The sequence below is a fragment of the Bos indicus genome, chromosome 7, assembly GCF_029378745.1.
Source record: "Bos indicus isolate NIAB-ARS_2022 breed Sahiwal x Tharparkar chromosome 7, NIAB-ARS_B.indTharparkar_mat_pri_1.0, whole genome shotgun sequence".
NCBI lineage: Eukaryota > Metazoa > Chordata > Mammalia > Artiodactyla > Bovidae > Bos > Bos indicus.
Genome location: NC_091766.1, coordinates 70,024,623 through 70,601,338, shown reverse-complemented (window position 1 = coordinate 70,601,338; position 576,716 = coordinate 70,024,623). Strand labels below are relative to the sequence as shown.

Here is a 576,716-nt window from a genome sequence, read left to right as displayed (position 1 = left end):
TAGGGAGAGGTGCACACGTTCAGCTTTTACGAGCCTGAGCATGGTGCTGCAGGTTAGCTCCAGCTTGCTGCTGGCTGGAAGACTGATTTTGCTTGAGCACCATTTAAATCAAGCTGCTCTCAGATTTAGGAATCTACCTGAGCCTCTGCTGCTTACCATGGAAACAGCAAGCATGATCTGTCCGCAAATATTATGCTAGGATACTTGATTGAAGACTGGATTAGCCATTTAAATGATGTCCCTGCTTCCACTCTGGCTATAATTCTTCTCCATGCAGCACCCAGAGTCTTCTTTTAAAAATCTACTTTGGGGACTTCCCGGATGGTCCAGTGGCTAGGGCTTCTCATTCTCAATGCAAGGGGCCCCGGTTCGATCCCTGATCAGGGAACTAGATCCTGCATGACCTGCCACAGCCAAATAAGTAAATATTTTTTTTAAATCTTTAATTTGATTGTGTCATCTGCAGGGAGGCAATGTTATGCCACACTAGGAACTTTGTCAGCAGTGTCTCATGGAGCAATGCAGTGCCCATACTCAGGACCTACGATCTCTCTTTAAAATCCTCAGTGGTTTTCTGTAACACTTAAGAACTTGTGTCATATTTGTATTTGTATAATAGATGACATAATATGACCTCTGGGGGGTTGTATGATCAGACCCAAGCTTCCTCTCCATCCAACCCTATCTGTGCTACTCTCCCTTTGATTCCTTTTGTTCCAGGTATACACTGGACTCCTTCAGTTCCTCTACCATACGGGCTCTTTTCTGGGATCCTACCTGGAACTCTTCTCTTCCTTCCCTTGTTCTTCCCTTGGTAATGCCTTTTTCTGAACTCTTTGCTCACCAGACACTGTCTTAGAAAAGGTTCCTTAAACCCCTAATCGAAATTAAGTCCCTTCAATTAGTCTCTTTCATGGCATTGTATTCGTTGCCTTCAAGGTACTATAGTGGGTACTGTCAATATGAGTTTTTGGTGGCAGTTTTTATGTCTGGGAAAGTTTAGCAATGATTGGTTTTAAAATTTAATACTCTGCCAAATGTTATAATGTCAAGAATCTATTCATTCTTAAGTCTGTTGACTTAAGAAAAATACACAACCTAAAAGTTGAGAGTTACGTTTTATTTGGGGACCTTCCTGAGAACTACAGCCTGGGTTGACAGCCTCTCAGGTAATTCTGAGGAACTATTCGGAAGACATAAGGGAGGAGCCAGGGTATATAGGAGTTTTGACTGGAAAAAAAAGAAATAGTTGTCAAACATCAAAAAATTGCTGCTAATCTTAAAAAACCTCCAGACATTTAAAAAGTTAGTGTTGTATGGGAAGATGCAAGAGTCTGAGCTCAGTGAAATCATTCCTTAGATACTTAGATATGCATCTTAACTGTCTTGGGCTGGTATCCTGTTTATCTCCATTCTGAATTCCCCTCAGGGCATATCAGAGGCAACTACAGTGACTGATGGCTTGACGGTGACAGCATTTGTAGTTTACTGAAATGGCAGACAATATTTTTTATCCACAAGCCTCTGAATCCAAAATAAAAATTACATTGTTCTCTTTATAAGTAGATAACACATTTCACTTTTAAGGAGAACTTCATTAATGCATGAGGCTATTTACAAACTCAATTTTAGTTTCTTAAACATTTAAAATTGCACTTATAAATCTAATGTAATTGTCTTTAAGTTGTCTTAAAAAATTGTCTAACAAAAATAATTTAAGTAACTGTAATATATTAAACACATAAATATGGTGAATATTAGATTCTCTTAAATATGTCAATACTATCTTTAACTTCAGTAAAATAATCTTATTAATTGGACTTAAAATGCAAATCAAGTGATTGTTCAATTTATAGTATAAATTGAAATCACAAGGCAATTCTGTTTGATTCTCCAAAACAAGCACTCCAAACGACAAACATACCTCTATTATTCCTCTACTTAAAGATCCCCTGGAGAAGGAAATGGCAACCCACTCCAATATTCGTGCCTGGAAAATCCCATGGACAGGTGAGCCTGGCAGGCTACTAGTCCATGGGGTTGCAAGAGTAGGACACGACTTAGCGACTAACCCACCACCACAAATATATCAATATTATAAGTTTGAATTAGTTATCATTATTTACTCCATTATCTGTAATCTCAATTGTAAATCTTCTCGGAGTTAAAATGGACAGATGAAGCAGACAGTAATATTAAACCAAACAACTTGGGGTTATCTTTCAAGGCAGATGGCAATGAGGATACACACTGACACGTGATTTGGCTGAAGCTTAGTATTTTGTGTTCTCTCAACACACTAAGGCCTGTTTGTTCATAATAACAGGAATTCCATAGCCAGAAAGGGTCCCATATTTACTGCCCTGCGGCTGCTGCTGCTAAGTCACTTCAGTCGTGTCTTACTCTGTGCGACCGCATAGATGGCAGCCCAATAATTCTAGTCAAATTCACATCTATAATCCTTCACCTAGGTTGTTTAACTTTATAACTGGATTTATTTAATCTCTTAAATTATCTTCTAAGTTAAATTATTTCTAAATTAGCTTATTCTTCCAAGCTGCTCCAGCTCATCTCATATTGATATTTAAATAGCATACAGTTGAATTTTCATGTATCTCTTATAGTTTCTATAGCCCTGTTTAATGACAGAGATGGATCTGAAGCTACAAACTCAGTTCTGCAAAAACTGTTACTTTTTAAAATTATAACTCACCTTAATTAATAATTTGCACCTCCATTCAACCAGAAATTAAAAACAATATTAGAATTGGTACTCACTCTCATTTTCTTCCTGGGGTCCCAGATACTTAGTGCCACGACATTAGGGGAGAGGGAGTATGGTTCTTGATTGTCATTCATTCAAGCTGATGTCTGCTGTGAAGTCCCTTGTCCCCTCAGTTTCCCAGGGACAGCCTACACTGGCCTCTTCTGTCACCTTCTGACTCTCATCTGTAGGACCCTCCAGGTACAGGTCTGCCTTGCTGCTTCCATTTATCTCTTAGGCCGGGGGCAATCCATACTGCTGCTCTTGCACCATGCTGAGCTTTGGACAACCCTATGTGTTTTATAATACAAAACATATATATTTGGTTTTTGTTCTTGATTCCTGGCAGGAATTGTTCCTGGTTCCTATCTACGATAGGAATGTCTTTTAAAAAATCCCCAAACATTATTTCTTTGTACTGTATTTGGCAGCCCTTGGTCTTGGTTGCTGCTCTCAGGCTTTCTCTAATTGCGTCTGAGGGAAGGAGGGGCGCTATTCTTTACTGCAGTGTGAGAACTTCTCATTGTGGTGGCTTCTCTTGTTGTGGAGCATGAACTGTAGAGCATGGGCTTCAGTAATGTGGAGCACCAGCTTCTTGTCTCACAGCATAGGGGATCCTCCCAGGTTTGAACTGTGTCCCCTGCTTTGGCAGGCAGACTCCCAATCACTGGACCACCTGGGGAGTCTAATAATGTCTTTTGTTATTCATAACAAGCCCTTTTCATTCAAACCTGAATTTATGCTAATGAGGTGATTCTTCAGTTCTCAGACAGCTTCAGGAAGGGGGCTGGTCACTAGAGGTACCAACCAGAATTGCTTAGTGGTTCAGTCGTGTCCGACTCTTGTGACCCCGTAGACTGGAGCCTGCCAGGCTCCTCTGTCTATGGGATTCTCTAGGCAAGAATATAGGAGTGGGTTGCCATTTCCTTTTCCAGAGGATCTTCCCGACCCAGGGATCTAACTCAGGTCTCCCGCATTGCAGTCAGACTCTTTACCCACTGAGCTGTGAGGGAAGCCCAACAACAAGATTAGAAGTTTGGAACTTCTAGCCACACCTCCACCTTGGGGAGGGGAGAGGGGCTGTAGATTGAGTTCAGTCACCAATGGCCAGTGATTTTACCAATCACTGTGTAATAAAGCTATGTAATAAAGCTTTAATAAAATCTTCAGAACAGTGAAGTTTGGGGCTCTTCCAGGTTGGTTAACAAATACATCAATCTGTTAGGAGGCTGGTGCACCCACGGATGATATGGAAACTATCTACGCTCCCTACCCAATTGCCTTGTGTATCTCTTTAACTTGGCTATTTCAGAGTTGTAGCTTCATACTAAAACTGTAATGCTAGATATAGCACTTTCCTGAGTTCCATGAGTTGTTATAGTGAATTATTGAACCTAAGGGAGGAGGAATTGTGGGAATTCCCAAATGTGTAGTCAGCTAGGCAGATGCGAGCAGCTTGGGGATCCTGCTTGTGACTGACATGCAAAGTATAGGCATTTTTGTGGGTCTGAGCCACAGACTCTCTTAACTTGTGTGTTGGCACTACTTCCATGTAATAGGATCAAAATTGGTTGAATTGTTGAACACCCTGTTGGTATCAGAGAATTAGAGAATTGGTTGTGGAAAATTATAGACTTGCTGCCTGCAAAACAATACCAAGCATTTTTGGAATTTTACTCCTCTGTGCCCTTGGATCACTTTACACTTTCTTTACCAAAGAGAAGCACTGGTGACTCTGTGGGGCTTCAAAGGTCAAGTGCCTAGACCTATCACAAATCCATGTTTACTCTGAGGCTGGTCGGCTTGCTGGGCTGCATGTGAGAAGCGAGCTCCATTCTCTGCTTTCATGCACCACATGCCTGTCATTCACTGGAGCATGGCCTGGCAAGTGAAAGAGGATAGAGGCTCCTTTTCCCAGAGATCCAGCAGCACCTAAGCTCTAATCACCTCCCTTCTGACGCTCCTCTTCTCCAACCTGGAAATGTGCTAGTCTCTGGGCCGGGAAGATTTGCTCTGACTCATTGGGTATTTTCCAAAAGTTCTCTTCATGCCAGAGTTACATTCTGTACCTCCTGAAGACTGGGATTTTAAAGTCAAGAGCTGGGGCAAGATTCCTATTAGTTATTTACTGGGTTCTGTTGTGTTGTACTTTTCTGATTCATTACATACAGAATACTAAGCTGAGTGAATAAGTAAGGGCCAGAGGGGGACAGCAAATACTGGAAGCAGAAACCACATTAATTCATGTTACGAGAATATTAACCCAGTACACACTTTGGTTGGAGAAGGAAATGGCAACCCACTCCAGTATTCTTGCCTGGAGAATCCCATGGACAAAGGAGCCTGGTGGAATACAGTCCATGGGGTCGCAAAGAGTTGGACACGACTGAGCGACTAACACACACACACTTTGGTAGTTTGCTTGGCAATTGCAGATTTTTATGGAATGTTATTATTTAATGTCCTTCTTCCACTAGATTGTAAACGCCAAGGGAGCAGAGATTATATCTCTCTTGCTCATATTGTATGAAAAGCACCTAGATTGTACTTGCTGCTGCTGCTGCTAAGTCACTTCAGTCGTGTCCGACTCTGTGTGACCCCATAGACGGCAGCCCACCAGGCTCCTCCATCCATGGGATCCTCCAGGCAAGAGTACTGGAGTGGGGTGCCATTGCCCTCTCCAGTGCATGGAAGTGAAAAATGAAAGTGAAGTCGCTCAGTCATGTCCGACTCTCAGCGACCCCATGGACTGCAGCCTACCAGGCTCCTCCATCCATGGGATTTTCCAGGCAAGAGTACTCGAGTGGGGTGCCATTGCCTTCTCCGAGATTGTACTTAGCACCCAGTAAAAACTTGATAAATATCTGTTGAAGGTATAAATGAATTTAAACTTCTTAAGTTGACATTCAATATTTTTAACCAAATAATGATGACTCCCTGCTCTGATAAACTAATTGTACTGTGGTATTGACCAAGTTTCCACATCACCTGAATTAGTATAGTTACTGGCCTCTGTCCCTTATTCAAGACTGGATCATCTTGTTGAATATATTCTTTGCTAATGTCTTTTCTCCTCTCTAATAATTTATCATCTCTACTTTCAGACTGTGTCTCCGAACAGCCTTCCATGATTGACTTTACTTGTGTGTTCACTCATTTTCATTCATTCATCTATTAAAAATATATACAGAACAATTGCTATGTATTGGATACTCTAGGCATTGAGGAAATAACTGTAGTTAAGATTGAAGTCTCTGCTCAAATAAACGAATACATAAATAAGGTATTTTCAAACAGTGACAAATGCTATTAAAACACAAACATAGGGCAGTGTGATAGAAAGTGGTTGGGGAACAATATTAAGTATGGGTTCAGGAAAGGAATCTGAGTTGAGACCTGCATAATAAGAAGATGTGAGGGTGGAGCATTTATGACAGCATTTCCAGGTTGAAGACAAACAGGTACAATGGACGGTACAGGCACAAGGTTAGGGTATTCCGGGAAAAGCAGAAGTGAGGTCATGTCCAGAGCTATGTGAGCAAAAAAGGAGAGTGGTAGGAGTGAAGGCAGAGAGGTGAGCAGAGCCAGATCAAGCAGGGACTTGTAGACTAAGAACAAGAGTATGCATTTTATTCTAAATGTAAGCAGGTACTTTGAAGGCTTTGAAACTGGGTGTGTCATTCTGGTTTATGTTTCAAAAAACTCATTTAGCTGCCGGGTTACAGATAAACTACAAAAGAGAAAGCAGAAAGACCAGGTGGAAGGTAATTGCAGTAACTTGAGAGATGATGATAATTCAATGTGAACTAGGAAGGTAGTGAAAATGGAGAGAAATGGTCAGATTGGGGATTTATTAATTTATTAATTGGCTCACTGATGGATTTATTGGGGATGGGAATAGAGGCAAGGATGGATGAAGGAAGAGCAGAATCAAATTTGATTTCTACACATTTTAGTTTGAGCAACTGGGTATTGGTGGTACCACATACAATACTAAGGTATGGAAACAGGGAAGGAAAGATTAAGGTGGTAGTTTAAGATTAAGGGATATTCTATTAGTTCATGTCCAGACATTTCAACATCTAGTTGCAGATATGAAATATGTAGTTGAATATGTGATCCAGGAGCCCAGTAAAAAACCAGAGTATATAGTGGTCAAGAGAGTAGGCTTTGGACCCAGTTTACCCAGTTTCAAATCCTGGCTCCTCTTCACTATGAGGGCTTGAACAATTTATTTAACTTCTTTGTGCTTCAGTTTGTTCATCTGTGAATTAGGGATAAAAACAGAGCTCAGCCTGTAAGCTTGTTGTAAGAATTAAATGAGGTAATACATATAAAGCACTCTCTATGTGGCCTGGCACATGATAAGTATTCAATGAGTGTTAGTTACCATTATCAGTGTGTGGCTAGGATATGGGTGTAGGTGAGGACTGGAGCATAAATTTTGGGAGTCATCAGTGAAATTTCAAAATCACGATACTATTAGATGGTTTTTCCCTCAGGAGATAGTGGGTTTAGGCCCAAATAGATAGGCCCAGAGAGGGCCTGAGGACCCTGAGCCAAACCTTGGGTGGTTGCAACATTTAGAGGGAAGGCAGGGAAAACAAAGGAGCTTCAAAAAGAAGAGAGAGAAGGAGCCAGCCAGGAAACAGGAAGAAAGCCAGCAGTGAGCCATCACAGAAACTGTACTGTGTTGAATAATGTATTTCCCGCTCCCTGGCCCCTACCCACTGGATTCATGTCTACCTGGAGTCTCAGAATGTGATTATATTTGGAAATAAGGTTTTTGCACATATATTCATTAAATTCAGATGACATCATTACTGGTTTATGGTGTACCCTGGGTCTAAAGACTGATATTCTGTATGGATGCCCTGTGATGATGGATGAATCATCTATAAACCAGGGGACACCAAGGATTTCTGGAAACTGCCAGAAGCTAGAAAGAAGCAGCCTGAGTCTTCCCTAGAGCCTTGAGAGGGAGCATAGCCCTCTTAGTACCTTGATTTTGGACTCTTAGCCTCCTAAACTTAGAAATAAATTTTTGTTGTTTCAGTTCAGTTCAGTCGCTCAGTCCAGTCCGACTCTTTGTGACCCCATGAATCACAGCACCCCAGGCCCCCCTGTCCATCACCAACTCCAGGAGTTCACCCAAACTCATGTCCATTGAGTCAGTGATGCCATCCAACCATCTTGTCCTCTGTTGTCCCCTTCTCCTTCTGCCCTCAGTCTTTCCCAGCATCAGGGTCTTTTCCAATGAGTCAGCTCTTCGCATCAGGTGGCCAAAGTATTGGAGTTTCAGCTTCAACGTCAGTCCTTCCAATGAACACCCAGGACTGATCTTCTTTAGGATGGACTGGTTGGATCTCCTTGCAGTCCAAGGGACTCTCAAGAGTTTTCTCCAGCACCACAGTTCAAAAGCATCAATTCTTCGGTGCTCAGCTTTCTTTATAGTCCAACTCTCACATCCATACATGACCACTGGGAAAACCATAGCCTTGACTAGACGGACCTTTGTTGGCAAAGTAATGTCTCTGCTTTTGAATATGCTGTCTAGGTTGGTCATAACTTTCCTTCCAAGGAATAAGCATCTTTTAATTTCATGGCTGCCCTCACCATCTGCAGTGATTTTGGAGCCCAAAAAATTAAAGTCTGACACTGTTTCCCCACCTATTTCCCTTGAAGTGATGGGACCAGATGCCATGATCTTCGTTTTCTGAACATTGGGCTTTAAGCCAACTTTTTCACTCTCCTTTTTCACTTTCATCAAGAGGCTTTTTAGTTCTTCTTCACTTTCAGCCATAAGGGTGGTGTCATCTGCATATCTGAGGTTATTGATGTTTCTCCTGGCAATCTTGACTCCAGCTTGTGCTTCTTCCAGTCCAGCGTTTCTCTTAATGTACTCTGCATATAAGTTAAATAAGCAGGGTGACAATATACAGCCTTGACGTACTCCTTTTCCTATTTGGAACCAGTCTGTTGTTTCATGTCCAGTTCTAACTGTTGCTTCCTGATCTGCATATAGGTTTCTCAAGAGGCAGGTCAGGTGGTCTGGTATTCCCATCTCTTTCAGAATTTTCCAGTTTATTGTGATCCACACAGTCAAAGGCTTTGGCATAGTCAATAAAGCAGAAATAGATGGTTTTCTGGAAGTCTCTTGCTTTTTCCATGATCCAGTGGATGTTGGCACTTTGATCTCTGGTTCCTCTGCCTTTTCTAAAACCAAGCTTGAACGTCTGGAAGTTCACAGTTCACATATTGCTGAAGCCTGGCTTGGAGAATTTTGAGCATTACTTTACTAGCATGTGAGATGAGTGCAATTGTGTGGTAGTTTGAGCATTCTTTGGCATTGCCTTTGGGATTGGAATGAAAACTGACCTTTTCCAGTCCTGTGGCCACAGCTGAGTTTTCCAAATTTGCTGGCATACTGAGTGCAGCACTTTCACAGCATCGTCATTAGGATTTGAAATAGCTCAACTGGAATTCCATCACCTCCACTAGCTTTGTTCATAGTGATGCTTCCTAAGGCCCACTTGACTTTACATTCCAGGTTGTTGTTTAAGCCACCCAATTTGTGGTAATTTGTTACAGCAGGTCTAGGAATTCAGTGCAGAAAACAAGAAATGGAAGTGTTTTATGAAGGAGGTTTAATGGACCCATGGTATGCTGGCTGAGAAGGAGACTAAGGTTAGGACTGACAAGACTTTGATGACCTTTCTGGGAACAGTTTTAGCTGTATATTCGGAATAGAATTCTTATTAGAGTGAATCAGGGCAGGTGGGGGGTGGGGCGGAGAATGAGGAGAAAGGAAGTTGAGGCAGTGGCTATAGACAACTTTTCAGAACATGTTCAGAGTGTAGAGGATGGTTGTGGGGTACGAAGCCAGGGGAAGATTCTTTTTTTTAACGATTACCATCCTAAGTATGTTTAAATGATAGTGGAAGTCATCCAGTAGGGAGAAAAGTTGATGGTACAAAGGAGAAAGGGAATTACTACAGATTCAGGTCTTTGAGAAAGCCAGAGAGGCTGAAATTCAGATCACCCAGTGGAGGATCTGGTCTTTGACAGAAGAAGGGAACTTTCTCCTACTGTACAGGAAGGAAGCCACAGAATATCATTCTAAATACTGTTAGATTCCTGGTGGAAGGAAGAGGAATTTGACAGACTGCTTCTGTTTTCTCAGCTACACACTTACCTAAAAGTGAGTGGAGGAGAGAGAGGATGGGTGGTATTGGAGGTTGGAGTAGAAAGTAGAGTGAACCACTCTTGGGAATGGAGAACAAACTCATCAGGACAATGCAGTGGGTTTGTGGAGCAGTGCTGAGGGCTAAGCTCTGAGATTTGTGATCAGTTGTGTGGTTTATCCAGCCATATCAGCCTTGCAGGTGCAGGGCAGATACAGGAGAAAGAAAGTTCAGGACATTTACAAGCAAGACATTTAAATGGTAGACTATAGAATCTGTGGGCTTCCCAGGTGGCTCAGTGGTAAAGAATCTGCCTGGCAAGCAGGAGACGTGGGTTTGGTCCATGGGTCAGGAAGATTCCCTAGAAAAGGAAATGGCAACCCATTCTAGTATTCTTGGCTGGGAAATCCCATGGACAGAGAAGCCTGGCAGGCTATAGTCCATGGGATTGCAAAAGAGTTGTACATGACTTAGAGACTACACAACAACAACAATAGAATCTATGGTGGGCAAAGACAGATGTAAAGACCTAAGAGGGATATGTAAAGAATTGATAGGTTCAGTGAATTGGAAGCTTGGTACTGAGAAGAACATGAGTGTGGGCACTATAAAAAACAGAATCAACATATTTGTAGGAGAGACCAGAGAGAAAGATGCTCAAAATAGAAATTTTAAAAGTTGATGTTAAAAGACATTTTGAGAGGTGACTATGGACATAGATGGGTTGGAGGAAAAGATCGTTTAAGTGAGAGGGTTGAACTAGGAGATTGAGGAGGGAAGAATGGGAGACAATTGCTTAATCGGTACAGGATTTCCTTTAGGGTGATGAAAATGTTCTGGAACTAGGGAGAGATTAGTTGTACAACATGGTGAATGTACTACATGCCACTGAATAACTTTAAAATAATTAATTTTATTGTATGTAAATTTCACCTCAGTAATAATAAAGAATAAAAAACACATGAATTTTCTATGTGGTTGCTAAAGTCACCAAGATTGAGGACACAAGCAGAGACAGAGAACTTAGTGAGCCAGGTAGAAGGTTGTTAGTGAACTGGGGAGAGTGACTAAGCATGAAGTCATACCACGCGTACTGTTGCAGCAGTGTGTCATCCTGTACATTTGTTTCTGGCTTGCTCCATGTTCACTCAACCAGATTTTAAAAGACTTAACTATATACAGTATGCTAAACAGAAGGGAATGAAGGTAAGAGGGTAAAAGAAAAATAAACATTGACTCATACCATGAAAGCATTTATAATTAAGCAAAGGAGAAAATACACACAAAGCAGCTTTAAAACAAGGCAGTATAAGTAGTCCATCCATCTAACATCAGAAGAGGTTTGAAGGCAGGAATTATCTGTTTCATTTATATCATACTTAACATCTTCAGAAACTATGTGCTCCGATTCATTTAGCATCTAACATTTATCTAGCATCTAACAAATGCTAATAATGTGCTTTATAAATATTAACTGACATTTAGTCTCTTTGTTATCCTTGAATAGTGAAGTTATAAGCATGGTAAGCCAAAGTAAAAACAGCAATAATAACAATAGGTAATGTTGCTTTTCTTGTGCCCAGAATTGTTCAAAGCAATATGTGTATTGTGTGTGTGTGTGTGTATAAAATGTAATCTATGAGTAAGGTGTTATTACATGGGAAATTAGGCACAGGAAGGTTGAAAAACTTGCTCAAACTCATACACCTAGGAAGTAGCAGGACCAGAGTGTGAACCCAGACAGAGTAACTCCTGGCTCTACTCTTTTAGCTACCATCTCCCTCTTCTATCTAAGAAAAGGAACTTTTCCACACTGTGCTCTGAAGTCTGTGTCCCAAAGCAAACTTTCTCATTTTGTGCAGTCTTGTACAGACATCAAAGAGTGCTCACAGGAAATATTTCTGAAGAATTACTCTCCTTCTTGTTTGTATACGTAGTTCAGGGAAAAATAATGACAATGTATTCATTACCAAAGGGAGACCAGTGGAGTTTGAGTTCTAGGCTCTGAGAGGTGGCTGTTTGTACAAACTCATTACCTCTCTGGAATGGTCAGTCTGACAGAGGGCAGGATACAGTAGTCAGGGATGTAACGCAACCAACCCAGATGTGTTTTCGTTTAATCTGAGCTCTGCTCTTGACTAGTTAGTTGTGTGACTTCCGGTAAGTTACTTAACCTCTCTCTACCTCAGTTTCCTCATTTTAAGGATGGAGATAATTATTCTACCTACTTCCTAGGGTTTTTTGTGAGATTAAGTGTGATGATTCATGTAAACCACCTCGTACAGAACCTAGAGCAGAGTGAAGGCCCAATACAAACTACTCTCTTGCACACACTCTTCAGTGCTGCTCCATTTCTTGTTAAAGTCTGAACTCATTAGTATGGCCTGGAAGGTCTTTCCTTAACTCCTAAACCAACTCCAGCTTACCTCATCACTATCCACTTTCCCTCTGTAAATCTGTGTGTATGTGTGTGTGTGTGAATCGCTCAGTCATGTCCAATCTTTTGCGACCCCATGGACTGTAGCTGCTCAGGCTCCTCTGGAGTGGGTTGCCATTCCCTTCTTCAGGGGACTATAAAGCTGAGATCCTATCATAATTGTATGCTTGTCATTCTTGCATGTACTTCATACTCTGGGGGTACCTAGCAATATCCCTAATGTAGTCAAAACACAATCCAATTCTGTCACCCACTAGCCCTTTGCATTTTTATTAAGAACAGGTAATTTTGCCCTGCCCTTCAATGTAAACATGGGAAGATTCCAGGACTTCTTAATTAGTGTGGAGTGCTACTCATTTTATAAGTCACAAATAACAGTCTTGATTTGTAGTAAGAATGTGTATAGTTAAGGAATTGGTTGAATGCCTTCATCTCTGTTCAAAAAGTGAGAGTTCTGTCCATGTGTGAAGGCCTGTGGTCATCTTCTGTTCTCCCCTCACTCCCTCCCTCCCTGTGCAATAGCAGCTGCATCAGACTCTACCTGGGTGGAAGCCACCTGAAGCAGGACAGGTCAGGGAGAGGCTGTTCTTACTTGTTAACATGTCTTCAGTTTCTCTGGATCTGGCAGGTGGCTAAACTTGAATCTTTCTTTTCTAGTGCCTCATGTACATCCTTTTTTTAAAATTATAATTTATTTTTTGGTTTTTAAATAGCAGCTTATTGAAAAGGATATTTGCAAGGGTCCTCAACCTCGGGGATCTAATGACTGATAATCTCAGGTGAAGCTGATGTAAAAATAATAGAAATAGAATGCACAATAAATGTAATGCATTTGAATTGTTCCAAAACCATCCCTCTACCCCAAGTCCATGGAAAAATTATCTTCCACAAATTTTTCTGTCTTCCATAACCAAAAAGGTAGGTGACCACTGGATATATAGCAGAAAGTGATGTAATTGATAGAAGAGGACCCACAATGTCTGATTACTCTAATTCCTCTGAAAACTACTCCATACAGTGACTAGAATAGGGCCCTTATTGCAGAGTGCACAAGCTCCTTCCACACTGGTTACTAGTTTTGTAGAATCTGAACAATCAGCACCCTACTTCAAGTAGTGGAAGCTAGCTGACTTTTTTGTTTTGTTTTTTAATTGACGTATAGTTGATTTACAATGTGTTAATCTCAGGTAAGTGCCTAATGAGCTATGGAATGAGGTTCGTGACATTGTACGGGAGACAGGGATCAAGACCATCACCATGGAAAAGAAATGCAAAAGAGCAAAATGGCTGTCTGGGGAGGCCTTACAAATACCTGTGAAAAGAAGAGAAGCGAAAAGCAAAGGAGAAAAGGAAAGATATAAACATCTGAATGCAGAGTTCCAAAGAATAGCAAGAAGAAATAAGAAAGCCTTCTTCAGCGATCAATGCAAAGAAATAGAGGAAAACAACAGAATGGGTAAGACTAGGGATCTCTTCAAGAAAATCAGAGATACCAAAGGAACATTTCATGCAAAGATGGGCTCAATAAAGGACAGAAATGGTATGGATGGCAAGAATACACAGAAGAACTGTACAAAAAAGATCTTCATGACCCAGATAATCACGATGATGTGATCACTGACCTAGAGCCAGACATCCTGGAATGTGAAGTCAAGTGGGCCTTAGAAAGCATCACTATGAACAAAGCTAGTGGAGGTGATGAAATTCCAGTTGAGCTATTCCAAATCCTGAAAGATGATGCTATGAAAGTGCTGCACTCAATATGCCAGCAAATTTGGAAAACTCAGCAGTGGCCACAGGACTGGAAAAGGTCAGTTTTCATTCCAATCCCAAAGAAAGGCAATGCCAAAGAATGCTCAAACTACCGCACAATTGCACTCATCTCACATGCTAGTAAAGTAATGCTCAAAATTCTCCAAGCCAGGCTTCAGCAATATGTGAACCGTGAACTTCCAGATGTTCAAGCTGGTTTTAGAAAAGGCAGAGAAACCAGAGATCAAATTGCCAACATCCGCTGGATCATGGAAAAAGCAAGCGAGTTCCAGAAAAACATCTATTTCTGCTTTATTGACGATGCCAAAGCCTTTGACTGTGTGGATCACAATAAACTGTGGAAAATTCTGAAAGAGATGGGCATACCAGACCACCTGACCTGCCTCTTGAGAAACCTATATGCAGATCAGGAAGCAACAGTTAGAACTGGACATGGAACAACAGACTGATTCCAAACAGCAAAAGGAGTACATCAAGGCTGTATATTGTCACCCTGCTTATTTAACTTCTGTGCAGAGTACATCATGAGAAACGCTGGACTGGCAGAAGCACAAGCTGGAATCAAGATTGCCGGGAGAAATATCAATAACCTCAGATATGCAGATGACACCACCCTTATGGCAGAAAGTGAAGAGGAACTCAAAAGCCTCTTGATGAAAGTGAAAGTGGAGAGTGAAAAAGTTGGCTTAAAGCTCAACATTCAGAAAATGAAGATCATGGCATCCAGTCCCATCACTTCATGGGAAATAGATGGGGAAACAGTGGAAACAGTGTCAGACTTTATTTTTCTGGGCTCCAAAATCACTACAGATGGTGACTGCAGCCATGAAATTAAAAGACGCTTACTCCTTGGAAGGAAAGTTATGACCAACCTAGATAGCATATCGAAAAGCAGAGACATTACTTTGCCAACAAAGGTCCGTCTAGTCAAGGCTATGGTTTTTCCTGTGGTCACGTATGGATGTGAGAGTTGGACTGTGAAGAAGGCTGAGCGCCGAAGAATTGATGCTTTTGAACTGTGGTGTTGGAGAAGACTCTTGAGAGTCCCTTGGACTGCAAGGAGATCCAACCAGTCCATTCTGAAAGAGATCAGCCCTGGGATTTCTTTGGAAGGAATGATGCTAAAGCTGAAACTCCAGTACTTTGGCCACCTCATGCGAAGAGTTGACTCATTGGAAAAGACTCTGATGCTGGGAGGGATTGGGGGCAAGAGGAGAAGAGGATGACAGAGGATGAGATGGCTGCATGGCATCACTGACTCGATGGACGTGAGTCTGGGTGAACTCCGGGAGTTGGTGATGGACAGGGAGGCCTGGCATGCTGAGATTCATGGGGTCGCAAAGAGTCGAACACGACTGAGCGACTGATCTGATCTGATCTCACTATTGGGTCCTTCTTTCCTTGTGTTTAGTCCTATGGTATAGGACCCTGGACAAGCAGAACCAGCCCCATTTCTCACGTGGCATACATCAGGTCCCTGGGAAATCACACACTGACAAACTCTAGCAATGCTCATGAATCCCAAAGCAGCCACTTCTCTTCTGTAGCCGTGGGTAGCTTTCACTTTCACAGGGGGGCACCAGGCACCAGCCAAATGCAGGGAATACATTTTAGCCTCTGTGAATGGTCCCTTGAAAGATCACGTCATCCCTAGACTAGAGCAGGAAGTATTATCTCCCCCTCCCCCGCCAGAAGACTACTTTCCTCAGAAATACTGACAGCAACAGCTCCCTCCAAAGAAACCTTTCCAAATTTCTATCCCCGCACACCCTTTTACACCATTTGATAACCTTATCTAGCTAAAGGAGCCCAGAAATCTTGGAACTAGTTTGCTCACATTCCTTTTATAAATTATGGCCCCTGGGGAGCTTGCCTTATACAGGTCTCTGAATCAGATTTTTTGGCGCTTCATTTGACACTGAGATTCCATCTTATCATCTGAAATGTGTGTGTGCTCTCCTCCCCTCTGTTTGCTTGCTCCTGACTCACCTAGCTGACCCTTGTCTATTTTCAACACTTGGAATGTCTCTCCCTTCCTCCCACCCTATAACCCCACAAAATGGGTTGATCTCTTCTGTTTGTATTTCCATGGTAACCTTTGCCCACCTTTATCATAACCAGTCCAGTTCATTCTGTATTAAAACCATTTCCATGTTTGTCTGTAACCTCATGGGACTGGAAGTTCTGGAAGACAAGAGATTCCTAAAATTTACTGTTACATCCTCAAAGGCTAACAAAATACAATTTAAATTCCCATTAGCAATAGCATAAAAATCCTCAAATATCTTAGGAATTTATGTAATAAAAAAGATATGCAAGACTTCTATGTCAAAAACTAAAAATCTCAGTGGAGTCTTGGAAAACTCAACAAGCCAAAATTTCAAATCTGATTCCATAATCAATAAGAAAATGCAAAGAACCAGGATCCTCTTGAAGAAAACAAAACAAAAGAGAGAAAACCAGGAGGGGAGACTTACTCTACCATATATTAAGACTTCTTATTTAGTCAGAGTAACTGAAATTGTTGTTATTGGCACAAGTAAGGACAAACACATCAGTGCTTTGGAATAGAAAGTTCAGGAACAGATCTCCTCACACACATTGATTTATGACAGTGAAGGCACCACAGAGCAGTAGGAAAAACAGGCTGAAAACAACCATTAAACAAAAAACATGAAATTTAAATTATGAAATTATGTTCATCAGAAAAACACTAGAGAATGAAGAGGGAAGCTGTAGAACAAAAGAGTTTCGCAGTATATATAATTTAAAAGGGGTTTGCATTCAGAATATATTGGATTGGTCAAAAAGGTCATTCAGGTTTTTTGGAAATAGGTGTTACAAAAAAAACTGGATGACCTTTTTTGGCCAGCCCAATACTAAGGATTACGAAACAAAAAGCAAAAGGTAAATAAGACAGGAGAAAATTGAGTAACAGACTAGAGCGATTCACAAAAGAGGAAGTACAAAAGGCCACCAAACATGAAAACGTACTTGACCTTGTCAGCAATTAGGGAAATGCCAAGTTAAAAACTCCACAAGAATGGCTAAAATTTAAAGGACTGACAATCTTAATTGCAGGCCAGAATATAGAGCAGTAAGAACTCTGATAGACTGCTAATGGGAGTGTAAATTGGTATAAACATCTTGGAAGACATTTTGGAGTTATCTGAGAAAGTTGAATACAGGCAGACCCTTAGGCCAGCAGTTCTCTTCAAGAGAAATATGTGCACATGTACACCAGGAGACAAGTGCAGAAGTGTTGATATTAGCGTTCATAGTAGCCTCAAACTGGAATTTGGTTTGAACCAAAATTGGAACCAAAACTGGAATTTGTTCATGAACCCAAAGGTTCATAAATAGAAGACTGAATAAATAATAGTGTTATTTTCATAAGATTGAAATCAAGACTGCAGTGAAAATGAACTGCAGTTTCACACAAGAATATAATTGAATCTCAAACACAATATTAAGCAGAAAAAGCTCATCACAACAGGATAGTTACCATATGATTTCATTTATATAAAATTATATAAAATTCAACAACAGGCAAAAGAAAATACAGTATTTAGGGATTCATATTTAGGTGGTCAAACAAGCAAAAAAATAAAACAAGTCACTATATTAAATCAGAAAAATGGTTACCACTGTGGTTAGTGAGACAGTTGTGAATAGGTAAGAGTATGTGGGAGACTTCTGAGAGTATTATCAAACTTTTATTTCTGGATAGTAGTTAAACCAGGGGTCCCTAACCTCTAGGATATAATGCCTAATGATCTGAGGTAGAGCTAATATAATAATAATAGAAATAAATGCAATGTGCTTGAATCATTGCAAAAGCATCTCCCCACCCAGCCTTCCCTGGTCCATGGAAAAATTATCTTCCATAAAACCCAACCCTGGTGCCAAAAAGGGTGGGGACTGCTGAGTTAAATGGTTGTGTTTTATAATAACTTGTTCAGTTGAACAGTTGTGTTTCTTTGTGCTTATCATCGTAATTTTTTTTGTAATTACTTCCTCATCTTCATAACAGCATATTTTACTGACTAGCAAATTTAAAGGATTGAAGGCCTTGGGACTCTTTTAACTGCAGATAACAGAAAATGCAACCCAAACTGGCTTAAGCAAAAAAGGTAATTTTATTGGCTAACATAATTAAAGATAGAGTATAGACATGCTAGCTTCAGATGAGGCTTAGATTGGGGCTCATACATGGTGACCGGGTCCTGGTTTCTTTTTATATCTGAGGTTCTTTTACTTCCTTTGGCAAATTTTCAAATTGGCTCTTCCCTTTTGGATCTAGGATGGCCTCCTATAGTCCATGAAATTACAGGAAATAATTAATACATATGACAATCAATAGCCATTTGTTGGGATGGCCAAAAAGTTTGAGTTTTTCTGTAGGATGGTATGGAATAGCTCAAATGAACTTTTTTTTGGCCAATCCAGTATTTAGTTGGATATCATCATGCTTGAAAAGCAACACAGTTTTATTTTACTAACCATCTCAGACTTACTTAGAATCAAGACAAAGAAAGTGACTGGGCAGGACAGAGGGACACCAGTGTAGCTTAAATCTGAAGACAACAACAAAACATTTTTTTCCTTTGCTGATGTGAGAGATTCAAAATAGTCACAGGCACTCAGACTAATTAAAAACAAATAAGACATAACAATAACATAATGAGTGAAACTTGATTGGATTTTGGTTAGGAAAAAAGTTGTCTGTAAAAGATATTTTAAGGAGAATTGGGGAAAATGGAGTATTGGCTGGACAATAAAAAGATTTAGGGAATTACACTTTGTTTTCTTCAGTGTAGTAATAGCATTTGGTAATACTGGAAAAAGCTCTTATTTTTAGAAGAGGCAGGCTAGAGCCTTTAGGGGTGCAACATGTTGATGTCTGCAACTTACTCTCAAATAGCTCAACAAGAGACACACACATAGATAAAGCAAATATTCAAAACTTTAACAAGTGTTGAATGTTGAATGAATCTAGATGGTGAGTACATGAGTGATGATTCTAATATTCTTTTAATTCTTCTATATATTTGAAGCTCTTCAAAATAAAAAGTTGGTGAAATAAAAAATGTTTGGGGGGGAAAGCTAAAAAATGCTGACCAAACAAAAAGCTGACATATTTCTATGTTTTTTCTTCCTGAAGTCTAGGCATTACTTGCACAAGAGGCAGAAAAAGATAAATTTATTTTGGTATTCAAGCACTATACAAGATCTATTGCTTTTCCAATTATCCATGAAAATATTTATTCAACACTAACTATGCATCTCATTGTTAATAGGGAGTTATAATTTTATCTCTGTCTGACTTTATTACAGATTAACTGTTGCCAACCAAATACCAAAGATGGGAGGAAGAAAACTAGAAACGGCAACCCACTCTAGTACTCTTGCCTAGAAAATCCCATGGATGGAGGAGCTTGGTGCAGGCTACTGTCCCTGGGGTCACAAAGAGTCAGGCACAACGGAGTGACTTCACTTTACTTTGAAACATAAACAGTAGCCTACATCATTTATTTATTTTTTGTTATAATCCTGTGAAGTAAATACTGTCATTATCACTGTTTACAGATGGTAGATGGACTCATTTGTATACTTGGCACAGACAGGATCCCTCATCTAACAAGTGGGGGACATCTGAACCTAAGAGTAAATCTCTCATCATACATTGCTGGTTGGAATATAAAATGGAGTGGTCACTTTGGAAAACAGTCTGGCAGTTTCTCAAAAAATTAAATATTGAGTTACCATGTGCATGCATGCTAAGTTGCTTCAGTTGTATCCCATAGATCCTATGAACTGTAGCCTTCCAGGCCCCTCTATCCATGGGATTTTCTAGACAAGAATACTGGAATGGGTTGCCACGCTCTCCTCCTGGGGATCTGCCCGACTCAGGGATCAAACCTGCATCTCCTGTGGCACCTGCACTGCAGGTGGATTCTTTACTGCTGAGCCACTAGAAAAGCCTTTTAGTTACTGTATAACCCGGCAATTTAATTCTAAGTTTATACCCAAGACAAATAAAAATATTTTCACACAAAAGCTCATAGTACATAAATGTTCATAGCAGCACTATTCATAAGAGTAAAAAAGTAGAAAAAACCCAAATATCCATCAGCTGATGAATGGATAGACAAAATGTAATATATTCTTACAATAGGATTCTATTTGGCAATTAAAAGAAATGAAGTACTAATACATGCTACAACATTTTTGAAACTTGAAAACACTATGCTCAGTGAAATAAGCCAGACATGAAAGATCGCATCTTGTATTACTTCATTTATATGAAACATCTAGAATAGGCAAATGTGTAGAGACAGAAGTTGTTGCCTAAGGCTAGAGGAAGGGAAAGTGACTGCTAATGGATACAGGGATTTTTTTCTTTAAAAGGGGGATAGTGATAAAGATGTTCTAAAATTGATGGTTGTACAATTCTGTAAATATACTAAAACCCACTGAATTTTACAATTTAAAATAGGTATAATGTATGGTATGTGAATTATATCTCAATTATATTTCAAAATAGTGACTACTAAACCATGCTGCCTAAGAAAACTATAGATTTTCTCTTAGAATTGGCTTTCAAAATCAAACCATGGAGGTAGCCAGGTTGAATGCGATTTTATATCTCTCAGTTTTCATTCCAATCCCAAAGACAGGCAATGCCAAAGAATGCTCAAACTACCACACAATTGCACTCATCTCACATGCTAGTAAAGTAATGCTCAAAATTCTCCAAGCCAGGCTTCAGCAATACGTGAACCATGAACTTCCAGATGTTCAAGCTGGTTTTAGAAAAGGCAGAGGAACCAGAGATCAAATTGCCAACATCCGCTGGATCATGGAAAAAGCAAGAGACTTCCAGAAAACCATCTATTTCTGCTTTGTTGACTATGCCAAAGCCTTTGACTGTGTGGATCACAATAAACTGTGGGAAATTCTGAAAGAGATGGACATACCAGACCACCTGACCTGCCTCTTGAGAAACCTATATGCAGGTCAGGAAGCAACAGTTAGAACTGGACATGGAACAACAGACTGATTCCAAACAGCAAAAGGAGTACGTAAAGGCTGTATATTGTCACCCTGCTTATTTCACTTCTATGCAGAGTACATCATGAGAAACGCTGGACTGGAAGAAGCACAAGCTGGAATCAAGATTGCTGGGAGAAATATCGATAACCTCAGATATGCAGATGACACCACCCTTATGGCAGAAAATGAAGAGGAACTCAAAAGCCTCTTGATGAAAGTGAAAGAGGAGAATGAAAAAGTTGGCTTAAAGCTCAACATTCAGAAAACAAAGATCATGGCATCTGGTCCCATCACTTATGGGAAATAGATGAGGAAACAGTGGAAACAGTGTCAGACTCTATTTTGGGGGGCTCCAAAATCACTGCAGATGGTGATTGCAGCCATGAAATTAAAAGACACTTACTCCTTGGAAGAAAAGTTATGACCAACCTAGATAGCATGTTGAAAAGCAGAGACATTACTTTGCCAACAAAGGTCCATCCAGTCAAGGCTATGGTCTTTCCTGTGGTCATGTATGGATGCAAGAGTTGAACTGTGAAGAAAGCTGAGCGCCAAAGAATTGATGCTTTTGAACTGTGGTGTTGGAGAAGACTCTTGAGAGTCCCTTGGACTGCAAGGAGATCCAACCAGTCCATCCTAAAGGGGATCAGCCCTGGGTGTTCTTTGGTGTTCTTTGGAAGGAATGGTGCTAAAGCTGAAACTCCAGTAGTTTGGCCACTTCATGCAAGGAGCTGACTCATTGGAAAAGACTCTGATGCTGGGAGGGATTGGAGGCAGGAGGAGAAGGGGATGACACAGGATGAGATGGCATCACTGACTCGATGGACATGAGTTTGAGTGAACTCCAGGAGATGGTTCAGTTCAGGACTGAACTGAACTGAAGATTCTTCTGTTCTAGAGAGTTAACTCTTTTTGAATTCAACAGAGAAAACCTTCGAAGTACCCAGAAAATAACTAGGAATGAATAGATAGATGACTGAATAAATGAATTCATGGAAATGCTCCTTTCCCTATATTTCCAATGTTGGCTATCCAGGTTCTTTGGATTTTGGCCCCATTATGTGAAGTCTGGTATATGAGATTTTATCTCTGGATCTAAAATGTGGTACATAACTGGCCACCAGTTATCTGCAGATTTGAAACAAAGGACTGTTTTTATGTGATCATTCAGTTCAGTTCAGGCACTCAGTCATGTCCGACTCTTTGTGACCCCATGAACTGCAGCACGCCAGGCCTCCCTGTCCATCACCGACTTCCGGAGTTTACCCAAACCCATGCCCATTGAGTTGGTGATGCCATCCAACCATCTCATCCTCTGTCATCCCCTTCTCCTCCCGCCTTTAATCTTTTCCAGCATCAGGGTCTTTTCAAATGAGTCAGCTCTTAGAGTTTCAGCTTCAGCATCAGTCCTTCCAATGAATATTCAGGACTGATCTTCCTTAGGATGGACTGGTTGGATCTCCTTGCAGTCCAAGGGACTCTCAAAAGTCTTCTCCAACACCACAGTTCAAAAGCATCAATTCTTCTGCACTCAGCTTTTTTATAGTCCAACTCTCATATCCATATATGACTACTGGAAAAACCATAGCCTCGACTAGATGGACCTTTGTTGGCAAAGTAATGTCTCTGCTTTTCAATATGCTGTCTAGGTTTGTCATAACTTTTCTTCCAAGGAGTAAGTAAGTGTCTTTTAATTTCAAGTCTGCAGGCACCATCTGCAGTGATTTTGGAGCCCCCCAAAATAGTCTGCCACTCTTTTCACTGTTTCTCCATCTATTTCCCATGAAGTGATGGGACCGGATGCCATGATCTTAGTTTTGTGAATGTTGAGCTTTAAGCCAACTTTTCCACTCTCCTCTTTCACTTTCATCAAGAGGCTTTTTAGTTCTTCACTTTCTGCCATAAGGGTGGTGTCATCTGCACATCTGAGGTTATCGATATTTCTCCCGGCAGTCTTGATTCCAGCTTGTGCTTCTTCCAGCCCAGCGTTTCTCCTGAGGTACTCTGCCTAGAAGTGAAATAAGCAGGGTGACAATATACAGCCTTTACGTACTCCTTTTCCTATTTGGAACCAGTCTGTTGTTCCATGTCCAGTTCTAACTGTTGCTTCCTGACCTGCATATAGGTTTCTCAAGAGGCAGGTCAGGTGGTCTAGTATTCCCTTCTCTTTCAGAATTTCCCACAGTTTATTGTGATCCACACAGTCAAAGGCTTTGGCATAGTCAACAAAGCAGAAATAGATGTTTTTCTGGAAGTCTCTTGCTTTCTCCATGATCCAGTGGATGTTGGCAATTTGATCTCTGGTTCCTCTGCCTTTTCTAAAACCAGCTTGAACATCTGGAAGTTCACGGTTCACGTATTGCTGAAGCCTGGCTTGGAGAATTTTGAGCATTACTTTACTAGCATGTGAGATGAGTGCAATTGTGTGGTAGTTTGAGCATTCTTTGGCATTGCCTGTCTTTGGGATTGGAATGAAAACTGACCTTTTCCAGTCCTGTGGCCACTGCTGAGTTTTCCAAATTTGCTGGCATATTGAGTGCAGCACTTTCACAGCATCATCTTTTAGGATCATTCAGTTCAGTTCAGTCCAGTTCAGTCGTTCAGTCGTGTCCGAGTCTATGTGACCCCATAGATGGCAGCCCACCAGGCTCTCCCGTCCCTGGGATTCTCCAGGCAAGAACACTGGACTGGGTTGCCATTTCCTTCTCCAGTGCATGAAAGTGAAAAGGGAAAGTGAAGTTGCTCAGTCGTGTCCAACTCCTAGCGACCCCATGGACTGCAGCCTACAAGGCTCCTCCGTCCATGGGATTTTCCAGGCAAGAGTACTGGAGTGGGGTGCCATTAGCAAGAGTTAATTCTATAAGGAACTCAGAAACTAGCCTTTTGGAATGGCTAGAACTGTAAGAAATATACACTCTTGCAAACTCTGAGCTGACTTCTTCCTCAGTGTTGAATAAGATTAGTGGACAGTAAGATAACCTGATGCCTCAGTAGATAAAGAATTCTCTTGAAATGTAGGAGTCTGCCTGCAAGGCAGGAGACCCAGATTTGATCTCTGGGTGGGGAACATCCCCTGGAGAAGGAAATGACAGCACACTTTAGGATTCTTGCTTGGGAAATCCCTTGGACAGAGGAGCCTGGTGGGTTACAATCCATGCAGTCCCAAAAGAGTCAGACAGGACTGAGTCAGTAAACTGCTACCAAGATAACCTTTAGAATCCTGAACTGCCTGCCATTCCACAAACATAAACACTCCACTTATTTCCTTCTAGCACATTACGTTAATTCCTTTTATGACCAAGATATGGCAGTTGGGTATATCCTTAAGCTTGGTTCCAGGTACTTACCATGTTTTTCTCCTGACCTTTCCCGATTTGTGTGCTTTTGAGTGTTTCTAGAAAGTACTTGCTGTCTTTTATTTGAGATTGTAAAAACAGGAAAAAAGTCACATGAGATTGCCTCATTTATTTGAGCAGTCCTCTCTAATACCCCAACCCCCACCCCACTGCTTTTCTTTTTAGTGTGATTTGGTTACCTGTTTCTGGCTCTTTAGAGCTTTTTCAAAACTGGATTAGCAGCAGTGTAATAGCAGTAACCCTTTAATTACAGGAGTAATTTTCTTTGCTTGTTTTGAACCCCAGCATTCATAGGCAGCTGCTATAAAAACCAAGTGTGACTTTTTTTTCCTGCTTTTACAAGTTCAGGGAACTTACAATAAAGGTTATAGGACTTTGAACCCAATTTTTCCCTTTAAAAAAGGAAAGGTCAGAGCTGAGGTAGACTTTGCTTCCATTTAAACAAAACACAGAAATTCAGTATCAGTACTAAAGTAATACTTTCAAGATTCTGTCATTCACCTGGGAAGAATAAATAAATCCAGTTAGAATCTGTTTATGTAGTTTTGACTTCATGGTAATCTTATTTCTGGCCTTACGTTTTCTTGACTGAGTCAGTAGTAAAATTGTGAAAACAGGAGGAAATCAAAGGAAAGGCCTTGCTGTCCTGGGCAGTTTCCTATTCCAATCATTAGTCATGTGGCCTCTGTAGTTCTGTGTGTGTGTAATTTCTCATTTACCAGGCTATATCGAAAGACTCATAAAACTGCCTCTTTGCCATGTAGCAGGCTTAATGATTATTCTAAAGTAGTCTAAGGCGCAAGGATGAAAGGTGGCCAATCCCCAGAAATTTTAAAAACTTAAATTTCTTTAGGGATATCAAACTGGTGGAAGGGAAGTTACTCTGAATTTGATTGATTGATGCCTCCAGAAATTACATTTTCTAAATGTAGAGCTTGTGTTTACAGTTTTGGCTAGATACAGAGGAAGGCTTGCCAGATGGCAGTAGTGGTAAAGAACCCACCTGCCAATGCAGGAGACATGAGAGATGAGACTTCAATCCCTGGGTCAGGAAGATCCCCTGGAGGAGGGCATGGCAACCCACTCCAGTATTTTTGCCTGGAGAATTCCATGGACAGAGGAGCCTGGTAGGCTACAGTCCACAGGGTCGCAAAAGAATCAGACAGGACTGAAGTGACTTAGCATGCAAAGGTGTCTCAGAATTGGGGATTTACCGTTAAGTGTACCAATGCCAAAGGTTTCAATTTCCAAGGAGGGCCTCCAACACAAATCTAGGTTGAAGGACCTTAATTTCTTTTGTAACAGGCAGTGTGTTTGTTCTCCCACGTGGTCCTGGCAGGTAAGTGTGTTTCTTTTGTAACAATTTCAAGATGATTCAATCTAGTGGCAACATTTTATCTACTACTGAGTGTGTGATCTTCTGTGTGTGTAGGCATTGCCAACCTCAAAGTGACTGTCTAGGAACTAACTAAAGACAAAGGAAGGAACAATGTAGGGCTTTTTTTTTTTTTTTTTTTGGAAGGGGCTGAGGGTGAGGGAATTTGTAGAGGGTCATTAAGGCAAGGAAGTAGATAAAGCCCAGAAGACCAGCAACATTCTTGATTCATTCTTGGTACAAAAAATGTGTTTCAGGTTTTTTACTGTGAGTAAATGGAGAACAGTTCCTGCCCCATAAGGTATGTTAACATAATCTTGGGAAGTGTGATGGTACATTAATCTGTTTTTAACCTTAGACTAAAAGACAGGACACACACGTACCATTTAATTACATACAACAGTAAAATTCTTTGAACAAGTTCTTTAAACCAGAGTTGGAATTCTTAAAGATACTCAATGCATAGTTCCAATTCACTTATTCATATATCCACTCACTTATTCAATAGAAGTTTTATTGGGCCCCTGTTCTGTGCTAGGCAGTGCTGAGCCATCACAGATACTGTCTCTGACGCCAAGGAGTTGACAGTCTAGACCAGTCAGTAGGGAGTTAAAAAAAAAATCTGGCCTCTTTGCTACTGCGGTTCCATCGGGTTAAGGATCAGCCTCTCCAATTCTCCCACGTGGTCCTGGCAGGTAAGTGTGGGTGTGAGCGCGTGTGGCTCCTGGTGTTTGGGGAGTGTGAGAGCGCACGTGTGTCAGAATGGTGAGTGTCACAGTGCGCGTGCAGATGTCTCCATAGCGGCGGGAGCCTGGCTGTGTAGGCTGCGAGAGGCGTGTGTCTCCCACCCGTGTACCGGAGGCGGCGCGGGAACCACCCAGCGGCGCGATTGTGAGTGAGCGCGAGGGCGCGCAGAGGCGCGCCCGTACGGGGGAGGGCCGCGCCGCGCTGGCAGCGCCGCGCGCAGGCGCAGAGCACTGAAGCCGGGCTGCTGCGGCCGCAGAGCGCCGGGGGCGGGAGGAGTGAACGAAGAAGGCCATGGCTGCCGCCGGCTGCTAAGGAGCTCGGCCCGCGAGCGCCTGCCGCCGCGGACGATGGTGACCGCACGGGTTGGGCTGCTGCCGCCTCCGCTGCCGCCGCCTCCCGAGACGCAGCATCCAAGGCCCGGCGCGGAGAAGCCGCCGCTGTGAGCCGCGCGGTCCCGGCCCCTGCTGCCGCCGCCCGAGAAGAGCGGGAGGGCAGGCGAGCGAGAGAGCCGGGGAGTTGCGGAGCCCTTCAGTCCGCCCACGGCGCCTCCCCGTGGGGAGGGAGGCCGCAGCCTGAGGTGAACGAGCCGTCCGCCCGGGTCGGCCCCTTCTTCTCCCGGCGCCCTCGCCCGCATCCTGCATCCTCTCTTCTCCCCCTCCCCCGTCCCTCTTCACTCCCTTCCTCCATCCCGTCGCCCGCTCCTTCCTCTTCTCTCCCTTCGCCCCTTTCCCCGTTCGCCTCCTTCCTCTTCTCCCATCCTCGTCTCCACTTCACCCGCAGCGCCCCCTCCTTCCCAGCCGCCAGCCCCTCCCTCGGCCCTCCTGGCCCCCGCTTCGGCTCTCTTCCGGCTCTGTCCTCCCCTCCCGGGGCCCCGCTTAGAGCCCCCTCTCCCAGCTCCTGGGCTCTGCCCGGCCCCTCTCCAACCCCACCCTCCTGGAGAGAGCCCTCGTCTCCCCAGCATTCCTAAGATGCCCTTGCTCTGAGCGCTGCCCCATCGCCTCCCGAGACCCCATTTAGGGCCTTTTCCAAGCCCCTTCTGAGCTGCCCCTTTTCCAGCTGCTCCTTTCCAGCTCCTTTCCTCCAGTTCCCACTTCCAACTTTCGGTCTTTTGCGTCTTTGTCCACTTGGCTCACGAGGTTCCCTCCCTCTCTTATTTCACCCTACGCTTCTTTGCTTTACGCAGCCCCAAACTCAGCTTCCCCCCTTTCATTCGGTTTGAGGTGGTTTTGGGGTGCAGAAAGGCCTGCCAAGTCATTCTTCAAATGGGGACCCATTTCCACTATATCATGTCTGTCAGCCTTTTTTACAGTATGAGCGGTCCTCATCCTTTCCTTTTTGTTCCCATCGCTGCTACTCTCGTTTGCCAGGCCTTCTGCATCCCTCTCCACTTTTGCTTTTCTCAACCAAGGATCCCAAGACCCTTGCCCGCCCTTTGGGAATAGATCCCCTTTCTGTTCAGGGATGAAGAACTTAGTCCGCGTCTTCTTTCAGAATCTTTTTGGTGCGTGGCGCGGCGGAGCCAACATCCTTGGCCAGAGGGGAGGGGAGCTCCCTGGCACGGGCCTCTTTCCTGGCAGAGTTTTTGTGGACGTAATCCCCTAGCCCCGCGGCGGCAGCGGCCCCGCTGCTGCTGCTGCTCTGCTTGCTTTGCAGCGAGCTGGGCTGGGGTTACTATAGTTCAAACGCGGCTGAGATCAGCAGGCGTGGGGGGCGGGGGAGGCGGTGCGGGGAGAGAGGAAGGGGGCTCTGCTGTGAGAAGGCATCAAAGATTAATGGATGGCTTTGCATCGCAGTCTGCAGTAAACAGGAAACTAGTTTGAAAGGAAAGGAGAGGGACTGTGTGTCTTTTTATTTTTTAAAATACGGACTGAGCAGTTCTGGTGAATCTTGAATCTTGCCCAAAGGATGAGCTGTCGGTGCTGCAGTCGTGACCCAGGCTGAGCGCCCAATGGCAGAGATAGCAGTTTTCTATTTCCTCTGTCTGGCTGCTTAAGTTGAAAGATGGCCCTTGTATTCTGAGTGGATTCCCAGAGTGGATGTTTGCCGATTTGGAGATGACCAGAAACCACAGAATCGCTAGTAGTTTACGTGGAAATAAGGTACATACACAAAGTTAGCTAGCAATGAGTGGGAGTGGGAAGGATCAGCTGTATTTAAAACGTGTGCCAAAGCTTATGTAAGAAGTGGGTTCTTCTCCCCGGTATCTGAATTTTTGGCTGAGTTTACTTATGATTTTAGGCTTTAGCTCTGCCCTCAACATTTTCAGGGCTTACCATCCTAACATCCGGACAGCCAGAAAATGTCTTTCTTATTAAGATTGGCTTTAGCTGATGGTAGAATTCCACCCCCACCCTCCCCCCCCCCCCCCCCCCCCCCCCCCCCCCCCGCAAATTGGATTGAACAGAGAAAGGAGACTGATGATGAATGATAGTTTTTTGTTTTTCTCCTTATGCTGAGGAGGAAAGGTGTAAAAACTTTCGGAGTTATCTAATATTGTACTGAATAATTTTAAATCGGGTTATAAGGCATTCTTATTTTTGTTTTTTCTAGGAGATGTGAATTCTCTTCCCTTTTTGGGTAAGAACATTTTCATTTCTTATTTTTTAGCATAATTCTTCAGCTGATGAGAAGAGCTCTGACGTTAAAAACTTACATTTTTCATATTGTTGATGATTTGTTTGATTTCTTCATATTCAAAACTAAAATGTAGTATTTTCTGAAAAGTGTAGAATGAGGTCCCTAGTGTATCCTAAACCACAAAAGTGAATGATGAATTGTGCAGCGTTGTGCTGGTACAGGACATTCTTGTGTTCCTAGGTAGCAATTTGCTGCTTCCAAGCCTAGGAATGTCATTTAATGAAATCCTGTGGTCTTGTTTTTGGTTAGCTTTTGTTAAGCCTTTCTTTTTCTGTTACTGGAAAGGGATGGATTTTTTTTTTTTTTATAAAGCTGTTTCACTGTGTAAAGCATCTTTGAATCACATTTAGTTTTCATTACTTTCAGAGACAATTTGTTGGAATGTTACTTTCTCAGTTCTTTCCACATTTCAAGGAGGAAGTTTAAAAATCACGCACAGAAGGTAAAATGTACATAACTGAACAAGGCAGGGAGTATCTTATATATTTGGCTTTAGAGAATGTTAAGCCTTTGAGTTTTCTTTGCCTTCAGCTCTTCTGTTTATTTTTGAGGGTTAGTTGATACTGTTTGGTTTTAGGAGAATTTTGAGCTTCCTCTGACTTAGAATATGTTCCCTAGCTCTGTTTAACAAATCTTAGAAAAAGATAAATTAGGCTTGAACCAAACATCGTCTCTTTACCCCAGGAGAGAAGGCTGCATTTTTATTTATTTCATGTTTTTAATTTAGTCTTTTAGCAGATGTGAGTGATTTGGCACATGTGAGTAATTTCAGGTTTCAGCAAATAAAATATATTTCAACATTTTGTTTAGCTGTTAGTTTAGTGTGTGGAGCTTGAGTGTAGTGTATGGTATTTATTTGTAATGGTCACACCCTATCATGTGGCATTTCTATGAAGAATGGTCCACAATGGTTCCCCCCTCCACCCCCCGCCTTTTTCTTTCCATAGCTCTTGTTGGTAGCATTTTAGATTCAGCTTTCTACGTATTAAATTTGTTTCCTCCACGTCCCTATACATGGCCAGCTTGCCAATGACTTACTGAAATGTCACTCACATACAGAAATAAATGAGACATTTAGTAAGCAATATATTTGTTGTTAAAGGGGATATTTCATTCCATCCAGGCAGTAGAGTTTAGGTGTCTGTCTTGGATGTTCTTCTGTTACCAGTAGGTTTAGGGACCCGATTTTCTTTTTATTCTTGTTCCATTTGTCTTCTGTTCTTGTCCCGTTTGTGTTCTGTTCTTGTCTGTTTGTGAAGTAGTGGTAATTTAAGGGGAAGCATGTACCATTCTGCTAATGGCCTTCTTTTGTAATAGAGATACGGTCCTTTTTAAGAATTAGGGAGTTTTTTCCCTTAGCATTTTGGATCTTGATTTCTGACGTAGGATTGGTTATTTTGTGTAATTTTTTTTTTCTTTACCCCTTTAAGAGCTACAATAAATAGTGAAACTGGGCACATTTAAAAACAAGAAAACATTTAAAACATATGAAGGCTCTAAGTCAGATGAATATGGACCACAAATATTAACTCAGTAATTGTCCCCTTTTTTGTTACTTACAAAAGCAGTATTGATTCATATTGGAATATAGAATATGGAAAGGTAGTTACTTTTCCATTACTGAATAAAGCCTGTTAGTGATATTTTTGTCTTGGTACATACCATGGTAATTTTCACACGTGACTGGTGGTTTGTGAGAAAAAAAAAAAATCTATCATTTGTGCACTTTGAAATGAACTCCCAAGAGTGCACTGAGTTACCAGGTTGACCACCACAGTAAGTAGTTACTTCCTGTGTATTTCCTTAAGTTATCTAGATAGCTTAGGCACATTATATTACACTTTTCCTAGTAATATATGGGTATACTGAAACATTTGTCAAACAGAAAAAGATAGAGGGGAATAAAAATCACCCCAGGGCCACTGTTGAAAGGATGTTAATGTGAATATTTCCTAGAATTTTTTTTTTTTTCTTAATAATATCACAAGCTTTGAGAAATGTAGGCTCCTAAATGCCTAAATGGTATAATTTGTAATAAATGTTGATTCGAGATTTTATTTTTCAGTGCCTTTTTTTACCCCCTTAGGACACAGCTATTTGGTTATGATTCTCTGACAATATTCCGTTTAAAAAAATTTTTTTCTTGAAGTAGAGTTGATTTATAATGTGTTAGTTTCAGGTGTACGGCACAGTGAATCAGTTATACATACATATATGTAAATTCATTCTTTTTTTAGATTTTTTTCCCCATATAGGCTGTTAGAGAATATTGAGAATATAGAGTTCCCTGCGCTGTGCAGTAAGTCCATATTAGTTATCTGTTTTATATGTAGCAGTGTGTCAGCCCCAGTCTCCCAGTTTATCCCTCCCCTCCATTTCTTGTGTATGGAAATTATTAAAGCAGTCTTGTTCATTTAAAGTAATCAGAATTACAGTATTTATTTATAAAAAAGTTAATTTTGTATTATTGGTAGGACATACATAACATTTGAGTAGTGGGAATGATATATAATAAATCAGTTTAGTGATGGGAAAACTTGTATTAATGATGTGCCAAACTGAGCAGCATTTCCTCCCCAACTATCTGAGCTAGGAAGCTATGAAAATTAGAGGGTGAAATGGAAATACTGACAAATATTTAACCATAGCATAGCAATCTGTCACTATAATTTTCTTTGGAAATAAATGTTTTCATTTGTCCTGTAATGTCTGAAATTACTGCCAAAGCTAGAAGTGTATTTTGCTTTCTCAGCAAAGTTCTTAAAAGGATATTGTCAGAGCCAACAATCTAGAATTATCGTTACTCCTAAAATTATCCTTTACCACTTCTGTCTTTTTTTCTGTAATTCCTTGGATTAATTTGCAGCTCTATCATATAAAGCAGTATTACACTAAGTTGTCCTTTATATAGTAGATTGGCAGATCGTTCGTTTCCTTCCTTCCTTTTTTTTTTTTTAAGCCCCCCCATTCACCACTGCTAATCAACAGTTAAGCAAAGACAGAGGCTGCAGACTCACAGTGCCTGACTTCTTCCATGTGCCAGCATGTCTGTGTGGCACAGAGAAGAATTTGATGAGCTTTTTCCTACCTTGAAAGCAGATGGTGGGAATTTCAGACTAAGAGGTTTTTTTTCCTTCAAGATTTATAGATTTATTTATTTATTTATTGGGCTCTGTTGGGTCTTGGTTGCTGTGTGCACGATTTCTCTAGTTGCAGTGCATAGGCTTCTCACTGTGGCGGCTTCTCTTGTTGCAGAGCACAGGCTCTAGAGTGCATGGGCTTAGTTGTCCCATGGCATGTGGGATCTTCCTGGACCAGGGATCGAACTGATGTCCCCTGCATTGCAAGGTGGACTCTTAACCACTAGACCACCAGGGAAGCCCTAAAAGTTTAATTTTAATGATACAAAGAAACAGGATTGCAAATCATGTTGCCTTTACCTGTATCTTGAGTTCTCTGCATTGTATCTGTATCATGTAAATTGTTTACTTCAGTTTTGATTTTAAGTAATAAGGAACAGGATAGACTGTGAGATGCTGTATACTCAATGTGCAGTTATTATATTTTTATTAACTTAGGCTTTTTCATGTAATAACTTTAAAATTGGCTCTTTATTAAAAAAGCTACATAACTCTCAAGGAATTTTATAGGAGTGAATTTTCCTTCTCAAGATAATTGGACAAAAGCTACAGTATTCTTATAGGCTGTTCTGTTAAGTGCCTAGATTTGGAATTAGAAGCTTTTTAAAAAACAAATTTTGAGGCCCAAACATTTCCTCAGAGCATTAAAGTTAAGCAGACCCGAGAGTCCATGTGAAAACATAATAGAAAGCTTATTTCCTAAATATCTGGAAGTAGTAGATGCATCTAAGGAGCTTTTTACATTACAACATAGTTTTTGTAGTATGTGATCCATTAGACTCATAAAAGGATATCTAAAAGCTATTTGAGGTGACTTACTCTTGTATATGTATCTCCTGAAGTTTAGGTCTGCTCCAAGAAAAAACATGGCTGCAAAGGAGAAACTGGAGGCGGTGTTGAATGTGGCCCTGCGGGTGCCAAGCATCATGCTGTTGGATGTCCTGTACAGATGGGATGTCAGCTCCTTCTTTCAGCAGATCCAAAGAAGTAGCCTCAATAACAACCCTCTTTTCCAGTACAAGTATTTGGCTCTCAATATGCATTATGTAGGTAAGTGTCTACATCCTGTTTCCTGAGCTTTTAGTGAGTATTCTGATCTATGTCTTTGTATACTCTTTAATTTGGGTAAAATCATGTCCTTTTACATTGAAGTGACAGTGATACAGTCGTTGATAAATGTTTATGAATCATGTTTATAGTCTTATTTGTTTCACAATTGCATATAAATTATTAGGGGTAGAGGAAAATAGACAGAGTTGGATTTATTTTGCTGTGAAATATATTTTGATGAACCCTGGAAAGCAGAAGAAAACATTTGGTTTTTTTTTTTAATTTATTTTTTGCTTCTGGTTTATTAGATGTAATTGACATGTATAAAAGAAAACATGTATTAGATTTTAATAGGTAGAGTTAAATAATGGGAAATAACCTTTCCAGACGTTTGCTGTGCTGTACTCATTCTTGTCCAACTCATTTGGTGACCCCATGGACTGTAGCCTGCCACGTTTCTCTGTCCATGGAATTTTCCAGGCAGGAATACTGGACTGGGTTGCCATTTCCTACTCCAGAGGATCTTCCCGACCCAGGGATCAAACCTGTGTCTCTTGCGTCTCCTGCATTGGCAGTGGATTCTTTACCACTGCGCCACCTGGGAAGCCCTTTCCAGACATTTGGCCTGTTAAAACTTGTCATTAATTTGGGTTTTGGTAGTAATTCAGAATGTAAGGTTTTTTTTAGATTATTTATTTATTTATTTTTGGTTACGCTGTGTCTTCATTGCTGCATTCAGACTTTCTCTAGTTGCACTGAGCAGTGGCTTCTCTGGTTGGGGGCCACAGGCTCTAGGCGCAGAGGCTTCAGTAGTTGTGGCTTGTAGGCTTTAGAGCTTGGGCTCAGTAGTCGTGGCTCATGAGCTTAATTGCTCCTCAGTATGTAGAATCTTCCCAGACTAGGGATTGAACCTGTGTCTCCTGTTTGGCAGCCAGATTCTTATCCATTGTAGTACCAGGGAAGTCCAGAAAGTAAGCAATATTCTTTATCCTTCCAAAACATTAATATCATTTGAAGGTATAGTATTCATTTCAGTTAAATGAAATGTGGAAAATTATAATATTTTTTAAAAATGCTTGAAATATATAATTGATACAATTGTTTTTGAATCAGTGGTAGAAGTAATGTGAAGAGATTTAAGAAATTAAAGTCAAGATATACAGGCAGGGGACTTCCCTGGAGGTCCAGTTGTTAAAGATACTGTATTTCCATTGCAGAGGGCATGGGTTTGATCCCTGGTCAGGGAAGATCCAGTCCATCTAGAATAAAAGTCATTATTCTTAATTTTTAGGTTAATTTTTTTTATATGTAATAATAATGATAGTATAATTTCATTTAACATCAGTAACTCAAGATGTGGCTTGAATGATGTGCTGCAGTGGTTTTATTAATATTTTTGTTGTTAGAATTGCCTATCAACAAGTATATCTTTTTTAAAATTTGAAGATTATCTTTTATAAAATTGTTAAGGGTTGTCCTGTCTCTGAGATTTATTTTTTTTTTATAAAGAACTTTCTAGCCCTGAGAACCCCTTATAGTTCTGAGAGATTTAAGCCGTTGTGGGAAGGAGTATGGTACAGTAGAAAAGACTACACTAGAGACAGAACATCTGAGTACAGTAGATTTATCTCTCTCAGTTGGCACTACCTTGGAAAGCCTCTGAAATGAGAAGGTTCTTTTATGCTACAAAATACTAATTCTCAGCCCTTTAAGGGGTTAACCTGTTAAAGGTTTGTATGTTAGTTTATGGAAAATAATTCCAGTCTGTTGTAGAAGAACAGTTGGGTACTTGGTTTAGATATTTCGCTTAATCCAGCAAAAGTAGTTTGTTCTGTGGTCTTAAAAATGTACTTATCACATATATTATTTCTGAATATATGGAAGTGTTTATTATAAAAAGAGCTACCTAATAACAGAAACATTCATCTTAGAAGTTGTATGGGTTCTCGTACAGTTGCAGTTTGCACTCTTTGGCTTTGGGAACTCAACTGAGCCTTCTTAAATGCACTCATGCTATGGTAGAGTAAGCTCAGTGATTGCACAAGTAGATATTTTCAGCTTGAACAGATTTTTGGTTACAGTAACCTCTGTGTCATAGCATTATGTAGTGTTTATGTAATGTTCCAATTTACAGAATTTCACCCTTAAATGGATTTTAGAAATTGTAATTTATGTTCAGAAACCAAAAAGCATAAAAAGTATACAGTGAAAAGTACCTTCCTCCTGTCTCTGTTCCTCATCTACTGAGTTCTCACTTTGAGTCTCAACAGGTAGCTGTTTTTATTTTCTTGTGCATAATTCTGGTGAAGAAGGCAATGGCAACCCACTCCAGTACTCTTGCCTGGAAAATCCCATGGACGGAGGAGCCTGGTAGGCTGCAGTCCATGGGGTCGCTAGGAGTCAGACACGACTGAGCGACTTCACTTTCACTTTTCACTTTCATGCATTGGAGAAGGAAATGGCAACCCACTCCAATGTTCTTGCCTGGAGAATCCCAGAGACAGGGGAGCCTGGTGGGCTGCCGTCTCCGGGGTCGCACAGAGTCGGACACGACTGAAGCGACTTAGCAGCAGCAGCAGCAGCAGCAGCAGCAGCATAATTCTGGAGATATTTTATGTATGTGTAAGTAAATATAAAGATATTTTGATATATAAATGATAAAAATGTAAATATCTTTCCTCTTTTTTAGTACAGATGATAACATAGTACATTACTCTTTTGAACCTTTTGTTTGTTTTAACTAAATGATGTATCATAGAGCCATGTTATTTTTAGATATTCACTGTTTTTTCATGCTGACACATTCTGATCTGCCAGATCTTAAGATTCTGACGAACTGTTGAGGCCTCACTTTCTTCCCCAGCCCTCCAGTTCTGTTTCGTAGGGGCATAGTACTCTTGTATGACTGTACCATGATTTAGTGCATGAATTACTTCAGTGGAGGACATTTTAGATAGCTTCTGTCTTCTACTGTTTCATTCAGTGTGGTACTAAACAGTTTTGTATAGCTATCATTTCAACAGGTGCAAAGATAGCCATGGGATGAGTTATTAGAAGTGATTCTGCTGGATTAGAGCATACATACATTGGGACTATTGACTGATACTGCTCTCTATAGACTATGTTGTACCTACATAAGCAGTTGTTGACGCTTCCTGAAATCCTACATCCTTATCAAAGCAGTATTATCCAACTTTAGTATCTGGCTGCTTAGTGTGTTTCTCTGATGGTTCAGCAGGTAAAGAGTCCGCCTGCAATGCAGGAGACATGGATTTCATTCCTGGGTTGGGAAGAGATCCCCTGGATGAGGAAAGTGGCAACCCACTCCAGTATTCTTGCCTGAAAAGTCCCATGGACAAAGGAGCCTGGCGGGCTACAGTCCAAAGGGTTGCAGAGTCGGACATGACTGAACTAGTAAACATGACATGGCATGTAGGTGAAAAGTGGTTATTTTAAAATGTAGTTTTCATTTGTGTTTCTCTTATGAATGAGATTGAACTTATTCATGTGTTTAAAAAATTGGTAGTTTCCTCCTTTGAGAGTTGTCAGTACTTGTCCCTTGCTCACTTTTCTATGGGACGTTAGCCTTTTCTTACTAGTTGGTGGGGTTTGATATATGTTAGGGAAATAACCCCTGTGTGATGAGTTGGAATTTTTTCCAATTTCAGTTCTCTTGATTTTGCTAAAGATATTTTTGACACACAAAATTTGTTTTTATTGTGATTGAATTTATCATTTTTTCTTTCATATATCTTCAGGATTTTTAATCAATTAAAAAAGCCTTCTCTGTTCTTAAGTTTATAAAGATGTATGTCATGTTTTATTGCATTCTTTTTGTTGTTTCATTTTTGCATTTAAATCTTTGCTGCATTTAGAATTTATCTGCATTTACAGGGTGTCTTATTCCATTTCTGAACTTTTTTTCTATTCATTTCTTATTATTGAGGATTTAGATTTTATTTTACTATCTGATAGAGTTAGTCTCTTTTTCTTTATTTCCGTCTCTGAGTTTATTTTGGTTGTTGTTGTTAGTTTTCTACATGAACTTCCCAGTTATTTAATCTTCCAAACACAGCCCTGTTGACCTGTTTGCTGGGATTGCTTATTATTAAAAGTTAAGTTAGCATGAAGAGAGAGCTTAAGGGTGCTAACTCTTTAGGAAAGAACACAAGAGACTTAACTATGTTCATGATTTCTTTTGCATCCTTCTGGATGGAGTGTTTTAAAGTTTTCTTTATGTAGCCCTTAGACTTTTATTTTTCACTTCATTCCTAAGTTTGTTTTTTGTTTGTTTTACTGTTGTGAGTTTTTTTCTCCTTTATATCCTCTGTTATTAAGAGCTTAAAAATCAAGGTGGGGAGTGTTAATAATTGTGTTAATGAAGTATAATTGTACCTTTGAAATTAGAAGCTTTCCAGTGTGGGTCCTGTCTGAGGACAGCAGAGAGAGTAACTCTCCAGATGTTAATTATAGAACTGTTTGCAGGGTGTAGGATATATAAAGGAGAAAAGAAATAATATTGAAAAGGAACAATAGGGCCATTTGTGAAAAGCCCTGAATGCAAATGTTAGATATTGTGCTTAAATTGATAGATAGTGGTGGGTCAGTAAGGGATTTAGAGCAGGTGAGCTGCATCTTAAGATTGATTAGGCAGTGTTGAATAGAATAGGATAGTGGATTGGGGAGGGGAGAAACTGGAGGATAGAAGGCCATTTAGGATTTTTGCAACAGGTAATGAGATCAAGAGCTAGCATGGGCTTGTAGCAGTTGCAAAGAAAAGAGTGGATATGAGAATAGTTCTTTTGTAACTATGATCACTAAAATCATTAGTGACCTAAAAGGTAAAACTCAAACTTCATTTGTATCCCTGTTTTGCACACCTTTCCGTGTTTGTGAAACTGTTAACCACGATCTCCTTCTTAAAAATCTTTCTGAATATTTCTAGATTATTAATCATTCCTTCTGAGTCTTTTGCTGTATCTTTGGACTCCTTTAGTGTTGATATTCCTAGGATTTGTGTTTGATTTTCATATTTTGTTGTTGGGGTGGTTTCACATAGTTTTGGCTACAAATCTCTATCTCCACTTTTCACTGCTTTTGACCACTTTAATCTCCATTATTGTTCCTCCTCTTTGATCGCATGGTATCCAGTTCATACCTCCACCATGGTACTTACTGTACTACATTCTAAGGGTCCATAAGCCTAGCTATCTTCCCAACTAGATAGTTAGCTCCCTTAAGGTAGGAATGGTATTGTCTATTATCTCAGTATTATCAGTACCTAACTAGTGCCTGGTGATGAATAAATGATTTCTAACTATCATTAGCTATCTCAACCTAAATATTTTACAAGCACTTCAACTTATCACTTATCTCATCACCTTTACTTAACCTCAAGCCTCTGCCCCCTTAGTAGCAAAGCCATCCTTTCAGTTACCCATGCTGGAGACATCAGAACCATCTTCACTTCCTTTTTCTCAACCATTCACCAGTAGATTACCATTAAGACCTATTTAAGTATATATCTCATAAATGACCCTGCCAACTTCATATCCAAAGCTACTATTTTATTCCATGTCCTCATTTTTTTTTTTCTCCACTACTAAAATAACCCTTTAAATAGCAGAAATTCTTGTATTTCATTAGGAAGGTTCACCAATGTTAATTTAAGCAGATCATTATTTTTAAATGCTGCTAGTCTTGCTTTTTTTAATTACAGATTACTGTTGAGTTAGCTTTATCATGGCGGTGGCAGAGGATGAGATGGTTGGATGGCATCACTGACTCAATGGACACGAGTTTGAGCAAGCTCCTAGAAATAATGAAGGGACAGGGAAGCCTAGTATGGTGCAGTTCATGGGATTGCAAAGTCAGACACGACTTAGCAACTGAACAACAACAAAGCTTCATCATTATCAATTTAGTTTGTTTTGGTTGGTTCAGTTAATCCTATAGTCTGAGTAATGATGCATATTTGCATCAGCAGTAGTTTTGTATTTTTCAACTAATTAGATGATGTATGCAGTTGACCCTTGAACTCTGTAGGTTCGGAAGGCTGACTGTAAAGTTATACTCAGGTTTTATACCATGAGGAGAGCTTGGTGTTCCTGATCCCTGCATTGTTTGAGGATCAACTGTTTATTGTAGTTCAGATGATTTAGTCATACAGCTCTTAATACATCAGCATAGGTATTCATAATCTCTCAAAAATCTTCTTGTGCAATATATTTGATCACAGTTATTTTTTCACTGGAATGTGAAAATGGGGATATAGGTGACCATAGGGTTTTTGTTACCGTTTTGTTTTTTGTTTTCTTACCTCATCTATATGTTTTTCATTTTCTTACCTCACCTATATGGTATTTAAAGGATCTGAGAACATAAGCCCAGGCTAAACTCCTTAATTCTTGTTGTTGTTCAGTAACCCAGTCATGTCCGACTCTCTGCGACCCCATGGACTGCAGCACACCAGGCCTCCCTGTCCCTCACCATCTCCTGGAGTTTGCCCAAGTTCATGTTCATTGCATCGTGATGCCATCCAGCCATCTCATCCTAAGTTAGTTAGAGTTAGTCACTCAGTCGTGTCTGACTCTTTGTGACCCCATGGAGTGTAGCCTGCCAGGTTCCTCTATCCATCGAATTCTACAGGTAGGAATACTGGAGTGGGTAGTCATGCCCTTCTCCAGGGGAATCTTCCCGACCCAGAAACCGAACCTGGGTCTCCTGCACTGTAGGTGGTTTCTTTACTGTCTGAGCCACCAGCTCTATCATCAGCAGCATCTCCCAGTACCCTCCTAATACTCTTTCTACTTACACCAGAATCTAGTGTGGTCTACAGTTTCCTGTCTCCTGAAAATTTCCTTTGTACTTCTGTGGCTGTCAGAGCTGCTGTTGCTGTTCTCTTAGAATGTTTCCCCTTTGTCTTAGCCTGGTAACGATCCATTTACCCTTTGAGGTCCAGGTCAAACAATCACCTAACCATAGCCCTTTTAATTTTTATGAAACTACCAAGGATGTATCACACTTTTGTCCTTGTTTGGTTTTCCACGAGACTGTTATTTCTTTATTTTTTCTTCTTGGATTTTCCATGGCCACGAGTGCATCTGGATCATACTTTACACATACTAATGTTGATTGATTGCATGACTGAATAATTGAAAGAATGAAATGAATATGTTCAGTCTAGAGAATTTGGCAGTTGATTTTATGAGATACACAGGAGAAGGGAAAGATAAGGATATCTGCAAAGGAAAATGATAGTTTATTAAACGTCAGAAAATCTAAGGAAACGTTTCATGCAATAAGTAGACTGATTAGAAAATCCTTCAGCCACAAACAGTGAAAATGCTTGCTAAATATAATAAACATCCTTTTAAATACTTCTTAAGTCCTATGAGAAAGAGATTAACAGAATTAATTGGAGGAAATTATTTTACAAAATGAAAAGCAAATAGAAATATGTATCTCTGGCTTCCCTTGGATGGTTCTTAAAGTTAGGATGTGTGGAAAATACGTAGTGCCTAACACAGCTCCTGTTTCTTAAACTTTAAGACACATTAGGTGCTAAGAAGGGATGTCTGTGCCCTAGTGAAGACTCATTCATGAGAGGACAATAAGCCAGGGCCAGATTTTTGCAAGATGTTTAACGTTACACTGAGAGGTTAAAGTGTTAGTCGCTCAGTTGTGTCTAACTCTTTGTGACGCTATGGACTATAGCTCGTCAGGCTCCTGTCTCCATGGAATTCTCCAGGCAAGAATACTGGAGTGGGTAGCTATTCCCTTCTCCAGCGGATCTTCCTGACCCAGGGATTGAACCTGGTCTCCTGCATCGCAGGCAGATTCTTTAAAACTTTTGAAAGTTTTAGAGCGGGAGTTGTCTAAAAGAAAGTGATGGTTTGGGGAATATTACCCTGGTAACAAAGCATAGGATGGATGAGGAGGGGAAGAGACTGAAAGATAAATAACAGTCAGCATATATTATTGTATTACAGAAAGGGCTAGGTAGGGGCATAGCGACTGCAAAGGAGGGGTAACAGATGAGAGACTCAGTGGGACTGGGTGATCACAGGTGACTCAGGTTTGAGTCAGAGTGAATGGAAGAGGACGCCTGTTGAGGGAGGAGGATGGGAGCTCAGTTTGTACTCCTATATGGGAACGTTTAAGTGGACTTTACCTCAGACATTATGAGCTATAATTGTCTACTTAGAATAGGAAGTGATTAAGGTTTTTATGCTTATGTAGTAGGTTCTCAGAACTACTGTTGTATCATCGAGAATGGTATATTTGAAGCAGGAAAATAGATTCTTTGAGTTAGATACTTACATAAAGAGTAGAATTTATTCAGAAACTAAATTTCCTATGTTCACTTGAGAAGGGTGAAAAGAAAATAGAGGGGAGAATTATTTAGAGGATAAATGGAAGTCCATGTCACAAAGCCAAAGAATGATAGATCTGCCGGTGGTTGTTGCTTCGGGTGCTGGGGCAAGGATTTAAATAGGAGTCTTAGATTTGACTTTAAATTTGAGTCTTAGGTTTGACTCCTGTTTAGTAGGTAATTGTTAACTTCCAAGTTTCTTTAGAGAAAGCAAACGGGTTTGTAGAGGATCTAAGATTGTAAAGGGTAAAGAGGGAATAATAGACAGAAATTAGAGACTTTGGTACAGATAGTTTATAACATTTGTCGTTGTAATGAAAGAAAGGTAATAGGAAAAGGAGAAATGAGTGTGGTGACAAGTTTTTCTTTACGACTGGGGAAAAGAGCCCTGCACATTCTTTGAGAAATGAGAATGGTGTCAGGGGAATGATTGAAGACATAGAAGATAGAGGGTCTTTTGGAGTTGGAGAAATAAGATCTGAGTCACACCGGAGGTGCAGGGGTAGAGGGACAGTAAGACCCCCTGTTCCTCCTCTGGGACTAGAGAATGAGGCAGTTGGTGTAGAAGAAACAAGGAGACAAGGAAAGGTAGTTGATGAGAATCCTACTGTACTTTTGTGTGATATATTCAGTTTTAAAGTAGAGAAACCTACAAAGGAAGTGAAAAATGCTTTATATTTTCCATAGAAAAATCAAGTGGTTTTACTGTGCTAAGCTTGCTTTGGTAGTGAAGTAAAAAACCTCAAAGTTGTTGAAACCTAATGAAGATCATGGCATCTGGTCCCATCACTTCATGGGAAATAGATGGGGAAACGGTGTCAGACTTTATTTTTTGGGGCTCCAAAATCACTGCAGATGGTGACTGCAGCCATGAAATTAAAAGACGCTTACTCCTTGGAAGGAAAGTTATGACCAACCTAGACAGCATATTCAAAAGCAGAGACATTACTTTGCCAACAAAGGTCCGTCTAGTCAAGGCTGTGGTTTTTCCAGTAGTCATGTATGAATGTGAGAGTTGGACTGTGAAGAAAGCTGAGCGCCGAAGAATTGAAGCTTTTGAACTGTGGTGTTGGAGAAGACTCTTGAGAGTCCTTTGGACTGCAAGGAGATCCAGCCAGTCCATTCTAAAGGAGATCAGTCCTGGGTGTTCTTTGGAAGGAATGATGCTAAAGCTGAAACTCCAGTACTTTGGCCACCTCATGCGAAGAGTTGACTCATTGGAAAAGACTCTGATGCTGGGAGGGATTGGGGGCTGGAGGAAAAGGGGACGACAGAGGATGAGATGGCTGGATGGCATCACCGACTCGATGGACGTGGGTTTGAATGAACTCCAGGTGTTGGTGATGGACAGGGAGGCCTGGCATGCTGTGATTCATGGGGTCACAGAGTTGGACAGGACTGAGGCACTGAACTGAACTGAACTGAACTGAATTGGAAAGTAATTTACTTCAAGCTCTTTTTATCAGTGTAATTAACTGGAAGACTATATTAGAATAGAATTTTATTTATATCTCTCTTCACTTCTACTACAGGTTATATCTTGAGTGTTGTGCTACTAACCTTGCCCAGGCAGCATCTGGTTCAGCTTTATCTATATTTTTTGACGGCCCTGCTCCTCTATGCTGGACATCAAATCTCCAGGTAAGAAGGTGACCCATTTTTGAAATGTATGACTGAATTTAAAGTTTTTCTTTACCAGTAAAATACTTTTCATGAACACTGTTAGGAAGCTGAGGCTTTGATAGGTATCCCAAACATTTTTTTTTTTATTTATACTTGTTTTCTAAATAAATATCATACAGGATTAGTAGCTGGGGTTGTGTCTCAAATTTTATTTCTGCTTTTACAACTGGTCTTACTGTGAAATGGACCATAAGGGTATGTTTACAAAAATACCCATGAGCTTTTCTATATAACCTGAGAAAAGAAATTTCCAAAGACAGGCTTCAGGAACTATAGCAATTATGGATTTCATTGCTTTCATTATTTTAGGAAGTTACTTTATGATGCATGAAAATCAGTGTAAGGTGCGACCTTGTATATAGTCGATGATTGATATAAATTATTTCATGAGGTTAATTGTATAGGTCAGAACGTCTGTTTGTCTTTGTCTGCTTGTCCTAAATTTGAAGACTGGTCTGCCAAAAGAATATGAGCTTCCAATCTTGAAACAATAATAATAAATTACAAGTATACCAAAAGCCCATACCATAAATGTAGTGGGGTATAATAAATTTTGTGGGTATAATATTTCTTTTGTTTTGATTGAAATGTATACCTGTAACAAAATGTACTCCCAGTTATAAGCAGAGTGGCAATTACTTTACATATATAACAGGATGTAATTTTCTAGAGGTTTGAAACACAGATTTTGGTGTAGGCTTGAAATTTAATCTTAGAAATAGCATTTTTATATTACTAGCATTGATTGGTTGACTTTTTAAAAACCTTTTTTCCCCCATGATTATAAAATTACACTCATCGCTGTAGGCAGTTTATACAGAAAATTTAAAGGCAGTAGCAATCACCTGAAATTATATCACCATGTGACAAACCTGTTAGAATTCTGTTATTTTCTTCCAGTTTTTTAATAACCTCCAGTTTTCACCACTTCAGCGGATACAAAAGAGTGAAAATAGTATACTAACAGTCACCGACTCTCAGTCCCTTTTGTTAATGCAAGACCTCCATCTTCCTTCTCTTGAAGGCCCTAGAAACTCAGTCTTCTCACCTCCTTCTCCTGTTCGCATCTGGTTGATTGCCTGCTCAAAATGGTACTTGGAGGTGGGGAGGTCTGCTGCTGTCCTTGCCCAGGGAATGTCCTTGGATGTCAGAATTTCAAAATACGGAGCTGCAAGAGTGGTGCTGCATTTCTGTAATTGTCTCAGTGTTTCAGATCCAGCTCTTCACTCTAAAGTGGAGACGCTGACTTTTCTGATTTTGTATCATGCAAATATTGTCCCTGTGTACTTAGCCTCCTTCACAGGAACAACTTAAGCCTTTTCCCTTAGCATCTTTCTCCATTGAACCTAGACTAGAAGTCCAAGAGCCAGTATTAACTCACACAAGAGGGTCAGTCCTTTCCATTATGGGAAGGACCATTCCACTAGCCCCAAACTGTGACAGAATTTATTCCTATGGTCTTACCTAGACACTTCTGAATCTCAGCTCAAGCTTAAAGTGAAGACACTTCCCTATCTTCATTTATACATTTTTAAAGAAAAATGATATGTATGCAGTATAATGCAGTAGTTAGAGTGTAGGCTCCTGAGTTACCACTGTAGTGTATAAATAAGTTCCTGGGCAGCTAAGAATGCCATTTGGAAAAGTGGATGGGAATTGGATAGATTCAAATCCTCTGTTTCTTATTTACTGCTCTGTAACCTTAGTGTCATTTATCAGAAAGATTCATCTCAGTTTCTTCACCTGTAAAATGCTAATAGTATTTTAAGGAGCTGTTATAAGGATTTATTATCATTAAGCATGTTAAACTCTTAGCACAATTTCTGACATGTTGTAAGGGCTCAGTGGATTTTAACTTACTCTATTATATCTCATTTTTACTATGCAGCAATGTTTTGTAAGTATTTTCCTGTGTTGTTAATCTTTAAAAAATGTTTTTTTCATGGCAGAGTATTCCATGCTGTAGCTGTGTTAACAATAGCTTTTTAGAGTTGATAGGATTTTGATGATCAGTCAGAGAAATCTCAAAGTTGAAGGCAGAGCTATTAAAATTAATTTTATTTGTTATTATAATTCTGGGTGAAAAAGCAATGAACCTGCTCTTTCCCTTTATGGTTTTTTGGTTTCTGTGTGGTTCAGTGATGGCCGAAACCATGTAGCTATATTTTCATCTGCGGTATCATCATCCAGGCTTTTCTAGAGAGGTCATAATTCTATCATGTAGGGATAAAGGGGACCCTGCAGTGTCAGAGATGAAGAAAAGCCTTTTTCTAACCATTCTTCTTGAGCAATTTTGACTTACTACTTTTAGTTTATGGGAATATTTTTAACCAGTATTTAAAGTTTATTTTCATGATCAGAACGTTTATATCTATTTTAAACAGTAAAAAGAATTGTAACAAAATTTTACAGTGTACAAAAACATTTCATATTTTTTAATGTTATTTTGATCCTTACTATAATCCTTTGAGATTTACAGGTGAAAGAACTGAAATGTGCAAACAGCTAGGAGGGGATGATCCCAGACTTTAACTTGAATCCAAGTTTTCTGATTTTTAGTTCAATTTTCTGGAGAGGGCATGGTTAATGGAAAGAAAATTAGTTTTAGAATTAGTAGGATATGAAATAGTTTCCCTACTTAGGAAATATGTTACCATGGCAAGTTATTTCTTTGAAACTATAAAGTAAGACAGTGCCTATCTGATGGAGTTGGTTTTAGTATTAAACTAACAAATTTCAAGTTGTGGCATATTTTAGTGTTTTTCTTCATAGTGTAATTTACACTGTATCATGCTATCTCAAAAATGTTAGCAAAGATGTGTTAATTCTTGAATCATTAATAAAATGTCAGCGTTTAATAAATATTGAGTCTTGGCCAATCTCATAGAATCTTAAGGCTGAATTTTTTAGTTTTAAAAAGCTTAACAGTTCATATTTCCTGTGGCAGCTTCATAAACAAGTATCTTTAAAGAAAATGACTTTATTAAGATATAATTCACATACCTATTTAAAGTATATAGCTCAGTGGTTTTGTATACATTCACAGAACTGTGTAAAGCATCACCACCATTGGTTTTAGAACATTTTCATAACTCCAGAAAGAAGCTCTGTACCCATCAGCAGTCACTCCCAATTTCCTACCAGCCCCTCTCTGCAGCCGTAGGCACGTCAGTCTGTTTTCTATCTTTATGGGTTGGCCCATTCTGGACATTTCATGTACATTGAATTGTACAGTATGTGGTCCTTTATGCCTAACTTCTTTCACTTAGCATGTTTTCAAGGCTCATCCATGCTGTAGTGTGTATCAGGACTTCATTTTTCTGTCCAAATCATATTTTGTGGTATGACATTTTGTTTATCGATTCATTCATTGATGGACGTTTGAATTGTTTCTGTCTTGTTGCCTGTTAGAATAACACTGTCAACATTCATGGTTTTGTGTGGACATACTTACTATAGGGAGGAGTGCTGCTTATACATTGGATTGGGATTGCTGGATCATATAGTATGTTTAAACTTTGAGGAACTACTAGACTGCTTTCTAAAGTGGCTGCATTATTATATTTCTACCAGCAGGGTATGAGGGTTCCAGTTTCTCCACACCCTTGCTGATAATTGTCGATCTCTGTCATTTTCAGTATAGCCATCATAGTAAGTGTGGAGTGGGATTTCGTTGTGGTTTTGATTTGCATTTCACTGATGGCTAATGATGTTGAGCATGTTTCATATGTCCATTAACCCTTTGTGAATTTTCCTCGGAGAGATGTTTATTCAGGTTCTTTACCCATTATTTGGTTGTCTTTTTTTTAAAAAATTGAGTTGTAGGAATTCTTTATGTATTCTAGGTAGAAGTCCCTTATCACTTACATGATTTACAGATATTTTCCATATCACTCTAGTCTAGATATATCAAAGCAGAGTATAGTATGGTCCTGAGAAGGAAAGTCAATACTTGCATATTTTAAATAACTCATTTGATACTTCAAAAATTGGCTGTAGAAAAAGACATTTGCAAATATTAATTCCTTAAACAGAAAATTTCATACTCTTGAAAAGCTGGGTCTCTCTTTTCCTTAATTCATGTACAGGCATACCTTGTTTTGTTAGGCTTCCCTTTGTTGTGATTTGCAGATACTGCGTTTTTTACAAATTGAAGGTTTGTGGCAACCTTGTATCAACCAAATCCATCCTGTCATGTTTCTAACAGGGCTTGCTCACTTCCTGTCCTGGTCAGGTTTTGGAAATTCTTGCAATATTTCAAACTTTTTTCATTATTATTGTATTTGTTATGGTGATCTACGATCAGTGATCTTTGATGTTACTATTGTCATTGTGTTTGGGGCATCACAAACTGCACCTATATAACATGGCAAACTTAACAAAGGCTGTGTGTACTGACTGCTCCACTGACTGGCTGTCCCACATCTCTCTCCTGCTCCCTGGGTCTCCCTATTCCCTGAGACACACTAATATTGAAATTAGACCAGTTAATAACCCTATGGGAAGCGTTCAAGTGAAGAGTCATGTCTCTCGTTTTAAATCAAAAGCTAGAAATGATTTAACTTGAGATTGGCTAAGTGTTAGGCCACTTGTGCCGAACACTTAGCCCAGTTGTGAATATGATGGAAAAGTTCTTGAAGGAAGTTAAAGTACTACTTCAGTGAACACAAGAATGATAAGAAAGCTGAACAGCTTTATTGCTGATGTGGAGAAACTTTTAGTGATCTGGATAGAAGATCAAACCAGCTACAACATTCCCTTAAACCAGGGCCAGAGCAAAGCCCTAATTCTTTTTAATTCCATGAAGGCTGAGAGAGGTGAGGAAGCTGCCTAAGAGAAGTTTGAAGCTAGCAGAGGTTGTTTCATGAGCTTTAAGGAAAGACGCCGTCTTCATCACATAAAAGTACAAGGTACAGCAGAACGTGCTGATGTAGAAGCTGCAGCAAGCAAGTTATCTAGATGATCTAGCTAAGATCATTAATGAAGGTGGCTACAGTAAAGAATTGATGCTTTTGAACTGTGGTGTTGGAGAAGACTCTTGAGAGTCCTTTGGAAAGCAAGAAGATCCAATCAGTCCATCCTAAAGCAACTCAGTCCTAAATATTCATTGGAAGGACTGATGCTGAAGCTGAAACTCCAATACTTTGGCCACCTGATGGGAGGAAATGACTCATTTGAAAAGACCCTGATGCTGGAAGTGATTGAAGGCGGGAGGAGAAGGGGATGACAGAGGATGAGATGGTTGGATGGCATCACCGACTCAATGGACATGAGCTTCAGTAAGCTCTGGGAGTTGGTGATGGACAGGGAAGCCTGATGCGCAGTCCATGGGGTCACAAAGAGTCGGACATGACTAGCAACTGAACTGAACACTAAAGAACAGATTTCCAGTATAGACAAAACAGTGTTCTGTTGGCAGAAAATGGACTTTGTACCTAGAGAGGAGAAGTCAGTGCCGGGCTTCAAAGCTTCAAAGGACAGGCTGACTCTGTTTGGGGCTAATGCAGCTGGTGACTTGTTGAAGCCAATGCTCTAGCCATTATGAAAATCCTAAGACCTTAAGAATTATGCTAAGATCTACTCTACCTGTGTGCTGTAAATGGAACAACAAAACCTGGATGACACCATAGCTGTTTTACAACATGGTTTGTTGAATATTTTAAGCTCACTGTTGAGACCTACTTCTCAGGAAAAATGATTTCTTTCAAAATATTACTGCTCATTGACAATGCATTTGGTTGCCCAAGAGCTCTGTCAGATGTATAACAGATTTGAATGTTTTCATGCCTGCTGATACAATATCATTTCTGCAACCCATAGATCAAGGAGTAATTTTGATTTTGATTTTCAAGTCTTATCATTTAAGAAATATATCTCATAAGGCTATAGCTGCTGTAGATAGTGAGTCCTCTGATAGATCTGGGCAAAGTAAATTGAAAACCTTTTGGAAAAGATTCACCATTCTAGATACCACTAAGAACATCTGTGATTCATGGGAAGAAGTCAAAATAGCAATACTAGCAAGAGCTTGGAGGATGTTCTAACTCTCACGGATGAGTTTGAGGGGTTCAAGTCTTCTGTGGAGGGAGTCACTACAAATGTGGTGGAAACAACAAGAGAACTAGAAGTGGAGCCTGAAGATGTGACTGAATTGCTGCCGTGTCACAATAGAAACTTTCTAGCAGATGAGAAGCTGCTTCCTATGGATGAACAAAGAAAGTGGTTTTTTGAGATAGAATCTACTGTTGGTGAAGATGCTGTGAAAAGTGTTGAAATGACAACAAAGGATTTAGAATGTTATATATTACATAAACTTAACTAATAAAGCTCTGACAGAGTTTGAAAGAACTGACTAATTTTGAAAGAAGTTCTACTATCAGTAAAATGCTTTCAAACAGCATTGCATGCTATGGAGAAATCCTTCAGGAAAGGAAGACTCACTCAGTGTGGCACACTTCTTTGTCATCTTAAGACATTGCCAGTCACCCCAGCCTTGAGCAACCACCAGTGTGATCAGTTAGCAGCTGTCAACATTGAGTCAAAACCCTTTATCAGCAAAAAGATTTCTTTTTTGGCCCTGCAGTGTGTCATGTTGAATCCTAGTTCTCCGCCAGGGATCCAACCCATGCACCCTACTGTGGGAGTGAAGAGTCTTAACTACTGGACTGCCAGGGAAGTCCCAGCAAAAAGATTATGCCTTTCTGAAGGCTCATATGATGGTAAGCATTTTTAAAATTAAGGTATGCACATATGTTTTAGACATAAGGCTATTGCACTCTGAGGCTACAGTGTAGTGTAACATAACTTTTATATGCACCAAGAAACCCCAAAATTCATGTGATTCACTTTGTTGTGGTATCCACTTTATTGTGATAGTCTGGAACTGAATGCACAGTATCTACAAGGTATGCCTTTAATTCACACAATGAAGCTGATTCTTCTTAATGTTTAGAATATGTCTATAAAATGGTTATAACCTGTATAATACTGATTATATGTGGAATCTAAAAAATTTTACAAATAAACTTATTTGCAAAGGAAAAATAGTCACAGATGTAGAAAACTAACATGATTACCAAGAGGGGAAGGTGTGTGTGGGATTGAATTGGGAGATTGGGACTCACAAATGTACACTACCTTGTATAAAATGGATAATTTATGAAAACCTACTGAATAGCACAGGGAATGCTACTCAGTGCTCTGTGGTTACCTAAATGGGAAGGGACTCTAAGAGAGTGTGTGTGAAGTCAAGTGGGCCTTAGAAAGCATCACTATGAACAAAGCTAGTGGAGGTGATAGAATTCCAGTTGAGCTATTCCAAATCCTGAAAGATGATGCTGTGAAAGTGCTGCACTCAATATGCCAGCAAATTTGGAAAATTCAGCAGTGGCCACAGGACTGGAAAAGGTCAGTTTTCATTCCAATCCCAAAGAAAGGCAATGCCAAAGAATGCTCAAACTACAGCACAATTGCACTCATCTCACACGCTAGTAAAATAATGCTCAAAATTCTCCAGGCCAGGCTTCAGCAATATGTGAACTGTGAACTTCCTGATGTTCAAGCTGGTTTTAGAAAAGGCAGAGGAACCAGAGATCAAATTGCCAACATCCGCTGAATCATGGAAAAAGCAAGAGACTTCCAGAAAAACATCTATTTCTGCTTTATTGACTATGCCAAAGCCTTTGACTGTGTGGATCACAATCAACTGTGGAAAATTCTGAAAGAGATGTGAAGACCAGACCACCTGATCTGCCTCTTGAGAAATTTGTATGCAGGTCAGGAAGCAACAGTTAGAACTGGACATGGAACAACAGACTGGTTCCAAATAGGAAAAGGAGTACGTCAAGGCTGTATATTGTCACCCTGCTTATTTAACTTCTATGCAGAGTACATCATGAGAAACGCTGGGCTGGAAGAAACACAAGCTGGAATCAAGATTGCCGAGAGAAATATCAATAACCTCAGATATGCAGATGACACCACCCTTATGGCAGAAAGTGAAGAGGAACTCAAAAGCCTCTTGATGAAAGTGAAAGAGGAGAGTGACAAAGTTGGCTTAAAGCTCAACATTCAGAAAACGAAGATCATGGCATCCAGTCCCATCACTTCATGGGAAATAGATGGGAAACAGTGGAAACATTGTCAGACTTTATTTTTATGGGCTCCAAAATCACTGCAGATGGTGACTGCAGCCATGAAATTAAAAGACTCTTACTCCTTGGAAGGAAAGTTATGACCAATCTAGATAGCATATTCAAAAGCAGAGACTTTATTTTGCCAACAAAGGTTCGTCTAGTCAAGGCTATGGTTTTTCCTGTGGTCATGTATGGATGTGAGAGTTGGATTGTGAAGAAGGCTGAGTGCCAAAGAATTGATGCTTTTGAACTGTGGTGTTGGAGAAGACTCTTGAGAGTCCCTTGGACTGCAAGAAGATCCAACCAGTCCATTCTAAAGGGGATCAGCCCAGGGATTTCTTTGGAAGGAATGATGCTAAAGCTGAAACTCCAGTACTTTGGCCACCTCATGTGAAGAGTTGACTCATTGGAAAAGACTCTGATGCTGGGAGGGATTGGGGGCAAGAGGAGAAGGGGACGACAGAGGATGAGATGGCTGAATGGCATCACTGACTTGATGGACATGAGTCTGAGTGAACTCCGGGAGTTGGTGATGGACAGGGAGGCCTGGCATGCTGCGATTCATGGGGTTGAAGAGAGTCGGACACGACTGAGCAACTGACCTGAAATATATATATATATATATGTATATGTATATATGTATGTATGTATAACTGATTGACTTTACTGTACAGCAGAAACTAACATAACACTGTAAAATAACTACATTCTAATAAAAATGAATAAAAGACAATGGATGTAACTTTCACTTCAGAAAAGTTAAACTTTAGAACATCCCATGGGCTCAGTTAGTATAAAATTTAATATTACTATTCAAATTGAACTTATGAGAATTTGATAAATGTCAGGTTCTTTAATTCTTAAAATTCTAAGCTATGCTTCTCATTTTGAGTGGTCTAAGGCAGGGGTCCCCGACTTCCGGGCTGTGGACCAGCGCCTCCTGTCAGATTAGGGGCAGTGTTAGATTAGAAATACAGTGCACAATAAATGTAATGTGCTTGAATCATCCTGAAATCATCACCCTGCCCCTGGTCCGTGGAAAAAATTGTCTTCCATAAAATCAGTCTCTGGTGTCAAAAAGGTTGGGGACCGCTTTCTAAGGAATATATTTTCCAGTACCAATCCTATTTTAAAATTGAGACTTTCCAGCACTACTGTGGAAAAAGAGAAACTTTACAAACTGATATGATGATTCCTGTGAGGATGTTTTGATGGTTTACCTCCACAGTTAAGTGTTTTTTTCCTAAAACTTTTAAAACTTGATTATTTTTAAATTCCTTGTTTTATTGTTAGGTTTATGAACCAGTGCATCAATTTTGTATGTGTATGACTTTAAGAACCTGTTGGATTCAAACAATAAAAGTTTACTCTCTTTCATCCTTGTCTTCAGTGTATAACTGATTTCAAATGTAAAACTTTCCCAGAAGTTCCTTATATGTCTCATACAGAAACTAGCCCTCCATTTTAGGAAAGCTTGTGTCATTCAAAGCTACAGAGGAGGGTTTCTTTGTATTGGACCTGTTAGCATGTTGGGCTGGGTTACTTGTTGTGAGGCAGTCGTGTGCGTTACAGGATGTTGTCAGTACTGTGTCTCTGCTCACAGATTGCAGAGCACCCCTTCCCCACAATTGTAAAACCAGAAACTATCCCTAATTGCCAAATGTTATAACCTGGGGAATAAAATTTTTCCAGCTGACAACTACTGCTGTTAGATAACAGAACTGAAAAGTGAAGTTTTTCACTATACATTTAACTTTTACTTTTGAAAGGAATACAGTTGACCCATTTCAATGTGTGATATGTTTTCTTCTTTTGGACATTATCAGATCCAGGCAGTAAATATTTAGCAGGTAGTCAGAAGGTGAAGAAAGAAGTAGGGTGGCCTTGTAGCACAGAAGATTTAAATACTAAAGCCCTGGGGAAATGAACTCTTAAATTGCTATTCAGTGCTTAGGGTGTGATAGGTACTCAGACTACAGTGTTTGAACATCTCGGGGTAATTCCTTGGCCATCAAGTGATTAAGTGAGTAGTGCCTTTTGTTTGCACACATTGCGAAAGATAACTTGGAGGGCTCACCGCTTTGTTCTGTGTACACATAGATTAGGTTTCTTTGGAATTATTATTGTTTGGAAGCTTTAAGTGGCCAGAATGTGCAGATTGTTCTCAGTTGTCCAGCGACCCAGCCAGGTTGCTTAAGAGACTTAGAAAGAAAGGTGTTTTGATCTGCTGATGAATTGATAAGCTTGTAGGTTTTGTTGTTATTGTTTTTTATAACTCTTATGCTTCTATTTATAGCAGAAGCTTTTCCACTTGTAAGCCATCCTTGGGGCTCTTGGTATACATCTTGCTGCTGCTGCTGCTAAGTCGCTTCAGTTGTGTCCGACTCTGTTACACATTCCTTATTCCCCAAAACAGTTGTAACCACAAGAAGGAAGGCTACCATGGGGAATGCAGAGAAGTGGGTTTTCAAAGTGTTCAGTTTATTGGTGCTCTGTGTTAATTGTCAGCGTTGCATAAATTGTATAAGTGAAAAAAGTGGTTTAAGAAGGGGAAGATATTATTCAGTTACAAGTAGAAAACAGTAATTCTTGCTTCTGACCAACTTAATACATTCTGTTCTTTAAATTTTTAAATTGGAAAATTCTAATTCTACTTTTGAACTTCTCCTTCGATTCAGTCTTAAAATTTTTAGGTTTAAAATTCTGTTAAAAATCTGAATTTCATGACTCTTGCCTCAGACTAGATTTTGGCCTAAAGTGACTCATGGAATTTTGGATAATTCCTTCTCTGAATCCTTCTTCTTTAGGTTTACCATTGTGTTTTTTAATGTTGTAAGTGACCCACTCTGTTGAGACTGAGTAATAACCAAGAGTTTTCATTGCTAGCATGAGATGTTCTGAAGTTGTATATAACTTAGATGTAGAGATCTTTGTTAATTTTTTTTTTATTATTATTTTTGTTTTATTTCTTCTTCCAGTTTTTTATAATAATAGTTTGGGAGACAGTGCCCAGATTCTTCTCTCAGAAGAGACAGCTCAGTAGTGGCTGCTTGGCAAGACCAGTTTAGTCCCCACCAAAGTCACAGCGCTGGTTCTGGAAAGCCAAGCTCAGCTGTCCCCAAGAGGGACTATGGGCTTTCTGGTCCTGGCTGTCTTTATTGAAGTGGGGCTTATTGATGAGTCAGCCAAACAGAGAGATTCTGAAGGCTGTCTTTGAGAGAGGGGATCTGAGCAAAGGAGAGAGGGTCTAGGGTGCCTAGGGAAGATGTTAATTTCTGGGGTAGGACGATTGCACAAGTCGGGCAGTCCTTGAGGGAGATTGAAGCATTGAGAGAGCTATTCAAGAGGGTGAAGTGGGAGAGCTAGTAGGAAGGGAACTGCTTAACATCAGGGTGGTGGTGTTGTGGCCTGAAGGTGGTGGTTATTCTGAAATGTAGACATCCCTTGTAGTGCTTCCCTGGTGGCTCAGCAGTAAAGAACTCGCCTGCCAGTGCAGGAGACACAGATTCCGTCCCTGGATTGGGAAGATCCCCTAAAGAAGGAAATGGCAACCCACTCCAGTATTGTTGCCTGGGAATCCCTTGGACAGAGAAACCTGGCGGGCTCCAGTCCATGGGGTCACAAGAGTCAGACACAGTTTAGTGACTGAGCACGAGCATGAGACATACCCTAGGGTCCCCTAATCTCAACAGATCACAGAGTAGTGAAACATAGAAAAAGAGAAAGAACCAAAAAGAAAATCATATAAAAAATTAGAAAGTTGAGAGGAGACTTAAAAAACACCAAAACAACCAAAGGAATACAGAGTAGGTTAAAAGAAAAGGAAACTGTTGCATTAAACCCGTTATAATAATCTTATGAAATAGAATGAGAGATAAAAAGCAAGCTAAATAGAAAGTATAAATCTAGAAGTGAAGATAATAAAAGATAATTTTTTAATAAACAGGGCTGTGACTATAAAAATTAAATTTTAAAAAATCATGACAACATTCAGTATTTTTTTCTTCCAGCGTTTGTCACAATTGTAATTAAATAATTGTTAGGTTAAGTGTTATGTATATCTTCTTTCCTGGCTTGTGTGCTTCATCTTCACAACAACTGTGTTTTTCTTGTCTACTGCAGCATTTTCAAGGCCTGCCAGTGTGCTAGCAACACAGGTATACAGCAGATTCCTTTTGAGTTAAAATAAAAAAGTGTAAAAAATGTTAATTTGCCTTAGAAGTTTTGTTATGTGAAATTAGAATTTTGGATAATGGACTAAGGAAAAACAAAGAGGCTTTTAAAAAGAGGATAAACTGAAGTAGGCTTGGAAATTAAAACAAAAACAATTAGCAAATGTCTCAGCAGTAAGAAATTCTTGATAATGTTGAGTTTGCTGAGTTTTATTATGAAACACCAGTAATATGATGACAAAAGCAAACATGGGAGAAAACATGATAGGGAACCCAACTCTGCCATCTCCTTCCCTCGCCCTCACCAGGAGAGAGCTCCTGGGACTGAGGTCCTCCTGGGCGATCTTCTGGCTTTTCTCCTGCTTGCAGTTCGTGCTCCCACAGGCTCTCCTTTTTTGTAGAGGTGAAATTCATGTAACACATTTAACCTTTTAAAGTGAACAGTTTAGTGGCATATAGTGTGGTCCTAATGTTGTGCAACTGTCACCATTATCTAATTTCAAAACATTTCGTCCCCCTAGAATAAAACCTGCAACTCTTGAGTACTGATTTCCATTCCCCCTCCCCACTTCCCCTCCAGCAGACACCAGTCTGCTTTCTCTTTATGGATTGTCGCTGGTTCTTTTTTTAAACTGGATCTATTTGAGAGAGATATGCTTTGGCCAAAAAGAAATTACTTGACTTTAAAGGCCTAGATCCTACTGGGACTCAAAAGTTGTGTGCTACGTGTTAAGTCACTTCAGTCATGTCCGACTCTTTGCGGCCCTATGTACTGTAGCCCACCAGGCTCCTCTGTCCATGGTATTCTCCAGGCAAGAATACTGGAGTGGGTTGCCATGCCTTCCTCCAGGGAATCTTCCTGACCGAGATGGAACCCACGTCTGTTATATCTCCTTTTACGGTAGGCATGTTCTTTACCACTAGCGCCACCATTGGGACTCAAAGTTAGATCTCTTTTAAATATAAATGTTTCTTTTAATAGCATTTTCAAAGACTTCATAAATGTAAATGGTACTTATATGTGTATTTTATTTAAAATGTCAGAACTTTTCATTCTTTAGCTTTCTATCCTAAAACTGTATTAAAAATACTAATTACATTGATCTCATGATCAGATATTTATATGTAACTTGCACGTGTAGCATTTGTGTCTCTTTACATTAAAACAGGGCTTCAACAACTGACCTTCTGGAGTGGGCAGTTCTTTGTTGTGGGGGCTGTCCTGTAGGATGTTTTGGAGGCATCTTGACTTAGGTGCCAGGAGCACTCCTCCACCCTTTGAAGCTGTGACAACTAAAAATGTTTTCAGACATTGCAGAATATCCCCTCAGGGGCAAACTCACACCTGGTTGACAACCACTGCATTAGAAGCATGCCTCTTGAGGATTTGGTTTTCTCTGTCAGTAGAAAGACTGTTAATACATTATTTGTTAGAAATAATCGTCAAAGAGTAATAGAGGAGAATAGCTAAATCACCCAAGAAGCCTAATCATTCATTGATTTTTATAATTGTTCCCAAAACTGCTTTAAAATTTTTATTTTAGTTGTTTTGATTTTTGGCAGTACTCGCTTGCTGATTATGTAAGGATCATTTCTTGGTTAGCTGTTTTATGCTAAAGGAATTCCACTTGATTGCCTAATAGGAAGTAATTTCATGGAAAAAGTAAATATGAGTTTTTCAGAAATACTTGATGTATTTAACCTGTTTTAAAGTACAGTGAATAAAGTATTCAACAATTGAAGAAAAGGAGAATTTTTTAACACAAATTTTCCTACTTTGATGTCAGAAGAATTTAAGACAACCATGTTCTATTACCACTGAACTTAACTGACAATAAATTCTTCCTTTCTGCCTCTACCCTAAAAGTTCTGTTTTCTCAGAGTGTAAAGTCTCTTTGACCAGTAATTAAATCTTGTTATTTCTCAGTGATCAATGTTAAATGAATTATGTTTTATAAGAAATAATTTAATTTGATTTAAAATTTATCTCAAAATAAATTTGTAGCCTACTTAAATATTCTAATTCTAATTATAAATTTCCTGTAAACTTGAAAATGACATCTTTTAAGGATTGTCGTGCTACAAGCCAGTTTTCTAACTAGTTTGTGTTTTTACCTATAGCTAATTAAGTATAACTGGAGAAAAAACTGGGAAAATAAGATGGGAGGGATAATGGAAGCTAATGAAAAGAGGGGAAATTAATGAAATAGTGTTAGGTGTTATCAGTTAAGTAGTAGGGTTGAGAGGTGGCATCTCAATTGGCTTTTTCCTGGGGTAAATTATATTAATGAGACCGTGGGAAGAAAGAGAATCCAACAAACTAGAGTTTTGGCTGCTTCTCTGCAAGTAAAATTCAGTTTCAGTGAATTCTGTTTTCATCACATGGGCCAAGGAGATGAACGTCATCCCTCTATAATTTTTTGTACCTAAAATTTTCCTTTGTATAGATGTTAAGTGTTATTAACATAATACATTTTTAATAATAATACTGTGCTTAGCTACTTCTCTCTCCTGTATGTACTTAGAATGTATCTAATACATTCTTATCATTTTACTTATTAGGGACTATGTTAGGAGTGAACTGGAGTCTGCCTATGAAGGACCAATGTATTTAGAACCTCTCTCTATGAATCGATTTACCACAGCCTTAATAGGTAAGTATTATAAAAGAATCAAAAGTGTAGGTAGGAATCAACCAAGTATTAATTACTCTTATAAAGTTAGTTCATACTTAGTACAAAAAAGTTGGAAAACTTGAAGTTATTCTTGATGACTCTTTGAAAACACAGTTATTGTTAATGTTACATTTTCTTATTAGTCTTTTTCTCTCTAAATAAGGTGTTTCTTATTTTACATGTTTATAATTATATATAGCCTGTAATTACTTGTGTTTTTTAAGGATAATTTAAGTATTTGGGAAGGTTGGTTTTTAAATAAAGCTAATAATTACTTTGTAAGATTAAAATGAAATATGTAATGTCTTAATATTGGTTACTGGAGAAGGCAGTGGTGCCCCACTCCAGTACTCTTGCCTGGAAAATCCCATGGACAGAGGAGCCTGGTAGGCTGCAGTCCATGGGGTCTCTAGGAGTCGGACACGACTGAGTGACTTCACTTTCACTTTTCACTTTCATGCATTGGGGAAGGAAATGGCAACCCACTCCAGTGTTCTTGCCTGGAGAATCCCAGGGATGGGGGAGCCTGGTGGGCTGCCGTCTCTGGGGTCGCACAGAGTCGGACACGACTGAAGCGACTTAGCAGCAGCAGCAGCAGCAATATTGGTTACTGTTGTTGAAAGCCATTATCCTCTAGTCTACAATAAATTACCAGAAACATTGAGAACTTGAGATGTGATTGAAACGTTCAGGTAGCAGAATGTTTATAATAGAAGGATTGCATAGGACCCCAGAACAACACAGATGCAGCCCAAAGTGAAGTACCAAATCTTACGATTCCAAAATTGCAAAAAGGAAGTGAGAGGAATCTTGTATGTGTTTCTTAAACTCACCCATGTAGAAGGTGTTTATGTTAACACCTTCTAGGTTGTAGGAGAATTTCTTTAGATAGCTGTTTTCTCTGAAATACCTTCCCAGCCCTTCTCATGTAGAGAATTCGGTGGGGGACCATTTGGAGACTCAGAGTTGTTTTGTGTGTGTGGCTTAGGAGGGATCCTGCAGACTCGTGTCTGACCTAGGTGTGCAAAATCTAAAGCTGCACCATCCAAAACAAGCCACAAGTGCCTTATAAGCCCTTGAAATGTGACTAGTCCAAATCAAACTTAGTACAAAAAGGATGCAAAATGTCTTGTTCATTTTTTGGTATAGATTGAATGTCTATATGGTAATATTTAGGATTGTTGTTATTGTTCAGTCACTAAGTCATGTCAGACTCTTTTGTAACCCCATGGACTGTAGCCAACCAGGCTCCTCTGTCCATGGAATTCTCCAGGCAAGAATACTGGAGTGGGTTGCCATTTCTTCTCCAGGGGATTTTCCCAACCCAGGGATCGAACCTGAGTCTCCTACATTGCAGGTTGATTCTTTACCACTGAGCCACCAGGGAAGCCCTAATATTTGTGATGCATTAGGTTAAATAAAATATATTGTTAATCAATTTTACTTTTTTAAACTTCATAAAATGATGCTATCAGAATATTAAACATTACATATATGGCTCATATTATAATTCTAATCTTATAAAGGCCACTAGTGGGCCAGCTGGCTGTTGAGTTTCTGACTGTGAAGTGAAAATGTCTTGTGAGGTTCTCCTGTATCATCTAATCTCTGTAGGCAAAGAATGTTAGTTTCCTGTGGACTAGATGAGGGTCCCAAGAGTCAATGGAGTTTTCTTAGATCCTTCCAAGAGGGCCCTTAAAAAGGTGAGAAGACTCCAACAGGGCCCTTAAAAAGATGAGAAGACTCCAACAGGCATTGTACTTCCAGATTCCCTGGAGCTGAGGAAAGAACCAAAAGCAGCCAGAGGAGGGTATATAACAAGCATGAAAGGTCATGCAGATAAGAGATCCATGATAATGGGAACAATCAGAAAAACACTTAAAAATGCCCAGGAGAAAGAAGATCCATCTTAAATATCTCAACTGCAGAGAGCACCAATACCATATCATTGTAAGAAAATAGTCCAGGAAGAATTTTCTACTTCTCTCCCTTTCCTTTCCTGCCTGCTTCAACTGTGGGTAAGTAAGTCAGGAAGAATGCCACTGTGCTGGCAGAGAAAGAAGCAGCAGCCTGCCGTAAGCTCTCTACTCCGTCTCACAATTGCTGGTTTTCTGTGACCCCAAAGGAGGCCTCTTGCCCACAGTAGTAGATGTAATGGTCATCTGAATTAAATTCACCCATTCCCATTCTTTTTAGTTCACCAATTCCTAAAATATTGATATTCACTCTTGACATCGCCTGTTTGACCAAGCCTAATTTACCTTGATTCATGGACCAAAAGAGTCCAGGTTCCTATCCAGTATTCTTTACAGCATCAGACTTGACTTTCACAACCAGACACATTCACAACTTAGCATCGTTTCTGCTTTGGCCCAGCCTCTTCATTCTTTCTAGAGCTATTTTTCTGCTCTTCTGCAGTAGCATATTGGACATGTACCGACCTAAGGGACTCATCTTCCAGTTATATCTTTTTGCCTTTTCATACTGTTCATGGGGTTCTTGAGGCAAGAATACTGAAGTGGTTTGCCATTCCCTTCTCCAGTAGATCATGTTTTGTCAGAGCTTTCCACCGTGACTCTTTTTCTTGGGTGGCCCTGCATGGTGGGCTCATAGCTTCATTGAGTTACATAGGTCTGGTCCCATCATTTCATGGCAAATAGAAGGGGAAAAAGTGGAAGCAGTGGTAGATTTTATTTTCTTGGGTTCCAAAAGTACTGTGGTTGGTGACTTCAGCCATGAAATTAAAAGATACTTTCTTCTTGGAAAAAAAGCTGTGACAAACCTAGATAGCCTATTAAAAAGCAGAGACATCACTTTGCTGACAAAGATCTGTCTAGTCAAAGCTATGGTTTTTCCATAGCTTTGTCATGTATGGATGTGAAAGTTGGACCATAAAGAAGGCTGAGCACCGAAGAATTGATACTTTTGAACTGTGATGCTGGACAAGACTCGAGGGTCGCTTGGACAGCAAAGAGATCAAAGCAGTCCTGAAGGAAATCAACCCTGAATATTCACTGGAAGGACTGATGCTGAAGCTGAAGCTCCAGTACTTTGGCCACATGATGTGAAGAGCTGACTCATTGGAAAAGACCCTGATGCTGGGAAGGATTGAGGACAGGAGGAGAAGGGGGCAACAGAGAATGAGATGGTTAGACGGCATCGTCAACTCAATGGACATGAGTTTGAGCAAATTCTAGGAGATAGTAAAGCTCAGGGAACCCAGGCGTGCTGCAGTCCATGGGAGAGTCGGACACACAGAGCATCTGAACAACAACAATAGGAGCCTCAGCTGGAGTCAAGGAAAACCTTTAACTTTAAATCAGAATTGTTTGAGTCGACTGAGATTAGATTAGATTGGATTGTGCAAACTATACTAGTTTAGAAGAGTTATGGGACTTGCCTTATAGGGGCAGGAGAACATTTAGCTTCAAAGAGTGGCTTTTTAAGAGAGTAGAACACAAAAATAATGTTGCTTTATGGCCATATCCCATGGCTGTATTCAATAGTGGTAACATCCAAATATTACCACATATTCAATAGTGGTAATATTTTCATCCAAGTATGAAGATATTTGCCTGATTCGAAAACTCAGTGTTTTCTTTCATTCTGTGATGGATGTGATTTAGTGTAAATCTGTATATTTCCCTAAATTTTTCCCATCAGTGCTTATGAAAGTGTGTTCACCCAGCCAAGATTTAATTAACTGGAAATCCATAAATTATTAAGTAGCATTTTTTTCTTTAGACTTTGATTTTAAAGTAGCTTTCTACTCCTTTTCTTCCATTTCACTAATAAACTTTTAATGAAAAACTAAGTAATACGAATATGCCATTCTTTCTTAGGGTTATGGACTTCTTGGAGATAGTTCTTAAGGAATCCTGAAATCCAGAGTACATTGTGATTTTGTTTTATTCAGAATTGTCAGTTGGAATAGGTATATCAAGTTGAACAACCTTCTATTCTTCTGGAGCTATCGGAAAGATTTCCACTAACAGTATGACTCCTTTCTTCTTTCACCTAAGAGAAGTGGTCTTCCCTTCAAGAGAATCATAACATATGAGTCATACTCTTCTCTGAAAGAGGATAATTGAAGCCTCTAACTTCAGAGCTGGGAACTGAATGTGCTGGCCTAGACTTATGGGAACTTTAAGAGCTTAGAGGAAGTTGGCATCATGCGGAACAAGGAACTTTAAATATCATAGCTATGAGTACAGTGAAAGTAAGACATGCCAAAATGAAAATTCCTAAATATTCCTAGTATTAAAGCACTTTCTCTTAAGTATTTTTTCAGAGTTTCAGCTAATTTTTTAATCAAAGAAATATACTTTTAAAAGTCAAGAAATAAACACAATTTTAAAAAATTATTGGGGGTGATACCACAATATTATGATGAAAATCTCTTTCTGCACCACTCCTCTCCTGTCAGGCATCATTCCCCAGAGGCTTCTCTCCTTTCAGCTCACCATAATTTCTTCCCTGCTGTTTTCTCTTTTATCCCTTTCTGGAATTCCTTTTAATTGGATAAGCTTTCTTCCACATTGAACCCCTAACTTTCTTACTGTTTTATTTTTCTTTTCCTCTGTCTCTTTGTTTTTTGTTTGACTTTCTGAGATTTCCCAACTCTTTTTTGTTATATTTTTTTTTAGTATTCTGGGGTTTGTTTTCTTTCTATTGTGACAGTCTGAAGCTTTCTTTTGTTCCTTGCATTCTTTCCATTTTCTCTGAGATTCTTTTTGTTCTGCTCCTTGCCTTACATGGGACAGCAGTAGTTCTTAAGCCTGAATTAGAATCACCTGGTTATTACTTAAATATCCTTCTGTTGTCATTTGTATTAAAGTGAAGTATTAAGTTGCCAGTTGTAATCTCTTTAAGGCATACCAACTGGTGTTTGTCACAGTTGGTGTTCAGGTGGGCCTGACCCTTATTGGGGAGACCCCCTAAGTGTGCATCTTTGTGGTCTTTTCACTGGACTTGGGTCAGTTTCCCAAAGACGAATCTATCTCCTGAAGGGGGGGACTGGTGCCGGGATAAGAGCTGAATGGCAGTAAATGTGGCAGTAGTGTTTGGAGACCTAGAGAGCTGTTATCTTTGTGGATGCAGACTTTTAATCTTCTGTTTTCATTTGGGCACCGCACCTCACCTCTGTCTTGGGTGTGCACAGTGTCCAGGAGCCTGTTTTAGCCTTTCCAAAGAGCAAACTTCAGTCTTCCCGGGGTGGGGAAAGACAGATGGCCTAATCGTTGTTTTCTATCCCCTAAAATTTTGTTGACTTATTAAGTGGCCTGTCTTCTCAGTTTTCTTCATTGTTATGAGTTTTTGTCTTTTTTCATGGCTTTATGAATGTTTTTCTTGTGATTTGAGTATCAGTTCTTTAAAGATTAAAATTAATACTCTGTGGGAGAAAATACCGCATATGTTACATACAGCATAGTAGATTGTTAAGAAATTTTCAGCTTTGTGTAAAAATGGTTGCCACTTTTGTATTCTTCTAATAATAATATGAATAGAACACAAATTAAAATATAAAAATGTTGAATTTAAATCAGCATATTCCAATAAAAAATTTAAAAATGGAATAAAGGATTAATAAGGACTTCACTGGTGGTCCAGTGGTTAAGATTCTGTGCTTCCAGTGCAGGGGGTATGGGTTCAATCCCTGCCCAGGGAAGTACCACATGCTGTGCAGTGTGGCGTTCCCCACCCCCCCACCCCCACCCCCGCCAAAAAAGCATGAATAAGATGGTAAAAAATATATATTTTGTTTTGCTTTTCATTGGCAAGAAGGAAGAGAATTTGACTAATTCTTAATTTGGAAGATAACATGTTCAAGAATTTCTGAGAAATTCTGAGAGGAGCAGTGAGAGGAGACTTGTCCAGTCAATGAAATGGAATAGTGTGTACAGTCATGAGAGAAGATCACTGAAAAAAAAAAAAAGAATAGCAAGTTCCAATGCAGACATAAATACACTGATGATTTTGCAGTATACCAAAATGGCATTTCAAATTAACGAGAAAAGAATTGGTTGATTCCAGTAGCTAGTGTTGAGACAGCTAACTACACATCTGAAAAAATAAAACTTAGAGCTTTGCTTTTTATCTTATTGTAAAACAATTTCCAAATATGTTAGTTTTTTAATTAAAGAAAAAAAGAAAATATAGGTGGTTACTTGTATAACCTTGAGTAGGGGGAGCCATGTAATTAACCATGGCACCAAAGGTAGAAACCGTTAAAAAGGTGGATAGATTTGATTCTTTATAATAAAAATTTCTATAAGAGAAAAAAGTTACTAAAATATTCCAGTGGCAGGGAAAATATAATTATATGATAAAGAAGGTTATTATCTTGTTCAAACAACAGAATTCTACATATCCTAGTAGAATAGGCAAAGAATGTGAACAAGCATTTTGTCAAAAATTGCAAGTGCTTTTATATACTTACTGGTAATGTTCAGTGCTATTGGTGATGGACAAAAGACAAATTTTTAAAAAATTAGGAAATATTTCTACCCTTTCTTTTCTTAAATTATTTTCACTGTTGGTTGATAGGTGGAAAAAAGGGCACCCTGTACACTGGATGTTTTGTTTCTGTAGAACAGTTGACAGATGTGTCAAAAGCTTTAAAAAAATGTTTCCTCTGACTCAGTCATCCTGCTTATTAGGAATTAGGCTAGAAAACATTCGGAAATGTCCTCCAAGTAGTTTATACACGGATGTCATAAATGTACAAGTTTATTCATAACAAAGCATTTTATACTTGTAAAATATTTGAAGGTAGTCGAGTGCTCATTGTCATATGTGTTCAGTTTTTTTAACTAAAAAAAAAGCCCATATATATTTATACACACACACACACATATATATTTATTAGTTAGGTATATGCATAATATGTTTTAAATGAAAAAAGCTGATTGTGTGTACATTATAATCTTTATATAAAACATTTGTGTATAATCACATCCATAGAATAAACTGAAAAGGTAATAAATAATATGGATAGCTTTTTTTGAGCACTGCCTAGGATTCAGATAAAATACTACAGCTTTGCACGCAGTGTTTTATATAATAAACCCAAGACCTTAACAGTGCTAACTTGGGTGACAGGATTGTAGGAGATGGATTGTTTTTTTCTTTTCACTTCTCTGTACTTCCTAACTTTCTATAATCATGCACAATCCTCTGTAAGAATTTGTGTTTAAACTTTTTGAGTTTTAATTTTTCATTATTGAGCCATATGGGAAGGCTTGCATGGTCTTATAAAAGCAGTTAAAGATTGAAAACCTCAGAATAAATCTTGTCACAGCATGATTTTAGACAAGTTATTGTATCTCTTGGGTTTTATACTTTCACCTCTAGACTAGAACAGTTAAATATTGAGGGCCTTTGTAAAAGAAGCTAAATACGTTTAGTAGTAACTGAATTATTGTAATATTGAATTAGAAATTTTAAAAAATTTCCATATTATATATGCCATCTGGAATGTGATAAAGACCAGTGGATATTTGTGCTGCTTTTCTCAGATCAGTCCAAGGGAATTGGTGCTCAAAATTCACAGAACATGTAAACATTTAATTATGGTCAAATGAAGTTAAAATCTGATTTAAAATATTATCTAAGAGATCCTAATTAGACTTCTTCAAAAGCTGTGTCATCATCTTTATCAACAGTGTTTTTATTTTGTGGATACCAAATCTCAAATGCCTTCTACCCTTCTCATTTTAGGTCAGCTGGTGGTGTGTACGTTATGCTCCTGTGTCATGAAAACGAAGCAGATTTGGCTCTTCTCAGCTCACATGCTTCCTCTGCTAGCACGCCTCTGCCTTGTTCCTCTGGAGACAATTGTTATCATCAACAAATTTGCTATGATTTTTACTGGTTTGGAAGTTCTCTATTTTCTTGGGTCTAACCTTCTAGTACCTTATAATCTTGCCAAGTCTGCATACAGGGAGTTGGTTCAGGTAAGACTGTAGATAAAATTCTACATAAATGTTAAGTATATTAAAGATTTAATTCACTTTTATTTCACAGTCATGGTTGTGGTAACATTATGTTTGACATTTGGAAAATAGTAACTATTTTCAACATAATTATGAGCATCTGAGATCCTTAAGTTCTGTTGAGAAGCAGTAAAGTGAAGTTCATCTGTATGCAGTCAGTCTGAGTTTTCACTCTGATGCTGCTGTTTACTAGCTGTGTAACCTAGGGTTAGTCACTTACGTTCATTTATCTGAAAGATAGAACTAATAATAACTGTTGTAGCTAACATGTAGGGTAGCCATTAGATTTGAATGAGTTCAGTACCAGGCAGATGATGTTTGGTGGTAACTACCATAACAAAGACAGGAGTGATATAGAATTGAATATGTAGAGGTCAGTTCCTGGTTTTTTCCTAATATAGTCCTACTGTGACTAATGTATTTTCCTTACGTTTATTTATTTAAACCGAGACATTAAGTAGTTCTGGGCCATGATATGACAGATTTCATTTAGATGTGGTGCTTGGACTGATTTTGCCAACATAATGTGCTTCTGTCTTTCCTACTTTTTTCAGTCTTTGTTCTCAAATGGATTATTTCTTGTCACAATCAGTTGGTTTCATACCAACTGAAAGAAATAGTTCTATTTGATTTAATCAATAAGTTTCAGTATATAGAACAGCTCTTAAAATTGACATTGGTATGAAGAGAGTATTAAAATGGGTATTCTCTTCTGCCTCTTTACTGTGTACATGACCTTAAGGTACAGGAAGCTTTCAGACTGACCATACTGATACTACTAAGTGAGTCCTTTCCTTATTGTTGTGGCCCCAAAGGCAGATTTCCCAGAAAAATTCTGTAAGCTCTTGACCTTAGCCTGATTCTCCTGATTTCTTCATCTTCCATAATGATCAACTTGAGCAACTTTTCCTGAAAGTAGATCTTCCAAAGAAGATAAAATCATTTTCACGGTCTCATTAAAGAGGTTCTTCATGGCGAAGTTTTGTTGTATTCAGAATGAAGATGGCACATTTACGTATTTCTTATTTGAATTCAGTCCTATGGTGCTAAGGAGCAGTGGAGATTCAGTGACTATTGCTTGGAGACTCACTGTTTATAATCACCCTAAGGACAAAGCCTCCGTTTTACGGTGTCATGCTTACCTTCTTGTTTGTCATAAGGTTCATGTATCACTAAGCGTCATAGTTGGAAATAAAATACAGGTTATGAAATTCATGACCTAGAAAGAATTGGATAGGCAAGAAATAGAAACTGTCAGATTTTTAGTGGTCTTTTCCTTGAATGGAAAGGAGAAAAAGTACTGTGCCTCTCAGTAATCAGTTTGCTGCTAATAAATAATTTTGCAGCAAGCTAGACAGTTTGTTTTCTTTCAGTATCTTCCAACTAAGGAAAAATAGGGGTTACTCTTGATTCAGTTTTAGAAAAAAGCATTTGATTTACAGATGAAAAAGTTTAAATTTAGAATAATCTACAAGTCAGTGTATTTTCATTTAAGGTCTTTATAGTTATTTGAAACATTCTGGAATCACATTGAGCCTTCTAGCAAGACTGTTGGCCGCTTAGGTTAGATAGAGTTTGTAATCTACCTGGCAGAACTCTGTTGTGTTACCAGGATCTGGTCCCTGTCTTGGTAACTCCAAATACTTGGTAACCATCTGTATTCTTAGGCTGAATCAGGTTATGAGAATTCCTTCTAATTAATCTCATATGAGATTGTTTTATAAACTAGACAACTAATTTATTAACTTATAGTAACTTAGTAAACTTTTTTTAGGTATACCTTTTTTCCTGGTGTTAATGCACTTGGCAAAACAGATCATTTGAGAAATGTTGCTTGATAAATACACAGTACGAGGAAGGGGAATTAATTTGTCTGGGGGAAAAGACTTTCTAAACTGTCTCTGCTGCAAAAGAGAGTAAACTTCTCCAGTGATTAGTCTGTCTTCTGTCAAACTACTTCTCATCCATGACATTCCTGAATACACTCTGGAAGATTCTTGTGTATTTCCCTTCCTCCTAGCCCCTCAAGCAGTATTGTGTTGTTCACACTGTGCTGTTTTCTGTGTTCCATCGCTCAATCGTGTCCAGTTCTTTGCGCCCCATGAACTGTAGCCCGCCAGGCTCCTCTGTTCATGGAATCTTCCAAGCAGGAATACTGGACTGGGTTGCCGTTTCCTATTCCAGGGGATCTCCCCAACCCACAGATGGAACCCAAGTCTCTGCTGTCTCCTGTATTGGCAGGCAGACTCTTTAGCACTGTGCCACCTGGGAAGCCCATTGTTCACACTAGTTCTGATCATTTTAATTCGACATAAGTTTGCCAAACCTCTTCAAACTGCCTGTGATGTAGTTTTCCTCCAAATATGACTTTATTTTGACATTATCCCTGAACCGTTAGGGCAGTTTGCTGTTGCTGTTTGATGAGTGTGTGTCAACTGCTAATAATGTAAAATTAGTAGATTAAAAAAGACATGCTATTTTCTAATTGTATGCGGACAGCTAACTTTGAAGGAATTTAGCTTAATATGCAAGAAAAGAAAAGCTATTAAGTTTTTAAGTACTGCGGGTTAAACACTTTTGTGTTTAAATGTGTTTATTGAAGTGATAACAGATGTTTTCCTGTCTTATTTTCTTACTCAGGTAGTGGAGGTGTATGGCCTTCTAGCCTTGGGAATGTCCCTGTGGAATCAGCTGGTAGTCCCTGTATTGTTCATGGTTTTCTGGCTCGTCTTATTTGCTCTTCAGATTTACTCCTACTTCAGTACTCGAGATCAGCCTGCCTCACGAGAGAGGCTTCTTTTCCTTTTCCTGACAAGGTAATTAATTAGAGCGTATGATATTATATATAGCCTTAGAAAGAGAAAACTTTGATCCAGGAATAGTAAGTTTTGCAAATTAACTTTTGTCAGTCTTTTTTATAGTGCTTCATGTGTAATTAAAATGGGATTTTCACTCAGCAGATGCCTGGGTCTCGCAGTGCAAGGAAGTGATAATAATACAATAATGGTGGTTTATTTGGCCACACTGTGGACCATAGTACAGCAAATGATTTGTGGAAAGGGACTTTGCAAATTGTAAAAATGTTTTTTCGATTTCATGTTAAACTATTGGAAAAGAAATACATTCTAAAAATAGCTATTACTTTTATTGAGTATTTAATATGTAAATAGACATAGGAATACCAGACCACATTACCTGCCTCCTGAAAAACCTGTATGGAGGACAAGAAGCAACAGTTAGAACTGGACATGGAACAACGGACTGGTTCCAAATTGGGAAAGGAGTATGTCAAGGCTGTATATTGTCACCCTGCTTATTTAACTTATATGCAGGGTACATCATATGAAATGCTGGGCTGGATAACTCAAAGACTGGAATCAAGATTGCTGGGAGGAATATCAACAACCTCAGATGTGCAGATCATACCACTTTAATGGTGGAAAGTGAAGAGGAACTAAAGAACCTCTCCATGAAGGTGAAAGAAGAGAGTGAAAGAGCTGACTTAGAACTCAACATTGAAAAAACGAAGATTATGGCATTGGGGTCCCGTCACTTTATTGCAAATGGATAGGGAAAAAGTGGAAACAGTGTCAGATTTCATTTTCTTGGGCTCCAGAATCAATGCAGATCCATGATATTAAAAGATCTTTGCTCCTTGGAAGAATAGCTATGACAAACCTACACAGTGTTTTAAAAAGCAGAAACATCGCTTTGCTGACAAAGGCCCATATGGTCAAAGCTATGGTTTTTCCAGTGTTCATGTATGGATGTGAGAGTTGGACCGTAAAGAAGGCTGAGCACCGAAGAATTGATGCTTTTGAACTGTGGTGCTGGAAAACACTCTTGAGAGTCCCTTGGACAGCAAGGAGATCCAACCAGTCAATCCTGAATATTCTTTGGAAGGACTGATGCTGAAGCTGAAACCCCAATACTTTGGCCACCTGATGCAAAGAGCTGACTCACTGGAAAAGACCCTGATGCTGAGAAAGATTGAAGGCAGGAGCAGAAGGGGACAACAGAGGATGAGATGGTTGGATGGCATCCCCAACTCGATGGACATGAATTTGAGTAAGCTCTGGGAGCTGGTGATGGACAGGGAAGCCAGGAGTGCTGCAATTCATGGGGTCGCAAAGAATCAGACATGACTTAGCGACTGAACAACAACAGTATGTGCCAGCCACACTATTAAACAGTTACTGATACTGACTTTTATAGCAACCCTTCAAGAAAGGTGCTTTTATTCTCATTACCATTTTAGAGCTGAGGAAACTGTACCAAGAATAACTTGCCCCAGGTGACAGTGCCAGAAGAAGGGGTTTTGACATTCAAACCCCATCTGAGTCCAAATCCTATGACTGTGTATACACTTTCACTATACTCCCTTTTTTTTTTTTTTTTTTTCGGCCACACCGCTCAGCTTGTGGGATCTTGGTTCCCCAACCAGGAAGTGAACCTGCACCCTAGGCAGTGGAAACACAAAATCCTAACTACTGGACCGCCAAGGAATTCCCTGCCCTGTTATTTTTGATGTTTTCCTTCATTATTGAGATAGATTCAAATAATGATAAAATGAGTATATCATAGTACTTTGCTGTTTAATTGAAAGGAATTCTAACATTTGGTTTTTAAGGTAAATTATTATTTTTTTAAATCTTAAGTCTTTAGAATCCATTTTCCACCTGTCTTTGTGAGCTTATCTAGACATTTAGACATTTCTGAATTTTCCATCTCAAGCCCTCAGAATCTGGCAGATGGGTCTACATCTTCGTTCCGTGACTCTTTAAAAGGAAACACTTTAAAAGGCAAGAAAGAAACTCCTCCTGGGAAGTAAATATAGGTGAATACAAGTTTTGAATTTAAGTTAATAGAGCCATTGTTCCCAGCCATCCAAAATGATGCGTACTATGCACTAAGTGGTATAGGGGAGGAGAAGCTTAAGACAGATTTATTCTCTTTAAGGAGCATGTTACTTATTAAGATTGAAAACATTAGGAAGTTAAATGACAATATCGATGACATGGGGTGATACCTATTTTGACAAATAAAATAACTTACTGGTACTGAGTCATATTTTGTGCTGAGACTTTTCATTAGAAAGTAGCTTCTATAAACATGGAATAAATTGATATCAAATATGTTTTAATGGCCAGCATGTTATTAAGTTGCACTGTTACTTGTTTTTAAGTATTACGGAAATTTTATTCAGAGTTTTTAAATGATCCAAAAAGTAACTGAATTTAAAGGGAAAGAGAGATACACAGTTCTGTGGTTAGGATAACCTAAATGTGGGCTGGGATTGGTCTTGTTTTAAACCAGATTATTATCCATTGCAACCTAGATAGCATATTAAAAAGCAGAGATATTACTTTGCCAACAAAGGTCCGTCTAGTCAAGGGTATGGTTTTTCCAGTGGTCATGTGTGGATGTGAGAGTTGGACTGTGAAGAAAGCTGAGTGCAGAAGAATTGATGCTTTTGAACTGTGGTGTTGGAGAAGACTCTTGAGAGTCCCTTGGACAGCAAGGAGATCCAACCAGTCCATCCTAAAGGAGATCAGTCCTGGGTGTTCATTGGAAGGACTGATGCTGAAGCTGAAACTCCAGTACTTTGGCCACCTGATATGAAGAGTTGACTCATCGTAAAAGACCCTGATGCTGGGAGGGATTGGGGGCAGGAGAAGAAGGGGATGACAGAGGATGAGATGGCTGGATGGCATCACTGACTTAATGGACATGAGTTTGGGTAAACTTCAGGAGTTGGTGATGGACAGGGAGACCTGGTGTGCTGCGATTCATGGGGTCCCAAAGAGTCAGACACGACTGAGCGACTGAACTGAACTGAACTGATTATCCATTGTGAAGCATGATCAAATGAAGCATAATACAGTGTGAGAGGCTTAACAAATCAAAAAGCTGTGAATGCTTTTGGGCTCATGGAGTAAGAAAATAATGCTGAGATTTTAGGTAAGGCTTAGACATCTTGCCAAATAATTTTCTTGTCTATTCCTTTTCCATACATGGGATAGATTGCTGCTTCTCAGTATAAGAAGGTTTTAATTTGTACTGGAGAAGTTCCTGTGTGGTTCTTTCACATGCATCTCTAAGCATTGCTCTTTGTCCTTCTCGATAGTCTTGTGTGACAGTTTGTGTATGTGTGTATGTGTTGCCTTGCCAAAGAACAAGTTAACTTACAAAAAGGATCTCAAGTTTACCACAATACCCTGACTAAAACAAGCCAACAAAACACAGCAAACAAGCTGAAAAGCAAAAAGAAGGGATTTTTTGCAGCCAGGAAATAGAAACTAAAATCAATAAAATGTCTCATTGACAAGAGAAGGGAAGAAAAATTTTATAAATTTCCCGACCTCTTTCACTTCCCCAAAGCTAGGTTGAAACCTTTTGTGTTCTTTATTATACTCTTTTGAAAAATGGCACCACACTCTTTTAAAGTAAGACTGAAAGAATGTGCTCCTCTTGAAAACGTAATTAAATCGTACTGTTTGGGTGTAAAAGATTTCTTTAAATATAGATGGACACAAGAAAAGAGAAACTGTATGACCATACAGTAAAATTTTCAGACTTTTTCAATGGGAATGAAGTAAAATTTTTAGTGTTATTTATAGCCATGATCCTCATATTTTTAAATTACTGGGCAATTTGTTGAAACATGTTATATAATGATTTTTCTGAGAAAAATGTCAAACATTGCAGAAATTAGATGTATAAGAATGCCATAAAATTTTTTATTCTTTAGCTGTGAACTATCATGATCAGCTCCTAAAAACCAAACTTTTTTTTTCCACATCATAATGCACACTGGTCTACATGAAATTAGATGTTTTCACATAAAAAGTAACTTTAAAAGCAGTTTAAAGTAGCAGAGGTAAAATAATGGTAAAATGCAAAAGTAGCAGAGGCAAGGAGCTACAGAGTGAAGGGCAGATACTGATTTGCCTGAATGAATTCCTCATCAGTGCAAATGAAATTCTTCATTTAAAACTTGAGATACTATGCTTTGAACCTTTTTTATTAGTTGCTTTGTAAATACTAAATCCAAATTAATGGTATATAATGTTACATATATTTGCAAAATACTTGTTAAATTATTTTCTAATGTGTTCAATGAAAGTATTGACTGTATTTCTATAAAACATGAAAGTATTTTCAAGATTTAGTGTAAGTCCAGTTCTCCTTATTAAAAATTGGTATTAAAATTATTTTTAAATGGTCTTGGGCCTCTTCTTGGACTTAACTTTTGAAATAACCCAGAAAAAGAATGCATTTACCTAAACATAAGTTCAAGTATAAAGCACTTAAAGCCACTGTTGGAGTGAGAGATGTTGGGAGCTGCAGTGTCAACATAGGCCCTGTAACAGTGTGATCAAAGAAGGCATTTTGATGAGTAACCACATTAGCAGTATAGCCTGATCAATTTGAACAGCCAGAACTTTATAGAAGGAAAAATGGGCAACCATATGAGTTTCCTTTGAATATTATCAGTATGTTAATTAAATATTTCTTAAGCTTTGAACAAGGTTTAGGCCCTTCAAGTTTTACTACCTTTGAAGGAGATGATAGATAAATAAAAATAAAAGACTATTTCGGATTTGGTGCTATATACTAAATATTTGCCAAAGAGAAAATGAGGTTAGGATAATAATGAGAGTGGATTTAAATTAGTGTAACAGAGTGGTTAGGTGATCTCATCTCAGATTTTGAGTGTTTTCATTGAGGGTAAGATCAAACTTCGTGGTTATTTAAAGGCCTAAGATGTTTTAACTTTAGGTTAACAATTTTTATCTGTCAATATCCCCCCCTCCTTTTTTTTTCTAGTATTGCTGAATGCTGCAGCACTCCTTACTCACTTTTGGGTTTGGTCTTCACGGTTTCTTTTGTTGCCTTGGGTGTTCTGACACTTTGCAAGTTTTACTTGCAAGGTTACCGAGCTTTCATGAATGATCCTGCCATGAATCGGTAAGTTCTTTGCTCCGAACAGCTCTAAAAATTTAAATTTTATCTAACTTAAAGAAATAATGATGAATTTCTTTGTTGATGAATTTTAGAGGAAATGGAATTTTGAGGACTTTTTCTGGGGAAATGGTTGCTATATTTGGGTTAACATGCTATTAAAAAAACCCTAAATTTCTATGTATAAAAGATTGTATTTTTATTGTATGTACATAACATGTGTATTAGATACTTTTCCTTTCTTAGATTTATTTAAGAGATTTTTGATAGCTTTTTCCCATTTTGAATTTGTGTCACTCTGCTAAAATCAGATTTCTATATTGGGTACTCCCTTAAAGATTTGTATTTTTTATATTTGAACATAATTTTTATACCAATTGAAGTTTCAAAAGACACATTAATGAGGATGCAGAATAGTTATTCCAGTTGTTACTAAATCACTGAGATCTGGTATTAGGAAGCTATCTCTAGAACTTGTCATGATTCCTGTTACCTTAATTAATATAGAGGTTTACTGATTTTATTTAAGTTTACATAACCTCTTGAAGTATTTAAATCTTTATGGGATATTTCAGAAGTAGTAGATGCCGAGTACCTTGTAAATTGAGAGGAAATTTTTATTTTGTTGTATATTAGTTTTTTGAAGACAGAAAAGAAAAAAACATATGCTCCATAATTTTCCTGCCAGTCCCAGCTAACACCTTTATAATGAAAAGAGTGGGTGGGAGCAAGAAAGAAAAATAATTCTTGTTTAAGTTCACAAAATTCATACCATTCAAAGAGCACTAAAGGGAAAATGACAACTTTCTCCTCCTACTTCCCATTTCCCCTGCACAAAGATAACAGCTACAGGTGGTGATTTAAAAAATTTCTTATAGGGAAAAGTATATGTATATATACATATATATATATTCTTTTCCACATACTATACACATTGTTCTGTACCTTAGTTTGTCATGGGTTAGATAGATTTCTTATATTTTGTTTTTATGTCAACACATCAGATACATCTCATTCTTTTTGATGAATGCATATTATTACAAAAATAATGTGTCTCTTTTTTTTTTTGCTATTTAAATAATGGTACTATCAGTATCTTTGTTCACGTCTCTTTTTTAAAACCCTTACATAGGAAAATTTTAAACCAAAAAAGTTGAGAAAATAGTAAAGTGAACCCCCATGTATGTACCCAGCACCCATCTCCAGTGATGTGGCCAGGGTGCTGTGTATCCCATCCATTCCACTTGTTTTGTCCCATAACCTGGCTGCATTTGTTTGAAGCAAATTCCAGATACAGTATTATTTTACCTCTGAATCTTTTAGGAAAAAAACGTAACTACAATAGAGCATTCATTTCTAATAGAAGAATTCCTTGACATCAGATACCCAGTTGGTGTTTGTAGTTCCTTAATTATCTGCCTGAATTGTAAAAAACATTTTGTTTGCTCAATTCAGGATCCAAATAAGGCCCATATTTCAGAGGTTGGGTATGCCTGTCAAGTTTCTTTCAATATTTAGGTCCCTGTTATCTCTATATTTTTTCCCTTTAATTTTATTTGTTGAAGACATCAGATTGTTTGTCCTACTTAATTTTTCATGGATTTTACTGATTATATCCCCATAACACATAACGTGTTCCATTATTCACTTTTTCGTATCTGTATATCCTAAAAATCTTTTTGTACTACATCCATAGGGTAAATTACCAGTAAGATTATTGAATTGAAGGGTATGTAATTTTAAATTTATTAGCAAATTCTTCTCCAGAAATGTTTTACCTATTTATATCTCAACATTAGTTGGCTCATATTTTTTTACATTCCTTGTCAGTACTTTGATCATCAAACTTTGAAATATTTGCTAATTTGTGGATTTGAAAACTGTACCTGTCCTTTGCTCATTTCTCATTTATTTGTCAGATCCTTCAGAATTCAAGTCATTGGGATAAAAAGGTCTTAGGACTTTGTATATATATTCCATAAAGAAATTGAATTTCAAAAAAAGTATTTGTATTTATGTCTCTGGTTCTTATGGACTTCTTAAAGAGACATTTGCTACCCAAAGATTATACAGACATTCACCTAATGGTTCTGTATTTTATAATCAGGAGACAGTTCTTAACACACGTGCTATGTCGCTTCAGTCGTGTGCGACTGTTTGAGATCCTGTAGACTGTAGCTGGCCAGGGTCTCTGGAGTGGGTTGTCACTTCCTCCTCCAGGCAGTCTTCCTGACTCAGGGATGGAACCTGTGTCTCCTGCGTCTTCTGCATTGGCAGGCAGCATTAGCACCACCTGAGAAGCCCAGTTCATAATATGAGTGTATATAATTCAGTGGCTAGCTAGGAATGCTAGGGGTATCTGGCTCATTAGCAAAGCCTGGTTAGAGCACTTTTACTTATCTTAGACATTGTTTTAGTTCTCCTCACTGTATGCTGAAATTATAGCTATTATGTTTTGCACATGTAGTGATACATTATGATTATATATTACTACATTGACATTAATATTCTGATCAGGTGTTTTGTCTAAGAATAGAACAGAAATATGTAACAATAGTCTAAGCCTCTGGATTATTTTCTCTCAAAATTAAATGTGATTCTGATTACTGTTTTTTTTTCCCGAAAATGTACGCTTTTCCAGGGGCATGACAGAAGGAGTTACGCTGTTAATCCTGGCGGTGCAGACTGGTCTGATAGAACTGCAGGTTGTTCACCGGGCATTCCTGCTCAGTATTATCCTTTTCATTGTTGTAGCTTCTATTCTTCAGTCTATGTTAGAGATTGCAGATCCTATTGTTTTGGCGCTGGGAGCATCTAGAGACAAGTAAGAAACTTCCTAAAAGACATTTTTGTTGTATTCTTTACATGAGTTCATTGCCTGAAGATTTAGATATTGCTTAGATACAGAAGATAATATGAATAATTGGTATTAGCTTATTAACAAATTTATTTTTTTTATATGTGTTTGACTTTTCTGTTGTTTTTCCTTCAACATTTCTATAGTTAAAAGTCGCATTAAAGGCTAAGTAATTTACACATCAGCTTTTCTTCTTCGGAGAAATGTAACACTTTTTTATATTTACCCAGTTTTGAAATAATATAAAGCATAAAATTTAGTCCAGTAAATGTAACAAATAATATACAGTTTTATTCTGTGTACTAAAGTACTAAGGAGAAGAAACATTGAGGAACTACAAACAAAGAAGAGAAAAATAAAGGTTGTCAAGCATTAATGAAATTTTTACAGTCTTATCTGATGGCTTGTTTGCAACTAACTGAGGTTATAATGGGGATTCTTGACACCTTATGGGACCAACTGGATTCAAATTCATTCATCTCATATTACAAAAATTTTCTGAATGAATAAAAGCCAATTATGATTTAGCTCTTTAAGATACCATTTTGGCTTATGGTAATTTATGTAAGGACATGCTCTAAAGAATTGCTTAAATTCAGTGCCACTATTTTTTTCCAGCATCCTTCTGTACATTCTGATTATTGAAATAACCTGATTTAATTGCTTCTTTGGTGGTACATTATGAGTAAGGGAGCAGGCAGCCTTGGTGGAGATAGAATTTTGACAGAAGAGTTTAAAAACACTCCAAATTAGGTTTACCTTTCTATCCCTGTATCCCAGATTGTCAAACATTCTGAAAACTTTCTCAAGTGGTAAAATGGCTGAAAGAGTCAATTTAAATAAACTCTTGGATATGTTTCAGATAATTTAAATCATTATAGTTATTTGAGATTTGGTTTTGAGGTTTAGAATTTCTCAATAGAAGCTTTTAAGATGTTGAATTCAATGGTGAACTCGGTTAAATAGTCATTTAAATTGTTTTGACCAAAGTTCAATTACTCTTCTGTCATCTCTGGCAGTATCCTTTAGTATTATTAACTATACTAGTTAGAAGACTAATACAATACTATAGAAAGTTTGGGAAAGAGGAAAACAGATCATAATTTCAGTGCCATAAGGATCAGTAAATCCAGTTCTGGGTCTTTCCAGGGTGCTGAACTAGCGTCGTTACTGACTTCTTCCCTCTGAGATCAAGTGCAGAGGAAGTTTAGAGGGAAAGGAGCAGGACTGAGAAGCCCTGTGTGTGGGTGTGGAGTGGCAATTTTGGATGGGTGTCACTGTTACTCTTGTTTGTATATAGCAGCATTATTAGCCTGAGGCAAGTGAAGCTCCTGGCTGTGTGAGGATGAGATGGGAATGAACAATTGGGTTCTGTTCTTTCCCATGAATTAAATGGCAATACGTTTTTGTTGTTGTTTTTTTTTTTTTAATGAAATGGAAAAGTTGTGAGAAAAATATAACGTACCAGACCTGACTCAAGAATTGAAAAGCTTGGCTAGTTCTGTAACTGTTACAGAAATGGAAACAAAAGGTAAACATCCTGACCCAGGTGGCTTTACAGGCGAGGCAAGTGCTGCCAGACATCCAAGGAGCAGATATCCATGCTTTAAACAGACTTCCAAATCATAGAAAGAACCTTCCTCCCAGCCCTTCCCCTTCTTTGAAGCCAGTATAAATCCATATTGAAATCAAAACAGACAACTTGAGAAAGATAAAGTTTATTTCACTCACAACAGGAGATACTATGACGTTTTTATAATAATTGACTCAGGTACAGACAACTTGACCAATGGAATGGAGCCCCCAAGCAAGTCCATATGTATATGGACCTTTGGTGCATGACAGAAGGGGCATGTCAGGTGATGGGGGCAGGTGGTCGTGTAATGTAGCTGGAAAAAAAATGATTTCTATTTGGAAAAGGATGGAATTGGATTCCTGTCTCATAGCCGTAAACAAAAGAATTAGCTCCAAAATTGTAGAGACTTAAATGTCGAAATAAAAAATTAAATCTGCATAGAGTAGTATATTTTAGACCTTCAAGGAGGAAAAAAATTTGTTAAACTGATGGAGCTGGTTGTGAAAAGACTAAGAATGACGATGATTATGAAAGAAAAGTGATAAATCTAATTATTAAAATTAATAACATTTTCTAAACCTAAAGGTAACTTAAATTAGACATGATGGTTACAAACTGGGAGAAGATATTTATAGTATTCACACTTGCCCAAGAATTAGTATCTAGAATATATAAACAACTCAGATCATTGAGTGAAGTGGCTAAAATCAGGCTTTTAGTGAAAGAGCAAACAATGACTATGAAGAGAGGTTCACTGTTTTTAGTGGTCAAAGAAATGTGAATCAAGACCTCTCTGAGTTACTGTTTTGAATCCATGGAAGTGTCAATGAATAAATAATAGAAAGGAAACAAGAAAGGGGGAGGGACTTGGCGGTAGTCCAGTGTTTAAGACCGTGCGCTACCAAAGCGTGAAGCCTGGGTTCAGTCCCTGGTCAGGGAACTAGATCCCATATGCTGCAACTAAGACACAGAACAGCCAAATAGATAAGTAAACTTTGTTAAAAAATTAAAAAGAAGAGAGAGAGAAGAATGTCAGCTGATATCTAAGGTAGAAGGAAACATAGGTCCTAGGATGTTAGGTTTCTGGTGGGAATGTAAATTAGTGTAATCACTTTGGAAAACTAGCATTTTCTCCTATGTACATACTCAAGACATTTTGCACATGTTCAGGAGGGACATGTAGAAGAATGTTCATAGCACAATTTCACAATACCAAAAACCTGGGAGCAAATCATACACTAATCAGACAGGAAAGGGGGTGAATCAGTGTGATAATAGACACAGTGGAATGTTAAAAGCATTAGTGACACATTAAGCATTATGAATGGTTCATAGCAGTATATAAGTAAATCAAGAAAGATGACAATATAGAATGTCATTTTTATGTTAGAATTTTAAAATACACTCTTTAGGAATACATGTGGATGAAACAGCACTATAGAAAAGGAAGTAATCAAGTGAGTGAAGAGCACAGGATTCATGAAATGGTTTCATTGGGTGAAGGGAGGCAGGTCCTGGAATAGGCCAGCTGCCTCATGCTTAGAGTAGATTATGGTCCAGGCCCTCTCTTTTTTACGGAGAGATGGGTTCAGGAGTGCTTGTTACAGTTTCAGTTCAGTTCAGTCGTTAAGTTGTGTCCAACTTTTTGCGACCCCATGGACTGCAGCATGCCAGGCTTCCCTGTCCATCACCAACTCCCAGAGCTTGCTAAAACTCATGTCCATTGAGTCGGTAATGCCATCTAACCATCTCGTCCTCTGTTGTCCCCTTCTCCTTCCACCTTCAATCTTTCCCAGCATCAGGGTCTTTTCCAGTGAGTCAGTTCTTCACATCAGGTGGCCAAAGTATTGGAGTTTCAGCTTCAGCATCAGTCCTTCAGGTGTAAATCCTTCAGGTGTAAATCCTTCAGGTGTAAATACTTAGGGTGTAAATGCCTTTTAAAGTTTAGGTATTTAAAATTGCTGATTGGATTATTATTAATAACTAATAAAAAGGGACTTGCACAGACCAATAAAGATAGTGTATTCTGAATCAAAGATTATGATTAATTCAGTTAACTGCACTGGGGATTGAAAAAGGGAAATGAAGAATGTCCTAAGTCTCCAAGTTAGAAGAACTATTAAAAGATGATACCGAAACACTACTTGTCTCTGTTACAAAGGAGGTAATTATTAGGGGGACATCCTCACGTGTCTTTGGCATTGGTTGGACTAGAGGTAATTTCCAGTGTTTAACTTAAAAAGGTGCCTCAGATAGTTTTAGCTATAGATATAATTGCTACTTTTATCTGTAAATTTGATTATGGTTGTTAGCATGGAATTTTACAACTATAGTTTATTTATTCAAATTATATAGCAGATTTTTAAATGATCAACATTTAAATGAAATGGACTGAGGTGAATTAAAAAAACTATTTTTCACTGTGTAGTACTTAACCTGTTAATGGAACGAATTTCCAGTGTCACTTTATGCTATACTTTTTACTTTTAATTTTAAATTAGATTTTTGTTTAATTTTAACTGAAATAAGGATATATATGTATATAATGTTTGTGTGTGTATAAAACAGAAATTAGACATAGGTTAAAACTGTTAGCATAGTTTTGTATTTATTTTTCTATGTACATGTATAATATGTAAATATATACCTACATTATGTAAGTGGATCATAGCTCGCTTGATTTTGAAAAATACGCTTAAAGTTTTCAGGCAAATTGCCCTATTATAGCTGTTGTTACAATAATTCCTTTCTGTCTGCTTTTTTTTTTTTTTTTTTAAATAAAAGTTTGGAATCTCAAAGCAGAGCTACAGTGGCAGTTTGTTTGTCCCTTAACATCTCATAAGAAACAAGTTTGACAGGAAAAGTTGTAAAACACTTTCCAAAGTACCTCGCTTTAACTTTAACCACAATGATAATTGATGTTCTTCTAATTAGAATTGCTGATGTGGACAGTCCTACACACTACAGTACTTGTGTGCTTTCTTTTCCTCCCCCGCCCTGTGTTATAATAAAGGTAGGGAGGATGATTTATGCTACTACTCTGTCTCCCTTGCAATACTTTGAATGGATCTGAGAACATATCATAGATGCTGATATTTAATTAAAGCAGCATAATTTTGTTGTAGCCATGAACTTTAAATTATTTTGGTTGAAATTCATGTTTTCTTATAATGTTTTTAAATAATCTGGGTTTGTTTTATAGGAAATCATTAAATGATTTAAGTCTCAGTGTTCAGTTTACATAGATTATAATTGTGTTTTGTTTTTAAGAGAGGGGACAGCTGTTTGGGGCTCACGCTGATTTCTAGATTTGTGGTCCTTATGTTACAAAATTACTCCAGCTTTGGCTTTTATTTGTCCCAGTAAGTGGAATTACCCAGAATCTTTTTAAATCCCTTGTTGGAGTAATAAGTCATTCCATCATCAAATGGCTTAATAAATTGAATATATTGGGTTGGCCAGAAAGTTTGTGTTCAGATTTTTCCCTAATGGCATGGAAAAACTGGGCTGAACTTTTTGGCCAACCCAATATAAAGTAAGCAATAAATTTGTAAGAGGTGAAAATCATACCTACCTTTTTTTTTTTTTTTTTTTTTTGCATAGAGTTTTTCAAAGTTCTGCTTAAGGAAGTTGCTGTTGGAGGGTTGTGTCATTTTTCTTTTAGAAATCGATATACAGTCTGTATTAAATTTGGAATATATTTAAGGAATTATCTATTAGAATATTACAGTGTATGAAGATGTAAACAAAAGAAAAGATTATGTTCCTTTTTTGGTGGTAACCACGGAGCTCCTGCTGTCTATTCCACTATTGATAGTAAGGAGGGTTCAAATGGAACCAAAAGCTGAAATCTAAGGAATCTCTTGATATGTTGTGTGTGTTAAAAGCATAACATTATATGTGTAACTATTCTTGTGTGTAATAATTATGGTAAGCTTTTGTCCTGCTTACATCATAGGGCTTTGCACTTGAGTGGATAGATGGGTAGGTAAGAAAAGGTAGTCATAGATGGAAAGTAGTTTGAAAAATTTCAAGCAGAAATAATTTTCAGGTTTTATTTGGCACTTACTTCAAACATGACTTTGTGCTCAGGAGCTGGAGTTATCATATTTTTCAAACAGTTTAAATTTGGACAGTAGGACTTTTTTTTGTTAATGTTCGTACATATATAAAAATATGTTTAATTAAATAATATAAAGTAAAAATATAAATAAAGGTATTTAGATGTATATGATATATAAAATACATATTATATATACATACATATTGAAAGAAACAGTGCTTCAGTTCATTGTATGATTGGTACAGGTGTTAAGAATTCTTAGAGGGTAGGTAATTCCTGGGGAAAAAATTACATTACCTGTATAAATACATTTGTTTAGCTTGAACTGATTGAAAGAGTTTAGAAAACAAGATGGGATGGAGACATTTCTGGTGGGATGTTTAAGACTGTTTGTGTTTTTCTGGGAAGACAATTAGCCATCAGATGTTGATGAGTTTGAGCCAAAAAATTGGGAGTGGAGGCCCTCAGATGCGAGGCTAGGAAGTTTAGAGAAGGTATTGACAGTATTATGCTAGTTGAGCTTTAGGATGATTAATCTATTCAGGAATAGGGGCAAGAAGGGAGGACAATCAGCTAATAGGTCTTAGATTTCCATGGTTCCTAGTTTTTCCTCATCCTCAACACACGTGAGGGGTAATATGCCTGTTCATCGAGGGCCATTCCTTTCAGTAACACTGCACTTAATGGCCACACAGATGGCCGGAGAGATTTTCATCAAGGGTGTTGCGGGTGAGGAGAGGATGTCATGACTTAAGAAAGCAAATTACTGTCAAACCTGTTAAGGTTTAATGCTGTGAAAGCCTGAAATTGCTTTGAAATTGCTAGGAATGGGAATGAGACTGAAAGCAAACTATTGAGGAAAAAAAAAAAAAAGAATTGGTAGTACTTGGCAACTGACTGAGTGCCCCAGGTTAAGGGAAAAGAAATCAGTCATGTTCTTGGAAGTACGATGCCTTGGACATGACTTGCCCTGAAATCTAGCCCTGTGACTTGGAGAAGGGTGTGTGGTAAAATGTTGTGAAATTGAAGCATGGCATAAGACCTGTGGGTTATCCTGCTGGGTGACAGACACATTAAAAGAATACTTTTCTTTCTTCAGGAGTTTATGGAAACACTTCCGTGCTGTGAGCCTTTGTTTATTTTTACTGGTATTCCCTGCTTATATGGCTTACATGATTTGCCAGTTTTTCCACATGGATTTTTGGCTTCTTATTATTATTTCTAGCAGCATTCTCACCTCTCTTCAGGTAAGTCCAGGATTAATGAACTTTGTATAATAAATAACTTACTTATTTTTCCTTTCAGAAAAGGAATTACAAACTTTTTAAAAATTAACAATTAGAAGTGGACTTTTTAGGTGATTCCTTCCCATGCTCTTTACTAGAGGTTATTGAAGTACTAGGCCAATCTAAGTCACTGCATTTTTTTAATCAAGATTATTAAACTTTGCAATATCTCTTTTTCAAAATGGTATGGCATAGAACTGTCATGAAAACCTTAAATAGATAAGTAACTATAAAATATTAAGATTTTAGTGCTTGTTTGGAACACATTTTTAAGTAAATGTCTATTTGAAAATATCCATAATTTCATAATGTATATAAATGTATGATATCTGTGTATGTATTACAGAGATATGATGTACACAGACATGATACATAGACATGTACTTTACACACACATATACACACAAACTATTACCATGGAATGGATAAGCTTATTGTAACTTGCAGGTGGAGCTTGGTTGCCTAATCAGTAACAAATAAGAATGCGGCACTGGTGATACAGATTTATTCATTGTTCCTTGTAGAAGTAAAGGTTCTTCGAAAGTTGAGGAACAGGCGTGAATAACAGAATTAGGAAAATTCAGGTAGAATTTTGAGGGCTTGGAGAGCAGGGGAAAGGATAAGTCAGAGAAGACTGATTACTAATCAGAATCATCATTAGGAAAGTTAACTCAGGGTCCTTTTCAGTATCAAAGATCCTGCATTACTGAGATCACCCACATTTTAATTACATCAGTCTCCTCTGCACATTAAATCTAGCATCCTAGAGGTATTAGTAATATGTTATTTTTTTAAGTCTGTGAAAAACTTTTTGTAGTGATTATATGCATACCTTTTTTTTTTTTCCTCCCCAGGTTCTGGGAACACTTTTTATTTATGTCTTATTTATGGTCGAGGAATTCAGAAAGGAGCCAGTAGAAAACATGGATGATGTCATCTACTATGTGAATGGCACTTACCGCCTGCTGGAGTTCCTCGTGGCCCTATGCGTGGTGGCCTATGGCGTCTCAGAGACCATCTTTGGAGAATGGACAGTGATGGGCTCAATGATCATCTTCATCCATTCCTACTATAATGTGTGGCTTCGGGCCCAGCTGGGGTGGAAGAGCTTCCTGCTCCGCAGGGACGCTGTGAATAAGATTAAATCATTACCCATTGCTACGAAGGAGCAGCTGGAGAAGCACAACGATATTTGTGCCATCTGTTATCAGGTAACTCTTGCAGTAAGAAGCCATTTGGGTGGGCCTGCGGGACTTTAACCACATTATCCAAATTCAAGTTAAATTTCCTGGGTGAAAAATAGTGGGCCTCAGAAATTATTAAAAACCTGATAAAATATTTCCAGTTTATTTCAAAAGTAAGTTTTAAATTTAGTCCCTGAAGTTCTAATTTACTGTTATTTTCAACATTATTGCTCACCCATAAATAAAGGAAAAACAGGTCAGGTGTATTTTATATTTACTCCTGAATATATATAAATATATATAGTATATACACACTCACACATATGTATGTACTATCAAATATAGACTAACAATCAGGAGTCAGCAACTTCTGAAAAGTGGTGTGCCAAGATTCTGACTCTTTCCCTTCTGGTATTTCCAGGGTGGGGAATAAATGTTCATTGATACAGTTAGTGTAGGTGGAGAGAGTAGTGCTTCTCTATAGTTGAGGGGTGTCTGAGGTGAGTGCAGGCTCTGTGTGGAAGTGGGGGCAGGAGATACAGTAGAGGCAGCCAGTCGGTGTACATTACAGGTGGCCTCCGTGACGTCTTTGGTACAAGAGCCCTCCGTAGAGGATGACTGCCTTCTATCAGGAATTGAAAGATAGTATTTAAATCAGCTTGGAGATAGAGCAATAACATACAACAGCCCTGGACTTCTCAAGTTAAACCGTACTGTAGGAAATACGGGCAGAAATCCTGGGTGACAACACAAGCTGTTCCTGTACAGTCACTCTTAAAAAAGAGTGTAGGCTGACGGAAGAAAACTATAGATAGTATCAGGGGCTTCCCTCATGGCTCAGATGGTAAATAATCCACCTGCAACGCAAGGGACCTAGGCTCGATCCCTAGGTTAGGAAGATCCCCTGGAGAAGGGAATGGCAACCCACTCTAGTATTCTTGCCTGGAGAATCCCATGGATAGAGGAGCCTGCTGGGCTACAGTAAATGGGGTCACAAAGAGTCGGACACGATTGAGTGACTAACAGTGTCAGTGAGTGTACAGGGGTTGGGACTTGCTCCAAGCTGCTTTATAGCATAGATGTTATGTGCTTGTGTGTTAAGACTGTCAGGAAGAGGAATTTTTCCCAATAGTAAAATTCAGCTGTCACTTTTTGATTGTTACTGGAGCATACTTGGGGTACTAGCAGAATATTTTCCAGGTTGGTTTTGCATTTGAGGGGATGGAGGAGCAGTGTAGATTCCCCCCAGATTAAGTGGCCGTTGTCTTCGTTCTGGCTCCTTTGTGCCCCGTAGCCTTGTAGGATGCAGGACAAAGCACGGCAGAGACAGATTTGAGGCACACTGGCTTCAGCTGCCGATGTCTAAGTATACCGTCTCTGGGACTCGAGAGTCCTCTTTTTGTGTTTCTCGTTGTCACATCACTTTTTTTGAGGTGCCTGGACTACCTGCTGACACCACACAGAAAACGAAACTCGAATCGCTTACCTTCCCAGCTGGCTGCTCTTCCTTGGATGGCTTTCTGCTTAAAAGTCCACTCCCAGGTGTTACTGGTTCTTGGCAAGGAATTTCTGTGATAGCCACAACTCCATGGTTTGGGACTTGAGACAAAATTAATGGTTGATTCACCAAATGTGTATTGTTATAATTTAAATTTCATATCCTCAGCCTTCCCTCCCCAAATATATCTCACACAGGGACTATTAGTGTAAAGTATACCACTGCTTATTCCAGTGGTTATTGAACCTAAATGTGCATGAAAGTCCCATGGGTGGCCTGCTGTACCTGTGGATTTGTGAATGCCATCTTCAGATAGCCAGATCAGAAGGTCTGGGATGGCCCCAGAATGTGCATGGTTAGCAAGCACTCCGGTGGTTCTGATGCATGCCAAGAAACACTGGCTTGTACTGTGGAAACTGGGATGTACATTGTCCCTGACGAAGTTGCCACTTCCTTGCCAATACCCTGGTGTTATGTGACTGATTTTGTCTCCTTGCCAATAATCTCATCATGGAATAATCTTTTGAGCTGTGTAGAAGCGAAAAATGGAGAAAGTCCCATCTTCATCAGACTTCCTGAAGTTCTGATTATACTCGTGGAGACCCAGTAATTGTACTGCTATAGTTTTATACCTTTGTGTTCACACTAAGACAGAACCCAGTTACATAGGTCGTTTCTGCCTCATGTTTGGTTTTTACTTCCTTTTAGAAATTGCTTAGCCAGTGGTTCTTGTTTTGTTTGTATAAAGGGGTCTCTGATGGCAAGAGGATTATTACAAACATACACAGTGAGTTTTATTGTAAGATCTGTGTTACAGATTTTCTATGGAGACTTTGTAGGAAAGGAAAGGAAAGTTGGAACTAGAACACATGCGTAGCGGCAAAGGTTTTAGACAACAGACGTTCATGAGGTATCTCTTTCCCCCCTTTGTAGGACATGAAATCTGCCGTGATCACACCTTGCAGTCACTTCTTCCATGCAGGCTGTCTCAAAAAGTGGCTGTATGTCCAGGAGACCTGCCCTCTGTGCCACTGCCACCTCAAGAACTCCTCGCAGCTGCCTGGGTTAGGCGCTGATCCGGTTCCACAGCCTCCCGCCGGAGCCGAGCAGCATGCACTCCGGGGAGGTACCGAAGCCCCAGGCCAGGAGCTTCCTCAGGGGCCTAGGGCACAAGAAGGTTCTAGGGATAAGGACGTTCCACAGCCTCCCGCTGGAGCTGAGCAGCACGCACTCCAGGGAGGTACTGAAGCCCCAGGCCAGGAGCTACCTCAGGGGCCTGGGGCACAAGAAGGTTCTAGGGATAAGAATGAAGGCATTGCCAGAAGATCAGATAGCCAGGAAGGGACTTGTGATCCCAAGGAAAATCCTCCTGGTGCAGAAGATGAAGCTCTTCCTGTTGAGGTCGGCCTAGAAGAGAAGCAGCAGGAGTAGCACTTCACTCTCCGGAGATGACGTTAACTCATGGTGGGATCTGTGCTCAGATTTGAGAAGCAGATGTATGAGGTGATTAGGCAGGAAGCTTGACATTCCAAGGATCTAATCCAGGAAGTGCTCTCAGTGGAGACCCCCTGCTTTCATCCCCTTGACACTGGGGGAGGAAGTTTTGCAGTGTATGCTAATCAAAATGTATATATCCTATGCTGGTGTTCATCGGTAGAGGTTTGCCAAGAAAATTCAACCTCAGGAACTTCAGAAACAGCCCCTGATTTGTAAGGGATAAATAAAATCAGATTGGAGCATCTGAAAGGGGCTAAAGGAAGGAGGATGGCAAGCATGAGGACGGCACAGGAGGCAGCAGGCAGAGGTGGAACTGACCCTTCACTTTCTACGGAACAGGACCGTTCTTGTTACAGAGTATGAGTGGTGACCAGACCTTTTTCTCTGCCCCCTTTCCCCTCAGTTAATTGGAACTCAGTCAGGTGATTATCTGTACAGCACTGAAATGAAATCAAAGATGTAAAAGCATTGATTGTATTCAAAGATTGAAGCACGCTCATACTTCGTATGTGCTTTGGGGGAGGGGGTGGGTGGGCACGTGGGCCTTGCGGTTGCATTCATGTAATCCGAGACTCTTGAACTTTATGATGGAGTCTTCAATATTTTGATGTATATGAAACTTTTGTTAATACACTGTATACTGTGTTGGCTGTGTGAAGTAAACTAAAACTCTAATGAACACTTTGGAGTCCACATTAGTGTAGGAGACCAAAGTGGGAAGGGCTTTAGGGCACTGAGAAAGGCCCTGAGTGTACTTTCCAATCCTGTGTAATGTTTAATTCTTGGCAACTGAATCAAAGCAGTGTTAAATTATGGCAATATTTGCACTTGGGGAATGAGTACATAACGTATGATCACACTCTGCAAATGCCACTTTTAAAGCTGTTAATAGACTTTGCACCTTTTCTTTGACAAGGATGTGTCATATTTAAATTTTTACATTCATCATGGTTACAGGTAGAACTAGGGAGGGGGGAATGTAATTTTTTATGGGAATTTTGATATGAAAAGAAACTAGTCATTTATTTATACAATAGGCTTGGCTCAAAAAGTGTTTTTCAACTTGGTATTCCTAATGTGGGATGTGACTTTATTTTATTTTTAGTAGCAGATTTGGATGTAGACTGACATAGCTGAATGTCTTAATAAATTTAAATTTGAAGATAACAGTGTTTTATTCCTGTGGTGATTTTTACTGTAAAGTGTCTTGCTGAAATTCTTTTCTTAGGAGGTTTTGCTTATCCAACTGGGCTTCTGATATCTTGATCCCTGTCAGAAAATGCCCGGCAGATGGCAAAACTTTTTGACTGAAAAGGATCAGTTCTTTGCAATCTTCAACACTGCTGGCTGAATGAGTTACAAGCAGGAATCAAGACAGATGGGAGAAACATCAGCAACCTCAGATATGTGGATGATACCACTGTCATGGCAGAAAGTGAAGAGGAACTAAAGAGCCTCTTGATGAGAGTGAAGGAGAGTGAAAGAGCTGGCTTAAGACTAAATATTAAAAAAACTAAGGTCCTGGCGTCCACCTCCATCTTGCATGGCAAATAGAAGGGGAAAAGGTGGAAGTAATGATAGATTTCCTCTTCTTGGGCACCAAAGTCACTGCGGATGGTTACTGCAGCCATGAAATCAGAAGTCGACTGCTTCTTGGCAGGAAAGCAATGACAAACCTAGACTGTTGAAAAGCAGAGACACTACTCTGCTGACAAAGGTCTGTAGAGTCAAGGCTACAGTCTTCCCAGTGGTCATGTATGGCTGTGAGAACTGGACTGTAAAGAAGGCAGAATGCCAAAGAATTGATGCCTTCAAACTGTGGTGCTGGAGAAGACTCCTGAAGTCCCTTGGACAGCAAGGAGATCAAACAAATCAGTCTTCAGTTGCTCAGTTGTGTCTGACTCTGTGACTCCATGGATTGCAGCACGCCAGGCTTCCCTGTCTATCACCAACTCCCAGAGCTTGCTCAAACTCGTGTCCGTTGAGTCGGTGATGCCATCCAACCATCTCATCCTCTGTCGCCCGCTTCTCCTTCCGCCTTCAATCTTTCCCAGCATCAGGGTCTTTTCCAATGAGTCAGTTCCTCGCATCAGGTGGCCAAAGTATTGGAGCTTCAGCATCAGTCCTTCCAATGAATATTCAGGACTGATTTAGGATTGATTGGTTTGATCTCTTTGCAGTCCAAGGCCTCTCAAGAGTCTTCTCTAATGCCACAGTTCAAAAGCGTCCATTCTTAGGCGCTCAGCTTTCTTTATAGTCCAACTCTCACATCCATACATGACTACTGGAAAAACCATAGCTTTGACTAGACAGACCTTTGTTGTCTTTGCTTTTTAAAATGCTGTCTAGGTTGGTCATAGCTTTTCTTCCAAGGAGCAAGTATCTTTTAATTTCATGGCTGCAGTCACCATCTGCAGTGATTTTGGAGCCCCCCAAAAATAAAATCTCCCAAATCAGTCTTAAGGGAGATCAACCCTGAATATTCACTGGAAGGACTGATGATGAAGCTCTAGTATTTTGGTCATCTGATTCGAACAGATGACTCATTGGAAAAGTCCCTGATGCTGGGAAAGATTGAGGGCAGGAGAAGAGGACATAGCAACCCACTCCAGTATTCTTGCCTGGGGAATCCCACAGACAGAGGAGTCTGGTGGGCTACGGTCCATAGAGTAAGACATGACTGAAGTGACTTGGCATGCATCCACAAACTCCACTTCAGGCTTACTGAGTCAACAACCTTTGGGGTACCCGAGAACATGCATTTCATAACTTCCTTCGTGATTCTATCCAACTAGCCTAACACCAGCATGGTTTTACATTTAGAAAGGAAGTGGCTAGACCAAAAGGAATTTCCAGGTGTAGCTGGAAGTTTCTCACTGTCCTGGCGATCCTGGTGAGGCAGAAAACAGAGCAGATGGCTCCCTCTGGTGGTATAGTTAGGCTGTTGAACATAGAGGTGATCTCAAATTTAAACCGATATCAGCCCTTGTGTAAAAGGTAGCTTCCTGGTGCCTTGTTTGAAGGAATAAGATTGCATATGAAACAAATTATTTATGTCACAGTGAACTCGGCCATCCTTTGGCATCAAAGGATGCTGTCATGTAGACATAAAGTTCTCAGGTGTTTTCATGAAAATGGGGACTTCTTTGTCATCAGTTTCACAATACCATACACTTTTTAACCTCCTAAGAGCACAGAGACCTCAGTTCTACTTACCAAGTCACATGAGCCACTCAGTTCAACAGCCTGGTGGACAAATAACACAAATAATAATATCAACAATAATAAATAAATATCAGTGCATATCCTTTGGTTTCAGTTGGGGGAGCAAGATTATGTTGCAGTTTAAAAAAAAAAAAAAACCCTCAAGATATCAGTGCTTCAGAACAAAGGTTTACGACAAACACCGCACAAGTCCTGCACAGGTGAGGTGCTGTGTCTGGTACAGGCGCTCAGGTATCGAGGCTGAAGGAATCATCACGGTCTTGAACCTGCCTGGTGGTGACGGCAAAGTGAAAGGTTCTGGAAGGCTGTCCATGCTCCTCCTGGCAGTGGACCCATGTCTTCTCTGCTTACCACCCCATGGCCACAGCTGTGGTCCCATCCACACAAGACTGTGGAAGTTCAGTCTTCCTCCTGGGCCTGGAAAGAGAAGGCATCAATTGTGCTGACGACTGCCACACCTTGGTTGAAGCAACACTTAATTTCTTATTTACACATTATGTAAAATTTGGGAATACATCTGTGAATGGTTCAAAATATACCCATTGAGAACTTCTCCGACTTAATTTGTTGCTTGTTCTAATATGCTGGGGTAGTGGCACTGTGTGACGCCATCCGCATTTCAAATTTCTATTTTCCACTCATTTTTTAAATGTGTCTTCAGCGCACAGCCAGACATTTGACTTAGGAAGAAGATATATAGTTTAACCACCTAGATTGTACTGCTGAGGAGAAAACCAGAAAATTAGATTCAATTTCCCTTCTATGATCCTTGATCAGATTAAGTGAGAAAACGGATCTTGTCTGCTTGATTGCCATTGTTTTTTAGACAATGCATGTGTCTTTCCACTCATCTGTTTTCTCTTAATAATGTTATTACCTTATGAACTTTGACATCAAAATTAGTACTACACAACAAACTGTCAAACTAGGTATCAACATATATTTCCACTTTGTGTTGCGTTTTGTTTTTTTGTGTGTACAACTGTTGTCCTAATGGTCTAAATCATGCTATTTGCACAGCGTGTCTCTAGAGGCCTGGTTTTCCAACGCTGAACGTGAGGGTCCCTGAAATCACTCATTAAGTCTTCTGTGTTTTCTCTTAAGAACATGCCCTGTTTTCATGAGCCTTTTACGTTGGAAACACTGCTTTCCCAGAAGGTTTTGACATATGTCAAAATGTGAATAGAAATGGTTAATGGAGAAGGAAAAAATTTTTCAGTTTCCAGGTTTAATTGGGAGAGTTTTTTATTTGCCTGTGGTAAAGGAGCAAGAACCTTACAGAGATATAAGTGTTACTACAGAGATTTAAGTATTACTAAATCATGGGCTGGGCCAGGGAGGTGGGGGGATGTTAAAGAAAAAGTTTTACATTCTAGTTGCTTCTTCTCTGGCTTTCATAAAAATAGAATTTTTCCAGTTTTAGAATCCTGGTAAGTTGAAAACAGGAATTAATTATAAGGTTTTGATTTTTTTTTTTAAATGCTGCATGATTTAAAAAACCTGTTTCCTTGTTTTTTCAACACTATTTGGAAAGTAAAGAACTTAAAAAGAACAAAAATCACCCATAATCTCACTTTTGGAATTAGTCTCTTCAAAGTTGCCTTTACATTCAGTGATAGCAAAACTAGGGTCATTGACAAACACTGCCTACCTGAGTATCTCTCACTTCTCTTTTTGAAGTCCACTGCCTGTCATTCAGGCTTCTGAAATTAAAATACATTCCAAACAATTTTGTAATTTATCAGCTAAGGCACACCTGTTTCTCCCACCTCTGAAGTAGAGAATACCCCTTTAAAAATAGGCTTGTATTTGTAGGTTAGTACTTACTTAGAAAAGAATAAAAAATACTAAGAGCAGTTTATAGAACTAGTGATTGTGGCCACTCAAAGAAGTACTTTCTTCCCTCCAGCAGACTGGGCATTTGATTGCAGTATGGTTGAGAGTGAAAGGTAGCATGTTTGCAGTCAACACAGTAAACCCTGCTGTTAACCATATTCCTGGTGTCCCGTTTCTCTCCCCTGTTCTTACTGACACTAAACTTGGTGTTTTTCTCCTAATCTATTTTTTATAGATTTAGCTCATTGACCCTTAATTTTTATTTCTAAATAGATATAATCAACTCTTTGCATTGCTACTGTGTTATATATTCTAAAGTAAGAGAGAATGGCCTCTGACTTGCAGGAAATAATCAACTCCTTGAAGGTAGATGAAATTCTGAGTCAGTTCTAGATGGAATATTCTATTATTTTCCAAATGACAACTTGCCAAACTGAAGCCGTCTCTCCAGTTGGCATTAAACCTACTAATTTCCTTTGATGATCCTTTATCAGCCCTTCTAGATTTAGGGAAGTATGCAGCAGAAGTGGGGAGAGGAGCCTAGAGTAAAGACAGACGCTCGGGGTTTAATTTTTACTCCATTTCAAGCTGTGTGATTGTTGGCCAGTCTTTGTTTTTTTTTTTTTTCCTGGTTTTCAACCTCATCTGAAAGAATCATCATTCTGCTCTTAAAATTTTGCCCATCTGTATTTTTAATCTTTACCACTGATGGAGTGATAAGCTTCATGTATTTTTTTTTTTAATGTGATGTGCCAAATATTAAACTTTAAGGTTTGGTTGACCACTGTATTCTCAGTGCCTGGCACAGCCCAAGAGCCTCGCCATACCCACTGAGTGCACAAAGGAACTTAGTATGTAGCACCTGTATAAGCCCCGTAGCTAAAAAATGGCAGAGAATTCTGTTCAAGAGGCAGAGAGCATTACGTGTCTGCTAGAAGTAATTTCTGCCAGATAATAACTTTTGATTATCTGAATTCAGATATAGAACTCAGAACTTGTAAGACAGAACTTCAGATATTCAGGTGAAATCTGGGCTGATGAATTTTGCTTTTTCTGTTGTTGTTGGGCCACAATGGTGCATTTTTAGATGATGTTTTAAGAAAGCATTTGAATTATTTGCCAATCATTTAAAAATGACAAGACTATACATACAAACTCAATTTCTAGCTTCTTTTGAAAAATCGGAAGAACTGGGGTTCTTCCACCTGGCGTTACACTTCCCACCTGGCGGCAGTTGTCAGAAGTTGAGGTGGGTTGAGTGGGCTTTCTAATCCACCCCAGATACTCTCTCCACCACTATCTGCTCTAGAAAATTATATTGTAATCATCAAACCCCCTCTGTTCACATGAGAGATGCTGTGATGACTGGGCAAGTTTGGCTTCTTCTTTAAGAAAATCACACAGTGCAAATATTCTGCACTGATCAAAGAATTGGGATAAATCTGGAGTTCATTTGTGACAGTGTAGAATCTACATTTTCATTTTCCTTTAATTACATTAGTCAATAAGAAAAGTGTTTCACTGGACTGTATTTTGAGTTTGGATCTACAACTGCATTTTGCATTCTTGATACCACCAAATTTTTATAGTGTCTCTCCATTTTTGTCAGACATTAGAAGCAGGTGGAAAGCTTATGAAAAATGTAAGTGCCCAGGGCCCACCCCATAGCTTCTGATTGGGTAGGTTTGGGATGGAGTCTGAGTAGTTACCTTTTTACAAATTTTACAGATAATTCTGATCCCATTGGAAGATGAGAAGTGTTGATATGGAGCAAATACTCCTGCTCTTTTGGTGAGTGTGTGTGTTGAGGAGGGGTGGGGGTCCCTTGTTTTTGGAACTGCTGCTTTTACAGAAGAAGATTCTTAGAGAAGAAATAGACATGAAGACGTTTGTCTCTGAGGAACACTTGCGGTTAAGGCTCGCAGCCGATATAACAGCCTACAGGGCCTCTGCAGTGAAGCAATAAAGTCTGGCGGGCAAGTCAGCACAGGTGCACGCGTGAGAGCTGACCTAGGCTACCAACCACTTTGGTTGACTAACCACCCAGAAATGTCTGGAACTATTTATATTTAAGGTAAAACATCATCAGTTTCTTTCCCACAAGCATGCAGAATTAAAGAACCATAGAATTTTTGGAGGTAAACCAGCCTTCAGAGATTTCGATCATTTGTCCTATTTTATAAGACAGAAAACTAACCAACCTGTCTAAGCCCACACAGTTGATGGCAAAGCCGGAAATAATGTTTGGATCTCTTGAATTCCAGTCTGGGTCTCTTTCTATTATACCTGCTCACCTCAAAACAAATATGGATATCCAAATATCCATATCTGTTACGTTGCATTCATAAGAGTTGTTTCATTACATTTGAAGGTATTATCTGTAAACTTTGATGAAGAGATGAAAGAGTGAGAACTTCAGGGGTATGATAAAATTTAAAACTACCAATGTGACGTCAAAATTTTGGTGAATTGCTTTAAAAGGGAAAAGAATGAATAAATAAAAGTTGGGGTGCAGGATAAATCTTTTTTTAATTAAGAACTGCTTTTTAAAGATTTTGCAAGTTTATTTATTTCTGGCTGCTTTGTGTCTTTGTGCGGGCTTTCTCTAGTTGCCGCAAGCAGGGGTTACTCTCTAGTTGCAGTGTGCGGGCTTCTCATTGCGGTGGTTTCTCTTGTAGAGTATGGGCTCTAGGGTGTGTGGGCTCAGTAGCTGTAGCTCCCGGGCTCTAGAGCACAGCTTCAATACCTACGACACATGGGCTTAGCTGCCCAGAGGCATGCGGGACCAGGAATCGACCAGAATTGAACCCATGTCCCCTGTATTGGCAGGCAGATTCTTAACTGCTGGACCACCAGGGAAGTCCCAGGATAAATCTTAATACATGGCAAGCCACAGTTCATCAAGACATGAAAGTTAGAAGCTGCTGGCTATAAAGTGTCCTTGTACCAGTTGTTTGGAAAATGCTGTCCATGTAGTTAGAACCACAAATCATGCAGACCCTGTGATCACACTGTTTATAAGAACAAATGGGAAATATTTGAGACTGGGAGTCAAGTCTGGGTTTAGATTTGAAATAAAACTGCTTCCTTCCCATGATATGTATTACATCGCTCAGAGGGACAACACATGAAGGATAGTTAGGTATAAATGTTATAAATTCCTCTCTTCTCTCTAGTTGTTTAATAAATCTTTTCCAAAGCCTTCCTTAAGTTACCCTGAAACTCCTCCCTAAATGAAGCACAGTGTTTTACCTTTGTAAAAACCAAAGCCACTTAGCTGAGTTACTTTGTATCATAAGAACATTTAAAACTTTCAATCTGTTATTTTCTACCACAGCCAGCCTTTACCCTGTAGGCTCTTAGGGGTTTAGGTTTTGTCATTTCTTTCACATTTAAGAAAAAAAAAAAAAAAGCAAGTAATAGCTCAAAGAGATGATATCTAAGAAATGCATTCGTGTCTAGGGTGGGAAGCAACAGCCAAAGGACACTTGATCATTTGGCAAGAAGATATTTGTATATAAAAAGACAGAAAGCAGTGTTATTTGGGGCTTATACAGTGGTTCACACAGATGGTAAAGTTAAGAGTCCTTTTACTGAAATATGGAACAGACACTTCCTGGGCCACAAAATTTGAAAACACAAGATAACATTTGGCTTTGTTAGATGCACACATTTTACATTATCCTCTGAAGACAGAGGTGGGGGGTGTTCAGGGGGCTCAGGTGCTGTGTGATGTCTTTAGAATCCAATGTGGAGGCACAACTGATAACACGCCATGGACATCATAGGAGGTGGACTTTGACAGTCCCCTGCTAACCATGCTCAGGATCGGGGTAAGGGGATCCATGTGTGCACAATCACTTCACTGAACCACCCAATCCTTTTAGTGGCTACTGCCTTGTAGTTATTTATTTAAATTTATTTTTAATTGGAGGATAAGGCTTTATATGTTGTGTTGGTTTCTGTTGTACAACAATGTGAATCAGCTATAAGTATACATACATCCCTCCCCTCATGAGCCTCCCTCCCACTCTCCTCCTATCCCACCCCTCTAGGTCATCACAGAGCACCGAGTTGAGCTCCCTGTGTTATACAGCAGCTTCCCACCTGCCTTGGATTTAAAGAGACTTAGATAGGTTCTGCGGAGAAGGCAGTGGCATCCCACTCCAGTACTCTTTGCCTGGCAAATCCCATGGATGGAGGAGCCTGGTAGGCTGCAGTCCGTGGGGTCGCTAAGGGTCGGACATGACTGAGCGACTTCACCTTCACTTTTCACTTTCATGCATTGGAGAAGGAAATGGAAACCCACTCCAGTGTTCTTGCCTGGAGAATCCCAGGGACGGGGGAGCCTGGTGGGCTGCCGTCTATGGGGTCGCACAGAGTCTGACACGACTGAAGCAACTTAGCAGCAGCAGCAGCAGCAGATAGGTTCTGAGAACCAGGGAACTGAATCCCCTCTCTTTCCCCTTAAGGTTTGTCACCCAAGTCCTTATGAATACCTGCTTTCTATTTAACTGACCTCATGGTCCATGTTTTCTAAATACCTGACACGTTTATCCCTAAGTAGCACTACATCCTTTTTTTCTCATATTCTCCAACAAAATAATGGCTAACTCTTGCCCTCTGTAAGATTCCCTTTTAATCCCTTTACATGAAACAAACTCCTTAACTCCTTACACCCATCTGTTGAGGTAGGTATTATCATCCCCATTTTCCAGATGATGAAACTGAGGCACAGAGGAGTCCAGTTATCTGCTCAAAGTTCAAAGTGCTAAGTATTTGAACACAGGCAGCTGGCTTCGGAATCTGCTTAAATATTACATTATGGCTCATGCCTGTACACAGACACATGCTTTTAGAATTTTTTTATTCTTATGCTTAAAATCAGTGGAGGTGATAAGGAAGACATCTCAAGGCCTACTTCCTGGACACTTCTCTGTGTTGGGTGCTTTGGAGGTTTCATTTGTTCAGAAGCTTACAGATGATCTCCATCAAACACCACCTGGGTTCTTTATTATGGACAACTGATATTTTCTCAGTTCTGAGTAAGGTCTTGTAGAAACACAGTCCCAAACATTATCCCATCTTACCACACAGCTAGTAAGTTCTAGAACTCCAGTTCTAACCCATGGCTATTTAGTTACAAAGCCCAAAAGTAATTTTTTATTTTTATTTTTATACAGTGTTCACATCAACTTCCCCCCAAACCCAGTAAGTCACTCGCTATGACTGTATCCTCACCAGTATTCATTTTCTGTTCCTTTTAAGATGGGGATATTTATATTTCAGAGCAATTTTTTTCATAGCCAACTTCTTCTATTCCAAATTAAGAGTAATGACAGCTGGTTGGTTGGATAAAATCTTGATAAACATCTTTTTTACATGATGATATTAAGTGTATGAGCTTTTATAAAATATGTGTGTTTTTGAGGGATTCTTCAGACATCTGGAGAATTTAAACTAGTAATTTATAATAGATTTCCTTGACTGGCAAGATAATTCCCTAATGGAAAAGCAGGCGTTTATCTCAAACTGGAAGCAGCAGTGGAAAGAAGACTGAGACTTTGAAATTTTCAAGCCTGTAGTGCAAATTTGCGTTTATTTTGCTCTCTTTTTTTGTTCTTTTATTAATAAACAAGACATAAACATTCCTTAAGGGCTTCCCTGGTGGCTCAGTGGTAAAGAATCCACCTGCCAATGCAGGAGACATGAGTTTGATCCCTGGTTGGGGAAGATCCCACATGCCGAGAAGCAACTAAGCCCATGCACCATAACTACGGAGCCCATGCTCTAGAGCCCAGGAACCGCAGCTACTGGAGTCTACCCATGGAAATTACTGAAGCCTGCATGCCTGCTTACAGTATCTCCACAACAAGAGAAGCCATCTCAATCAGAAGCCCGCATATTGCAACAAAGTTCCTGCTTGCCACAACTAGAGTAAAGCCTGCACAGCAATGAGGACCCAGGCATAGTCAAAAACAAATAAATAAAAAATTTTAAAAACTTCCTTAAAACCTTATTTTACCCTTCTTGTCATTACTATTTTGACAAAAATTTTAGACTTACAGTTGCTAGAATAGTACAAAGAGTCTCTGTGTACCCTTCAATGAGATAGGCCAATTGTTCACACTTCGCCACATTTGTTTATCATTTTCTATCTCTGCTGCTGCTGCTGTTGCTGCTAAGTCGCTTCATTCATGTCCGACTCTGTGCGACCCCATAGACCGCAGCCCACCAGGCCCCGCCCCCCGTCCCTGGGATTCTCCAGGCAAGAACACTGGACTGGGTTGCCATTTCCTTCTCCAATGCATGAAAGTGAAAAGTGAAAGTGAAGTCGCTCAGTCGTGTCTGACTCCCAGCGACCCCATGGACTGCAGCCTACCAGGCTCCTCCATCCATGGGATTTGCCAGGCAAGAGTACTGGAGTGGGTTGCCATTGCCTTCTCCTCTATCTCAATGCACATGTAATATTAATTAATTAATTGATTGATTTTTGAACCACTTAAAAATAAGCTGCAGATATAATGCTGACTTACCCCTAAATATTTTGAAGTATGTTTCCTAAGACAAGGATGTTTTCTCACATAATCACAGTAAAATGATCAAGACAGAATTTAACACACTTATAGTGTCATTATTTAATCCACACTAAGTGATTTACAAGATTATTCAAATTTCATCAATTATCCCAAAATGTCTTTTATAGCTGAACTGCATCTGCAATTGGACTTTACATTGAGCCTTCATAGCTCTTCAGTCTCCTTAATTTGCAGCAGTTTCTTATACTTTTTTGACTTTGGTGACGTTTGTATTTTTGAAGAGAAATAAATAACAATAGCAATAGAGTATAGATTATGTATAGTAAATACTATGATTTATAATAGATACCATGAATATATAATCTACAACATATCTAACATATATAATATGTATACCATTCATACAATGCATGGGCTTCTCAGGTGGCACTAGCGGTAAAGAACCTGCCTGCCAGTGCAGGAGAAATGAGAGACATGGGTTTGATTCCTGAGTCAGGAAGATTCCTTGGAGGAGGCCATGGCAACCCACTCCAGTATTCTTGCCTGGAGAATCCCATGGACAGAGGAACCTGGCAGGCTACAAACCATAGTTTTGCAGAGAGTCAGGCACAACTATAGCGACTTATAATGCATACATGCACATACTCATGAATTCTTTCATAATCTATAATCTATTGGGAATAGGTCTTCACATGAGAAGCAACAATAAGGGTAAAGTCCCAGAGGCAAGAGACAGCATAGTTAGTTGGGAACCTAATGACATTTTTTGCGTCTGCGCTGTCCATCATGGTAGCCACATTGGATATCTATACATATAGCCTCTTGTATAGATGATAGATGATGTAAGAACTCACGAGTCCATACTAAGAAATAAATATAAACATAAATACATAAGAAAATAGGAAAATCACTTTTCAGTAAAATAATAATTAAAACAAATGTAAGAAGGAAGAACAGAATTATGAAATTACCATTTTGCAACCCTTATGTGTAATAACGGATTCAGGCAAGAATCACTAATGAATACTAAAACTAGTGGATTAAAGTTTGAAAAGGAAAAGATATTTCTATGGCCTCAAAATATCACTTTATAACTCATTTATTAATTAGAAAGGAACAGACAGTAACTTTCCAGTGGGTAAACCAAGTTGTCAAAGTTAATATTCACCAATGTTGGAACAAACCATCTCCCTGTGCCTCTCGGTATGATGCATTAAGGAAGGCACAACTTCATGTATGTGATATTCCCGTTAAAAATTAATTCTACTTATGAGAAAGCAGACAAATCCCAAAGAAGGAATATTCTACCAAAAAATCTTTGCTTTTTTTTTTTAATTTCATTTTATTTTTAAACTTTACATAATTGTATTAGTTTTGCCAAAAATCAAAATGAATCCGCCACAGGTTTACATGTGTTCCCCATCCTGAACCCTCCTCCCTCCTCCCTCCCCATACCATCCCTCTGGGTAATGACAAGCTTGCTTAAACCGAGAATTGCATTGAAAGTTGCATTATCAATGAGCACCACTAGATGTCACTGTGGTTCTTCAAGTTGCACAAGTTTATCCGTGTTAATAAAAAATATAAATTCCTTTGTCGCCTGCTTCCGTATTCTGACATCCTTGTGGACTAGACACATTTAGCCAGTTCCAACACATATAGCTTTGGAGAGGCCTACAAATTAAATAACAATATAGTACTGGAGGAGGAGGTAGCAAGCTTAAAGATTGTCTTTGCTGTTACAGGCTGTACTGTCCATTCTCTGGCTATTCCTGCCCTGTCTTTGGGGCTTTTACAAGGAGAGGGGATTCAGATTGTCTGCTCTTAGCCTCCTCTAGCTCTGACAGTCTATGATTTTACATTGATATTTTCTTAACTAAAATCACTAGTGCCCCTACAAGGTTTTTGCCTAACCCACACCGGACCCACACTGGTTTTCTTTTCTTCACCTTGTACTCTCATCTGTCTGATGTTTGTCTTTAAGTTGACTCTGTTTTTATAAACGTAAGTAAAGAAAAAAAATTATAGGCCGATCACAAATGGAAACCAGTTCACTTGCCATAAATAGAGGGTAACCACAAAAATAAATACACTAAAAATAACATAATGTAATTAAATTTGAGCTGGATGGTGTCATCAACCAAAGGCTCAGAGTTTGTGGCCTGTTCTGTTTTTCCTCTTCAAAGGAAGGTTTGAAGGTGTTAAAGATGAAGACAGACTGCCCAGAGATGTTCCTCATGATGTAAGTGAAAAAATAGAGACTTAGAAGACCTTTCTCTCTGCACAGTTTAGTGTTATTTAATTCTGTATCCACAAAACCAACCACAAAGCTTCACATATATAAAATCAGTTCCATGCTCTCATAAGCTTTTCTAAGTCATATTATTTTCTCCATTCCTCCTTTCTTCCTTCCTTCTTCCATTTCTTTCTTAATTCTTGCTTCTTCAACATTTCTAATAGATCAGAAAGTATCATTAGAAATCATGCATTATTAATTGTTTTCTTCAGTCCATATTTAAGCTTTCATTTTATTTTGATATCCCTTTCAGTTTAGTATTGGTTTAGCTTTTCTTTTGTGTTTATTTAAATTTGCTTTTATATTCAGTCTTCTTACATTTAAAACACTCACTCCCCTTTTAACATAGGAGATGATATATACCCTTCTGCTGTCAATGTCGAAGCAATTATATGCCACCAAATGGCTTGTGATTTGGCATCTTCTCCTGATAAAGGCTTATGATAGATAGGATGTGGCAGAGGTCAGGAATTCTGCTGAGTACAACCTGAGGGTATGCTTCAAATTGCTTGAGCTTTATCCAAATCCCCTAGGACACAATCAGAAAACTGGTCCCCTTCAATTTTGGTGTAGAGCTTTTTTTTCTTCATTCTTCACAGAGATTCAGAGTGAAGATGTCTTGGGCTGAGCCACATAATTGCACCCTTTACTCCCTAACGTTAGTGTAGCCGTTCCTGCTTTGTATAATCTGTTATAATTACTGATTTTTCTGGCCACAATTAGCATAGGGGTTTTTTGTAGGAGCAGAGACAATTTCTTAGCTACCCAATGTTACTAAATAATTTAAAAGGGGGAAGACAGAACTTCTATCAGATGGGTTTTATTTTCTTAAATCTGTGTCACCATTAAGGAAAACCATGACAAGGTAAAGCAATCAGGAGATTCAAAAAGATCAGCACACCAGTTATTTCCCACAGTATAAAAGTTGTTTTTTTTTCTCATTTTCTTTTCTTGGTGAGATGGATTTAATTTGCCATTAGAAGCCCCAAATCTGAGAATTCATTTTCCATGTTCACCAAAACAGAATGCTTAGAATGCTTTTTCTCTTGCATGAAACACTGTTCCTATCTGTAAAAAAAAAAAAACAAAAACAAAACTAGATAGAGACCTTTTCAGAAGAAATTTTCATAAAAAGTTGATTTTGAATCAATAGAAACTTTTTCTGTACCAAATTCTGTAAAACTATATTCTTACCACCCACCCCAATTCAGAGTGCGAAGCCCCTGATTTTCTCTTTTTTCAGTATTCATCGCTGTAACTCTGCTGAGATTCAAACCCAGGTTAGTAGATATTAAAGATTTCACGAGATATACAAAGCATGATTTCTTCTGGTCAGAGACGTACTTGAGACTTGCTAAGGAATTATTCAGGTTTCCTCTAACCTCATTTGTTTCTGATGCTGATGAATGCTTATGATTCCATTATCCTCTTGATGTTTACAGATTCCTGCCCCCAGCTTCCTCATCCAACATTCACTCAATTATTTTGTTCTGTGTTGACATCAGTCTTAATGGATGATGGTATTCTGGCAGAATCTCCTTCCAAGGTTTTGAAGTTGAGCCCATTTCTGGAACTATATCCCCAGTGTGTCCTTAGAGCTACAAATTATACTTTGGTTCATTGTTTTAAAGTGTCTAGAGCCAGCATGTCTGTTTGAGATACTGAGCTAAGTATTGTCTTCCCAGCACATCTATAACTATTGATTCCTATGAGAGAGGCCTAATTATATTTGTGCTTATCTTAGTACCACAGCATCGAAAGAGGCTTTAAAGATCTATTTATCCCATCTGGTGCCCAGGTCCTCACCATATCAGCCTTCTGTAGCTCGAGTAGTAGAAACCAATTTTGGGTAAGTTACACCAAAAAAGGTGTTTATTGTATTAGTAAAGGGTGGCTCAGAAACCATGCTGACGCTGGGGAATCTAGGTACCAGCTGTTGTTTGGCAGTGTCTTTATGAGTTAGTGGTGACTCCTTGGTTCGAGGGAGCTTTAAACTGCTCTCCACCCCAGTTCTTAGTCAGGGCACTTGAGAGTCCTTATGTTTATTCAAAATGCTATGTAAAAGTAGATCAAAGTTGTCCCCCAAATCCTACCCTCCACCAGATTACCACCCCCATCCCTTCTACACAGAAGTGAAAAGGACGCCACGGAAACAACAGCTAAGGGGAGTCAGCTTTGTATCGTCTCCCAGACTCCAACCCTGTACCCCACAGAGAAGGAATTCCTGGGGGACAGGGTCCACTGGGCTCATCTCAGGTCATGATGTGACCACCTTTTATTCAAGGTTGGCTTTTTTTGGCCATGCCATGCAGCTTGTGGGATCTTAGTTCCTTGACCAGGGATTGAACCTGGGTTTCCTGCAATGGAAGCTCAGAGTCCTAACTACTGAACTGTTAGGGAATTCCTACATTCAGAGTTACTGTTAAGTCAAGGGTGTCACAACAGGGAAGAGATAATTCCCCTCCAGCAAAATTAGAGGCTGTTCTGTTAGAAAGGAGGAATGGCCAAAAAACCTGTGTTCACTAACCTCGTTAAGAGAGAGACAATCACTTCTGGTGACATGGGCTGTGATGGCTTTTCATGTACTTCTTGATGAGGTTCTTTGAGTTAATATATAGGGTCATCAAACCTATTCTCTCAAAAGAGTGGGGCAGGTAGTTTTTTTTTTTTATCTTGAACTATTTTAAAAATCTTAGTCAAGGTATAACTTATGTGTAATAAACTCTGCATCTTTAAGTGTAGTATCTGATAGGTTTTGACATACATACGTACTTTTATCAGAGTACTGTTGATTTACACTGTTGTGTTAGTTTTGAGTGTACAGCAAAGTATATTAGTTATACATATATATATATTTACTCTTTTTTAGAATATTTTCCCATATACATCATTACAGACTATTGAGTAGAGCTCCCTGTATGATACCCTAGGTTCTTATTAATTATCTATTTTATATATAGTAGTAGGTACGTGTCAGTCCCAATCTCCCAATTTATCCCCCTCCATTCCCCTAGTAATCATAAGTTTACTTCCTACATCAATGGCTCTCCTTCTGTAAATAAGTTCATTTGTACCTCCCCTTTTTTAGATTTCACATTTAAGTGATAACACATGATATTTGTCTTTCTGTGACTTACTTTACTCAGTATGACAATCTCTAGGTTCATCCATGTTGCTGCAAATGACATTATTTTATTCTTTTTATGGCTAAGTAATATTACACTGTGAACATGTACCACATCTTCTTTATCCATTTCTTGTTGATAGACATTTAGGTTGCTTCCATATCTTGGCTATTGTAAATAGTGTGTAATGAATATTGGGGTGCATATATATTTTGAATTATAGTTTTCTCCAGGTATGTGCCCAGGAGAGGGATTGTTGGGTCATATGGTAGTTCTATTTTTAGTTTTTAAGAAACTTCCATTCTGTTCTCCATAGTGGCTATACTAACACTTGCACTTTCATACACTATGACCAAGTGGGATTTATAACTGAAGTTTTGGGTTGATTTAACATGCACTTCTGTAGAGTATATACCTAGCAGTGGAATTTCTGGATTACAGAGTAAAAGATTTTATAGATAATGCCAGACTGCTTTCCAAGGTGGCTGTCATCATTAGCAGTATATGAAAGCTCCTATATATATTAAGCAGCACTCAGTATGGTCAGACTTTTAAACTTCTGCCAATTTGATGGGTATAGTGATATCTTATTTGGGTTTTATTTTGTATTTGCCTGAATCCTAATAAAGGTGAGTACTTTCTTGTCTATGTATTGGTCATTTGAATATCTTCTGTGTATGTGTGTGAAATGCAGTTAAAGTTTATAAATACTACTAACAGGTAACAATCTATTGAATGTTGGCTATGTGCCAGGCACTGTAAAATTGCTTGATATAGATTGGTTTTATTATCACTATAACCCTGGGAGGTAGGTGCTATTAATTATCTGTATCAAATGCTACTTTCTCTGATATATGATAAGCATATGATTTTTCTTTTTTAATCTATTAATGAGGTGAATTATATTACTTTTTATTATGCTGCATGTGTGAGTACTTAGTCACTTAGTCATGTCCAACTCTTTGTGACCCCGTGGACTGTAGCTCACCAGGCTTCTCCATCAGTGGGATTCTCCAGGCAAGAATATTGGGGTGGGTTGCCATGCCCTCCTCCAAGGGATCTTCCCAACCCCGGGATGGAACCCAGGTCTCCTGTGTTGCAGGCAGATTCTTTACATTCTGAGTCACCAGAGAAGCTCTTTATTATGCTGCATCAACCTTAAAATCTTTGTATATATTGTAAATTCAATTTATTAATTTTTTTAAAATAAAAAAGTCTGTGTTCATTAATAAGATTAGCCTGCAATGGTCCTGTTCTTATTAGGTTTTGTTGTCAATATTATTTTTAATTTTGAGTATTCATAATTATCCAGTTCACTTCTTCTACTAGTTTGGAAGCAACACCCTAGTTCTACAATGTTTGTTCTTATATTATTTATTGGGTTGAATTGTGTCCCTGCCCCAAATCCAAAGGATTTATTGAAGTCATAGCTATTGATACTTATGAATGTGATCTAATTTGGAAACACGGTATTGAAGATGTAACCAAATTAAGGTGAGGTCATCAGGGTGGACCCTACTCCAATATGATTGGTGTTATAAAAAGAGATGAGAGGAACTTCCCTGGCTGTCCAGTAGTTAACACTCTGCCCTATCAATGCAGGGGGCGCACGTTTGATTCCTGGATGGGAAACTAAGATCCCACATACCTCATGGTGAAGCCAAAAGATTAAAAACAAACAAACCAACCAACAAAAATGATGACAGGAGGAAGGAAGGATGATAGGAGGAAGATGGCTCTGTGAAACCTGGGCTATGAAAAGATGGATTCTTCCCTAGAGTCTTCAGAAAGACACTGGGCCTGCCATCAACTTAATTTTGGATTTCTACCCTTCAGCGCAATGGTACCCCACTCCAGTACTCTTGCCTGGAGGATCCACGGACAGAGGAGCCTGGTGGGCTGCAGTCCATGGGGTCGCTAAGAGTTGGGCACGACTGAGCCACTTCACTTTCACTTTTCACTTTCATACATTGGAGAAGGAAATGGCAACCCACTCCAGTGTTCTTGCCTGGAGAATCCCAGGGGCAGGGAAGTCTGGTGGGCTGCCGTCTCTGGGGTCGCACAGAGTCGGACACGACTGAAGTGAATTAGCAGCGGCAGCAGCACCCTTCAGTGCAACTTCCTAGGTGGCGCTAGCGGTGAAGAACTCACTTGCTAATGCAGGAGATGTAAGAGATGTGGGTTCAATCCCTGGGTCAGGAAGATCTCCTGGAGGAGGGCATGGCAACCCACTCCAGTATTCTTGCTGGGAAATCCTATGGACAGAGGAGCCTGGAGGGCTACAGTCCATAGGGTTACAAAGAGTCAGACACGACTGAAGAGACTTAGCACAGCATACACGCTTCAGAACTGTGAGAGAATAAATCTCTATTGTTTTAAGTCACTCAGTTTGTGGTGGTTTGTTATGTCAGTCCTATGAATCTAATACACCTTAGAAATTACAAACTGCATAATTATCCTTCCCAGGTGTAGAAGTCATCAGAAACATTACCTTTTCTTGGATAGATAATGAACATAAAAAACTACCAACAAGGACCTTTTTATCATTTCTTCATTTCCCCACCTCCAAGTCTTATGCTTTTGTTGTCTAATACTTTGCCAATCTCATTTTACCCCCAGTAGAAATTTTCATTACCATTTTGTACAGCTGGTACTTATTTTATTTAACCACATTCTCTACTTTCTTGGTTCCACAAACTTTCTTTGCATCTTGGATCAATTTTTTTTTTTTTTTAAATCACTGTCTTTCTGCCTGAAGCATATCAACAGAGCTCCTATAGTGAGGATCTGATGGTGAAAAATTCAGGTTTAAATTGTCTTTCATGGGGTGTATTAGTAGAATTTTATGGTGGCAGTTATTTCCTTTTGATATGCCAGACCATTGTCTTTTAAAAAAATAATTAAAATTTTAACTGATGTGTAGTTGATTTGTTGTTGTTGAGTTGCCAAGTCGTATCCTGCTTTTCAAGACTACATGGACTGCAGCAGGCCAGGTTTCCCTGTCCCTCACCATCTCCAAGAGTTTGCCCAAGTTCATGTCCATTGCTTTTGAACTGTGGTGTTGGAGAAGACTCTTGAGAGTCCCTTGGACTGCAAGGAGATCCAACCAGTCCATTCTGAAGGAGATCAGCCCTGGGGTTTCTTTGGAAGGAATGATGCTAAAGCTGAAACTCCAGTACTTTGGCCACCTCATGTGAAGAGTTGACTCATTGGAAAAGGCTCTGATGCTGGGAGGGATTGGGGGCAGGAGGAGAAGGGGACGACAGAGGATGAGATGGCTGGATGGCATCACTGACTCGATGGACCTGAGTCTGAGTGAACTCTGGGAGTTGGTGATGGACAGAGAGGCCTGGCGTGCTGCGATTCATGGGGTGGCAAAGAGTCGGACACGACTGAGCGACTGAACTGAACTGACATTAGTTTATATATTGCCCCCAGCTCCAGCTAGTGACCGTTCTAACCCTTAAGCCAAAACAGTTCCACCTGCTAGCTTATGAAAGGGAACTGGCCTGGTGATTGTTAATGTGAGGAGCTAAATCGAATGTAACCCAGGTGCCGGTTTCTTTGGTAACTGATGAACCAGCCTGACGTCACTTCCCGCTGCAAATGGCAGCATTATTCTCTTCTGCGTAGCGAAGCTTGTTCCTATGTTTTGCCTGCTGTCTGCCATTATGCGGTGTGGCTCCACGATCCTTTTGCTCTGGATGCGTAAGATCCCCTATCTCAGTGGCCCCCAACCTTTTTGGCACCTGGGACTGATTTCCTGGAACACAGTTTTTCCATGGACTGGGGTGGGAGAGCGGGGATGATTGAGAGGAGTCGGGGGGATGGGGAGCGGCAGATCGCTGCTTATCTCCTGCTGTTCGGCCTGGTTCCTATGAGTCCTTGGCCTGGATTTGGGGACCCCTGCGCTATTTAATAAATCATTTATGTCTCTCTCGTGGTCTCCTGGCTCTTCCATCTCAGACCTGGGCAAGTACGGGCCTTGCATGCCTGCCGGTTGTGTCCCAGCAACCGCGTAGTGACTCAGTACTTTTATAGATCATACTCCATTTAAAGTCATTACAAAATAGTGGCTGTATTTCCCTGTGCTGTGAAATATATCCTTGTTGTTTACTTTATATATAGTAACTTGTCTTAATCCTCAACCCCTATCTCTCCCCTCTCCCCTTCCCTCTTCCCACTGGTACCCACTAGTTTGCTCTCTGTATCTGTCAGCCTGCTTCTGTTTTGTTATATACATTGGTTTGTTTTATTTTTTAGGTTCCACATGTTGGCAAGGATGTGGAGCAAAAGGAACCCTAGTATGCAGTTGGTGGGACTCGAAATTGGTGAAGTTACTATGGAAAACAGTATGGAGGTTCCTCAAAAAACTCAAAATCGACCTACCATGTGACCCAGCAATTCCACTGCTGGGTATATATCCAAAGCAAATGAAAACACCAATTCAAAAAGATACATGCATCCCAATCTTCAACATTGTTTACATCAGTCAAGATATGAAAGCAAGATATGAAAGTGTCCATCAACAGATGAATGGATCACGAAGATGTGGTATGTATATATACAATGGAATATTACTTAGCTACAAAAAATGAAAATTTAGCATTTGCAGCAACACAGATGGACCTAGAGAGTATTATGCTTAGTGAAATAAGTAAAGGAAAAACAGAAAAATGCCTTCCTTCATTACTACTGAGAAAACAGTTGACTGTTGGTTAGAGGTCAGTCTAACTGCCAGTCTTTGAAGGTCTTTTTTACTCTTAGAATTTTTCTCTTCACCTTTGTTATTTTTTGTAATTTTACTGTCATGAATCTAGTTGCAAATTTTTGTTTTATTTATATTTTTGATTTTATTGAGATATATTTGACATACAGCACGATGACCTGGCATTCATGTATGATGCAAAATGATTACCATGTTTAGTCCATCACTTCAAACAGTGACAGTTTTTTTCACCTTGTGATAATTTTTAGGATCTACTTTGTTAGCAATTTATTTTTATTTATTTGCATGGGGTTTCTTGGATCTCTTTGATCCATAGATGAATGCGTTTCTTCAGTTCTGGAAAATTCTCAGCCATTTTCTTTTCAACCATTTCTTCTGCCTCATCCTCTCTTTTTATGACTTAATCAGATGCATGTTAGCTCTCTCACTATACTCTCCTTATGTCTTACTCTCTTTTAATTTTTTTTCTACTCCATGTTTCATGCTTGATAGTTTATTCTAATTTATTTTTAACATATATTTATATTTTATAATTTACATGTAAAACTAGGTAGTTTTATAACTAAAATATATCTAATTAATGAGTTCATTAATTCTCACTATATTTTATCCAAATCTAATGTTAAACTCATTCACTGATTTTTTTTTTTTTTTTTTAATCTTCTCTGCAAACTTGCCTCTCTTGCTCTGCCCTCAGCTCTAGTATTTTGAGTGCTGGCTCTAATGCAAGCTCAGGGATTGACAGAGTCTAATTGAGACTCAGTTGGTTAGAAAATAGGACCCATAAATCTAGGCTCATCTTTTCTGAAGAGAGAAATATAATTGTGCTTTATAGTGTGCAAGAGGGTTGGTGGGGGAGGACAGAGCTGGGTGAAGGGAGGAAAAGGCTGTACACTAAGTACTGGTGGCATTGACATCAAGGTGAGTGGGTGTTGTGCTGTAGCTGCCACAGAGCAGCATTTGGGCTAAGGTTAAATGGCAACCCATTCCAGTACTCTTGCCTGGAAAATCCCATGGACAGAGGAGCCTGGTAGGCTACAGTCCATGGGGTCGCAAAGAGTCGGACTGAGCGACTTCACTTCACTTGACTTAAATTAATAAAGATACTGTTTCTAGAATAGGGAGGTGCTCTACACCAATCACTCAGCTAATCTTTGTTGTGTGTCAGATGTTTTTTATAGTATTTTTGCATCTCGGAAACCTCAGTGAACTAAAAACAAGCAAACAGTGCTGGCTTCATGGAGCATATGATCTATTGGTAAGGGGCATAATGTATACTATGAGCAGAGTAAATGAAGGAAATATTTGTGTCAGAAGTTGGTAAATGCTTTAAAGAAGGTGATTCAGAGTCTAAATGTGTGGGGAAGAGGGAAGATGGCTGTTGTGATCAGTGTGGGATTCATTGAGAAGGGGACCTTTGAGAATACATTGAAGGACCTGAATCATCCACGAGGGATGTCTGGGGGATGTTCTTTCCAGACAGGAAGGATCTTCAGCCCAAATGTATTTGCACTAGAGGAATGTTCCTGTGTCCATTCCCTGCATTTTTAACACTGGTTATTTTAATATTTGTTTACAACAGCTCTATTCATTTCTGTTTCCAGTTTACTATGACAAATTCGATAGTTTCCTATAACATAATCTGTTTCCTATGGTATGCCTGTTTTCTGCAGGTATTTTCAAGTTTGTCATTTATTTCTTTAAGCTTCGTAATGAAGGTGGTGTTTTAGCCTGTTTGAGGAGAGTGCATGTCTGAGGAGAGTGGAGCTGTGTTTCTGCTTTTCTGCTTCCTTTTGTTTCTTCTAGATCTCACAGTGGAATGGTGCTTCTTTCTGTGCCTGCTAGCCTTTGAGTGCTGGCCTCCTTTGCTTTTGTAAAGTTACTGGTAGGGAGAAGCACAGCCTGGCACAGGTGCTCCTGCCCGGGGAGAAGCTTTGGGTTCACTCCCACTTGGGTGTCACCTTAAACCATTTTCACAGTTTGAGATTCCTTAGCCAGCTTACCAGGTGTCTCAGTGGTAAAGAACACGCCTGCCAATTCAGGAGACATGGGTATGATTCCTGGATTGGGAAGATCCCCTGGAGAAGGAAATGGCAATCCACTCCAGTATTCTTGCCTGGAAAATTCCATGGACAGGGGAGCCTGGAAGGCTACAGTCCACAGAGTTGTAAAGAGTCGGACATGACTGAGCAACTAAACAGCCAACTCAGGTTGTGAGTTCCTGGAGGTCAGTCTTCCTGAGGCAGAGTCTGGGTCCCAAAGGCCCCCAGTTTAGGGGAGGGAGAGAGAGGTTTCCACTAACTTTGCTCTGACGTTGAAAATACAGCTTTTTATCTTTTTTTTTTTTTTTAAAGCTTTTTGAAACCCCAACTTAAAGGGCGCACCTCCTGTGGGCTGTGTGCCCTGACGTTTGCGGCCCCTCTCCCCATGTAGTCCCTGAGCAGAAGCCTGAGTCAACAATAACCGGAAATGCTTGCAGGATAAGCGCTTCCAAAATTCTACTTATCTCTCTGCTTTCTCCAAAAATTTGCCTGGGGACTCCTGACTGCTGTTTGGGCTCCTCAGTCATTTTCAGGAGCTGTTGGCAGTTTTGAAACCAATGTGTGCAGGGTGTGTGTGTGCAGCGGGGAGTGATCTGAATGATGTAGCTGCTGTGAGTGGAAACTGGAAGCTCAGTGGTGGTGTTTTTAGTCTCTCATATCCTTAAACATGTCCAAGTTGGCATGGGGTCCCCAGAACATAGTGGAATCTGGGTGCTTAAATGCTTGGAAGTGCTATACACATGGCCGCGGACCAGCACAAGGGAACATGCACTTTGTTTAGACTTCTTACGTAATTCCAGCTGCTCAAGAATATGGTTCAAATCTTTACTAGACAACTGCTTGCATGTCTCAAGGGTCTATGACTTCCACAAGTCTTAATACAAGAAGCTGAGCATATATGGTCTATTTAAGTGTTAACATATTTACTGGAGAGAAAATAGATTCATCTGTGCAAATGATCAGACTTAAGAATAGAAGCCTTTAAAGACACACAATTGAGAAATCAATAGTTGCTCTTATTTATTAGGAATACATGCCATTTTACATTTTAAAAATATCAGTTTTCTTCTACATACTTATATGCACAGTTAATGAAATAGAATATTTTCATTAACATGTTTAAGAATATCCATGTTATTGAAATTAAGATTACTGTGAAGACTAAAAAAAAATTAACCCAAATTATAAAGCATTTGTTCTGAGGACATAAGTGTACTCATTGTCCTATGCTTATCATATTGTAAAGTTTAAAATCCTTGTGAAAATTGCCAGTGTCAACTTTCCTACTGATGTGGCCCACAGATTTCAAAATTCAGTCTTTATTCTGTTTTATAGTACATTTTGAAGGGCACAGTCCATCACAGAAAAAAATATTTTCTTTTTCTTACTTATACAACACATGTGTTCATGCCATTCAGTTGTGGCCTCTAAACAGTGAGTTGATTGGGCTTCCCAGATGGTACAGTGTTAAAGAATCTGTTTGCCAGTGCAGGAGACACAAGAGAAATGGGTTTGATCCCTGGGTTGGGAAGAGCCCTTGGAGTAGAAAATGACAACCTGCTCCAGTATTCTTTCCTGAAAAATGTCACGAACAGAGGGGCCTGGTGGGCTACAGTCCATGGGGTTGCAAAGAGTCGGATAAGACTGAGCACAGCAGCAGGGTGAGTTGATTGTTTTCCATTTTTTTAAAAGTAAGATAATAATGGCCTTATGTACATATCATAGAAAAGTTATTTCCTTTTCCTGCGGGTTCCAGCAGCGATGATGAAGTCAGAGCTGGGCCCTGAATGCAGGTTGTGGGGTCTTTCCAGGGCCCAGGGCAGTGGTGTGAAATGTCTGGGGCTTCCTTCCTTGTGCAAGAAGCCAGGTGGACTCAGCCCTTTCTGACTCCATGTCCTCTAGATGACCCACCTCAAGTTCCAGATGACCCTTGAGTTGCTGACACAGACCACGATGGGTGACTCTTCCACACTGATTTTTGCACATTTACTCAGAAATTGAGATCTAGAGGGGAACGCACAGAGTCAGTGAGGCAGAGTGAGGGAGGGGCAGTGTGGCCCAAGGGTCGGGGCCTGGGATTGAACATGGATTCACCACTTAACACAAATGCTGTCTCAGTTTTCTGCCTCAGTTTCCTCACTTATCAGGGAAGAATAAGGAATGTTTTCACCTCATGGACTTGCTCTGAGGAAAAAAATGAGATCATTAAGTGGAAGGAATTAAGTCATTGGAATATATAAAAAGTGCTCAATAAATGTTTGATATTAATATTCAGACACGAGATATGTTTTGCACAGATTTGGTTAACTCACCTGGGGAGACTAATATTCTTAAGAGAGAGTTTTGAATGTAGTTCAGAAATAATTAAATGCCTTCCTTGATTGAAATAGAAAGGCAATTAAGGCAATGAAGCATTTTTCTCTGTTATCTAGGACATATTTTTCTCATTTTCCTCTTGTAATGGGAAAATTTGAAACTCACACAGAGTGGTGACAAATTACTCATCCTAAGGTTAATTGTTCCCCAACAAATACATTTCAAGTAGGGAAGTTGGGTGAATTTCCAGAAGTTTCAGAATCCAGTTTTGGGCAGCACTAAGTCTGAGACTCGCTTATCTGGGGGTTTCTGGTGTGGCCAGCATAGGATTTTGGAAAAGTTTTTTTAAACTCTTGAGGTCTCAGGCTCCCCGACTATAGTTAGGGGTAAAAGTACCAAACTGCAGTGATGGTATAGCCATGGCTGTAGGTGATAGGCTATCAATGTGCTAGTACATCGTAGCTGAGCTACAACTGAAAGCTGACTTTGTAATATGTTCCAGGGGGTTATTTATTATAAGAGGGAGCAAACTGTTCACATAAAATGAACCAATTAAGCAAGCTCTGTTTACTTCATGCAAGCAAACTGTCTCCCAAATGTTGTCTCTGGTTACCTGGATGGGGCACAAACAACCCAGATATGTGTCTAGGAATAGGGTGATGGGATGGAGAGAGGGGACAGAGATGGGTTAGAAAATCATAGCTGTTGTACTCATTAATCCCCATGCACATGATTTTCTATTTAATGGTGTTTTATTTGTTTCATTAACATGTATTGGGATGTCTTTGTGACAGATGAATAACCCACAGTCCCTGTTTTCAAAGGAATGTAGGGCAGAAGAGGAATTTATGTGGTTGGGTATGATATCTATTGGTTTAAAACACCAGGAGCAGGACTTCCCCAATAGTCCAGTGGTTAAGACTCCACCTTCTCCTGCAGGGGGCATGAGTTCAATCCCTGGTCGGGGAACTAAGGAACTGCATGCCATGAGATGTGGCCCAAAATTTAAAAAAACAAAACCAAAACCTAAGGAGCTTCCAGGGTGAATTGGAAACTGGCCACTGTACATGGAGGGCAAGGAGAGACTGAAGAAAGAGGCAGACCACTCCAGACTGGCCGGTGGCAGGTTTGATAAGCAGAACTTAATATGAGTCTTGTCTTGGGTGGCTGCAAGATGAGCAGATCTCCGCACCTGCCTGTTGGAATCCTAAAAAGTTTGGGTGGAAACCTTAATGGGATTCAGTCACCTATCCCATCCAGGTGGTCTCAACAACACACTGCTGACTCAAGGCCATGTCCTTGAAGACAGTTTTCACTGTGGGAATGGAGGGCAAATGTTTCAAGGACCGGCGAGTGGGTGAGGAGCCTCTGATTGCCCGGGTTCAGCTCGAGGGTCAGCAGGTGGTCACATCCTTTCCATGACATCCTCTAAAAATGTCAGAGTAGGCTAACACCGACACAACCCTAAAATCCCTTATGAGTTGACGTAAGAGAAGGTTATTTCTTGCTTGTACTAAAGTGTGTTTCTTCAGACAGTTTTAGGAACCCAGATTCCTTTCATCCTAGAGCAGGGGTCAGCAAACTTGGCTTATGGGTCAAGTACTGTTTCTGTCATTTCTTTTTTTGGAAATAAAGTTTTATTGGAACTCAGTCACATCCATTCATATGTATTTGAGCTTTTTAGCTGTTCTCATGCTACAACGACAGTGAGTACCTGGGACAGAGGGAGCAGAGCCCATGAACCTAAAAATATGAACTCTCAACACTTCACAGAAGAAGTTTGTTAAGCCCTGCCTTAGAGCTTTGGAATCTTGTCTCAGATTCTCTGATTCAGCTTATAGAAGAGGGAAGAGGAGTGGAAGGTTCTGTGGGAGGTTTTTATAAGCTGTATTTGAAAATGGCGTCCATCAATTCAACCTGCATTTCATTGGCCAGAGCTCAAGTCAGAGACAATACGTAGCTGCTCGGGAAGGAGAGACGTGCAGTCTTAGCAATGGCCCAGGAGGGAACCTATAGCAGTTCTACACAGACTAGTGCTGTGTGAGACTCTTCAATTACTCTATTTTCTTTGTTCCTCAAAACAACTGTTTAATAAGTATAGTATTCCTTTGTGGATGAGGTACCTGAGGTTCAGAGAGGTTAAGCAACTTGCTTCAAGGTCACCCGGTATCAAGATAGTGGGAGTGGGGATTTGAGAGTCAGGATATCTTGCTCTGAAACTTGCGCTATTCTCTCTGAAAAAAGCTTTTTAAAACCATGGTAAAATATACATAACATTTACCTGTTCAGCTATTTTTCAGTGTACTGTTCAGTGGCATATAAGATATTTTGGAGAATGGGGAGTTTCTTAGACTTTGATAGGAATTTAAAAGCTCATGGCTTTCATTTCAGTGGTAATACTAAAAAGTCAAGCACAGTCAGACTTATCTGAGTAATTTCTATAAAACTGAGTACTGACATAAAACTTCCAGTCTCACATTTTATTTTATGTTTATTGGGTGCCAACAGTAATGCTTTATTGTCATAAGCTGGGAAGAAAGGGACAGAAGTGGATTTGATACTGAAATAACTGCTTTAAGCTTTTCCTATACCACATGAATTAAGGAATGCTTGGTGGTGGTTCTGAAAAAGAGAAAAATGGTAGAAGAATTGAGGCATTACACAAGACATAATTATACAGAACCTACTTTATTGAACTCAGAAGCATCTTGACATTTGTGTGGGAATTCAGTTCCCACAAAACAGTGTTTCCAGACTTTTTTTTATTGTTTCTTTATAAATCTTTGCTTTTGGGGTGCTTTTCTTTTTCATTATTTTTGTAATTTGGTTTCATAGTTGTTTGTGCCACGTGCATAAAGAATTTATCCCTAGTGTTATGCTTGTGCATATTTAAGTAAGATAGTAAAATTAATTTAAATAAAAACATGGGGGATCCAGGACTGTATTTTCTTTTTAAAAGGTATGTGTTCATTCATCCCTTGGTATCCAAGGGGGATTGTTTCCATGACCCACAGATAACAAAATCCAAGGATGCTCGAGTCCCTTATAAAAGGTGGGATAGTCCATTCGGCCATCCTATCCACAGGTTCCACATTCAGGGGATTCAACCAACCTTGGATCCAGAATGTGGGGATACAGAGGGCTAACTGTATGTGACTCAAGTTTACAAGAGGCTACCCCACAGAGATAGTTTTTTTGTTTTTTGTTTTTTTTTTTTTGCAAAAGACTTATATTTGAGTTAGAAAACTGAACCAGTCAGGACAGACTAAGCTAAGCTGCAATAACCAACAAACCCCAAATCCCCAGTGGCTTAAACCACATGCTCTCATTAAATCTGTTGGGCTTTGGCAAAGACCTCTGCTCACTGTGATCATGACTGCAGGATACCAACTGATGGATCTATCCTTGGTAATACCTCTGGTTGAGGGGAGCGACTACTGAGGGTCCTCTCACTTCTAAGCAAATGCTCTGGCTCAAGTAGGTCAGATGACCACACTTAACTCCAAGGAGAGGACTGTAATTTTGGGGGGTGCCCGGAGGAAAGAGAAGCCAGGAGTTAGCTGACAGCAATAATGTGTGTAACAGAAAACATCCTCCATCTTTCTGTAAAGGAATGCCCTGTGGCCTGGTTGGTTTCAACACTTTGTATTCCCTGGTACAGTTGTAGACAGTTTTTTTAATTTCATGGGCAGCTGTGGCTCTTGGGTTACAGCCAAAGTTGGTTTCTTACTAGCCTCGGGGCAAGGGCACATCTCAACCTCAGCTCCTCCCTTGTGAAATGTTGGAGAAATGTCACTTGCATGGTTTGTTGAGAGGAGTCAAGGTAATAACTCATGTGAAACCTTGTCAATTGTAAACTATGATCCAAAGGAAGTAATAGTATTGCTTCTGGCAATCAGTCATGCCACACTGAGGATGAAGAACAGATAGTAATGATTTCACCCTACAGCACTTGTTACACCATCAATATTTTCTCACAAAAATTTCATGAAAATTAACAGGAAATTTCCTTAGGTGATCTGTGCATAGTTCTCCAATAATAAAATAGTTCTGAAAGAATAGTTCTCCAATAATAAAAACCAAAATTTTCCTCCTGGCTAGAAAATTACAGAGTATTTTACATAACTCCAAATCTATATGGTCCAATTTTCTAGCAGATTCCTACAATAAAAAAATGTGAAGTTAAACAGAAGAAGCACTATCTGGCTTAAGAAGCAGTAGCTTTAAGTTAGGGATCAGTATGAGAAAAATCACAAATGTCTCACAAAACAGTGCTGAAGATAGAAACACAGGAAGATTCTTGTACTACTGTAGCATGGATTCTTGAAACTCAAATCAGTCAAGTATCTTGGAGTTCTAGTTTAATAGAACTGGATGGCATCCTAAAGATGGTCTTATTTTCCAAATGAAGGAAATAAGATCTGGAAAGTTTAATTGATTTGCCCTAGATCATGTTCCTTACACAAGTTGATAAGTCAATTATTTTTGCTGTTTCCTCAACCTGAAATTAGAGAGATGAACACAATGGAGGAAGAAATGTTTCTCTGTTCCTCATATAACTCCTATTAAAAACTCTTCTAATCAAAACCTATAAAATTCCCTTCATTGTATATCTGCAGTTAAATATTGCATTATGGAAGAAAAATCTACTGAAAATCCTTATCAAGGTACAACAATGATTTTGAGATTCCTTTTCTGCGTATCTAAAATTCAGTTGTTTTCCTAATTTCTGAGTTTCCCAAATGAATGATGTTTTGATCCACAGGAAATGTATAAATTGAATAAGAAAATAAGATTCTGATTTCTGGTTGAATGATTTCATTACCTGGTTATTCTATTAGATGTGGAAGTCTACTTTTCATCCTAGGAGAAGAATTTTAATATTGTCCACAAAAAGAAAAAGATAAGTTTACCTTCCTAGGCATACTAGTCAGGAGAGGCTCAATTATGCCGCAGTAAAAAATCCCTGGGACTTACAGTGACAAAAGATTATTTTCTATTCATGTTAGAAGTCCACTGTGGATTGGAGGGCTCTTCATTCCACATTATCTTTGCAAAGAGTGGCAGGCCGAGTGAAACTCCATCTGGGGGTGGCCAGCAGCTGTGACAAGGGAAAGGGGGTTTGGTGAATTGCACACTGGGGCTTAAAGCTTCTGCCTATAAATAACACATACTACTTCTGCTAATTCCTCATTTGTCAAAGCAAATTACAAGGTCCCATCTAAATGCAGAAGGATCAGCATATTTTAATCTTACCATGCACCTGGAAGAAGAAGAATCATAATTTTGGTGAGCATCTGTAACAGCTAACATATTAGGAATGAAAAAAAGAAGAAAATGAAACAGGTCCCCTACCCAGCCCAGCTATCAAAAAGCCAGTGTCTTACATCATCAATCGGAGTAATAAAATCTCTCTCAGCTGCACAAGAAAAACTCTTAACACATTAATTTGTGGCAGGTAAAATTTCCTGACTCCATCTTTATTACTCTTGCATAGAATGGGAAACAGGTACAAATTGAACTAAACTAAATGTGGGGCTGGGATGAAGTTTCTAGAAATGCATTGTGGGCCATCTAAGTGGGGAGACACATCCATGCCTTGTGTGGATTTTTATTAGACTCATTTCTTTAAGGAGAAATTCCTTCTTTATGATATGATTATACCAGTCAGTAGAGTCTTTCTAAAATAATACGACAGTAGGAAAGTTAGAGCCTGGTCAGACAGTAAAGTTCATATTCACTTAAATTGCTAATAAGAGTAATTGTTTAACAGGTCCCTCTAAAAGAGATTTTGAACCTTTAAAACAGCCTTTCTGGGAAATGTTGGAAGGTCTGGAATATGTTTAAAGGCTCTCATTTGTTTCTTTTATTTGGGTACAACTATTTGCTTACATATTTTTAAACTTTTAGTGTATTACTAGCAACAGAGTGTTTCAAGTGGGGGAAAAAACTAACTCAGAATGTCCCCTAAATTAAAATATAAGAGTTTTGTACTTTCCAGAAAAATAAGCACTTTTATAGTCTTTCTTTAAATCCTTCTTGGTAAAAATCTACAAATCAAAAGGAAAGGGTAAGAGTCAAAGGCTGCTGATTTACTGTTTAATTATATTTTTCCCTCCTGCCCCTTAAAATTTTATAACAGAGCACGGTTAACATTAACACCCCAACCACAATAAACCAAACATATTTTATTACATATTTTATGTTCAAGATGGAAATGAAGATATAATAGTGAGATAATTTTATACAGAGGTACCATGAATTCTCTGTGACTAGGGGCAAATCAATTTTGTGTTTTGTGCTTTAGTTTTCTAAACTATCATTACTAATTATATTAATAGCAAATTTTTATTGGGTAATGACTACAGTACAAGGGGCTGTATCAAATACTTTACATTTTTCCCTCACTTTTTCCTCACAGCAAACCCGCTTTTACAAATGAGGAAATTGAGGATGAAATGACTTGACCAAGGTCGCTAGCTAGTTAGGAGTGGGAATCCTCTTTGGGGATAAATCATTGTGGTAATATTTCAACCAAAGTGTTTGATAATTGCAATGTTTTTCTAATCCAACTCTCTGGGAGAGGAAAGAATTTAAATTGGCATTGGTTCCTTTATTCATAAATATGTGAATGCCCACTCTGTGCTTAGCCCTGTCTTAAAGCCTGTGGATATAGAACTGAATACATATGCAAGGCACAGAGGTTAAGAAAAGTGGGTTCTGGCCTTAGACCAAAGAACTTGGGTTAGGCTCTGCAATGCGAGCATGGACAGGAACTCCAGCTTCATCTGCAAACTGGGAAATTATATTGATGCTTACTTCACGGTTTTCATGGGTAAATTAAATGAGATAATGAAAGTCAAGTGTTTTAGAACAGTACACTGCATAAGATGCTCCATGTGCTCAGCATGTACTAATTTTTATTGCTATTTTTGTTATTGTTGCTATACACGACAATAGACATTATTGGGGAGCTCCCTGATTAGGAAGGAGGGGGAGATATTTAAACGATATTTCCTGTCCAGTGTGATATGAGCATTAGGCGAGCCAGGGAACGGTGTGAGTGACTGCTTATAGAATGGGTTTGGAAAGCTTTTGCGAAAGAGGTTAATCTGAGCCGGTGATTGCAAGGGGAGAGGAGCTTCTCCAGGTGGAGAGGGGTGTAGGCATTCTGCTCCTGTATAAAGATGCTGTGGCAAAGGTGTGTTTGGGAAACCTCTAGGCTCTGGCGAACTGTAAAGTTCTAGTGAGGGAAAGAGGAATGAAAAGTGAATGGAAAACCAGAAGTGGTAACTTGGGAGGTCTGGACAGAAAAGGTTCTGCCTTGGGTGGCAGTGGTGGGAAGGACGCTGAGGTGATCGCGAGGTGGCGCTGTGGCTCCACGTAAAGGGAAGATTCAGGCGCTTGCGGATCACCACGCACCCCTGGCAGCCTCGGAGAGGCGGGGCAGGGCTATCTTTGTGGAACTGGCACCATCTACATACAGCCACCAAATAATGATGCTGATGAAGATAATAAATACTTAACGCAGGTAGCCTGAAGCAGTCTCCTTTAGGACACACGGCGTCAATAATCAGAAACTGTCTGTGAGGATCAATTAAGTATGTAGAACTGTCCAGCAGGGATCACCGAGCAATCCGGATAAATCATGGGCCCCAGCTGGAACCTGCCTCACCCTCCCTGCAGGCTAACCTGTAGCTTTGGGGCAGGTCCTGCACCTTTTGGGCAGCTCCCCGCTACCTGCAGGCCAAAGGAGCAACAGTTTCCCTTGTTGTAGGACGCTGACTGCACCTTTCCTTTGATTGGACCTGAGATTTTTTGTGACTGCTTTGCTGGGTTTCACATGCCCACGTGGCACACGAATAACATATGAGCCCAGGTTCAGACACGTGTACGATGCTTTTGTGTGCACACACATTTCTTCACATGCACACAATCGAGACACGTCTACACGTGACACATGCACACACTATAGACATGCCCTTGTGTATTTACGGTTGTGTGCAACAATCCTCAAGCACATGGACACGCATGCACCCAAGTGCACGATGTCACTCACTGCCACACACGCCTATGGCACAGGCCCACAATATGCAGCCACTCTTCGTTTGTACAAACACATTTGCACACTCACAATCACGCACATCCAACACAGACCTCCAAGCGCGGAACAGTACATAAACATCTAGAGAATTGCCCCTTAAGGAAAACACCTGAAAACTTTTTGTGACTCTGAAATCTCAAGCTTGTCTGCTAAAAACTCCTCCTCCCTTCTACTTTCCTCTAAGCAAACAGGCCTACTCCTCCTTCCCTTCCGCTCCAAATCCTCGAAAGACTCAGTTTCTTTCTTTTCGGATTTGCACTGCTGAAGGAATGCTAATTTGTAAACAGCCCAGCAGGCAGCCTCTTTCTGCCACCCTGGAATCCCCTTCCAAGCGGGGAGCTAGGGCCATTCATACTCGAGAATCAACCAGCCTTATCAGACTCCAATCCCGCGGGCTGGAGGGCTGTGCGGAAGGGTCAGGGGAGGGGTACGGTCGCTCCCTGGGACAGCCTTGGACTGGGACCTTTCTGGCAGTGCCGCCAACTGTATTCTCTCTGCACAGAATAACTTGAGCTTTTAGCTGCGGTCATTCCAAGGCTATATGGCCTTCCTCCATTAAAGCACATCCGCAGATGTCCAGATTTCTGCCCTCTGAAGGGAGTCCCAGGCATCCCCACACAATCTTGTATTTAGTTTATTTCAATTAGGTGACTTCGCGTGCGCCTGGAGCTCTAAAATTTCAGCTAAAGCTGGGGAGAAGCGGCTGACTGGAGATCTCATGGCAAACGTGGCACAGTCAGGGCTGGAGCCGGCAGGACCCTAGCGCGCCCTGTCACTGGCCACCCAGAGACGCTCGGACCTCGACCGCGGGAATGTGCATACAGTCCGCATTTTAGCGGTTTTCAGAACCCTTTATCCTCCTCTCTATTCTCTACTACCTGCCCTTAGGGTACATCTTGCGCCCACGCTCCTTGGTCGTCTGGGATACGTACAGGCTTGAGAGCTAAAGGGATCTTTGAACGATGGAGGGCAAGAACCAAGGCAAACGCTGGAGATGAACGAGGACACTGGGTGAGTGGTTCGGATCCAATTTTCAGGGTACTGGCTCTGGAGAAATTTCCGCTCAGTGGCTTTATCGGCAGTGCAGCCCCGGACAAATTGTTTCATTTAAATCACAAAGCATCAGTTTTCTCACCTGTAAAATAGAGGTGATTTTACCCACCTTCTTTGTCAGTTGTGGGATTTCAGTGAGTTTGTACCCATCAAACCTTCAACAAATGAGATCTCTTCTTACTTGGGGGCGCCCCAGGGGACCCAAGAGAGTCAGCAGGCTCGCCTGGGAAGGGTTTATTGAAACCCCTTGCCTCAAGCCCCCCTCCTAGGACGACTAAGCTTCCCAAGCCAGAGTCCCAGCGGTGTTATTTGCCTGATTTCTACCTCCTAGCTCTCAGTGGGTGACTTTGTCCCTCTGTCCTCAGTTTCCCTGACTGTACTATGGGGCGAAGCATGCTCCCAGGGTCTGGAAGTGTCAGCCGGAATGGGTGAACAAACCGGGCTTTCTCTGCAGCCCTAGGGGTAGGAATCAGGGTTCACGGTCCAGGGAAATGGCCCCTTCTCTTTGCCGCTTGCCAGAGCACTGAGAGCAAGGAGGAAGGACAGACGAATTTCCAGTTAAACCACTGCCTCCTACTCCAGTGCATTCCTTGAGGGCAGCAGGTAGAGGTCTTTAGGAGGGAAGGGTCACGTTTTTGCCAAAGGCAACGGCAATCGACCCTGCAGGCTTCTGGGTGCAGCTCTGGGGCCACAGCGGAGTCGCGTGCCACTCAGGTCCTCACTTTCCCAGGTTCTCGGGCTCCTACTTACTCCCAACCCTCTCCTCTTTCGGCGGAACCTTGGCCACTCCACGCCCCTGCCAGAGACTCTAGGCTGAGGGTGGACCACCTTTGGGGCTGGCTGCATGCGGCAGGACTTGGTACCTTTGACCTTCATCGCCCCATCTTTCCCAGCATTTAAAGAGGCATCTTTCCCCGCTGGTTCACTCTGAGTGGGATCAGGCTAGCACCAAAAGGTAGGGGGTATTACCATGACAGGCAGCCCTTACGGGCGTGCACCTTTCATAAGGGGGACTGAATGAGGGAATTTTCAAAGTGACAGGTCCCAAGTCTGGCCTCCTGGGGGCGGCCGAGCAGAGAAGATTCCCTCTTTCCCAGTGATGTCCCCCAAGTCCTAGTTCGGCTGTGTTTATCTTATCTCTGCCCTTTTGGGGAGCAGGTGTGTTTCTATTCGCACTCCCCAGAAGTTACTGCGGCACTGATGCTCTTTTGGAAGTGGAATTGATCTCTCTGTGCCGGACGTGTCTGGGGTAGCCAAGAGCGAGAAGGCATCAAAGTTTGGGGTGGGGAGGGGAGCTTGCTCATTGGGTCTGAGTTGCCCCCAGCCCAGGGAGAGCCTGGGGGCTGAGCAGCCTTGTTCACTGTTAGGAGCAACTGAGAAGGGGGATGTAGACCTCTGCCACCCAACCATCCCTTGGAAGAAACTCTGAGGGACTCATCACTCCAGAGGAAATACCAAACCTTGCCAAATGCTCCATCCACATATAAAGTCGATCTGCTGTGTATCTTCCTCATGTACATTTTCTTCACCCCTCACTTTCTTTCTCCCTAATTCTGTTGGTCTGGACATGGCCTGGAAAACTGCATTTCTAACAAAATTTCTCCCTCCCCTTTTTGATTAAGCTGATAAGCTGGGTTTGGTGATTGGCCTTATAAATTACCCTAAAGTCATACCACAAATATACTATAAAGCCTGGCAATGCTATACACACAAGTTTGTCTCTTCTCTCCACTGGAGATGTGACTACAATGTAAAAAGGATGAAGACGGCCTCAGTACATATAGTTACCCTATATACACACGTTTTGCTTTTTGGAGGTGGTGCAAACCTTACGTGAGGGAAGACTGAAAAGCGTTTAAGACATTTTTCAAAGTTTAAACTTGTCAGTGGCTAGTTCGGTATTCACCAGAGGAAATCTACAAAAAGCTACCAGTCTGGTGGCCTGGGAGTCATTCCCAGTTTTCTATCACCCTTTGTCTCTTTTCCACCTTCTCTTTAGCTTCCTTCCTACTTAAACATTTATTACTGAGTGAGAAAGCACAAGCACACTCAGAAGGAAAGCTCCAGATACACTGGGCTTGATTAAAATAAAACACACTCACCATCCCAGGTGAAACCTCTGCTACCTCTGTACAAATGGACTTGGTCATATCAACTTTCCTGTCTCCTTTTATTAGTATTCTTTTTCTCCCAAGGCCTGGTAGATGTGGAGGTTGTCTTTGTCTTATGTAGTTCCTGGAGATTCTTGGCTCTCAGGCAGGAACTGGGCTGCCTGAATTTCTCTGGGCCAGTTTCTCTTTTGGATGAGGCAGCTTCAAGCCCCTTCACAAACACATCATTTGCAGAGTGTGTCTAGATTTGCTTGACCACCCCCCCCGCTCCCCGCCACTCCCCACCACAGAAATGCATCTGTTGCGTTACTCTCACTGATCCTGGTCCTCAGAGTGGCTGTGTCTCTCCTTTCTCTGTTACCTTTGGCAGTGATCTGATCCCTCATTGTGTGTTCCTCATTACTGGGGTTTGTACTTCACCAGACTCCACTTGGAGTCCTGAACACCATTTACTGGAGTGTAAAATAGAGATTCAGGAAGTTAAAGAGAGGGAGGTCTCTGTCTTTTGCCAGTGCTAACTGGGACTCTTGGATGGGAGGGTGGCCTCTGCATCCTGGTCCCCCTTCTTTGAAGGATCCCTTCAGAGAAGGCAGGGCAGGAAAGAAGGCAGAGGGGGCAGAGAGGTCCAGGAAGGGGAAGGGGTTGGCTCTGGACACCCTTTGGGCCTAAACTTGGCATTTTGAGAAGTTTTCAGCAGTCCAAGTTTCAATTATGCAGTTAAATACTGTAGAGATGGATGTCCAGCCTTCCATTTTGCCTCTTCACAGATCTATAATCCTTCCAGTGTTTCCACCAACATACCCCTCATGAACATCTACTGTATGCCTGGTAGAAGGTGTGGGGATACTGCTGGGTCAAATGGATCTCTTCAAGAGCATCTTGGAGGAAGTGGCATTAGTTATGGTACCAGGGAGAAAGCTCAGCACATTAAGTGGTCCAAATTAAGTGGTATGAGACTGGGCAGGCTTTGTGCACAAGAGATAAAGCAGTGTTGAAGACAGTGGCCATGTATCCTCAGGCCTGAAATAGTCTTTCAACTATTTGGAAGTGGCTCTCGCTTTTCTGCTCTGTGAAGAACACAAAGCATAACTTCTTCCTGTCTCCATTCCATTCAACATGGGCATATGTACTTTTCCATCACTGACCCCATGAGCTCCCTAAATCAAAGGGCCAAGAAAGGCAGGCAGAAAGGGGACCTGGATTTCTGGCAGAGAATTTCCCCGAAGGAGCCTTTAGCAGATTTGGCTGCAGTCAGGGAGTTCCTTTGAGAGCAATGAAACAGAAGTTCACCATGTGCTTATTAGAGGTTACAACCTGCTAAAAAATGATGGGGCACATTACCCAGAAACATCTAGCTATTTCCTTTGCCAGCCACAACCATATATGTTGAAAGATCTGAGGTAGGGGACCATTTCTTCTTCCCTTCCTTCTTCCTCTTTCCCTCCCTTCATTCCCTTCTTCTCCAGATCTTTCTTTCTGGACAGGTCGCAGAGGCAGAAGTTGGGGGAGGGTTTGTTCAAGCCCCCAATTTTAACAGAAAGAACAAGGAAGAGAGAAACCCTACACCAAGTAACTCATCAGAGACATTGTTTTTGCTTTGGTAGTTACACTAAGGAAAGAATCTATTTGGGGGGCGGAGAGGAGAGGGTGGGGATTGAATGCCAGCAAAATTTAAAACGCAGCCTGGCACATCTACAGTGAGAGCATTCGTCCACCGTTTACCTATCCCGCAGAATGCGCCAAAGAAGTGAGCATGTGAGGCCAGTGCCTAACGCCGGCCGTCTCCAGGCTAGCGACCCAGCGAGAAGTGTTTCAGAGACCCGACTAGGGGCAGAGCCCGGTCCACCTCTCCCTGGGGATTCACAGCGCTTCCCTTGCCCCGGCCCAAGGTCCATCCCTCCCTCCCAACGTGGAGGCAGTGCCCTCCGCGAGCTCCCAGCGCCGGCCTCGCGCACCCATTTTTCCAACCCACCACCCCCTCCTCAAAGCGAAGAGGTGGGCACCTGGGATGCGCGTCCTGCTTTCTCTGCCCGAGCTCTCCCGTCTCCTCCACTTTTGCCCCCGACGTCCCAGAACAGCGGAGCAGGACACGACCCTGGCAGGGCGCAGCCTGTGCACCTCGAGCGCGCTCAGAGCGCGGCGAGGATGCTAAGCGGACTGCAATGGCCAGGATGCAGACCCCAGCTCAAATCCCTGAGAAGAATATCCTCCTCCCCTTCCTTCTGTCTCCCTTCTGCCCGGCACTTCCCAGCTCAGCCCCGCTCCTCTCCATCTCGGACGCGGGTACTCAACGATCCTTCGCTCGGCACTTTGCAAATAACTTTGGCCGGCTCCCCTGCGCCACCCGGTGAGGGATGTTAATGAGGGAGCGTGGCCCTGCGCTGAGAGCCCGGAAGCTCCGGCGCCGCGATTGGCTACGGCGAGGCGGAAGGATGACGTTATGCAAATGAGGGGGCGGGCCCTTGTGGCGCGGGCCCCGCCTCCTCCCTTTGGGGTTAGTGTGCTTGTGTTTAGCTCTGGGGAGAGTCAAACTGGATTCCATAGGGAAAGCCTGCAAATCACTTCTATTTTAGCAAGGAGAAAACAGAATCTCTATCTAGCAGGGTGCACCTCTCTCTCTCTCTCCCTCTCCTCTCCTCTCCTTTCCTCTTTCTGTCTTTCCCTACCCCCTCCCCCTTCCCCCCACCCTACTCTCCCTTTCTGGTGTATCTGTCTACGGCAACCAGCGTCCTCCTCATCTATACACGCTGAAAGGAAAGAAACATCTTTGGTTGGGAGAGAAGGAGGAAAAAAAAAAAGAGAGAGAGAGAGGAAAAACTTGCCTGGTTGTGGAAAATGACACTTGAAGTAGCAAAGCCGGCAGCGCGAGTTGAGTCTATTGTTTCTTAAATTGCTATCAGGGTTTTTTTTTTTTTTTTTTTTTTCTTCCTGCTTCTTCAAGTGAACGGTACCTCTACAAAAGGAAACTCCAGCCCCTCCTGTCCTTCACCGGCCTGTGATCATTACAAAAAAAAAAAAAAAGCAAAAAAAAAAAAAAAAAAGCAAAAAAAAGCACCCAAACCAAAAATTAACCAACCAAACAACCCCCAACAGCCAAGCACACATCTCTATTTTTTTTATTTTGGCCTTTTTGTTGGATTTTCCCTTCCTTTTCTCTCTCTCTCTCTCTTTTTTTTTTTTTTTTCGGGTTATCGCTCAATTTTGAGAGAAGGTTTACATTTTTTAAAAATTTGCTTTCCAGCCCGCCTTGATCTAGCGCGAGTTCATCGACTCAAAAAAAAAAAAAAATCTCTGGCTGGCGTTTTCTTTGCCTTTTTTTTTTTTTTTCAAATTTTCAAGGGGGAGGAGATTTTCCACAAGAAAAGGTTGTTTTCATGTTTGGGATTCAGGAAAGCATCCAACGGAGTGGAAGCAGCATGAAGGAAGAGCCGCTGGGCAGCGGCATGAACGCGGTGCGGACGTGGATGCAGGGCGCCGGGGTGCTGGACGCCAACACGGCGGCGCAGAGGTGGGTACCGCTGGGGGACCGCGGCCGGGGAGGCAAGCCGCGAGCAGCAGAGCCGGGCGGCGGTAGCGGCAGTGGCCGCCGCGGGGTCGAGCCGCGCTCTTGCGTCTACGGCTGGGCTCTGCTAGCCACCGAGGCTCCGAGTTCCCCGGCCGCCAGGTCTTGGTTGCCTGCGGCCGAAGAGCCGGGAGCTGCCTGCGAGGAGCCCACGATTTACCGGCACTTTCCCCTGCCTGGTCTGTGACTGTTTTCATTTTGTTTTAAGCCAGAAGAGGCTCTCACCAGCGTGATGTTGGATATCTGTGTTTTTCTGTGATTGCTGTTTCTTTTCTGGCCGGCTGTCTTTTCTTTCATTTTTTCCCGCTTTTCTTTTATTTGCCTTTTTTTCATTTCTTTGCTTCTTCTTCCCTTTCTCTTCTTCCTTCTTCCTTTCCTTCCTCCCCCTTTTCTTTCTTTTTACCCTTTTCTCCCACTTGAAAACTTTCTTTCCTTCTCCTTCCTTTCCTGCCTCTCTCTCTTCCTCCCTTTCTTTTCTTTCTTCCTCCTTTCCTTTCTTCACTTCCTTTCTTTCCCCTTCTCCTTCCTTCTTTTCCTTCTTTCCTGCCTCTTCTTTCTTCACTTTCTCCCTCTTTCCTTTTTCCCTTCTCTTAACTCCTTTTCTCTTTACATTTCCCCCTAGAATCATCTTATTTCTCGTCTCTGATTCTCCTTTCCTCTCTGTAGCTTTCAGTTTTTCTTGGTCCACCCGGGGTAGAGCAACTCCTAACTTTAATTCTGACATCTTCTGAAAGTCTTCCCTACAGTCTGTAACTATGGCCCCTTCTAAGCCCCTCTGCCACTCTCAGCGCCTGGGATGCTAGGTTGTATGGCCTGGAGGCACTGCTCTAGGAGACTGACCTGGGGAACTTTCCCGGGCACCCTCTGTACCCTTTCTGGGGACTCCTGCTCCCAACTGAGAAATGGTCCCCCCTTTTTTTCAGGCCACCATTTGGGCTTGGGAGAGTGGGAGATATGGTGGCCCAAGACTCTATCCCGCCCAGAGAGAGCGGAAGGGGAAGAAGGAAGATGACTAATTACATCATCCTCATCTTCTCCGGGCTGGGGACAAGTGTCCACAACACTGTTCCCGTCCCCAGTGATAATAAGGATGGGGGTGGTTGGTAGTGAGAGTGAGTTGGGTAACCGGGCTAGAAGCGAAAGTGTGTGTGTGAATGTCTGTGTGTGGCGCGTGCGTGTGTGTGCGCAAGCCCTTGTGTCCGGGCAGGTCGAGCTGTCAGTGGCCTCACTGAGCCCCTGGCGCCCCAGGCTCCAACCCCCGGGAGGGCGCGCTCAGCCGTCAGCCCTTGTTCATAGGATTTCTGGAAAGCGTGTGAGGATTTCTGCGAAACAGTAAAACTTTGTCAGGACAGGTCTTAAAAAAAAAAATCAATTCCGTTTCCCACAGCGACCACCCCTGACAGCTCTGAGTTCCACCCGCAGGTCCTTTTCCTTCACATGCTTTCCTTGGGGAGCGGGGGGCGGGGGGGGGGGGGGGGACGGACATGCAGTTTCCCGATGCCGGGCATCCGCGGCTGTCCCGGGGGCACATAAGGTTTCCCGGAGGATGGCTGCTGCAACGAGGAGCTGAGCATGTCCCCCCCTCCATTCTCACCTGCCACGGGAGACTCGAGGGGGTGGCGGGAACCAACTCCCCATCCCACCCTCTAAGTTGTCAACGACCGTCTCTATGCCGCGATCGGGTTCACCTCAGCCACTGCTACTTTTCTTACTCCCTACACAGCGGAGTCAAGTCGGAATAAATGCGTACAGCGTTTTATCTCTTGTGCAAAACCCAAACAAAACTTTCACACCTTTTCGTCAAATTCGGGGGGCGCGCCGGTTCTCGGCGGGGAGGACAGGACAGTTGCGGGCACTCTGGTCCCATCGTCTGGTGGGCCCGAGGCGCCTGAGGGGGCGTGTAGGGAGCCCACTGGGCGTTTTGGGGGCTGACAAGGTGGTTGAGTGTTTGCGCGTGTGTAAGGGGTGACAAGGGGTCGCGGGTGGTTGTCCCGCCTAGCCGTCTAACTCTGCGTCTTTGGCCGCAGCGGGGTGGGTCTGGCCCGGGCTCACTTTGAGAAGCAGCCGCCTTCCAATCTGCGGAAATCCAACTTCTTCCACTTCGTCCTGGCCCTCTACGACAGACAGGGCCAGCCCGTGGAGATCGAGAGGACAGCCTTTGTGGGGTTCGTGGAGAAGGAAAAAGTAAGTGGGCACAGCGCCGCTGCCCCTCGCCCCCTGGCCGGGAAGCAGGCCCAGGCGCTTTGGGAGGCGCGCTCCTCCGCGAGTGCAGAGCATCCGTAACACATCCCTGCGCGGGGTCCCCAAGCCACTTCCCGTTCTGGGCGAACTTGGGCTCCCCGTTCATGAGCTTCTGCTCCACAAAAGTTCACACCGACTCCCCGGAGCTGGAGAGAGGCGAGCCCGGCTTCGCACTCCAGGGTCAAGGGCTCCGTGGTGAACCCGCCCTCGACCGCGCGACGACGCGCAGCTCCTGCCTCTGCTTGTCCGCAGGCCCTAGCCACGGGATCGCCTGTGCGCGCCCCACGAAATTTTCTGGAAAGTTAGAGGGAGCAGTAAGGGTCGGGAGGGCGGCGGAGGGATCATAGTTGGCCGCAATTTCTGCTGCTCCTGGGCCTGTCCGGCTCCCCGGCCGGGGTCCCTACTTGGGGAAAGATGCCTCGAAGTCGGTCCACTAGCTCACGCCGACCTCTCCTGCATCTCTTATGTCTTTGCGTTCTGCTGCAACCCAGGAAGCCAACAGCGAAAAGACCAATAATGGGATTCACTACCGGCTCCAGCTCCTCTACAGCAACGGTGAGGCTCCTGTCGGTTCCACGCCAGTACCCCGGGGCTGCGGGTGAGGGTAGGGGGCGTGGGGGAGCTCCAGGTGGGCGAGAACCCTGAGCAAAGCACAGTTGTTTGGCATTCTCGGGGGTAAAGTGGCCCCGCCGGTTTTGCTTGAAGAGGTCTCACCTGAGGAGGACTCTGAGTGGCCCGAGGGCGGCCGCATCAGCGTACCTGGGCACAGGTGTGGTGCCTTAACCCGCGCTGGGCGGCTTTGTTTTTCTTCCTCCGCTTTCTAAGGCCGGGCTTCTCAGCTTAGCGTAGACTTCATCCCCAAAGTCCCTCGAGTTCGGGGGCTCGAGCGGTCAGGGCCTTGATGGCTGCAGGAGAGCGCGCAGAGGGGCTCCAGCCTTTGGAAGGGAAAGTACCCAGGTGGGGGGACCATCTTATTCCCGGCTGCCAGCGCTTGGGGGCTGCCTTCCAAAAGCGCTCGGACTAGGCCAGTGGCCCTTATCTGCGCCCTGGGGAAAGGGGGTCCCGGCTGTGCTTCTCCGGGACAGTCGGAGTTCCATCAGTCTCGGAGCTCCATTGTTTGTTTTGTGCAGATCCTCTCTCACTTAATTCTTTTTCGTTCCCCTATGCCCCGCTCCCTCCCCCAGGAATAAGGACCGAGCAGGATTTCTACGTTCGCCTCATTGACTCCATGACAAAACAAGTAAGTTTCTTAATTTCGCGCCGCGGGGGTGACTCCACGGCCGCGAAATTGGGGAGAGTCAAGAAGCTGGCGACTGCTTAGCGGGATGGCTGGGAGTCGAACTCTCAATGTCTAGGCAGACTGCTCTCTCAGCGCAGCCTCCCAAATGCCCATGAGCACGTTGGCTCGCCGCGTGGGGAAGGTGGCTCGACGGCTCCTTCTTTACAAGGGAAATTCAGACCTTGTGAATTAAGACTTTGGGGGTGCTGAGTGGGGGAGAATACGGCTGAACTTCCTGTGACCCGGCCAGGGGGCCCCAGGGGGCGCAGAAGGTGCCTAGGGACCCTGGTGCAGATCGGGCTGAACTTGTGAAACTCAAACCATCAGGACCTCCCCCGGGAGGTGGAGGGCAGAGGAACGGGTGAGGGGCAAAGGCAGCCTCTCCAGGAATGGGGAGATGGACCGAGAGCGTAGATGACTCATTCTACGCATTAAAAAAAAAGAGAGATGGCGATGGTGGTAGTATTGGAAGAGGGAGCAACAATTGTTAGAGGGTATTTTGCAAAAATCCTCCTGCTCTTGCCTCCAAGTTTGGCAAGAAGCCAGGCAGCATGAGTGAGCTTGTGGTCTTAAAGGTACATAGACGGCGTTTTCTTAAGCTACCCAACACGCGGGTGCCAAGCAGTATACATTAAGGTTGAATTATGGTTTAAAAGATACAATTATGAGCCGAGTCAGAAAAGAGGTCTGACGTTTTAACGAGGGGCAGAAACTTTTTTTTTTTAATTTTAAGAAAAAGTTTAGCAATTAAATATCTGGTTAGGTAGCTGGAGGATTTAGTAACAAAAAAAGAAGACAGTTTTATTGGGTCGGGGAAAGAAATCAGAACAAAGAGAAAGTTACCCATTGTGTACTAACCACCAATTTAGTGAGAGGGTTAAAGCTCATTTGCTTGATTGTGATTTTAAAATATTCCCTTTAAAAAGGGGGACATAGTTTTCATAGATACTGGCTTGAAAAGTTTCAATTTATGGTATACATGCATATTTAAAAATTGTTTTTAGATACCCAAGGCTTAAATATGTTGTATAAAATGCACCCAGCTGTTGGAAGTTTTAAAATCTACTCAGCAAGGACCAATTAAATAACAGCTAATTTTAATTATTACCTTCATATTTCATTGTGAGCCAAGTAAAAAACATGAGATGAAATGTATTTTTTAAAACGATGCATACATATCTCTTGAAATCTGTTTCAAATTATTAGCTTAAATATTTGACTTTCTTGAAGATCTGTTTTATTTCGTAGTTGATCGTTCAGAGTAAATACACACTTATACTTTTATTAATATCATTGTTGTATTATTATACTGGCTTTGATCATTATATAGGCTAATTCCCTTTCATTTGGACACACTGTATTTTTTAAAATGTTTTTCCTGCCAAATAAAAAGCCACAAAAACTTGATTTCAGTAACTTAAAAAAAATGATATCAAAACAAGAATGTCTTAAGTGGAATTTTGTGTAAAAAATTGTGTTTGATACCTTGAATATCTTTTTCTTCCATTTCCATCAGAGGAGAGAAAAGATGGGAGGGGAAGAGGGAAAGTATGAATTCTAATGCATATTCTGAACTATGTACTTATTAGAGTTTAATTTTTTAAAGATAAAAACATCCCCACAAACCAGTATATAAGACCTGTCTGTTTGTGAAATATTGGCCACTTCAATATTAAATTATAGGCAACTCTATGAAGTGAACAGTTGTAAGGAACATAAAATTAGGACATGCTTTAAGTGATACCTTCTCTCAAAACTTTATTTTAGGCCCTGTTAAAAAATAAGAAAAAGTGCCACAAGAATTGATTTTCCCATTATGAAATGAACTGACTTTACACACTGTTCTAGGGTGGAAGAATAATCTTGATTTTTATAAAGCAGTACATCTAATATCATTTTACTAATAGGGTCATAGAGCTTAAGAAAAATTACAGTGTAAGGCATTCTTTGACTGCTTGGTTTCATAAATTCTATCAGTTGTGAGGGTGGAGGTGGGACCAGAATAAAATAAAGTGTAGTAAGAGCAAGTATAAGAAAGTTGTTTGCCATACTGTGACATCTCACTGAAAGTTAAAATTGTAAATGTAGGCAATTACATATTTTGGTGGGGAGTGATCTGAAAAAAAGTTTAGTAATTATCTGAATTTAGTCTAAAAATATCAAGAAAAAAGATTTTTCCAGGCATACATATTTGCTTTTATAATAGTTGTCTAATGCCTTCTCTGTAGCTTTTACTTTGAAAGGCAATCTCTGCCCCGTTATCCGGTTGCTTGTTCCTTGATTATGTGCTGTAAGAGTTTGGGAAGTAGGTTAGCTTCTTGTGTACACAGCTAATACAATAGTCTTCAAAAAGCAGATCAGCATGAAGAGCCTGACTCTCCTTAGCTGTGATGTAATTATTTTGTTCTAGCCTTGATAAGTAAAACTGTGGATTCTCATCTAGCTTTGAAATTATTCTATGATCATTAAAATGCCAAGTCTGATTTTTAAATTTCTTAAGTTTTTTATTTTAGTTAAATATGCAGTGACCCCTTCAATCAGAAGCTTGATATAGGTGATTGATTAAATACTCACTTTTTTCCCCCTGTGAAGTTCTTATAGATAGACTCACAATTTTGATATTTAGAGTTTTGTTGCAGAATGGAATAATTTCAGTGATGTGATGAGTTCTAATAACATCATAAATTTCAGAGGGAATATCTCAGTATAGTTCAAGTGTCTTAACTGCTAATTTATCATAACATTTTTCATATCAGATGCAGCTTTATGTATGTGATATCATATCTTTGACTCACAAGTTGGGGTTAAAACTCAAAGGGAAGCAAAATTCAAAACTAGCTGTGCACTTGATATTTTAGTAGAGTATTCCTGATCTTGGGTGGAGTTAGTAGCACTGAGATCAAACAGAAATGTACTCAATCAACCAAGATGTATTGGTATGACATAGTATTTCACACCTTTTCAAACTGTCTCATTACACTATTTTGGGTAATGACTTTTAATTTTGGACTCTACCAGGAAAGGGGAAGCTTTATTAGAAATGAACGTGTAAGGATCTGAGCCTCTCATCCCTGTACTTTTTTTATAGAACAAAAAGGATATAATGATATTTAAAATACTTGTCCGCAACTAGAAAATAAGCTTGTTTTTGGGAAGGGTTTTTCAAAACCAAGTTTAGCTGGACTAAAAATAGGTTGTTTTTGTGTCATTGCTGTTTTTGGTATTCCATTAGAGAGCATGCAAAAAGGCCTGCAGGATCCAGAAGTTTATGGCTGTTGCATCTAACAACAGTATCTACTGTGGACACTCAAATGAACTCAGTGAGAGAGGTCTGAGGTTTGATATGCTTCTGTTCAGATTTTCCTGTAGTATTTGAAATATTATGTTCTGTGATTGCTTCAGTGAGTTATTGTTATTTTTTTTTAAAAAACCTTTAATTTTTCTTCCCTCCTACCATCTTGCTTTGAAAAAAGCGACATTTTTATAGTTCAAAGAAAGAGTGCTAAATTCCATAAAGTTATCAAAAACAAACATTCCCTGCCCCCAAACCAAAGCTCTTTTTCTGGAAAGGGAAAATTAATATTCACATAATCCTGATATGTATGGATTTTTAGGTAGGCAGTATGGTGAGGGGACCCCTTAAAAGCCCCAGAGCAGTGAGAAGTCTAAGATACAATAATCAGAACTGCTGTCATAGTTCTCTTTCCAGCTAATCTTTATATATTTATTTTGATGTTCCCGGTACTTTAAGTTATTGATGCAAGTGCATTTTTTCCTATTGATTGTTTCATTATATCCTGCCACAGCTACGTAGAATTGATTAACAGTTCTTTCTGTTTGTGGTTCTTCATTGGTAGATAAACACATTTTTAGTGTATCAATAATTTCCCAAGGAATTCAACAAGGCCAGCAGAGAGATTCTTTCATTTATTTGAGGAAACAAACAAAAAAGGACAGGGCAAGTTTATAGTTAGGAGCCATATTTCAGCAGCTTTCTCTTTTGGTAACATGTCAAAAATGCAGGTGATTTAAATTTCCTTGCACATAGAGGAATGAAGAAGTTTGGAATTTTTATGCATGATCGGGACCTGTGTTTGGGAAAATGTAAACTCATCACAGTGGAAAATGTGTTGTTTGGAGTCTGGGGGTGAAAACAAAGCTGATGGTTTTGGAGAGATTGCTGGAGCCAGATGGCCTAGTACTTTCCCAGTCTGGCGGTCCAACTGCTCCCTCCTGGATAATATACAGCCATTTGTTCGGGGATATTTACGCTAGAGCTGTTTCCATGTGAATGTTTGAACAGCATTAAAAACGAACGTATTTGTAGCGATGCATTTATTGAACTTGTACGACTGCATGGATAGTCTGTTCTCATGTCTTATATTGCTGAGAGGGATGAAGAAGTGTTTGGATGTTGGTGAATTGTTTATATAGTTGTTGAGCAAGAATGATTTGGTCTTAGTTATTAAAATGTGTAAGCATTTGGAAACTAATGGAAGGAATGGTAGCACCTACCTGGAAGCTCCGTTGTGAAAATGAATTCATACATGAAAAGTGCTTAGAACAGTGACTGGCATATATTAAGTGCTTAATAAATTCTCTGCTTTTATTATTGTATTATTACTATTATTACCCCATTGAGTTAACAAAGCCAGTTGTATCTGCTAATATAGATGTAAATGTAGTTATCATATGAGTGAAATATCTTTTATTACTGCTAGAAAAAGAAATATCATACGATATTGTTATAATGATTCAGTTTTTATCTTGGTGTTTGGATAATATGAGAGATTTTATTTCTTTGAGGCACAAAAAATGCCTTCTGAAGCTAACTGCTTTTGGTACACATTCTCTTTTTATTCAGGGCTGTGATGTAGCTGAACAGCTTACTGAATATGATATCATTCCTTTGCAACTTTGCTAATTCAGTTCTGCAAACAGGCCTGCTTAGTGGCTGAACTTAAGTTACGTTTTTGTATTAATTTGTTCACCAGTAGCAAAACTGCTAATTGAAGCAAAATAATTTAAAAAATGTATTCCACTATTAATTTTGGATTGCTGTTTGACACAATTGTTTATGAAATGTCAAATTTGTAGTGTTTTCTTTGGCATAGGTTAATTTTTAACTGAGACTCCCTCACCTACTAAAAGTTTCTCGAACCACATTAGCTAATACTTTTTTTTTTTTTAATGACAAGTACTAGAACTTGGTGGTCGAATGTAATGATTAATGTTGCTGTATGTTGATAGTGTAGGTGTTTATATTATTTTTTGATTAGTTTCAGTTCTTGGCATTTTGCTGCCAAAGTCATGTTGACTGTGTTTAGAGGACACTTTACTTCTGGTTGAGAGAGATACTTTGTGCATTTGTGAATGTATTTTTAAGGTGACAAATTAGGTTTGGCTTTTTATTTTCAGTTTGAAAAAAAAATAAGTGACATATTTTTAAGGTTGCTGTTTTGATTTAAATAGAAAATTAGGAGTTTTTGTTAGTTATAGGTAACTTGTCTGGGCTTTCCTTGTAGCTCAGTCAATAAAGAATCCCCTGCAATGCAGGAATCTGCTTGCAATGCAGAAGACCCTGGTTCAATTCCTGGGTCTGGAAGATCCCCTAGAGATGAAAATGACAACCCACTCCAATATTCTTGCCTGGAAAAACCCATGGACAGAGGAGCCTGGCAGGCTACTGTCCATGGGATCGCAAGAGTTGGACATGACTTAGAGACTAAACCACAGTCTGTCTTCCTTTCTTCCTTCCTTCCAACTCTTTCTTTCCTTTCATTCTCTCTTTCTGTCTTTCTCAGTTGATGATGACAAGTCTCTGATGGTTTGTTTGTAAACCAAGAAGACTCCTAATGAAAACATTTTGTTCCTAAAACCCTTTCAGATTTTGATGAATCGAAGTCAAAAGTGTTCTCTTTGCCCATTTTGTTTTGGCATTGGACGCAAAGAGTTAAAACTATTAGAAAAGTAAGCAAAGAAAATCATGCTTAGTTCTCTGTATTTCCTTTGGCATCCCATTGATGTGTGATCCCAGTGTAAGTTCACCATGTATTTTTTGTTTTACTGCGTGGTCTTTATCTGTAGTAGGTTTCAGTTAACTTTTAAGACCCAGGGGTATTTTAGAAACGCAAAGATGAACCGTACTTCACAAGATGCCTTCTAAAACAGTAGCTACCGAAGCAGAGTTTCTCAGTTGATTTTATTTCTTTTCAAAGATGGTATAGGTTAATGGGCATTTGAAACTGCTGGCATTTCATCCTCTTACAGTAAACCTTCTGACAGTGTTGCTGTGTAAGGATATAAAAGTTTTAACAATTCTTATTTTTCCTTCATTTTTGTTAATTATAAAAAATTATTTCTGAAAAAACCTTCAATATGAAAATCAATGGAGTGTTTAAAATAATTGTGATAATTTCATTATGCTCATTACAAGAGAACATTAAGAAAAGGGAGGCTAGTATATTCAGAAGAATAAATTTCCAAAGTTGTCAAGTTTTGACAACTTTATTTTTTATCAGTTTCACTAGGTTTTTAAAGCTGAGACGAATTTTGTGCTGTTTATTCTTTGCCTTTTCTTCCTGTTGAAGCATTCCTGCCACCTTAAGGGTTATATTTGCATTGGAAGGATTAACGTAAACATCTTTTCTACCTGATATTGTATTTTTTTTTTTTTGGTTTGTTTTTTTGGTTGATTCACCATTGATTCATTTATTTGAATAATATATTTTATATGTTTTCTCTCTCCCTCTTGCCCACTTCTGTAGCAGGCCTCCCATTCTTACCCCTGATGAACACATTGATTTATTTAAACCACTGTTGTCTTTGTCGGTCTCACAGCAGACTACCTTCTTCCCAGTGAGCAGACGCATGATTTACTATGGAGGATGAAAATAAGCCTTTTCTTGGTGTTCCATTGTCTAGGTCCTAAACCAGCTGTCTATTAAAATGGTTTCACTTAAAGTGGTCAGTGCTGTTTATAAGCTTTTGTGATCTCCCAGCTGATCCAAGCCTCAAGGAGCTTTACTCACACCCTACAGAGGCACATATTTAAATTACGAAGAAAAGCAGAACTTTTCCCTAAGTTGTGCTGGAGGATCCCTTTCCTTTTAGGCCTGAAGTCTGGGTTTGCTGAACTGTGAACCAGTCTTGACGTGTGTACTAAATGTAGATGGTAGAGACTTGATGTGTGTGAAAGCCAGAGAGAACTTGTTGGCATTTTTTAGAGACTCTGTCTTGTTGACACTCTACATCAGAGACACTTATCAAAATAGATTTATCCTGTTTTCCTATGTTGGATTTCATCAGAATGTTGATTTCTCAGACCATATTTTTATAAGATGGTATGGTATGTGTGTTAATAAGTTTTCTCAGTAAAAAAAAAAAAAACAAAAAAAAAAAACAAAAAAACAGATGAGGTTGGAGGTGGAGATGCCTTTAATGGAGTTCCACTGTATAGCTAGCTAATGCTATGACACTGAGGTTCTAGATTACTCTAGTTCCAGGATTTTAGTTCTATTCTTTAAAAGGAGAGGAAAAAGACTGTGTTTCACTTGCTTTTATTTCAGAAGTCACAGAAGCAGCAAGCACTTGTTTATCTGTGTTTATATGCTGAAAAGTTTTGTTGTGTAGAGGCCCCAAGGAAAGGGACAGCAGAAGTTTCCTGCTTCCATTTGTCCCCAGAGTTTAAGTATTTCTGAGCAAATCCAAACTCATGCTTTCATTTTTCTGTGCTTGATGTAGAGGAAGTCTCTGCTGCCAGAAGTGAAGTGGCAGGTTGACATTTGGTAGAGATGTATTACGGAGGCCCTGGGCCTGCAGCAAATGATGTTCAGTCACCAAAGATAAAAAGACAGAATTCCTGGGAGTCCGTGGATCATCTACTGTTTTGGGGGGGTCATCAACATATTTTCACTGCAGCCTATGTTTAATGGAGTGTCATCAGGGGTCCACTGATTTCAGAGGAATCGGTAGTCTCAGTAAAAATAATACTGGTATTATCTAGAAAGAATCAAAATGAGAAGGTCTGATGTAATTGATATTCCTTCGTCCTAAACAAGCCAAATTATTATTTTTTAAACAGGAGGGAAAATCCCATTAATACTTGTGAATTTTGTTTTCCAAGTTACTTGTATTAGTTTAGCATGACAGAAAACTAAAGTTGAAACAGAGGTTATCAGGGATATTAAGAGAACATATAGAACATGGAGTGATAATAGGATTTTGCAGAAGTGCGTAATTTAGTGTTTAGCACCACTTACGAGATCTAACCAGAAGATAGTTATGAATTTCGTAAAATGAAGTATTAACTTTACACAGATCTGGCTTTGCTCTCTGATGGGTGGCAAACACTCCCTTAACCCAATGGTCAGACTTCACTGCCATTGGTGCAACTAGCTGACAGAGTGACGTGATACACTGGGAATTTGGCGTCATGTCTGTGGTATTCCAGCCCTGAGTTACGTAACTTTAGTCTGAGGAAACATTAGACAAACCCAAACTGAGGATGGTTCTACAAAATAACTTGCCTCTAAGGCAATGGCACCCCACTCCAGTACTCTTGCCTAGAAAATCCCATGGGACGGAGGAGCCTGGTGGGCTGTAGTCCATGGGGTCACTAAGAGTCGGACCTGACTGAGCAACTTCACTTTCACTTTTCACTTTCATGTATTAGAGAAGGAAATGGCAACCCACTTCAGTGTTCTTGCCTGGAGAATCCCAGGGATGGGGGAGCCTGGTGGGCTGCCGTCTATGGGGTCGCACAGAGTCGGACACGACTGAATCGACTTAGCAGCAGCAGCATTCTTCAACAGTGTCAATGTCATGAAATAACACTCAGGAATATTTCTTATTGAAGGTGATATGACAGTTGGATGCAGTGATTGTTATCAGGGTGTTTGTTTGTTTTGCTGTAAAGGACAGCATTGCCCAGCCAGTGACTCTCAGGTGTTTACATTATCGTGTTGTACTAATGTTCATTTTCTGATTCTGATCATTGTGCTGTGGTTATGTAAGAGAATTTCTTGTCTTAAGGAAGTGCATCTTGAAGTATTTAGGGCACGTCTGCAGTTAACAAGTGGTTCAGGAAAAGAAAATTGAGAAAGATGAATAAATTTAGTTTACTAAAAATGTAAACATTGGAAGCATCTGGGTAAAGTGAAGTATCTGGGTAAAGTATCTTGGAAATCTTTATATATTCTTGTGACTTTTCTGTATGTCTAAAATTATGGTAAAATAAAACATTAAAAATACAGGGTTATAGCAGGCCAGCCATAAAGAAAGACTTTTGATGGGTCAGTGGTAGAGAACGGTTTTATCCTTATTCAGGTTCTTTTTGTCATTTTTTAAGTTGTTGCAGTTTTTGTTTTGTTCTGGAGTTACATAAAATGAGAGCTTGTTCTGAGGGTTTGCACACACAATTTCATAAGCTGTCCCCCATCATTTATGGTTTTAAAAGTCCCAGGTTCATAAAGAGAGCACATTTCAGCCAAATACAAGTTAGTTACTGTACTTTCTGTGTGTCCTAAAAAAAAAATAATCTCTGGTTAATTTAGGTAGTTTCATCACCAAGAAACTGAGAGTTATCTGAATGTGTGAAAGTAATTTTATTAACAATTTGAAACTGTGTTATATTAGTATAATGCAGTGATACATTGTTAAGTTAGTTAAAATGTATACCCATTTAGAGCACTCCTCTACCCATGCTGCTAAGTCACTTCAGTCGTGTCTGACTCTGTGTGACCCCATAGACGGCAGCCCACCAGGCTTCCCCATCCCTAGGATTCTCCAGGCAAGAACACTGGAGTGGGTTGGCCCAGGTATTAACAGGTAGATCTTCCAGGAAGCAGAGATCTCAGGAAAACTTCTGGTGACCTTAAGGAAAATGTTTGTACACATATAAGTAAAAGCAGACAAAAACATCTTTGAATGGTGAGGTGGTTTAGGACTCCAAATTTTCAGAGTCAAATGTAGTTTTTCTTGGTTGAGGGAGATAACTATGGCTTAACTTCCCCTCAACCCTTCCCCCCAGCACATGCAGGCAGATTCTACTGTTTGGGTGAGTATACGCCCTGGAGAACACATGTTTTCGTGTAGGCAGGAAGGGTTTCCCCTGATTGATGCATCATCTCAAAGAAGACAGTGAGTGGACTCATACCCTCACTTGTTTTTACTACTTACCTCTAGAACATTACAATTTGGAGCTGAAAGAAGTAAGATGAGGTGACAACAATTATTTAAAAATCAAATCCATGTGTTTTTGTGTATTTTAAATCACTAGTATCTCAATCTCCTAAACCCTTCTGGATTTTCCCTTCCCCATTGATTAGATTTATTTTTATTCTGAATTAAAGAGAGAGTTGTGGTTGTCTTGACAACAGAAGCCCATCTCATACAAGTATCCAGAGATGTGTGTTATAACAAGGTGGTTGATGGGACAAAGAGGAATGTGTCCCCTTCCACTCCATGTGGGTTGATCCTCATCAACTGTCTTGAAAGGGTCAGCCTGGTGAGGGCTTCGGCTCTGAAAGCTAATTGGCCTTTCTTGGGTGGTGAATGGTCAAGAACTCGACTGTGATAGTTTTTTTCCTCTGCTACTTAGTTCCATTCTTAACTCAAATCCTTCCTTTGTTTACAGGCCATAGTATATGAAGGCCAAGATAAGAACCCAGAAATGTGCCGAGTGTTGCTCACACACGAGATCATGTGCAGGTAAGGAATACCTTGTTTTCTCTCTAATTGCCAAAGAGAAGATGAATTTGTATCTCAAATTTGTACCTCTGAATTCTACGTGAGTTCAGGCCTATTTTGGTGTATACATTTCTGTTCTGTTAAAACTAAAAACTGTTAGATATATTTGGTAGTAAAGTGTCAGACATCATAGTGGTTCTCAATTATTTATTAGATTTCATCCTAAAAGTTATGTTTCCATTTTGATATCCCACTGTTAATGGGCACAAAATAGTGCCCTTCCCCTTTTCCTATCAATCGAATGAAATACAATATAACCCTTTTAGTGTTAATGTATGCACTCAACTGCATTGCTAGTAAAATGAGTAAGAGTTCTATTGATGTCAGCAGAAGTCTCTGTTTGGATAAGACTTGAAAGTTATAGTTCCTCTTTTTAATTTTTCCACTTAAAAATATGACCATCCACATAGGCATCATTCCTCCTTGAACTGAATGTGGTTCCCTGCCTCTACCCCTACCTTGCATCCGATCTCTTAATCTTCGTTACCTTTTATACAACGGTGACAGTGTAGCTAATGTTTCTTAAATGTAGTGTGGTTTTGGAAAGATAGCAAAGATGAGTCCCTGAAAGGTGTGAACATTCATGTTGTCCACAAATGAGTGTCTTTATTTTTGTCTGAAGCTGCATGTGAAACCAGACCACATTCACTTCCCTGGCCTCTCCGTATGGGAGAGAGTAAACCAGAAAACAGCCTTTTAACTTGCAGTTTAGGTTCTTATTCTTTGTCAGATAACACTGGCACTTTGCTTCCGATATATTCTGAGTAATTGGATAAAGCATGATGATGACACTCTGCATCAGGGAAGGGCTACTAATTGCTTTGTTAGCCATGCGGGTTCTCCTGGCACAAAGCAGGCCTGACTCCTGTCTATTTCTGACCAATTCATATAGGGATTTCAGCTGCCACTTCGGCATGGGTGGGCTTTATTTTCTGCTCAGGGACTTGTGGGGAAAGCAATCTGAAAACTCTACAGGTGGAAATAAAATAGAAAAGAGATGAATGTGTTTGCTTAGTGAAGTCTCAAATATTAACTTCCTCTACATATATAATGATGTACGTAAATCGAAATTTCTTTTTCTCCTTTTTAAAAACATACCTGTAATATATTATTCTACAATATACAGGAGTTTCACAAGTTTTCACTTTAGTGATTTGTAAATTTATTAATTATTCCCCAAACAGGTTACTTTTCTCTAACTTTAAAGCAACAACAAAATCCCAAAATATGGTCAGGGATTTCTTAGAAGATATTTTTAGGCAAAATTTGTGTTATACTGCATACACAATTGCATTTGCACAATTAGAGCTGAGCTGCACTTTTCAGAATAAATGAGTAAAATCATTTTGAAGACCATTAAAAAATGACCTCCTTCATATGACTGCATTTCTAACCATATCTCTGTTTTACCTTCCCACAAATAGCATGTTGTTAGAATGAATTCTCTGTATTCTGTTCCATATAATTCTAGCAAACTGGAGACAGACAGGAAGATGGATCTCAACCAATAGGCCGACTAATATCTGTAAATCATAGATTTGCATCTCATATCTGTACATGTTTGGACTATGCTAGAAATAATTCTGTTCTTAAAATATTTGAAGATATATTATGCCTTTCACACATAAGCCTACCCTCTATTAATGCAGTTTATATTTTTTCTTGTTCTTAAAATTCATTGACCCAAAGTATTTTATTATGCTGGTTGGGGTGCTTTACTGCTGATGTTCTTTCTATTTTTCAGAAACATAAAAATAGCAAAAAATAAAATCCTCAAGCCACTGAAGGCAAATGATGTTTGTATTGTGTGGCTAAAAGGGAAAAGTCATATTCAAAATGTCATTCTGCTAATGTTACAGATGAAGGTTTTCCTGGCTGCCTATAGATGTGGAAGGGGTACTGTTTGTTTACCAGGCTGCCATGACCCTATTACATAAGCCTGTCATCTATTGTGTGGCTAACAGTCTTTTAAATTGCAAATCTGATGCTCTTTAGGGGGCTTCAGAAAAAATTCTCACTTTCCACACCATCCTATTTCTCTTGATTTCTTGCCTGTTGTAAGTGGAAGTTGGGATGTGCTGAATTTGCACCAGGGGTGCAAATGCAGGCTCAATTATAAGCATAAAATTAGAGTCTGTTCACCATTAATCAGCCTGGCTAATTGCTATGCACCACCATTAACCATATGGTGTGAAAGACAGCTTGCTTTCCCTAAGATGAAATTTCTTCATTGCAGACATGAAATAGTGAGGGCCTTGGATTTTAAAATAGCTTGTTTTAGATATTTAATTTCTAAACAACTTTCTGCAGTGCTTTCTATCAAGGCTAACGGCACAATAAAACTTTGCGTTTATGTCACAAAAGAGGTATATTTATAGAACATTGAAGCTATGGTAAAGGAGACAGAGAATTTAGAGCGACAGGAAAGGGCTTGGGTTGATTCTGTTTTGTTGTTGGCAGAGAAAAAAAAAAAGCATCAGGGAATTACGTATAAGGTGGTTGCAAATATAAAAAATCAGTTTTGTTCTGTTGAGAGGGTAATCCATTGCATGAGCTATGTAAAGGACTTGCTGCCATGGGATTATAATTACTGTCTCTCCTTGAGACAAAATCCCTTTGACTTGATGGCACAGAACTCTTTCCATGGAATTCTGGGAGAGGTTCTGCATTTTGGATAACTGGAATCTATCATACCAGTCATCTTTACATTCTGTTAATACTTGTGGATGAAGCTCTTCAAAATGTAAAAGCAGGATTTATTCCACAAAGGATTTGATTATATGCACCACCACATCTTTAAAATGTGAAGGGAAAATAGAAACTCTGCTTGGAAGGTGAGTCCAGTTTCCAGTCCCCGCCAGGCAGGCGGAAGCAGATTTTCTTCCTTTCCAGGACACAGGACAATCACAGGGGATGAGTGCTCTCTTTAGGAAAACCTTCTTTCCCCACTGTCAGTGCCTCATGCCTTGTGGACCGTGAGCTCTCAGGGTTGGCCTGGGCCCTTGATATGCCTTGTTCTTCCCTCCTCTTGGGCTGGCTTTTTCTCATTTCGTTCTTCAGATTCCCACTGAAGCGTGTTTCTTTAGGGAAGTGTTCCTGGTTGTTGGCCTGAGTGAGGCCCCCTTGTTCTGTGCTCCTATTATATCCTGTGCTTTTCCTTCAGACACTGTAACTGTACACTCAGCACATTGTAACTGTATGTCTAGGGCAAGTCTTTCTTTGCTGGACTAAGAGCTCCTTGAAGAAGTTGTCCAGTTTTCCTCTCTCCTTTATTTGCCTATATGTGAAATGAGGAGAAATGTGTGAAACTATGACTTCTGTCATAGGGTCATTGTTAAGATTAAATCCTATAACCCCTGTAAATGCTTATCTTGGTACCCGACACATAGTAAGTGCTGAATGTTGATTGTTATGATCAATAGTCACAGCAGAGTATCAGCATTGATATTAATAGAAGCAGTGGAAGTAGTGGGAGCAGTAGTAGCAGCATCTGCAGCATCTAGCTAAGTACCTGGCGTGTAGTTGCTCAGAGGGAAAGATGGTAAGAGACTGTTGAAAGGAAGGGAAATGTCTCCTAAGATGTTAACATGCTTTGTTCATTCTAGGTATGCTGGTTAAGGATATTTTCATTCATTCTTATAGTCTTTGCAAAAACACAGTGGAATGAAGAGCCAGAAAGGATTGGTCCCTGCAGTAGCAGAGCTGACAGGTTAGCCTGGAAGATGAAACCTGAAGCTGGTAACTAGACAGCACTGTAGAAAGAGAGGACTGGGATGAGACATGAGGTCAAAGACCATGGCTGCTCAGAGAAGGGAGGATGTATTTGCAGGGATTGGGAGGAAGGTGAGACAGGACAAGGATTTTAGAGGGTGTGCGAAGGAGTGTTTTGGTCCATTTGTTGGTGGTCCAAGTAGGATTTCTGTGGGGAGAAGTCTGCAGATGGTGAGCCTGTGGCCTGGATCTGGGCAGTCAGGGTGAAGGATAATCAACTTCTGAGGTCTTTTCACAAAGGTGCGAGGTGAAGCTATGGCCTTACGTGGGATTGACGGGGGATGGGGCATTAGAGAGAGGAGAGGCTGTGGGTACATTCTTGGGGAACAGTGTCACTTTTAGTGCATTCGAGAATTAGGATAAAGAACCTTGAACATACAGGAGATAGAAATGAAAGCAGGGTATTTCAGAGGCAGGGAGCCATCCACGTAATAAGTGTAGGGAGATCCAGACGGACCTGAAGACTGAGAAGAGCACCAGAAAGTCACTGGTGAACTTCAAGAGAGGATATTCAAGTAGGTGCTAACCCAAAAACCAGGTTTTATGGGATGCAGCTGGCAAGAAGTGATGGAGGCTCTGGCAAGGAGATAGTTAGGCAGTGAAGAAATCAACAAAAGGAGGAGCAAGTCTGTTTTTTTAAGAATGGGAAAACTTGAATATGTTGGTTAACTGAGGGAAAGAATGAACTTACTACTATTAATCAAATTGTTCAGATAACCATATGCTCATTCTCCAGCCATTTTGGCTAAATGGGTAAAATAATCTTGCTTTCTGTTGTAAAGCTTAAAGGTGGAGGTGATGCTTTCTTCCAGTTAAGAGAGCCTCTACTTCTGGGAAGAAGTTCCATGTCTCTGAGATGAAGATGCAAGCGTCTCTTGCTCTGATTTATGAAGCCATGTGTCAGTGTGCTAGAGAGGCACTACCTATGCCATGCTGCTCAGAAAGAGACTCACAAGCTTGCTTTGCCCTGGACAAGCTTGTATGAGGGACGGATACACAGTCTTGCTGGGGAAAGGGCTGCTGTTTTGAGTCCACTGTGTATATAGGACCCCAGGTGCGGCAGGGTCCCCCCTCCTGTGATTGGGCCACATTGGTCTCCTGCCACTGGGGTGCACGTTGAGAACGGATGTGAAGTACTGGGAATCCCGCTCTGTGACAAGGCAAGTGAGGAAACTCCAAGTCCGCTGATAGATGCCTGCTTTAGGGAGCAAATACCAGGTCTGTGCCTGGTGCAGTGCCTGACACACATAGTAAGACTCTCAAGAACAGCATCTGAGGGGATCAAGGTCCATCAGTCACACCCTCATGAGGATGGAGTTAGCACTGTGATTCTTTTGTTAACACAGTAGCTTTTCCCTTGGAGTGCTTTTGTGTCTGTTGTTCCATGTACTGTATTGTTTCAGCCCAAGACCTCTTCTGCCTTAAACACAAGTGAATCTGTTCTCCCTTCATCCTGCCCTTCTTGGTTAATGCCTGCCTTGTGTATGGTAGAGGTTGGTACCCACCTTTCTTGGTCCTTCTGGGTCCAATAGAGGGAACTGGGTGGGGGCTGGTGAGCAGTTCAGCTTGGAGAAGAGAGGAAAGGAGAGAAGGACCATCATGGGGAAGGAAGGAAGGACAGGTCTTTGCTGTGCCTGGCTTTGCATTAGAAGTAGGGAGATTCAGGAGGTTAGATGCTGGCTCAGCCTAAAGGAAGACCTTCCTTTCCCAATTTGCAGTTTTTAGTTTTTTGATAGGAAAATCATATTGCAATCAAAAGATTGTAGAAATACAGAATGGAATATGTACTGTCTACTCTTCTTCACTTACTCCACAGGGCCTACTGTGTGCTGTGCTCTGTTCTAGTTGCTGGGGATATAGGGATGAACAGAACAATCTAAGACCTTTGTACTCATGGACAGACAATAAAGAAGAAAAATAAATATAAAATGAGTGCTCAGAAGAAAAGTGAAGCAGGATGAGGGTCTAGAGAGCTCTGGGGGTGGTAAGGGAAGGGCTTTCATAGGCTGTCACTTTGTGCAGAAATTTGAGGGAACTGAGGGTGGCTTATGACAATTTGTTTCTTCCTCTCCTCCCTCCATCTCTCCTACTGGTTTTTTTCTCCCAGAAGTTGGACAATACCCATCCCATACATATGGGGCTTCCCAGGTGGTGCTAGTGGTAAAGAATCCACCTGCCTGTGCAGGAGATGCAAGAGATGTGGGTTTGATCCCTGGGTTGGGAAGATCCCCTGGAGTAGGAAATGGCAACTCGCTCCATTAGGACAAAGAAGCCTGGCAGGCTATAGTCTCTGGGATCTCAGAGTTGGATGCGGCCGAGTGACCTAACACACACACACACACCAAACATGCTATTCTGCAGTTTGGCTTTCTCAGGTCATACTATGATGTAGACTTCTTTCTGTGATGATGTGGACAAACCCACCTTCGTTCTTTTTAATGCTGCACACAGTTCCATGTTTACATATGTATGTACACACACATATATGTATATGTGTATGTGCATTTATTTTTAAAGTGGACTTAAACCATAGACACTACTTTGTTACCGCCCCAGATGCAGCACAGAGCCCAGGAATCCCACTTTGAGGATGACGACTGCGCAGTGCAGTGATATGACCTGAGAGGCAGGAGACCTGTTGGGCTAGTTTTTCATACTTTGTGTAAAGTTTTCTTTATGAATGATGTTACGTCACCTCCAGCCCATTAGTCCATTTTCCTTGTTTTATTCCTCTTCTATTCGTCCTTCTCCACCTCTGTTCTTTGCATCTGCTTTCTGCCCTGGGTCCCCTGGGGCCCAGCAGAGAGGGTGGTTCTCACTTAGGCTGTGCTTCGATTCAGCTGGCTTCACTCGAGGGCACTTATATTTTAAGGGGATGAAGACAGTGCTTAAGGCGCAGGGCAGATCTCAGGCCTAGTGCTGCCTTGCCTGGGGAGGTGGTCTGGGGGGTTGGTGGGGTGGGGGTGAACTTTCCTTCCTTGGGCAGCGTCTGCTCAGAGGGGCAGTGAGGCTTCCTTTATCTGCTACCTTCCTATTGGATTGTATTTCCCCTAGTATAATACATTCATTCATGAAGTCATCCAATCAACCAACCAACCATTATTTGATCTTCTCTGTTCTGTCCCAGGCCTTACAGCTACCCGCTAGGTAAATAAGATTGACAGTGTGTTCCTTTATGAAACATATGGGTTAGTGGGGGAGGGATGGGAGGAGAACGATAGTAACAAAAAATACACAAGTATATACATAAGAATATAATTTGCTTTTTGTTTGGTGCCCTGAAAGGAAAAACTTAGAGCAGCCTATCAAGTGTTAAGATCAGCTTCTCTGAGGAAGGAGTCTAGAGGCCTAGGCCCAAAGAGGAGGTTGCTGTTGTTTAGTCACTCAGTCGTGTCCGACTCTTTTGCGACCACACAGACTGTAGCCTGCTGTTGCTGCTGCTGCTGCTAAGTCGCTTCAGTCGTGTTCAACTCTGTGCGACCCCATAGGCGGCAGCCCACCAGGCTCCCCCGTCCCTGGGAATCTCCAGGCAAGAACATTGGAGTGGGTTGCCATTTCCTTCTCCAATGCATGAAAGTGAAAAGTGAAAGTGAAGTCACTTAGTCATGTCCAACTCCTAGCGACCTCATGGACTATAGCCTGCTAGGCTCCCCAGTCCCTGGGATTTCCCAGGCAAGAATACTGGAGTGGGTTGACATTTCCTTCTCCAGGGATCAAATCCGGGTCTCCTGCATTGCAGGCAGAGTCTTTACCCCTGAGTCTCCTGGGATGCCCCAAAGAGTGGGTAGAGGCTGGCTAGCTAGGGAGGGCATAGAGGAGGAGCAGTCCAGGCCCAAAGGCCTGCCCACACCTGGGCCTGGGTTCAGACTGAGTGTCGAGACTGAAATTGGCTAGTGAGGCTGGAGTGTGGCACATTGGAGGAGAGTGACAAGAGATGGGGAGGTGTTCTGGCTCCATGTCATGCCATAGATTTATTCTCAGTGCGGTGGGAAGCCCTTAAAAGGTCTAGGGCAGTGGAGTGACAGTTCCATTGACGTTTTGAAAAGATCACTCTGGCTGCTGGTGGTGGGTGAAGAGTGGAGGGGAGGCCAATGTGGAGTCTAAGCGAGAAATGAAAGTGACTTGGTTGAGGGTGGTGCAGTGAGGAGGGAGAGGGTCAGATCATCTGGAGATGTAGATTCTAGTCTGAAACTATGACCAGGCAAGTTGGAAGGGTCCCTGGAAGGCAATAGTCCAGGCAGGATGATGGTGAGGGTTTTGACCTCTGGAGATTTGCCCAATCACTGTTTTGAAAAAGAAAAGGAAAAAAGCAAGGAGAAATAGGCCTTCCCATGCGTTGCTTTTCTCCCTGGGTAAAGACTTAGGCTCTGTTGACGGGCTTTTTTTGGAGACCTGTGCCCTCACACTGAGAGGTAGGTACTGCAATCGCTCCATTTTATAGATGAGGAAACTAAGACTCCAGGACGTGAAGTACCTTGCTCCAGTGCCACAAGCAACTCTGAGTCCAGAGTCAGTGCTCTTAACCACTGCACTCTCCTGGCAAGCCCTTGAGATGTGGGTGCAGGGAAGTAGAGTTCAGAGATAGTAAAGTTTAGTTTTTAAATTATCATTACTTTTTTGGTATTCATGTCGACTACTGGATTTCTCAGTCCCTTTTTTCTACATCTCTTTTACGTGTTGGGATCCTTTGGGCTTTCTTTCCCTCAAAGTCCTAGTATAGCTGAACTCAGACCTGGAGGAAATTGTTTCCTCTGAACCAGAAAGGGAATGGCTCTAAGGCGAGTGGTGTGGTTTTCAGCTGGGGCTCTGACAAAGGAGAGAGAATTCTAGCTGTTGTTTTCTGAAGATATGAGAGACAAATAAAATGAGCATCAATTTGGAAGCTGATTCTCTTTTCAGAGATAGAGAGAGACTTCCCAACTTTGGTGAAAGACCCCCTGTGCGGGTGTGTATTTCTGGGTCCTGAAAATAAAGTTCAGTGTTTGTTTCTCTCCAACAGCTCTCCAAATTTAGGCTCTATGATTCACTAGGTCGAATGAGTGTGTGTGTGTGTGTGTGTGTGTGTGTGTGTGTGTGTGCGTGCGCACGCATGTGCTTGTGTAAGAGGGAGATAAATGCATATTTTATTTGTGATGCAGGTAATGTATAACCCTTGCATAACTCCCTCACCTTCATGATTGATCAATTACATGCTTTTATAGTGTGCCCTGAGGTATAGACTGGCCAGTTGGACACATTTCTTATTTGCAGACAAGTCTCAGATGGATAGTCTTCCATTGACCATGGGTAATTTTCAAAAACTCTAATTTTTCACTTTTTAGAAGCATCTCAATTTAAGAAAACACTGGCAACTTTAAGGTCACATATGGGGTGGGATTTTGATAGTAGATGCTTTTCTTGCCCATAACTGCCTCTTCTCTGATCTAATAAAGAGCATTCACTGTCAGGCCTTTGCCAACCTTTGGATCCATGTCCATACTGCTTCCAGAAAACTTACACAGTGACCAGTGGAAGGCACAAAAGCCAGAGGACATGTGGATCTCTATTGTGTTTTGTCTTTCCTCTTTGTCTTAATTATTGTGTTGTACTTTCACTCTTACATTCTGAACATGGTTCCAAAGCAGACCGTTAGAGTTTTAGGATTTCAGGAAGGCTGTGATTGAAGGAAACGTCTCCTATAAAAGAGAAAGCAGAAGAAAAAGGAATCCATTGAATACAAAATGACTGGAGGGGGAGAATCACTCATACCTCATTACTGACGTGTTCCACGCAATTAGTGTGATCTTGAGGGAAGAGAGTTTGAGCCACCCACAACCCTGAATATTCTCATTGGGTAGATGTAATAATAATGCGTTTCACAGTGAAGTCTTCCAATTCCGCGGGCAGTGATGGGGAGACCCCATCTTAGGACTGTCAGTCCTCGCTTGGAGAGAGTCCCTCTCCCTCCCGCCTTTGTGCAGGGAGAGGTTAAACCTGGCATTAACCCGTAGGTGACCCAAACAGAATATTCTGTCCCAGGGATCCGTTGATTGCCAGGTATGGCTTGTGGTAATTCTAGCATTTGCAACCCAGCAATTTGAACCTTCTGTCTGCCTAAATGATGATTTTACATTTGTAATGGTTGTACTAAATCCTCTCGCTTTTGCTCTGCAGCCGCTGTTGTGACAAGAAAAGCTGTGGCAACCGAAATGAGACTCCCTCAGATCCAGTGATAATTGACAGGTAGGGACCACTCTACTTTCAGTCGGTTCTTTTTCCTCATTATAATGAAACACCTGCCTCGTGTGGCTCTCGGGTGAGGGTTAGGAAGGCATGTGGCCGAAATTCGCCTGTTGGTCATGACTTCATCTGCTGCTCTGAGCTATTGCGATTCCTGGGAAAGCCATATGGAATGTTCTTTGGAGGCCCGCTTTCTTGGATTGCTCCAGTTTTGTGTCTGATTCATGCTCCTAAAGGAATGTTCTTTTTTCTTGACTTTCTGTGGCTCAATCCTCATGCTGTGCCAGGAAGCTTCAGAAATAAAATAATAATAATTTGTGATTTATGAAATGTGGTTGGGTGCTTATAAATATTTAACTTTTATTTGAAAAATGTTTGAATCATTATCACTTTTAGCTACAGTAGTTCTGTTGGACGTAATCCATCTACATTTTAAGGTTTTATTTATGCATAAAAGCAGTTTTAAAGAGATCTGTGAACCAAGATTTTCTACAGTAATTTCCCGGGTTTGATTGTAGCTCAGACTGCATTGGAAGTTGATTAATTTATCCTGCTTGTCTTAATTATTGTGTTTTTAAACAGATCCATATTACTAATCTGACATGACCAAGTAAATCATTGTAGAACAATAAATCTGTTTTAGTTGTTCGGCGCAATTTCGAGTCAGTGTGTGCAGAGATTATGCAAAGTCGCATTCCAAATATTCGTTTTACATTTTAATTATTGAAATTCATTGTATGGAAACATGTATGATAAACCATTTGTTACATAGCATTACTCATTGGGAGTTAAATGGCCTGGAAGGTTTATAGATACTGTCAGTTGTCAGCTAGGAAAAGAGCTAGCACCCTCCACTAGCTGGAAGAGTCTTGAAGTAAGACTGACTGATCTCTCATTGAGGAGATCAACAGCTGAATAAAAGCCCTTTTTGGGGTTTGGTAATATTGATTTTGGATACCCCCTCCACCCCCCCACTGCCCGCTGGTGCACATCTATCTATCTTCCCAATTCTTTACTTTTGGGGGGCTTTATCGTTTTTCAGTTAACTGAAAAAGTATTCTTCATTGTGATTTATGACAAAACATTAGTTGTTAATTTTGACTTATGTGATTCTTTAGGCTTAAACCCAATTTTGATTGCCTAGCAGTTTTATAAAGCTTGCATTTGAGTCAGATATTTTAACTGTCTTTCACTTATATTCACCAAAAACATATCTTTGCTGGATAACTTGATAACTTTGCTTAATATCTTCTTTGATTCAAAGCTGAAAACACCCACCTTTAGAGTGTAATGAAGTTGTCTGCTGCCTATAGAATTAATATAGCATGTTTATCTACAGAAGCAGACATGCCATTATGCAGTTTCTTTTTCTGCGATGGCAGATAAATCTTCAGATAAATTAAAAAAAAAATAACCTTTATGCTGTTTGTTTCACCTAAATACCTTGCTTCAAAATACCATTTGTTATTTTAAGCAGATTTTACTCTTCTATTAGGAAGAAAGTGTTCTGATCAAAAGATCAGCCCAAATATTTGCCCATACTTTGTAACTATCAGCATTTGGTTCTGTCGCACAGTTTCTTTTGGTTTAGATGATGACAAGAACCTTACTTTGCCACCCGCAATGAAAATGCTTTTTTTTTTTTTTTTTGCTTTTGAATGGGTTAAGCTTTTAAGTTCTTCATTTGGTTTTAAGCCGTGACTCTGATATAGAAGGTTGATATGACTGTGGTTTGAATAACATTTGATTTTGACCTGTTTCTGTGGGTTGCGATGGCATAAGAAACTTGACTCAGCAGCGCTGTAATTAGCCCGGCCCGTGTTTTTGAAACAGGATTGTGTTACCTGGATTGCATTAGTGTGGCTTCTATTGTTGCCGCCTTGCATCTATCCCAGTAGGGTACTTAAAACCTTTTCTTGGCTAGGGTAGTTCAAACAATTTAGGTAAAATAAGTATGCACTTTATACTGTTGGTGGCTTTAGAGATATTACTCATGACATTTATCCTTTTCATTATTTTTTTCCTTTTTGGTTTGACAAAGTAGAAAATGCTGTTAGCCAATCTTGGTCTCTTAAGAGAGGGGTACTTGGAAAAGCAGCTGAAAACCTGGTTATCTGCATGAGTCCCAACATACGTTTATTTGCTGGCTGTTGCCACTGTCTCCCATGAACTGTCTTTTCAAGCAGCGATGCCAGCTGATATGCAAAACCCCATTTAGCTATTTTTATTTGCATCTGAGTTTTCAGAATTTATTTGTCCTTCAGTCTGCCAAAGGTTTTTAATGCTCCAGTCCTGTCTGTGCTGATATGTGAAACTTCCATTTTTAACAAGAGAATAACAACAGGAAAAGAACTTACACAAGGAAGGGCGAAATAGAAAAGATTTTTCAATTCCATAAAATTGCTGCAAAGGAAAAAAAATGATGGCAACTGTGTTTGAATTTCATAGTTTCCATTTTGATTCTATATTACCGATTGCATAATATCTGTGTTACGTGCTTAGGGTTTGATTTGCTTTCAGATTTATGGATGAGAATCCCTGCATATTTTGTAAAAATAGGTTATGGGGCCTGCATTCAGTAGCAGGAGTATAACTGTTTTTACAAGATGCATCCAATTTGCAATTATAGGACTGAGGGTACAGGCAATCCTTGTGTTAGGATTTAGCATAGTTTTAACACGCAGTCACCTTTTGGGCACCAATAATTTTTAGCTCCTTTTGCTTGTCCTTCAGATTTTGGAAGAACAGTGCTATTTTTATCAGTCGAAAGACTTTTAGTAGTGGTTATTCAGGAAAACTATTTATAGGATTGATAGAAGAGGCTTTATGGTCATACGGCAGTGGTGCAGGATAAGCTATTTCTGTGTTAAATTTTGGCAGTATTATTTGCTGCCAGTGGTTTGCTGCAAGTGGTCAGCTTGGCATAGTCTATCAAAAAAGTGGAATTAACAAAATCAGCAGTTAAATACTGTGATTTAGAAAATGTGTTTCTACTTCATTTATGATAGCATGCAACATAGTCAGAAAAATATGACCCCAACTCTTTTTACAATTATGACAATTTGTCAAGTCACTTCAAAAACGTTTGGAAGGAAATTTTTGTAAATGGATGATGTGTGCATCTTGAGTTGACTGCCTGGTTGTGTTTCTGTTTAATGCCAAATTGTTTGATTAAGGATTATAAAAACCAGCCTGTGTGCAAGGATCTAGATATTTGGAATATATAGACATGGGAAAAGTCAAATGTGTTGTGTTTAATAGCTGATGACCAGGAACTAATAACAGCAGATTTCATTATCGTTGAGGTAAAGGGCTATGTGTGGTAATTATTGTTAAAGTAAAAAGCCAAAAATGACTTGCAGTTATTGGATTAAGGTGGAGATTGATTTAACATATTCACATAGTAACTCATATTTGAATTTAAAAGGTTTGCAATAAAGTTCATGTTTAGAAATTGAATAAATTGTAGTTTTATTACCACATCGGATATCCTTGTGTCCTAACCTTTTTCCTTGGAGTTATCTTAGTTCAATAAATAAAACCTCATTAGACTATTCCCATTTCAACAAGTTTATTAAATTTTGCAGGAGTAATTAGCATAAGCTGTGCTAATTTTTCTGGAAGACTAATGAGGGAGGTTCTTAATTAGGTTTACTTTGTAAGAATCAGAAAAGATGATAATGACAAAAGTCACCTAGGGTACTCTGAGTTGGGAACCCAGATTTTCTGAATTCATATAAAAATCTTCCATTTTCTATGTGGAAACTTCTTTATAAATGCTTGAACTGAATATATTAAGTGTGCAGACTAGACTCTTACTCCTTATCTTGTTAGTTAGGATTACTGTTCATTCTAGATTTGCTTCACAAAACTCTTTATTTTTCTACCCTGGCTCACTAAACTTTCTTTGAGCAATGACATGGATGAATACAGATGGGTCTTACAAAAACATTTCTTTCTCTGAATTATGCTATAGGATTCCTTTCACACAGAGCTTTAAAGTTTCCAGCCAGATTTGTGCTGCTAACTTCCAGTAGGGTGGGATAGGGGGATGGCTCAATATTTGTTTGTTTGGTTTTTCAATTTAAGATCAGTGTGATTGATGAAATAGTTGGACTGCTAAATAAAGGGAGAAAAGAAGAGCCCAATTCTTCATTTCCTTGCACTGTGGATTTTGAGAATTGACAAGTGGACTTTTTTCTTTTAATAGATAGAAATAATAAAGGATGAAATTCCTCCTCAAATTACTTTCTTGGTCTCGTGTGAATTTAGACATAGCCCTTTTGGGATGTAATGCGGCTCAAGTGATCCACAAGTTTGAGTTCTTCATAACCAGTACTAAAAACGTGGATTTTTAAAGCCTGTCAACTAATATACCTCTAAAGATTTTGGGCTTGCTTATTGCAGCTTAATAGATTGGTCTTTCTTTTCCATTTTATAAGAATCTCTGTATCTACTTTGGAGCTGTAAGCCCTGACATGCAACATTTAAAAAAAGCATACCAATTTTGTAACATGAAGAATTTAGCCTGTTTGGAACTAGTTCTTCAGGCCACACTTACCCAAGATTCTCCTAAAAAGAAAAAATAGTGTGTACTTATTTCTTTCCAGAATTTTCTAAAGATCTTTGACATCTAGTTCACTTTCACTTCGGTAACACTAAATGGATTTGCTTTATGATTGTTGTCTGAAATAGAATTCAGAACGAAAATATTGGAATGGCCATTTTACCTGCATCAGGGTTGTTCATAAAAACATTTTTTTTGATTCATTCTTCATCTTAGAGGTTTGAATGCTGTGATAAGACTTTTCAGAAAAGTGCAGTGTTGCCTTAACACCAAGCTAATTTCTTGATTAAACTGATCCTGATATATATATGTAACATATATGTTCATCTGTATAACAGAAAAACTATGGTAAAACGTTAGAATTAGGATGTAGTATTTTTTTTTTTTAACCATTGAGCAGGGTGGGCTCTATTCTAATTCCTATATCTGCAGTCCTAAGATTGTGAAGGCATCACGGCCCCTTGACCACAAATGATTTTTTTGTCTTTTATCATCAGACTTAAATCCAAAAATGCGCTAAAATTTCTTTATCTTCTGTGAAAAGAAAGTCCTCAATTAACATGAACATAAGCATACTTTTATTAAAGTTGCAGATGAGACTTTTAGTCAGAGTTTCAAGGCTTTATTTCATTGACCTTTCAACTTATTATTTTGGTGTTCATCTAGTTTTCAGAAAGACCAACCACTAAACATAATCACTCTGTAAGGTACACAAATAGCTATCTAGAGCTCGAAGACCCAGAGGTATAAATGCATTTCCCAGAGTTCTGATATGCCTTTTATATCACCTGATTTCCTAACTTTGAATGCCCCATTAAAATAAAAAGACGAGGAATTCATTCTTTAAAATTGCTGCAGGCAGGATAATTGCTGTCCTCTTGGTTGGTTTGAGAGGTTTGCGTTTTTTCCAAAAGTGAAAAGCCAGCGCTGACACTGAGCGTGAATTTATGGTTGTTTATTAATCCTACCATATTTAAACATTTGTTTTCTCAGTGGGAATTCATATGTGATTATTAGCGATGAGACTTATGTGAGAGACTATCATTCTAAATTTTATCACATCTCAGATACCATTCTGAATAGGAGATGAGCCCGTACATTTATATGCAGTTTCCTACCATGATAAGAAAGTAACAAATACAATCAGTTAATAGCAGTCTATATTCCATTTGCTATCAGCTATTCCCAAATATACAGCCAGGATACATTCAAATGGATTTCAAGTATGCTGACAGTATATCATAATGCAAAGCACTTTTATACAGTATAATACTACTACAGACACTGTATAATGAACAACTGTAGCTTTCCTGTAAAGGAAATAATGGCAGCAACTTCCAAGAAATGTATTTAAGGGAGCTTTGGAGAATCAGTAGTGCATATGTGTTACCGGCCTGGGTGTCAGCCCATGGTGTGGGGTTTTAATCCTGTGTCATCATAACTTTGTTTTTGTAACAGTTCTGGAAAAATACAGAGAAGCTGAACAAAGTCCCTTGTGTGTCATCTAACAACTTTGCACAGTCATTTTGTGATGAGAATATATCACTATATTAAATATGCTTTTGCTTTTCTAAAAGAAATTGCTTAGACTAGGAAAAAAACCCAAACCCTCCTAAAGTGCAACTCAGTTCTCCAGTGATAAATTTACCTTGGTTTTCCTTACCGCTCACACCTGACCAGACTCTAATAAAAATTGACAGATTTTAAAAACTCCATTTAGAAGCTTCTGCATGTAGTGAGATTTTGGTCATTTTAATTTGCATTAAGTATTATCTGAAAAAGACCATCTTTTTCCTTCTCTCTCACCTACTGTCTCATCCCTCCCTTTACAAACTGTGTAATTGTATACCATCCATGATAATATAAAAGTGACCTAAATACTCCAATTGCAATCAATGAAAAATGGTGAACATTACAGGTTTGTCTTTGATTGCGTGTTGCCTTTAAAGGTATGGGTAGATGGAGATAAATCTCCCTCCCAAACTCTCTCTCCAGTTACAAGCCTTTGTCCAAAGGTAAATGAAGGTTTTAACATTACGGTACTTATTGTAATATAATTTTAATTGCCTTAACTCTGCTAATGTGTGAAGCTGAGTGTGTGTGTGTATTTTTCATGAGGAGGGGAATAAAGCCAAAGGAAAAAAAAAAAAAACAACCCTGTATATTTTTCATGGGGGAGACAGGGGGTCACATGTGGTAAATGATGCAAACTTAATGAAACCGGTTCTGGGGAAGAAAATGCCATTGGCGTTTCATCCACGTAATGTATATTCCACTTCCAGTGGGAATAGAGTGGTCTTCAGTGTGCTTTAGGGATTTTTATTTTTGAAGGTGAAGTGCTTGGTTCCAGTTCCAAACTTGCCTCTAAACCCTACTTGGAAAGATGTAACTAGACAAGCTGGCAAATTATATAGCTCGATCCCACACAATAACCTCCAAAATGGCCCTCGGTAACTATACCATCCCGCTAACTGTTGGAGGCACAATAGTTTTGTAATATAATATAAAGTAATAGTGTTAGCCAACACATCTTTAATAAGATATTGTTCGAGCCTTTGCCATATGCTACAGAGCAGCCTCTCACTCGGTGGGCCTTTTGATTCCTCTCAATAAGATTATTTCAAATACTCTAATCCTGAATCATTGACATGAATACAAAAGCCTAGTGACATCTAATAGATGCCTCTTAGCTTTGCTTTTCCTCTTGTTCCTTTCCTTTTTCTTCTCTTTTTACCTGACAAAAAGCTTATAGGCACTTGGGCTCTGTCTCTCAGTAGCAGCATGGGGGGCTCCTCATGAAATATAAAGGAGGAAAAAGGACTGACGGAGGCCCGATAAGCTACAGAGTGAAGGGCCGTAGATTAAAAGTAAATGCCAGTAAATCCTGCCCTGTACACTTACTTGTCCTTTTATTGTTTTCTTTAACACTTTCCCTGCCAGGAGAGGGGGAAAAAGAGAAAATAATTAAATTGCAGGCGTGTGAATTTTTAATCTGGATGTGGTCACTATACATACTGTATAGGGTTTTGGCAAGACTCTAAAATTTTGGTTCATGTCAAGGTTATGGTGGCTTTTAAAAAAAATGCCCCTTTAACATCAATATCAAAAATCTTTCAAGAACTTTTTTTTTTTTGCTTATTTGCTGCTCAATTGACCAGATATTGATACTGTTTATGTCTGTGGGGAGGTGGGTGACTAAGTCAAGGAGCCCTTCTGTGGGGCATGAACACTGGTGACATGTGTTTCCAGGTTGAAAGAACTTTTTCTTTTCTTTTTTTAATCAATGAATAGGAAATGATCAAAGTGAAAGATTAGGCTGTCTTGTTCTGTGATGGTAGCTGCTGCTTTTTCGTGTGATCCTGCTCTCTACTTGTGCCCCGAGTGTGGCCCGCACTGGACGGTGTCACTTCTTGCTCTGGTGAGACCTAGGAGGCAGAGTGTAGGTGGACAACTTTGCCAGTGGTCAGAGGTTGTCACCCTCCACCTTCTGAAAGCAACCATGGTTTGACTAAAGCTTTTTTTTTTTTTTTTAAACTCTTATCTATAGAGAGATAATGCTACTTACAATTTACTTATTATTGTTCAATAGAACAATAACTTCCCCCTATTTTGAATATGTTTCCCATTCATTAGTATTCTGATCCATTAGTAATATCTTAAAGCATCACTTTAAAAGATTTTATTTAATTGGCTGCATTGGGTCTTAGCTGTGACATGTAGGATCTATTTTGCTGACCAGGGATCAAAACTGGCCCACCTGCATTGGGAGCACAGAGCCTTAGCCACTGGATCACCAGAGGAGTCCCAAAGCATCATTTTTGATGGTCTTGGATGCACTATTGGTTAAATTCTTTCACAAAATGGAGAGTTAGAGAACCCAGAACCTGTGTCAGGTTTGGTTCCTTTCGCATATGCGCACGTGTGTGCACGTGCATACACACACACACTCACACACACTCACACACACTTTTACAAAGACAAAAATGAAAAATGATAAGTCTCGTTTTTATTTGTTAGAAAGTTCTTTAGAAAAGAGAGTTGGTTAAATTATCTTTGAAGCTATTCAGTTTAGTCACTCAGTCACGTTCAACTTTTTGTGACCCCATGGACTGCAGCACGCCAGCCCTCCCTGTCCATCACCAATTCCTGGAGCTTACTCAAACTCATGTCCATTGAATCGGTGATGCCATCCAGCCATCTTATCCTCTGTTGTCCCCTTCTCCTCCTACCTTCAATCTTTCCCAGAATCAGGGTCTTTTCCAATGAGTCAGTTCTTTGCATCAGGTGGCCAAAGTATTGGAGTTTCATAAGCATCAGTCCTTCCAGTGAATATTCAGAACTGATTTCCTTTGGGATTGAATGGTTAGATTTCCTTGCAGTCCAAAGGACTCTCAAGAGTCTTCTCCAACGCGACAGTTCAAAAGCATCAATTCTTTGGCACTCAGCTTTCTTTATAGTTCAACTCTCACATCCATACATGACCACTAGTCTAGCTTTGACTAGACAGGCCTTTGTCAGCAAAGTAATGTGTCTGCTTTTTAATATACTGTCTAGGTTGCTCATAATTTTTCTTCCAAGGAGCAAGCGTCTTTTAATTTCACGGCTGCAGTCACCATCTGCAGTGATTTTGGAGTCCCCCAAAATAAAGTCTGTCGCAGTTTCCACTGTTTCCCCATCTATTTGCCATGAAGTGATGAGACTGGATCCCATTATCTTAGTTTTCTGAATGTTGAGCTTTAAGCCAACTCTTTCACTCTCCTCTTTCACTTCAGTTCTTTAGTTCTTTAGTTCTTCGTTTTCTGCCACAAGGGTAGTGTCATCTGCGTATCTGAGATTATTGATATTTCTCCTGGCAGTCTTGATTCCAGCTTGTGCATCATCCAGCCTAGCATTTCGCATGATGTACTCTGCATATAAGTTAAATAAGCAGGGTGACAATATTTAGCCTTGACGTACTCCTTTCCCGATTTGGAACCAGTCTGTTGTTCCATGTCCAGTTCCAACTGTTGCTTCCTGACCTGCATACAGATTTCTCAGGAGGCAGGTCAGGTGGTCTGTCTGGTATTCCCATCTCTTTCAGAATTTTCCACAGTTTGTTGTGATCTACACAGTCAGAGGCTTTGGTGTAGTCAATAAAGCCGAAATAGATGTTTTTCTGGAACTCTCTTGCTTTTTTGATGATCCAACGGATGTTGGCAATTTGGTCTCTGGTTCCTCTGCCTTTTCTAAATCCAGCTTGAACATCTGGAAGTTCACGGTTCACATACTGTTAAAGCCTGACTTGGAGAATTTTAAGCATTACTTTGCTGGCATATGAGATGAGTGCAATTGTTCGATAGTTTGAACATTCTTTGGGATTGGGATGAAAACTGACCTTTTCCAGTCCTGTGGCCACTGCTGAGTTTTCCAAATTTGCTGACATATTGAGTGCAGCACTTTAACAGCATCATCTTTTAGGATTTGAAATAGATCAACTAGAATTCTATGGAATTGAAGCTATTACAATGTCTAAAACCATATTTTGCTACACAGTCTTTTTTTCCTTAAAGCCAGATTCTAGTCTCAGATGAATGGTATACATCTCAAAATGTCTTTCAGAAAATTGTGTTCTTCTTTCTGTGGCTACAGGAGTGGGAATGTCCTTTTCTGGCCATCTTCATGTTTTCTTGAAGACCAGATCTGAATCCTGGCCTATGAGCACCTTAAAATAAACAATATCTCTGACCATTATGAGTTCAATAGTAAGTTACATCTGAATAGAACTTGCAAAGGTATTGGAGACCTTTAAGGTATAGTATTTCAGAGAATTCTCTTTATACAAATGTGAGGGCAGAAATTAACTCCATTTTATAGATCTGTAAACTGAGGCATACCCCTGAGGAACTTTATTTGTGGCAGAGCAAGTGATTGAAACTTCGTGTCCTAGCTCTCAGTCTGATCTTTTCCCATCTCAGTTGTTCAGTTGAAAAAATGAAAGACTGTTTTCAGTATTTTGTGCAGCCTCTTTTTCTTGATATCCACAATTCCTTTTTTCCATGAATTAATCTAAAGCTTTTTATCTAAACAGTTTCCTTGGTAGATTTGGCACTTCACTTCTGAGATTAAAAATAACAGCAATAACATAAATCAGAAAGCAACAAAATTCTGTAAAGCAATTATCCTTCAATAAAAAAATTAATTAAATAGTAATAGTGTAAATTGCTGTGCCCACTGCTAGCACAATATTTGAATTCTTGTGTCCTCATTTAATTCGATGAGTAAACCATTGTGTGTTTCACTAGGGGATAAAACAGACCATAATCCAAAGAGAAATCTGGAAAAAGGCAGAGTACAATGGGAAAGGGCTACAATTTGGAGTTCATTGGCAGAAAATCAAATCCCTCCACCATTATTTCCCAGTATTTGAATCTCATGGGGTTTAATTTTTTCATCTTTGAAATGGGAAAATCATCTCAAGTTTGAAAAATTGTGTGGTTTAAAATACCTAGCACAGAGTTTGACACACATTAGGTGCTTGAAATCAGGTAGCTCTTACAATCTGCACATAATATTCCATGTGGATTGTTATTCTTAATGGATGCATGCCATGGAGCTTTCTTACAAGCAGAATTACCTTATTGAAGTTAAGTCCTCTTGTTGAAGAGTTGCTCATTTTTTTCTCTCCTCGAATGTTTATTGAACATCTACTATATGCTAGACATTGTTTCAGGGTTGGGATATAACAGTGAATACAGGGAACATATGGTTCCGGCTTTCCTGGTATTTTTAGTACCTCAGAGTTGAAAAAAAATTGGAATAGTAAGTGTAGAAAGAAATATATATATATATATACATATATATATATATATATTTAATAAGAGAATATTATTTCAGATCGACAGAGATCATGATGCAGAGGAAAAATGTCCCTGGGAAGAAAGTTACTTGTTAGCTCTTACTCAGTGGTATTGAACTTGGGCAAACTCCATGGTTTTATTGTACTCCTCTAAGGCAGTCTACACATTGGTTAAAATCACAGGCTGGGGAGTCAGACTGCCTGGGATCAAATCTGAGCTCTGCCAATGTTAACTTTGGGGTGCAGGCAGATCGTCTCACTTCTCCAAGCTCCAGTTTCTTCATCTGTGAGACTGGGTAGGAGTAGTAGTTCCTACTTTTTAGGGTTGTGGTGAGGAATCAGTGGGCTTCCCTGGTGGCTCAGATGGTAAAGAATCTGCCTGCAACGCGGGAGACCCAGGTTAGACTCCTGGGTCGGGAAGGTCCCCTGAAGAAGAGAATGGCAACCCACTCCAGTAGATAATGCATGGAGCGAACTTAGCACAATGTCTGGCACATAAATCACAGTCAGTAGAAGGTGGCTGTTATTTTTTTAAAAGGGCTGGAATGAAAAGCTCTCAAAGACACTTTCCAGCTCTGAAATTCTAATTTTAGTTCCCTCTTGTATTGCTGAGGCAGATAGACTCTTCAGGAAGTAGACTGTAAGCCCCAGATGGCAGTGGTGTGCATATATTGGTTGCTGCTGTGGCTCCAGCACTCAGCACAGTGGCCTCACTGCTGTGGTGTAGGTGCTCAGAGTATTTTTTTGTGAAATGAAGGAAAGAGGTAGAAGTGGAGTTGAATCTGGTGTTCTAATCTCTCTGCCTAAAGATAGGCTTGTTTTAACTACAAAATAAAGTGAAAAGGCACTGCCATTAAAGAATGATGAGAAACAGAAAACGTAAGATAAAATATTAAATTTGTTACACTTAAAAATGTTAATCTTCACACGATTACCATGCAAATCCCCTCATTGCCTAACTGTTTAATTGATCAAGTAAATCACAGAGCAGACAAGTAAGTGAAAAACCCTGCTGTTGACATTCACGCAAAGTACATTTCAAGAATATATTCTGTTAACTAGTATGTCTATTACACATGATAATATAAATTTAACACACACATACACATACAGTATTCTTTGCAAGCAAGTAGATTTCAGAGAGTTCAGGGGAAAGCTCTGTTTTTGTATGGCAACTTGGTAGTCTCCCATTATTGTATCAAATGTGAAATCAGTGTTAGGGTACCATAAGTTTCAGCAGTGCCTTTGTTTTATATAATGTTTGAAGACAAGAATTCACTGCTTTTTTTCTTTTAGGCAGGTGTAATATTGACATGCTACTCTGGAGATTGTAGGGTTAATGAATCCCCCCCTCCCTTCAACTCCCCCCTGCCCCCTACCCCAATCCCATCATGTGCCTGGTTGACTCTGAAAGAAGGGGCTTGAAGTTGCCCACAGGGCATCCCTTTTCCCAGCCTTCTCCAAGGCCACCTGGGCAGACGGGAGCTTGCCTCCTGTCCTTAGGACACAAAATCCAATCAGTCGCCGTGTCTGCCGGTCTCCCTGACCTGCCTGTGAGCTGTAAAGAGGGAGGAGAAGCAGAGGCCGTTCATCTTTCATAGGCTGCATCTCTGTTGTGGCTTTGGGGGCTCCTGCATGTTCTTGAGGAAGGAAGTTCTCCCTTATTTTCAAGATAAGGTGTCATTCTTGAGAGCAATGTGCTGAACTAATCAGGTTAATTGGGAGGCCCTGGATTGTCTTCATTGAGCCCTTCTCTTCTTCCTGTTAAAGGCAGATAGTGCAGACAGACAGATTACACATATTTCAGTTTTCCGCAAGCCTGTGAAATCTGTAGGCATTTGGGGAATGCAGCTTCAGCCGAATGTCACTGAGGATATTGGAGCATGGGTTCTTATTTGAGCAGCATAGTGTTAAAACAAAACATAAGCTCTGCTTGTGATTGAGAGAAGTGTGCCTTCAAAGATCTGATATCTTCTCTTTTTTTCTTAATGTTGAAATAATCTTAGTGTTTCAGATCAACTGGGATGACTTTGTTGCAGAATCCAGATGGATTCCTCTCTGGCTGTTTTATTTAAGGTTGAAACTTAAAAAACAAAACCTCATCGTGACGTGCCATCATCGACAAGGAGTTTCTCGAGCTATGTTTTAGATTCTCTGGCATCTGAGCCGAACACTGGGGGCTGTGGCCCTGACTCGGGGCATCTTGGCCTCCCCTTGAGCTTTGGGGTGGAGAGGAAGGAGAACTGCTTCCACCAAATTCTGCGAAAGGCGGGGATTCCTCCTCCTCCTCCACTCCAGATGATTTGTCATAGTTTAATTTTAAACACTATCATTGACTGTTCTTTCAATCCCACCTCTTTTTCTCCCCCCCCCCTTTTTTTTTCTTGGAAGTTCCAGGAATGACTTTAATTATCTCCACAATCAAATTCTCATTCCTGCCTCTGTGAAAGTGTGTAGTCATAGATGGCAGGGATTATTTTCTTTAGCACTTGGGGATAGAGAAACCGGTTGTTTCAAAATGAGAACCAGCTGCTTCCACAGAGCCCTATTTAATGGGGAGCCACTTTGTACACAAACCTTCACTCAGGTCAGTCATTACGCCAAGCCCCGAATCAGCAGTGTTTGGTCTATCGCCCTTTATTAAATGTCGACCGAGGAGTGATTTAGCCAATAAGATAATAATAATAATAATAATAATTTAAAAAAACACACCCCGAGTCTTTAATTTTGCTTCTGCCGAATGAACACTTATTTAGAAGGAGCACATTTCAAACTTCCTCCTGTGGTAATTACACTGTAGACTAGTTTACCATTCCTCATCGATGCCTTGTGTGTGTGTGTGTGTGTGTGTGTTTGCTTGCGTGTAGCTTTAACCCTCTCTGAAACTGGAGAATAAAGTTAACCTCCTCTTTCAACATAATGTTTCATCTGACAAGCATAGTAGATAGATGAAAGGTAGATAGCCAAGGTGTGGGTCCCATTAGTAGAAGCCATTGGAGGGCAGAGATGACTGCTATTATCAAACATCTTTTATGCCATCTGTAAAATAACGATGAGGGTGATATACCGTGTAAGTTGAGGTGTCTTTCTAGCTTGTAGAAATTGCTCTGTTGTCATACTGTGTTAATCTCTAGCAGTACCAAATTCGATTTGAAATAAGGAAAGTACTTTCACTAGTTAACTGTACAAAATACTTTTGAAGCATACAAAGAAGGGGGAAAGAAAGCATAAAAGACACATAAAACCACAGTAAATATTCACTTATGGGAATGATTTGTTTTTGAACCCGGGTTACATTTTTATCAGATAACCTAATTTGGGGACTGCAACATTTGTTAAATCATGGTTTGAAGAATTTAAAAAAAAGAGCAGCTTCATAAAGATTTCTAAAAATCTAGTTTAACCAAATTTTGTCTTGTAACAGTGAGAGATTCCATGCATTATTAATAAAAATATATGATTGTTTTAAAAAATTATGAAATGCTTTTTTACAGTAACATCAACAATGAAATAATGTGAAGAAAGGATAAAAATTTAGAAATTTATTCTCACAGGGAGTTTGATTAATAACCTGATACATATGTTTTTACTTATTTTATTTTTAGGATTTCCATATTGAAATATGGTTTGTGGGAATCTTGCCTAACAGTTTTTAAAATTTGTTTGTTTACCAGCTACTTTGATTATGTAGCTTTAGTTTCAGCTATAATTCTATTGTATATTTTCTGCATCTGTATTTTAAAAAAATTCTGTGGGTTTTTTAATATAAAAAAATAAATAACTGTTATATTTCCAGTCACTCAAATTTGAACTGAATTTTACTTCCTGTTTCAAAGGTCAAGGCAGGCTGACCTCAACAGCAGTGTGGAGGCTGCTGAATTATTCATATCATTGACTTTGTGTCAGCTTCCACATTTGTGGAGAGGGATGTTTTATTCATTTATCTCATTTAGGGTTCTTCTCTGCACCTGTTTCTACCATTAAGTACCCTGTAATTTGCATTTGATGCTAATTTAGTTTCATATCAGTCTGGTCCCCCCTTGTTAATTTAATTTTCTAAGACCCTTTTCATTACAGTAGAACTGTTTTCCTCTTTAAAGCAAACATCTATACAAGTAATTGTATAAACTGCCTTTTAAATAATATCTTTTAGAAGATTCCATCGTTTAATTCCTTAATTCCTATAATTAGCCACAGTTTGATTAATGTTTCAAAGGGTTAAATTAAAATGCAGAATTACTCAAATGCATACTTGAATAATTTCTTATATAGGGCAGTGTTAGTGTTTCGGTACTCTTCCTGATAATTCTCAGAACAGTATGTCTTAACAGCAGTCATTTTCTTTATTTAGAGTGCTGTTTAGTTTACTGATAGTAGTTGCTTTCAAATCATGGTGCTCTCAACATTTCTTGTGAAATGTTAGTTTTTTCCTTTCATCAAAGTGGTGATAGTGGCTTAAAAATGTTCCTGCAACATTAATAATGACATACCACAAATAATCAGAGCAGAATTAGGTCTGATTTCTTGACATGTCATGGAAGTTTGGTATACTGATTTTCAGGAAACTGTGTTACATTATATGTCTGTTTCTCTTCTTCCCAAGTCTTTTTATTTCTGTCTGCTGCTCAGAGTAGATTGCCTGGGAATGTCTCAGTTTCCCAGACAGGGTGGTTTTAGCAAGCTTTTGTTTGTATCTACAAGCACCCACTGGGCTTTCTTTGCCACCCAGATATTGTAGAAACTAGGAGTAAGTTGTTTGAGGGGGCATGACTGAAATGGCTACTGTGGTTAGCGTGGCCATGTTCCTGGGTGTCCACTGGGTATTTAGAGGTAATATTAGCCAGGCATGCAGTCCCCCAATTTGGGAAGAAAAAAATGCTACCTCAGTACTTCCCCTTGTAACTATTTGGAAGGTCCTTGACATAAACATGTCAGTATTCCTTCTTGGCTCCCTTGGAGGTGGGAATTTAAAACAGGGGTGTAAATTACAAGGGCTTCTCTGGTGGCTCAGTGGTAAAGATACCACTTGCCAATGCAGGAGACTCTGGTTTGATCCCTGGGTTGGGAAGATCCTCTGGAGAAGGAAATGGCAACTCACTCCAGTATTCTTGCCTGGGAAATCCCTTGGACAGAGGAGCCTGATGGGCTACAGTCCATGGGATCACAAAAGAGTCAGACACGACTTAGCAACTAAACAACCACAGTGAGTTATGAATTCAAATTCTAAGGTACACAGAAATGATGGAGCAGGAAAATTTGGTAAGGGCTGACTGTTACTAAGAAATTAGCCCAAGCTCTACAGTGGCCCTTCTTTCCCTGGGTTAGATTGGTTTTTAGCTCATGCTCGTATTCCCTGGGGATACCAAATGGTGTAGCTGCTTTGGGTTTCCAGGAGGATTTCAGGTCTATTGAAACTGGAGTTTGAAGGTGGCTTCCCTTGTTCTCTCAGTTATAAATGATTCCAGGGACTGCCACAAACAATTTTGTAATTGTGGAAAAGTGAAAGGGAATCTCAGTTTTATAGCAGACAGCTTCATCTGTCTGGTTTCAAGATAGGGCTGTGGGTAGACTGTTTCCCAGGGGTTGCCTTCAACTGGTGACATGTTGAGTGTCACTGTGAACTTTTTGCATCCTCTGGTGTATTAAGCTTGCTTTATGCTTCTGCTGATGGGCCTAAAATAACATGAAAATATCCAGCAATGAAATAGAGGTTCTTTATTCATTAACAAAACATGTAGTTAGCTGATTCCCTCCCCTGTCCCTCATTCTTGACCCCATTTAGATATCCTTTGTAGTTTAGGCAAGTCTGTGAACTCCACCAGAAATGTCTCCTTGAGGTTTGATTAAACAGCCAACTTTAAAAACAACAAGGAATATTTGCAGAGCTCTTAAGATGGCAGGCATGGTTTTCTCACCCAACTCTGACTGATGCTGGGAATTCTACTGTTAGAGCCTCATCCTTTCAGCTAAGAGTTTTTGATCTTTACCAAAATGGCAACCCAATCCGGTATTCTTGGCTGGAGAATCCCAGGGATGGGGGTGCCTGGTGGGCTGCCGTCTGTGGGGTCGCACAGAATCAGACACAACTGACGCCACTTAGCAGCAGCAGCAGCAGCAGCAGCAAGACAAACAACTTGAAGAAGGCTAACACTTTAATTCTATCCCTCATTTACCTCTCTGAGGGAATGAAATAAAAATTTTACATGGGTCTGGCTCCTCTCAGTTTATATTCATACTCTTTGGCCAAAATCATTTTAGTTCCCATGGCAACCCTGTGAGATAAGCAGGGGGTTTTGTGCCCATTTCCTGGAGATGAAGAATGAGTAGTTTAGCTTCATGAAGCTAATCAGTAAGTTAGCCAGGTCTCAAGGGCAGGTTTTCTGAAGAATCCAGGTTATTGTAGGAAGAGATGAGGTTTCTCTTTGAGCTGAATGAACTCTCAGAGATTCCAGTCCAGTCCCTTCGTTCTACAAATGAGAAGGCTGAAGCCAAGAGGAGCTCAGTAACATTGCCCAAAGATCTAATTAGCCTCAGCGCCAGGACCGTAAGCCAAATCCCTGGCTCTGATTCCAGTGGCTTTTCTCTGCCACCCTGGGCCATCTGGGTCCTGCTCTGCTCTCTATCTCGCTTTGTGGGAGACCCGCCTCAGGGAAGTGTGTATCTTGTATTTTCTGGATTTGGGTCCAAGGAAACCTGTGAGCTCAGTATCTCCAACAAGACCCAGCATGGTGTATCACACATATAGGGAACACGTGTTAAATTGTTTCTAAGAAATTATAACAGTCCCGGGGAGGAGGAAGCCCAGACTACTCCCATCATATTCTATCTATTTTTTTAAAGCTCACATATTTCATTCACTTACAACTGGGCTTGTTTATGCTGTGTCATAACACTATGCAAAAACAGCAATTTCTCTTTGTATTTGTCAGAGATATTTCATCAATAGTCATCTTTCAGCAGGAATTTTAGGAAAATTCTTTCCATTCTAGATGTCTCATCATTGGCAGGCGTCTCTACTATCTTTCTCTGGAAGGTACTGACAAACATAAATATAGAGTCTGACAATTTTCAGAGTAAGTCCTAATTTAAAAGTTACCTTATATTTAATCCTAAACAAATTTAATAAACTGTTCTTCCCGGAAATAATAATAAAGGAAATGAGGCAATATTGTAGAATATAGTTCTGAAGAAATCATAGTGAAAGGGGAAAAAAAGTACACTGAACTTCCCCCTACTCAAAGCTGCCTTTGTGGACAGTGTTTCCTGAGCAGGTTCGTCACACCCTTTGAACTGCCAAGGAGGGGCAGAAATCTGGGGTGTGGTGCTAAGCGACATTAGTAGTCCCTGGCATAATCTCAAGCTGAGTGGCAGGAGAGTAATTCCACAGGGCAAAGGGGGATTCACCTGGTAAGCTGGGGGTGGGGTGGGTTATGGGTGGCTTTGGTTCTCCTTCAGGATGTGGCGGAAGGTGGAGGCAACAAACAGCTGAGCCTCTGAATGACATGTCTATCTGGCTTGCCTAAGTGATGGGGCTGATTAGGAAGAATTTTAGGGTTTTTGTCTCAGTTCAACTATGAAACTCATGTAGACAGGAACTTAGTCTTTCCTGTGTCCACTATCTGGTCATTTAGGGCCTATGCCCTCATTTAAAAAAGATGAAAAAAGATATATCTTCTTCTCCCCAAATTATCATAAGCAGTTTAAAAAGCTGAATTTGCTTATTCTCCCAAATATTTGGATGTTGGAACTCAGAATAATTCTGCTAAACCTATAAAAAATAATTTCATTATGGGGTATATCCTTGTTTTCATTCATGGGGGTGATGAGGACAAACACCCATTGGTTTCATTGACCTCAAGTAGGAAAAATGAGCCAGCATGTTAATTTATTCACTAAATGTTCATGAAGCACCTACTGTATGACATAAATTGTAACCCCCATCCCTTAGTGGGGACAGCCCTGGAGGTACCATGTGGCACTTCTAGGGCCCTCACTTACTAAGGACATCGAGTTCAGTGTGGAAACTCTTTTCCAGATCACCACCATTTCCAGTGAATCATTCATCTTTCTCCTGACATCACCTGGTCCCCTGGCCCATACCCAACGTAAGATTTGAAGTAATTCATTACACATCAGAGTTGGTGTAGGTTAATGCCCTACTGTGCTAATTTTTGATCTTCAAGATACCCAAAATCAAGAATATCCTTCTGTTAGGAGCCAGCATGCTTCGCTTCTATTATAGGCCTGATAAGTTAACTCACTCATGCTGAAGTCGGATTTTTCATTTATAATGAAAATGAGAAGCAACCTGGTATAGAATGCTGAACCAGGACACAGGAGACCTGGTTTTTAATACTGCCTCTGCCGTTATTTAGATATGTGAGCCTCAGCAAGTCCCTTAACTTCTTTGGGTTTCAGTTTTCCCATTTATAAAATGAGAGAATTGGACACTTAGGATCTTTAAGCTTCCTTCTCTCTCAATGGTTCTAATCCTCTATACTCCTATAAATCTGGTCATTTCTTCTATGTAACATTGAACAGTAGCCTATTATTAAACATTTACTTGGGCAGCACGTACTGTACTACAAATAGTGGCCTCACAGTTAGAATTAAACAACCAGCAATATTCTCAGCCAACTTTTATTCCTTCTTTATTACCTTGGTCCAGGTATCAGCTAAGTGATAATAAGGTAAGACAGTAAGCACAGCCCACATCTATTCCTGAGATTTATATTAAGGCAGGTGGCTCTGGGGTGAGGTCTTTAGATGATGTACCTTACAAGGCTAATTGAGTTGGTATATTTAAATTTATTGGTAGCATAACTTGGGCAAGATGGGTAAGGGATCTATAAAACAAAAATTGTAGGCTTGTAAAATGTGAGGCACGTGGACAAACACATTCATCTACATGAGATAGTTATCCCAAAAAGGCCATCAGCAGAAGCTACCTATATGACATACCAGAACTGTGTCTAACCAGATTCTGGTTTACACTCCACTTCCAGGTGAAATCAACTAAATGTTGGTATATATGTATAAAGATATATAATGAATTGCACACAGCACATGCAGTAATTGTTAGTTGTCAGCATATCTGTATTTTGGGGAGGATACTGTCCTATAAGACCAAATAACTCTGAGTATTTTTAGACTGAAGCTATGAAATCATATGCTCAGCCAGTATCTTATGCATGTGTGTGAGAATACAGTGGGTATACCTTAAGCTTAAAGAAATTAGAATCTACAAAATCTCAAAAACTGCCTTTTTTGGTCGCTATTTGCAGATATTAGAGACTGAGAAACAAACTTTAGGATAGGAACAAGATTATATGTATCTATATCTATTTTAAAATTTGAAATTTTTGAATCCTTTCATAGAAACATTGTAATAGTTTGATGGATCCTCAAAGAAACAAAACTAATAAGTCCCATGGATAATGACTTTCTGAGAATTCCAGGTAGGCCCTCTCAGGCTTTCCTGTTTTGTGTTTGCTTGCTTTCATTTCGTATTTTATGTGTAATAAACCTTTACTTTAAGCAGGATCAATTGTTAAACCAACTACAGAGCTGAAGTATAGAACACTAATTCTATAGTAATGCCCTATAAAAACCAAAAGAAATAAGACTAACTATTAAAAGAAATCCATATGTCTCTGGAATTTTTATTTAGGTTTATATTAGCGATAATGACCTTGGTTCCAGGGAATTCAGTAACAATTAATGACCAGCAAGGGGTCACTGGCCCCATGGTGCTTTGGGCCAGCAATCCCTTCCAACATGGACAAGAACTGGTCATTTATCCCAAGGAAGTGCCCCGAGGCAAGGTCCTTATCCTTTGCCATCTAATTATAATTTAACCTCAGCTTTTAAAGGGCCCTGAGGAGCAAAGATACAATGGGTCCATGCTTTCAGTCTTTTAAAGAGTTTATTTTTGCCATGCAATTCATAATTGAATATCATTGAAAAGAGTTGTCAAAAAAAGTTGATAATTATGTTCCTTTTATTCTGGGGTGTGTGTACTTGTTTTCTGTATCAATATCTGCTGGCTTTAAATGGTGTAGAAAGCATCTGGGTATATTCTTATATTGTGTGTGTGTGTGAGGGAGAGAGAGCTGTTAAAACACTCAATGAAAGTATAAACAGAATAAAATAAAATTTAGATTATAGGAGCCTTCAGTCGAATAAGTTTTATTTGCCACTTGGCAAGGATGTCATTCTGCAATATGTAAAATACAAAACAAGGGGTAAAGTAAAATGGCATGGTGACTGGCGTTGGCTTTTACATGTTCTATGTGTTACTGTTGTAATTACTAAAATTACTGTTGATGATGGTGATGATAATAGCTAACACTTATTAAGTCACATATTTGCTAAGGATTCTCTCATTTAATCCTTACAGTAACTCTATGTTGGGAGTATCCTTATTTCCCCCCATTTTATAGATGAGGAAACTAGGGCTCTGAGAGGTTAAATAACTTGCCCAAGGTCACCACAGCTATTAAATGCTGGAGCTGTGATGCCAGCCCTGCTGTGTCAGACCCCAAAGATCAGGGTCTTAATCATGACACCGTTCTGCCTCTATTTAAAAACTAACATTTCCATTTTCTGAGCACAGTCTTTAATATATTCATTTAGGCAAATTTCCATTCTTTGCTGGCATAATCACTATTCCTTTTGTTGGCCATTGCTCCCCTGGGCTTCCCTCAAACATGGTCAGAGATGCCCTGGACTTTTTAAAGATGGAAGAAAGGCCACATGGCCTTGCATAATTTGACCGAGACAGCTGTGCAGTTGGTTGTCTCATTTAAATTACAACCACAAAAAAAGATGTGCCAAGCTTCACTGACACAAGGCTAAGGGCAGGAACACGAGACGGTTTCTTGAACCTGCCCTGGGTTACTGCCAAAGGTAAGCAGCCACGCTCAGCAGGGTCTCACGGACCACTGAAGAAGCAGTAAGCTTCACTAAAACAATTATCCATCCCTGGGCCTCTTCTAAAGGTTTGATGCTCCAAATTCTCAGGGTAAAGGACTGGTCCGGCTCTTAGTTCTAGCTTGGAATGGCTGACCTAGGCAGGATCTTGAAGACAATTCATCTGAACGTTGGGGAGAAAAACAAAGATAGGAGATTTAAAAGGTTGATATTGCAAAGGATCATCCAGACAGTCTGTGGCTCAGATTTAGAGAAACCCCAAGCTGATTTGATGAAGGCAGAACATTGTAACCACAGAGCACTGAGGTATTCATGAGACCTGACAAGCCTACTTTTAATACAGAATCTGGTACAAAGTTTCATGTGTATATTTTTGCTGTGGTTTTTTTCCTGTATCTTTTGGAATTAACTCTGATAGTCCAAAGGGTAGCTTTCATGTGCACTGTTTCCCTCTTTGCTTTGAGATGGTTTAGAAACTTCTCCAGTGTTGCGTGAAGCAATAAACCTGTGTCTACCAGATACACGATTTCTTCTTTTATTGGTGGAATTTTTACAAAATACATTTTTCCCCTGTTAGATATTTTTAAACATCAGTTTCTTTGTTTTCTTTCTCACCTTTCCAAAACTTCATTCATGGAAGATGCTTCCCAAATCAGAGTGGCTTTTATTAAAATTATGTCTTCTGGAAACAAACATGTTAAGTCTTCCAGGAAAAGTTCATGATAGTGATATCGTTTTTTTTTTTTTCCTTTTGCATGTAAGGGTATTATGAGTGTGTGTATGTGTGCACACACACGCGCGCCCTGTAGGTTTACGTAAGCATATGTGCATAGAATAGCTTTTCTACTGCAGCTTTTAATGACAAAAGAACGCATTTTGAGGCTAGTGGGTTTTTAATTATGATGAAAGGGAGGTGGTCGAGATGACCTCCCCCCTCCCCCGCCCCCCATCCAGAAAAAAATTCCTCATACAACAAAATGAACGAGGACAAGCAGCATGTGTTCCGCTGCCGGTGCCCGGGCACCTCTGCGAATGGAGATGGGCTCCAGGGAGGCCCGGAGCGGGAGCGCGCGGAGCAGTCTCCCCCCCGCCCGCGCTCTCAGTGCTGGCTTTGTGGGGACTCATGAATTACTTCTTACAGTCGGGGCTCCTTGCTATAAATCCAGCCTGGTGCCGAGAGCACTGTGGGCAGCGGAGCACAGAGCAGAGGCCGCGGTGTTTGTGTTGTTGTTAGCGACACGTAGCGAGTTCCTCCGAAACGGAAAGGCCCCGGCTCCAGTTTGTCGCCAGTGAAAGCCGAAACATGAGTCGCACATGTGCAGCGGGAGCCCGGCTCAGGGGGGAGCGGGGCCAGCGCCACCGCCCACCGGGGTATTTGTTGGGGGGGGGGAGAAGAGGAGGGCAGGGTGGGAGCTGAGCAAATAGCTCCGAGGAACCAGGCAAGGATGCGCTGACACTTAACTGTTATTTGCCGCCCCCACCCGCCATTACTCGTCCGAATACTTGAGAGAATTAAAAAAAAAAAAGTCCTCTTTGTGATGGAGCTCTAAACTGGCTTGCTTTCTCAGGATATCCTGTGTCCCTCTTGGGGTGGGTTTTTCGTGGCTTACTTGGTTAGGAGATGTATTCTATCCCTTTAAGAGGTAAAACCATGAAAAAATGTAAATGTAGGGACTTTAACACTTCCCCCCTTCCTAACATTCATATAATTGCTGTTAAGCCACATTGAAAACCCTGGGGCCTGGTGTGCACCAGGGTAAAGTTACATTTCACAAGCAGAAAATTGACTCACCACTTAGGAAAATTGGCTACCAATTATGTGTCAAAGGCTCTAAAGTCAGACCTGAGGTTTTCTTTTTTGCCAGAAAGTGGAATTAAAAAGAGCACAGGCGGACAGCTATGTCCCCTCCCCCGCCCCCACCTCCCAGAGTGACTTGCTTCTTGCAGCTGAGTTTCTGAGTTTCCTCCTGAGATTTCTGGCCAGAGAGGAGGGAGGGCTCTGGGCCCCCTGAGGGACAGGGTAGCAGGAGGAACAGAGGCAGAAGGAGAGGAGTCCAGCAACCTAGAAGTTCTTTCATGCACAAGGATTTACAAAATCTGCTCCATGGCACATGGGGAGAAAGTTGATTTTGCCCCAGACCAGTTGACCCAGGGTCTGAGAGCTGGGAACCAGGATCCAGGGCCAAGGGATGCTGGGGAAAGGAGACATCCATGGAACCATGTATAGAGCCTATTCCAGAAGCTCACTGATCCCTCCCATTGTAGGAGGAGTCATGGGGGCAGGAGGGGGGTCTGGATCCACCCACAGTCCTGGGGGATGTGAGGGGTGGAAAGCTGGATAGAAAACAAAAGGGAGTCAGGAGTACAGAGACCACCAGTGGAAGAAGGGAGGGAGAGAGACATACTGAGAACCAGAGAGAGGGGAAAGGATCTATGGAGGAGAGAAAACAGGAGTAAATGGAGACAGGAGGGTGAGAGGGAGAAAGCAGATGCCCTGTACATCGTCTTTAGTCTCCCCACCCTTCCTCGGCTACTGTCCTTTGTTTCTCCACTATACAACTTTCTTGTCACATGCCTCGTCTTCTTTCAAGGCCAGCCTTCTGTTCCTGTTGGAGTGGCTTATCCCAAGTTTTATTTCTAATGCCCTGAAATCAAGCCTTATTTAGTGCTTCATTTTCTGCCTCTAGAGGGAGAGAAAGAGAAAGCGTTAGAACTTGCCAAACTGAGTGAATCTGCTGTGGTGCGTTGGAGAGATTTCGTTTTTGAGGATAACCGGGATGCAAATTCATACTGGAGATTATCCCAAGATAAGCACCCCTCCTGACGACAGGATGTGATATGTAATAATTTTAGTGAGAAAAACCATCCTTGTTTTGCCTTCTGGGAAGTCATATGCTAGCTGTTTCTGTTTGATTCTAGCTTTGGAAAATTTCCAGACTTCTCAAGAACCATCCATCTTAAATCCTCAGTGATTTTGACAGTAAAGACTGTTTTGTCTGAAGGACAGCAATTCTAAGGCCGAGTCTCACTCAAAATATCTAATTTCAATTTAGTACTGCCTTCTTTGCTGGAACAAAGAGAAAGAATTTATACTTTGCAGAATATTTAGTTCACCTCAGAATCTTTACTAGGTTAAAAAATATGTGCGTATGTGAATTTTCCTTATGTAGCAGTTCAGAATGCATAAAAGTTTGTTTTTCTAATTAAGACTCAAACATTTTGAATGTTTATTTTCCCCCTGCCTTCTTACATATTTAAGAGAGTTTTCTAGTTTTAAGAATCTCACAGGCTCCCTCAAGTGATGCTTAATTAGAGAAGCCTCTTTCCACTAAGTATTTTCTTAAATGTATAATTGATTGTGCAAGGAAGGAAGAGCTGCAGGAGTGGAAATCATACATCATTTCATTATTAATGGCAATTTCTAAATAAAATGCAGACTTTGTCATGCTAATGGATAGCTGAGTATGTTGCAATCAGAAGCTTTCCCCCCCCCCCCCCCCCTTTTCTGGGATGATTTTAGGAAGTTTAAGTGACATTTAATATATTGACGAATATGTTCTAGTACACTGGGCCAAGGTTAAATAAAAGAGCCAGATCAAACTGAAAAATGCAAGGGAATGTTGTGACAAAGCCAATGATTTGGGAAGTCACATACATTACTTCCTTTTTCTGTAGTGAAGAAGCTGTGTTGTTTTTTACCTGGACTTAATCTGCAAGGCACGCGTTTAGCACTAACCGTGTGCCGCTTTCACTGCAGTGCTCCACAGATGTCCTCTCTGTGGAACTACAGAACTGAAAGTTTCTGAATGGCCCTCGCCCTGTCTCCAGTGTAGAGTTCGTTAGCCAGAGTGAAAGTTGGAGTATCCCATGGACTCTGACATGGCTGCTTTTGATTAGAGGCTATCTTAGTTTGAGCTTCTCCTGAAAGTAAACCTTCCACAAGGATTTGGATGCAGGTAGTTTATGTGGGCATGCTCCTAGGAAGCAGGATGTGAGAAGAGGGAGAAGAAGTAAAGAAGAAAACTAAGATAATGGTGCATTTTCAAAGTCACTGCATAGGCAATAGGTGTTTGATCTTGTTGGGATTTCCTAAGAGGCAAAGTAAAATATGTCCAAGAATTATGTTTCCAAAAGACTAAAGACTGGGACACTTATTTCCTGGCTCGCATTGGTTGAGGGTTGTCCCTGGGTACACTGACACCTTGATACTTGTAGGCTGTGTTTGCCTTCAGTCCAGGCAACTCCTCCAGAGTGGGTATGTCACGGAAGGAAGCCTTCTTGTGATGGCATGCAGTCAGGGTGAGCTACATGACTGAAGTCAGAATGGACCACAGAGGTGGGAGGCAGGTATCAGAGGCATCTGTTACAGAGGCTAAGCATGAAAGCCTATGAGGAGGGAAGCTTCTCGTACCTAGTAGTCCATCCTTTGTTCTTTATTGAGCACCTGCTGTGTGCCTGGGTATCGTCAGCGCTCAGTGATTCTTTGTTGAATCCATCAGTGAGTACACAAATTCATATTCAATAAATGTTTGATGAGAACTTATTGTATGTCTGAAGGCCAGTCTGTCTTCTTCCTCTAAGTATATTCATGTTGTCAGACCAGGTGCTGTGATTTTGCTTTGAAAAATATGATACCAGATTATGGAAATGTGGTCCCTATCTCTTGACAGGTCCAGGAGATAGAAAGATGAATGAGACGTGATCTGAGCTACATGTCTCAAGCCTGAAATATAGGCAGTCCTGGGGTGGGTGACTCTGTTAGATGTTGAGCATTTGCCTCTCACCAAGATCTAAAGTTTAGAAAGCAGGTTTTGGTGGGGGATTTAGGGGAAAGATATACAGATAGGGTTCCATGAGTTTTCTAAAATTTTGGCAAGGGGGTACTCCTGAGCGAGGGAAACAGCATGGCAACTGATGTGAAAGAAGATTGGGAAGAAGTTTGAGGTTACTGTGCGAAGGCTCCTAAAAGCTGTGATAAGGATTTTCTAGTGTAGGGAGCCATTTGAACATAAAGAGGCGGTATAAAATCCATGTTGAATACTCAGTGTCCAAACATGAATTTCCAATTCTGGTTCCCACCACATTATCCTCTTCCCATTATGAACAGCATCCATTCCTCCACACAGGAGCCAGAGTAAGCTTGTCAAAGTTGACATCCATTAGTGCCCTTCCTGAGGTTTCTTATTACTGTTAGTATAAAGGCTGGATTCCTTATATTCTGTGCCCACTGCTTGTGTCAGGGACACTCCCTCCTGTTTGATAAGTTCAGTGCATCTGTTAGATTCTAGCTGCATTTCCTCTGGTTCTCAGAGACACTTTTACTGACCTCTCCAGGGGTCAGTTCCCAGCGTAGAATGCTGTACGCTCCATGAGGCCAGGGGCTGTTTCAGTCCTACTTGGTACAGTGCCTGACAATTCTACTTCTTTTGTAGAAGCATGTTTTAATTAGTAGGAGTCTTGTCATCATGGACAACTTGGCACAGTGAAATGTATAGCTAAGTTCCGCACTGCAGCTAATGGGTTCAATACAACGAGATTATTGAGGGCCTCTTGTGTGCGAGATCCTCTGGCTCATATGTTGGTGAAACAGAGGCTTTTCCTGCTCTCATGTGGCTATACCCTTGAAAGCTGTAGACGTTTGCAAACAGAGTGCTAACCAATAAGATGTTTTAGATGGTATGATAGAGTATCAGGGAGCACCCGTATCAGGAACTGATCAATTCGCTATAGGGTCAGGGAAAGCGGCAAATAAGTGATATTTGAGTTGAACTTGGAGGGATAAGCAGAGCTGTAGAGAGTGGAATCCAGAGGCAAGGAGACCAAACTAGATAGTTAAAGTGATAGTAAGGCCCAGAGGTGATGAAGTTTTGGTGGTGGGAATAGAAGGGAGTGGGTGGTGAACGAAGGATCAGATTGGCTGTGAGGGGCAAAGGAGAAAAGAAGTAAGATGAACTGCCTGGATCACTTTCTCACCCATCCCTTTCTGTGGTGGGAGACAGGAGAATTGAAATGATCTAAATGTGGTTTCTTAGTGTTCATGTTATCTTGACTAACCTTGATAGGACTTTTATGACAACTTTATCTCAAGCTGCAGCAGTTTCAATAGAAATTGGATTGTAGGATACACAATTTGATTTCAACAAACAGCTTTGCACTTGTATCCTATTTCATTGTTCCTGAGTTTCATTATTGTCATTGTCTGCAACTTAATTCCATTTCTGTTTGGAGCACTCATTAAGTACCTTAAAATTATGCATGTAGTAAATTCACAGGATAACCTATGCAAATGAGAAGCACCTCTCATCCTGGTCTGAAATAAACACTGTGGGTTTGTTAAGTAAATTTGGGAGTTTCAGATCATTTCTTTACACTTCCAGTTCAGCTGGGACTTTTGTTTTTTCTTCCTTTAAATTAATGGAGAAAAAGAAGATAAATATATGCATTTTGAGTCAGAAAGGGAGGGGCATGTAGAGGAGAGAGATGGGAGGGAGGGAATGTATGCAGCTTCTTTTTTGGGTTTTGGCACAAAAGAGTAATTCCCATCAACTCAGCTTGGCCAAGAGAAGCCTTTGGATAAGAATTTTTGAGATCTTTGACTCTTTTCCACATAAAAAAATTTTAAAAATAATAAAAAGAAGAAATTACAAGTGATCTGATCTTGAAGGCTAAATGTCTAACCTTTGATGTTGGTTTTTCAGAAGTTAAATAATAAACCACAGTTTCTTTTTTTGTTGTTTCATTTCTTCCTTTTTTTTTTTTTTTTAAAGAGTACTACTTTATAAAGCTTATATTTATAATAAGAATGAAAACATAAATAGAAGACAGTCAAGTGTTTATAAGTAATTAATTAAATGTATTTCTGAAGGTTCTAAATTATTTGGTATTTTCACCTTCTTTGGAGTCTTTTTTTAGCTCTGATATATTGAGGATATTTTTTATTTCTGTGGTTTTGTTTATAAAAATTAACTACTTTCCTTATGATTATGGCAGAACTTACTTTAGAAATTTGCAAATGCAAGTGAATGAGAAGAAAAAGAGAAGGTATAGATAAGATAAAGAATATATATATATTTAAAAGCTTATTTTCTTAAAGTATAGTTTATTTGCAATGTTGTATTAATTTCTGTTGTACAACAGGGTGATTCAGTTATATATATATGTGTGTGTGTGTGTGTGTATTCTTTTTCATATTCTTTTCCATTGTGGTTTGTTACAGGATACTGAATATAGTTCCCTGTGTTATACTGCAGGACTTTTTCATTCTGTGTATAATAGTTTGCATCTGCTATCCCCAAACTCCCAATGCAAGCCTCTCCCACCCACCCTCCTGCTTGGCAACCACAAGTCTGTTCTTTCTGTCTGTGAGTTTGTTTCATCAATAAGTTCATTTGCATCATATTTTAGATTCCTTATATAAGTGATGTATAGGTATTTGTCTTCCTGACTTCTCTTAGTATGGTACTCTCTAGGTTCATCCATGTAGCTGCATATGACATTATTTCCTTCTTTTTATGGCTGAATAGTGTTCCATTTGGAGAAGGCAATGGCACCTCACTCCAGTACTCTTGCCTGGAAAATCCCATGGACGGAGGAGCCTGATGGGCTGCAGTCCATGGGGTCGCTGAGGGTTGGACATGACTGAGCAACTTCACTTTCACTTTTCACTTTCATGCATTGGAGAAGGAAATGGCAACCCACTCTAGTGTTTTTGCCTGGAGAATCCCAGGGACAGGGGAGCCTGGTGGGCTGCCATCTGTGGGGTCGCACAGAGTCGGACACAACTGAAGCGACTTAGCAGCAGCAGCAGTATTCCATTATATATATGCACCACATCTTCTTTATCCATTCATCTGTCAGTGGATATTTAGGTTGCTTCCATGTCTTGGCTATTGTAAATAGTGCTGCTGTGAACATTAGGGTTCATGTCTTTTCAAATTATAGTTTTTCTGGATATATACCCAGGAGTAGGATTGCTGGATTATATGCCAACTCTAGTTTTTTGAGGAACATCCATACTGTTTTCCGTAGTGGCTGCAACAATTTACATTCCCATCAACAGTGTTGGAGTGTTCTCCAGAAAAAGCAATATTTTAATAATTACTGTGCTCTTGATATTGTACTGCTTAGTTAACACCAAGTTTCCTTGAATAAATGACAAAATAAAAAATGAGTAATGAACTACATATATGACTTGTAGATTAAAAACCTGAGGGACTCATACTCTAGAATAACATAATTTTGCTTTAAATTTTATATTATTTACATGAATACTTGCCACGACAGTGTATATGTTCTATGTATTTTCTCCCGCTTGAATTGTGAAAAAAGTGTTAATTGCTCAGTCATGTCCGACTTTTTGCTACCACATGGACTGTAGCCTGCCAGGCTCCTCTGTCCATGGGATTTCCCAGGCAAGAATACTAGAGTGGGCTGTCATCTCCTTGTCTGAGGAATCTTCCCAACTCAGGGATCAAATCCCATTTCCTGCATTGGCAGGTGGATTCTTTACTGTTGAGCCACTAGGGAAGCCCTGTTTCATTACATCAGAATTTAAATATCTAGACAGCAGTGTCTGGTGGATTAAAAAAACAACAATAACAGCAACCACAATACCTTGCTTAACTTACAGCTCTTTAAAAGTCCCAATATAGTAATTTCTTAGCCATTTAGGAAATTGGAGGTTGGAACCAAATATTCTCCCCCAAGATCATCATCACTTTCCACTTAGGATGAAATAAATTTCTCTGAAAGAAAGATGAATGAGTATTCTATATAATTAAACAATCTGGTTAATAGATAATTTCATCATATGGTAAATACAGAATATCTCTTTCATATATGATAGCATAGATATGATCGATATAGTTTTATTCAACAAGTACGTATTGTCTGAAGCCCCTGGGAGAATTGTGTAGCATGGTTTCAACTTTCAAAGAACATCTCACCTAATGTCATTTTTCTATGATCCGGAGGATACCTTGGTGACTTGCTGTGAATTAGGGTCATAATTATGACCATCATTTGTCTTTGTACTGTGACTACACAAGTACTGGTTAATAGAGGATTCAGAATGATAGAATGCAGGGTAAATCATTTCACCTTTTCCTGGAGCAGTGTCTTGGTGAGCCAAAGCAGAAGCAGAGAATGGAACTGATATCATTTCCATCTGCAAGCCCTCATGACATATGAAATGCCGTGAGACATTTATGGTTTTGTTGCTACCATCAAGACCTTTGGCAGAGTTCTAAAGTTATTTTAGTCTCTTCTTTCTTTCCTTCTTTTTTTTTTTTAGCTATTTCCAGCTGTTTATTTTTTATCTTGCTTTGAGATGTTTAAATGGAAGAGATAACTTGAATTAAATCGTGGTTTTCGGATCTGGCTAGAACAATAAGACAGTGATAGCAATTTGGGTTCTCCTGGCTATGTATTTTGTACTGAATTCCTCACAGCAAAGGTTAAGTTTGAAGGAGTGTTTCATTCATTCATTCAGTGAACATCTACTATGTGGCAAGCAGACTATTATAGACATTGCATAGACTTTACAGTCTCGTGGGGAAGACAGTCATTCAAAGAATCACATAAACAAAGGTAAGATTACAGTTATGTTTGTCATGAAGACAGGTGCAGGAGGATAATATAAGTGCATACAAATGTCAGGCATGGCATGTGAAAGTGTTAGTTGCTTAGTTGCGTCTGAATCTTTGCCACCCCCTGGACTGTAGCCCACCCAGCTCCTCTGTTCATGGAATTTTCCAGGCAAGAATACTGGAGTGGGTAGCCATTCCCTTCTCCAGGGGATCTTCCTGACCCTGGGATTGAACCTGGGTGTCCTGCATTGCAGGGAGATTTTTTACCATCTGAACCACCAGGGAAGTTCAGAGAGGAGGAGATCAGACATACGTGGAGCAGATCCAACAGACTGAAGGAGTCAGGGAGTGTGGCTCCAAGGACGTGATGATCAGATGGAGAACAAATCTCTATGTCTGCCTGCTCCTTTTTGTCAGAATTCCATGTGGCACAGTAGAAATAGCGAGGATGTTGAGATCAGATGAACAAAGGTCTCAAATGTTTTTACTAATGAGCCGTGTGCCTTTGAATAAGTAACCTCAATCTTCTTGAAATGTAAGCATTTTAATCTGCAAAACAGGGGAAACACATCTCACCTGCTGGATGTTTTATATTGTAGAGATACTGTGGAAATAATACTTTCCTTAAATACCTGATTCCATTAAATAGTAGGTGCTTACTAATATCATTTCATCTGTGACACAATGTGAGTTATATAAATCGGGCCTTTTACAGAGATATTTTTTAAAAAATTAATAGTTGCTTTACAGTGTCATGTTTCTGCTGTACAGAAAAGTGAATCAGCCATAGTATACATATATTGCTTTCCTTTTGGGCTTCCTTCTCATACAGGTCACCACAGTGCATTAATGTAGAGTTCCCCGTGCTATGCATTATGTTCCAGAGAGAGCTTTCCAACAGGGGCTTTCCTGACCACCTAACTCAAAGCAAATTCTTATCATGATGTCTTGTTTAACTTTTTTTGTACTGTTAATATTTAATAAATAAAAAATAATATATACAACACTTATGTTGTGAAGCATAACAATCAAAATGTGAGAATACTCTGCTGAACTTAGTAACAGTCTTTTTGAAATTTAAGATATTAATATATATGAGATCTGTGATATAATTCTGTTTAGAAGATGGATTTTTTTTTTTAAAGGAAGGCCAAAAAGATGATAATTATTTGGAGCTTCAGTACTGCTTTTGTTGCTTGGGGACCAAAAAATAAACACATACAAAGACATACATACACACAAAGAAAATTTTTTTTTCCTTTGGGAAAACAATAGTATGCCTAAGCTGGTTTGGAGGAAGTTGATTTTTTTCCCCCAACCAGAATGATATTTGGGATAACATTTGAATTGGTTGATCATGGTTTTAGGTAAATAAACTCTGAAGTAGGGTCAATTTTAGATGTATAGAAGAGGAAGGGCCCTGGGCTGGGATGCAGGTCACCACTGGATCCCTGGTCTGGCTTCACCTTTGACTTTGGCTGTGCACCTGGGACTTGTTTTGCTTTTCCAGGCTTCAGTTTCCTCATCTCTAAATCCAGTGGATGAAGTGACCTCCAGAGTTTAACAGTCCCTCAGCCCCTGCCTCTGTGACTGGTGTTCTTTCTCAGATCCTTCTCTGCTTGGCGAGCAGAGAGTACAGGCAGTGGCCAGTGAGTGAGAGAGGCTGCAGGTGTGTGTCCCTCAATGCCAGCGTGCCATCTCTGATGGATTGGCGCCGACAGCAAGCTTCTTTGCATGGGAAAAAGTTCCCTTCCAATTACACGGCAGTTTTGTGGTGGCTGAGGGCTATAATGGGAATGCTTTGCAGCCAAAGCACTCTCATTCATAAATTCCACTGTGCCACTCTCTAATTTTTCTCTTTTGGATAGATCAGTATTTTGTGGTTCTCTCTGCCACAGCCATGCAAGCAAATGTGAGTAGTTAAATATTGTCATGGCATTGAAGTCTCTGCAACAGATGGACATGACAGTGTCGATCATAGCAATATTTGGTGCAGTAAATAAAAGTGGACTGACCCAATGTCTTTTAGAGGGCTGACTTTACAATGAAGTACAGGAAGAAGCTGAAAATGGGAGCTGGTGTGTCTGGTTTATTTCTTTGGAAATAGATATTTTATTTTGGTAAAGGCCCTCTGTTCATCATACACAGCTAGATACATTTGCTGAATGTCAACCCCTTTGTGCAGGTGTGAATATCTATTGTAAATTATGGAAATATAGGCTGCCTACTTTTTTTTTTAATATTTGCTACATCTGTTTTTGCAACTTGCATTATTCCTGGGTTCCCTTCTTGAAAGTGACTAAAATGCAGAAAGCAAAAGAAAATATTATTCAAGAATAGAAATATATAAAATAATCACACAGAATCCATATGCAACACAGACTATTTTAGTATTTATTTTTTAAACACCAGGAATGTATTTCCTTAAAATCAGAGTATCAGCTCCTTTGGTAGTGATGTAAAAGATTTATGCTTCATGAAAAATCCATTTCTTTGAGAGTCTATACCCTGTGTGTGTGTGTGTGTGTGTGTATATACATACATATATATGTATGTGTATATATATATATATGTATTTATATATATATAAGTTAACATTTGCCTCTGCCGTGCAGTGTTTGCTATGTTTTCATTGCAGTGAGGAATAAACTTAAGTATAATTGCAGAATGACTATTAGTTCATTAAAGCACCGAGGATTGGCCAGGCTCAGTTCGGATGACCATGGATGTGTGTGAAGATGGGTACCACACTGTGGTAGTGAACTTGTAGATCATAACTCTGCCCGGGGCTTGCCTCTGTATTTCCCTTTGAAAAAGATGACTGTTCCTCTGTAGATATGTAGCACAGAATCTGTTTCTAAACAGCGCCAATAAAATCTGTTTATTGGTGTCTCTTGTCTACATACAGCCACCTGTCTAAAAGCATAAATTCACATGTATAGAGTGGTCTATTCTCTCCTGCATAAGTATATGTCACCCCCCATTGGCATCAATGAAAGCTGTGTGCTTACCAGCAGGAGAATAGATTCATATGCTGTGAACAGGTATGGAATTCTGATTTATGGTCTGTGTTGACTTTAATGGATATACCTGCAACAGCCACAGAGCTAAAAACTGTAAGGTGTTAAAATAAAACATTTTACAGCACAATATATTGCCTGCTTGTTAGTTAAAAGCACTACCAGGGAGCGCATTTTAGCTAAATTTGGTGGTATTAAAAATACATGTGGAGTATCTGCTTTCTCTTCTCTACTCTTTCTCTGTATTTCTCTGAACATGCTTTCCCTGTTCAGGAACTCAATGCCTGTGACCTTTAGGGCACCGAGGGTGGACATTCTGTGTGGCATGAGACAAAACTGAAAATGAAAGATTAAAGTAATTCTGAAAGATTTCAAGATAGGCTGCTGTCAACTCAAATGCAGAAGAAAAAGGAAAAGAAACTAGTTTCTTGAGTCCCCTGTGCTCTAGATCATAGATAGCCATTTTGGTGGCATCCTCAGTGGATGTAAAGTAGCTCATGCTTTCAGACCCTTCATGCCAGGGCTCAAAAGCCTTTGCAGAATCATTTATTAAATATTTAAGCATTTCCTCTTTCTGCTTCTCACTCAGCTGCTCAGAGAGCCGGAGAGGAGCATTTCCCAAGCCCATGAAGTACCAGTGTATAGTTGTGATTCCTTTGGTTTATAGGCAAGGGTCAGCTTTGTTTTGGTGGCTGATCCTGCAGCCAGCACCCCTCAGTCATAGCTGAGGACTCCCATGGTCAAAGAGACAAATGCCAACGAAAGCGCCTGGGTGTAGGCCCTTCTGTGTAGCCTTTAACTGATGTGGCTTTTAAAAGAAATCCACGACACTCTAGAGAATCGTTAATATTCTGTTTGAACAGAAAACAATTTCAAGCAGAAACTTTAGGATTACCTCAAGCAAAGCTTTTGTTTTGTTTTGTCATCATTTAGAGGTACTCCAGGAAATACTTTAAACTTCACTATATACATCAAGAACCAGTGGGCCCCATTATTAGGAATGCTGGATTGTACGCATTCAATATTTTATGTTTTACATGTTTTATTCCCCACCCAGTTCTTGCTTTTAGGTGAGCATGAATCAAATCCAAAGGGACATTTTTAGCTATTTCAAGAGCTCTTGTGAAGGAATAATAGTATGAGTTGGTTTTAAGTTTCATGGTAAAACCACTTTTAATATTTAAATGATTTTTCTTCTGAAGTGGGGGAACTTCAGTAAGAAAGTTACTTAATAGCTAAGTTACTTTAGCTTTCTTAAAATCTGGAACAGTGCTAAAATAAAGTATAATATAATACTTAAAATAAATGTATCTAAGACCTGTGAAAATTCTACTTCACAGCATTTGTAAGGAAATGTAATACATGCAAAAGTATACAGTAGTTTATAGTAGTTTTATTTCAACTAGTACAATATAACAACCTGACATGCTGTGAAAAATAAATAACTTTCTGAAAATGCATTTTCCAAGTATGAAAGTAATATTGAAGAATGACTGAGGTAATCACTTTTGTATAGATTCTGAAAGTGGAAGAGAGAGAAAGAATAATTTATGATTTAATGCATAGAGTTATACAGAGGTGTGAAAGATTTTCTTTTCTGTGGGACCGGGAAGAGTGTGCCGTGCCATTTTGCAGAAAGACTCAGAGGACACGGCTGACACATGAGCAAGTGCTAGCAGGAGTCTGGGCCAGCTCATTTATACCCCACACTCTTCTTTGTTTTGGTTTTGGGGTTAACAGATTGAGTAAATACATTTCTTTTTATTCTTTCATAGGGAAAAAAAGACTCTTTTGACTGTTAAATTCCAATTTTCCAAAGGAAGTAAACATTCCATCTCAGGCTTCTCACACATTCTGATAAATAAACCGCATTAAATCACAGAATGTGTATGCAAAGGAAATAGCCTGTTTATTTTCTGGATGGAGGACCAGAGAAGAGTAGACTTGCCCAAGGTCGTACAGCCAGCGAGCATGTGGGTCAGAATCTTTCTACTCAGGCCCATATGCCCTCTTGGCCAGAGTCGCGTTGAAGTGGCTGAGACTTTGATAGGCCATTAGGTGCCCAGGCGCTTGACTGAGGGGAACGTTGACAGTGTTAGCTGGTAGTCTCGCAAGTGTAATAGGTCAGGCAACCTAAAACAAACAAATGTCGCTAGGTTGTGAGCATCCCGATGAGTGACTCTGAGGTAGGGTCTTAGTCTCCCTCCCTTAGTCTCTATCAGCTCCCTTTAGACCGCCTCAAATAAAGATACGTTCCAAGTAAAAATTGTTTGCTTGCTGTGGAACTTAGCTTCTGGACAAGTTTTTGAGCTCTCCTCACCCCATATCTGCCAACATAATAACATAATCATAGCTTAAATTCCTCTTCTTTTGTAGTCTAGAGACACTGCTGCTTTAGATTTGTGACCCTGAGTCTTGATATCTCTCTTTGGTATGATTAACTGGGTCCATCTTGATCGGAGAATATAAACATAAAAAGTTATTTCCGTTGGCCCGAAAAGTGTGGGATATCTGGGCTGTCACATAAGTAAGTACTCAGTAGAGAAGGTGGGGGTAGGGGAGTGAGTAGGTTTCCCTCTACTGTCTCCCATGCTTTTTGACTTTTTGTCATGAGGTTTGTAGGTCAAAGGAAGAGGAAGGGAAGTCCACCTTTCTATGTGCCAAAAGGAATGGTGTGGTGAGCATGGGTCAAGGGAGAATGGACTACTCAGGTAGGAAAAGATCACAAATCCCTAGGGCATCAAGGAACAAAGAAAGGTGGGGGACAAAATAAAAATCAAGTTACTCTTCCTTCACAGTTTCCCCAAGAACTGTGATAACTGCTTCAAAAATAGTCTTGGCAGGCAGCATCTCCTGTTACTCTGGCCTTACCCATGAGTCTGGTGGAGGGCATTTGCATAGAAATAGTTCTTACAAATGAACATGGACCCTGGTCCTATTTTGCTGGAAGATTTAAGGGTGTCTGATGTGGCCAGTGAGAAGGTGACAGTGGTCCTCATTGCTGAGGAAACTTGGGGGATATAAAAGGTGAGTTTATCTTCCTTTCTTTCAGAAGCAAAGGATTCAGAAGTGCTGGCCTATTCCTGATGAGATGATGAAGCAGTTGAAACACAATTCTGGAATCCTTTTCTTCTGATCTTTCACCCACTTTCTTCAGTCCCCTTTCCTGCATCATAAACTCCATCCCTCATTCTGCATACATGATGCCAGTGCTCCCCAAGGCACGTCTCTTCTGACCAGACTCTAAATAGAGTGAAGTAGTTTTATGTTCTCCACCACTGAGTGAGGGGAGGAGGATGAGAACTTCTATTTAGATCTCTGGGGCTATCAACCCAAGAACTGAATCTTTAATAGCAAAACTTAAGGTCCTCTAAATCTGAGAGACATTTTAAGGAACAGATGGTTTATCACAGTACTTTTGTGTATGCCTGAAACTGGGAAGATCAGTTACCTGGAAGGTCAATTCTGATCCCCTGAGACTGAAAAAATACTTCCTACCTATGCATATAAAATATTTGGGGATTTGGTTGTACTATTAAATAATGTACTACTCATTACATGCAGGACTATTGTGGTCATTCTTATGAATAGATAAAGTTGAAGCTTAGAGAAGCTAGGTGACTTGTACAGTCTACAGTTAATTAGTAGAAAAACTGTGATTAAAATCCAAGTAGTTTAATTTCAGCGTCTATGTACTAAACCACTATTCTATACAGCATCCTGCAAATACAGTCTAAGATCTTTTGATTAAGAGCATCACATTTCTGCTGATAATTTAACCTTTGGCATTGTTTAATACCCAGAACTGCCAACTGAATTTTCTGACTTGGAACTCTCGTCTTCTTCCTGGTGTTTACTTTCAGCAGAAGTAAAGCTGAGAAAGTTTTGATGATTTGGGAATTTTCTCTTTTGCATAAGCTTTCAGTTGTGGATAGTTGATAACCCTCTTGATGAAATAGTGCTGTAAACTCAGCCGGCTTGGTTCCTCCATCTCTAGGTCTGTCTCTCTTTGATGGCTTCAGTGAGCCAGTAATATAATTAAGTGCCCCAAATAGAGAATACCTAAGGCTTCCAGTTTGTTTTTGATTTTCTAGTAGGACATACCCTCAATCCTTGATGTTCTTTTATATATGTTTTTCAAAGAGCTCCATGTTGAGCCAGGTCTTTGTTTATTAGGGAAAAAATGGGGAAAAGGTACCATCCTGAGTGGATTAGGTAGGGAGGAACCACAGGGTGGGAGGATTCCATGTTTTGCTCTTGGCTTTTGTTACCTGGAGCTTCATCAGTCTCAGGGTGGATTAAAATCCTATACTGAGGCCAAAGTGAAAGGAAAACCAGGACAAAGAAATCTGCAGGACATGGGGCGGGGCTTGCTTAGCAAGAGCAATGGAAAACAATGACAATGAAGTAGCTTGTAGCTTGCTGCCTAATATGTGTAAAGCATTGATACAGGCAAGATGGAGTTAATTCAATAAAATAAATATAAAATACTCTCTCCTCTGTCAGGCCGTGCTGGAAGCGGGTCAGAGGTCACTGAGCCGCTTCACTGGAGCACTAATCGATTTGCTGTCAAGGTGGCCTGCTGGGGTTTCAAGCCGGAGAGGAATTGAGAGGCGCTCTGGCCCAATTTCCATAATTGCTCACTGCCTTTAGTGTACAACCTTTTATGAAACACAAAAAATATATCATGGAATTGTATTGATTAGCCATTGGGCTGAATAATTCACTTAGTATTTATTACCTGACCCCAAGAGGTTAAATAAATCCACTATCTAACTTGGGTTTGTGAGAAATATTACTTATTCATTGAAATGTGGGCTGATTATTGCACAATAGGCCTGTATCTTTGTTTCTTGATTTTGCAATCAAGGTTAACCCTTCTTGCATTCAGGGGGCCAATAATGCTCAGAATGAAAAAAGCATTGTTTGAGTGCTCCCCAAAATAAGCCTAATAAGATCACTGCTGAATATCATTTTTGAAACAGTTTTCTGATCTTGAATTTGAGTCATTTAAGTCAAGGCTCAAAATGGCCCCAAACTTTATGCATGATGAGCAAATATAGACATAAACCTGGTTTTCATTTCAAACACTACATTTCATAATAACAGGCTTATTAATGATGATGACACACAAGCCCATTTTTTTTATATTATTTTTGGAAGATTATCCTGTTGTACTAAGCACTCATAAATTAATTGTTCCAGGAAACAGAGGGGTGTTGGGGAGTGGGTGGGTGGGAAGACTCTTTCAGTCTTAAAGATGAATCAACCATGGACAGATGAGTGATAGTCATTGCAAAAAAAGATGATTTCAAGTAACTCGAAAATATGATGGAATTTAATCTGTAGGGCATTTTATGAATTTGTAAACTTGAGGTTATCATTAATTATTTACAGGCATTTACGTATTTCTTTTACTCTGACTAGAGAGTCAGTCTGTTTTGATGTGGTATATATCCCAGTCACAGCTACATGACATCCAAATCTCATTAGGTTCTCAGTTGCCACGAGCTCTCACTGTCAAGATTCAACTGTTCCTTGCCACAGCTCTCCCTCCAAAAAGACATTTTTAACTTTTGTGTAAGGTCTTTTCTTCAGTTTCCTGTCTGCATCCTCCAGCATCTCAAAGCATTGTTTTTGAAGTTTAATGGAACTTATTGTAGGTCAAGGAAAGGAAGCCACATGAAGCATTTTTTTCTCTCTCTCCCTTCAGTTGAAAGGGAAAGGGAAAAAAAAATCATTTGAGTTCAGTGCTAACTTTATGTTTGTTGATCGTTTAGCATTTTTGTATCCAGGATCTAACCTTCCGATTAATGGTAGGAAAAGCCCGGGCTCTGGTATTACACTCAGAGTCTGCTTTTCCTGTGCTGTGGAGTGGAAGGAAGAGACGGCTGCAGAGCAGGGCCAGTGTGTGCAGAGTGTCCGAAAGTGTGTTCAGGTGTGCCCCACTTCCCGTCTTCCATGTGGCTGCCCATGTGAACTTGGGCATTGCATTTAATTTTTGTGTTCTGTGTTAAAATGATTTGTTGATTACCACTTTGGGAATTTTCACCTTCGAGTTTGGGTGTTTGGGCTCTATATTTAGTTTGGGGGGTGGGGCGGATGTGGGAGGGTGGGGAAGGTAGGGAAGGAAAGAGCGAGGGATCCGAATATTGGATTTTTTTTAAGTGACATTTTAAGTCTTGCTTTCCTACCCCTCCCTTCTGTCCATGTGGAGCTCAGTTAAGTGGAGAACATAGTTAACAAAATGACTTGAGAGCTCTTGATAGCCTCTTGAGATAATTTGGTTGTAAGCACTAAGCAAAATGCATTCTCTGGATATGCTCATTTCAAGTGCTAATCGTGAATGCTAAATTTTTTAAGGAAGCCAATGTCATAATACTGTTTATAGCAATTCTGAAATAAATATTAGTGAGATGCTTTAAAGGACAGGATGCTATAAGAGAGAAGCAGACAATTTTTCTTTCTATAGAATTCTTCTGTTATTTACCGTGCGCTCTGCCATAAGGCATAGACTTTGTCTGTATTCAATAATACTAACATATAGGTGAGAGGTCTGTGGATGAGCTTAGAAATATCACTCTGTTTTACATGGGCTTTACACAATAGCCCAAGGAAACTAGTTAAGAGCTGATCAAGGAACCAGTGGTATATTTTGATTTCCAAATTTGGCTGTTTTTAGTGGATGAGGGGAATTTATTCCTTCAAAATAAACAGAAAGAGGCTGGACTTTAGAATCAGATGGTCTTGGATTTGAATCCTGGCTACTACATGTACCTGGATGAGCTAATTAATTTATTTTGTTTCTAGAGTTAGTACGGTGTGGGTAATAGTATATACAATCACAGGGTTGTGAATTGAGCACTGAGGATTAAAAGAGATGATTTTGGCATGTAATATATGACTGAGTGGTAGTTGTACTATTATTATTCTTTAGAAAATTAAGCAGGGATATTTGTTACTGGTCTTGGTAGAGATTCTAAATCTCGAATTACATATTCTAGAGCATTCCCGAATGTATTCACTAGGTAATCTAAAAGGAAAATGCAGTTTGACATTTGGGGAAAAAAATTCTTTTTTTAACCATTAAAATTCCTTCAAAGTGGGGAGGAGTATGGCGGATTTTCAACCGCACCCACAAATATGGTGGTTTTGTTTTTTATTTTAACTAAAAGTGGCTAAGATTTCCCAACTGTTCTATTTTTACAAATTTTAAAAGTTTCATCGCTGGGTCAGATTTAGGGCCTGTGTGGGAAACGACAATCTCTGCCAGCAGCACTGCAAGATTCCTGCTGTGTTGTGGTTTCCATGTATTTTTACATTCCATGCATTGCTGAACTGTGCATAGAAGGGAGCTGTAAATCACTGGTTCCTTATGTATGAGTTTGTAGCCTTTTGATTTGAGCTTCGGAGTTAATACATTATTTTAAAACTGGAGGTTGTGCATGAAATGACTGTGCCCCAGATCACGCCTCCTCCCCTTCTCCCGGCTCCACCCTTCACTTCCCCAGTTGAGGTCGAAGGTAAACTTTATATAGCACAGGAAACATTTGGGGCTGCTAATAAACACGTGTTACAAACGATGAGGATTTACTTGTTGTATGCACGCATGCGTGCTTGGGCTTTGAAGGAAGCCTGGTTGCAGTAGGGAAGACCAGGAGGGAGTGACTGCTGCCCTCCACAGTACAGGTTTCTTAAGGACACATGCTGTGTCGTCGTGGATTCCAGGCATGTTGTTGGAGAGTTCAGCATGCCCATAGCCCAGGCCCTACTCGCTACACACCCACATGTCCCGTCGCCATGCACACTGCAGCCACGTTAGTTCCCAGCCAGTCCAGTCCAGGTCTGACTATGTCACTTCCACTCACAGACATTCCCTGGAACCCTCTACCTCCTACGTCAAATCTAAATTATGTGACCGGAGGGCTCAAACCATCTTTTCACTGCATATTCCTCTACTGTCCTCCAGATGCCTTAAGCTTCTGCAGCCCACATTTCATCATTTTCCCAGAGTTAGCGCTTGCCCATCTCCCAGTTCTGACTTCCCTTCTTCCTTCTTCTTGCTGCCTGTCCTACCTGGCCCTTGGGCCCTCCAGAAGGAATCTGTCTTGCCTCTCTTTAGTGCTTTGTTCAGAGTCAGATTAATTTAAAGTTTATTTATTCAACCAGTACTTGTCGAGTGTCTCTGCTAGTACTTTTGCATGATGCTGGGATGTGGATAGTAATAATAATAACAAAAAAAAACCCGATCCCCTGCCCATCCAGGTTATTTTAAAATATTTTTTTCTTTAATAAGTTATAAAAGTAATTTAGCTACATTACAGAAAAATTAGGATAGAAATAAAAGGGAGATATAGACTTCACAACCAAACCATTCTCTTCATATAATGAAAATGATTTAATTTTTAATTAAACCATTTTTAATTCATGTGTGTTTTTTAGGAAGTTATGATGGCATAACTACAATTTTGTATTCTTTGTTTTAAACTCCAGTTTATATATGTGTGTAAAAATGATTATGATTTTTATAAAAATAGAAAATTGTATATCCCATATTTTAAGGGATAATAAGTTATTTTCCTTTTTTGATAATTGAGGGTTTTTTCATTTTTTGTTATTGTAAATAATACTGGTGACCATATTTATGTTTATAGTTATTTTTATAATTTGGTATTTCCTTAAGATAGCAGTTATTTAAAAAATTCAATTTCCTTTTTAAGTAAACTTTGTTCAAGAATCTGAATATATAAAACAGAACTGTTCTGGTTGTCATGGGGTAAGGTATCCTCAACCACTCCTGTTTCCCTTTCAAAATTGCCTGAGACCTTGAGGTACCTCTGCCAAAACCTGGGGCTTTGCGGGGAATACTTTGAAATTCTAGTGATAAATCTTAGAAGAAGAATTATTTCTTCAGAGCTTATAAACATTTTCATGTCTCTTAAGGCATAATGTCTGATTATCTCCCAGTGACATGAATTTCCAATGCTCAGCTCTATTGATTATCTGTGAGAGAGCCATTTCTCTACATCTTTGTGGATACTGTGTATTACCACTAAATTTACTTTTTTACCTAACTTAGTCAATGAAAACTGAACATAATATGGGTGTACACTTCTCTTATTACCAGTGTGGTTGGACATTTTTTCACATGTGCATTTATACTTTTCAAGGTTTTTTGTGTGACTTCTTTATTTCCTTTTCATTGAGGATTTCTTAATTGGAATCTTAGTATTTTGATTATCAGTTGGCTTAAATCTTTCTATGATAAAGATAATAGCTGTCTAGAAATAATGTCATGTACATATTTTAGGTTATGAAACACGATTGATCCTTCCATTTTGTTTGCAAAATAAGTACTTAAGATTTCATTCTTGTAAAAACACTGGCTGAGCCCTTTGAGGTAAAGGAGACTTTCTATTTTACATAGCAACTGGAGTTGAGTCTTTCATGTATCAGAAGTTCTGAAAATGCTGCTGCTGCTGCTGCTAAGTCACTTCAGTCGTGTCTGACTCTGTGTGACCCCATAGATGGCAGCCCACCAGGCTCCCCCGTCCCTGGGATTCTCCAGGCAAGAACACTGGAGTGGGTTGCCATTTCCTTCTCCAATGCGTGAAAGTGAAAAGTGAAAGTGAAGTCGCTCAGTCGTGTCCGACTCTTCGAGACCCAATGGACGGCAGCCTACCAGGCTCCTCCGCCCATGGGATTTTCCAGGCAAGAGTACTGGAGTGGGGTGCCATTGCCTTCTTCCTCTGAAAATGCTAGTGGGATGGATAAAGTTACTATCACAACTGCTTGCTATTTTCCATCCTTCATCCTCATTAAGATCCTACTTGTACTGCCATCTCCAACCCTGCCCCTGTCCCCCTTGCCCTGGGCCGCTTCCACCACACTCTGGCCTCACTGGCTGCCTTGTGACATGCCAAACCTGTTCATGCCTCAAGAACTTGCTGTACTTTCTATCTGGAACTTTTCCTGCGGAACATTCGTGATTGCCTCTTTCTTGCTTCTCAGCGCAAATGTCACCTTCTCAGAGAAATCTTTCTTATTCACTTTTTCTCCCAACTTCCCTTCTGTCTTTCCATTCAGCCATCCAGCCACCCATCCATCCAGTTCTCCATTCATCCTTTAACAGATGTTCATTGCATTCACATTATGGTGCTTGGTGCAGGGAATACGATAAACAAAACAGATGACTTCTCTGCTCTCATTGGAATATCTTGTTTCCTCGTTAATTATATAATCCCTTCACTTCTTGCTACAGAATAATTCCATGTGAACAAGTACATTATTCTTCTTGCTCACTATTGGATCCTAGCCCTATATATGCTAAATAAACATTTGCTGAATAAATAAATGTTTCACCCTCCATGCCCCCAACATGGTACCATTTCAGTTGCTTGGAATGTTGTTGGCATCTTTTCAGAAGCTTAGAGTTTCTTAGCCTAGCAGTCCATTTTAATTGGTTTCTCTGTTTCTACCTTGTCACCACATTCCTGGAAAGAATGAAATTAAGGGGTATTCTCCCTTTCCCCCACCCCAAGTCTTCCTGTTCCCATCCTGCCACCCACTAGATCTTGCCCAGAGGATGTTTTCTTCCTTTAGTGCATGAGCACAGCTCCCATTAGTGTTAATGAGGGTGATGCTCTCTCATCTAGAGCCTGCTGGGATTTTTCAAGCACTAGCCACACACTTAAAATAGAGACACTTCAGAAAGTAGGAAGCAGTTGCACAGAGCCCCAACTTCAACCTGCTTTTAATAATAGAAACCCTTATTTGCCAAGTCCGTGTCAGTTTTTCCCTTGCAAGCTTTATTTGGAAAAGGAATGGGCTGAAGTTCATTCTTCCAAAAGAGAGGAAAGGAAAGGTCCCTGTGAGCTGGGGAACCCTGGGCATGATATGCCAGGGTTGAATTTGTACAAGTAAGGTGCTGCAAAGATCTGTGAAAGATTCAGAGCAGGTACACCTGCTGAATAGCTGTCACGTGAGGGTGGAACTGGAATCAGAATGTCCTTATTTTAATTCAGTGTTTATCAAATGCCAGCTACATGCCAGGCATGATGCTGAGTGGTGGGAAAATGACTGTGATTAAGACATGGTCTGGACCCTCACAAGGCTCACACATTTTGGGACAGTGCTGTCTGATAGTCACCTGTGTGCGATTCACCTTGGGCAAATGAAGACTCCCAAGCCTCTGCATAGAATCAGAATTTCTGGGAACATACAACTAAGAATTCGCATTTTCAACACACTCTGCTTAGATTCTTTTGCATGCCAAGACCTGGGAAATGCTGGTCTGGTATCACAGCAGAGAATGACAATGAATAAATATTAAGTGTTGAGTGTTAAGCCAGGGGAGGGTCTGTCAGGGCAGCCTAACCTGATGTGGGAATGAGCAAGTGGTCCGGAAGGCTTCCTCAAAAAGGGATATTTCAGTGGTGACTTGGAGTAGTAGGGTTATTACTCCAAGGAGGAGTCAGGTTAACTGGGAGGGAATGGGGGCTAGGACTGGTTTAAGATAGACCACAGGTTAGAGGAGAGGGGCTTCCCAGGTGGCTCAGTGGTAAAGACTCTGCCGTTAGTGCAGGAGACACAGTTTATCCCTGGGTCAGGAAGATCCTCTGAAGTAGGAAATAGCAACCCACTCCAGTATTCTTGCCTGGGAAATCCAATGGACAGAGAAGCCTGGCAGGCTACAGTTCATGGGGTCACAAAGAGTTGGACGTGACTTATCAACTAAACAACAATAAATAGATTGGAAGAGGACGTTAGTACCTCTTTGAGAAGTATTCAGAAGTGACTGGACATAATATCCATGTGTTTACCAAGAAAGAATAAGGAATGGGAGTAGTATGCAAATAGGAATTTCTTACTCATGAAAAAATCAGGCCACATGGACAGTGGTACTGCCCCTCCTGATAGGCTGGGCATACCCCCTATTATCTAATGGAGGGACAGATGCATCCGGGGTGGTCATGAAAATTGCTCTAATGGTACAGTTAGATGCCTCAGGCCAAAAAAGCCAACTGGGTGGAGTTAATGGAAATTAGGCAGGGCCCAAACCAAAGGCAATAGACCTGTCTTTTTTTTCTCTTCATTCTTCTTTTTGAATTCCTCTCCCCACCCGCCCCAACCTCCTCCACAGTGGGAACTTGTGTGTGCTGTACGCAGATGCCTATTTTCCCCCCTTAGCTTAGAGGCACAGGGAGGGTGTGGAAGATTAAGGCAGATAAAGGAAGGTTTGATGGGTAGAAAAAGAAGATGGCACCGACCCTGTGCTTCTCTATCGTGTCATTTTCTTCACAGATAGAAATTCTTAAAAATATTTGCTGGTCTGATGACATCAATGTCAACATCTAGAGTTGCATTTAGCTTTGGGAAAGAAAAGTTTGAGAATATGGTTGACTCCTAAGGTTTTTCGTTCTCACTTGTACAGTGCATGCAGAACTGTGAGTCAGCTTCCAGGTTTTTTCTGTGCTGGGAAACAAAAGCCTGGAGCATCCTTGGGGAGGCAAGAGCAATGGTGGCCAGCCTGGGAGTGCACGTTGATGGAGCACTTGGGCCATGGACTCTGTCGGCTGTTAGCATAGGTTTTGTTGTCTGTGCCCCGACAGTTGTTAACGCTTATATTTGTTGTTTTGTAAGCGCTGTCTGTCTTCCCTCTATATCCTCTTCTTTCTCCTGTGGCCTCAAATGTTCTTACACTGTTCTGGCCATTTAAAAGTATGAAGTTCCTGATTTAGGGTTATTTTTATTCATCCTGGAATTTTTCTTCTTTAAGTCTCAGTCATTAGAAAACTAAGTTTTCATTAACACAAGAGCCTGCTCACCAAAATACTTACTAAATCTGGCTGTAGAATTTGACTTCATGACCTTTTAGGGTGGTGAATGTCAAAGACTGAGCCCAGGGCAGTGTAAAATAATAAGCAACTGGGCTGTAAGATCCAGCTTGACGGCATCATCTGAAATCACCTCCCTGAATTTATTAGAGTTAATCAATCCAGGCTGAAAAACGGAGCTAGGAAATCTCACCCACCATGCTCTATTTCATTCACACTTACATTAGGTAATAGATGTTTCTGAGTTTGTTTCACTGGTGGATTTTGTCGAGGCAATCAAAGGTGTCCTCAAATGGACATTCCTTGGATGTAACTTGAAAAGTGATAAAATGCCCAAGAAGAAAATCACCAAGTTGTTTCACTTGAATTGCTCAAGCCTTTTTCCCCAAAGGTAAAACTTATTCCTCTTCTTCCGAGGTGTATGTTGGCAGTGACTAAAGTTAGCAGGAATCACATCTCATTTCAAACATCCAGACAGACCTGTAGAGATACATTAAGAAGACGACCCGTTGAAAGAGAACTACCTATAGAAAAATCTTTCAGGGTTCAGGCTAGGGCAGCTGCTGGTGACCTCAGAGATTGGAAATAAAAAGGCCGCTATTAGTTGCATGTCGGTTCTCAGAGTGGATGTTGCAGAGTGATGGAGGGTGTTAAGCTGTCAAATACTAGCAAGGGTTAATAAGGTTAAGGAAGAAATAAAAACTGGTCAACAATAAAGCCGTGTGGATAAATCAGGTCCAATAAATAAAGCATGTCACATCATGTATCCACTGTGTGGGAAAAAACCAAAAATCATAAGTCACATACTTGGGCAGTAGATGTGGAATTCTGCGCTGAGACATCCCAGATTGTTTCCTGGGCATCTTGCAGGCTCACTTGGAGACCTCAACAGCCCCCTTTCCTCTCTGGAAATTACTTAATCGCTTCCCTTGTGGCAGAATTCTCTAACATCAATCAGAGTGTAAAATGTAAGAAGAACAGATTCAGTGTAGCTTAGCACCTGATGTCAAGGAAAGGCCATTGTAAACCACCACACTGAGGAGGTGGTTCACTTCAGTCCCCTTTGACCTCAGCCCTGAAAAGAAAGGTCAGAGAGATGCCTTCTGTGTGGGCTGGGTTTGCCCAGCTGACTGGGGAAGTACAGTGGCTCAAGGATTTGGCCATATCTTTTGTACACTTCTTATAAGTTGTACAAAGTCTTGAGGACAGTGTAACTGAATTGCCTTCACACTCATAGACGCTTTATATTGACCACATCAAGGCCTCAGAAACAGATATCTCAGAGGCGAGATGGCTCATTTTACCTATGTTGGGAAGTGCTGGGTTCTGGCCCAGTTTTAAATGGTTGATAACTGGGTATTCTAGCTGACTCCTTTGTTTCCCTTTTATCACTTCCATATCCATGAGCTATGGACAATATTTCTGACTAGTAGTCAGTCTCAGAGATGATTCTATAAGCTATGAGTACAAAGAATCATATGATGCATTTATTTTTTAAAGAAGTATAACCCTACTTACACATCTAAGTGAATAATTGCCCTTTGGGGAAGCCATAGGCTTATTTCATCTCTTTAAACCATATTTGCTCCTCAGCCTGAAGCATTTTATTTTGAATATCCTTCAGAGAGTGATAAGTCTTCATTTTGGGTGGCTGTATTTGGAAAGAGCCAAATGTTAGAAGTCAGCTTGGATAGGTGTTCATTAGATTATAAAGCACGAGTACTGTTTTTTTTGTTGTTGTTGTTGGTTTCCTGTGCATTAGGACTGTGAAGGCATTTCTAAAAGAGAAATTTCCCAAAAAAGAAAAAAAAAAAAAGTGAAATGCCATAAAATTGAAAGAAAAAAAAAATACAAAGTTACTCCAAGGTTTCTTGGTTAAATCTCAGTTCAGTTCAGTCCCTCAGTCGTGTCCAACTCTTTGCGACCCCATGAATCGCAGCACGCCAGGCCTTCCTGTCCATCACCAACTCCCGGAGTTCACTCAGACTCACGTCCATCGAGTCAGTGATGCCATCCAGCCATCTCATCCTCTGTCGTCCCCTTCTCTTCCTGCCCCCAATCCCTCCCAGCATCAGAGTCTTTTCCAGTGAGTCAACTCTTTGCATGAGGTGGCCAAAGTACTGGAGTTTCAGCTTTAGCATCATTCCTTCCAAAGAAATCCCAGGGCTGATCTCCTTCAGAATGGACTGGTTGGATCTCCTTGCAGTCCAAGGGACTCTCAAGAGCCTTACCCTTTTACAGTCCTGGGTTGTCAACTGAAGGTAAAGTTTGTGAAGACAAAGGTTTTTCTTTTCATGCAGCAATTGGAAGTCTATGAAAAGTTACTTTAGTGGCTTCTCTCTTGGATCCGTTGAGCCTTTGGCACTGTAGACATTGGCTGAGGAGTGTGTTGGTTTCTGGGATCTCAGCATCAATAGTGGCCCCAGTCATGGAGATTTTGCCTGAATATCGTTGGCTTCCCCATTCTCGGAAATAAAATTCTTACCTTCAGCCACTGTTTTCACCAACAGTTCATCTTTCCTTGCTTGAGTAATCCCAGTAGTAATCTAAAGAAAGAATTTTGCTGTGAATTGTCAAGAAAACATGCATGTTTTCCATATGCTCCTGTCTCCTCTCTCTCCCTCTTACCCACTGTCTCCCCTCTTTCCTGCTCTTTAGCCTTGGAAAGTTTTACCCTGATCATTTTTACATGGGTTAATTTTCTATCATCTGTCCTGCTTCATGCTATTTCATGAGAAGCACTACTTTTGTGAATTTTTTGTTTAGGATGCTTCTGACTTTCTCTAAAAATTTGAACAGAGGGCTAGAATTTTGTTTTTGTGAGTAGAAGGCAAAGTAAAGTAAAAATTAACAAACATAATACTTCCCTATATCACTGTCTTCATGTTCTATATGATACTGTTTGGAACTTTATGACTATAATAGGATAGAGGAAGGACTCGTCTGTTCCAGAGACTTAACTTCTCAAGACTGTGTACTCAGGATCCAGGACATAGCTTCTTGAATATCACTCTAAGGTTGAAGGACAATGGGAAGACTGATTAAAAAAGAAAAAAAAAAAAGAGTAACTCGGGCATCACATAGACTAGATTTGAATTTCAGCATTTTCCTTACCAATCCAAAGGCTCTACTTGGTTCAGTCAGCATTTCCTTATCTTTGCAAAAGGCATAATTCTTGTTTCCTAGGGTTTTTTCATACTGTCTATCTTATCACATGATAAAATGATCACTCAGTGATCTCTTAATTCTCTTCTTTTGCCTAAAGTTATTCACATAAAATGAATTGCACAAACTTAGTATAATTTTTTTTTTTGGAGTGAGAAAATTCTGGCATAGATGTAGAAAATAAATTAATATTTGCTTAAGCGTTCTCTTTTCTACAAATGAAACATAGCTTTTTATTACTGCAAATAGCCCCAAGCTTTCACAATTCCCAAAGTGAGAAATAAGTCCAGGAACTTGGCTATATTGAAGGAAGAGATGAGAAGGCAAGGGCCAAATTCCCGGTCATTTGGAAGCACAAGCATTTCATTTCACAATTTCTTTTCATATTTTATTTAGTGAATTACAAAATATTTTTTTAAAGTCACATGCTAAAACAAAGAAACCTTTGAATACAAATTTTCTTGCATGTTCTCTTCATTTTAATCTCTGTTCCTCTGTTCAACTTCATCTCATTTAACACCACTGAGGTAAGGAATCACTTGGAGAAAGTGAGGTTGCATTGCCCAAGCGGTCTGTCCCTTTATCCTGTGTGGCCAGTCTTCAGAAAACAGAATAAGACTGTCTTCAGTTTCTTTCCTCTTCATTATGTACAAACTGCAAGGCAGAAAGCCTTTCTGCCTGTCCCCTGATTCCTCAGCCCATCCCTAATTAGTATTTTTATGGTTAATCCCTACCATATATCTTTAAGAGTTTCACATGAGTCGGCTCCCTACAAGTTTTATTGCATTCAAAATAGAGGCAAGCTGGCAGTGTGTGATGGTGGGAATATATACAGTCACCAAGAGGGGTTGGCTGTTACTTGTAATTGATTGCTCACTGAAGCCTGCCCGTGCACTTTACCCTGAGGCCCCACTTTCCTCCATATGCCTAGTGTCAGAACTTGGAAGCCAGCTGGTCATTCAGCGCACATCCTGTGGGAAGCGGCAGACACAGGCGGCCGGGTAGCCATCAGCCTCCCTGAGCACATTTCCTCTGTGTTTTGATAATAGTTCTGTAAGCTTTAATTATGCTGTGTGACAACACATTCATGAACTATCAAAATAAATCCTTTGAGGAGATGGCTGCTAACAAGTTTTGAAGCAACAGTGCTCGTTGCAAAGAAGTAAGGAGCGAGGCAATCAGATTTTTTTCAGGATCCCCCTTGACGTGGAAACCAGATGAAATGTTCTCTTGCCTCTTTTATCGTGCTGACAAATGTTCCTTTGAAAGCTGTGCCCTTAAGTTAACTGAAGACACTTATTGCAACACTCGAGTGTATCCAACACAAGGGCTTTACAATTAGTGGCGGTAATGCGAGCATAAAAGCTGTGCCCCAATATCGGTATAGAATCTGAAGGAGCACTGCAGGGTCCATTAAGGCCATTTACAGTTGAGACGGAGACTAATGGTATTAAATTATTACAGCTATTGCTAAAGGGGCATTCTAAGTGAATCCCTTCCAGCTGGGTTGGTTGTATATGCTTTTTGTCAACAGCGCAGTCTTTTAAGGATATCCTTATTGTTCACCATCATTTAGATGTGATGTTGTGTGCTTTATTGGAGGTATAAATAACACCCAACATAAAGACTGGGAATTAGTGTCTGATTAACTTTGGCTTAGAGTAAAGTGGAGCTGGGTGTTTCTTGGGCAAAGCCCTGTTGTCTTTATACACACATAGATGGCGTGTGGGCTCTCACACAGAATCTTTTGTGTTCATGAACTGAGTGTGACAGAATCTCTCTGCCGGCTGTGTGTTCACAGGTAGACTTGTAAGTTAGAGTTACTTGGCTTGTTCTACATGATGGTTCTGTTTGGAACTCAACACATTTTAGGGAATTTGACAGTCAGAAAAGAATTCTGTTTGGACCCCAAGTTATTAAGAAATAAGAGCAATTTATAAAAATCTTCAGCACACATTAACTCCCCCCCCACCCCCCGCCATGAGTGTGATTGCCCTCTATTGGGGTGAGAAACTGTATGAATTTCCTTCAAGATTTTTTCCTTCAACTATTAACATATTTTAGCTCCCCCAGCACCCGGTCATACAAAGGGAAATGATGTTAGAGAATAATTGGTTGCTAGTCTTTGGTTTCAATTTACTGAAGCAAGGAAGCTGCAAAGAGAAATTTGGGGATTGATTCAAAGTTGCAGCTGAGCTTGAGGGATGAACATAGCATGAATGAATAACACCAGAGGCACAGAAGGGAGAAGACTAAACTGCACAGAGGTGCCCATCTTCACAGATAGGCGGCAAAGGTCATTCTCCAGGGGATCTTCCCAACCCAGGGATTGAACCAGGTCTCCCGCATTGCGGGCAGATTCTTTACCAGCTGAGCCACAAGGGAAGCCCAAAGGTCATTACAAATAAGATCAAATTGGTTGCCATATTAAGTATATTCGTATATAATACAGTTGTGCCTTGGTATCTGTGGGAGATTGGTTCAGGACCACCCACCCAATACCAGAATCTGAGTATGCTCATGTCCCTTGTATATTTGTATATATTTTATGCACATACTCCTAAGGAGTGGCTAAGTGAAGTAAAAGTGAAAGTCTCTCAGTTGTGTCCAACTCTTAGCAACCCCATGGACTATACAGTTCATGGAATTCTCTAGGCCAGAATACTGGAGTGGGTAGCCTTTCCCTTCTCCAGGGGGTCTTCCCAATCCAGTGATGGAACCCAGGGTTCACATTGAGGGCAGATTCTTTACTAGCTGAGCCACAAGGGAAGCACAGGAACACTGGAGTGGGTAGCCTATCCCTTCTTCAGCAGATCTTCCTGACCCAGGAATCAAACTGGGGTCTCCTGTATTGCAGGCATATTCTTTACCAACTGAGCTATCAGGGACGTCCTAGGAGTGGCTAGGTATACTTTAAATCATCTCTAGGTTACTTATAATACCTAGTACAATGTAAATACTATGTGAATAATTGTAAATACAGTGTAAATGCCATTATGAAAATGGTTGCCTATATGTGCCAAGAATTCAAGTTTTGTTTTTTTGGAATTTTTTGGAATTTTCTTCCTGAATATTTTTAATCCATAATTGATTGAATCTCTGGTTGGGCTCTGAGGACACATATGGATACAATCTTTGTCTACCCTTGGGGAGCTAGTGCAGTAATTCTCAATCTGTGCATCTTCCACTGAAATAAAAATTTGTTTGTAAGGAATTCAAGGAACTCATGATCCTTTCGAGGCCCATCAGTTGATTTCTTGATCCAAGGTTGAGAATTGCTGCCCCAAGTTGTGGGTTGTGGGTTGTAAGTTTGAAGCGGGGCTGGTTTTGGGGGTGCTTGGGACTTAAAGTCCTGGCAGAGGACTTGGACGTGGAAGGCAACATGGAGCCACTAAAGTGACCTCCAGAGAAGGTTAGAAAAGGGCTGGTATTCATCCACCTTGTTTTCAGGTGGGGAGACAGAGTCAGAGGCGGAGGTTGCTGCCCCAGATCCCCCCAGGCCCTCCTAGGGGCTGTTTATTAACCTTGGCTGAATGGACACTGCCTTTCTGGCTCAGGCACCTTGGGAACCAGCAGGGTGGCAGCAAACGATTTAAGATGAAAAACTAGCACTAGGTTAACATCTCCTTAGCTGAGATAAACCGAGAATAATCAGAGATAGTAAGAGAAAAGGAGAATTTAGCAGGAAGCTAAGAACAAAGGCTGGAGTCACTGGCATGAAAGAAACTCGACCAAATATAGTTTTCATACACATGGCTGTCGGCATATGAGACACTTTCAGTGAGAAACCTCTTCTTGAACTTTGCAACAAAACAGAGAATCTTTGCAATCTTTGAAACCTTTCACTTTGGAAATACCCACAAAACAAATGTGAAAAACAAACATTAATGAGGCAGATATAAAACACTTTGGAGAAAAAATAATTTAGCATTTTTATGGTTGCTATAGAAACACCTCAGTCCTCACTCTTGCTAATTAGTGGGATTTTGCACATTTTTATTTTTGGAAATGCAAATCAGTTTTCATAAATTATTACTTTATTTTTTCCATTTATATTTACAGTACTGTTATGCAGATACACATAGAAAACTCTAGGATATTATTTAGTTATCTCACATGACATATATAATTACATGAGCCTGACGTTTATATCCGCAAGACGTTTCTTACTTTAAATAGTCTCTTGTTAAATGTTGTGGGAAATTATATAGAGATTTATAATTTTTACAGAAGAAAATGTAAATGGTGTGGTGTTTGATTAAAGTGTTTTCTCATGGTGTCTTGAGAGAGAAGGGGGCGTCTCCTCTCCAGTGGATTCTAAATAATAAACGTTGAAAAACTTTTCTCTAGTCGTGGGAATTATGGTTGGTTTGGGTGTCTTCTGAACTTTTGGTACTAAACACTTGCCATCTGTAAATACTTACTGGACTCTCACTGATTGGAGAAGATCCTGAATGTTTGGATAAACGGGAATATAGGCCAGGTCCAAAATCTGGAGTGGCTTATAGGCTTGTGGAGAGGTAGCGAGTGAACACTCAGTCTGTGTGAATTATAGCTACATACTGTATTTTCAGTCTCAAGTCAGAAGACAGGAGGAGAAAAACCATAGGTTTGGCTTTTTTATTGAAAAGGAGGATTCTTCTAGTGACCTGGGTTCAACTCTTAGTCCTGCTGCTTACTATCTGCAAGATTTGGGGCAAGTTATTTGATTACTCCAAGCCTGTTTCTATAAAACAAGGAGAAAAACAATGCTTTCTACCTCATTGAGCTTTGGGAAATATTATAATAGAATATTTATAAAGTGTTTGAGCCCAGCCCATGATAAGTGCTTTAGCCAGAGGTATCTGTTATAAAATTATTACCACAATCGATTTTCCTTGTATATGCATTTGTCTATTTTGTTCAACTGTGTGTGGCTGAACAAAAATTGGAAATGCTGAAAGAAAAAGAAAACAGGGTAAATGATATTCTCCATTCCGTTCACTGAGCTCTGGAAGTAAATTTGCTGATTATCAGGTCTTCATATGTATGGATAGTAATGTATAAGATTGTAAATGCATGTATAACACCCTCTGTGTAATTTGTGACTTCCAAGCCTTATTTTGACTTTATGTAATTTTTATCTTTTACACTGACTTAAGAATCTAACTTCCCTTCACAGTTGAAGTCTCTGTATTATAATTGAGTTGTTAGTGTTATTATTGGCTTGAGGTGAAGGAATCAGGAGGGTAGCCGATAGGATGACTTGACTTCCAGTTGAGACCTTGAAACAAATCTAAATGTCCTTGGAGGATTTTTGATAAGGAGAGAAAGCAGGTAGCAGGGAGAAGAGGCAGGGGACTCTTCAGTGTCCATCAGGTGTGAGGGAGAGAGAAAAAAGGGGGAGAGGCTGAGGTAAGAAATACAGGGAGGGGCCATGGCCTCTTGCCAGGAGGTTTTGACAGGAATAGCGAAGAGAGGAAATGAAGAGGAGACCCAGTGGATGATTAGCCACATGTGGGGAGAAAGGAACATGGGGAGAATAATGTTTCTCTCTGCTAGTATTTTTAGAGAACAAGGTCCTTTCAGTGATATATTTGAATCACATTAGGTGTTCTCATGCTTCTTAGCCTTTTCAGTCTTATGTCCTCAGTTATTTGAAAAACAGAGTAAACAGGATCCCTTCTTTCCCTGGGCTGATTTCCGTCTTCTCCTAAATCAATAAGCAAGGATTTGTTTCTTCTTTGTGTATTTGACCCCATTTAAATTCAGGGTTCATGGTAACATAAATGGCAAGTGGGAGGAAAACAAATAAAGTGCAGATACATAAAGGCATTTCTTTTTCAAAATTTGGCACATTAAACAAGCCAATAGTTTTGATGTTATCTCCATAGGTTGTGGCTGCGCTCTTTAGTGTGCCTGCTGGGGTGTGACCAGGCAGGAAATGTAGGGAGTCGAAGCAGTGGGGAGCACCGGTGACTGTGGCAACTGGAAACGAGTGCTTCTCTTACAGGGGAATGCTGCAGCCGCCTCTCAGCTCCATCTGCTTGTTGCTGTTGGACCATCAGAACCCAGGCTTACCAGGCAGGACCTTTCAACCGGAGCCAGAATCTGGAATTTTAATGTGAAATCTGATTTTTAATGATGGCAACTAATTGAAAAATTAAATCTCTATCAAAGCCAAAATGAAATTATTCTATGGGTGGCCCATTTGTCACCTTTATTTTAGAGTTGCACTATCCAGGATGGCGGCCACTAGCTGGATAGTGACTCTTGAGCAATTGTGGCTAGTTCCAGTTGAGACATGCAATAGGTATAAAATATGCAGAGATTTCAAAGATCGCAGAATATGTTAGTATTTAAAAATATTGATTCCATGTTGAGATGGTAATGTTTTATTCTTTGCGTGTGCACACACACACACTCTTGAGTCATGTCCAACTCTTTGCAACCGCATGGACTGTAGCTCACCAGGCTCCTCTGTCCATGGAATGCTCCAGGCAAGCATGCTGGAGTGGGTTGCCATTCCCTTCTCCAGGGGATCTTCCTGAACCGGGGATTGAACCTGGGTCTCCAGCATTGAAGGTGGATTCTTTACTGTCTGAGCCACTGGGGGAGCCCAAGTGTTTGTAGATACGTTGGATTAAATAAAACATTTATTAAAATTAATTCACCTGGTTATTTTCACTTTTTAAAATTTAAATGGCATGTGGTATGCATTTGTGGCTTGTATTACATTTCTAGTGGACAGCTTGCTCTAGAGAATTTGAGCTGAGTTCCCTCCTTTTAAGGTAGTCTCTAAGTGTGTTTGTGGTTTTCTACGGGTAAAAAGGTCCACAAATTTATCTACTTGTGCAGTCCTTTCTTCCTTTTTAGATCAACCAAAAGGTCAAGAATGGAGAAGGCAATGGCACCCCACTCCAGTACTCTTGCCTGGAAAATCCCATGGATGGAGGAGCCTGGTGGACTGCAGTCCATGAGGTCGCTAAGAGTCAGACACGACTGAACTACTTCACTTTCACTTTTCACTTTCACGCATTGGAGAAGGAAATGGCAACCCACTCCAGTGTTCTTGCCTGGAGAATCCCAGGGACGGGGGAGCCTGGTGGGCTGCCGTCCATGAGGTCACACAGAGTCGGACATGACTGAAGCGACTTAGCAGCAGTAGCAGCAGCAGCAAAGGTCAAGAAAGGGCTGCCTTTTTGGTGAGTCCCCCAGCCAGGTCAGTTTTGATCCAAGGATAGAGCTAAAACTGGATCTCATGCCTTAGCTTATTTTGGTTGCCTGGCAGATGTGCACCCAGCTGTCTCTGCCTGAGCCCCAGAAGTGGTGGCCCTAACATCTAGGTGTCCCAGTTATGGGCCAAGAGCCCTTGGTACCTGTGTTCTTCAGAAGCAATGGTGAACTTTTGAGAAGCACACGTCTTTGTTTTGCCTTCAGTTCAGTTCAGTTCAGTCATTCATCCGTGTCCGACTCTTTGCGACCCCATGAATCGCAGCATGCCAGGCCTCCCTGTCTATCACCAACTCCTGGAGTTCACCCAAACTCATGTGCATCGAGTCGATGATGCCATCCAGCCATCTCATCCTCTGTCGTCCCCTTTTCCTCCTGCCCCCAGTGTTGCTTAAAAGCTCATTTTTGTTGAAAAAAGGAGCAAAAACTTTTGAAATTTGCCCAGAGTGATAAACTGTCACTGTCACCATGGGAGTCACGTCATGCTCACATTTTAACCAATTCAAATCATTTGGTAGCTAACCAAGGGTAGTGGCTGCTCAGTGGGGCCACAGCTAGGAATGCCAGCTTGGAAAGAGGGAAAGCTGCCGGTCAGTTCTTCTCTCTGGTTTTCCAGAGATTTGTGTGTTTGTAGATCGAATCAAGCAAGCACTAGATTCAAATCTGGGAAATACTGATCCACTTGCTAGGTGCTAGGTTCTGGACAGAATGTCTTCACAGACATTATCTCATCTAATTCTCACCTCATGAAACATATCTAGCAGCCTCTATTGAGCTTTTATGTGCTTGATATCAGAAAGAAGGAACATGCCATCCATCCCTAGACTCATGGGGGCTTTAATAATTTTCTGAAAGTCAGGTTAGTTTGAATACCCAGATATGAGCATAGAAACTTTTCCTTAAACCAGCTCAGTGGTTCTCAGATTTTAGTGGGTTGTAACCACAAATCCACGTATGTGATAATTTATGAATGATGTCAGTGATTTTCAAGAGTAATTTTGACTATGTGTGATTTCTTTTATGTTAAGTTAGCATAACTTCCATGATAAATTTAGGACTTGACTTCTTGCCTGAGATGTAATTTCTTTAAATGTGTAAGAGTTCTTAGTGCGTGATTCCTGGTGGCTGGACACAGAGATATGGGGTAAGTAGCCTTTGTTTCCAGGGCTTAGAGGAAAATGTGTTCTTTTAAACTTGCTTTTTTTTTTTTTTAAGTATTCATTCATTTATTTATCGGCTGTGCTGGGTCTTAGTTGTGGCATATGGGGATCTAGTTCCCTGACCAGGGATTGAACCTGGGCCCCCTGCTTTGGAAGCATAGAATCTCAGCCACTGAACCGCCGGGGAAGTCTTAATGTGTTCTTAATGTGAGGGTTGGTGGGATGGGGAAAGAACCCATGGGAACTTAGGCAGTCTTAGCGCTCCTGAAGTGGGGGAAAGGAGGGCTGGTCAGTCTAGCAGAGACATTCTTGGAAGTGGAGATGGCAGCAGGAGGCAGTGTGCAGGAGGGACCGGCAGGGTCCTACGGCAGCCTAGGCTCAGGAGCCCACAGACATTACGGCTCCCTCTAGTGCTTTGGCTTCACTTATACCAAATTTATGTTATTTCTAGAAGGATGTTCGAGATCAGCTCCAAGATGAGCTCCTACAACTTTCAGAGGTGTCAGTTAGGGGACCTACAACTTAAAGTACAGCCACCTGGATGTTGGAGCTTCAGGGGTGATTGTTACAGAGAAGTTGGTGAAATTCATCAGCTTTGAGTTTACCGTGAGTTCTGTTGTACCAGGAATATAGTGGCAGTAAGCTAACATCCCTTGAGGGCTTATCATATGCCAGAGACTGTGCTTAGCATTACAGTTATAGCATATCTCATCTAATTCAGATAATCTTCCAAGGTAGGTATTACCCACCCTGCTTTATAGATGGGGAAATTGAGAGAGGTTGAATAATTTGCTCCAAGTATCACACTTTTCTCTACATGACTGCATCAGCCATGGTTAGATTTAACTGCAAGTAAGGGAAACTGCCTAGATCCTCCCCACCCCCACCCCTCAATAAAAGAACAGTGATCCAAATCAGAAGTGTATTCGGCATACACGAGACAGAGTGTTACAGGTTTAGTTTGGACCAGATCTTGACAGGTTATGCAGGAGATAGGGGTGCGTTGGGTGCTGAGCTAAACTCCTTCCCTCTTGATGAGTTTTCTGGATCCAGTCCACAGAGGTGGTGGTCTGATCCCCTGCGTCCTTGGCCCCGCATTCTCAGCCCTCCACCTGCACTCAAGTTCCCTGTTGCCTCAGGGCCCTTCTGCAGCTTGATCTCTTTGCTTGGAGGGCCTACCTGTCCTCTCTGCCTATCTACCTGCTCCTCATCCTTCACACCCCACTTCCAGGAAGGCCTCTCCAAGTTCTCGGGTTGGGCAGGCTTGTTGGTATTTACTCTTGTAACACTGGGCTGCTTGTTTTCAGCATGCCCATCTTGGGCTGTAACGATATGCTTCTTAGGTGACATTTACTTGTGCCCACCACCTCCTTGTGTCTGTAAGTTCAGTGAAGGCAGGGACAAGGTCTCCTTTGGCTCAGCACTATGACTCCTGTGCTTGGCCTGGTGCTCAACAAATATTTGCAGAAGAAATGAATTTGAAAGTCATTATCTATGAAATTTGAAAGAAATTATCTATGGCAACTTTTAAGACCTCTCTGTAATCAACATTTTTTTTTTTTTTTAAGCTTGACATTTGCTTGATGAGCATCACGGATTCTAGCTAACATAGAAGTTTAATATTCTTCGTAGCACAAGTTGGCATATTCGAAGCAGAGACTAGTCACTGCAGCCTAGCCTGGCTGGGTTAGAGCTAGGCTAAGTCAGGCGGCTTCCGGATGACATAGCAAGAGAGGCAAAGAATCGGATCCCTAAGGTTATGCAGTCCACATTAAAGAGCAAGATTTATTTTCATTATATTTTTTCTTAACTGAGGGCATCTTATCTAATTAGACAGGCGTCTTTGGAACCAAATTGTGCTCTTTGTGACATTTGGAATTAATATGAGGAAATACTCTTTGTATTGCCTGGTGTTGAAAATGTCAGTAAACAAACTCAGCAGTCAGAGAAGGAGGGGGTGCCGGTAACAAAAGACATTGTTTCTTGGCACAGGAGGTAAACAAGAGAGTTTAGAACAAAGGTTTTCTCAAAATAGGTTTTTTAGAAAACTCTGGAGCCAGGCTCTTGAACCCCACCCGCTTCTATTCTGCTGAAGCGGGGATGCTGATGATAATACTTGTTATTTCAACCAGCCCCCAAAAGTTACCAACACAAACATACTCTTAATGTCTGGGCCGACAGCAGGGCTGGGAAGGTCCTTATAGGATCGCAAAACAACTTGGGCAGTTGAGCGCTTCCGGCAGCCGGCTAACAAAAATATACTCTCAGGATGCGGCTCAGGGAGGCGTGGGACCCGCACAGCAGTGAGCCTGAAAGCCAGCCTTTCCGTTTTTTATAGAGCTTCACCCTTCACATCTGGTGGAGCTGTGACAATCAGCGTTAGACCATTTTAGAAATCAGATACCCTGGGTACCAGGAAGTTGATTTGCCTTGCACTTCCTTAAGAAAACACGCATTAATATTTAAGCTGGGTTTTCATAAAAGAAGGACTGTGTGTGAGATGCGAAGTAAAGTCAGGGGGCTGGGAAAACTCCCTCAGATACAGTGACCCTGATGCAATTCAAATCATCCTCCAGATTTGAAAAGGAGAGAGGCTCACCCACCCCAAGCCCTTGTGGCACTTGGTATCTACTGTTGTGTGGCATGTGTCTATATTTGGGGAAGAACAGGATTTGATGTTGTAACTTTCTACTCTGTAAACAGAAGTTGGAGATCCATGAAGGTTATCTTCCTAAGTGATCCCAAGATACGGAGTTTGTGATTTTCCTCTCAGTGTTGTTTCTTGGCAGCTTTTTCCAATTAGAGATAGAGAGCCATGTGGTGCACATCATCCCATTTCTGGGCTCATGGCAGCTCTAGTGCTGTGGGCCAGCCTTACGCATTTTCCTGCCCTCCTTGGGGTCTGCTTTCTGCAGAGATGACTTGGAGATTGTGTCACCTAATTTGGGCATGACAGTCCATGACAATGCCATCTTGAACATAGAGTGTGATTTTGCTATGTCTCTGAAAGAGTTGTGGAGACAAACACTGCTCTTAAAGGGTGAAAAGAGTTTCTGAAAGATCAGTGTAAATGGTTTACTTTAAAAATAAACATTTTAAATCACTTTGATCTTGGCTGTCCAAAAGATGCAAACTAGTCATGCTTCTGGGCAGTATTTTCTGAGGTTTTAAACCTAGCATAGACTGTTTCCTCTTTGCTTGCAAGAAGATAAATACTTTTTGAAACAATAGAACACATGAAGAAACTGTTTTGCAGGTAATAGGCAGGTAGGATATTAAAGGTGTTAAGAGCAGAAGTTGGTTTTGCATTTGCAAAAAGAGATTTGGTATCTTCTCTTGGTAAGGTTATTTGTTTAGATTTGAATCCTGCAAACTGCATTTCCACTCTGTTTCTATATACCCACTGACTCATATCCATTTCATCTGCAAGGATATTATGACATTTTGGGGGGTCAGATACCTTATTGAAAATTTACTCTGTCTTTACTTGTCTCTCTTGCATGTCTTCAATCGTTTCAATAATTAAACCTTACTCTTTTGGACCATATACTTGCCTGCTCACCAGGCATCATCATTTAAATGTAATTCCAGCATTGAATAAATATCTGAATGTATCTGTATTTAGCATTTTGGTACAATGGTTGATATTTTGAAGATTGCCTGAATTTTGGGTTTTGATGAAATAACACATAGTTGCAATGGGAGTAAGTTCTGATGTACTTAAAAAACCCAACCACAGATTATTTGATAATAAAGAAATGATTTTGAGGTTTCCCACATGTTTCTTTTGCATGGAAAAAAAGTGTTAGCTGTACTAATATCTCATACTATTTAATTCTTAAATGATTTTTTGGCTAGTTTTATATGTACTGTATAAAATGTTTCTCTCACGAATAATATGAAGCTATTCTCAATAGATCAGCCATCTTTTTCATATTTGCACTATGGATTTTGTTACTCTAAAGATTAGGGAGGCGAGCGATGATTTTCAAGGAAGATTTTTCAGACTAGGATAGACATTTTCGACTGGCTTCCAAGTGGCATTTCTTAAACAGGACTTCTTTTTTAAAGTATAGTCATGAGGTTTGGGGGAAGGTGCTGTGCAAGAAAATTTGGGTGGTTCTTTGTGGGTCTGTTACCACTATGAAGCAATTAGCTGAAGGCATGTGCTCCTCCTTGTACAGACATAACCATTTTGTGGACAGAAGGTAATCCATGTTGGGATATTTGAGTTCTAATCTGAGATCTTCCACTAACAAACCATGTGATCCTAGGCAAGATGCTTAACTTTTCTGTGTGGCTGTTTCTTCATGCGTAAATTGAAGAGGGTTTGATTTGACAGAAAATTGAAAATATCTAGAGAAAGAAAGGCAAAGCTGCTGTACTTGAGGAAATTGAGCCTAGGGTAGCATCACTGGCTTGAGTCTCCCTTCTCAGCCACGCAGTGGTCCTGAGACCCCTGGAGCATCTTGGAACCCAGTGTGGAAGTCACCTTCTACTGCTGGGATTTTACATTCCTTTTGTCTAAAAGAGATCATGTTAACTAGAGTTGAAACTGATAAAAGTCTTTTTGACTTCTTCTATGTGTCCTTTTGCTGATATTACATGTTGTAGAAAACTTGGAATATATGGGAAAGTTTAAAAAGGAAACCAAAATAATTCATTTGTGCCACTACCCACAGATAGGCACTCGGAATGCATTTCCTTTTTTTCTTTTCTTTTTAATTTTCTTTCTTGTCTGTCTCTCTGTTTCTTAAGTAGAATAAAGTACATATATAAAATAAAATATTTAGTACGTGTATGTTATAGAATATATATACTTTTGAAAAAGAATTCTAATGATTATCATGTGTCATAAAGTGGGGAGCATGATGAACTGCAAACAAATAAAACCCGACCCTCTGTATATGCTTTGAACCCTGTAACTTCTATTCATATGATGTCATGAGAATTTTTCTGTGTCATCTAGGCATATTTGGAAAATATTACAGTTGTGATTTACTATTTCATTAACCATCCCATCATTATTGGATATTTAGGTTATTTCCAGTTTTTCATGGCCATAAATGTCACCGTGATGAATACCTTTGATCGCCACTCTGATTTCAGTCTTAGAATAGGTTCCCAGACAAAAGAATTTCTGGGTCAAAACTTTAGCTTCTTATGTGTCTGACAATACTATCTTATTTTAGTTTTCATTGGTCCTCCTTGTTTTAGTAGAAATAATCCCTTATTATTACATGTGAAAATCTAATGAATGGTTATTTGAAATAGTATACTGAGAAGTAGTGAACATGAAGCAGATTTTAGATTACAGAATAAAATATGTCTCCCGTGTCATCATTAAATGGATTGTTGTCCTCATTGTACATTGTAGGAGAGACTTGCTTTCCTGTTTGCAAAAAGTGGACCTGTAAAATCAGATCTATCTGATTGCTAAGGTTTTTTCCCCTTAACATCTTATGATACTTACCATTGGTTTAAACAAACAGAACTTATGTTGTTTCCAATTCCTTCATTTCTAAACTCCTATTTTGAAAAAAAAACTGGAACTGTGCATTTTAGAGGGGAGCATAAATGCATATTTAAGGTATGAATGCTTCTTTCAGAAATTGATCTGCCTCTTGGCTGGCAAACCTCTCAGGTGCACATAAGGGCCCTGGCTATTTGGTCATTTGTGGAGGAATATATTTTAAAAATACTTTCTTGACCTTCTTCTAAGTTGGAGACAAGCACATTCCTCACTTTTTCCCAACCAAAGCGAACAAAATTTTCATGTGCACAGGGTGTGTTTTCAGTGGCTTAAACCCAAAGCTATGTTGTTCTAGAGGTCTTAGGACTGCTTATGTAGTGCACAATAAGCTTTGTAGCACAATTTAAATGTTGATTTTAACGTATAAACAGTCATCCAAAAGCATTTCAGAAAAGCTCTTTTTAGGAATTGGCTTAAAAGTATATTGGATAATGATTTTCGAAGCATGTTTATTTTTTTGGTGTCTTTATTTAGGCATATAAAGTTTTTCCTTTTACTTGGACTCCATAAAGAAGTTCTGGGTCTGCTTTCTCTTGCTTTCTCTGTGCTCCCTCCCTTCCTTTTCCAGCTGTTCCTTTTATTCATCTGAGACATTAGACGACATTCTTTATTTTGCCGACAATGACTTATTTATACCTAATTGCTTGGGTTCTGGGATTGTTAGGAAACTGTATTGACAATGATAATTTTCAGTTGTCTCACAATGAGGGCATATGAATTAACACGGATCCCAATCAAAACATGGCAAGGGAGAAACAAAGCCCCCACCAATGGTATGTTTCTGACACTGCCTTTGTTAAGTGTTGCATTAATAGGAAGGTGACATTCTTTTGAGAAGTAAAGCATATGTAAATAGGAAGAGTTTTTAAAAATAGAATTCTGCAAGTCAGGCTCATTTTTATGGCTTTATAAGGCAGAGAACAAATTAAACAGAAACCTTCTGTTAAATAGAGAATAGAAATTGGAGTTGTTTTCTTGCTTCGTTTAGGAGCCAAACTTTCTTACGTGTGTGGCATAGCTGGGTGTGTTTGGGTATAAGTCTGACAAATCAGTTGTTGTTTGAAGTCATCACCAGTGAGAACCCAAGATAGGCCTTTTGGGGCATGACTGTGATTGTTTGAGTTTGTGAAATTGCAAACCTAACTTCTGGGCAGCATTAAAAGTGGCATTATTTGAAATGGAGTCCCTCGTTGCTTTGTGATTTGATGATTATGGCTCTTGATGTATTTCTCTCTCTAAGAGGGGAATAAAAGTGCTGTACCCACTAATGACGGAATTGGTTGGTTCCACTTATATGCCCCATACAGCCTCTCTGCCATTCAGCCTTTTCCAAGTTAATCTATTGTAAAATTAGATTGTAAAAATGGACACAGTTGCCACCACCCTGGGACAACGGTGAAGGACTCACGATGTCAACCCCACTGAACTCCCCAGTGGAAATCATTATGCAGTTCATTCGTGGTGTCAGCCAGCTCCCCAAAGAGCCTGGCTTCCTTTTCAGCTTCAGTTATCTCTTGGAAGTGTGACCCTTCTGGTGTGACTGCCCCAGGAATGCACACTGTTTTTTCTTGATGCAGAAGCCCCCCCTCTCTTAAGGTCTGCGTCTTAAGTGCCAGAGATGCAAAAGCAACTCTCTCTGCAGTGTTAATTCAATTCTCCTTTATACCATCATGTATGGACTGAGTAATGCATCCAGTGGAGAAGAGAAGAAGAGAAGGGTCAGGAGGTATGGGTTCCAGTAAAATTTAAATAGCCGCTGCACTTGCAATCTTAAGCCGTGAATGCCATCGATGACTGTTAGCACACGGGACAAGTCACTTAGATGAACTGATTTTTCATGGTGTTGGGAATTATAATTCAGGGATTCTTATCCTATAGGCAATTCAAGACTAGATTTTGAGGGGAGGCAGTGAGACTTTTAAAGTGAATGAAACACTTTTTATTAAGTAAGAGACATTTTCCTAGGGTAAGGCTTTTATCAAAATCTCACAAGGGTCCACACCCATAAAAGGTTAAGGAACTAGTGCCTTCCATCTTCATAATTTTTTAATGTTTTATTTTAAAAGTTGATGTTCTACTTCCTTTTATACAGAAGAGACAAAAGCGGACACAACTCTGATATTTCCATGATCTTTAATTTCTTCTCTCTTGTGGATGCCCAATAATAAATGTACAGGAAAGAAATATAAAACCCTACCCAAACTCAGTTAATAGCTCCGAGAAATGCACATTCAGAGTGCTTTAAAATCAGGTTACAAATGTAATTTTCAATTTACTGGGGAGAAAATAGGAAGGAAGAATCCTTTGGAATACAGAATAAATTCATTGTATGTACATTATCGGTGTTGGTTCATTATATTCCTCGTTGGCCCACAACTCAGCACATCTTTAAGAAGCAAAACATGTACACATGGTCCCTGTTGATAATGTTTAGGGGAAGGCACGCACATTGTGAACTACTGTGAGTTGGGTTCTTGAAGTCAAAGAGGCAGTAGATGAAGTATTGTTCTCTGGCATCATACAATTTTAATGATGAGCATTGTGATCTGAGGCACTTAAAAGATTTCAGATATATACTATTCTTGTGAATTATTTCCTCCTTGGTGGAGTATTCTGAATGGGTGTCAAGGCCTTGCCCTGACAGATTCCAGAAAAAACATCCATCTATTTGCTATGAAGCCCAGGAGCCCTTGTATTACAGTCTCTGGGTCCCTGTGACCTGTAAATCCTGGAGTTTGTTGGGAGGCACTTTTCTCTCTTTCAAATTCCCCATTTCCCACAACTGATTTTTATTTTTCTGTAACATGGTAGAAGTGTTGTGGTGACAGTTGAAGAAGTATGAGTGGGTATATCGCTGACTGGCTACTTACTGAAAGAGTTTCACATTATGTTGAGCCTGGCTGTTGATGGTAAGCAGCTTTGCAACTTTCACCTCAAACTTCCCAGGACTTCTAGCCTCACTTCCTTCTGAACAATCCAGGATCAACCGAATTTATTGAGGTAATATGAAAGTGCATCTGGAGAATTGCAAAACTTGGTAGCTAGTAGGAAACATGGTCGAAGAAGGCAATGGCACCCCACTCCAGCGTTCTTGCCTGGAGAATCCCAGGGACGGAGGAGCCTGGTGGGCTGCCGTCTATGGGGTCGCACAGAGTCGGACACGACTGATGCGACTTAGCAGTAGCAGCAGTAGGAAACATGGTATTTATTATATTTCCTGGTGGCTTAGACAGTAAAGAATCCACCTGCAATGCAGGAGACCCAGGTTTGATTCGTGGATTGGGAAGATCTCCTGGAGAAGGAAATGGAAACCCGCTCCAGTATTCTTGCCTGGGAAATCCCATGGAGAGAGGAGCCTGGTGGGATACAGTCCATGGGGGTCCCAAAGAACTGGACACAACTCAGTGACTTTCATTTTAATTTTTCAAGGTGTGCCCTCAGTCACTCAGTTGTGTCTGACTGTTGGCGACCCAAATGGGCTATAGCCCACCAGGTTCCTCCGTCCATGGGATTTTTCAGTCAAGAACGTTGGAGTGGGTTGCCATTTCCTCCTCCAGGAAATCTTCCTGACCCAGGGATTGAACTCCTGTCTCCTGCATTGTAGGTGTATTCTTTACTGGCTGAGCCATTGGGGAAACCCATATAACAAGGTAATCAGTTGCAAAATGAAATATGGCAACAACTACTACCTTTGCACTAAGTGACTTTGATAGACTTCAGTGATTTATTTATTTGTTTTTATTTTGTCACTTTGTAGCAAAATAATGAGGCTGAATTCCAGTCCCAGTTATTCCAGTCATGGTCCTTGAATCTTAAGGCAGTGTTTTAGCCCCTCTGGACTTTCTTTTCCTCATCTGTAAAATGAGCATAATATTATCATCTGCTGTGTCAACTTAATGTGGTTAGGGTGAGGAGGAAATGAGAAATCAAATGGCTACCACTTTATAAAGCATTTAAAAGTCAAGTGGAGATTGTTCTTTTCTTGATAGAAACTTCCAACATTTCAGAGTTAATCAGAACCCACAGATCTTAGTGGCTCACAGTTGTGGCTCTGGAGTCAGACAGGGCTGGGTGAGCATCCTGGCTTGTCGCACTTACTCATATGTGGCCTTGAATAAGCTTCTTGTGTGCCTTGTGTGTCTTCTGTGCCCCTCATCATTAAAATGGGAATGATGGTAGTTGAGATCTGACAGAGTTGGAATGTGGATGGAAGGGAGGTAACTGTGTCTAGTCCTGAGCCTGGCATGTGGTGAGTGCTTAATAACCATGAGCTCTCATTAGGGTTTGAATCCCTTTACTGACATCATTAAGAATGAGAACTTGCTGAAAATTGAGCCCTGCATATGTGTGTAAGAATGCATGATACATAGGCAAGCTGTCTTCTTAAGAAATCACCCAGGGTCTGCTGGTTAGTCCTGAAAAGTCACCTTCTATTATGATCAGAGTGGGTTTCTAAGTGGTGGCAGAGGGCCAGCTTTTCTACAGTTCTCAGTTCCCTGTGCCTTCCAGTGGTACTCAAAATACTCCACAAATTGACTTAAGAAATTTAGCACATCTTCAGAATAGATTATTATTGTCATTAGCACATTACCACCCAAGAAAATCTGTACAGGAACAGAATGCCCAGGGTGAAGTGCTGTGTGTTCATCTGCTTGTGAGCATCGCGTGCACAAGGATGTTTTGTTTCAGTTGTTGCTTTTTGTACACCAAACCTAAAAGCAAGACACACCGGATGGTTAATCTTGTGCCTAGCAGAGGTCCAGTTAGGACAGTTCAGACAAGCAGAAAGATGAGGGTGCCAGTGCCAAGAAGAGTCAGAGGCAGTGCCTCCTGATAAAAGGGCAAAGGTGACCTTTTATCTTACCTTTCTTCAACTTATACATGTAAATGTGTCTGCTTTCTATTGAAAGCATTCCTAACCTGCGTTATGAGTACAGAAATTGAAAGGAAAATCTATTTTGGTAATTTCCATGAGATTTCCTTTTGATGTGGGCTGACGTTAATCAACTTTCCTATCCAGCTGTAAATTAGTCCCCTAACTATCCATCCAGTTCACTGCTTTCTTTCCTGATGACTCTTGTTATGCGCAGTTCAGCACCTGACAAGTCACTTTTACTTTACAGGTTTCCAAAGGTGATAATTTCTTGAATTTTACGTGACTGTATACTAAAGATGAAGTATTGCTTTAAAGGAAGTATAGCTTTAGCTCCCCAAATTGTTTCATCCTTTTGAATAGCATTCCTTCCTCCTTTTATATATATATATATATATATATATATATAATTATATATATTATAATATATAAGCAATATATATATTATAAGCAATTTGGGAACCTAAAACTATACTTCCTTGAAAGCAATACTTCATCTTTAGTATACAGTTATGTGTGTATATATATATGTGTGTGTATGTGTATATAAAGTATTTATATAAATATATGTGAAAATGTAAATTATTTCATTCTAGAACCCAAACGAAAATTTCTTCCATTAAAGGTTATGTTCATTATTTACTTTGTAACAAATGCCCTATGGATCCTTAAGCCTAAGCATGGAAAATAGGAAATAATTCACTCTGGCCTGAAAAGGGTGGGGATTTCTTTGTTTCTTTTTATATTTATTCAGGAAAAGCTGACAATCGTTCCACATTAATGAACTACACCATCAATCACGGTGTTGACAATGAGCGGAAAAGCGAGGTATATGTCAGGCTGACGGCATATTGCCTTTTTCAGCAAGGGCATGGCTGTTTATAGCACTTTCGTTGGCAATTCCTTTTGCACTGGCACAGGAATAAAAAGAAGAATTAGAAGGGCAGCCAGTGGAAAGAGCTTTATGTTTTCAAATTATGGAAAAAAGTAATAGGGGAAAATTGAGAAATGATTATTTTTGTAGTTTTGTGTACCTATCCCACAGGACTTAAATGAGAAAAAAGGAGTTTATCTTTTATTTCATTCTATAGGGCTAGTTGTCTTTTCCTAAGATCATGGCAAAAAGTTTAAAAGATGATAAATGTCAACTGCATTTGAACCCTAAAACTATAACAAAATTGAATTGCTAGTAATAGGTTTACTTGACTTTGAGCATCCATCTTGGGTTAAACACACATGTGCGTGCACACATACAACAAGAGCTGGTGATTGACAATGGAAATGACTTCGTTTGTCTCAGGAAGTGATAGAATTTTCTCCTTTGCCTGGTTGCTACTCTGCTAGCACTAGCTGGTAAGAAGAGAGCTGAGCCCTGGTGGAATCACTCCGTCAGGCAATATTGTGGTAAATTGTCTTATAATCCATGAAGGGAGGCCAGCCTCATCTCTCTTTTGTGGGGCAATTTCTCCTCTCTCTCAAAGTCTGAGCAGCTTTCACCAGTGTCAGTAAGTTAGACAAAAGGGGCAAGATAAAGATGATTTTGGCAGCTAGTAATTACTAAGAATGCACAATGTGTTAAGGATAATGTAGCCATGACTTCATGGAATTCTCATAACAGCCCTTGTGAGGGGGAGGAACAATGTTATTGTTACAGATAAGGAAACTGAGGTTCAGAGAGATTAAATAACTTCTGCAAGGGGCTAGGCAGTCAATGCATGGCTGAACTGTAATGTGTGGGCCTCTCTTAACTACAGAGTCCAGTTTCTTCCAAGCTATACCAGTGCTCATTTAAGTGTAAAGCCTAAGGACCCATACTCTTAAAAACTGTTGAGATGTCAGAGAACTTTTGTTTATGTGGTTTATATCTATCCATATTTATAATTTATGTGTTATAAATGAAAATGAGAACTTGAAAAAGTATTTATTATTCATTTAAAAATAACAGTAGCAAACCTATATTTGTTATTAACATAAGTTAATACATTTTAACATGTTGTTACATTTTAATGTAAGTAATATATTGTAAAATGGGAAAAACCTATTTTCTGAAACAAAAATTTTTAGTGAGAAGACTGGCATTATTTTTCATTTTTACAAATATTTTAAAGAAATTTCTGGCTTAATAGAAAACAAGATATTCATTATGTTGCTACATGTTATTTTGGGTAAACTATATGAAGAAAATCCAGCTTCATCAATGCATGTAGTTGGAAAAAAGAGGACTATTTTAAAAGTTTAAATAATTGTGAATATTCTTCTTTGATATTATACCAAAATTCAACAAGTGGTAGTTTCTTTAAAGTTAGTTGTAGTATTCAATCACAAACCATATCAATGAATTTTTTATATTCTTTGAAGTATGAACTTTGCGTTAATGTGTGGATTCATGCATTAAAGTATGAACTTATATATCTTTCACCTTGGATCTTTTATCCACTATTATTTTATGACCTCATGCATTGGTTATTTGGAAAATATTGTTTCCCTGTATTATGTTCACTGAACTAAATAACATTTTATTATACAGTGTTAAAAATTCATATTCATTTTCTTTAATATCAGAGTCAGTCTCAACAGAGAAATTATTAGGAAGCTTTCAAGTTTATAGTTGGGGATACAAGTTTCCCCAAAATACTAACTTTCACTTGAAAGCTTTAATTTTATCATTGGCAACACGTGAGTGTCGATTGTTTCCATGAAGGGACAGTTCCACTTTGCTCATTTTTGAGAAGACGCTTGCCAAGTACCCAAGTCAGAATAAACATTGTAAGTTGTACTCACAATTAAAAATGGTGTTCTGCAAAAATCAGCTCATAGTTCAAACAGTTGCACAAGTATTTTACCTGAACATTATACTTCGGCATGCAGCAGAAAGTTTTATTTGTATTTCCCATTTCACCTCAGAGAATATTAGGAAGATATAAGAAGGGTTGAGATTTAACACAGTCTAATATTTTAATAAAGTTCAATAAAATTAATTTTGCTACTTCAAGGACATTTTAAGTGTGATGGTTTTTATGTGTGTGTGTCCACATGTGTGTGTTTGCTGCAAGTTCATGATGGTAAAGGCTATGACTGTTGAGTGCAGTTTGGTGGCACTGACTCGATTCTCACTAAGGCATCATCATTGCTTTATCCATCATTGCTTTTGCAATTCTGTACAAATATCAGCACTATCAGTATTGTTAGGAAAAGAGTTTTGACTTTGTTCACCTTCTGAAAGAGACTCAGAGACCTTCAGGGTTCCATGGGACCACCTTTGAGAACAGCTGCTCAGCACACTAATGTCTCTTAAAAATGCTAGTAGTGTAAGAACAACTTCCCATAGCAGGAAAAGAAAACAATAGGATAGCAAAACAGAAAATAATTGGATATTATTATTCTACAATAAAATTTTAATGCATAATTTCATATATATATATATATGTTTCTATAAAGGCAAATAAAAAGTTGGTAGGGTTTTATTTGTTGTTATATCTTTGTGCTTCACTTCAAATAAGAAAGAAAAAATACTACAGATCAGTGGAGAGCACATTTTTGAAGTTAGCCACTGCTGAGCTTAGTTTTTCACTTTTACCATGTCAATATTGGAACGTACTGATTCTCTGTTTATAATTCTGAAGACTAGCTATTTGGAATAGACTTAAAATATTTGTGTATAGTTGTAGCATTTTAAGAGGCAAAAAACCACCAATTTCTCACAAATGCTTGGAAAATATTCTTTTCTGTAACTGAAAACATCTCATGTTCCCTCTTAGCCAAGAGAGGAAATTTGAAGACTGATCCTTTTGACTAAATGTAAGGGGTTTTCTAAAAAACTAAGCTTAGCAACTAATTTTGAGAGACTCGTGAAGAAGAGTCTTGACTTTGTGGAAGTGAAGAAAATTTGAAAATTTTTGGAAACTGATCATAATTACTGCTATTTTGTACTGTTATCAATCCATTGTTTGGAATGACTATTGACCGTATCTTCTATTTGGGGGCATTACATAGACTTGGAAGCTGTCTGTGTCTCAGGCTGCAAAGTAGATAAATCTCAGAGTTGAGTCTTTGGGTAAGAGCGGTCAATATGCGTCTTTCACTCTGTTTCTTTTTTCCTGTGAGAATTTTTTTTTTCTTTCAGAGAGAAAATGAAACAGAAAAACTCTTGTGTGTGCTTGAGGTTCATTCACTGCAATCTGAGAAGCGTGGTATTGGGGCTGAACCTTTGAAGCTTCCACGACAGAGAAATGCTTAGGGTGTAGGTGCTGAATTTTTCAGGTTGTGGATATTTTACAGTAGTAGGTGAGAAGCATGCATAATATACTTTGCAGTCTGGCACAGTTTGGGAATTGAAGGTCTCTTTGTTCAGGTCAATAGCGTTTCTCAAAGTGTGGTAAGTTACAGTCTAGGTACCAGTACTGGCCCATAAGATAATTTTAGGAGACCTACAGACATTTTTCATTTAATCATTTGGCACCTGCTTTTATGATTATCTTCAATTTACTGGTTTTCTATGTATAGTATCCTTTGAAAATAATTTTACTTAAATGAAAGAGTGGATCATATCATTTTAAAGTCAAATTACTAAGTAAATAATAACAGTGGTGGGTGGATTGGCAAAAGATATACAAATGGTTGAAGTTTGAGAAAGCTGAGATAGTTCAGGTATTTTTGGTGCATTCATTTACTTATCCAACACTATGTATTGAATGCCTGCCTGTTCTAGGTACAGTGAATTCAGCAGTCATTAAAATAAAGTCCCTGCCCTTGTGGGACTCATATCCTAGAAGGGGAAGATAAATAAATATCTAATATAATGTTAGGTAGTTAATATTATAAAGAAAAGTAAAATAGGGTAAGGGGCTGGAGCTTGATAAGGGTGCTATTTTAGAGAAAGTTGAAAGCCTTGTTGAGAAGTTTGCATTTGAGATGAGACTACCATGAGTTGAGTTTAATTCACTTTAGCAAGTATGTGTTGGATGTTTGGCTCTGTAATACAAATATAAATAACCCTGATCAGAAGAAGATTAGAATGTGGCGTGCAGAGCTAATAGAAGAGCTAATATTTAATAAATGGATTGCAGTATAGCACTATAAAGCAGATACTTTGCGAGCACAGAAGAGGGGAATGGCTATCCCCAAGCAATGGAAAATGAAGTCCCAGACTGTATCCTAGAGGAGGTAGTTGCCCTGGGGTGAATCTTTCCGAATGAAGAGGAGTTAGCAAGAGAAAGCAACTCTGGGAGGGTGGGGTTGTTTTCCGTGGAGGGCACAGCATACAGAAAGGTGAAAAACGTTTTTAGTAGGTGGAGTCTGGATTTTGGGAGGTTGAGAAATAGAGAGAGAGTCTGCAATTCTAGGAGGTACATTTGCAATTTTTAGAAAATTAGAAACTCTAAAATATTTAGTATGAAACTGCAGAGAATGCCCAGTGTTTCCATTTATTCAGAATGTGGTTGAATGTCCAGTGTCATGCTGAGACCCAGAGTTAAGAGAGTCCTCTGCTCTTCAGAGGGCCCTGCCTTGTCCCCCAGCCATAACCCTCCTTATGGATGAGAAGTCTGTGGGGCTACTGGGAACCTGTCTACCCTCTCAATCATATTCAGAGTTCTCGGCACCTGGGAATTTGAGCCCCTAAAGGCCCTGAGCCCAACTCCAGAGGGCCTCCTGGGTCTCCTGCCAGGTCTTCCCTCCCAGGGTGTGTATATCCTAGTCTTGAGCGGGGCAGGGGTAGGGGTAGGTAGAGGGCTACTTGTAGAGGATGGGGAAGGGATTGGATGTGAGGATTGGAGTGTTCATTTGGGAGCATGAAGCCTCTTGAGCTGTGTATCTGAGCCAGAGGTGGATGGAGAAGAGGGCTGATAAGACGAGTCTGGTCTCTCTGTGCCACCAAGCTCTTGAGTGGAACTGTCTAGAGGTCAAGCATTCTAAAGTCATACCTGGCCTTGCACATCATTATGAAGCAATATTCACTGAGGGAGGAGGCATAACATATTTCACTTGAAGTTTGTTTTACAGCTTTGAAACAGTTAGACATGTGGTGTGTGAGCCTCTTTTTTTTTTATTAGGGATGGGTCTGAGTATCATAATTCTTTACATTTGTTACCTTTAAGCCAGAAATGCAGTTATAATGGATAAAGGTGTCCAGTCCCTGTAAGATAAGACTACCTAAATAGACTTTTACTAAATAACGCGGGTTTTTTAGAAATTAAAATTTGCCTTACTTTCCACCATTTTCCCGTGACTTTGACCTCCTCACTCCTTCATAAATTCACATCCACAGTTGAATTAAATAGCTAAAAATAAGCTCATACTTAGAAACTGCTTTAATACAGTAGATTCGAAGAAAGTAAGAGAAACCAGTCCCGCTCCCTTTTTTGAGTAAAAGGCAGGAATCATAACTTTCCACTTTGAGTTTCTAAACTATAATCTTTGTGATTAACATATAGAATGAAAGTTAATTAAAATGTTTCATAAAAATTAGGAAAAACTATATCTAAGCCATCACTAATTTACCAAGAAACTATATTAAGAAGTTATATGCTTGCAAGTTTTTTTAAATAAAATTCTCTCTTAATTTGATTAAAAATACTAAGTACTTCCAGAAAAATTCCTTTCTAGATAAAAAGATCCAAGAAATCAGCATGATCATCAGATTTATCCAATAAAAGAAAGGGCGTAGGAAAGAGTGAATTCCAGATAAGTCCTGTGTAGTGCTTCTGAAAGCCATGAGGTCACCAGTAAATTAAAGTTGGATTTGGGGCCCAGAATCTGTTAGAGCCATTTGTATTCTCAAAGGCTGGAGGCCAGACTGCCAAAGCAGGGCTGAGATCCTCAGGGAGGCTGAGTCCTCTTTGTTGCAGAACTTGACCCATCATTGCACCCCTGAAATCAGTAGGTTTGAGCTGACACGTTCTGGGAGTCTCTGTGCATCATGCGATAAAATTGCATTGCGTGTCTCTGACCAGAGATGAGGTCATTTTTGTTAGCTCATAGTTTCAGGCCGGGACCACCCTACCCATAGGTGGAGGAGGACAGAATGTCTGTGGGCTGTGATGTGAAGCAGGAGGGAACTTAGATTCTATCATTCAGCTACACTGTGCCAGGCAGGGTGCTGGATTCCTTTGTCAATTTTTCAATTAATCCTCACAACAACCCTCCAGGAAATACAGAGAAGTTGAATAAATCTGAGCTCCCGGAGCTTCACATATGGCAGATCCTTGAGTCATAGTGCTGTCCACATGATGCCCGTTCTAGGCTCTTCAGCACCATGCTAAGGGATGTTAAAAGCATCCTCTGCCTTGGGATATGGTTCTGCCTCTTAGACTTGCAGACACAGAGGGACTTGGAGACTGTACAGTCACAGAATTGTTCTGATGCTTGTATGCCTCATTCCCAGCAGGGCCAAGTGAAACCTATCTAGAGTCCTCCTATCACTGATCCACTACTCTGTCTCAAAACTCCCTCTCCAATGACTGTGTCACATTGAATCTTAGTCTTGTTAAATACAATATGACCCCAGGAAGATGCCATAATAATGAGGTTTAGATTACTGTACACTGTTTGTATGTAAGTATCCAAGGAAGATAGGGTATTGGGGAGAAGTAAAAGAGGGAAAATCTGATTGCTGGGGAAGGCCCTGGCATGTCCTTACTCTAATTTTACACCATTTTCTCCCATTCCCCTACTTCTCCTATCAAGGAGAGGATTTCCAAGACTTTTTTCCCAAAGCTTGGCCAGGATATTGGGCGAGAGGTGCCTAAAGGACAATGCAGAGGGAAAACCAACTAGAACATACTCACTTCTCTCAGTCTATGGTTATTCGCCCATAAGAGGGCTCTGTCCACTCCGAGAGTATTTCTGGAGACCAGAGTGAGCCTCTCATGAAGTTGATACATTTTTGAAAACTTAAATCCAGAATGCATTTTCAAAAATCAAAATATGCTAGAAAAGCTCACTTTCTTGTTAAAGATATTTATATAATGAGAAAGAAAACCAACCCTACATTTTCTGCATTGTTAGTTTGAATGTTCAAAAAATCACAATGAACTGGCAAATTTAATCTTTAGTAATCGTTAGTGCTGTCTGGAATGAAGAATTCTAACCTAATGAAAAAAGGCATTCATGAATTTTCTGCTTTACTAGTGTGAGCAAAACTATAGCTGCTGCTGCTTCTTTTTTTTTTTTTTTTTTTGCCTTATTGGGTCTCTTAATGTAATGGTATATTTGAGGTAGAAATGAGTTTCTGATAAAATAATCATTCAAATGATGAAATGGAAAATGGTAATGCAAGATCAGTCATTCTTGTTATGAGGCATCAAACTAATATGATATAAATGTTAAAGTCAGACACAATTTTAGAGTTCCAGGAAATATAGTACTTTATTCGGAAGGAGTTCAAGTGATGTTTTCAGAGTTGTCACCGGCAGAGTAGACCCTGACGTCTGGGGACACGCTCCACTCCACAGTTTGTGTTAACTCTTTTGCCTGTGGTTGTATTAGCACAGCCCCCTGTTGTAAGGCACATTCACATTTTTTTCTGGCGGACTTTGTAAGTTGAAAGGTCCTTTGTCTCTAAGGGCAAGAGTTCAGAGGCTAACGCTGACTGACTTGCTGGATTTGGGTGAAGCTGCTCTGCAACAATAACCAAGCCATAGCGGGAATCAGATTGTTCATTGTACCTATAGAAAATTGTTTTGCTTTGGTCTGTTCCTATATTTAGAATTTCCCATTTGTCTCTCTTTGAGAAGAATCTCACAGTCATTTAATTTGGTGGCCCCCAGAGATGAGAGCTGTCCCTCGTGCTGTGCCCCCTCGGAGGGACACCCACATGCAGGCTAGAGAGATTCATCCCACCATCCCACCAAGCGCTTGAGGGACTTTCCTCATGCTTGCTCTCTGTCCTTTCTTCCTGGGAATTGGGGGAGCCAGCATTAGAGTAAGAGACGAGAACCTAAGTAATTCACCCCACCTTCTCATCTTCCTGTCTTTCTTGACAGCACGCTGGACTCATTTGTCTCCAGTGATGAAAGTGGAGGAGAAGTTTCAGAGGCCAGTCTTTCATGTGCCTGCCCATTGACCTAGGTCAGCCTTATTTCCTTGACGGGCCCTTTTCTCCCCATTGGGCTGGAAGTTGAGATTTTTCTGTCTCTTTTGTTAAGTCCCCTACTTCTGGCCTCATTCTAAGTTTGTTCTTTGGTTTTATTTTTGCTGGTTTGTGATTGTGGTTCTAGACTTAGGTTTCATAGAGTGAGAGGCTGCAGAGTGTGAGGCGGAGAGAGTTACTTTCTCTCATTTTAAATTCAGAGAAATCCTTTGAGGCTCATAGAATAAGTATTATTAGTCCCATTTTACAGATTAAAAAAAAAGGCTGGGAATGATTGAAGACCTGTCCAAGGCCATTCAGCCAGTTGGTCTCTGCTTCCAAATATTTTTTTTCCACTGGTTTCCTCACCTTCCATGGTACTTGCCATTATTACTGTTATTTCTGTAAGTAGAATTTTAATTTCTGGTTTCAGTCAGAAATACTGAGACTTTAAGAAATCTTTTTTTTTTTGTTTTGTTTTTCCCCTTAATAATCCATCAATTCAAGAGCTAAGCCAGATACCAAACTCAGACCTGCTTGTAGGGTATGCTCAATTCCTACAAGTCTAAAGGAAATGCTCTTAAATACCCCTTAGTGGAGATAAATCCTATAAAATCACATTTCAGCAGCAAAATAGACAAGCGCAGTAATTTTGGTGTGAAATGTGCAAACTCTTATTTACAGAACATCTCATGATGCTGTTCCCAGATGTCTTTTTAAAGAAAATTTTTAGTTACATGCAAAGGAACTGAAAACCAGAAATATAATTGGTAAGAAATGTAAATCTGTCCAAAAAAAACAATTACAACAACTTGATGAGATATATATTTTCTCAGCATCAGCATAAAAGAAAGAACATTCTGATCCAGAAATGGTATGTAAGTAAATAAACTTTAATTGGTTTGACAATGCCCCTTTTCCTGGCAGTGCCAAGAATCCTAGCATTATAATTACACAGTTCTGGGCAGACATGTGGTTTCCATTAAGAAAGACTTGTGATTGACTGAGTTCATGAGGCATGTCAGAAAAAACACATCAATGTCTTTATAAGAAGGGAAGAGAAATAGATCTAAATGTATTTATAACTTCACAAGATACACATTCATAAATTGTTCCGAAAGGGCGTACATGTCTTTAATTCTGATGACAAAAAAATCATTAAGCAAAGCCATTGGGAGCGTTTTGGGTTCCCCTTCTATATGAACTCAATCGTTACTTGCATTTAGGCAAAAGGGGCACCTTTTTGCCCTTACAAGGATTTATTTAAGGGTTCTGCGAGGAAAATGTTGAGGAAAGCCTTAGTTGAACAAGCTTTGGCTTTATGGGTCCTCGCCATCCCCCACTCCTTCAAATGGCCTTACCATTAACAAAAAGATTTTTCAGATCCATTCTCTCTTAGCCCCATGTGAGAACCTGGGGAAGGGCTTGTATTCTTCCTCAATCCAACCCCCACCCCAACTTTTTAAAAGAAGAGGAAACTGAGACTTGGGAAGTTAGTAAATTGCTCAAGGTCTCAGAGCTAGTAAATGCCTTTAATTTGAAAAGTGTTGCAAAAACATTGGAAGGGGTAGATTGGGTAAGAGGCAAGGGGCATTTTTAGCCCTTGCATTGTACAAATGCCCAAAACTCCACAGGTAACACAGATAAAATTTATGAAACAGTTTAAATTTTATAGGTTGAAGGATAAAACTAGTTAGGTGAAAGAAGGGTGAATTTCTTACAAGAACATTTGAAACCAAAACACACTGACTTGCCTGAATCACCTAAAATGACTAAAATATTGAATAGTTTATTTTCTGCTTTTGCATAAATACTTTTAAGATGACAAACATTTTTAGGCTTGCCAAATACTGTCATCTTTTGGCAATGTTAACATCTCAGGCCTGATCTGTTTTCTTGACAGCAGAACAATTGTGTGTGTGTGTGTGTGTGTGACTTTTTTTGAAAATATTTTTGTCAAGAAGTAGTGGCAAAACATGTGGTAGTGTTTTGAGAAAGACTATCTCTACAAAGCCATCTCTTACATAAAATATGAGATTTTTCAACTTAAAAAATAAACCAGTGACTTATTCAATGGAATGTCTCAAACTGTTTTCATGAGCAATTCAGATATTTTTAAGCTACCATCTGGTATGCTAGAAAGGATATGCAAAATATTGTAGTTTAAAATTAATTAAACAATGCCTGTGATGTAAGCAATAAAAAATAACAGTGAGTAACAGCTACTATTTATCAAGTGCTTACTATGAGCCAGGCATTATGTTTTGTGATACGTATTTATCTAATTCTTTCATTTGTATTAGGCGATAGATATTATTTACCCTATCTTGCCTGGAGAATCCCATGGACAGAGGAACCTGGCAGGCCACAGTCCACAGGGTCACAAAGAATCAGACACGACTGAAGGGACTTGACACAACATAGATGGAGAAATTAAGGCTCAGTAATATATTGCTCAAAGTCGCATAGACAGTAGATAGTAGGATTGAGATTTCCTGATTCTCTCTTCTGCCTCTGACATTATTTCTTTGTTGCTCTCTCTGTGATGACTGGGACATATGCATGTCCTGTGACTAAGGTTTGGTGTTGGGATCCTTTAAGGGAGTTCTCACACAGATAATTGGCTCTTGTTATCACTTGGCTCACCAGTGCTCAGGAAAATAGAATGTGATAGGTTTCATTGAGATTAACCTCTCTCTAAAGTTGAATTATCTCTGACATAGAGGATACAAAGCTTTGAAGGAGCATCTTAAAGAAAGAGTGTAATTCTGTTATTAGCCTAAGCTTTTATAATTCTTACCAAAAAAGTGGAAGAACATTCCCATCTGCCCATCCTAAGCATAATTCCCCTTAGAGGTAACTACAGAGAGTGACAGGCAAAGACAGCAAGGCACAGGGAGGTTCAGGTCACACAGCCAGCTCTTGTTTGCCTTGGGGTAGCAAACTTGGAGCCCAGTTCTGGGTGGAATCACATTGCCTCTCAAATCCACGCCCGGTGTTTATTTTCCGGGCTTGAACTAGTGACGTTTCAGTGAGAACCAGTCTTCGTGTGGCTCCCTTCTGGTTTCACCACCATAGTTTAGGCCTGCTTCATTACACTTCTAATTGGTCTCTGCCTAAAAGTTGCCTTCTCTGTCTGTTCCTCCACGCTGTAGCTGGGGAAGCCCTCTTTGTGTGTACTTCCTATTATGCCTCTTTCCAAGGAAGGGGCTTTATCTGGTGTCACAGAACCGTGACTGCTGAATGTTGGTTAATGGACTTCCTGATGTGAACCCAGGGCCTGGTTTACCTGGGGTGTCCCCCCAGCATGCTCCACTCCAGCAGAAGAGCACCATTGAGGTGTCATGGTAGTGTTTTTCTGACTATGTACTTTATACCGTCCAATGGGCCCTTTGATTACACCTCCCCCCACCACTGCCACAGCCCCAGACTCCACTCCTGTGTTTAGAATCCTTCCCATCCTTTGTCAGGAGGTTCATGTTTTGCTTCCTTCTTAAAGGTTCCTCATCTACTTCTTATTAAGATTTTTTTTTGATGTGGACCCCCCCCCTTTTTTTTTTAAAGTCTTTATTAAATCTGCTACAACATTGCCCCTGTTCTATATTTTGGCTCCTCAGCCACAGGACATGTGGAATCCCAGCTCCCTGACCAGGGATTGAACTCAGCCCCTGAAGGCCCAATCACTGGGCTGCTGAGGAAGTCCCCTCATCTACTTCTAAGTCACCCTCTCCAACAGCTCCTCTGCCACCTGCTGTCTTTTTTATTAGGATCTCTGATGTCACTCATCACTTTCCACTTTGCTTTTTAGTTGTATTTTTCCTGTTAAATCTTCCTGCTAAGACCATAAGCTTCTCATGGGCTTTGCGCAGAAATAATATACCTTATAGCACTCAGCACGGCAACGCAGGTAGTCTACAGGTGTTGTTTTGAATGAAGGAAGTAGTGAGCGATAGCACATCTTGGATGCTTTCATAATCAGCATGTTTGGAACGAGCTAGTAAGTGCATGAATGAGTGGCTGTGATGGGCACTTGACCTCTCACAGGCCCTGCCAGCGTCTTAAGTGGAAGTTTTGAAGTAGTTCTGCTGTCCTCTGATCTTGATGCTCAGGGCCACTCTGCTCTCATGGTCATGAGTTTGGTTTGGAGTTGCACACAGAGAGAGGAAGGCTTCAGTGAGTGGGGCTAAGGCCGCACTGCACTTCAAGTTCCTGTCTGCCCCCCTCCCAGGGATACCTGCATTTGGTTTTAATTGGTGGTGGATTACTGTGATGGCCATGACTAAGCACTTTGATGGTTTCCAGGAGCCTCATGGCCATGTGTATACATCCCTTGACATGAAGATGTTTGTGTCTGCTCTTCACGCTCATAAGAAATTGCCCGCCATTTGGCATAAGAGGGGTGATCTCCCACCCCAGCGGCCTGCTTTCAGGTTCAATTGAGCATTTTATTAAAAACCAAGAAGCCCCACTTTCTGACCCGGGGATTGAAGAGGAGGCTTTGCAGAAAGCCCTCCTTTCCCAGTCTGTCCTTTTCTGTTTCTTGCTGGATAGGGAGTTGCAGGCTACATCTATCCATTTGTTGTGATCCTGGAGACTTGTGGCTCGAGGTGTTGGGGTGGGTGGGTGGATTACTGGGTCTTGGAGGGTCAGGAAGTCAGTAGTCTCCTAGGCAAGCAGTGCTTGCATCATCATCAGGACAGTTCAGCAGTGTTTCTCCTGGGCAGAGGAGAGGGCTTCAGCCTGTGGTGGACTAGACCAGTGGCTGCCAGAGGGTTTTCTGTTGCAGTCTTTTGAGGGTTTCCTCCTGTTTCTCTGGGTCACTTCATAGGCTCTATTTTGCCTAATTCTGAGCCAGAACAAGAGAAATCTTTAGAGCAGGTATCTCTCCCCTGCATCAGCCAGGGACAACATAACTGGCCATGTCCTTCTCTATATTTATATTATTGATAGGTTCTGGGAGGCAAACTTGGGAGAACAATGGGTCTATGTAAAGTCTCTTGGAATTGCATCAGCTGGTATAATAGCAAGCCTGTCCACTCAACTGCTCACTTCTAAGGCACATGCTCCTTTGGTTACAAGCTATAGAACGTGTCAGTGAAGCAGTAAGGGTTTATTGGTGTCATAACTTGTAAGCTTAAAAGTCAGAAGAAGAGTTCAATAATTGGGTGCTGAGAAGATGAGTATGTAATGCAGCCCTGGGGATTGGGGTCAGTAGTGGTTTCTCAGGATGCTGCTGGCCAAAGGCCTGGGCCCTACCATTTCTTCCCGTATGTCCTACTCTTTTCAAGATTCAGCATCTCAGGAGAGAAAAGTGGATTGGCCTGACTTGGCTGTCATTTCCTCTAAGATCACAAAGAATGGACCAGGGACAGTTCACCAAAGGGAAAGTACAATTACAAAGAGATGATGGAGGGATTGGGCAGGAAAAATAACAGACATCTGCTAGAATGGGCCAGGTCCACTGCAGGTGGGCTCACAGCTTCTTCCATCTTTCTGGTCAGATAATGTCTTCCATCTTTCTGATTCCTTCATTTAAATAATCAGCCAATCAACAGCCAGACCACCTACTATGAGTACCCACTAAGGTCCATTAGTCAAGGCTATGGTTTTTCCAGTAGTCATGTATGGATGTGAGAGTTGGACTATAAAGAAAGCTGAGTGCCAAAGAATTGATGCTTTTGAACTGTGGTGTTGGAGAAGACTCTTGAGAGTCCCTTAGACTGCAAGGAGATCCAACCAGTCCATCCTAAAGGAAATCGGTCTTGAACATTCATTGGGAGGACTGATACTGAAGCTGAAACTCCAATACTTTGGCCACCTGATGCGAAGAACTGACTCATTTGAAAAGACCCTGATGCTGGGAAAGATTGAAGGAGGGAGGAGACGGGGATGACCGAGGATGAGATGGTTGGATGGCATCACCGACTCAATGGAGATGAGTTTGGGTATACTCCGAGAACTGGTGATGGACAGGGAGGCCTGGCATGCTGCAGTCCTTGGGGTCGCATAGAGTTGGACATGACTGAGCAACTGAACTAATGGGACAAATAATGTGCTCCATGCTGGAAATACCATACTTCATAACTCAGTTGTCCAGACCGTATGACGTGCTCCAGAGGCAGGAGTTGGGGAGAATGTTGGCCTTTCTTCACAGTGCTGCTCCAGTTTACCTACAGGACACCACTCCTAATTCTAGTAAGTTTGTGACATGCATAGCAGAAACCCTAGGTCCCTTTGTGTCCTCCAGGAAGTTCTTCATATGCCCCTATTCCAGTTTCTTCTCATGTTAGTCTTTTCTTCTAGTCATATTTTCTCTAAGTATTTATCTATACAATTTTCAGTGTATTAATTCCAATTCATTTACTTTTCTTCAGAAGTTCTCTTATATTTTTTTACTCTGGACAATTAGTTGTGTTACACCTCCCATTAATTTTTCAGGCACCTAAAGACACACACAGTATTTCTAGTTTTAGAGGTTTCTCCTGCCTAGCTCCTTCTTGAATGTCTAGTGATTGAGGAAAGCTCAGGGGAAGATTGAAGGCAGGAGGAGAAGAGGGTAACAGAGGATAAGATGGTTGGATGGTATCACTGACTTGACAGACATGAGTTTGAGCAAGCTTGGAGTTGGTGAGAGACAGGGGACACTGGTGTGCTGCAGTCCATGGGGTTGCAGAGTTGGACACAACTGAGCAACTGAACTGAACAGGTTTATTATGGAGCCTGTGTCTAGGTGTGTGACTTGGGAAGTTTAAGGAACTTCTCTTTGCCGCCGCCTTCTCTCATCTGCTGTATGAAGTCATCCTTGTCTCACCTACCCCATAAGGTTCTTGGAAGGATAAAATGAAATAATGGATGTTAAAAGGCTTTAAAAAGCTTAAAGTGTTCTTAAAGCCTTAGGGGATATTAGGATTCCTTAGCTTTAAGGTAGAAGGTTGAATATAAGCAGTGATGACTTACAGTAAAAAAAACAAAAATAATAACAATAGCAGCCCAACTATATCCAATGCTTGTTGTCCTTCAGGCACTATGCTAAGCCTGTACCTGGATTATCTCATGTAATGCCCACCCAGCAGCCTATATGAGAACTACTAATGCTATCTCCATTTTATAGAAGAAATGGAGGCTCAGAAAATGGAAGCAGTTTGCCCAGAGGCACATGGTTGGGGTACGTGGGAAGCCTGGATTTTACTAAAAATCTGTCTGCTTTATTTCCCCAACTAGACCAGCATTTCTGCTATTTCTTGAGACGTCTTAGTTCTAGGATGGGACTCCTCATTGTTAATGCAGGGTTACTAATGTGGGCACTGGGATCAGCTAGCCTCAGCTTTCAGTGTGTCTAAGACTCTGGATGTGTGTGATCCGTGTTATTTGATCACTGTGAGCCTCAGCCTCTTTATCATGAAATGGTGATGATAACTGTACCTTATTCATAGGAGTGTTTAGTAGAAGTACACATAAAAAGCTATAAAAATAGTCATATTAATCATTAATTGGATGGTGAATGATTGAATTGTTAAGCTGGGGTCCAGACCAGAGTCTTAAAAGTCTGGCAAATCCAGTGAAATGAGGGACATTAAATTCTGAGGAATTTGCTCTCTCCTTCCCCCAACCTCCTGGCTTACGGAAGTCCCCAAATGTATGGCTCCCTGAGTGAATTCAGCCCATAGATGAATTTGGTTTGGTCTGCAGAATATTTTAAAAAAATTTTGAATTAGAAGCTAGTATCATAAAATCAGAAGATTTCACATTCATATCTGTGTATCTGACTTTTCTTATAAAATCAGAGAATATATAATCAGGGGTTCATATGCCTGCCTGGAAACCCTAACTTTGTTGATTACAGCTGATTATTATATTGTATAATGGGGTGGGGGGTACTCTTCTTGTGTATTCCTGTAGTGCTTGGGGTTGAACACCCTGCCTGAGAATCATCTTGGGAAGCCTACGGGAGGAGACAGAAGTGACTCTTTTAATAAAAGAGAAAGAAAAAAATCTAGTCCTGAAATCATATCTGTTCCTAGTATTCTTCAGAATTTGTCATTGGCATTCTCTTGCACCTGTCACACCATGAAGTAGAAAACAGTCCCCTGACTGCAGACCAAGGAAGGGAAGATGAAAGGGAAGGCCAGAGAGAGGTTCCTTAATTAAGCTGGGGAAGGAGACAGTGGCTGGGAGAGACATCACAGTTTGCGGCTCAGCATTTATCACGCTGTTGCCCCCTGACCTGAGGACTGTGCTGGATGGAAGCGCCAGGCTGCTCGGAATGGCTTTGCTGGTATGCCATTCCTGGGGTAAGTGGTTATTGATGAAGGGGCTTAAGTGGCAATAGGAGAAGGCTGGGCCAGGGCTGATGCTCCAGGCTTCAGCGGGATCCATGTTTCCCCAGGGAGTTTGCCCCATAAGCCTGCCTGTGCTTGGCCTCAGGAGCTGAACTTCCTGGGTCCCTTGGCTTCCAGATTAAGGAGTCGTACCTTCCTCCTGCTCTTTTTCTCCCAGACACTAGACTAGGAGTTAGAAATCTGCACTGTCTGTCTAGCATTCCCGAGTTTAACTCTGATGCCTCTCTTTAACGGCTCTATTACTGATCTGAGGAACAGGAAAACAGCTCATCAGTAGCTTCTGTGGATAATGGTGGTTTGGGAAGTGTCACATCAGTAAACGTATTTGGATACTTTGAAAGACAGGGAGGGAAGGTTTGAAAAGAAAAAAAGGAGAAAACAGATGCTTGCATTTCTTGCACCCTTTAGTGGCTTCTTAGGATTCAGAAGATTTTAGAAATCATCTGCCTCAGTGTTTCTCAGCCCTGGCCTGACATTAGAACTTCCTGAGAATCTTTAGAACAAATACTGATGTCTAGTCTCTGTCTCCAGACAGTCTGAATTAATGCATCTGGGGTAGAGCCCAGGAATAGCATTTTCTAAAGGATCCCTAGGTGATAGTAGTGGACAGTCAGGTTAAAAACACAGATCTAATGTTTTATTTTTTGGTCAAGGTAAGCGATGTTCAGTGACTTCCAGATGGTCCCAGAGCTGGTTAGTGGAAGAACTACCATGAAAAACACAGGTTGTTAGTTTCTTAGCTCTGGGTGTTTTTTCTTATGCCAGGGTTTCCTTATTTTAAGCATCATACTCAGACTTCTTCCATGAGTTTTACCATATCTTTGTACCATCTGTACTATTTAAAGCAAGAAACTTACTTACACCAACTCACTCTTTTAAACTTGAATTTATTTGAAAAGGAGACTTTATGTGCTGCAGTAAGTGCTAGTTCAGCCTCACCTACAGTAAATGAAAGGTGACCACAGAATACACGCAAAGGAAAGAAAGCAGCATTGTGATCTTGTGGCTGGGCGCTGCTGCCTGCCAGTGGCTCTGTCAGACGTGGAGGCTGGCAAGCGTTAGGTGCTCAAGAAATTCTAGCACCCAACGGAGGCGCTCTCATTGATTGTAAAATAAAGAGAAAACTGAAAAGGGACAGACTTTCGCATTATGTGATTCAGTGTTATTTAATGCCCGTGTTCCTGTATCACTAAAATCACCCTGAATGCATTATGAGTACCTCTTTCTTTGCCTTAAAATGGTGATGGTGGTACCTATAAGAAAAATGCTCTAAAAAACAAAATAGAAAAATGAAGTTTAAACTTAGGTCATCAGACAAGAGACTTGAGAAGCTTAGAGAATAGAATTTAGAAAGCTGAAATCTTGGACGGAATCTTAGAAATCAGTTTTCAAACCAGGTGAGAACATAAACATTTATGACTTTGGCTACTGTGGCTATGTTATTAGCAGCATACTTTGCAGGCAGTGGTCTCCTCTAAAGTGAAAGGTTGAGTTCAGAGGACCTCCAGGCCCTAAAGGGTTCCTTTAGATATTTTATTCCTTTTGTGATTCCAAGTTTGACTTTGACATTTATGAGATTCATGGGAAATCAGCTGCTAACTAAAGTGTCCAATTATTATAACAGTAAACCATCAGTTTAATTCTATCTTTTGCTACTGAATTTCCACTCAAAGAAACACTTCTATTTTTCTTGATTGATCATACACACAAAGTTGTAGGATGAAATTCTGCACAAATAAAGTACTAAAATGCCCTCAGGTATTATTAAAATGGCCCACGGCCCACCGTGGGCTTGGAACCTGCTTATTCTAGGTTTTAGTTGAGTATATTATCTCTGATTTGGTCATCAGCTTCCCTCTTCCATGCTTCCACCCGTGTGGTAGCATTCACTTTCCAAACTGAAATATTTGCTTCTTATGCTCTTTGATTTCCTAAATACATTAGAGCCGATAGGGAGCCTTAGTCATTCGGTCAATACTCTTTGATACATTTACCTAAATGGCATGTTCCTCCCCGTGTTGTTGCATCCACGCAATAATTAAATGTACCTTCAAACAGTATTGAAGGTAGGTAGTCTTTGAGCTTATTGCTTAATTAGTTCAGGTTTGTCCTATCGTTTCCCATCACTGTGCAATCAATACTGCTCTAGAGAACATTCCACCAACATCGGAAAGATGCCTCCCGCATCCACGAGTGGTTGCAGCGGAGTTCAGATCGTGTTGTAAATTAGTTGTATCAGAAATATCAAGTCAGTCATACTTTCAGAGAGCTTGCTGAGTGAATGTGCCTCTTCAAAACAACTTACATGCACAGAAACCCCCTACCTGCTTCCTTGGGGCCCATTATTCCTTTCTTCTTTCATGTTTTCAGGTTACTAAGAATTTCAACCAAATGAAAGATATATTTTTTTTAAAGGTTTGTTGCCAAAGGGGAACCCATGTGCTATTTTACCCCCATCTGAGCTGTCACAGTAATTTGATTGAAATGAAAAGCTGGTATTTTACTGACAAGAGCTCTGTCACGGGACTTAGGGAGTCTGGGGCCTCCATGATGTGTGTTTTGGGCCTCTTAGCTGAAGTGTGGGTGACGGGTCCTGTGAAGGCTCAGTCTCACAAGGCGACAGAGCAGTATTTCTGAGCATTTTTTGTGTGTGTATGTTGAATTTCCTTCCGGTATAATTCTGGTTAAACCAAGAACTTCATACATAGGATGCTGAGCAGAAGTTTGCCCCTATTTACACCACAACAGCGACCTTTCCCCTTAAATACCAGCTCTATTATATGCTCCAAACCAAGGGATCACAGCTATTTTATTAATCTGCTTTTATCTAGGGAGGAGTTTTCAAAAAGAGCTAGCTGGATTTGTTATAGAAAAATCCAAGTATGACAAAAGTAATTAAACTGTGAATGCTTCGTCAATATGGGTCTTTTTGTTTGGTTATTAATTCATTTATTCAGCAAATATTTATCAAGTATCTGCAGTGTGTCCAGCAGTGTGCTAGGAACTGGAGACACAGCAGTGAATAAGACAAAGTTTGGCCCTCAGGTAGCTTAATCCGGTTGCTCTTTGCATCCTCTTTGCCTAACTCAGTGTCTGACACACAAGAAAGAGTCCCTCAGTAAATGATGATTCGCTTAAGTAGGAAGTGAGCCCAAGTGCATCCTCTACATCTGGGTTTTTAAACTTTGGTCAATCTGCATCTGTGATTGAGCCTTACTGTGCAAATAATACTGTTAGTAACAACTGTAGTGGCTAATATTTATTTAATAAATGTCAGATGATTTGCATTCATTAGTTCCTTGTCTCATGGCACTTTATCTGTTTGACCTAGGATCTCAGAAGACATTTATAGACATGTTGTAAAACCTATCGAGTCTTTACTGTAGAGTTTCAATTAGTTTGTGCTTTGGTCTAGGCTGCTAGTAGCTTATTTTCAATCCTCTTCTCCAAGCCATACATTGACAATTAAATCCCACATGTGTAGCTCATTTTAGGTGCTTAGTAGGTTCTCAGATTCTGCTTAAGGGAGTTGAATGCAGTTTAAAATTATGCAGTCAGGAGCCTTGCTGAGATAAATCTTCAGTGAGGTACCTCAGATCTTTACAATAATGACCTGAAGTTGTTATTCAATCCTGTTTTGCTGTAAACATGTAATGAACTTTCTTGTTTTGTTTTTTAATTTTTTTGAAAGATTCCGGCAACACTGTTTTGTTGAAAAAATTTTAAAAGAAAGCAATAGCAATTTTTCTAAGTCCATCAGTGCAATTCTGCAAAGTAATCTTAGCTTCTTGCACTATTTTTCTGGGAGTTTAGGGATTACATCATAGGTACAGCAACAACATAAAACCTTTAAAAATAGAGAACTCAGAGTCCTTGAACATTTGTAAAGTATTTTAAAATTAATTTTTAATGAGTTTTAATATTTTAATATTGTACTGGATTTTAAGTAAGAAAGTTGTTCTTACATTAGATGGTGGTGTACAATATTATTTCATGGGATAACATTTAATTAAAATACACTAATTTATGTGTTTGTTTATTAGCTTATCCCTAAAGCAGGGAGAACCTCTGTGTGATTTTATGAAAAATGTAAATGAGGGTTTTGGCATCACTAATAAAGTTAAATTAGCATAGGTAAAATGTATGCTTTCACTTTCATAACGTTATAAAATAGATCTTTAAGAAATTGATTTGACATATAATGATCACTTTTCGGTGAAAAGATTAAACTCCCATGAAAACAACCTTCTATTTTTCTAATTTCCTTTTGGCTTTATTAGGTTTTACCTGATTTGTTCTTGTCTCAAAACATTTTCCCTTTTTCCTGTAATTGCAGGAGTCATTTTGATGCAAGGATATTGTAGTAAGATTTTTTTTTTTAACATTTGGAAATAGTTAGCTACCCTTACTCAATATGGTCCATTTTGAGTATCGATGTAACAAATGAGAAACACCTTACTGAACAGTGTATATTTTTTTTGCTGATTTTGCTTACCTCTAACTTAGATTTTATGCTCCTCGAACTTGGGGCCTGGTTTTTGTGAACTTTTACTGTGGTTTTGACATCCTTCAAATTTTAGAAATAAGCAATTTTGTTCTAGCTGTAACTTTATTATAATGAAAATTATTAGCTTATGTTTCCTTTTTTAAAAAAAATGTTTACATCCCTTGATCTAGACAAGGAGTAAAAATAAGACGAAATGGTGTAGCCCAGGTTTTCTGTGTTTTATTTAAATGTTCTAGGTATCAGTACACAAATACCTGTTGTTTTTACTGTCCTGGGAGCCATGGATATACTTTCAGTGGCATGTTTTCAGTAGAAAAGAGAACAGATTCAAAATACGTTAAAAGGGGACAGCCCTGAGATATTTTCTCTCGTTCTTCCTTTGTTAGTTATTTATATTCACACTTCTTCACTTCACTACATTCCTTAGTAAACAGCTTGCAGGGGGGTTGATGTTTGTTAATGAACTGTCAATAAACACATGTTCTCCCCGACTTCTTAAAAAAAGACTATCTTGGGGGTGAGTGTGTGGGTTTCCAATTCTTGTTCACGCTGTGGAGACAGAGAAGGAATCTTGGCTGAGGACCCGGCCTCAGAGCTGGGCACGGTTTGGCGTCACGTGGTGGGAGCACAGCCTTTGTGCAGGAGGAGAGCGGCAGATTTTGATAGAGAGTGTGCTAGCAGTTATAGGAAGAAGTCGGGAAGTGTTTGGAAACAGGGCTGCTAGTGTTCCCAACAAAGCTGGAGAAGTCTCGGCCAAAGAACAAAAGGCAAACACACACTCAGGGTGAGGACTTGGATCTCTGTTGACATTCGAATGAGTCAGAGGCTGACCCATGTTTGGAGAAAGAAGACAAATAATAACATCTTTGTCCAGGGAAATGGGTTCCAGTCATTTTCTCTTCTTTCTCCTGTTCTTATGCTCTCTTTGGCTTCTCTTGGCTCTCAAGAGCTGAAAGCTCCGCTGAAGTGTCTAATGAAGTCCTTATGACTATAAAATACCAACAGAGAGGAACCTCAGTCATTTGAAAAAATAACACTTTCTAGTCCACCGTGGTTCTCCACCTCAATGACTTGTGGGCAGAGGGAAAGAATGATGCTGCAGCCAGAGGCTGGACACGGCGGAGAGGCCAGAGTGCGCCCTTTCGTTGCGACACTACAAATTAAACGAAAGAAACTTAGAATAGCCTTTAAAGAAAACTATTTATAATTTGATTAGTATTATTACTACCTTCTATTCTAATTGGAAATAAATTGTCCCAAGAGCAACAATTCTGGAAATTTGTGCTTTGGAAAAAAAAATGTTGAATTTCCCAGTATTCTTGTCTGGTGTTTTTTTTTTTTTTAATCTTAAAAATTTCATGCATTGTTAGGGAAGAAAAGTGTAGTCTAACTCACAGATGCATCCTTATTCTCATGTATATTTGATACCGGCCCCAGTCTAATCTGATAAAGTGCACTTTGCCTGTGGTGTCTTACAATAAGCTGGCTGCATTAGTGCCGGGAAAAATCAATACCGATTTATAATTTACCATCGAAAAAACCTATCACTTTTTATGACCCTCCATCCTGGCTCATTAATATTACATTAAAACACACACACCCACTGCAACAGGGGGAAATTGTAGCTTGTCAGGTTTACAGCCATAAAAAAACCTTTAATTGGGCTTAGTTTGGGAATTCAGACACAGATTTTGTTTATTTGTTTTCTTTTTAATATATGATATTTACCTTGGTAGATTTTAAGATGATGCATAATATACCTATTTTTCTGGAAAGAAAGAAGAAAAGCATGTCACAGAAATTCTGGAAGACACTTGCACATAAATCCCATAATACACAGTTGTACCTGATAGTATCCTTCCCTCTTTTTCTGTAGTCTCCAGATCCTTTTCACTCGCTCTGTGTGTGTGTGTGTGTGTGTGAGAGTGTGAGTGTGGAATTTCTTTCCCCGTGTGGCCGCATTTCACCTGATGGTATTTCTCTTATCTTTTTGGCCTGTCATTGTTGATATTTATTTTTCCCTTCCTCAGATCACGAAGAAGCTAAATGCCATGTTTTGCATTGTCTGTCTCCCAAAGAAAGGATGCATATTTGGTATTTCTTCTCCACTGAATGGAGACTATTACACTGACCCTGCTCAGAAAGTGAGCGATTCTCACAGTGCTTGTGCTAGTTCCCCGGCAGAGAACTATAGTGTGTGTGTGTGCATATGTGTGTCCTCCATTCTTGGACCTTAAAGAAACCCCCAAAGAAAAATTAAACAATACTCTTCCCTTAACCAAGTCTATTAAGCAGCTTTGCCCTCATGTGTTTTTAGACTTAAAAGTCTTATATCTAAATTCTTTCCAGATAATGTCAAAAAAAAAAAAAAAATGATGTCACTGTTTATGTTGGCAGCCACAAGGGGCTCTATTTATTTCATACTATTCAAATAGTTTCCAGGGAATTTTTCCTGTTAATATCATGAAGAGTCAGCCTTACCACAGGGCTTTGCTCCCTCTCCCTCACTGCCTGAAAGGTTAAGGTCTTTTCCGCCCCCTCTCCCAAAAAGGTAAAATGAAGTGTGAAACAGAGCCAAATAAATAAATAAGGGGAAGGGGAAATTCAGTGTGTTCTCAAGTGTGCAGTAGATCCACACCGTGCAGCAAATACATGTCGTGATTGGGTTTTTAAAAGACGTCCGCCTCGCCCCTGACTGACAGGGCCTATTGATTTTTTAGGTTTCTGCCGTCATCGGTTTCCAGCCTCACAGCGGCCGCGTGTCGGGGGTCAGGGCGCACCGGGGCGCAGTGAGCCAGCCCTCGCCACTTCCCAAAGTGAAGGGCCGCTGAAAGAAAATCAATCATGTCATAAGCGAGAAGCATCAAAAATTTTCCCCCTCTATGGCCAAGACCCATCAGCCTGTCTCCACTCAGTAGCTAAGGTTAGGCATCTGTCAAGTCAGACTAGGTGAAAAGTATGAGAAATGCCAGTTAACCCGTGGGTAGACAGTGGAGGTGCGAGACTGCCTCTTCCCTTTGTCTGGCCATCCTTGGCTGACAAGGTTGGCATTCTCACTTAATTCTGGAGCTGGGCATCACCTGTTTTTCATCCCCTTTGCCCTCCTCTCTCTCCTCCCTGCTCCCTCTTCCCCACAGTGGGTGGATTGAAGCCTGCTGCTCTGTTTGCTTGAGAATTGGGGAGAAGTCCTCAGAGATGCTTTCCCTCAGTGGCCCATGGGGAGGGCAGCACTGTGGCGGTTTTTACCAAGTTACAGAGTGTATTTCCCTAAATGAAGCGGATTTTCCCCACCTGATTTCTATCTAGCTCTGGAAATGCACATTACACAGATAAGTTTAATTGTAAAATTAATTGTGCACATCACATGGTAGCAATTTTTATTTGACCAGTGTGCTGATGTGTCTGAACTGATAGGGTATTAAAATTTACTCCTGCTAAACTAATTGGGAGAAAATATATGTTCCCTTCTAAGAGACATTATCAGGAATATGCTGTTCATTTTAAAACACCTTTTCGTATGTCTTACATTCCAAATCTATATAACTCAATCATACAGTTTGGAGAAAGAAACAATATTAAGTGTCTAGCTTGGAGACACTCTTTTACATGTCCCTTCTAATTCTGCATTTGGTAATTGGCAAGAATGTAATGATTGGTAACTTTCAAGATATAAATTATAGATGATGTATTCTGTGGGAAAAGGTTTTGATTCTCAGATTTCAGATTGCGTTTATTTTGATCAATCATGTTAAAATGGATAGTTTTGTTTGCTTGTCTGCTTGGCTGGACAGGAAGGGTGGGTGGGAGGATCTGCTGCTGTCAAGGTGGCCTCATTTTGTGCTTTCCATCCTCACAGCTCTCCTTTTTTCAAGCTTGCCTCTGTTGGTTGACATTGATTCCACGATAGTCACTGTCAATTTGAGGCCAGTTTCAAAGCTCCTGAGAAGAGCTACTTTCTGGAAAATCTGCCAGATGAGTTCGTTAGGGTAGAGGGGCAGATTCTAAGATCTCTTCCTCAGCTTGGGATGACTACCTGAGGAGCACTAGAGGATCCTGAAAATGGATTGAGCAAAGAGCTGGGTTGTAACTTTCCATCCTTAAATTGACATTCGCTGCCTGAACCAAGATGTATACTCACTAATAAATATTTTAGCTCTCCATGCTTCAGTGATTATGCTGGACATTCCATACAGATAAAAAGACAAAATATTTCTTTAATCAGTACTGTGATGTGAGACCGTTAAGATATTAGTGCTTGAAACTATTAGAATTGTGAAGATATTGACTGGCTTGCTTTTGGCATGGCAATTATAATTACATTTTTAGGTTACATTTTATGGGTTTATACTTGTTATTCTAACATAAAAGAAATTTGCTGTCCAGAATTTTAATGGAGGGGAGAATGATCTAGCTTGAAATCTTCAGCTGTCCAGGCATCAGGGGCTGCTAATACATGATCTAATTGTGATCAATACTTTTCTAGTTTCTGTAATGACAAGGCCTTTGCAATAAAAACACTACCATCTTTTTGAAATCCGCAGAATGATAAATGACCCAGGCCAACGTAGGGGGGAAGTGTAGTGTATTTTACATTCCTAGTGATTTATTATGGGTTTGTGAACATAGCTGGTGTGAAATCAAGCTCAGGGAAAGAAGGAAAAGTCGCAACAAAGCAGTGCCTTCTGCCTAAAATGCTAGGTTTAAGTCCCATTACCATTGACGAGAGCTGAGTACTCATCACAGGGCTTAGGAACCCTTGAGTATTTAGATCTATTTGTTATGTTACAGGAAAGGGAATGAAGCCAAAACAATGAACCAGTACTTTGCTGTGTATGAATGGCTAGATCGGCATAACTCATATGTTACATAAAAAGGACCAATTTGATTCTGTCTTGACTATAAATGAAAGCTTGGCTTTGAAGGTACTCTTGGCTGGGGCTGTTTGCTGTTGGAGACGGTATATTGAGCAGACTGGAGGCAGGTTGGTTATTTCAGGTGTAAGAAGGAAATCTGCTCATTTCATTAACTATTAGGGACTAAATTTCCTTTGGGGTAAAGTCGAGTGCAGTCATCCATGACCTCGTTTCGCCTGTATGGGGGTGCACTGCTATCCTGATCAAACTCAGCTGGTCCTTCAGACCCGATAGGTAAGGTTTTTGAGGAAGCCCAGTAGAGATTTGTGAAAGCTATAGTGTAAAAAAGTGGAAAATGTGTCAACTTGAGCCCCCTGTCAGCCTTCACCACAATTGTTTAGATCCAATAGTGTTTCTCATGTGGTTCTGGTTAAGGTTCCCGTCTTTCCAGTTTTGACTTCTGTTTATAGGTTACCTGTGATATTTTGCTTTAGGCCAGCACTTAGTGTGTGATATCACCAGTGTCTTTCAGTCTTCCTTCCTTTTCTTTCTTGCTCTTTTTCTCCCTCTTTCTTTCGTGCCAGCCCCAAACTCTTTTTTTTTTCCTTACAAAAACCAAAAATCTTTTGCTAAAAAGAGTTGACAAAAAATATGAAGGCACAATATGACATTCATAACTTTGGGGCCCCTCAACTCTTTTTTTTCCTTACAAAAGCAAAAACTCTTCTTTTAAAAAAGAGTTGACAAAAAAACATGAAGACACTATATAACATCATAACTTTGGGTTTGATTCAGTGTATTTTCTGGTATTCACCAAACTCTTCATCTCCTGAGAAAATTTCCAATGGAGTGTTGAAGTGAATGCTTTTTCCTTCTACTAACCAGAAAGTGTCCCATTTCCTGCCTTAGTAAATATAACACTTAGTACTAAGTATAAGTACAAGGGCTAAGGGTTCTTAATCAAATATGTTTTCCTTGATTGGGATTGTGGAAGGAGATACAGAAGGTATAGAAGACTACGTTTTTACATATGATTATTAATCATCTCTTTTCTCCTGTATCAGGCTTGAGATGAAAGGGGTAAAGAGTGTCTTCTCCTCAGATATCCAATTCATCCTATCAGATTTCCCACAGTGACTTTCTCCACCAAGGTCTTAATGCAGTACTGTTAGAATGTCTCATCAGTGACCAGCGCTGATGGGATCTTGGAACATTAGACAGTACCCATTAGTCAAGATCCCTGGGCTAACATCTTTTGGATGGCATTTTCTTCCAAGTGTGCCATTAGTTAGTATAATGGACTGGTGTCTTCCAGCCTTTGGGGCGGGACAGAGTTGCATCTAAGACCCTTTGTCAGAAGAATGGTCTTTGTTTTTTCTCTAACCTGGAAACATAGTTCCCAGCAACATTTTTAGCCCTTGAGAGACAGTAAATGTTAATGGCTTAGTGAAGTCTTTATGATCCCCCAGGTCAGAAATCTCTTTTTTCCCCCTTGAAGTCTCAAATATGGATTTATAAAATACTCTTCAGAACCATTATAGTCTTTTGGGTAAATAGTTTTCATTTTAAAACATTTTTATAATACACACATTTTAAAAAGTGTTCTAAATATGTATTTTTACGATTGATTATGACAGCTCCTTAAAGAGCCATTATTGTCTATCAGGGAGATAATGTGTGTGTGTATGCAAGAAATTGTCTACCAAAAAACCCTCATCTCAAAGCTGTGTATATTACCAATGAGAATTTTTTTCTTACCAATAAACTTGAAAAAAATTATGTAAAACAATTGAAATTTAGACAGATTGTTAAAGTGAAGCAGTTCAGAATTGAGGATTTTCGAAATGCCTCTCAAATGGCAGTTGAGAAACTCCAGGCTGTGAAAGATCAGAACTGCTGGCTACCCTTACTTGAGACTGTGAACATAGGCTACCAAAATTAGGTGATTTGCTACTTTCTTCCTCAAGTCTGCATGCTCTTGAAAGTTGAGACAAGGCATTGATTTTGTTGGAGGTCTCTGAATCACAGGTTGTAATCTAATCACAGAGGACTTGAAATCAGTCAGAATAGAGTAACTACTTGTTTGTTTCTTCAAACTTTTATTGACTATGTCACGGTACTAGGAATTAGAGATATAAAGAGAATAAGCTGCACTTATATGAACTTGGGGAGCATGTAGACCTATAGACATATTCAGAATGGTAAATTGGATAATGGAGGCATGAATGAATGGGAACACCGGCAAAGTACGTTAGAAATGAGAAGGGGGTTGCAGTTTATAAGATCTGGGAGTCTTTGGTGTTTTTCAGGGTTCAAAGTGGGGCATATGGTGCTGGGTCAGATGGTGTGAGATGACAAGAATCAAAAGGTGACATTGTTATTAAAAACAATAACAATGACCACAGTTACTACTCCTACTTTTCTGATGCTCTGTTTACTGCAGAGGAAATTTTTAGTTCATTCAACCAACAAATAGAATTGTATCTCTTCTGTGTGCTAGTAACTTGAAGTATAATGATAATAGAGTCTTGTTCTTGTGGGATTCGGGTAGGGGTGTGGGGCTCAGACCTTAATTTTTAAAATCACACATAAATGATAAATCTATAATGGGATACCTTCATAAAAGAGAGGACACTCAAGAATTCCCAGGTGGTCCAGTGGTTAGGACCTGGTGCTTTTATTGCTGTGGCTAGGATTCAAGCCCTGGTTGGGGAACTAAGATCATGCAAGTCACATGGGTTCCATGAACACTAAATGTTTGATTGATTGGCTGGGTCAACTTAGTGGAGATAGAAGAGTGTGTGTGTGGTGGTTTGACATGGTAAAGGAGGCCAGGGAGATGCTTGAGAAAGTGGTGAAGGAAGAGTGAGGGTTAAGTAGGTGAAGGAGGTGGGATTGGAGTGGCAGGGTGCAGAAGAGTGTTCTAGAGATGGGACGTGGGTGGGAAGAGGGAAAGAAATGAATGGAAGCTAAGGTAGCAGTAACATCCTTTCTCTCTTCCTTTCCCGTCCTCCTTCATTCTTTTGTTCTTTCAACACTTATTTATTGAGAGCCCCCTAGCATCCAGGCACTGGGGCTTCAGCATGAATGAAAGTGTGAAAAAAAAATCCCCGCCCTCTTGGAGCTTATATTTTAGCTGGAGGGAGACTGACAGACAGACAAAATACATTGAATGTCAAACAGTGTTAAATTTTGCTGAGGAAAATCATTCAGGAAATGGGGGAAGGGAGTGTTTGGGGTAGGGTTAGAATTGTTATTGAGATACACTGGCCAGAAGAAGCTCCACATATCCGTTGGTGATTGAACAAAGACCTAAGGGGTAGAGAGTGTGAGCCTGGCCAGGGGAAGGGAAGGCAAGGGAGAAGCAAGCCATGCTGAGGCAAGGCCCTGAGAGGAGAGTGTGCCTAACAGACTTGAGAAGGAGTCAGGAGATCAGTGTAGCTGGAACGGCATAAGCAAGGGGAGAGTAGCAGGTGACGCTGCCAGAAGCATAATGGGAACTTTCAGGGGCCCCGTAGTCCATAGGAAACTCTTGGCCCTTTACTCTGTGTGAAATGGGAAGCCATTGGAGGTAGAGGACAGATAGACAGGCTTTTGGACAGTGAGGGAGATGTCCACCGAGTCTTTAATAAGCAAGTAAATCCTAAAATGAAGCATTCCCAGCAACAGGTATTGAATATTCAAGGTCTCCTAGTGTTTCCTGATTGAAACCCTAAATAAAAAAACCACTGCAACTTAGGATTCTTTTTTTTTTTTATAATGGCTTCTGTGTTAGCTTCACTAACAGGATTTTTAAGCTGACCTTGATGTATAAAAATATATTTTGGAACATCCCTTGCCCCCATTAAAGATCTGCCTTGATAACCCCATTGCTAACATTCTGCCTAAACTATCTAGTGATGTGACAGTTGTGTACCCAAATATGCAGTGTGTGCACGATCTGGGTGAGGTTATGTGAAATAAACTCAGCTGAGGCCTGAGTGACAAGGGATCCAGCTGGGAGGGTGAAAGGGGAGGGAGAAAGCACAGCTGGGAATGTAGATGGAGGTGAGCAGGCGAGACAGTGGCCTGTCCTGATAAGCACCTTTCCACAAAGGTCATCAGTCAGTCATGGAGACTCAACCCTGACACCTTGACTTTTGTGTGCACTGAAGTTTCATTCTCTAGACAAGCCAGTGAGAGCTCTGAAAGGAAGGTTAAAAATGACCGTGTCAATTAGCAAGATGATCAAGAAAAAGAAATACATAGGTTGTTATCTGTATCCAAATATTTCTTTACTTGTGTATAAGGGTCCCTATTCTGTTTCCCCTTTTTAGCTATATTCCTTTGATGTTCATCTTTGCTATTCCTCTTTGAGCAGTAGGAAGGAATTCCAGAGTTACAGACTCCAGGTTCTAGGCACCTTTCCAAGGTGGAGGAGAGAGCGCATCTCCAGGGCCTTAGATCTTGAAGGCAGTACTGAGTAGATGTCTCTAGACTTGAGAGTCTACAACAAAAATCCTTTGATATTTCTTTCTCTCTGGCTATAATACCATTTCAGATGTCTCTGCTTATGGTCTTTTGTCATCTTCTGTGGCATTTTTTCCAGAAAACACAAAGGTTCTTATGAGGCTTGCAGCAACTCTCCTGGGTCTCTAGTGAATATTCCTCAGCACAATCAGCCAACTTCCTTATGCCTTGACCTGAAGTGGGAAGTGTGTGGCAACTCACTCAGGAGCCAAGAAGACCCTAAGAAGGGAACCATTGAGAGTCAGTACTGCTGGGTCCTGGGCTTGATGCTGGAGTGATTCCATCGATGTTTGCTTGTTCCAGTCCACGTTTCCTTTCCCTACAGGTTCAACTCCCAGATCTAGTTGACTTTTTACCTGTTGCTCTTTTGACAACAGAGAATGGGAAGTCACAGGCCTCCTGGACAGGCTATTTTCCAGGAGCAATGGGAATAAGAACAAATATCACTCTCACAGTGATTTCAATCATCAAAGCATTTTCTAAATATGAACTAATTCTTTTTGTATGAATCAGATTATGCATTGTTAGGCCCACTTTATAGATGGGTGTGCCCAGATTTTATTATTCCGAAGGTAGATATTGAGTACACGATAAGTGTACTTAGCCTTATAGTCAGTTGAAGATGAAAAGATCTATTAGGTCCCAGGACTGCCCCACCCTCTCCACCTCCACACAACCAGAGCAGGAAGCTCCCTGCCATCTCCTTTTAGTGTTTCAGCCAGGCTTGGTTTAAATGTCCCAGGGGAACCTCCCTATAAGTCTAACCTTAGGGAAAGAGCCTTCTTCTAAAAGCTGCTTTTGTGTTCTCAGTGTTGGGACGCGCCCCCCCCCCCCAACCCCCACCCCCGCTCTGGCTGAAAGGCTCTTGGAAAGTGAGAGGAATATGATTGGAAGTCTTTTTTCCTCTCTCTTTTAGGAGAACTGCAAATTTCAAGATTCACATGAATATCTTTTCCTTTCAGAGTAGATGTTTATATGCCTTTCTAGGTTTGCTAACAGACATACAGGATTTTGAGTTACAGTTGGGACATGAGCTCATGAAATTAGTATTAACTGCTTTAACCCGTGGGTGCTCGTGTTTATGGAATAAGCAAGTCATAATCGCTGACCACAGCCATTAAACTCTGATGTGAGTCAACTTCAAGTACAAAGACTTTCTATAAGCCAACCCTCTTGAAGCAGAAATGATCACAATTTAATATAATGAGAATAATTAATAAGGAGTGTGCCAGTGACCTTGAATATTAATATTGTTTCCTTTTCCTGTAAACAAACCAGGCTATTTTATTATTATTTTAGTGTGTAATTTGGCGTAAACACTCCTTTTCACATAATTTCCCCAGGTGACTTTTGTCTCCTTGGCAATTTCCGGCTTTAATAAAGAAAACCTAATTAAGAAGGAGCTGTTGATTGGTTTGCTAGTGTAATTAACACAGGTGATGCTAATGAGTTTCTATGAAACTGGTGGCTTATGGGAAAAATAAACAGGCCGCTGTTGCATATGGTCCAACTGATATCTGCACTCTGGAAGAAGTGATGATTTCCCAGTCTCCTGTGAGTGGTTTGTGGGCATGGAATAGGCAGATAAAATACTTTATAAGATTCATTAGTGGAACTAGACCAAATTGGGAGCAAAAGTATCAGTGTTAGGCGATATTAAAAAAAAATCTGATCTCCGGCTGTACTTGCTAGGGCTGTCATTGTTCATGTGCTTTTAAGGAGCAGATTTCTTTTCTTTCAGGTGTTTTTCTGGCTTTTATTGTGGGCATTTGAAGTTGACAAAGCCCCCAGAAGAATTTCTAGAGCCATTTTAATGTTCATTTGCTTCTCCCTGACTTTGCCCATTAACCCTTGAGAATGAGTTGACCAGAACAGCACATGGAATTCTTGCAGAAATTAAGACTCCTGAGAGTCTCCTTTCTTGGCCTATAACTGCTTCCCGAGGAACTCTTGATACTTATATTTTCAGTGGCTTCCATGCCAGTCTGGTCTACCCACAGTTACTTAGAAGAAGCTGATTTTCTCTTTTTTTTTCCTTTCTTTGTTAGGTTCAGAAGGGGGACTGTGGTTCCGATTTCATTTAACAACAACTTTATAAGCTGAAAAAGATTCATGGCTTCAGTGCAGATTTTCTCACTGTAAATTTTACTCAGCATACCTGGAAGTTATTTTTGTTAATTTATAAATACATGGCTCAATTTCAAAACAGATTTTTGATGTCATTGACATAAAAGACTGGTATATTATAACACTTTGATGTTTATATAGTTTTTCTGGATCTCTTCCCTTTTTCATTGGTATGTTCTTCTTTAAATCGATTTTTGAAACATGTGTTTTCCCTTAATTTTCATCTCATTTTTATCATCAGCTAGTTAATTCTTTTTTTTCCCCCCACGTCCAGGAAAGCCTGTTCTGCTCTGTCTCTTGTCTATTGCTATGTGGCAGAAAAGCCAGAGACATTCTGTGTCTAGCAGTGCACCTCCAGGGACATCTTTTGAACTCTCATAATTTGTATTTATTGCCACCCACTTTGTAAGTTCACAGTTTAATTTGCCAGCAGTGGCAGTGTTAGGCCGACACAGTAAAACAAGATAACGTTAAAATGTCAGAATGAGAGGGGGCATGAATGATGCATTACCCCTACTAGGACTTGCACTTGTCATTCCTTTCCACCGAAGTGATGTTAACTACCTTTTGAGAGCATTATCTGACTGGTATTACTCAGAAATACGATCATTAGTTCACTGTTCTGATTAGGAAGCCGCTATGCTTGATTAACTCTTCTTGGACTAGGATCTCAGTGGAAGCATTAAATGAATTGCACTGACTTAGACTTCTAGAACTAATTTATAATTATTTTTTTGCAATTATTGGTAGTTGTTGACATGTGTTTTTCCATGATGTGGTACTTAGTGGGGAGGAGTTAAACCTACTGGAGAACAGACAAGGATGTTGGAGTTGCACTTAAAAATCCGTTTTAGGGAGGGTCTCCTAGAGTTTTAAATATTTTCTCTCAAGGACGGATGCTAAGCCATTGTTCTTAAAAGAGTGTCCATGTATGATTCGTTCACAAACCTTTTCAAATTACTGAGTTTTGGAAAGTGACCCTTTTGGAGTTTTCTCAGAGTCATCATCCTAGGAAGACACTAGGGGAATTCATGTTTATTCATGGTGGTGACTTCATGTGCAAGAAGCACGGTTATCATGTGTCTTGAGGAAGTTTCTTCAGTGATAAATCTAAGGTACTGGGACAGGAAGCACCTCTTCCCTTTCTCATTCCCCCAGACCATCTTACACCTTTCTTTCCCTACCTGATGTACTCCTCCCCACCCCGACAATTTTGCTGCTGAAATTCTAGCATATTGATATTTTGACTTCTGACCAAATACAGACCTCTCTTTGATCTTCTAAACACATACTCGACACTTAACACTTTAAAAATCTTTTCAGAGCAGATTTTAATAGGAAAAGTATCAAAAGGCTAGGAGATAGATATGGGTTTGACCCTGCAGAAGAAATTTGTCCTAGAACAAGGATTTTGATAGTAGTGGGGACTTAATTTGTGTCTCATAGAAAAGGGCTCCATTTCATGATAAGGGACATATTTATTATGGTCCACGATTCAAGAAAGTTGTACAGAAAGTTGTACATTTATTCAGCCTTTTGAAATGAGATTGCTTTTCATTCTTGTATTTTCCAATGGAATTAGAGCCATATGGACCAGCCCAAGAGGGATCTGTGTATCTCTTGCACTTCTGTGTACACAGTGCCTTGTTCTTCTAAGGGCTCTATGTGCATCTGTTAAATGCAATGGATGGTGCTGTCACTAAAAAGCAGTCCTCCCCAGCCCTCTTCAAGTACTGCTCTCTAAATGTCTTATTTCCTGAAAGAGCTTTTTATCTGTGTAGATCCAGAAACTTGGGTTGTTATTGCAGATGCTGCTGATGAACTTGGGGTTACTCTGAGCATATTAGCAGCACCATCCCATTATGTTCCTTTATCATATACTTGACATCTGCTCTAAGTTACTATCCTTCACTATCTGCTCAAGTCAGCCTGTGTTCTCTTTGGAGAATTCTTGGCAACTAATCCTTGATGAAGGTACAAAGGAATTGGCTTTTGGTTATTTGTATAAAAATGTAACTATGACTTGCTTGTCCAAGAAGATGACTTGGACCTTGTTTTCAAGGCCAAACAGATGCCTGTCTTTGAGGGAACAAGTTTCAGTGAGATGGGGGAAGCTGGTTATCAATATAAGAATTCAAAGGAAGACTTGGTTTCAGGGTAATGATGATGAAACCCTAAGAAGTATAGAAAAGAGAATGTGTTTGGTTTGCATTTCTTGGGTTTATTAATTGCCTTCTAAGAGTATACTTTTCGTCAGGGTGAATTCGAGTTTATTGATATTTTTCTCTGTGAGCCTGTTTCTCTGTTTTGCCCTGTATTTCCCAAAGAACTGATGCTGTCTGAGATTTGGCTATAATGCTGCTTTTGTAGGGAGGAAAAATGACGGCAGAGAAAAATAAGTAGTTTTCTATAAGCTTATGTGAAAGGAAGTCATCAAATTGGAAAGACTCTCCCTGCCCCACCAATACCTCTCTGGAGGAACCTTTTGATCAATATGGATTAGTTTTGGCCAAAAGTAATTTTATTTTAAAACTGCTGTCCTCTGGAAGTTCCCTTCCTATACCCTTTCTTTGGAGAAGGCAATGGCACCCCACTCCAGTACTCTTGCCTGGAGAATCCCATGGACGGAGGAGCCTGGCGGGCTGCAGTCCATGGGGTCGCACAGAGTCAAACACGACTGAGCAACTTCACTCACTCATCCTTTCTTAGAAGGGGAGGTTGGGAATAGAGTTCGAAAAAAGAAGTTGTTCTCCCAAGAAAATATGAAAAATTTTCCCCATATCAGTGTTGAATGTAGAAGCATGTAACTTAGGGAATCAACAAATGTGACCTCCTCAAGAAATAATTGTTGTAACTGGATTATTATTGCCTTCTTAAATCTGCCCTTCTGCATGATTCAAGGTTTCCTGTGTCCTGCATTGTCCCAGATAGAAAACGAAATGAAACTCTCACCAGTTTTGTCTACCTTTTTTGCTCTAAGCCAAGGCTTTGCAGCACCATTAGGATGTAGATTATCATATTTAAAACCTGTGATGACACCGTTGTACCCATCTGAATGATTAATCTGCTCATTAAAAGAGTGCCGATGGGCTAGTCTAATTGGAACATGGATCTTCTTAAAGGACGTTACAGGGTCGGGAATAGGAAATATTACTCATAACATAAAGTAGGGATTAATTATGCTACTAAATACTACTGTGTGAAATTTACATATGGGTCTGGTTAGAGACAAGGATTAGAAAAAGTCGAGTATCCCATTTTATAACTTTTATGTCAACTTTAAGACAGGTGGTGTGTTCCTACTTTAATCCCAAATCTTAAATCAACATTTGCAAAAGCTGTTATAAACTCAAATGCCACAGAAGGTTTAGAGGTTGGAATAAACACAGAATTTGCATTTGTGTATAACTGATTTAATCACATGGATTTTTAAAACAATTGCAAAGATCGGAAGCTGCAGAGCAATCTTTACTGTCTGTTAGACCCTAACTTCTGGATATTAATCTTCCTAAGGAGAATAAGGGGTGAATTGGAATCTTTAAGAAAATATGCAAATCCACTGAGCACAAGTTTACAAGCTTTTTTAAAAAATAACCATTCTTTAAACAAATAATATGTATAAAAGACATAAGAGGATTTCTGTTGTTGCAAAGGGGACTGGAGAGTTGAAGCTCCACCTCAGAGCTTCTCTGTCATAGGGATCTCGTGGCTATGAAGTTAAAACACCTTATAAAATGGAGAATCTTTGAGTTGAAGAGAATCTTGAAGGTCTTTCATCCTATCTTCCTCATTTTAAGGCAAAGAAGCACAAAGCTTACACAACTAGTGACAAGCCAGAGCTGAAAAATCAAAGTTTCCAACTCACAGTCCAGTGCTATTTTTGGTAAACAACGTGGCATCTCTAGTCGGGTTACCAAGTATCCTGACAGATTGAATTATTTGTTTGATGCGTCATGTCTTAAGATATCTCTGTTTACTGAAGTCAGTCTGTTTGACAAATGGGAAATATATTCTTACCCATCTTGAGGATTTGTTGCATTTCCACTACTTGAAAATTCATGTTCGTTTTTACTTGTAGGCAGATGTCATGTCATATGTGTAGTAAAAATGGAAAGTTGCTGCTCCAGAGTAAATGCTCTACTACTCTGGCTGGGCTAGCTGAAAAAGAAGTTGACAGTCAGGGCACTTGGTTATCTCTGAGTCCCCACCTGTTTGAAGGACCGAAAGGATTACATATCAGTTTTTAGGGTGCTGCCAAGCTTAGAGAACTTCCTTGGGCATTGGCGATCATGTGCTGTTGATGTTTCTGAAATAGGGGAAGACTTAGGCTGGGAATGCTGAGCTTAAAGGTACCCTCATAGGTTTGGCGTTCCAGCACTTGCATGCCTCTGGACCCTCTCAGTATCTCTCACATTTGTTTTCTCTTCTCCATCCTGTTGCACTTGTCTGGCCAAATTGGCTTCACCATCATCTCTCACTACCAGATCACTACAGAACTTGCTAGCTCCTTCTCAGTCTCCAGTCTTGACTCTACTCCATCTAGTGTCTACACAGCAACTATAAGGACCCTTATGACATCACTGTCTTGTTTAAAGCTGACAATCATTTGGATGCCCTGACTCCTCATTGTCCCAGAGGGAAAAGTCCAGGCTTCTTAGCCCTGCACACAGCATCATTTCTTGGTGCTCTTCTCTTCATGCTCCTTGTACTGACATAAACTCACCATACACCCAAAGGTGGCTTTTGTCTTGGCATCTATTTTTTCCAATAGCTGGTTCGTCCTTCTTAGCTTTATCCTTGGCTCAGCGTTTATGGGACTGTCTTTGACTTAACCTGAGGACTAAATTCAGCATTAGCTGCTCAATGAGGTCTTCTCAGACCCGCTGATTTAGAATAGTGAGCACCCTGCCCTCTCGTCTAGTACTTTTTCACTGTGCAGTGGTGCCTTATCACACAACTCCCCACACCAGTGAACCCCTTGAAGGCAGGGAACATGTAGTATTGTTTATTGCATTCCTATTTCTAAGTACTGTGTTTGTTTCTGAGGAGGAAATCAATAAATGTGCAAGAAAAGAAACAAACTCAGATGAGACTTTTCAGTCTTGTAAGCTGTGCAGAGGGAAATGTCCTAAGGTTCTCTCGTTACCTATTCCATCATATTCTGTCTTTCATTAATAGCTGGATAGTGCCTTTTTACCTTTTTACATCAGGCTTTAATGTATTGGTTCAATACCTTTTTAAAACAATATTTATCTATTTTTGGATGCACTGCATCTTTGTGGCTGTGTATGGGCTTTTTATAGTTGCAGTGAGTGAGGGCTACTCTTGGTTGGGGTCCATGGACCCCTTGTTGCCGTGGCTTCTTTTGTTGCAGAGCATGGACTCCAGGGTGCGCAGCTTTGGTAGTTGCGGCTCCTGGGCTCAGTAGTTGCAGAGCACCAGCTCGAAAGCTCAAGTTCAGTAGTTGTGGCACACAAGCTTAGTTGCCTCATGGCATGTGGGATCTTCCTGGACCAGGGATTGAACCTGTGTCCCCTGCTTTGACAGGTGAATTCTTGACCACTGGACCACCGGGGAAGTCCCAATAGCTTTTTTATTTTTTTTAACAAAACAAAGTTACCTGGATACAGTAGAAATCCGTTGACTACCACCTTTAAAAACACTGGTTCTCTGGGGTAATTTTATGGTGATTTTACCTCTTTGTAGTATGTTTGGCATGTAGGCAGAAGCCTGTAATCAAAGAAGAGGTTGAAGAGATGTTTTCAGTTGGAGAGAAAAGCCTTTGTCATGGATTTTGGAGTATTCTTTAAGCTGGAGTTGTGGCTTGTCTTGGAGGTCAGTTCTAAAGATACTCTTGCTGTAATCTGATGTAAGAGATGAAAATTTCAAAGAAGCCCATATTGTCATTCTGTGAAAGTTAACAGCGAAGTATCATTGCAGCTCTGTTGGAAAATGTTTGTTTTCTGTGGTCAACCTCTGAACATTTTTAAGACTAAAAAGTGGTGTGCAGAGAATCTTTCTTTACAAATTCAAATCTGGTGGAATACCATAATTGTCCAGTGGTGGAGCAGACATTTGAGTATAATATTCTTCAGCGAATATCATTCATTCCTGGACCTCCACAGTCTGCAAGTGAAAATACAAACTCTAGGCCACCAAGAAGTTAGAGAGACACAGTATTATAGTCAAACTTTGTTGGCCAAAATGCCAGGAAGATGGTGCAGTCTGTGAATTTTTTTTCCAACCTCTCTGATAGAAAAGTATTTCTTTGTCTTCCTTAGTAAATAATGGTCTGGCTGTGGAGATGTAATGGAGGAAGTTGGGCTGGATATGGACTGACTCTTGGTGTCCTTGACTTGTTTTCTTAAGTCATAGAATTGTGGGCCTTTTGAGTCAGCAGGGAACTTACCCACAACCTGATAAAACCTCAGCCTTAAAGAAGTGGAAACAGAGGTCGCAGAGATGAACCAACTGGCCCAAAGTTCCAGAGCTAGGTGGTCTCACAGGTAGGATTTATACCTGGTCCTTAGACTTCTAATTCACTGTTCTTTACCCTTCAGCATGAGTCCCTCCATGGGCTTTTAAAAAGTGCTTGCTTACCCCCACCCCTCGCCCCCGACTATAAGCTCAGTACGGAAAACAATGCTAGTTAACTGAGGAGAGTGAATAGGATGTGGTAAGTTGTAGTCTGGTAAAACAACACTTTACTGTAGTGATACACTTGTTTATAGCACTGAGGTCTTCATGATTCTATAGTCACAATGAAACATTTTCCCAGGGAGTGTGCAGAGTCAAAAGTTGCAGACTGGCAGCTCTAATAGTATTTCACTTGGGAAGCATTTTGTCTGGGTGTTGCAGTGCTGTTTTCTTTTAGATGGGGTGTATGGTCTGTGGGGTTCCCTTGTAGCTCAATCAGTAAAGAATCTGCCTGCAATGCAGGAGACCCAGGTTCAATTCCTGGGTGGGAAAGATCCCCTGGAAAAGGAAATGGCAACCACTCTAGTCATCTTAATCCCTCATCCCAAAGGTTTTTGAACCAGGAGCTCTGAGTTTAGTGTGATCATTTGCTCTGTTGGAGGCTTAGAGGAAGGAAAGCTGGATGTGCCCATTTTATTTTCAACACATCCCAGAAGGGGGTTACATGCATGGGATGGGCTGGTTGTTAACAGTGTTTTTTACATGTTTGGGAACATACCACCCCTCAAGCTGCTGCTGGCTTTAACAATCACTTAAACCACATCCTGAGCCACCACCAGCATTAGTTCAAATCTGTCACAACTGGCAACCTTCAGCACTTGTATGAAAAGATGGTTAGTCGATCGGCAAATTGACATAGATGCAAGGCATAAGCAAATAAGATTAGTACATTTGTGTCAAAGTGTATGCAAAAGTCTTCCAGGTATCAAAACTTTCCTGTATTACCTGGAAAGAAGTTGTCTAGGATTTGGGGGTTTTCATTTCTCTCTCTTTTTAAAATGTCTTTTCTTTCTCTATCTCTCAGAAACTTAAAAAATAATTATTTTTAAAATAGAAATGACTTCCACACTTGGGAGTTGTATAAGTTGGTAGGGTGGTTAGCTTGCCATTTATTGTTTTTAAAATGATTTTAAATTGTATTTTAAGTTACAAGAATAACTTTTTTTTGTAAAAATTGAGAGAATACAGACAAGTAAATGAAAATTACTTTTTTTTCAAAGACTTAAAAAATGTTAACAGTTCCTTCAGTTTTTTCAGAATATTTTCTATGTATTTTAAAATTGAATTACACATACTCTTTTGTATTTTGCTTTTTTCATTAATGCATTGTGGCTTTGTGATTACTTTAATGTATCTCATAATTTAAAAAAATAATTGCATAACATTACCTCTTAGGGATATAACTTACCATCCCTCTTTTGTGGAATGTTTAGACTGTTTTCAGTTTTTTGAGGTTACTATAAAAATGGGGTTACCTTGGGTATAAATCTTCAGGTTCCAATCTGATTAAGTTAGATTCCTTGAAGTGTAATCTTTGAATGAAAGGATATGAATATTTTTAAGCCTTCTGGTATATGTTACTAAGTTCCCCTCCAGAAAGACTATACCTATTTATACTCCCACTGTGATTTTAATAGGTTTCACTTTACTGGCATCCTCAACAGACTTCCCTCACTTAAAAGCCTCTGCCAGCTTAGTAAGCTGAAATATGTTATTTACTTCTATTTTAATTGGCATCTTGTACTTATTCCTGAGGTCGAATATTTTTCTTTGTGCTTTTTTGTCATTTAGGTATTTTACTTTTTATGAATTGACTATTCATTTTCTTTCTCATGGATTTTTACTTAGGTTTAAAGCAGTAAACATTTATTATTCATAGGAATTTAAGACCAGTTGTAGTCATCTGAAGGCTTGACTGGGGCTGGGGAAACTGCTTCCAGGATGATTCACTCGCAAGGGTGTTGGCAGGAGGCCTCAGTTTCTTACTGCTTGAGTGTCCTCATGCCCTGGTGACTAGTATCCCCAGATTGGGTGCCTTGAGAAAGAACAAATAGGAAACATTAATGCGTTTGATGACCTTGTCTTAGAGATCATGCATTGCCATATTTTCTGTGTGTTAAAAACAAATCCCTGAATTCAGCTCATATTTGGGGTAGGAGAGCTAAAGCCCACCTCTTGAAGTGTTAGTGTTAGTTGCTCGGTTGTGCCAACTCTTTGTGACCCCATGGACTGTAGCCCATGTCCTACAGGCTCCTGTGTCCATGGAATTCTCAGGCAAGAATACTGGAATGGGTAGCCATTTAAAGAATTGGTGAGCATATTTTAAAACCACCACTGCAGAGCCTATCTTTTAAAAAATTTTTTTACAATGTTTCTTTTAAATATTTTCCTCTGGTTTGTTATTGCTCTTTCATTTTTTCACATTCAGAGATTCAAATTTTTTTCACATTCAGATTTAAAACTGAAGTCTATTGATCATTTCCTTGTTGTTATTGTTCAGGGGCTAAGTTATATCTGACTCTCTTGCAACCCTGTGGACTGTAGCCCTCCAGGCTTCTCCATCCTTGGGATTTCCCAGGCAAGGATACTAGAGTGGGTTGCCATTTCCTTCTCCAGGGGATCTTCCTGAACCAGGGATTGAACCTGAGTCTCCTGCATTGGTGGATGGAATCTTTACCACTGAGACACCTTCAGTTTAGTCACTCAGTTGGGTCTGACTCTTTGCGACCCCATGGACTGCAGCACACCAGGCTTCCCTATCCATCACCAACTCCTGGAGCTTGCTTAAACTCACGTCCATCAAGTTGGTGATGCCATCCAACCATCTTGTCCTCTGTCATCCCCTTCTCCTCCTGCCTTCAGTCTTTTCCAGCATCAGGGTCTTTTCCAATGAGTCAGTTCTTTGCATCAGGTGGCCAAAGGATGGGAGTTTCAGCTTCAACATCAGCATCAATTCTTCAGCACTCAGCTTTCTTTATGATCCAATTCTCACATCCCTACACAACTACTGGAAAAACCATAGCTTTGACTATATGGACCTTTGTTGGCAAAGTAATTTCTCTGCTTTTTAATATGCTATCTAGGTTGGTCATAGCTTTTATTACAAGGAGCAAGTGTTTTTAATTTCATGGCTACAGTCACCATCTGCAGTGATTTTGGAGCCCAAGAAAACAGTCTTTCAGTGTTTACATTGTTTCCCCATCTATTTGCCATGAAGTGATGGGACTGGATGCCATGATCCTAGTTTTCTGAATGTTGACTTTTAAGCCAACTTTTTCACTCTCCTCTTTCACTTTCATCAAGAGGCTCTTTAGTTCCTCTTCACTTTTTGTCATAAGTGTGGTGTCATCTGCATATCTGAGGTTATTGATATTTCTCCCGGCAATCTTGATTCCAGCTTGTGATTCATCCAGCCTGGCATTTTGCAAGATGTACTCTGCATATAAGTTAAATAGGCAGGGTGACAATAATACAGCCTTGACATATTCCTTTCCCAGTTTGGAACCAGTTTGTTGTTCCATGTCGGTTCTAACTATTGCTTCTTGACCTGTATACAGATTTCTCAGGAGGCATGTAAGGTCGTCTGATATTCCCATCTCTTCAAGAATTTTCCACAGTTTTTTGTGATCCACAGAGTCAAAGGCTTTGGCATAGTCAATAAAGCAGAAGTAGATGTTTTTCTGGAGGTCTCTTGTCTTTTCTGTGATCCAACGGATATTGGCAATTTGATCTCTGGTTCCTCTGCCTTCTCTAAATCCAGCTTGAACATCTGGAAGTTCTTGATTCATATACCGTTTAAGCCTTGCTTGGAGGATTTTGAGCATTACTTTGCTAGTGTGTGAGTTGAGTGCCATTGTGTGGTAGTTTGAACATTCTTTGGCGTTGCCTTTTTGTGGGATTGGAAACAGACTCTTGGAGGGCACAAACAAAACCTTGTTCAAACCAGAAGCCAGGAGAAAGGAGCAGTGTCCCCACAAGAGACTGAGCTAGACTTGCCTGTGAGTGTCCAGGAGTCTCTGGCGGAGGCATAGATCAACAGTGGCCTGCTGCAGGGTCAGGGAGGAGGCGGCCATTGCAGTGATTACCCCTACCACAGTTTGGCTTCAGGCCAAAGAGCAGGGAGGGAACACAGCCTTACCCATCAACAGAAAATTGGATTAAAGATTTACTGAGCATGGCCCTGCCATCGGAACAAGACCCAGTTTCCTCTAGAGTCAATCTCTCCCATCAGGAATCTTCCATAAACCTCTAATCCTTATCCATGAGAGGGCAGACAGAATGAAAACTACAATCACAGTTCAGTTCAGTTCAGTCACTCAGTTGTGTCCAGCTCTTTGTGACCCTATGAATCACAGCGCGCTAGGCCTCCCTGTCCATCACCATCTCCTGGAGTTCACTCAAACTCACGTCCATCAAGTCAGTGATGCCATCCAGCCATCTCATCCTCTGTCGTCCCCTTTTCCTCCTGCCTCCAATCCCTCCCAGCATCAGAGTCTTTTCCAATGAGTCAACTCTTCACATGAGGTGGCCAGAGTACTGGAGTTTCAGCTTTAGCATCATTCCTTCCAAAGAACACCCAGGGCTGATCTGATCACATGGACCACACCCTAGTCTAACTCAATGAAACTATGAGCCATGCCATTTAGGGCCACTCAAGACGGATGGGTCCTGGTAGAGAGTTCTGACAAAAAGTGGTCCAATGGAGATGGGAATGGCAAACCGCTTTAGTATTTTTGCCCTGAGAACCCCACAAACAGTATGAAAAGGCAAAAAGATGGGACACTGAAAGAGGAACTCCCCAGGTCTGTAGATGCCCACTATGCTACTGGAGATCAGTGGAGAAGTAACTTCGGAAAGAATTAAGTGTTTGAGCCAAAGTGAAAACAGTACCCAATTGTGGATGTGACTGGTGATGGAAGTAAAGTCTGATGCTATAAAGAACAGTATTGCATAGGAACCTGGAATGTTAGGTCCATGAATCAAGGCAAATTGAAAGTGGTCAAACGGAAGATGGCAAGGGTGAACATTGACATTTTAGGAATTAGTGAACTAAAATGGACCAGAATGGGTGAATTTAATTTCAGATGACCATTATATCTACTACTGTGGGCAAGAATCCCTTAGAAGAAATGGAGTAGCTGTCATAGTCAACAAAAGAGTCCGAAATGCAGTACTTAGATGTAGCCTCAAAAATGACAGAATGATCTATGTTCGTTTTCAAGGCAAACCATTCAATATCACAGTAATCCAGTCTAGCCCCAACCACTAATGGCAAAGAAGCTGAAGTTCAATGGTTCTATGAAGACCTACAAGACCTTCTAGAACTAACACCAAAAAAAGATGTCCTTTTCATCATAGGGGACTGGAATGCAGAAGTAGGAAGTCAAGAGATACTTGGAGTAACAGGCAAATTTGGCCTTGGAGTAAAACATGAAGCAGGCCAAAGGCTAACAGAGTTTTGCCAAGAGAACGCACTGGCCATAGCAAACACCCTCTTCAAACAACACAAGAGATGACTCTACACATGGACATCACCAGATGGTCAATACCGAAATCAGATTGATTATATTTTTTGCAGCTGAAGATGGAAAAGCTCTATACAATCAGCAAAAACAAGACTGGGAGCTGACTGTGGCTCAGATCATGAACTGCTTATTGCCAAATTCAGACTTAAATTGAAGAAAGCAGGGAAAACCATTAGACCGTTCAGGTATGACCTAAATCAAATCCCTTAATGATTATACAGTGGAAGTGACAAATAGATTCAAGGGACTGGATCTAATAGACAGAGTGCCTGCAGAACTATGGACGGAAGTTCGTTACATTGTACAGGAGCCACCGGATCAAACTCTTAAAAGTGTTCCATGCTGGTTGGTCAATAGCTGCTGCTCCAGCTTTCCATCTCTCCCTTCCCCTTTAGTTACGACCCTTCTTTATCAATGTAAAGGGTCTCCCCTGGCACACTGAAGAGGGCATGTGTAATGCCTGCCAGTCTGAGCTTCTGGTGCCAGTGTAGGTGTTAGTCCTGCTGTTTCGAATATCAGCCCTCAGTAAGGACGTAGAGGCACGTGGCTTCTTACTCTTTTCCATCAATTGGTCTGTTTGATTTGAATTCCTTAACGTGCAATTTTAATTTTTATGAAGTTAATATGTTTTAATGTTATAATATCCTTCCATTTTCATAGCTATTTCTTTTTATTTATTCTTACATATAAGCTATAGAATCCTTTTTAGGTTAAAATAATTCCCTTGGTCTATTGAGAAAAATTTTATTGAAATCTGGGAAAGTTGATATCTATATATAATGAGTTTTCTGACCTTGCATGAATATATACTCATATATATTCATTTTTTTTATTCAAGTCTTTAATATCCCTAATTAGAATTTTTCTTTATATTTTTGGTTGGGCTTATTCCCATTTAACGTTTTTTCTTGCTTTTGGGAATAGCGTTTCCTGAATATAGGCAATTTAAAGTTATTTATTGTTCTCTCTCTCTCTATATATGCTAATTGTTCTGGGGTTCTTTAAGATAGCAACTTTCCAGATTTCAGGAAGTAAAACTTTGCTCAAGTCCTTTAAATGCCTCCTTCTCCCTGTAGGATTCCAAATTACCTTTATATGATTCACACCAATTCTGGCCACTGACCTTGTATAAATAACCAGTTCAGAATGACTTCAGGACAGCTTGCATGATGTGAGAAGCACACAGGCCAGATTTCTGTTGATATCCAGTATACCAGCCTTTGAATTTCCCATTTCTGAATGTTTCCGCTTGAAATTACTCCTGGTTTAACATCTGAATGGCACATGGCATTGAACCTGGGGAATGTTGGTCAGTTTTGAATGGTATGGTTTGAAAACAGCACTTTGGGTTTTATATGGTTCTCTCATCTGGATCTGAAGTGTGTTCCAGGGAATACCAGACCTTTACCCCCCAGTGGTATAAAAATGATTGGGTGACTGTTAGCAAAGCAATAATACCAGTGGGATGTGTATATTAACCTGTCTGTGGGGGGACGATGCTGAGAGCAACAGGCCTATAATTTAGGTAATAGCGTTAGTCTATGAAAAACATGCTGGTTTTGCCTTGATGCTAATCAGGAAACCATCAGATAGTCTTCCCTCACTGAGCAAGGGCAGGACTTAAAGGAAGTCAGCTGTCATGTTTTTGAAGAAGAAAAAAATGAGAGGTGAACTGAACCTCTGTGATAGGAGCGTCACTCTAAAGCTGCTTCCTGAATTTAAAGGTGTGGTAGTCCAATCAGTAGCACAAATTGGAGACATCTGATTTGCATGGATTAACAGGAGTGGGTCACAACCTTCTGACAGGTCAATGGCACCACTGGGGATTTGAAGAAAACTTTGATTCTTCCTCTTTCCCCCTCTACCGTGAAGCAATCATGCTGTTCTATTGTAAAAGAGGATCCCTGACTTATAAAGCCAAGCTTGTCATTTAAATTCACCCAAGTTAGGACACCACGGAGCTCTGTCAGATGTCAGTCTCAATACAGCAGGAGAATGTTTTTCAACAGCTTTCTAACCCCTTTGCCGGGAAACACAGAGGCCTGGATAAAGGGGGAGGGGCCGCTGACTGGGGCTTGGAGGGTTTTTACAAAGGCAAGATTGGAATTTTTTCATTTAAGGCAGGTTTTCTTTTTCTTTGCTGCTTCTTCTTATTTTTCCCTTTTTTCTTTAAGCCTTGTGTAAAAGATATTTCCACAAAAGGGGAGTGAAAAAAAAATCAGATTGCCTGTAAAGACTCCTTGGTTCCAGGGTCTCCTTGAAGGCATTTAAGCCTAGGAGTGATGGTGGTATTTTTCTGCATCAGAGGTGATGGCTGTTTGCCAGTCACTTCCCTTGAAAGATATTGTTTGGCTTTAAGGTAACTATGAAATGTTTGGCAGAGAAGCCATCCATGGCAGAATATGGACAAAGAGAAGTGAAGATTTTCCGATTAAGCCTTCTAGGTCTCTGGTTGCCCCGGTTTGATGAAAGTAAGAGACACAGGCCTTCAAAGCAGGGCTCAACCTGCTCTGAAGCACCTTGGGTCAGGGGACTTCTAAGTGGTAGTTGCAGAATCAGGACCATTTTTTAGCCTTAACCTCATTTAACCAAATGCTTAGGAGATGGGTTCCAGGAATTCTAAAATGCTCATTCAACACTCACTATTTTCTACATTTATTAACATTTGTTTACTCAGCATGCCATATGGGTCAGATGCTGTGCCAGGCCATTAGGACCCAACTTGCTACAAGATGGACTTAGCTCTTGCCCTCTTGGGACTTCCTCTTTAGATCTGCCTTTATCAATATGCTTTTTTATGTGTCCTGATCTTTGCAGTTTGAATTTCTGGTCCTTGATAGAAAGGATCAGTATGTCATGCTTTCTTGTATCCACAACAGTGCTTAGCTTTGCAGTACCTTACAGATGGGTTTGGTAAATACTTCTCTTTGTGTTTAATTGGCTCTTTGTGTAGGGTTTAAACATTTGAAGCCTCAGTTTTCTCATCTGTAAAACAGGATAATAATACCTATCCTATAGGGTGCTTGTGAAGAGTCAAAGATGTGGGGCATATAAAGCACTCAGCAGACAGCATAGCAGTGGGTACTCAGGGAGTAAATGGAAGCTCTTGGTATTTTCATTAGTGTAGAAGCTATGGAGGTATTAGAGGGAATAGCAGTGGTAGTGCATGTCTAACACCTAGAACCTAATTCCATTCGAATCTTTCTATAAGATTTTGCACTTCTGTTTTCTGTTAGTAAGGATTGTTAGTTTCAGAGTCAGTGATTATTTGGATGCTTGGAAATAGCTTGGAAGACACTAAAGTCACGATCTGAAGCAAGTCTTTAATGGTTGTTGTAGACAGAATGACTGGAAGGTGTGTGTGTGTGTGTGTGTTTTAAGAGAAGTCCTGCAATTAAGCTTCCAGTTAAATTTCCAGTTTTGGATTCTAGTAGCCAAATACCTCTTGAACTTTCTCATTTCTTCTCTTCCTTTTCATGGCCACAGTTGTCCCTTCAGAGGTGGTGTTGTTGGTCTCCTCCTGGTGAAATGCTCAGAGACCATTAGGTTGCATCTCAGTGGAAGGAAACTGCAGTGTAGGCTTTCACCTGTGAAGACCTTGGACATGCTACTGACATGTCCCTGCAAAGTACAGTTTTTTGAAATAATAGTATTGTGGATTGGAGTGTGTGTATACTACAGTTCCAGTTAGGTTCAAGTCTTGGCCTTGTCATTCATTATCTTGATGACTTGGGGCATGCTTCTAAATCTTAAAAACACATAAACATAAGTCCACATGTATTTATGTTTTTACTAACTGAATGCAGTGTGTGGCACATTCAAGCCTGTGAGAAGTGAATATTTTTGACATGAATGAAGGACAAGAGTTACTCTTCCTTTCCTAATGTCATTGCCCAACGTGTTTTTGCAAGTCCCCTTCCTCTCAGTTGCTTGTTTTACCTGCTGCACCCTCTTAGGACTGCCCTCAGCAGTAGTGCTCTCCCACTCTTTGAGGGTCAATCTGACTTTTGGAGATAGCTAGCAGTAATTTGGTGCAAGGCTGGTGTAAGACATCAGCCTATTAAAGACCGTTTTGGATCAGAAATGCTCTGTGTCTTTAAGGGAGTTCTAATGAAATGAACTCAGGACTCTGAGCTGGACGTGCTCTCTGGCCCAGTCTCCTCAAGAAATTGATGGGGCTGGGGTTGAGTTTACCTTGATATGAAGTTCAAGTTTGTTTGAAAAGCAGCCACACTTAAAGTCTCACTGGCCTCTGTACTTTGGAAAGAGGGATGAGATCCGGCTTTTGGTGAAATGAAAAGTGGAAGGCTAGGATCTCAGGCTGTTGAGTTAGTCCTGGGTTTGAATCTAGCCTCTGCCCCGTACTGACTACAAGACCTAAGATATCTTACTTAAATCATCTACTCTGTGGTTACTTCTTTGTAAATTGCCTCTCCTCTGCCAAGAAGTGCAGGAGAAAAAATGTGCTTGGCACCTAATACTCCATTTAAGATTCAGGATAATTGCTCCTTTTTACATTATTTTTCTTTGTTTCTTTGTCACGTGTATATAAGGCTCTCAGATTCCTTGGATCCTCAAGTCCCAGAAAATAAATTCACATGAAGCATGACTGCCTTGGTTCCTTACTGTTTTTATCTTTCCCTCGAGTGTGTGTACTTAAAAGATGGTGTCTAGAAAGGGCAGTGCCCTGTCAAGAGGAGTATTTTCTAATTTTACATCTCTGGCATAGTGAAGCTGGCATTTGCGGTCAGAGAGGCCCCAGGACCACACCAGCTACCGCACTGCCACAAGCTTCCACGAGGTTGACAGAAAAGTTTAGCTTCCTGGAACCTGTCCCCCACTGCCCACCCCCTGCTTAGGTTCCATCATGTACAGAGGCGTCATTAAGTAGGGGCGCCCTAAGAACATTTCATTGTAAATGGATGACACATTTGTTCTCATGGCATGACTTTCAAAAGCAAATTAATTATAAACTGGTTGTGATTTAATTCAGTTTGTCTGGATTATGTGTTTGCAAAGCCTATGAGTACATTTGGCACCATGGCTGGCCCATTTGGATTTTAATGTCTTTGACAAGCCACAGCTTCCTTGGCCTGGGTAAATTGCCTGCTGCCATACTGTCATTTAACTAGATTGTACCAGAGTGACTCTTTAGCTTCCGGGAGGCTCTGCAGCTTGTAATCCCCACCCCCACCCCTATTAGCCACATATTGATCTGAACATTTACTGAGAAGCTGGAAATTGCAAGCTGTGTGAGGACACCCTGAGAAAATGATGGTTAATCGTGTAGAAAAGTTGAACAGTTTTGCCTCAGTACAATAATACATACGCACATAAGACTTTCAGTTCCCCAAACCCAAGAGGTGGTTTAACAATGTTGTGTGAAGTTTAACATCTTGCTATACATATACATGTAAAAGGCAGGTTGGGAAAAAATACAGTAAAATCCCCTCCCCCCTTTTTGTGCCGACACTGTGCATATTTTTTCCCTAATTATGGAAAGTGCCTTTTTCTTTTTTTTTTTTTTTAAACCCATGCTTTTAGCATGCTTATGAAACTCAGTTGTAGAACCGGGTTGAAAATCCGGCAAGACCATGGGCTACAGTCTCCTTTGACTTTTGGGCTTCTCAGTACTTCTGACCCTCTGCCAGGGGCTCATCCACTGCCCCAGCACCTCGGAACTCCCAGTGCATCATTGTCAAGTGATGGTGGACTCTGCTGCCAGAGTGGTAGCAGACTATATTAAGGAAAAAGAGGGAAACCCTTGGGTGGCATCTCATCTTCCCAAACTAGAATTAGACCTTTCCTCCCAAATCTTCTTCTCCCTCTTCGTCTAAAGCAGCCTGTATAATTGACAGTTTTCTGAGTTCTAGAGATAGGAACATGAACATAGCCTTCTTGAGATCTGAACTTGTGACTCAAGGCACTGACATTTGTGCAAGAGGCCCGAGCCCTTCAGGCCAGGCAGGTTAAAGCCTCCAGTCTCTGTGAAACAGAGAGACTGCCTTTTTCCAAGCAGGATGATCTCTGGCATTTATTTATCTGTGAGGCTTGCAAAATCACAGTCTGTCATAATGGTAAATAAAACGTGTTGGAGTTAATATGAAGAAGAAAGGAGCAATTACAATTGCTTAAAACAGTCTTAAAATATACTTAAGCAGAGGTTTGCCACGTAAACACACAATTAAAGCAGGAATTTGTGATGGATGCAAGGATATGACGGTCCTAGACATACTGTTTACTGGTGTAGTTAGCAGATGGGTAAGTCAACTGATCCCAGATGTGCAACTTATAAATATAAACTCATGTCTCACTAGTGATGTATGTCTGCAAGTAGCGAGGTATTACTTTCTCTTTAACTCTTGACTGTTTGCTGGGGGTGACTCTGTAATACCCACTAGCTTAAAAAAATAAAACAAGGATTTTTAGTGGGTTTCTTCTTTCAGAAGTGGTAACCAAATATCTCGAAAATGGTAATTTTGTGCAGGAGTTCTTCTAAAGGACAACTTTTAAATAGGTTCACTTTTTTTCTTTTAGGTTTAGTTAGCTAAGCCTTCTATCCCTAGCTATAGTTTTCAGATATTTGCAGCTAATTAATTCTTAGGAAATCTAATCTGGATTGAATTAATTTTCCCTTTTAGGGCACATGAAACAACTTTTAGGTAAGAAAAAAAGGAAAACAGCTTTTGTTGCACATAATTCTTGCAACTAATGAAAAGTAATATTGCTGTTCCTTTCAAATAATGCAATAACAGAACACCGAAGGAAAGCATTGCATCGTATTGTTATATTTGCTGTTTAAATAATTTAGCTGCAAAAATCTGAAAGCTGCTTTAGCTATAATTAATTATTCATTAATGACATGCTAATTGCACAATACCTTTGAATATTTAACAAAATGCAAAAGCATGGCTCTGAAGTTATGTTTTTAGTGCAAGGGAGAAAAAAATCCTTTAGTCCATCACTGCGTTGGGAGGACAAAAAAAAGTCCTTTTTCAGATGTGAGGTAAAGTAGTAGTAGTGGCCTACTTTCTATTCTCCCTCTCAGTCCCCCTTTGTGCTGGGGAATATAATGTCCTTATCTAGACTTAACAATTGACAGGGTGGTAAATCCCTTGACTTTTGTCCAAATGATTTCTCTACAAAAATGGGTTAATTATCGCCTTTCCCTGGCTTTTTGACTAACAAAAGGCCCTGGATCTCTTTTTTCCTTTCTTTCCTATTTACTGTAAGGAGCCCTTTGAAATGTGATAGTTTAATCGGCAACACCTTCTACAGGGGGAACACTGAGAAGCTGGCCTGGCTCTTGCCTGGAGCTCAGGTTGCTGTGTGAACATTACCGTGCTTAGGAGATATGACCTTTATTATGGCAAAGCCATCCTGGACTTTGAGGATGAAAAAACTCCTGAGTGCTTGGTAGTCGACTCCGTTTGTTTCTGCTAATAAAAGCTGGCGGGTTTTTAACAGTGTCTTTTAGTGGGTGGGATGACTAAAGGGCAGCCGTGTTGAACTGGCTGAGTTGTGTTTCATTAATTCCCGTGCAGGAACAGGAGTTGGCATCTTTCTGCGCCCTATCTCCATTTCCTGGCTTCAAAGCTTCTCATTGTCTCTGACCTGTAAGTCAAGGATAGTCTTGGTCGGGGATAAGTAGGGAACAGGGACTGGCTTTTCTCTTTTTATTTGTCATTATCACCATCTTGGTCCCAATCAGAGAATCCCCGGCCCCTAATTTAGTACAAGGCAGTGAACTGTATGGCAGCTTGTCCTTGTGGTTGAGAATATATTTCATGCACTAGGGCCTACTTACTCAGTGATATTTTGCATTTGATTCCCATTACTATTAATGGCATTTATGAACGCACATTGGCGAGAAGAAAACCCCATTGAATCTGTGCGTTACCGGAGAAATGGGGAATTAGCATACTCCTGTGTCTGGTCCTTGATGGATTTTACTCTACTGAGGAAATACTTAGCAATGAAATAAGAAATCACCATTGCAAACGTGCACCTGCTAGGAAGAAAAAAGAATGAAGAAGAGAAGGAAGAGCAGTCACTCAAGTTGACGCCAAGTTCCCTCTTCTGCTTTTCGTTCCCTCGTTTGGGAAATGTTACATGTGCTAGGGGCCATTGTTCAGCCTAGCAGTGTGTAATAGAGCTCCTGTTTAGCAAACACAGGGCATCACAGACACACCCAGACAAAAATGTGTCATGGTCGAAAGTGTTCGTAGTCTAGTTGGGAAGTCACAGCTTACCAAGTGAAAAGTGAAAGAATGCAAAAAAGGTGTATGATTCAATACCACATGCATCGAAGAGTCCAGGGATTGCAAAATGGTAAGTATGCATTGAGTCCAGTCCACAGTCAGATGTGTTTTGTTTGACTTCTAGGGGGATTGAAGTTGGGAGTGACGGTGGGTTAGAGTGGTTGGGTGGCTGACTTTTGGGGAAACTCAATCAGATTAAACCTACACACTCCCACAGTATCCAGCCACAATGAGACCGCAGATGGCTCACACCACTCATTTATAGCCCTTTCCTTTCTCAGATTCAAAGATGTCACACCCGAAGGGTATCTGCCAGGTCACTGAGGAAATGCCTCCATTGCTTGCCGCATGGTCCTTGGATCAATGCCGATTTCACCAACATCTGAATTTCTTAAGATATCTTGTATTTCTTTTTAGATCTCAAATAGCTTTCATTGAGCATCTCTTTCTTGTAAAACACTGGGCTGGGTGCTTCTCACATGCATCAGCTCTTGTTTGGTTCCATACAAACTGGACTACAGAAGATATTAATGGAAGATACTCGACTGCTATGGTAGAACATTTGCCTGGCCTAAAGTTCTGTTGGGAGATGGCAGTGTGAGGAACAGGTTATCCTTCTTCGCTGGCTACTGACTCTGGACCTTTTGTTTGCCCTGAGTACCTTTTCTTGAGTGTATTCACTAAGGATTAATGAATGAGATTGTTACATAAAATCTTGCTTCTTCCCAAGTCCTAACATGAAACACATCCAAGGGAAGTAGGTGGGAATGTCACGATAAGCCAGTTTCATGAGTGTTAATTAGAGACTTTGGGGCCAGGAAATAGAAAAGCATTAATAATCCATTTCTTCTTAGCCCACTGCCTCTGTGAAAGTTAGCCCCAAATCTTTCCTTTTCCTTAGCAGTATTAGGGAAACAGCTGTGACCATGCACCACCATACACCTCTGGGAATTGCTTAAAAGTGATACGACATTTATCTGTCAAGTGAAAAATACTGCTGTGGGGAGCGCCATATGAACACATGAGCCCTTCTTCCTCAAGGTTTGTATTGAGCTGGGGAAGGGTTATCAGAAGAGAATTTGTTCTTAGTGTGAATGAGAGGATGAGTATGCAACATGTGGCAACTAGAGCATGGGAGTTCCCGGTTAAATACGTGTCGGGTGTATTTGAATGTGACCATGTGATCAATTAAGAGACTCATTCAGTGAACATTTATTGAACACACACAATGGGGAAAGCCTGCATTTGTTGCATATACAGCCATCTGAAGCAGTCTTAGATTGGCCAGCTGTGTCCAGATTGTGCATGGGTCACCTTTTTTGTCTTCTACAAAATTATCTTGTTGAAGTGGCCTCTTTTGGGGAAAGCTTGAATATCATTTCTCTCCTATGATCTATGTTCTTACTGATGAAAATGTTTTAAAAGAGCGAGAAGAATGATAGATGGGCACACCATCACAGTATAGGAACTATGGTAATATAAACATTAACTCTGCTAAAATGCTTTTGTGGTTTAATAAGAGTGATTATGGATCAGGATATTAACATTCATCCATATGGTGAGAAATTGTATAGGATTACAAGGAGAGGAGGAAACGGTACAAGAGAGGAGATGTAATTTATACAAAGATGAAATCAAAAGTGTCTGGTATAAAAAAAGGAGGGGCCTTGAAATCCATTGGCATTTCCAGAAAATATTCCATGACCTCCTCCTGTTGCAAATGTGCCTTTTACCATCGCAGGGCGATAAAATGCCACGAACCAGCTCCAGAGTACAATTAGGGGCTTGTGTGATATGGCGAGCAGCCATTCCATACTTGAGAGTTTTCATTGTATAATTAAAATAAACTGCAGGGCAGGAGGCAGGAGACGAAGTGAGGGAGGAAGGTCCGGCTAAAGCATATTCAGACATGACATTTTCTGATGTCGATAACCATCAGGAGCTTGGCTTCTCTGTCCAGGAAGACAAGAATGTCACATGTCAGTCAAAGGCACAGCCGCCAAGCAGGGCTTGAGACGGAAGGGAGCCACACAGGGTCCCTTTGGCTCCGGCAGAGCTTGGACTGGCCTTGTCTCAGGCTTTAATTGTGCTTTCTTTGTGTCAAGGGTGTCCGCATCTGGATTTCTGATAGGTAGTGACAAATATGGAGAGATAGCAGGTAGTGAAAATTTTACTTTTCCCTTTCAAGCTGGGATTCTAGGCCATTCTTAATCCCAATAGAATAGATAAATTAATGTACCCGAGAAGCAATCTCAGAAAGGCTTATATTTTTAAGAGCCATTTTAAGCAGTTTTGGCCCTTATTCAGTGTACTTGTGTAATGACCATGCTCCAATGGCATAATTCTTTTTTTTTTTTTTAAAGCATGGCAGTGTATATTCTTCCATGGGGGGGTTGCTTTGTTGCTCTATTTGTATCTTGTAGTAAACCAGTGTCCTATTCTTTGGCTGAGTAGAAGCTGCTATTGGTCTGCCCTCAGGCTTCTCCTGACATCTGAGACACCAAACATATGTGTGAGAGGAACCCAGATCACCCTGAGCAAAGAAGGGAGTGAGGGCTCCACCCTCGGAGAGTGGGAGGTTTTGACACCACCCTGCATCCCGTCTCGTCCCCATTGCAGGAGAACCTGGAACGTCTGTTCCTCATAGCAGTCTGTCACTTTTGGCTCCTGAATAGTTCTTAGGAAGTATACCAACCCTCTAGGAATGAAGGATTTATTACTTTTATGGATCATTAGAAGTTCTTCAGTATATGCTAACATTCTTCATGTTGCAACTTAAGAGAAAAATACGGAGAGGATTAGTGTTTTACAGGCCAAGGTTGGATTTTAATGGGGTAAGGATGCTTAACTCTTTAGTGAGGGACTGCTATAAAATAAGCTGCTCCAAATTGCTACTGTTCAGCCCTCATTTCTGCCTACAAGGGAAATGATTCTCATTCCAAGTCTATTTCAGGTATAGCTTTGCTCTGACATGATTACTCATCCTTTACAATTTCTGTTGGCTGCAATCCTTCTGCTTACCTTCCAAACTCTAAAGTTATCAGTTGCCACGACATAGATTGGAAAGGACCTTAGAAGCTGATGAATTAAAAATACACTAGTCTCTCCTCCTTACACAATTCCCTTGCTGATGGCTGCCTGGAGTGCTTTTTTGAGAAGTACAGTAAGGAAACAGTGCTATGATAAAGCAGTGACATCTTTCCATGTATAAAGATAGAGCAGAGTGAGGTGACTGTAGGTATTTTTTGTTATCACTGATTTTGCCTAATCTTCTTATTTTCTATAGATCATGAGAGATGTTTTGAAATGATTTGATAGGTCATGACTTACAGCAGTTGTGCTGTGTAGAATATTCCAGTGCTCCCTCTACCTCATCCAGGCTCTCTTCTGTCTTCCATTTCTACTTTCTATTTCAACTGAGATTTCAGGGATGGTTCCAAATTTTCCCAGGCATACAGGCTGCTGCTTAGAACAGGCATGAGCATGCTGTTAGTAATGTCTACTCAGCTTCTGATTCTAGAAGCCACACTACTTCTGAAAGTTACGTAGGAGGTTTTATATTCAGATTCAGTAAAGAACACGTACTGTTCAGAAGCCTTTTCATATGGATGGATCTGATCAGGGTGCCACTGATAACACATAGCATAACTGGAATTCATGACTTAGTTTTGAATTGTTTTATGGCTGTCTATGTGATAGGTTGTAGACTCCAAAGGAGCAGGTTTGTTGTTTCTCGTCATTTCAGTGTCCCCAGAACCCAGCACCGTGTCTTATACATAGTGGATGCCCAGTAGATACATGCTAAATACATTGAATGAAGGGCCATCAGGAAACTTCTGGACTTGGGAGGCCAGCCCTGAAGGATCCCTAAAGACTGTCTAGTTAGAATGATGACTGGCCTGTGTGTCATTCTGGCCACTCTTTGCATTAGTGTCATGAGACAGGAGATTCAGTTTGTTCAGATGACTGCCCTCGATTCGTCTGACTCACCATGAGTCATTCTAGTCAGTCTCCTAGAACAGTCTTCTCTTCCTCCTTCCTCCCCTCCTTCCCTCCCTCTTTCCTTCCTCCCTCCCTCCCTCCCTCCCTCCCTCTCTCTCTCCCTCCACCTCTCTTTTCTCCTCTTCCCTCCCCTGCTTTCCTGTTCCTCCTCTTTCTTCTTTAAAAATATCCTGGTGAAGGCCCTTTTCTTGTCTTCTTTGCCTTTTCTACCATTCTCATCCAGAGATATATGGGGTTAAGCTTGGATCATTGCAGAGACTTTCCTTGATGGCCACTGCACTCAGCATTTCTCCCTTGTAGTGTATTGAACCTTATGGTTTTGTGCTCCCTTAAAGGCCTCCTTATCATACCACTCCTCCTTCAAAACCTTTCCTGGTTCCCTGTTTCCTTGCATGCGAAATTAAACCCCTGTTTGAAATTCATGATAACCGGTAATCTGTCCCCATTTACCGAATCCTAGGGTCCACTGAAGCTTAATAACCATTCTCATTTACCGAGGCTGGTCACTGTGATAAGTGCCTTTCCCCTGTGGAGTTCTAGGTTTTGCTGTTATCCTCCATTCATAAATGAAGTGACTGAAGTTTAAAGACTTTAACTGTAGGTGATTCTGTTTCACTGCTCATTTCCCAAGGTTCCACAACCAGTCAGTTATAGAGCCAGGATGTGAATGCAGGTGGTCTGATTCCAGAGCTAGGGCCCTTGGCAACTAGTTCATGATTTTATGCTTGCTGTACATTGTATATTACCAGATTGGGGTTTCACAAATACAGTGACATGTGCTAAATTTGGTGATAGCTAAGGACACTGCTTCACAATGTTAAGAAGACATTTTATGTAGTACAGTATATATGTTTTAGTTTAGAGAGCAGAATTTCTCAGTGCAATCCTTTAAATGATCTGTGTGTTAATATCTGAATTTTTACTCACTTTTTTCTTTCTTGTCAATATTGGTAGTAAAAGCATATTCCGTACTTATAAAATGCATCTTTTTTCTAATAGCCACATTCTTTTTTTAACTTCAGAAAGTACTAGAGAAAATGTCAGCTGTAAACTATTTGCAAATATACCAAGGCTCCCAGACTCTTGGGGTATCCTTGGATACTTTAGAGGAGAAACTGGGTTTGAATAATTTAGTGGAAACCCCTGATGATGTATGTGTGTATGAGTGTGTATTTCTGCCCACATAGTGTGTATTTGTGTGTGTCAGCAGGACGAAGAGGAAGAGGACAGAGAAAGATGGATAAACAATACTAAGCATTGACTATAGGTGATTGGCTATTCCAAGACAAAGCAACCAATGAAACAAATTCCTGCCTCAAGAAGTCATTTTCTAGAAGAGGTTCACTGCATTTGGACACATTCCTGATATGATCTGTCTAGTCTTGACTGCATGGATCCAACCTCTTACAAATGTGTGTGTCTGGAGTGAGGATCTTGTTCACTCACAGCAAACCTGAGGATTTGGTGCTTGAATGGCTCACAAAAAGCCCCACGTGCCATATGCTCATCTGTTCATTTGCTGTTCACCCCAATACAGGTGGTTATCAGCAGCAACAGAGGATTGTTTTCACTTTTGTCTTTTCCTGAGGCTAAGAGCTTCACCCTAATGATCTTCAAGGTGGTTGACATTTTCAATTAAACTCTGCTCAGTCAGACAGACATAACTTCTCACAAGAAACTGTCAGGAGCTGTCTCCTGCCCAAATGTTACACAGATAATGATTATAATAATAATTGGTTTCAATTCATCCACAGGCCACTCTTTCATCTGAAGTGGTTTTATACCAGGGATAGACCACAGTGTAGGACCTTTGATTCGGGATTCACTTTCTGTTAAAGCCCATCCCTCTATTTGACCAGTGGAAGGCAGAAGACTAGCTTTGCACAGGAGAGCCCATTCCATCTCCTGCCCTTATAAAGGGCTGGGAAGAGGGTTCCTTGTTAATAAACACCCTATCCTATTTGTCTCCCTAAGGATATTCCAATAAATACAGCAACCAAATAGTTTAGCAATATAGTTGAGATCTTGGGCTCTGGAGTTAGACAGACTCAAATCTCAGCTCCACCACTTGCCAGCTGTCTGTCTAAGCTTTTGTTTCCTGGTCTCTCACCTTGGGCTGATACCACTAATTATGCTTAAATGGCCTGAATCTGGTAGCCTCGCAAATGGCTATAGATGCTTCTATACTTATCACTCCTCCCGAGACTCACCCTCATCCGATGTGGGACCTCTCATTCTTGGCACATCCTACCCTTTTGGTTTCAGAAGGTGTGTAGGGTGAGTAAACATCCTGGGCACAGTCTTCATCATCTCCTCTCGCAGGTGGAGCAGTGTGCATGTGCCATGGCTGTACCACTGTTTAGCTGGTTGCTTTGTGGTTCTCTCACCAGCAAAAGCTGCCACTGACAGTCTCACTAAACAGGAGTGGGGGCAAGAGAGGTCTTCCCAGGGTGCGCCTGGACATGGTTTGGTGTGCAGCTGTCTACCAGGTAAATGAAACAGGAGGGCCGAGTTGAAAGGGGCCTAACAAAACCCCTGGGCAAAGTCCCTAGTGAGGAGAGCCATAAGAGGGCATGCAAATGTATTGCCTGAGATGATTTCAGAATTCTGAAGTAGAATATTTGGACTCCATAATCCAGGACTTTTGTTAGCTGGGTTGCTGTATTTCTGTATGGGATCCTGGGGTCCATAAATCTAAGAAGGATGGATTTCCATGCTGGCAGTAGGGCAGACAATTTCTGAGTCAAGGGACCATTTCATAGCCTCGCATCTCCCCTTGGGAAGGCAGACATGGTTGATATTGACTGCTCACTGGTTAGTTATTTGAAAAGTGGCAGACTTTAGGTTTCCTTACAAATTATATCTCAGCTGTCTACTTCTGCCAACTCATACCACAGAACAAAGTCTGATTGTGTCACTCGCTCGTGTTCATAATAAAGTCTAAACTTGATATTCAAGAGACTTGTGACCAAGATAGCTTCCTTACAGTTGAATTTCACTTTAATTCTATCCTTGAGGTAATGGTGCTAGAGATTTTCAGCTTCTGCGCCTTTGCTTATTCAGGTCTCTCTGTCTGGCATACCTGCATTCTGAGTGTCTTCTCTACATCCTATATTCTACCAGCCTGTTCTAGAAAGTTTTCCCAACTCCATTTCCCCAACCCAGCTGAAAATGTGTGTCCTGCCTCTGAATTTCCATAGCACTGTGTATGACAGTCACTTTTGGCTCTGTACCTTGTTGGCATGTTATTTATATGTTTATCTTCTCTTCCTGCCTAGTCTGTAAGTTCTTGGGGATGAGTTTCTATTTGTCTTTGCATTTTCCAGAAGACCCAGCCCTTTTCCCATGCATGTTAAATACTCAGGTATGCATGGAATCTATGAAGAGCATGAAGTACCCACGGACCCCTTTTAATATGAGGTTTCTTGAATCATTCACCTTGTGTGCCAAGTCTCAAAGTTATAGCAAGTCTCAGAGTTACAGCAGAGAGTGAGTTGGCTGCAGCTCCTGTCCTCTTGTGGACTGGTGACCAAGTAGGACAAATTACCATATGTTGTATTAAGTGATTGCACAGAGCTAAGTGTGTGTGGCTCAGATGCTGATTGGAGGGGCCCTAGCCTACCCTTTGCCAGATCAGGAAAGACATTTATAGATAACTAATGAGAACCTACGGAATAGCTCAGGAAACTACTCAGTACTCTGTGGTGACCTAAAGGGGAAAGAAAGTGAAAGTCACTCAATTGGGTCCAACTCTTTACGACGCTATGGAGTCTGCCAGGCTCCTCTGCCCATGGAATTTTCCAGGCAAGAATACTGGGGTGGGTTGCCATTTCCTCCTCCAGGGGATCTTCCTAACCCAAGGATTGAACCTACGTCTCTTATGTATCCTGCAATATAGGCTGATTCTTTACCGTCTGAGCCACCAGGGAAGTTCAGCCTAAATGGGAAGGAAATCCAAAAAAGAGGGGCTGTATGTATGTATTCACTGTGTTGTACAGTGGAAACTAATATGACACTGTAAAGCAACTATACGCCAATAAAAAAAAAAATTTTTTTTTGAAAGTCAACAGTTAAGGCTAGGTCCTGAAGGAAGAGGATCAGTGGAATGTTCTGGACTGAATTTCCTTCTGTCCAATTGATATGTTGAAACCCTACCTGCCAGTATGATGGTATTAGGAAATGAGACCTTCGGGAGGTTACTGGATTTATGTGAGGTCCTAAGGGTAGGGCTCATAAAACAGGGATGAGAGACTAGAGTGTGCGTCCTCTCCTATGTGAGGATAAACAGGATGGAAGTCAGCCAGTTTGTAAACCTGGAACCCTACCATGCCAACCCTCATCCGGGACTTCCCAGCCTCCAGAACTCTGAGGAATACCTTTCTTTTGTGGAAACTGCCTTAAAGTGTGGTATTGTGTTATGGCAGCCTGAGCATAGGAATGAAATCCTGAAGGTGGGGAGAGCATGAGAGTGTTTGGTACTGGAGGAGGAGCAGGGACGAGTCCTGGCGTGGAGGGGAACACAGGTTGTTTGAGAAACCCTAAAAGGGGTGTGAGGCTGGGGCTGAGGGCCCTGGAAGGTGAGTTTGTGGAAATCTTTGTGGGTACTACAATCCATGTTAACAATATTGGACTCTCTTCTGAAAGCTAAAAGGAGCCATTTGATTGATCAAGAGAATATATTAAACTATCTCAGTTTTATCTTGGCCACTCAGAATCCCATAGTGGAGATAAAGAGTATCTTCTGAGTTGAAAGGGTCTCTTACAAAACAAAACAAAAATATCCCAGTTCCAGGAGCCAAGACTAAGGCACTTGAGCCAGAGCTAAAATTCCTTCTTCAAAGCCACGTTTTGCCTTCAAGTAGGAACACGCCGGGTCCACAGCGAGATATTATCCTCCTGACGCTTACTGGCAGCAAGGAGCCATGGAGGGTCTCTTGAAATGAATGGGACTGTTTCTTGAGTGGTGTATTGAGAAAGCACAATGGCTGCGGTGGGGGGGAGGGTGTTTCGGGGCGCAGTGCTTTCGGCGTTCGCCAGTGGGTGCCTGATGAAATACATCTCGATGTGTCATTGAAGTGCGGAGCCTGCGGCCCCGTGAGGTCACCTGTCCCACCCCCCCTGCGCCGGCAGATTGTTCCTCACTCTCTGTCTCTGCTTTTTGTCCAGCGGCTTTATGCACCTCAAGCGATGGGGCTTCCACGGCCTCCCTTGGGAAGCCGGTTCGCACTCGGATTGAGCGTGTTCCTAAGAAGGTTGCCCTGATCTGCAGCCCAAGGTTTCCTTCCTGTAATTACATCCCATCCCTCTCTGCTCTACCCCTCCGCGTGACCCTGAGCAATTCTTTCCCTTCATTGGTGTGCCTACACCCTTGCTCGGGGAGAGTATTTGATCCTCGGTCCTTTTTGTCATCCCTGAGCTTTGCTTATTCCTGGCTGGTGCTGGGGGAAAACCTTTACAAGTAGCTCCTGCAGCTGTTCTCTTTAATCCTTGTGGCTTCCCTTCTTTGATTTCTGTCCAATTTGCCTATTTCTTTAAGGGAACCAAAGGGCCCAGAATGCATCCTAGGCTTCCTAATGGTAATATATATTAGTCTTTTATATGGCAGACTTTCTCAATGATGCTAAACTGGTCTGAGTGGAAAATAAACCATTTAGAAAGATGGAGCTGATGCGACCCTCCTATGATAGGACTCTGGGCACTCGAGAGTGAGAGAAAAGTGAGTTTGACTCTATGGATCACCATCCCCCGCCCCGCCTCACACACGCCCATACCCTGGCAAACCTTAGTCCTCTGATACACGTGTGCCCGCACTTCACTGTACTATTGAGTGCAGTGTGTGTGCATGCTCAGCTGCTTCAGTTGTGTCCGACTCTTTGCGACCCCATGGACCCACTGCCAGGCTCCTCTGTCCATGGAATTCTCCAGGCAAGAATACTGGAGCCGGTTGCCATTCCCTACTCCAGGGGATCTTCCCTACTCAGGATGGAAGCCGTATTTCTTGCACCCCAACATTGGCAGGCAGACTCTTTACCACTGTGCCACCTGGGAAGTCCATTGAGGGCAGAGGTGGCATGAATTTAGACCATGGAGGGATGAGAATGACCCTGACAAGTTTCACTAAATCCAGCCTATTCCATAAGGCCAAGTTTTTGGGTTTGCTCTTCCACCATGCCCTCTTTGATCATCCTGACCCCACTTTGGTATGATCAAAAAGACTATGAATTTTCACGGCAATTTTGTAGCACTTGCTTTTGTGGCACTTTCTGTTCTCTATTTTATTCATATATCCATTCAGCAAGCATTTATCTAGCACCTTCTTTGTTCTTGCTGTTATGGCACATGCTGGGGGAAATGGAAGACCAACAAGATTAAAACCCCAGAACAGAGTTCTTGCCCTCAAGGAGCTTCCCTTGCAGAGGAGGAAGCCTGTGCACAGCCACACACATAGGCTGGGGAGAGGTGGACTGGGAGGACCGTGGTATGGGAGGGACATGGAAAAGACTGCCTTTCCCATTATGGATTCTGAGTTCATGCATGTGAGAAGAATCCCTGTCGATGCATCTGGGTGCCCTTCATGGTGCCTAGCATGTTCCTTCAACATAGTCGGTGCCTAGGTATACCCATGTGGAGGCATGCCAGGCAGTGTGCTAAACACTTTTTATGTGTATCTCATGAACAACTTTAGGAGCTTTTATTATTTCCATTTTTACCAAGGAGGAAACCAAGTCTCAATGATATACAATAACTCACCTGATGTCACACAGGTGGTCAGTGGTGGGGCCGAGGTTGTATTAAGATGCTTTATCTCCAGTGTTCCTTCTCCTGTCTGCTGTCCTGTGTGTATCGATTAGCCATTCATGCTTGGCTGAAATGGGAAACTGAGTCAGGAAGATGTTCACAAGGAAGGGAATTGAAGACCATTTTCTTTTTATAACTGATACCATCTTCCCTGTACTGGTACTGACACACAGCAAGAATGGGATCAGCAAGACATTTTGTACAGTCAGGCACCCTGGGAGCACACACAGATATTTATCTATCACTGGTGGTGTCAAGCAGATGATGGAAAGCTTCTCTCTCTCTCTCTTTTTTTAAAAGAATCTATATTAAAAAAAAAAAAGAAAGAATCTAGTAGCGTCATGTACATTGAGCCTGTCCATCTGCTAGACCAAATTCTACTGGATGGCAAAGGAAACTGGCCATTCAGTGGAAAGATAGCCAAATAAAAATGGAACATGAATCATCTGCATATTTGGAAAACCTCTGGGTATTTGACAGATTTCTGGTATCGTGTTGATATTGTCTTGTGTACTTAGCACTTAGTAGGTGTTCATTACATGTTTGCTTAAATGAGAACATAGCTACCACTTCTGGTGTATTTTATACTTTCAGGAGTGAGAGTTATTCTATTCTGTTGTCAAAATGTGCTCCAACCCAGAAGTGGCTAACTATAGTGATGGGATTGCACGGTCATTTTTAACAGGGTCTCTAAAGGGAAGACAGTTAGAGTTATTTTGCTTTTTTTGTATATGCTGCTGCCTTTTTAAAGGACTTCTAGGGGGATGAATCTAGTTTTCCTCCTGCTTACTCTTTTTGTCTAACTGAGTGTACGTGTGTGTGCGCACGCACAAAGTGAGAGCCTGCACGGTGAGCAGTGGATGTTCCACCTGCTCGCCTGTCCTGGCTTCATGAATGCTAATCTGGGAGTGGACAACAGCGCCTGTGCCCATGGCTCCCGGGGGTGGGGCTCCGTGGGCAAGCGGGGTGGCCATGCTGCAGCAGGCACATTTGTGTCACATCAGTGGAATGTTCCTCAGCTTCTTGGAGCCCACGGACTCTGCTCTTTGAGTTCACCTTAACTGCACCCTTGGAATATAGCTTCTGACCAGCTTCTATCTCTAAAATAACCCTGGCAAATCCCCTGTTCTCATCTTCTCTTGGGCAGAGGAATAGGCCTCAGTGAGGGTCATGGAGCTGGGGGAGGGACATGTACCCACCCAGGCACTTTCCTTGAGGTCAGGCAAAAACTGACTGGGCCCATCATTTCTCAGGATGAACACTAGTGTCAAGCTTTTTTTTTTTTTAATTTAAAAATATATTAAATAGACTTCAACCCTCACACATTAAAAATATATAGTGTATCCTTTAGCAACTCAATCTGGAGTCAACCTTCTGGGGTTTCACCTGAGTTTTGTCACTTTCTTGATGATTCTTGGCCAAATGAACCTCTATGAGTCTGTTTCCTCTTCTGTAAAATGGGGATAACAGTAGTATCCGCCTTGTATACTTGTGAATACAGTCATAGACATAAAGCATTTAGCTCAGGACCAGGCTGTAAATGTTACTTCTGCTTCTTTAGTAATGGCACTTGGTGGGTATGTGTGCAGGAACTGTGCTAAACACTTATATGCATTATGGCCTTTGAGTTTTACCACAGCCCGCTAAGGATGCTGGGGCTTTGAGAGATTAAATAACTTGCAGGGATTTGAATTCAAGTTTGATGCCAACCAGAATCTGCACCCTTGCTGAGTGTTTTGACACTGCCCATTGCAAAGCCTGAGAGTTGACATTTGAAGGGTTTATTTGAACTGTGGAAGACCTTTGAACTTGAGAGTTGGGAAATGAGGAAGGAAAAGGGGAGTCCCTGATCTTTCACTCCGGAAGCTTCCATTTGCCTCTGTCTTCCAAGTAACCTGCCCTCCTAACCCGACAGAGTAGCATGGCATCCAGTCTTGCAGGTAACTTTAAGAAGCCAATCCAGTCTGGCAATAATGAGGTTGCTTCTGTGTGTGTGTGAGTGAGTGAGAGAGAGAGAGAGTGTATGTGCGTGTATGTGTAGTGCACGATACAGCTCTGCATTGCAGAAGGTGAATGAAGGAAAGAAGGAGCCAGTGTGCTTGTAAATGATACATGGCTATAAAATGTGAGGCACTTCCCAGGAGCATTCAGGAGGGTCTGTGTCATCACCCCTGCTTGGTAATCGCACAGCACTGGCACTCATACACCCAGTGCACGTGTGTTCTTGCTTACCTGTGTGTGTGGGACACAGGGCAGATGTCCTGTGACTCCATGGTCTGTTTTCATCTGTATTTTAGGTGCTGACCAAGGGTGAGTTTTGCTTTTCTGTGGTCCAATAAAGAACAAAACACAAAGAGAGTCATTAAAAAGTGATATTACTACTGATCGTCATACTGTGTGGGTGTAAAGTAGTGGAGATGCTTGTTAAAAGGTTTGTACTTCAAATATATTCACTCAGGTTCTTTCCTTTTGGGGTATGAGCAGATCCCATTTATCTGTTTTTGTGTGTTTACTTCAAAGTAAACCAAAAATGCCCCCCAAAGATATTGAGCACCTACTATTTCTCCAGCCCTGTATTAATTTACTTAACTTTTCAACACCTGTTGAGAAAGCCATGCGCAGGTTAGAATCCCATTGGCTCAGAGAGGTCATGTCACTTTCCAAAAGTGACGGGTAAGAAATAGGACAGAGATGCAAACCTGAGACTCCTTATTCTCAGCTCTCTTTCCTCTTCCTCATGGCTCTGAAAAGGTTAAAACAACAACAGATAATTTATAAAACCTTTGATGAAGAGTTTAAATTTATTTTTGTTACTCTCCAGTTGGGCGAAATCTGTATGATTTTCTGAGCATCCCCAAAGCCCACGTATGTCCAGTTGTGTTACGAATCTGATTGGGAAATGTTCAGCAAACAATATATTGATCTCCTCATCTCCAGCTGACAAGGTAGCTTGCTGTGCACTCCTTTTCCCTGTCTTCATTTTTGTTGTAATTATGTTATCCTTCAGAAGGATGATGGTTGCTTAGTGTTGTAAATTTTCTCCTGGTAGCTGGATTCTCCCCCTCCTTTCTCTAGTGGAAAACATTTTAAACATCCCTTTAGGAAACAATCTCAATGAAAAGATTTAATTAGATATCAAAACATTTTCCCTTCTGTGCCTTGCATTTTATCTTTCAAAATTTAAATAATACTCAGTATGTATATATCAACAGTTTCCCATTGATTAAGAAAAGTAACGACAACAGCACAGCCAAAAAAAAACAAGCCTTGATTACACATGTTCTTAGCCCAGTGCAAACTTCTATAACTTGAGAGTGGTTTCAGAAGTTCCGAGGAATCATAGACAAGAGTGTCCATCACAGGTCATATTCTGTAATGTAAAAGAATCTGAAATAGCATGGGAACACACACACACACACATGCACATCTGAATCACTTTGCTGTACACTTGAAACTAACACAACATTGTAAATTAACTACACCTCAGTTAAAAGGAAAAGGGAAAAAAGAATAATATCCATCACTGTAAAAGGAATAAAGGAAACCTTTCAGGAAAATATTAGCTTACGTTCAGTTCAGTTCAGTCGCTCAGTCATGTCCGACTCTTTGTGACCTCATGAACTGCAGCATGCCAGGCCTCCCTGTCCATCACCAACTCCCGGAGTCCACCCAAACCCATGTCCGTTAAGTCGGTGATGCCATCCAACCATCTCATCCTCTGTCGTCCCCTTCTCATCCTGCCCTCAATCTTTCCCAGCATCAGGATCTTTTCAAATGAGCCAGCTCTTCACATCAGGTGGCCAAAGTACTGGAGTTTCAGCCTCATCATCAGTCCTTCCAATGAACACCCAGGACTAATCTCCTTTAGGATGGACTGGTTGGATCTCCTTGCAGTCCAAGGGACTCTCAAGAGTCTTCTCCAACACCACAGTTCAAAAGCATCAATTCTTCGGTTCTCAGCTTTCTTTATAGTCCAACTCTCACATCCATACATGACCACTGGAAAAACCATAGCTTTGACTAGATGGACCTTTGTTGGCAAAGTAATGTCTCTGCTTTTTAATATGCTGTCTAGGTTGGTCATAACTTTCCTTTCAAGGAGTAATCAAGGAGAATCTTTAGGATTCCAGATAGTGCTATCAAACAATTTAGGGCTTCAGATGTTGTATTCTTGCATCATATAAATCTGTAGGAACCTTTGTACAAATGGAGATGACTACTCTGGTTATAAAATGTGAAGGCATCTTTTAAAGGCGTGTTCTGGGAGTGCTATACTGAACATAATAGTAGTCCTAGCATTTCAGTATTCTCTGAGCTTCATGGGACTGAACAGTTATGTAGTTAATAGAGAAACAAATTTAGGCTAATTATGTTTTAAATTATATAATACTATATTTTATAATTTGGATAATGAACTTTATAAAATTCCTAATACCTTGGGTGCATTCCGAAAAAGATTATTGAATACTATTTTTAATATTTTTAAATGACTAATTTTTACAAAGTGGAAAAACAGATATTCAAGTTACTTTTCATTCTGTTTTTCAGAGATAACCATTGTTTGCATTTTGGTATTTGTTTTCTATTCATTTTTTAATGCTGACATGAATAGGTGTATTGAAATCTCTAAATATGGGCATATACCATATACAGTACCTGACCTCTTAAGCCCTCTTCCTTGTGGTTGTTATATTTATTAAGATGTGTTCCTTGAACATGTTTTTTAATGACTGCACAATATTACATCATGCGATAGAGCATCATTTATTTAACCAATCTGCCAATGTTAGACATTTAAGATTTTAAATTTTCATTATTGTAAATCATGCTTTGATAAGCGTCTCTGATTTCCTTATAATAGATTCCTAGAAGTGCAATTATGGGATCAAAGGATGTGAATGTTTTTAAACTCTAGATGCAATACCAGAGTGCTTCCTAGAGAGGCTGTGCTAGCTGATATGGCCCCCACCCCTCATGCAGGAAAGTGCTCAGCGGCCACACCCTCACTGCCACTGAACACTAACATTTATTTACACCTTTGCTTTTCTTTTGAGGAGCATTTGGGTGATAGCTGAAGTTAAGGTGGAGAAACCACAAAGAGAAGCAGAGACTTAAATCCCGGACAATAAACCCTAATTGGCAAAGGCCTTCTGGTTCTTCTAGAAACATCCTTCCCTTAATTCACAGATGAGGATGGATCTCCTGCTTCTATGAAGCTGCTCCCCATTTCACAGTCTCCTGGAGTGTTAGGTACCACTCAGCCTCTCCCTGTATGTTCTCATGTTTCATTAATGCACATTAGATAGGGATTTAGAGCTTTTACCACCTTGTTAATACTTCTGAGCCATTCTAATGTTTTTCCTATGCTCAACTCTCCAATAAAAAAACTGCTGACCTCCTGTACTTTTATGTAATACCAGAGCATTTTGAGCTTCATCTGCAGCTAACTGGTTGAAAAATGGCAAATTAAGTCAAAGTTTGGTTTGCTTCACAATGGTGAATCTTTAATTTTCCTGAGATGTTTCAGGGAATTGGTTAATAATTTTGGTGAAGACAGTCTGTGAGACATTCCATGAGGTCACCTAATCCAGCCTCCTGCCCTAGAATAAAATCAGCCCAACCCAGGGCTATAGTGAGGAAGAAAAAGCAAGTTTAATTTCTCAGTTACAACAGTTAAGTAAGTATCTTGAAAAAGCCCACTTAACTTGTCTTTGTCCTGATCTGTGCCTGGGCAGTCATTTGAAAAAAAAAAAAGGCAGAGTTTGTTTAGTTTGCTGTGAATTAGTACCATTGTTAAAGAATAGTTGCTGCTGTAAATTAGAATGGGTTTCCTTTGGCATTAAAAACAAATACACCTTGGATATAGAAAGCTTTGTGAGGGAGATAATCACTATTGTCTAAATCTAGGTAAGATATGAGAATTGCTACTTTGATGAAGGATTTGCCATCAGTGCCAGTCTCATTAAAAGAGAAACGGAAACCTTGTAGAACTCTTAACTTTGTGCAAGGTACGAAAGTGGGCTGCTATTGATTAACCTAAGAAAATCAAGGGCGACTATTTGGAATGACAGAGATGGTATAAATTGGTGAGCTGTCAGTTCTTTCTCTGACCTGGCTGAATTACTCTGCTCAGTATTCCCTATCTGTAGAATGGAATAATTTTATTGCTTCCCCCTATAGACCTCTCAGAAATGTGAAAAATAATTTTCAGTCCTTAGGAAGCATGGAAATTCACAATGTGATAATTAATTTCCCAAAGTGGGTCATACAACCAAATTATACTTGGGAGGCCGAAACCATTTTAGAGGAAGAAGTATCCAAAATGTCCTCATTCTTTTTCAAACCCAGTGCTGAATGACACGGTGGTGCAGCCTCTACTGTGGGTGGTGGGGCTACCCAAGCAGCTAGCCACGAGGCGGGCGGGCAGTTCTGAGTTGGCAGAGCAACAGCAGCAGCGACACAATGGCCAGACTCAGGAGAACATCTTTTCACCCCTCATCAGTCCCTTTGATTCCAGCTTTCTTTGATTAGTTATTTGCATGCTCATTTTTGTTCTGTTTCTCCCAGACAGGGTCCGTTAATTACTAAACAGGGGAGATTTTAAAAAAGAAAACAAGTCAGAGTGAGTCTTGCTTGCTGAAGTTTTGTTTTAGGTCCACTAATTTGAATTGGCAGCAAAAGAGGAAAAACATGCAACAGATACACCTGACTAACTTGCATTTCATATTTCTAACACTCAAAAGTACAATGCTTATGGTAATGAATTTTATCTATTACGAGGGAAAACAATCACCTTTGATGACATTATAGAATAAACACATTTAACAGCATGCTGAATTGCTGAAGTATCATTTTCAACGACCTCATTAGTGTCACTTAATTAAAACTTCCTGCTCTTGACTTTGATGCTGGTACGGGCAAAAACACAGAGGGAATTGAACAAACAACAAAAAAAGGGGGGGGGTGCATTTTCTAGTGATAAATCGCAGAGGTTGCTAATGAAACAAAATTATGTACCTTTTTCCTGCAACTCCGATAAAATAATATGAAACACACAGCAACTTTGCATCAAACAAATTAATCAGCTGTCAGCAGATTTGCCTTATAATAATCTCTTGCACTTATTGATCATTTAAAAAAAAGGGGGGCACCTTTTTTTCCCTCTGTACACAAGCATTAGGTTGGTGATAATTAAAGCTTCAGCTTCAGAAATGCCATAATAACCGTTAATTAGCAGGATGCTATTTTCAACATAATTTGCTAATTAGGCGGTGAGCTGGTATAGTGTATATACCTAATTATGAAGGGTCTTGTGCTGTAGACACATGTGACTGGAGTGTAAATGACACCATTATAGGGGTTCTAGCAAATTTTTTGAAAATGTGGTTTGTTCGGAAGTGCTTAGTTCTTTAGAGACTTCTTAGTACAGGGAATATTACTTTTGACTGTTTTGCTTGAGATTTAGAAGAAGAAACATTATATAGAAATATGCCATCTCTTTTATCCAGACAGTGGACAGACGGGATTACTAATTCTAAAAGGGGTTTGTTGCCCAATGTCTGATGCAAGGGCTGATAATTTAGGCACTGAAGTTGTGCTTTCTCAAACAGCAGAGAATTGTTCTCTATTTGTCTGCCACACACAATTCATCTGTGCACCAAGTTGCTGTACATCTTTTAATACTATATGCCTACGGTGCCTTGATTTTTCTGCTACATGCTGATAAACCTATACACTGTGTCGCTCAGCTTATTGGTCTCCTCTCGCTCCTGTGTTTCCCTCTATGTCATAAAGAAAACCTAGACTTTTCAAAAATGTTTATTTCTTCCTGGATTTTCTCCAGCCCGTTCCCTGTGTTGGATTTAAAAAAAAAAAAAAAAAAGGAAAAAAAATTTTATTTTAAAGAGAGAAATGATAAAGTTGAAAAGTAAGGATAAGCTTTCATGCAAAAGTCTCAAATTATATGCATATTAGTTACATTTATGAGTTGAAATTTGGCTTTTCAGCAGAGCATTAGCAGGGTGAGATCATTTTCAGATATATAAACTGGCTTCCTGGATCATAATAGTCGATTTCTTTTAAATGTTTTACCTTGTTTCAAATAAAACTATATTTCTTTATTCCCTTTAAACGAAATGAAAACTTAATTCAATAATAAATGAGCTTCAGAGCAGCACAAGAGTCACTTAACTTAAATCTTTTTGTAGAGGTTCCCACTTAAGCAGCTTGAAAGACAGTAAATCACGCAGGAGAACGGACATCCCGATTTCATTGCCGTGCTGTAGAGAGCTGAATTAATGGCCTTCTCTTTAGAATGTATGGATGCGCTTTCCAGCTGCTGAGCCTGACAGTGTTATAGCTCAATTAATGTGATTTTGATGTAATTGCAGATAGGGAACGTCGTGCTGAAAAATTATCTTTTTCCCTAAGAATTACATTTTATCATCCAGATGTAAGGAGGGAGGGCTTCAAGGCTGCATATGATAAGTAACAGGGCCTCTATTTTTATTTTTAAATAATATATCTCTGAAGGAGGGAGGGAAAAATGTCAACAGAGTCATTTGTTGAACACTCACTGTGTGTCCTGCAATGTGCCAAGGACTTTACTCCAGCATGTAGTTTAATCTTCACAAGCCTGCAAAGCAGACCCTATTGTCATCCCCATTTTACAGATGAGAACAGTGGGTCAAAGAGAGATCAAGCTAATAAGGAGCAGACTTGGGATTTGAACCCCTGCATGTCAACATCCTGAGATTATAATTAGCTACTATCTGAGTTGTCTCTGTAAATTGTCATCAGAAGCCTGTGGCAGAGCATGGTGGGAATCTGTGAGTGTTGAAATGCTTAGACCAACTTCCCAGAATATCACAATGTAGTGTGTGAGAAATAGGTTTTAGTCAGGCTGCTTGGATATGAAGCCAAGATATGCAATTTTCTAGTTGTATCTGACTGTAGGCAAGCTATTCAGATCCTCTGAGCCTTAGTTCCCACAACTGTAACAAAAAGATAATAATGGAAACCCTCTCATATAATTTGTCAGAAGAATTAAATGAGAGATTGTATGCAAAGTGCTCAGAACAGTGCCTGGAACATAGTAAGTGATCAGTAAGTGATAGCCACACTTACTGTTAGCTCAGTGCAAGCCAGCAGGGTCATCTGTCTCGTCCAGTGCAATTTGCTTTGCCTCATCTTATCTGTTGGGTGCAGGCTGCCTCTGGGAACTTGGCTGCTGCCAGTGCTTTCTGGGAAGAACTCAGAGTGGCATTTAGCATAAATGGGCTGTGCCTGGTGTTGAGGTAAGAAGGCATTGCTTTCCTGTTTTGAAGCCATTTTAACTCCTGTGTTATTAGAATGGATAGTGATGGTTAACTCAGAAAACGATAAGCTGGTTACCAGTTGCCGTACAGCGTTACTCTTCAGCCCAAGCTCAGCTCACATCCAGGAAGAAAGCACTGCTTCAAGGCATCATTTGGTACTCTAGGACACAGAAAGAAGACCAAGATGATGGATTTGTGAACTAAAACCAATTCAGGAAAGCTGTTGAGTTCACTATAGGAAATCCAGTTAAGAAAAGAGCACAGAGATAGACGATGATGGTGACCTCATTGATGGTAACTGACATGCAGCGAGTACTTAAGATTTGCCAGACACGGTAAAATTATCCTATTCACTCTTCCCAATATTTCTACAAATAAGAACTAGTGGATCCCTAGTTATATAGTTGAGGAGGATGAGAGATCAAAGAAGTAACTTGCCCAAGGTAATATAGCTGTAAATCTTTGTCTACATCCTTTCATCTCAGTCACTGACCTCTACTGCGTACATGGAGAGAAGCCTTCTGACCTTAAACCTAAGGTGTGGTTGGAAGGAGACATCAACAGACCTGGATTACTTTTATTTCTCTTTGTTTCTTGCATCAACAAAAAAGTCTTGTTGTTCCACTGGTTCATCACTTTGTAAATAATAATGTCCTCTGTTTGTGGTTATATTGATTGAGTTGCAATTAATAAATTTAAAGTCTCTGTGGATGAATTTGTTGAACAAATCTGTTATACACAAATTATATACAATAAATCCTGGGTGTTTTCATTGCTATGGGTCAATAATTTAACTATGATAGCTATTTCTAATAATATACAGGATTAGGACATTTCCATATATTATAATAATACTAATTTGTATGATGTCATTATTTCTTATTATTACCTTCAGAGTCAATATATAAAGGTTAATATTAAATTTCAACACTACACAGATACATTTATGTACCAAAAAGCACCACCATTTTCTTAGAGGTGGACCTGAATAAAAATGAGCTAGAGTCTTTGGTATAATTGTCTAAATACAGACTGTGCGTAGGTAGGCTTCATTATTTTTGCTGAAAGATGGGTTGTGGAAAGGATTTTTTTATTGTTAGAAAAGTAACTCATATATTATAGGCACATTTTAATGGTGAAAGTATAAATGCAATGGATCAAATAAGTACTATTTGCGTTCATGATTTTACTTTCTAGTAAACCTCCAAGTTTGAGGCTTATTGAATGAAATTCCTTTTGTACCATTTGAATCCATTTTCCTATTTTTCTAACCCACCAAACTTAGATCCTGAATGGGTCAGTACTGGGAACTACACCTTGGACTGTGTCTGCTCACATGTATTAACGCATTGATTCTCTTCTATGATCATCAACATCTCCTTTGCAAACAGTGGGATAATTAAATTAGAAGTAATTGTATCTCAAGTAATTCCCTCTTATGTCTACCCACCATACCCTCATCAAATAACAATAGTTTAAAGTAGAAGTTTATTTTTTTCTCCCGTCTAAGAAGTCTAGCGATAGTTTAGGAGTGGGTGGTGCTCTGTGCTGTTGGATACCTGGCTTCTAATTTGTTGCTCTGCTGTGCATAGCTTCAATTCCCAAGGTCACCTAATGGTCAAAGATGGCTGCTAGAGCTCCAGCCTTTGCCTCCGCATCACTGCCAGAGGAAGGGAAGAGGAAGAATGGTACCCTTTCCCATTGGTCTGAATTAGTCATATGGCTACTCAGGGGGTCAGCAAAAATAGGACAGTTCTTTGATTGACCTAAAATTAGGGGTCCTGTTATTAGTAGGCTCTCCTCCTCTTTCAAAGGTCATAAAGCCTTTGGGAATCTGATGAAAATTGAAACCTTTCACCTGAACAATACACATAAGTGGATTTTACAAGTAATTTGAGAGAGTTCAAGGCCATCATCTTAAAGCCCAGATGCCCATGAACCCCAGTTAAGTACCCCTTGTTTTAAAACACTTATTTTTTCATTCATTTATTCAATTATGCATCATGTATTAACAAATATTTAATTGTATACTCACTATATGTTTGCTTTATTCCTGACAACAGAGAGTTGAACAAGATCAGCAAGTCCCCTGTTCTGATAGCTCTTGCATTCCAGGGGAACCTAGACATTGAACAAGATAAAAGTGACATGTATTTTAAGGAAAACAAAGTATAATGATGTAACAGAAAGGTGAGTAGTGGCCTAGGGTGGCAGTTACTTTGAATTGAGGCAAAAGCATCTTTTCTGAAAATATGACCTTTGAGCTGAATGAAATGTGACTGAGAGAGGGTGCTGGCCATGTGGTGAGCTATTGAATGAGAGGAGTATTTTAAGCAGTGAGAACAGCATGTGCAAAGGTCCTGAGGTGGGAAGGAGTTTAGTATATTTCAGGAATAGAAAGAAAGCTAGAAAGGAATAGAAGAAAGCATGAAAGGCACAAGGTGGGCTTGGAGAAGTAGGCACAGACTAGGCAATGGTGAGGGCTTTGGATTTCACACTAAGAGCAGTGGAAACCATTTGGAAGGGAGGGAAGGAAGGTTGTGTGTGTGATTAAGTTGGTCATTTTCTAATAGATCATTCTGGTGTTATAAGGATAATGGCAAATGAAACAGACCATAGCACAGGACCATTCTGCTGTAGCTGATGTAAGGAAAGAGGAATTTACCCTCAGCTTCTCTTGTCTGTGTTGAATGAATGAAGATTATATGCCCAGTGACATCCAGAGATTTCTGATGTGGCTTCAGCAGAACCTGAAAGGCTTGCATATTTAGGGATATGGTGAAAACCACATTTAAAACCACCTTTCTCTTTGCAGCACCCCTGTGTGAGGGAGGGAGTGAGTTCACAGTGAAAAGGCAAGAAAATTACAGACAAAACCAAGCTATGGTTCATCAAATAAGCTGTCTTTTCTACCAGTTGTTTGTTCTCCCATCATGTTGTAGAGCAGATGTTAATAGGCTACCAGGGACCAGGGTGAACTCAGTGGGGGGATGTTAGAGGATAAAAAGTTGGATAACTAAGAACATATGATTGTATCTTGTAATTCTCACAGGGGACAGTGTTTTTGTGAATGACACATCTGGGCTGTAGGGAAAGTCTCCAGTGTTTAAAACAACAAGTGATTAAAACAGCACAAATCTGTGTGAACTTAGTTTCAAGTATGATTATTAAATCAATGCTGAAGCCAAAAGGGCTAAACAAAAGAGGTGAGGATGATAAGCCATGCCCAGATTTGGCTTTGAGCTCAGAGTCTGTGGCTTTTGAATATTCCTTCACTTGCCAGAAGCTGAGGCTTCTGGTTTATCACCAGTTCATGGTTCAAGAAGTGTGTGTTTAACTCCTGTAGCTCAATTCCAGAAAAATAAACGACCCAATCAAAAAATGGGACAAAGAACTAAACAGACATTTCTCCAAAGAAGACATACAGATGGCTAACAAACACATGAAAAGATGTTCAACATCACTCATTATCAGAGAAATGCAAATCAAAACCACAATGAGGTACCATCTCACGCCGGTCAGAATGGCTGCGATCCAAAAGTCTACAAACAATAAATGCTGGAGAGGGTGTGGAGAAAAGGGAACCCTCTTACACTGTTGGTGGGAATGCAAACTAGTAGAGTCACTATGGAGGACAGTGTGAAGATTCCTTAAAAAACTGGAAATAGAACTGCCATATGACCCAGCAATCCCACTGCTGGGCATACACATCAAGGAAACCAGAAGGGAAAGAGACACGTGTACCCCAATGTTCATCGCAGCACTGTTTATAATAGCCAGGACATGTAAGCAACCTAGATGTCCATCAGCAGATGAATGGATAAGAAAGCAGTGGTACATATACACAATGGAGTATTACTCAGCCATCAAAAAGAATACATTTGAATCAGTTCTAACGAGGTGGATGAAACTGGAGCAGAGTGAAGCAAGCCAGAAAGAAAAACACCAATACAGTATATTAACGCATATATATGGAATTTAGAAAGATGGTAATGATAACCCTATATGTGAGACAGCAAAAGAGACACAGATGTATAGAACAGTCTTTTGGACTCTGTGGGAGAGGGCGAGGGTGGGATGATTTGAGAGAATAGCACTGAAACATGTATATTATCATATGTGAAACAGATCGCCAGTCCAGGTTCGATGCATGAGACAGGGTGCTCAGGACTGGTGCACTAGGATGACCCAGAGGGATGAGATGGGGAGGGAGGTGGGAGGGGGGTTCAGGATGGGGAACACATGTACACCCATGGCTGATTCATGTCAGTGTATGGCAAAAACCACTACAATATTGTAATTAGCCTCCAATTAAAAAAAAAAAGAGATTCAGAATCATGGGGATGTGGATCTGAAAGGGACCTGTACTAGGCCAGTCCTTGGGGTTTACACATGGGGAACTTTTGAAGCCCCAGAAAGGTGTGACTTGTGTACTATTTGTTCATTTAATGCTATTTCCTCTAGAGCTGACTTAAAGAAGCTAATAGTATATCCCTTTAGTATAATATGGCTATTTCAAATCCTTCCACAATCCCCAAACACTTTTATTTCTTGTCCAAGATTGCAGCTCAGCAGAGCTACACAGTTTAATCAAAATGAAATTTCCTGTTTTGAAATCAAATTGGCTGAGTGATCTGAGATCTACCCTCCAAAGCAAGGGAAATGTCCTTAAAATATTTTTGAAAGCTGCAGTATTTTCTCTCAGGAGTAACTGAAAGATGGATTCATTTTCAACATTAAATATAGGCTGAAAATGTAATCTATGATTTTATGAGAAAAGAAAAGAAAAGAGGAGAGAAGATTTTTATGAATAAGGTAAGGTAAGGTTGGATATTTACTTTGTTTAGAGTGTAAAGGGTAATACAGTGCTTATTACCTGTATCTGGAGAATTTTAGAGCTGTAGGAAAAAACTGACAAAAAGAACCCTGTAAATCTGAGCAGCTTAGCTCTGGTTTGATGGAGCGGCCCCTAACCCTCTTCCTGGGGTCCCTCGAGTCTGTTGAAAGGCCTGGGGGCTCCATGGAGAGGCTTTCTGCTTTCAAATCACCCCTCCCCCAATATACAACCTAGTTGTTTAATTGTAGGCTCAGCCGTTCACTTGGGCTGCAATTAGCCACTTACTCCTTACTTTGCAAATAGAAGTGGCCACTTGAATCTTAAAAAAAGTCCACTGTGAATTCAGTTATTTGTGTGCTCAATTTCACCTGGACAGAGAGTAGTAGTTAGGGAAAAAAGTGAAATAAAATAAGTGATAGTCCTTGAAATAAAATCCCTCTGAAATCTGGCTCAGGCTTTCTCACTCCTGAAGTGACAATAACAGATACAGTTCTCTTTTTTTCAGAAAATATATATGGACTGTAACACACATAAATATCTCATTAACTGGAGACTTTGTTTTTCTCCCAGTGTCCTCAATGTAGAGCAGGGTGTACCCACCTGCTGGTTTTCAGCATTTCATAACTTTCTGTAAATATACTTTTCCAATTCCCTTGATCTACTGTATATAATTTAATTGGCTACTGTACCTTTCTGTGTAAAATGAATATGCTAACTTTTAGAGTAATTCTCTTTGTTATTCTCAAAATGCTGGAGAACAGGAAGATCTATTTTGAATGTCTGCCCCTCATTGACTTCATCTTAAAGCAAAGTGGAAGAGCTATTGTTTTCCTACATCTCTTTGATGTGTTGGTTATTGTTATGTTGGGTCCAAGAGACCTACCTGGGAGATGACTGAAGCAGGCACTCTGCCCCCAGTTTTCCTTAGAAGTTGCACAATAGCTTCGAAAGGATACTGGATTGCAAGTTGCATTTGGTGTGTGGGGTGGTGGGGGAATTCCAGGAAAAGGAAGACTGTGACCTTTGTTACTGCACAGTGTCAAGGACAGATGGGAAGAAGGTATGAATCAATATATGTCAACTGCACAGATGGTATAGCCATACAGTGTCCACATCCTGATTTTCTATCCCCTGAAACTGAAATTAATAATGCCTTCATTATAGGCAGTAGCTGCCAAGCAGCTGAGGGGACCCAGTGCAACTAAGGGCACTGCTCTGAGTTAAGTGTTTGAAACAAGAGTCTCTCTGTGTCTCTCTCAAGGTTAGCTACACTCTGGATCATAAAGGGCAGAAAGAATCATCTTTTGATGCTGAGTTATAGATTAAACAAACCAAAGACAGGGAGACTGTGGTTGTTTCCTGCTTTGCAGTATTTTTATGCCAGTGCATCTTTTCCCAGGTCCTGGCTGTGCCATAGTGAGGGGGCTAACTTTAACATGCCAATTATTGAGCCTGGGATGCTGAAGATCTCAGACCAGGGTTGGAAGTGTAGTATAAAATAAAAATAAGCAACCACAAACCACCAAAACAAGTATTGGCACATCTCTACAAGCTCTGGCTAGTAATGATGAATTCAGTATTCATCACATGGACTAATTAATGCACGCTAACACATCCCAGTGCAATTTGCAAGTCACAGATTGCATTAGGTGATACAAATGACTCATTTGTGAACCTGAAGGATGACCTTTGGCAGGACTATCTGCTGACCTCAAAAATATTAAAGAAAGGTTATTTCACCTTGCCATTGTCTCCAAATGCCAAAATAGCCCAATTAAAAACCTTGACTTGGAACCATAGAAGCAGATGCAAGTCCTAAAGGGCATTAATTATTTTCAGTGTCAGCTGGTTGTATAACTGAGGCCAAATGAGAGTTTGGAAACCTATTAAGGCACTGTATTACATGCACTGGGTCTAAGATTTGAATTCAGAATAAGGCTAGATTTTATCTATTTAGGCAAGCTGTACAGAATTTGTGCTGGCTGTCCTGTTAAGAATTAAGGGCTAACGGAGGTGAGATGAAGCTCATCACCCTCATTCGGGGTTCTCACTTCTGCAGTCATCCATTTGTTTTCCCAAGTCTGTTTGCAGAAGCATCATTAGTTACCATATTGTGAGGTCAAAAGCATAAACATGTGTTCAGTATTAGTTTGTTTCCAAGCAGACTTATCTCTCCCTCTATAAGCTTAAACAGTACAATGATTCTGCAGTGTCCCTCCCTCCCTCAAATGTGGTGACAGATGAAGATATGTACCCAAGCTAGGTTCCCATATGGCTAATTTCTACATTTGTTTTAACAACACACAGATTTTTAGGCAAATTAAAACACAAGAACCTTGGTATTCATGCCATTCTCTCCAGTTCTGTCATTTCTTTTCTCCAGGTGGGTGTGAGTGTATCAAACCAGTGGAATAGCCTGCATTCAAAGGAGAAAGGAGCAAGTCCATGAGATGGAATTGGCTCGCAGTGGTTCCACTGGCTTCGGGGAAGAGTTTGTTGGCTCATTCTGGCTTTCATGTCACCAACTTTCACACTGAACATTGACTGTGGGGCACACACATTGTCCACCGTGTGTCCAGGTGGCATAAAATGCAAGTCTTTGAAAGCGCATAACACATTCCTTTTAGCCTGTTCATAGTTGAAGTTTAAGATTCTGGTTTACCTTCATCTCCAGTTGAAAGGAATGGAGAAGGAAGATTTCATTCATAGGAAAAGATAGAAGAATGTGGTTGAAAGCCCAGGGGATGGTGAGTCAGACTTGGGTAAAGATCCCGGTTTTGGTTAGGCGTTAGGTGAACTTGAGCTTATAATTGAACACTTGATTTTGGTGTCCTCATCTGTGACTTAAGAATCAGATGAAGTCATATATTGTTATATATGGCATGAGAGGTGCTAGGAAACTGTGGCTGTCATTATTTTCATCATGGGGCATTTAGGAGAATGTTTTCTAAGATGTCAATTTTTTCCTCTAGATTTTCTTTCTGCACTTTTGTGGGGCTGTATGCAATGCATATGGCAGAAAACGCAGTTTAGATGTCAAATACCTCTGCAGTTGGGAACTTGCTCAATCTTGATAAATTTCTTATGCCTGTGTATCAGTTGAGATAATATCTACCATAGTGTGGTTTTGAGAGGATTAAATTGGATGATGGATTCATGTGGTGCTTAGCATTTGTTAGGTGTTTGTTATGTGAATGAAACCCTATTACCCTTGCTTCTGGAACATTCCTGTCCTTTGTCTCCACATATGCTACTAATGAGGAATCCCTGGTGGCTCAGGTGGAAAAGAATCCGCCTGCAGTGTGGGAGACCCAGGTTTGATCCCTGGGTTGAGAAGATCCCCTGGAGAAGGGAATGGCAACCCAGTCCAGTATTCTTGCCTGGAGAATTCCACGAACAGAGGCTACAGTCCATGGGGGTCACAAAGAGTTGAACAAGACTGAGTGAAGAACAGTTTGACTTTCATGCTACTAAGGAATCTTTGGTTGAGAGAAGATGTAGTTCTGTTTCAAGTCTTCTTCCCAGGCCAGATCACTGGTGTTTTATTCTGAAGTTGAGCACTGTTGTTCAAGGTTAGGAGAGACTTGCTTCCCCTTTGGCATCTTTGTTTCTCCATCATTTACCAGCACATTGCTTGGCAAGTCCCTACAGATCCAGATATGACAGGCACTGAGATTGTTCTCACTGGCCCCTCAGGTGTGGCTGATCTTCCCTGTGAGATAACCCCCTCAGGGATCCCCACTCTGGCTACTTAGACCACATGTTGCCCAAGTAACATGACTACCATTTTCCCCTACAAGGTTGTTATTATTCTAAACTGCCATTAAAAAAGTTCTGATTTTATTATGAGATCCTCATAAATGCCAGCAGTTAATGAAAGCGGGTTTATTTCTTGCTCTATGGGAGGTGACCACCCATGTCAGCCTTGGAGGGTGTCTGCACATCCTTGCAGACCCAACAAGTGGTAAACAGATGGAGTCTGAATGAAGAGCTGCATTACCATGAAAAAAATTCTGTTCTTTCACCAAATGGATTTTTAACATCCATTTGCAGGGAGTTCTAGGCCATGGTATAGTGGGAGCGCTGGCTCCATTGATAATGAATGCATGAGCTGAAAGCCCACACAGACTCCGTCAATAGCTCATTTCTACATACAAGCCCACTCTGAACTTAAATTTGGAGAAAGCACGCATTTTCAAATGCATGTGCTAACTTTGTAGCAGAGTGAAACTTGCTATTGAACTGTATCTTATCTTTATTTTGGTATGCCTGCCTCACCCAGCACACAGGATGCTCCCCTGGGTATCTGCTGATGAAGTCATAACCTCATGGTTACACCATTCTCTTCAGAAAAGAACTGTTTAAAGGATGGGTTAAGTGTTGGTGTGAGGATGCATGGGTGAGGGATTGGGTTTAGTTACATAAGTACTAAGATAACTTTATCATAAATTGGCTTAACCATAAAGGCAGTCTTCCACAGAGGGATCAGAAAATTACTAAATCTCAGTTTCTCAGTCTTTCTCCCTTGGTCACAATCTCTTTTGCTCTTACTAATGTTTTTTCTTTGAGTCTGTCTCTTGGGCCTGCTGGTAATCCATCACTCCCTCCTACCGGTTCTTAGATCTTAGCTCAGGGTGTATGATTACCTAGGAAGCTACTTGAACCTGCACATTTTAGGATGTTTGCTCTCAGGAATTTTATTTCTATAAATAGACTGGGTGGGGTCCAGGAATCACCTGGTATTATTAACAGATTACCCCACCCCACCTCACCCCAGGAGATTATAGCGTTATTAGTCCTTGAGCTATATTTTGGGAGCAGCTGACGGAGACCAATTTGCTCTCCCATGAGCAAGGCTGAATGGTACAATAAGACTGAATCCAAGGGTTTCCAATAGTTTGAAGATGTTTTATCACTGCATCAGTGGAATCCTTTTAAAAATCTTATGTAAGATTTTTTTTCTTCAAATGAAATCAGATACGGATCCCCCAGATTAAAGCTACCCCAAGAGGAGGTGCTCTGGCTGAGGAAGGGGACCGGAGAACACTGCTGCTTGCTCTCTGTCCCCTTGTCTTCAGGTGCCCCTGGGCAGCTCTGGCAGCCTTCTTGTGGTTCACTCTCCTCAGTCTTCCCAAGTGAACCAGAGGAAGGCCTGGGTCCCTGGGTAGAGGAAAGAACACCTCCCTAGAACATCCGAGTTCCGCTCCAGCCTCATTTCTACTTTGCTGCGTGGCCTGCACCTCTGAGCTAAGGGAAAAGAGGGGTTTGAGCTAGATGGGTTTTTCTGGAAGTTCCCATGATTCACAGAACACCCTTGTGACTTTTGCTGTAGGTGAGCAGCACCTGGAGTAGTATTTACTCCATGTTTGTCTTTATAATATAAAAATAGTATCTTCACTACTTCTTATCTAAATATTCACTTAGGTTTGGAGCTAGGCAGTACTGTTTGTGAATCAAAAGTTTTATGTCTGCTTATGATTTTTCTTTGCTGGCTTTGGGAGTTGGTGTTGGACAGGGAGGCCTGGCATGCAGTGGTTCATGGGGTCGCAAAGAGTTGGACACGACTGAGCGACTGAACTGAACTGAATACACTTAAAAATAACTATATAACCACTAGAAAAAAAAAGTGGTACACCTAAAACTGGTGGTGGCATAGAACCGTGGAGAAATAGGAATGGAAGAGCTCTGAAAGAGCTCCGTGCTCTAATATTGAGAGAGGCTAGTATCCACATAGGTCCCTCTTGTTATTACCTTGGGGATTTGCAGATGGGGTTAAGTTATAGGGAAAAACAAAGAAATCCTCTGGGTGCTAGAGGCATATGAAAGACTAGTGGGGGTGGAGAGGGAAAAAACTGCTTGTGCTGCTGGGAAGAATGATGGTGCTTGAGGCTTGGAGTCTATGCACAAAGGATTTAAATGGCTCAAAGAGAGTTTTTAATATTAACTTTGTGGAGACATAGGGCCACCAGCTGCTTAATTTTATTTAGGTCTAATAGGGAGCTTAATAACCGAGAACATCATTGGTTTCTTGTTTCTTTTATTGAGTGTCAAAGAGCTAACAGCTTTTATTACAGATCTCCCAAGGCCCAAGTTGGCTACTTAGGGCAGTGGCAACACAGGGCTCTAGGGCAGAGTCCAGGGAATGAGCCTTACCTGGTACCTGGCCATGCTTGGAAAACTGAGCTCTAAATATATGGATTCCAAAAGACACTGGGTGGGAGGCAGAGCTGCTAAAGGGTTGCTTTTAGCACACATTGTAGCTCGAAAGACAGTGTTTATGACCTGGTTGTTCCCCACCTCTCGAGGGAGGGACAGTGACTCCAAATGTATACTCACTGAGCTGGCTTGGAAATGGCATGACAACTTAGCAGTCATGGTGGTCCAGAGCAGGGAAATGACAGTGTAATTGTAAAGTGACGGGAACTACAGCATAAGTAAATATGCCCAGCATCCAAGCACACTGTTGCAAAATGGAAATCGGCCTGGAATACCTGTTAGGTTACCAGCTTAGGCTCCAGGGACAGGCAGACCCAGAGTTCAAATCCTGACTCTACCAAGGTTGTGCTTCCTTCCTTGGGCAGGGTACCTAATCTTTCTGAGCACTGGTTTATTCACCTGTCCAGTGGATGTAATATGTACTTTCAGGGTCATCTTAAGTGTTTAAAGACTTAAACAACTTTGTACAATGTCTGGCATTTAGAATACTAAAAAGAAATAATAATAAAAAATTATTTGTGCTTTGGAAAAAAAGCACCACCATCATCATTATGTGATGGATTTATTGTATTTCCTAAATTTTTATTTATTGGCTCCGCTAGGTCTTTGTTGTTGTGGGGGCTTTTCTCAAGTTCCGGTGAGCGGGAGCTACCCTACAGCGGTGGTGTGCAGGCTTCTCACGGTGGTGGCTTCTCTTGTTGCAGAGCATGGGCTCTAGGGTGTCGGGCTTCAGTAGTTGCTATTCCTGGGCTCTCAAGCACAGGCTCAATAGTTGTGGCACACAGACTTAGTTGCTCCATGGAATGTGGGATCTTCCTGGACCAGGGATCAAACCTGTGTCTCCTGCATTGGCAGGCAGATTCTTTACCACTGAGCCACAAGGGAAGCCCCTATTTTATTTAATTTTTAATTCACATTTTTATATCAAATGACTAGTATTATTATGACTAATATTATGACTAGTATTCTTCTTGGAAAATTATTCCTTAATGATCTTGAGTTACCATGACAGGGTTAGATTTCAGAGATGAGAGCTTTTGGATAGATTAGCGCCCATCTTTGGAATTAGGGACTTCCCTGGTGATTCGACAGTAAAGAATCTGCTTGCAATGCAGGAACTAAGGGAGATGCACGTTCGATCCCTGGGTTGGGAAGATCTCACTCCTGTATTCTTGCCTGGAGAATCCCATGGACAGAGTCCACAGGGTCACAAAGAGTCAGACACGACTGAAGCGACATCCTTGGAATTAGGGTACTTCTCAATGGGTGTAAGAGAGCTAGCAGAGGTAAAGAACTGTGACTTGGCTCTGTTCTGCCAACATCAACTAAATTTGGAGTCTCGTTTGTCAGTAAGGAGGTAGCTGGTAGTTGTCAGGGGCTACAGGTGGGGAAGGCATGAAAAAGCAAGGGTCTGACAGGAGGCTGTGAAGCAAGAAAGCCAGACTCTTGCTCTTTAGAGACTCATGGGAGAAGGTTCTTAAATACACTTTTTCACCTGCCAGTGAGGGTGAAAGCCCCCAAATGCAGACCCAATCTTGATATATTTTTGTTTTGAGTTTTGGAATCAATTTCTGGAAAAGATGAAGTAAGTTTGTTTTATTTTCTTGTTTTTACTTGCTCTGTCTTCATGTTACTAACAGCATCAGTAAGAAGGCCAGCATCCTCTTGCAACTTTAACCCTCTTCCTGCCTCCTTCCCTCCTCAACGGCAATGTGATGAGCATCTATTTCTTTAGGGTCGTTCTGTGCCCTTGTTGTCTGTGCCATAACTAAGAGTTGCATGTGTGTCTCCAAGGAGTCCCCATCCCCCAGTTGCTTTATATAAATGCCCAATTAATACCAGTTAAATCGTTCTTGTTCCTGATCTATCTGAAAGAAGAAACAATGAAGGGAAATGGAGACGGCCTCACTGCTATGGCTGTGTCCTTCGTCTGTGATGCATTACCATAAACTTCATTCCACATGTTTTTGCATTGTCTTCTCTTACATTTATCCTCTGACTATTGTTTCCTTTTGTTCCAGCAACAGCTGGAAACGGTAAATGTGTGTTTTGAGCCAAAGTTTTCCTTTGCCTTGGCATTTCCAAACATGTATTTTCCTACGGGCCAGAAATACCAGCAAAGATGCATTCTGAAAGATCTCCATCTCATGCTGCCCATTCGCCTCCGAAGCTGTCCCTTTAAATGAGGCCCCCAGAGTTCACTTTCTGAAGTTCATTAGCTTGTGTTATCAATAATTTAGGATAATACTCCGGTGGAGCCTGAGTGCCTGGCCCGCCCCGTTTTCACTGTCAGTTCTCTCATACCCTAGCAGTCCAGTGAACTTGATAAGTGTCCCATCATCCTGTTAATCAAATTACTTATGAACTAAAATTGACAGTTTTCATTAATTATAAAGGATTATTCTAATTGCAATTCAAATTTATTCATTTAGAACAGACGGCATTCAGTAATATTTCAGGAAATTTGCATATTAAATGGAGAGGGTCGTCCATTAAGTATGGTAATGTATGCATATTTCCTTATTTTTAACTTCTAGGCCATATGCACTGCTGCTACTTCAGCAGGTGAAAAACCAGAACGTGCTTAATTTGTTCAACAAACACAGGGGCCAGAGCACATCCTTTGGCACTCCGCGCTGGCATCCTTCTACCTTTACTCCTTCTGTTCTTCCTTCTCCACCTCCCACGTCCCTGCTCACAGCCAAAACCACCGTTGATCTTTCGAAGAAACTTTTTTTGATAAACCTGGGCATTCCCCCCTCAGCCCCCCGCCACCCTCCCCTTTTCTTTTTCTTAAATGTAGGCACAGCTGGTAAGGGTTGATTGAAATGTTTTGCCATAGAAGCTGTGTTCATTAATTTCTTCAAGATGCTGAAGTAGGCATTAAGGTTGCCGGCTGGAGTCCTTCCCTGTGACATGTGGAGCAGCAAGGGGCCTAATAGTCAGCCTTGTAACATCAACTGGTTACCCCCCTCGTGCGGCATGAACCTTTCCCCTCCAGTGAAAAATGAACCTGTCTGAGACAAAAGCACAAACCACGCATGCAATGAGACAGTGCCATTATTCACACCCATATAGGCTGTTTTCAGAGATCATTAAAAATCATATCTCCATGATATTAATAAGCACCTTCCCTGATCCAGGTCTCGGGTAACAGGAAGGTATATTTAGAGCTGCCCCCGCCACCTACCTAATCTGAAATCATGAATCTGGGAGGGAAAAAAAAAAAAAAATGCATGTAAGATAAAGGCTAACAAGCTGGTGTGCTAGGAGCCACTTGGCTTTTTAAACAGCTGGTGTGTCCCAGCATTCCCTGTACCAGTCCTAGTGGGGAAGGAAAGGGTGTGGGGCCCCGGCCGCACTGAGTTGTGGCTGGTGAGTTTTGCCTCCATTCCTTAGGAATTATTGATATCTGGTCTTAATGATTTGAATAAAGCATCTGCCAGCTCATTCATCTCCAAAAACTCCCATTGAATAACTGGTTGCTCATTTAGCCTGGTTTCAAGTAGACTTGTTTTTCATTTTCTGCAGTTAAACTAAAAGCTTTGTTGTTTCACATACAGATATTTTATTTGCTGAGCATATTTATTTCAGTCTGTTTGTATAGCACTAGTGCTTTCGTGGCCATATGTTATTGATTGAAAAGCCTCCACAAACTCGAATTCTGAATAGGCGCTGTGTCCTTGGGAGGCATCCGAGAGGCAGAGATGGAGGGCCTGCCCACTGCCTTGCCAAACCCATCCTGAGCTCCCTTTCCAGCACTCTCTGTCTTCTCAGGCAATACATAAACCAGAACTGGTGTAGGGTCCGAGTCTCATTCTTCAGATGTTTACACAACCTCTCCCCAAATCTCAGTGGGAGCACACAGAACCATATTTCCCCTTGTTGGGGTATAGCCACTCCTGCTAGAATTACTAGGAATGATGCTGAGAGCACAGACCACCAAGGGCTATTTGAGAAAACACTGATGGAAAATTCTCAGAAATCATTCAAGCCCAATGGCGTGTGTTGAGTCAAGGGAAATTTCCCCCCTGTGTCACATCTTTTCCTCCACTTAGTTCAGCTTTAGAACCGTGAAAGCTCTGATCTTAATCCTTTTTCTGATGAGAGTTAATTTTCAATGCAAGTTTAAAAAAAATTTAATTGTCACTGATTACTGACATGCAATAGTAAAATAATATTAAAGAATGCCACAAATGATTAAAGTAAAACTTAACAACGTATGCATTAAAAAAATCCTATAACTCTACTTTTGTTATGGGAAATATTAAGTTGCATAATGTGACCCAGTGGTACAGGATAATTGCTTAAGAATTTGTATTACACAGATATGTTGTATATTATATCCTCATGTGCAGTATTTCTGGTGATTAATTCCTCAGCCGAGGGAGGCTCTATTGAATGGATGGTGATTATATCAGAATGTAGACCAAAAGTGGTGCCAGGGATGGAGAATAGGCACAAGTACGCCAAGCATCCTCTGAAAGTATTGGAGAGAAGGTCTCAGGAACTGCCGTGCAGTCAGCCTCCTTACTATCTGCAGGAATAACTACCAAGTCACCTACAGAGTTGGAGAAGGAAATGGCAACCCGTTTCCACTTGCCTGGAAAATCCCACAGACAGAGGAGTCTGGAGGGCTACAGACCATGGGATTGCAAAGAGTCAGACTTGACCTAGTGACTGAGGGCAGCACAGACCCACAGAGTGCTATGTATAATTTGATAGAGGCTGATAAAAGGGAGAGTACGAATACAAGTAGTATTTATACCTGATACAGAGCTGATGGGGCAGAATTAAGCAAAGTGAAGGGAACTAGCCTCTCTGAGCTCCGTTTTTTGTACCTGTAAAATGCAGCTGATATTTATTTGCTCTGTCTTTACCATGGGCCTGTTGTGAAAATCTGCAGAGATCTGTCTGTTTCCTGAACTCTCCTGTTCATCTGTATCACCTGAGAGTAGTCTAAAATGCACATTTCCAGGCCCTTCTACCAAGAGATTTCAAGTCTTTAAGTCTAGGATGGGGCTTGGAAACCTGTATACTTAAATATTTTCTGGTGATATTTTATGATCCAGCCAATTTGGAAGGTATATACTGTATATTAAGTGCTCTATAAAATATAGTACTCTTAAGGAGACAAGACTTGCAAAGTAATTAAATAGTTCAAGACTGTACCTTTACATAGCATGACATTTTAATGGGAAAAATGGTGAAGATTATAGGAATTCCAAGCATTAACTACATTCTGGAATTTGAATCCTGGCCAGGTAAGTCACTGGGATCTGTTGATGAAAACAGTGGCTGCCTGAAATTTGCACTGTTTGTGCAGAAATGAGATCTCTATGTATCTGTTCAAAAGGATCTGCGAGGAAGAGCACTTACTCGCCTCGCCCACCAATAAGACACATACAGCCCATACAGCCCAGACTAGTGAGGTGAGCCCTCAGTCAACAGCAGGTGCTTTTGAGCCAAATATCTAGGTCATTCTGTGAATGTTCTTTATAGTCAAATAGACTCTGGAGGTGAAACTGTCATTACCCGCTAAAGAAATGCACGTGGAGAAATGGGAGAGAGCGCCATTTCCTGTCTGTGAAAGCATATGGAAATGGTGATAGTGTTCAGGTACGGCTGTATTTATTAACCATTATTGACACAAAACCACTTTATACCATGTCAGAGTAGACTAAATTGGATAACAATGGGATGACAGCATCATCTAATCTAATATCAGTGCTGCCTAATAGTTACATTTTAGCTGCCAAGTTGGGCATGTGGACTGGGTGCTGAGATTCTGAGCTCCCGGTTGTCCCAGCTAAGGATTACAGCACAAATAATTGGTGTCCTGTCCTACTCGAGGCACTTGAAGGCTTGACCGAGATGCGATGGGCCGAGTGATGTGATTTGTTCATCTTCTATGCTATCACAGGCAGAGATGCCCTGTTCTTTAGGCTGTAGTAGTTATGGATTGTAGATTGGTTTTAGAAGAGATGGGAAACTAAAAAAAAGATGGATCTTCTTTTTTTCTTTCTCCTTCCACCCCAGGGATTATGGCAATTTAATAAAATCCTTATCTTCATCAAGCTCTTTCTGTTCATCATCTTGTTGTAACTAGTGGACTGCCACGCTGGTTAGAGACAGAATTAAACGGTTGTGTCCCTTACCTCTGGGAGCTGACAGCTTTAGTTAGTCATACTGAGTTAGGCATGAAACACACAAAGATAAATGAGCAAGATTGAACACTAGAAGTGTAAATTAACGAAGGTCCAGGCATTTTGTATAAAGTGGATGTTGCATTTATTTTTAGTATTCAATACTTTAATGAAAGGGAGGAGATTCATGGAGGCTCCGTGCTTCAGATGGGTGACTCATTGAGGAAAGTTTGCTGGAACTTGCTGCAATTTCAGGATGTGCTTTTAATGACAGAAGATAGAAGGGAGCCTACAATACTTAGAAGAAGGAAATTCTCTCTGCTGGGCTGTGAACACCTGCTCCAGTGTCCCCAGAAGCAGAAGCTAATTGGAAATAGAATTTTGTAGATTATATAAGGATAACAGTGCTTTCTTCTGGGGCAGCAACTTGGACTCGACAGTTTCCTAGTGAATCATTGCAGCAAGCTTCAGCCAGCCTTTGTCTGAGGGGCATTCCAGTACTTTTCAAGATCCTGCACAAATTAATGGGGTGTGCATCTAGAGAAGAGGGGGCTCACAGTCTCCAGGCCTTTCCATAAACCATAAGGGCCATTTGTTGTGAGAAATATTTAAACATTGGAAAAAAGATTACCAGGTATTTCAGAGATGAGTCTGAGGGCATGCATCAATTAATTTTTCGTTGAGCAAAGGAAATCACATCTGAATAAAAAATATGGTTTAAAAAATCATCTTTACTGCAGATAATTTTAAACATACTGTTTCTGTAGTATAGGATCTGCTCTCACCAAGGGCTTCCCTGGTGGCTCAGTGGTAAAGAATCCACTTGCCAATGCAGGAGACACAGGTTTGATCCCTGGGTCAGGAAGATTCCCCTGGAGAGGGAAACGGCAACCTACTCCAGTAGTCTTGCCTGGGAAATCCTGTGGACAGAGGAGCTTGGCAGGCTACAGTCCATGGGGTTGCAAAGAGTCAGACATGAGTCAGCGACTAAAAAAACAACAGAACAACACTCTCACCAAAGTAATCGAAGCTCACAGGTCTCCTTGAAACATTTTCCAAGCAAGAGGTATGTTTAGGATTTAATAGTGCCCCACCTCCCTCCACATATCTCTATGCTCATTCAGTTTCATGAATTTCTAAGTACTATTAATGGAAATGAAATGTGTCTCTTTCTAAGAGAAATATTTTTTGAAGGTTATGCTTGTCTGAAAGATAGGAAGATAGATCAACATGTGAAAGGCATTTTTATTAAAATGTCATTACACTAGATGCCAGAATAGTTCTTTCCATCTTTGGAAGGACCACTGCTTGGTGGGTGGCCTGTTTCTGCTTGGAGTGGTGAATATTTATTTCCATTTTACAGATTAGGACACTGAGACCAAAGAAGGACAAATTGTTTCTGGCTAGTGTTAAGAGTCAATAATAAAATGTCAGACTTATTCACATTAGGATAGTAATGCCTCTTCATTTCAAACATATGCAACTGGGAAGTCAGGAAATATGCATCTGATTATATTAGAAACCCTCCAAATTTGCTCTTCTGGTTCAAGCTCTGATCTTTTCTTCTGCTCCTTAACCTGACAGTAACTGTTAAACCCCTCCTAATGACTAGTGCCACTCGTCCTGAAGAACAAGGTATCAGAAAAGGGGTGAATTCTTTCTGACCCTACCAGTGATCAGAGTGTGCCCTGAAGGATGAGTTTGGATAACTCTTAATTTAGTATGCATAACTTCAAATGGTCCTAATGGTCATAAAATTATCTAGCTCTCTTTAATATGCAACCAGGATTCTTGGTGCTCTAGTAAGCTGGGGTATTTCTTCCTGTTAGGCATTTGTTTCTGAAAACACAAGAAAACCAAAAAATTTAAAAAGTTAAATAAAAAACACTATAGCCCTAACCTAACCATATTTTGAGATTCCATCAGAGAGGAAGTTCAAATATTCGATGCAGTTTAATGACAGGTCCATACATTTCCCATCTCATATTTCTGTTGTTCTTTTTTGCTGCTGCCTATGAGTTTCATTTTCCCATGTGCCATAATATTAATGTTTTTCCCTGCTGGCTCCCCAGCCTGGGGGTCACAGCTCGTGTTTCACAACACGAGACACCCAACCATAAATCTCCTTTAAATAATACAGACGGCAGGAGGGTCACTGTCGGGAGAGCCAGTCAGTCTGAACAAAGTGGCATTGATGCATAGCAAGCTGAACAGCTTGACCACGGCCCCGCTGGACAGGTAGAGTGTGGAGCAGCCTTTAGTTAAGGGGAGGGAAGCGTGCGCTCTGCATGCTTCCAAGGAGCCAACTGGTTCTGGTTCTCAGTAGGAGTTGGCTGCCAGTCATGGAGGCTTCCTGACAGTGATCACACCACTTCTTCCTGGCTTCGGCGGGAACACCTGATTAGCATAATTTGTGTTTGGAGGTGCAAACACATCTCTTTGGGTATAAATCTGCATTTCTTGAGGCCTCTTAGCCATATTTAAAATGAAGTTGGGAACTGCCAAGGTGGAAGGAACAATGCACACCTGATTGGAATACACACCGTGCTTGTGGGCAAGCGCTTTTCCCATTGCAGGACTCAGCATGGTTAATTTAAGGGGACCGGAAATGGCTGGGTGAAACTAGAACCTCAGAGCTGGGACTGAGTTAATGGAAGCCTCAAGTTCCAGAGGAGTTCGGTAAGATAGAGAAAGGAGGAGCTGGGGATTTGTTTTGTAGACAAAAGTTGCAATGTATGGCCACACAGACCAAGGTATCATGTTAAGGTAATATATCTGCGACTGTGCCTTTTGTGATCAAAGATAATATATGTGCAAATCTGTATACAGGCACACAGAGGGAATATGGAGGTGTACAGAGATGATTCATTTGTGCATAAAGATGTATAGTGCATGTGTGTGCATATGTCACATGGCAGTGTTTTGGGAATAACTGGCAAGCATACAAGGTAATGTGTTTTAAAAGTAAAGATGGGGCTAGTGAGAGGACCCTCGAAGTTCCCCTGACATGATTTTTCAGAATGTATGTGTTGCTCATCAGTTTCCAAATTCCAGCTCAGTAATTTTCATCTGCCAAAACTTTGTGGTGGGTGTTGGGGGAAAGATTAGCATCTCATTTTGTTAATGTTTTTTTGGACTCCTTTTTCTGCAACTATTTAGTCACACTTTTGAAAAAAGTCAGTGTGGCTTCTAATTCCTCAATTACTTAACTCATTACAGTGGTATGGTGTGGGATTCCCATTGATGTGATTTCTAGAATCTACTGCCTACCTGATAAGTGCACTGAGAACAAGAGTGTACATCAACCCAGGGGATGATTATCCTGGTTTTAGTTGGTTACACCTCTGAGCATTTGTTATTTTTATATTGTTGACATTAATTGCTACTGTGATGTTATAATTGCTCAAAAAATACATTTTGGGTGTTGGTAGTGGTGGAGGAGGAGAACTAATTCTGTTCTTACTCATTTAAAATGACAAATGATATCGATTACTCAGCAGTTCATCTAATGGAGCCAGGACACCCAGGAAAATGGAAAGATTTTGGTCACATTAACACGAACTCTTGCTTGTGTTCAGAAAATTTTGTGTTTTCAGTATTTTCAGTTCTACACAAGACATCTCAGAGATGAGTATAAATATATTACAAAATGACTGTAAATGTCAATTTGACATATAATAATAGTCTAAAATACATAAGCATTTCTAATATTTGTAAGCTGTGTACATAATTTCAACCTCATCTTTTAAGCTTCATTAATGTATATTTGCAATTCTTTGAAAAAGTTACATTTTTTATTTCTGATTTTGTTTATTTGGAAGACTTTTTAGACTTGAGAGAAGCATACTGACAACATCCTGCTTGTCTGTGCTCTTGCCCTGCGCCGTACCTCCCTCCGGGTCTCATTTACCTTACTCTATATCTGTCTGAATCCCCTTTAGACTGACTGCTGGCTGAAGGCATGGCTCATGACTGTCTAGTTTACTATTGTACCTCTGATTTCTAGACACAGTTACTTTTCGGGCAACCAATTGCCCTTATTGCCTGGGGCTTTCCTAATACTCTCACCAAGAGTCCCAATTTCAGGGAGTCCCCAAGTCCCAGGCAATCTCGGCCCTTAGGTGTTCCTCAGTGTCTGAAAAAATGAGACATCTGTAAGTATAAATCACCTTCCAGAGGTTACAAAGTTATGTGAGAGAAAAGTGCACTCAGCTCGTGTTTAAAATTAGTCAGCATCATATATTTATCTGTCATCTCCCCTGCTCATGGATAAGGGATGGGAGGGCAGGACTGTGTCTCTGCTGTTTCTTTGAATTTCCCATGGTGCTCTGGAAACACATGCAAGTTATAGCTCAGTCAGGTGCTTAAACAAAACGTGATCCAATAGCAAAGTGTTCTTCAGTGTTAACTCAGACTGTATTCCTTCCTGGCTCTCTGAGGTTGAACAAGCTACTTGCTCTGTCATCTTTCTCCATTCTCCCCACTTGTGAAAAAGGGATGGGTGATAACAGTACCGTCCTCCCAGAGCCGGAGCCAGGATTCACTGAGGTGCAGGACAGAGCACCGCATCTGCTCTGTGGCCTCCTCCCCGCACCCCTCTCCTCCTCCTTCAACACGTGACAAATACTGAGTGTATTCAGGTAGGTAATGGAGTCTTTTTGGTGGCACATCTTGTTAGACCGAATTTGGAATTATTTCTGCATGGAATGGTTTTTCTGGAAAAATAATGCAGGATTGGTTTCTAAAATGCCACATACCCTGAGTCTCTGTCACTTCTTCCCACCTTGCCAGGGTTGAAAGACAGGCAGCCAGGCAAGCGAGCTGTTACAGGTGGGACCATGAAACAACACCCAGACTGGCTAAGGTGGAAGCCTTGGGTGGAGCCATATTAATTCTCCCTTTACTTCTGTCTCCTCACTGAATCACCCTCCACGTGGTGGCAAAGCTGGGACTTGGCTGTGTTGGTGGCAAAGTTTCTTTAAAACTAAAGTTTAGTTTTAAAGAGACTAAAAGTAGACTTGAGTGAAATGAAAAATTAAATCAAGAACGGTTTATAATAGCTCCTATTAATGAAGGTACGTGTTTCATGGAAATAATCTCATAAACATGACTGCTATATTTTTTTCCTCTCATCTGTGTACCCTTTTCCTTTGTGCTACCCACTAAGTGGGGAAAGGGCAAAGGTTTCCTTACAGGTTTCTTGTTTTCTTAGGGTTTCCGGTGGCACCCATTAGAACAGAGAGGAAGTGTCACTGGAACACCTTTAGAGCTTGAGTCATGAAATCCCTTTGCCCCAGCCCTGGCGACGCAATGCATATTTCAGTAATGAGCAAGAAAAATTGTTTTATGATAGTTTAATAAAAGCAGAAGAAGAATGTTGCCCTCGTGCAAAGGAAGTGAATTACACACTTCATGAACCAAATTAGTATCACAACATTTGGCTTTGTTCAAAAGGTGATATGCATTTACGGGCCCATTTTTCAGCAAGACAAATATGACACACGCCAAGATTTCCCTGAAGTAAATATTGTAAATAATAAAAGGCTCTGCCAAGTAGAGCTGAAAAATGACTTCATCCTCACCTAGTTACACCACCATGCCAGGATGCCACTGTCCAAACTCTCCGACAAACTGCCCGTTTAATCAACTCATCTCATGATTAAGAGAGTGCAGGGCCCTTTAATTTTCCAATAATAGTCAATATTCCTCAATTCTGACTTAAATAAAATATTCACATAGGAGCTAGGGCGTTTTATGGCATAAGCGAATTTGATTATCAAGTAGCAAAATATATTTTGAGGGCAGTTTGGAGTCACACGGCAGAAATGTTTATGTGAATAGGTGCAAATTGGGAGATTTTTACAGAAAGTAAAAGCTATCACTCTAGGCCTAAGTCTGTGATCCTCATTTAGTTTCAGCTTATGCTGTTTTGACTCCAGTTAAAATTTTCTGCTCACAAAAGGGGCAGAATCTCCATGCAGATTTGCCTGTGAGAAGCAGGGATGATAAAGAGGATGCACGGAAATGCTATGATTCATATGAGAATTCACAGTGCTGGCAAGTGCAAGTCATCTGTCTGGCTCTAGGCTGTGTTTTAACAGTTCCTGTAGCTTGGCTCTCTATTGTCTTAGTGTCGGAGAACCTGCAAATGAAATTGCTGCTTTGGCCAGGCAGTAATATAAATAAATGAGTAGTGAGGCTTGAAAAAGGCGTTAGGGAGTGGTGGGGACTGGAGTCAACTAGTGAGCATGTGTACTCTCTAAAGTTGGAGTCTCTGCTGAGGTCCAGCAGATTGTTGCCATGTAGGAATGTGGACCTAGTATTGCTGTGGAATGTCTCATGTTCCAAGAAATTTGGGAAATGGAGTTTTCTATGCAGTCTCCCAATTTTCAAACATTGGTCATAAAAAAAAGTAAAACCAGAAAAGTTCTGTATCCTAAAGAAAATGAAGGCCATGGGTTCAGAGTCTGTGATTTCTGCTTCTTTGCAGTTCACTGCCTGAAGCAGGAAAAACAAATGCGTGTGGTACACAGTATTTAGAACTGAGGCAGAGATGAGGAGGCCGGGCTGTGTCCTTAGCAGTGTGGCTTTACCTCACTGGTTCTTCCTATCCTTCTCGAGTAAGCGCTGTGAGTAGGTACTGCCAGGTCTTCTATTTTACAGCTATGGAAACTGGAGCCCCAAGAGACAGGGGTGGGATTTGAACCCAGATCAGCTCTGTGAGCTCCTGGGCACCACACTGCAGTTCCCTCACCTTGACTTGGTGGTATGGCCCCACAGGAAGGGAAATGGGATGGGGACTGGGGACTTGGGTTTTGGTACCTCAGCGGCACCCTTCCTGTGAGAGTGAGACCTCTGACGTTCTGAGCTTGCACACCTCACCTTACCAAGTGGAAGTAATACCACCTGCCCCATCCATCTCACAGGGTGTGGGAAGGATTTCACCAGGAGTAAGTGCAAAAGAGCATGGAAAATTATGAAGTGCTCTGTCAACACGAGCAGAGGGAATAGTGCTCATAATTAATCAGAGGATACAGAGAGGTGAGATTGTAAAGCTGCTGATTGTCTTTGGATCAAATACAATTAAAAAACAATCCCTTCTTGACTCTTCAACTCAATCAAGTGTCTATTTGTAGAAGTGGCTTAAAACTGAACTCACTTTGAAAATTAATCAGCCACTGCTAATGGCTGGAAAGTGAGCAGACTGCATTTATTTTAAGTGAAAAAGAATAAGAGAGAAAGAGATCCACCAGCCGAACAGGAGTTAACAACCCAAGCCCTGCCCATTGTCTGCCGGGCTCATGACAGGGAGGACAGAGCATGAAGGCCTCCCACTGCCAGGGCCTTCCACGTCCCCCAATCAAGGGATGGGAAAGAGAAACCAGGGAGAGAGGCCATCTCTGTCCTGACTTGCAACTGTTAATTGATGCGGCTGGTAGGGAAAACTCATCATGACCCAGACACACAATGAGCATTTAAAGAGGAGAATAGAAAAGAGACATACGTTCAGGAAAGGTGGAGGGAAAATACCCCAAAGATGATGCAGAAAGCTGTTTATGCATGTAGGCAGTGAGTAATCTTCTTATTTATGAATGAATGAGCTAGCCTGGGGAAAGGGGTGCTTTGCCGATTATAATCACAGTCCCCTTTGACAGGCTTTCTCACTGGAGGGACTGTCTCCTCATGGCAGTCAAGGCCACGCAGCGTTCTCCACTTTACCTCAGGGTCTCAGCCTAATGGTTGTGCTGATTTGTCCCCTGAACTTTCCTTAACTGAAGGTCCCAGCTCTGTGAACATATAAGATGTTCAGGAAGATTTCTTCTGTGTATCCAGGGTGGTCATGTTTTTCCTCTCTTTTCTCTTTCACTCCAGCCTGGCAGAATTTGCCACTTCTCCCATAGAACCTCTTCCATCTCTGGGATTTGGGCCAGAATACTCCTTTCCCATTTGGAACTCTTGCCTCATCTTTCCCGTGAACAACTGTGTCTTTTGGGACCAGGCTGAAATCTGCTCTGTTTCTATGAGTAGCCTTTTTGGCCTCACCTTACTCTGATCACTCCATTTCTCAAGTATGCTTAGGATTTGGACACAGCATCCCATCAATACCTTTGCTCTGTGGTTGATCTGTTGTTCTTTTAGAGGCGAATTTTTGATTACGTCATGTGATTGTCTCTAAATTATGAGAGTCCTTCGTGTTAGCTCCCTAAGAATTTTTTCTCCTTTCCTATAGCAAAAAAAAAAAAAAAAGGCTTAAAACTTAAAATATTTAAAAAAACAACTAAGATTGTGGCATCTGGCTCCATTACTTCATGGCAAATAGAGGAGGGAAAAGGTGGAAGTAGTGACACATTTCCTCTTCTTGGGCTCTAAAATCACTGTGGATTGTGACTGAAGCCATGAAATCAGAAGACATTTGCTTCTTGGCAGGAAAACTTGACAAACCTAGACAGTATTTTGAAAAGCAAAAACATTACTCTGCCAACAAAGACCAATATAATCAAGGCTATGGTCTTCCCAGTGGTCACATACGGTTGTGAGAGCTGGATGGTAAAGAAGGCAGAGTGCTGAAGGATTGATGCCTTCGAACTATGGTACTAGAGAAGACTCCTGAGAGTCTTTTGGACAGCAAGGACATCAAACTAGTTGATCTTAAGGGAAATCAACCCTGAATAGTTGTTGGAAGGACTGATGCTGAAGTTGAAACTCCAGTATTTTGGTCATCCGTTGCGAACAGCTCATAGGAAAAGTCCCTGATGCTGGGAAAGATTGAGGGCAGATGGAGAAGAGGGTGTCAGAAGATGAGATGGCTGGATGCCATCACCGATGCAATGGACATGAACTTGGGCAAACTTTGGGAGATGGTGAGGGACAGAGAAGCCTGGTGTGTTGCTGTCCCTGGGTCGCAAAGAGTCAGACATGACTGGGTGACTGAACAACAACATAGAGAAACAAACGTACCTGGACAAATACTCCCTTTATTACCAGTCAGTGGAGGGCAGCACATGGTAGGTGTAAGAGCATGTCATTTAGACAGAAAACTCAGTTTTGAGTTACGTCTCTACTACTTAATGTTGATACAAACCTGAGAAGTAACTACTGTCTTTAAACCTCCATTTTCATATCTCTAAAAAGGGAGTTAAGAAAATACCTGTGTCATATCCCTAGTATGGTAAAGTATCCAACATATACCCTGGTAAGCTTTTAATAAACGTTAGCTATTTTTATTATTATAATAGTAAGTTCTTGTTGACTGAATTTATCACCTAACACTTCTCTTGGCACACAGTTGGTGGATGTGCTCAGTTCTAGATGTTGAAGGAATGAATAGAAGAAGAAATGAAGAGTGGATTCATGAGTTTACTTGAGCTGGAAGACAGATACATCCACCCATGTATTGTTGACTACCTATCGAGTGGCAGCTGGGGGTATAGCTGTGAACAAGGCAAACAATATCCCTGCTCTCATGGGCTTAAATCCTAGCAGGGGCAGACAGATAAGAAGATAATAATAAGAATTATTATTAAGTAAATAATCAACTTTTTGATTTTTTGGGGTGATTTTTCAGGCAGTAAGTTTTAGTGGTCCTAGGTGAACCTGAGAAATACTAGAGAGAACTAGTTGACGATAGCCACCCCAGTGGAGGCCAGAGAGTGGGTTTAAATGTGGGTTCAGTGAGAGAGAAATTATTCTGTGTTACTCCCAAGAGCAAGAAGCAGATCCAAATGGCGAAAGTGAACAAAGAAGTTGTTTGGCTCTGACTAACTGAGATACTTCTGGTTGAGTAGTCTAGGGGCGGCACGAACTGCCTGGAGGGCAGTGAGAATGTCATTGAAAGAGGAGAACACACAGGAGCTAAGGGACATTCTAGCAACATTGGTAGGCTTGTTTTGGATAACCTTTGGGTTCTTTTCCAGTGTAAGTAATTCTAGGATTTTCCATCAGTTTACAGATGAGGATGTCTCTTAATTTCTTTTTGATAAACTCTAATGGCATCTTGTGGAGAAGGCAATGGCAACCCACTCCAGTACTCTTGCCTGGAGAATCTCATGGATGGGAGGAGCCTGGTAGGCTACAGTCCATGGGGTCACTAGGAGTCGGACATGACTGAGCGACTTCACTTTCTTTCTTTCTAATGGCATTTTGGGGTGGGGTGTTGTGTTAGAAGGAAAAGAACACAGGCTTTGGGATCAGGCAGTCGGTGGTTCAAATCCCAGGTCTTCTATTCTACTTACTGTCTGTAGAACCTTACTTCTCTCAACTTTCCTCCTCCACAGAATGGGTAGATTCATAAGAATGATTATAGGATTCAATTAAGGCATGTAAAGTACCTTGCATACCACCTGCTGTCTAATAAATGGCAGTTGCTGTTACAATTGATATTTCTGTGGTGGTTGTGATTTTCACCAAAACTTGGGAGCAAGCACCTTAGTCCTGCTGAGGCAGTGGCTGGGGAATAAGTCAAGGCAGTAGGGAACAGAACAGGTGTTAGCTGTCATGTTGAAAAAAACTAAGGGTCATATACATGGTACCAATTCCCAAGCCCAGGGCTTATGTTATCACTAAATCAGAACTACGCAGAGGACACTCTCATCCCAGGTGACAGGCAGTTCTCTTCTGTTTTTCCTCTTCTGAGCTGTGTGTTAAGTAAATTTTTTATTTGCATAGGAAAGAAAATATTGGGGTAGAAAGTGATGGGAGGAGTAAGGGCGCAGTATGATTTGTTTCTTCAGCCCCCTCTCCCCAGCAGCCCAGCTCAGCACCCAGGTCTCCAAGGAGACAGCCCTGATACTATTTTCATATATGCCTTTGGATCCAGGCATCTTTGAGCAAAATGTAAACCAGTGGGCAAAACATAGGATCCACTTTTCAGGTAAGAACCTGCCAGTTCTTCTGGTCCAAAATGACTTTGTGTAAAAATACCCTGCTGAGGAAGGAGGATGCTCACAAACAGAAGAAGCACAAGACACATCTGGAGGGAACCCAAGCTGGGAACCTGAGGGCCTGACCATCTGCCAGAGGGCCAGATGCTGCTGCTGGAAGCCTCCTGCCTCCCGGCTTGTCATCTGGGTCCGATGATGCCATCCAAAAGAAGGACCACAGAGTGGGAGGGCAATGAGCAATCCATCTTCTCCCACCCACAGTTTTGTATTGTGTGACATAGCCCCGGGGGCATGGGAAAGGGGATGAAAAAATTTGCCCACAAAACCACACCTTCCCCATGGAAAAGGCAGTCCTACAACACATGGCTCTGACCACCCAGAATGTATAGGAAATTATTCCATTACATTTCTTTCTTGTTCTTTAAACAGGATGGACAGAGAGGTATAGCTGTGTAGTTGTCAGTGAGAACTGCCATCTTCTGTAACTTGCGTCTGTATTGAGAGTGTCTAACGATGGCATCGGTTGTTACATTATAGGATTTCCCGTATTGCAAGTGTTCTTCCTATTAACAGCTTTGGTGTCTGATTTTGGCCAAAACAGATCATTGGGATTCAGAGGGACATTCTCTTCTTTTTACGTTGCAGAAGCAATCAAGAGTCTGTGCATACGGCCCTCATAAAAGGAGAATGATAAAAATCACACACACACAAAAAGGACTATTAAGCTGCGGATGAGATTACTGCTTCATGTGATTCCCACCACTCCGGAATGTCTTTCTGCCTCATAATTGTTCACTGATAGATAGACTTACACAAGCAGCACAGTAAACATAGTGGGATTCTCTTACCCTGTCGTGTATGTTTTATGTCAAATCCGTAGGCATCTAGGACAGTTTTAGCAATGGTACCTTTTAAGTGCCAGGAACGTGTTGTGTTTTATAATTTTTATACTAGTGCATGTGCTTTTAGCTTGCAAAGACTTACAGTGTTTTCTGTTCTGTGACGGAAAAGAAAATATATTTTCTGGGTGTGTTCAAGGCAGAAATTGTTTTTATTTTAAAGAGGCACCTGTTGGAATAGTTAACATGTAATCTTTATTTTTTTTTTTTAACATGTAATCTTTAATCTCATGTAATAATCCTGATACAGGACTGTAGAACTCAAGAATTTAGAAACAATGTCCGGAGAATTTTAGTGTCTAAAACCGTAGGCTACTGGTTGTTCTGCATTCACGAGGAGAATCGGGCATCTTGTGCTGAAATTCCACGGTTCATTGTGGGCAGTTTGGGGTGTGCTGTGGAGAGGGGCTGTTATAAGCCTCATCTCAAGGGTTTTCTGCTCCCCAGGCTGGTCAGATGACCCATCCAGACAGTCTCTCACTGCCTTGCAAACGTGGTCCCTTCCTCAGGCCTCACTGTCTTAGTGGGTAGCAACTTCTGCTGATTATTAAATATAATCTGCTGCTTAACATGGGTATTCAGCCTCACTGAATGCAGTGCGACTGGTGGAAAGTCTGGTATTGGGTTGTTTGAAAAAAATGAAAGGTACATTATGAAAATTAAAGGGGATATCTTGCTCTAAGCCTGGGAAAATGCTTCAAGGCTCTGTGGTAGAAAGAACTTCTGATTCTGGTTGGTGATTCGCCTCATGTGCTTCAAGGCCCTGGGCACATTTGACTACAATGAGTGATTTCTGAGAAAGTATAGTGAGGAGAAGAAACTTCTTTGCCAGTGTCAGAAATTCTTAAGCCTGATGTCAAATGTTTAGTAATGATGTGGAGCAGTTGCCAATGCAAATACTGGTAAAAGAACACCTCGAGATACCAAAAAAGACCAAGGGCCATCAGACTCAGGCTGGATGTCACTGGTGTTTAGCAGCTGATCACATACTTTCTATACTAATAACACCAAATAATACTATTTTAATGTTTTGAAGACCAAGGGTTAACTTAAAAGTCATGGTCCTTAAATAGCAAGAGATTAGAGTCTTCTGGGGAACTGGACTCTGGCAAAACATTTCCTTTTACAGAGTTTCAGAATTGACAATGATCTTTCAATGGCAAATAGCAGTGGGTAGTATTTGTTGATCACTCTAGACACCTTGCCTATTGACTTTTGTATATAGTCTCATTTCTTCCTCCCTGCAGTGGGTGGAGGTACTATTAATATCCCCATTTTCCATTGCTGACATTCACACCACTCTTTGCTGGTTGAAATGAGACATTTTTCTACTTTCCCAAGCTCATCATCTTGATCTTGTAAGAGGAAGGTGAAAGTGACTTGGCCAAAACACCCTTGGAGATGGTGGCAGAACTTGAATGTGAAGCTGAGCCTTGTGGCTCCAGGCCAGCACGCTCTCCACCATTACATGGTGGCTCTTGTGAAGTCGTGTTGCATGTGATTAGTACTGTCAGCTTGAGAAGTTCATTTATTAATTTCATGTGTCTAAGCTGTTCTCTTGAATTCAATGAGAATAAGAACAATTTTAGTTGTCTTACAGTAGTACCAAGTGACTAGTAAGTGGATCCTTCATAAATACAAACCAACTGCTCAAAATGTCTCTTGAGTTAAACATGTCTTGGGCTGAAGTCAAGGGACACAAATTCTAGCCCAACCTCCATTGTTGCCTGACTGTGTGACCTAGGGCACATTTCTAACTCTTTAGTCGAGCCACCTGGTTAGGTTGGGTAGAGGGGAAGACATCCAAGTTTCTCCTGATTCCCCAAGGAGAGAAATGAGATATCAAAAATGGAAAGCCTTTGGGTTTTTGGTACAGACGTTTTAAAAAAGCTTATTAGAGTCTTATTGCAATTATCATTGCTTATTGTTATTTTGGCTCTAGTTTTGCCAGAGTCATGAATGAAGGTGGCAAGATGATGGAAAACAAAGCAGCCATCTGTGTGACTATACCCTATGTGTGTAAATGTATACAATTCACACACACAACATTAGAAAAGCGGGAACTTTGAAATCATACAGTTGAGTCCCAGTTTCTGCCACTTAGCTGTGTGGTCTTGAGCAAATTACTCAGGCTTCTTAAGCTTTGATTTCTTTGTCAGGAAATTGTGGGTAATAACACTCCTTTTAAACAAGAATTGAATGAGAGAATTAGGGAGAACAATCAGCACATGGGACATTATGAGTCATCACAAATGGTAGCTATGACTGTTATTATTGAATGAAGTATTTCTTGGATATTTAGTCCTTCAGAGATGTATATGAAGATAAGAAGATACAATAGAGTGTGGGGCACAGCTGCTGCCCTCTGAATACTTGCTATCTAATCTGTAATAGATGAAGAAACAAACCAAATGCACTTGCCATCAGAGTAGCAAATAATTTTGTACAGAAGATAATCGAATGACATAATCTTCCACATAGGATCATACCATAGTCCTCAAAAGCTCTTTATCCTCTAGTGATTAAGGAACATTTTATTTTGATTGCAAGTAATTTGAAACTTGCCTTCTGTGAAGGATAAGCAATTCATATTAATTTTTTATTCTTTTATTGTCTTTGTGTCTAAAGGACCTTTCTTTGTTCAGCTTGCCCTTAATTTTTCTTTCATTATGTAGAATAACTTGGAATTTCTCTCTTCTTTCCTATCTTTTTTGAATCTCCTCCTCTTCCTCCTTGCCTCTCTTATTTCATTGCATCAAGAACACATTTCAGGAAAAGAAGTGCTTGTATGTGTCCATGGTTCCAAAAGTATAATGTGGCTGATCTCGGGAGTTTTATTTTTAGAACTCGGAAGTTACATGTCAACAGCTGGTTGGGGAATTCAAACTTCAGTATGCTTATAGACTGGGAGAAGTTTTCACCTGTCTCAAGGGATCCAGGTTACAGGTTGGGTAGTTCAGGCTGTAACAGACTTTGGATCCTCCTTTGACTTGGTCACTCCTCCCTATACCAATTGCTTACTTTTGTGGCCCCAGGAAGTATCTTATTTATCTTGTCTAATGGTGGTCCACAACTAGAATGATCCTGACCTGGGCACCTAACTTCCCTTTTTAAGCCTCAGGCTCTCCATCTGCAGACTGGGCGTAACACTTGTGAATAGTTGAGTGTTAAATGAGATAATGTGTGTTAAATGCTTCAGATCCATAGTAAACACTCAGTGAATGTTAATTGAAGTATTATATCATCATCATTACTGTAAAACACGTCCAAAATGTTACTTTTTACTGTTTTTGTATTCTTTCCAAATGCTGTGCAAAGTATTTTGCTCAGAGTAAATGCTCAGTGAATAATATTGATAATCGACATTTCCTACTGACATTTATTATTGATGTTCAGAGTCCTATAAATGAAAAAGATAATCCATATTCTTGAATTGGCAAATGAGGAAATTTGAACAAGATTCCTACAGCAGAAGTAGCTTCTGGTACTTGTTATGATTTTGTTTGTTACTTTTGTTGTTTATACTCATACATTTCACTGATGAAGTGTTACATAATATACAGTATGTATGGTATATGTGCTGCATTGCCTTTCTAAAATCTAAAGAATTCTGAATTGTGAAACCTATGCGGCTCCTTAAAGGGGTTCAGATGGGGCATTGTGAATGGAGAGACATGGAGGAATTTGTACACTATAATGCTGTTTCGCTTGGTCCATCCAGTTGTTGCAGAAGCCCATTGAAATAGGCAGGATAGGTATGAGCTCTGTTTTACACATGAGGGAAGGAAAATTTAGGGAAGTTACATGACCTGCCCCTCTGACACAGTTAATGGCTGAGTTCTCATATTCTCTCTGCCATATTCTCTGCTCTTCTATGTGAAGCTGAAAGAACAACTAATCCTGCTAGTAAGACCATGGAGGAGGTGATATCAGGTTTGAGCTTTAAAGGATGGAACACTCTCTGGAACCACAAATACCTGGCCAGCTGGATGGGGAGGGGTTGATGATTCTTGCTTAGGGACTCTTCTTCACGTTACAGAGGATAATCTGCCTTTTGACTCAACCGAGGATGGTTTCAAGAGGTATGAACAAAAAAGAGGAGAAAAATATATCTGAAAGGGATAAAGATGTATTTATGTATTAAGAGAATTTTACTTTTTTAATCTCTCTGCCCTCGGTCCTATATTTTCTCTTGTTTGTGAACATAGATAATTTTCAAAAACCAAAGGTAAAAATCCTTGATACCCTTTTCTCTAACTCAAGCTTGGAAAAAGAACAGAAATTAGACTTGATTTGATTGAGACAATACCTATTCCCCCAGCATTATATCGTTTGCATCAGAATTGCATGGGGAAGTTTAACAATTGTTTCATTATACAATAAAAACTCTGCAGACCCTGTCACTTTCGCTTAGAAGTTGGAAGTGGCATTTTAGACAGCAGGTTAATTTTTTAGTAGTGAGTTTATTCCTTGGGTCCTTTGCAGGACTTTTCCTATTTTGGCCAGAACTGCATAAGATACATTTTAAATGAAGTTTCTCAATCCTTCCCCCTTTTAAAAATGACATAAGCTTCGATTATTTTAAATGTTTTTAACAGAGCTCTTTGAAGCACACCGCATCTCTGCCACATTTCTCAGATAATATTGTCCTACACCTGGAACACAAGCCCCATTTTAAATCAGTAATTTGGTCCCTGAAGGGCCCTTTGGGCTCTGTCCTGCCGCCTGCCCTGCCTGACTGTCTAACAGTAAAGCCTGAGACAAATGGGGCTGGATTTATGCAGAATAATTTAAAGCCTTCTGCCTTCTCTTGCCTTTCTTTAGAGAATAAACTTGGAAATTTGTTTTAAGTCTGAAGCATTCTTTGGGCACCTGATTTTGTGATTTTTGTTTTCTCGCTTCCCCTTCATAGAATCTTTATTAGAATGCTGACAAACCTTGGCCTCAGCAAAGGATTAAGTGAGCAGATTCTTTGAGTAATAAATCTAAAGACATATTAAAAGCAAGGAAAAGGGATTTCCCCAGTGTTTTGGGGGGATTTATAAGTGCCAAAGGCTAAACAACTTACAAGAGAAGTAAGATTGCTCCTTTTCCCAACCTGGGCATGTTCTAATATTGTGACACAGGGTAGAATTAAGCTGGCTTACTAAGTAGAAACATGTAACATAATTGAAAATGCACAGTACAGAGAGGACTTCTCAATACAGTGATGTCCTGTTAGAAAGATTACACTGATTTATAAGGAATGCCTAACTCCTAATCCCAGCCATGCAAGACCACTGAGTAGAGGCTTTTATAACCAGGGAAAGAGAAAAAAGGCTTAATAATATATATTCCCAAAATTGAATATAAATTTGGAATTGGTGGTTGAGCAGGCCATTCATTTTTTCTAAAACAATGTAGCAATGAAAACGTTTTTATTATGTTTTGACATGTGGATTTTCAAAGAAGTTCAGGCATTCTCTATTTCAGAAATGATGGGTATAGCCAAATCATGGAAGAGTAATGAAAATGAATGGTGTGTGGGAGAGAAGAATAAATATTGTGGGACATAAACTGTTTAGGAAAGATCAGCAAAGAAGAAAAGTGTCAGGCTGGTGAAAATAAAACCCAAGGAATAACCTTACATATAAAGTAAGGGTTAGAAACAATTGAGGTAAGAGAGGACCTTGGAATGCATGCTGAGGGAGCAAAATCATTATGGCTTGAAATCAAGGATAATAAAGAACAGAAATTGAGTGCCCCATTTCTTTTTTTATCTTTTTCTTTTTGTGAAGCATGATATCGGGAAAAATCATATCATAAGCTCTGATCAATATGGGGAATTTTGAGAACTTGTTTATGCACCAAAGAAACAGATTCCAACCTTGGCCAAGTTCTGAGAGGTTTGTTGACCCTTCCACCCTAACTTTTTTCCTTCTTAACTATGAAATGAGAAAATAATACCTATCACTCATACTGAATAGGATGGTGTATAGGTGGAAGAAGGATATATTGTTGAACAGAATGTTAAATGTATCAGGAAGAACTGTACGTGTTTGTGTGTGGGGGAATAAAATGAGGGGGAGAGATCTTTGGAAGATAATTTTCCCTGGTATGTTGCACATTCACAGTAATTGTGAATAAAATCAGTAAAGGTTGTGTTGACATATATACACAAGAGGGAGCTTTTGATTGACTAGTAAGCAGTTGGCAAAAATACACAAGTGAATAAGCAAACATATTTAAATATAAATAAAAATAAAGTAAATACTGCCCTTTGCTTCATTTGTTTTTCAGGGAGGTGAGAAGAATGAAAAATAATATCCCTCCAAATATTCCTAGTCCATAAAAGTTGGAAACCTATAGAGTAACAGAGAGTTGACTATTTAAGACATTTCCAAAGAGAATTGACTAAGCCAAGAATAGCAAATTACTGTATGAAAGCAAATGTACAATGTATACAAGCAAACACAGAAACACACATATGCAAATACACATATATACATGTATACTCATACATGGACACACATAGATAAGCACATGTATATACAAACCCAAAGGCACAGTTTCAGTGACCCTAAGAAGGAAAACTACCAGAGAAAAAGATAGCCCAAAGATGAGACTTGGGAAAGTGGTGGCTCTGACAGTGGCAAGGCTTTCACACTGAGTCTGCTTCAATTCCAAATTAAAAGTAACGAAGAAGACCTGCTGGAGAGATTTATTTTTTGTTTGCAGAGAATGAGCATTAGGGGGAAAATACACACATATGTATCAAAAGAAAGGAAGAGGATTTTGCTACTACAGGAGAAAGATGAGCTCCTTCCCATAGTTATGGGGAGGTAATTCCTATTGAAATCAATTTACATCGAACTCAGTTTTCTACCTTCAGAAGCTGGCAAAAGACAGGAATGGCATCTTAAAAGCCAAACTAAAGCAGTGGCAAGAGGGAAACAAGGGGTTTAAAAAATGCTCCTTCACTCCCCACAGATCAGAAACCATTGTTGTCCTCCAACAAAGACAAGCGCAAACCCCAAACTGTGTGTGAACAGTGGGAAATGATGAGGGTTAATTAATGTCCCCTGACTTTAGAGTAGTTTGTGATTCTATAGTGGAAAAGAGCCTATGGTGTACTAGTTCGTTTTGTGAAGTAGCTTCCTGAATGGACAGAAAGTCTGTCTCGTACTCCAAAGTCGAGGACTTTTCTTTGTCTTTAACATTTCAGTCAGGGGGATGAAAGCGAATAGCAGCCCTTTGAATGCCCGTAATGAGACAGACCCTAGGCCAGGATGCAGAGAAAGAGTAGTGACACTAAGTGGCAGTAAATCATGTCTTGAGGACTTGGCTAAAAGGAGGGCAGAACTCATGCCATCACAGCTTGTTAAGTTTTATTTAAAAATGTTAAACAGCAAACCTACACCTTCAAGAGTGACCCATCCCTGAGTCAAGAGAAAATAGCATAATCTCATGCTATTTCATAAAACTGGAGTATAAAACTCTCATCTATTTGACACCAGGCTCAACAGCATGGTGGTAGGGGCAGGAGGAGGGACTAAAAACAAAGGCAGCGGACAAAATGAAAAGTATAAATAGAAGTATTGAATAGACAGTAACCTGGAGGAAATTGCTATTAATATAATGCTGCTTTCAGTTCTGGTCTCTATTTGTAACAATGAGAAAGAAGTAACTGAGGTATGTTAGATAATGCTATAGAAGTCCCAAGCTTAGACAGGAAAAGGCCTGTGTCTCTATTTTATATAAATTTTAATTTTGTATTGGAGCAGAGTTGATTAACAATGTTGTGTTAGTTTCAGGTATACAGCAAAGTGATTCAGTTATACATGTATCTGTTCTTTTTCAAATTCTTTGTCATTTAAGTTATTGTATAGTATTGAGCAGAATTCTCTGTGCTATACAGTAGGTCCTTGTTGGTTATCCATTTTAAATACAGCAGCGTGTGCTTGTCCATCCCAAACTCCCTAGCTATCCTTCTCTCCCACCCTTCACCCCTGGTAACCATGAATTAATTCTTTAGGTCTGTGAGTTTGTTTCTGTTTCATAAAAAAGTTCATTTGTATCATTTTTATAGATTCCATATATAAATGATATCATATGGTATTTCTCTTTCTGTCTCTGACTTCATTCAGTATGGACATAGAGTATGAACAATTTCTAGGTCCCTGTGTTGCTGCAAATGGCATTATTCATTCTTTTTGATGGCTGAGTAATATCCCACTATATATATGTACCACATCTTCTTTATCCATTCCTCTGTCAATGGACATTTAGGTTGCTTCTGTGTCTAGCCTATTATAAACAGTGCTGCAGGTAACATTGGGGTGCATATATCTTTTCAGACCATGATTTTCTCTAGATATATGCTCAAGAGTGGTATTGAAAGCTTATTTGGTAGCTCTGTTTTCCTGTGTTTTTAGAAAAGAAGAATAAAAATAGGGGCTTGTTGGGAAGTTTGCATGGTTCTGAAAGGCACAAAGAGGCTGGTGACTGTTTTGGTGTCACATATGGGATAAGGGCTTTTAAATGAATGAGCAAATGGAGACAATGTTTGACTTTCTTTGTAGAAAAAGCATAATTTTACAAAGAATAAGGGCCTTGTGGCCTGAACAACAGGGATTAAACAACTCAAAAATTATATAAGTACATCATTTAGGGAAAAATCTAATATTGCTTGATCCCATATAATATTCCTTGTGTGAAAGTTTTTGCTTTGTAACGTTCTTTTGCATCTAGCATATGTACTTCCATTCTGCTAATTCTCACAACAATCCGGGGGGTTAGAAGTGTGAAAATTATTGTATCCAATTAATAGGAGAAGAAGAGTAGAAAAAGTGAGTAGAGAAGACCAAGATTTTTGGCTGTGCCCTTAGCTCATTCTGTGTCTTTTTATAAACTCCCTTTATCTGTAGGCCGGAGAAGGCAATGGCACCCCACTCCAGTACTCTTGCCTAGAAAATCCCAAGGACGGGGGAGCCTGGTGGGCTGCCATCTATGGCGTCGCACAGAGTCGGACATGACTGAAGTGACTTAGCATAGCATCTGTAGGCACTTTGAATCTGCAGAATGGGAGTGTTTGACAAGTAATTAATGAGGCTTTCAGTTCTAAACTCTAGGAATCATTGGTCGCCTACTATCCCTAATGAATTAGAGATAGCAGACGTTAAAATTTTATTTTCTTGGCTCGGCATCATAATTGCCTTAGATGCACTTATTCTAAAGCTTTCTACTCATCTTTGCCAACATTTTTGAGGATTAGTTCCCCAGTTCCAGTATACAACATTAGGCAATAGCACAACCACTAAGACTTGAACAAATTCACTTACAAATTTTAACCTTAAGAAATCAAAGTAGAATGATCATGTGAATACCTTCAACTGTTTCAACTGAAAAGCTAAGCTTAAATATTATCTTTATCAGAGTTTTTCCGAGTCCTTTTAGCCATTTTCTGCTTGTAGAATCTCCCCTCTACCCATCTGTTGATTTGGTTACTAGTGGTTCATTCAGTAAGTATTTATTGAATTGCTTCCATGGGCAGCCAGGCATATTGTATTAAGTGTTTGGATTAGCATTGCAGGATGCGAATCAGCTTCTAAAAGATGAGGTTCAAGGTCCTGGGAAATCAGGGTAGGCTTTGATAGTAGTGTGATCAGATCTTGCTCAGTGAGGTACGCTTGGAGCACAGCTCTAACACGGTCATTGGGAATTTGATGACTTGTGACGTTGGTGAGATGAGGGCAACAACCGAAGAGAATTACTCAACATGTTGATTGGGAGAAATAGAAGAAAGAACATTTTACTCATGTTGGTTAGAAGAAGAGCACGTCTAAAAAGGGTAGGGCAGCAGGAGGAAAATCTGGTGTGAAGGCGGAGAGGAAAAAGGAGGAAGAGGATCGTAGGTCCACAGGTGGAAGTGGTGGAGTATTCCTGGGTGGGTGAGGAGAGTTTGATAGTGGGAGAGGTGAGGGAGAACCAGCAGAAATACACTGAAGCAAATTCACAAAGAAACAGAAGTTAAACCTTTTAGATTACTAGTTTTCCCCCAGCTGCAAACTTTTCTGTTCAAAAACGTATCAGTACCAGTTCCATGGTCTTTAATATAATTTGTCTATTTTTTGTTGGGACCTGTGAAGGTACAGACTTTAAATTGAGTCATAGAAAATGTTTTCAGTCAACTCACTGAACAACCTTAGCCCATGGGCTGTGAACGCTGTCTGAAGTTATGCAGCTTCATGACTCCAGACATGGGGCACAGTTTTGCTCCTTAGGAATGTACAGAGCTTTTTCTGAGAACAAATAGGCCCACTTAACATTTTATTTGCCATGATACATGTGAGCCATGGTCAGTACTATGGTGTTTCGGTCTCAGCTCAGACGTCGATGCCACACTCTACATATACAGCATGCACACATACACTGGAGAAAGGAAAAAGAGTAAATTTTAAGAGCCTCTTTCATTTCTTCAACAAGAGAGAAAAATGGGAAAACAAAACTCCGAAGCAGTAATTGTCAATATGTGTTGTCTTTCGTGGCTCTCTTTTGGATCCAGTAAATAATTTGTAAGGTTTCGAGGACAAAAGGATGTGACTTCTGCTGAGCCCTCACTGACCAGAACCCTTCCATGCAGTCTGATTTAGATATTTAAGTGGAGAAGTCATTCTTTCTTCCTTTTCCCCTAGAAATAGAGAACTGGTAGTGAGGTTCAATCATTTGAATTCATACTGAGGCAAAACAGAAACAATTATTCACTTTGAACCTGGGACATTCATTAACAAACTCTTTAGAGCTCAAGGTTAGACTGTTCTTCCCCTTTGAATCATAAATTTGAAAAGTTTTAGGTATATTATTTCGTTAACTTGATCTTCCACAGAAGTGAATCCCAGTAGGTGATATAAAATGGAGTGAAAATCACTTCTAGACTGCTAGGTTAGAGTGAACGTCAAGGGAGGTGCGTAAAAGGCGCTTCTGACCACAGAAGAGCTAGTTGGGATGCTGGTAGAATCTGACCATGAAGGTGATTATTCAAAGTGGTAATTTCCCCATAAGCTTTCTTCAGAGTTGTCTCGAAAAATTTATAAGGATAGTGATCTAATTTATGACATATGAAAATTAGGTTAAAACCAGTTCTGATCAACAGGACATTCCAGAGATGAGCCTGAGCGTAAAGCTCACTGATTCTGCAACATTACAGGTATACTTTAATAGTTACAATGGCTGGTTCTGAAGGAACTATGTATAAATTGAAACCTACTTTTTTAATCTAGGGAAATTAAACCCTGGTAAATTTTGATTTGTACATAATTGATGAAGGCCATACTTTGGCTTGACCATTATCACTTAGCAGAAATCCATGTACCTACTAATTTTGTTGATCATAGCGTTCATATCAAAATGGGAACCTGTGGTCTTATAAATTCAAAAAAAAAGTTATTAGAACAGAAGACATTCATTTGATTAGTCGTTGAAAAAAATGTTTATTAAGTACCAGCTTCTTTTTGCCAGCCAGTGTACCAGAAAGAGGCTGACTATTTGAAATTGAGATCTTTGAAAAATCTATCTTTCTATACTGATGGTGTCTCCTTCTGAAATTTAAAGTCTTCTTTTGTAAAAAGAATATTCCATCTGCTCTGTATTTTGGAATTCAAACAAATGTTCATTTTCCCAAAGTGGCTGTATTGAATCCCCTAGTGGTTAAGCAGTGCTACCTTATAAAGATGTTGAGTGAGGGTTAAATCTTTTTTATTATGAAAGAGAACAGAAACATCATTTACTTGAATTCAGTTTTAGGTATGTATGTGTGTGTGTGTGTGTGTGTGTGTGTATATATATATATATGTATATATGTATATATATATATATATATATATATATATATATATATATATATAGGCTGTGGGATTGGAGTTCCCCATGGCAAACACCCTCCTTTATCCCCAAATCTGAACAGAAATGCTTGATCCTGGGGAATGTGTTTGTGAATCTTTTGGACTTGAAAGGTCCAATGCAAAGCAAATGCCCATCCATCTAATTTGGAATGTTATACTTCAGAAATAGCATGGAATTTGTCAGTTATTGATGAGTATTGCTGGAAGACACAGGGTGTCTGGCTTCAGACCAGCACTTGATTTGCCAATGTAACGCACGTCTGTTGGGTTTCTGAAATGTATAGTTTAGCTACTGGCCCCTACTGCTTTTCCAGTTCCACACGCTGGTGACAGAAATGCCTCAAATTGTGACTTTTCTTCTAAGAGGCTGCATAGATAAGAGCTCTATCCTTACCGATAATCTGAAGGGTGAGTTTGATGGGTTCCATTTAAGGAGTAGGATGAGAGAGTTGGACACAGGTAGCAGCGCACTTTTCCATTCATACTGAGCATTGCAGCCAGGCCAGCTTCCTAGGTCTGTTTTCTTTCTTCCTCCTGCCTTAGAACAACCTCCTTCAAACTGTGCATGGAGTAGGGGCTGGGGAGTCACGGGGCGGGCACAGGTGGAGAAATACATCAGTAGGTACTTTGCATGGTAGATGCCCTAGATTCAATCACACATTTGCTGACATTTGACTATTCAAGGGAGAGAAAAATAAAAAAAGATATAGAACCTCATGGCAGCAGAGAATAATGATTAAGAACGTGGACTCTGGAGCGCGGCATACATGGGTTCGAGTCCCAGTGTGGCCACTCAGCAGTGAGGCACATAAGGGACTTGCCCAGACCTCACAGACCTTGTTTCCTTGTCTGTAGAGGAGCCAGTGTATGGCCACAGAGGAAGTAGAAGGATTTTATGAGCAGATGTGGGCAAAATGCTCTCTGAGTGTCTGGCCGATAACAGGTGCTCAGTAAACCTCCGATAGCATGTTGATAGTAAGTACTGTGTGTCAGTTCCAACCCCCCCTGGAGCCTGGGTATTATTAGCTGATCTCCCCTCACACACCCAAGAGGAGCACTACCCACCAGCTTGATCAGCCCCATATAATGGAGGTCACTTCATTTACTGAATAACTTGGTTGACTCATAATAATTGAAATGAATGACACCTGATTCAGAATCATGGCAACTACTCTAGTCCATGAACCAAATGCTTCTGAAAATACTAGAGCAGTGACTTAAAGAGAGAAATAACCTTTAAGTCGAATAACACTGTTGCACTAGAAACGCGAAAAGGCACAGGGCATGTGTGTACCTGCACGGCAGATTTGTCCTAGGTGGTGGAGGAATATGTGTGTATGCTGGAGCACACAGCCTCCAGGAAGACCCCGCTTCTCCCATTCAGTGCTGAGCTCAGCACGCTCCGCCTAACTTCTCACCCTATTGAGATGAAGCTGGTTGGTTTCTGCCTTGATAATTCACTGTGTGTGCCTTTTCTGCTGGACTGTTGGCTTCTCCAGGACAGGGCCCACGTCTTTATTGCAGTGTCCTCTCTGGTTCCTTAAACAGCACCACACGGGTGACCAGGTTTTAGAGGCAGGCAGAGCTCAGCCTCTGCAACTTATTGGCTGTGTTACTTGAGCAAACATTACCCGTTCAAGCCTTATCATCCTCATTTGTAAAATGGGGCTAATTACTCTTGTGGGATTGTTGTGAGAACGAATGCAATAATTTTTTAAAATACTGGACACAGTTCCTAGTACTGATTCAAGGCTACATATAGAGGACAGAGTACATATCCCTCAGCCAAATGCAGAATCTTTTCTATAGGAGGGGTTCAGTTCAGTTCAGTTCAGTCGCTCAGTCATGTCTGACTCTTTGTGACCCCATGAATTGCAGCACGCCAGGCCTCCCTGTCCATCACCAACTCCCAGAGTTCACTCAGACTCATGACCATCGAGTCAGTGATGCCATCCAGCCATCTCATCCTCTGTCGTCCCCTTCTCCTCCTGCCCCCAATCCCTCCCAGCATCAGAGACTTTTCCAATGAGTCAACTCTTTGCATGAGGTGGCCAAAGTACTGGAGTTTCAGCTTTAGCATCAGTCCTTCCAAAGAAATCCCAGGGCTAATCTCCTTCAGAATGGACTGGTTGGATCTCCTTGCAGTCCAAGGGACTCTCAAGAGTCTTCTTCAACACCACAGTTCAAAAGCATCAATTCTTCGGCTCTCAGCTTTCTTCACAGTCCAACTCTCACATCCATACATGACCACAGGAAAAACCATAGCCTTGACTAGACAGATCTTTGTTGGCAAAGTAATGTCTCTGCTTTTCAATATGCTATCTAGGTTGGTTATAACTTTCCTTCCAAGGAGTAAGCATCTTTTAATTTCATGGCTGCAGTCATTATCTGCAGTGATTTTGGAGCCCCAAAAAATAAAGTCTGACACTGTTTCCACTGTTTCCCCATCTATTTCCCATGTAGGGACTGCTGAATAATTTTTAACTATCCACCTAGCTTGGGCATGTTTCTCTACACTTCTGTGTGTGTGTGTTATAAAAGTGAAGGGAGGATATTGTTGTTGTTGTTCAGTCCCTAAGTCATTTCCAGCTCTTCATGACCCCATGGATGGCAGCACACCAGGCTCCCCTATCCTTCACTACTCCCAGAGTCTGCTCAGATTCATGTCCATTCCGTTGGTGATGGTGACTAACCATCTCATCCGCTGCTGCCCCTTCTCCTTTTGCCTTCAATCTTTCCCAACATGAGGGTCTTTTCCAATGAGTCTGCTCTTTGTATCAGGAGGCCAAAAAAAAAAATGGAGCTTCAGCGTCAGTCTTTCCAATGAACATCCAGGATGTTGATTTGTGTGTGTATATGTGAAGGGAGGATATATACATGTATGTACATATTTACACATATATACATACATACGTACCTACCATAAATGAGTGTCCCTCTATTTTGTTATGGCCTCCCTTTATTTTTTCCAACATTACATTTTTTGAAGAAAATAGATTGATAGGATCAATGTTAGTGGTTGCAGGCATTTTTTATGAACTTGTCGATTGTTTTCTCCTCCATAAAGAGATAATAAAACAAAAAGAATGAAGGAGAAAACAGAAGAGATTGAAGAATGGAAACAGAGTCATTTTGCCCACTCCTTTTTTTTTCAAGGCCTGTGTCTTTACCCACAGAGAAGTACATTTCTAACACCATCATACAGATTCACACGTGGATGGCAGGGCTACGTGATATCTTGTGGTGTATATGTAGCGCTGAGTACTCCACGATGTGTGACATGACCGTGTGTGTTGCTCCATGAATATCTCTGTGTTAGTGAAACCTTCTATTGGAGAAGATATGTCAGAAGACCACTATCTTTGTAGTCCAAAAGCAATTTCATCTCTGTGAATTATTGAGTTGCTTGCCATCACTTTTTTGTCCTTTTTTTATTATAAAGGTTCACTGTGATAAGGTTGGATAAAAATGTTTTTCGTTGAAGAGATTTGGTATATTTTTGTTTTGTATATTGTCACAAAATCTAAAATTAGGGGTGTCCACCTTTCTCCACATCTCTCTTTCCAGCTTGAGCATTTAAATGTTCCAGTACTTGGATTTAGCTCTTTACTGGTTGAGCACCAAGTTTCTAGCACCTGGCAGCCCAGAAGATGTGGCAGGCTCTGGGGACTCCAACTCATTTTAAGGAGAAAACACTCATTTTTCCTGTGACAATGAGGATGACATTCTCACGCTTGCATTCAGTACTATCTTGCAGCTTTTATACCAAACGGAGAGACGTTACTAAATGAACATTTCTTGCTCTTGTGTAAATAGATAGATTAATGGTGTTAAGTGAAAGCCAAGGCTGCCTGAAATGTTAACTTCCTTATGGGGTTTTGAGTTTCTCTTATTTTTGATAAATGGACCAATCTGGCAATAAAATCCTTGCACAGTAGGTTAATAATGTCATAGCTGAACTGTGAAATAGTAATGTGTGTACCATCTCTCAGCAAACAATAATCCTTGAAGCCTGATAAATCTATTTCCAGCCCAATTGCTGTTCATTGTTACCCACGAGTCCTTCTTTGCAGATACAAAGCAGTTTTGTCATATGCATTTTTAAGCAGAGGCAACTGGGAAGGCAAAGACACATAGGCCTATGCAGGCAGTGGGGACAGATTCCTTATCAGCTTTCCTGAGTCCCTGCTGCCCTCAGTGTCTAGAGACCTTCCTCAGGCTTCCCGCATTGCTGGTACGGGGCCCTGGAACCTTCCAATCCTTCCAGTGCCCAGAGCCCTGCCATGCCACTGGAGGCAGCAGATTGGGATGTAGGAAGCAAAAAACCCCCAGGCCCTTCAGTTTTCATTGATCAGTTAGTAGCAGGCAAGGTTTGGTGCTATTTACCCCAAATCCCTGATGACAAGGAAGGCAATGGAGAGACTTCTCTGCACTGACTTCCTGTAGAGCTGGGAATGCAGAATCTGGCAAATGTCTGCAGGCTTCAGACAGCCCGCAGCACACGCAGACTGTGTGCGGAACGCTCCAGCGCCGCAGATTCTAAACAAAAGGCAGCCAAATGCTCTCTTAGTCCTCAAATGAGGGGGACCTGTGCCCCCCTCCCCGATCTTTGGCCAGTCGGGGGCAACTCCAAGGTAAGATTTATACTGTGCTGATAAAAAAACTGTATCCAAAATTGTGGCCGATTTTGAGGGAATTATTTAAGCATCAGAATCTAAGTAGCTTGGGGCAGTGCACATAAACTTGACAAACAGGCTACTTTAGTCCTGTCTGACTGTATCAGCATAATAGTGCCATGAAGCTTTTATTCATTCAAAGAAAGCTTGAGTTTGATTGGCAGGGCAGGCTGCCTGCACGCAAGTGGCTCTTTTCCCCAACACTTCACTGCTATCAATTACCGTTTTGAATACGAAGTGTTTCTAATGTAAAATAATGCCAACCTCTGCCTCTGTCCTCAGGCCAGAAAGCTTCTTTGTGTTATTTATTCCCCAGTCTGTGACTGCTCCCTTCCTCTCTCTGCTGTCCCCCCCTCCCTTTCCTTTCAGTATCTAAACGATACAGCATTGCCAGCAGAAAGTGAGGTTCATGCAGAAAACATTCCTGTTCTTTATTTTAATCAATAACCTCCTGGGTGAATGACATGTCCACCTTTAGTGATTTAAAATGAGAAGACCTGGGGATGTCCGTGCTTGTGAATCACCCCAGGTTCCAGGAACAAAGGAGACATTTTTGATTTTTGTAATTTCCCCTTCGTACTACAAACAACTGCGCTCTGAAGTTGATTTCATTTAGCAGTCAACTTCTGTCTAGAAAAATGTGCGCAACTGAACCGAATGCCGTTCTTATTTAAATCGGCAGTGATTTGCTTTAGCTGCCATCTGTTGGCCAGTTAGCTATTTTAATTTGATGCTGGGGACATTACCTGACTTTGTATATTGCATTTTGATCTGCATCATGTTTGAGAAATGTCTGAAAATGACTCTAAGGGAGAGTACTTTGAAGGATTCTGTTGAACAAATATGTACATATGTTAATACAGTGCTGGGCATACAAGTGTGGCAATATACAAGTGTGTATATATACATACAGTACATCTTTCGTCTTACCTAATCATCTTTATGGTCAGATTGATAATAAATCCTTCAAGCTTTTCTTTCCTCTGCATTTCCATCTAGCTCTCCTCATTTAAAAATCATTAACTTTGAGCTTTCACTGTATCCTTACCCATTTTTCTAAAGCTGCTGTTTCACTTGTGTGAAACCCTTTTGAGCAAGGTTTGGTTGGCGGGGGACAGCATGATGTAGCATGTCAGTAGCCCCAAGGTACATCAGACCCTCCCTCCTTTCCTTTCTCAGACCCCCCAGAGCTTAGCCATGTTTTTCAAGAGCCCCCTAAAAGAGGCAGCTGGGCAGTTTGAAAAATGTTCAGGGTAAGGAGTCAATAGGCATGGATTCTTGCTGGTGACTGAGCTTCCTGCCACTAGGGTTGTGTGATTTGGGCTGGTCATTGAACCTGTCCGCACCCCCATATGTTTGTGTGTGTGTGAAATGAGGTGATCAGACTGTGGAATCTCCGAGACAGAGAGAGAGAGAGAGAGAGAGAGAGAGAGAGAGAGAGAGAGAGAGAGAAGGCGTGTGGCCCAGTCTTTGCCCTCAAGTGTTTCACAATCTTATTGAGACCTTAGGAATTATTCACATTCACAACTCATTGTAGAAACACTGGGGCTAATCAAGTGCTGGATTGTCTGCCTCTCTGTGTTTTTTTTCTCTCTTCATTAATAAAGTCAAACTTCCTGCGATTTTTGAATGTTATTTCATTTTTCTCAGACTTGCCTTTCATGTAATGTGCTTTTCTACAGAAGTTTCTTCCCATTGAGTCTCTGTAATATTTGCTCTGTGACTTTCTTTTCTCCATTCATTAACACTCAGGTAGAAGTACCGAAGGGTGTTTCCACTTGAACTTGCCTCTCTCGGGGACAGCTTCTTTCCCAAACTCAACTTGATGCATGCCACTCTCCCATATGGTGTGTGTGCTTACAAATGCTATGGAAGACTGAACATTGAAGACTCATGGGGTGCCTCCAGTTTATATGTTCACCATTATGACCATTGATGTTGTTTAAGTGCCAGGTTTCATAACTGTACAGATCAGCCATCCTAGTCAAGACATTTACACGTAAAACATTCTGGCAATAGCAGGGACATAGCTGATCATAATGAGGCAAAATGGATGGTAGGAATCCGAACAGAGTGAATCATGGACTATAGACAGGACAGAAAACAATGCAAATTTTAGTTTCAGATTTGGAATGATGGTAATCTATGTTTTTCTTCCCTTTATTGAATTTTTGAAGTATAGGAAGGCAATTTAAGCTGGCTAATAATAGAAATGGATGCTCTTGAGGAAATTATTTAACTTTTCTGAGCTTTAATTTCCTCATTGAAAAATGAAGGCAATAGTAGTATACACCTACATTATAGGATTGTCGTGGGGATGAGATGAGATAATGAGTTGAGATGAGGTAAAGCCTATGTAGTTGTACATATGCTCACAGTAAGGATGCAGTAAATATTTTCTCTTGTTGCTATTGTCATGTGGAAGTCATAACACCAGAAACTAGTGTCTTAATTGGAGATATTCTCTTAGAGAATTGGGCACCAGCTAAGGCTCAGGAGGCTCTGTTGTCAGAGATCATTGCAATCTATCCAATAAACCTTGCTCTCTTGTCCTTCTGTCTCCCCATGTCAACTGCTCATGCACAGGTTTTTGGTTTTTTTGCTGATAGTTATACATACAGATCTCTCCCCACATGATGGCAGGTCAATATTCTCCTGTTTTTAGTTGGAAAATTGCAGGTGATTTATTACTAGTGAATGCTTTTTGGATTCTGCATTTGTTAGTACTCAATTTGTTAGTATTTTCTGGGTTGTTTTCTGCTTGCAAATTTATTTAAACTTCTTCCAGGAGCAGCAGCAAGCTCCCTCTGGAAGGGAGAGCGTGACAGAGTTGCACTTGGTTTTGGTTCCATACAGCAGCCACGTGGGGTCATGTTCTTTTCCATCGTGACTCAGGGGCTGGCATTTGAGTTCTATTTCTTGCTGGTTTCACTGGCATCAGAAGTTATTATTTCCAGAGCAAGATACGATAAACGGAAATGACTTCTTTCCTAATTATTCTGATGAGGCTTCCTGAACATTATTGGAAAGGGGATCCATGCAAAGAGTGCATTGTCACCAAACTTTGTACTTGCAGCCTAGAATTAGGTCTAAGAAGGGCTTCAAAATTAAATATCAGTTAAAAGGGGTATGTGTGCACATGGGTTTGTAGTATTCGGTTATCATTATAACAGGGTCACCCAAATGTCCCTTTAAAGGAAGAACAGCCTAATTGGAATGAAATAATTTAGTCTCTATTTCTTACAAAGCTACAATAATATTTTTTAATAGTCAGCTGAATGCCTCCTAAGTTGCCTGGGTGACTAAAGGGCTTAAAAAGTTCTTCCATGGAGATAAATAAGCTGTCAATTCATGATGAAGAAAATCAAACTCATGGTGTTGATCTTGGCGGAGGTGCCTGTACAAGTATGAAAGACATTTTTGCCGAGATGCAGCACAGGCCATGTGTTAGCAGTTAGCACTGCAATGCCACACTGCGCCTCCGCTAGCCTTTTCGAAAGATAAACACGGTTGTCAAAATAAGGAAAAGAAAAGATTAACCCATTCAGGTGCATGTAAATAATAAATGACACCCCAGCTGCCGAGAGGCTATAGGAAGAAAAGAGGCAAGGGTCCAGAGAGTGGTGTTCAGTCAGTCACTTGAGTTTCTTTTTCAGAACATCTTTGCAGGCATGGATTGGGAAATACAGGATGGAGGCTCTGAAGTGAAATCTGGGTGCAGGGGAAAAGGAGACAGCAGAGGGGGAGATTTAAAGGAAGTGCGTGCCAAAAGGCAATAGTTTACTTAATTCCTTACACTCTTACAACATAACGGGGTATTTCTCTGAACAGTGGTCTAGAGCCAGGCATATTTTGGAGTGAGCACCTAAAAGAAAATAGCAAGCAGAATAATTCTTTTTATACTGGATTAGTGCACTAGTGTATAAAGACCTGCATGTGTTATACTCCTGATACTAAAATCCAGAACTGGGCATGAGCAGGGAGAGAGGGAGAATTATACTATTTTTATTTTCTTTGTGTTAATAAAACCCAAAGAGGGCTATTAAAACCCAACACTACCCTGCCCATCGACTGCTGTGGTGGGCGGTGTCTCAATTTGTTGCTTTGGGCTTTATATATTCTCAGGGTATTTTTATGCCTCAAGTCCAACACGAGGGGCACACCCAGTGAAGCAGTGGCTCATAACTTGAAAACTCAATAATAGGGGAATGCCAAACATTTTGTGGAAAGGTATTGTTTTTCTTGACGTTCTTGTGGTGCAGGTTGTAGGAACTGCCTCTTTTTCTTTGCCCTCAGAGTTCCTGCAAAGTAGCAGGTAAAGCAAGATAGAAGACATTGTATCTCACAGCTAGGAAGTCTCTGGTAAAAATCAGCGATTCTATGTCCTAAAGATTTTTGTAGCTGAAGCTTAATGAGAGAAGGGGGATGTAGTTTGCTGAAGAGTGTGTTCCATGGGAAGGATCATGGGATTGGGGGTAGAAGATACTCTTAATCTCTTGAAGCCTGTTTCCTACTCTTTAAATGGGGACAGTAATGCCACGTACCCTTTGTTTTGAGAGGCTAAAGGAGACAGTGCCTGCCTTATTATGAGCTCTCTGTAAATATCTGAAGTTGTTACTGATTCTTATTGTTGATTCTTATTCTTATCATTATTCCATCTTATATTATTATTAGCTGTTGTCTCAACTAGTTGTGTGATACTGAAGATGCTCTAGCACATTTCTTATCCACTCAACTTTTCTCATCTGCAATTGAAGGAGTTGGACCAGATAATCTCTAAGGTTCTTTCTACAGAAACGTCCTAGAGTTCTCCAGGTCCATTCTTTTTGCTGTAATCGGGTGAAAAAGGTCCACGTTCATACCAGAAGTATTCATAAATCTAGAGATCTTGTGGGAAGGAACTGGGAAAAGCCTGAAAAGTTTTAGGTTGTGATTAAGAAAGTGGATTATGTAAAACTGACTTGAGGAAGGCACTAGTATGTCTCTAACCACATGGATATTATCTGGGTGTGTGTAAATAAGAGATGGGTGAAGAAGATGAGCAACATTCAAATGAATATTAACTCTTATTCAAATAGTAAAATTATGTTGCAAAGAGAAATCAGGACACGAATTCTTATGATTTCATTTTTTAAGCTGTGTACATCCTCTGGTTACAGAAGCAGCACAGGACTTGTGGTTTTGCTCATTTCCTAGTAAAGTGTGACATCTGGGCTTCTTCTTTAAATATAGTACTTTGTTTGCTCAGGCTTATGGCTCGGTAATATTTGTTTTGTCTTATAAATGTAGTGAAAGCAGGGATTATAGGTAGTCCTCAAGGAATAATTAGAAATAAAAGCTTATTTATACCAGGGAAGTTTTTGAGTAGGCTGTGTTCTTGGTTGAGTCACAAAGAAGTGATGCTGGTTTCAGTTTCAGTTTTGATGTCTTGGAATTCTATACTTTTTGTTGAGTCCATTTGGAGAGGTTAAAAAAAAAAAAATCACTCAGAATTCCCTGCACAAGTTCAGTTTAAAAATGGCTTGTCCTTCCTCTATTTCAAGCTCTTCTGCCCTATTGACGAGTCTGTTCCTTCATTCTTCGGTGTTTGGATTTTAAGAAATAAATTTGAGAAAGGAAAAATATATAACTATGGGCACCGTTTCTGTAAAATAAAGGTGTGCCGGGGATCAAAGAGAAGCCTGTTCTTGGAATACAGTTTGGCCAAAACTGCCTCGTGTGTGTGTGTGTTCATCTCTCCATGATTCATTCTGAGGGCTGTTTTAGCCTTCATAAAATATTCATGCTAGTTGTGCATGGTTCTATAATTGCCATCTCAGGCCTTGAATTATTTATAGGTTGTACTGTTCACATAGTCTCATTTACTGATAGAGAAGATAACACCATACGAGAGGATCCCAAACACTCTGAGGCCTGTTACTTTGCATTAAGTAGTGGAATTATATTACTGTAGGTGTAAAACGCTGGCCTTTTTTTCCTCCTCTCCCTTTAATATATCATTTTTGTATTTATAATATGCTAATTGTCCGGATGCTGTTAAGCCTCATAATTCCTGCCGAGTTTTACAGAAATCAAGATGTGGCTGAAATGATTTAGCTCTTGATCCCAGAATGATTGTTCTAAAAAAACCTGTCTTTACACACAGCATAATTTATTGAAATGATGTATGACTCTACATGCATACCTGAGCCCTTTTGTTTTGTACTATTGATCAGTTTGTATGTTTCCGTGTTAACCAACCCATGGTTGGTTTGGGTAGACATTTACAGGGCTTTCAAGCTTGCTGTCCCTAATTAAATACCGAGTCTCAATTCGGTTGTATGACAGTTTCTCTGCACCTATTAATTTTACTTTCCTAATGCTCCTTTCCCTTTTCTGCCAGCTTCATCTCTATTCCACTTATATCATACTGTTTTGAAATTTATTCTAGGATGGGAAGACACAGTGGTCATATCTTTTCTCTCTCTCTTTCTTTGAGTTGTTTAGTTTCAAAAGTACATGCTAATGTTAATCAGTATCAAAAGCCAGATTCACCACAGACAGAGCCTACTTTTCTAGTATTTCACTATCATTTTCCGTGTGTAAAGAGAAAAATAGATAGAAAAATTCATGGCAGCTCATAACCTACTGCTGATATATTTTTGTTCTCTCCTGCACCAGGGGAAACTCATGAATTTTCTGCTGGTTTAGGAACTTCCAACTCTATACAAATCATTTAGCAAACCTTCCTCCATCTCCTCTCCCACAACTGATCAATCTTTTCCCTCTAGCCTTCTTTCCATCACACAGGTTGCCCTCCCTTATGTGTGATGTGCATTTTCCCACACCTGTATCAGCCAACTCACTATTGCTGCTGCTGGTTCAGGGGCTCATTTTAAGTTGGCAGTCAGATGATTTTTAAGTGGTACCCAAAAGTAGCTTTAAATAACACTAAATCAGGTAAGGAGGAAATAATTCCATGTAAAGTTTCCTTTAGTCCTTCTAACAAGGCCAGGTTTTCAGTTTGGTGCTAATCTGTCTTTAACACTTCTCTCATACTTGCTTCATCTCCCTTTTTAATAAACACGCTTTGGTAAGAAACATTATCTAGCCAAAGTTTAGCTAATTTTTTTGACTTTGTTTTCATCGACTTTTATTTGTATTACTTCCTTTTATCTAAGACAAGTGGCACTTGTTTTCATTTATAATGGTAATGAAAAGTGTCACTTAAAAATAAATTGGTGAATCAGTATCTATAAAATATTAAATACTATTATAGGTAATACATAAAAATGGCAAAAAATATAAAAGTGCTTTTATGAATAGTTGAAGGTTGGAGGACACTATGATCATGCCAATGCAGTGATGAAACATTCCAGAGAGCTGGGGATTTAGTAGAGCCAAAGATAAAGTTGAGTAATGGGCGAAAAGAGAAATTGATATGATGGTGGGATGAAGGCATATATTTTTGTGCAATTTAACTATCTTTGTTTTTAGGCAGTGAAAGTTCTACTAACTAAATAGGGTGGTATTCAGTATTCTTTTCTTTCTTACTGAGACTCCACTCATATTGATGAAATTATTTTTCTAAAAGTTCAGGAGTCCCCTTTCCCCCATAGTAAGACAGTGCCAGGGGTAAAATTGACTGTCATTAATGAGGGAAGACTTTGAGGGTTCAGAGAGGTTGTTTTAAACCACAGAGGAGCTTATAGATTAACGTTCACAGGAACGTAGGAAATCAGTGTTATTCTCTACAGAAGAGTCCTTGGACAAGCTACATTTCTCAACAAAGCCAGAATATTGGCTTGTTTTGTTGTCTGAAGAGAATGTGCTCTGGAAGACTTCTAGCCTGTGCCCAGGGATGGTGCCTGGCACGTCTGATAGCTTAGCACGTATCCATTGTGTTTGAATTAGTGCTAGATAGCAGGGCTCTGATTACCTAATATTTCCTTAAAATTTACACACAGAAAAGTGAAGTATGATTGAAGATGAAATTAGATTACTGTTTCATCTACTCCATGTATCCTGTGGAGTAAATGCCTATGTCTGTACACTGGGGGGTGGCTGAGGAATAAATTATATAGTTCTTTAGAAGCTCATGACAATTCACTTGACAAGACTGAATTGTATGCTAAGCAGGTTTTAAAATTAAAATTCAGATGTGAATGTCTTCTTATTTCTTTCCGTTCTACTGTATGAATCAGGAAACACCTTAACCTTTCTATTTGGGTAGACAGGGGCATCTTGTCTTAAGTCTTGGGATGAATGTCCGTCCTGGCTGCTGTTTAGTGTCTGTTTTGGTAGCAGAGCTGAGTGGTGAAGCATTTTTAAAATTTTCTCAGCCAAGGTTCTGTGTTTTGGAAAGCCACAGCTGCAATTCCACAGAGTACCTCTGCACCTGCTCTGGTGATTCTCTGTCTTCTTCTAGGCTTTTATCTCATTGGTTCTGACTGTCCCAAGCTCAGGTCTTGTGACTCCTTGAAGTTCAGTTATAAAAGGATGAATTTGGTGCATTGCTGTGGAATAATGTCTGAGGAAGTCTGTGGCCCCAACTCTACCACTAATGAATACCCCTGACTCCTTCCCCCACCTCCAGTGTACAGACATTCAGTAAGTCCAACCAAGCAATCTGTTTAAAGACATGATTGTATTCGAGGTTTTCCATTCTAATACTTTAAGGTTCCATCATTTACAGTTCACATCTATGGTGATGGAATTCAGATCCTTGGCCCCCTTAGAAAGTCAGAACATCATTTACCATGACTTAAACAAGACTACCTGTTGAACACTTAATTTCTGTCTCCACAGACATGTGATCATATGTAAGAAGGACTCTGGCTATTTCTCCCCTATTCTGATTGTTCTGTATATTACTATTGTTATGTAACTATTTCTGTTAGCAACAGTTGTGTTAATGCAGTTGAACGGTGTTTTTCCAAGACAAAATGTATCTAAAACATTATTTAATAAAAATGAAGAAGGTTATGGAGAATTGTAGAACTTGTTTTTTCAAAGTCTCTGATATTTGATTCTGATATCTTAATCTGTTTTCTGTAGCCATCTGCATGTCAGAGGTTAAAACTCCCCAAGCTTCTGCTGGTCTTAGATTCCTGACTTGAAGTGAAATTAATGATGAGCTTGATGAATCCCTTACTTCCCTGGTATTTCTGCCAAGTGGTGTCTGGTCTTGTTGTGAACATGTGCAGTGATGGGGAACCCACCATTTCATAAAACAGCTCATCTTACCTTAGCGTATTCTTTCCTTCTGTTGAGCAGAAATCTACTTGATGAAATGTTCAATCTTTGGTCCTTGTTCTGTCTTACAGACTTTTAAAGAATAGATCTGCTGCTTTAGCCATAAAGCAAATAGTTCACATATTTAGAAACAGCTTTCTTGTCTCATCAAGGCTTCTCTCTTTCAGACTAAGTGAACAGTCAGATATTCTCCCTGTGACATTGAGTTGAGTCCTCTGACCTCTTGACCACTCTATGCTAAATATACATGAGAGCAAAGAGCTAGAACATTAGGTCAATCAGATGTCAATTTAGATTCGAAATAAGCCACTTACCTTGCTGTGGGGCCATGGCTCTGTGGTTAAGACTCAGATTTCTCATAATTAAAATGGTGATAATATTTGAAAACATCTATCATCATTCAGGATCTATAGTAGGTATTAAATGAAACTTTATTACTTCTTATTGTTAAGTTTTTTCTTTGTTTATATCTTACATTATGACACCCAGAAATGATGTGGGACTCCAGGCATACTGAGTACTTTCGAGAATTGAGCAGAATCTTCATATCGCTTCATTTCTAAACATCATATTTCTAGTAAGATGGCCAAATGTGACTTCATCTTTAGTTGTAAGTGGAGAACATGTGCATTTCTGTTTTGGGCCCTCTATATCCAGCCCTTGCCAAGGTGCTTTGGCAAAAAAAACTTTGTGTTGGCACCAGGTAGACTGATTGTTGTTAAACAGTAGCAACTTTGGAGCATGAAGTTCTGCTTTTCATGAGTATTTGGCAGTTTGTGGAATTAGAATTTTGCATTCTCTAGATTTCCTTAGCTTTCTTCAACAGCCTCCCTATGTGGTTTCCCCCAAAAGAGAGCAGGAATAAATATCACCCTCAGACATGGCTCTTTCAAATTCAAAAGACAGGCAAAATAGATGTCCCCTAGATCAGCAGAGAATAGACCCTCCATTTATCTTCATGAAAGAATAAAGATAATCTTTCCAAGTTTGCAAGATGGAGGACTGACTCTCATGCTTGTGTCCAGATCACTGGACTGGATGAAAAGGCAGGGTAGTGAAGTTAAACCAATACAATATTGTAAAGTTAAATAAAATAAAATGAAAAAAAAATATTGATTCAAAGAAAAAAAAGATAAAGCAAAGTTTTACTATATATATTTAAAAAAAAAAAAAGGGAATGGGGAAACTTTGGAGTTAGGTGGGTCTCCAAAGATGAAAGCAAAACAAACAAAAATTAGGGGGAGGAGAGAGTATGAGAAGTGCTTATAAGGACCTGTAGCAAAGTTGAAAAAAAAAAAAGGACACCACCCACCACCAATATAGAAAAACAAATGCTTGGGAGAAGAGGAAGCTTGAGGGTCTTGTTGATTTCCTGTGCAAAGTAATGCTGAAGGGGGGGTTAGTCCCTCCTCTTCCCCCACAAACTGAACACCAATGCTCTCCCCCACAACGGGCTGGACTCAGAACTGTGGATTTTTCTCTAAGGGGATCCTATCCTTTGGGTCCCCTGATAAGCAGCAGCATATTGTTATGCAAATTGTCCCTATTCCCTGCAGGATTTTGCTGCGCCTTGTGAAGACCTCTGCTGGGAAAAGCGCTTTTCAGCTGTCTCTTGGGTTGATATCTTTATAAGAGCCGCCAGAGCAGACACCGTTCTGCATTTCTTTCCACACAGTGCCTAAAACTCTAGTGTCTTCCATTTCTGCCTCATTTTTACCACACACACACAAGTGTTTTTCCTTCTGACACACACCCCAGAAGACATCAGCTCTGGAAAGAGGCAAAGTTGAATGCCCCACTCTTCAGACTTCCCAAGAAAGAGTACACATTATTATTCTTTTCTTTACCCCACTGTCTTTGTGGAGGGGACATAAAACCTCTTTCGGCCACCGTGAGTTGGTTTTCTGAAGTCCTTTTGAAACTTTTCAGGAGTAGGTTACAAGTGAGTGATTTCAACATCACACATGTTGCAAATGTCTCAAGTTTTGCTTATGCCATCCCCACCCCTTGCCCCCCAAAAGGTACTGCCCTGACTCTTGTCTGCAGTGCAGCATTTTTACCGTCTTTACTGCCCAAAAGTTGTGCAAGCATTGGGAGACTGGGGCAGCAAGTCATCACCCAACTTACTGAGCACTAGTCCTTCCAGTTGGCTGTGTTGTATATGACCCCAGACTATAGTTTTTCTTGAGTACCAGACATTGCACAATTTAAAAATAACAAAAAAGCAATGCACTTGCATCACTGTTGGTTGCTCTCCACGCTTTTAGGGTATGTGAAGTGAACTAGATGATTCCAGACCCCAGGAAAACAAATTGGTTAATGTGGTCCCCAGCAGACAAAGTGCAACTCTCTTCTAATGAACATGTAATGAAGACAGCTTTGCAGTGTTTTTCTTAGTTTCCTTTAAATTTCTGAGTGATTTATTAAGAAAAAATGTCATGTTTAGCTCTCTCATCTTATTGGATGTAGATTAGAACAACTAACGTCTCAGCCACACACAAAATTAAAGTCTTTATAAACTTTTGGGTTTATAAAATATGCATCTTTTTCTAGACATTTAAATTAAAGCTCTTGTTTATTACTATTAATTTAATGGTAGAATAGGGAATATGGCAAGACATTTAAAGAAGCCATTCTTCTTGTTGTTTGTTTCTTGAACAACTATACTGTAATTGTTTGCCACTGTAATTGAGCTGAATCCTTGAGGCAAAACCACATAGAGAATTCCCAGATACAACTGTACAGATGTAAAGGTATCTTCAGGGGAAAAATTTTTTAAAGTTTTTGTAGACTTTATATAGTCATATGTAATGGTATCTTCAGAGAAGGCAATGGCACTCCACTCCAGTACTCTTGCCTGGAAAATCCCATGGATGGAGGAGCCTGGTAGGCTGCAGTCCATGGGGTCGCTAAGAGTTGGATATGACTGAGCAACTTCACTTTCACTTTTCACTTTCATGCATTGGAGAAGGAAATGGCAACCCATTCCAGTGTTCTTGCCTAGAGAATCCCAGGAATGGGGAAGCCTGGTGGGCTGCCATCTATGGAGTCGCACAGAGTCGGACACGACTGAAGTGACTTAGCAGCAGCAGCAATGGTATCTTCTAAATCTTGTAAGCAAGTAGGAAAAAGCCCAGTGAAAATGGGTTCTGAGAGCTAATGGTTTGGAAAAATGTCAAAGAGGAAGCATGAAAGGACCCTGTAGGATCCATTCCAAACTATTTAAGTACATAATTTTTCAAATTTTGTTAATTTTAATATCTATTAGAACAGTTTCTGAGGTTTAGATAGGATGTCATGGAGAAAGAAAAAAAATATAAATATTTAACCATCTGGAAGTTTTAGTGCTCTCCAAAAAATAGAACGTTACATTTTCCGAAAATCAAGGCAGGTGGAGAGAGATGTTGTCCACACCTAGAACTCCACCCCCAAATCTGTAGTCTTAACTGTAGACTGACTCCCGTGGAAAGCCATGGTCTTCTTTGCCCAGGATTTTTGTCATTGTATGTAGTCCTTAACCCACATATATGAGGATATGGACTCTTCCCTCAGTGCCAGAGATGCTTTGGACGTGGGCAAAGTAGTGAAAAATGGACACCACTAAAAGAAAAATCTTCTCTCTTTTTTGAATCTTGAATTAGATGACACTATGAAGGTCGAGTTACACCCAAATTGTATACTAGTGATGTTGTGAAATATGAAGTTGTAGCTTAGAAGGAGATTATAAATTATTCAGGTCTGTTTAGAAGCAAGTAAGTACCTTTCTCCACCCCAACACCAAAAAGCCATCAATTTTTCCATAAACACGCAGACCCTTCCTCTAATTGCTAGCATTTTGGGCATCACACCAACCCTCTCCTTTTCATCAACACCACTGGGGTTCCATTATTAGGATATCTGGTTGTCCTAAAACCTGGCCAGGAGTGAAGACGAGACCTTAAAACAAATTTGAAATCAACATTAACCACATTTATGGGACTGTCCTGGTTCCCAGTGCTGCATGTTTAACCTTTTGGAGAAGAAAGAACAGGGGTTATTACACAGCTCCTTGCCACAAATTACACATCATATTTATCCCACTTTTGTGCTTGTGTGTGTTTTGGTGTGCTTTGCTAGTTTGTGTAGGTATATCTATGTGTGCCTAGGTGTATGTAATATGTGGCTATATATATGTATTACTGGAGTCCCCAGTGTATAGTTTATAGTTTGGAAAGAAATCATCTTCCATCATTCGTCACTGCCTCGCTGTTGTAGACTGGCCCAGAACATCATTTGTTAACTGCGACAAAGCCGCACTCATAAACGCCGACATGTTACATTAATTTATAGGCACTGAGTGACTTATTAAAAGTGACGTGTGAAATATAACAGGGCCCGGTATGGATGATTAGGTTTCGGGCTTTGAATTGTTGACAAGGCAGGGGTAATGAATTGCGGGACACCAGCTCCTGAGTCTCCCCCTCATTAGTCAGTATTAGCTGCATTAATAGTAATAATTGGATATATTCATCATTTAAAATGTTTTAATAAATGTTTGGACAGTACCCTATCGGAGCTGTCAAATATTAGGCTGGAAGGGTTGTGACAAGAGAAAAATCATGATGTTCCTGAGGTGAGAGAGAGGCAGCCTTGGAGGATGCCCGCCTTGACTTTCCACTCCCTGTGGAACTCTGAGTTCAGATAAGCTAGGGATACACGCCGTGGAAGGGCAGAAGCCCACCTCACCTCTGCCTCACAGGACATGTCTGGTTGGAGGCTTTGAAGGAGGACAGAGGACCTGGCCAGTCTGTGAATGGTTTACTTAGGATGGTTCTCTGGAAGGAGATTAACTAAGAGTCCCATTGTCAGTCCAGAGTGGCTGTGTGGCTCTAGGCCAGTCTCTTCACCTCTCTGAGCCTTTGCTTCTGTGCCTGTGATGTGTTTCATTTGGGTTGAGCCAGTGTGATCCTTTATATCTCTGTAGACCTTTAGTTGACTTCTCCCTTCCTTCACAGTTACTGGTATTTATTGAGGACTGGCATGTGGGCCCCCCAATAAAGACTGAAAAGATGTATGAGACTCTTCTCTAGTCCCACAAAAGGATGATCACCAAACATTGTTCAGTACCTGCAGCATGATCTGAGTCATAGGGACAGATTAAATTTCCTATGGTAACTGGGATCTTGAAGCATCCCAGTTTAATGGGTTAGGTTATCTCTTTATGGATCTTTCTGTTACTGTGACCAGATTAGGGCTCTCGTATTATATGCAAAAGACATAGGGAGAGAAGATTCAGTCTACATCTACATGGCTTCTAACCCCCAGCCCATTCCTTAGACCCTTAGTGCAAATACAGGCAAACAAAGCAAAACAAAAGCAAATGTATATTTAATTGGCATTTGAACAAATACAGATTTTCGACCAAGATGGAGGATGACTGAGGTCTAATAATAATAATAGCAACAACTATTAATAATAGTCGTAGTAAATATCAAGCATTTTCTATATGCCTTTCATAGCCCTTAGGACTTTATTTATATATTCTCTTATTTAGTCCTCACACTATTAATCCCCATTTCATACATAAGAAGGCAGAGACTTTTAGAGAGGTTTAACTGAATTTGCTCAAGATCACATAGCTGATAAGTGGTAGAGCCCAGATTGGAACCTAGTTTATCTGACTCCATATCTTAGCGAACCTGCCTACTGCCCCTAACATTTTGGGGGCCCGCTCAGTTCTGACAGCATAATTTAAGAGGGATTTTGTCTAATGAGAGAGTGTTCATAAAAGGATGAAAAGGATGGTGAAGCATCTTGACTCTTGTCCTAAGTTGATGGGAAAATAAGTTTGCTTATCCTGGAGAAGAGTCTGGGATAGATGGAGTGGCAACGTGAAGTTATCTAAGGGCAATCTTGAGGAAAGAGGCGAGTGTTGTTCTCTGAGCCCAATCTAAGTTGGACATTTCTTTAGGTGAATGACAGGAGAATTCTGCCCTCAAGAAGACAGAGCCTCCAAGAGTGGTCCAGCTTGGATGGGAAGGCCTGCCCCCCCACGGCGGGATGCTTTGTATCATGGTTTGACAGATCCTGCTTCCTCTGGGACATTTTGCATCACTTTCCGCCTCGGTCACTATTCTTCAGTGACCTTTGCACTTGTCGGAGTGCTCTTCACCTAGAATTTGGCATGAGTGGCTCATTCTTGTCCTTCAGGTCTTTGCCAAAATACTGTCTCGCAGATCTTCCCTGACCACCTTCTTTATTGTTAATTTATTTATACCATAGCCTTCAGTTTTTAATTAAATTTTTATTGGAACATAGTTGTTTTACAATGTTGTGTTAGTTTCAGGTCCACAGCAAAATGAATAGTTATACATATACCCACTCTTTCTAAGATTCTTTTCCCATATAGCTCATTACAGTGTATTGGGTAGAGTTTCCTGTGCCTCACAGAGGTCCTTAATAGTTATCTGTTTTTAAAAAACTTGCCCACCTTCTTTAAATTTATCCCCTTTTTAACAGCAATCACTTCTCATCTTTCTCTTCCAATAGCTCTAATCAGTAACTGGTATTATCTTGTTCAGTTGTGGGTTTTTAAAATAACTTGCTTTTTGTCTTTCTTCCACATTAGAATATTGAGTCCATGAGGGGAGGGAGCCTCCCTGTCTCTGCACTTTGTCTCCAGCTCCCAGGATAGCCAGAGAGCTGCCAGAGCATCTTTTGGCCAGGACATTGGAGAAGGGGTTTGTTCTTTGGGCAGGAAGCTATGCTAGATAAGTCCTATATTTCTTGTTCATTTTTGCAGGCTATGAGCATCTCACTGTTGCAGTAGTTCCCCTTGTTTCTTTGCCTTATCAGACAAGAGAGTGTTTGAGATTTTATAAGACCTTAGTATCAGCTCTTGGTTGGTTTACAACCAGTACTCTCTTCGTATATAAGATAACCCCTAAGTTAATGGGTTTGATTTGCTCCCTCAGTAACACTGTGGGAATTCTCTACATTTGCTGCCTGTTAACTTTGGGTAAATGTGTTACCAGTGTGAGATTTTTGGCATCACTTATATAAAGTATCTTTAGAATGCACTAAAGAAAAAAATTTGGATTATACCAATGACATTTTATAGAATTGTGTTAATTATAGATGATAGTCCCCAATTCATGAGTATTAAGATTATTGCCACATAGTGTAAAACTGGGAATGTTTTCCTTAGCACAGTTTGATTTTGCAAACATTCCAGCATGTGGTTCTTTATAATAAACCGTGTTGTGCTGTATGCACAGGTCACCTTTAGACTGCTTTGGTGTCCTCAGTTCATTAATTTTGGTTTCTCAGTTCTTTCTCAGGTGTAGATAGCATTTTATCATATTAACTCCATTTTTATGCTGCCTACATGCTTCTTGTTCTTTCAGAACTGAGCAGATATTTATAAATTCTGTCTCAAGTTCTGAGGATACAGAGGTGAAAAGACATGGTTCTTATATTCAAGGATAGGTACTCTGTAGTTGGGGAGGTCAGCACAGAGGCAGAAGGTCACAGAGTCAGTCACGTGATAGATACGGTTCTGGAGGAACATGCCTGGGGAACCTTGAGGTGAGAGGTTGCATACCTGTCTGGAGGAACTTGGGGAGTCTGCTCAGACAGAGGAGTAGTGTTTGTGATAATTATTAAACTAGAGGATTCTTCTAGATCAGGACTGGGCCAGAAGGGGTGGGAGGTCCATGTCAGGAGGAGGCCTGAGAGAGTTCAGAGAGTTTAGGAAACATCAGATTTTGTAGCATAGAGGAACTAAGGGACAGGGATGAGATGGAGCTGACTGGCTCACTGGAGGTCGGGTCAAAATGTTAGCCTTTGTCCCATGAAACAGTGAGATGGGATCTTAATATCAGTTATATTTGAGGCTCTAAAGAAAGCTAAACACTGAAGAATTGATGCTTTTGAACTATGGTGTTGGAGAAGACTCTTGAGAGTCCCTTGGACTTCAAGGAGATCCAACCAGTCAATCTGGAAGGAAATCAGTCCTGAATATTCACTGAAAGGACTGAGGCTGAAGCTGAAACTCCAAATCTTTGGCCACCTGATGTGAAGAACTGACTCATTGGAAAAGACCCTGATGCTGGGCAAGATTGAAGGCAGGAGGAGAAGGGGGCGACAGAGGATAAGATGGTTGGATGGCATCACTGACTTGATGGACATGAGTTTGAGCAAGCTTCAGGAGTTGATGATGGCCAGGGAAGCCTGGTATGCTGCAGTCCATGGGGTCACAGAGTTGGATCTACTGAGTGACTGAACTAAACTGTTCTCAGATACACAAGATATCTCCAGAAATCAATGGCAGGATCTTGGAGAAATTAACTTTTTTGAGAATGTTAGTCTAACAAATGACTACTGTTCCTGATGGGATGGTCTTGTTAAACAGTTTCCAGGTATGATTTTAAGAAAATGACAACCATGTTGTAGGTTGCTTGCTTTAAAATTTCTCTACAGGCTAAACTCAAAATAGGATGCTATTCTATAAATATTGCAACTTCTCAGAGAGGCTATGACGTCTATTAACATGGACTTTCACTCTTCTCTTGGACATGGCATCTTGACGGGAGCATGAACCTGGTGGAAACTCTGACTGTATCTGGTATGTGAATTGCTTTGCTCTAGTTGAATCCTTTTCTCAGCCCTGTAAAGTTCAGTGAGACCAGCATGAGTACTGGTGGCAGAGAGCAACCTTCTCTTTGACCACCTGATGTGTGGTTGATTAATAAGTCCAAATGGTGACTATGTTGTCCTGGGTATCTACAAGCTCTGTGACTGTAAGTGAAACAGGTTGGACCTATGACTATGCAATGTAGTCACTGTATTTAGTTAGTTAGTTATAAACATGAATGCTTAGAGACCCCTGTACCATTTGGCACAGCAAAGTCCACTTCTTAAGAGTTTCTCCAGTCTGGTTTGCCTGAATCTTGATTTACCTTGATTCCTGTCTGCATTGTCAAATGAAACTTCTTACACTTACTTTTGAAAAACATGCCACTTTGACTCGTCAGTTCTTGTCCTAGGGAACTACAAGGAAGTATTCAAATATGTGGGTAAAATTTTATGGATTAGGATGTTCACCAAAATATTATTTGTAATAGCAAAAAAATGAAAGTACTCAACTAACAGATTTGTTGAATGCTATATATGATGAACTATTATAGAGTGAAAAAAATCACATTTTGAAAATTACTTGACATGAAAAAATGATATAAAATCTGCATATCATTATAAACTTTGTATATACATGAAAACATTGGGAGAACGTGAGATAGAGGTGGTTTTAATTTATTACTTTTGAGTATTTAAACTTTTTTTCTTAATAACTCAATTTTTATCATCAGGAAAAAAGCTAGATACTATTTTAAAATATATTAAAGTGTAATTTTTAAGAGGAATCTACATTTCAAATGCCATGTAACCAAAAGGAAAAAGAAAATAGTGTGATGCATGATGGCAAGACAGTGGGAATTGCTAAGGTCAAAGTGAAATGGCTTTGGCACTAGCATCTTGTTAAGCACCAGGACAGCATTTAAGGCAGCATTTGACTAAGCTAATTCCGGACATTTCTCTCCACTCCTGTGCGTTTGGGTTTTAAGTTGCAGAGGAGATTTCTGACTCAGGCCAATTGAGGGAGGATACATAAACATGGGGTTTATTTTGTCAGGGATGTTTTTGAGAGACTCAATTCTTTACTGATCTTTTTTGTTCTTTGTGGCCATTTATTTACTTTTGAAAATACCCCTGCAGATCCTCACTTGAGTGAAAAGAAGATCTGTTCTCACGGCAGGGCTCAGTTGCCCATCAACAAGGCTCTGAGAACTGAGTTTAAATTCGGTTACTGCCGTTTTTAACATTCCAGCAGGTTGGCTTGCTTTCTATAAATGAATGATGTTGCTTCACATATTTTCAGAAAATCCCACCCGTGTTTCGTATTCTGTGCTTACCATGTCAAAGAAGGCATTAATAATGTGTCTCCATCCTCCAGTTTCTTTGTTTCTTATTTCTTTTTCGGCTTGCCTTTAACCGAGGCTCACAGTGATGATGGTTCTTACCCGTTACCTTGAATCCTCCAGCAAACACAATAGACAAGTGCTTACAAAAGGTCTGAATAGATTCTACTCATCCCTTTAGTGAGTGCATGAGAAGAGAGGAGATTTACAGTTAAGGTCCTAAATCAGAGCTGGCTGTTAAAGTTTTTGTTGAGGATTTAGGGAGGCTAAAGCTAAAACGGAGTGTCATCTCGGAGGTTAATCCACCTGGCACTGGAATGTGTGTCCTGCTGCCTGTGATACTGACACAGTGGAACAGCTGGGGGCGAGAGGCCCTGAGTTTGTCTCTGTGCGGGGCATTGGGGGTGGATGTAATGGTGGCAGTGCCAGGGTTCTGAAGCCAACGTATTGGTTCCCTGAGTTGGAAGATGCTCCATGGGCTAGAGCTGAAGGGTAGCATGGGCAAGTGACTCTGAGCAGTCAGAAACATCACATGTCTGTCTAGCGAACCATTAAGTAATAGCCCTTTTAAAGTTCAAGGTGACTACATGGACTGAGGAAAGTATGGCGGCAAGGGAGTTAAGAGGAAGAGAGGGCTTCTTTGTTTTTCTAAAAGTGAAAAAGTGAGCACCGAAGAATTGATGTTTTTGAACTGTGGTGTTGGAGAAGACTCTTGAGAGTCCTTGGACTGCAAGGAGATCAAACCAGTCAATCCTAAAGGAAATCAATCCTGAATCTTCATTGGAAGGACTGATGCTGAAGCTGAAGCTCCAGTACTTTGGCCACCTGATGTGAAAAGCCGACTATTGGAAAAGACCCTGATGCTGGGCAAGATTGAAGACAGGAGGAGAAGGGGACGACAGAGGATGAGATGGTTGGGTGGCATCACAGACTTGATGGACATGAGTTTGAGCAAGCTCTGGGAGTTAGTGATGGACAGGAAGCCTGGTGTGCTATAGTCTATGGGGTCGCAAAGAGTTGGACACAACTGACTGACTGAACAATAGGAAAAGTGAAGAAAACACACAGTCTCACCAAAAAGGACCATGCAAAAATGGCGTCCAAGTTCATTGCTGACAGAAAGCAGGAGAGGTGGCTCCCTTCCACATAATGGTACCTTGTCTCCAGACTCTGAATGGGGCCACTTTTATACCCCAAATCCTCATTCCTCTACCTAAGAGCCAGGGTAAGTAGTCAGGCAGTAGGCATGCGGGGCAGAAGCACCCCTTGGGAGTGCTCAGTCACTTCAGATGTGTCTGACTCTTCTCTACCCCATGGACTGTAGCCCACCAGGCTCCTCTGTTCATGGAATTCTCCAGGCAAGAACACTGGAGTTGGTAGCCATGCTGTCCTCCAGGGGATCTTCCCAACCCTGGGGTTGAACTTGTGTCTCCCTCCGCCTCCTGCATTGCAAGAGGATTCTTTACCCATTGAGCCAACTGAGAAGCCCCACAAGCATTCTGAATACCTTCCCAATAATGATAAGCTGGATACAAATTGTGTAGTAAGCAAGAACATGATTTTTGACCTTAGTCAGACCTGGATTTGAACCTAGGCTCTCTCACTTAATATATCTGTGACCTCATAAAAATGGACTATTAATACTATCTACCTTAATAGTTACTACCTTAAGGTTATTGTGGGAATTAAATGAGATGGTATTAGTAACATGCTCAGCAGATTACCTTGCAGATAGTAGGTGCTCAAATAATAGTAACTCTAGTAAGAACCCAGATAAGAGTAATCATGATATACTCATTGTAATAACAGAAGTAGAAGTATTATTACCAGTACTGTAGTAGCGTATCAATACTTGTCTTAGTAATATTTTGCTGGAGATCCTAGATACTTGATCGGTGTCCATTCACTCACTATACAATGGATGTTTGTGATGCACAAACAAAATTCTACTGAGAACTGTGGAAGATGAAGGATTAAATAAGATATCTCTCCACTTCAGTTCAATTCAGTCACTCAGTCGTGTCTGACTTTTTGCAACCCCATGGACTGCAGCACACCAGGCTTCCCTGTCCATCACCAACTCCCGGAGCTTGCTCAAACTCATGTCCGTCGAGTTGATGATGTGATCCAACCATCTTATCCTCTGTCGTCCCCTTCTCCTCCTGCCTTCAGTCTTGCCCAGCAGCAGAGTCTTTTCCAGTGAGTCAGTTCTTCACATCAGGTGGCCAAAGTATTGGAGTTTCAGCTTCAACATCAGTCCTTTCAATGAATATTCAGAATTGATTTCCTTCAGGATTGACTGGTTTGATCTCCTTGCAGTACAAGGGACTCTCAAGAGTCTTCTTCAACACCATACTTCAAAAGCATCAATTCTTTGGTGCTCAGCCTTCTTTATAGTTCAACTCTCACATCCATACATGACTACTGGAAAAACCATAGCTTTGACTAGATGGACCTTTGTCAGCAAAGTAATGTCTCTGCTTTTTAATATGCTGTCTAGGTTGGTCATAACTTTCCTTCCAAGGAGTAAGCGTCTTTTAATTTCATGGCTGCAGTCACCATCTGCAGTGATTTTGGAGCCCATAAAAATAAAGTCTGACACTCTTTCCACTGTTTCCCCATCTATTTCCCATGAAGTGATGGGACCGGATGCCATGATCTTCGTTTTCTGAATGTTGAGCTAAGGGGCTACTCTGATATAGACAAAGGCTGTGGTAACTTGGTGTTCTTTGGGCCAATGTGATCAAGGAGGCTTTGGCATTGAAGGATGAATTTGATTTCCTTTCAGTAGACAGAATTCCATGCAATGGGAATAGTATGTGCAGAGGTTTTGAGGTGATAAATAGCATACTTGCAGAGAATGATGAGACACTTGACCAAAGGTTAAATGAAGAGCAGCTTTGGGGAAAAAAATGAATTTGTTTCAGACAGGCATGGCCCCAAGTGTGATCATTGAAATTAGGCAGCGTATCAATGCACATAGCTCTCCTGGGTGTTCACAACCAAGTGAACCTATCAGATTCATGTATAGATAACATAAATATAAAATGACCGGGAAGAGCCCTAAGAAAGACACTCACAGATGTTGCCTTAGGTATATGGAGAAGTGAGACATTAACTCCAAATTGGGAGAATCTGGCAGTCTTACTGGGAGGGAAGGAATCTGGACAAGACCTGGAAGGTTGGTGGGGCTTGGAGAGAAAAGCATTACAGATCTAAGAAACAATTGAAGTAAAGCTTGGAGGTTGGAGAGGAATCTTTTATTTCCCAGTGAACGCAGCCATATCTTGTTTGTGGGCTCACAAGTTTATTCTACTTTGGGGTAAAGACCACTATAGTTTCCTTCATGTCACTTGGCTAAAATGGAGGACAGATAAAAAGACCTGTCATTTGCAATCTCTTCACATTCCAGCCAATATGAGTCTCTTGTAGGGAAGATAAATTGGGGCTGATTCTTCCCTTGATAGACAAACATTGGGAAAGATGATTGCTGTGGATCCTCTTAAGTCACTGATGTGTCCCAGGCAGGAGTGTGCCTGCATCCTCTATGCCTGAACCCCACAGTCCACGGAACCAGGATGAGTGTCCATTTTATCCGTTGTCTCCCATCACTCACCTCACCCCTGACCTCATCAGGAAGTGAACCAACAGCAAAAGATCTGTTCAAGGGAAAGATCCTCTCCTTCCCTCTGAGCCCCTACCTTCAAGACCAGGCTGTGGACTGTCTCAACATGAAATACAGAGGCATACTTTTTTTATCTGTGTTGTGGAAAAAGGGGAGCAGGTGTTGAGCCTCTACTAAATGTTTGTCTCTTAAACCTTGGTTTCTCTATGACTTGCTACATAAAAGAACATAATCAGTATAGAGAAAGGGCAAGCTCAGTGTCTTCCAGATTTGTTATTTGATGATGAGTTTGTTATCTAATGGTGGCTTGATGTAGAGTGTGTATGTGTGTGTGTGTGTGTTCGTGTTCCTCCCATCCTCTTCACTCTAATGAGCCAACGGGTCTTATTGAAGGTAGCATGTGTCAGATGGGTCTGCTGTTCTCTTTACAGAATTGTGGTGTCTCCACTTCTGAATTTCTCAGGCACCTGAACTAATACTAGTTTACCACTAGAAAGCACCCAGTATAATGCGAGTGTCATATTACAATTAACAGTAATTCTGGTGGTTGTCATCACTTACTCCGAACAGAGGATCTCCACACAAGTATGACACCGTTAACGGCTGCTAATTCAAAGGCATTGTGTGAACTATGACAGACCCTGGTGCACCTTTTATGCTTATTCAAATGAATAAAGTCTAGCAGTTTAAATGGAGTGGAGAGAGAAAAGTTTTAACACATTTCTGTAGATGAGCCCAGGAAGGGTCAACTTGGAAAAAAAAGTTGTGTTAAGGAAAGTAATTAAACAGAGCCAGAGAGATTGAATATTAGTGCTTTTGCAGAGTAAATGAGGATAAATTCTGTTAATTATATGACTTTTCTCAGTACTAATGTGATAATAAAGGACTCTAATTCTGGAGCGGCTTGTCACAATCCCAGCTAAAGCAGTGACCCCTCTACTAGGTGAGACTGAGCAGTGACTTATAAAGCTTTCTAACAAAAAGCAAGAAATCAGAGTTAAATAGATTTTTTTTTTCCCTCAACTCTCTGTGTTTAGTATAAAAAAACCACTACCCAACACCGACTCGAGACTGCTGCTGAATGGACTGTCTTACTTGAGGCACAAAGCACTTGTGCTTGCTTTTATGTTTAGTTCCTAAGGGAAGAAATGTGAGCAATTTAGAGTATAAATAGCCCAGTGCAGGATTCTAGTTCAACGATTAACAGCACCAAAAAGATTATACTTAGGATGTTGGTGGTGAAATTTTGGTCTTAAGGACTTGAATCTTATAAAAATTTATGTCATGGTGAATGAGTGGGAACTTGTGTTAGGGCAGCAGAGAAATGAAGCTTGATTGTTTGCAACATGATAATTATGGTGGGAGCACAGAGGAGAGAGTTTGTGGATACTGGTTTGGGAAGGTTAGGATAATGTCCAGATCCATGTGACGGTTGGACTTGGTCTTGACTAATGATTAGTTGTTCAGGTGAGAAGGAATGGGAGAAGGAAAGACAAAGTGTGATAGGACGAGCCATAGCACATGCAGGGTTGCAGAGTGGGCAAAGCAGAGAGTGGTAGATGGAAGGAGAAGTGGTCCATGTAAGCTTGAAGGTAGAAAATGGGAGGAATAAGGTTACAGTGGTAAATTTGGTCCATAACACGAAGGAGAGGGGTGCTTCAACAGCAGAAAGGAGGCTTACGTTTTTTGGGGTTTTTTTTAGGCATTTGCACAGGTTTTTGAAGAAGGAAATGGCAACCCACTCCAGTGTTGTTGCCTGGAGAATCCCAGGGACGGGGGAGCCTGGTGGGCTGCTGTCTACGGGGTCGCACAGAGTCGGACACAACTCAAGCGACTTAGCAGCAGCAGCAGCACAGCTTTTGGCACACAGTGGACTGTGAGCAATATTGAGTGCATCTTGACTGACGCATCCCCCAGGAGCACAGAAAACCTAGGTTCTGGAGAGCTCTGTTCCAGCTCTTAGAGCACAGGCTGCTTCATGAGCCCCCACATTCTAATCTTCTCTGTACTTGTCCTCTGTACTTGTCTGTTGGTAGAAAAGTTAATCATTCAACTGTTTTCTTCCCTGGAGAGTTGGGGCAAGGGCAGAGGGTGAATGGAGGAGTGTCAGGTTGCAGTGAGGATTAAAATACTGTGTGCACTCCCCTATGTTAATCACAGCACTGTATATAGTAGCCAAGACATGAAAACAACCTAAATGTCCATCGACAGATGAGTGGATAAAGAAGATGCGGTGCATGTATACAATGGAATACTATGCAGCCATAAAAGGATGAAACCATGGTATTTGCAGCAACATGGATGGACATAGAAATTGTCATACTAAGTAAAATAAGTTGGAAAGAGAAGGAAAAATACCATATGATATCACTTGTATGTGGAACCTAAAATATGACACAAATCAACTCTCCTACAAAAGAGAAACAGACTCATAGATGTAGAGAACAAACTTGTGATTGCTAAGCAGGGTGGATTATGGAGGAGGGAAAAATTGGAAGTTTGAGATTAGTGGATTCAAACTATTATATATAGGATGGATAAACAATAAGGCCCTACCATATATCAAGGGAATTATATTCAATATCCTGTAATAAACCATAGTAGAAAAGAATACGAAAAAGAATATATGTGTGTGTGTATAACTGAATCACTTTGCTATACAGCAGAAATTAACACATTGTAAATTCAACTATACTTAAATAAAATTTAAAATTAGATAAATAATGTATGCACTAAACACAGTATCTGACACATAGGAACTGCTCAATAAAAATCAACTGTCTTTTAACTCATTACTGTTTTTATAAAACCTAACTTGGGAAAGTATTCAGTTAGGCTGCTTCGAATCAGTCTTTGCCTTAAAAACATCAACCATATTCAGAAAGAAATTGGTATTCTGCATCTTCCTAGTTAAGAGTCATTGCACTAGAGAGTGCATGCACTCTTGATCCTATAGTTCAAGGAAGAATACCTGAAATCCTGTATTTTCCCAGACTGTTCCCTTTAAGAATAACTTATCATATTTGTAAGAAAAGCGCCTTCTTTTTTGAAAAAGAAAAATAAGACTTCAAACTCTCTATGAGTTGAGGGGAATGTTCTAGAAGTGAACTGTTTGGTTGGGAGAGAACACATTCTGGGGTTCAAGTACTGCTGTCTCCACACCTCTTGGCCTGAGCTAGGGGGATTCTCTTGGCTTTCAATCAGGTTCTTCTTTGTTCCACGTGGTAGCCCTTGCACCCCAGAGAGAAAGAGATGAGAACTCAGGGGGAAGAGTTAGAGACCCAACTCTAGCCTTTCACACCCACTGACAACTTCTCTGGTTAAGTTTGAAGATGCTGTGCTTTTGCTTAGTAAGGAAAACTATTCATTTATCACCATTGTACTTATTTCTACCATATTTTGTGGTTCATCCCATCAGAATTAATAATCTAGCTTTGGGTCAACTGGAAAAGGCATTTAAGATCAAGTGTGTACATTTGGTGAGAGGTAGGGAGGGTCCCCCATCATGGTCTCATTTCAGCAGATGGCCCTTAAATATCTCTGGGGCAGGATTCATTTTCATCTATTGCCTTTCACGGGGTTCTACCTGGAAGTGATGAGAAAATCCTTTTGTTTAATCACTGTTATATATTTTAAATTTTTTTACTTTATTTTGGAGCACAGTGGACTAACAATGTTATGTTAGTTTCAAATGTACAGCGGAGTGATTCGGTTATACATATTCAAATATCTGTTCTTTTTCAAATTCTTTCCCCATTTAGATTATTACAGGAGCAGAGTTCCCTGTGCTATACAGTAGGTTCTTGTTAGCTATGTTTTACATATATCAGTATGTACATATCAAACCCAAACTTCCAATCTATCCCTATTGAAAGTTAGGAAAATCAGAACATTGGGACTCCCTCAGGCATTTTTTCACTTGTTCATTCATTCAGCAAATATTTTACTGCCAGATGTTGAGCCTTATTCTGGACTCTGGGTGAAAAAAGACAGTGATAGGGACTGAAGGGGGCTGCTGAGGTAGGATGCAGGAAAGGCCTCCCTGGGGAGGTGATGTCTAAGGGAGAACTAAAGGATGAGAAAGAACTGGGTCAGATCATTCCAGGGCCCAGAGTGAGAAAGAGTTTGGCTTGTTTGTGGAAGTAAAAGGAAGCCTCCAAGGCTGGGGTCAGAACAGAGGCTGCCAGTAAGCAACTGGGTGACTTAGGCCATACCACTTGATCTCTTTGAGTCTCAGTAGATCAATCCATCAAATGAGAGCAACTATACCCATCACTGATACATCCTTCAAGAGTTTTTTTGCAGAGCAATTAGAAAAGAAATCATTTTTCAAGTGAAGCGTAGTTTAAAAAGTATAGTTTGTTTTTATTGTTGATTTAGCAAAGAATTATTGCTAATAGAACTTAGCACAAGTTTGAATACCTGTTTTCCATTCAAGGAGATTTATTCCCAGAAATGACAGAAACCCACTCTTATTATATAGTTTCACTTTTAACTTGGTCCAAGAGTGGGCAGGGAGCCTTGCTCTGTAGTCTTACTCTCTGTTATGAACTATAACTGGCCTCATATCCTGGTTCTGCTACTTACTGCCCAAGGTCTCTTTTACCAATGTTTCTAGCCTCAGTATATTCATCTGTGAAATGGGGCTATCAATGGGACCTATCAGGGAATGTCATGTTGGGATTCATTGGAATGATCCCTGTAAATGCCCGCTGAGTGAAATGGGGGCCTGGGACCTGCTGAGTGAAATGGGGGCTTGAGGTGAAAACACGAATGACTCCCATGTCAGTGAGGCCTGGCCAGATTCAGGTGTCCTCCCATTAAATGTAAGGAGAGAAAGCTTGTTTATACTGGGTTGGCTGTGTCCTCTTCCATAGATACTTTTTCCAATTTGTTGACTTTCCAGGCCACAGACTCTTCAGAAGCTGGGAGGAAGGCATTGAGTCAGGTGTTTTGTTTCCAGCATGGTTAATTGGTTGTAAAATGCTACTAAAAACTTACTGCTTCTGATTGAATTAAGTGCCTTAGGAAATCCAGCTGTGAACAGGTGGGCGTGGATGATGTTCCCTCTGTCTGTACTCACGTCCATTGACAGCCTCATGCTGATAAAAGTGCTTCTGGTTGCAGATGCTTTTCCTGACTTTTCCCTTCACCCAACTTGTCAGCTGCCAAAAGTCTGGAAGAAAATCAAGCTTGAGTACATCTGAATTTCAAGTGACAAGGATTCTCAAAAATGACAAAATAAAACATCCCATTGCCTCAAATGCAGAAGCTGCTTTTTAAAATTCTGAGTGGACATCCTGGAGCCTAGAGCCAGACATCCTGGAATATGAAGTCAAGTGGGCCTTAGGAAGCATCCCTATGAACAAAGCTAGTAAAGGTGATGGAATTCCAGTTGAGCTATTTCAAATCCTAAAAGATGATGCTATGAAAGTGCTGCACTCAATATGCCAGCAAATTTGGAAAATTCAGCAGTGGCCACAGGACTGGAAAAGGTCAGTTTTCATTCCAATCCCAAAGAAAGGCAATGCCAAAGAATACTCAAACTACGGCACAGTTGCACTCATCTCACATGCTAGTCAAGTAATGCTCAGAATTCTCAAACCAGGCCTCAGCAATACGTGAACCGTGAACTTCTAGATGTTCAAGCTGGCTTTAGAAAAGACAGAGGAACCAGATATCAAATTGCCAACATTAGCTGGATCATTGAAAAAACAAGGGAGTTCTAGAAAAACAACTATTTCTGCTTTATTGACTATGCCAAAGCCTTTGACTGTGTGGATCACAATAAACGGTGGAAAATTCTGAAAGAGATGGGAATACCAGACCACCTGACTTGCCTCATGAGAGATCTGTATGTAGGAAAAGAACCAGCAGTCAGAACTGGACATGGAACAACAGACTGGTTCCAAATTGGGAAAGGAGTACATCAAGGCTGTATATTGTCACCCCACTTATTGAACTTCTATGCAGAGTACATCATGAGAAATGCTGGACTGGAAGAAGCACAAGCTGGAATCAAGATTGCCGGGAGAAATATCAATAACCTCAGATATGCAGATGACACCACCCTTATGGCAGAAAGTGAAGAAGAACTAAAGAGGCTCTTGATGAAAGTGAAAGAGGAGAGTGAAAAAGTTGGCTTAAAACTCAACATTCAGAAAACTAAGATCATGGCATCTGGTCCTGTCACTTCATGGCAAATAGATGGAGCAACAGTGGAAATAGTGGCTGACTTTATTTTTTTGGGCCCCAAAATCACTGCAGATGGTAACTGCAGCCATGAAATTAAAAGACGCTTACTCCTTGGAAGGCAAGTTATGGCCAACCTAGACAGCATATTAAAAAGCAGAGACATTACTTTGCCAACAAAGGTCCATCTCACCAAGGCTATGTTTTTTCTGGTAGTCATGTATGGATGTGAGAGGTGGACTATAAAGAAAGGTGAGCGCTGAAGAATTGATGCTTTTGAACTGTGGTGTTGGAGAAGACTCTTGAGAGTCCCTGGTACTGCAAGGAGATCCAACCAGTCCATTCTAAAGGAGATGAGTCCTGAGTGTTCACTGGAAGGACTGATGTTGAAGCTGAAACTCCAATACTTTGGCCACCTGATGCGAAGTGCTGACTCATTTGAAAAGACCCTGATGCTGGGCAAGATTGAAGGCAGGAGGAGAAGGGGAAAACAGAGGATAAGATGGTTGGATGGTATCACTGACTCAATGGACATGAGTTTGGGTAAACTCTGGGAGTTGGTGATGGACAGGGCGGCCTGGCATGCATGGGGTTGCAAAGAGTCGGACATGACTGAGTGACTGAACTGAACTTGTCAGCTGCCAAAAGTCTGGAAGAAAAATCAAGCTTAAGTACATCTGGATTTCAAATGACAAGGATTCTCAAAAATGACAAAACAAAACTTGCCATTATCTCAAATGCAGAAGCTGCTTTTTAAAATTATGAGTAGAGTCCATTGGCGATGGACAGGGAGGCCTCGCGTGCTGCAGTCTATGGGGTTGCAAAGAGTTGGACACAACTGAGAGACTGAACTGAACTAAGAGTCCTATTTAGTGGAGCCAAAGGGCTCCTTTTTAAAAATTATTATTTTTTTAAATTAAAAATGGGCCCAAAGAAGCCCTTCCCTAGCCTCGCAGATGGATGACTTGCTGCTAGTTTGGTTATTATAGTTTAGAGAAAGAGATATGAACTGGGACTCTACTCCCAGACCTGTTAAAGTTGGCCCTTACATTGTCTGAAAGATGGGCAAGCTTCACACTAAATATGTATTTCCAGCTTCTGTTAAAATGGGAAACTCTGGCAACACTCTTCCCAGGTTCCCCCTTGAAGTTAGTTAGCTGGAGAAGTGTCAGGCTGCCCCATGTGGACCAGGACATCCTCTCTTCACTTCCTATAGTTCCTGGTTCTGTCTCAGGTGTTACATGCAGCCTGGTTCACTCATTGTTGTTACCTGCATGGAGAGACCTATTATTGTTGTTGTTCAGTCGCTAAGTCATGTCCAATTCTTTGCCACCCCTTGGACTGCAACACACTCAGCTTCTCTGTATGTCACCAGCTCCTGGAGTTTGCTCAAACTCATGTCCATTGAGTTGTTGATGCCATCCAACCATCTCATCCTCTGTCATCCCCTTCTTCTCTTGCCCTCAGTCTTTCACAGCATCAGGGTCTTTTCCAAGGAGTCATCGCTTCACTTCAGGTGGCCAAAGTATTGGAACTTTAGCTTCAGCATCAGTCCTTCCAGTGAATATTCAGGGTTGATTTCCTTTAGGATAGACTGGTTTGATCTCCTTGCTGTCCAATGGACGTTTTATCTGTCAGTCTATCTATCTATCTGGACAGTGAGTTGAGAGGAGGTCATAGGACATTGAAATTGTACAGCCTGATTGTTACCAGGGCCCAATAGAGCAGAATATTCTCTTTTACTTATGCTTTTTGAGGATCCTCCCTTTTGCTACCTTCTCAGCTTCACCCTTCTGCTGACATCTCCATCTTTACCTGCCTGCCTCCTTTCCTGAAGATAGCTTCTCTACCTTCTCTCCTCCCCAACCTAGTAGAGTTTCCTTGTTCTGTGATCCCTGTTAGGTGGGATACTCATGGATTATGTTCTATTATGGACTCATCTTGGAGAATAAAGTTTTCCAGCACACACAGCCTCACATTTTCCAGGTTCAACTCTAAGTAGAATGGAGCCCAATTCTGTTTTGAGTGACTCTAACAGAAGTCCTGCCACAGGCTTGGATTAGGCTTGATTGGCTAGACTTGGGTCACATGCTTGTCTCTGTAGCAGTCATAGAGTTTGAGGGGTGGGTGCTGTGACTAGTCAGGTCAGGGTCACAGGCAGTAATCTGGCCCAAGTGTGGAATGACTTCATACTGCTGAGATACAAGGACTCCTGGGTGAAAACAAGGAAGTTCTTCAAAAGAAGTATGGAGGGTGGTTATCAAAATGGGTGGCAAAGGATTCTGGGCAGTCAACTCACTGATTCTTTCCACAATCTTGTGAAAACTATGGACACGTTCTACAGGAAAAAAAGTGTGGGTAAAACTTTGGATACAACATTAAGGTATTCAAGAACCTGACGCAGACCATCCATTGACTCCAGGTTAAGAATATCTGGACTTAGATAATTTCTAAATTCTTGTTCCATTTTATTAGATGATTGACCAATTTTTGTGATAAAAGCTTCCTTGGAGTTTTGTTTGGAGTGTTTTTGTTTTAAACTGAAGCTGTTTAAGAGTAACATGTTGAGAAGGGAGGGCAAGGCAGTGTGACCTGTGAGCTGCAAAGCGCCCTCAGAAAGTCTCAATTATGTCATTGTTTGTCTCCAATATTGCTTTAGTTTCATTTTCCATCAGCAGCCTTATGATATCATGAGAAATAGTGCTTAATAACATGTCAGACTCTATTTTGCATTATGATTTTAAAATGATAAATTTCTTCTTATATTTTTATGAACTAGAACACATAGACTTATTAGATAGCCTATAATATAAACTGGAATAATTTGGAGCTCATGAGATTATTGTCAGTGCTCTGTGGGCCTGACCCCTCACTGGTCATTTTTATTTGGAGACTGATCCTGAGCTTTAAATCCAAATTAAGGAGTCACTTGCTTTTGTCTGAACTTCACTTGTGGCGTGTTGTCATGCAGTGATTTTTTTCAATGAAAGCCATTGCTCAAATTAAAGTCGTTATCCCCAGTGGTATGTGAGCCTGGAGGATGGGAGGCAACAGAGAGTGATGCTGAGGCTGGGATGGGGAAGGATGTATCCTGAAAAGTGAACAGACAAAAGGAGTGAGGTTTTTTTTAAGGGGTGTTGATTTAAGTAGGTTTCAAAATAATTTTCATTCTGACAAGACTTCTTGCTTTTCTCTTGGGAAAGGACTTCTTCAGCTGATGCCTTCATCTTTCCTTTTTGGTAGAAAAATGAGCTCGTTTCTTTCCCTTGAAGCAAAAACTCATCAAGTATTAGCTTTCTATGGTAACTAGGCACTTCTTTCTTTCTCTGTGGCTTATGTTGGTCAGGAGGTGGGATGGGTGAGTGAATTTGAGTTTTCTTTTTACTCCGAGGTGATTTGACATAAGTTTTTGTGCTAAGTTTCAATGATGTATGATGTGACATCCATTCCTTCCATGCAGTTCACTCTTTTTGGTATGTAAATCTATCATTGCATGTATCACATGCTATTGACATGACTTTTGACTTTAAAAATTAAATTAAGTGTCAAGTCTCAAGATTCAGTGTATACCTGAATTATTGGAGTACTTTACCCCCTAATCTTCTCCCACAAGGGCAGGTTTCCCAGGCAGTTCTGACACAGGTGGCCTGAGAACTGCTTTTTTTTTTTTTTTTTTTGAGAACTGCATTTTGATGAGCTTCCGTAAGGGGGGTGAAGTTGTCTCTGTGCTTGTGTTTGGCACGTAGTAGGTGCTTAGTAAACACTTCCTGAATGAAGGAGGTACTGACTGAATTAATGGATGACGTAGAAATAGCCTGAAGCAAGGAATAGCAAATAGCCAAAAACTTTAATCACTGAGTTTCAACAATGTCATCAGAAGGGTCTGTAAGATTTTGCAGAAAGGAGATCCATTTCATACTATTAATTACATGACCTTTTATGCCTTTGGGTTATGCTTAAGTGCTTCAAGAACACTGGCAAGTTTAGCTTAAAGATAATATTTTAAACGTTGATGTTGAGGAATTTTAAAGTAGGAGATTGAGGACACCAATGGTGTGGAATCTGCCCAGTTGATATTCTTTTATGAATTATGCATATGGGAAACTAAGATCGACATCTTACAGAGTGTGAGATGAATAGCTCTTAAGTGTTCTCATTTGAATTAACTGGCAAATCTTAGAGAATAAAGACTTTCGCAAAGACATTCATCATTTTTAGTTCCTAACTTATCCGTTGCAGAATGGAGGAAGCCTTCCCTAGGTTCCATGCTGAATGATATTCACTTCAATTTTAAAAAAAGTTTTCGCTTGTCTTATCTTAAAGTAGTGCCTATTCAGAAAAAATTAAGAAAGTAGAGAAAAGAATGGAAAGGAGAAAGAAATAATCTTTGTGCTATAATACAAAGTTAACTGCCATTAATGTTAACGGTCAATCATGTAAGATGTTTACTTACTGTTTCACAAATACAGCTGTCCCTGGTGCTGAGGGAGATAGAGAGGCCCTCTGAAGGTGTCTGTAGTGCTATGGAGGGGGCAGATGGTTACTCAAGTAACTGGAGTACAAGATGTGAAGACCAAATGTGACCAGAGCTGTACCAGAATGGAGGAGGAAGTGATTAATTCTAGCTGAGCTTCTTGGGCAGGTTTCATGGGCTCAGTGCATTTAAGCTCTACTTGGAAGATAAGTAGGATTATAGGAAGTAAATTAATGACACTGAATGTTTATACTTCATAAACTTTTGAAAAAAATAGTTGCATGTTCAAAAAAACCCATGTGTTTCCGTTACTGTAGATTTGAACTTCATATTTCTCTGATATTTATCACCTCCACAGGGGAAATTAATATCGAAACTCTATGAGTCCTTAGAGGAAAAGTGAAATCGTAACATCAGATTCTAAATGAATCTGCTTCAAAATTTTATACACATGGGTATTAAACAGAGGGGTATTAAAAGCCTTTCATTTTTAACCTGTGGCTTTCTGTTGGCAAGAAAGACATTGAAAGATAGTGACTTGTGGAACTGGTAACCACGGATAGTATAACTAAATCCTTAAGGTGATATTCATTGACTCCTCCCAAGAGACCCAGGTTACACTGGTTTTGCTTTGGCCATCATTCTCTGAACTTGGTTTGGCTCTATTACAAGACTTACTGGTCTTTCATTATGGTTAAAATCTATTAATGTATTTGAAATAGGAAGGTTTTTCATAAGCAAAATTGAAACACATTAACAGTTACGATTGGGATTATTCCAGTGACAATACCAGAAATCTGTATGCTGACTTCAGCTCTAATCTTGAATGAATTTGATAATGCTGATAAGAGTATAGCTGCTGCTGCTGCTGCTGCTGCTAAGTCGCTTCAGTCATGTCCGACTCTGTGCGACCCCATAGATTGCAGCCCACCAGGTTTCCCCGTCTCTGGCTAGATATGGTCAATGATCTGTATGCCCATATCTATCATATATATATAACGTACAAAGGAATGTAGTTTCATGGATGTGGGTTTTGGAGCCAAACTGCCTACATTCAAATTCCAGCTCTACCACTTACTAGACAGGTAATCTTAGGCAAATTACATAACCCCTCTGTACAGTTATCCATAAAATGAGACTAGAGATAGTACTTCATGGGGTTGTTATGAAAAGTGAGTGAGTTAATACATGTGAAGCACTCAGAACAGTTGTCTTGCATGTGGTGTACTTGTGTGTCTACTGTAGTATCTGCTTAGTTTAACTGTTGGGGTTCCTCCTTTCTCATATGTCTGGCTTTGTGGGATGGGTCATGGTTATTGAAGCCAAGTGACACTTGCGTCTTTTCCAGCCTGGGGAAGGATTTGCCTCGGTGACTCAGAATCCCAAGACCCAACGCCTGGATCAGATCCTACCCTGGGTCTGTAGGAACTCTGTGCTGCATGATTCCTTGCAGATCGTGACCCTTGTAAGGGAAACAGTTTCAGACAAATTTATTCTGTCTGTGCCCAGCTCTGAGAAGGAAAAACACTTGGAATTTATTTTGTTTCTTAATTTTCATTGATGTATAATGAATTTACAACATGTGTTTCTGTTGTACAGCAAAGTGAATCAGTTATACATACATATATATATATATCCACTCTTTTTTCAATTTTTTTCCCATATAGGTCATTCCAGAGTACTAAATAAGGTTCCCTGTGCTAGACAGTAGGCTCTCATTAGTTATCTATTTTATATATAGTGTATGTGTGTATATATATATACACATACACTATTTTATATATTTGTCAACCCCAGTTTCCCAATTTATCCTACCCCCTTTCCCCCTTGGTGACCGTAGTTTGTTTGCTATGCCTAATCTGTGCCTCTGTTTCTGTTTTGTAAGTAAGCTCATTTGTACCCCTTTTTATATTCCACATATAAGTGATATCGTCTGGTATTTGTCTTTCTCTGATTTCACTCAGTGTAACAATCTCTAGGTTCATCTATGTCACTGCAAATGGCATTATTTCACTCTTTGTAATAGCTGAGTAATATTCCATTGCGTATATGTACATCATCTTCTCTATCCATTTCCTCCATCAATGGACAACACTTGGGTTTATTATCTGCTCATTCCTGCTGCAAAGAAAACTACTAGGGTGACTCAAAATGTCTGCCCATGGCCAGGGTTTATACCTTAATACACTTAAGCAAGAAACACTTGACAGTTGAGTAAGCTTTGTAGAAGAGTGTCCCTAAAGATGGACGCCTTCTCTGCAACACCTAATTCAGTTCTTTGGGGGTTTAATTAAATTCTCGCTTAATTTCCATTGTAACCTTGCAGCAGTTGGTGTAAGCTACAGCCCCCTTGCCCTGGCATCCCTTCCGTGTGTCATTTCTAAAGAATTGCAGTTTATTCTTTCCCTACTGGCCGCTGGTTCTTTGGCCTTCCCTCTCCCCTTTTGCTATCCTGGTGCTTTTCCCCACCTTTCAGATTTGACTTCTAGCATCAGGAAACCTATTTGTTGTGGGTGCTTTTATTGAAAACTATTTTTAAATTCTCTAGTCTGCTGCCATGCTATCCCAACCCCCACCCCTTTTTTTGGGAGGGGATTGGGGAGTAAATCCTTGCCACTGATTATGTCCTTCCATCACAGCCTAGCTCTGAACTCTGAGGTCATGAATGCTTTTCAAGTTGATCATGTTCATCCCTTAGGCTGAGAACACTTTCCAGAAATGCCTAAGATCTAAAGGACCTTGGCCAGGGGAGAAGGTAAACTCCTAGAAGTCAGTGGCCAAGAATAAGGGCAGCCACATGCTCTTCCCCTGGGATCCCCAAGATAGAGCCACAGCTTGGTGTCATTCCACCTCCCACCTCAGGCAGGGAGGAGAGAATGTGCTTCAATCTACATAGAATCCCCTCCGTGATCCTATTTCTCCCCTTCTGGAATTTCCAGTCTCTCAGACAGAACTGCAGGGGTTTGAGTCAAGGCGGGTCCTCTCTCAGCGGTGCATTATCAGAGAAGGAGAGGAGGTCAGCTGGACAGTCAGAAACCTTTGCCCTCACACAGGCTCAGCCTCCCCAGCCCGCCCTGGTGGCATCCCTGGGGTTTTGGCAGACTTGGCGGGTATCATATTTTCACATGGATGAACTGTACTCTACAACTTCTTCTGTGTACTAGAACCCAAAAGTGTTGACATTGAAAATAAAGTTTTCTCTTTCTAGCTGTTTCGGTCCCCTGTTTTCAAGGGTGATCTGTTTTTCATGGCAGGGGCTATGGACTTGTGTTTACCTCTTCACGGAGGGCTCCCATGGAGTAGCAGTGGTATTTCTGAGACAGTCCCTGGCATCTCGGGCGTCTGGGTGGGAATAGGTGCTTTCTGGTTAAATATTTTTAATTTGAGAGAACCCTTGTACTCCAGGAAAGTCTTCTTGGTTACATCTGGGCAGTAGATTTAGTCTCAGAGGCAGATGGTTCTGTGCTTCGGTGGCAGAGCCCAGAGGATGGCGCTGTTTGTGGCAAGGATTCCTCCTAAGATGACCTTTGAATCATGAGGCCTTTGCCTCTCTACCCTCCAGCGAGTGTGTGCAGGAGCAGCTTGAGTTTCACACAGAAGGGACCCCACAGCTGTTTCCACACAGCTGTTTCCCTCACTGGGCGGAGTGAGTCTCCGTGTCTGGAGTATCTTTGAGAAGGATCGTCTGCCACGTAACCATCTGCAGGGAGAAGTCAGAGGAACTTTCAGGGAGCCTGAAGACTGCAAATGGGGCTTTTATGTCTTGGTTTAGGTGTGCCCTGATGCTTTTGTTTTCCAGCCTGGACATTACGAGAACAGCTGAAAACATCCAAACGTGATTTTTCAGAATTTGGGTTGGGGTGGTGAAAACTCAACCTGCTCAGCCCAGATCTATGGCGATGCTTTGCATAATAATTAATGAGGTACAGGCTGTTGCCTACTGGATGGTTTTACTCCGTGTGCCCTTCAGGGTGACTAGCTGGAACCCTCTGCGATTTAAGCTGCTGCCTTTCCTCCCCTTCGTGTCTTGGCCTTTGGAAAGAGCCACTTTAGTCATTATTACCTGTCTTTTGTTTTTTTCTTTCTTTTGTTTTTTCCTTTTTGTAGGTCATTCAGTGAAACCTATAGTTCTTGTCAGTTACATAGATCTTTGCTTCCTTTCTTAACCTTAACATTCAAAGAGAGAATACTTTCTGTACCTGAAAAATTTCAGTATCTCTGAACATTAGAGCAGTTGATGATAGAAAGAATTATTTATTCTTCTATGCCAGGTACTGTTTTAACACTCTACATATATTACTCATTGAATTCTCAGTAACCCTCTGAAGTAGGATTTTCTTGCTCCCATTTTACAGATGAGGCACAGAGAGGGCACAGAGAGGTGAAATAACTTTTCTAAAGTAGCACAATTAATTAAAGAGTAAAGGTAGGATTATGATGAAAGTCATAATGTGGCTGGAAGGGACGGTACTGTTACTCTCATGTTTTACTGAGGCTCAGGGAATTGGAGAAATTTACCGAGGCTTATCTTATCTTTAACCCAAGCACCTGTCTAGAGTACTCCACTGCTGTCTTCGTCATAGAATGGTCCTATTTCTACCCTTGGGAGGTCTGGGATTCTGTTTAGCTGTATAAATACTTACCAAAAAACTATTGGTTCTGAGTCCTGTGCCATGTACTGGCTATACAGAGATGATTTTTTGTTATTTTATATCCTTATATGGATTGGGCCTATCCTGTTGACTAATAACTTTCCTTCTGGGGGTGCCTAGTGGTACCTTCGGAGAAGGCAATGACACCCCACTCCAGTACTCTTGCCTGGAAAATCCCATGGACGGAGGAGCCAGGTAGGCTGCAGTCCATGGGGTCGCCAAGAGTCGGATATGACTGAGCGACTTCACTTTCACTTTTCACTTTCATGCACTAGAGAAGGAAATGGCAAACCACTCCAGTGTTCTTGTCTGGAGAAACCCAGGGATGGGGGAGCCTGGTGGGCTGCCATCTATGGGGTCGCACCAGAGTCGGACACAACTGAAGTGACTTAGTTGTAGTATTAGTGGTACCTTTGGTATCTAGCACTGTGCTCGTCACATGGAAACTACTCCTTATGCTGAATATCTCTTGGTTGGTAAAATGTGATACAGGGAAATCATTGAATAAGCAGTTATGTTCTACAAATATGTGTGTTCAGTTCAGTAACGTTCAGTGAGGGTAATGTCGTACATTAGCCTCGTTGGTGAACTGAAACACAACTTCCATTAGAGTGTTACTGGGTTTTATGACTGTCACTTTCCTAATGGAGGTGTGTGTATGTGTGTATTCAGTTGCTTGCTGCTACTGCTGCTGAGTCACTTCAGTCGTGTCCGACTCTGTGCGACCCCATAGACGGCAGCCCACCAGGCTCCCCCGTCCCTGGGATTCTCCAGGCAAGAATACTGGAGTGGGGTGCCATTTCCTTCTCCAATGCATGAAAGTGAAAAGTGAAAGGGAAGTCGCTCAGTTGTGCCCGACTCTTAGCGACCCTATGGACTGCAGCCTACCAGGCTCCTCTGTCCATGGGATTTTCCAGGCTAGAGTACTGGAGTGGGGTGCCATTGCCTTCTCAGTTGCTTACTCATGTCCAACTCTTTCCGACCCCATGGACTGTAGCCTGCCAGGCTCCTCTGTCCATGGGATTCTCTAGGCAAGAATACTGGAGCAAGTTGCCATTTCCTCCTCCAGGGAATCTTCCCAACCCAGGGGTCAAACCCGTGTCTTCTGCAAGTCTCCTGCATTGCAGGCAGATTCTTTACCACTAAGCCACCAGAGAAGCCCTTCATAATGGAAATAGTAGACTGCAAAATGCAGTAGCTCCAGTGTTGAGCTCTTATTGGGTTGGCTTTTGAAAAACTAACACTACATTGGAAAAATCATGCAGTTAGAAGTCGAGACATGTGGATTAATAGTTTTTGCTCTCAGAACGACTGTAACTCTGTGAGTATTATCATGTTCCTGCCCTCTCAATTTTCCCACGTACATGGTGAAGAAGGTAGGCCCAGTGTTGGTTTAGGTCACTTATAAAGTCCTGTAATCCACAGAGATAACTCATACATTAGTGAGTCCTTTGGGCCAATATATAGGGTATTAGTTTAGATTTGTCTTTCAATAAATATCTTAATTTTGTTGAATCTTAGTTGTTTTATTTATTTATTTATTTTTTGCCTTTCACAAGGGTTGAGCATTCCCGAGCTGCCTAACTGTAGGACTTCTGTGAGGATTCAGTGAGATTCGGAGGCTAGAAGTGTTTTGAATAATGTAACACTGTATGACCACAAAATATTATTTGTATTGAAAGTTAATGGAAAGGTGTCAGGTTTCTTGCCACTCCTTCCCCCATCCAAAAAAATAAAAAAGCCTGGAGTTGGGTCCTTCTTGGGCTGTTTCCTGTAGTTTATGGACTTCTGGAACGCTAAGGGGTCAATGGGGGCTTTGTCTTGCCTTGGGTCAGTTTCCCACGGTTGGGATAAGGCTGTGCACTCTTTTTCCCTGACAACAACTTTATCAAACACACCCGCCACACAAAATGTGGTAATTTGGTAGACAAAAGTGTGGTTTTGAGTTACGCTAACCTCCCCTTTGTTCAAAGCCCCCCTCCTCCTTGGAATCTGATATCTTCTCGGCAGACCAGCAGATGTGCACGTGTCCCCAGGTTTACAGATGCCTTCAAAACAGCCTGATAAACCACCCCCCCAAAAAAAATTTGTGTGCCACATCTAACTCCATCTTTCGGTGGGGATATTTTTAACTCCTGCTTCTAACTCCTTGCAGTTCCTTTAAGGAAGTGGGATCTGAAAGGGTCAGACATTTGGCATCTACTTGGGGGAAAACTTTGAAAGAATTCCTGATGCTCCCCCTGGGGTAGGGCTGGCTTTCTCCAACAGAACTGGCCCTTCCGAGTGTCTTTGCCACATAAGGGCTTGTGTGAGGCCTCAGGCACCAGTTGACGCTGTCTCTTCCCCACAACAGATGGTCAAGCCTTCAGTTTCAGAGAGGGATCCGCTGTCGAGAGGGCGGGCAGAAGATGCTGCCAGCGTGCCAAGTGACAGGGCAGCTTGGGGTAACGGGGATCTGGTTTGTGCCCAGCATAGCTTTTGTGCTAACGATGGGCTGGTGACAGGCGCCTCGCCCGGCTCATCGCCGAGGCAGAAGATCCCCTGCTCCCTTGATTCTGTTTCTCTGGCAGAGCTAACGTCCTGTTTGCCTGCCTTTCAAAATCCATTTTGGCACCAGATGGACCCCCTCATGGTGGCTAGCAGTTGTCTGACTTGAAGATGTCAGAGGGTGTGCTGACAGCTCCTTCCAACACAACCTGAATCTGGCTGTTGTGTCTGGCTCAAATGGCTTTAAACATACACAGGCGGCGAATATTATCTATCAGTCCTGGAGAACCAGGTGTGGGAGTGGGGTGCCCACTGGATGGAGAATGGCAGCGACGTCTCCCTCCACAGTGTTCAGGTTGCTACCGTGGAAACAATGGTACAATGGTACTAATAATTACTCTTATGATTACTCTTATTTGTGCAGTTGCCATTGTGGTACATTGTACCATTGTTGTCCATGGTACAATTAGTATTAATATCAACAATGCACTACTTCTGTGATTATTAAAACTACTGTAGCACAATGGTTAAAAGCACAGGCTCTGTGCAAATTTGAGTTGATCCACATTTAATAACTTTTGGGCAACTTATTTACATTCGCTGTACCTCAGTTTCCTCATCAGTAAAATGGGATTAAAGGTAGAGGTTATTTAGGAGGCTTGAATGGGAAAATATATTTGAAGTTCTCAGCTTTCTGAATACAAAGTAAGCACCTAATACATGAAAGATATTATTATTATGACAGCCACCATCACTATGTGTACTATGTTCCAGACACTATGTATCATTGCAGTTAATTTTCTTAGTCACCTTCTATGATAGGGACTGATATTATACCCAGATTCTAGGTAAGAAGTGTGGTGCAGGAAAGTTCAGCTCTTTATCAAAAGTCACACAGCTGTATCTGTCAGAATTTGATAGGAATCTCATTCTGAATATTTTTAAGGGTCATGGCTTTTCTATCATCCCAAGCCGACTCTTACTGTCAATTTAGTGATAATCAGCCCTGTCCTGGGGTTTGTGTGGCTTTTAAATATCCTCTTCCAACCAGCTGTGCTTGAAAGAAGCAGGCAGTTTTCACACTTTAGATGTCTTTGGATGTAAGCTTGAGCCCGGTCAAGATGGCAGACTCACTATCCCTGACCTCTACCACATCAGACAGTTTCCAGCAGTAATGTGTGGTCGCTAGGGCTCCCGGCACTTGCTGTCTGCGAGTTCAGAGGTGGGGACAGTGCAGAGACACTTAGGATTGGGACCACGCCCTCAAACCCCTCTCCTGTCCCCAGATTCCCCTATTGCACGTGGCCAGGTCTGCACTGGCCAACGGGCCAGTGTTGCTCTTTGAGCTGGATTTTATTTTACGCAGCTGGGCTCAGCAGTGTGCCATGAGTCATTTATCTTGTTCAGAAAGATTGATAAACTTTGTGAACAGAACCTGGAAGTAGGGATGAAGGATTGTTCAGAAGCCAGGTCTTATTGATGGACAGTTGAACGTTGCATGATGTTGAAAGAGCTGTTTCAGGAAGATGTTTACATTTTAAAATGTGATTTTAGGGGTTGACAAAGTCATTGTCTCTCTTCAAAGACTTATTCCCATGCCATACTTCCCTCTTGGCAGAGTCTGAGAGACTGGGGAGGAAAGAGATTCTGTTGGGACATCGCTTAGTCTGGTTTTCAGAAATTGCCTAAATTTGGTGCTTCTCTGTGCTGTGCTCTCATTATAGAGGTGCTATTTGGTTGATAGACTTTATACTCAGAGCTAAATCCAGACATTTCAGCTTGATAGTTCCTCACAAATTATGTGTATTCAAGTAGGAATTTTACTGCAGTGTGGACTTGAAATGGGGAAAAAGGTGACGACAGGAAAATTCCTATGAGAATTTAACTGAGCAACATTTTAATGCATTGTAATATTTTGGGAAAGTGGGCCTGAAGTCCACATCCCTAAAAGTAAAAAGGAATGAAGAACTTCCAGCAGCTTTTAAAATGCTGCTTTCCCCAAACATATTAGTAGGTGGATCGAGAGGTTTAATTTTAGGTAACTAACAAGAATGCCCTGATCGGACACTTTTGATCATGCTGCCTTTCCACGATGAACTTCAACAACTCCCACCTAAGAAATATAGAAATAACTCTCCTGATTCACAGAAAGGTAGAAATAACTCATCTAATTTATCACCCAGTGCAGGACACTTTTAAAAGTTAAAGTTCGTACTATTCATTTTGTTGTTGTTGCTCAGTAGCTCAGACTCTTTTGTGATCCCATGGACTGCAACACTCCAGACTTCCCTGTCCTTCACTATCTCCCAGAGTTTGCTCAAACTCATGTGCAGTGAGTCAGTGATGCCATCCAGCCATCTCATTCTCTGTCATCCCCTCTTCTCCTTCTGCCTTCAATCTTCTCCAGCATCAGGGTCTTTTCCAGTGAGTTGGCTCTTCGCATCAGGTGGCCAAAGTATTTGAGCTTCAGTTTCAGCATCAGTCCTTCCAATGAATATTCAGGGTTGATTTCCTTTAAGATTGACTGGTTTGAACTATTCACACTTACAGTAGTACAGCTGGTGTAAACTAGTATGCTGCTGCTGCTAAGTCACTTCAGTCGTGTCCGACTCTGTGCGACCTCACAGACGACAGCCCATCAGGCTCCTCTGTCCCTGGGATTCTCCAGGCCAGAACACTGGAGTTGGTTGCCATTTCCTTCTCCAATGCATGAAAGTGAAAAGTGAAAGTGAAGTCGCTCAGTCGTGCCCGACTCTTAGTGACCCTACGGACTGCAGCCTACCAGGCTCCTCCATCCATGGGATTTTCCAGGCAAGAGTACTGGAGTGGGGTGCCATTGCCTTCTCTGGTAAACTAGTATAGTTCCTGGCAAATTGAGACCTTTGGTCACCCTAGCCAGTAAAACCATGGATCTCATTATGGAATCAATTCAGAGATCAAGGTGGCTGTGAAGCAGGACATTCCTTCTTCTATCATAAATAGCTTTTGTTTATAGCTGGCATGTAAGGAAAACATATGGGATATGTTCAAGAAATGAGTGGACTTTAGTCAGTATGGGAATCTTCTCATAAGCACTCCTATCAGAATATTTTACTTGGGCTTCCATGGTGGCTCAAAGGGTAAAGATGCAGGCAGACCCAGATTTGATCCCTGGATCAGGAAGGTCCCCTGGAGAAGGAAATGGCAACCCAGCCCAGTATTCTTGCCTGGAGAATCCCCATGGACAGAGGAGCCTGGCGGGCTACAGTCCACGGGGTCACAAAGAGTCAGACATGACTGAGCAACTTCACTTTCCCTTTCATGTTCGAGAAATCAATGGACTTTAGTCAGTATGTGAATCTTCTCATAAGCACTCCTAATCAGAATGTTTTACTTGGAGATGCTCGGATAAAAAGTGTTTACCTTGTCCTTATATTCATCTAGCATGTATTTTGCTGGTTCATCATCTGTGAATTTACGGGGCTTAAATTACATGTTGTTGTTGGGGACCATGAGTAATTCTCAGGCAATTATCTCCAATTGGAACCTGCCTTAAATTATAGGGAAGACTTAGCCTCTCTATGAGTGAAAATACTTCCGTGGGGGCTTAATTCTTCTGTGAGATCTGTTGGCGCCACAGAGAGCATTCTCTTCATATAGAACGTCTAACTTGGGTGTGAAATGAAGACTAAAGCTTTAAACCAAGTACTGGCTGGCTCTAACGTCATTCTGAATGTTTCAGAAAATGCCCAGAGAATAGAATGCACAACCCGGAAGTGACTTACTACTTTTTTTTTTCCCCTTCTGTGGAGGACTGAAATGCTAACCATGGTAATTTGTTTCTTCACAGGTTCTTCTTGAAATTTTTCCTCAAATGTAACCAAAATTGCCTAAAGAATGCGGGAAACCCACGTGACATGCGGAGATTCCAGGTGGGTCTGTCTTGTCCTTCTTATACCTGAATAATAACATGAGTATCAGGAGAGGGTAAAAGAAGTCTTAGGTGGAGAAGATCCAGAGTATCATTGTATCATTGTTTTCCCAGAGGTGACAAGCAGGTGAGTTTGGGTCCCTAGGTGTCTTTTCTCTACAAGTTGTTGTTTTAATTAGAGAAGGATTAGGACTGAGCCACCTGCGTTCAGTGGTTGAGACAGTGGTACCCTTTGAGCCTCGTCTGGCTTCCCGAATGGACTCATAGGCTTAAACCAGGGCTCCCCAACCTCCAGGATCTAATGCTGGATGATCTGAGGTGGAGCTGATATAATAGTAATAGAAATAAAGTGCACAGTAAATGCTATGTGTTTGAATCATCCTGAAACTACCCCCTCCTCATCCTGTCCATGGAAAAATTTGTCTTCCATGAAACTCGTACCTGGTGCCAAAAATGTTGGGGACCACTAGCTTAAACCACTGCAGGTTAAGTGAAGCACATACAAATGATGAAGTCTTCGCCTAAAGTTCTACAGGTAGAAAACTGGTCGATAGGAGCTTTGTGCTGTTTTGGAATTACGTCACTTTCCTCCTTCCTTTCTCTTGTTTTCCTTTTCCAATCTTGGAGATTATTAGTAATTATCTTATTAAAAGTGGATCTCTGAAGAAGCAGGGTGTAGGGCAGTATGGGTGACATTCAGTCTGTTTGAGAAATGTCCTTGTTCAGCCCATATAAATGTCTTCAAGCATCAGTCAGATCTGCCTCCATTTAAAGCTTTAGTGGTATGTTAACCTCATATAATTATACATTTACTAGAGGAAAAATATGTGAAAATACATTTGTTAACTTCCAAAACACAGAATGGTGGTTAGGCTTTAGGAAAGGTTGCTAAATTCTAGGTACGTGCTTCTCAAACTCTAAAGTGCCGAGAATCCTCTGGGGATCTTGTTAAACTGCTAATTGAGGTCTGCGGTGGGCCTGAAATTCTACCTTTCTAACAAGCTCCCAAGTGATGGGCAAAGCCATGGACCACACTTGGAGTAGCAAGGTTCTAGACCCTTATGTTGCTCTCCATCTAATTTTATGACTAACTCATTTGGACAGTGTTAGTTTCTTCACCAGAGTAATGATGTGTCCATCTATGGATGCCCATGTGGTCTGTCAGTGAAAATATCTTGGGAGTTTAAAGTATGTTCTTAGGTGGAGTTAGTCTGCTTTAAGTGTAGATTGAAATATAGGATCTCTGAGAGGATCTGGACAAATTTTCTCTGCACATTCTCTGATGGGAGAAAGGGAAAGGATGATTCTGGGCATTAATTTTTGGATGTCAAGATCTCTTAGTCTCCAAGATAATTATTTTTTTTAATAGGTGGGACTTAGTAGTCTCATGAAAGAACAAATTCAGTAAAAAGAAGACCCCTGCCCCTGAGATTCTGAACAGTTCTGGAAATCATTTGGGCTTGCCACCTTTTGTCCTGACAGATGAATGGGGAGAACCCCTAGATGCCTAGTTTCCTGGAAAATGTCTTTCCTGGGGAGCTTCTGACCAAGTGGGCAGACTTGGGTGCTCTCATCCATACCCAGGACATTTTTGTGTTGAGTTGGAGCATCTTTGCTGGTGCAACATGTGATGCTGTTAAATATGTGTTGCTAAGTGTCTTAAAATGTGAGAATGAGTTTCATATAAACTGCGTTACTTACCTTGGCCTTGAAATGGGCCGTGTATCTCCTTTGACCAAGCTTGGGTTAGGAACAAGCCATGTCCAGACATGAAGCAATTCATAACATATAATAAATGTGTCTAGACATGTATGATGCCTTACGAATACTAGGACCGACCTGGCTGTGCTTCACAGAGTGGCAGAGTTAGAGATGGTCTTCAGTAATGTTGGGAATCTAAAGAGAGTGTGTGTAAGATTTCAGGGGCCTTATTTTCCCTTGCAGGACCTGCTAGTGAAATGTCTGAAAGCTTTGAATTATAGGAATGTAGCTTTTGGATGAGATGAGAACCAACTCAGTCTGTTATTTTTGAGAATGTCTAGAAAGCTTTATTTTTTCAGACAAAGTAGTTATTTTTTGTTGAGTAGAAGGGCTGCTGAGACAAGGAGGCATGAGTTAGATTTCCGCAAAACCTCAATTTCCTCTACTGTAAAATGGAGTAAAAATGATGATTCTTATTTCACAAAGGACAGTACTTTGAAAGCATAACAAATTTGCAAAAGATAAAATATGTGGCAGAACCAATACAATATTGTAATTAGCCTCCAATTAAAATAAATAAACTTTAAAAAAAAATAAATGTACGATTTTGAAGAAAATATTTGCTGTAAACTAAAGCTGGGCCAATAATTGAGCATAGGGTTTCTCAGCCTGGGCAGAAATGACACTTTAGACTGAATAAGCCTTTGTTGGGAGGGAGGTGGATTTGTTCTGTGTGTCAAAGGATATTTAGCCAGAATCACTGGCCTTTACCCACCAGATACCAGTAGAGAAACCATCCTCCACCCCTTGCAGTCATGAGAGACACTAAAATGTCTCCAGACATAGACAAACGTCCCCTGTGGGGAAGGGGATGCAGAATTTCCCCTGGTTGGGAATCACTGGTTTAGTCCTATCCCTGACGACCTCTGACATACTCTCCTGCAGACAGTGCTGCTGTCCTAAAGAGTGCACCCTTTGATTACACTTGAAAGTTGCCCAACACAAGGTCCAGCCTTGACAATGCTCTTTCTCAGTATTCTCCAACTGATCCTAAAGTAGGTGGACCTTTCCCAGTAGGGGCTGCTACCTTGACCACTACAGAGTCAGTCTTTGTGTCAAAGAAGAGCTCTGTCTCTATCAGCAATGACAAATTCCTTATTGGAGCTCAAATTTAACCCACTTTATTCCTGTCACCGACTTCCTACTTACTGGGAGAAGAGGGAGCCTGTGGCAGAATGAGCACTGACATTTTGTTTTGTATTTGCGTACATTTGCGTATTTCATGAATCATCACTTTTACATGGTTAGCACGTGGTCTTATGCACTGTTGGACGTATCTAGCAACTGCAACTCAGTGCTCTAAACACCATTGTCAGCCTCATTTTTTGTGTGGGCCTCTGCCTCAAGCTTGCTTTTCTTCCTGTGTTCCTTGTCTTGGTTCATTTCTAACTGTATTAAGTGTTAGGGAGATGACCATTTATATTTGGGTCTGCATTCGTATTTATATGTATAAATGTATGAGTCCATGTATGTATCTTGATAGACATCTATGGACATTGCCTGTAATGATGACGATGATGAAGCTAACAATTATGGTGTCCTTTTGTGAGCAGTTTTGTGCTATTTTATATGAGTTACCATATTTATCTTCACATCCAAACAGGAATTAGGGTCATGCAAATAGGAATTACTTCCACTTTACAAATGAGGTACGTGAAGTTTAGGAAAGTTAAGCAGTTTGCCCAAAGTCACACATCTACTAAGTCCTGAGGCAGCGATTCAACCCAGTCGATCTGACCCAGATGTTCTCTAATGTGGTGCAACAGTAAAGAACTTGTCCACAGCCTTTAGGCAGATACATAGGGAGGCAGTAAGGAGGTCTCTCTACATCTGAGAGCCCAGTGAGTACTTGTGAATAGTATTAGAATCCCAGGGAAGTCAAGGAACAGTGTTCAAAAGGGTGTTTGCTCTGAGTAGAACCTAAGGATGCCAGCTGCCTGAAGAACACTGGGATTCCAATATATCCATCATGCAGAATGTGGAGTTGTGCAGAAGGGGGAAAACTCGAGCACTGTTTCTGATTATAGCCACAGTGCTGGTCAGTGTTTACTCATGTGAACTTTAGAGAAAGAGGTTATTGCTCCTAAGACTGCCTGAGCTTCACCTAATTGGTAGAGGTTTTGGCCAGTTCTCCAGGGCAAGAAAGACCCTTCAACAAATGAAGCCTGAATCCAGGCACCCCTGATGGCTCGGAGCACTCATTTGGAAATCATATTGACGTTCCCAGCTCTTAGGACTAAACCAAAAGGGGGAGGATGAGTTTCTGTGCAGCTGTGCTGGCTGGCAGAGATGAGCCCTAGAAGCGCTGGTGGAAGGTTTCCCATGAGCAAACATATGATTTTCCTCATTTTTCTCATAGTACGCTAATTGGAAAGCTGGTTTCAAATATTTTGATGTCACTGTTGCCTCTGAGGGGAGTGAGAGAGTGTCATGTTGGCATGAGAAGACTCCCTTCCCCTCTTTACATCTCAATGTGGCTTTTCCCAGTGACACTGAAAACCCAAGGCCCAGAGACGTCTGAGGGAAGGCATGCCCTCCTGCCTGTCCAGTGGGCTCCCCCTACCTGTTAGGGATGCCACTTTCTCCCTTGTCCCGCTCCCCAGGCCCACTGATCTTCATGCAGCCAGGCCAGGGTGCGTCTCCTCTGAACAGCAATCAGGGGCCTGTGTAGGTGACTGAGGAGGACATAAGAAAGGTTGTTGATCTCTTGACATGTAAAGACATTCTGTCAAGCAAACTCAGCCTCACAGCAGCTGAGCTTCTGGTGTGTAAACAGAGACTGCTTAATTACATAGGTCATATCAATTTAGTGTGACCTTAGCATTTTTGAGAAATTCATCACTTTCTGCAGAGCTCGGCTGTATTCATAGTTTCAGGCAGTATGGAATAAGCCTTGTAGAGAATTTGGTACAATCTTTTTATTTTTAAGCTTATAATTGATGTTTTCTTTTGAAATCCCCAGGCTGTGGTTAGGGTAACAAACTTGCTTAAATACAACAGTGGATACAGGCTTCATTCAGTTCTGTGGGTGTGGGGACGACGGGAGAAAGAGAGCAGGAGGGAAGGCGGTGGATGGAGACAGCTCTCTCTCCTGACGGGGAGAATTTCCCTGTGACTAAATGAGCCTGTTTCTTCATCTTGACACTAAAAAGATGCTAATGTCAAAGGAGTGTGTTAAAACCATGTCACGGGTCTGGTTTTTAACTGACGGGAGCTAGACAATTCAAGCTTAAGATTTAAATCCTTATCAATAGCTTCCCTTGTTGGGGCTGGCAGAGCGGGGAGCTGAGGGGAGGAACAAGAACTGGGTACAAGCTGTCATCACAGTAGATACCGTAATACCTGGAAAACTGGGAAGTAAATTTCCAAATTCATCTTATTGCTTTAACAAAGTTTTCCATAGGCTGTGAATCTGTATCTGTGTATAAATGTTAGATCTGTAACTACATGTGAACATAAATGTAAGATATGCTTGTTTATGCATGCATGCCTGCACTCAGTAGTATTTATTGACCTGGTAGGTGGTTGAGTATATTGTGATAAGAACAGGAAAGATGGAGTGTCTGCTGTAGTGAAACTTAAATTCTAGTTGGCATCTATTAGTTAGGATAATAGTAGCTGCTGTAACAAACAGACCAAAGAAGATTTAATGGATCACCTTCAACAGAAGGTTGTTTATCCCTAACATAATGGTATAAGGCAAGTGTTCCTGGTGGGTGAGTAGCTCTTGTATGTGAAGTAGTCTCCACCACCCCCTAGAACCTTATTGTCTCCATACATCCAGCTGAAGGGTAAAGAGTGCATGGAGGGGCTTGTGGGCTTAAAAACCTCGTCTTAGAAACGATTCTTGTCAAATCTGCCCACATTCTACTGGCTAGAAGTCTGTCACACAGCCAGGTATGACCACAGAGAGGCCTGAAAATGTCTAGTTGTACTGTCCAAGAAGAAAAGATAGTTATATGGGGAACAGTGACCTTCAGTTGCTACACTGTCAAAACCAATACAATATTGTAAAATAACTAGCCTACAATTAAAATAAATAAATTTATATAAAATAAAATAATTTCAATTATTGCTTTAAGGAAGTGAAGCAGGGTATTATGAGAGAGAACACCAGTGTGGGATCGGGGATGGGAACATACTTGAAAAGCAGGTGACCAAAGAAAACTTTCGAGGAGGGGACTCTTAAGCTCAGAGCTAATGGATAACAATAAGTCATTTTGAGAAGAGCCAGGAGAATTTTCTGAGCAGAGAGAGCAGCAAGCCCAAAATTCATGTTTGTCTCGTGTTTATCTGAGACGAACAATTTTCTTTTGCTTACTCATCATTTGGAATGGGGGTCGGTAAGAAATATGAGGAGAAACTATCAGGTTTTTCTTCCCAAATTCCCACCAAAAAATGTGTGGTCTTTCAAAAGTGATGACGTAGTTAATGACATTAAAAGGCAACTCTCTGCCTTCCCCCCTTCTTTGGTGAATTCTATAAATTTTGGAGAATCCTTCTTATTTATTCAGAAGCCCACAGGGTATGATTAGAGGATTCTTAAAATATATGCCCATTCTCTGCAGTTTCGGTCTGCTTTTAAAGACACTTAAAGAAAGAAGGAAACGTTCTCAACCCTTTTATTTCTCTCCCACCATTCCCCACCCCCGTCTTATACTGTTTTGACAAACAGCACATCTTGCAATTAAATTCTTTACCAACAGAATGTTAGGGGCCTGAGCCGCAATCACTCTCTTCCTACAGAATAATTTCAAGATGCACCATGCTGATTAATTATACTGAAAGCAGCTCTAATGATAGTTTCAGAATACAGGATTAATTCACATAACATGGTAAATACAAATGGTGGATTTTCAACCTGATATGTTAAACCATCACGGCTTATTGGGCAAATATGTATCTTGGCATGAGCCTTATGCTGGGCCTTGGCAGAAAATATGCATCACTGAAAAGGAATCCTTATGACCAGGATTTGATGAGTGGTAGCTCTGCACTTAGAGGAAATAAATTCCTACATTAAGTACAGTTGCTATTGAAGAAAATGTAAAATATATTAAAGGATAGACATAGAAGTGTTTGGTTTGATCAGTGTTGCCCAGTGGATATTGGATCTGAGGATGCATGGTGCTTACTGAGACTTGCCAACCCAGAGGTATTCTTATATTCTTCCACTTTTTAGGTTGTAACTTACAGAGCTCTTACTATGTGTGAGACCTTGTACTAAGTGTTTTACATGTATAATTTTATTTGTTTTTCCACCCTCTTTCCCTTGTTTACTTTGCTCCAAATGAGAACATTGACCTTCCTTCTCTTCCGTCATTTTTCTTCACCAAATGTACTAAACTCATTCCTTCCTCAGGATTTTTGCACTTGCTATCCTATGCCCCTGGAAATTCTTCTGCCACATCATTGAATGGCTGGTTACTTCTTAATAGTCAGATTTCAGCTAAAATGTCACCTCCTTAGAGAGGCCTTCCTAATCATCTGCTTAAAAGTAGTTCCTGCCTGGGCTTCGCCCCCTTCCTCATTTTATTTTCTTCTTGGAACTTTTTACCATCTGAAATTTGCTTTCATTGTTTATTTATTTATTGTCCAAAAACTCTTTTTTATTCTGGACAGAGACTAAACTCTTGATGGGCACATACTTTGTCATTGCTGCTTCTCCAGTACATAAAATGATGCCTGACACCTATTCCTATGATTAAATGACTTATCTAAGGTTACAGACTAGTGAGTGATGGAGTCGGGGTTCACACTCAGCACTATCTGACCCCGGAAACTGAACTGACGACTGTATGCTGTTTTCTTGCTTCCAGTTTCCATGTCCGTGTACCATGGTCCCATAAGCAGAAAGCATGCATGGCAGTTATGTATACTTGGGCTCACTGCTACTTAAAATGGCCAATGGAACACATAAATGGAGCACCAGTTAAATGCCAACAACTACATTAAAAGGCATCAAAAGTATCCTGATCCACAGAGAGAGAAACTAAGTTCAGATCAATGATGAGTTTTTATGTCTACAATGTGTCACAGTTCAGGAGACAGAAACTGAGTCTAGTTTCTAATGGTTCAAATTAGTTTAGCACAGGAATCCAAGGATTTAGAAGTGTCCATTCTTATCTTACTGTTAAAAGAAGAGAGATTTTTGTCTTGAGGCTCAGAGAGTGGATTTAATTCAGCTTCTCAGTCCCTCACTCCTGCAGTTCCACTCTGTTACATCCTGTAGGTTCATGCGTCCTCCATAATTTTTAATGAGTTATTTGGGATCTTTCAACCAGATAGAAACTTGCAATCAAGCTGGTTTCAGAGAATATCTCTTTCCATATCAGCCAAGGAGATTTTAAAGGACAAAGTTAATGAAGACCCAACTGCTGCAGACCATTTTTATGTAGATAATGCCTAAAGTGTAGTCAGTCAGACAGACAGCGATGTGTACTGGAAGAGACAGTTAGGGGAAAGAGGACCTAAGCCAGGAGCATGGATTAAGAGGCCAGAAGTGGACCTAGAGCCTGAAGTTTCCCTTCAACTTTGCCTCTGCTCTTAATTCATCCTGTGGCCTTGAAGTTTTTAAGCCTCTTGGGTCTCAGTTTTCCAAGCTGTCAGACACGACTGAGTGAGTGAACTGAACTGAAAAGGAGGAATTGGATAAATTCGCGGTATCATAACTACTGAGGTCTCCTTTTGTCATTTTCTCTTATGAACCTCTTGTGGTGACATATCTTCCAACTTAATTGCATTTATTGAATAAGAATCACACTCTCTATTTTAAAATTAGTCAAAGCCATGGAAACTGACAATTTTGAGCTTCTCATGTGCATGAGATTACTGTGTTTCCACATGGAACTAATATGATCCCATATCAACAAAGGCAAGTTACTGCATGTTATAATATGCATCCTTCCTATGGATGAATTAGGGTACCCTTTCTGCAGGCTTGTCCCCAGTGCTACATTAGAAAGTGCGTAGTTGGGAGCCACTAGATTGGCTGATTTCTTGGGTCTCTTGGGACTCATTGGAGAAGCCTGTAAAGGGTAGTTCAGTTGATAGGTTGGGTGTAGAATGTGGGCTGTGTGAAGCAGAGGGTAGAAGTTGGACCCAGTAGACTTTATTTTGTAGAGAAGTTTTAGGCTTACAGAAAAATGAAGGGAAAGTGCAGAGAGTTCACATATACTTCCTTAATGCCCCTTATGCAGTTTCCCTTATTAACATCTTGCATTAGTGTGATTCATGTGTTACAATTGATGTGTCAGTGTTGATATACTATTGTTAATTTCCATAGTTTACCCTAGGACTCACTGTGTTATACATTCTGTGGGTTTATACAGATTCGTGATATGTGTCTACCATTACAGTGCCGTTTAGAATGGTTTCATCTCCATCCTCCCCCACCGGTTCCTCTGTGCTCTGCCTATTCATCTCTTCTTCCCTCTTCCCAAACTCCTGGCAACCACTGGTCTTTCCACTATCTCCATAGTTATCCCTTTTCCAAAACGTCATATAGTTGGAATGATGAAGTATATAGTCTTTACAGGTTTGCTTTTTTCATTTAGCAATCTGCATTTAAGTTTTCTTCATGTCTTTTTGTGCCTTGATAGCACATTTCTTTTTATTGCTGCATCATCCTCCATTTTGTGGATTACCAGTTTGTTTATTTATCCATCTTTTGGACATTCTGGTTGCTGATGCCTTTTATTTAGTTGACTTTTTTAATTACTATGATGGTTAAATCACATGCAGTTGTACAAAATTATTCAGAGGGATTCTGTGTATCCTTTATTCAGTTTCCCCTAATATTAGTGATATTTTGCAAAATTATTGACCAGTATTAGAGTGTTCTATTGTTCTATTGCTCAGATGGTAAAGAATCTGCTTGCAACCCAGGAGACCCAGGTTCAATCTCTGGGTCAGGAAGACTCCCTGGAGAAGAGAATGGCAACCCATTCCAGTATTCTTGCCTGGAGAATTTCATGGACAGAGGAGCCTGGTGGGCTACAGTCCATGGGGTTGCAAAGAGTCAGACATGACATACAGTATTCATACAGGATATAAACATTGATGCAATCCACTCATCTTCTTCACATGTCTCTAGCTTTGCTTGTACTCATCCATGTGTATATTTCAGTGCTATACTATTTTGTCACGTGTAGGTCTGTATCTGTCACTCTACAGTCAAGATATCAGACGTTTTCATCACTGCAAAGATTCCGGCCTATGTAGCCTCCACATCCATCTTCCCTCTGCCCCTAATCTCTGCCAACCACTTCTCTGTTCTTCATTTCTAAATTGTTGTTATATCAAGAAGTAGTAAATAGAATCATGCAGTGTACTAGTTTGCTACGACTGCGGTAACAAAATACCACAGGCCCAGAATGTATTTTCCAAAATCCTGGAGGCTGGAAGTTCTGGATCAGGGTGTTGGCAGGCTTGGTTTTGTTGGCTTGCAGATGGCCACCTTCTCGCTACGTCTTCACATGGTCTTTTTTCTTTGCCTGGAGACCCTTGTGTGTCCAAATTTCCTTTCCTTGTGAGGATATCAGTAAGATTAGATTAGGACCAACCTTAACAACCTCATTTTAAACTTAATTACCTCTTCAAAGGCTCCATCTGCAAATGCAGTTGTGTTCTTAAGTTCTAGGGTTAGCACTTCAACATGTGAATTTTGAGGGGGACACAATTCAGCTCATAATATGCAGTATGTAGCCTTTTGATACTGGCTTTTTTCACCTGACATAATTCTCTGGAGATTCATTCAGATGTATCAATAGTTTATTCCTTTTGATTGCTGAGTGCTATTCCATGGAATGTTTCTTGCTGCTGCTGCTGCTAAGTCGCTCTAGTCGTGTCCGACTCTCTGCAACCCCATAGACGGCAGCCCACCAGGCTCCCCCGTCCCTGGGATTCTCCAGGCAAGAACATGGAGTGGGTTGCCATTTCCTTCTCCAATGCATGAAAGTGAAAAGTGAAAGTGAAGTCGCTCAGTCGTGTCCGACTCTTAGCAACCCCATGGACTGCAGCCTACCAGGCTCCTCCGTCCATGGGATTTTCCAGCAAGAGTACTGGAGTGGGGTGCTATTGCCTTCTCTGGGAATGCTTCTTAATGCCTTTTAATTTTATGTACTTCAGCCCAGTGCGTCTCCTATCTTTATTAAAGGCTCTGAATTAACGCAAACATAGAATAAGCTAAACGCAGAGGTAAGGAAGCTATGAAATAGACCAACTTTAGCACTAATTTCCTTAACCTGAGTTATCATATGTAAGCCTTAAAAACCAAGATTTATAATTTTTAAATTGTTATTTAAAATTAAGTTGCTGAAGATGTTATGTTTTAGAGAGAGGTACTTCTTACCAAGATATTCTAAATTTAAACACTGAAAATATTTTTATGACTTAATCATCCCCCTAGAAATGTTTAAAGATATAGATTTCAACTTTTGGTGGCCTATGTTCTAACCCCTTCTTCCACATGAGCTGCTGCTTTTGTTAATGTGATCTGCCACTCATCACTGAATTTAGCTGCCTGTGTCTTTTTGAAAATCTGCTCATGAGACAGATTATGCTTCATCAATTTGAGAGAATATAGTTGGGACATACAGCGTCTCCTGCTTGATCGGAATGGGAGAGGGACAGTCTAAAGAATGATAGCAAGGAAATGATAACCAATAACAAAATTCCTAGAGAATCCTTCATTAAAATGATGTATTAGGAAAAATATACTGGCATTGATAAAATGCAGAAAAATTTACAAGCTAATTTCAGAGCAATAAGGTTTCATTTCATTTCAAGTTTAGAATGTAAAAGGCTAATAGTCAGAAAGTTTATAAAAAGCAAAAGTACAGAAACCATGAAATTTGCAATTCACAAGAGGTCTAAATTATATAATTAAATGTCGTGAGCATGAAGGTCTTTAAGTTTGTAAGATTTCATTGTTAAACTAATAAAAAGTGAATGTAGAAGAAATAATTTCTGTATCCTTGTATTGAAAATAACAATTTATGCTGGGTCCTCTTTATAGCAAATAAGATGCTTCAGATTATCAGCCCAACACAGGTTCTTGAACTTGTTGATGAAATCACCAACAAAGCAACAACTCTGCTAGCACTGCTAACATTTGCTCTATGAGAACTGGAAACCATACTAACCACTTTAAATAATGTAAGCCTCACAGTAACCTTATGAGTTAGGTACTATTAACATTTCCATTTGAGAGTCAGGGACACAGGGGCTTAGAGAGGTTAAGTTACTTGGCCAAAGTCACATCAGCTAGGAAAGCTTGAGAGTCAAAAGTCATAAGTTTTGTTTTGAATTTTAGTTCTAAATAGATTGGGGAGATAGTAAAAATAGTTAACATTTAGGTCTACTTAGATCTAGGATATAAGATAGCAAATTGTGAACCATTGTAATGAGCCAAGAAATTGAAAACTTCATTGCAAAATCTTCAAAGTCTGTGTATAGTTGTGGCCTCTTTATTCCCTCACATTGAATATTGTCACTTGGAGAATTGGACACAAACAGAAAATACCATGGAACACACTGAGTATTCATCAGCATGTCTGTGGATTGCTATACTGAAAAGCCATGCTCCTTCCCCAGATAGTTTTACTTCCCCCCAAATACAATGATAATACGTATATATAACCCTAAACATGCCTAAGCTTAATACTTATTTCAGGAGAAATAAATTGGGCATCCTCACAAATAAATTGGAACAATTTATTTCAAAATCATTCTACAGCAGCCCTGTCCAATAGAACATTCTTCAGTGAAGACAGTGTTCTGTAACTGCCTTGTCTAGTATAGTAGCCTCCAGCCACATGTGACTAGTGACCACTTGAAATATGGCTATGGAAACTCAGGAACAATGGAATTTTAAATTTTATTTAATTAGTTTAAATTTAAATAGCCAAATGTGTGGTTACTGTATTAGTATAATTCTAGACTATGTTAATTATAACAGATATCATAAAATTCTAAATATACCTGTTCCTCATTTTATCCTGGGTCAGCAGAGTGAGGAAGAAGGCAGAAAAGGGAAGGGATGGTCAAGTCCAAATGTAAAATCATTTTCCATGTTTATCTGTCCCAAATTCAAGCTGAGTTTTGTTGACAAAATTTGGGAAGGTTGAAGATTTGGCAGGCTTGCCTGTCCCCTTGCCTGCATGAACATGTCAGCACCTCATTAATCTTGTGTTTAAACTGTGAAGGCCCTTTTCCCTCGCAGTATAGGCTTATTTTTAAAGGATTTTTCAGTGCTCCCTTTGCATTTCAGGATTTTATATGTGTGTGTGTGTGTGTGTGTGTGTGTGTGTATTTATAAGTTGATCTGTAGATTAATTGCAGCATTTATTTTATTTAACTATATTCTAATCATTTCAAATTGGAATGAGAGAAATTATTTTGGGGTAAGGATGTTAAAATGTATGGTGTTATGAGTTTTGAGGAACATATAAGGTGTTTATTTTCTAGAAATTTAAAGGCATGAGAATTCTCAGTATCATCTTTCTCCAATTATAGTTGGTCTTTCAATGAAATTATCCTATCACACATGTGGCCTTGGTAAACCCTTTCTTGCCAAGAAAAGAAAGACATATGGGGTGTCGTTTTCTTTCCTAACTGTTTTCAGTTTTTGTTCAACGTAGGAATTAGATGACAGTGTCTTTAAACGATACTGAATATTTTAAGCCTGTAGCAGTCTGACTTACAGGTGCATGTTGGATTGTCATTGCTTTTTTTTTTTTTTTTTTCTTAAGACAGACGTCTAGAATAACCACTTTCTGTATTTCCTGACACTGGAAACAGATACCGTTTGTCATTCCTTTTATAGTTTCTTCAGCTAACGACTCCAGTGACCACTCAATTGTGGTCTTGTAGTAAATCAAAAATTCTTTGAAAGACCCAGCTCCGTTACATAATTGTAAATGTCCCACGAAGTCATCACCTAAACTGAAAAGAAAAATGAATTTCTGTTGCTTTAAATAATATAGACTCTGCCGCCACTCATAGTACTTTTTGAAAATAGAAGAATAGCGAATTTTCTTCTCCTTCTCTTAGTCTTTCTCCTTCTCTTCCTTCTAAATTAACCTATAATTGATGAGGCACACACAGAGCCTCCAGCCGTCACATCTGGTTGGTCAATCATGAAGAAAGAGAAAAACCACTTTGCAAACTGCTGCTTAGAACTGACTGTGTCCTTCCACGAATGACTTGCCCTGGCTGGAATTTTGGATATCACAATGACTAAGGAGAACACGCTGAGTCCCTAAATGGACTCTCTTAATTGTTTACTTTGCATTTTAGTAAAATAGAAGTGAAAACTAAAATCAGGTGTGGATCCGAGTCCTGCTTGGGGTTGGATCTTGATGAGAACCCCGAGGGAGAATGGAGGGGACCCCACAGGAGCCCCCCCAACAGTCATCCCTGGGAGACCCCAGAGTGGGACCCCACTTCCTGGATCTGAGGAAGTCTAGACCCTCTTGGTGTGGGGGAGAAGGGCCTTGAGTCTGCAGAAGGGAGGGCCCAGAAGGAAAACAGAAAAATTGTGTTGCCATCCTGGAGGCAAAGGGGCAGGGAATCTGCTGTGTTTAACCAGGATGCTTTGAGGTCAAAGAGGTGGAGACAGTGGAACTTTTAAGTGTGGCATCCATTGGTGGGGGTCTGCAGGGTTGGGAGTGGGGTTGCTTTTCCAGGCAGGGCTTACAGTTCACAGGCCCTGCATTTTCCCCTCTGCCCAACTCAGGTGATGAAATCAGAGTACTCATTGCCCAAGACTCTAGAAGGCAGGGTTCCCTTTCCCCAACTTGGAGAAAAGGCTTTTCAGAAGCTGGGGCCTCAGTATGTGCCAATCCTTGTAAAGAGTTTCACCTCTTCAGGGGCTAATGCCTCTCGAAACCAAGCACAATTAAAGCACCAAAACCAAGAACAATTAAAGCGCGAGTCTTCCCAAGCAACTGGGGAATTGAGCAAAAATAAATCAGAAATCCTCAGCCTTGGCTCTGGAGGTTTGCCTCATTATGAGAGCAGATCTATTAGCCCTCTTGCCATTGTCTTTCATTTCTCAAGTGAGGTGATTCTAATTAAATTAATCTGCATGTCAATCTATCGGTGATCAATCAAAGAGCCTGAGGTCCCCCCTATGCTGCAGGGTGCTTGCGGCTGACAGGGGCTGATAATGGAGGAAGAAATAAACTGTCGAGCAAAGTTAATTAGTCAACATAATAGGTGGATTAAACGGGAGCCGGCTGATTGCTGTTTCCCATGTCAAAGCATGAGGTGGGCGCTGAAGCTGCAATTACAGACAATTATTATATTTGGTTGTAAGAGGTCGCATGAATAAACATATCTCTGTGGGTTTCAGTTTTAATCCTCTTCCCTATTTAATATAAGGAGAAGTGTAGGTCATTTCTTCTCATTGTTTTAGTCAAAGTTCTCCGAGAAAATACCTTTGCCTGGGTCCCTTCTGGCAAACTCCAATCAGTTTATGGGACCGCCAGGGTATCTGATTGTACCTTGGGCCAAGGCTTCTTTTTTTTTTGGCCTTGAAACACAGCTCTAAGACTCTTAATTAGCAAAGATTTTTGGGTAGTGGTGGTGAGGGGGGCTTTGGTCTGATGTCTACTTAACTAAACTAATGTGGGTAGAAAAAAGTACAAGAAACCCCAAAAAGACACCCAGGAGAGAAGAATGCATCCCAGCTCTCACTGAAACCTCTCTTTTTCATTTCTCTCTCCTCTTAACCCTGACACAGTGGTAGTGGGGGGAATATTTTAAAGATTCAAAAGATTTTTATTTGCATGATCAACTGTGATATCTGCTTCAGTGTCTAAACTGAAGGGTAATTTAGGTGAAACACAACCACCCTTGTGTAAAAAAAAAAATATGCTAATAAAGATCCTCTTGTTAAAATTATGGTTAACAGTGTACCTTCTGCTGTATAGCTATAAACTGTGCAATTTTACTTAAAACTGCATCAAAAGCGTTCCATGCCAAAGACCCACTCATCAATAGCTCCTCTTGTTAGACTTGTACAGCATAAGCACCAGTTATTATGTGAAATAGCTATGCAATTTTCTGCAGCTCCCAGCTGTTATTTATTTAACTTGAGTTTATTACCCTCCGTGCTTTTATATTAAAATGTTCATTCATTTCTCTCTTCTGTCTCCAGGTCGTGGTGTCTACGACAGTCAATGTGGATGGCCATGTCCTGGCAGTCTCTGATAATATGTTTGTCCATAATAACTCAAAGCATGGGCGGAGGGCTCGGAGGCTTGACCCCTCGGAAGGTACGCCCTCTTATCTGGAACATGGTAGGCGAATCATTTTCATTGGTTGTCATTGCTACTTTAACTGTGCATTTATTTGGTTTCTTTCTTCCAACTCCACCATCTTTTCTACCCCTTTTCAAATTTCAAATGTCCTGTTGAACAGTGTTGATGCTGAGTATTTCAATACAGGAAGATATCTCGGAGGCCCAGGCTTTCTTGTTGCACAGGTCCCTACCCTGGAAATGGCTGACATTTCCTTCCTTATGATGGAAAGACAGAGGGAGATTGGACCACTGCTTTATTTTAAACTGCCACTTGATTTTAAAAATAGTGAAAGGCCAAAGCAGGGCAACAAAAATCCTGATTTTGAGTTTTTTGAGATTTTGAGTATTTTGACAGGTGTCCTGGCTAGTGAGTTTCTCTTTCTTTACAATCCTACTGGTATGTGTCTGTGACCATACATTTAACTTCATTTGGAGATAAGGTTGCAAAGTCTTGGTTGGATGTGTTTCTTTTTGCATATAAATTCCAAACTAAATGTCCCTTCCATTTATGTGCCCTGTGCATGCCCCACCCCTCATCACCACATGATGCAGCTTGCTTTATGTAGGCAGATTTTGGTGGGGAGAAATCATATTTGCCTTTATTTTATGGCTAGTTAGTTGTACCTTTGAGAGGTCTGGAGGAAACCAGACAAAAATTTGAAACAAAGTGAATGCCACTCCAAGGAACAATAGGCTGGACTGAGCATATGTCCAAATGTTTCTGAGCTACCTGTATATATATATATATATATATATATATATATATATAGTGTATCCATCTGTTCATCATCCATCCATTCATCAACCCATCTATCCATCCATCGTCATCCATCCTCTATCTATCCATTCCATTCATCCTTTATTTATCCACCCATTTTTCATCCATCCATCAATCCACCCAAAAAACTGTGACTGAGTTTCAACTGGATACCAGTCACTTTGCTAGGTTTTCTCCAATCTCCTCAAGTTAAACTCTTCACTTATTTTCCCCATTTTACTTTCAGTTTGCTAGGTCATCAGAATTCTCTTGAAAACACTACCACACAAAGTACCAGCTGATTGCCTGATTTTTTGATGGACCACGAACTGTCCACGATCTAGTTCATAGGGTAGAAAACTCCTTTCTCTGCTAGCATCTCAATTTAATAAACACACTACTGTCATCATTTTTGCCTGTTTTTTTTTGTGTGTGTGTGCGCCTAAGGAATACACAATCTTTACTTTTTATTAATTAGCCAGATGGAACACTCTTAGAAGAGATTCTATACCACATCCAGTTTTACAGTCTTTTTAAAGTAAACCATCATCTTTCAAAAGCTGCTTCTTTATGGTTTCATTAGTGCTGAGATGGATGGATATTACTTTTTGCAGGAGGCCATTAGAAACACCTGCTCATGATTACATTCCTAGCTCCATTTCTGTACTTAAAATTATTCGGATCCTCACTTTATAGTAATATTGCCATTTTTATACCCTTGGAGTCACTTCAGACTTTGTATGATTAGAGATATTGAGTTGAAAGGAAGAAGGAAAAAATAGGTAAATACTCAGTGGATACAATTTGGACAACAGTGGCTTAAAAGCCAAAGTCTTGTTTCCAACTCTGACCGTTAGTTACTGTCCTGTCTGGGAACTGACTTGACTGTCAGTTTGGTATCTGACAGTCATGGGTTCATAGTTCTAAAATGTGCTCCATGTGCAGACCACACCCAGGTTCCCATTCCTGCTCTTGTGAAGCTGGTGGGAGAGGATATGACACCTTGCAAATCATCCCTTCACCAAAAAACCCGCTAAACAAACTCACTAGCCAGGACACCTCTAGGGCTTGGAGGTCAGGAACATTCTTTTACATCATGGCATGGTAGAGAAAGAGCCTTGAAACCTAAACCAGTTCCGAGCTTCACTTCTAGCCTTTGTGTGACCTTGGACAAGTCAGCTTACCTTTGAGGATCCTTAGTTTCCTTCTCGGCAAAGTGAAGGTGATGGTCTCTAGGGGGTAAACAAAAAAAATGTGCCTTGGGTGGGGGCAGGTCACATATAGAGGGGAAGTTGTCTGGGTGGAGACTGCGGAAGAAGGGCAAGTTCATGCTCTGCCGACCCAAGCCCCCGGCAGTTGTCATCAAGGGCAGGGAGAGCCCAGGTGGGCCAGATGTTCCAGTCTGACCAGAAGTAAAACTCTCTCAATTTTTAATCATTGGTAACAAATTACAAGTGTTTTAGCCCCTGAAGGGAGGACAGGGGAAGAAAGTCACTTAGGTAGAAGACAGCCAGAGGCTCACAGTTTGAGATTTCCGGATCAAAATGTCTGTACGTTACCTTCCAGCTGGAACATTCTCCCTTCTAGGTGGACATATTAATGTTTCAGTTGGGCTAGCGTTTGTATTCAAAGTTTTAAAGACAGCATTTTATTCCTCTGCTGCAGGTGACCAGTCCACAAATGACCATATTCTTCTTAGCATATTACTCAAGAAATAATGACATTTCACTGTGTTTTCATGGTTAACCATCTCTGGGACCTGAGTGTGTCCTATCTCCTTCAGCTAGAGGGCCTCCCTCTCACCAAAACCTGACTTCATTTCTACCCAGAAGAATAAAAAGGCAGACACCTTGAGGTTCTCAGTAATGACAGTAACGTGGAAATCTGCTTCTCTGCAGAATGAATCAACCAACCACACATAACCACCCACTCATTTAGACACTTCAAGCTGACATAAATATCTACTCAGCAGAGAGTGACTATGGGCTTCTTCATGATGCTGTGTGGGAGTGGACTTTGATGCTAATTCATGTCGACTTGAGGGTATAGTAATACTTTATCTTGCTATTAAACAATCCAATTTGAAACTGACTCACAGAGCCATACCCCCTCGTCAGCCCCTCCCTCTGCCACCTCCACCTCACAGAGCTGCCCCACAGTGAGACTGCGCGTGCTGTTTTCACCTCCTAGGTGACTTGCAGGAGCCTTGTTTTCCCTCATTCTGGGCTCCCTACCATCTCATTTACAGGTAGCCTGAATTATTTTGAGCTATTCTGCACATCTCTTTTTATATCCTGCTTGTCAGGCAGTTGGAAGAAAGTTCTCTTTCGTGGCTCACCTTTCTGCATATAAGAGAAATAGAGACCACACTTTACATTCATGCCGTCTTCGCTGTGTGACCCACAGACTCACAAACCTCCATGCTCAAATAACTGTCCCTGTATTTCAAGTAAGAGAGCTGACAAAGGCAAATTTATTTCATAGACTCCTGTGTGGTCCAGAGAGGGTGAATCCTGGCACGTTGTAGCTCATGGTAATTGCGCTCCCTCCTATTTTTTGCCTTCATTCATAAATACTGAGATTTTCTTTGGCTGGATATTTATGAGAGAGTTTAGGCCAGTGAGGTTTTCTCTTTAAGCAGTAGTGTTAGGGAAGATGTATAGTTGTGGAGAGAGGCAGCCCCAGAACCTAACTGCTCTCAGGATTCTGATTTTTGAAAAAAAGTAGACTTGGGGTCAAAGACCCTGAGCTGACCCAAGGGAAGGTAAAATGCACAGCCCTGGCTCCTGTGCCCTTCCAATTTCCCCATCACTTGGGCAAATTCCTGGGGACTGTGTGCTAGGGATCTTCGAAGGGCTTGCAGGGTATATTATCATTGTTCTTCTGAGATTTCAAGTTGTGTTTATTTGAATGTAAGGCCACACGTGGCATCCGTTTCTCTATTTTTGCCCCCTGTTGCAAAAAGCAGTGCCCTCACAAAGCTGTAGTGTGGGGACCCTGCCAGCTTGCATGCGCTAACACTTTATTATCTAATGATCTAATATGCAACAAGGCAAAGTGCCGGTGCTCATCATTCTGACATAGAATGCTGGGAGAAGTGACTAAATTACTTTATGTACCATTAGCGCTAGCAGCCATGGTGAACTCACCGGCAGCATTTATGCAAATGGCTATGAATACACTACTGTCTTTGTCAGGGAGCCGGCTGACAAGCACTTTAAATGCTCATTTTTTTTTAAGGGGACTTTTTTTTTTTTTTTTTTTTGGCATGCATGTGTTTTTCTCCCTCCCTCTACTCTCTCCCCTTTCTGTATTACTGGGTAACTTGCCTCCTCCAGGGTCCTTGGGGAAATCTGAGGGGGTTAAGAGCTCATCTGTCACCCTTCCTGGAAGTGCAGTTAAGGCCTTGGTGAGATGTTCTTGAGATTAAGAGTTTTTTTAAAAAATTGTTACAAATTTGTACAAACCTTGATATTTACCTTAAAAATTAGTAGGACTATATTAATCAAGAGCTTTTGGAAGATGGACATTTTACTGTTCTTGAGTTCTGACCTGAGGACTTAGTTTTTTGGCTCAAACACCAGTGTTTAAAGACACTTCTGGCTTTTTTAAATGGAAAGCGATTGAAATTTAGTTTTGTGGGCATCGGATACAGAAGAATTCAATCTCCCTTCATAGTAATTACAAAGATTGAAATGTGAAGTATAATGATGCCATAATGATGCCAGGATCCCAAAATAAAACAGAAGTGGGATTTGGTCAAACTAAAAATCCTTTGTAGAATAAAGATTGAATGGTATTAGACTCGCTGGGCCATCTCCTTGCTGTAAGTACAGTGATGGAGAAAGAGAATCCGATTCTCCCAACTGCTAGTCGGTTCTGACTTTTCCATTGTAGTGGCCCCTTCCAGCTGCCCCTGACAATATGGTGTTATTCTTGCTCTTTAGCATTTGACCTTCTTTAATCCTTTTGCTCCAGACAGAAGTGGTTTTTTGCTTCTGTTGGTTGCCCCTGGGTATCCAGCCCCATTGACTTGCAGCTGCACTTAAATGTGTTGTTTTCTGGATGTGTGGAGAAAGATGGCTCAGGCTTGGGGAGATTACTCCAAATTGAGAGACGGTATGGAGTTTCTAAAGGCAGCAAGGGCCCTCTTCTCCCCTCTGTGTAATGAGTCCCTCAGAAGTGGCTGGTAAGTGTCTGTTGGACCTAGAGAGAGGAGGATGGGCTGACTGGAGAGCTGGATTCTAGTCCTATCACTGCCATTAACTAGCTTAAGGGAAAAGGAAACCTGGGAAAAGGTCCCTTGGCTTCTCTGACCTCAGTTGTGTATGTTTTCTCAGGCCTGGCTGGGGCCATCTCCAGACCTTTCCACATGTACTATCTACTTTTCTTTTTTAATTGAAGGAAAATTGCTTTACAATGTTGTGTTGGTTTCTGCTGTACAGTAGCCCGAATCAATCATAATCATGTTTATATATGTCCTCTCCCTCCTGAAACTCCCTCCCTGCCCCCATCGCACCCTTCTTGGTCAGGCTCGCTTCCCCGTGTTGTATAGCAGCTTCTCACTATTTATCTGTTTTACACATGATGGTGTATATATGTCCGTGCCACTTCTCAACTCGTCCCGTCCCTCTCCTTCCCCCGCTGCACCCACAAGTCCGTTCTCCACGTCCGTGTCTCCCTTCCTTCCCAGCAAGTAGGCTCATCAGTGCCATTTTCCTAGATTTCACGTGTATCACATGCACTATTTTCTGACACTCTGGACTGAAGCCATTGACACGTACCTTCACTCGGCTGGTATCTCCTGAGGTGCCTGTGGAGAAACAGAGAACTCCAAAGACTTTTCTAGTATTGCCCTTTCTTAGGTGTCAATAAGGTTGACCTCAGATCATTCCTTCCTCTATTCCTTCATACTAAGCCTCCACCACATGCCAGACAGGGAGCTAGCTGCAGGAGCACAGGCAGAAAGAGTTGCTGTCTTCATAGAAAGTATGATGTAAATAGAGAAGGAAGATGCTAAACACAGTTTACAACTAACTGCTTAGAATTGTGCATCAAAGGGGACCCATAAAAGGAGAGAGGAGGAATGAAGTGTCAAGAAAGGCTTCTTTGAGGAAATCTCACTTATGCCAGAACCATGAGATGAGTACGCTTTCATCTGACAGGGGGCGGAAACAAATATCCAGGCAGATGGAAGAGCATGTGCAAAGGCTGTTTTGCCTAATTGAGTCCAAGGAACCAGAAGCAGCCTGCAATGGCTCCTGTTGCTCTGGGCACAGGAAGCGGCAGGAGACGAGTTTGGGGAAGCTGCTGAGGGTCAGATCATGCAGGCCTGTGTGGATGCCCAGGCCATGGTCAGTGACAATTGTGAGATGATATGGGAGAGCCAGGCAGGGCTTTTAAGAGCTCAGTGTCAATTACGCAGACTCCTAGTATGTCGTAAAAGCCTGGGGCAAGATTGCTCTGAGTGACTTATAACCTTGCCCTTCCCTCCTAGCTTTTGGGAGCTCGTCAGGGAGTTGACCGTACCTTGGAGCTGTACCCCTCATCACTTCTCATTCTGTTAACAGTGCATGTCTTCAAAATAGGAAGAATGTCCCAAATTTGGAGAGTTCTTTCTCCAGATGGTTTTGGCTTATCGAATTTCTTTTTTTGTAAATAGCTTAGCAGGAGTTTACTTGTGTTTACAGGAGTGAACCTGTAGAGACTTACCTTTCTAAGGCCTTTAGATTAAAGGGCTGCTGTGCTTTTGGATGTATGAAATGTATCTTATCTAACCCCAATCAAAGAAAACTAGATGATTGAAAATAAACAAAGAGAAACATACTGTCCCAAGTCTCTTGCTCCCCTCCCTCCATGGTCAATGGCTAGACACACACCTCATCCTGAGTGAAGAGTCACTGAAGTATGGACGGTCATCTAACACAGCCCTTCATATTCCAAAGAAGAAAACTAAGGCCTGGAGAGGGCATTAGCCAGCTTACGCTCATATAACTATTACCATCAAAATCCACTTAAAGCTGCACTTGCCCATGGTATGCTGACCAGTAAGTATGGATTTCAGGGGTTGCACTGATGTCAGAGGATGTAGGGTCCACCCTGATGCCTTTCCAGTTCTGGCTGGCTTAGACTTGCAGGAATCTCTGGGATTCCAAGGTCACAAGAAGAACATCTATGAAATCTCACCAACTTCCTGACAAATGCAGTGTGCCTTCAGAACACAAGGGCAGAGGATGAATGACTCAGAGCTTTACACTCGGACAGTGGCCCTTTATGGGACTGGTTGTGGTGCAGAACTCCAGCCAGGCCCATTTCAGTGAAGGGTCTAGTTTAGCAGAAAAATATGGGCATCATCTCTTGTTACCAAGGGTGGCATGTCACTTCTTATCAATTGATTTTTTTCCTACTTGGAAAGCAAGACAGATGCAAGAACAGAACGTTAGGGTTAAGAATATCCAGATGAGTTGTAGAGGACAGAGACCCCAGATTTTTAAGCATCACATCAGGTCTTTTTCTTTGACCAGCACAGAAGGTGTCTTTTTGTCTTCCCTTGCAATAGAAAGGACCCGGCAAGAAGTCAAGATAATGAACAGGGATGTAAGTGAAGACTGATTTTCAAAGTCTCCCTTGAGTAATCCATAAAGCAGGTAACCCCAGAAATCCTAACACTGGAGACTTGGGAGCCAGTAAGTGCTCAGTGTCAGGCAGATTAAAGAGTTCATAAGTCACAGGGCACTGCTAAGCAGGTGATCTACTCTGTCTTTATTTGAATATGACACCACCAGCCAGCACTGCTGACAAAGGAGAAAGAGTGCTCAGACTTTGCCATCCTGCTTACTAATGACCAGGCAAGGTGACAGTATGTATTCTTTTTCTTCTTATTATTGCTCTTGTTATTTTTGGACTATTATCAGCTAACATTTACGGAGCATTTGCTAATGATTTTACTTATATAATCTCATCAAATCCTTCAACAAGCCCGATAAGCTGTAACAGTTATTTTCCTCAGTTTACAGATGGGAAAACTGGGGTTTAAAGAGGTCACCAACTTACCCAAGGCCACAGTCAGAGCTGAAACTGGGACTCAAGCCTGGTCTACATAATCACAGAGCTCTGCATATCAGTGGGGCCGACAATCTGACACAAGTACTCACTGAGCCCTTACTATACTGGGCACATAATACTGTGGGCAACGCATTGTAAAGATGAGGAAAGTGAGACTAAAGAGAGGTTAAGTAACTTGCCCAGAGTTACACAGCAAGGATGTCGTAAATTTAGGATTCAAACCCAGAAAGCTTGACTTCGGAGTCCATACTTTATTTCCTTCTTTTGAAAAAAACTCATTTATTTGGCTGTGCTGGGTCTCAGTTGTGACATGAGAACTCTTAATCCAGACATATGGAATCTAGTTCCCTGACCAGGGATTGAACCTGTGCCCCCTGCATTGGGAGTACAGAGTTTAGCCACAGGACTACCAGGGAAGTCCCTTAGAGTCTGTCCTTTCAATTACTTACTCTATACAGTATGCTCATAGTCTTTCTGTTTATTGTCCTACTCTTCTTAATTTTTTTCTCAATACAAGTAAGGCAGTTATACTTATTTGTTGTGCTTTCAAATAGACCTTTGAAAAGTTAATCCAGACATATCTTTTCTTGTTTTTAATGGGCATATTACATATGTTTACCTGAGAGTTTATTTTCCTTCAATAGCCTATTTTTCTCATGGCTATAGTCAAATCAAGAAAACACTTCTTTTATTTGCTGACATATATGTTTTTCATAGGGCTGATAGGATAAGAGAGAGAGGCTGGTAATATTGTATTTATTTGCAAGGATGGTCCAACTCATCTCTGTAGAACTCATTTGCTGACCGTATGGACTCTCTGGCATGTATTAAGTTAAGTGTTAGTCGCTCCAACTCTCTGCAACCCCATGGACTGCAGCCCACCAGGCTCCTCTGTACAAGGTAGAAAAAAAGGAGACCACCAGAAAAGTGTGAAATTGTGAGTTTTAAGACTGGTAGGATACTAAGAATCTCCTTGTTGGGGTACTGAAGAGTTACTGAGCCTCACCCCACAAGAAATAGTTTTCTTATATAAATTTGTTGACAAACCTGTTAACTGTGGGAAACTTCCCACAGTTTACTTGGTGTTTTGTGTGACCTAGTAAATGAGTGAACCACACCTAGCTTATTTTAATAAGCACATAGTGTCAGAGGAGGGCATGGGAGGAGGGGGCAGAATGATGCTTTCAGCTGATAACTTGGACCGAAACAGCAGAACATTTTAAGCCTATTTTTAAAAAAATTCGGTTACAAAAGCATCATAATTCCAATTGTGTTTATCTGCATAATTGATTGTCTCAAACCAAAGGCCTCTTCCTAATTACTTTCTACTTACTTGAGGATATCAGAGGATTCACGTAATATGAATATGCAAATAAGAACTTCTGTACTGGTCATAAATCTTATTAAGATAAGATATTCAGGGGCATTGATCAGGATGGGTTTGCAACATCTCTTTGTTTGAACCTTTTCATTCATACATGTAGAAATAAATGAGAACAGAGCACTGCCCCTGCTTTGCTATGTGACATCCACTGTGTACTTTGATTTTGGGGTCTCAGTTTCCTCATCTGTTAGCTGGGGATAGGGGCTTGCTGAGCCCTTTAAGCCTTGATGATATGCCATTTGAACCCAGCTGATCTATTGAGCTGTGATACACTCACTGCTTTGGTGAGTGGCCACCAAAATACCAAGGTGATGGTCATTCCACAGGACAGACCTGAGGCCACTTCCCTTCACCATGGGCATTTATGCAGGAGGTTGGCAGTGGGTCCCAGGAGTCCTGAAAAAGCCACACACTGTGCCATACGCAGACACTTGTGCCTTAGGTAGCTCTCACCTGGTGTTCTCTCTGAATTCCTTCAGCTGAGATGGTGTAACATTGACTTCACTTGATGGTTAGCAATGAGATTTTGGACTAGTTTCCCATGAAGTATGTGTATCATTTTAGGTGGTGGGAGAAAACATTAAAAAAAAAAGATAAAAAAAAAAAAAAACAGTAATGTCTGTTTAGATATTATGTATAAAATAGATAACTAATGAGAACCTACTTTATTGCACAGGGAACTCTACTATGGTGACCTAAATGGAAAGGAAATCTAAAAAAAAGGGGATGTGTGTGTGTGTGTGTGTGTGTGTGTGTGTGTGTGTGTATATATATAGCGGATTCACTTTGCTGTGCAGAAGAAACTAACACAACATTGTAAAGCAACTGTACTCCCAACAAAAATTTTAAAAAAACTCTCAAAAAATAGTTTTGTCTATCTTAATGCATAAGGAAAAAAACAAAACAGAAAACAAACAAACAAAAAAAACCTCACCATAAACAAAGCATTCCCAAATTGTGACCTACAGCTGCTGTTGCTTAGGGCAAGACTAAATTTAAAGAAAAAAGTAATTCAATGTAAACAAGAATAGCAGGTATAATCTTAATTAAGTTATAAAGTAAGTGATAGGAGATGGAGCAAAATCAGGACTGAAGTTTGGGAAACACTGTTTTGGAGGGCTTAGTGGGTTGAGGGAAATAATAATTCTTTCATGTCACCAGGAAACAGTATAGGACCCTGGGAAACACTTTTTTTTTTTTTTTAGATGAGTCGTATATTGTTTTTTTAATAGAAAACCTTTTTAGTTCAGTTTACCATGAGAATAGACTTAATGTGTCCTCATAGGATTTTGAAAATCAAAATGTCTCCCAAGCTGTAAACTCTGTTTTTATTTTTAAACAAGTAGTGTCTGCATGTCAGAGAGCAGAAATTAGTGTGGAAAGGAGGATTTGAGTCAAGGAAGAGCATCAGCCAGGGTCCACCCAGGCAGCGCATTATGATAATATATACGGAACCAGCTGGACACTGAGCAAAGCTGACATTGTGTTGTCAGGGGCAGAATCGCCCATCAATTTCGAAGATAGGATTTGAGTTCAAATGACAGAAAGAGCAGCAACTGTGTTGAAACTGATGCATGGGGGAGGGGTGGGGCAGGCAGGAACCAGCCAGGCCTAAAGACAGGAAGTGCTGGTACCTCCGGAAGGGGGTGGCTCTGTTTTCTCATCTGGCTGCTACCCTTCCTTCTAACCTTAACATCTGTCAGCAAGATCCACCTGGGCCCTTGCATGATTAGAGCCCAGTGCAGGAGGAGCTTAATGGTGCTAATTTTAACCCCCATGAGAATGGAGTGCCTGCTGCTCCAAGGGAGACCGATCAGCTTAGGAAACCTGATTCCAGAGAGCCTCAGCTTAATTCAGTGAGGAAGCCCAGTGTGGGTGTCATGGCAGTTAATAACCATTGGAAAATGTCTCAACTCTTTTTCAGCTACTCTGTTTAGCACCTTAATATCTTAACTCTGATGATTCTTCTTTAGTACATTTGTTTATTCCATCAGGTATCTACTTAGGTTTATTTATTGACTGCCTGCTCTATTAGACCATAGAGACGCAGAGGTGAACAAGGTAGGCACCGTTGTTGACATTGTGAGGTATATGGTCATGTAAGTGTCTGTTTATGTGTCGATACAAAGCAAATAATTGCACATGAAATTACTTAAATTGAAATGATGGTCAGCACTATCAGGAGGAACACAGATTGCTAAGGGAGCTTTAAACAAGAGAACACAGCCAAATCTGAAGAATCAATGACACTTAAAAATAAGGAGTAGCATTTGTCAAGCAAGGAGGGAAGAGCAGTTTAGGCAGAGGAGGAAGTGTGTCCAAAGTTTCACATGGGAACAAAATATTAGAAGCTTGGGGGAGAGCTAATCAGAAAAGTGCCTTAGGTCTGAGATCCATTTTTGAGAAAATAAGTTTGAAAATTTTCCATAGATTGCTTTCTCTTTGACCTGGAGAAGTGGATGCAGTGTATTTTTGTGATCACAGGCTAACGGAATTCTTTGCCCAGTAATATGCTAGCTTTCAGGGCAATGTTTCGAGTGATGGTGGTTTTGCTATTTTGATAGCAGCCTTTGAGCATTTACTACCCATCAGGTTTAATACTGAGCGCATTATATCATCTCTTTTAATGCTCTTAACCACCATAGGAGGGCACTACTATTATTCTCTCCACTTAGTAAATGAGGAACACTGAAGCCATCTTTCAAAAATTTGGTTGCAGCCAAAAAGAAAAAAAGAGTGGGGTTTTGTGCCCGCAGCACTTGGACCTCCAACCAGCTGACATAGGCGGCCATCACTACTGTTCTTTCCTGCTCTTTAGTCATTGCTGATTCTCTTGCATTGGACTTCAGAGGTGGAGAGAAATTCTCCTGCCATTTGATCATGTAATATAATTCCTGCTTCAATTGAAGCAAATTGACGACGTTACTCAAAGGCAAATTGAAAAGCCAGATCTGTGCTAAATCCCCAGGGTACGTTAGTTGGCATGTGCAGTGATATATGGGAAGGTGCTTTTCTGGGTTAAGATAAAAAATCCTGGTATCACGTCACGCTATCGGGCACCCCATCTCAACCTCTGTGTGCCAGCTCTGCAACTTGAAATACTCAGTGGACAAAAATGAAACTTTATAGAAATTAGGTGATCATCATCCTTATCAGATGAATACGATGCCATCTTGAGTCTAGTGTCCTCAGAAAATAAGAGATTTATCAGGAGAGGAGCATGAGAAGTGTAAGGCATGGATTGTAGGACTTTCCTGCCAGCCTGCCTTGGGCAAGTTGGCTGGGAGATGACCTAGTAATTAAAATCCTGCTTAAACGTATGCTGCTGATCAGTCATAACGGAGGCACCGACATGGGAAACCAGACAGTAACCAGAGAAGGAAAAGAAAAGCGAAACACAAAAGTAACACCGTCGAGCCCACAGGGCGCAGAAATAGAACTGAATTGGCCGAATATTTATCTGACCACTAAGCATGAAAGCGGAACCCAGGTATTGATATATTTTTATCCCAATCTGTGAATTTAATATTTTATGTGTGAACATATGCTCCTGGGTGGCTGGTTTATTTAATTGACAGTTGCAATCAGCAGGACACCAGTTGTTCAAACCCACGTTCTTCCCCCCATAGTTCTGGGGGTGATGTGTAGCCAGAGAATATGGGGAACAGAGACAGGGACAGTGTCAGGCTTGTGGCTTCTTCTCAACACATCAGTTTCTTTCATCCACTTTGGGGCAGAGCAATATACAGATGTCAGAAGGCCTAGAAATAGCAGTAGACTCTGGCTGTTACTGAGAAGGATGATTACAATTAATGTGGTTAGTACAAATCGAGAACTTTCATTCTTTATGATTCTTTGGCTACTTCTCTTTTGCGCACAGTAGGGAGGGCAGCAGGTACTGAGCACCTACTGGGCTGGAGGCAGATGCTTTAGGCTATGTTGTGTGTGGGGCTGTGGATGAGGGAATGTGCCCCAGCATTTCTTTTGTCATTTCTTAGTAGAGCGGGAAAGCAGAGTTGGGGTTATTCTTTGTTAAAATCTCCTGGCTGAATCACCAAACCAGCTGTGTTCTTCCAGTAACAATTTTGTGCAACAAATCTATAAAGTCAAACCTCAGATTCTTCTACCTTTCAACTTTGGCAAGATCCTAGAAACTCTCCTTGGTTTGGTTAGCTAATGCCTGTGGAATCCAGTCCTTGTTGCTCAAAAAAAAAAGTTGGAGAATCTAACGGTAATAGGTTACCGTTTTAGGGTAACCTATTTAATCTGTAAACTTTTATCGTTGTGTATGCAAAATTCTATAATGAACACCATTGAAATGGATAATGTCCAGGCTGAAAATGAAAGTTAAGGGGAGCTGTGCTACACTTCAAAAATGCAAGCTCTTGTGGTACTATCGCTTATATGCGATGTTTGGACTCTGTGTTTAGCAGCCCAACTTACAACAATAGAAGATCTTCTCAGCCTCAAAGTCTGGCAGTATTTCCAGTGTTCCTATGTTTAAGTTGGCACCTGTGGTATTATATTAGGATGCCATTTTTTGAACTTGGAAACAGAAGAAGGTAAAGAGAAATTTTACTATAATTCATATGTGGAGCTGAGTCTTAAGGGAAAAATAACTTTACTTGGAAATAGAGTAGTAATATTCTGTAAAGTTAATAAATACCCACCCTCTGTCTTGGGAATAAGGAATTTCACAACTAAGATTTTATGGGACTTAGGCTATGTTTACATGATTGAAGTGAGTATTTTAGCCAAACTGAGCAGAAATTTCAAATATACCCAAATTGAAGGGTAGTTTGAGTGTTTTAAATATCTGTCTTTATTGACCAATGTGGATTCTCAAAGTTTCAAGTTCAAATGAGTTCCCAAGCTTCAGTTACCTCATTTGTAAAGTGGAATTTAAAATAACATCTCCTTGCCCACCACTTGGGGTTGATATTAAGAATAATTGAGATAATATATGGGCTACCCCTTGAAAATATAACACTACTAGTTAATTGTCAAGTATTGGTTAAGTACAGAGTACTGACCCATCCAGTTTATGAATGAATGGAGTCCCTTCCTTCAATGGATGTGTTGATAGTTGGGTTGATTTGCATACATATACACATGCCCGGCTGTACACACACCTCCGTATGTTTATAAAGGTAAAAGTTCAAGAAAAATGTGCAGTAAGTGACAAATGAATGGGAAAGACGTGAAGGAGTTCACTGAAGGGGTAGTGTTTGTAGAGTGGGATAGAAACAACTTCCCACAAAAGACCAGTCTTCTGGCAAAATACTGTTTGGGTGGAAGTGAGTGGTGTAACCTTCTAGTGAAAAAAGGAGGTTTCCTAGTAGAAAAGAGCAAAGCATTTTTGGAGGCAGTGGATTTGGAGAGCCAGCCATCATCATCTCTGTTTTCTTCTTCCTGTCTTCCTCTTCCTCATCCCTTCATTCTGTCTGTGCTGAGCTCTGTACACTTTAACTCGTTTAAACCTCACAAGGTGAGTGTTCCTGGATTTCCGTAATTAGAGTGGTAGGTTTAAGAAAAGTAAGTCGCCTAGGCTGGTAAGTGAAGCAGCTGGCGTGTGAGCTGAGGCATCCTGAATTCCAGAGCCAGTGAGCACATGCTGCTGAGCACTCCCTCCAGTTTGGGAGAAGTGGGGGATGAGGTTGGGAGGGGAGAATCAGCTAGGCTCATAAGGGTGGACTTGATCTGCAGGGATCCCCAATCACTAAGGGGAAACCACAGAAAGGTTCTGAGTAGGGCAGTATCATTTTGAAAGTGGACGTCAGAGGAAGGTTAATTTGGAATTTGGTATGTAGACAGGACTTAGCACCTAATTAATAATCTGATAGTAGAAATGAATCACAAGCAAGCAAGTGTGAGTATTTGCTCTTTGCAGCCCAGATAGAACAACCCAGACCCCAAAGAGTAATTTTTGAGGAAGCTGGGTCAGTCCAACATGGAGTTCGAATGGAAGTGGAGTTCCCACTCTCCTTTGCTCCTCTGTTGGGATCAGTTTGATGATACACATCCCAGTGCTTGTGACATCATGGATCATCACCACGGAAACATCTGTGCTATAACAAACACTGGAGTGCAGCATCACTGAATGTGTCAGGGAGGAGAGGAAACTGGCTCAAAATGATAAGGTTCTCAATAATAAAAGTTCACTGAAATATGTTAGCAGTAGTAGCCTTGGTCATGGAGAGAAAGGTAAGCAGTACTACTCTGAAAAGCACAAAGCAAGAGTTGTGTGGTGCTAAAGGTTGGACAAGGTTGATTTTGAGATGCTGCTCACATTCAAAACATGGTTTCCTTAAAAAGTCACTATCTATGCTGTCTTGCGTGATGATGGTAGAAATCCTTCAGGAGCACAGAGCTTGTCTCCCAAACTGCTTATAGAAAATCTTTTGCACAGCAGAGGCGGGTGGTTGGGGACTTCTGTATTGTTCTGGGAGAGAGCTTGAACAAACAGAGACAGAACTGACAGTGCTTGTGGCTGGTGTTTATTGTTTGATGAGTCAGTGGCAGTGTTAGACATGCAGTTTCAGAAATTAATGACTAAAAGATGATTGGCCCTCCAAGGATTCATAGATGTTGCATACTGACAGATCAGATCATGGTTGAATCCAGCTTGAAATCATATTTAGATTTGGTTTGCATGGTGCTTTAAGAAACTATGTATATGTTGCTTTACAATTAAAAATGGAGATGTTTTACAGAAAATCTGGATGTGCCCATTCTCTTAATAAACAGAAGGGGTGGTCGTGCAGGTGGTGTTGCCACATTCTCAAATGGAAATGATTAAGTTAAACTGAGAAGTTGTGTCCCTTTTGGGGAAGGGAGATACTCTACAGTTTCCCGCACTCCCCACCTCTCCCATTGTGTTGCCCCTAGCCCATTTTATTTATTTCCTTTCCTGCCTGGCCCTGTGAACATTGGCTTTTGTGATCACTGTTGGAAGGATTAGAGATTAATTGTTCCTAGCACAATTCCTGGCATATGGAGGACACCCCCTAAATGATTAGCTCTGACTATTCCCTGTCAATGACTGGCTCATTATTTATACTTGAACTATAGATTAGCACAGTCCCATAGAACTTCCTGTGATGGTGGAAATGTTCTATTTCTGTACTGTCCTCTGTGATAATCACTAGTCACATGGAGCTGTTGGCCAATGTGGCTGGTATGACAGAGAAGATAATTTTTATTAATTAAAAATTAAATTTCAATGACTACCATACTGGGCAAAACAGATTTAAGTAACAGAATCGAACATCTGGTGCAGTGTCCTTGTTTAGGATAAAATGTAGAGAATAAATGGTGGGACTGTGTGTGTGTGTGTGTGTGTGTGTGTGTGTGTATTTATTTTATAAGAGATTACTTATAGTGGATTTCATCAGTTAGGATCACCAATTGGGATCACCCCTTATCACCTGACTAGAATTCTTGTCAATTTAAGGAACCCAACACATATGTTCTACGAGATGTTTTATGTATGTTTATGTCAATAAGTATAAATCTACTTAAGCTTGAATGGGAAGTTTTGCTGCTCTCTGCCCCCTGACTGTTCAGTTAAGGGTACTGTGTAAATATAATAACTAGACATATGTGTGGAAAAGCCTAAATTTTTGATGAGCTGCTTGCTGCTGCCATTCGTGATGGTGCAGAGCCAGAAACTAGGGTTACCAAGGAGACTGTGGACAACCACTGGAGCCCTGCTAGAGGGATCCTCTCTTCTTAGGCCTGGGGTTCCACAGGCTGCTGGCTCTTGTGTTCCATCACAAGTGTAAATCCAACACATCTAATGATCACATGGCCATAAACCAGACACAAAGTAGAATTCCAGAAGATCCTTCTTTCATGCAACTTATTTATTCGTTTGTATCTTGGTTTGCTTCTCTGAGCCCAGCAGTCATAGGCCTCCCCTGTCCTTTGTTACAGCGTCGGAAACCCCCAAACCATCCACCAGGCTCTGGCCCAGTGGCAACTTACTGGTCTCTGTCTTCCAACTTGCCCGGAACCAGCTTTTCCAGCTGAGAAATGAGTAACTTCACTGCTTTAACTGCTTCTAGGGATAGAGGTACAGGAGGGCAAAACAAACATCAACACGTTTCACTGAAGATGAAGCTGAATTATAACCTCCACCCCAAGAAAGTCTCCATAAAAACAGAAAACCTAATAAACATGATAGAGACAGCTGCTGTACATGATTTTATCAAGTATCGACTAATACTTGAAAGGGAGAAAAAGAACAAAACATACATGAATATAGTCTCCTTGGATCATTCATCCAGTCAGAATTATGTCATCTCTTCTTATAGTCAGATCTAGAGAGAGGACACAGGTCTTCCTTTTCTGTCTTTATGTGCAAACGTCAGTGTAAACCCTTGTTAGAACAGTGAATGGAGTGAGTCCTAGAATTCAGTGGGAGGAGAAAAGCCCTCTAACAAAGAACGTGGATTCTCCATACTTTTAAATTCCTTCTTAGGAAAATTCTTTACAAAAATGTTTACTAGAAAAAGACCAAGCTGATATCAACTGAGATTAACTAGTGAAATGTTAAATTATCTGCACACATCTCTGCTTTGAATGCTGAATTTAGTCTGACTCCCAGACACAAGGAGACTAAAAATTCATATTCAGATAAGGAAAGGCAAACCTTGGAGAACAGATGGAGCAGAATTCAGTATAAAGGTTTAATCCTATCAGGCTGATTCCTGTATGACCATCTGGGTAATCCGGCACACACATTCAAGGCCTGTTAAAAATACGGCTCTAGCCAAGATTAGCGTCACAGATTTTCCACTAGACTTGCTCATATTTAACTTTATGATTTTCCAGACCTAGAGAGATTGCTTGCAAATAAAGACTTGAGGATTCCATGAAGAAGCAGTGACATTTTTTTTTTTAACCTGAAAATTGTTTCCTCTTTTCACAATATTGGGTATCCATTTTTGGAAAGTTACTTTCATTTTCCTTTCTTCCATGACTTTCACATCTAGAACTTCGTGTAGTAGGATAATAAGGAGAATTGGGCTAAAAATAATTTTGTGCATGAAAGTTCTCCTTGTCAGGAAGAAAAGAGTTATTTGCTTACTATATAATCAGAGGCAAGTGAATTTACTATTGTTGCAACATGTATCACAATTGGATCCATGTATTATTTATTTTGAGGGTTCTCTCACCCTCCATGATTATTTTTCTCTGTTGCAAAGGGGTTGCTGACAATCATAGAACAACAACAAAAAGAAAAACTGATGGCATTATTTGCTATGAGCTCCTCTAGGATTAATATTTTGTACATTTTAATTTTGGATTTGGCAGATCAATTTTAGTTTTGGATTTGGCAGATCAAACTTGAGGTGGGAAGCAGTATATTCTTACCTCTTTGAGTTATAAAATTCTGAGCTTCCGAAGTGTTTTTAACAAACAATTTTTGCATATTATGAAACAATGCTGTGTTGTGTGTCATTAAATCAAAAAGCCTTCAGCAAGTCTTTCAAGTGCAATTTAGAAGTTACAGGTACATCAAAATGTCAAGATTTTTCACTGCTCAATTGTTAAATAACCCTGTGTAGTGAACCTGCAGAGAGTTCTGGATCACAAATAGACAAACTCAGAAATCCAAAAGTGCTTGTCTTAGAATGTTCGGACTACAATTGTTCCACCAGGATTTCTGTCCTTCCTTTGTTCAGATCTGTGCCCACTGATTGTTGAGCAATTTTTTTTTTTAAGTCAGAATAGAATAAGAAATCTGCAAAACAAACAGGAAGTGGATATAATTTGGGCTTGCTTTGTAGTTAGCATACGGCATAGTTTGGAACTTAGCTCTTCCACCAAGTTTAGATACCCCTAGATGACCCCACTGGGTTAACTGTGCGTTGATACAGATGGGTATCGGATCTACGTTTCCATCTAGTGACTATGAATTTTACTTGTTTTCTGGGAGAGCCATTAATGTCAAAGCAAAGGGCTTTCTTGCCAAAAGAAGTCACTTTGGAATAAAGAATGAAAAACACTTGAAGTACTTGATCTCTTCATTTAATATTTAATAATTTAATTGCATCTGGTGTTGAGAAATATCTATACCATAGGTTACATTTCTCTTCAAAATGACAATCACACACAAGTACACATGGTGGAGGGTGGGGGAGACAGAAGGAGGGAGGCTCTTTTGTATATATAGTATATGATTCTTTGCCAAGTAATACCTAGATATGCTAGTGGATGGGGCAGTAAATGCAGACCAATAACAAAACCAAACCAAATAAAAACCCTAATAAACAATAAAATCCTTAAATGCATAAAGCAATTGCTAAAGAAAATAAAAGGCAGAAATAAATTTGGTTACTCAAGTTAATAAGTGTTACAAAGAATGTTCCACCTTGAGTGAGAGAACATCAAATGTGTATATTTGTTTATTAGTTAACTAGGAGTCTGCGGCGAGGTTATGAAAGTGAAGTTTGTACCCCCTGGTGCTAGGGTTCAGGTCAGGCATTATAACTGCTACTGGTGTCTAAGGCTTCCACTTGGAGAGGGTGTGAACTTAGAATAGATTCGCTTCCTGTACATGGTGAAAATTCACAGGGCCAGCCTTCCCATTCGGGTCAAACCCTCCATTTGCCTTCCTCCCTGGCTAGCAGCTACCGGTTGTCAGGATCAAAGAATGCAGGTGCTGCTTCTACTGAGCTGTGAGCCGTCAGGAAAGTCATCATTTCACTTAAAAGGAAAACTCAGCAAAACAATAGTCCGATTAAACAGGAAGGGCAGATAATCTGTTCACTGAGTCCAAGTTGGGGTACCTTGTGTCCCCATCTCTGGAACTGTCTTGCGCCCAAGCATAACCTCACCAAAATCAAGTAGATACAAGGGAGAAAAAGGCCTGAGATTTTATGAGGTCACAAGTGTCCCTCAGAAAGGAGCTGAGCTCATGGGTTTTGCAACATTTTCTGCCAAGTCTCAAGAATTTGGGATAATAACATTAAAGTTAATTCCTCATTTCTGAAAAGATTGCCATTAGTCTTCATTCCAGGCAAATGAGAACCTTAGGAATAAACATTCTAGTTTGGAAGTACTGATGCCAAATCCACCTCCTCAGTAAACTTAGCTATGTTAGCAAGTCACTGGGTTGAAAGTTCCTAGGAAAGTTTTATAATACGTTATATGATCTGTGATGCTGAGACTATGATGTATTCTAGTAAATAAACTCGTTAGTTTATTATGATTATGACAGTAACTAATATATTAACAACTAGAATCCTATGTGCCTGGAACACAGTAAAACAGCAAACCCAAGCAGGCACTTGCTGCATTTTCCCAGGAGTCTGTGAGGTGCTACCACTGCTGCTTAGAATGGATTAGAACAGAGAGGGTAAGTGACTGCTTCAAGGTCACACTGAGTGGTAAATGTGGAATTTGAACAGCTGGAGCTCTGGCCCATTTTCAGATGCTATAATAACCTGAATGTTAAAATCAACTTAACATAATTGCATCTTTCTATCTTTACTCAGAGGCCGTTAAGGGCTAGTGCCAGCATCTTCACCTGCATTGTAAGCATTGGTATCTGCTCTGTAGAAATGTTCATCAGTAGTAGAGAGTTCTAGATAACAGAATAGAATGCTGGAAAAAGAGGGCTTTCATTTTTGAATATAGCATATACAAAGGAAATGGAAAATAACCTTCAGTGGAATTTTATTTTGAGATTTAAATGAGTTTAGAACTTTTCTGGATTTGTACTTTTTACCAACTAAGTGTTGTTTGCCAGTGGTATTTAAATACAGGGATGGAGAAAAGAACCAAACAACACATCTCTAATGAGACTTCATTATAATGGGACATCAACTGTCGCAAAAGCCTCATTTTAGGGAGAAGCGGTGGTAAATGCTGCACCCAGGTCATCTGTTCAGCTACCCCAAACAAGAGAGGTATTGATCACGATACAAAGAGATTTCAGAGGCAAAAATAAGAGCAGCCCCAGGCCCCTGTTGATAGCTGTACACACCACTAATTCACCTCAATGGGCAGGCACCTCTGAGCTCAATTAACCCTTATTCCCAAGGCCACCCATAAACCCTGAGGTAAACATGGTTTTCCTGGCCCTGACTTTCTATCAGTGAAATAGATCATTTCTATTGGAGGCTGAGGGGTGATCCAGCTTATAAATTTACCTGCTAATAAAGAGGCTGATACTTCTAGTGTGGGTAAGCAGGCATTAGAATCTTGTAATACTGATTCTTTAAGTCAGAAAATTTGAAACTGCTGAGGCCATCCATGATTTCTTCTACCTTCTGTGGCTATTGAAAGGAAATATAAATACTCTGCAAGTAGAGCAGGTGAGCGCAAATATCCCCTGGTGCAACTGTCTGTACACAGAACATTAGTTGTTAAATATGTACTGGAGCCTGAATGATTTCTTTCTTTTTTTCTTCTTCTTCTTCTCATTCTTCCCTCTCTTTTCCTTCTCACCACAACCATTGTTCAGAAGCAAATTGGAAATCTGGTAATTAGGCCCTGACTCACGGTGTAGTATTAGAGTCCCGAGCCAAAGTTCAACACCCTGAAATGAAATTTAAACCAATTAATCTGTTAGATTTTTATCGCTTGTCCGTGTTTTCTCAGCAATTCCCCCAGCACGTGGCCTTTGATCAACTCTCATACAAACGCTAAAATGTGTGCCTGCTGCTAGTAAGATGGGAATGACATTAACATGGTACTCATAAAACAATCAGAGCAGAGAAGCCCTCAAACAGGCAGGGCATAGTAATATTTAATAAAAGCACACACATAATCTTCAGAATTAGCATTTTGTGCCTTGCAGTACCTTTGGGAGAAGAGCTTTTATTTGTGGAGTGATCATTATTATAACAAAGAAGAGCTACCTAATAATTTCCACTTTAACTCTGCAATGTGCCACGAGCATTTCAGAGCCATTATGCTAAACTGTGGTAGTGTAATCATGTTATTGTCATAGTTTGAAGGAAGGAAAATCTCCTTTACTTGGGTGGCTGTTGGGGGTGGGAGGAGAGGTTTTGGGGAAAAAAAAAAAAAAACCCAGACTTACATTTTTAATGAGATTTAGAAGCAGGAATTGGCTTACTGTCCTTGTGGATACCCAGAGTGTGAAAATTTATTGGTGAGGAAGGAAGAGTCTTTTATTAATTAAATCAAGATTTGGTCAGTAAAAGTGGTTTTGTATTCAAATCCACCCCTCTCCTCTATTCCATAATATTTCCTTTGAGATAGAATTGTGTTGATTATTGTACTCCTGGGTTGAGTTGAACTCTTTCATGAGACTTTTCACCTTCAGATTTCACTGAATACATCCACTGTGATTATTATGAACTGTCATTCTTCTGTATCTCTCTGGATATCCTGAGTGAAAGAAAAACAAGTCCCTGGCTGCTGCAGGTGTCCTCTGAGCTTTCTCAAAGAGAAGAACGGGCGGGGGGAGGCTCAGGGTCTGTTAGTCACGGCATCTGGCTTTAAAAAAATTTGTTTATTCTAAAGCATACAGCTTTTATCTTTCACACAATTAAATGCTCTGCTGTTACCTTTTTAAAAATTAAAACATACTACCTTAGAAGCTGCTCATTGAAAAATTCAAACCATACAGCTACCTATAGAGTAAAATTTAATAGAGTCTCTCTTCTTTAGTCACCTTCCTTTTTCGTATAGACCCACTGGGGATAGTTGGACATCCTTCCAGACTTTGGTCCATCACACCTGTTCACACATAACTACACACGTTCATGCCTATAGGCATATACATATATATATATATATATCATTTTATGATTAATAGAATCATACTATTCATTAAGCTACAAATTGTTTTGTGTGTATTTTTTTTTTTTACTTACTAACATATTTTGACATCTTTCCATGTCAGTTTATAGAAATATTTTCATCTGTTCTAATGACCCTTGACATATCCTATATATGGATATATCATGATTTATTTAATCACTCCCTTATTTGGGGGGACAGTTAGACTTAAGCTTTTCACAATTAATACTGCAGTGAACATTTGGGTACCTGTAGTTTTAGGCACAATTGAAAGTATTTCTTGGGCTGCTTTTGGTCTGGCAAGTTTGTGACTAGGGTAAAGGTAAGATGGTAGTCTATGAGTTAAATTTAAATCCATAAACATTTTGTTTGGCCTACACATTAAAAAAATGAATTCGTTGCCAGCATTTAAAGACTGGGAGAGCCACCCTGGTGGTTCAGAGGTTAAAGCATCTGCCTGGAATGCAGAAGACCGGGGTTCGATCCCTGGATCAGGAAGATCCCCTGGAGAAGGCAGTGGCAACCCACTCCAGTACTCTTGCCTGGAGAATCCCACGGAGGGAGGAGCCTGGTAGGCTACAGTCCATGGGGTCGCAAAGAGTTGGACATGACTGAGCGACTTCACTTTCACTTCACTAAAGACTGGGAAATTTCGTGTAAAAATCTGGGCTCCTGGTTCCTTTTGAAAAATCAGAAGACCAGCTCAACCAGGGACTGCATCTGTGTGGGGATACCAATGGCTGGAGCCTCCCCAATTCGGTGTCAGCAGCTAGCCATCTCATGCTTGCTCTGAGACCCTGGGCTGCTGTGTTCGCTTGTGTTTCTTGCCTTGGCTGGTGTGGATCTGTGAGTTCTTAACAGCTGCTCTTGAGCCTGATCGATTTAGCTAGTCACAGTGTCTTCTACCTTGCATTGTTGACATTTTAGGGTTTTTTGTTTGGGGGACTGTCTCATGTCTTACTGAATACTTAGCATTCTTGACTTCAGGTTACTAAATGCCAGTAACATCCCTTCCTTAGTGCACGCTTTCAGTGGGTCAGCCCAGGATTCCTTTTACAGATTTTCCAATCTTCCCAGTAGGGGAGTAGGGAAGCTTCCCAAACAACTCCTGTTAAGACGGCTATGACATAGGTGTACAGGAGACATATATACCTGGAAAACTTTGAGGTCTCAGCTTATAAAGAGATGCCTAACTGACTTGTTCTGAGATTAGCACCTAGTCCCTCAGCAGGGATAGTGGATTATATTGAACACAAGGGTAGGATGGACCCAGGGATGCCTCTTTTTTCCTTTAGTACTTCTTCCAAGCCTTTTTTTTCTCTCCCAAAAAACTAAGAAGATGGTGTCATATATTGTTTCTTCACCAGTGTTTCTCTACTAACTTGATGCTCATTTAGCTCCAACTAGTTGACCTGTCGGAGAAGGCAGTGGCACCCCACTCCAGTACTCTCGCCTGGAAAATCCCATGGACGGAGGAGCCTGGTGGGCTGCAGTCCATGGTGTCGTGAAGAGTTGGACAAGACTGAGCGACTTGACTTTCACTTTTCACCTTCATGCATTGGAGAAGGAAATGGCAACCCACTCCAGTGTTCTTGCCTGGAGAATCCCAGGGATGGCAGAGCCTGGTGGGCTGCCGTCTATGGGGTCGCACAGAGTCAGACACGACTGAAGTGACTTAGCAGTTGACCTGTAACTTTGTTTCTGAATGGTTGAAAACATTGTTAGATTCCTTAGGAAATGTTGGAACATATGTGCATACCATCTATACATATGTGTACTTACATCACATAGATGTATACATATATGTACTTATATCTATACATATACATATGTGTAATTACATGCCTTCTGTATCCTACAATAGCAAATGGAAAAAAGAAAGCTGGTGCAAGTCTAAAATCTGCAGTTCTTGGCCATATGCTATTATAACTTCTTTGCCTGTAAGAGAGACTCTCAAAGATACACTAACATGCCCAGATGCCACCTTTTGTGCAATGATAAGAAAGCCTGGAGGTGCCCATATTTAACTAAAAGAACATGCTTATGTGAATAAAATAAAATAAAATTTAAAAACTCAGAAGAAATCCTTAAACTAATACAGGTAATAAGCACCAAGATTATTTTTTTTGGTTAATGAGGGCAATCACAGAGTCAGCATTTAATGATAGCATTGGATTCCACACTTTGCCATCAGAGAGACTCTTTCAGGACCAGTTCAGTAAAACCAATGTTCTATTCTTCTCAGAAGTATCAAAGGATATAGTAATACCTTTTCTATTCCACTCTAGGAACTAAGTACTTATACTGAGTTAGGAATGAAGAATTAAGATTTTGAGACGTTAACTAGAATGTGTCCAAACTGTTTATATTTTAAGAATTTTATATAGTTGTTAAATGTAGTTTATTTCTCTTATATATTGCTTGGGATTATACATCATGTTCTACCATTGGTTTGGGAGTACTCAGTCATGCATTTAAACATGGTTACTTTTAAAGGAAAATTTTATGAAAAAGTCCTATGCCTGTGGAACATCGATCCACAACCTTTATGAGTGTTAAAAATTGAACAAGAATTTTCAAGCCATGAATCATTTACATTTCCTTGATTAATTATTTTGTTTTTGGGAGAAAGTGAAGGAGAGAAAAGGCATCTGGACTGCCCAGTGTTAGTTGTAAATGCACTGCTATGAGTTCAGCCAACATGAAATGTTTAGTTTGGAAATTTCCAAATTTCTCTGTGCAATTTTTATAAGATTAATTTGACTCAAAATCAAACCCATTCTACTTGTTTGTATGGTGGCACGTGAGCCATGGTCCCTTAGGGCTGGGCTTCGTATTTTCTTTTCTTCTTGCAAAAGTTGAAGCATGACATTTTGCCAAATTTGACAAAGTCCAGTAATTTTTTGCCAGTTTTTTTTCCTGTTAAAATTAACTGGTGCTCTCATTGGTTTCAATACTTGGAAAGTCAGTCTGGAGTACTTAATACACTTTTTTTATTAAAGAAGAGGGTCTCATTTTCTCTCCTTACACAGTATCTCCTTTGCTTCGGAATTTTGCTTAGTTCTTGCTCATAAAAGTGATCATGAAACAGCAGCATGGCATTGTGGAGCTAACAATTCTCAGTGGCACGAAAGTACTCCCTGAGAGATTTCTTTTATGCCCAGTAATTCTGTTGAAAGCATGCCATGCTCATCGGACAAACCACCTCCAGTCTGGAATCACAGTATTTGTAAATTATTTCCCATCTCCAAGGGCCATTTATAATGGAAAGAAAGGAGATAGGAAGTTTTGAAAAAGCCAGTTCTTGGGTTTTATGCCTGGGAATGACAACCAAGCAAAGGTCATGGGACTTTCTGTGGTTCCGCCCTGACTCAGCCATTTGGTTACATAATTCACCCTGAATGACCTGCATACTTTGCATCTATAAAATGGGATCCATGACATTTATTGCAAAAGATGTAATGGTTTTTATTCAGGACTATTGCTCCAGTAGTAGTACAGACAGAAGGCATGGAACAAGAATGGTGCTCTGTTCCAGTCTTCTCTCTTTCTTCCCTTCATATTGGACATGAATGTTTATCTAAAAATCTATGAGTTTTCTTTTCAGGAGATATATTTAATTATTAAGCAATTCTATAAGGTTTCTAGTATATTCCAAAATGTCATCCATGAAAAAAAATCTTTAGCATTTCATAAAAAAATTTTGCTGCTATGTTTTATTTCATAAGATTTCAAGTTTGAAAAGATTTGGGTAAAAATATCTGTATCTTAATAGAAACAAAGAAAATAAATGCTTTTAAAAACTGAAAATGCACCATGAAGTTTCAGGTCCTAACATACTAGGAAATGGCTGAGATCTTGAGGGACTTTCTGTTCGTGAAAAGATAAAAGATTTTTTTTTTCTTTTTCTCAAGTCTCCCATCATTAAAGTTTGGTTCTAACAGCAGACTCCTTCTCTTTTTCATGTGTGTTGAAAAGCAGCTACTCCCTGTATCAAAGCCATCAGCCCGAGTGAAGGATGGACGACAGGAGGTGCGACTGTGATCATCATAGGGGACAATTTCTTTGATGGGTTACAGGTCATATTCGGTACCATGCTGGTCTGGAGTGAGGTAGGTGTTGTCTGAGCATTAATATCTAATAGCTTGGTCTACTTAAGGATACTGTCTACACTTGAATTTCTAATAGAGTGTATAGAATTTTGTGGTGCCTGTCTGGGTGGGCCAGCTCCAGTCTGCAGAACTCTGGAAACTGGGAAAGATGGGTTGGGTTTACCAAGAGACATCACTTTCTGTTGGAATGCCTTCCACCCACTGGCCCATCAGCCCCAGGAGAGTTTCATCATTGTCCTCATGGGCAGGCCATGGTGCGGACGTCCTATTGTGTATTGAGAATGGGAAAGGAGGTACATACACATTCACAAATATATATAGGCAAAGCCCTGTAACAAGGTAGTGATTTGTGAACACTTGCAGATGGAGCCTACAAATATACATCCATCTTTAATGATCACCATTCATGGGACAGTAATAATCTAGGTGTAGGTGATTCTTGACTTACTCAGTGACTCCATCAAAGAGTGAGTGGTTTGCCAGGGGCTCTTTCCTGCCCTAGGAATTTATAACCTCCCAAGCATCTCAATATGGATCTTCAACCATATGAAAATGACTATGCTCTGATTTTGCAGTACTTTCCAAGCATTGTGATCATTATTTTAATTTGCCAGTTGACTTGCCTGGCAGTAATCAATGTTATCTCAAATTACAAAACATGAGTATCACCATTCTGAGAAGGCATGGCAAACTTGCCTTTGCTTTCTAAATACTGAAACTTGATTTCTTAGCCAGCATGCCCAGAGCCTGTTTTATTTTATCTAACCCTAACCCTAACCCTATTCCAAAGTTTAGAATAAAAATAGTGCTAGGGCTGCAGGAGACCATTGAGCTCACTTATATCTTACACACTTTACAAGTGGTCAAAGGATGACTAAACTTTACTATACACTAGGCACTGTGCTGACCCTTGACATAGATCATCTTAATCTTCCCTTTACACCACAAAGTAAATACTGTTAGTATGTATCTTTTCTTGATAAGGATACTGAAGCTTAGACTATATATATATATAGTGAGAGAGAGAGAGACAGAGTCTAAGCATATATATATATATATATATATATATATATATATATATATATATGCTTCCCTGGTGGCTCAATGGTAAAGAATCTGCCTACCAATGGAGAAAACTTGCAAGAGATGTGAGTTTGATCCCTGGGTTGGTCAGGAAGATCCCCTGGAGGAGGAAATGGCAACACATTCCAGTATATTCTTGCCTGGGAAATCCCATGGACAGAGAAGCCTGGCAAGTTATAGTCCATGGGGTCGTAAAAGAGTTGGACACAACTTAGTGACTAAACAGCAACATACACACACACACACACACACACACACACACACACGTACATATATATTATACATATATAATATATGTCATACATATATAATATGTAAAAATATAATTATATTTTATATAATATGATAATTATATATATTTAACTACATAACCCAAAAGCAGCCATCCAGAGCCCATGGAGTATTAGTGATAGGTATGTAGCCATACAAAGGACTCAGTAGCAGAACTGGAGCTATAACTCGGGTTTTCTGTCTCCATTCCTGGTTGTTTTCCCATGACACCATTGTTTAGCTCATCCAGATATTTGTATTGTGTTTTCTCTTTAGAGGGGCTCCAGAGATAAGCAAAAAGTTAAGACTGTGCTGGCTGAGTACGTTTATCTTTCCAAAGCAGAGCCTGCCCTTCTTTTAAGCCTTCTGTGTACACATCTCACTGCCAAGAACCCCCTCTGGCAAGCCCCTTGCCAGCCCATGCTGCCACTGCATTTGTATTTCCCACATGGGTGACAGGCAGCGAGTGCTTGCTCAGAGAATCCAGGCTCCCAGTAGAGTTGAATCAGGGATGAACTCCTGGTCCACCAAACTGGTTGTTGTCCAAGTTGGAACATGCCACACGTGAAGGTGAACTGCACTGCCTTGGCCGCTGCAGCCCTTCTTTGTTGGAAGTATTGGGTTGTAAAATTAGAAGCTCCACATACTTGGTGTATGTTGCTTGCAAGTTGATGTCTTCACTGCTGCTGGAGGCAGGGGTGCTCACAAGGACAGCCTTTCCCGGGTCCCGTAGGCTGTCTTCATCTCTTCCTATCTCTCATTCTGTTGCTTGTCCTGGACCTTGTGAGAGGGGAAGAGTTAATAGAATATGAACTTTTCAATCCAGATCATAGTAGCCACAGTGAAGCTTGAGAGGTGGAGGGTTCAAATCAGAAGTATATTTGACCCTGAGAGTAAGTGAGGTTAGTGTGAGGCTTCCTTTACAAGCTTGTGCCTGTCTGAAGCCAGGTGTACTATGTTGGATGTGGTACACATCAGGAAATTATTCATTTGTTCCTCCACCTTGTCCAGGTCCCCCAGTTTGCTCTTGGTTCTCCTACTTTCTTGTCCTCTTTTGGGAACAGAAAAGGGAGGTTAAATTCTAACTTAGGTTTATCTAAATTGCTTTAAAAGAAAGAAAGTGAAAGACGCTCAGTTGTGTCTGACTCTTGGCGATCCCATGGACTACAGTCCATGGAATTCTGTAGGCCAGAATACTGGAATGGGTAGCCTTTCCCTTCTCCAGGGGATCTTCCCAACCAAGGGATCAAACCCTGGTCTCCCACACTGCGTGTGGATTCTTTTTCAGCTGAGCCAGAAGGGAAGCCCAAAATTGCTTTAAAGAATCTGTTTCCATAAACAAAATCAATGCACATCATGAAAAGGAAATCCATTGAGGCGATACTTTGTCTTCCTCCTCCTCCCTCCTCCATCCCTGCCTTGCTTATACCAGAAGTCCCTTTCAATGGATCTGGGGGGTCCAGTTGGGAGGTGAGGGTCGGGGGTACATTCACTTTCTTTGCCCACCTCCTTCTCCCAAGCTGCTCTTATTTGTGGCTCTATCATAAATCAGCTCTGACCCTTTGCTGGTGAAAGCCCACTATGTAGTGTCCCAAAATCTTTTAGCAGATGTGTTGCATTCAGTCGCATCCAACTCTTCACATCACCAGGCTTCTCTGTCCATGGAATTCTCCAGACAAGAATACTGGAGTGGATTGCTGTTTCCTTCTCCAGGGGATCTTCCCAACCCAGGGATCAAACCTGTATCTCTTGTACCTCCTGGATTGCAGGTGGATTCTTTACCACTGTGCCACCTGGGAAGCCAGGTTTTAGCAGATAAATCCCCTGCAGCATGAGCAGTTGAGTGTCTGGATGGAGGACTTTAATTTGGGCTGTTATCATCATGATGGTCCTGACATTTAGAAAGATGAGTCTTGGAGAGGTGAACTTTTTATAAATATGCTAAACTATTTACAAATGTAGATTTTCATACAGGCTATTTGACAGATATAATGTTCTCCCTTTTTTAGTGCAGGGAGAGAATCTGGTACTGTTCCAAGTCCCCCAATCTACCGTATACTGATGAGAAATTGAGAAATGGCTCACATGTACTGAGGGCTTTCATGTATAAGCACTTCATGAATATTATCTTATTCAATCCTTTTTTCCCTGGTGGCTCAGATGGTAAAGCATCTGTCTACAATGCGGTAGACCTGGGTTCGATCCCTGGGTTGGGAAGATCCCCTGGAGAAGGAAATGGCAATCCACTCCAGGACTATTACCTGGAAAACCGCATGGACAGAGGAGCCTTATAGGCTACAGTCCATGGGGTCGCAAAGAGTCAGACACGACTGAGCAACTTCACTTTATAGCCTTATGTTAGATACATATAAGTAAACTGAATGTCAGAGAGGTTCAGAAACTTACCACCATCACACAGACACAGATAGTGCTAGAGATGGGATTTGAACCACAATGAATGTTTCTAAGAAGGAAATACAAGCCCAAGTTAATGAGAGAGCAAGTGGGTGGAATTTTGAGAGCAAAGGACAGAAAGAAGAGAAAAAAGACATGCACAGTAACCCGAGTGGTACAGTAGTAGGAGTAGTAACAGCAACAGTAGTAGTAACTGTGGCTCTTTTTGATCAGTATTAAAGTATGTGCCTTTTATTTTGGTAGGCACAAAGAACTGGGGGCCGTGTCTCCAGGCTTCCACTGAGTAGAATCAAAGCTTGATAACTGTGAATATTAAGAGAAGATATCTATGAAAGTAGAGTAGGACTAGTATTAGCTAACATTCATTGAGCACTTAGTTCCTCCCGGGTACTATGCTAAGTGTTTGCTAAGGCTCTTTGTGACATGGTGACAGCTCACGTGTACAGCATGTTCTCATTTTACTGATGGGGAAATTGAACTTGGGGAAGTTAAATAAGCTGTCCAGTTATCAAGTTCTGGAGATGGGATGTGAATCTATACAGTTCAATTCCTGAGCTCACTTTAACTGTCCACGATTTGTTCAGTTGCTAAGTTGTGTTCGACTCTTTGCGACCGCATGAACTACAGCACACCAGGCTACCCTGTCCTTCACTATATCCCAGAGTTTGCTCAAACTCATGTCCATTGAGTCAGTGATGTCATTCAACCATCTCATCCTCTGTTGCCTGCTTCTCTTGCCCTCAATTTTCCCAGATTCAGGATCTTTTCCAGTGCGTTGGTTCTTTGCATCAAGTGGCCAAAGTATAGGAGCTTCAGCATCAGTCCTTCCAATGAATATTAAGGGTTGATTTCCTTTAGAATTGGCTAGTTTGATCTCCTTGATGTCCAAGGGACTGTCAAGAGTCTTCTCTAGCACCACAGTTTGAAATCATCAATTCTTCAAGGATACCCAGCCTTCTTTATGGTTCAACTCTCTTGATTTAGCCTATGCCAAATGTTTACCCTAGGGTTTTTTTTTGTTTTTGTTTTTAACATATCAGACCAGGGTGGACTTGCCATTGATGCCTTATACTGGAGAGTATCTTAACAGTCACTATCACCTCCCAGGGTAAGCTAGACTTATCATGTAGAGGATCAGAAGTAAGAGCAATCCTTTCGTTTTCTAGTTGTATAAATTTGTGAGTGGAGCCATTGACATATAGGAAGAGTTTAGCTTTAGAAGAGTATGTGCTTTGTGTTAGAGGCAGAAGACAACCTCTTGCTTGTTCCATATAAGTGACTAAATTACTTATATATTTAAGACAGTTAACCTGTCTGGGCCTCTTCTCTAGGACCCTGATGTATCCAAAGTCTTTGTCCCTGGTCACATTGTCTCTTGAAATTATGCCACCTCTGAAATCTAGTACTTTTAAGTAGACTTTTCTCTCTTCTCCATTTCCTCACTCTGTAGCCCAAAGCACTCAGGAAGCAGGCTGGTGGGCCAGGACAAGGAGATAACATTTTAGATTAGCAGCTGATGCTATAATTTGGAGACTATTTTTAGCTAAAGAATTTAAAAAAGAGCCAGAGAAAATAGGGCTGGTTTAATTTACCCTCATCTGTGCCCATTCCCTACCAGCCCAATCTTTTGCAAATGAGTAGTTCAGTTTAGCTCACTGATTGCCCCCTGAGGGTTGGAAGAAAGAAAGGTGGCAGCCTACTGCTCCTAACTCAGGGCTGCCTTCTGTGAACTCCTGAGTTTGGGGTGAACTACACGGCTTTCTTGAGAATGTGGTCTGCCATCTTTGTTACTCTTCCTTATTGCTTCTGACCCTTTCTCTTCTCTCTATTTTTACAAAGCAAATTATTTTACTGATACTTTGGTACTCCTTAACATGTTTTACCCCAGAAGACTTTAAAAAATTTTTTGTAGTATTTTACATATAAAACCAGAAAAACCAACAGGGTTGATATGTGCTAAGATGGGTTCAGTTTTTTCTTGAATACAGATGTATTTTGTTGTTTTGCTTTCCTATCACCCTGTGATTAGGAGGAGGGAGGGGCTCCTGCTACTGGTTTGCAGAGCTAATTGTTCAATTTTTAATATCTTTCTAACTTCTAAACAACAAGTACTGGTTGGCTTGCCTGCTGTTATCTAACACTGGAGTAGGTACTGTGGATGATTAATGTTAGGCTTTGTGGGACCTGGTATTTTATTTAGAAAGACAGCTTGCTATCATGTAGAAACTTAGAGAGTTCCAAATTTATGCAATGCAGAGTTAAATTTTGGTTCAAAATTCTAGGCAAGGTTCTAGAAGGCAGAGAGAATAGTATAGTTAGAAGTAGACTGCTTGAATAACCAATCAGGTTTCTAGTCTGTCCAGGTGGTCTCTGTGGTGGACCCTGAGGCTCTCAGGGTCCTTTTAATTAGTCATTGACAAATCTGAGAGAACGTATACAGCTTAAGGTAGTTATTTGGTGTTCAGTCCCAAAGTTGTGTCCAACTCTTTGTGACCCCATGGATTTGGAATTCTCTAGGAATTCTCCTGGCCAGTATACTGGAGTGCATAGCCTTTCCCTTCTCCTGGGATCTTCGCAACCCAGGGATCGAACCCAGATCTCCCGCATTGCAGGTGGATTCTTTACCAGTTGAGCCACAAGGGAAGCCCAAGAATACTGGAGTGGATATCCAATCTCTTCTCTAGTGGGTCTTCCCAACCCAGGAATCAAACTGGGGTCTCTTTCATTGCAGGAGGATTCCTTACCAACTGAGCTATCAGGGAAGCCCAAATGTGAGAAATGTGGAGTCAGATAAATTCAGCTGGTCTTGTTTTAGAGCTTTTGAGGTACTTACATGCATTTGACTATCTAAAACATAGTATGCTGCATGTCCCAAACTTTGTGACCAAGTTCAGTTCAGTTGCTCAGTTATGTCTGACTCTTTGCGATCCCATGGACCACAGCACGCCAGGCCTCCCTGTCCATCACCAACTCCCAGAGTTTACCCAAACTCATGTCCATTGAGTCAGTGATGCCATCCAATCATTTCATCCTCTGTCGTCCCCTTTTTCTCCTGCCTTCAATCTTGCCCAGCATCAGGGTCTTTTCAAATGAGTCAGCTCTTTGCATCAGGTAGCCAAAGTATTGTAGTTTCAGCTTCAGCATCAGCCGTTCCAATGAACACTCAGGACTGATCTCCTTTAGGATGGACTGGTCGGATCTCCTTGCAGTCCAAGAGACTGTCAAGAGTCTTCTTCAACACCACAGTTCAAAAGCATCAATTCTTTGGTGCTCAGCTTTCTCTATAGTCCAACTCTCACATCCATACATGACCACTGGAAAAGCCATAGCCTTGACTAGATGGACCTTTGTTGGCAGAGTAAAGTCTCTGCTTTTTAATATGCTGTCTAGGTTGGTCATAACTTTCCTTCCAAGGAGTAAGCGTGGTTTAATTTCATGGCTGCAATCACCATCTGCAGTGATTTTGGAGCCCCCCAAAATAAAGTCAGCCACTGTTTCCACTGTTTCCCCATTTATTTGCCATGAAGTGATGGGACCGGATGGCATGATCTTAGTTTTATGAATGTTGAGCTTTAAGCCAACTTTTTCACTCTCCTCTTTCACTTTCAAGACACTCTTTAGTTCTTCTTTACTTTCTGCCATAAGGGTGGTGTCATCTGCATATCTGAGGTTACTGATATTTCTCCCGGCAATCTTGATTCCAGCTTGTGCTTCTTCCAGCCCAGCGTTTCTCATGATGTACTCTGCATATAAGTTAAATAAGCAGAGTGACAACATACAGCCTTGACGTACTCCTTTTCCTATTTGGAACCAGTCTGTTTTTCCATGTCCAGTTCTAACTGCTGCTTCTTTACCTGCATACAGATTTCTCAAGAGGCAAGTCAGGTGGTCTGGTCTTCCCATTTCTTTCAGAATTTTCCACAGTTGATTGTGATCCACACAGTCAAAGGCTTTGGCATAATCAATAAAGCAGAAATAGATGTTTTTCTGGAACTCACTTGCTTTTTCAATGATCCAGTGGATGTTGGCAATTTGATCTCTGGTTCTTCTACCTTTTCTCAAACCAGCTTGAACATCTGGAAGTTTGTGGTTCACGTATTGCTGAAGCCTGGCTTGGAGAATTTTGAGCATTACTAGCGTGTGAGATGAGTGCAATTGTGCAGTAGTTTGAGCATTCTTTGGCATTGTCTTTCTTTGGGATTGGAATGAAAGCTGACCTTTTCCAGTCCTGTGGCCACTGCTGAGTTTTCCAAATTTGCTGGCATATTGAGTGTGGCACTTTCACAGCATCATCTTTTAGGATTTGAAATAGCTCAACTGGAATTCCATCACCTCCACTAGCTTTGTTCATACAGTTGCTTCCTAAGGCCCACTTGACTTCACATTCCAGCATGTCTGGCTCTAGATGAGTGATCACACCATTGTCATTATCTGGGTCGTGAAGATCTTTTTTATACAGTTACTCTGTGTATTCTTGCCACCTCTTCTTAATAACTTCTTCTTCTGTTAGGTCCATACCATTTCTGTCCTTTATTGAGCCCATCTTTGCATGAAATGTTCCCTTGGTATGTCTAATTTCCTTGAAGAGATCTCTAGTCTTTCCTATTTTATTGTTTTCCTCTATTTCTTTGCACTAATCGCTGAGGAAGGCTTTCTTATGTCTCCTTGCTATTCTTTCAAACTCTGCATTCAAATGGGTATATCTTTCCTTTTCTCCTTTGCTTTTTGGTTCTCTTCTTTTCACAACTATTTGTAAGGCCTCCTCAGACAGCCATTTTGCTTTTTTTAATTTCCTTTTCTTGGGGATGGTCTTGATCCCTGTCTCCTCTACAATGTCATGAACCTCTGTCCATAGTTCATCAGGCACTCTGTCTATCAGATCTAGTCCTTTAAATGTATTTCTCACTTCTGCTGTATAATCATAAGGGATTTGATTTAGGTCATACCTGGATGGTCTAGTGGTTTTCCCTATTTTCTTCAATATAAGTCTGAATTTGACAATAAGGAGTTCATGATCTCAGCCACAGTCAGCTCCCAGTCTTGTTTTTTTCTCACTGTATAGAGTTTCTCCATCCTTGGCTGCAAAGAATCTAATCAATCTGATTTTGGTGTCGACCATGTGGCAGTGTCCATGTGTAGTCTTCTCTTGTGTTGTTGGAAGAGGGTGTTTGCTATGACCAGTGTGTTCTCTTGGAAAAACTCTATTATCCTTTTCCCTGCTTCATTCTGTACTCGAAGGCCAAATTTGCCTGTTACTCCAGGTGTTTCTTGTGACCACAGAACCCTTTTTCCCCCACAGGAATCACCTTATAGGAAGATATGTTAACAATGGCTGAAGTCCGTGTGGATTTCATGTTAATGAAGTAAAGTCATGCAACCCAGTCATGAAGTGATTGGGCTGGAGTAGATATAAGAAAATCTGAAATATTTGCAGAGTATTATTCAGCTTAGACTAACAATGTTTGGAGCCATTCTTATTTAATGCTGCAAGGCTCTGAACAGAAATTCACTCATATTTTGCAACTGGTTTTAGTCCTTGTACACTTGGCATTAGATGCCATGTGATTTTGTAGGACAGCTATATTTAAAGATTGCCAGGACCATTTATCTCAGATGGGAGAAGTCAGAGTTACATCACTGTATGAACTGATTAGCCTCATCCAAGGGTCATACATTTTCTTTTTAATTCAGATGGATGTTTTCTTCAATTGCATTCCCAGAGACAGGGAAAAGGCAAAAGAAGCCACTACAGGAGAGATCTCTGGATGATTGTAGTTAGGTAAATGGCAGCTTGTGGGGCTGAGAAGAAATTTTGCTGCTTGAATCCAAAAGTTTAAAAATGAGATTTTAAATACAGTTTTTATTTTCTGTCTTCCTTCCTTTCCATATCTGCTTTCTTTTAATTTAAAATTTTATTATTATTTATTTTTTAATTGGAGTGTAATTGCTTTACAATGTTGTGTTAGTTTCTGCTGTACAACAACATGAATCAGCTATAAGTATACATACATCTGCTCCTTCTTGAGCCTCCCTCCCACCTCCACCCTCCCATTCTGCCTCTCTAAGTCATCACAGAGCACCCAGCTGAGCTTCCTGTGCTACAAGGAAGCTTCCCACTAGCTATCTGTTTTACATATAGTAGTGTATGTATCTACTTTCCATTCTCATTTGTGCACATAGCTCAGAGGGAGGGTTGTAAATAAAAATAAATGGTATTTTCTCTTCTGTGACATCGAAGAATGAATGACTACAACTCGTACTTATTCCCACTATAAGTTTCTGAGGCCTTATATCTGGCCTTGATTTTTACTGAACCACATGCAGAGTCACAAAATTTTGAGGACTTTGAGGAGTCTTTCCAGTTGTTAGATGCAGCTCTTTTATTTTGAAAGTGAGGCAAAAGAGGTTCTGGAGCTTGCTGGTGCAGTGACTTGCTCTGGTTAGCTGCTTGGTCACAACTGAAGTGACTTAGCAGCAGCAGCAGGAGCCGGGGTTTTAGCCCAGTTCTCCAGACTCCAACTGCACTCCCCATTCAATTTTCTTTTCTATCAATGTTTCTCATGACATTTCCCTAGTTTTTTTTTTTTTTTTTAGCATGTGTCCCTGTGCTAAGTTGCTTCAGTCACATCTGACTCTTTGCGACCCAGTGGACTGTAGCTCACCAGGCTTCTCTGTCCATGGGATTCTCCAGGCAAGAATACTGGAGTGGGTTGCCATGCCCTTCTCCAGGGGCTCTTCTGAACCCATCGACTAAACCTATGTCTCTTGCATCTCCTGCATTGGCAGGCGGGTTCTTTACTACTAGTGCCACCAGACTTCCTTATATTTACCAAACCATCCCAAGTTTTATACATGATGGCATCACCATTCCAATGACTATTATGTGTAACACATTTATTTGAGATACAATTCCACTAAAATCAAAAAGAAAATTAAGAAAGGTGGAGAAAGACATTGTCTCAAATATCATCTCTTTCAAAAATTTATAATATAAATAGGGTACAGTGTAAACAGCTGTGTCACTTATTTTACAAATATTGAAGCTTACAGGTATAAATTTAATTTAAAGTTTATTAAATGCACAGGCTTTAAATAATTCCTAGTTCCCTACTTTTTCCTAAATATATGTTTCCAACTCTATATTCCACATATATTTATTGATCATCTATTAGGAGGCAGATGTTTAATGCCAAGTTGTACACTTCATTCATTAAGAATAAAAAGAGCAGTGTGAATCACTTATATCAAACTTTGAGTATGGCTCTGATGAATACCTTTCATGTTCAACTTATAGGGAATGATTTCTAGATGAGTCAGCATATTTAAAAACAATGTAAAAATAGTCTAGTGGTCTTTTTAATATAGTCACATAGTTACACACATGCTCAACTTATTCTTTAAAATGCTCTAGTCTGTATGGTTATTTTTAATGACTAAGGCATTTTAAATCTATCATCTATGTTGATAATTATGAGATAGTTAAAAACACGTTTAGGTTGACATTTTCAGTTATTTGTTTACAGTGCATTCAAAATGTACACATATGTAACTTAAAAATGGAAAAACCCAAAGTGTGATGCATTTCTAATTTTAACAAGAATCAAGGACAGGATTCACACCTGGCTGTAGTCTTGTGACTTTAGTGAAGGAAATCGATATTTATATAGCGTTGTGCTGATTTCATCCATGTGTTCAGTGCTTACTGCTGGAATGGCTCCCTGATGATCTGAGCTGAAATCTTCCTCCTGATCAGCCTTACTGGTTTCCTATTTCCTAAAGCCATGATGCTGTTGTTTGGGATTCAAGCACAGCCATGTAACGCTTTGACCTTTCTTCTCTGCATTCTAACCCGTCATTCATCTCAACTTCTGCTCCAATCACAATGAGTTGTTTGCAGCTCTTTATGCCTGCGTTAATTTCTCTCCTCTGTGTGCTTGTTTATCCCATTCCTCCTTCCACAATGCCTTTCCCTCTTTTCTGTGCCCAGATACGTCTGTCCTTTAAGATCCCCCCAAAACATTTTTTTTTTTTGGTCCGTGAAATCTTCCCTCACAACTCTAGATATAAAATATTTTATCTTCTTTCTAAATTCTTTCTTCTAAATATACTTATCTGTACCATCTTATGTTCCTTATCACTTCCTATTCTGACTTATGAGGCTGTTCTCTGCCTTGAAGGCAGGATCTATACTGAATTCAGCTTAGTCCCTTACCGTGTCTAGCACAGAGCCTTACATGTTAGAGGCATTAATTTATACCAAATAGTGTTGAATGACACGACTTCTACTTTCTTTTGGTCATTCATTCATTCAAGCAGACAAATGCTATTTTTTAGCAACTTTTATATTCAAAGCTGCATCATAGTGTCAGTACCAGATAGGTTGCAGTTTAGGTTTTGTTAATACAGGTATAATTAGGTAGCTTATATTTAGGTATATTTATTGTGCAATAAGGATGCACATAAATACCTTAGTGTAAATCTGTTGGTTATGGTGAGGATTAAGTAGTAATAAAACTAACACTTTTTAAGTGATGGATAATGTGAGGCCTTCACCTAAACTCATTATAGGTGTTAAGTCAATTAACCCTGTAATAAATGTAGGAGACTTGCAGGAGATGCTGGTTCGATCCCTAGGTTGGGAAGATCCCCTGGAGAAGAAAATGGCAACCCACTTCAGTATTCTTGCCTGGGAAATCCATGGACAGGGGAAACTGGTGGGCTACAGAGCATGGGGCCACAAAAGAGACATGACGAAGTGACTAAACAACAGCAGCACTAGTTAGGTAGCTAGCCCCTCCCCTTTCCCAGACGACGACACAGAATCCGGAGAGGTTCAGTGACTTTCAGAAGATCCCACAGCTGGTAATTTGCAAAACCTGGTCTTGAACCAAAATCCATTTGACTCTAGAGTTATCTTTTAACCATCTAAAAAGAATGTAGTGTAACCCCAATGACCCAGAGAAGACCATTGTAGTCATTGCAACTCTCCAGAATTCAGCATGAAACTGGAAGTGAGCAAAAAACAAGAAAAAAAGGTAAATAAAATAACAGACTTTGAGGTAACCAGAACAGGAATTTTAAACAAACTATGTTATCTGTTTTCCCAGGACATAGCAAATTAGAAGGAGCAAAGTATAGGCGGGTTGTTAGAAGAAGGCTCGTTGACAGCAGAAGTGACAGCTTAATGTCAAGGGCAGGAAAGGAAAACCTAAAAAGCAGATGCAGAACTATATTACTGTACTGCACGTTAATGACTGTTCATAATGACAGTGGCCCCGAGTAATCAAGAAAGAGATGGCAATTATATTCAATATCTTCTGTCTGAAACAGCAAGATGTGTGTAACGTGTCCTCGAAAGATTTCAGTGAAAACACAGTGTTTAGGGGGTTGGCTTCAGTTTTCTGCAGAGCTCACTTCCTGGAGGCACGTGTTAAATTGGGAATTACTGAATATATGTGCAAGGATCAAATGGGATGCAGACAGGAACTATACCGCCCAAGAACATTAGAATGAGTCACTCTTTAGTGTCTTACAGCTTTGATATCCTTTTCTTAGAGCTCCGCAAGAACCTGAAAGACTTTTTGGTGAAAGGTGAATTCACAGCTTGCTACTCTACCTTTTGGTTCTTGTGTTTTTCGTTCCTAATTCCTATATCTTTGCAGGCAAGATTGTGCCCTGCAAATGGCCAACTTTGATGACAAACACTCAGCCCCTTCCAAAGACATATCTGGCCTTTCTCTTTTATATTTTAATTTGCAAACAAAGAAAGCAACAACCCAGGACCCTAAGCTGGGCCCAACTACGGAATGATATTCCTTCTTGACTGAATGTAGAAAAACAACCCTCGAGAAAGAGCCCATTGTACACTTTCAAACCACAGGGGCTGGCGTTACTGGTGTCCAGTCTGCTCCGTCTGGAATACTCTGGACCTCAGAAACTCACCAGCGCTTTTCCAGCTCCCAGATGGTCAGGACGGGATCCAGTCTTTAATGGGGCCCAATTGGCACAAGATTTACATCCTGGGAAGAGAGCTGGAGAAAGTTTATTTAAAAAATAAATTACCGAAAAATAAATAAATCAATCAACCCACAAAAACCAAAGGTAGTTCAAGTATAATGTATTTATTTTAGCCTTTTTCTCCTCGATCTGTTATTTTGAAAGATGATCTTATTGCTGTTTTGTTTTGTACAATTAACTGCATTGATTTAGGGACCTGGTTAGTTTCTTGGTCAGAAGAATTGGGCAGTATATTTTTGTGAATGTTTAATGAGGCTGCCAGGAAGTCTGTGGGAGCAAAGTTAAAAAAAATTTTTTTTTCTTCAGTAGAAAAAGTTTTTTTTGAATGGAGTAGTATTGATGATATCTTTTTGGCAGATGCATAAGGGATGTTGTTGAATCTTTACCCTAATTATTAGTGGCAGTTAACGGTGTCACAGTATTTACTCATTCAATCTTCAACAAGTATTTATTGAATGTCTGCTAGTTTCCCAGGCACTCTTAAAACTGGAAACAGTAGAGAAAACAAGAAGGACCAAGTTCATATCCTATGGGGCTTGTATTCTCATTGGGAGATGCAGACAGTCAATTGGAAAATAGATCTCTATCTCTTCTCTATGTATCTGTGTCTATGTTGATACCGATATGAGAGAAATTTTAGACGGCATTAGGAGATACTGCTGACTGTTCAAAAGCTAGATTTTAAATCCCCTATTTAACTCAGTTTCTGCTACTTCAGTTTCCAAAGTCTCCTCTGCAATTCATACATAAAGTTTATCTTTGGGAATTCATGTGACCCAACATATTTTGCTAAACATTGGTTTAGTTATTTTCTTGAAGGGACAAAAGGAAACCAGAATGTTTGTGAAACAGTAAATGCTTCCACAGGCTTTCTCTCACGTTCCCTGAGAAATCGTATACTGCCTTTGAGACAGGCAATTCTTGGGAATGAAAAAATCTGTCTTACGAAACCCAAGGAACCCTGATTAGGGAACAAACCAGAATACACTGAGGAACTTGGGAGAAGAACTGGCATCCCTTGATTTATGTTGTATCCACTTCAGGGAAATAGAGATAAAATATGTAGGTTCAGCCAGCACAGTCCCCCAGCATACATGCTGATCATATTTCAACTTTCTTTAAGAACTCCAGAAAACAATGTTTTTTTAAACACCATGTTTAACTACAGAAAAATGAACACCCCAGAGTGGAAGGACAATAAGTTTGCTTGTATGGTCACCAAAACTGTGGTGTCTCTTTAAAAATCCTTAGTCGATTTGGTTTGGAAGCTTTAATTATGCTTTTATGTTATAGTTTCCTTATTTAAGTGTCTGTTTTATGTCCATCACTCAACACCCCCTGCCTATCTCAAAAGAGATAGATATTATTACCCTAACTGAGGAGGAGGGAGAATGCTGTGAGAATTATTAATATATAAATTTAAAAATTAATCTGGAAAATGCTTTAGGATCCCTGGAGAAGCTCTACCCAGCACAAAGCATATTTAACATTATTATCAGTACTCCAACAGAACAGAACACATGCAGGATAAGATGGTAAACTGAGGCACAGAGAGTGACGGTGGATGAATGGGCCAGTGTCCCTTAGAACCCAGACTCTTGGATGGGTGATACCTAAAAACTACCCTATCAGTGCCTACTTTAGGCTTTTTCTAGTCATCACTGTTAATTATTTTTCTAGAGAAGAAACCTTTCCTTCCTTTTACCTCTTCTCTTTAAGGCTTTGCTTGTTTTGGAGGGTTATTTTTTTTTCCTTGTAACTTTTTAGTGTTGAAAATGATTAAGGCTAAAATATTAAGTCCAAAGCATAATAAGGAAAAATCATTGGTGTGCTTTCTAGTAATCCCAGTAATTTTTTTGTGTTGTGGCTTGGAACTTCAAATTGCATTTATTTCATATAGTTCCATTGGTTGGAAAACATGCATGAAGGCTTGCCTTGGAATTGCTTTTTTGTTTTGGTGGGAAATAATTCCCAGCCAGCTTCTCACCAATGAGAAAGGGTATTTTGAGGACCTACTACGTTCCCAGAACTTTTTTAGATGTAGGAGATACTGGGGACCCATTCCATCCTGTCAACAGTGGAGGTAGGATGAAAAGTACAAGTACCAGGAATTATAGAAAAACAGTAAGTAGCAGTAGGGAGGGACAGTTATGCAGTGGTGGTCACCAGACAGGCAGACTTGATGCTTCATATCTGTTCCTTGATCATTTTTCTTAACTTTGCTGAAATTCATTTTTCATATGTGTGAACCAGCTAATACCCATGCTTGCCCTTAAGAGCAAAAATCACCGAAAGAACTTCTCACATAGTTAGCTTCTCAGATAGCTTGGCACATAGTTAGAAGACAATGAAAAGTGAATTGCTCCTAAGGTCACGATCAAGGTCATTATCACCATCCGTTTAATGTGAACCAGAGGGATAAGGGGCTTCCCAGGTGGTACTAGTGGTAAGGAACCTGCCTGCCAGTTCAGGAGACACAATGAGACACGGGTTTAACCCCTAGGTCGGTAAGATCCCCTGCAGAAGGGCATGGCAATCCACTCCAGTATTCTTGCTTGGAGAATCCCACAGACAGAATAGCCTGGCGGGCTACCGTCCATGGGGTTGCGCAGAGTCGGACATGACTGAAGCGACTTAGCACGCATGCACTTAGCACACAGAGGAGTGCAGATAGTAAGTGCTACCGGCTCTCAGAGAAGAAAGTGATTCCCAAGACTTGCCCCCTTCTCCCAGAATTCTCCAATATGTCTCCATTAATATTTTAAAATACTGGGTACTCTCATTCACCCACCATACTTTTGAGACATATAAAAGCTGCATAGAGAATTATCCTCTCCCGTGTCCCTTGTCTGGACTCCAGACTTTGCAGACTGCCTCTTGGGGGTTTTGCTTCCACCTCTGTGCATTTCCATGATGCTCTGTGCATCCACAGACAGAGGCGTTCCTCTCTCCTGTCTCCCACTTTGATCAAGGACAGGCCCCACCCACGACCTCCATGTCTGTGTCTTGTCTCTCATGGCCACAGAAGCTTCACTTTGTACCCAGAAGCATGCCTCACCTGGTGACCACTCAGGACTCTTCTGCTCCTATGCTCTGATATGAAGAGAAAACGCTCATATAGGTAGCTCAGAGAGAGTATAATTACTGTTTGCTGGTAGGTCCTTGGTGTGCCAGCAGCCTCTACTGGGGCTTTGCAGAAACTATGTGTGTTTCTTTCATTGTAATATCACACTTAAAAGTGATTTCTTCTAATTATGATATTAATGCATTCTTATGGTTTGGAGAAGGAAATGGCAACCCACTCCAGTGTTCTTGCCTGGAGAATCCCAGGGACGGGGGAGCCTGGTGGGCTGCCGTCTATAGGGTTGCACAGAGTCGGACACGACTGAAGCGACTTAGCAGTAGCAGTAGCATATGGTTGAGAAGCTTGAGAATTCAGGGAAGTATGCAGAAGAAAATATAGTAACCTGTAACTTTACCATCTTGTAACTTTTCTTGACCCTGATGATCTTTCTTTTAGCCTTTCTTCCATGCAAATATATATCTAATTCTTATTTAAGTCACATGCAATACATATTGCACAAACTGATAGTATTCTACTTTTGATTTTAGTAAGATTCTTCTCATAATTAATACCTATAAATATGTGAATTTATTTATTCCAGTATTGTTTATATGGCTATTATTTCCTGTGTAAGCACGTGTATACTCACACACACAAATACACATGTGCACACACATAGGAGGAAGAATGGGGAGAGAGAAGTTGTATCACATTAACATCATCAATCTAGAGATAAATGCTACTATTGGAGAGATGATCTTTTGTGGCCCTTTTTTGTATTGCTTAAATTATAATACTTTTTTGTATTGTTTAAATATTTTTTCTTTCTTTCACCTTATCCATTCTCACTGGAGTGAGTCACAGACCTTTAGACATCTTTTTTACCTCTTAGATGATATCTGAGCAGTGTTCTCATGCAGGGGTCTGAGTGCTGGGCCAGCTAGATAATTTTAAGAGCAAGTTAGGAGATGAAGGTTAAATATTATCAGGTTAAGAATGGTGGGCTCTTATGAATAGTTGTTGTCGTTCAGCTGCTCAGTCGTGTTTGCAACTGTTTGCAACCTCATCGACTGCAGCACACCAGGCTTCCCTGTCCTTCACCATCTCCTGGAGCTTGCTCACTCACGTCCATTGAGTTGGTGGTGCCATCCAACCATCTCGTCCTGTGTTGTCCCCTTCTCCTTGTGCCTTCGGTCTTTCCCAGCATCAGGGTCTTTTCGAATGAGTTAGCTCTTCGCATCAGGTGGCTAAAGTATTGGAGCTTCAGCATCAGTCCTTCTAATGAATATTCAGGACTGATTTCCTTTAGAATTGACTGGTTTGATCTCCTTGCTGTCCAAGGGACTCTCAAGAGTCTTCTCCAACACCACAGCTCAAAAGCATCAATTCTTTGGCATTCAGCCTTCTTTATTAAGGTCCAATTCTCACATCCATGCATGACTACTCGGAAATCCATAGCTATGACTATACAGACCTTTAATGACAAAGTAATGTCTCTGCTTTTAAATATGCTGTCTAGGTTTGTCATAGCTTTTCTTCCAAGGAGAAAAGATAGGAGATCCTGTATTATGGATAGGGTGGACTCTTATTACTTAGCTTAATGCAGTCAAACATCTAGTAGAATTCAGGCCTAATTTATACAAGAATTTTTGTCAGAAATATTTTGGGAAATATCCTGTATATGAGGTATTACTTTAAATACTTTAGAGGGTATGGACATGAATTAGACCCTGTTGCTGACTTCAAGGATTGTTTAATGAGAAAAAGATATTTAAGAAAATCTTTATAGCACAACGCAGAATAGAATGCTAAGCTCTCAAGTATGCATTCCATAATTATATAAATTTTTACAAATGTGTGAGTAACTGTGACTCTAAAGATCAGGTGAAACTTACTGGAAGAGGGAACATCTCTTCAGGGTATTAAGGAACAAGAGAAATAGCAGTAGGGGAATGTTTAGGCAAGGAATGGCATGAACAAGGCAAAGATGGTAGGCTATTTTCATATATCCACGTGGCCTTCTCTCCAGAGTGTGGAAGGGCAGAGTGGGAAGGATGACTCACAAGGGCAGTCAGCTCTCAAGCCTTGGAGCACCTGGCTACCATGCTAAGGAGTCTAGACTACATACCATACATGAAGGAGCAGGTGAGGGTTTGAGTCAGGGCATGGCATAATGAAGTTGGTTTGAAGAGGACAATTCTGGTTGAGAAAGTAGAAGCAGAGAAAGGCCATTTTAGAAGGCATTTATAATATTGCAATTGTCTGAGTAAGAAATGGTGACAGCCTGAACAAGATAAAGGAGAAAGGCGCCAGTGAAATTCAGTAGAAGGTAGAGTCAACATGACTAAAAGAAAATTTGAAGGGAGAAAAAAAAGATAATCCCAAGGTTTCTATTTTGGGTGATTCAAAGGGTAGTGTTCTCTTAGCTGAGAGAAGGAACACAGGATCAGGAAGTACGGTTATACGTAGTAAGATGATAAATGATCTTGCATCCTGTTGAGATTGAAGTTGCAGTAAGATACATAAGGGGAGATTCTGTTACTCTCTTGCTGATAAAAATGTGGTGTTTGGCCAAAGAGATCAAAGCCGCAGGCGTAGGCTTGGAAGTCAGTTTAGCTAACGTGGTTGAGCCAGTGAGTGAATTCAAGAATTGTTAGGCAAATGAAAGAGAAAAAAAATCTAGAACAGACTTGTGAAATGTCTACAATTAACAAATTGGCAGAAGGAAATAGTTGGCACAGGAAGAGATCAGGAATCAATAAATAAGAGAGGAGCTCTGGAAAACACTTACTTACACGGATAAGAGGTTGATTTTCTTCCTGCTGTTTCCAAATAATATTAGTTAACTCGTCTGACTCTCAATTTTTGCTTATCTGGAATACATATCCCATAAGGATGGGCTTTAAAGATAGTGAATGTGAAAGTGCTTTGGTAAACCATCAGACACTCTCTGAGGCTTAAGTCTTATAATTAGTGTCACAGAAGTGAAGAAAGTGTAGACTTCCAAAAAGGAAGAAAGTAGTATCAGATGCTACAGGGTTTCAGAAGTATGTTTATTTTTAACTCAAATTGTTCGTTTTGTGATTTAAGGAAGTTAAGCCAAGAGAGTGAATCTGTTCTCGAATCACTTAGAACAGAATTTCCCAAAGTGTGGGGAATGTGCCCCTGGTTGTACAGGAGACCGTTTTGGATTTGACACAGACATTAAATAGAACTGAATCATCGTGAAAAAGTGATTCTCCTTTTATTTCTCCTTTAATCCTTCTGATTTATGTTAAGGGAGAAAGTCTCAGTTGGAGCAAACAAATCTGTATTCTAACACTAGCTCAACTCCCTTTTCAATAAACCCATTCAGGTTGTCAACATTATCTAACTAGAATTTAACAACATCATATTAGCTTTAAGATTACCACAACCAGTTGCAATAGTAATATAGTGTCCTTTTAAAATAAGTTATTTGAAACAAAAAGTTCACAAAGACTTGGACACAACTGAGCGACCGAACAACAACAAAGCAAAAAGTTAACCAATTAAAATTTTTAATTACATAATTGTATGGGTATAGGTTGTTTATAGACATGGCGAAACTTAGGAAGTGCTATTGCAATGATGAAAGTTTGAAAAATTTAGACTTATACTAGAGCCTTTCTTCCTTCTGTAACTTAGAGGGGCTGCCTTTAGTTCAGCCCAATTAGAACAATGTGGGAAGTTTATCCTGAGATGGGGGAGGGGTTTGGGGTGGGTTGTGGGTACTAGGCTTCCAAATCTAGACCCTATCTTTCCCCTAAGATGTTGGGTCAATTTTTGAAGCCACTAGACTTTTTTGGACTTTTGTGTATTTAGCTATTAAAACGAGAGCATTCATTTTAAATGATTACTAGCATTCCTTCCTGCAATAAATTTGTACCTCTTTGAGTGATTAATAAATAAACCTCTCCGCTATCTAGTTGATAGTGGTTAGATACAATTTTTTTCCTTCTGAATGCCATCAATATCATGTGTCAGTGTGAGAGCCTGTTCCCAGACTAACATCTACAGCAGGGGAAACATCAACAAGTTCATTCTCTAATGATGATTCATATTCTACCTTATTTGCAAAGGACAGTTATTTCAATAGTGAATCTCTGCTTTAGTTAGACTGATTAAAACGGAAAATGAAATTGTAAATGAAAATTTGTTTCAATTTCCTTTATGCTGACCCCCTACTCTCTTAAGTAGTTTCTTTGCAGTCATATCTAATCAGTTTGTAAATTTTATAAATCAATTTTGTTCCTTAGTGTATCAACTCATAGGTCCTTATACTTAAAAAGATGTCTCTGATATCTATTTACTGATATCTTTCCATCTTTTAAAATGTATTTCCCCCTGAGAAAAGGGTGGGTAGGTGAAATATTCTCTGTCTGAAAGTTCTCCTAAATATTATTGTGATTTAATCTTACTCTACAGTCCAAGTAACTTTTAGAATAGAAGCATGCCACTTATTTGGAAAATAACTATATGGCAACTTCCCCCATCAAAGGTACAACCAGGGACCAGGTAGAAAATGAAAAATGAATAGCATGTGAATTTAAAAGCAACACATATACATATAGTGTTGGATCTGAAAACTTTGAGTTTGATGCTAGCTTTAAAATGTTTAAAGATATAAATATGAACATTTCTTCTTTATGATTAGACGGAATTACTCCCTATCATTTTTTGAACTGTTATCAGGGTCACTTTTGCTCTTATTTGCTCTTACGAGGGTGATTTTGTGTAAGCAGTTTAACAATTTATGATTCTGTTTTCATATCTGAAAAAAGCAGATGAGAATACATACAAATGACCTGACCAAATTAGTACTTGCAAGTAAAACCTTCAGTGACATAGTGGGTAACCTCCTACCCTGGTACTCAACTAGTGTTAATCCCAGCATTGTAAGAACACTGTCCGATCAGTTGAGATTAAACACACACTTGATTTTGGAAGATCATCTTTTACTGCTCTTCAGAGCTTCCTTCCTTCTCTTATTCTCTATACAATAATAAACTAGATTTCCTGTTTTCTATCCTTAAAGATTAGAAGAGAAGTACAGAAGGTGCAAAGGACATTAGGAGGAAAAAAGACAAAGAAAATGAACAAAATAGAAATAATTTAAAACTCATAAGTATCCAGGGCCATTTACTGCAGGGGAAAATAGCCCATCATACCTCATGGTCACTTAGGCCTTTTCTGTATTATAGAAGATACACCGATCTAAGATAAATAGAACTAAGATATAACAAGGGGTATTTCAAATGAAAGTCTTGATTTATTAAGGCTAAATTAAATTATATATATTTTGCTTATTTTAGAAAACATATAATGCATTTTGGAAGAATTTCAATATGAAAAGGTCAAAATCTTAAGTAAATATTTTTTGTGCTTTTATGGGTAAACGTTTAGCCATCAAAAAATGTAGCCATTGAGAACTCAGTCTCCAGTGGTTCCACATAAGTATGGTATTCCTGAAGAATCTTTTGTGTATTTCCAGCAAATAAGGGTGCACACATTCTATGGGAGAGGATCAGTTCAGTTCAGTCGCTTAGTCGTGTCCGACTCTTTGCAACCCCATAAATCGCAGCACACCAGGCCTCCCTGTCCATCACCAGCTCCCAGAGTTCACTCAAACTCACGTCCATCAAGTCGGTGATGCCATCCAGCCATCTCATCCTCTGTCGTCCCCTTCTCCTCCTGCCCCCAATCCCTCCCAGCATCAGAGCCTTTTCCAATGAGTCAACTCTTCGCATGAGGTGGCCAAAGAGGATAGGCATTTCTAATTACTAACTTAAAGTGATTTCTGTGCAGATGACCTTTATGTTTCAAGAAAGAGCGTTTGGTAGAAATCACTTGCAGATTTTAGCAGGAGCCACTTTCTTACATTCTTTTTGCCAGGCCTTTGTGCTGGGACTGTTTACCTAGGTGGGACTCAGGGGCTGGCATTTGTGCTGTCACCTTGATCCTCATGGAGTTGTCTGTGATTCTCTGGACTGCTGCTTCTAAGTCGCTTCAGTCTTGTCTGACTCTGTGCGACCCCATAGACAGCAGCCCACCAGGCTCCCCGTCCCTGGGATTCTCCAGGCAAGAACACTGGAATGGGTTGCCATTTCCTTCTCCAGTGTATGAAAGTGAAAAGTGAAAGTGAAGCCGCTCAGTCGTGTCCGACTCTTAGCGACCCCATGGACTGCAGCCCACCATGCTCCTCCGTCCATGGGATTTTCCAGGCAAGAGTACTGGAGTAGGGTGCCATTGCCTTCTCTGGATAAAATATTTAAATTTGCACATTGAAACAAAAGCCCTTTCTAAATTATAAGAACAGCACAAACATGAGTTAGTCCAAATGATCACCCATTACATACCAACTCAGTACTGCAGCCCTGAGCTAAACAAATCTGAAAGCAGTCAAGGAACAGGCAGTTGCACACACCAGAAAGAGAGCACAGAGAGTCTAGCACCATCAGAGGTCAACTACAAGGGCTGAAGTTTTCAAAGAAGCAGATAATGCCAGTTTTATGGCCATTAATAACATTTTAGTTATATAAACAATGATAAGAGTACTAAAAAGCAAATTCTGCTTTGCAGTGTGCTCTGATCGCCAACAGGGTTCAGAAATGAACTTTCTCCCTGTGCACGTGACATTGCATAATGGACCACTGATCATCCTCCGGCCCCTCCCCAGCTTCCAGCTCCCTTTTATGGACAGTCCTTAGTCTTGCCAGACCTCTCAGCTGTTCCAGGGAGAAAGCTTCTTGGGTTTCCCCTTTAAAGCTCTTTGATTGTTCCTCTGGTAGTTAATGCACCAAATGGTCTTCGGGGCATTTCCTACATGGGCTCTGCAGCTCATCAGAGCACCTCGACCATGGATTTCCTACCTCTGTGTTTTGCACATGTTGAAGGGCTCAGTTCAAACACCAGGCCCACCAGCTTCTGGAGAGGTGTGGCAGAGCTCAGTGCTGATTTGGGTGTCTGCCTTAAAACAGAGATTTTTCCAAAGGATATCCTGTAGTAGATAAATCATTTCATTAGACCAGGTTTACTTTTCAAACCAGGAAGCAGAGTGCCTGCCATGTAGGAAAACTCAGATAAAGTTGTTATGACTGTTCTCAGAGCACTTGTAAATATTGTTGTCAGTGTTTTTTATACAGGTTCCATCATGATTGTATTTAAACATGGACAGGTTAATTAGGTGTTTGAAGACTATGTTTATTGAGAACCGATAAGAAAGCTGTGAAATGAGTCCTTTACATATTGCAATGACAATGTTTTTTTTTCCCCCAAATGTCTCCCACTAGTTGATTACTCCTCACGCCATCCGTGTGCAGACTCCTCCTCGGCATATCCCTGGTGTTGTAGAGGTCACCTTGTCCTACAAATCCAAACAGTTCTGCAAAGGGACACCTGGAAGATTCATTTACACAGGTAAGAACTACTGCAGATGGTGGACAGAGCGGTCTTGACCTTGTGGGTCTTTGACTCAATCTTGTGTGTATAAGTGCTATTTTATTCTAAAATCTATTTCTTCTTAAGACCCATTTTCTCTGTTTCACCCCATTTATGGTGAAATGAGTTGCTACTACTACTATTATTACCGTTATTATTAGATAAGATTTCATCTAGGTGTCCTTGTTGAATGACAGGATCTGTTGAAATCATGGGTTAGATACCTAAGGCAGTGGCATGAGCAAGGAGGAGTGCTATACAGTCCTAAGAGTCTCTGGATGTTAAGCCATCATGTCGGGGTTTGCTTGCTTTATGGAGTAGGAATGTGCTTGAGTGCACAATACAACTTTCTTCTAGCCTGGTCATGGCCATTTAAAGACTTTTGGTGGTTTTCATATTTAATTCTGGGTTGGTGCTTTCTTTCCCTTTAAGCTTCATTTTGTTCCCCATGACTGCCGCCTACCATCCCAAACACATGGACCTGCCTTGACACATGGACCTGCCTTGGCACATGGACCTATCTTGCATTAAGAAGCTAGGGTTCTAGGGTGAGGGTGAATTTCCTCACGTCACATGGAGAGAACCAGGCAGGTTCTCTATGGAAACATATCAAGTGCAGAGTCTAAGTGCCCAGTGTGTAGTCAAAGAGATCCTCAGAGTGTTACATGTAAACCAAACACCCAGGGATCTTTGTTGCAATCCAGATTGTGATTCAGTAGCTCCGGGTGGGATCTGAAACTCTGCATTTCTAACAAGCTCACAAGGAGAGGCTGATGATCCTGGTCCGAGGACCACACTGGCTTTGGGGACAGTCTAGGTCCTCTGCTGTGTAGCAGCCATTGCTGGGTTGTTGCCTCCAGAAACTGGCCCCATGTTTCCTTCTTTAATCACTAAAGGACCACAAAGCCAGATTAAGTACTGAGTGTAAGTTGCTTTCACACAAAGAGACTCCAGAGCATGAAGGGATAACTGTGTTAACACATCCTAATTAGAACCATACAATTAAATGGACAAATTGTATTTTACTGTGACATTTTATCTCAAAGCATCTTTCCTGTTGTATTTTAATAGGAGGAACAAAATCAACCATGCTTCTCAGTGACTCGCTCTCCCGACTCAACCCTCTCTCAAAATTATAAAAACAGCTAATGCATCCTGACCCTTGGAAATGCCTCCCAGTCCTTTAAACAAAATGCAGGTTTGGTGCCTGCCTGACGATTAGTTTTAGTTAATTGAAAATTATAGGATTGACCCAAGAGGAAAATTTTATTTGCACTCCAATCACTTTTACAAATTAAGGAAAATTACCACAATTTTGTTTAGCTAAGGTTTCACACTGAGTTCAAGAAATTAGCTCAGCCATCCCAACAAAGTCAGCACTTTGTTAGCAAGCACTTGAAAAAATAATAGTCTATCTGGAGTTTGGTGGTGTATACAAACGAAGCATAGAGAAAGCTATGATGCTTTATAGAAGTAGGCCAAGTGTTTTTAATTAGGCTCATTGGTTCAGCGTAAGTTTTGAAGAACAATCAAACTAGCAGATTAGCTGTTTCTTTTAAAGCTAGGATTTCTTGCCATTCATTTTTCCCATGAGAACTTCCACATAGCACAATTTTTTTTTTTTTTACAAGCCTCATTATAGGCCTGCAGGAAAAGGACCAATTGAAACTTCTGATACTGTAACATTCCCCACCATCATTCCGATGGATGGGAGTTTTTCACAATGTTCTTCACTGAACTCGGTGTTCTGGAACATATTACAAAACCACAGAGGCCAAATGTTTTCTCTGAGGAGTTTGGACTCTGTTTTTGGTCGAAAACATTTAGGCCTCGCTGGCTGCTTATTTACTCTGCCATTAAGAACAAGAAAAGGAGAAGAAAAAGAAGAAGAAAACGCTCGTGTTGTGGGAGGAACGAGAGGCAATCAAGCGTGATTCCGCTTTGGTGACAGCGTCTCTGCCCATTAATGGTTCCATTCTGTGGTCAGGTCTCATTTAGAAGAAATTATTTTTAATCAGTGCTCAACAAAATATCCCCTTGAGCCACCTGGCCATAAAAGTTAAAAAAAAATCATCCTCATTAAATTACTTAAATTCTCAAAAGAAAATAGCTAGGGGACCCATCATTATTGGGATTTTTTTTTTTTAACCATTAAAAAAATTGCCATCAATTTAAGAAATCACATCTTGGAAAACCTGTATCAGACGGGGGAATTAAGATCAAAGATAAAAGTGGCCGATCTGCAAGTCTCACAAAGTAGTTAAGGATAAGAGAGAGAAGTCCTGGGTGTGCATGCACGTGTGTAAGTGTGCGGGAAATTTAAAGTATGAAAAAAATGCTTTTGCTGATCCTGCCTCAAACTGTGGACCATAGATAGGAAGACTTAGTTTTTTAAGTATTCTAAGAGAGAGACTCACCTCTCTCTGATTTGGAAAAATAAAATTTTCAAAGAAACCGGTACAAAAACTTCCCCACTGATATAGCTGGCTGTTCACAGTCACTGTGACATTACGTCATTTCTAACAAAAGAGAGTCTCTGTTAATTGGTGAACCGCACCGAAGACTCCTGATCATTATCATTAAATGCCCCTACCAAGGGTCACACATTCATGGCTGGTGCTGCCAGACCGGGGTGGTTTGCTCAGTTTACCTGCTTGTCGCCACTCTCTAGCAAAGGTGTCGAGATGGGTCATAAATTCTCTCTGTTCTTTGTATCCGAACAACCACTCCGCTCATTGGAAACCTGCAGCACCCGCACCCCCACCAACCCTTCCATCCCCTCCCACAGAAGCTCACACTTCATTTTCTTTAACATCCATGGCATTTCAAGATGCGAGGCTTGGTTTTCTGGATAGGGTGAGCCAATACTGTTTCTTAGGAGAAAATATCACTTGGAATTTTTCCTTTAAAAAAAAAAATGTCCTGGGACTGAAAAACAACATCCCAAACGAAGGTACTGCTTTTGAGTGCGTGTGAGAGGATTTGCGCATGCGTATGTGCAAGTCTGTAAAAATCCATAATCAATGAAAAAGAAAAACCCCCACACAACCGAGACAGAAACAGCCTGGCCTAATCTATGCAAATAAAAGCAGACTTCTGGGGGTGGGAGGAAAGAATTTGACTAAATACAGATTGCCTGCAAGCTGGCTCCACTTGTGGGGACAGGCGTGCAGCTCTCCATCTTTGGTGCTTCAGACCAGGGACACGTGAGGATTCTCAGCTGCCAGCTGTGCCCTTCTCTCGTGTCTGCTCCATCAGACTGAGGGAGCAAAGTGAATCCCAACTGGATCGGAACAAAAGAGGGGGATATTGCATCCCTGATCTGATTTATTGTGGCCAGTTATTCTCATGTAAATGCAGAACAAGGCTGACTTTAAATTTTAAATCATGTTTTCTCATAGGAGGAAACAAAAACCCTTTCTGAGGACAGGACTTTTTTCAAAGGCCTCCCTAATCCTGTGTCTGGTCCGTCAGTCCAGTGGGAAGTCAATCCCCATAAACCTCCACTGCCCTGGAGGGGGCCTTCCCAGTATCTTTGTTCTTCTCAGTAGCCTCTTTGCTGTTACATCTTTAAGTGACTTGTAGAATTCTCTCCTGCTAAACTTGAAGTAACCTTGGGTGTTGATAAAAGACTCTCAGAAGGCTTTAGCTGCTTCTTCAAAGCTCTTCGAGTTGGTTTTTCTTCATAAGAGGTGCCCAAATCCAAATGTAGTTTTAAACTTCGTTCCAGTTATTTCTCTATTGGAGTGGGTGGTGTCTTTGGGGAAAATATGCCTGGAGCAGTGGGCCACCAGGATGCTAGACCAGCTTAGGTGTGTACCAAGAACCATATATTGCCTGTTGCCCCAAAGCTGATGAAAGCCCCAAAGGTTGCTCATCTAACAGCTCAGATTTGGTTTAGTCGAGTCACATCTCTAATCCTTTCTGCTGCTGAGTTCTTCTGTTCTTAACATTTTCCATCAAGCTTCCTGCTCTTGAGGAAGGACTAAACAAAATTCTTATTAGTCTCAGACTTTACTTTGAAGTCAATATTCTTCCTGGAAATGCTTCCTGTTTGTACCGTATGCCCAGAATTACTTTGCATGTAGAAGGGGTCGTGTTGCCTGAATATATTAGATGAAACTTGATGACATGTACCATATCTTTCCAGTTTTCTTTTTTTTTCCCTCTCCCCATTCCTCTGTGTTCTCCCTCTACCCCTACTCTCTCTTCTTCTTTCTTCCCTTCTTGCCCTTTTCATTCCTCCCCAGTAGTCTTTTCTTTCTCACTTCCAAGGAGATGATGTAGCATAGTGATTTAAGTCCTTGGGTTTAAGAGTTGATGGGTATAGATTGAAATCTCAGCTCTGGCTTTTACCAGAGAGATTATTTTGGGTATGTAGTGTGATAGCTCTAAACCACAGTTACCTCATGTTTACATTATTACAAGGAAAAATAACTTGCTGGGGTTGTTCTTAGTATCAGGAAAATGTGTATAAAGCACTTAAGGTGAGCTAGCATGAGCACTTAGCCAGATATTAGTAGTTTCCATTAATAAGTGATGATCATTATTATTCATTCATTCATTGCTGTCCCCAATATGGTGTAAATATTTCACATGTTGTTTGTTTTCTCCATCATGTTCTAGAGGTCTATGAAATGTCCTTTGGAATTTTAGTAATAAACCTGTGGTTATCAGTAAATTAGAGAAATAAGAATACTGCTACTGCTGCTACTGCTAAGTCGCTTCAGTTGTGTCCGACTCTGTGTGACCCCATAAATGGCAGCCCACCAGGCTCCCCCATCCCTGGGATTCTCCAGGCAAGAACACTGGAGTGAGTTGCCATTTCCTTCTCCAATGCACGAAAGTGAAAAGTGAAAGTGAAGTCACTCAGTTGTGTCCGACTCTTTGCGACCCCATGGACTGCAGCCTACCAGGCTCCTCCATCCATGGGATTTTCCAGGCAAGAGTACTGGAGTGGGGTGCCATTGCCTTCTCCAAGCAGCACTAATCAACCACAAATAAAGAGAGCACAGTATAAATAAGGTAGCAAGGAAAAGGTTTATGAATGTGACAATGACTATTTTGATTAAACAAGTATTTTTTTAGAAATGGCCTCAAATAATAAACATTTAATAAAGCATCCCAGATTTATTAAGTTCTCAGGTGTTGATTTTTCAGGAACAGCACACTTGTTCTCTTATTTCCATCCCCAACTTCAACCCCTCTTCTGGAGGCCATAGTAACATGGGTACCATCTATCACCAGCCCCCTTCAAAGGTATTAGGTTATAATCAGCTTTAACTCCCCTTTCAAGAGGTTTCAGGCAGAAAGCTCTGTTTTTAATTCTTGGAAACCTGCACAAATGAAGGCTGCCATCCTGGGGATAAACAAAGTTAACAGGCTTAGGGAAAAGGTAGAGAGTTTCCACCAAGTGAATCTCCTGTTTTTCTGCCTCTTCTTACACTAATTCATTGCCAGATTAAGCTTCCCAAAAGTCACTTCTGTACCATTTCTGTGCAGAGAAACTTTTCCTTGCTCCCTATATGTAAGATATAGTCCAAACCCCTGGGCTTGTCATCCACATTTCACTGTGCCCTTTGGGTCCGGTGCTTTCTCGCCTCCTCTAATCCCAGTCTCCCCACTATGCCTCAAGCTTACTTCATGATTAGCAACTTTGAATATGGTGATTTTCCTAGATCCAGTTCAAACTTGATTACCCTCTGAAGTGTTCTCTGGCCACTGTAGCAAGTGGCCAGAGCACTGGGTTGAGATCAGGGAGGTCTATGTTGTAGTCCCAGCCCTGCTAACTGACTGTGAGACATGGGACAAGTTGCTGACATGCTCCAGACTTCAGTGTTTTTATTGTGAAATGAGCCAGTTGACTAGGTGACTTTGATGTGTCCTGTGGTTCATCTTGATTATCTGGAAGAGTCGCTGTCCTTGGAGCTCTTTTGTTGTATGTGCTTAGATGGCTCATTCATCGTTCACTTCCTTATACCTTCACTCTCTTCCTCTGTTCTTAGATAGACACATCTCAAAAAGTCCACAGGCAGCTAACCTCCCTGAAATTATCTTGTTTTGCCCACTGTAAGCACCTTGATTCAGTATCTTACTTACGATAGGTGTTCTCTAGTAATTGAGTGACATATTGCACAGAATCAATGGGTCCTCATTGATTTTTGTGCTCTGGATGGCAGGGAATGTAAATAAGAGCTGTTAATTAAGAATCTATCTCCTTTAATGTGAACTTACATGTAGAGAGCATAGTAGTTGGATTTTTTGTTTAAAAAAAAATGGGGTTGGATCTATATTACATAGTACTAATTTTTTATCTGTAAAATGAGATATTTTAACAGTAACTGCATCTAAAAAGTCAATAGGTCAATGTATGTAATGCTCTCCTGGTACAATATGAGTGTTCCCTAAAAGCAAACACAAAAGGAGAGAAACAGATAATGGGTATGTTTCTTTTCAAATATAAAGAACTGGTTGTGAGAGCACATTTTATTTAGTATTACATATGTGCCAGCTTTCATCTGATTAAGGAAATTGTTTCTTTCTAGGTATTAGAATAAAAAGATCTAGGTTGTCTGATTTTATGACTTTCTTTTGTTGCCCCATTCACTCATCTCACAAGTGTTTGTGGATTGTCTGTTCTATTCTAGGCAGTGTTCTAAAACTGTGTTGAGTAAAACCATGTTCTCGTGGATCTTGTAGTTAAAGAGGGAACATGGATATTCACAAGTTTACAACTTCAAACCTTAATGAGTGTCCAGAAAAAAAAGAACAGAGTTTCAGGCAAGAATATAACGAAGGACCCCCAGTCAGTCAGTTAGAGATATTGTCTGTCAGATAAAGATGCATGAATTGAGATTTAAAGGGTGGTTACGAGTTAACCTGGGAGTTCATGAGGGATTGGGTTGAGTGGGTTTGTGGAAAGAAACGGAGTGTTCTGGAAGAGAGGAGCATGTCACAGGGCTCTGAATGAGAGGAAATGTGGCTTCTTGGAAGGCTGTAAAAATTCCACTGAGGCTGAAAAATCAAGAGAGAGGGAAAAAATGGCAAGAGGAGAGACTGGAGAAGTGGGCAGAGACAAGGCTATGAAGCCTTGCAGCCGTGGGGAGGAATTTAGTTGTTTGTCATCTCAAGAGCAGTGGGCAGTCCTTAAAGTAGATAGGTGGACATAACCAAATTTTTGTTTGAAAGAAAACAAAAACAGAAAAACTCTGGCTGTCTGGAGCATAAGAAACCAAAATGGATTCTATAAGTAAGACCTGTAAGGAGGCCTTTGCAGTAGTCTGGGAAAGAGATTCGATGACTTTAATTTGGGTAGTAATGGGTAGAGGTGGAATATAGTGAGAGGATTCAAGAGATATTTAAGAGGAAAAGTGGACAGGACCTGGAGATGGGTTGGATATGGAGGTGAAGGGGATGAAGGGCTCAGGCCCAGATTTTTGGATTCCTCTCAGTGAATAGATAGTGGGACTATTCCTCCTCTGGGTGCCTCAAGGGTCTTGTGGGTATCAATGAAAGAATGGGCATGAAAATGCTTTATAAAGGGTAGTATTCTGCTCTTGTGTTACTTGTTACAAAGATGGGTCTAAGAAAATTCAGTAAGAATGGAGGAAAGGAAGGCAAGAATGTGTTTTCTTTTATATCAGATTGTTTTCACTTAGGACTCAGCTGAAGGAGGGCTGTGTAATGAACACTTGACGAGCAGTTTTGCCTTAGCTGTGTCCTAATTGGAAAAGACCCAAGAAGAAAGAAAAATTAACAGGCTGCTCCTGTCCGCATGTCTCAAATATTACTCCAAATGAGCCATTTACACACAAAGAAAAGAATTCAAGGCAGAGAGAATGTTTATTCTTTTTTTGCTTTTGTGATCCAAAGGCTAAGTCCCAAGCCTCTTCTCCTCTGCCAAAGGGAATTTTTTCACAAAATACGATCGCTTCTGATCTGACATACATTGATGTAATTGGTGGTCCTCAACCCAGTGGCATCTGTAAACTTAAACACCGTTGGTGCCATACGGGGACAAGAGCAACAAGAATCACTGAAAATACCCATTGTACTTCTGTGACATCTGTAAAATGAAAGCCGTTTCTGCAAAGAATAAAGCTGGTCTGAAGGAAGCATATTATTTTGCATATTTTATGTACACACTTTCCAAGAAATACGACCTTTATTTCCTATTTGGAGTGGAGTGTAATCAGGACTTGAGTAGCTAGTGTAACAGGATCATTAAAAGGGATATTTTCACTGACATTAGAGGTCTAAATGGCCACTAGGCCTTATATACAACCTTGGCTTTTTCCTGTCTACCCAGAGTTAATAAGTGATAAGGCCAGGAGAGAGATAAATCACAGAAATCCCTGTCCAAAGAAAACATATTGACTACAGCCAAGCAAATAACAGACCATAACCAACGGCCCCATTCATCATTCATGTAATAGGGATATAAAGTAGTTCCTACCAATGAAACCATATAGAAGGAAAAGGCAGATAAGCTTCCCCAATCTAAGGCATGTGATTTGGTTATTAAGGGACATGAACTATTTGTCACATGGCTTTAATCTTTAAGATGTGTTGCCATTTCTAAACTATAAATTTCTAGTCAGGGATTAGAAAGCTATTAACAATAAAGGTAGGGACTGAGCTTTATATGCATTCATGCCAACGTAATGCAATACTATAAAGCCTTGAACCTCTAATCTATTTAGTATGATTGAACATGATTTGGTTTTCAAAGCCAATAAACTATTTGGAAGTTTTCAAGCCTGTTGTTTTTTGTTTTTTAACCCAGCATCATGATAAATTAACCCTTCAGTACTTAAACTGTGTACCTTGAAACTTTCTCTAATATCCTGAGGGCAGTGGGCGGAAGGGAAATGAAAATGAAGTTCTTTATTTTTCTCCTTTCCTAACATTTATTCCAAATGTTTGATGGCAAAGTATTTTTTGTTTCATGTGTCCACCGTTATATTGGTATGGATGTTTGTCTTTCTGTCCATTAACTAAGTGGTGTGGCACCCACTAGAGCATTAAAACTTTTCTTTCTTTATTGCAAAGTTGCCCATGCTGATTTCAGACAATTCAGTAAGCACAAATAGAAAATAATTAAAACAATATTAAAAGTAATCAACATTTATCCCAGTTCTTTATACATAAATAACACGTTAGCTGTTAATATTATTTTTTAATGGGATATGTCTTATCTTTTTCCTATGCAGATATCTGAATCATTACCAAAATAGGGTGATGCCTTACATAATACTCATTGGGTCTTTCACTTAACTACATATCATAAACATCAGAGCTTTATAAATGTAAAATAATTTTTAATCTCTCGTGATCATTTCACACTTCAAAATCTCATCACGAGTTGTAGCTTCATCATCTTGTTGAAGCATAGGTACATTGAATCTGGATTCTCATCTCCTTTTGTTCCTGAAAAGCCTACGGCACAGGGTCATTGGTCTTATACCCATGTTGTTTTTGGCATCCTTATTGGTTGGGGTTCATCCGCCACCCCAACTAACTGCGCATAAGTAGCTCTGAAGGCCTCACCTGTCAGAGGACCCGAGTCTCGGAGGTTTGGACTAGCACCCTCTCCCCCATAGCTGTTTGTTCTCAACCTGAACCACCAAGGAAGTCAAGTCTGTAAAATTTCCCCCACTATGTGAAGCGGTATTGTGCTTCCCACAGGTAAAAACAAGAACTCATCTGAAACACTTAACATCTCTGAATTCCAAAATTATAACAATAAGTGGGGCAATGCAGCTCCCCCTCCGACCTTCTTCCCCAGGATTGCCGTGTTTCCTACTAGAGTTTTGGACTCCTCCTTTCTTTCCTCTCTACTATGTGGCTTCCAACAGCCTTTCTGGACTTCTCTACTGTTGTTCTCTCCTATTTCACACTTTTTTTTTTTCTTACTGTATCCTCTCTGTTCATCTTCTTCCTGACTGCATTACTGGAATGTAAAACATTTTTTCCTCTGAGAATCTGTGTAAGACCACCTCTCTTTAGATGAAAACATTTAGAAAGGTGAAGTGCCTAGGTGATGTAGTTAATAAATGGAAGAGCCAGGATTTGGACCCCAGTCAAAGGATACCAGAGCCTGGGAAGCAGTAAATCCCCTGTGGTGTTACTTTCACTTACTCCTTTTTTGAATTATGTGATTTCAAAAAGATTAGATTGTTGGCAATGGGAGAGTGGGGGTATTTCTAGGAGGTCTAGGAGGAACTGGAGCCTTACATATTTTAAACAAATCATGCCATGATGAACATCATGCATATTCATGTAGGAGGGAAAATTTTTAAAACACAAGAAGTATGAAGAAATCCATTAACCCATCCTTCTGTTATTGTTTTTTAGTCTTCTAAGATTATTTTGGGAACTCGTGTATTTTTGTCAGAGTTAATCACAGTATGTTTATATAGTTTTGTATCCTCCTTTGTAATTTGAATTGGAGAGTAAACATGTCCTCTATTAGCTTAATCTCTTCCTAAATGCATCTTAGTGGGTATGTAATAGTCTATTTGTGGCCACATCATAATTTACCTAATTGTTCCCCTCCTGTCGGATAGCCACATCTTTTCCTTCACAGAACTTTTAGCACCATGTATGTCAGAACAAGAGGATGATTTTGAATATAAGGTGTTCTGTCATTTTCCTAAAAAGTTTTCTATATTTTAGGACCAAGTTAGCCAAACATATGTATTTATAGATGCCAGTGAGTCTATTATAGTATTTTGCACATTAATTTAGTTAAGTATACATATTTAAAATCCCATACATAATTGACAACAGTTACAAATATAACTTTTTCTACCTTTAGGGTTTATACTTCTATTCAAACTCATTACAGTCATCTTTAACATCAGTTTATTTCATTACAAAGCAAATTGGCTTTATTAGCAAAATCAGAGCCATTTTTAGTCCTACTATATTCCCTTCTATTTTAGTTGTTTGAGGTCTTCTGTTTGAGTCTGGACGTGATGCTTTCACTGGAAATTTTATCAAAGCCATAACTAACCATTTTCTATATTTAAGTCTCCAAACATAACCACTTCAGCAATGTTCTTAAAACTGGTCTTTAAAAGTCTTGTTTTGAGGAACATTTATAAGAGAGACCCGAGAAAATTGCTACATTTATGTAAGTTTTCCAATCTTCCTTGTTTCTGCTATCCTCTTCAGGCGACCTCTTAAGCATTACCAAACCATCATAGATTATAGTTGCTTCCTGCCCTAAATAGTATTTAGTTTTAAAAATAACGTAATTGGAAACCACTTTGTCTTAAAAGAGACTTTAAAATTATTCAAGTATATAACAAGGGAGCTTTTTAAAAGAAGAGTATTTTTTCCATTTATGTCAGCATACTGATCCATCTTGTCTCTTGGTGGGTCATATGGCATATGTGATCCTTGGGGTGAACTGAATACTATGAGGGGCTTCCCTGGTGGCTGAGATGATAAAGAATCCGCCTGCAATGCAGGAGACCTGGGTTTGATCCCTGGGTTGGGAAGATCCCCTGGAGAAGGGAATGGCAACTCACTCTATTCTTGCCTGGAGAATGTGATTTTTGGCGTGAACTGAATTCTATACCATATAGTATTTTTGATTTGAATAAACTGGATCTTAAATGGATCTTATATTATTCAGGGCACTGAGGGTGCAAATCATCCCATTAATGTCAGATTGGAGAATTTCTGCCAAACCTCTCAACAGTGAGCAAGTGGACAGAAGCTGGGACTCCCTAAATCAGGGGCAGGAATAACATCAGAAAAGCAGACTTGCCCTTGAACCCATGGCTTTTTGACCTCCAAAGGTAGTTGTTCATCTTTTCCCTGTTAATATCAACTTTAGCTCCCTTCTGTGTATCACAGAGGATGCCTGACCTGCTGGGCAGTGCCACCTGGGATCAGCCATGGTGATTAGCGTCAGGAAGTCTAAACTCCCACATAATATGGAGTCATTTTAGGCCTGTGTTTAGTGCCAAGAGGGCTTCTCTTGTGGCTCAGCTGGTAGAGAATCCTCCTGCAGTGTGGGAGACCTGGGTCTGATACCTGGGTTGAGAAGATCCCCTGGAGAAGGGAAAGGCTGCCCACTTCAGAATTCTGGCCTAGAGAATTCCATGGACTATATATAGTTCATGGGGTTGCAAAGAGTTGGACATGACTGAGCGACTTTCACTTTAACTTTAGTGCCAAGAATATATTTACATTAAATATCTGCCCAGAATAAGGTCCTCCCAGTCATGCTGTAGATAGACATAGTTTCCTTTTGGTGTTAACTGACTTGTTAAATGTTCACTGAAACCAAGCTGATTATTTGAGTTTATTGGGAGGTTTGGGTGGAGGAAAGTGTCCCTGAAGAATCTGTTCTGAGCAGGCTTGTGTGTCTTGTTCTTCCCCAGTTTGTTCAAGACTAGAAAATGGAACATGTGCACCGATTAGCTCAGATGATGTAGGAGGATCATCTAAAGACTTGGAAATTTTGCTTAATAAAATTATTGGCATCAAAGCTAAAAAATTATTGTGACTTGTCAGAAAGTTGTATGTTAGGGACCAAAGAGCAAGCTTGACTATTGGGCCTCTGTGTCTCATCTTTGACTTTCTTTTTTAGATTAATTTTTATTGGAGTATAGTTGTTTTACAATGTTGTGTTAGTTTCTACTGTACAGCAAAGTGAATCAGCTATATGTATACATACGTGTGTGTGTGTGTGTGTGTGTGTTAGTTGCTCAGTCATGTCTGACTCTTTGTGACCCCATGGACTATAGCCCACCAGGTTCCTCTGTCCTTGGAATTCTCAGGACAGGAATACTGGAGTGAATTGCCATGCCCTCCTCCAGGAGATCTTCCCAACCCAGAAATGGAACCGGGGTCTGCTGCATTGCAGGCAAATTCTTTACCATGTGAGCCACCAGGGAAGCCTGTATGTGTACATATATTCCCACTTTTTTAGATTTCCTTCTCATTTAGGTCGTCAAAGGGCATTGAATCCAGTTCCCTGTGCTATATAGTGGGCTCTTATTATCTATTTTATACATAGTATCAGTGCATATATTATTAATCCCCATCTCCCAATTTCTCCCCCTCTTCCTCCCCTGGTGTTCATACATTTGTGCCCTATGTCTTTGTCGTATTTCTGTTTTGCAAATAAGATCATCTGTACCACTTCTCTAGGTTCCACACATATATGTGTTAGTATACAAGATTTGTTTTTCTCTTTCTGACTTACTCTGTATGACCGTCTCTAGGTCCATCCATGGTTCTACAGATGGCCCAATTTTGTTCCTTTTTATCTTATGTCTATGTAATTAAGTAAATTTACCTAAGTGCAGTCTGTATGGATGACCGAGCCTTTCCCATTTAATTCTCTTTTGTAAGGTAGAAAGGGCAAGTATTTTTAGACCAATTTTCAGGTATGAAAACTGCAGTTTAGAGAGAGGTACAGTGATTCATTTAAAATCATCTAGGTTACCTAGTTATGGGTCTGGTACTGGATCTTTTTCACCCTAAGTAACTGGTTAGACATTTTGGTATTTCATATTTTTACATATAAAAATGGACTTCAAATACTTTTACTTTATTTTTTAGTTTTCTGCAGATATGATTCAGTAATTAGACAGAGGCCTCTGGAGTCTTAGGCTGCCTCTTCAGCATTGCACATTTGTTATATGTAGTAGTTTTATTTTATTCATAGCACTCACCACTGGTTGATATGATCTGAATTGTTTCTTAATATTGATACAGTTTTAGATTGTTTCCTCATCTTTACAATGGGGAATGATAGTCTCTCATGTGGTTGCTGTCAGGATCCAGTTAGATAATGCATGTGACACCCTTAGCACTACTCGCATCCAGTGAGTGCTCACTCAGCAGCGGATCTCATCAGAACAGGACTGGAGAAAAGCAGGCTCGTAAGTCTGAACTTTAGAACCAGAAAGGCCCTCAGAGATACCCTGAACCAACCTGCCCATTTTGTAGAGAAGGTAACTGAGACTTCTGTAGGAAGAGCTTTTCCCAAACTGATCTGATGTATAATCGATTTGCATACAAAGCTGGAACAAATCATACATAAATGGACTCAACTAGTTATTTTGTGAATGGACTTCCATATTTATGAGTATGTAAAGACATCACATTTTTGCATGGATATAAAAATCGTTCAACCAACATCACCATAGTAATTAGCAGGCTCTTCCTGAATTCTTTAAGGTCATCAGTCTCTGACCTTTCAAGGAAAGGGTGAGATAATATAGTGTGTTTGATTCCTGGGCTTCCAATATGTGATCTGTCTTTTAAAAAGTGTCATAGACACTACCATTCCGATTTGTTTGCGTTCTTGACTTTTTGTTGACAAGACACGAAGGAGCTTTGCTTTGTCTCTGAGTAAATCAAACTCTGAGCGGAAAGTCAAGTGCCATTTTACCCTTGGTGAAGTGGAGCCTTGTGATCTACGGGCATTTTCTTTATCCTGTCTTTTGGTGAAAGCCCAGTTTAAGATCGAGACATCTATTGGTCACTAGAAAGGGTCGGGAAACCTCATCAGACAGGAGGGTCATTGTCCCAAGGTGCAGATGCAGGAGGGATGAGACAGCGTCCACCCAAATATGCTGTCCCCGCCACAGCCTTGTGTCTAGTGCCCGTGGAAACTAGTGAGCATGTTCCCTTAGCCTGAAGACACCTGTGGACCCTCCACTCTGCCTTTAAATCTCAGTTCCCTGAAAGTCCTTAAGGAGATGTGTCACGCTTTGCTGCATTCAGTGATCTTACACTTAGTGGCTTTAGACGCAAAATCATCATCATCATCATCATCAGGGGTAGTGAGAGGGAAATACTTGTAAGATGATGGTAACCAGGGACAAGATGCAAGTCTGTCTGGGAAGAGATCTGTGCTATGTGCCTGGCACTGAGGTGTTTCAGTTGCTATTTGCTGCCTGACTGGTTGCCAGTGAATGAATGTGTGGATTTTTGCAGGTCTGTTCCACAGTTATCAGAGAAGAATATATCGCTGCTTCAGTGGCATATCATAGTCCATTAAAAAATCCTGATTGTATAAGGGGGTTCAGCTCGAAACCTCGCTTGGGTCTTACGTTAGAATTGAAATAAAGCTTTTTATCAGACCATCCTTAAAAGGTACTCAGTTGGTGAAAAGCAAAAAAGACCTAGTTGTCCACTGATACTAAATGTAATGAGTAGAGTCAAAAATAAAATATATTAATTCCACTTCCTCAGTTCAGTCATGTTCGACTCTTTGTGACCCCATGGACTGCAGCACACCAGGCTTCCCTGTCCATCACCAATTGCCAGAGTCTACCCAAACCCATGTCTTCATTTCAGTTCATTTCAGTCACTCAGTCGTGTCCAACTCTTTGCAACCCCATGAACCACGCACGCCAGGCCTCCCTGTCCATCACCAATTGCCGGAGTCTACCCAGACCCATGTCCGTTGAGTCAGTGATGCCACCCAACCATCTCATCCTCTGTCATCCCCTTCTCCTCCTGCCTTCAATCTTTCCCAGCATCAGGGGTTTTTCCAATGAGTCAGTTCTTCACATCAGGTGGCCAAAGTATTGGAGTTTCAGCTTCAGTATTAGTCCCTGCAATGAATATTCAGGACTGATTTCCTTTAGAATTGACTGGTTTGATCTCCTTGCAGTCCAAAGCACTCTCAAGAGTCTTCTCCAACACCACAGTTCAAAAGCATCAATTCTTCAGTGCTCAGCTTTCTTTATAGTCCAACTCTCACATCCACATGAATACTGGGAAAACCACAGCTTTAACTAGACCTTTGTTGGCAAAGTAATGTCTCTGCTTTTTAATATGCTGTCTAGGTTGGTCATAGCTTTTCTACCAAGGAGCAAGTGTCTTTTAATTTCTTCACTGGATAAGGGAATGGCAAACCACTTCAGTATTCTTGCCATGAGAATCCCATAAACAGTGTTAAAAGGCAAAAAGATTCCACTTCTAACTGCAGCTAATTAAGAGTGGCTCATTTACAACAGACCCAATTTAATCTGCTAATATAAGTATTCAATTAAAGTTGTTCCTACTGCTTTCTTCTCCTCAGAATTCTTTTTTGTACACTTACATATGATGCATTCATGATGTGAATCCTTTTAAGGGTCCAGGTTGTAATGGAAAAGTGGTTTCAGGGTTTGATAATTGCCCAAATTAAATAATATATATGTAAATGGAGATTTGAATGTAACTTGTGCACTGCAATACTATAAGGAATTAGGTCCCTTTATCCTGATACCTTTCAGCCAATCAAAATAAAGTGCTTCACCTTTTATTCTACACCACTTAGAATAGTTTATTGCATTATTAAGTACATATTACAAGAAGCACATTGTTGTTTAAGACTCATTGATTTAAGTAGAACTATTCTTATAAAGTTTCGTAGGTTTTTACATAAAAAGAGAAGAGGCTGTATAAAATTATAAAACCTTAATGTAATATAACAGCCTGTAATATAACATAATTTCCTCCCATTTTCTAAAGAAGCCACCAAAATTTTTTAATGAGTTTATTAGAAGTGCTGTTTGTGAATTCTGGGATGTCATGTCTAATTAGACTTAATGGATTTAAGTATTTCTTTAATGAAATCTGTAGCTTAACTCACCAGGGTTGTATTGTCTTTCTGCCCTTAAAGTGATTTTACTTTATTTTTATTTTGGGTGGCATTAAAAAGAAATGAAAGACTATGATTCTGCTTCATCCTCAGATGGATATAGTGAAAAATACAGTGCTTATTATGAAGTTAATGTGAATTACCATGTAATTACCACTGGCTGCACAGTAATGATTATTTAGTTACCACTGAGCATCTCTGCCAAATAACACACATTATTTCATAGGAAGCATAGAATTAACTCAAGTCATCCCGGAACTCACAGAGGGAGTGTATTCCCGGTCTCTTTCTTAAGTGTGGGCGCTGCTAATGTGAACATCTAAATAATCAAGCTTGGAGCAAACTGACAGCAGAGCAGGGTTTGAGTTTACATGATTTGATTTGCTGATGTTTTAAACACTTAGCAGGAGACAGCTATAGAAGCCAATTAGCTCTCTCCAAGGTGCATAGACTTATCTCCTTTGTGAGAAACAATTTAAGGGAATTGCATTGGCCCTTAAACTGGAGGAGAGAAGAAGCATTAGGAATGAAATTTCAGATGCAAAGTGCTGATCAATCGCACCGCCTTCTGTGTTTTTCAGCTTTGCAGTTGTTTGGGCTGCTGCTATTTTAAAGGATTTGCACTTTTATTTTGCGAATACAGGGTTATGTTAAACTTTTCTTTGTGAAAACATTCCTTCAGCTATTGATTATGATGTGCCTTTAAACAAGGCACTGTGTATAAAAGAGTAAAACAAAAACAAAAACATGTCAGTACATTCCGTCCCTTTCAAATACTGCATCTTATTTAGTGTACCGGAATTCCCAGTTTAAAGTAATCACAAAATTTATGGAGAAACGGATAAAAAAGGTTGTAAAATATTGATTTGGGGAAAATAATAACACAACTCATCTATAATAAGAAGAAAAATGAAGCAATAATTCAGGGGGTATCGAGCGGTTTGCTGCTGGGTGTATTGATCCAGTCCTTACGGTATAAGATCGCACCTGAGATGGCTCTGAAAGAAAGAACAGCATTCCTCAGCTCATTATTTCTCAGATACTATCGCCTTGTTACATGGGCCCTGCAGAGTTGGGATTGTTGCAGCTGGGACAGTGGGACCCGCAATAGTAATAATAAATAAATAAATAGCTCAGAAATCTATATTGCCTTAAAGCCACTGTGCCTGGTTTTAATAACACATTGGCTCTGATTTGATAAGTTCTTCGTTGCCTTACAGTGGCTAATGACAATCCCAGTGCCGTGTGGTTCATTTAGGGACCAGAGAGATCTTTGTCTCTATTATGGGCTCTTGTATCTGGAGGGAATTCTTGTCTTGTCTAAAGACATTTGCATCTGTTGTATTTCTTCATAAGTTACTGAGTTGAATGTGATACATTTATGCCACTTTGTTTCGACATGACATCGTTTTATATTTTAAGATGGTTTTTGGACAAGGCTGTAGTATTATTGTTTCTGAGCAAAATCTTTAAGTTGGCTTGAAATTTTGACATTCATATGCGTCAATCATGAGTCTATAAATTTATCTGTAATGTTTACGATGTTAACACATGAACTTGACAATATGCCATCATCATAGTAACTCCTAAAATGGTAGGATGTATTTCATTGCTGAAGAAGTCTAAGTTCTTTCTAGAATTTAAGATTATCCTATCAGTAGTGAATATTTCGGAGAAGGCAATGGCACCCCACTCCAGTATGCCTGGAAAATCTCGTGGATGGAGGAACCTGGTAGGCTGCAGTCCATGGGGTCGCTAAGAGTCGGGCACCACTGAGCGACTTCACTTTCACTTTTCACTTTCTTGCATTGGAGAAGGAAATGGCAGCCCACTCCAGTGTTCTTGGCTGGAGAATCCCAGGGACGGAGGAGCCTAGTGGGCTGCCCTCTATGGGGTCGCACAGAGTCGGACACGACTGAGGCGACGCAACAGCAGCAGCAGCAGTGAATATTTTGTTATCATTTTGTTTCTTTTTTGAAAGAGAGGGTGTAATAATATTGACATTCTAATTTAACAAAAAAGTTTTTGATACCTGTTACCTTCTAGGCATTTTCTAGGCTCTGTGACCCAGAAAAATGAGGTTCTTGCCTCCAAGATACTTATATTCTACTAAGAGAAGGAAGGCAATACAGAAGTTAGCAAGTAAATAACATAATTTTCAGACTGGTAAAAGTGTTATGGAAAAAATAAGAACCCCAGTGTTCATTGCAGCACTGTTTGCAATAGTCAGGACATGGAAGTAACCTAGATGTCTATTGACAGATGAATGGTGAAGAAGTTGTGGTACACTTAAACAATGGAATATTAGTCATAAAAAGGAATGAATGTGAGTCAGTTGAAGTGAGGTGGATGAACCTAGAACTTGTTATACAGAATGAAATAAGTCAGAAAGAGAAAAGCAGATATAATATATTAACACATACATATGGTACTGAAGAACCTATTTGTAGAGCAGGAATGGAGAAGCAGATATGGAGAATTGACTTGTGGACATAGCAGGTGAAGTAGATGGGGGACGGATTCAAAGTAACAATGAGATATATATAAAACCATATATAAAATAGATAGCTAGTGGGAAGCTGCTGTATAACACAGGGAGCTCAGCCCAGTGCTCTGTGATGACCTAGAGTGGTGGGATTGGCAGGAGGGATGAGGAGGTCATTCAAGAGGGAAGAGATATATGTATGGTGGTGGTGGGGGTGTAGTTGCTAAGTTGTGTCCAACTCTTGCGACCCCATGGACTGTAGCCCACCAGGCTCCTCTGTCCATGGGATTTTCCAGGCAAGAATACTGGAGTGGATTGCCATTTCCTTCTTCAAGGGATCTTCCCGACCCAGGAATCAAGCCCGGGTCTCCTGCATTGCAGGCAGATTCTTTACCGACTGAGCTATGAGGGAAGCCTAATTATATGTATACTTATGGCTGATTGACATCATTGTGGGGCAGAAACCAGCATAACATTGTAAAGCAATTATCCTCCAATTAAAAATAAATTTAAAAAAATAAGTGTGATCTGGTAGAGAACATAAAGGTGGGAGGAGGGCTTCTTTAAATAGCAAATAGTTCAGGAGCGTTAGAACAGTATATAAATGGATATCACTTCAAGCCTGCAGAGCATCACCCAGACACACTTTTTTTCCTAAGCATCTTTGGATTTTCCCCAGTGCTAAAGCCTTGCTATCATTTGCCCAGAAGCTTCACTTTCACTACCCCATCCCCCAGTCACTCTGTGATCATTATCTAGAAATATGAGCCATACCGGCTGACTATGTTCTCAGCAGATCAAGCTTCCAGAAATTTCAATAAGCATTGATCCATGTCATTGCACCAGATCCTTGAAATTGTTGTTTCTATAATATTTGTCTCTCCATTTCTGGCTTTAAAAGAAAAAAAGATTCTGTGGAACAAGAGGCTAATGCCCATGTCAATAAAGGTAGATGGAGAGGGAAGGATGAAGAAACAGAAAAAATAAAATATCCAGCTCTCAAGACTAACTCCTAAAATAGCTTTTAGTAAACTACAAAGCATACCCCTCCTTCTTTATCCACAAAGTAAGATTGAAAGTCATCACTGAGTCTTAAACTGTGAATATTGAAATTGCGAGATGTATGGTACATTTAGTGGAGGCATTGGTGAAGTGCAGAAGTCATTTTAACTTTGTCTTTTAATTTTAAAGATTTATTGGCTGCAAGGAAGGAGAATATTTATAAGCGTTCTTAGGTATTCACAAAACATGTAGTTGCCAAACGGTGCAAAGAATGGAAAGAAATCATCATTATGAAGCTGGGTGATTCAGGAAATGTAATGATAAATATGGGAGTGACAACATATTATCTCAGCCCCTTCCAGCTCCACATTTTTGAGTCATGATTATCAAGTATGTCACTGCAGGGAGTATGCTAAGTCAGTTTGGAGATAAAGGAATTTTAGTTTTAAAAGAATAATAAGTTAATGTTTAGGAAGTACAAATACAATAAATGATGTCAAGTCATCTTAGCTTGAATAAATATATATTGTAAAATTGCTTCTACTCTTTAATTTCTTGTAATGAAAGGAAAGTGGTAAGCAATAAGGAAGCAATTAATTGCAACAATGATTGCTTAGCTTCTGTAGTGCCTGAATTAAAAAGAATGCTGATGATTTTTTCTAATAGATCATATATTTTTAAAATTGTGAATGCTTTTAAATGGAGGTGCATTTGAATCAGCTTGAAACACTATTTGTTTGCTTGTTGGCAAGCAGATTGTCAGAATGAACTGTTACTTGTTTAGTGTTGTTGTCCCATATTCATGGAGATAAATGTCATATCCTAGCTCAACTATTATAATCCTTCTCTGCTGTGTGCTTTTAATTTGAGACAGGTTGCTTTTGAAAAACTTGTGGCTGCCACTGTGGCTTCTTGTGTGTACCGGTTCTTCTCTTGTCAACATAGAGCCTTGAATACAGTGGTTCCCAGTGGTTGTTGAATGAAAGAATGGATAAAAGCCCTGCCTGCTCTCTAGCTTTTGATAGGTTACTTCACTACTTAAAATTTTTTTTTTCTTATCTTGAATAATGGGGGAAATAAACATATAATCTTTACTAGTTTGTTGTAGTGATTAAAACAGATAATATGAGTAAGGCACTTAGCAGATTATAAATGGTGCATATTAAGGACTCAAGAAATGGGACTTTTTACAATTGATGACCTTAGGTAGTTCTCAATCTGTGAATTGATTATCTGACAATCTATTTCTATTGGGTTCACCAGAGTATTCGCAGTGCCTAATACTATGTCTGCCCCAGAGCAATCTGCTCAAAAAATGTTTGTTGACTGAATGAATCCCCCAGTTGTCTTTAGCAAATAACAACAACTATTGCTGCTAACACTTAAAAGGTACTAACTACACTCTACTCACTGTTTTGAGTATATGACATATTTTTAGATATCTGTTCTTAAAAAAAAAAAAACCTAACGCTGTGAGAGAAGTACTATTATTATCCCCAAATTACACGTGAAGAACCTGAGTCAAAGAAGAGTTAAGAGTTTGCTCCAAGTCATGCAACAGTTCAGTTTAGTTCAGTTCATTTGCTCAGTCGTGTCTAACTTTTTGCAACCCCATGAATCGCAGCACGCCAGGCCTGTCTGTCCATCACCATCTCCCGGAGTTCACTCAAACTCACGTCCATCGAGTCGGTGATGCCATCCAGCCATCTCATCCTCTGTTGTCCCCTTTTCCTCCTGCCCCCAATCCCTCCGAGCATCAGAGTCTTTTCCAATGAGTCATGCAACAAGAAGGTGGCAAAACCAGGATTTGGCTACAGGCAGATGGCCTTAGCGTCCTGAGCATGTGGGCTTAGTGTCCTGAGCATGTGGCATTATCATTATTTAGTATTTAGCCACCAAGGTAGTTGAAATGTGGCACTGTGCCTTGATCGTTCATTCATCCATTCCACAGATATTTATTAATCATCATCCATAATGTACTTACTGGAGATATCATGTATCAGATGCGCACAGGCTCTGCCCTCATGGAGATTATAGTCCAAAAGATCTGATTTTCTCAGATTTCAGTTCATCCCATATTTTCCCCAGTGACTATTAGAATGAAGGACACGTTGATGTCTTACTTGATGCAGTAGAAGGAAGACTATACATGTGCAGAAATGAGAGTGCAAGGGTTAGCCTAAAAGGGAGATGATTCGGATGGCCCTGTGATGATGATTGTGGGTTACCCAGCACACAGCCCTCCTTCTCTCTAGAGAACATAGGATGCATGCCTTGTGAAGCTCTAGGTGCCACTGCGGTTTTCCAATTCTGTGAGCAGGTGTGTGGCCTTGCCATCTGTACCATGCCAACATCTGGGTCAGAGCTGAGCAAAGCATTGCTCCAGACTAACCAGGAGAAGATAAGCCTCTGGCTCAGCCCATGGAGGAGGAGGATGGGGTATCTGGGAAGAAGAGCTCACTTTATTTTCTTTTTTGAGCATCTGGGTCAAAAGTCATCATTTTTACAGAAAAGTCCCACCAACTGTTTTGTTTTTATGTCCAGAACCTCAACATCAAGGCCACAGGAATTAGTGATAAATGCCCACATTTTAAGTCTGTGGCAGAATTCGCTAAGAATTTGAGTGTTCAAACAATGTCACATGCATAAATTTCACTCCCCTCTGCTTATTTTCTTATTTGCATTTGGCTCCTTCATGACTTAGTTCATTCGTTCCTCATTTTATTTACCAAATATTTATTGGGGAATGAAAAAATATACTGCTGGAAGGATAAGAGTTTGCATTTTGATCACCTCAAGCATAATGCCTGGTGGGGCGTAAAAAGTTTAGTAATGGCTGTTGAATGGACAGATTGATGGATATGTGAATAAAAAAATTAGAAAACCATAATTTTTATACTTAGAGATTATTTTTAATTAGGAATGGGTTCAAGCAAAGTATTCAAAGTAGCTCTTAAAAAACAAATGTCATTCAATTTTTTAAAAAGGTGCAAATAAAAGTAAAACCAAATCAAATTTGTCCCAATAGAGTTGAGTGATTTTTACAAAACAAATCCATTGATTTAGATCTCCCAGTTTTGTCTGCCTGTGCCTGGGGTCACCAGTCAAGATGACTGATTATCCTGGGAAAGGCTCTGTAGCCTATCTCATAAACAGAGGGAAAAAAAAAAAAAAAAAAACCCTATCTCACACTTGGTCAGAAGGCAGCCCAAATGCTTGTCTCCAGAGGCTGGGAAAGTTTAGCTGTGGTTGAGATTAGGCTGAAGGGTGAGAGTCTGCTGGAATGAGAGCTTGGAGCTGAGAGGCTCAGCCATGACCTGATGGTGTGAACCTACCTCCAGGGCATAGCAAGCTCAGTAAGTTAGGACTCTGGGCCAACTCCAAAACTCCCTAAGGTTGGCGCCTAAATTCTCTAAGCTGTTAAAGTGCCACCGACATTTTGGCCAGGTTAGAAGTTTCAGGGAAAAACCTTTTAAAAAAATATGCCTTTACACTTTGCTTTTTTCAGTAGAAAAGCCACCAGCTGTCTTGATTTACACTCTTTCAGGGGCTCTTTCTCCAAACTCTGGTTTGAATATACTGGTACTTGTGTTCACATCTGCTGGGTGACCCTGTCCTAGATTCCCTCGTCCGTCTTTGCAGGGTCTCTTGACATCGCTCCCCACCAGACATCTTCCCGAAGGTCCCTTCCCCACTCCCTGCTTCTCGGCTGGTAAGGGTGCACTTAACTTGGGCCGGGCATTGTTCTAGGTCTTTTGTAAGCCTCAGACTTAAACTCTGTGAGGATTCCAGGTCCATCAAATGCCTCAAAATGCCCTCTCAATTTCTGTCCTTTCTCTCACCTTTAGGTTTTCAGTGAACTAATCCCAAGAAGGGTTTAGGAGTTTAAAAATAAAATGAACTTCCTAAAACAGAGGCACATCTGTTGTCCACTTGAGTTTCATTCTCTGCCTTTCATTGAGTGCCAGCTGTATGCAAAGTATGGTGCAAAGGCTCAGGGATACAAATATGACTCCAGTGCACAGCAGAAATAAACAGAGGGCAGGCTGTGTTGGCATGTGATGCCAATCAAATGGATAAAACACTGGTAGAAAACTGGATAAATGGCCTTGGAGTGGGAGGGCAGCCCAGCCTGGGGGTCCAGGGAACTCTGCCCTGGGGATAGGTTTTGCCTGGGGCACCGAGGGTGTAGGACTGCTTTCAGTTCTAGTCTCCTGCTTTCTCCCCTTGTTATGGAGCACTAGCATCTCAAAAATGGGCAGTCTTTATATGTGAAAATTATACAATAAGCTATAAGAGAAATTCTGCCCCACCCAGCTCCCTCTCTTCATTGTTAGCTCTTAGCATATGTTCTACACTATTCCAGAATTTATATACAAATGATTTCCTAAGCTCATCATTTGCATTGCTACCCCCTGCCCTCATATTCCATGACATGTCCCTGTTAAGGTATTTGAGGGGGTTTAGTGTATTTATTCCAGAGAAGGCAATGGCACCCCACTCCAGTACTCTTGCCTGGAAAATCCCATGGGCAGAGGAGCCTGGAAGGCTACAGTCCATAGGGTCACTGAGGGTCAGACACGACTGAGTGACTTCACTTTCACTTTTTCACTTTCATGCATTGGAGAAGGAAATGGCAACCCACTCCAGTGTTCTTGCCTGGAGACTCCCAGGGACGGCAGAGCCTGGTGGGCTGCCGTCTATGGGGTCGCACAGAGTTGGACACGACTAGAGCAACTTAGCAGCAGCAGCAACAGTGTATTTATTCATCTTATTAAGGAAAATCCTGAACATTCACTTGCATTCAGTTTTGAGTAAGAACAATTACTTGCATTGAAGTGACTAGAGTTTCTTATCTTCATCCAGTATCATCCAGACACTTTTTCTTAGAAATAAGAGCCAATTATTTGGGGATCCTTGATATGTAAAAAGCATGGTGTTTTTGATCTGATGTCGTAGATGTGGAAACAAGGCTGAAGTGGGAGGTGTAGGTGAGGGAGTTCTTACGGAAAAGTGTCTGGAAGAATGAATGGAAGAGTGCGTCAGCCTGGGTTTGTGAGTAATCCTTCTCATTTGCTTCTCTCTCAAGATGCCCTTCTGTGGATTCCCTCTGGCTCAGTTATTGCAGTTTTTGAGCATTTTGCTTGTGAAATCCTTCCATTTTGCTATATCAGCATTTTGATCAGACTTTATCATCTGTGGACACTGGGGACCGAGGTACATATGAAATCTGTGCTCAGTGAACGGTCATTGCCTGAGGGTTACATAACTTGACTTTTTACAGGTAGGGAAGAGCCTCTTTACCAACATGTAGATTTATTGACTTCTGGGGGGGGGTGGAATTCAGCATTTATATTTTGAGAGAGTAAATCATTTCTTATTTGTGATGCCTTCAAAGGACATTTTGGATGGTGAACTTCTGCTCGAGCTTTGTGTAGTAATATGTAAAATATGCAGTTGACCAGAAGTTTGCAGTTTTGACTAATAGGATTATTAGTCAATGAGTAATACTTCAAGTTTGCCAAGTCCCAGTTTATAGCTGGACCTTCATAAGTCAGAACTTGGTGTTCTAATGATCAGAGGCTCTCTACACTTGGAACTTTAACCCCAGATAGAAACATTTCAGCAAGAACGACATTTTGGCCCAGAGAGAACACCGAGGGGTACAAGATAACATCAAGTATTAAGAATTGATCGGCTTTGTTTCTAGGATACAAGCAAAGCACAGGTGATCTTTGGTTGTCACCGTATGAAAGTAAACATTTTAGAAGTTGAAATTGGAGGAAGCCATGGTAGTGCTATTACATAATACTGGCCTGGAGCAATTTGACCAATGGAGATTGACAACTGTGATGAAATCGTTTATTATCTGAATAATTTATTTTGCTTCACACTTAGATATAGTCTACTTTGTTGATAAGATGAAAGCAATGGTTACTTTAAGGAATATATTCCACCCAATGTTTGGCACAAAGGAGAGAAAAACAGCTGGTTGATTGATTTCATTATTTGCCATCAAGCTGGTAGTTTTGTTGTGGCAGACACACACCATGGGTTTCCTACCATTAATATGCTAGTTGTTGTCTACTACCTTGAATGACCTGCCCTGGAGAAGGAAATAGCAACCCATTCCAGTACTCTTGCTTGGAAAATCCCGTGGACAGAGGAGCCTGGTAGGCTACAGTTCATGGGGTCGCAAAGAGTCGGACATGACTGAGCGACTTCACTTCTTCACCTTGAATAGAGAAAATATTTTGGTCTAACTCTATGGTTATAGCCAGAGCCCAGCAACTGGCAGTAATTTCTTTTCCACTAAAAATCTCTTTCCTGTCTTTTGTTCTGTTTCTAGGTGTGCATTTCGATGCTTTCTATGTTAATTGTTTCTAATAGTTCTGAGTCGGCGGCACTTTTGGAGAGAGTAAGATGGGGATGTGCTCAGGCTTTTCTTCTTAAGAGATTTCCTGTTATACAATGCATTGAGATTGTCGGCTTCTACCCTGTTTCCTTTCATTCTTTTTTTTTCTTTCCTTTTTTATTTTAGCTTGTTTCACCAGAGGTAGAAAACACAGTTGTATTATCCTGTTGGATTGCTTAAATCATGTTTAGATAAAAAAAATTACTCTATGCTTTTATTACTACAGTTCATTATTTCCATTTTGCAAGGCATCTTTTCTAAATTTTGTGCTTTATTATTCTTGCGGTGTTGAGAGAGCGAAAACAAACTCTAGTTCATAATTCACTTTAAAGAACATACCCTTTCTTTCTATTTTCTTGTTAAAACCAAATTGTGTGCAATTTGTAGAAAATTGGAACCACATTTTCACTTAACTTTCCAAAATTAAAATTTATGGGGAAAAAGAAGCAATAAAACAGTTACAATCTGGTCATCTATAATTATCTGTGTGGTTTGAGCAGTTCCACATTTGAAAAAAGTGACACTGAGAACTTATCAAGAGTTTACGACCATGGGACCTTTCACTTCTCCTTTGCTGCTTTGGAGCCAAGACCTCCACAAAATGCTCAAAGTTACACTATGAATTTAGAAGTTAGATGCGTGAAGAGTAACTTTGAAATGCATACAAAACGATGGACAGTATCTCAAAATAGTTGTTTTCCTCTCTCGCTCAATAATGAAATTTATTACGGTAAAACTGACCATTCTATACTGTTATTTCAAGCGTTGTTTCTGATTTCAGTTGAATTGGCTTTCTCTTGTCATGTACTACCTGGTAGGAAAAAACCCAGAGAACCAGTGAGACCTGCTGTTTCTATTTATTGGTGCCACCGTGGCTGTCTTGTGTCTCTCCACTTTCATTGCTTCCTCCATCCTTATGGATGCCCCAGGGAAAGGATCCTGGTAGACCTTAGAGTGCTAAGCATTCAACTTTTCCAGAATAAATAGTTTTTTTCATTGCCCTTCTTTTTTGATAATGCCGTCTCATTGTCTCCATATTATAACAGTAGAAATAAATTGTAGACCCTAAGAACTTTGCATTTCAACTTTAGTTCTTAGTATTTCCCTTTGTGGAAATATGCCCACATTTGGACAACTTGATGCAACTTGGGTGAAATAATTCATTCATTGACTTTTCCCCTCTGCATACCATTTATTTTACACCTAGCTTAGTTCTGAGTCTTCTGTTAGAGTCTTCGTGTTAGTCGCTCAGTCATGTCCGACTGTTTGCAACCCCATGGACTGCAGTCTGTCAGGTTCCTCTGTCCATGGAATTTTCCAGGCAAGAATACTGGAGTGGGGTGCCATTTCCTTCTCCAAGAGTCTAAGTATAGATTCACAAAGTCTTCCCAGGTGGCGCTAGTGATAAAGAACCTACCTGCCAATGCAGGAGACACAAGATGACATGGGTTCAATCCCTGGGTTGGGAAGATCCCCTGGAGGAGAACATGACAACCCTCTCCGGTATTCTTACCTGGAGAATCCTATGGACAGAGGACCCTGGTGGACTGCAGTCCATAGGATTCACAAAGAGTAGGACATGACTGATCGACTTAGCACGCACTCACAAAGTCACAAACCAAGCATTATAAACAGTACTAGCGCATAGTAAGTATTCCATTGGACCTTATATCATCACCAACATTCTAGAAATGGATGATGGACAGATCTCTGACAAGTAAGGGAAAGCCATCAAAAACTACTATACTCCTGAGTACTGACTTAAATTTGACAGAAAACATTATACTCTCACCCCAGATGAGCTTATCAAAACACAAAAACTCAAATGTTTTACATGTATTTTGTTCATTTATTTGTAACTTTATTCTGATTGGTACAAGTCAATTTTTTTTAATTTAATAATTTGAGTATTTATGTGTCACACTCTTCTAAGCATTTTAAAGATATTGCTGCTACTACTGCTGCTGCTAAGTCGCTTCAGTTGTGTCCAACTCTGTGCGACCCCATAGACGGCAGCCCACCAGGCTCCCCCGTCCCTGGGATTCTCCAGGCAAGAACACTGGAGTGGATTGCCATTTCCTTCTCCAATGCATGAAAATGGAAAGTGAAAGTGAAGTCGCTCGGTTGTGTCCTACTCTTAGCGACCCCATGGACTGCAGCCTACCAGCCTCCTCCACCCATGGGATTTTCCAGGCAGGAGTACTGGAGTGGGGTGCCATTGCCTTCTCCGTTAAAGATACTAGTGCTATACAGTTCATGGAATTCTCCAGGCCAGAATACTGGAGTGGGTAGCCTTTCCCTTCTCCAGGAGATCTTCCCAACCCAGGGATCAAACTCAGGTTTCCTGCATTGTGGGCAGATTCTTTACCAGTTGAGCCACCAGGAAAGCCCCAAACTGTATAGTCCATGGGGTTGCAAAGAGCTTAACATGACTGAGCCACTTTCATATAATGCTATAACATCCTATCCTCTCCATGAGGTTGATACTTTATTATATACAGTATCTTTATATACTTTATATACAGCATGGAGGCATGGAGTGATGAAGTCATTTTCCAGAGTTACTCAAATGTAAGTGGAGGAGGCTTAGTCAGACCCAGGCAGTCTGGCTCCAGAATCCGTTCCCTTAACTGCTGTGCTCTGCTGTATCTCAGAAGAACTTCAGTGTCTATGTAATTATATCCCTTCTTTAAAAATGTGATGATCACTACATGTTCAATACTTGGGTCTGGTAGGACTCTGTAGAAGACTCACCCATAAATGGGCAGGTTTTCAAAGAGGAGCCGGAGCAGAAGCCCCTGGGATGCAAGGGCTCCCAGATAGTCTTGAGCCAGGAATAAACATAATGTGGGTCAGACCTTCCATCCAATGTCAGTTGTCTATCCATTCATCTATCTATCGTGTGTTTAGTGATTATATATTTAGGTAGTTATAGTGATTACATTATAGTATACACTATGTAGAAATAATGTGTGCTAATTTTAGAAAATTTAAAGAAGAACAGGATAGAGTAAGAGAAATGAGCACCTTCCGGTACCCATCACCCAGAGATAACCACTGCTTACATTTTTGTATATTGCTTTCATATTTTTCTATGTGTAACAAATATATATAAACATTTTTTCATATTTGTGGTTATACTGTGTTTGTGTATATACACACACACACATTTTTATATCCTATTTTTTTTTCACAGAATACCAAGCATTTTCCCACGCATTAAAACTTCTTTATAAACATAGTGTTAAAAGACTGCATAATCTCCCACAGTGTGGATATACTAAATTTATTTACCCATTCCTCTGTCACTGGGTATTTAAATTGTTTTATATACACTTTAAAAATGATACACTCCTTGTTCTCTTTTCTATCTTTGATGCTTTAAAAACCATTGTCATTTCTGGCAATTAAATTTTCTAACCCCTTTTACATGTCTAAAAACATTGTCTAAATGGTCTCTTTTTGTAGACAGGAGATTTGAAAAAATATTTGAAATGATTTTGTTTTATTATTTTAGTATTTGCACTATATGATATTGCTATAAAACATAAAGTAGTGGAACTAAAATATGTCTAAGTATACAAGTGAACTTGTGATTAGCCTAGGAAACTATATCTAGCCATAAAGTGAGCATATTAAAGCTCTTGTATATATTAATACAATCAGACATACATTTTAATGTATAAGTGTGTAATCTATCAGTGTCCTTTCTCTTTTTTATCACTCAGTTGCAAACTGTATTCATTTGGGATAATTACCTTTGGTACTAAATGTATATTATCTGCTCAGTTAAGAAAGAGATTGGAGGGAATTCAGAAATCAATAGTAATAAAGTAAACAGAGAGAATGGAATCTATTTCCTCTCTTAGAATTTATTTGGATCCACTCTACTAAAGGCAGGGACCCTGTCTAATGGACTTTGAACAGACGACTACAAATAAAGCCCGCTGGGACCTGAAATCCTTTAAGAATTGATCTGATATTTCAGTAAATATCCTATTGTTTGAATATTACAGTGTCAGTTTTTAACGACTGCAAGAAAGCTTTGACTTCTGTTGTTTACAGCATTTATTTTAGTTTCTCTTTCAATGTTTATATATCACCAACTGGGTGTGCCTCCTGTGTGCCCACCCTCTCTCTGGCCTTCATAGAACTATTTTGACAGAGGATTGATGTTGGATTCACTGTGTTATGCTAACTACAATCTTTTTGTCCAAGGGGAAATAAAATCCAGTGCCCCATATTGCAGACTATAAAATAGATTCTCTATAAAGTTTCCATGTTGGTATCATCATGAGGAAAGATAATTGAATACCCAGATTGGGACAAGTCAGTGGCTCGTTGCCTTAAGCACAAATGTGGGAGAGTTGGTTTACCTTGCCCAGACCTCTAAATATTCTGGCAGGCAAACAAAACTCAGAGAATTGGCATGCCCAGCCTTCCTTGTTGACATCCTAAATCCCAAAGCCAAGAAAATATTCCTGCCACGTAAAGGAAACTCATAACTGCTGTTATTCAGTGTGTGTTTATCTCCCTCATGTAACACTGTTATTTTGTTTTCTCCAAATCCTAAACTTTCTGGGAGCTTATGGGCTTATGTCACAACTAATGGCATTACTAGCAGGTGTATTGGAACCCTACTTTCACATCAGTTCCTACCGAGTGTGGATTTCATTGTGGGCTGGTTGGTACCTTCAATTGCATAGCCCAAGGCAGGGCTGTGGCAGGTCAGGCAGCTCCTTTCTATTATTCACAGAATTATAGTCATGGTTGATTTTAGAATCTTGGCTAAGGGAAGCACAGATTCTGAGTTTATTTCAAAAGCAAGATCAGCCTGTCTAAAAAGATGGTATTGCATATTTTGGGAAATGGATCTTCCTGGTGGTTTCTGATAATTTCATGACATTTTAAAAAAAATGTTGATAGAGCCTAAATAGTTCCCCACACAGTAAGAAATATGCTTATATCTCTTACAAAGTCTAATTATAAATGTCTTCATCATCAGAGACATAATCTCACATTCTTCTGCCTTCAAGTGGCTCAGTATGAGATCCAGCTGGCATAATTCCTGCTTCAGAGTTCAGCCGCCCCTGTCACAGAAGGGCAGTTAATCCAGGATCTCTTCCATGGGGACTTGCCGTGCTCTGCACAGCAACCTAACAGGAGTCTTCTGGGGACACATCTAAAAACCTTACTTAGATCTTCCTGCTCCAGAGAGAGAAAGAAAAGTGGGACCTTAAGACAGGCCAGATATTTCTAGAGAGAAATGTGCAATTAGTTTTTCTTTCCCACTTGCTTTTATCACTAATACCATCTTGGTATTATGTCCATGAAACATTTTAAGGCTCATCTTCCCTCAGTAGGCACATTTGAAGCCTGCTTAACTGGCATTCTGAGGGCACAATGGCATTATTTGTGAATCCCTGACAGTTGACACAGACTGGTAATGGGAGGACGTCAGTTTTGCAAAGGCAGTGTTATCCGTTGTTCCTCCCTCTCAGCCCTGGAACGCTCCTTTGCTGGTGAAGAGCGAGCCCTTCTCTCCGCTGTCCCCTCCCTGTTGCTGCTAAATCTCACGTCCCTCTCAGCACAGCCCTGAGAGTGCCAGCCTCTCAACAAGCCAGAAAGAAGCTGCTCTGTGAGAATGGGGCATTAATGGGTTGTGAATCTGAAGATAGTTAACTGATTTGTGCATTCAATTAAGATGAGTTTCTCAGTGAAAAGACTCCCCAGGAGGAGAGGTTTCATTCTCATTTCTGGAGTATGAGCAGTTAATGAAGAAAGCATATCAGAATTCTACCCGTGTTACCCAGAGCTGCCTCAAGACTCCATACAATTTTCAAGTTCCTTGATTAAGGAGAACTTGCCAGGTGAGAGGAAACAAGCAGGGGGGTGATAATGGAGAAGTGTGTGTCATTTCTCATCCTTTTTATGGGTGACGTCACCACCATGCACCTCATAGAAAATGGTTTGGGGCTTAGGTGTGATCCATTTTGGAAAGTTTCCCTTTTTAAACTTATGTCCTCTTGGGAGTGTATATGGCATATATGGGTATACACTTATCCTTTCAAGTCAAAGCCAGATAATTTTGCCGGATACAATCTTTTACTGTTTGTTTTCACCCATGTTTCCCTCAAGGGGAAGATAACGTCATCCCTTCCAGTGTATCAGCTAAATGCTTCCATGGGGCGGTCCAGTGTAGAGGGTGAGTAAGGGGGTGGGCACTGGACACTGCCGAAGTTTGGATCCAGGTTCTGCTCTTATTGCCGTAAAACGTGGGCAGGATCAATCATGTCTCTGTTGTCCTCAGGGTCTTCCTTCATCTGTGAAAACAGTGACAGTCACAGGACAGACTTCATAAGGATGGCTAGGAATTAATGACGTATAACATAGTGCTGAGCACAGCTCTGGTACATTCTAAGCTTGCATCATTTCCTGTGGGCTACAGTTATTGTCACATTTCTTTTACAAGAATTTAGGTCAAGTCAGAGCACGTTGTTTTTTGTCCCAGGAGCCTTCGCAAAACGGACTGAGAGATTGGCAATGGTTTTGTTAAAATGTGGACATCTTGTAGATATCCTCCATGATATTTTAAAGATCCTTGAAGCCTTTGCTGACCTTGCTTGCAGTCAATGGCCGTTTTATAAAATGGCAGCACCATTTGGCTTTGAAATGGTCAGCAGTTGTAGTAGATGGATCTTTTAATGAGGATGTTGTCTAAAGGGCAGTTGCTGTCTTTTTTCCATGGATATAATCTAGTCATATTTCTTTTCATTGCCTACTCACCCTTTATCTCAGTTTTCTCATCTGTGAAACAGGAACCTTTGGGGCCATTAAAGAAAAAAAAAATAATAAGTTAACAAATTTTAAATGCCCAGTACCACATCTCATGTCTCAGTAAATGATCCTTTTTGTTTTAAATCAGGCTTTTCATGGAAAACTGATGTGGGACTAGTGTGAATTAGGTTCCAACATTGGAGTTTTTCTTTCTGATTCAACTGTTTACTAGCTGTTGGGTCTTGCACTGATCAGTTAGGATCTCTAAGCTTGGTTGTGTTTGCTGTAAAAGGAAGGATCTTTGCAGCAATAAAGTTCTGAAGCTGATTGAATGGATGTGCTTTTGCCCTCTGCCTGACCGCAAGATCAAGTTGTTAATTTCCAGACTTAGAAAGGAGACTTAGAAGAATGTATTCTTCCCTAAAAGTTGTTTGGGTAGCCTTTGAAAAATGCAACCCAGTATGTTTGATTTTGTTCTTAAAGGGTCACAGTACCTATTGTCCCAATATAATCATAAAAATTTTCCATCTGGGACTAGGTCAGCAGTTTATCAGGCCTAGTCTCTGTCCCTGCAGAAATGCCCCTGCCCTCTGAAAAACCCAGCAACAATATCTGACACAGTGGCCTCAGGCAAAGTGAATTCCACAGATGGTGTTAAATATGTATTTTCATTTCCTCTAAATGCACCAACCTGCATGGGGACAGGTAGATTGTAGAGGGAGAATATGGAAGGAAGGTCAGTTCTTTTTCCTTTTCTCATTTATTATTCATTTTAAGCCACTCCATCGCACCCATCAATTTAGACAGAACTGGAAGATTTGGTTTGGAGAATTTCAGTCTCTATTTCCAGTTTGAAGGAAGAGAAGGATCCAGGGCAGTCAGAGCAAGAACAGTGACCTCCTGAAACACACAATGGCATTTCTGAAGGCTGACAAGTCTGGTGTGTACCGTGTCCACTGGAAAAAATAGTGTTGTTAGAAGTGGTTTGTGTGGCCACTGGGCTTCCTTTGGAGATGTTTCTAAACACATGATTTGGTCTCTGAACTTAATCTTTCATCCTCTCCACTCAGTGTTAGCTAGTTTGCCCTGCAGAAAGTTTGTACCCATTTCTAAACAACCATCAGCATACAAGAGTACTTGCATTTCCAAGAGAGTTGCTGTCATTGAGAATGTAACCTACAGAAGTTACTTTCATTAGTAAAAGTGAGTCCGTTGTTGCTTTTCCAGTGAGCAAACGCTGGCTTTAGCATCCTGTCAGAGTGTCAGTTCATAATGCATGAACCTTAGGAGAACCATTTGCAACTCCTAGAAGGGCTAAGCAAAGATATTAACTGTTTTCCCAAAAGCTGGAACTAATCAAAGGCAGCAAGTAATATCTTTACGCATGGACTGTGCCACGCTTTCCTTAAACGTTCTGTCATAACTGTGGCTAAGGTTCTCCCCACCCCTACGCTCACACCTCCACCTATGGTATTTCATGTGGATGTAGGAAGCCTCTCAAACGTTTCAGGTGAGATGTATAAGATCACAACCTGAAAGCAGAGGCTGCTGTGTCTTCTGTTCACATTGGTGGCTTACCAGTGTGCTCATAGATCGACACCAACAATCAGAATTTCCTCACCTCCTGGACAGTGTGGCCCATGTTCCAACTAGACCCCCTACTTTCTTCTTCTACATTTAGAGGACCAATTGTACCCTCATGGTACAATAGCTCTCCCATGAAATTTCTGAATCTTTTTTTTTTTTTTTTTTTGAGGGCCTAAATTCAAATGGAAATCTGAAAGCCTGTGGGTCAGTAATTTAGCAATTGGTCTGTTCTCTTTAGCTCTTGAGAGTTGACATAGCATTCCTGGAGTACATTCATTAAAGTGCTTTTAAACAGAGACTTGATAAAGCTATGGGACACAAATACTCTTTTGTGCACCTGGCTTAGGTGGATGAGTTCAAGACTTTCTCACTGAAGGTCAGAACCAGTGTCAAATTTACAGCAAACCGACTTATGATGCTTGTTGCTCCCTTTGGTTTTTATCGTCACAGTAGGTTTAACCTGACCAAGAAGTAATTACACCATTATTTTTTATGTGGTGCTTTATTACTTGCTTTTCAAAATTGGTTTCCAGCATCTCCTGAGCTAATAACAACAAATGTGTGATTGTAACATTCACTCCATCAGGGGATGTGGGGTTATTGCAGAAGTGGCCACATACCCATTACCCACACAATAACTGTTACTCCAAAACAAGGGAACTGCTTAACTAAACATCTATTGATTGTTAAGTCATCAGGGACCAATATTAAGACCACCGACATCCAAAGAAGATTAAATTCTGGTTACATATACAAACATATTTTTGTCAATATTTTGTGGCAAGGAGACCCAGTCCCCATGGTTCACAAGTCCATATGTAGAGAATGTTAGAAGCAGTAGAGCCGAACTGGGTGCTGTGAGGGATTACCTGGGTTCTGCCCACTTCTGAGAAGACAGGCATCAAGACTGGGAGCAGAAAAACTCAAGAGCTATGGAAAATCCCATCATCCCCACCCTTCCAACTATACCTTCCAATTTCTAAGAGAAATGGCCAGACCTAGACGTGAGCTTGGCATCATAGTTTTTGTCTCAGGGCACCTGGAGTTCTACACTTTGCTTTAGGACCGAGGTGACTCTAGTCAGGGCTGAATGTCCTCTTCTCTCTTCTGCCTCTTGTGATTAGCTAAGCTTCAGCTGGGCAAATAGCTTTGCCTTCATCCCTTACTGATTTGATGTGCTTGGATCTTTGTATTTGGGGGTTATTGAGTGAGACACAAGAAAGCCCGAGCCTCTGGGTTAAAGTAGTCATGAGCCTTCATCTTGGAGTGGTCTCTTTTGACAGCTCCTCCCTAGCCCTCTCCTGGTCGAGTACCCAGCTACACTAGATGGTGTGGACAATTTTAAGCTCATTAGAGTTTAGGGACATTATTCTTTCTTGATATTTATTTCTTTGTTTTGTATCGACCTTTTTTTTTTTTGTATCTGAATCTTCTCAAACTATTCCTTAACTGCTGGCATTCCCCATAGCACTGTGTTCTTTGTTCTCCTCTCACATCGATGGTTTCAGCTATTAACTATATCTCAGTGTTACTGATAATGTGTTACTTTTTTAAGTCCGTCCTTGATCTTTTCCCTGAATATCAGTTCTTTATTTCCAACTGTCTACTAAACATTTTCACATGGATATCTTATTGGTACCCCAAATGCAGCATTTCTCAAGTTGAACTCATGATTTTTCCTTCTGTGGATAGTTTCTTCTTCCATTCTTTATCCTGCTAAATGGTCACTCTATTCACCTAGTCAGATACATTAGAAATGTCAGAATCATCCTCCATTTTTTATAATCCCTCACATCTACCATGTTACTGAAATCATGAAACTTATATTCTATAATATCTCTGAAATCTACCCTTTTCTCCACGACCACCTCATTATTAGTTGGTCTTTTATTTTCCATTTGGATTATTGTGATAGTTTTGAGTTTAAAAATCCATCTTTTACTGGACTCCTATGGTTGTGTCTTTGAAATATAGATCTGATTGTGTCTCTTCTGTGATACGGAACATCTTTAATAGCCCACTGTTACTCACCAGGTATATTTCTTAGCAAGGCCCTCCAGGCCAATACTGTTAGTCATGGTCACCCTTTGACAGCCTACTCCCAATATTTAGACTATGGTTTCCCCAAGCTGGAGTATCTAATCGTATCTGAACACATCATATCCTTTTACATCTCTTTGCCTTTGCTCTTGCCATTTCTTTTGTCTCAAATTCTTTTCCTACCCTTTTCAGTAGTAAAATCCGACTTGTCCTTATATGTCCAACTCAGATATGACCTCTTGGGTTTATGTTTCCTTGATTCCAGTACAGATAATTATTTTCCCCTTCTCCTGTGCAGCATACTATTACTGCATTAGTAATGCTACAGTTTTGTACCTTTTTGAGTGACTGATTATAGTCCTGTCTTCCCTGGATTATAAACTCTTCTCGGGCACATCACAGTGCCTGGGAGAGTTTTCAGATGGAAGCATCTCCTGGCTGGACACCGCATGGAAAACTGGACCTGTGTTATACTTCTCTCTCTCTCTTTCATTTTCTTTAGCACCTGGTTTTATACAGCAAGTACTCAATCTTATTGAATTAATTAAGCAACGTAAAACAACTCATCTCTGGGATAAAATTCCCAGTTGAATTAGGTGTCTCCCACCTATATCTTATTTCCATTTTATCACAAAATTTATATGATTTTAAAATAAGTATGTCTTATTCCAGATAGAGCTCTGTTTCAGAGTAACATTTGAGAGTCAGAAGTGGTGGAATTCTTTGAACTGTAATTTCCTATTAGTGTGAGTAGGGGAGGAAAGGCTGAATCTCAAGGAGAAGTGAAGAATACGTGATGTTCCCTTATAATTCTGCATCCTCATGGTGTAATTATCACATTGTTATAGACTTCCGTTTCTGTCTTTATGTCCCTCTAGCCTCTGGAGTTTCTTGAGGGTGGAGAATACATAAATATATCTAGTTATTCCTATATTCCCCACTTCTGCCCCTATTTCAAGATGATGTCAGGTATTCTGTTTTTAGTAATAACAACTGCCTATTGAGGATTTTTTTGTGTACAAAGCATTATACAAATAGTATTATATCACATCTTCACAATACATACTAGGAGACTTAAAGAATATGACATTTCCAGAAGGTGCATAGCTGGTCAGTCACATAACCCGGATGATAATCTAGCTCTGTCTTACTCTAAAGGATTGGAACAGAGGCAGAGAGTGTGCTGTTAAAGAAATGCAAGTCAAATGAGGCTAGAGTAGGACATAAATTGGGACAAAAGTAAGAATTAGAACAGACTGTATGTAGTGGGGAATATTGGGAGCAAGAAAAGCATTAGAGGAGCACTGCAGGCCTAGAATTGCTAGAGGCCTGTCCTGGAGACCTCTCAGTTGTCTTAGCTAGGCTATTCTAACAGAGAGGTTAAGAGCAAGCCTTGGGAGGCAGACTCACTGCTCTTGAATCTCTAGCCTTTCACTCGTTAGCTCTGTGGATTGAGGCAAAATGTTCAATTCCTCTAGGCCTCAGTATCCTTCTCTGTATAATGAGAATAACAGTTACACTTCCCTTTAAGGTTTTGGTAAAGAGCAGATAGGTTAATCTATGTATAGAGTGCTTGGCACATAGTCAGTCCTTAGGAAGTGTTAGCTGGTGCTGTCATTATATTAATAATTAGAACAAAAGACACAATGAATGCAGTGGATCTTTGTAGCATCTTAGCATCTAATTGATTCTATGCTTCTAAGTCGGAGAAGGCAATGGCACCCCACTCCAGTACTCTTGCCTGGAAAATCCCATGGATGGAGGAGCCTGGTAGGCCGTAGTCCATGGGGTAGCTGAGTCTGACATGACTGAGCGACTTCACTTTCACTTTTCACTTTCATGCATTGGAGAAGGAAATGGCAACCCACTCCAGTGTTCTTGCCTGGAGTCACACAGAGTCAGACACAACTGAAGCGACTTAGTAGTAGTATGCTTCTAAGTAGTCCATGTTTCCTTAAACTTATGCACCGGGTGTCCCTGCAAATGTCCAGGGTGACATGGGCTGTTTAAATTAAAGGGAAACAAGTGGTACTTTGTCAGGTATCAGACAAGCTGCTAGTTCCAGGTGGTTCAGAGCTCACTATTCGATTGCACTGTTTTCCTTTTGATGGAATCATAACTTTGCAAGGCTGAGTTTTCAGCAGTTGCTGTGAAAATCATCTTGGAATAGAAAAGTGGGTGTCAGTGTCCGATCTTACTTGAAACTTTGAGAAGTTGTGCTGTGCTCAATAGGAGCACACATCCCACGAGTAAGTTCCTATGATTATTTTAGGATGAATTAAAAGGATTATTATTTTATTTTTAATTTCCATTTCTGGTTTTTTTTTTTTTTCAAGAAACTAAGCTATTAGGATATAAATGTTAAGATGTGAGGATATAAATACTAATCTATTTGGACCTAAGTAGTTAATTAAGCAGAATTGTCGGGCATTTCTTTTGGTTTGAAGGCTTTGTGAAAAGATTATTGAGATGCCTAATAATAACTGTGAAGGGAGAAAGTTCAAGAAGCTCTAGCACAGAAAATGAATAGAGATATAATACATTCAGGATGTGTGTTGAGGCTGAAAAGGTAGGATTCCAGCCTCAAACACTCAGGCAGAGAAGACTTTCTGGCTAAATCAAAGGCTAATGATAGGCAGTAATAATCATTACTAGGTTGGGTCAACACTGAAGAAGGCTGACTTCATTTATTTTATATCACATGCTATTAAGGTTGGAGTCCAGGCTGACAAAAACCTCTAGGCTTATCTGCAAGGCCATTATTAACGCTCCTCACAGCATACTTGTTACACATTCTCTTTGAGTCCATTAGAATATAACCAAATAAGTACTTAATCCTCAAGTATCTGTTGGTCACAAGTACTCTCCTGTCTTCTTAGTAGAATGAATAGGCTCTTTGCAATCACACTTTGGTCGCTTCTTGGGCTCTTTCTCTCCCCTCCCAATCTGTCCGCAGAACTCTGCCGTGACTTCGTCACCCAGCTCTGCTGCAACCTGCCCACTGGCTTAGAGGAAGCAACTGTGTGACAGAGGCAGTAGTTTTTGAGTTGTGATGTCAACAGTCCCAAGTGGGACCACGGCCCCAAACTCCGCACTCCACTAGCGCGAGGCACAGAGCGGGCTTTCTGAGCTTTGGCGCCTGACTCAGTGCTCTTCCCTGCTGAGAACTATAAGATGCTGGTAGCTTGTTCTAGGAGAGTAATAAGTATTGTTGTTTAACTTGTGTTGTTGAAATTCAGCTCCACTGTGTCTGACAGTATTTATCTAAAATACTTTCCCTGGTGCGCGTTCAAGTTCCAGTAAACCGTGTCTTATTGTGCGACCTTTTCATTTTCCAGTGAAAAGGGATCAGCTCGTCAGATAAAAGCTACAAGCCAGAGTACAGGAAAAATGCGTGCTCAGAAAATCCGAGCATGATTGAAAACAAGATGTGTTAAATCAATGCGGTTTATCGCCTGCCTATTCCCGGCAATTGCTGTTCTAAGCTCATTCTGAACACGCTGGATGATAAAAGTACAGTGTCAAGCACTCACTTGGGTGGGAACACAAGAAAACATGTTCATCAGACAGGGTGGGTGATTTTACCCCTTTGATAACAGTTATTGTCAAAACTCTTTGGGAAGAAATCTGAAGAACAATTATAGAAGGAATATTACTCTTGTTATATCAGAAGATATGCCAGTAGGGAAGAGAATGATGGATTTACCTTTAAACATTAAGGAAGAGATACAGAATGTGTTGGCCTCCAATTCTTAAAACACCAGCATCCATTACACACTGACAGCTGTCCTCTCTGCATTCAATTGAGCAAATATGGCTTTGAAACCTAATCGTAAGTGATTAATTAAAAAAAAGAAACTCCAAAATGGAAGAGATTGAAAGGCCAAAAAAAAAAAAAAAATCCTGGAGATCTTTAAGTTTCTGTTTGCTTGAGGGATTTAATTTTAGTTTTAAACTTGCATCATATTTGGAAAACTAAGGATCCTGGAAGGCCAAACTGTTAAGAGCACATCATACGTAGTAACCGGGGCAACGTCATCAACTTCACCACAATTAGACAGCAGTAGAATTTTCCCTAATGATTCTACATTCACCTACTTCCCATTTTAGATAAGAGTATAACCCTCCAGGGCAAGAAGGGGGTATGTTTAAGAAATGCTCCACTTTTGCCTCTCATCAAAGATCTTCTGGAAAATACCAATTGGTTGTGGTAGGAAATAAGTCAGTTTAATGGATCTCAACAGCATTATGTATCTCTTTTTCTCAAAAGACAAATCAACTTTTGAGACCACAGCTCAGACCTATAAGAAGAACTTGATGAGACAGAAAGTACAGTTTCTTGATCATTTGGGAGGCAAGTTTAAAATGCCAGGGGGGCTTCTCCAATAGGTTTGTGCCTGTTGACAGTGAGCTTTAAAAAATCAGGCCAAGTGCGTGTTCACCTGTAAAAGTCAGGAGTCCGGCACAAGGATTCCTCCTAGTGCTGCATTTCTGTTGCACAGATACTTAGTTTTAAAAAAAGGTGCCATTTGATTGATTTGGTAGCTGGACTTGTCAATATGCTGCTAATTGAGATTTATCAATATTAAAATAGTCATCTTGGCCTAGTAAGTAGAGCACTGAGGCTTTTGTTCTGATTCCTGTAGCCAGCTCTTCCAGTGCCTCAGTTTCTCACCTTCAAATTGAGAGTAATAAATTTTAACATTTATGTCAAGGGCATATTAAAGGAATCAGTGAGATAAGGTCTATAAAGCGCTAGGATATTACTGGGAAAAGGGTTTTATATGACCTCGGGGTATGTTTGAAATGACACTTCTCCAAGGAATCATTGTGATCTTTAACATCTATTAAAAATATTCAGAGGTCCTTATAACTTAGAGAATAATTGAGTTCAGGAATGAACTAATCTTAAAAATTAGTTTTCTTTTGCAGATTCCTTCAAAAGTAACCCATCGATATGTAAATTGGTATATATTTTATGAGGATTTTTAGGAAATATATGAATCAAAAGTCTTGAAATGTATATATTATTTTATCCAAGAATTTCTCCTGAATGTTGTTCATTCCAACACTTAAACAGTGAAAATTTGGGGAAAAAATGCATCCCCACTAACAGGGGATTTATTGCATAAATTTTATGGACATCCATATAATATAATATGCTACAACCATTAAAAAGAATGAGATGGATATGAATATGTATATAATCTATATTTATATAAACCAATGTTGTGAGAATGCCTGAAAGCTTACACACTAATAAATAGCAACTCACTCCAGTATTCTTGCCTAAAGAATTCCATGGACAGGGGAGCCTGGCAGGCTACAGTCCATGGGTTTGCAGAGTCGGACATGACTGAGCAACTCTCACTCACTCACTCAAAAGTGTATCTGTTATGGGGCTTTCCCCCACTGTTTTGCATTTCTTTTGTATTTTTTATACAATAAGAATATATTCCTTTTAGGAAAACAGTAAAGCTTTTTCCATGTTGGAAAACAAAAACAAGTTGCTCTTAATTCTTGCTTCCTGCTCTTGATTGCTTTCACTTCTGGAGGAGTTATTAATTTCCAAATATATGCAATCCTTTTAAAACCATTCCAAGCGACAGTCCTCAGGGTCCTCCACCTCTCTCTCCCAGAGCCCGTGCATTTCTTCATACTGGGCTCTGATCCACTTTGCAGCTCCCATTCTGTCTCCAGTCTTTACCTCGCAGGCTCTGGCTCCAGTCTCTGTAAAGAGAATGCAGACACACAAGCCAGCTGTACCTCTGATGGGACCTACAGTAGAGAGAGGTATTACTTTCTTTGCTTTACTTTTGAGTCTCAGTGTTGTTGCTCCACATCAAGAGCAAACATTTGAAGACTACAAATAAGAAATCAGAGCATGTTCAGAGCCAGTTTGGACGTTTTTCTTTGGCTCCTCTATTGGTAAATTCTGCCCATGTTGGCTTCATCCTGACACCCTTCTGGTTCAGTGACAGCTTTCTGCAGTTCAGTGAGCCTCTTCCTAAAGCTCCTCTGAGCCTCCCTGGCTCCTGGGGCAGGGCGCCAGGCTGTGAAAGCATTTCACACCGAAAGCAGGGGCTCTGCTTGCAAGGGGTCTGGTGTTAGGTTTCTTAGGGAGTGTATCCCTTCCGGGAAGAGGCAACCCGGAATGCCTGTGTGCCCTACATATATAGGCGAGAGATGAAACATCCAAGCAGCTGGAAATGCAGCACATTTCTTCATTAAGCATATTTCTGGCTCTTGTTTAGGTTTCTGGTTGATTTTGAGGTTTATATCTTTTCAAGTCAGTCTTAAAGATAGGTTCCTGAAGATAACTTGCTGTTTTATTGTTCACCTCTGGTTGTTAATTTAGTGACTGAGGGAAAAATAGGGCCATTATGGAACAAAAAGACTCTGCCTAACACATATGTAATAACTCTTATGCCCAGAATGGATCTGCCTTGAAGGGAAATGCTCTGCTGCTATTCCTTTAGTTCAAATATAGAGTAGTCACCAGGGAAGCGTGGAGACCCAGGTGCTGGTTTTATCATTGCCTCTGCTATGAGGCCTTATTTATTACTTGGCATTGAGTCTAGATATTTGTTTGGACATTAAATGGCAATAGAATATAAATATTACCTTTCTAATATCTGCATTTCTTTTTATTTCCAGTCAAAATGACATCATGTCACACAACCATTAAAAAAAGGAAATTAAAACCCCAGAAAATATGTTAAAGCACTGCATTGAGTCACTGAGCCATAAAAGCAAGGGGACTCTGAGCTCTCATGTTAGAATGGCACCCAAAGCTCTGTTCCCTTGATGTTGGGGAACACAACTCTCTTGCCTTTTATTCCCGTTGTTTCCAGGGGTACCTATTCCAGAAGTTAAGGAGGACTGAGGAGTATTTTCTCTAAAAGGCAACCTGGCAAAGAGAAAATTCAGTTCTCATAGCTGAGAATGCATTTATCTTGATTATACGATTTTAATTTGCAAATAAGTCCTCTTAAAGAGATTTTTCTTTATTTGATGTGTTTTTGAAGTGGATTAAAGAAATGACAACTAAAGGCATGAAAAGGCCACAATCCACATATATATTTGGTTAAGATTGACTCATTACCAGATGTTTTGATTGAGTTTTGTAATCTTGTCCTTGTGAGTAGTATATTAAATCTGGTTGTATTATTCTAAATTTTCTTTGCATGTAGCCATGTGGACATTTGAACCCTGTAAATAGCTTTGTATAACCAGAGCTTTTCTGTCTTCACCAGAACCTTGGTTGAAGCCCCAAGGGGAACGGCTCTGTGTAGACTGGTTCTGCATGGAAAGTTGCTGGTTTCCTTTAGGGGAGTTGGAGATTGTGAGGTTGGGAGGGAACCCAGAGCCATTTATAAGCTGACCCTACATAAGGCCACATGAAGTGCTTTGATGTTTTCTAAACTATTATTTAACTTTTCCTTTTTGAAAAGTAATGACTCCAGTGTTACTGAGCCTCCATGCATGGATCCTATGCTTCCTCCCAGTACCCATTCCCCGGTATCCTGTCGTAGCTGAGAGGACCCTGCTGAAATGTCAGCTGATACATCTGCCCTGCAAGCTTGCTCTGCTGTGCAGAGTCATTTAATCTCAACTTTTGTGCATTGATAGGGAAGTTTCAGACTTCCTGTAGTGTATGCATGTACACAGCTCCATGAGGTCTTATTGAGCTTTCTCGACTAATATGTATCTACCTCTCAGAGTGATCAGGGCAGGAAATCTTGAAAGCAAATGTTTGTGGCCCCGCAGTGGTCCGGCCGGTCTTTCAGCCCACGTGTTCCTGTGGAATGGAGTGTGATGCTAGTGTCAGAGGAGCAGAGGGCTGACCCACCATCTGACCATCAAGGAGGCAAGAGGATGCATTGCTGAGCAGGAAGAAAGCCTGGCCAAGGGAGCTGGATCTGGGTTACAACCCTACAATCAGAGCAGTTCTCTCTCTTTAGGGCGAGATTATGTACACCTCTCAGACAGTTTATTTTTAATTTATTTATTTTTAATTTAAGGATAATTGCTTTACAGTGTTGTATCGATTTCTGTCATACATCAACATGAATCAGTCATAGGTACACACATGTCCCCACCCTCTTGAAACTTCCTTCCTCCTCCACCCCACCCACCCCTCTAGGTTGTCACAGAGCACTGGGTTGAGCTCCCTTGCATCATACAGCAAATTCTCACTGCCTGTCTATGTTACATACAGTAATATATGTCTCACTGCCACTCTCTCAGTTCGTTCTACCCTTTCCTCCCTCCCGCTGTGTCTACAAGTCTGTTCCCTATGTCTGTGTGTCTGCTGCTGCCCTACAAATAGATTCATCATTACCATTCTTCTAGAGTCCATATATATGTGTTTATACAAGATCCTTGTTTTGCTGACTTACTTTACTCTATATAACAGGCTCTAGGTTTATCCACCTCACTAGAACTGACTCAGATTTGTTCCTTTTTATGGCTGAGTAATATTCCATTGTATATATCTATCACAACTTCTTTATCCATTCATCTGTCAGTGGACATCTAGGTTTCTTCCATGTTCTGGCTATTGTAAACAGTACTGCAGTGAACACTGGGGTAAGTGTGTCTTTTATTTTTAAGGGCTACAGTTCAGTTCAGTTGCTCAGTTGTGTTTGACTCTTTGCGACCCCATGGACTGCAGCATGCCAGGCTTCCCAGTCCATCACCAACTCCTAGGGCTTGCTCAAACTCATATCTATCAAGTCAGTGATGTCACTGACATCATTTAAGGGCTTTTGTGACATAAAAGAGTTAATTCCTATCATCATCATCTGAACACATGGGAGGTACTAAAAATGATTATAGAATCAGTGGACAATTAATTATCTTGTGGAATTTTTTCCTCTTATTTTTCTTTTCCCCTGTTCCATGTGGCATGTGGCATCTTAGTTCCCTGGCCAGGTATTTAATGCATGCCCCCTGTACTGGGAGCAGTGTCTTAACCACTGAACCACCAGGGTAGTCTTATCTTACGCAATTTTTAAAGTACCCTCATTGGTCCCATTTTATTATTCTGATTTAAAAATGGAAGCTTTTCATCTTTGGGATTATGAATTTTTCTAAACCTCTGAGCCTCTCTTTTTCTGTTACCATCTGTAGCTGGTTTGGGATAACAGCCTCTCAAACCCTATTCAGAGTGTAGACTAGGTGTTTGGAAATGGGGTGACGTGAGGGGCTCTCATTACTGCAATCCTTTTGCAGTTGACAATTTGTTTTTTCTTTTTACAACCTCAGATACTTATACTTTGTGACTAATCACGTCTGATTAAGTTTTATTCTTTCTCTACCGAATTCTCAGAATTGTCCCAAATTTTGAGGGGAAAAAACTGACTAGTTACATTTCTTCTGGCGCCCCCTGAGCCCTGTGCTTGAATACAATGAAGTCACTTTGTTGAAGGATTAACTTTATATTACATTCTTGCAGAGTAGATGTATGTCCCTAAGGTACGACTACCCCCACTGATGAAAATAAATATACCATTCTTTATGATTCCTCCCCGTTACCTTCTCTGTTGATTTTCAGAGAGTTTATGAATAGTCACATATTTATTCAACTGGCCGAAAGTATACTACTTATTTTTCTTATGGTCTGTAATAACCTAGGCAAGGTTATTAAAGGGTATACAGACCCCTTTTAAGGCAAAGTTTCTTATGTCATTACTTTATACAAGCAGGTCAGATTCCATCTTGGGAACAATCTCTTGCTCTTAACCTTTTTCTCTGATTATAAAAGTAATATATGTTCATTGTGGAAAATGTATACAATGCACAGCACAAAGAGAAGGAAGAAAAGCACTTTAAGACTCACTTCTTAGAACTACTGTTAAGCAGTTTATACACAGAAACCTTTTTCTTTCTTCTCTGTATATGTTCATTAAAAAAAAGTAGCCATACGGCAAAATGCTTCTGTGATCTGCTTCTTGGCATAGCAATATACTTTATGCCACTAAATATTTTTTCCCCAAAGCATTGCTTTTGAGGACTCCATCATATTCCTATGGGTGTGCCATAATTTAGCCATCCCCCTCCCTAGACTGTTAATCAGTTTTCAGGGTTTTACTTTTTATAAGTAATAATCTTTATCAGATGGCCCTTCTCACTTGGTAATTGGTTTAATACTTTTCTTTAGTCAGTGCAGTCAGAGAAATCATCAGGCAACTTTGAATTAAGACAATGAGCTTTGCTTACATATCTTTAGTGTTAATCTTTGTTTACAGCACTGGACAATGCCATCGAAATATTCAGTACCTAAATTGAGGGCAAGTTAATAAAAAATATGAGTGTAGAGCAAATCATAGAGGCATGGGAAATAAATTAAAAGCCTTTGTCCCTCTACCTAAAATATTTCCCCTCACATAGCATACTTCCATAGACTAGATGCTTATTTTTCTTTGAATAATGAGTTTAATATATCTAATTCAGTTACTGTTTGTGGCAGCAGAATGACTTCTCCTCAGCTCTTTAGCTATTAGTTCTATATGATATTTGAATCAGTTCTTTTAATTGTGGATACTAAATGTCAGTCTTTCTGCTGTGAGTTGGTCCTGTAGTCAGAGAAATACATCCTCCCCTAATACATCAGACAGTCATTCAGTTAACAACCACGAGTTTCTTGACACAGTAGGAATTAATTCATTATGCAAACAGCTGAAGGGGTAGGTCGACAAGTCAAGTTTTATTGGTGGCTTACACTGAAAAGTAAAACCAAGAATTAGACTTTTCAGCATGCTGAACTATATCTTTAGGTATTAAAATAATACGTTTAATTGCCTAAAGCTGTTTTTATGGTTAAACATCTTTGTTGGCAATTGGCATTATGGGTGGGAGATATGTAATATACAGGTTAACCTAGGTGCTCATTCCTGTTGCTCTTGTGCATTTCTTGATTAAATACTGGGGATTTTATGAGTCACAGCCCCCCTGCATAAAGAATTCTATGGCTTTTTCTCTACAAGTCTAATTTGAAAAAAGAATTCTTCTCAAGGGTTTAGAAAGTGATTCATAAAATGGGAGGAATAATAAATATTATGCCTTAACTCATATACTAGTATAGAGAGGTTTGGTTCACTTGGGTGTAATTTTAGCTAATTTCCACAAGAGACAGATTGAAAGTTTACCATTTGGAAGTGGTAAGTGGGAGAAATGGCTAAATCTCATATTTGCAAAAATGATTACATTATCTTAAATGAAAATGCTACTATATTAACAACTTCAACAAGTACTGCATTTGGGTAAAAGAAATCTTCTTAATAAAAAGTTGCCTGAAGTTCACTCCAACTTAAAATACACAAGTGAGGAAAAAGTACTTACTCTGATTTATATGTCTTTTGGAGGTGTAATTATTGGCTTTTTACTCACCTATGTAAAACAATGTACTTTTGTAAATGGATTTCTGGCCACTTTATGCAGCCTTTTTTCCTTCATTTTTTTTTTCTTACATAAAAAGTAAGCACTGTCAATCAAGGAATTTTAAGGTTTATTTCCTCTTTAGAAATGATTGATAGCCTTTTAGATTTACAAGTTGACAAGTTAAAGGGTTCTATTGGTATAATTATGTACTAAATTCACAGTCTTTCAATTTAAATGTCCTTTTAAAACCACAAGATTATCATACCTGTATTTTGAAAAGTGGGCCAGTCAGTTTGGGTTGGTATACAAATTGCTTCCATTAGCCTTGGGACCTATTTGAATTTAATACAGTTTTTTAAAGTTAGCAGTAGTATGAATCTTAGTTTTAAAATTTAGGTTAATGGAAATGCATTTTAAGTAAAGCATGTGGCACCTTGTTTTCTAATGTATATAGCAAAATGTCTTTTTATTCAGTAAGGGAGAAACTATGTGTTTGAATACTTTGGTTACACTAAAAATAAAAGAACAAACCCACACACCCACCCATCACTTAGAGGAGATGAGGGATGAGGTAGAGGATGGAGCCGCCATCTTTTTCTGGTCAGGCAAGGAAGGCTGGCGATATTTCATATCCTGGGGAGCAACTTTGCAAACCATATACCAGAGTCCACTTTGTGGCGAGTTGAATTTAAGGATGCTTTGAAGAAAGTGTAGTCAATTAGGGTACAGAAAGACCCACTATCTCCACAAATATTATGCTCTTTTTTTACTCTTTAAAAATTCATCTTGGATACCCAGCTGTTCTAAGCTAGTTGCTCCATAGGGGTTAGCCTTTTCCTGAAATAATATTATGTTGGTGCATCAGTCTGTCATCTTAGATGTGAGGGTGTCATATCAAGGGCATTTTCAATACCTGTCTCTTTTCAGAGTCTTCCAAGAGTAGCACAGGCTTTGCATACTGAGAAGATCCAGTCTCCTGTGCCCATCGCCACACTCTTGCTTAATTGCCACCGCTGGCATTGAGATCCTCTATCAGCTGAAGGCCACTCAATATTTTGTAGCTATGCAGATACTTATGCCGTTTATGACTGTAAACACCCTTGGACAAGCCTTCCAGTGTTTTAACCCAACCTTCTGACTAAAGGAAATCCTATAGCCTCATATCCAATTCCATTTTACTCTCTACCTTCAACAATGTAAGAAATACGGAATTTGGCCAGAAGAGCAGAGTTCAGGACCTGCTTCTCATGTTCTTTAGAGTGAGTCAGTCCCCACCATGGTAAAGAGCAGGAATTAGATGGTAGAAGTGTTCAACAAAAGGGATCATCTGTCCATCATTTTACGATCTAATTCAAAAGTATCAATGAAACCTTGGACTTCCTAGTTATTTCCACACCGTAAGTGCTGCAAATCATATGCTGCTTTATTTCCTGAAATTGTTCTAATTGTATGACTTCTTCATTGCAGCGCTCAACGAACCCACCATTGATTATGGTTTCCAGAGGTTACAGAAGGTTATTCCCCGGCACCCTGGTGACCCTGAGCGTTTGCCAAAGGTAGGATACCTTCTCTTTGGTTTGTAGTCTCTGGAGATGTGGGCTTGGATGATTGGCAGAAAGCTTTGCTACCGATAAAATTTCATAGAGAAGCAACTCAGTATTTCTGTGCTTTGTGTATTTAGTACAGTAAGGTAAGCAGTGATCAAAGTAATAAGCACTCATGTGCCAGGTAGTGTTGTACTTATTTGTACTTGGGTCATTGTACATACATGCTAAGTTGCTTCAGTCATGTCTGACTCTTTGTAACCCCAAGAACGACAGCCCACCAGGCTCCTCTGTCCATGGAGATTCTCCACACAAGGATACTGGAGTGGGTTGTCAAGCCTTCCTGTAGGAGATCTTCCCAACACAGGGATCAAACCTGCATCTCTTAGGTCTCCTACATTGTCAGGTGGGTTCTTTACCACTAGCACCGCCTGGGAAGCCCACTTGTGTCATTTCTTCCTCTCAAAAATCCTTGGAGATTGGTACCATGACCACCTCTATTTTAGAGAAGAAAGTAACTAAAGAGAGGTTAAATCAATTGCCCAGGGTCACACAACATGTAAACTGCTGAACTGAGATTCAGATCCACGAAGCCTGGCTCCAACGTCCAGATTATTAATCATTCTATCATATCATTTCTCAAGAAGAAACAGAATATTGCTTTCTAGCCCCATGACAATCTTTACTTATTCCTGGTGAGGGGAGAACAGCTAGAGCTCAAAGGAAAACATATTGGCAGATCTTGCATTTGGGTCACTGAGACATGAGCCTCTTCCCTCCAGAAACATCCCACCTAAGATACAATTGGGAGAAATTAAACAGAAATGCCAGTCAGAGAAATATATGTCATACAGTGGTCTGTCATTAATTGCCAGTGCAGAAAAAAGGAAATGCACATCTGTTGGCTTCTCTTCTGTACCGTTGTCGTTGTCAGTGTTGAGATATTCCCATCTCTGTAGATACAACACCATGCATAACAGAAAACAATAGCCACATTTAACAAAAGGACAACCAATGCTGTGTGAGGACTCAGAGGAGAGAATGCTAAATGCTAAAGAATGTCAAAGGGCAGGACGATGCACAGTGAAATTTCATTGACTACACAAGCCACAGTAAGTCTAGAGATACGTCGTCTCCAGGTCTGTTTCCCCTCATAAAGCACCTACAAAAATGAAATTGACATCCTTCCAAGCTCAGCAAACTTCTTTAGGTGATCAATTCATCATCGCATCTTACCTGTGGGGTCTGCTGCATGGGGGGGGGGGTGGGCAGGGCCACCTGTCAGAATGGGCTTTGTTCAGGAGAAAGCTACCCCACCCCCTGAAACTGATGCACAGATATGAGGGGCGGACAGGGTGGTGAGGCGCCCTGCCTGCCGGAAGAGAGGAAGAATTGTGACAAGCAAAGTCTGTCCTCTCCTAAGCCTGGGAAGAACTACAGAGCCTTCAGTCTCAGCCCTGAGTTCCCATTACAGTTTCACCTCCACTAGGTGCCATTCACCTTAGAAAAACTTCCTGAGAGCATTTCACCTGAGGAAGAAACCCTATGATGTGTCAGTCTGTTCAGATCCTTGTCTTTGCAAGGGGCCTCCACCTTACACCTCCTTCCCTTTAACCCTGACTTATTCTCGGTGAGCAATTAGAGAATCTAAGAGTAATAGTGACTCTTCCTCTGCTTCTGCAGCATAGGTGTGCCATGGAGAGAATTATCTTTAGTTTTCTTTGTCTGGCAAGAACCTAGCTCCCATGCATTTCCTATGGGAAAATAATTGATAATTTCATAGCACAAGGATGTAATTAATATGTGTCCACCCAGTGGTCAGTACCTAAGGTTTCTGAGTGGTAGAAAGAAGTCAGGAGTGCATAGCAGATTCTTCCCATTGTTTCCACTTGGAAACCATTTTCACTTTCATTTGGCATCTCTCTCGACTCTGCTGAAGGGACTGGAGAGTCAGGTTGGGTGAGGTGGAACTCAGAACCATGGCACCTCCAGCTCTGTCGTCTGGGTCAAAATTCATTTTTGCCCCATAATTCTTTACCACTCTATTCCTCAATTTCCTTATGTGTCAAATGGAGATAGTAATATTTCCTTCTTTGGGGGGTTGCCTTCATCACTTATTTATCACTCAACAAAAAGGTAGCTATGATTATTTGCCAGCTGTGAGAATGAGACTCTGACTTTGGAGAGCTCTCCTAACCAATCTCTGCCACTCAGGAAATCCCAATCTGGGTCAGCAGTGGACTGTATGCTTTATTTTCTTTGCCTCAGTTTCTTCATCTATAAAATGGGGGTAAAATAACATGCAGACATTACCGGGATCACATCAGGATAAAAAAAAGTAATCCCGTGTGTTACATGGTATAGTTTCTGGCGCACGGCTGCCATTCTATAAATACTTACTGAAAAAACAGGAGACAAATTTGGTTTAATGGTTGAGGTCTCTAGCTCCCACGCAGTACTAATTCATAAAGAAAGGAGAGAAACAGGAATATATGGTTGAGTGTTGTGTATTTGCTTTTAAAAACATCTTCACGGTTGCACATCACGTTCAGAAACGTTAAACAAATAGCCCAGGCACGTGTCTCTTCGTCCCTGGTGGCCCAATGGTGAAATTCCCAGCCCTGCTTTCCTGGGTTTGGGAAGAGTAATCAAGGACACAATGGGTTTGTGTGTTAAGGAAACACTCCATAGCTTGCATCCAGCCACTGCGCCGTGCGAGAGCTTTGGCCATAGCCCACCCCAGGAAGCTCCCTCTGTGACTCAGATCAGAGTGGTGTCCTCTTGGCTCTGAATGTGAAGGTGGAGTGAGAGTTCAAGAGCAGGGTCAGGAAGTGGCGGATGGAGCCAGCACGAGGTATTCCTGTGGACCTGGGAGATTTATAGTCCTGCTGTCCATTGTTTGAGGGATGAAAACGGGCTCCGCCTTTCTTAGAATCGTGGTCAGTGTTTGTCAAACAGGAGTGTTTCAGTGCGCCATGGACCACACACCTTAAAAAACAAACTCCACTTTATTAAACCCATGTGTTTGTGAATAGACAAAGCTAGATTCATACAACCACCCACATATTCTGTCAAATGAAACTGCTCCAAAGACCAAGCAGACAGCTTTCCATAATAATATGCCTTTGTATGCTGGCTTGCACTTTTTCAAAGAACTTGTACATGCTTTGTTTTATGGGAGCCCCTCTTGTGAGAGAAGTCGGGAAAGCAGACCTCATTCCCATTTACCAAATGAGAAAATGGGAGCAAGTGGGAATCCTTCTCTGTAGATGATTTTTGTCCCCAAAAGCTACCATCAGGGATAGTTGCCATACACACCGATTTAAAATCCTGTCATTATGCAAAGCCCAGGTGTGACTCGGTTTCGTTTCTCATGTGCGTGTGGAGAAGGGCAGGCTGAGGGTTTCCAGCTGCAGCATTCTCTTCTGTCATACAGATGTGCCTACCTCTCTGGATTGGCAGGAGGGAGAGGAACTTTTGACCAACTTTGGGGTGAAAGTTGACTTTTCTTATCATGTGGAGGTGAGGGGGATGGCGACTGTGGTCACTCAGAAGCTCTGAGATGCTGAGATGCAGGAGGCCCTCCAGAAGTACTGAGCAAGGAGCTGGCCGTCTCTGTTTTGAAGGCCAGAGGTGTCCCTGTCCCGTTTCAGTTTGCCAGCTGTCTTCCTGAGTGATCCGTGAGCATCAGTACCGAGGCATCGCGCTTGGCCGGCATTCGCATGTCTGCGGTGAGGCCCAAGGAATCGGTAACATGTACGTCGTGCCCGCAATGTGCCTGGCATGGCTTTATCAAGGTTTCTGAAAAGCATAGCGGTCAGGAGGGGAGACTCAGGTTAGGTGGACATGGATTTTGAAAACCGCCTGCACTGTCTGTGCACGGACTCACCCTTCCCAGACTCAGATTCCTCCTTCGGAAAGCAGCTGCCCCACATTGTGGCTGTTGGGTGTTAATGAGATAATTTATGCAAGGGGCCTCTCGGGCGGATAGCGAGACTTCAGTATATGGGGGCTATTATTCCTGGCAAGATGGGTACACCCCACATCACAGGGTCAGAGTTTCCAGAGGGCTGGCGGTGTGCCTCTCACAGCAAGCACATGGGAAAACTAGGGTTTGCACGCAGGGCCTCGGGCCTCGCTGCATCAGGTTCCCATTTCCCTCCAATTCTGGAAACCCAAGTGATTCTGCCTTGAGGCCACAGGCTTCTCTCTCCTGTCCCTCGCCTAACCTCAGCCCCATCCTACTTAAACATGCACCAGCTTTCTCTCTTTTCCCTGCCCAGAGGGGTTGGCATGGGGACCTGCACAGGGTAAATGTGTCTCTTCTCCAAGAGCCAGTCCCTCTTTTAGAGAAAATAAAGCAGTTTGAGAAAAGTAACAAAGGCGGCATTTGTGTATTTTGCTTTATGGAGCTGAAAATATCTGGTAAATTGATCCAGTGGGAGTAATAAATACACATTACTTTATCTTGTTCTTCATGTCCTATACCCTTGAGCCTTGATAGAACAACACCACTTAATAGACTTAAAAAAGAGTAATTACACTCATTGGTTGTGTGATTTTTCAGCCCTCCCAGCCCTGCCTGACCTTCTAATTTAGCTCACCGTGTCTAACTAATGCATTTATATTCATCTTTTATGAAGCATGTATAGTACAGAGTTGACTTTAGAGCCTTTCTCAAGCTGTCCTCCCCACTTTCCAGTCTGGTGAGCAGGGAGGAGAGTGGGGTGTCTCCATACCTCTGTGCCTATAGATAACACGTGCACACGGCACACAGCATTCTTTTTGTTATCCTTTATGAAACATAATATAAAGTATTTATTACATTTTTTACTTTAAAGCTTTTATACATTCTAGCATTATTTACAGCTAAACACGCAGGCAAAAGATGCAAGTGTTTTTAAAATGATTACTGTTAATGTTTCTGCTTGTCAGAAGTGCTTAAATTTTCCTGCACTTTGTCTAAAAACTTAGTACTGTTGTCTTTTAAGCACAACACATTTAAAAGATCTTGCAAGTCAGATTTGCAAACACTGCTGACAGTTTGTGATGAATGATATTGCAAAATTTGCAAGATGTTTGTCATTTCACACAGCCGACATATTAAGGAACAGATTAAGAAACACGAAACCCCTACAGAACACAACCATCCCAAACGCAAACCCAAACAAACCTCAACCAAACCTTGAACCCAGAGAGCACACACACCGGAATCTCTCACCCGGGTTTTCTCTCCCTACTTCCCACTCAGCCAGTGGAACCCAATTGTTCTCACTGCATTTTCTCTCACCATATGGTCTCCTCATTACCATACACTAAGAGTCCATATGGGAAACTTGTGAAATGAACTGTATTCATTTTAACTGCCAGATGAGCAGCCTTTTGCTTTGCAAGCTTAGCTTAAGTCATCTGCTGTCTTCATGTTGTTATGGCAACAGGGCACCAATAAAAAATTCTAATCTACTGTAAGTGATCACAGTATTTTAAGTGCTTGCCTATAACTGCCCTCAAAGGGGAGGAAGAAGGAGGGGGTTATCTTTGTCCAGGGAGCAAGGGTGGTTCTTCATTCCAGCAGGTGTCAGTAAAGATGCTGGTGAGACAGAGAGTGAGGTCCCAGGCTGGCTGTGGAGTAGGTGCAGTAGATGCTGACGGTAAGGAGGTGGGCTGCTGAGGCATGGATGGTACTGAGGAGGGGCTGTGGACCCTTTGGGCAGGTACAGAGAAAACACTGAATGTTAGAAACCATAGTTCTCCCATTAGAAATAAGACTGCTCGCATGGTGCAGCCCGCCATGAATAAAACTCAAGGTTCTGAACCACAACATAGGCAGCAGATCCTTGGGGTAGCTTCTCATTCACTGGTGTGCAAAAAAATAACAATCCCAGCCTCTTCTTCCTGTACACGGGAATTAGTCATTTCCAACACCATGCTAATTAAGAGTACCTTAAAGTAATGGAAGTAGGCAGCAACATCCTTAAATATAAATCATTTTCACCTCCACAGGCCACATGATATGTTTCATCTCTGTCGCTCTATCTGTATTGAAAGTGAATGTTTATAGTCTCAGTTCATCAGTTCGCATTAGCCTCATGCTGAATATTTAAACACAGAACAATCTGAACACACCATGAAGGAAGACAGTGACTGCACTTTCATTTGGAACAGCAAGGGCTCATCTAATAATAATTTAGTAAATCAGCCATTTAGTGGCTCAGTTGTGCACTGCATTGTGCCAAATATTATTCAGTTCCACTGTACACTTGCAGAATGGAAATTCAGATGCTAGTCACAGGCACTGGTTTTGCTCAATGCAGACACGAGACCCAAAATCACCCGCCCTAAAGATCGGCCGTGTTTAGTGATTTATCATAAATACAGAGCTGGGGCAAAATTAAACTGGAGTCGGCTGTATACCATGTATTCTAATTATGTTTTTATTGTTTTAGTCTTTATGCAAAGACTATCTGTAATTCAAAACCTGCAGTTGCATCAGTGAAAATACAAATAAGAAATCTTTGCATAACCACATTGCCTGTTAGCAGAAAAGGGGATGACTGAGGGTTTCAGAAGAGGAGAAAGAAAAACCCTATGTCTTTATCTTTTACTCTGTGACACCGGCCCTGCTCTCTAATCCTAATCATTTATTTGTTTTGTTTTTAAGAAACTCTATTAACATTATATCTGGGAACCAAAATGACTCAAAAAAAAAAAAATACAGTAACAAAAACAAGTCATATGGTATATTCACCTCTTAGGAAAAGCATGCTTGGGTTTGATTCCAAAAACCATTTTGTCTCTGCCTTTTCTTGTCAAAAACACAAACTGTGGAATGCAGTTCTTTTTTACCCCTCTCTCCTCTGTCTCTGCCAGAAAACTCACAGGCAAATTCCACTTCCCCATTTTGATAATATGCCCAGTTTAGGGGCTTGGTGTCCCCTCCTACTTATGCTTTTATCAGGGGAGTTTAACCTAGTTTTGTGTGCCCTTAAAATTGTATACACAAGTGTGTGTGTGTGTGAGATGAGTATGCACACACCTGCATCACACATTATTTTTCTGGGGAGGGAGATTGTAGATTCATTAAAAAGGCCATGACTCCCACAGAAGTTTTAATTTTCACTGTGTTACTTTATGTATGTTATCTTTAACTAACCAACTCTGCAATAAGTTATTCTGTCACTATTGAATCATGCCCAATTTAGAGATGAGGAAACTGAGGCTCAGGACAGCTCGTGCAGCTGTCGATAGAGATTTTCCATTTCCAGATTTCCTCACCATTAGTCTGTTCAGAGTCTTTCACAGGGTTTTGCAGGCACATAATCCACATTGGCTCTAAGAATGCACATAGTTTGCCCAAATTCTCTGGAAAATAAGGAAGGGTTATCACTGCTATCTCTGCCTCCTGCTCCGTAAGCCTCACTGGCTGTCTGCTGAGCTTGAAGCTGGTCTGAGTCCACCGATGAGGAAACGGAGGAAACCGAGGGTTGCGTTTGCAATGCTGAAAGTGGCCGAGCAGGTTTTGAGTCAATGCTTTTGGATTCCAGAGCCCGAATCTCTAAAGCACTGCCTCCTAGAATTAAGAAATGGGAATTGTAAGAAAAAAGGCAGTTTTATAAACCAGATTTTTAGAATTTCGCAAGTTCAGCTAGGGGGAGGAGGAAGGTGGTAGCAGGGTCTGAGGGTAGCTCACAGATGGCTGAGTCAGGGGAAAGAGGCAGCAGGAATTAAAAATACAGTACCAGGAGATAATTCTCTTTCTCTTTAGCCCCCGAGTCATCACGGCAGGGACTTGTAATAACAGCTACTCCAATAGCCTGTATTCTTGAGCCTCCTTCAAGTCCTTTTTTAGCATGGAGCTCTTGATGGGTGGGTGCGCACGCATGTGTGTGGGTAACTTTAACCTTCATATCACACCCTGTGTACAGAGGCTTTGAATATAATTACTCATTAGTTCAAGGAGAAGTCACAGGGGAGGCACAAGGGGCTCATTTCTACCCAACACCCTTCTCTTAAAGACCAAAGAAACAGAGACACTAGGAGGTTTCCGGCCATGCTTGCTGTTTTCAGCCTTGAGTAACACTTCAATTAAACACTGGAGTAATAAGAACCAACAGAGCCCCAGCAGTCTTGAGGCAGTGAATTTTAATTGCAGTTATAGTCAGGACCATCTGTAAAGCTTTGGGAATCATCATTTACAGATACCATTCGTCTGGAGGTACATGCAATAACCAATGATGTTCAACAATTTAAGAAGCCAAAACCAACTCTATTTTTGCCTCCCTTAGATATCTTTAAAGTTCAGCGTAGTTCCAGCCTGCATGCATCACTTACTCAAGTTGAACTACACGTACTTGTCCAAAAATATAAATATACACATACATTTGTATACACACACGCCAGACACACATACACAGACATACGCCGACGTACATAAAATGAATCTCTTTGTTTACTCAATGGTCCTCTTACTTTCAAACTAGATATTTATTCTCTCTCACCCTAGGGAAAGGGAAGCCACAGCCAAAAGACAAAGAGAAACACAAGTAGTTAATTTCTGGCTTTCGTGTTTCTAAGAGCCCAGGCCTTGGCAACTTAAAAGAGTTTCAAGGGTAATTTTGACTCTAGGCAGGTTTTGTTTCATGTGCTGACTTTACAACCTAGCCCTGAAAAAGGCACCTCTGTCCACAGCCTTCTCTTTAAGCAGAGACTTTCATCCTGATCAGAAAGTCGATTTCCAAGGCCACTCAGCAGGACCTAACCCAGAGCGTTGGTCTTAAACCAGTACAATGAATCGGAATAAGAAGAGCCAGCCAGAGGTTACCAAGTTCAGCTCTGTACCTCCAAGCAGGTCATATCCACAAGGGTGCAGACACCATTTTTCACTGTATTTGTGGCGGGAAGCACCCCAGGCTCCCATTCACCAATTACCATGACACCATTTAGAAGAGAATGCCACGAGACCAAAAAGAAGCGGGGGAAGCCATTGTCATCACTCTCCTCAGGAATACCTGGTTTCACAATTTATACTTAACTGCTGACACTTGAAAAGTCGAACATTTTGGTAAAATGAATCAAGCTGTAATGTTTCTTTTATGAGATCCCCTTGCAGGAAAGGGAGGTTTGGCACCTCGTGGAGACCAAGCTTAGTTATCCATCATAGTAAAGTCAGCTGTCCTAGCCGGCTTCTCAGAGGTCACGCGATCGAACCAGCAGCTCTTACAACTATATTATTGCTTACGGAACAGTAATTGAGGCACAAGATAAAAATTACCTGGTCTAATAGGCAGCGAACAATTTTCACTCAATAAAATTATAAGCCAAATCATTCATTTCATAACACTCTGGCTAATTTATTTGTTGACCTTTTAATATCCATAGCTCTTCAGTGGTATTAACTGCAACTCAGACAAAATCTCTTGTTCATTTCACTTTCATTGATTTTTTTTTTCCATTGAGGCAATAACAGCTGCCTGAAAACAGCCTTTTTCTTTCCACTGTAAAAGTCAATCATGTAAGTTAGTATGTCTTACGTTGATATAGCTGCGTTAGCTTACAACTGCCTTAATTCCATGTGATTAAGAAGTCTTCTATACCATGCTTCTAACAAACGCAAAGCTTTCTGGTGCACCTTCAGCCACGTGGCACAATGATACCTAACATACGTTTGAGAAGTAAGAGGAGTATCATCTAATCTAAACACAAAATCGGCCTCAAAATTAGAGGATGTTTGGAAGCACCCCTCCCCTTCAAACCTCTACAGTGTCTTTAGAATACTTTTGAAGCCTCTTGTGTGAATAGCAGTAGACCCTTTCAAAATACTTAAATCCTTTGTTTTGAAAATTTCTGCAGATTTTGATTATGGTTTGAATTTTATCTTTCTTTAAAGGCTATGGGCAATGAGTGTGTGTTGGAATGCTCCTTAAGCTTCAACAGGGGCTTCTTATATAGTAAAATGCTCTGAAGTCTTTAGAATGCAGGGTTGTAAAATATAATTGTTACACATTTGGCATTTTATGCCTCCCTAGAAATAACCACTTGCTACCTACACCTCATCTATGTTCCTCCTTTCCATTTCAATTTACTCTAAAGTGGTCCTTAGCCATAATGAGAATGCCCCTTTCAACAGAAACATGTTTAATTATATCCATGCTAAATGTAAGCGACACTTCTCAGTCATAGGGCTTCTGAGTAAAGAGTGTTTAAAGTGTGACACTAAAGGCTTATAATGATCTGTGGTAAGCTCCATTTTGAGAAGTTCATAATACCAGAAAAAATGAAAAATTTAAGGAATGTCTCAGAGGATTGGAAACTAAACAGTGCTCAAGTATTATTTTGGTTTGTTTTATTCTTTCCCTCACCGCCCTCATTATAAGATTTTTTTTTTTTTTAGGATGCAGAGTCTACTATTGTGGAATTTTCCATTTGGCTGAATAAACATAAAGGAAGTTGGGATAGAAAACTACCCTCCACAGAAATACCTTTCAGTACAACTAGTATTTATTGTGCTGTACATACAGCTCTGTGGGAAATGGGCTGCCAGAAACTTCCAATCAATTTTTCAGCTCTTAGACTTTCCAATTAGTGTCACCCACACTTTCAGAAGCAAGTGGGGAAAGAGCTGGAACTTAAAGGCTAATAAGCTGAATTACACTGTTCAAAATTTGAACCCAGTGTAAACTCCAGAGTGAGGAGGTGCATGGAGTCAGTGCTGATTTCATTGATAGGTGCTTATCGACTTTAAATCAGGAGTGATTTTGCCATTCTGATATTTGGACCCACTGTATCTTGAATCCCCTGATAAGGAAAGCAGATTGGTGATAAATGGGTGTCCAGGAAATGTGCAGTGACAGGAAAGTACTGTACTTCTTTCATAGGAATCACCCAAGTCAACTTGACTTTGATAATTGATGCTTATCATTTAGCTTCTGTTTTCTGCATCCCTCAAAACATTATTTTCTACTTGAGGGAGCATAAAGCCAAGCACAGATTGTCTTCTGAAATTACTGAAGCATCCCTGGGCTTTAATTTTATGAGGGAGTTTCCAGAGTCTCAAAATCTGATTCTGATATTTGAAATTAATGTTGTGTTGGTAAATGGGTACCCATCTGGCTTTATGAGTTGGTCTATATGTGTTCTGAATGGAAGGGAGTTCAGGCCATCTCCCCTGCTCATCTGGGTTTGAATTACTTAAAACACTGAACTGGATTTATAAATGGGCTCAGTATCAGATGGTTAGACACCCTTCCCACTCTCCCTGGGAGGCTGGGTGGGCACAGTGAATATGCGCTTATTATGAAGAGCAACACATTTGGGATCAGATGCCGACGATTCACATGGAGGGTGAATAATCCTCAGAGATTTTACTGTCATAAAACAGAAGGAAAGATGAGTTAGCCATGTCTGCATATCAGATATGATATGCCTTGTTCCTGAGAGTATGCAAAAACCTAAGTATTTCTAAGCGTCTAGGAGTACAGTTAATAAAAGGCTAATGTACATCAAGACCAGCCTCATGTTGATAGCAGCCTATAACTTGAGATAATGTCTGTACCCGAGATGATTCATTATATTAGTCACAAAATTAAAGTGTAAGTACAAGCCAGCAGGAGTGAAGGAGCAAATTCACTTAAAAAAATGATATAAAAAACCTCCCCAGACTTGACCTTTGGGAATTTATATATTGGATTAAAAAGTCTAGAGCCAAATGGGGCACCAAATTTAAGTCTTCTACTTTTATAAACTATGCCAAATATATGACTTGGTCATTTCCTCATGTAAATTAAGCACATACGTTTAAAAATCAGTACCTATTTTAGACTCTTCAATAAGAATTTCTCAAGGGCTGTGGTTTGCTGAACACAGTGCTAGGGGCTTGGAGAAGGAGATTAAGACATAGCCATGACCTCAAAGTACCTACAGTCTAGTTGTTGGAGGTTGAAGACTCGCACACGTAAGAGCAGAACAAAATGACCCTACAGAATCTACTTCTGTGTGGCTCTGGGTGGGGCAGTCAGCACTCTCTTTCAGAGGAATGAGAGAGGTTAGAAGCTGGAGTCTCAGTGAAGGTGGAATTAGTTCTGATAGGATAGTGTAAGTATGAAGAGTTCAGGCTCTGATGTGTAACAGGACTGAGCTTGAATCCCTGCTCAGACATTCATTAGCTGTGTGACCTCAGGGCAAGTTGGTGGACCTCTCTGAGTCTGTCTCCTTATCTGCCAAATGGTGATACAGAGCCTCACCATGAGGACCGAATGAGTTAAAGTCTCCCTTCCAAACACAATAGTTTTCTTTTCCACCACCATCAGTACCACATTCATTACCAGACTCTACAGGATGGGAAGGCATTGCAGATGGACACAGACTGAAGCCAGTGTTCCAGATGAAGTAAGAGCAAACGAGTGATGGTTTGGAGATAGGAGGGGGCCCAGCATGTTCCTTCTAGACTGAGGAGGTCAAGCTAGCCCAGAATAGAGAGCAGTTCTTCAGATGTATAGGGAGAGGAGGTTGAATAAAGAGGGGTGGAGATCTTTTGCAACCTCCTAGGAACCCTGTACTGTAATTCTGGGAAGATAGGGTGCATTGAAAGGTGCTGGAGAGGAATGTTGGTGTGCGACTACTTGGGCAACAGCAAGTTTAAGAGTTATTTGCTAACTGACTGGGTTGCAACATGGGAAGTAAAGCCATATCTTCTCACTTTTTTGTAGCCCATTTGCTATTTTTATCATTAAGGTTCCAAAACATAGCAAAACTTATGACAATTGTACTTGACTGTTCCTTGAATCTCTCCAGTGTTTCTACTAATTCTAAACAGATTTAGTATAGCTTATCCATTTTTTCTCTCCAGAATCCCATTCACATAATCATCAATGGTCATAGCAAGGCAGGTAATGACCAGTTTTGATTGTGAAAGGAAATAGGTCAGTAAAAAGTTGTTGTTTTTAAAGAGTAAACATTTTCTATGTCTTTAAGAGAGAATAAGTCCAAACTTATGAAAAGAAAAATAGTCTGACTCAGGATATAGGTTGGAGAATAAGCATTACCTCTATAAGGAGACTCTGGGGCTTTTCAATATTTAGGGTACTAGTATTTGTCTTCTTAATTGCCCAATGGGATATGTATTTTTTTAATCCAAGGATAGGATTAATTATCTTGGAAGAGTCTAATCTCTACCCTCATGTTTTAAACTGCAAGCAGGGAGTCGTTTTAAACATTAAGAAGAGAAGAGAAAATCTCTCTTGACAAATAAATGCTTTGAAAAATTAGATATTAGTACTAGTCAAATGCTCTTTCTTTTCAGAAATATTAAAATTGCATATTAGAATGGAAGGATCCTTATACGATGTCACAAAAAATAAGACTTTAGGAACAGTTTCAGAGACAAAAGATTATATGAAACATCCAGCTCTTCCCCTTATGGGAAATTTCTCTCTCTCTTTTTTTTAACATCCCAGGCTCAATCATTTCCTAATGTGAAGTTACAGATTTTTCAAATTACCATATAAAACTGCAAAAAAATTACACTTGTGACCACCGAAGAGATCGCATATACTATCAATTTGATTTTAAAAGGCATATATCTTTTATACTACCTGTCATTTTTATAATGCCTTTTACAAATTTAATCAATACATTTTAACATTCTATATACTTTAAGTGCAATATACAATAAATATTCAAGTTTCATCTTAAACATGCTTTAGCCTTTAAATTGTTAAAACTGCAGTGCCCTTTCAATCTACTTACATAATGTCATAAAATATACATTTCAAGGTAAATGAAGTCAGCTACTTCAATTTAGTCCCTCAAACTGGTAGTAAATGAGAGGTTAACACTATGGTGCCAAACCCATTATTGAGTAAATTTAGCACCTTGGACAGCTCTGTAAAATCTTTATTGCTTTCCTGACCTGCTCGTCATGTTCTGTCTGTGTGTTCAGTGGTTCTCAGCTCTGATTGAAAGGCAATATATTAGATCCCCAACACAAACACGCTTGGGGGCTAGTTCACTGGGAGCCTAATGACATGGAGGTGAGAGCAATTTTCTGGTCACCGAAATCCAAGCACCTTGCAGGTTCGCTGCACTAACTCATAGAGGACCCAGACATTTCCTTTCTCCTTCCCATTTGTAGAAATAACTAATAGAAGCTGAATCACATTGGCCAAGCTGAGCCAAAAGCCGTCTCCCCCTTAAGCCCCAAGTTGATACCACAATGAAGGACACTTTAAAATAGGCAAGATGCTATTTAAGAGAGTCACTTTCAGGACATGACATTGGGTTCACTGTCCTCAAGCCTGCTGGTCTGAAGCAATGCTGGGCTGCTGACCCGACTACAGCAATGTGCCTAGTGGAAAGCGTGTCCTGGCTCCATGGATTGAAGGAGGAGGCAACTCTAGGAAGTGAAGTTCACGTTTCATTTTCAGGGAGTTGAATACTGATGAGAACTCTGGGCATTGAGTAAGGAGAAAAAGAAACAAGTGAATTATGTCATCAAAACCTGTTATCACTAAAAATATCAGTTTAAAATATATATCCTACCCTGATAATTGGAATTTTTCAGGTACAAGAACTTCAAAGATACTGGAGTTTATTGGAACTTGCCTCCTCCCTGGTCCTGTGAAATTAATTAAAATAAGCGCTGCTTGAAATCCTCAATGATACTGTTTCAAGATTGAAGTTCACAAATGCAGGTTCTAACTGCATACCTCATCTTGCTTTTGACAAACAACAGTCTTGTATTTTTTCCCTAAAATGAGAAGAAAGAAAAATACCTTCTTTGCCAAACCCAAACACTGACATAAATATTCATTTGAAGAAATAAAGAATATAGACCGAGAGAAGTCAACTTTTAGTATATAAACTAACTTGACCCTGTTTTGTTTTCATCTTTTCTAAGAGCCAGGTAAAGCCGTGAGGTTTTAATGAAAGCAGTGCGGGCTGAATTTGATCTGGGGATAGGGTTTACTGTGCCCATACCATAGTAAATTATTAACTGCTGCGGTCAGACAGCACTGCAAACAAAAATGTGGTAGGTTATCTTGTAGCTTCCATTAAAAAATAAATTATTTCAGATGGATTGATTCAAACCCCATTGATTATATAATGTTTTCCACTCCTTATCTGAAAAATAACAGAACTGTTTTGTAAATGGGGTATAGCAGCAGCTTAAAGCACGCATAAATGTTTATTGAGAACTGAAAACCCCTCTACCTCATTTTTGAATTTAGGACATTATATATGTCATAAGTAGTTACTGCAGTATGACAACTATTTTATCTTATATTATAGAGAATTTAAAATTGAAAAATGCTAATATGTATCTAAAAGCTTGTCATTTCAAGAGTTGTTCAAGAATTTTTGAAGAGGCTATGGTGACAGCAAAATGAATGTAATTATATCCCTATTTTGTGATCAGTGTCTGCAGTATGTGAAAATTGAACAGTACTGCTTCTCCATGCAGAAATCTATTGTGTAAAACATTTAAAGTTAAACTTCTTCTTGAAACTTTACCCAGAGCAAAAAAAAAAAAAAAATGTAAACATATCTTCTTGCAAATCACCTCTGATAATCATACCATGCCTTCATGTTTGGTTCTCTGATAAACCTCCATTTTATATGTATCAAGCTTAGCTTTTCTTTTCACACTGCAGTATAAATGAATCTTCAGAAAATTGGGGCTGAATAAAGGAACAATTTCTTGTGGTTAGAGTGAAAAAAATTACCACCACACATATTTTTGTAGAGTGCCCTATATTATTAGAAACAGGCATGCTAGCTAAATATGGGAGTCCACCTAAATGAAAGGAGACATTTTTTTCTTCAACTGGAGTGAACAGCAGAGCATAACACCTAGGAGGAGGATGAATGAGCAGTTGGGGAAAATGACAAACAACACTGAAATAGCAGAGAATTGCTATAAAAGAAGCAGACTCTGCCAGTCATGACAGTTAGTGCAGAGGGAGCTTCTGGGGGCAGGAGAATTCTTTTGTAAGAACCTCTGACAAAACAGCACATCACCCCCTGATCTCATGACTCTGCCACACAAGGGAGATATACAAGAGGAGGCTAATGCCACATGCTTCTTACTAGCTGAAGACTGATTGGAAATCTCTTGAAAATGACCTGTCTGATAAGGTCATGGTTCCTGGAATAAGCAATTAAGTGCAAAATAAACACATCTTAGGGATTCATAACATGCACCAACTGACATCGATCGTAGTAATCTAGTAAATGACCTTGCAATTGTATTCAGCAATAAACATATGAGTGCTTTATCGTGCTTATGGCAGACTATTGAGTGATGTATTTTATCTTGCAGTACCAATGATGCTCACCTTTTGACTTGATTAAGTGTGTATATGAACAGGGATAAATTGGTGATTTAACACCATTCTGGGGTTCCCCAAACCCACTGCCCTTAAAGCAGTGTGTTGGCAAAGGATGGTGAGAGGGAAAATAGAACATGATCATGTGAAAAGATAATGACATCCTGCCTTCACTCAGAGGACTGTATCTGCTTTTCTCCTTGACAGGAAGTGATACTCAAAAGGGCTGCAGATCTGGTAGAAGCACTCTATGGGATGCCCCACAACAACCAGGTGAGCGCGCTGGGTCTCGAACCTTCCACATTCAGCTGAAGCTCCCAGAGTCCTCGTTAGAATGAAAAAGTGTGAAAATTGTAAAAGTGCTTTCGTGAGTTCAGAGTAAAAGTCATTCAGGCCTAACATGTTGCAAAGCCATTCGGTTCCTCTCTCTTCTTTTGTAAATCTTTTATTGCCTTTTCTAGGGAATAATTTTTCTTATGAGAAAAGGTACTTTATTTAAAAGGAATCTCCTGTGGGAATATAGTTCATCATTGAAGAAGAGTTACTGGTGCTCAATTTCGAGAAAATTTAGGAGGAAAAGGGGGGCTTAATTTCTTCTCCTAAAAAGTGTAACAAGGCCTGAACATTGTCTGCATCTGTTTCATAGAGCAACTCCATGTTTCTGATTCAACTTGCTCAGGAAACTACAAGTCTGAGATAATCCTTCCTTTCTTGTGTTGCTTGAATCGGTTGGTGTCCAAGGGACACAGCCCTACTAATACTTAAGGACACACTTAACACACTAACACTTAAGGACACTTAACCTTCCCTTAACTTCATCCAGGGAGATGAATTTCAGGGCACGTGTGCACACGTGTGTGAGAGAGTGACCCCAGAGTTTTCTGTGTTACTGGTGGGGAAGGGAAGGCCCCAGGTTGCTATCCTGTACTGCAAGGTAGTATGGAGGACTGGCTGAGTTAATCAGCTGTCAAAGTCACACAGAGTTATGCAGCCCAGCTTTGTCCTTAGGGAGGTAAGTGTCCTTAAATGAGGTCTTCACCTCTCTAAGCCTCGGGTGGCCCATCTGAGGTATGGGCTTGATGATGATGAGACTGAACACACAGGTTTGTTGAAAAGGTTGCAGCAGTTAGTGCAGTTAATCATGGAAAGCCCTGAGTGCAGCCTGCAGTAAACACTTGGGTTGTGGTACTCCCAGGAATGTGACTGGGGCAGTTAAACGGGATGTTCCTGTTACTTTTCAGGAGATTATTCTGAAGAGAGCGGCTGACATTGCAGAGGCTCTGTACAGTGTCCCTCGCAACCACAGCCAGCTCCCGGCACTCACGAACACCTCGGTCCATGCGGGAATGATGGGCGTGAATTCCTTCAGTGGACAACTGGCCGTGAATGTCTCCGAGGCGTCGCAGGCCACCAATCAGGGTCAGGAGCCCTCCCTTGTTCCCACCCCCACCTGGGCTAATTTCCTTGCCCCCTCCCAACCTCAAGCTACCTCTCCCCATTTATTTGACACAAAAGAGTTTATTTAAAAAAAAATTCCCCCCCCCCGCAAAAAAGGGAGATTCCTGGGTCTGTGTGTATCAGATATTATTGTAGACTTTTGGTTCTAGCCATCATGTCTGACAATCTGGTGGGGGGTGGCTAGACAGGATCCATGAATTTAGCCATCTCTGCATTCGACTTTTCACTGTAAACCATGACTGACAGGTCCCAAAGAGGGCTGGAATTGAAGTTCTGGAGGGGCCAAAGCCTATCATCCTCACCCAGGAGTAGGAACCTGTTACCTCCAGGGTACATCTCTCAGATTGGGATTTATTTCTCTTCCAAAATGGTAATTTATAGGTCCTGCATTGCCACTTCTCACGGGCCCGCTAAGTATTTATGATCTCCTGAGAAATGTGTCTTTCGCTGGCTTCCCATTTTAATCACAGAGCTAGCACCCATGAATCACTCGGCCCCTTCCCTTTGGGATGTGGTGAGGGGGCAAGAGACAGAGACCTCCTTTGCCCCGGCCTCCCAGGCCCACCACCCACCTGAATGCCACCCTCATCCTTGCTTTCGCCCCCACCTCTCAGGTTTCACCCGCAACTCAAGCAGCGTGTCACCACATGGGTATGTGCCGAGCACCACCCCGCAGCAGACCAACTATAACTCGGTCACCACAAGTATGAATGGATACGGCACTGCTGCCATGTCCAATTTGGGCGGCTCCCCCACCTTCCTCAACGGCTCAGCTGCCAACTCACCCTATGCCAGTAAGTAAAGATGTGTGTCCTGTGTTTCTGCACATTTTTTGCTTCAAAACCTGGGCGTTGTGCTGTGTTGGCTCATTGTGCAGGCTCTGCCCTGCCAGGTGTGGACCCAGTGATGCGACCCAAGGCAGCACTGTCTCCAGCAGGAGTCTCTGCCCTCCTTGCTCATCACTGCATCATTGCCTCCTTGCCCTGTCTCTCTAGCAGAGCTTACCTGTAACCAGAGTAGCAATGTGAGGTCATTGTGAGAACCCAAGCTTCCAGTCAGACGGAGCTGGGTCTGACTCTTCAGCCAGTCACTGACGTGGCTCTGAGCAGGTTCATCTCCTCTCTAAACCTCAGTTTTCTTATCTGTAAAATGGGGAAGGAACCCACTCTCCCTCCCACACAGTTGCTGTGAGACTTGGATAAAAGAATGCATGTAATAAGCTTGTCCTAATGCTCAGCCCATGGGTGATGCAGTTAGTAAATCTCGGTAATAATCATAATGATAGAATGATAATCTTAAGTGGCGCTAGTAGTTTAGCATGGTAATGACTATCTAAACCTTAAAATCTTCTATTTTTAAAGATATTTACTTAAGTGGCTGCACTGGGTGTTAGCTGTGGCATGTAGGATCCAGTTTCCTGACCAGAGATCGAACGTGGGCCCCCTGCATTGGAAGCCTGTAGTCTTAGCCATTAGGCCACCAGGGAAGTCCCTCTCCTTTATTCTTTTAATGTTTAGATGTTTTTCCCCTTTGTGTTTAATATGTACAAAGAAAAACCAAACATTCAAACCAAAAAACAGTTTATTTTTCCCCAAAATTTGGCATGATGAAAAAGCATATACAAGAGATTGTTCTTTTGTGCATTGTCCCTGTCTTAAAGAAGCTGAGGTTAAAGGATTTTTTTTTTTTTTTTTTAATGCAGTGTTTCAATTGCATCTAAAGAACCTCAGGGAACTGGCATCTTTACATACAAAACATCATGAGCTGTGTCTCCACTGTCTCTTGATTGCCCTCTGAGGATTTTTACATAGAAAACCAAGTTCATCTTGGACAGTGTGGGTGGCTCTTCTGGTGTATAATAATTCTAAGCTCTTAGAATTTTGTGAGCTGATAGAAACTGTGTTGTTACATGAAAGAATGGTATAATTTTTTTAAAAATGAGAGTCTCAGCTAAAAGTCCTGAAAATGATGCTTTCTCTGAGAGAGGAAATGCAGAGTGTGCTAGGCTGTTGAAAGAGGAAAGATCATTCTTGGCCTTTGCAAGAAGTTAACTTCTGAAAGTAATACTTAGCGCCATTCACCTTTCAGCTGAATTTGAGGCTCAGTGTGAGCTAAACCTCTGGATTTCTTTATTTCTACTTGATCTGTTTGGAATCAGCAGCTTGTTGCACATTTAAAATTCTCCCCAATAATCTGCATATATTACATCTGTCTGCTGAAGCATCAATGTTTGGGGCCAGTTTCACGGTAGATTTTGATTCATCAAAAGATTGTTTCTTACAAATCTACCATTTCAGTGTTCCCGTTTCAATCAGAAAAGGTTTCAATCATGACCTGAAAATTAAAAGGTGGCATTCTTAATTAAATCAATAACCTAATTGCTATATGGTAGCAATTCAATTTAGGGCCTTGGATTGCTCTGTCTTCGTAAGCCTGTGCAGACACCCAGCGACCTGAGCCTGAGATTGCATCTGTCAGACTGTGAAACTTCCAACATTTAATTTCCATTAATTGATTTTCTCAGTGCTCACAAATATAGTATTAAATTCTCAAATAGGCTCTCAGATGGGACGGTTTTATCTGCATAAATGCAAATAAAACAACAAACAAAAAAGCCCAGCTGATTTGAATTTTTGCCTCCACAATATTTAATTATTCATAAACCACTCATGTTGAAAAATTCCAAACAGAATAAAAAATAAAATAAGACATTTCCACTGGTGAACACCCTTTCTGGTGTGGTGGCTGATAACTAATAATGTTATAACAAATGGAACTGCTTGACTATATTTCACCCCTTCCTCTGTTAAGGCCCCCCTCAAACACCCCACCTCTAAATACACATAATGATCGCATTTGCCAACGAGATTAATTGCCTTCCTCAGTGAACCAGCAGGATTTCAAGTCTACGAATATTTAAAAATCAAACCTCCAGTGCAGGAGTTTTGCAATTTAAATGGGTGTTATTATTGAGCGCATTTTCACATTTACAAATCCTAAGAGATGTATAAAAATGCTGGTCTCATTAAAAGAAAAGTAGAGTTTAGAAAATGTTTGTGAAAATCCTGAGGATGGCGGCTCCCTGTTCTGCTCCATAAAACATCCAGTGCGTTTGGGTTGTGTAGTGCTGAAGGCTGATTAGAAGAGGTCATTTCCCCCCATGGCAACTGCTGTCTGTGACTGACTTGATAAGCTCTTCCCTAAGTTTCCAAAGCCAGGAGGTTGAGGGGGAGGCCACTTACTCAGGGATCTGGACTGTGGTATGCTCCTGGGAAGGGGCCTGTCCCCTTGTGATCTGTTTCCTTTGCAGGGTAGCCCTGCACTGGGGTGTGGTTCCCTAACTCACCTTTCAGTTCACTCACCGGGGCAAGTCACTGGACTGTTTTCTGAGTCTCAACTCACTTGGTTTGCTCAGGTGTAAAAAGGATGTAATAGGTCCCAACCTAAGCTTGCTTGGCTACTGACATAGATGCAAAAGATGTGACGATTCCTGCAGGTGACAAGGCAATATAGAATGTTTATTACATAATGTGGAAAATAATACAGTGAGGAGGAGGTACCTAGAATTTGAATTAAGTGCCTGAAAAATCATCGGACAGGACTCATACTTTTCCCTGGGGTACAGAGGAAATGGAAGGTGGGTGTGTGATGGCCCTAAGTCCTGAGTGTAGAGGGCTTTCGTGTGTACAATATCTATTTCCTAAAGTGACCTGAGATGACTAGCAACTAGTGAAAGATGAAAAGGCCAGGTGGAGAGGACCTGCATCACTCACACTCTTTCATATCCCCCAAGCAGCTAGGTTGTCTCTCTCTCTCTGAGTCACCAGAGATCTCCTGTCATTGATAATCCACGTCCCCACCACTCCCAGACTGTGAGTATTTACATAAAGCTCCGATCCTGCTGCTTATTAGCTCACACGCATGCATCTCTGTACAGTTCTGCAGGCGGTAGAAAGGATTTGGAACTTTGACTTGTAGTCCCTCATTAGTCACTCAGAAAGCACGTGGTGGATTATTTATCCATCTGGCCTCCTACCTACCTCTATCTATCTGTGTTGTGGAACATGGACACACAGTCATATCCTTCAAGAGGGCTTCTTCCCAGGTGGCTCAGTGGTAAAGACTCCACCTGCCAATGCAGGAAGACTCAAGATTCCAGTTCAGTCGCTGTGTGGGGAAGATCCCCTGGAGGAAGAAATGGCCTGTTCTTGCCTGGGAAATCCCCATGGGCAGAGGAGCCTGGTAGGCTACAGTCCATGGGGTCCTGAAGAGTCAGACATGACTGGCACACATACACATACATTTCAGGAAGCTGTAGTAGCTTCATGGGGAGACATCAGACACACACACCGCCATCCGTTCATCAGTGCCTTAAATTAGAATCCTGGAATTGCCTCCAACTCACTCTTCTTCCTCATACGTCTCCTTCCGCTAGTGACCACACCCTCTCAGTCTGGCCACCATCCTGTCTCTTGTATCCCAGACCCTTTGCTAGAACCTCAGTATAGGCCCTACCTGAAATACTTCCTTTGGCACCTCCTCCATGAAACCTTCTTTGGTTTCCCTTCCCCGACTCCCCAGAGTGGGCCATACTTACTGTTAAAGCTATTATGTGATACTATTCCCTTGGTAAGAACACTTTTGCCTCCTGACCTGAGATGCTCTAGCATACTGCCTGGCACATAGTCGGCCTACAATAAACACACAAAAGATCACAGTCACCACCAACAAAAGAAACACGTGCCAGGTACCAAACGATGAAATCTGACAAGACCCTGAGAGTTCAGGGAAGGCTCGTGCTAGAAGGGTGGCCTGAGCGGGGTGGGCGTCAGGGTGGGAGCTGAGAGGCTGTGTGTCAGGATGCCAGGAGAAGCGCTGATTTTTCTTTCTTTTCCCCTTGCCCCTTAGTCGTGCCATCTAGCCCCACCATGGCCTCCTCCACAAGCCTCCCCTCCAATTGCAGCAGCTCCTCCGGCATCTTCTCCTTCTCACCAGCCAACATGGTCTCAGCCGTGAAACAGAAGAGTGCTTTTGCGCCTGTCGTCAGACCCCAGACCTCCCCACCTCCCACCTGCACCAGCACCAACGGGAACAGTCTGCAAGGTAAGCCCCAGGCCCCACCTGGGGCCAACCAGATGCCCCGACTCACCTTCCCAGGGCCTGCAGCAGACGTGCTGCTGCTCAGGGCTCGCTCGGCCTTGGGCTTGCCTGCCCCTGTCTGCCCTCAGCTCTTCTGTTCCTGAGTGTTCGCCCTTGTTGGACCTGGCCCCAGGCCCCCATATCCCTCCTCTGCTGGAGTTGCCTGTGCAGTTCTTCCAACTCCAGCAGTTCTGCTCAGGCCCTAGATTTCCTTGAGAAACACCGTCACCACTTACTAATGTCGTCGTTTCTCTTTCCTCTCTCGTTCTCTGTGGTCGCCATAATCAGATCAGTCTTTTGTGGACTCTAGCAAGTTCTCCACTGCAGGGTCTCTCCCGGGACTGGCCTTCTCCTGAAGTAGGTTCCCTTCCTGTTGCCTGTGTCAGCATGAACACGTGTGGGGCTGATCATGGGGAGGGGGTGTGACAGCCCAGTCAGGGCCCTGAGGTTACAACATCTTAGACCAAACACCCAAGGCTTACTACTGCTGGGAACCAGAAAGCCCAAAGTGCCCCTGGAGGACCCTGGTTCATATTAAAACTGTTTGATTTCCTCCCCCTCATGGAATGTGGAAAAGAAGAGTCACAAAGATTTTAGGGGACCTTTCTATTCATTGAGAAAAAAGGAACCTTTAAAACGGGTCTACCGCTTCTTACCTTCTCCTTAAGTGCCGGCACTGAGTTGGGGTATTGAGCTGCATGGCCTCTTTCCTTTCCCACAGTGGGACTGTGGGATCGGTACTCATATTTTATAGACAAGAAAGCAAAAGACTAGTGAGGTTAGGGAATGGCTTGACTTGGAGACAATGGTATGTGGCAGAGGCTGGCTTCAAACTCAGGCTCAAAAGTTCTATCTCCTGCTCTATCTTCCAAGCACTATGCTACTCAGAGTGGGTAAACAGGATGCAAACAGGATTCCTAAGGCAGCTGGCAGGGAAGTAAGATCAATAAAATCATCAGTTGCCATTCTTTGAGCACTGACCAGTGCTAAGTACTGTGCCTGCTTTATCTTATTTAATCCTCACAACTTCCTGATGAAACACAAGGACCGTTATGGTCTCCATTGAACAGAGGGTAAAACTCAGGCATCAGGAGAGTAAACACCTGCCCAGAGGCACAGGCAAAAACAGAGGGGATAAAAATAAACCCTCAGGATCTGTGCCCCAACCCAGTGCCCCACAGAACCTGCCTTTCAGTGTCCAGCATGCCCATCTTCACTGACAGAGCTCAGCCGTTGGGTCGAGAGCACTCAAGAAGGCAGTCTTGTTTCTCATTGTCTATTTATACGTCCAGACAAGTACTTTGTACTGATGTAAACTTACATCCATTCTCTCGAAGACTCCGTAAGGGCAGTACTATTCCTATTATATAGATGGGAAAACGAAGGCCCAGTTTGCTCAGGGTCACGTATCTAGTAATGATGGTGCCAAAACCGAACCCCCTCTGTGTGTCTCCTAAACCCGAGCTCCTCCTGCCTGCACCTTTCTGACTCCAGAAGGGCTCTGCTGAGCACTGGCCAGTCTGTCCAGCACAGGTGAGGTGAGTGCCCATGCCCATCCCTGAAACATCCCCCAGCAAAGCCATCTTCTTAGAGGGAAGAGGAAGATACTCAGACTCTGGAATGACATTTCAGGCAATATTGTTTGTGATAGAAAATGCTCAACCCCACAAAAGGGGAGCCACCCATTCGTGCAAGTATCTTTTTCAGCTAAAAATAATGCTCTGTCACCCTGACTACATCTCCAGCTGGCAAACTGAGGATGTAATGCCTAAGTGAACATAACTTATAATGGGTTTAAATAAGGATAAAAACGTATGGAAAGCAGAAATCTGCCATTCCCAAGCTGCCAATCATAGCCCTTGTTAAATGTAGACTTGACGTCAGGAAGGAGGTGTAATGGGGTTTGTAATCAGCTGTGGAGAGGGTGGCATGTGAGAAGAAAAGGCCCATGGCTCTTCGAGGGTCCGTGACTGAAGTGGGCAGCCCTTCGGTGAGGCCAAAGGTCTTTTCATGCTGTGTGGATCAAGGAGGAAACAGGAAGGGTCTGAAAGGAGGAACTCAGCCCCAATTTTAGAACCTCCTGGATTAAGGGAACTTCCGGTGGTGTAAGGTGTGTGTATGTGTGTGTGTATGCTTAAGTAATGATGAGATGGCATCAAGACAGGGCCACATAGAAGGTGTGTACATTTGTCACCCCTAGAGCGTTTCTAACACAGTCTGCACAGATCCCCAAAGTACAGAGCCTGCTTCCCCCTTCTGACCTACAGCCGTCTCCACCTCTCCAACCCTGCCTAGTGCACAGCGGGAGCATATAACTCCGGCACGCTTGTGCTCGACTTGCTGTTGTGGATGACACTGCCCTTCCCTTCTAGTTGAGCGTGGGTTCTGGTGGTTTTTGTGTTACCAATTCTGTTATGCACCAAAGGTCCTTAGTGTCAGGGTGATGGCAGCAGAGGAGGTATGAGGAGAGAAATTAAAGTCACAGTAACTGACACCAACTTCCGGGCAGCTCTCCTCCGCCCCGCCCACTCTGCTCCCGCCGCCGCCGTCCACTCACCAGGCAGGCCCCACCCACCCGCGCTGCGTGTCTGTCCTCTGTCTGCTTCCCCTGCAGATGTGGGCACAGCGCGCCACTGTTTTCAGCGGTCTCTTCCTGGGGGCCTTGGCTTCTGGGAAAAGTAATATTCTGACCGTGGGCTCCTAGACCCGAAACCTAAGAATTACCTCATCTTCAGCTTTCTAAATTCCACTTCTATTAAAAAATTTAAAAAGACATGTAGGCTAGAGAACTGAGGAGGAGAATCTCTGGAGTTGTGGTATTCTCCTCCTCGTCGTCTTTGTTACAGTAACAGCTGTTTCATTTGGACCCACCTTGTTCAGAATTGTGATCATTAAGACAGGGCAAGTGACGGAGGAAGAGTTGGTTAAGCAAATTGACCATATAAGCAAGATTAGAGGTGACACAGTTAGGCTGTTTAAGTGTTTTAAAGGTCTATTTACCTCCAACTACCACTCTGCTAATTGTCCATCATTCTTTTTTTTTTTTTTTTAACCAACTCCTTAGAGATCCGTTTCCTTAGCAGCCCTTTCTCAGCCTCCTCTGGTGACAGCACACATTTACTCCTCAACAGATACACACTGTGGTCTCAAGTGATGGTGACGACAATGGTCAGAGCCACTAATGTGGGAGGTTTTCTTCCCAGCCTGTCGTCTTCACTGTCTCATGTATTCCTTCCAACCAACCTTAGATATAGGCTCCTTATTGTCCCCATTATACAGATGCAGAAACTGAGAGCTGAGAAGGCTCATCCAGAGTTATAGGACTAGCACATTAAGGGAGATTGGGGTTAAGCCCCAGCCCAACTGACTATTATGTAAGTATGAAAGTGTTAGTTGCTCTGTCATGTCTGACTCTCTGCAACCCCATGGACTGTAGCCTACCAGGCTCCTCTGTCTATGGGATTCTCCTGGCAAGAATAGTGGAGTGGGTTGTCATGCCCTCCTCCAGGGGGTCTTACCAACCCAGGGATTGAACTTGTGTCTCCTGCGACTTCTGCATTGTAGGTGGATTTTTTACTGTCTGAGCCACCAGGAAAGCCCCAATATAAGCCCCTATGTTAAACTAAATGGTCATATTCAAGCCATTGGGCAACCAGCTGTGGAAGTTTAGACGAGGCAAAGATTAGGGAGAATTCAGACCAGCCTCATGGAGAAGGTTGACTGGACCTTGGATGAGGGGCAAGTAAGATTCAGGCCCAGGGAGATGAGGTGAGGGGGGGAGGCATTTTAAGCAGAAGGTTTAAGGATAACCTGAGCCGGAGTCTTGTGTGGTAGCCACTAAGCCATGTACCCTCCTAGAGCACAGGTACCAAGAGGCAGGGAGAAAGGGTAACAAGGAAGTCCTTACCTGGGAGTCAGGAGCTCCATTCTTATATTTTAGAATTTTCAGTTTCTCCTGTGACTCCAGCTGGTTTTCTCTCCCAGGTAGGTAAAACCTTTGACAGTCTACCATTTGCCTGAGACATCTGTAGGACAAACTCTTATCTATCTCAGTATTTCTGGAGTCTCATAAAATGTTCTGTTTTAAAAAAAGAAAGAAATGGTTATGGTCAAACAAACCTTGAAAATGGTGCTTACTATCTTGGAGTCACAATGCATGCAAGTTTAATTAAAGGCTCTAAGACACCCCGCAGCTAAACAGAAGAGAGTCTCCCTCTTAGTTCTCTGCACTTATTGGCCCATTAAGACCAGTGAACATCCTATGAAAAACTATGTAAAATTTAGACATATTTTGGATTTAAAGATAAGATAACAACACAGAGACATCTCCTTCCATTGTTATCAAGATGTCATTGTTCAGTCCTGATCTTAGACTCCTCAAGTGTGTGTGTTTTCAGAGGCTTGAGTTACCTCGTATGCTCAGTTATAGTCCTGGAGACACACTTTCCCTTCTCCCAAAGCTGGGCCCCTGAAGCATGGATTCTATCTAATTTTGGGCCTCAAAGGATTTCATTAAGAGATAGGCAGCCCCCAGAATGCTGTCACCATGTCACTGGACCTGCCCCCAAGGTGGGGATTTTAAACCCTATGTTCCAGACAGTCTCCGCAGTGAAGAATTAACAGAAATCGTACCCACATTGTGCTTTTCTCCCCTTTCCCCACCTTGCTGGAGCGCAGGCTGGCCGGCCCCACCTAGCTCTCCACAGTCTGGTAGCACATCTCCTGGAATTGTCTTCTGCTTGACACACATGTTGAGTTTGTGCAAGCTCGTCCCCTCGTCCTGTTCCCGATTAGCTCCGCATCCTTACACATGTGGTGGTTCGAGGAAGTTCACATTCCACCCTCTCATTCCAGATTTCTCCCAGCTCGGCAAAACTTTGCATTTTGTCTTTGTTCTTATCCAATTAAAAAATGCATTGCTGCTGAAGCCAGTAGTTTTCTGAGCTTCTGTCAGGGAATGTGATCACCCAGCTGCCAGGGGGATGGTAGAGCCACTTCGGTCTTGTGATGCCCTGGCACACATTACTCTCTGAGAGTGTGGGGGTGTCGTGTCCTCATGGAAATCTTCATGGGCCCCACTTGGGCAAGTCCGTGTGCCAGCACCATTTCTGGAACATTCTAAGCCTCAAACACCCATCCATCTCACCCACATAAGTAATCTTGAGGATTAGGGCACAGACACAAGAAAAACAGCTTCTAACATCCCGGGAGCTTCCCCGCAGTCATGCAATGAGGTTTTTTTATTAAAAGGCCTCTTTAGCGTGCCTAAACCCAGAGGCCACAAACGGGACTCCTTGCCCAAAATTCACTCATCAATAAGGGTTCTGCATCTGGAGTCTAGGAAGTGATGGAAGAGATTTAGGGAGCAGTAACCCCCTGATGTTATGTGCAAAATTCTGGGTGTAAGCATCTCCGAGCCTTCTTGGACAGAGGTTCCCTGGCTTCCATTAGACCCTCAGAGGAGTCTGAGGACCAGTGAAGGAGAGGGAGGGAAGTGGGGACAGACCACAGTCACCCCTAGACACCCCCAGACTGTAGGTTTGTTTATTTGGCTTTGATTTTAACTTTTTGCTAACACATATAAACTGGGCTATTTTATGTTTTAGAGAATCCACCTCTCCACCTTCTCTGGAGTAACATGTGGTGGCTATGTGGAGGCATTCTCACATGGCAGCAGTGAGTGCCGCTCTTGCTACAGAAGGCCTGAGTCTGGCTGAGCCACCTCAGTCCCCACAGCGGGAACCTGGCTCACTTAGGATGCCAGCCTGGGCTCTCAACGTGCTGGAGTTTTTAACCCCTGTGTCCGAGATTAAGAAACACTGTTAGCTCTGGACTGGCAACATGTTAGTTAGCTTTGCTTTATAGCTTTTAATGTGGCTGTAATAGAAGTTTCATCTTATTGATTTAACACATTATTCAGGTATCAGAACACTGAGTAGGTTTTTTTGTGTTTTTTTTTAATTCTGGTCATCTAGAATTAAAAAAAAAAAACCTGATGTTTTTAGGGCCCCATTGATAAATTTTGACTGGGTCCACCGACCCCAATTAGCAGGAATTTTGTCCATTTTCCCTTTTGCTTTGTATCATATGGAAACTTCCTGGTGATCAGGCTCTGCTCTAGGAGACTGCTGGGCACACAGGCTAGATAAGGAGACACTTCTTTTGCCAGAGGCCTTAGCACTCCCTTGGGAAGGTCTGCCTTTTAGTAGAGGTGCCTGGACCTACCTTCAGCCTGGAAGAAAAGACCCTTAGGGAGGCAGCACCATGCTGAGCTCTCAGTCTGCAAAGACCCTCTTTCCCAGTCCATCCTCCTTGCCTTTGGAGCTACAGCATCTTGAATTCTCAAGGCTTGGATTGAAATACCCAGCTTCCTGTGTCAGTCAAAATCTAGGGCTCACTTGCATCTTAGGGGCGCACTGCATTTCCAATGGATCCCAAATCATTGGGAGTTTAAATTGGCCTGCATTTGGCAAGAGACACTTCCTGTTTCTAAGAAAAATGGCTTATGAGGACTTACAAAAAAGACTCTAGGAGCTTTTGGACTGCAGAATGGCTCTTGCAAAACAACATTTGGATGATTTACGTGTAAATGAATCAGAAACATGTGGATTAAATTTCCTTGTGAATACAGATGGGTTTAAAAATTAACGGAAAAAGTGTTTGGCAAAATGCTTTTTTAAAAATTGAATAAAAAATGTCGGGGTCGGGGAGGGGAAACAGAGGCTTGCGGGGCTCACAGCACTCAGAGCCTCACCTGGCCTTCCTGTGTCTACTGAAGGCTTTGGGGGTCTCTTTAAAAAAGCCCATTCTTGCAGACATGAGAGCTGGGAAATTTAGAGGGTCACTTCCTAGATGCAGTCACCACTGACAAGGACATTAATTTAAATTTAGAATTGCCAACAAAAAGAAAGCAATGACTTCCTTTCTCCGCCTGACAGGATGCTAAGCCATCGCTTAAAGCCAAAGATGGCTGCCTCTTGCTTCTAATGTAAGCACTGCTCTCATCTCCACATATTTCAAAGCTGCCATCCTGAACTCTGCACTTGTCCCTTTATTCCTTATACCCATCAAGTGAAGTGTTCCATGTTGGACAATACCTAGTTGATATAAGGAAACACAGCCCAGAAAAGTTCGGTAGTTTGCACTAGGTCACACAGCTAATTTAGCAGCAGAATTTAATAGGAGCCCAACTCTTCACTAGGAGCTTATCAAAACTAAGCACTTCATATTGGTCGTTAACATTTAAATCTCCCACAACTCTGAACAGTATCACAGCCCTAGCAAATACACCCCATTCCTAGCCGAGGAGGCAGAGAGGTTCACGGAGACAAATAAATCTGGGTGGAAAAGGAAGTGGCAACCCACTCCAGTATTTTCTTGCCAGGAAAATCCTATGGACAGTGGAACCTGGTGGGCTGCAGTCCATGGGGTCCCAAAGAGTCAGACACGACTGAGCATGCACGCAAGCAAGCAAGCACCTCTGGGGGACTTAGCAAACGGAAAAGAGGTGGAATGTGGGCCTGTGGGATTCCATGCTCTTTTAATACAACTGTGTGAGGCCTCCTAACAATGCTTTGCAAGATTTTTAATTCTCCCATACAGCTTTCCCTTTGCCTTAGGATCTCCTTTAGCTTTCCTAGGCTAAAGTTTTCTAGAGACATGGTCAGACCATTGCAGAAACCTTGACTGCAGCAGAGGTATAGGGGACACCCTCCCTCCTCATCCCCCAGGGAATGACATCTCCTGGAGCTGGCTGCTTCTCACCTCAGGCCCGAGGACTGAAGTGGAGGCGCCCAAATCGCCGCTCCAGTCCTCAGTGCTCAGCTCTCACGCTAATACAGGACACAGGCAGAGCCATGGTTTTTCGTAGCAATTGCTGGTTGTTATGGTGGGCCAGTTTTTCATTTTATATTTTGGAAGTGAAAGCAAGGGGGACAAAGAGTGAAAAACTGAAAATTCCCACTCCTTTGCAAGCGACGGGGCTCTAACTTTCCCAGCAGTATTCAAACTCTGACTTGCCAGTTACGTCTTAAAATTGAAATCAGATTTGGAGGGACGTTTAGGATCATCTGTTAAAGACACATATACTCACTGATAACACTACATTCTTAATAAAGTACATGTATATTTTGTAATTACAAATTCCTTCCGGGGAAGATGAGAAAGCTCATTTGTGGCTAATGTTCAACGAACATAGTGGGGTGTGGGTGTTTTTTCCCCCCATCTTTTTTCTCTTTTAGTAGGAAGTTTGGACACAAAAGCCACTGACTCTTGTCTTCTCTTTCCACAGCAATATCTGGCATGATTGTTCCTCCCATGTGAAAGAATTGCCTTGAAGAATTTTATTAATGAAGAGGTTGGATTCTGCTACAGAGAGTAATCTGATACAAGTCCCAGAGTGGAACTTTTAACTCAGGCCTTTTTAAGAGGAATCACAATAACTGCAGATTTTTAAACAAACAATATCGCCGACCTTGCAAATACTGAAATTGGAAGGGATCTGCTAACGCAGGGTGTTGGTTACAGTTGTACCTCCCGCGTCCTTGGGGGGATATATTTATTCTGTGTTGATAAAAGCAAATCCACTTTTTCTTTCTCTCTCTCTTTTTTTTTTTTAAGCTTAACTGCAATCACTTGTCTTTTATAAACCATAAAGCTGTATACAAGGGACACTATAAATAAGACTCCATGTTTTAATTTATGATGTTTTTAAAGCTGTGTAAAAGGAGAATGAAGTGGTGATATTTACAAAAAAGTTTAAAAAAAAAGGAAAAAAAAAAAAAAAAAAAAAGCTTGTATGGGACAGAATAGGAATGCCAGTTAGATTTTTTAGGAAACTAAGGGTCGGCTTCTGCGCCTTAAAGCATATCAAGTCGTAGTTACTCAGACAGTGCATTTCCAGTATCTAACTTAACATGCCACCCTTTAGCAGTGCAAGCTTATTTCTCCCTTTCGTATTGTTGTCTTAAGTAACTGTGTAAATAAATGCAGCCTGGAAAGTTAACCAGTGATGTGAGTGATCACATTTTCCCCTTCTACTCAAAAATCCAGTGCCTCTAGACAGATGTTAAAACTGCATATTTAAACCTGATAGCACTCTCTCTCTTGCTTATGTCAACTTCTTCTGAAGCCGATGGCCTCTCGAGAGCTTGTAGGCACACACACTGTGTGAGAATCTCCTTTGAGACTGCGTGGAACAGGGTCAGGCACAGAATCCCAAACTATCCCCTCCAGTTACTTATCGAGTCAAAATCCCAGTAACACGCCGCCATTTACAAGGTTAAAGTTTACTCATCCTAAATGCTGACTTCATCCCAATCCTCCAACACAGCAGGTCTTTGAGATTTCCCATTCGAGATTAGCGCCTCTGTCAGTCGACCCTTACTATTTGTAACATAGTAGATTGAAACAACGGGTTAAGTGCTTTGGAATCAAGAATAAAAGGAAACTGGGAGAAAGGAAAAGAAGGTTGAGACCTCAAAACACAGTTTTCTGTTCGATGGGAATTTTTGCTCTCATTATCTGGGAAGTGTTCTTACAATAGAAGTTAATGGCGAAGATGCAGCAAAGCTCCGAGGATGCATTTGCCTGATATTTTTTTCTTTGCTGTTGTGTTTTTGTATGTAGTTATAAATACTGTAGATTTTTTGTGATTTTTTGCCAAAGTTGTTGTTCTATTTATACATTTTAATGTCTTAAGACGGTTTTTCAATATCATAAAAAGATTTTACTGCATATTTTGCAAAGGAAAAAAAAAGCTCACTACCTTTAGCTTGCACATACTTGCAAAATTAATTAAAAGGCTTTTTGTTTTAATGGGGATTTTGTAAGATATCCATATAAATAATGTATTTATCTTTGGAATTTGTACATTGCTTTCCCCTTCCTCCTTTTCCTCTGACTCCCAGTTTATTTTATTGTGTATGTTTGCTATGTGAAAAGTGCGTATTTGTTTGGTCACCTATAGTTAGCTGTTTCAATGTGATTTTTAAACATTTCATTTATAGTTATTTTTAGTATCGTTTTAAACCATGCTTCATTTTTTTTTAATTTTCACCCAAAAGCCATTGTCTATTTTTGTATTATTTGTAAGTTAAGAAGTTTTTTCCAATTTATGGCAAAAAATAGTAGCATATTATTCTTGTAGCATTTAGTTCCGTAGATTAAAAAAAAAAATGTATCCTTTGCTTTGGAAGCTTACAGAAGAAAACCCTAATGCTGTTTTACTCTATTAATACGCATGGAACCTCTCCCTTTGGAGTGACGCATTTTGTGCATTAAATTCCAGGGAGAAACTTCATAGAAATCAGTGAACATACTTTCTTTCCTAAGTCTGCTTGTATATTTCCTCTGTCTTTCACATAAATATAAACCAGCAGATTGGATGCCTTAACAATGCAAATCATATTCATTTCACTTGTACATTGTAACTGTGCACCAGAACTGTCAGTCATCACTAACATTCTAAGAAAAAAGAAAAAGAAAAAAAAAGAAAGAAAAAAAAAAAAACAAAGAAATTGAAAAGCACAAAAGAACTGTTTTGTTACCTTAAGATAATGTAACTTTTTCTAGTAGAGCAAGAAAATTTACAACAATGCTGCAACTGTGCATGCCCCCATATGGATTTTGCAATGGTTTTCACTAGACTGTCAGAGTGCGATTTTTATGGGTTGGGGCGGGTGGGGGAGGGGTGTTGCGGGAGGGAAGGGAGGGGAAGAAAGCTGATTTTTCTTGGTGAGAAATAATAATGATAAATAATAATAAAACTGGAAAATGTAAGCAAAGTGGACACATTGCTTCTCGGTACTCAGAAAGGTTGTCTGGATTTGTGTGGTAAGCGCTGGCCTGAAGATGTGTACAATTTAAAGCCATATTTTGTCTGGTGAGCCCCTTAACTGTTTGTGAAGGACCCCAGGTCAGCCGGTGAGGTGTCCGGCTCAGACCCTGGTGACAGACGCCACCCATTGTCAGCCATTGTAGTGGTTAGAACTTTTCTTGAAAGTCCAAAGAGCCTTTAAAATGTGTATAATTTGTGTTTTGTTGCCTCTATTTACATTGATTAGACGAAAAGACATTCTGGCCCTCTGACCCTCTCTCTTCTACATGGAACTTTTACAAATAAAAGATGTTCCCCTAAATACAGAATATGGCTTTAAGAAGAAAACAAAATAGAGAATTCAACTAAGATTTCAGTTTGGGGGGAAAAATACAGCTTCTGGATGACTGGATTGCATAACACACCCTGGCCTCACATTGTACTAGGATGCAGCTTAACGAAGTCATCTCTAAATCTAACCTTTCACCTTCCTATCAGACTTTTGGAATAGACACACACTGTACAGTTCAATCGTTAGAGAACCTAACTACTGTAGAGATTGTTATAATTTTTTTTTTTTTTTGCAAACATTCAAGCTGTAAAAACTTTTCAACTTTCACAATATTTAATTAAAGTTACTTCTTGTCTGTGATGGCAGCTCCTAGTTGTGTGTTCATTTCTCTATTTTGGATGAGCCCAAGTCCAACATAATGTAAAAAGGTCTGTGTGTGCAATGGCGTGGGGCCAGTGTTATCACCCAGAGAAAAGCAGCAAGAGTGAGTAGTCCTGGGACACCCACTTTCCCTCTTTGTCAGTGCATGGGTATTTGCTAATCTGGAATGCAAATTGAACTCACACAGCGTGCTGCTGCCCTCTGCTGGCAGCAGCTGGACACACAATGCCCATCCTGGTCTGAGCCAAGAGCCCCGATTACACTAGGCAAGCCATGAGATCCCCTGAAGTGACTGAATTATGTACCTAGGATCTGGCCTCGCTGGAAAGTCATCCTCCATGTTCCAAGTCTGAACCAAGCTCTTCACATACCACTGCTAATTAATCCCAGTGAGCTTTCTGGTCAACTATGTGCCCTGGTTTACTGAGGAGGAGGCATGTGTGAACACAGAACTTTCCATGATCTATAGTTTTAAATCCCATGTCGATAAGACATTTTTTCCTGTTGGAAAAAAACAAATTTACCTAGGGTCAAACATTCCACAAACACCCAATAGGCACCTACTCCTGTAAAACTGTTTCACTTTAATTTCCATCATCATCATAAGTCTCTCCAATTGCACATTCAATGCTTTCCCTACTTTTACAATTATTGGACATGATAAGCTTAATGATGCTTATAAAATGCCTCGAAAACTCAGCAAATAGGCCATGCACCAACAGAAACTTGATGACCAGAGCTGCTGGGTCATCTTGCAACGACCATCAGAATCATTTGTGGTGGGCATTGCTGATACACTTTTGCTCTGGAATAGAGCCCAATCCTGAGGTGATGAAAGAGTGTAATGAATAAGTTAATAAGCAGAGAAGCCACCATCCTCATCTTAAATCCATGCTGATTAATTTGGTCATTCAGTATACATTTCTGGAATTCTGTATCACGTACGGAAGATAAAAAGGGAACAAGAGTCCCCTGCCCTTAGGCCACGCATAATCTCAGACAAGAGGAATCTATACTCAGAGTAGTTTAGAGTGTTAAGGACAAGACACTCACAATGCTCCACAGAATAAGACGGACATCCACACCTCTACATACTGGCTTCTACTTTCCTTAAGGCCTATTTCCTGGAAGGCCTACTTATTCACATAGACCTTGAGGGTTTCATCTGGCACCAGGTGAGGCCTGGTGGATTCTATAACAAGCACAGCAACACTGATCCTGCCCTCATGGATCTTTATAGTTGAGTGAGGCAAGGAGACATTAACCAACGATACAAGTCTAACTAACCAACTGATAAGGGCAATGAAAAAGTCTAGAATGCTCTGAAAGTGTATTACAGTGGGATCTGTTTTTAACCTGAAGGGTTGGGGAAGGCTTCCAGAGAGAGGGACATCTAAGCTGAGATGTGAAGGATGAAGTCAGCAGGTGGGGTGGCACCAAAGGAGAGGGAATGAGAGCAGATATAAGGATCTAGGCTTTGGATATAGACAGGGCCCATTCAGGAGAAGGAAATGGCAACCTGGAAAATCCCATAGACAGAGGAGGCTAGTGGGCTACAGTCCATGGGGTCACAACGAGTTGGACACGACTGAGCATGCATATGCAGGTGCGGCCCATTCAAGAACAGGAAGACTGTCTGTGGAGTACACAGCTGTGCGAGATGGCACTGAGGAGCCTGGGAAGTTCAGAACAGAGACTGAGGACTTACTACCCGTTTGGCACTTCACTGGTTTGCTAGGATGCAGTAGGCAAACCAGTCATAGCTCCAGCCTGTAGGGCCTGAACCAATGGTCATAAACTCAATGCTCTGTATCTGACCACAGAGACCATGATGGTAAACCATGAAGTGGGTAAGCTGGGGTAAAAAAACAGACAAGGAACCCTCGCTTACTCCAGGCAGTTGTCCCCACATGGGAATGTAGCCCCAGTGATGCCCATCTTTCATTTTTCAAGAATGCCATTGTTGAATTATTTGAATATTATTGAATTATTTTTGTGTGAAATTTTCATTTTTTAAATGCTGCCATCTAATCCAAAAATAGTGCTTTCAAAACACTGCATTGGGGAAAAAAGAAAGTCCATGGGCCTCTAAGAATGTCAGTTTGGGACTTGTGGCCAAAAGACAAGTTACTAAAGGAGATGTTTACCCAGCTTGATTTGAGGGTCCTATTCACATTCCTAGCACTAGGTTAGGAAGGCTGCATGGAATGGCCTGCCTGCGTGGTATAAACAGACTCTCCAGGCAAATAAGGGAAAGCAGGGCATGGAGGGCCATGCTCAATGCCTCTAGAGCTGGCTATGTGAAGAAAACAATGTTAAATTCATCAAAAGGAATAGGAATGTGGGGAAATGGAATATATAATTGTGAAAAAACTCTCCATATCCTACAGTAGCCATGTTCAATGTTAAATATACAGATAAGTTTTTTTTTTTAAATAAATTTCCTTTTGCCTTGCCAAAACACCCTCATTGAAAAGTTCATTTTTAAAAGATGTCCAGAGAAGTAAACCTTTTCCAGCACACTATGCTCATGGCCATGCCTGCGCTCACAGGCTCCAAGTCACATTCTCAAAAATGTTGCTCCTGGAATGATTATGCTGTCCCTCCAACATCTCAATTTCTTCTTCCTCAATATTACTATCTAATCAGCCTACACATATTATCTCATCTTAGAGAAAAGAAAATACGATTAGACCTCACTTTGCTCTCAGTCTGTCCATTAGCCTTCTGCTCCATTTTATAGCAAGTCCTCTCTAAGAGGTGTCTGTCTTTTCTTCTTCATTTCTATTCTCTTATTATCTTACAGTAGATAATTTAACAACAGACTGGTTCCAAATAGGAAAAGGAGTATGTCAAGGCTATATATCGTCACCCTGCTTATTTGACTTATATGTAGAGTACATCATGAGAAACACTGGGCTGGAAGAAGCACAAGCTGGAATCAAGATTGCCAGGAGAAATATCAATAACCCTTATGGCAGAAAGTGCAGAGGAACTAAAAAGCCTCTTGATGAAAGTGAAAGAGGAAAGTGAAAAAGTTGGCTTAAAGCTCAACATTCAGAAAACAAAGATCATGGCATCTGGTCCCATCACTTCATGGGAAATAGATGGGGAAACAGTGGAAACAGTGTCAGACTTTATTTTTTGGGTTCCAAAATCACTGCAGATGGTGACTGCAGCCATGAAATTAAAAGACGCTTACTCCTTGGAAGGAAAGTTATGACCAACCTAGATAGCATATTACAAAGCAGAGACATTACTTTGCCAACAAAGGTCCATCTAATCAAGGCTATGGTTTTTCCAGTGGTCATGTATGGATGTGAGAGTTGAACTGTAAAGAAAGCTGAGCGCCAAAGAATTGATGCTTCTGAACTATGATGTTGGAGAAGACTCCTGAGAGTCCCTTGGACTGCAAGGAGATCCAACCAGTCCATTCTGAAGGAGATCAGCCCTGGGTGTTCTTTGGAGGGAATGATGCTAAAGCTGGAACTCCAGTACTTTGGCCACCTCATGCGAAGAGTTGACTCATTGGAAAAAGACTCTGATGCTGGGAGGGATTAGGGGCAGGAGGAAAAGGGGATGACAGAGGATGAGATGGCTGGATGGCATCACCGACTCGATGGATGTGGGTTTGAGTGAACTCCGGGAGTTGGTGATGGACAGGGAGGCCTGGCGTGATGCAATTCATGGGGTCACAAAAAGTCAGACATGACTGAGTGACTGAACTGATCTTACAGTAGATAATTGTCTTACAGTAGATAATTGTCTTACAGTAGATATTTGCTATAATGATGCACAGTGGGGAGTCTTAAACTTTGCAAACAAGGGATCAAACATGTATTTTACAAATATCCTGATAACTACCTAGAGAACAAATTGGAGAGAGGCAGAGGGGAAAAAGGACAATTAGGAGGCATTGCCATGGGTGAGGCAAAAAAAACGCATAGCTTGGACTATAAGCATGGGAAAGGGGAAAATAGATAGGATTAGACATATTTAGCATTTGATTACGGTCAACAATAGTGTATTACAAGCTTCAAAGTTGCTAAGAGACTAGGTCTTAAATGTTCTCACCACAAAATGAAATAATTATGTGATGCAATGGAGGTATGTGTTAGTGCTAAGGTGGTAATCACATTGCAATTAACATGTCATACACCTTAAACTTACACAATGTTAAATGTCAAGTATACTCCAATTAAAAATATCTAGTGGATAAAACCACTCTGATTTGGTGATGAGGCAATGTTGGGATTGGGGGAGGAGGAGAAGTCAAGATGAAACTCAGTTTTCTGACTGAGACACCCACAATTAAAGAAGTGGTTGATGTCTCTATTTGGGCTGTTTCCTACTATTAAGCTATGGAGCTTGGTAGTGAAATCCTTTCCTACCGTTCCCTTTGCTTTCCTTCCCTCTTCCAAGTATGATCCTCTTCTCCAGAGGTTTCTATATTTACATTAGGAATGAAATTCAGTTCCCGGAACTGGAAATATTTTGCTACTTTTTTTTTTTTTTAACTTAAGTATCAAGCAGTTTTATCTCTTCTCTCTGGAGAGTTACTCTACAGTGGGACTGATTTTTATCTACTTGGCATACTTTTTTCCCACTGATTGTATAATTTCCACATTCTATATTAAGAAGGAACGTTCTGAGCCCTGGAGTGAACCACAGGCCTGAGAGCTGACTCTTCGCAGGAAATATATTGCACAGGGAATTAGGTTAAAAGGAGAATCCAGTACTCCACAAAGAGTCAACAAAATGTCAACAAAAAGGAGGGAGTTTCATTGAAGTTGATTCTTTAAATAACATAGATTTGGGTGGGACTCCGCCAGGAGTCATGGCCATAAAATGAGGGAGAGCAGGAAAAAATGAATTAGAACCATCAGTCATGCCTTCTCTCACACATTTGTCTATTCAGTATATTTTTACCAAGGACTTTCTCTGTGTTAAGCACTTTGCTAAGGGCTGGAGTTTAACTGTGTCTTAAATAGACCCATTTCCTTCTCCCCATTACTGCCTAAGGAGGATACAGATATGAAGCAAAGAACCACACAAGAATCGTTTCACACTGTGATAAATGCTGCTGTAATCCTAATATAAAAGCTTCCCTGGTAGCTCAGTAAAGAATCCACCTACCAATGCAGGAGATGGAGAAGACACAGGTTTGATCCTTGGGTCTAAAAGATCCCCTAGAGAAGAAAATGGCAACTCACTCCAGTATTCTTGCCTGGAAAATTTCATGAACAGAGGAACCTGGTGGGCTACAGTCCATGGGGTTGCAAAAAAGTTGGACATGACTTAGTGACTAAGCAACAACAAACCCTACTATATCTGAACAAGCCTGTGGCTCTGTCTCTGCATACATGTCAACACCCACATTTAGTTTAAAAAAATTTGATCCCTTATTCAAATGCCTTAAAGGCCATTATAAGAACCTATCTGTAAAGTCCACAGCAATACCTGCTAAAATTCTCTTTCCTCTACCATCCTTTTTCCTACTCTCCTTACTCAGACGCTACTTTGCTCAATCCATCTGACAACAGTCTATTCTGAGTTGATGTGATTTTTCTTTTTACCCCAACCCCCACCCCAGTGCATTATTTTCTCTCACTGCATTGTCTTTCTTCCAGCAAGAAAATCTTTCCTCTTCAGCAGAGCTGGGGAAAGGAAAGACATTGGACTGGCCAAACGTGATTCCCTTTGGCAACTGGGGGAAGAGAAAGTCCATAAACACTTCCTTGTTAATAATGTTTGAACATATTAGACTGTGAGGGGCAAGAATAGGGAGCAGTGAGCACAGAGAGCAAGATTCATGGGTCCACTCCTATTTGAGAAGCAGTCAGCAGGGCTTCCCTGGTGGCTCAGATGGTAAAGAATCTGCCTACAATGTGGGAGACCCAGATTCGATCCCTGGGTCAGGAAGATTCCCTGGAGAAGGGAATGGCAACAAACTTCAGTATTAAGTGGAGAACCTCATGGAGAGAGGAGCCTGGCAGGCTACAGTCCATGGGATCGTGGAGTCAGAAATGGCTGAGTGACTAACATTTCATTTCATTTCAGAAGGGTAGAGCTGATAGGGGTGGGAGGGTGTGCAGACAGCATTCCACATGGAAGCTGCACGTCACCCAGAGTGGAAGACTGCTCCTCCTCCTCAGTTCCTCTCCTCCACTGTCGTATCCTTTTCCGTTTCCTTCTGTGTAACACTCCTGATCAGTGTTTGGCTCACTGGTAGCTCTTCAAGCAGAACAATTACTCTGATGATTGCAGGACCACTATGGGGAGACCTTCTCCTTCTCCCTGCCTCACTTCTGCCTGCACCATGGATTTATTGCATGGGATTCTAGGGATGTGGTCAACTTTTCTATAATCCTTTAAAACCAGCTGTAACCAGATGAAAGGTTAGGGATCCCCAATACTGCTCTTTATAATTCAAAGGTAAACATTCCTACCCTAAACTTCATGCCCCAGAAACCACCATAGCCCAAAGTACTCAAGGGAGAAGGCAGACACTGAGCTCCCATTTCCCCCCTACAAGCACAGAATACTGTGGCTCACCCTCACATCCAGGAAAATCCAGGAGATGGCACAATAATGGCACCTGGCATTCCTTTCTTGGAGGCTACTTTTACACAAGGTGATAGTCTATTAACCTTACAGATAGATGTTTGTTACATTCTCACGATGACCACGGAACACTGGGGTCATCATGCTCAACTAAAACGGAACTGCTCACCAACTTTGTCTGAGGACAGAGGGCCCCCTTTGGATCTTGAAGGCCATTTATTTAAGATATATGGGCACAACAGTTAGTCTGTCTATGGGATGAACTAATCCAATAATCAGTATATACTGAAAATAACTTCAAAAAAAGAAATTACTAAAATTTTCTAATCCTCAGCATATCATCTATTAAAAAGAATTGACAATAAGAGTATTATTTTAAAATGTATCTAAGAAGATAATGTTAAGTAAGCCACAACATGAGTTATCATTCAGTGCCTAGAACGTATTAGCCAGTCTGTCAGTATAGGGGATTGAAATTCCATTGTATGTATGCACGTGTGAATGGATGGATGCACAGGTGTCAGAAATACACAGATATACCATATGTTTTACTGATTTCAAACTGGTACACGTTAGGTGGTTTCCTATCTCTTGATAATAATATATGCAACACTTTGATGGATATAATTGATTAAAAAAAATCTAAGTCCTTCCGACTACTTAAAAGCCAATGGCATAGTGTTCTTGGCATCCAAAGAGCCACCCCCAAGAAAGGATTCCTTCTTTACCGCAGAAAAAACTGTCCCAATAGTTGCCACATCAAACCAGAGCATGATCTGTGTCTGATGCTTGTCAGAAGTACAGGCTAAACAATGGATCCCCCAGTCATTATACTTTGGTACCAGAGTAGGTACCAGTGAGCTCCAGACAAGCAAAAAGAAGAAGCATTCTGAATACACTCATATGCCAAAGGAAGGGAACTCTAGGCAATAAATTTGCAGGGCAATGGGTTAGCACCTATGCTGAGGATGAGACAAGACAAAGGTTGACATGGATAACTTAGGGACACAAGGAAAAGAGCAAAGAAACATTCCTTGTATGTTGGCATCCATAAATCATTTCATGAGTGTGATCCTGCTAAGCCCTTTCATAGTTCTAAAAAGACACATGTAACAGGTTTAAGTGAAATGAGATTAGCTGAAATTTAGACATGATTAACTCAGTTCTGAAAGAGATGGGAATACCAGACCATCTAACCTGCCTCTTGAGAAATCTGTATGCAGGTCAGGAAGCAACAGTTAGAACTGGACATGGAACAACAGACTGGTTCCAAACAGGAAAAGGAGTATGTCAAGGCTGTATATTGTCACCCTGCTTATTTCACTTATATGCAGAGTACCTCATGAGAAATGCTGGGCTGGAGGAAGCACAAGCTGGAATCAAGATGGCAGGGAGAAATATCAATAACTTCAGATATGCAGATGACACCACCCTTATGGCAGAAAGTGAAGAGGAACTAAGAAGCCTCTTGATGAAAGTGAAAGAGGAGAGTGAAAAAGTTGGCTTAAAGCTCAACATTCAGAAAACGAAGATCATGGCATCTGGTCCCATCACTTCATGGCAAATAGATGGGGAAACAGTGGAAACAGTGTCCGACTTTATTTTGAGGGGGGCTCCAAAATCACTGCAGATGGTGACTGCAGCCATGAAATTAAAAGACTCTTACTCCTTGGAAGGAAAGTTATGACCAACCTAGATAGCATATTGAAAAGCAGAGACACTACTTTGCCAACAAAGGTCTGTCTAGTCAAGGCTATGGTTTTTCCAGTGGTCATGTATGGATGTGAGAGTTGGACTGTGAAAAAAGCTGAGCGCCGAAGAATTGATGCTTTTGAACTATGGTGTTGGAGAAGACTCTTGAGAGTCCCTTGGACTGCAAGGAGATCCAACCAGTCCATCCTAAAGGAGATCAGTCCTGGGTGTTCTTTGGAAGGACTGATGTTGAAGCTGAAACTCCAATACTTTGGCCACCTCATGCAAAGAGTTGACTCATTGGAAAAGACTCTGATGCTGGGAGGGATTGGGGGCAGGAAGAAAAGGGGATGAGAGAGGATGAGATGGCTGGATGGCATCACCGACTCGATGGACATGAGTTTGGGTGAACTCCTGGAGTTGGTGATGGACAGGGAGGCCTGGCGTGATGCAATTCATGGGGTGGCAAAGAGTCGGACATGACTGAGCAACTGAACTGAACTGAACACAGTTGTGGAATGGACTATTAGAGGCCTATTTGCAACTCAGCACAAGAAATCTCTTGAAGTCACTTATTCCTTCTTTGCTTAATTAGTCAAATATATAAGTGCCTCATATAGGCCAGACATCATTCTAGTTGCTGAAGGTAAGAGCCGTTGGACATGGGCAATAATTCAGCACAAAAAAGCATATTAATAAGCAAACATACTCTATCATATTGAGAAGAGCCCTGTGAGGGAAACTGGCAGGATGCTGTCTGCCTCCTCACCTTACTGATGGTGGGCTTGGACACGTGACTTGATGCGGTCCCTGGAACATGATATCGCATGATATAGGCAGAGGCCACAGATGTGACTGTGAATTTTGACTTGGTTCTTACACACCACAGATACGCCAGGAAGAGGGCTTCCTCCAAAAAACTGCTGAAACTTAAACTTGGATCCTGACGTGTCCATACACAGAACAGATCAGAGCCCACTGACATCTCGGAGTTGAGCTGCGCTGACTCTCGGCCTCAAGCCCGCTCACCCAGACATGCTGACAATATCAGCTGTTCCTTGGATCTACTGTCCTGCAAATCTGCAAGGGTGAGAATTAAAACTTGCTATGTTTGTAAACACCTGTGCTTTGGAGTGATTTCTTATGTGACATTATTGTGGCAATAGCTGTTCGACACTGAAATAGAAGCCTAGATGTAGGTGCAGTTATAAGAAAAAACTGAAAACAAATTATTTTAAAACTCAGTGGTAGGTGGTGAGGAACCAGTTGGAGGTGGGGAGAATCATGACCAGTGGTATGCAACAGAGAAAATATTTAGTAAGAATTTAATAAAACATGGTAAAAGTAATACCCAAGATAATCTAGACAGGCAGACCGGGAGTAGGCTAAGGAGATTTGGGAATGAAATATTAAAAGCCTGAGCTCATTGTAGGTAGCTACATTTGATAAGATGCTATATGAAAGAGAGGAGCTCAGAAAACAACTGGTCCAGTTTACAAACACAGTTGAGAAAGAATACAGAGAACTCAGAAAAGTTGTCTATGTAGGGCTAAGTGATAATTATTGGAGATAATTATGGAAACTGATGTAGTCAAAACTAGGCACCACAGAATAAACCTTAACTATCACAAATCAAACCCAAGAAATGCCAAGCTTTCTTTCTCTATAGCCATCAGTCCATGTCTGCATTTGTTTTGTCCATGAAGATCTCTCAGGACTGAATTCCCTTATTTATTCAGCTGGCACTATGCTAGGTGCTGGAAAGCCAGACATGATTTTTGCCATCAAGGAGCTTTCCATCTAGTGAGAGAAGCAAACCTTAATAAGATATGTGCTGTGCTGTGCTTAGTAAGATATGTATGCAATTAAATATAATACATGATGTAGGGCAGGAAAGCAGGAGATCATCCAGTTAGAAACCAACTTTCTTCAGAACACCAAGGAAAGCTTCCTCTGAAAAAATGGTGTTCAAGCTGCCATCTGAAGGGTGAATAAGGCAAGAAAGAACATTAAAGAGAGAAAGAATATTCCTTGCAGAGAACCTGAGAAAGATCAGTGTGGTTGGAGGGGAAGAGAGGTGAAAGACGGTCCTATTGCGGGACCCAGACTATGCGGAGTCATGTGCAGGTCAGAAAGAGTATGATTTGTATCTAAAGAGTTTAAAGAAAGCCGCAGTAAGATTGACTGAGAAATTTATCAAGCACCTTTCAAGAGACTTAGGTAGACACTGCAGACAAATATTGGGGGGCACTTGGAAGACAGCTCTCAAACAACTCCCCTCTACTGGTGAGTGCCCCTGGCCTGGAGCACGGGGAAGAGCTCTGCGGCATCTTGCCCACAATGCTGTGTGTCAACTCGTAATAGCTTGTTCACCTTTACCTTTCCATGAAGCCCATCATGTTTTAAACAAGACCCATCAGATCTTGTAAGGTTTGATATTTATTTTATTTCAACTATCACTCTTTTTTGTCAAGTGTAGTCTCATGCACAGCAGGTGAACCTTAATGGCTTAAGGAATAAATATAAAGCTGACGGGCTCCCACCCATTAGCTAATGGATTACTAAGCAAAAGGGACTACATTCCACCCCAGTGCACTTAGCCCAGGATTGCTAGAAATTTTAAAGACTCCAAGCTAACACTTCATGGGCCCAGGGGAAAGGAGCTCAAACTCAAGTATGGCTCCTTTGATAGACAAGTGAATGAACGTGGCTATCATTATGTAATCACACAACTTAGGAGTTATTTATTATCAACTGCACAACACATTCTAGAAACACATTGGAGACACTGGTCTGCCAGCTTGGTACATTTGTTGGCGCTAACATGGCAGACGAAGGATCCTGATGGGAGAATCACTCAGCCCTTTTGCTTGTTCTCACTCCATTGGTGTCCCAATATTTCATGGGAAAATACGTGAGGAAAAACAGGCCATTTTAAGTACATCTCTTTGAAGTAAAGGTACCTGACATTCGTGTATCTGGAATGCTCCTCACCTATTTAAATCAGCCACCTTGCATGTTGTGTCCAGACCTTCTTTCCAAGGTCTTTAATCAGTTGTTTCAGATATATGTGTCTCATTAGCATCCAAGCAACACAATCACTTTTTTTCTTTTTTTTTTTAATCCCAAGTCTCACGATTTTATTGGGCTACTAAGAGCTTGATTCGTGGGAATAGTAAGAGAACTGATGCCGTGGATGACATTTTCCAGCAGAATGAAGAAACCAGCAAGTGGAGCCCCGGGGTCACATGCAGGGGTGGCACTGGAGAGCTCAGAACTCCAGCTCACACATCAGCCAAGGCAAAGACTATCACTTATCTAATCACCCCTGAATACATTTATTAGGTGGATTATGGGTGGGAAGGAAGAGATTGAAAATTAATTGGATTCTGGACCTGCTAAACCCAAAAATGGGGTTTTAGGAAAAGGGACCAAAAAAAAGGTAAGTGAACCACTAAGCTGTTTTCCATTAATACTAGTCTCACACTCAGAGAAATCAGTAGCTAACGATCAACCTCAACCTTTGCTCTGATCCAAGGCCAAAGAATCACAGTCCCTTTCGGGCTGAACGGATAGCTTTAGAGATTATTTTTCTAATGCCCTTGCAAGACGAAGGGACTCAGGAAGGGGCAGCCTAAAGTCATATAGCAAGGGTGAAGCTGGCACCAGACCCCTCAACTCCACTCTAGTACAAGAGTTGTTCTCATTCCCTTTTTGTGCACCCCGACTTTCTAGGGCAGTGGGAGCAAAGATTCATCATGTGAATTTTAAAAGCTGAAGGACTGAATAAAAAAGTCCTCTTCTCATTGAGATGTTTTCACAAAACAATATCCAAGAAATTATTAACATGTCATTTTAAGAAAACCCATGTAATTCCTAACTTTTGAAGTCAATTTCATGATGCATTCAGTAATAGGGACAGAATTCCCTGGAGGGATCAGGAGAAATTAATTAGCAATCAGGCAAATCTAGGCTCCTCCTTCCCAGCACTGGGTCCATCTATGAAGAAACCTGTCCTGGAGGAGTCTGGACACTAGGAAATGCTAGCTGTGATTCAGGCAAGAGATGATGGCCCTTCCTGATTATCTCTGTGCATCTCTTCTCATTCTACTTCCCATTAGCAGCAAGTGTTGTCTGCTTACATCACGAATCAGACCATGCAATATATTCCATCTTAAAACCTTTCAGTAGCACCCATCACACTTAGAAGGAAACACCTGCCTCTTCTCTTAGCCACTGAGCTTTTCAGGATGGAGCTGTGCTTCTGTCTCTGAACATACCTCGTGCAGGTCTCCCCATGCTCATTATACTCTATGGACATGCTGTGCTTTTTCCCACTACATGACCTTTGGACTCACTCTTTCCTCTGTCTACAAGGAGTTTTTCCTTTCTCTTTGTGTATCTGGTAACTTCGTGTCCTTTAGGTCTTGTTTAACACGGTACTTTCTCAAATGGACTATCCCTGAATATCTCAGATTTCAATCCTTTTCCAATGGAGATGGCTTACCCCTCACACCCCATGTTTCAGTCTTCCAGCACTTAGCCTGAGCTCTCATGATTCTGTTCATAGGTTTACTCGTGTGTTCCTCCCATTAGAATGTAGGTGCCACAAGGGTAGAAGCCATGTTTGTCATGCTCACTGTTGCATCCTCAGTGAATATTACAGTGCCTGCCTGGTATGACTTAGGAGTTAGGAAGTATTTTAGAGGGGATGAAAAAGAACCTTCCCTGGGAACAGAAAAAGACAGATTATGAATACTATTTTCCATAGAGAAACTGAGGCCCAGCACTTGCCTAAGTGGAGCAAGAGTTAAACTTAACTTCCCAGGATTTACTGGTACTGCATGATGATTGGCAAGGGTTTCCCGGAGGCTGTGCCTCTAAGCAAAGATGCTGGAAAGGGCTCCTGTGGAGTTCATGAAGCAAGACAGACCCCTCCAAACTTTGGGGAGGACTTCTAAGGCTCTCTATCTGGCTCTCTTCCTCCTCCTCCTCTGTTTTTTTTTTAAATGAAAAAAATCTCTAGATCTGAGGAGAATTTTTTTCTAAGTCAGCCTCTATTCATTTTAGTGGAGAGGGAAATGGCAATCCACTCCAGTATCCTTGCCTGGAGAGTCCCATGGATGGAGGAGCCTGGCAGGTTACAGTCCATGGGGTCGCAAAGAGTCAGACATGACTAGAATGACTTAGCACTTACCATTCATTTTAGAGAGAGAGATTTAATTGTGTAATCTATCTTCTATGCCTCTCCCTATCCAATTTTTTCATCTCTACAGTCCACAGACTGACAGCATAAATATAAAGTCAAGATGAGGAAGAAATTTTCATTTCCCTTATATCATGCATGACATTTTTAATATGCCTCTCCCTTCTAATAATGTACACTATATGTTTTCCCTTTTACTTTGGCTTCTAGGGAGCTCAGGAGAAAATGTAAAGTTCAACCACAAAATTTTACAAACATCATCCCCTACTCAATGTCCATTCTTATCATTCCCAATTTGAAATATATGGGGTATAAGTTAAAGAAAACTTAGCTTAGAAAATTGATCTACTATTCCTTTCCATCACTCTGTTTATCCAGTGAGATGATCAGACACATTTCTCTCTCTGCCACCTTTTAATTCTGGCTGTAAATTACCACCTTCATTTCATTTCACTTCATTTTCTGAGCAGTTATGCTATAGATATATGCTCATAAGAAGAAATCTGTTCTAGTGGTAATGCATAGAAATAGGAGGGAAGATTCATGTTTACTGTGTGCTGGGTGTTGTGCACATATCAGTTCATCTACATCACCTAGTGACATGAATGCGGTTCCCCCAAGGACCTGGAGGCTTAGAGAAGGTCTTTAATTTGCATGAGGTCACTGAGCTGCTAGTAAGTGCAGAACTGGGTCTGATTCCAAAGCTCATGTTCTTAATCACAGCACTAATTCAAAGACTATAACCTGCCTTGTAAATGATCTGAAAGACTGTTAAAAGGAATGGCTTAGTACAATGATCCTTGTCACCAGTATTAACTATGGGCACTATTGTCTTTGGCTCTTTGTATGATAGAAAAGTTATTTAAACAGTCTCGAAGCAAAGGACGGGTTAATTAAGCTGGTTAATTAGCTGAAATGAATACTAAAAAAGGGGGGATAGCTGGTTTATAGTGGCTGCACATTCTTCCTTTCTTCCACACTTCCTCTTTTATGTATTATTTCCCCCCAACCATCCAAGTCACAAGTTCCTAAAATGGCTGTGACTGAATGCAAAGCAGAGAAAAAAAGATGTTTCTTTCAGGCTTTTGTGTTTTAAAAGCCCTCACAAAGAGGATTCTAGGCATTCACAAAATGGCTGGGAAAACCACCATGAGTAAAGCAAAGGGGTTTCAGAAGAACTGGGCTTTCCCTGAAGATCAGAAAGATCCTCCAGACTTAGGAGGAATGGAGGGGACATGTTTAGACAGAAATGTGGGAGGTCCCAGAGAAGGGCTCTATCTGTAGTTCCTTGGCACGTTCCAAGATGCCTAGAGAGAGAATGGCCTGAGGGGAACGAGAGAGAGACAGGTTTACACAGTCTGGTGGGGATCTCCATATCCCAGTGAGAAACCTGATCACCAAAACAGCACTCCCACTCTCAAGGGCAGACCAGTGAGTGGCCAGGGTTGAGGGATGAGACTGAGTAAAACAAGGGATGCCTCAGCAGCAACCAGCCTGGATTACAAGTGAGGACCACACAGGCCACAGCAGCTCAGAAAAGATGCTGAGAACCATGTCGAGCTGACCTTCCTGTGTTCTGGGGCCATGCCAATTGTCTGGATCTAAATTCACCCTTGGGGAGGAGGCGCTGAGGAGAACCCAACATGGCAGAACTTAGGCTTCTGCCTCATCAGTAGAATGGTCTGCAAAATGAAAGCTTCAGTTAAGAATGAGGCCGAGACAGCAAAAGAGACAATGATGTATAGATCAGTTTTATGGACTCTGTGGGAGAGGGAGAGGGTGGGGAGATTTGGGAGAATGGCATTGAAACATGTATAATATCATGTATGAAACGAGTCACCAGTCCAGGTTCAATGCACGATACTGGATGCTTGGGGCTGGTGCACTGGGATGATCCAGAGGGAGGGTATGGGGAGGGAGGAGGGAGGAGGGTTCAGGATGGGGAACACAGGTATACCTGTGGCGGATTCATTTCGATTTTTGGCAAAACTAATATAATATTGTAAAGTTTAAAAATAAAATAAAATTTAAAAAAAAAGAAAGAAAAAAAAAAGAATGAGGAAAATGTTCTATTTCTCGCATTCTGTGGGTATGAACACTGAGCTGCGTCTGCTCTGCCCATTTCCAAGGGGCCTCTGAACATCCACGGTGTTAGAGACTCAGCATCTCAACACAGACTTTGAGCTACAGTATCCACTGGGTGGGGAAGGAAAAAATCTAGTGTCTTCCCACATTCTCACAGTTTGCCAAGGGAGTAGTCTCTCTATCAAGCCACACAAAAAACTCGAGGCTACAGACATCAGAGCTCGCTAGCCCACGTAATCAGACAGCAGCCCCGACAGCACAGGCTCCATCAGACGTGTGTGGGTGCATGGCTGCCACCTCCGTCAGTAAGGCCTCTCCATCCAATTTAAACTGAGTTTCAAGTTGGTTTTGGAGAAATTTTATACAGTTTACAGGTTTAAAGTCGTTGCTTCATCCCAGAGGACCAGCAGGCAAGGGGAAGGGAGTGAGGAACTGCTAAAATTATTGAGAGGAAAGAAAAGGAAGGCATCCCCAGGAGACGGGGAGGAAGGAGACCGGAGATGCAAAGAGGGCAGATGACAATTGTCAGATAAGTTTCATCACTCGGCTGTGCCTCTACCTGCTCCCAACTTCTCAGAAAAATTGTCCTTTGGGGCCCAAACTTTCCCTGTTTAGTCTCAGCCCAAAGGTGAGTGGGTAGAAAGTTTGAGCAAAATTGTTTCAGGCATCTTGGAGTTATGCATGCAGGCAATGAAATGACATTGTTTCCACTTTCAAAATAGATAGAAGAGTTTTTGGTCACGGAGAGCTCAGGAATGAGAAGTGAGAAATGGCTGCACCTTCAGACGCCAGGAATACCACATCCCTCGTAAGCAAACAAACCTCAGAGACTTGGGAGAAAATAATCTGAAAAAAGAAGATGCAGGAGTTTGAGGAGGGCAGGAGGTAAAGCAGATTCTGTTAGCAAAGTGAAACTTATTTTTTAAGCTTAGATTGTGTAATTACTGGGGGGAATGGAAACCACAGGCCAGTTCTTATACTCTGCTTATTCTTACACTTTTCTGTTCAACCACAGAAGACAACAAAATTCCCTTTGGTAGGACTCTGGTTCTTTATAATTTTCCAGATTAATTGTATGGTTTCAAAAAGGATAAAACTTTGTGCTTTTCCTTCTGGTTTCCTTTCTTTTGCAAATAAATGGCTATTTAAACACAGCATCTTTACACACAAGCAACTAATAAATATCTCTGAATCCAAAAAATAGCTATTGCAAAAAAGATGCACAAAATGGATTATGCACACTATGCAGAGGCTGAGAAAATAGTGTGAGGCACATTTTCCACTGATGTTTCTTAATTATTAAGTGCCTCATAGATCCAAGTTGGCAATGTTTGGTGCAGGTTATATAGCTGTGATGATGTCCCTTCTGGTCTCAATATTCTTTATTGATTTAGCAAATGCACAGTCTGGAAAATGGGCTGCCTAGTACCTATTTCCCACTCTGTGCCCATATGACACCATCACTAAGTTTAAAACATGCCTTAGGTCTTTCATGCTGCCCTGCAGACAAGCTATAAAATGGCAGAGAGGCACATGTGCACACACAAGCAATGCACTTTAAACACCTCAATCTATTACCTGTCTAGGTCTGGCAGGCAGCAAGCATCTCCACTACTCTGTAGATGCTTCCCTTCCGCCTTCCCATCCTTTGATATGCAATGAGCTGAGGCCAAAGCAGCTACTCTATAATTTCAATTGTAGGCATCTTTGGAGATGAGCACTTTGGCAGAAAGGTGCTGGGGCCCCCAATTGGACTCCATAATGAAGCCCTCAAAGTGGAGAGATTTTGCAGAATTTAATGGGCTTTGGGGGACAATTTTACAGGCTGATTTTCTAGGAGCACAAATATTCAAATTGCTCAGCCCCTATTTGAAGGCACATCTGAAGGTGCACCCTACAACCTGTGTGTAGCAGGCTCTTTTGAATCTTGTCCTTGAAACAAAAAAAAAGGGAAAAAAGAAAGAAAGAAATGAGGGGCCCCCTGGGACTTTGCCAGCAGAGACTCTGGGTAAGTGCAGAGTGACTGCAAAGCCCTGCCAGGAGGCCTTGGGGCTGGAGGGAAGAAGTGGATGAGAGAGACCCGAGATGAGAAGGGCCTTCAGCAGCCATCAGGGAGGTGGTGGCGGGGGAGAAGAAAGGAAGACATGCACTAAAAACAACAGAAACACAGGTGGAAATGGCCTTGTGGGAAATCAGCCTGTCAACAAACAAAGCTGGAGGCTAGAAACCGCTGCCTCACCAGCCCGGCTCCTGGGCAAGGAGATTGTTCTGTAAATAAATTAGCGGTGGCTTTGACTGCTTGGAAATTAATACTGACACCATGAAAGCTGCAAATGACTCCCTTTTATCAGCAGCAGAAGCGCTCCACTTCGAGAAGAGATCTTTTTGCCATTCTGCCTTTTATTTTGCTTTGTTTTCTTGGGGAAAGTAAATTAGAGCCACTTACATCAGCAGCCCAGGTTAAAGAAAGGGGAAAAAGAAAGAGAGAGAGAGAGAGAAAAAAAGTTTCATTTCATGTACCAGTGGTTTAGAACTTCATTTAGAGCTAATCACACCCCCATCTTCGTCCGAGTCATTTCTTACAGAAACACAGCCTACATTGCCAAGTGGAAGCCATGGCAATCAGCTTTGCCTGAAAGGCACCAAAGAACTAGGTAGCGGGTCCCCAGGTTTTTGTCAATGGTCAGGAAAGTTTAGCCTCTGGAAAGAGAAATTAACCTGTGATCAAGTAAGCCAGGAACTAATTGTTAAGAGCTGTCTGGTATGGGCGTCTCCAGAGGATCTCAGGTTTGTCCTTCAGCTCTGGCTTCTCCTCTAGAAGGATGGCTGAATTTCCACCACAGAAGATGGGAGAGGAAAAGCTTCAGGTTTTTTCAGTGGAATAACTGCGCTAATGAATATGACACAAAGAAGCAAAGCAAAGGCCTCAAATTAGTCATGTGTAAGTTCTGGTAAGAAATTACAATTTCTTTCTTTCATCCTCAGTTTTACCCTATTAACCACTCCCACCCCCAAACAAAACACTGGAGATCTTAAATAATCACATACTTTTAGGAAAATTAGCACATTACAAATTCTATCATCCTATATCATATTAATTAAAACTCTCCCTTAACAATTTCCATACATTTATGGTTAACTCAAAACTGATGGAAGTAAAAAGGAATTTGAAGACTCATAAATTCTAAAAGCATGTTCTGGACTATCAAAGGTGCAATTATTTGATCTGATTTTATAGGAAATTACATGTTGTCTTTTTATGCCTTGGAAAAGCGATGATCCATATATAATGGTTGTGATGACTATATTATAGCCAGAATTCTAGATTAGTGAGCATGACTCCAATGCTACCAGATCAAACTTTAACTGCATATTAATTCTCTAGCTGATATAGACACAAGCTTACTAGGACTCCTGTTGCCACTTTGTTATAAGTGCAAACTCTGAAACAGACAAGAAATGCATAAAAGTCAAAAGAAAACTCAGCCCTTGGACATTCAGCAAATGAAAAGGATTTTAATGGATACAGTGGGGATCCCCTTGAAGCATCACTACAAGCTGACTAGCTGAAGTGAACTAAAGCAGCTCTGACTAGTAGTGGAGACCCCTCAAACTTTGAGAACTGAGAAGCACTTGGCAGTAACTAGTGCTGGAGGTGACACAGGAAAGACAGCACAGAAAGTGGACCTGTGACAGGGATGTTGGGCAAGTTAGTGATGAGCACAGTGAGGACAAAGGGCCCCCTGCTGCAGCAACAGAGAGGTATAGCCCCCTCACTCCGCCGCTGCAGGACAGAGCTCGCACCAGGAAGGGCCTTGTCTTCGTACGTGGGCACTAGGTTGTGTGTGAATTGGCATTGAAAGCTCTCTGGACAGTTGCTTCATGGAAAATAGATCAATTTGCCAAGCAAGCAATTCTGACTAACCAATTTGTCAAACTGTAAAGTTTGTAGAATTCATACTGCATGAGCCAGCCGCTTTAAGGATTTGTTTTTTTTTTTTTTTCCAAAGCTGTAGTTTCAGCAATTAGGAAAGTTGTCAAAGATTGGTGAAAATTACCATGCAATATAAAGCTACCATTTGGAAATCAAGCCCACACACAACAAAAGGATGCAAATCAGCATAGAAATGCATTTAAAAGGCACAGATATCCTTTGTGTCTGAATGGTTGGAATTTTGAAATTTGAATCCCTCACAAAATACACATTTAATCAAGTTAGTTTAACAAATCATTGAGCTAAAAGATGATGGAAACTCAGTAGACTGGACTCAAAGCTTTAGAAGAGAATTTCATTCTTTTATATAAATCTGGGCTTAAATTGTGCACATTGTTACTGATTTAGAAAATAAAAGAAGTTTTCATTCTGAAAATTCAGAGGCTCCAAAGAACAAGATAACATGGGATATACTGAACTTTGGCTGGTCTCTGCCGAATGCCTGTGGCAAAATGGCCAAGCTGACTCTTCAAGACCTGGTTTAAGGTTTTTGAGAGTTTTTGGTGACTTGATAACTTGTCAGGTTGGTCATTTGATGAGTTTGTTTTTGGAAAATAGACCTAGAGTCTGCTCAGTGGTCCTCAAATGCACAAGTGACCATGTTGAATGCAGCTGGCAGACATAGGTGGGAGTGACAAGCAATAGATCATTTAAAGGTGTACAAACAGCAAGATGCTCTTGCATTGTAGAAGCCACCCTCACTACAAAATTTCATGGTTAAGTAAATAATAGAATTCCAAAGTCGTACCAAATTTAAGAGAAGAAGAAGAAATGGCACCTGTGGATACAACTCATAAATCTTGAAGACGTTAATGAATAAGATAATACATAATACTTGATCATCAATGACATAAGATGGCAACTTAGGCCCAAATGACTACACAGGATGCTTGACTTTCCAAGATTTCTTTGGTACAAAGTTGGAAATATTTCCAACTTTTCATAAAGGCAAAGAGCTGCTTTCTATTTTCTTCACACTCTTTGACAAATCTGGGGAGTCTAGACTACTGCCCACTGGAAATGTGTTCAAGATTCTGATCATTCAGCAAACAAGGACTGCCAACTGCCCACAGAGTACCTGTGTGTGAATTAGAAAACAACACTTCTGCCTTCAAAACAGGTTATTTCCATGGGTCACGAAATGACAATAATGTGCTACTTTGGCTCCACGTAGATACTTTGTTGCCATCTGCAGAAAACTGATCATAACAGTTTTCCTAATCTGTGATGTCAACCATGTAAACTGTGTTCCCTTAGCTATGACGTCGTGCACAGTAGCAATCTTTACGACTGTACCACAACTGTACCTGGGGGCAGACGATGGGTGGGGAGATGAGATGCAGGTCTTGGGAGATCAGCTGTAGTGGAAGAGAAGGTGATATATCACTGGTCTGAGGTCGAAGGAGGGTACCAACTTGAGAGGCAATGGATTACCTCTAACACAAGTGCTTTCCCAATGACCACTGCTATTCTATAAGACAGAGTTCACACCTACCTCATTTCATTTCAGTTCTCTCCAGGAATAGTGTTGTTCTGATTTCCTAATTCTACTAGTATTTCAGAGCCTGCTTTGGCTTCCATTTTTAATGATTTAAGCCTGATACTTCCATCTCACTTTGCTGATAAAGGTACATATAGTCAAAGCTATGGTTTTTCCAGTAGTCATATACAAATGTGAAAACTGGATCACAAAGAGGGCTGAGCACTGAAGAACTGATGCTTTCCAACTGTGTTGTTGGAGAAGGCCCTCGAGAGTGTCCCTTGGACAGTAAGGAGAACAAACCAATCAATCCTAAAGTAAATCAACTCTGAATATTCACTGGAAGAACTGATGCTGAAGCTCCAATACTTTGAACACTTGATGTGAAGAGCTGATTCACTGGAAAAGATCTTGAAGCTGGGAAAGAGTGAAGGCAGGAGGAGAAGAGGGCAATAGAGGATGAGGTGGTTGGATGGTATTACCGACTCAATGGACATGAGTTTGAGCAAGCTCTGGGAGATGGTGAAAGACTGGGAAGCCTGGTGTGCTCCAGTCCACGCAGTCACAGAGAGTCAAACATGATTTGTCAAACTGAACAACAACAACTTCTACCTCAAAATGATTATCTTCCCTTCTAAGTTCTTCATATATTTATCATGCATAACATATATACTGGCATGATTGCAGTAGATGGCTGGCATTAACATAGTTATCCTTCTGGCTCAACCATTTGCTAACTTTCCAAAATGGCCAATTCAGAATTACTAGTCATTTGGCTGAGGCAGAGATTTTAAACAGGAGTTCCTCCTGTGCTAGAGCCCTTCTAATCAGTATTTACTCACTTTCCCATAAGTACAGGAAGCACACGAGAATAACCTGTTTGGAAAGTAATAATGTACTTGACATAATAAAGGCTTCTTTGGGTCTCATCTGGTCTTTGCTAAACATATTTGCACAAGAAACTCCAAACCCTTTTTGGGTTGTATCCTCTAGAACTAGTGCTCCATGGACTGTGCATTGGAGAACAAAGCTTTGGAAAAGGGAGGAAAGACAGCTAAAGATAGCCGGTGAAGAACTTAATATACTTAATTACTAATGATAAGTTAATGTGCTAAACAATATATACCTGGATACATTGTTTATATATAGTTGGCTGAGAAAAATTTGCAATACATATAGTATAATTCACAAATATATAATTAAGTAGCTTGAAGATAAGAATCAGTTCATTTCAGTTCATTTCAGTCACTCAGTTGTGTCCAACTCTTTGCAACCCCATGAACCACGCACGCCAGGCCTCCCTGTCCATCACCAATTGCCGGAGTCTACCCAAACCCATGTCTGTTGAGTCGGTGATGCCATCCAACCATCTCATCCTCTGTCGTCCCTTTCTCCTCCTGCCCTCAATCTTTCCCACCAGCAGGGTCTTTTCACATGAGCCAGCCCTTCGCATCAGGTGGCCAAAGTGTTGGAGTTTCAGCTTCAACATCAGTCCTTCCAATGAACACCCAGGACTGATCTCCTTTAGGATGGCCTGGCTGGATCTCCTTGCAGTCCAAGGGACTCTCGAGAGTCTTCTCAACACCACAGTTCAAAAACTTCAATTCTTCGGCACTCAGCTTTCTTTATAGTCCAACTCTCACATCTATACATGACTACTGGGAAAACCATAGCCCTGACGAGATGGACCTTTGTCTGCAAAGTAATGTCTCTGCTTTTTAATGTGCTGTCTAGGTTGGTCATAACTTTCCTTCCAAGGAGTAAGAATAGCTTAAGCCTAATGTACAGCAACTAAACTTCCTTACACTTTAAGTGATAGGAAGCAATTGACTTCATAAAAACATATCAGGGATACATTTAGTAAAGCACACAGCCAGTCCACTGCCTTCCTCTTCAGTAACATAACCAGGATGACCCCAAATTATCCCCATGATTGATCAGGAAGCCACTCATAAAATTAGGCAAATTACTTGGAAAGACAAACATTCTAAGATTTTCCTCAAACCTCAGCCTCAGGTGTGTATGTGTGTGTGAATGTGTGTGTATGTATATGTGTGTGTATGCATTTGTGTTTAAGAAGGTGGGTGTTTAATATGAGAGAGAATTAACAAGAGATATGCAGACAAAGTGTGACTATAGTGATAGAAAAGATCCAAAGCACAAGGTCAATGGTTCCTTTAGAGTTCTTGAAAAATTACATTGACTGAGCAACTTTCAAACAACATTAGAGAAAGAGTTAACATTTCTGGAGCAACTTCCTTCTACACTGGAAAGTCTTTAATGTGATCTACTTAGAAATCTGTATTTTCCAGAATCTGGGATAGATTTATCTCTTCACCAAGTGAGGGAAAAGGAAAAACTTTGACTGTGAAAGACAAGGCGTTAGGTGAGTCTAGAGACATGACAATCAGATTAAATCTATTCCACTGAAACAGAGACACATAATTTCTCTCCAGAGAATACAAAAGATTGACAAAATAAACAAAGAAATAACATGTTTCTTAACTTGTGAAATGTGACAGTCAATGGCATATGGGAAAACAGAATGCAAGGAAACAATGTTATAAGTTTTCCAACCTTAGTAGCTAAGGAGGATGAGAAAGCATGTCTCTACTCTTTAACAGTAAGTGCTAAAAAGAAGTCTCTTTCAAAAGTCTCTTTATATGATAGCTCTTCTTATTTTTACCATAGGCAGTACTTTGCAGTTTGGGGACAGAAGAGCCAGATTGCTCAAGTCAACTCTTCAGAATTTTCTAAGGTACCTGGTTTGGCTGCAAACATCCTCCTCCTGATAACAAAACTCAACAGAACCAATATCACTTCCACTCTCATACCTTGTCATGGGCACACAACACAGACCTGGCTCCTGGGTACACCCCTTTCTTTTCTAGCTATAGTGACTGATTCAGGGATGTACATGGGATTGATATCTAGTGCATGGGATCTTTGAAGGGCCAGTGAGAACCCTTTGCCTGGAACCATCATGCCTGGCAAATACATAGGGCATTTGCCAGAACTAATGGGAGAGAGGGGCTCTTGTTTTCTGGGGAGATTGCTAACCTAGGAGGCTAAAATCCTAGAGCAACTGATACCACCTTTGCTACCATTTGGTGAAGTCTTATCTGAAAGAAAAGCCAAAGGCGAAGAAAACAGAGCTAAAACCTATAAAGAAATAGATTCTGGGTCTTACGTGAATGCATGGGTCTGACCAAGATGAACTTTTCATCTATGTGCAGATAATCACCTTCTATACTTACCTAGTTTGAAATTTTCTTTTTTCTCTTTTCTTTTTCCTTCCCCCACTTCCTTTCCCTCTCCTCCTTATTCCTCCCTTTCCTCTTCTTCCTCCTTTTTCATTAGCAACTTAACAATAAAGAAGCTGAGCCTAGACCAGTGGTTGATTAATTTGAACAAAGAGCTGTTGAATATGCTTCATGAGCAACAAATAAGAAAGTTATGCACAGAATAATCACAATCACTTTCAGGATTGTGCTTAAACAATGTACTCCTAGGTCTGATGAATACCTGATGGTCAACATATTCATTATGCCATGGGGTAATTAGTCATGGGTTCTAAGTAGTTTGTATAATCTGTTGTAAGTACTTCATATACATTATGAAGAACCTTACATATGGCTGGCATTCCACTTGTGAATGAAATAAACAGGACTTCCTATGTTTGCTTTGACGTGTTCAAATTTACCTATACTAAGATCCTAGGAATGTTGCTGATAGTTTATTATTTCTCAAGCAGGAAGACAGAGATCAGCAGAAACACAGTTTGATATATATATTGGAAAGCAAAGAGTTAATATCCTTGAAACAGATAAAGACAAAAGAGACTAAGGAATTAGTAATCGACCTGGAATGCTGATACGCAAAATTTTATTTCAGGTATGTTACATAAAACATTAAATCTTCAGAGAGAACTACTTCCTTGACTTTTAGGGTCTGCTAAAACCTTATCTTAAAATTTCACTTCCTCAGTCCCTGAAAAAAAGCAAATTCAATATGCCAGCCCTAGAAAGAATTGTTCAGTAAGTGAAGAGACATGGTTATTTACTGGAAAACAAAAGTCACATTCCTGTCTTACTTCATATACCAAGATAAACTCTAGACAGATGAAATGTGAAAAAAAATCCAATAGTTAAGAAAATATTAAATATACAATTTATAGGAAAATCATGACAGACGTGATACCTGTACCCCCAAATGGTATAAAGAAATCAATAAACAAGCAACAAACTGAGAAATAACATTTGAAATTCAAAGTGGACAAAGGGTTGATATTCTAAACATGTATAAGGTACACAAACATGCAGTTCACAAAAGAAGAAATATAAATGGCTGATGCACATATGTGAACAATGTTCAATTCTGGCAGAAATAAAAATTACAAAAATAATAAATCAAGATATAATTTCTTTGGCCCAGTAAAATGGGAAATATGAATAAGAATCATAAACCTCATTCTTGGCAAGGGAATGAGTCCTTCCATAAAATTTGATTGGAGTATAGTTTCAGTATTTTTTGGAGGATGATTTTAAACATGTATTAAAGGCACTTATTAAAGTTCAAAATTGCATTTTTTTTCACCTATAATTCTACTCTTATGTTAAAAAAATACAGATGAGTATGATGACTCATTGGTGATTTAACAATTCATCTAAGAGGTCAGGTCTAGAAACAACCATCATGCCCAACAATAGGGGACTGGTTAAGTAAAACTGGATATGTTCCAGGAATAATTTATATATTGACATTGGAAGATGGCTGTAGCATATTATTAAGAAAAAATCAGATTATAAAGTAGGGAATATAGTACAATTCAATTTTTGTAAGAAAAAGAATATTTGTACTCAAATATGCATAAACATTGAATAGGAAAACATGACCTAAACATTAACCAAAACATTCGGGGTTAATGCATTAGTGGGACTATGGACATTCATTCATTTGTCTTTCTATTTGTATTTACAAATCTTTGAATGGAGTACATATGCATAACATACATACAGAAAAGTACACACATCACATGCATATAGCTTGATGTATTTTCAGGAATTACATAGAATATTTTGGTACTGCCAGAATTCCTTTTTTTCCCTTTTCCTCAGTAATTCTTCCAGTTGTTTTATTATGACTTCTAGAAGCATAGAATGGTTTTGCTTGTTTTGAATTTTATGTAAATGACATCCTACAGTATAAAGTCTTCTGTGTCTAGTTTCTTTTATGCAATGTCATGTCTATGATATATCCAATTTATTGTATTGAGTGTGCTCATTCTCATTGTTGTAGAATATTTCAGTGTATGAACACATTACAAATTACTTATGCATTCTACTTTTGATGGGAATTTGTATAGTTCTCTTTTGGGAGTTACTATTAATTGCTGCTGTTATGAATATTCAAGAACATGTCTTAGTGTGAATATATGTATTTGTTGGATGTATACTTAGGAATGGAATTGCTGCATCATAAAAATGGTACAATCGAGTTTAATATATACATCCAAATAGTTTTCTAAAGTGGTTGTACCAATTTACTGTCCCTGTATCAGTATTTGAGACATAGATTCTATCGTTTACTCTGTTATCCAATTCTTCAGACAGTTAGGATGAATTTCTTTTACATACATGTCCCCTGGGAAAAGGTTTTTTACATGGCAAGCAGCAAGTCAGGTTAAAAACAGACAACCTCCCAAGTGAAGTCTTCAAGGAAATACCATGTATAACAAAGAAGAGAATAAGGTTTGAAGGAATTCCAATGCCACACGTCCCCCTTAAGTTTCTGCCTGGCTGATGGCTTTCACCATTCTAGTGGGCTGTGGATTTTCAAGGTGGGTGGGATGGACTGTCCTTTCTGAGGTATAATTACAATTCTTCAATAAATGCTCCTTGGATTGTTGCAACCCTTTGATTCATCTCCAAGTTCCAAAAAAAAAATTGATTCTGACTAGTTTTTGCTCATTTTCTCTTTGCTTTTGTGGAGGAGATAATTTTTGGAAACCCAAGACTTACTTATTGTTGCTGATGTCACCTCAATATGTCTTTTGAGAATTTAATCTTCACCCCAATTCTATGAGACAGATATAGTGGCCGGACCATTTTAGAGGTTATGAAACTAAGACTGAAGGAGATCAGGTAATATCCTCAGGGACACAGTTAGCGTCACTGGGGTTCAAACGCTGGTTTACTGAACTTCCCTGCTCGACTCTTAGCACCACATTTACTACAGAAAAGCAAAGGTGGCAGCAGGCAAACAGCTCCAGGTTCGGCCGTCTTCCTCGCAGGCCCATTTCAGCAAGTGCCATGGTGTGTGGAGCATCCCTGGCACTATTTTCCTTAGCCTAGGAAAGCCTAGGAAATATATTTCCTAGCCTCTGAGGTCCTGGAAAATTGGTGTTATATAAGAAGCAGTACACTAGAAAATAATATCTTACAGCACCCTCAGAAAAATGCCAAACTGGCCTAAACCATCAATGTCCTTCCTGGGGGAGCTTCCTTCACAAGCAGGAAGGGCCCCTCGCTGTGTGGGCTGCATTCCACGAGCCAAGCTTTTTAGCTCACATGGCCGTCAGATCAGAGCGTGTGCTACTGGTCCTCTCTCAACTCCATGATTAAATGCAAACAATAGCCAGGACAACACCAGCTTGAGGAAGAATGTTCTTCTCTGTACGCTCAACCTTCAGAAGGACTGTTTTCTTACGTCTGTCACCAGAGTCTGTGGAAACAGGGAGCTCCATTTTTCAAGTCAGTGATGGAAACAGGACTCACATGCGGTCCCAGATTCACTCATATGAAAACAATAACACATTCTGTGACTTGGAGGTCTGGAGGTTTATGTTGGCACCAACTGGAATGCTAATGTGCAAAGAATCTGGTCTCTCCTCTCAAACACTAACAAACACCAGTCATTTCCTACTGATTGGTTTCAACCTAACAAGCATTTTGTTGAGGCCAAAAGAATATTTCATTTTAGAGTATTTAGATTATGTTGATTACTCATTTATGAGCTGTAAGTTGGTCAATGAAGAACAGATTGCTTCAACTTGGTATCCCCCACCCACTTACCACCACCACCACCCAGAATTAATACGCATAAACAGAACAAGTTATCACAGGAAAAAGAGTCTACAGTTTTCTTAAATTCTTCATGAACTTTGGGGTCTCAGAGACCCCTTTGAGCACATGATAGAAGCTGTGGGCATCTTCTCCTGTGAAATGGCCCAGATTACAAATTCCACATTCATCTTGGGGCTCAGGGACTCTCCAAAAGCTCATTAATCATTGGGAAGCCTCATTCTATCGTGGATCTTTGTCCAGGGCCACTAATGCCTTGGTCACAGTGGTTTCAGAGTGCTTATCACAGAACAGCTCTGGATTCTCCATCTGCCAAGTTAGAATTCCACTTTGACACTAGAATTTGGCATATACAAATGAATGTGGACCCTCATTTCTGGAGGACTGTTACCAATTATGTGAGCAGGTTCTGACAGAGAGTATAAAGTGCCATGGGACAAACTGTGGCCTCAGGAATGTCATGGAATGGCACTGGTTACTTAGAAATGTGTGTGATTGCTACTTCTCAAAGAGGCTTTTTTTTTTCTTACAATAGATAGCTCTTTTTTTTTTTTTTTTAGTGATAGCTCTTCATTTCCTATTAGCATGTATGGAAGATATTAGTGAAGGTATTAAGAAATAGGAAAACAGAAAATAAGCAACTTTCTGGTCACTTAAAATATGAGTAAGTGAAGAAAAATTATAACTAGGCGACTCTTTTAGCTTTCACTTTTCTGTACTGCCGAGTCTGGAAATATGATCACTTACAAGCACAATTACCTTCTTTATATTTAACTAACTTCAGTCCAGTAGGCACTATGGAGTAGCAGGGAAGGAGCAGGACATGTGATGGGCACTGGGCTCAAGCTGGATGAGATTTTGAGGCGCTTATGGTGTCACGTGGAGCACCAACATGCAACAGATAACCTCCTATATACACCAGGGTTGGTCTAGGTAATACTGGTACCTAAGAGGGTTCTGACAGCACAAACATATATGGTCTGTCTGGGCAGAGAGAAGCTGACATGAAAGAACAGACGCTTGAGTGAAGAGCAGAAGGCAAGCGGAAATTCCAAGGAAAGAAGACAGTATTCTAAAAGACATGAAGAAACAGTCCCCAACAGTCTAATTTTTTTGGCCTCCCTCCTCACACCTCTTCCTCTCTCCACTTAGCACTCACAAGGGGGATGACAAACTCATCCTCCAAGTATGTGTGTGTTGGGGGAATCAGAAGGTGTCTGAGTCCTTGCCCAGTGTATGATGGTACAGAATAATTTTTCCAAGGAATTTTTATACCCAATATTTCTACTGCTTCTATTCAGTTCAGTTCAGTTCACTCGCTCAGTGGTGTCCGACTCTTTGAGACTCCATGAATCCCAGCATGCCAGGCCTCCTTGTCCATCACCAACTCCCAGAGTTCACTCAAACCCATGTACGTTGAGTCGGTGATGTCATCCAGCCATCTCATCCTCTGTCGTCCCCTTTTCCTCCTGCCCCCAATCCCTCCCAGCATCAGAGTCTTTTCCAATGAGTCAACTCTTCGCATGAGGTGGCCAAAGTACTGGAGCTTCAGCTTTAGCATCATTCCTTCCAAAGAAATCCCAGGGCTGATCTCCTTCAGAACAGACTGGTTGAATCTCCTTGCAGTCCAAGGGACTCTCAGGAGTCTTCTCCAACACCACAGTTCAAAAGCATCAATTCTTCAGTGCTCAGCTTTCTTCACAGTCCAACTCTCACATCCATACATGACCACTGGTAAAGCCATAGCCTTGACCAAATGGACCTTTGTTGGCAAAGTAATGTCTCTGCTTTTGAAAATGCTATTTAGGTTGGTCATAACTTCCCTTCCAAGGAGTAAGCGTCTTTTAATTTCATGGCTGCAATCACAATCTGCAGTGATTTTGGAGCCCAGAAAAATAAAGTCTGACACTGTTTCCACTGTTTCCCCATCTATTTCTCATGAAGTGATGGGACCAGATGCCATGATCTTCATTTTCTGAATGTTGAGCTTTAAGCCAACTTTTTCACTCTCCTCTTTCACTTTCATCAAGAAGCTTTTTAGTTCCTCTTCACTTTCTGCAATAAGGGTGGTGTCATCTGCATATCTGAAGTTATTGATATTTCTCCCGGCAATCTTAATTCCAGCTTGTGCTTCCTCCAGCCCAACGTTTCTCATGATGTACTCTGCATAGAAGTTAAATAGGCAGGGTGACAATATACAGCCTTGACGTACTCCTTTTCCTATTTGGAACCAGTCTGTTGTTCCATGTCCAGTTCTCACAGTTGCTTCCTGACCTGCATATAGGTTTCTCAAGAGGCAGGTCAGGTGGTCTGGTATGCCCATCTCTTTCAGAATTTTCCACAGTTTATTGTGATCCACACAGTCAAGGGCTTTGGCATAGTCAATAAAGCAGAAATAGATGTTTTTCTGGAACTCTCTTGCTTTTTCCATGATCCAGCGGACGTTGGCAATTTGATCTCTGGTTCCTCTGCCTTTTCTAAAACCAGCTTGAACATCTGGAAGTTCACAGTTCACATATTGCTGAAGCCTGGCTTGGAGAATTTTGAGCATTACTTTACTAGCATGTGAGATGAGTGTAATTGTGCGGTAGTTTGAGCATTCTTTGGAATTGCCTTTCTTTGGGATTGGAATGAAAACTGACCTTTTCCAGTCCTGTGGCCACTGCTGAGTTTTCCAAATGTGCTGGCATATTGAGTGCAGCACTTTCACAGCATCATCTTTTAGGTTTTGAAATAGCTCAACTGGAATTCCATCACCTCCACTAGCTTTGTTCGTAGTGATGCTTTCTAAGGCCAACTTGACTTCACATTCCAGGATGTCTGGCTCTAGGTGAGTGATCATACCATTGTGATTATCTTGGTTGTGAAGATCTTTTTGTACAGTTCTTCTGTGTATTCTTGCCACCTCTTCTTAATATCTTCTGCTTCTGTTAGGTCCACGCCATTTCTGTCCTTTATTGAGCCCATCTTTGCATGAAACGTTCCCTTGGTATCTCTAATTTTCTTGAAGAGATCTCTAGTCTTCCCCATTCTGTTGTTTTCCTCTATTTCTTTGCACTGATCGCTGAGGAAGGCTTTCTTATCTCTTCTTGCTTCTATTACATGCCCATAAATTTTGGGTGCACAGGGGTCAGAGTGAGCTGCGCAGTTTGACTTGCGTGTGATGCGCACCTGGGTACATGGGAAGAATGGAACTGAAGAAGCAGGGAGGGTGGCTGGTCTTGTTTACTTTTCTAGGAGTAAAAGTAGACCTTTGTCCACGAAGCCCCAGTATGCTGTGTGAACGTGGTCAGGCCATGTCTTAGATGGTAGAGTTGGCTGTAATAGGGAGGACAGATTTAGGGCAGAAGTAGAAAGGCCAGGAGGGAGGCTGTTGTACCTGTCAGGGTAAGAGGTGGTGAAGGTCTACCCTGGGGAAATGGTGTTCAGGGCAGAGAGAAAGCGACCAGCTCAAGGAAAACTTCAGAGAAAGACTTGCTAGGACGAGTGACTAATCAGATGCCTGAGTGAGGAGTGTGGTGCAGAAGGATGGACCATGTGGTACCATGAACTAAGAGATTGTATGGGACAAGGAGCATAGGGTATAGTAAGAAGCAGCCACATTGAATTTGAGGTGTAGATGGAGACACCTTGCCAGTATCTGAGAGTGGAGGTAAGGATAGTGGTTAAAACTCTGGGAGTGAGAGGTCACCCAGTGGAAATTTGGGGTCATAAACTCTCAGGAGGATATGAAGAAAAAATTGACTTTCTTGCCACAGAAGTGCCCCTGAGCACACAGACAGTGTGATTTTACTATTGCTTCAGGGGGTCACGGAGTTCAAATCTATGAAGAGTGAGAGGAGCATTCTAGGGTGGGATGGGAGGAGTGTGGGATTCAAGTGTCTGGCTCATGTGTCAGGAAAGCACCAACTTCTCCCAAAGGCCGTGGCAAGGCCACCAGACCAAGAAATGGGGACGAAGAAATGCAGGAGGTTAGTGATGGCTGGTGTGCCCTTAGTTTTGGGGCCGACTGCAGCTCTGGAGCGTAGAGAATTGCTGACCTGAAAAGCTGCCTCTCTTTTCCTCTCCCACATCAGCCTAATTTCTCTGCTTTCCTCCTCACACCTGTGCCTCTCTCAACTTAGCACTCAGAATGGCGATAACAAACTCACCCTCCAAATATATGTGTGTTTGGGAGGGATTAGAAGGTGTCTGAGTTCTTGCCCAACGTATGATTGTACAGAATAATTTTTCCAAGGAATGTTTATACCCAATATTTCTACTGCTTCTATTACATGCCCATAAATTTTCAGTCTTAGAATTTACAGGAGGATCTCAGTCAGGGAAGAGGTAATGGATATGTCTAAGATCACAAAATCAGTCAAGTAGGGAGGTTGTGTCATTGGCAGGCCCATTTTCTAGCTGTAAGACTGTTACTTTAATCTAAAGATCCATGGAAACATGTCAAAAGAGAACCAAAAATAAAACATAATTTTCTTATTCTCATTAAAATTTTCTTTAAGTAACAAACAAGTGCAACATTAGAATAACAACCTGTCACTTCCAGGTGAAAAAGTAAAAGAAAGATCAAGAAATAAATGTTCCTGGGAGTTTACTGTTAACCAAGTTTTGTTTTTACTTATTTTGTGATTTTTGTTGGCTTCTCTATATTTTGCTTTAAGAAGGCACAGATATTTGAAATGTATATTAAGGTTCCTAAAAAATTCTATAAGATTAAGGGAGAGACTAAATTTATTGAACATCTACTACATACCAAGGATACTTCTATACATACATTTAACATTCACAGCAAGTTTTGAAATGACATTGTCCACATTTCACCAATGATAAAAGATAAGATCAGTGAGTTCCGATCTCACCCAAGGTCACATGGCTTCCATATGTCATAATGAAAACCTGTATCTCTCTAGTTTCAGAACAAATGTTTTCCCCACTGCACCATCCATCCTGTCCACTTTGTACATGACAGAAAGCTCAGGAAGCTCAGTGTGGACCATCACCAAGCTAGGGTAAGCATTGGCATTGTCCCCTTGCATGTCATAGATGGTGACTGTAGCCCCCTCCCTTCACTACAGGCATAGCTCTCTCTTCCTTCCTCTCCTTACATGTCTGCTTCACTCCATATTATTATCTTATCTCTATTTTGCTTCTTGAATCTTTTAAAAGAATTTAGAGCTAAAGATTCAATCCTACACAGACTCAGTCATTTACACCCAAATCTTTGTAACATCCATGGTATTAAGGGAATTGAGTGTAGGAGTTCAGAGGGAGGATCCTGGAGACTCATTTCTCTGGTTCAAATGCCATCTCTGAACTGGCTCTGTGGCCCCACACCAAGCCTGCAACCTCGGTCTGCTTTCTCTCTGTCCGTCTCTGTCTCTACCACATGAGGACACAATGGGGAAGCAATCATCTGGAAGAAAGGAAGACAGCCTTCACCAGAACCCGACCATGTTGACATCCTTATCTCAGACTTCCAGCCTCCAGATCTGTGGGAACATAAATTTATGGGCTGTTTTATGGCATCCTGAGATAAGACATACATTTTGGAGACTGTCATTTTAGACTGTATAGTCTGAGAGGGCCTCTCTGAAAAGCAGACATTTGAGGTAAGACCTGGATGTTGATAAAAGTGAAGACCTGGGGTAAAGGAGTGAATTTGTGAGCGAGAGGACTGAGTAAGGAAGAATGGGTCTTTGTAATCTATGACACAGGCAAAACTGGACATCAGTTCTCCTCTCATCCCCTTTCCACAGAGTCTGCCAGCAGCGCCTCGTGCTCAGGAACTCAGTGCCCCTAACTGGTATTTGCAGTCCCCATGGAAACATCCACGGTCCCACCCATCCCAGAAAGACTGTGGGGCTTGCTATTTTCCTGTGTTTCTTTCTTCATCAAAACTTGCCTTTCCTTCTCCAGTCACTCACATGCACTAACATTAGTAAGGGACATAAATTACTCCCCCAGAGGCCATCTGCATTTCACAGGGACCTTCTACAGGCAACGTGATTATAGACAAATGGCAGAGATGAGGGGACCAGGCGTCATGCGGGCCTGTGAGGATGTACTTTAGGGCAGATGGGCCTCTCCGTCCCTGCACTACCCAGCATAAGACAGTCCAATCTACCTTTTCAGGACTGGCTGAAATCACTGACCGCCTAGAACACACCAAACTGAGACTTAGGGATAAAGACTTCTATTTCAATTCCAAACACAACTGAAAATGGAGCTAGGTTGCAACTTAGGGCAAACGTTGACAATGGCTCCAATAGATTGTATCCCAGGACATTTATATAAGCTCTAGATTAATTCCATGTGAAAGGGTTTAGGATGAGTATCTGAGTTTTAAATTTTGAATCACAAAGGAGTTTCATAAACCTCCTTAAGCAGCTAAAATCTAGCCCCCAAATTGCAAGAAATTTGGCCAAGAAAGATATTAAATAAAGTGGTGTCACTAGTCAGAGTTGATGAAATGCAAGCACAGAGATGGTACCTATCAAAAAGGATATTAGAATAAATGAATATTAAAATATTTAAATCTATAATAATGTGTTCAAAACACAGTTCTGAAGAACATTATCATTGGAAGTGAGAAACCAGTGCTAAGTCACTTACAATCTTTTCTAAGCAACCTTATTCCCCTATTTCAACTCATTAGGATAATATTAGTTTCAAGTATAATGGTGCAATTTTAACTGTACTGTACACAAATTACTCTGGTTCTTGCTCTGACAAGGTTTAGCAAAAATCCCTCTTGGCAGACCTTTAGCAATTGCTACAATGCTAGAAAAACAAAAAGGAATGAGGCATTGAGAAATTTAAAAATATATAGTTAGGACAGCCAGTAGGTTATATTTATCTAGAGAGAAGAGAAGAATGCTTCTAAGTTCTCTAGTTCAGTGGCTACCTTTTTAAGAGTTAAAAAAGAAAGCAGGAAAAAAGAAGAAGAGATTTTGCCATTTCTGAAATGCCCTGGACACCATGATACTTTATAAAGTACAATGTCATGTCACAGCACTAATCTATATATCGTTGATTTTTTACTGTTAACCATCTGATGGATAGACTTTAAATACTAACCTGAACACACACACACAAACACAGATGCTTCTTTAAAGTTCTAAAGGTCAAGTTAATTTCTGCCAAAGAGCATAGAGAAAATACATCTTTTTCATGCTCAATGACCATTATCCAGTTTTCCTTCTTAGAACAATATACAGGGTAGCAGCTTCCTTGACAGTTTCTATGAGGATTAAATAAGGTAGTGACTGTGAAGCACATAATACATGCCTGCCACCCAGGAAGGACTTAGTAGAAGGCAGCTGTCATTATTAGTATTATGATTGCTATTAGCCACATGGTAAATCAAATGACATGTATATGAATGAGAACTGAGGATCCCAAAGTACTTTCATATACATTATTACATGTGAACCTCAAAGCCATCTGTGAGACAGGCAGACAACATTCTGCACTCTTGCAAATGAAGTTAAGACTTAGAATAAACTATTGACTCAAGGTCATGTAACTGGAATACAACTTAGATCTCATATACCTGAGTAACCCACAAAACCTGTCCTTGTTATTCTTAACTCTTAATTCACTGGACTTGCATCTATCCATTCACTCATTCAACAAATATTTATCAAGAGTCTACTTTGTATGAGGTATTCTTTCCAATGCAGAGCTCACAGGAGGGAACAAGACAGACAAGGTGCTTGTGGTCATGATCTTAGCTTCCCACATTTAGGGCTTATGGAGTTGAGATAGAGAATAATTAACAAATGCAATAAGTTACCTAGTATTATGGCCTAAATTTTGTTTCCCTCTCTGCCCCAAATTTGTATATTAAAACACTAACCCCTCATATTGGAGAAGGAAATGGCGACCCACTCCAGTATTTTTGCCTACAGAATCCCGTGGATGGAAGAACCTGGTGGGCTGCTGTCCATAGGGTCACACAAGAGTTGGACACGACTGAAGCAACTTAGCAGCAGCAGCAACCCCTCATATATTCTGAGGAAAGTGAGTGTTTTTGGAGATAAGCCTTTAAAGAAGTGCTTGAGTTAAAATGGGGTTGCTGGGATGGGCCTTCATCCAATCTGTCTGGCATCCTTATAAGAAGAGGAAATTTGCACACAAGGAGAGACACCAGGCATGTGAGTACAGAGAAAGGACCCTGCAAGGACACAGCCAGAAGGTTCAGTTCAGTTCAGTTCAGTCACTCAGTCGTGTCCAACTCTTTGCGACCCCATGAATCGCAGCATGCCAGGCCTCCCTGTCCATCACAAACTCCCAGAGTTCACTCAGACTCATGTCCATCGAGTCAGTGATGCCATCCAGCCATCTCATCCTCTGTCGTCCCCTTCTCCTCCTGCTCCCAATCCCTCCCAGCATCAGAGTCTTTTCCAATGAGTCAACTCTTCGCATGAGGTGGCCAAAGTATTGGAGTTTCAGCTTTAGCATCATTCCTTCCAAAAAAATCCCAGGGTTGATCTCCTTTAGAATGGACTGGTTGGATCTCCTGCAGTCCAAGGAACTCTCAAGAGTCTTCTCTAACACCACAGTTCAAAAGCATCAATTCTTCAGCGCTCAGCTTTATTCACAGTTCAACTCTCACATCCATACATGACCAATGGAAAAACCATAGCCTTGACTAGATGGACCTTTGTTGGCAAAAAGGTGGCCATCTGCAAATCCAGGAGCAAGGTCTCAAAAGAAACCAAACCTGCTGACACCTTGATCCTGAATATCTAGCCTTCAGAACTGTGAGAAAATAAATTTTTATTGTTTAAGCCACTGTGTCTGTAGAGTTTTGTTATAGCAGCCCTGGCAAACTAATATATTTAATAAGAGAAGTTGATAAGTACACCACAAAAACATAGAAGAGAACGCTAAGGGTGACCAGGAGCTTCGGAAGAGCACATTGCAATATTTAATAGGATCTTTGATAGGGAAGAAAAGATCTAAGCAAAGGCTTGCCAAAAATTATGGACATAGCTCTGGAGATATTTGGGAGAAGGGTTTTCCAGGTAGAGGGGACAGTTGGTACAAAGGCCCTGGAATGAGAATGTACTAGGTAGGTTGAGGAACAATTGTTGAGAAGGATGTGACTGGGGAAAAAAGAACAGGGGGAGCAATAGGTGAGGTCAGAGAGGCAGAGGAGGAACAGATCAGGCAAGACCTTGTCAACAATTTCAAGAACTTTGATTTCTGACCGGCATGAAATGGAGTCTCTAGGTTCTGCACAGAGTGACATTACCCTATATGTTTTAAAAGAATCAATTTGCTTTGTGTTAAGAATAAACTTAGGCTATACTCAGTGTTTTGTAGTGACCTGTAAGAATCCGAAAAAGAAAAAATGTATATATGTATACATATAAAAATGTATACATACACTTATATATGTGTGTACACAGTTTTATACACACACACACATCTGAATAATTGTGCTATACACCTGAAACTAATTTATAAACTAAACTAAATTCAGGTGCTAAACACCTGAAACTAATTTATAAACTAAATTTATAAATCAACTAAGTTTCAATAAATAAATGAATAAAACTGCTAAGCAATTTTTAAAAAGAACAGACTTAGACAAAACGTGGTCCACTGGAGAAGGGAATGGCAAAC

The 576,716-nt window shown here is 40.6% G+C and overlaps 2 protein-coding genes and 1 long non-coding RNA gene across 15 annotated transcripts; 2 read left to right on the top strand and 1 right to left on the bottom strand.

The window, feature by feature from the left end:
* Window positions 1-26,939: 26,939 nt before the first annotated feature.
* On the top strand, window positions 26,940-89,645 carry RNF145 (ring finger protein 145). Of its 5 annotated transcripts, none has more exons than XM_019965331.2 (12): window positions 26,940-27,269; window positions 29,243-29,269; window positions 33,317-33,519; window positions 43,426-43,534; window positions 58,446-58,537; window positions 66,278-66,513; window positions 69,193-69,368; window positions 74,383-74,523; window positions 77,159-77,341; window positions 84,113-84,260; window positions 85,154-85,510; window positions 87,915-89,645. In XM_019965331.2, the coding sequence occupies exons 3-12, from the start codon at window positions 33,336-33,338 to the stop codon at window positions 88,410-88,412; spliced, it is 2,124 nt and encodes a 707-aa protein (XP_019820890.2). In that variant the 5' UTR covers window positions 26,940-27,269; window positions 29,243-29,269; window positions 33,317-33,335; the 3' UTR covers window positions 88,413-89,645. The 5 variants fall into 5 exon arrangements, with proteins under 5 accessions (XP_019820890.2, XP_019820889.2, XP_019820891.2 ...); XM_019965330.2 differs by having other exon boundaries at window positions 33,312-33,519; XM_019965333.2 differs by lacking the exon at window positions 26,940-27,269 and adding an exon at window positions 28,500-28,791 and having other exon boundaries at window positions 33,312-33,519.
* A 19,456-nt stretch (window positions 89,646-109,101) lies between these two features.
* EBF1 (EBF transcription factor 1) lies at window positions 109,102-538,959 on the top strand. 8 transcript variants are annotated; one of them, XM_019965325.2, is made up of 19 exons: window positions 109,102-109,207; window positions 109,763-110,053; window positions 123,579-123,701; window positions 129,244-129,362; window positions 131,444-131,600; window positions 132,149-132,212; window positions 132,842-132,897; window positions 143,573-143,646; window positions 153,610-153,678; window positions 387,160-387,241; window positions 403,166-403,283; window positions 430,276-430,406; window positions 454,566-454,692; window positions 504,496-504,584; window positions 521,102-521,167; window positions 522,136-522,313; window positions 522,967-523,146; window positions 527,261-527,455; window positions 535,782-538,959. In XM_019965325.2, the coding sequence occupies exons 2-19, from the start codon at window positions 110,036-110,038 to the stop codon at window positions 535,811-535,813; spliced, it is 1,878 nt and encodes a 625-aa protein (XP_019820884.2). In that variant the 5' UTR covers window positions 109,102-109,207; window positions 109,763-110,035; the 3' UTR covers window positions 535,814-538,959. The 8 variants fall into 8 exon arrangements, with proteins under 8 accessions (XP_019820884.2, XP_070650032.1, XP_019820882.2 ...); XM_070793931.1 differs by having other exon boundaries at window positions 430,273-430,406; XM_019965323.2 differs by having other exon boundaries at window positions 403,166-403,307.
* LOC139184214 (uncharacterized) lies at window positions 116,897-128,293 on the bottom strand. 2 transcript variants are annotated; one of them, XR_011567779.1, is made up of 4 exons: window positions 127,858-128,293; window positions 123,623-123,825; window positions 119,564-119,687; window positions 116,897-117,208 (listed from the first exon to the last, which is right to left on the bottom strand). It is a non-coding gene; the product is annotated as an uncharacterized lncRNA (long non-coding RNA). The 2 variants fall into 2 exon arrangements; XR_011567778.1 differs by lacking the exon at window positions 116,897-117,208 and having other exon boundaries at window positions 117,275-119,687; window positions 127,858-128,290.
* Window positions 538,960-576,716: the final 37,757 nt, after the last annotated feature.

Coding starts and splice junctions, on each gene's coding strand:
- RNF145 (XM_019965332.2), top strand. CDS start 33,336: ATGGCTGCAAAGGAGAAACTGGAGGCGGTGTTGAATGTGGCCCTGCGG. Junction 66,514..69,192: donor CATACAGGGAGTTGGTTCAG/GTAAGACTGTAG, acceptor TTTCTTACTCAG/GTAGTGGAGGTGTATGGCCT. Junction 77,342..84,112: donor CTGGGAGCATCTAGAGACAA/GTAAGAAACTTC, acceptor TTCTTTCTTCAG/GAGTTTATGGAAACACTTCC.
- EBF1 (XM_019965322.2), top strand. Junction 129,363..131,443: donor GCCAACACGGCGGCGCAGAG/GTGGGTACCGCT, acceptor CTTTGGCCGCAG/CGGGGTGGGTCTGGCCCGGG. Junction 527,456..535,781: donor CAACGGGAACAGTCTGCAAG/GTAAGCCCCAGG, acceptor CTCTTTCCACAG/CAATATCTGGCATGATTGTT.